Below are 576,716 nucleotides of genomic sequence, written 5' to 3' on the forward strand. Positions count from 1 at the left end.
CGTTTTGTTGTCCCACTTCTCTTGAACCGGATATGCTCTGAGTTCTTGTGGGTCCATGCGTCTACCTCGTTTATTCGTTCTAATCAAGTAGCAGAAGCTGTCGCTGCATCCCCTGGGAAGGTTGCCCTATTTAAAATGATGATCCTCCCTAGATTCCTCTATGTCATTCAGAATACCCCCTTCTGCTTCCCACAGGCCTGGTTCAGAGACCTAGACAGCCTAGTCACTACATTTCTCTGGGGTGGCCGACGACCCCGTATAGCTTTAGATCGCTGCCGGATCCCATCCTTTGGCGGGGGCATGGGAATGACCAACCTATACTTATACTACTTGGCAACCCGCCTACTCACATTGCTGGTCTTTTTATTGTGTTTAAAATCAATAAAATTGTTTATCAAAAAAAGATTTTGAGAATTGGGGGGAGATCAAGGCTGGCTCCTTCATAGGCCTTGTAAAAAAAGTGCCACATGCAGCAAAATTTGCATTGTTTAACTTTCCATTAATAAAGTCCAAATCCATGGGGGCCTGAGGCTTTTTACACATCTGCACATTCCCATTTCCATCAAGATAGGGCCTTGCACTCACCCCAGCTATGGAGCAAATGTATAGTGATAACAAAGAAAAAAGAGAGTTGGCCATGCCCCATAACTGCAGGAGCTTGAAAACACTGGAGTGTACACTACCCTTTTGATTTACGGCGAGGCAAGATCGCTGCTCTTCACAATGGCAAACAAAGCACATTTTTTTTACTCTGTAAAGAAAGAAAAAAATATCTTCAGGCACACTTTATCCAAGGGAAACGCCAGATATTCATTGCAATTTAAATAGTTTCTGCAGTGTGCCTGAACCCTGACTAGCACTGCGTACCCTACTGAGTAGTAGTAAGAAAAAAAGCCACTTTCATGCAAGGGCGTAAGAAGGTATTAAGAGTGCTTTACATGAGCACCAGTTAGGTTAGACAAAAGCACGCGCATTTATTTTTAGGCACAGAGAGATTTAGTTTAGGTGAATTGCCCAGGATCACAGCAGATTGAGCTGATGCCGAGACTTGAACCTGGTTCCCCTGTTTGTGATTTTTATTTAGTGACACACAATTCATAGTTAGTGCTCTTAAACACTAACAGCTTAGCCAACAGCAGCATAGTGGACACTGGTGATGGTGGCATACCATAGAAACACATAAATAGAAAACATAACCAAAAACAAACCAGATTCTACCTTTTCTTTTACACTGTGGCCAGTCGCTTCTCTGACTTGGCGTGTGCTCCTAATTTCGCCTGGGCCGGGAGTCGGACACTTCCAGTTGACGAGGGGTCTGTCTGCCGTACCCTCATGTGCAATGCCGTTACTGATGGCAATGCTACAATGAGGGAAGACAATGCAAGAGCAGAAATGGCCAGTCACAGTATGGCTTCACGATAAAGCCATGCAGTGATTGGTCATGATTCCCCCGCACTACCTCATGAAGGGCCACTGCACCAGAGCCAATCCAGACCCCGATCCATGAGAGCAGCACCAGGATTGGCTTGGACAGGTGCATTCAGCACTCATTAGAGGGCCGGGGGCTATGGCTATGATTTCCACCGGCTCCCTAATTGTGCTGGTGGAGAGAGGGCGCTAGTGTGCATGTCAGGTTGGCCACAGAAAAGCAGGCGGCCAACTTGACATGCGCACAGAGTGTGGACTTGGGTCAGGACCCAGTTGAGCGCAAGTGGCCATGTCTAGAGTCTAATGCTGTCAGTTAGTTTGAAGCACCACCCCCGCAGGCCAGCATGCACTGCCCTTCCCACTAAAGATTTAGGAACTGTAAGCGACATGGCCGAGGCATGGCTGAAAAAAGCTGGTGTCACGGCTATTTAAATGTATTTTTATTGCACATATACTTATATTTAATACAGGGGCTACGGGGGACAAAAATATGGCAGGGCAAAGCCCCCACGCCCTAATTAAGGAAAAGCCCCTGTTGTGAAGGAGAACGCAGTTCCAGGTGTTCGAATGTCCCTAATGCTATGCCCGAGCCTTTGAAACTAGAAATTGACAGATTGATGAAAGTTGGGATTATTGAGGAGACTGAATCTTCTGAGTGGCTTGCTCCGGTTGTTTTGGTGCCTAATGATTGAGGGAAACACATTTGTATTTGTGTTGATCTTCACGATCTTAACAAACATATATGGGTTGGTCGCCAGCCGCTTCCAAATATTTCTGAAGCGCAGACCATGCTAGGTGAGGTGAACTTTTTTAGCATGGCGATTCTTCCATCTGCCTATCATCAGGCGAAATTACATGATGAGTCTAGGCACTTAACCTCCTGTGTAAAACCCCTGGGAGCTTATCGTCTCGTGAGGATGCTTTTTGGCTTGCTGTTGGCATGCTTCCAGAGGATTATGAAGAAGGTGAGAGGGAGTCAACAATACGCTCTTCTTCCAGGATGATATCCTGATATACGAGAAGGATTGTGAGGAACATGATAGAATCTTAATGGAAGTGTTAAGGAGGGTAGCTCGAGTGGGTTTGACATTGAAAAAAGACAAATGTAAGGTTCAGAGCCACCGCTGTTTCTTATTTGGGTCACACAATGGTGGCAGAGGGAATCAAGTCTAATGCAGAACTGGTTGATTCTACTGTTAGGACATCGGCACTGGTGGACAAGGATCAAGTGAGGTCTTTCCTTGATTTGTCCGAGTTCTATTCCAAATTCACACTCAATTTCTCTGTTTTGGCTCAGCCCATCAGGATGTTGTTGAAGAAGGTTGCCAAGTCCGATGGTCTGATGACGGTGAGAGAGCTTTTGAATTTATCAAAAAACATATTAGTGTGTTGCCTACTCTAGGGCATGTTGATACTACAAGGAGAACCATATTGACCACTGATGCAAGTCTTAAAGGTTTGAGTGTGGTGCTCTCCCAGAGAGGTGGTGAGGTGGATGGCGTGGTGGTATCTGAGTAATGAGAGCTAAGGGGTGCAGAAGAGAAGTACTCTGTGCTAGAGAGGGAGGCCTTGGTGTGTGCGTGGGCAATTATGTTTTATTTGTGGGGAATGCTGTTTACTGTTCGGTCTGACCACAGGCCACTGGTTCATTTGTTTTTTACCTGAAAGAATGATGAGCTGATTCCTTGTATCAAAAAGTGGATGGAGGTTCTGAGTGAGTTTAATAGGTGGAGTACATTCTTGGTTCAAAAAATGTGGTTGAGGATTGCTTATCTCAGCAACCAGTGGATGGAGAGTTGGGAAATGTGTTGTTGGGAGTGAAGGTTGACCAATCTGGCCAGGGTAGTTGGATTTATGAGGGTGCACTGCAGGGAAGCGAGTGGGAAGCTGCGAGAGAGGGAGATGATGTTGCGAAAGAGCTCAAGGAGTTCATTGTCAGGGGCTGTCCCTGTTATAAAGCTCTCTCTGAGAAATTGAGGAGGTATTGGAATGTGAGGCATGAACTCAGCTGGGCTGGAGGAGTATTGTACTGGCGCAGTTGTCGGTTAAAAGTAAAATAGTCAATCTTGCACATGAGGGTTACTTGGGGAGGAACCTCACTAAATCCAGGGTGAGAATGTGGGATTGATGGCCTGGATTGGATGGATAGGTTGAGTGTGTTGTCAAAGAGTGTGATGCATGTGTGCAAAGTGATAAAGGAAAAGTCATCTCGAAGACTCCATCATCTCCGATAGAGGTTCCCATTGAACCTTGGAAACAAAAGTGGGTTTGGACTTTGCTGGTCCATTCCATCTTTTGCTTCACAATGAACGTTATGTGATTTTTATGGAAGATTACATGTCTAAGTTGGTTGTGATGAAGTGTGTGAGCTCCATTGACACCAAGGTGGTGATCAACATTTTGAAGAAGGAATTCCTTTGTGAAGCTATTCCACAAGAGCTCATAACTGATAATGGTGTTCTGTTAATATCTCACGAGATAAAGGAGTTTTTGAGTAGTCTGCCCACTACACACCTGAAGACGGCGCTGCATTCTCCGTAGGCCAATGGTCTTGCGGAGCAAATGAATGGTGTAGTCAAATCCTGTGTGTAGAGAGCGGTTATGACAAGAAGACCTTTGGCTGAGGTTCTGAATGAGGTGTGGTAGGCCCACCAGAATACACCTAGTTCATTCACATTCAAATTGCTGTTTTTCTAGATGAGAGGTTGCATTGGCAATAGGAGATTGAACCCAGGATGGTTGTGTAGGAAAGGGCAAAAGATGGAGCAGGTGCGAGGTGAGGAGTTGAGTCAGCTTAAAAGGAAGGGGTGGTGGCTCAGGAAAAAGTATCAGGGGAACAACAAGCGTTCTTATAATCTGAGAAACTGCACCAAGGATGAAGTATGAGATGTTGGGGAGGAAGTTCCAGCTAGGAAACCGGGATTTGTAAGGAAAGGCGAATCAAACTACATGGGTACTTTTTTAATTGAGAAAGTTATGAAACATGTTGTCAAACTGAACAGTGGAGATGTACAGAGCACATCTTGGTTGGTGAAATCGTATGCTTTTATCAGTCAATATCTTTACGATTATCTATTTTTGAGAACTTTTGTAACTAGATGTTCTGCTGTTTCTTATGTAAAATTATGTTGAACTAGGTTTTCTTTAGCATATTTCGCAGTTGCTTGTGCTATATACTTTTTTTATTATTAGTTTCAAGTAACTGATGTTTACACGCAATTTATTTTGGGGCGGAATATATGTTGTAATGGCTTGGAAGGTGGTGATTCCAACTAATACAGGTCATCTTGGAATGACCACATGTAAGAAAGGAGAGTTGAAGCAGGAGAGCTGTAGTGTGAGGCTGATTGCCGTGGTTTGTGCTTGATTGGAATAAAGATCTTCTTCGACCCTGGACAGGACTTGTGGATTATTACTGATCTTAACAGTTTCCTTGCCTGAAGCACTACATGCAGAAGCGTGGGCTCACTTGTGAATGTCTAACCATTCATTGGGTGTAAAGGGGCATACGTAATCCTTTTCCCAGCGCAGTTGTACCGCGGAATTGACGGACTCCTGTGAAGCATTGAGAAAGGCATAGATATCAGAGAGAAGGTGTTTGTCTGTATTTCTAGCAAGAAGCCATTTCTGAAATGGAAATAAGGGTCAGCTAGCGTGGGGGGTGGATGGCAGGCTGAATAACCCAGTGGAGGATGCCAGTAGGCGGAGATTGGATATCACAGTGATGCTGGAGCAAGACCAATGGTTCAATGAGATCGAAGAAGTTGCCTATTAGTTTGCAGTTGGCTTGTTGCCATTTTATTAAGCTGGAGTCCTGACAAGCTGGAGGAAAGGCTGAATTGCCGATAATTGGCGTTTGGACGGATATGCGAGTGGAGATCTTTTTGGGATCTGCACCCCGGTCCTCATTGTAGCTCTAAGAACAGACAAAATGTACATCTGAGGTGATCTGCGATGTTTGGGCAGTCAAAGAACCTTCCAAAGATGGATGCAAGCGATTGCCTGGTTGCTGAAGCCCAAGTGCTACTCCGAGGAGGATCTAGTCCATTCCCCTATGTATCGAAGCTGAGCCGCTTGATAATATGTGAGATGTTAAATCCCGAGGTCACCATCCGCCGGGGATAAATATGCCTGATTATTGGCTATACGTGCTTCCCAACACGCCCAAATGAAGTCTTCTATAAGATGTTGTAATTTGTTCAAGAGGTGTGGTGGGGGCTGCAGAGGCAATGTCTGCATAGCATATAAAATCTTAGGCAGCTGGGTCATGTTGATGGCATCCGAGCCAGGAGAGCGCATAGACCCTCCAAGTCTGTATAGCAAAGTGCGCTTTCGACAGAGGAGTCCCGCAATTGCTTTCTGCAGTTTGAGGTGGCGTGGAGTAAATGTGGAGGCCTAGGTAAGATACCCCCTGCTTGGTCCAAGAGAGGATGGGAAGAGGTGCCTGCAGGTACACTGGTTAGCCTTTGGGACCACTAAATTGAGGATCTGAGATGTCTAGAAATTGACTTTGAACCCAGAAGCATTCCTAAAAGCCTCCAATTCCTTCTTTAGAGGGGGCAAGGATTGGAGGGGGTTAGTCAGAGCTATCGTGACGTCACCAGCATTGAGAGCAAGCTTATGATTTCTCCCTCCTATGGTGATTACTGTCATTGCACGGTTGCTATGAATACGTTCTGCTAGGGGCTCCATACACAGTGCAAAAAAGTAGCAGAGACAAGGAGCAACCCTGCCAGGTTCTCCGGGCAACGTCAAAAGAGGAAGAGGTCAACCCGTTAACCCGAACCGTTGCCCAAGAACCGTATAGGTACATCCAACCCAGCGTTGAAGCTGAGAATAAGGTACACCCTTTCTTTAGAATGGAAAGACATTGACTTGTAATCGTTCTCAGACGGATATATGACGGTACAACGCGTACCGTCACAACGCATACCTTTACAACGCGGCCGTGACAACGCAAGTCGTTACCACGACTTGCGTTGGGGGGGCGCGGATTTCGAATAGTTTAATTTACTATTCTAACACCAGTCCCCGTGGACCCTAGGGAAGGTGTTAGGATAGTAAATTAACTATTTTTAGACCTTGAGCGCCCTCCAGCGCAAGTCGTGGTAACGACTTGCGTTGTCACAGCCGCGGTGTAAAGGTACCGCGTTGTGAAAACATCGTTGTAAACGATGTTTACCATCTCAGACACATTCGAAGTGCTTTCACTAATTGAGACACGTTTACTGGTTTTTCTAGAGATTATATGTACTTATATTAATTTCTAAGCTATTTTGCGTACTAGTATTCATTTTAAGATTATGTGGAAGTACCCGTTGTGCTATTTATCTGCCTAATTATGAGTACTGACGATTCTTTTGGTACATTTTACAATGTTTACGGCATCACTATTCGTCTTGGGTGTTAAGCGCTATAAAATAAGAGAATTCGCAAAAGGAGTGGTCACGAATTTATAGCCCAGTTTGCAGGCCTGCCAAGTGTCACACATCAGGCGAGACACTAGCGCATTTCAGTGTGGTAATCCGCATTACCGCACTGAAATGCATTGTCACGCATATCAGTGTCTGTCAGCTGTAGCTAAAATCGCTCTAATAAAACAGTGTCTGTGGCAGCGCGCCGCCGTGGCTTCCCTTTGCTGCTGCAGCAGGCGCTTGGGCTCGCAGTTGAGCTAAGTTTGCTTGCATCACTCACTGAACTGCTATAATGTATCTTATGTTTCCAATTTACGCGGCGCGGCTCTCATTACCAGCATGACGCCATTGGGAGGAGACATCACATCCTGTCGCAGCAGCGCGCGCGGGCAGTTTATAATTTTGCGAGCTAGAACTGGCGGCTCGACTGGGTAGTTTGCGGTGCATTTAATAGTCATGACCCGGGTCGCTGCAAATAATCATGGCGCCGGTTGAAGCGCTCACAGCCCTGTTTTCTGCAGCTCATACCAGCTCAGGCCATCGCCTCTTATCACTGTAGTTAATAATACTTCTCACCGGCTTCATTACAGCAGCCGAGCCGGGAGACGGAGAGAAGTGAGTGTTGCAGTGGCCGCCAGGACAGTCTGTTACTAGACTGCTTAGCCGGAAATCACAGGAGTCAGGACAGCTGAGCGGGCAACACCACTATCCCTGAAGGCGGGCTAGACCCCCGGGCGGCAAACTCGAATTGCCCGGCCCGATGTGACTCAAGGCCTGAGTCTGCTTGCAGCCAGCATTGCACCTCTGCAGACCGGAGTCGATGCCTTCAATCATAGAGCGCTGAAACCCCAAGCCGCCAGCAATGTGGGTGAGCGTCTTAACAGTTATGGGAGCCCGGTGCGTCTTCGCTCGTCGCCTGCCTCTAATGAAAGTAAGTGGAAGATTAAACATCACTTAACCTCTGAACACGGAAAACTATTTGTGCTCTTAATGTCCCTGTGCTCATTTGTTTGACCCGATTTATAGCGGTCGAGCAGTCAGGAAAGTGATTAGTAAAGCTTTTTATTTTCAGTTTGTCAGAGGCTGCAGAAGAAATTAAATCAGAACACCTGGTAAAAATTGTTGGTAGTGGAGAGTCTGCACCTCGTATACATTCAGGACCCCAATGAACAATGATGTGCGCTTTGAAGTGAGGACCCCCAATCTTGAAAACATCCTCATCTGCCTCCTTATCTCCCCCCACTGCAACCCCACTATAGCAGTCATTATGTTATTCTCTGTAATCAAGGTGAGCAAGTAGCAGGCAGACTGCGCCGGTTTCAAATTTACAGAAACGTCTTTTTGTTTGTAGTGGCATGGCGCGCACTATCAATGTTTTGATTAATAGTTCTATCAGTTTAGAAGAGCACTAGATGCTTCAGTTTATGGTGCTTTCCATCAGTTTTAACATCATTTTAGAGCGTCTTGTTGCTCAAATGGGTGTAATTTCTGTTATTAATATGTTTTCCAAGTCTTCATTGCTTGATTTTGCTTGCGCTCAAAAAGTGTCACTCATAGTCATTGGAATGTCACTCATAATTACACAGAAATTATGAAAATGTCACACTTGGCAATCTCAAACCTTGGCAGCTATGAGTTTGGCTACCTCTTACATTTTGTTTGCTTTCGATACTTGCACAAGTGCCACCATTGCCTACGTAACGTTTGTTTTTGTACTTGAGTGTCTGCCATGTATTGCAGCATTTTACCTTTACTTGTACTTTATACGCTTTTGTAGCCTGCACACGTCATTTTTTCCTCCTGTAATGCACCGTTTGTTACCTCTTGTATTTATTTGTTTGCTCACGTTTGTCACTTTTGCCTCATGTAACTTAGCGTTTGCTTTTGTAATGTGCTCACTTGTAATGTTCTCATGTATCAGTTCTGTTCCTATTGTGAAGCGCTCTGACACCTTCGGGTAAAGTCCGCGCTATATAAAAACGCATAAATAATTAAATAAAATGTTAACATATTATCCATAACATGTCTGCAGACCAAAACAACTGAAGCTAACATGTGTGTAAACTGTGCACAGGAGGAATTCTGAACCCACCAATCACTGCCGAGTTGAAGGAGACGCCTTCTCTGTGACTGGTTGGAGTGACGGTGTAGGCGTGGCCAGTGAACTGGTGCGTGGCCAGTGAACTGGTGCGCGAGCCCATGGTACGGTCGTCCTTCACTGAGAGAGATCGCTGAAGAGCGGCAGCGGGTAAGAGACTAGCGCGGGAGAGAGGGCTCTCGTGGGTTGCGCGTGACGGGATCCAACGTACATTTGCACAGGCTCCGCCCACTGTAGGCGGTGTGCGCGCATGCGCGAGTTACCTAGCCCTCTTGGACTTGAAGTGGAGTGCGGACATGAGTGTGGCGCGGCGCCCAGAGAGAGCGCAGGATATATAATGCCTCGTTTATGACGATAGCATGCGCAGGCGCTTAATGGTCACAGCAGGGCTTTAAGTGGAACGAAAAAACTAGAGAATTTCTGAAAGGGGCGTGGTCGGTGTGATTGAGGGCGTGGCTTAAAAATATGCATGCCAAAAAAATTGTGCTTAGCATAGTGTGCCACCCGACTGGTATTGTGCTGCTTGGTCATTGAATACAAATATATAATACAACAAGTAACACCATACCTATAACAAGTCAGTGCTATTGGATTTGCCAGGGGTTGTTAGTTGTTAAAGATAAATATTCAACAATATGGCTTCGTTGTATAGACTATTGAAAATGTTTCAGTTCTATGATGAGACTGTAAAAGAACTATTACGAATCTCTCTGCAGTTACCTCAAAGGTAGTAAATAAAGGGTGATACTGCTGCAGAATTAAGATTTTTTAAAACATTTTTTCAACCCTTAGGGCAAAAATGCAGAGCTCAATAGGAACACGTCGTAGAACCTGCTATTTAGAACTGCTGGTGCTGAGCACTGGCAGGACCCGGCCTACTTAAATCCCTGGGTCACAGAGTTCATATGGTAATTACATTGGAAAACTTTACTGCTCCAACCCACATGCAGGGATGGTGGATTTAAGAATTATCAGTGGAGGCAGAGGGGCTGAGTAAATGACTCAGGCTGTGGTTACCATGTGAGCATAGACGCTACCCATATAAGCTCTAGGAAACAACGTAAAAGCCATCCCTGTTGATCACAGCCCACAACAGGTCAAGATTTAACATGTTGAGGTGCCTGTTGCATACATCTGTGTGTATTTAGCCGTGACAGCCAGGTTGACCGGACTTGGTCCAGCACCAGGTCATATGAGTACATACCTGCCAACTCACACAGTGCTGCTGTGTGACACATGATATCGGCTTCCATCACCTGGTGATGAACCGATGTCACGGTGGCGGGGTTAACTAGCTAAATAACCACTGTAAATTGTGGTTTTCCAACTCGTTTTCCGAGGCTTTGAACAGCCGACGTATATTAATGGGTGTGAAAACACCCCAGGACGTGGACACCAGCGTCAGGAAGCTTTTTTGTGGGGTGAGGAGGCTTAGGGGCGGGATGGAGTTCAAAAGTGCCTCCTAAAAATTGATACTTGTATAGCACACTACTCACCCGCAAGGGTCTCAGGGCGCTTGTACGAATACCGCTGTGGAACCCATCCTGGCTTTCCCTGTGAGGTGTCTACTCCTGGGCATCCCCAAGGTGGAGGCCAGGCATCCCTAGCGTTGTGGGGGCCGTTGTGGAGATTAAGCAGCTATTGCCCAGAGTTGCAGAGTGGGACTCCATGATTGGAATAGGCACAGAGGCGAGAATTATCAGGTCAGTGGAATTTTGAGCCCAAGACCCGCCGAGGCGGGGAATTGAACCCTGATCCCAGGCTAGACCTCTGCATCATGGTCTGCCGCTCTAACCATTGAGCCACACTTCTCCACCTCCTAGGTCCTAGGTACTTCTCAGCATGGGGCCCCACCCCCTCCTCACAATGTGAGAGCGTTCCCCAAGTTGGCAGGTGTGTGAGTGGATCCACTTGGGTGGGATTGTAAAAACAGGTCAAGGACAACCAATATTTGCCCGGCGGTATCGCCTCTTTAACCCACAAAATCTTAATCAATGAAGAGGCAGGCGCTGAAGACTGGAAGGCAGGAAACAAGGTTTATTCTCTCCGGAGGAGAACACATCAGTTCGGACAGCCAGTATCGTCACGAGGTGCTCTAACCGCATCTCTGAGGCCTGGCCTCTTATACACAGTTTTGTGATCTTTATTGCAGGTAACACATTCTTGCAATGCTTTGAAGTATGAAAGGACATCCTCGGAATCTCCCCTTCAGGCCCGTTCCCACACACATTTACAGTTGAAGTCCCCACCCCGGTCACAATAGGTGATGATTATCGCGCAGCTGGACATTCCGCCGATTCACGGAATGTGTGGGGTTGATCGGATATCATAGGGTGGGGGCTTTGATCAATTCGAGGGTCCTTTAATGGGGGAAGCTTCCTACTGTACGGGGGGGGGGGGTAATAAACAGTATCCGCAGGGCCAGGTGGCGGCCTGGGAACGGGGAAGACAAACGGGCACACAGGAAAAGGGGGTTTGTATCGAAGGGTCTGGGACCATGAAAGGAACGAAGGGAGGTGTCGCGCTGGGAACAGGATGGGGTTCTGAGGCAGAGCTGCGCTGAAGAGGGGTTTATGACCCAAGGCATGTGAGAGCGGGGGGTGGCCAGTGCGTGGGGGGCTTGTGAGGGCGAAGGGCTGTGCTGGGGGCCAGTGGCGTGCAGAGGGTGGTTCTGATCGAGGCACCTAAAATGGCGGGTGCGCACGACAAAAAGTGTGGCATCAGGGGAAAAGGCAAGATGGCGCAGATAATGTTTACCAAACCGTACTAATTTTCCACAGTCCCCCCTTTAACATTCCCAAGACATCTTGCTGGCCTATTTCCTATCCATGTCTACTGTGGCGGTCATAAGTAAAGAAGTAGGAACCCAGGTGAAGGAGCTATAAACATTACATTTAAAATCTTTCGTCTTAGGAGGCGGGCCTATCGATAAGCTCGTTTGCAGGAAAGTCATAGTAATGCAATATCGGACAAAAACGATTCTGTAGCGAGAGTGTTGAGTACATTTCATAGATGCTTATAGTCATTCGGAATATGAACTGATAGGTTATTACATATGTAAGTTCTTTTCGTATTCGGTTGGAGCGTAATCAATACAATGGTGGCTGGGAGAGAAATGAGACGTAGTAAAAACGATAATCAGGGGTGTCATTGTTCGAAGGGGAAGTCCTATTGTCATGGACCATTATTAGTGAGTTCTCAGCATTCTTTGTCGTCTTCTGTTGGCACTGTGGAGCACCGGCGGTGGAGCTACGTGTCCAGCTCTATTCTAGGTCCCGCGTTGCAGGGCATGACCTTTTCCTCGCTTTCCTGGTCAAAAAGGTCCTTTTCGCCCTGTGTCCTTTTGAGTCGATTGTCAAAGAGTTCATGTGGAAGAAGGGGGGTGTGTGAGTAGTCCTTAGGGTAGGTCGGAGGAAAAGGGGGATGGAGCAGGGCCAGATCGGGAACAGACCAGGGGGACGGAAAATTTTAGGTAGGTGGGCCCATGACCGAGTTCAGAGAGCGGGGACTTTTCGGCACATGTTGATCATCGAGCAGGGGCATCAGGTCAGCCCTTTCCTCTCATTTTGTCGGAAACAGTGCCTCGTCCTGCGACTCCTTACTGTTGCGGTCTCGCCTTGGCCAATGTCGCAGATGTTCCACGATCTGTAGTCAGGCCGCGTGCTCCCACATCCGGTCTCTCTCTCCTCCGACAGTGGTACCCTTAAATGAGTTTGAAAAGACAGTCTTTAGAGAGTTGGCAGAGGAAGGTAATCACATAAGTCTATTTCTCTCCCAGCTCCAAGCAAATGAGAAACATTCGTTACATTGGGGTTCACAACCAACATATAAATAATAGATGATGGGCTTGCTGGATTTCCTATAACTTTCTTTCGTAACTATTTCTTTGGTGTTTGTTGGTGTTACATTCATTGTCGTGGTACGAGATCTGGTACCTATTCATTGCATTTTGTTTATTACAGTCACATCAGTTCTTCTGGCAGAGACCCACTTTCCTAGTACGAGCCTTACGAAGCTATACCGTTCTCCAGGGCTTTATATTTTACGAAAAAGTGCAACGTGCTACCACCATGGTCTGATAGGTATCTTTCTGAGGAACGAACATAGGCTAAACAATTTTCCATTCGATCAATGCATCCTACCTTTCAGCTAAACATTTTACTTCTAACAGGGTTTATTGCAACAATTTCTTCATTTTGGTCTAATCTTAACTTTGCAAACATCATTCTAATTCCTACATGGTCTCTTACAACCTGACTACTTCATTAAAAAACCGAGGTCTTATGGAAAACAACTAGGAACATAGCAAACTGTGGTGAGGGACTATCGTCTTGCTTTGTGTCATGAGGGCGTTATCTAGCAGAAGGCCACAGTTCAGTTGGTAAGCGTTCAGTGACATTTCTCGAATTCTAAACTCTGTAGCTTGCTCATCAACAAATCATTTCTAGGAACAACGGCTGGCCTGTGTTAGTCGTAAGTCGACCCATCTCTTACAACCGGGGGTGAGGGACATTGTTAAAACTCTCGTCCGGGGCAGCTGATACAAAACCGAGGGCGTTCTGGGAAGATGGGGATGTTTCGGTCACTTTTACTGTTTGGGTATTGAGACAATTCGGGACGGGGAAGGTCGCGTTATCTGAGGCATTTTTTTTTATCATAGAAGCCACTGACATGTAGTTCCCTTATTACGGGTCAGATTAGGGAACCTCAGTCGTCTTACCTGTCCTTTCCTTTTTGGCCAATTCTAGGTTTCATCAATATTTAGCAGAAAGGAGAGGTAGTGACACGGCATCAAGGTGATTTTTATTTAAGACAAATTTTCGCAAATACTTGCGGTAGCTGGAGCCAATTGGGTGGTGCACCAGGGGTGGCGGTTTGCCAATTAGGTGCTAGTCGTTCAGGAGAGTGAGAGTGTGGAGGAGAGAGAGAGAAAGAGAGAGAGAGAGAGAGAGAGAGAGAGAGAGAGAGATGTGCAACAATAGGCTAAATAGTACACGTGCGACATGGGGAGTGGCCGTGTATTAAGATAGGCTATTCAGCGCATTACACAACTTGAGACATTACGGGTCTGTGTTAGAATTTTGAAAGCATGCAGTTTGGGACGGACGAGCATTAGGCCGGGTACACGGGACATGCATTGAGTAAAAGGCACCATTGTGCCGCACTTCTCGCACTCTCGGTCCTTTGACTAGTTAAGTCAACGCCTCAGTCGCATAAAAACATTTTCTCATAGTCTCAGACATACGTGACATGTGCCCATTCACGCAACACGGATTAGGGGTGATCGTGTTTCATCATATCATACAACTTATTGGCTCTTTCGTTACAAGAGCAGTTTGTGGGTGTGTTTAGGTGCCACCTTGCAGCGTTAGTCCGCTTCATGTATCAGACATGGCGAGGCTTCAGATCTTCACCATACCTCAGTCGTGATTCCAATGTAACCTGTAGAGGGAGGAAAAGAGGGGAAAGGAGGGGGACAACATTCGAGCATATCAAATGCATGGGCACGAAAGTCCTTTACTTACCACATACTCGTCTTATCTCCTCGGGATAGAATCCCTGGGGTCTTGGTTTCTGAAGCCAGGGGGGGGGGGGGGGGCAGTGTGTCCTTATAGGCCGTGTGTAGGGAAACGTTAAAAAATCAGAGGCACTTAGTGCGAGGTATCTAGTTGGTAGATGTATCTAGCTATCGGGGTCCTTAAATCTTTTTCAACGCTGTGATGTTCTAAGGCATATCAGCTCTTCGGCCAACTCTGTTCCCTAGTACCTTTGAGTGCCGTACCTTTATAACATTCTATCATTTACACCGCTTCACTTTACCCGTCCTCAGAAGTCGAGGTCCTTCTCCATGCGTTAGTTCCTGAGCCAGTCGCATACTTGGAGGCAGAGTATCGTGTCTTAGATTCGATCCTCCATCCGGGGCTGAGCAACCATTTTCTAATAACCTTAAAAAGAGAGCAAAGCAGGGTGCACAGAAAAACTCTCCCGCTGTTCCCATATTTAAAGAAAAGCATGCAATACCTGTTCATAGTTTGGAAAACCTTTATTTGCACAATCGTTCAGCATGTAGATATGAGAGTGCAATCGTATTTGGCCGGACACGGCGATGGCTGAAGCACGTACAGTAAGGGGGGTATTTTGCAGCATTAAAAACATTTAAAAGGGTTTATTTATTCATTTGCAGGAAACTAAAAAGGTCTATCAATAGGTGAGGGATCAAGGGGCATTCATTTCATAATTGGAAGCACAGTCAGACTAGTTGTAATCAAATTTCCTAAATGCATACCGTGGGCGTGTGTCACAAGCGAGGTTATGTATCAGTTACAATAATATCATAATAAATCGTACATTGAAACCAACATTTTTTTAACAGGGTCCTTTTACATGTTCGTCGAGTGAACCCTCCCTCTTTGTCGTCAAGTGTACAAAAGATCATATACATATCTCAGAACATCAAGTCTTATTAGTTAAAAACACCACGAGGTGTTCGTAAGTTCTTATTGACACCGGCGCCATTTTGGGCGGGCCGGGTTAGTCCGGAAGTAGCATCAGGGACAAAATGTTTCCCACAACCGGCGGTTGGACCAGAGTCGTTTTCGGCAGTTCAAAAAACTCGTTCTAACAGAAGGGCTGGCTATGTCGTGGTTATTTCGTTAGCGATCAAGGCAGTTGTTCCTCATCGGAAGCCTGCAGGGGCCGAGGGCTCCGGGGACTTTTGTAGAATCTTCAAGGCTGTGGGGATGCTGTCGGAGGTGGGGGCTCGTGCCCCGGTGGGCAAGCGTCCGAGTTACACTGCTGGTCAGAGTTACTTTAGCGGCCTAGACCCGCCTTCCAGGGGGCCCAGACGCCATTTTGAGGCCCCGCAGCAGCCGCCCTTCGTCGAGTCTGCAAGAGTGGAAGAGGCCCTTTGGGGTGAAAGAAATGGAACACCGTGCCGTAGGAGCAGGACATTCGGCTAGGGTGCAGCTGTGGTGCCCCCACCTGGGGGGGCGAGGGAGACTCGTTCGCGCCGTCTCCCTCTCCCAGTGCACCCCACGCCGCCCCTTCTCACGGGCATACATGATGGCCACTCCACGTCCCGTGCTCCACAAGTACTCTTGAGGGCCATCGTATGTCTTGTGCTGCGCAAGTATGGCCGGCGCCATCCCATGTCCTGTGCTGCGGAAGTATGGCCGCCGTTGCATGTCCGGTGCTGCGCAAGTATGGGCACCGCCGTTGCATGTCCGGTGCTGCGCAAGTATGGGCGCCGCCGTTGCATGTCCGGTGCTGCGCAAGTATGGGCGCCGCCCGGCTGGAGGATTTCGGCGCCGGGCCGGGGGCTGGGAAACCTCCTATCCGGGGAGGTGGGAGAGGCTCGTCCGCGTCGCCTCTCCCTCCCAGCCCACCCTGTACCAATTTTCAGCAGAGGTATTTGTGATGGCCGGACCGGGAGATACGAGGGAGGGGGTCATCTGCACCCGCCCCCTCCCTACTCGTGGTCCGGGGGACGCCACCCCACGAAGAAGAGGAAGGGACGGCCATTTCATGCTGGGCCCGTGGTGCCCCCTGGACATCCCGCTGGCGATCTTTTCGATCGATGGCTGTCAGCAGGCCCCGCCCCACACGTGCTGTGTGTTTCACCTTCCGGATGGGCGTGACCGGTGACCTGCGGCATTTCGGGAACTTCCGGAGTGGGGGTAGGTATTTTGTTTGGACAGGCATGTCTGGGTAATGGGGGGTTGTCTATGCAGGCCTGTAATTGCTCCTTTTTTTTTTTTTTTACAGAGTGGGGGGGGGGGGCAACAGAGAGTAATCAGTCCCATTGCACTCGAAGTTTGAGTTCATTAATGGAATGTATACTAATCTGTCCGAGACTACTCTGTGTATTGTTTCTGTAGGTTATCCGAAAAAGGGCGGCTTTTTTGTGTTAGGGAACAGTAGCGGTAGTACGGGGTTCGTCACCGGGTAACTTAGAGCTAGACTGGGTTTCCCGTCTTAGCGTTGTTCGATCTATGAGGACTCAAACATGTCGCTGAAATCGGTCTGGCGAAATCTGTGCCATCGGGCATAATCAAACGTGGTGGTTCTATCTGGCCTGTCCGCGTCAGTCTGATTTATCTTTGTCTCACGCCTTTTCCCTTTCTGCCGGCCTGTTATTTCTGTCGGCCCTCTGCTCTTACCCACGTTCAGTAGAGTCGGGCATTGGGCTTTCCAGTGCCCGGAAAATTTACAAAAAGCACATTGGTTTTGCCCTAAGTCTGGTCGTCCTGTGCGTAGTGTCGGGGGATTACTTTCGGGTCGTTGTGTCTTGGGGTTGTCCTGTCGATATATTCCTTTACCTACTCTGACTTCGTCTCTTTTCTTTCGTTGCATTGCTTCTTTGCGCCACATACCGAGACTGTCGAGCATAATAGGCGTTGTCTTATTACTACAAAGGGCTATTTCTAACGTTTCTATTTTATCAAGATCGAAGGATCCTATCAGTGGCCACTGTTTCTCTTGATTTTCTTTGGTATACCTGTGCCACAGCTTACTATAGGCTATGGTAACTAATCCATACTTTGTGAACATGTCTTTATTAGGGGTGCCTTCCAGCGGAGCTAGATGGTCCACCTCTAATAAACGGTCCGGGCTGAACCAACTACCAATCAGTGGGGAGAAGACAGACATGACGGCTCACAACGAGGACAAAAAGTCAGCACTGCCTATCTTATCACTGCGTGCAAAGACTAGACAGAATATTTCTATTCTACGTTGTTTGCAGGCAGTGAATACCTCATGAACCAATATCAAAAAGTCAATAAACAATCAGTGGGGAGAATAAGTAGGCCCGCAAAAAGGTCTGCGTCCTCTACCCTTTCACTATCTGCAAAGAGGAACCTGTCCTTTCCTGTTTGCAGACAGAGAATCTCCAGAAAACAATCCGCGAACAGTAGTTCGGGGTCAAAAACAATTAATCAGTGTGGGAGAGGGAAATCTCCAGAGAGTTCAAAACAATCAATCAGTGGGGGAGAAAGATAGGCACGATGGCTGCGTTACCTATCCTTCACTGTTTGCAAAGAGAGAGAGCCTATTGTTTCTCCGTTTGCAGACAGTGAATCTCCAAACAAATCAACAAAGAGTAATACTAGTATTTTCCGATCAATTAAACAATCATTTCGCAATTCGTCGTGTTTACACAACCTTACCCGGACCGTATGGACAGTTTCTTATCTTCCGAATCCAGCGCCCGATCGTCCTCTTTTCCATGTATTCCTCGCGGCACTCCTGATGGTTCCCAGTCAGGACCGTAGATCACTCGAGAGAGGTCTGTTCGGAACCAGTGAAGTTCGGATGATCGGCTGCCAGACGAGGGTCTATTGGGCAAGAGCTCTCCCGATCGTTGCAGTCGTTCACTCTGTCGTCAGGACCTCTCCCACTGGATCCACGTGTCGCTGATGGGCCCCACGTTTGGGACGCCAATTGTAAAAACAGGTCAAGGACAACCAATATTTGCCCGGCGGTATCGCCTCTTTAACCCACAAAATCTTAATCAATGAAGAGGCAGGCGCTGGAGACTGGAAGGCAGGAAACAAGGTTTATTCTCTTCGGAGGAGAACACATCAGTTCGGACAGCCAGTATCGTCACGAGGTGCTCTAACCGCATCTCTGAGGCCTGGCCTCTTATACACAGTTTTGTGATCTTTATTGCAGGTAACACATTCTTGCAATGCTTTGAAGTATGAAAGGACATCCTCGGAATCTCCCCTTCAGGCCCGTTCCCACACACATTTACAGTTGAAGTCCCCACCCCGGTCACAATAGGTGATGATTATCGCGCAGCTGGACATTCCGCCGATTCACGGAATGTGTGGGGTTGATCGGATATCATAGGGTGGGGGCTTTGATCAATTCGAGGGTCCTTTAATGGGGGAAGCTTCCTACTGTACGGGGGGGTAATAAACAGTATCCGCAGGGCCAGGTGGCGGCCTGGGAACGGGGAAGACAAACGGGCACACAGGAAAAGGGGGTTTGTATCGAAGGGTCTGGGACCATGAAAGGAACGAAGGGAGGTGTCGCGCTGGGAACAGGATGGGGTTCTGAGGCAGAGCTGCGCTGAAGAGGGGTTTATGACCCAAGGCATGTGAGAGCGGGGGGGTGGCCAGTGCGTGGGGGGCTTGTGAGGGCGAAGGGCTGTGCTGGGGGCCAGTGGCGTGCAGAGGGTGGTTCTGATCGAGGCACCTAAAATGGCGGGTGCGCACGACAAAAAGTGTGGCATCAGGGGAAAAGGCAAGATGGCGCAGATAATGTTTACCAAACCTTACTAATTTTCCACAGGATGGCGAGGTTGGCCCGTGGGATGATGTTCCCCATTTGCCTGTTGGTTCATGGAATAGACGCAGGAATGGGTGCACATATGAGAATCATGGATAAGCCCAGTGCTTAATTTGTAAAAAAAATAAGTGGCAGAGCCCTCTTCAGGGGGCCACTTCTGGTTGCACCGCCCATTGCACAGTAACAACAAAAGTACTAACCATCACACTTGTACAAGTATGACAGTTCTGACTATTCCGGGCCCCAAACCTGTAAGAATGACTTTGGTGGCAGGTATTAGTCATTTTAATGCAAATTAAATTAATAAACAACTGTTGTTGTGCTGGTCTCCAAATTAGACAAACATTGCCACCATGTGACAGACTGTCATAAGTGCTAGTGGTGGTAAGTATGTGCCTGCGCTGAGATCAAATTAAGCTCCGGACAAGTCACTCATTCATTTTGTACAGCGCCCTCACTCAGACTGCCTTCCCTCAAACCTGGAAAGCCACTCCAGCACTAAAACAAGAGACTGGGGTCTGAGTGGCATCAACTGTTATGCTACTTCATCTTAGAAAGAATTGATACAGGTATACCCTACTTTCCCTTGTAATCATAACTGAGATACTCACCTTGTGAAGTATATGCAAATATGCCATTACAATGCACATTAGCATAGTTCAGCCTCAAAGTATTTAAGGCATAGACTACTGTTGTGTGTGAATCCAATGGTAAAATGTCCAATAACTTTTTTAAAGTTCGAAGCAACGCTACGCATGTGTGTCGACAACTAACATCACTTGAAGCTGTAAAGATAGACAACAGTCAAATTTTACTCCCTGATTTCTAGCCTCCTTGAAGGACTGAGGCGGGGGAGGTAGTGATTCCGGCCAATAATTCGGGAACTAATTCTCTTTGTGACCCAAAATGATTATCTCAGTTTTAATAAAGTTGCACGGCAAGCAGCTCGCTCTCATTCACTCAAAGACCCTGGATAAACCAATTTGGAAAGTGCCGGTGTGCATGCTAGCTAATGGTCAATAGAGTAATAAAGCCAAAGGACTTTATTTGGTCAGCTAACACACTTCGATGTTAAACATCTGTAGCATATGTTCTAGAATACAAGGAAACCTGCACTGGATGAGCTTCTCACTCATAGACTTGTGACAATTGAGAGCTATTCTCAATCGCTGGCTCAATGGCTCTCAGGCCTCCTGTACGCCCCTGTCTACATCGCTGTACTCCGGCAGGGATACTACAGTCCCGCCGATGTATGACTTGCTCATCCTCATTTCATTCTCCCGTTTTTCACTCTACTAGTTTCTCTTCATTGTCTACCTCCTCCCTTCGAACTGGTTTTCTTATCAATGCGCGCTCGTTAATCAAACATAACTTAGCCTTCCACGACTTCGTGGAGGAAAGACAACCAGACTGGGTCTTCATTACGGAGTCCTGGGCTACTGACTCTTCCGGCCATGACCTTCTTTTAGCCATCCCAGGGGGCTACTCTCTACATAGGCTGGACAGACCAATACGTAGAGGGGGAGGAATCGCCATTCTTTTCAAATCCTTTCTTTCCTGTACGGTTAAAACGTTATCCTCGCTCCAAGATCATTTTGAAGCTTTATACTTCTGTATTACATGTGCCCCATCGGTCTCTCTTACGGGGATACTCATATACAGGCCGCCCGGCTATAGAGCCAACTTTGCCTCTGATATGCTTAGAATCCTGGAACCCTATTTTGGTAAGCCCCGTCTCACCATCCTGGGCGACCTTAATTTCCACCTCGATGAGGCCGATTCTAAGGACACTCTTTCACTGGTGGAGTCTCTTGGAGCCTGTGACCTTGTTCAGCTTGTTACCAATTCCACCCATAAGGCAGGTCACATTCTCGGCGGGGTATTCTCCAATGATTCGAGACTTTCCTGCGGCTTACCTTTGCCGTTGGTCTGGACTGACCATCTTGCAGTACCTTTATATCTTGCCCTTCCTATTCCCAATTCCATCAAGAAGGCGACTTCTTCTTTTGTTCTGAGAAGAAATCTCAGAAACCTCACGGATGAAGCTCTTGCCTCTTTAGTTTCTTCACCTGAGGTCCTTTCCCCTAAAGACGTTGAGGAGGCAGCTCAAGATCTGAAGGACTCCATCACGAATGCTGTGGAAAAACTCGCTCCTGCACTCCTGCGATATGTAGCCCGACGTAAGCCATCAGCTCCATGGTTCTCTGACCAGCTCAGATCTCTGAGACAGGGCTGCAGAAGCAGTGAGAGGAGATGGAGGAAATCCTGGGACCCTAAGGACCGGGAGGCCCATAAGTCTGCTCTGCGTCAGTACAAGCAGAAAGTGATTATAGAGAAGCAGAAATACTTCTCCAATCTTACTAGCTCACTCACTTCCTCTAGGGAGCTCTTTAAAATTGCTGACTCGTTATGCTCCCTTCAACTTCCTGACCCTGTAGTCAGCTCTCAAGATCTATGCAATGACATTGCAGACTTCTTTCACAACAAAATCCTTGATATCCATACATCATTAGAAGCACAACGTCATTCTCAGGATGAGAACATTCCTCCTGGTATAAGCGCTTTTGAATCCTTGGATACAGCCCCTTCTAGTTCCTTTACGGAATTTCCTCCCCTGTCTCTGGAAGGACTAAATCTTCTACTTGACAGGACGAAATCCTCCTCCCCACTGGACCCACTACCGCTTAAAAAGCTGAAAGAGTGTAGATGCAGTCTTCTTCCCTCCATGTTGGAGGTGATGAATAAGGCGATCGCTCAAGGTTCCTTTCCATCGGTATGGAAGAAGGCAATAGTGAAGCCCCTCCTAAAGAAACCTTCACTTGACCCCGGCCTCCTTAAAAATTTTAGGCCCATCTCCCTTCTCCCTGCACCTGCAAAAATATTAGAAGCACATTTGAATTTCCATCTATCTTCTTTTCTCGATGCTTCTGAGTATCTTGACGGCACCCAACATGGATTCCGAAAACAGCATAGCACAGAATCTGCCCTCACTTTTGTAGTCAATAACATCCGACGCAAAGTTGACGCGGGTCAAACTACTATTCTTGTGCTATTGGACCTCACGGCCGCATTCGATACCCTGTCTCCTGCCATTTTAACATCTCGGCTTAGGGAGGCAGGTGTGACTGGGTCGGCCCTGAGCCTCCTCAGTTCCTTTCTCCTTGATAGGGAACAGAGAGTGATGCTCGGAAACCACCTCTCCCCTGCCAAGTCTTTGCAATGTGGGGTGCCACAGGGGTCGGCATTAAGTCCGACCCTGTTCAACATCTACGTGGCCCCCCTTGCTAGGCTGGTAAGATCGCAGGGGATGGAGGTGGTTTCATACGCCGATGACACCCAGATCATGGTGTCATTCACTCATTCCTCTGTCACTACATCTGCCATCAGCTTCAGGTCTTGTATTCAACTTGTTGCAGACTGGATGGTTATCAACTCCCTGAAGCCGAATGGTGAAAAGACAGAGGTATTGGTCTTTGGGAAGGACCAAGATGCCTGGTCGAGTGAGTGGTGGCCTTCCTCTTTCGGCACCTGCCCCACTCCCTCTCAATCGGCCAGAAATCTCGGTGTGGTGTTTGATACTTCACTCTCTATGTCTCTTCAGGTGAATCGGACTGTGGCAACCTGCTGGGGTGTTGTCAGGATACTCAACAGAATCCGCAGCTATTTGTCTCTGCATGCACGTAAGCAGATTGCAGTCGCCCTTGTTGGCTCCAGGCTGGATTATTGCAATTCTCTATACATGGAGTCCAACAAGGGCCTCATACATCGGCTGCAAATCGTGCAGAATGCTGCTGCACGTTTTGTCTTAGACCTTCCGAAGTCATCATCTGCCACCATCGCGAGGAGAGACCTCCATTGGCTGCCTGTCCAGCACAGAATCTATTTTAAAATCCTGTGCTTGACGTACAGAGCTCTCGAGGAGGGATCTAGAGGTGCTCTCAGCTCCCTACTTACCCGCTACCATCCCACAAGGTGCCTTTAGCTCTGCGGGATTACTCCAGCTTGCTGTCCCCCGTTTCAGACTGACCAGATGGGGAGCTAGGGCCTTTTCCGTTGCTGCTCCACAGCTCTGGAACACCGTGCCTATGGAGATTAAAACTCTACCTTCTCTAGACCTGTTTAAAAAGGCCTTGAAAACATGGTGCTTTTCAAGAGCCTACTCAGGTTGAACTGCTTGGTCTGTGTCATGAGCTGGCTTTTTGAATTAGGCGCCTTGATGCCCACTGGGTTAAGTTTGCGCACTATAAGACTCCTATCATTTCATTTAATTCATTATTGCACAGCCTGCTCCAGACCTTACTGCTAGTCTGTGCTGCTCGTCAGTGCTGTCACCTGTGGTGCTTCGCATTGCTTTTCGTTTACACGCTGTGCGTATTTTCAGAACAAAACTTTCATCCTGTGTACCCTACAGATGTTCACAATGGGCCGGATTCACAGAACTAACGTAAGAGAAAGTCCTAAACTTGCTACCATTTTGGTATTCACAGAAGGCACTTACTCATTTTGGTATTCACAGAAGTTAGGACTCCTAACTTTAGGACTCCTAAATGCCTTCTGTGAATACCGAAAGTCTTAAAGTTATGATTTTTCTCAGTTTAGGAGTAGCAAAGTTAGGACTCCTAACTTTACTACACCTAAACTGAGAAAAATCCTAACTTTAAGACTTTCGGTATTCACAGAAGGCATTTAGGAGTCCTAACTTTACTACTCCTAAACTGAGAAAAATCCTAACTTTAAGACTTTCGGGATTCACAGAAGGCATTAGGAGTCCTAACTTCTTTGAATACCGAAATGAGTAAGTGCCTTCTGTGAATACAAAAATGAGTAAGTGCCTTCTGTGAATACCAAAATAGTAGTACGTTTAGGATTTTGTCTTAAGTTACTTCTGTGAATCGGGCCCTCTGTGCCCAATGCCCCATCTGCAGCTGTGCAGGCCTATGTCCCATGGGTCCTAGTGCAGTCTACTTTGCGCACTTCACTTCACAAAGTGACCCTTTACTCTTCCCATCCATCCGTCAAATGACTCAGAAGAAGGTAGGATTTATGCCCCCGCAAACCGTTTTGGACCATCAAAGACTACAATGTGATAACAAGTATATTTTGTAAAGTTGTGCAGTTTGCTTTCTGCATAGGAAGGCTTTGGTCATTTTCCAATGACATGCTGAATTTCTGTGAAAGCAGAAAGTGAATGTGAGAAAGTAACATCTTTCTTGCCTTGGTATGCCCCACTTTTTTATGAACTGCTGATGTGCTTTGACTGAGTGTGCCCTGGGTTCCTGCCAACCAGGTACCCAGTGCCTGTGTTCCTTCCCTAAAACTGTGCTGAAACTAAAACCCAATTGGCATCTCTGGCCCCTGTCAGCCCCTAGTAAATGGTACCCTAGGTACCCAGGGCTTGGTGACCAGAGAAGACCCCTGAGGGCTGCAGCACTTATTGTGCCACCCTCAGGGGCCCTGTACCCTGGCACCCACACACTGCCTTTGCAGGCTGAGTGCCTAAGTACAGAACTAAACCAAGAGTCGACATGGCACACATCCCTGTGTGCCATGCCCACATAACCCACTGCCCTAGCATACTTCAGTCACACCTCTAGCTGGGTGCCCTATGCCAGAGGTATGGGCACAGGTGCATGAGCCCTGTGCCCCTACAGTGCCCAGGGCCATTCCTGGGCACTGTAAGTGCAGTGATGCCATTAAGAGTATATGGTGCTGGGAGGTTGTCATTACGAACTCCACAGCACCATAATGGCTACACTGAAGACTGACAAGTTTGGTACCAAACTTCTCAGCACATTAAACCTGCACTGATGCCAGTGTGGGATTTAATGTAAAATGCACCAGAGGGCATCTTAGAGATGCCCTCTGAAACCCTACCCTACAATCCATGTCTGGGCTGAGTGGCTGCAGAGGCTGCCACACAGCAGACATGTTGCTGGGTGGAGAGCCCCCCGCTCTCCTGGGCCTGCAACAATGCACATCCTGGGCGAGGTGCTAGGTCTCCTCCCCCAGGATGGGCAGGGGGAAGCTTCAAAGGCATGCCTCCTCTGTGAGCTTCTCCAGACCATTTGCTGTACCCAGCAACCGGCCCCCACCAGTTCTAACCCCCACTCTGGCGGTAAGACTGGCAGGAAAAACTACGTCAGGAAGGGGGGGTGCTAGCCTGTGCCAACCCCACCCCTCAGGTGGGGGAGACGAGGTGAAGCACGACCCCGCGCTCCGGCCATCTTGTAGATGGGGAGCCTTGACCAATCCCAGCTAGGCTCCTGCCCCCCTCCCACAGAAGAGGAGCAGGCTTTGGGGTGTACTCACCCCAGAAAAGGGACCCATTGGTCCCTGTCCTTGCCCTACCTGTAACGCCCCTAAATTCAGTATTTAGTGGCTCCCGATCGGAAAAGAAGAAGGAAGATCAAAAAGAAGAAGACCATCCGCGCAGCTGCTAACAACAGGACGACAACAACTGACTTGGCCCCAGCCCTACCAGCCTGTCGATCCTGGAACCTGCTCCTGCCTAATCCCGGCGCCTCTTGCGGACAGCAACCTTGGGACACCCGGAGGACATGCCCTCCTTGAGCCTCTTAAAGGCTGGGACTCGCATCAGCAGAGGCTCTACTGCAACAACCCACCTGGTGCCAACCAGGAAGCTCCGGACCAGCCCACTCTTCACCCGCCGAGCCCGGGGCGGGCCCAACCGAACCAAGACCACGAGGACGTCCCCCCGGCGACTGGGACCCAAAGTCCAGTGCCTAAAGACCCTCCTCGACGAACCAGCCGACGCCTGCAGACTCAGAACCAGGGGCCACCCCAACCGCGACCAGCCGAGGGTAAGCTTTTCCAACACCAAAAGATACCCCTGCACCAGGTGCCCTACAGCTCCCTGTGCCTCCCTTTGGGGTACCTACCTGTGCTCCAAGATCCCAACTTCCCTCTCGAAGTGCTGGTCGCCCCTGGAGAGTCTCCGTCCCTGAGCCTGCAGCCTTTGTTCCTTTTTGACCTTTCCTGTTGGATAACATTGGGCGCCCGATGGCTCAAGAGCACCCTGCACCCAGCCGCCCGACTGCCGCTGGCTGTGCCACGTTTGTCCTATCCTACTTCCCCCCCATGCCCTGAGCAAGTGACCAGGAGCCCAGCTCCCACATCCGCGTGGCCTGCTAGCCAGCAGCCACCAACCGAAGGCCCCCTTAGCCTCTTTGGATATTATTGGGCCTATCTACCTCTGCACCCGGCCGGCCCTGCGCTGCTGGGGTGGAACCGACTGTACTTACCTGACCCCTGAGTCTACACCTGGAACCTTAACTTCACCAGCCAAGTACTCACCTGGAAACCGGTAACTCACTTACCTGCCATTATATAACATTGACCCATTTTGACTCAAACATTTTCTGTGGGAAGTTTTGAACCGCAAAAGTAATCCTTACCGTGTTTACTAGTAATCTGTATTTTCTCCATAGGAACCCATTGTCTGCTTTTCTATGAAATTTCTTCTAAGTGCCTACTTTTGAAAACTTGAAATATTCTTTAAAAATCGTACGAAATACTGAAACGCAATTACCTACCTGTTTTAAGTTCAGACCCCAGTGCTGGCGCTAGAAGCCCAGTACTGGATTACAAAAGTAATGCGATCATACTTTCCCTGCAACCTGAATTTTCTCCCATTGAATAACATAGCCAGATAATCTATCACTTGTCCATGCAATTTGAACTATATAGGCATGACGTGCAGAAAAGCAAAACAAAGAATCTGCGAGCACCGCAGCAATGTCAAGTGCAAAAAAACAACGACCAAGATGGCCACGCACTACTTGGAACAAGGACATACAGTGAATGATCTACAGTGGATCATTCTGGAAACCCTGAAGTCCAAGGACCACAATGCCGAACGCATACTGTTCGAACAGGAACAAAGGTGGGTACACAGATTGGGCACTGATGTACAGGGTCTGAACGATAATATTCCCTGGGCAACTCTAAACAGATGAACAACACACCCTGCTGAACACCACAAATGCCTACAACTGTACGCCTAAAATTGGAACACTTTGTGAAAATTATGGACCTTGGTAACCCTGTTAATCACAGGCACCTGCAGTATCAAGGCCTCTCTGAGAATCAACAAGAGGATTGCAAACAAGTTCTTCAATCCTTTAGACAAATGTTCTCACTGACACCCAGTCAGACAAACTGGTGCACCCATGAGGTGGACACTGGTGACAGTCTCCCTGTCAAGAGTAAAATCTACAGGCAACCTGACCACGTCAGGGACTGCATAAAGAAAGAAGTACAAAAGATGTTGGAATTGGGAGTCATTGAACCCTCAGAGAGCCCTTGGGCTAGTCCTGTAGTTCTAGTGCCAAAACCTCACACCCAGGATGGTAAGAGAGAGATGAGGTTTTGTGTACACTACAGGGGTCTCAATGCTGTCACTAAGACAGATGCCCATCCAATACCTAGGGCAGATGAACTCATAGATAAGTTGGCTTCTGCCACCTTCTTGAGTACATTTGACCTAACAGCTGGTTATTGGCAAATCAGGTTAACTGAGGATGCCAAGGCCAAAACAGCATTTTCTACCCCAGGAGGTCATTACCAATTTGTGGTGATGCCCTTTGGTTTGATAAATGCACCTGCCACTTTTCAAAGGTTGGTGAACCAAGTTCTCACTGGGTTGGATGACTTTTGTGCAGCATATCTAGATGATATTGCTGTCTTCAGCTCCACCTGGGAGGATCACCTGATCCACCTGAGGAAAGTTTTGGAGGCCCTGCAAAAGCCAGGCCTCACTATCAAGGCCACCAAGTGCCAGATAGGGCAGAGTCAGGTTGTGTACCTGGGACACCTTGTAGGTGGAGGCCAGGTTCAACCCTTGGAGAGCAAGATACAGGCCATAAAGGACTGGGCTCCTCCAACCACCCAGACACAGGTCAGAGCTTTCTTGGGCCAGTCTGGTTACTATAGGAAGTTTGTCAAAAAGTATGGGTCCATTGTGACACCACTTAATGACTTGTCAAGCAAGAAAATGCCAAAGAAAGTTCAGTGAACAGTTAGCTGTCAGAAGGCATTCGATGACCTGAAGCAGGCCATGTGTACTGCACCTATTCTCAAGAGCCCTGACTACTCCAAAACCTTCATTGTCCAAACAGATGCATCTGAGTTGGGTGTGGGAGCTGTTCTATCTCAACTGAATATTGATGGTCATGACCAGCCCATTGCTTTTACAAGTAGAAGGCTGACCCCTAGAGAGAAACGTTGGTCAGCTATTGAGAGGGAGGCCTTTGCTATGGTTTGGGCCCTGAAGAAGTTGAGGCCATACTTGTTTGGAACTCACTTCAAGATTCAGACCGACCATAAGCCCCTCTTGTGGCTAAATCAAATGAAGGGAGAAAACCCCAAACTTCTTAGGTGGTCCATTTCCCTACAGGGGATGGACTTTACAGTGGAGCACAGACCAGGGACTGACCATGTCAATGCATATAGTCTCTCCAGGTATTTCCACTTAGAACAGGAAGACTCACCTGGTCAAGGTTAGTTTAATGTCCCTAAGTTTGGGGGGGTTATGTAGGAGAGTGGGGTCTGCAATCCTATGGTCACCCCAGATTTTTGCTTTTTGCTTCACTGGTTTACGACTTTCCCTGGCTGTGGGCCTGCTAATCAGACCCACAGCCTAGCTGTTCTCTCTCTAAATTGACAACCATGTACTTTAGGTGCATTTACCAATTGGTATTGGGACCCCTTATCAGCCCCTGTACAGTGTACCTTAGGTACCCAGGGCATAGGTGAACCCAAGGCCTACCAGGGGCTGCAGCATGTATTGTGCCACCCCTGGCTGGCCACCCAAACAGACACAACTGGCTGGTAAGACAGCTGGGGCAAGGTGGTGTAATCACCCTTTGCTGTAGATATAGTATACCTATATCTAACCCCAAAATGGACACATATATTCCTATCAGTCACTCCTATGGCAGGCCTTATCAATCCTGAAGGCAGAGTGCTTGGAATTATGTGAGATGGTGCTCTAGCATGAGCTGAGCCTGTCTGCAGCTTGTGGAACCAAGTCCTTATAGCTGTTCCATGATAACGCTATACCATATACTCTTAAGTGCATTATAATCCTCGCGGTTATTGCTAACTTTGGTATAGCATTATCAAAACATGTCGAGTAAGGTGTCATACGAATTGGAATACTACCCCCTCGCCAATTCTGGCGACGGGGGTAGCATTCCACCCTTTTAGAGGGACACGACATGTATGTAACTGTGAACCCCGGTTAAAGTTAACTTGAGCCTCAGCATCACAAAATGGATGCTGCCACCACAGACACAAGTCTGACCTCCTGCTGCTGGGAGTCCGTCCAGCGAGGGAGGCCTGGACAAAGGGTTTCCTGCCTTGGGAGGTGCTAGCACCACCCCAGACAGGATTTTGTGTATTGAGGTAGGGAGGCCTGAAAGGAATGAGACATGCCTGGGGCACACAAGGTGCCCTGTGCATACACCGGTTCAAACCAGTTGCTGGGGTTCTCCAGCCCCAGCTCTGGCGCGAAACCGGACAAAGGATAGGGGGTGTAACCACCCCCCTTCCTGGTCCCACCCATAGGAGGGACCTAGTCTTAGTACAGCCCCCTTTAGCAGGATAAAGGTAGGAGCTGGTCCCATTCCAAATTAGATTTATCCTGACAACTTTACAAGAAGAAACTCTGGACTTCGACGTTCTGCTCCACAGAAGACTGAAGAATCTCCCTTGTGGGCAAGGAGTGTCCACCCTGCAACTGCAGGCACCATCAAGCGTCCTAGCGGTCCACTTTGTCGTCCTTCCTGCCGGATCCAGACTTCAGAGCCCGACGAGACCCGGACTCTCAGACCTCTCCAACCTCTACCTACATCTGCAGCACAGCTGAGACCCGTGGGTGCGACGAGACACGTGGGACCGGCCATCTTGAAGAGACTGCACTTCGCTTCCAGCACGACTTCTGAGGCACCCTCGAGTAAGTGCTTTGGGGATTGAGAAGCCCCAGCCCCGAGCAGCTCCTGCACCAAAGACCAGCCCTCCAGCATCCACGAGATCTGCGTGGGGCCCTTTTGCTTGATTGCTGCTCGGCGCGTTGTCTGGTCACTTGCCGGCTGCTAGTGACCTCCTAGACGACGATCCAAGAAATCTACACTGCTGGTCTGGTTGCTCCAGACTGGCCCTTACTCCCTTCCAAAAGAGGAGCACCCTGGACCCTCCTGGTCCACTCCAGACGCCGTTTCCACTCACCGCGTGGGTTGCCTTTGCCAAGGCCTGTTGACTCCAATCCCGGATCCGACACCGCCGACAGCGAGAGCCTGCGTGGGACAGCTCATGCCTCCATCCTGGTCGTCGAAAACACCTCCTGGTCCACGTGGCTGCAGAGACAAGCGTCCACTCTTCACCTGATCGCGACGACAGCATCTGGTTCCCTCTTGGTTCTACACCGGTCACTGGCTAGTGACTTTGAACACTGTCCCCTCTGCTTTCAGGTCCTCTTCTTCCTCGATCCACCCGTGGATCGCACCGGACATCTTCCTCCTGGTCGCCTGCAGCATCTTTCTTCAAGGCTCCATAGACTTCGACGCGGAAACCCGACACACTTTGACACCTATGCACCGCAGCCCGTGGGTGAGGTAACAAGAGCATTTCGGTGCTCAAGGGTAGATTAACTCTCCTAGTGTCCCGATTTCCAGTCGTTTTAGTCCTAGATAGTAAAGACTGTCCATACTCAACTTTTTCGTAAACTGTACTGTCCATTGACTTTGTTCCGCATCTCGCGTGTGAGTTCACACTCTGCACACGCGTCCCGTGGGCCTCCTGGTACTTACCTAAGATTAGGATAGCGTAGTCCCAGCGATCCTACAGCCTCTGGACAGCTCCTTTCCTTCTATCGATTTCCTTATACCATTTACTTAGTATATGGTTTGCCGTGCCCCTAGGGCACCATTTTAATTTTGTGCAACTGATCGTATTTTTCTTAAGAGATTTTCATGTGCTTAGCCCTATGACCTCATAAAGAGTTCAGAGGTGTTTGTTATTAATAAATATACTGTTTATTTTTATAACAACCTGTGTGGTGTCCTTTCATCTGGTATTCAAGGGGTTATATGTGGTAAAACAGCTGGCTTCACATGCCAAAAGAGTTTAGCCTAAGACTGCTTTGTCCATGCTACCATTAGGATAGCTGGTCTATAAGGTTGACTTACAACCAATCACCATAAGGGTTGTTTGGACTGATACAAGGTGATCACTAGAACTAGTGAGCATCATATATCAGACCAACTTCTCACACTCATTACGAGTGGTCGCGATGAGAAACTACCAGTCCGTGTTGAGAAAGCTGCCGTTCGAATAAAAATCTACTTGAGCGGCAGTAAAAGACAGCCCGCACTGTGCAAGAGGCAGTTTTCAATGATTGCACAGTGTTCGGACAAGCATCCTGCACTGTGCTATCATCGCAAACAGAGTACTACGCAGTTTGCGTAGTGCTACGTGTAGCTCGCGTAGTGCGAAGTGCACTTCGCGTAGCGCTACTTCGCGAACTATGCCCAGGGTTCGTTTTTGTGCCGACAGCGAACAAACATTGACAGAGCCAATAGGCCTCTCCTTCGCGACGGTTGGCTCTGCCATTCGCGTTTGTTCACGTTGAACAGCAAGGGCATTGCTGAGTTTGGCAATGATTTGTAGCCACTGTACATCAGTGTGACTGCTGTGCTGCATGGCTCCTGAATAATAATGGGAAAAAACTATGAAGCAACCAGTGCTAATGCACTTAAAAAACAGGGTATTATAGTGCGTTTCTTCAGTTAGTTTTAGGCACACTGAAAAGCATCCGTGCTGCTGCACAGCATGACTGCAAAACCAATGTACACCGCCAAAGCCAATAGATCTCACAGGAGAGACCGACTTGTTTTGCCAGTGCTTGTTCTAGCTTGCACCAGGCCGTGCACCACCTTTGCAGTTTTCGCGGATAGCTGGGCTGGGACTGAGGCGTTATTTTGCAGTCAGAAAAGCTGTGTTACACTCGCCTGTATTCCTCTTTGCTGGGCTCCTCTCTGCTGAGTCAGTAGGCGGATGACAGGCGTGCTGTGCAGCCAATGGTGTGTTTATGACATGCCTGGAGGTAGCTCAGCGGGTTAACGCATCAGCTGCAGAACAGGTTGCAGGTTCAAATTCCAGCCTTCTGTCATGGGCTACTGGTTGGAAAAGTGTTATAAAATCACCAGACCCAGAAGAATAAGCGCCTGTGCCGGCTGCTCTCTCTTGGCAGTGTACACATATGACCCCGGTGAGTTCATTCTCCCGCGCGGGCGGCCGTGCTTCTGGGCCCTCGGCTGACGGGAGCGCTGAGGTGAGGCCGCCTGGAGGCACGGGGCGGGGTCCGGCGTCGTCGCACGGGGTTGGGACTCATTAAAGGGAGGCCTGAAGCCTGCACATTGTGTCGGTGTCAGAAGTGATTTCAGAAAGCTGCAGGTGCGCGGTTGTTTGTTTTCTCTCAGCCTCTGACCCACTGCTCTGCTCGAGGGGTCTTGGCAAGGCCAGCCGCTTCCGCTGCACCTTTTCAAGGAGAGTTTTCGGTTTGGGAATTGTGAGTATTATTGAACCTGTTTGTGTAGAGGAGGGTTCACACAGCTGCTGCCGTGTTGTACCTGTACTGTGGGTACTGATGCTTGCATTGTTGCTGCCGTGCTCTACCTGTGCTGCTGCTAGGGAAGCTTTCACTGCTGCTTCCGTGTTGTATCTGTACCGTGGGTACTGATACTTGCACAGCTGCTGCCATGCTGTACAAGTACTGTGGGTACCGAAGCTTGCACAGCTGCTGCCGTGCTGTACCTGTACCGTGGGTACTGATACTTGCACAGCTGCTGCCATGCTGTACAAGTACTGTGGGTACCGAAGCTTGCACAGCTGCTGCGATGCTGTACCTGTACTGTGGGTACTGAAGCTTGCACAGCTGCTGCCGTGCTGTACCTGTTCTGTGGGTACTGAAGCTTGCACTGCTGCTGCTGTGCTGTACCTGTATTGTGGGTACTGAAGCTTGCACTGCTGGTGCCGTGCTGTACCTATACTGTGGGTACCGAAGCTTGCACAGCTGCTGCCATGCTGTACAAGTACTGTGGGTACCGAAGCTTGCACAGCTGCTGCCGTGCTGTACCTGTTCTGTGGGTACTGAAGCTTGCACAGCTGCTGCCGTGCTGTACCTGTTCTGTGGGTACTGAAGCTTGCACAGCTGCTGCCGTGCTGTACCTGTACTCTGGGTACCGAAGCTTGCACTGCTGCTGCTGCCGCCATGCTGTACCTGTACTGCGGCTAGGGAAGCTTGCACTGCTGTTGCTGTGCTGTACCTGTACCGTGGGTAGGGAGCTTGCACTGCTGCTGCTGTGCTGTACCTGTACTGCGGGTAGGGAAGCTTGCACTGCTGCTGCTGTACCTGTACCTGTACCGTGGGTAGGGAGCTTGCACTGCTGCTGCTGCTGTGCTGTACCTGTACTGCGGGTAGGGAAGCTTGCACTGCTGCTGCTGTGCTGTACCTGTACTGCGGGTAGGGAAGCTTGCACTGCTGCTGCTGTGCTGTACCTGTACTGCGGGTAGGGAAGCTTGCACTGCTGCTGCTGTGCTGTACCTGTACCGTGGGTAGGGAGCTTGCACTGCTGCTGCTGTGCTGTACCTGTACTGCGGGTAGGGAAGCTTGCACTGCTGCTGCTGTGCTGTACCTGTACCGTGGGTAGGGAGCTTGCACTGCTGCTGCCGCCATGCTGTACCTGTACTGCGGGTAGGGAAGCTTGCACTGCTGCTGCTGTGCTGTACCTGTACCGTGGGTAGGGAGCTTGCACTGCTGCTGCTGTGCTGTACCTGTACTGCGGGTAGGGAAGCTTGCACTGCTGCTGCTGTGCTGTACCTGTACCGTGGGTAGGGAGCTTGCACTGCTGCTGCTGCTGTGCTGTACCTGTACTGCGGGTAGGGAAGCTTGCACTGCTGCTGCTGTGCTGTACCTGTACTGCGGGTAGGGAAGCTTGCACTGCTGTTGCTGTGCTGTACCTGTACTGCGGGTAGGGAAGCTTGCACTGCTGCTGCTGTGCTGTACCTGTACCGTGGGTAGGGAGCTTGCACTGCTGCTGCTGCTGTGCTGTACCTGTACTGCGGGTAGGGAAGCTTGCACTGCTGCTGCTGTGCTGTACCTGTACTGCGGGTAGGGAAGCTTGCAATGCTGCTGCTGTGCTGTACCTGTACTGCGGGTAGGGAAGCTTGCACTGCTGCTGCTGTGCTGTACCTGTACCGTGGGTAGGGAGCTTGCACTGCTGCTGCTGCTGTGCTGTACCTGTACTGCGGGTAGGGAAGCTTGCACTGCTGCTGCTGTGCTGTACCTGTACTGCGGGTAGGGAAGCTTGCACTGCTGCTGCTGTGCTGTACCTGTACTGCGGGTAGGGAAGCTTGCACTGCTGCTGCTGTGCTGTACCTGTACTGCGGGTAGGGAAGCTTGCGCTGCTGCTGCTGTGCTGTACCTGTACTGCGGGTAGGGAAGCTTGCAATGCTGCTGCTGTGCTGTACCTGTAGTGTGCTCGCACTGTTGTTGCTGTACATCTCCTCCGAGAGATGGTAGTTTGCACTTCTTCATACATACTGTACCTGTACTGTGGGTGCCGAAGCATGCACTGCTGCCTGGATGTACATTTTCAGTGAAAGAGTGGATTGTGTACTTGTACAGCCATGCTGTGACTGTGCGGTGGCTTGCACTGCTGCTGGGAGATTGATATACCTGGCTCTATAAGGAGGGTAGCTTGTGCTGCTCCTGCTGTGCTGTACATCTTCTTTGAGAAGGGTTGTTTGCACTGCGACGACCTGTTCTGTGAAGGAGGAAGTACAGTGCTGTAAATCTGAACGGGAGGGGGACGGGGCATTGCTGGTGCCATGGTGTACTTGTGTGTAGGAAGGGAGTTTGCAAAGCTACTACCAAATGTACTTTTTCGGGCAGGAGGGTAGTTTGTTGTGAGTGAGTGAAGCTTGCACTTCTGTATATCTTCTGTGCTACCTAATGTGCAAAGTTGCTGCAGATGTTTGCAATGTTTCTGTGTAAGAAGTTTGACAAGTCTTCACAGAGTTCTTGGGAGGGAGTGATGTTGATGAAGGCCTAGGAGGGTGTGGTGAAGTCCTTGAGGATTGAGAAGATCTCCTTGCTACAGTTGGCGCTCCCTTCGATGTGATCAGCTAGCGCTCTTTTCTTAGTGTCTCTCAGTTGCTAGTGGTACTGGCAGAGTGAAGACTTGTAGGTGGTTCTGTCGGTGGTTTCTTGGCTGTCTGGCCATTTTCTCTCTAGCCATTTGCAGTGTCATTTGGCATCTCGAAGGTCCTCTGTTTACCAGCTGGCCTGCTTGTTGAATCTTCTTTGCTTGTTGGGTTGGATGGGTGGGAGGGAGCCTGCACAGTTCTTCATCCAGTAGTTAAAGTTGGTGATGTCCTTGGTGAGGTTGTTCATGGGTTTGGTAATCTGTGGTGAGGGTGTTGATACAGTCTGATTCTGAAATTTCCCCCCAGCTGTGGCTTGGCAGGCTGATGCTGGTGGGTGCGTTGCAAAATCTTGGGCCACACTCAACTTGAGCTATGAGGGCTGGGGTGGGTGAGTGGAATTTACTATGGTAATCCTAGAGTCGTCCCACATGTAACGCTCAAATTTAGTTTGAGGCAGGTCCTATAACCTCAATAAACTCAGAGACATAAGTCTGGCAGAACAAAGCTGAGTTTTCAGCAACCAGACAGTGGATACACATGAATGCATTTGGCATCTTCTTTTACTCCTTTGAAGTCATCCTACTTGTTATGTTTAAAGCCAACAGACTTCAAAAAAAGGTCTACTGTGATTCTGGCTTGTCAGACTATGGGGACAAAGAATGTCCCTGTCCAAGGGTCAGCTAACATTTTCCTGTGAAAGGAAAAACCTCTTTGAAGTGCTCCCCAAGTGTCATATGAAAAAACCCAAGCAGATCTGTCAGGCAAGACGTGACATTCAGAAGGATTTGACACCTCTGTGGTCATAAAAGACCACAGTGGTGTCTCTCACAGGCCCATCCTGCATATTTTCGTTTGCCAGGTTCAGATGGGTCCTCTCTGCCAATTCAGGTCAGCCTATTGTTTGGTCCTGGGAGCAAGTCAGACCCATTCACGCTTATTCAAATGCTAATTACTTGCTGGCAGAAGTGGCAGAGCAAAATGCAGATTTAGCATCCAGGGACTCCAGGTAGGGCAAAGGTAACTTTTTAAAAGTAATCTTTCTAATGTATTTATTACAAACCAGTATTCACTAGTGAATTGGGCTTGTGATACATATTTAAAAAAGTTTAAAAAATGAAATTTGTAGCTTTTTTCTATCTGGAGATAATATTCAATAAATAGAATATTGTATCCCAGTGCTTTCCTATGGAACAGCCAACTCTGCTACAATGAAAATAGTTTTTAGAGCTTTATTACTGTAAGGACAAGTTTATTATTACATTTTTTTACATGTTATACTTTAAAATATCATGCACCCTGCCTTATAGGGAGTGAGACCTACCTTGGGGTGACTAATTGCTATTTAAAAGGATGGTTGTCAAAAAGGGATTATTTTGACTGGTCGATTTTACAGCTTTAAAACTCCGCAGCTAGGCTACAATGGTAGGACTGGAGGCAGGTTATACAGTGCTACTACAGTGGGTGGCACAATGAGTACTGCCGCACACTGGTAGCATTTACTTTACAGGCCCTGGGTACACTTGGGACCATAATATTCGGGACTTTAAGTAAATTAAAAGTGCCGTTCAGGAGAATACCAACCATACCATGTTGGAAAGAGGAGCATAGACACCCTACCCCTTGTTAGCAGGGGTAAAGTGCACAGGTTTCTATCATCAGCAAACATAGGATTCACCAAAAAAGCGAAACAATCCAGAGAGACCTGCAGAAATGCCAGATTTCCAATACGGTAAATTTTAGAATGATGTAAGCTTTCCGAGAATAGTTGTCTTTCTTTTTGTGAATCAGTATCTGCCTTAACCTAAAGATCAAAGTCGAGTGAAGAAGGGAAAACTCTTGGATTAAATCCTTGCAGACAGATTAATTGTGAAACTTTGATGCAATTATGAGTAGCATTGCTATACAAAAGTTCTGCAATTGGCAAATAATAAGCCCATTCATCTGGAGTAGTATTAAAATGTTATTGAAGATACGGTGAAGACGTTCATTAGTTCTTTTTGTTTGTCCGTTAAACTGAGGATGGTAATCAGAAGAAAGAGTTTGTTCAGTTTCCTCTGCCTCGAAAATCACACCTCGAAAACATGAAAGGCATTGAGATATGATTGTTTGAGGTAGACAATGAAGACAAAAAATACTTATGTCCTGTCGGTAACATGCACAAAAGTCAAAATGTACCATATTTGACAATGTGTGAACTGCATTAATTATTTGATGATATCCTTCTGAAAGTGGAAGGCCATTTTGAAGTCAGTAAAGATCATATGTCACTATTCAGAGGCGACTTGCACAGGCTTGAAAAGTGATAGCTTAAGTTGAAGACAAATGGAACAAGAAAGAACATATTCTTGAACACCACAATGAACATCTTAAATCTAGATCTAATGTATTCTCCACTACCCTGTGGCCAGAAATAGTAGCAGTATGACTTACCTACATCACATCAAGCTGTCGCTTTTTGGTTGGAAAAAACTTGCTTGTTGACTGAAATACATCTCTTTAAGGCGTACAAAAGGTGCCTCCAGACGAGACTCCTGTTATTTGAATCCATTTGTGCCGGAGCTACCTTAATACTTTTTAGGAAGGACTGAACCATTCCAACCACATGGTCACGTGAAATTAATGATTGTTCATAGGTAACTATTGGCTCACCAGTCAATATCAGCTTTTTAGCAATATCTGGAGGTCACAAAATTGTAGCCTGAGTAAACATTATTTTAAACAAATTCAATGTCTTTTCAACTCAAGCATCCCAAAAAACTCCTTTTATGAATGAATGAACTAATTTATTTATTTGCGTGGTTACTCAAAACCATTACAATAGAAAAGAAGAGCACTACGTTTAAAAAGTAAACAGTGTAATTAAAATCTAGAGGTCTAATATTCAAACTTTTTAAAATCAAGGTAAATCTTTGTACTCAGCAACTATTAAACATTTTACATGCTCTAGTTAAGCTAATCAGGCAATACAAGATAGTTTGAGGCCTCTGCACAAGTGCCTGCCTGATCACTTAGCGGGGAGTGTCCATCAGCTTTGTGCGAGTGTTTTGTACAACTTTACCAAACATAGACATGTGCTTCACTATGTCCAGAGTATAAAGTTGATGGACTGCCTCCTTTACAGTTCGAGTACTCAATTGTAGCAAGATGGGCCTGAGATAAATTCTGCGAGCTAAAAGCAAGGCCGGGCAACAAAATAGAATGTGGGCCAAAGACTCACGTTTATATTTACAGAGCCGACACTCCATGATCTCTGGTCTTGCTGACCCGTGGGGTATAATTCTTTGAGGGGGAGAGGGTGTAGTCTGAACGCTAAAATCCTATGTAAGGCTTGTTTCCCCACGGCTTGCGTAAGGTGGAGTTTGGAGCTGTGCTCTGTTTGTGGGAGGCTTTGGGACTCGTGGAATCCTCTTGTTACCAGCGATTCTATGTCCAAGATACGAGAACGGAAACTTACTTGTTTATTTATTGTGCTTTTGATAGCAGCGTACCTGACAGTCTTGGGGTCCCAGTTATCTGTTGCAAGTTGCAAAAGGACTTTAGCATAGGCGAGACCCGCTGACCAGGGATTGCCGGGTTCTAAGAAGATACAGCCTTCATTGTGTTCTCTGGTGCCGCCGTTGTAAGGTAGAAGTATTTACTCAGAGAGGCCATCTCTTCCAGTTTTTGCTGGTTGAGGTTGAATTCCAACCAAACCAGATTGTTCCTGGTGCAGGCGGGTAAGTGAATAGCTTTTTATAGGCTGTGCAGTGGATTTTTTCTAGATCTTTCGCAGGTTTTCCTGGGAATGCCTGTTGTGCATAATTGAGAGATGGTATTAATTTCACCCTCAGAACTCTTTGAATAGCCGTTGTTGTAGGGCTATATAGGTAACGTATAATTTACAGAGGGCGTAGGTGATGTTTTTCCCTTTCATCTGCATTTTGTGGAGATGGACTCCTGGGCGGCCTGTTTCACTAAACCTTCAAGTAGTTGTAGTGATGTGTACAGTCCAAAGTCAGCTGACCGAGCCTCCATTTTGCCAGTTTGTTTTAGGGTATTGCCCGAAAATTACTGTTTTGGATTTTGATGGATTGGAGACTAACTTGTTTTTGATGTTGTAAGTTGCAAGGGCTGTAAGTGCTTTTTGTAGGCCAATTTTAGTATGGTCTAGGAGTACCAGGTCATCGGCGTATTGCATTAGTAGGATCTTGATGCACCAAATCCTGGGTTTGGTTAGTGTGGCTCCAGTCAAAGCTTGGCCCATATCTGCAGTATATAAATTAAAAAGCATCTGGGGATACTCTGGGGAAACATGGCGGCAGCTAGCTGAGCTGCCGCGGTGCTCCGACCTGTGTTCCCGTTCGTTCCCGTCCATCAGCGTTGAGGATGTTTGGTCACCGACTCATCAAGCAGCGGATCTGTTTGTGAACACCACGTAACTAAGCTCTCCCCAATTTTTTGATCCTTTTTTAGACTTTCGGCGTTTCTGTTGTCTTCGTTCTCCCACACGGCAGAGTCCTCGCTTGTGGATGTCATGTGCGTCGATGGGGCATGCCTGTCTTGCACGGCGTTCACTGCCGAGCTTTCCCCGCCTCCTCAGCTTGAGCATCGGCCTCGGTCTAGGTCCAAGCCGATCCCATCACGGAGCCTGCTGTCGAATCCTCCATCGCTACGACCGCCGATAGCTTCACAAAGTACGTGGCAGGCTGCTTCAGGCTTGCTGCTTTGGTATCTGGCAGCACTGGAGCTCCGTCGAGGGAGAAGGACCCGCAGCCTCCTTTCGGGACCCCGAGGTGGCTCAGTGGGGTCCGGTTCCAGCTCCGGATCCGTTTTCTTTTTGCGCACCGGCAAGGGACGGCTGGAAACGGTGGAGGAGGCTATCGAGGTAGGATGCGAGAAGGCGGCTGTCACGGCTGGAGTTGCACAACCGGTTGTTCAGAGTAAGCAAGGGGGTCAAGCTGTTTATGGCGGTGAGTCAGCACTTGAAGACTCGAATGATCCCGGCTTGCTGCTAGCCTCAGGAAACTTTCCCAAATCAAACCCAAAGCAGATAGATAGAAGGGGGGAAAGGGGTACTCTTAGTAGTGAGGAGATTAACAACACTGGAAAACCAGGGACGAGTCTGGTATAGAATCAGAGCCCCGCAGTAGCAGTAGTTACATGACACTTGATTCAAGTCAGATAGTATTGGGAACTCCCTCAAAAAAGAAGATATCCTCCTATCTATCTGGAGAAGTTAAAGCGAAACGAGCCTTTACTTGTAAAACAGCAAAGAGTTCTGAAAACTCCAAATGAGCAGCCAGTACCGGGTCAAAAATAACACCGTCGTTGCGGTCTTATTTTAAGGCGATCCCGCAGATCCTGCGTCTCTCAGACCAGCAGCCTTTTGAAGATACCTCCTACCTAATGGCATCATTGGAACTCCCTGGGTCTATCGCACCAATTATTTCTGATACCGAAGAAACAGTCTCCTCCATAGCAAGCGTGATGCAGGATAAAGCTGAAAATGCTAGGGTTGACGCCATAATTAATAATCCCAGTGAGATTATGCTCCCCCAATGTGGGGCCGAGGCTGGAGGTGGGACGGAAGTTGAGGTTGAAATCGAGGGGGAGGCTGTTAACATTAAGGTTGGCTCTTCAATCCCAAGAACTCAGCGGGGTCGCTCATTGCTTCTCCTACTTCTATCACTACCCAAGTTATAGAGTCTTTACATCCTACGGGGGCATCGACTCTTTCACCTCCCTCTGTGTTATACTTAGCTACACCATCACTGGAACCTCATTTGGAACCTCACCTGGCCTCACAGTCACTTGGGCTCCTAAATAACAACGCATCTTCAGAAGATGAGCTGCGGGGGGGGGGGGGGCAACGGCCTTTCCGGATACCACTATCCGTAGTGACGTTAACCCAGACCTCATACCTACATTCGATGTTCTCGTCTTTGTCAGCAGACATCAAGAAAGGGTTTGAGGCGTCATCTGCTATTCAATCGGAAATCCGGATCTTTTGTGAGTCCTTGGACAGCAAAGTGGATGGCCTTGCCTCAAGAACAGAAGGACTGGAAGACACAGTGTCGGGTCTTTCATTACACTTGGATGAAGCCAAGGCAGACATAGTCAAGCTCAGGAAAGAGGATCAGATATTGGCGGAAAGAATGGAGTCATCGGTGAACAACGCACGTCGTAGTAATCTCTGCATTGTTAATGTTCCAGAGGGCAGTGAGGGGTCTTATATTAAGCTATATATTATTGAACTCTTAAAAGACTCCTTGAGATTAGATCAATTGGTGGAAGAATTGTCTGCGGATATCCAACGGATCCATAGAGATCCCTTCAGGAAGAACCCTCAAAGAACAAAGCCGAGGAAAATATTACTGAATTTTCATACCTATACTCTCAAAGAGACCATTTTAGGCCTGGCCCTTAAGCAGAAGTCTCTGAGTTGGAAGGGATTTAACTTTCAAATTAGGTCCGACCTCTCGAGGGTCACACTAGACAAACAATGGGAGTTTGGAAGGAGGCTCGAAGCTTTCAGGAGCCTAGGGGCGGTAGCCCAATTAGTGTTTCTGGCAGCCTTGAAAGTCATGCATAATAATACAATGCATAATATCAGGTCAGTACAAGCAGCCGATGAATTGCTGTTGTCCCTGGGGAGAGAAAAATATAAAGATAAAAGTAAGGGGTCTTCAAGTTAAACTATGAAATTTCTAGGAGAGCAGTATGCTTGGGAAAGAAAAGCTTGCTTAAATAAAGAGTTGGTGAAGGAGAGGAGGAGGGGCGGAGGGGAGGAAAAGGAAATATACAGTATAAAAAATAAATAAATAAATAAAAATATAGGTTACTATAGTAATTAACAAGAATAATGCAAACCCAAAACGTATGACTTTGTTTCTCTTCTCTTTTAAAAAGTTTCAATTTTCTTTTTAAAAAAAAATCTTTTTCCTCTAGGCACATTTAAAGGTTTAAATCTAGATAGGACGGGAACTCAGTAGGGGTGCCATCTTCTGGAATATCCAGATAGATAGTGCAGGGGTTTCCCATGGGAGGGGGGAGGGTCTAGGGGGTCACGGGGGTGTGTGGCAGGGGAAAGAATTTCTTTAAAAAGTCCTCAATTTTTGCTCAGTTCTAGTTTTTTCATTTTGGTTTTGGAGAGTCTTATATCTAAAGGTAAACATCAGCATTAACGTCAGTGGTGGTTCTGCCTTAGATATCAGCTATTGGGTGAAGGGGAGGTTGTTCCTATGGAGAAGTTAAAAATTCTTTCCTGGAATATAAATGGCTTGCGTACTAGCCCAAGAAAATGGAAGATACTGCAGTATCTGCGTGATTCAGATGCTCAGGTTCTTGTACTTCAAGAGACCCATCTTACAGAGACTGAGATCATCTCTGTTGTTAAAAAGAACAGGTGGGTTGACTTCTGTGTGTCTACTACACAATTTTTAAATTCCAGAGGGGTGGCGATTATTTAAAAAAAATGCTTAAACGCAAGGCTAGTTGATAAACTGGCAGATCCAGGGGGCTGATGGCTTATTGTCTCTGTAGTTGTAGCGGGGGCTCCGGTTACTATAGCGGGTTACTATGGGCCTAATCTTGATGACCCTTCTGTTTTGAGTACCGTGTTTTCCCACCTGCTTTCTTATCCGGAGACAACGATACTGGCCGGAGACTTTATCATAGTCTTAGACCCTAAACTTGATAAATCCCTGACTAATAGATCGATAATCCCCTCTAAAACTAGGGCCTTTTTACTTGACAAAATGAAGGAATTCGGCTATGTTGACATTTGGAGATTAAGATCTGGGGTTCAACAAGGCGTTTCATTTCACAATTTTAAATACCATCACAAGTCAAAAATAGACTATATCTTGATCAGCCAGCAATTAGTTAAGCAGGTGCAAAACATCTCTCACCTTCCTTTCCATTTATCTGATCATGCGGCTATATGTCTAGAATTAGGTGGGTTGTTAAAAAACCCGCCTAGAATTTGGTCGTTCGATCGTTCATTACTCACTGCTCCCGATGATATCACCTTTTTAAAAACTGAAGCACAAATATTTTTCGATAATAAAATTGGGTCCGCTACCCCAGGTTGCATATAAGATGCATTCAAAGCCTTTTTGCGAGGCCTAATAACAAACAAGGCCTCACATAAAAATAAAATCTATAGAGGAACCGTTACCTCATTGGAAGCCGATATGGCTAGGGTGCAAGAGAATATCTTGCTACATCCGGCCGCTTCCCCGGAAATCTCGAGAGGTTGGCAAGATAAGTTACTTACTTTAAAAGGGGAACTGGGTTCAATTTTGAATGCGCGAGTCCTTCAGAGATGAGAGGCCAGTAAGCTAGCACATTTTCAATATGGAGAGGGGGCTAGGAAGCTTCTGGCCTGGAAAGCCAAAACTGATCGAGTTAGAAATAACATAGCTCAAACCAAGGTAGATAAGGTGACGTACTCGGCTGATGTTGACATTAGAAGCGCCATCCGCAATTTTTTTAAGAACATTTATCACGAGGACAAACATATCGAGGCGAAGCAAGTTGATGATTGGTTGAATAGGGTACCTCTTCCCTCTCTCTCATCTGAACAGAGGGCCACCTTAGATAGACCTATTTCGCAGGAAGAGGTTAGCTGTGCCATCTCTGACAGCAAGAAAGGTAAGGCAGCGGGTCCCGATGGCCTTCCTTCTGAGGTCTACCTGGCCTTGATGCCAATAATAGCCCCTCCTTTAACCTTGCTGTTTAACCAGATCTTTCAGGCAGGGTTGTCTCCCCCTAATTCGTGGAATGACGCTTCTATCACTTTGATTCTGAAGCCAGGTAAATCAGCCGCAAGATGCGGGTCATGTAGACCGATTTCCATCTTAAACGCGGACTATAAGCTTTTTACGTTTGTTCTTGCCAGTAGATTGGGGGCAGTGGCACCTTATATCTTACATCAGGACCAGCGGGGCTTTGTGAGGGGTCGCCAACTCTTTGAACTAACCTACGATCTAGTGGGGGCTATAGATATGGCGACTGCGGACTCTCTTCCCCTTGCTGTCATTACGTTGGATGCTATCAAGGCCTTCGACAGGGTGAATTGGACATTCCTGTCGGGGGTCTTGGGCAAATTCAACATCGGGGAGGGATTTTGTAGAGCGGTGAGTCTACTCTATCAGAAGCCCACTGCCTCCTTACTGGTCAATGGTGAACTGTCAGTCCCATTTACCATCACTCGGAGTACCCGGCAGGGCTGCCCCCTCTCCCCTCTCCTATTTGATTTATACATAGAACCCTTCGCCCAACGGCTGAGGGACGACTGTAACATCAAGTCTTTTACCTATAGGGGATGGGAGAGGAAAGTAGCCCTGTACGTGGATGACATTCTCATCTTTTCTTCAGACCTGTGTACTGCTCGCCCCTCGGTAATTGCTCTGGCTCATGATTACGGTGAGATATGTGGACACCAAATCAATGCATCTAAAACGGAGATAATGCAGTGGAATGATCCTGAGCCAGTGGCGGGGGCCCAGTGGAGTCATTCTATGTGCTATCTTTTTTTTTTCACAACAGTTTTATTGATTGAAGTAGGCAAAGCAATAAATGTGGCACTCCACAGTCAGGAGAAACCACCAGACATTTTGATACAATTTACATCACAGGGCCAGAGTCCAATCAAGAGTTATAGTCAAACATGAAAATTGGGAACTTCCCCCCCACCCCTACCCCCCCGAACTCCACCACCCAAACTCCCCGTCACCTCCCCATTATCCCTCCCTAACCCTGTGCACGTGTGTAGAAGGAGCATCAGCGCCTGGTCATGGTGAGGTAGATATGACGCATTTCACAGGCCCATGTGAAGGTGTGTGCCTAGGGATCTTCCTCAGGTTCCGCTGGGGGATCTAGTGGCAGCTCCCTATAGTCAGCCCACCTCTTCCATATCTTGAAGTGCTTGCGGGGGCGAATATTGGTCGTTCTAGACCCATACAAAAGTCTAACCCGGCCCTCCATGCACACAGGGGGGGGGGGCCTCTCGTCCTTCCAAGCGCGGGCTAGATCCCTCTTGGCCAATACTAGTCCTAATAGCAACAAGTGGCGTTTATATATGTTCCCACCTACCCCTTCAAGGATGTGAAGTAGCCCCAGGCGATGAGTGCGTGGAAGGTCCCAACCCAGTACCTCAGACAGGCAGTTCCATACACCCCTCCAGAAACCAACTATTCTAGGACACGACCATACCGTATGGAGCAGCGTACCCACCGCCGCCCCACAACGCAGACATGCCAATGACTCAATCAATCCTGCCTTCCACAGCCGCTCACGGGTATAATAAGCCCTATGGAGAATTTTGAATTGGATTAGTCTGAGCCGTATCGCGATGGCAGTCCCCCGCGGGGACTCCAGGGCCTCCCTCCAATCATCCTCGTCCATGGGGCCAACGTCAGCCTCCCAGGCCGTCCGTAGGGGAAGAAGGGTGGAGGAGCAGTGAGTGACCATCGTTTGGTATATACGGGACACCTTTTTATCCCCGAGGTCGCCCATGAAGACCTTCGCCTCAATTGGGCTAAACTCAGGAAGTGAGTCTAGATTGGCAATGCTGGGTGTCAGTGCATGTCTAAATTGCAGATAGCAAAAAAACTGGGTCTGGGGCATATGGAACTCTGCACTGAGCTCCTGGAACGATTTGAGCGTAGTTCCGGACATCACGTGTCCCAGCAACGAGATCCCGATTGCGTCCCAGCCGTCAAATCCTGACAGCGAGGCAAGTTCGGAGAGACGTCCATTGTGCCACAGCGGTGTTTCAGCAGTTAGTCTGCTCCACCAGCCCATGCGACGTAACGCCTGTCGCCACACAGCGAAGACAGTTTTCGTAGCACTAGGCAATGTCCGCCGCAGCCGGGCTGAGTAGAGGAGCATGTGGAGCGTATTGTCGCCCATTAATGCGCGCTCTAGGGCGTAAGCCGGATCACTGCTGTCACTATACCACCAGTCATTTAGGATGAGCAGGTGGGAAGCTTGATAATAGGACAGAAGGTCCGAGGTGGCAAATCCCCCACAATATGTAGATAAGAAGCATGTACGCAGTGCCACCCTGGCAGCCCCCCCAGCCCACAGGAAGCGTCCCAGGACAGAGTTGACCTGCCGAAACCACCGGGGTGTGATGGGGTGGGGATAATTCTGCAGCTGATATAGGAGGCGCGGAAGCGCCACCATCTTAAAAATCGCGGACCTACCAAAGATAGTGAGGGGCATCCGAGACCACGTTTTCACATCTGCTTGAACCCGCTCCCACACAGGCATTATGTTGCGTTCCCAGGCAAAACTCACCGATTCCGACAGGAACACCCCCAGATATTTCAAACCGCCGGCAACTACCTGCAGTCCCGATGTCCAGGGGTCCGTTACAGCTCCACCCCCAAGGACCCATAGGGTGGATTTGCGCAGGTTCAGGTAGAGGCCCGAGACCTCCCCAAAGACCCGCATTATTTCCAACACCCGCGGCCCCGAGCGTCGCAGGTCAGTAAGAAAGAAAAGGACATCGTCCGCGTACAACGCGATTCTATCAGAGAGGTCCCCAGTCCACACAAAGCCACGCATCTGTGCATCTATGCACACCCAAGCGGCCAAAGGCTCCATGGCAAGGGCGAACAAGTAAGGGGATAGAGGACACCCCTGCCGGGTCCCCCGTCCAATGCTAAACGTCTCTGACACCGCCCCCGGGACTCGTACCGCAGCCGTGATGTCAGTATAGAGCAGCCTGACATATGACAAAAATATCGGGCCTAGATTGAGACGGGGCAGAAGCGCAAAAAGGTATATCCAGCTCACCGAATCGAAGGCCTTGTTGATATCAGCTAGCAACAAAGCCGCCTGTTCACCCGTAGCCCCCATGGCATCCACCGCGACCTGTGCGCGCTGGATATTATGGCGCGTTGCCCTGCGAGGCATGAAGCCAGCTTGGTCCGGGTGGACCAGATCTGTTATGTAAGGGAGCAACCGATTCGCCAGGGCCTTTGCCAGTATTTTGGCCTCTACATTAAGTAAGGAGATGGGGCGATAGGAATCATGTCTATCCGGGGGTCTACCTGGTTTCTGAAAGACCACTACTTCGGCATGGCGCCAATCTGGGGGTAGGGTGCCCGCGCCGTCTCAAGTGCACGACGATAGTGGGAGCCTAGTTGTACATGGAACTTCTTGTAAAACTCACATGGGTAGCCGCTCGGCCCGGGGGCTTTACCTACATTGAGCTGTCCCAGGGTCTTCCTGGTCTCATCCGATACCGCTTTAGGCGGCAAATCATCTATGAATTTAGCCACCTCGTCTGCAGATAAACGGTCACACGGGGCATATTGTGTCGTGAAGTAGCTAGCAAAGCTCGCCGCTAATTCGTTCGGGTCAGTAATAACCACCCCGTCATCAGCAGTAAGACCTGGCAGCGTAACGGGTTGAAGGCTGCGTTGACAAAGTCTATGGAGTAGTGTGCATGATTTATCTCCCCACTGGTAAATTCTACTCCGCGTGGCCAGCCACGCCTGTTTGGCCTCATCCATTAAGATCGACGCATATGATTCCTGCGCCTGGAGAAGCAACCGTATCACAACTTCATCTCCACCTCCCCGACTCTGCTGCTCTAAGGTTTCCACCAGCGCGGCCGCCGCCGTGATTGTCTCCCGACGCCTCCGACGGGCCGCAGTACACCACGCGATGTCCACTCCCCGTATAGTGGGCTTCAAGGCCTCCCACACCACCTCTGCGTCGACGTCATCTATCAGGTTTTCTCGCCAATAGTGGTCTATGGCCTCCCGAAGATGTCGGACATATCCTGGCTGCTGGAGATGCCACGCGGACATCCTCCACCTGAAGGGCTGACGTTGTCTAAGGAGTTCCACCCTGACCGATACCGGGGAGTGATCGGACAGTCCCCTCGGTAAGATCTCTGCCGCTTTCACTCTGCATAGGCATACTCTGGGCACAAACACATAATCTAATCGTGAGAAGGAACCATGCACAGCAGATACAAATGTGTACTCGCGCTCTGTAGGGTGCATATGTCGCCACGTATCCACCCAGCCCATTCCTTCACTCACAGCATGCAGCCTAGTGGGGGGGGGGGGGGGAGTCCAAGCATCTCCTGGCGCCTCTGACGGTCCATACATACATCCATCACCTCATTCCAATCCCCCCCAACCACCGCCAGGGACTCCGGGATGTCCTCCCACACTGTGAACAGCCTCTCAGCCAGGGCCCACTGCAGAGGGGGGGGGGGCATATACACTCCCAAAGACCACAGGCTCTGTGCCTACCATTCCCTTGACAAAGAGATAGCGACCCTGTGGGTCCACCCACTGCTTCTCATGGACGTAGGCCACCCTGCGATGAATTAAAATAGCAACCCCTCTGGACCCCCTGGAAAATCCGGCGTGGAAAACCTGATGATAACCAAACCTCTGCAGACTGAGCACCTTTGATCCCATCATATGAGTTTCTTGGAGCAAGAGCACATCAGCGACCTCTCTCTTCCCCCAGCGCAAGACCGCCCCACGTTTAACCTTGTCCAACATCCCCCTGACATTCCATGTAATTACTCGCAGGGACTCCTCAGGGAGTCTATGTATCGCATTAGCCATAATCAAGTGGGACCCGCCAAGGAGGCCCTCTGCGCCAACACCACCCATTGCGCACCAACGTCAGCATCTTTGTAAATAACACGTGCATTTCCCCCCCTCTACCCCAGGACCCAAACACAACAAGAAAGGCAACATCCGCTTTCTCCCACGCCCCCCCCAACCCCCCCCATAACATTCCCCATCCCCGCGACTCGCACCCACACCCCCCCCCTATACCTCATGGAACTATGAAGTACCTGTCGCGGCATGGGCAGCCCCGAGCCCAAAACGGAGGGCCCAAGACCAACCATGCCAATGGATCCCAACTAAGGAAACAAAAGAGGTCGCTGTACTGTTCCTATGGGAAATGGGGGAAGTGTCTAGCTGGCATGACCACGGATGTTAGAGTAACATCCTGGGGCATCCATTTTGTTGGATATAATGGCCTCACACACCCCGAAGGATGTCATGCTTCATCATCGGCAGTTGCTCCTCGTCGGGGAGGCGGTGCAATCCCCGACGGGCTCACCTCAAAGAGGGGCTCTTTGGCGGAGATCTTTTTCCAACTGCCTTATGGTGAGGTGGGGGTGTGTGGACCGGGCTAGGTGTGGTGGTGTGTGGGGTATTAAAATGTAGTAAGGGGTACCGGAATTCAATTTATTCTGGGGGTCCCCTGGCTGCAGTTAAAAAGAGGGGTTAGGCTCACTCCGAGTCAACAAGTTAGGTCAGGTGACCCTAGATGAGGCTAAAGGTGATGAAGGTCGACATGTTTCACGCTATGGGTATAGTCACCCGCGATTCATCAGGACCGTGTAAATGTGCAGTGTCAAAACATGCTAGTGTCATGTATGCTATGCATAGCAGCATCTAATGTTTTTCCTTGTTTTCTCTCCCTTATGTCCAGGCATAGGAGTACCCACAGAGGTAAACATAAGACATACATGACACTAGCATGTTTTGACACTGCACATTTACACGGTCCTGATGAATCGCGGGTGACTATACCCATAGCGTGAAACATGTCGACCTTCATCACCTTTAGCCTCATCTAGGGTCACCTGACCTAACTTGTTGACTCGGAGTGAGCCTAACCCCTCTTTTTAACTGCAGCCAGGGGACCCCCAGAATAAATTGAATTCCGGTACCCCTTGCTACATTTTAATACCCCACACACCACCACACCTAGCCCGGTCCACACACCCCCACCTCACCATAAGGCAGTTGGAAAAAGATCTCCGCCAAAGAGCCCCTCTTTGAGGTGAGCCCGTCGGGGATTGCACCGCCTCCCCGACGAGGAGCAACTGCCGATGATGAAGCATGACATCCTTCGGGGTGTGTGAGGCCATTATATCCAACAAAATGGATGCCCCAGGATGTTACTCTAACATCCGTGGTCATGCCAGCTAGACACTTCCCCCATTTCCCATAGGAACAGTACAGCGACCTCTTTTGTTTCCTTAGTGCAAAACACGGACACAAGCTGCAACTGGACCTTCCACCCACCCCGTGGGTGGTTAACCGTGTCCGTTGATCGATTGATCTCCTTCTCTAATCTCCCTCCTTTTGATACAAATGGATCCCAACTCCCCGATACCCAGTAGTCTCATCCCCCCACCCCTCCAATGACTCCCACCTTAGTAGGAGAATGGCAGCCCCTGATGAGTCGTCCCCGAGCCACTCTCCACCACCCCACTCATGTGCAATAAGTCAGTCTCGAATTGACGCTGAGGCATCAATAAAGCATTCTGTTCGCTGGGCCTCAATCGCATCGTCCCCAACCATCGGGAACCATACCACTAAACAGGGAGCACAGAGTACCCGAGGCCTTCAGTGATCTTTCCCAGATTGGTCTGAGTCCTCAGTTCTGCCGCTATCTTGTGTACCAGAGACAGAGGCTGACCGCTTCCGTGATTTGGACCCCCGATTTCTCCTGCTCCTGCCCGTTCGGTCTCCTCGTTCCTGCGATGACCCCCTCGAAGAGCCCGGGTTCAGTCCCGGCTGGGCATGCGGCCTGAGTGCCACCGTTTCGTCAGTCCATTTAAATAGAGCTTCCGGGGAGTCGAAAAACAGCGTTTTGGACTGGAAAATCACTCTCAGACGAGCCGGGTACAGCAGAGAATATTGGAGATTCAGGCCTCGCAGCTTCGCCTTAGCGTTCATGAAGGATTGACGCTGTTGCTGCACGAGCTTGGTATAGTCTGGAAAAATCATGATCTTTCGGTTCTCGTAGAGAATAGCATCTCTGGTTCTCGCTTCCTTCAAAATGGCATCCCGGTCATGATAATTCAATAGTCTTGCTATTACCGCCCTGGGCCGTTCACCCTCCGGCGGCCTCTGTGTCAAGGCACGATGCGCGCGTTCAACGACGAAGCAGGTGGATAGAGCCCCCGGGGGCAACCAGCCCATCAGCTACTGAGTGAGAAACTGTTCCATGTTCCCCTTCTCACATCGCTCCGGAAAGCCGATGAAGCGGAGGTTGTTTCGACGTGCGCGTCCCTCCGCATCCTCCGCCCGGAGCGCCAGGCCCTTGTGCGCAGTTTCCATTGCCGCCATCCTCTTCTTTAGGGAACCCACGTCGTCTTACACCACCGAGATTCTGGATTCTGCTTCCGTAATCCGCGCCACTGCATTCCGCAAGTCCTGGCGTAGCAAAGTGACATCCGCGCCCACCGCGCCTATCTTGGCGTCTAGCATATCCCTGGATTGGGTGATGGCAGCCATAAGCGCAGCGTTGTCCGGCCCCCCTCCTTGTCCTCCTCCCGAGGGTCCGGGGCCCCCACTGGGTCCTGTGAATTTATCGATAGTCGGCTGTTTGGTGGGGCCGCCACCTCCTCCCCTGGTCATGGTTGCAGACTACCCGTGGGCCAGTGATAGTTAAATGCAGTTGCGGCGAGACAGGGTCCTCTATTCCGTCTGCAAAGTCTGATAGGGATCTACACAGCAGTTCTCCCCCCGCCGCGGGGTTCGGACACCTGTATCCCCGACCTGGCACCGTTCATCGGGCTGGCCAAGGGAGGTCCCGGGATCCACACCCCAGTTGTCGGCGGCCCCTGCGTCTCACCCTCCGCCGGCTGGACCGTGCCTCACCTCTGTGTGCTGCAGGCCCGGCGGCGCCGGTCACCAGCCCCCGGTACCAGCCACCACTCCTGCAAATGTTCGGGACCCAGGCTGAGGTACTCACAGTCCGCCGACAGTCACGGGCAGTGCCAGAACCGGGTCGGCCCACAGGCTACCGTCCAGCCAGCCTCCGGTCCGCCATCCACAGAGGGTCAGCAGGGATGACCCAATCCTCCACGCCGGGACCTCCTCCAACTGATCACAGCTCTCAGGTGCCGTCGAGGCCCAGCCGTGGCAACGGCCCGCAGCGATCCCGTGGCGGGGACCACGAAACTCGAGGCCCCGGCTGCTCTGGGTCCGCAAGGCCGCCGCTTCCGGCCGGACGGGCTCACGGCGTCCAGGATCTACCCACCTCCAGCGGGGTTTATGGAGGGCAGCGCTGGCCGCCCCCTGTCACTCGGGGCAGTCGAGGCGCAGGGCAATCGGCGGGTCGGCTGCGCCACAGAGACACCCCCCAGCCGGGAGGCGCCAAAATCGAGGCCCCTGCTTCTCCGCCGCGCGCTAGGCCGCACTCTCCTCTCTGCCGCCCAGCCGTGTCCGACAATCCGGGAGCTCCGCGGACTGCACCGGAGGATCCCTGGTGCCCTCCGCAACGTTCACCTCGCATGGGCTGTGGTGTACTGGCTCGGGGCCAGGATAATCAGCCGGATAATGAACGGGCCGGCGGGAGCTCTAGGAAGCTGCAACCGCCATCGCCGTTCGCGAAGCCACGCCCATTCTATGCGCTATCTTGATCTCACCATTGTCAAAGACATAGATAAAATAGCAACGCTGAATTTTTCTATGGTAGCGAGAGATTGTAGAAAACTTATGAGGTCTTGGTTTTCACTTCCCCTTTCTATTCTGGGTAGAGTTAATCTTGTTAAAATGTCTATTTTGCCCAAAATTTCCTTTTTGTTTAATACTGTCCCACTCTATTTTGAGCCTTCCATCATAGCAAAACTGCAAAGTGATATTAGTTCTTTTATTTGGAATGATCGCATATCTCGGATAGCATGGAAAAAAATCAGGCGTAGGAGAGAAAAGGGGGGTCTTGCAGCTCCAGATCTACAACTATATGCGTGGGCTTTTCAATTCTCCCATGCTAGGATGCTGCTTAAGATGCCTACGAACCTGGGAATAGGCACTATGTTTGCCGCACTACTTAGAGGAGAGAGAGTAGGCCAACAGGGTTTGTTGTTTAAATTTGGGGATCCTAAGTTTTTTAAAAAGGTGAAGCTAAAGATATTGTTGGGATTGATAAAAACGTGGGTTAAGCTAAGAGGTTCCATAAAAGTGGGCTATTTTGCAGGCAGGTCTCCACTGTGGGATTCCCCGGGATGTCCGGGATGGCTCCTTGATAGCTTGGCAACACCTTTGAGAGAAGCCGGTCTGGAGGTCTAGGGAGACCTGTTTATAAATGGTTCTCTCCTCCCTTGGGACGCTTTACTAGCTAGAGTAGGGCCGGGTCTCTCCAGATTCACATATCTACAGATGGCGAGTTAGGCCCACTCACAGAGTTCAGTTAGGGGGAGATACGAACTGGGAGGTGATAGCAGCTTATTGGCCTTGATACTGGACAAACCTCCTGTAAGTAAGGAGATCTCAGTCTGGTATAACTTATTATTGGAAGAGGCAGACGGCGATTTCATTCTACCGGAGACATTGTGGAGCTCTTCCTTTATTGATCAGGACCTCGACAACATCTGGCACTCCTCCTTTAAGATCTTGTGGGACATTGTGAAACCAGCTTGGCTGCGTAGGAATCATCTTTTCACCCTACATAGGGCGTACTACTCACCGCAGCGGCTCTCGAACTTTTCAACGGATTCTCCTGTAGCTTGTCCCAAGTGTGGGTTGTTAGCTGCCTCTGACATACATATGTTTTTTTAATGTCCATTGCTGCTTTCCTATTGGGATTCAAATAGTAAATTCCTGACTACATCTTTGGGCTTTGCAATCTCAATTAATGCAATGACCGCAATCTTTGGAATATCTTTAGAAGTTCGAGGCCCTGCCAAAAACCTTCTTTTTTTATTGTATGTTATTGGCCAGAAGAGAAATCTGTAGGAAATGGAAGGACTCAGCACCCCCTACATTGTTAGACTGGCGTTTCTCAGTCCTGCAAACATCCAAAATCGACCTTGCAAGATCTAGCAATTCCGATAAACGAAACTTCTGGTTTCTCTTGATTTGGAGTTAGTTGATATTTGACCGTGGTTCACCCCCCCCCCAACCCCCCCCCCCCTCTGTCCTATGATTAAGCTGCTTGGTCTACTCCTCTTCTTTCAATATACCCAATGTCATGGTTCCCCCCAACAGTAGTGGGTATCGAATTGCAGCAACATCACCCTGTTATGGTCATATTGTGGTCCTCCATGGAGAGGTGCGAAAATACTGAGTGTCAACACCGACCTGTGGTTGAAGGCACTACCAGTATATCTGTGACAGTATATTCCTCTCTCCTAGTCCTCTGATGCGATATACCAAGGGCGAAAATGAGGACACAAAAAAAAAAAGCATCTGGGCCAAGACGGACCCTTGCTTTAGCCTGCGATTCGTGTCGATTTTCTCTGTAGCAGATTCGCTCGAGAGTTTGAATCTTACCCAAATTCGTGAGTACATCGATCGGATCGCTTGTAATTACTAGTTCAGTAGACACTTTTTCTTGACTGCATGAATTTTGTTCTTGCATTTGGGAATTTAAAAACAATGTCCTAGAAGGTATCCTGAGCGATTACCAGTGGCTAAGATAAATTCAAGTATTCCTTCCATCCCCTAGTGTTTTTGTAGGAGGCACCTTTTGTGTGATGGGTATGGCCAGACACGGGTCCCTTGCTCGTTGTGCCATAGGGCTATAACCTAAACCTAAATGAAGAGATCCAAGCAGATCAAAACTAGTTTGGGGTTTCTTGTGTTCCCACCTGGAGAGGACCTGGTCTGCCAGGTCAGACAGAAATGTTCCTAGTGGAGCAGGACCAAGACTGATTTGCATAAATTGGGCCTCTGTCTAGATTGTCACAGTGGGGAACAGCGATGGCCTTAATGCTGCCCTGAGCGATTGTCAGTAGTTGGGATTCACTCAAGCATTCCTTCTATCACCTTAGGTGCCATAAGTACGGCAGGAATGGCCAGACATGGGTACTGTGCTCTTTGTTCTGTAGGCCGCAAGCTACACCTCACTGATGAATTCTAAGTAGGCCGAAACCTGTCTGGGGTTGCCCGTGTACCCATCTGAAGGGGATGTGGCCTGGCATTTCGGGCTGGAGTGTTCCTATTAGAGCAGTTCCAAGACTGTTCTGCATAAGACTGGTCTCTGTCTAGAACGGCACAGAAAGTAAAAAAACGATGGTGTTGAATGCAGCCCCAGTCAATCACCAGTGGCTGGGATTAATTCAAGCATTTCCTCCATCCCCTTGTTGTTTTTGCAGTATGCCTATTTGAAGCAAGCATTCAGTTTCCCCTTTACCTAAAGTGGTTTATTGCTTCTGTCTGATGAAAGTGTTCATTGCAGGCTAAATGTGCTGACATCTTACACTGGACTAGGAAGTGATGGATACTGGAAGTAATGGCATGGTTGATGTGGTAAATTCATTTTTTGTGGTATTAACAAATGATATTCCTGGTACGTATATGGTATTCGTAGCTAGTTCCTTTTCCAGGATGTTTTATTATTATTAGGGGGGGAGACTTTTACATGTTTGTGCTCCTTCGTGCTGCTTTTGATACCTCCAATTTTAGTTTTCTTTGTGTATTATTATTTCAAGTAATTTAGGAAAGTAAGTATGCATTTTGATACAGATAAATATTGTATAGGAGAAGAAATGTTCAGGTTTGATTTTATATAGCGCGAACTTGACCTAAAGGTATGAGAGCGCTTTACATGAGTACAATTGCGTTACACAAGGACACTTTCATTTTTGTTAGGCGCGGGGAGAATACGTGATTTGCGCAGAATCATAGGATGCTGAGCGTCATTGTCGAGACTCCGGTTCCCCAGATTTGAGATCGATCGCCCTCGCCATCAGGCTACACCCACTGTTCTTTAGTGTTTTGTATCTGTGCAGCATCCTTAGATTGAGAGAGTTGGGCTGGACATATGCTAGATGCAGACGGAATGAGTTAGGCTTGAAGACAGTGGGAGACATGCATGGGCCCTCAGCACTCTCGAAGCAGTAAAGAAAGCATGTGATGTAGTGGCCGGACACCTTATGACCAGGGCCACTGGAATTATGCAGCCTGAGAGGGCCAATTTATGCAGCAGGATTGAGTAAATTATGCAGCAAGAAAAGGCACATTTTGCGGTATAATGCGGATTTTTTTTCAATATTACTGCATTATTTTTTCACTCGTTAAGACTGTCTGGGCATTGGGTGCACCTCGTTCGTACCAGTTTAATACCCAAATATAGCAAAAAGCAACAGAACGGTGACCAGTCAGCCTTAGCAAAAGCACTTCCACTACGGGACAACAGGTGCTACTGAGTTTTTAGTAACTTTTGAACCGTATGAGCAAGAAACAAATTAATTTTTTTAGTTAAAATCTGCATATTTTGCAGCAGATGATGATGTATGTGGCAAACGTGGCAAATCTTTAGTTATACGAAAACCGTAGTGGCCGCCCAAGTGCATCATTCCAGTGTCCCTGCTTATGACTAACGTGCCATAGGGTCGGCTTTAGGGCAATGCGATTGGTGCGGCCGCACTGGGCGCTGCCCTGTGGAGGGGGCGCTGTGACCTCATAGGGGAGCTGTGCTCAGCAATATCTTATGATAGATGAGGGGCACTTTTACAGGTGGTAGTGAGAGAATCCGAGGTGGCGGTCAAGGGACCCGGGGTGCCAAAAGTGATTGTCGCATAGGGCGACAGCAGCGCTAAAGCCGGCCCTGACAGGCAGTGTAAGGGCAGCAAGACTGGCATGGCGAGGGGTGAATGAGTCACCTAACTGACACATTACATCTCATAGTGACACGTGGGAGTGGTAGACTTGCGATAAGTACATTATAAAGTGCAGAATCGCCTGCATTTCACACAGATGTCACCATGCTGGGGACTAAAAGGGAGGAGAAACTGGATGAAGTGGACGAGTATTTTGGCATATACAAAGAAGACATCTGGAAACCTGAACTTTTAATTCATACAATTTAATTATCTACACCAGTGACCAGAGCTGTGCGGACAAATGTAATACGTGATATGCTGACTACAAAGCAGTGAAACTGAGATCTTCTACAAGCTGGGAAATATAAACATATGGATTTAGTAATCAATACATATACTATCCAGGCTCAAGAATACTTAGTTACATAAAATGGAAATACTTACGGTTTAGACAATTTTACATACCGATTTCGGAGTTTGAAGGGAAATGGAACCAGGCACTTAAAGGTATACAAGCATGTTGGATTGTGGAATTTGTAAGGAAACTCTTGAACAGTTAATATGCAACTGCCCTAAAGCTGTTGCCCATACAGAGGACTTACTTTTTGCCCTTGTTTAATAATGCTAAAATAAGAACAACTGAAGAGGCCGTACAATACTGTTTCTGGCTCAAAGAGGACAGTGCAATAATAAGAACGGTACTGTTTTTATAGCATTCCTATAAAGCCATTATCATTTAGACGGTTTTATGATTGATATATATATATATATATATATATATATCAAAACAAAACCCTTTCAGGCATAGAGTGACGCATAAATCATGCAAAAAAGAAGGAGAGAACTCTGGGTAGTTCTCTAGTTTAGGTGGAAAGCAGCCCCTGTTAGAGCACTCTCAACACCAGCGACACTCTAGATCTGCTCACCTCAAATGTCTGTTTTTCTATCAAAGTTTTTAAGCATAGGATAAGCACAGTGCTATCCACGCCGAGATAGAAAATGACAAAGTCTTTTGCAATTTATACAGCAAAGTCTTTAAGCATAGGACTAGTACAGTGCTGTCCTTGCCGAGCTGTAAAATTACAAAGGCCATTCATCACTCCAGGCACAATATTACAGCTTTGAATTAGTGAAATTCCAACTCAAGCCAACCTGAAATGAGTAAAAGCAACCCCTGACACAGTGTTTCGCTCTAATTAGAGCTCTTCAGAGAGGTATAGCTTTGTCCAGACACAAGGGAGCACCCAGTATTAAGTCAAAACAAAACCCTGTCAGGCATAGAGTGATGCATAAATTATGAAAAAAAGAAGGAGAGAACTCTGGGTAGTTCTCAAGTTTAGGTGGAAAGCAGCCCCTGTTAGAGCACTCTCAACACCAGCGACACTCTAGATCTGCTCACCTCAAATGTCTGTTTTTCTATCAAAGTTTTTAAGCATAGGATAAGCACAGTGCTATCCACGCCGAGATAGAAAATTACAAAGTCTTTTGCAATTTATACAGCAAAGTCTTTAAGCATAAGGCTAGTACAGTGCTGTCCTTGCCGTTTTCAAGTTTAGGTGGAAAGCAGCCCCTGTTAGAGCACTCTCAACACCAGCAACCCCTGACACAGTTGTGTCAGGGGTTGCTTTTACTCATTTCAGGTTGGCTTGAGTTGGTATTTCACTAATTCAAAGCTGTAATATTGTGCCTGGAGTGATGAATGGCTTTTGTAATTTTACAGCTCGGCAAGGACAGCACTGTACTAGTCCTATGCTTAAAGACTTTGCTGTATAAATTGCAAAATACTTTGTCATTTTCTATCTCGGCGTGGATAGCACTGTGCTTATCCTATGCTTAAAAACTTTGATAGAAAAAAAGACATTTGAGATGAGCAGATCTAGAGTGTCGCTGGTGTTGAGAGTGCTCTAACAGGGGCTGCTTTCCACCTAAACTTGAGAACTACCCAGAGTTCTCTCCTTCTTTTTTGCATAATTTATGCGTCACTCTATGCCTGAAAGGGTTTTGTTTTGACTTAATACTGGGAGCTCCCTTGTGTCTGGACAAAGCTATACCTCTCTGAAGAGCTCTAATTAGAGCGAAACACTATGTCAGGGGTTGCTTTTACTCATTTCAGGTTGGCTTGAGTTGGTATTTCACTAATTCAAAGCTGTAATATTGTGCCTGGAGTGATGAATGTCTTTTGTAATTTCACAGCTCGGCAAGGACAGCACTGTACTAGTCCTATGCTTAAAGACTTTGCTGTATAAATTGCAAAAGACTTTGTCATTTTCTATCTCGGCGTGGATAGCACTGTCCTTATCCTATGCTTAAAAACTTTGATAGAAAAACAGACATTTGAGGTGAGCAGATCTAGAGTGTCGCTGGTGTTGAGAGTGCTCTAACAGAGCTGCTTTCCACCTAAACTTGAGAACTACCCAGGGTTCTCTCCTTCTTTTTTGCATAATTTATGCGTCACTCTATGCCTGAAAGGGTTTTGTTTTGACTTAATACTGGGTGCTCCCTTGTGTCTGGACAAAGCTATACCTCTCTGAAGAGCTCTAATTAGAGCAAAACACTGTGTCAGGGGTTGCTTTTACTCATTTCAGGTTGGCTTGAGTTGGTATTTCACTAATTCAAAGCTGTAATATTGTGCCTGGAGTGATGAATGTCTTTTGTAATTTTACAGCTCGGCAAGGACAGCACTGTACTAGTCCTATGCTTAAAGACTTTGCTGTATAAATTGCAAAAGACTTTGTCATTTTCTATCTCGGCGTGGATAGCACTGTGCTTATCCTATGCTTAAAAACTTTGATAGAAAAACAGACACTTGAGGTGAGCAGATCTAGAGTGTCGCTGGTGTTGAGAGTGCTCTAACAGGGCTGCTTTCCACCTAAACTTGAGAACTACCCAGAGTTCTCTCCTTCTTTATTGCATAATTTATGCGTCACTCTATGCCTGAAAGGGTTTTGTTTTGACTTAATACTGGGTGCTCCCTTGTGTCTGGACAAAGCTATACCTCTCTGAAGAGCTCTAATTAGAGCGAAACACTGTGTCAGTGGTTGCTTTTACTCATTTCAGGTTGGCTTGAGTTGGTATTTCACTAATTCAAAGCTGTCATATTGTGCCTGGAGTGATGAATGCCTTTTGTAATTTTACAGCTCGGCAAGGACAGCACTGTACTAGTCCTATGCTTAAAGACTTTGCTGTGTAAAATGCAAAAGACTTTGTCATTTTCTATCTCGGCGTGGATAGCACTGTGCTTATCCTATGCTTAAAAACTTTGATAGAAAAACAGACATTTGAGGTGAGCAGATCTAGAGTGTCGCTGGTGTTGAGAGTGCTCTAACAGGGGCTGCTTTCCACCTAAACTTGAGAACTACCCAGAGTTCTCTCCTTTTTTGCATAATTTATGCGTCACTCTATGCCTGAAAGGGTTTTGTTTTGACTTAATACTGGGTGCTCCCTTGTGTCTGGACAAAGCTATACCGCTCTGAAGAGCTCTAATTAGAGCGAAACACTGTGTCAGGGGTTGCTTTTACTCATTTCAGGTTGGCTTGAGTTGGTATTTCACTAATTCAAAGCTGTAATATTGTGCCTGGAGTGATGAATGGCTTTTGTAATTTTACAGCTCGGCAAGGACAGCACTGTACTAGTCCTATGCTTAAAGACTTTGCTGTATAAATTGCAAAAGACTTTAGGGCATATTATCAAGGGATTTATCTCTGCTTTCTTGGCTTTAAAAGCCAAGAAAGCGGAGATAAAATTATCTCCCTATCAGCAACAGGGTGCTAACACGCAGATTCACATGTTAGCACCCTTTTTCTCTACGCTTCCCCTTGCATCTCTAATGAGATGCAAAGGGGGCGTTCCAGAGAAAAATAATAGGAGAAATGTTGTTAAGCGACATTTCTCCTATTATCAAGGATTTCGCTAACCCTGTTAGTGATAAATAAAAGCAGCGCTAACCGCGGTTAGCACTGCTTTTTTTACACCTGGTATTTTCCTGACTTAGCCATGATATCCTATGGAAGGTGGATATCATGGCTAAGTTTGTGAGCCCCTATCATCAAGCTAACACCAAACTTCGAGAGATTATCGTTGGTTTGCCAGTGATAATCTCTCATTTGGCAGTTAGCGCGAGGATTTTTATCACTTCTGAGATAAACCTTGCTAATAGCAAGTTATCTCTGCGATAATTTCCGGCGATGCTTAGCGTTAAAAAATTTGTTGCTAAGCATCGTTAGCGATAAATATCGCTAATCGTTGGTTATATGCCCCTTTGTCATTTTCTATCTCGGCGTGGATAGCACTGTGCTTATCCTATGCTTAAAAACTTTGATAGAAAAACAGACATTTGAGGTGAGCAGATCTAGAGTGTCGCTGGTGTTGAGAGTGCTCTAACAGGGGCTGCTTTCCACCTAAACTTGAGAACTACCCAGAGTTCTCTCCTTCTTTTTTGCATAATTTATGCGTCACTCTATGCCTGGAGTGATGAATGGCTTTTGTAACTTTACAGCTCGGCAAGGGCAGCACTGTACTAGTCCTATGCTTAAAGACTTTGCTGTATAAATTGCAAAAGACTTTGTCATTTTCTATCTCTAAACTTTGATATAAAAACAGACATTTGAGGTGAGCAGATCTAGAGTGTCGCTGGTGTTGAGAGTGCTCTAACAGGGGCTGCTTTCCACCTAAACTTGAGAACTACCCAGAGTTCTCTCCTTTTTTTTGCATATATATATATATATATATACAGTATTATGAATGGAATTATGAAATGTGTATGACCTTTTATAGGAAGTTTTAATTATGGAAATTATTTCATCTCCTAAATGCTCGCATTTTTTTATTGTAATCAAATGATTAATATAATAAAGAAAGCATTTTACTACTACTACACCAGTCCTCTCATCACCGGAAATAAGAAAGATGTCCCCTTAAAGCGAAGAATAATTTTCCATGTTATCACACACTGCAAGTGAACATTTATCATATGGCACAGGAATGTACCCCAGTATTAATCAAAGGTAGTTACACAAATAACCGAATTAACCAGTAGGCACATAGAAAATGCCATTAGCTTGCTTGCTAGGGCACATACACCGCACCAAGAAAGAAATAAACAACATGCACATGTACTGACTCGGCACTTGTATTAGCCAATCTTAGAATAGCAATAAACTGGAAATTGCGGGTAGCACCACCAATAAAAACCTGGCCTGACCACTTACCAGGCCAAAAGCCATTAGTGGCAAATGCAGAGAGTGTTGCTAGTCACTGTCCTAGCCAAATGTTGGGACTTGAAATTGAAATTGAAACATTGCACAGAAAGCAAACATGGTTTGATCCTTCTACCAATGTGGAGATATCGCTATCAAACAAAGGCTGTGAAGTCGCATTCGCCATTAAGATCAGAGAGCGCAGAATCTGTTTTACGCTTCATTCTCATCGTACATTAATAATGACAGTTAACAGTGTGTGTGAAAATAATTTGTAGCGTGCTCAAAACCAAGAAGCAAAACACGAGAAAGAATGTCAAAAATATAATAATTGCTGTGCCTGCAGGACAGTTTAATAAGATCCAGCTTAGTGTTTAGAGGTGATTGAGTTGCGATATTTACTATGTTGAAAACAAAGAATAAGCTAGGCCTAAGGCAAGGAGTGCCGGGAAGTGAATAGCAAATATGGTAAAAAGAGTTACAAAAATATTCATAGTGGAGTAATTTATTCATCAAGACGCTAGAAGAAGCTCCAATTTAGAGTTCCGAGTTTGATATTAGATTTTACACCAACACTACCGCAGCATAATAATTGTTCATTTCATAGCGTTGCACAGCAACTATTTTTAGGAGGCGGGCTGGGTCTTTAGCTGATGCTTAATTGTTGGGTAATGGCCCCCTTTGAAGTGCCACCCCAAACATTTTGCCTTCCTCCTATTTTTCTGATCTTTTTGTTGGCCTTTGGACTCTGAGCACTTCACCACTGCTAACCATTGCTAAAGTGCATGTGCTTCTCCCCTAAACACAGCAACATTGGTATATACTCAAGAAACATATTTAGTTTACTTGTAAGACCCTTGTAAAGTGGTATACCATATACCCAATACTTGTAAATCTAATGCTTCTAGTGTGCATGCAGCTCTGATTGTGCCACCCACATAAGTAACCTTTCAAACTAGTCTCAGGGCTACCACAGTAAGGCCTATGTGTGCAGTTTACTGCCACTTCGACTTGGCATTTGACAAGCCTTAAACTCCCCTTTTATTATACACAAGTCACCCCTAGGGTAGGCCCTAGCTACCCCTAAGGGCAGGGGGTTGTGTAAGTAAAAGATAGGACATCTACTGGTATGTTTTGCATGTCCTGGTAGTGACAAACACCCACATTTGTTATTCAATACTATGAGGCCTACTTCTCTCATAGGTTAGTATTGGGAATTCCTTAATATACTTTTAAACTGTAATTCCTGATTTGAAAGGAGTAGCTGCATCGTGTTTTATATCTTTTGGATGGTAATGATAAATCCTCTTTACTGATGAAGTTGGATTTAACATTACTGTAGGAAAGTAGGATCTGCTTTTATGGTTACCCCCACATTTTGCCTGGTGCAATGCTGTTTCTGACTAGTCTGACTGGGATCCTGCTAATCAGGACCCCCGTCACTGTGCTTTCTCCCCTAAATTGGTTATGCTGAGTACTTGGGTGCATCCCAGATTGGCTGCCGTTGTACCATTATAAGCCCTTAGTGTATGGTACTGAGGTACCCAGGGCATAGGTACACCAGGGGTCTCCCATGGGCTGCAGCATGTATATGCCACCCATGGGTAATCATTCAAACAGTAACTACAGGCCTGCCATTGCAGCCTGTGTAGGCTGGTGCTAGCACCACTTACAACAGATATAGGTTACCCTATATCGGAGGTAACTACACTTAAAACCTACAAGTCACCCCTAAGGCAGGCCTTTCGATCCTGAGGGCAGGGTGCTCAGTTTTAAGTGTGAGGGTGCCCCTGCATGAGCAGGACACCCCTACAACCTTTGGAGACCATTCTCCCGAGTTGTAAGTGCATCAGCCATTACGATATATAGAGTGCCCATGCGTCATTACGCGATGGCTAACTCTAAACTGGCTGTAATGAACCACGTCATGTCTGATATCAAACATGCTGGGAATCATACTCCTACACCATAAATGGTGTAGGAGGTATGATTCCATGCAGTGTAAAGCTTCTCCGGGAGGCCCTCAGTGCTCCCAGTACCAATTTTTTAGACCCGGACAGCACAACATGGCTGCTGCTGCTGACCTGAGACACGATGTTGCCCTCCTGCTGCTGAGCCAAGCTTGAACAGGGGAAGGCAGAACAATAGGTATCCTATCACAAGGAGGTGTGACCACATCACAGATTGGGTTTATTGTATTGGGGCCGGGTGAGGCCCATTGCCAGCGCCACTCAGTCAGTTTCACAGGCACATTTGGTGCCCTCCTTGCATAGCCCAGTTCACACCAGCTCATGGAGCTGTTGGCTCCTGCCCTGGCGTGAAACTTGACGAAGGACACAGGAGTATCGTCCCCATTGTCCCACACCTCCCCGTAGAGAGAACCCTGAATCGTCCCAACCCTTTCCTTAGGGTAAGTAAGGGCTTACCTGTAGGTGGGTTCCTAGATTCGTCATTGGACAAGAATCATATCAAGATACCACTTCTTCTTTGACCATCTGGGCACTCAGTACTTCGCTTGACCTTGCTCTGGGCTCTTGAGACAGCAACTGGGAAGACTCCTGTTGCTCCTGGTCTCGTTGCCCTGCAAGTCTCCTGCAACATCTGTGCCCGTGCTCCATACAGGATCCTTTCAAGGCCTGTGGACTTCCAAGACACCTGAAGGAATCTCCCTTGAATGAAGGAGTCACTTCCCAGCATCTGCAGGCATCACAACGAAGATGATCAGTCTGCTGATCCTGAGCTCCCACGGACTCCAAAAGGCTCAGCTACTCAGGTGGTAGTTCTTCGCATCCACTGTCCTCTCACCAAGTTTGAGGCCAGTATCCCTCATCAATGCCACAGGAACCGAACCCCTGTGCATTGCGTCGACTTTCCATTGCAAAGGTTTTTTTGGCTTCAACATCAAGCATCTGCTGTGACCAAGATCTTTGTCCTCACCGCATCACTTGCACTGTGGGCGTGCATCTTTGGTGAGCTGCTCGAGGTCCTCTTGCGACTCCAGTGCCTCTGACCTCTGGGTCTTCTATAGGGTCTTCTTTGACTTCAGTGGGCTCCCCTGATTGCTCGGGCCTGCTCTGACTCCCCTGCTTGTGGCAAGTCACTGCGACCTTGTAGGTTCCGACACTGCACCTTTTTCGCTTTCCAAGTTGGTTGCAGTTGCCAAGGCTTGTTGGTGCTCCTGACAGACACCGGCCTCTCAACTCTCGACATTCGATGTGGGAGAGCTCATACCTGGCTCCTGTTTGTCCACAGCATCGCCTGGCCCGCACAGCTGCAGCTCCAAGGTCACCGTCAGCTCTTCTGCAACACCCGACATCAATGGACATTCGTCTTCCGTGCCTCCTGGTCACTCCTTAGTGGCATAGACTCTGTCCCCTCTGTTTGCAAGTACTTCTCATCTTGAATCCATCTTTGGGTTCCACCGGACACTTTCACCTTCTCCAGCAGCGACATCTTCCTGAAGTCCTCCCTTGAGTTTGATGGCGGTTTACGATGCCACTTCACACCTATTCACCCGGCTTCCCTGGTGTAGGTATTCTGGTTCATAGGGTATCTACGGGTGGGGTGGCTCTCCAACCTTCTGTCTTTCACAGGGTTTCTTCAGGGTCCACAGGGAAGGGTCCTTCTTCTTTAAAATTGCAATCGTGACTTACCTATTGACTTGCATTGAGCCCGCGGCCATGTTCCCACTCTGCACACGGCTTCCGTGGGGTACCTGGTTACGTACCTCGGGTGGTTCCTCGGGTCCCCGGCACCTGTACATCTTCTAGGTATAGGTGCACGTGCATCAAAATAGTCGATAGCGCTTCTTTAATTGCGATTTTTAAGGAATCGCAATTAAAGAATTGCTATTGCCTAAGCATGTAGGAACCTCAAAATAAATTGTGATTGCTACACATTCCTTAATTACAACTCGCAAATTGCGAGTCGCAATAAGGAATTGCTTCCTATTTGTTCCTATGAATGAATTGGAATTGCATGCGCAATTTCAAGGGTGCCAAAAGGACAACCTGTTGCACCCCTGAAATTTCAATGTATCCACATGTTGCGCACACACATGTCCCAAGGGCGTGTGTGTGTGTGTAACATGGGACTTTGAAAAATGCACTTTAGTGCATTTTTTAAAGAAATCGCGAATTACCATCAACTTTAGATTGATGGTAATTTGCAATTCCTATGTGTGAAATCTCGATTTTTTTACTGGTTAATGCATTGCATTTAAGGAATCGCAATTTGCGATTCCTTAAATACAATCGCAATTTGAGTAATTGCAAATTTTGAAATTACTTAAATTGCGATTTTTGCATTTGGGATGATGCATCCCAAATGCAAAAATACAGGTCGCATAGAGGCAGATTCTGCAATTCTGCCCGTTTGCGACCATTTTTCATGTTGATGCATGTGGCCCATTGTCTTGACTTGAGTCGGTGTACGCATCCCACTATTTTAGTATATGGTTTGGCCTCCTCCCTTGCAACCGCTGTGTATTTATGCTACTTACCTGTTTTATTTGCAAAGTATTGTGTGCATTGTGTATATCTCTGGTCAGGAGATATTTGTATGTGTTAGTGAGTGTCTTATAATAAATACATATTTTTAGAAATACACTGTGAGGTTCTTTTTCACTTAATCTATACCAATAAGAGTATGCCCTGGTCAAACAAGCTGCTTTACACTCCTGGTCTATGCCTAAAAGCTGCTCTCCACAGCTACCACTTAGAGAGATTTCTAAGGTTGTCTAAGACCACTAAAATCACCTTAAGGGTTGTCTGGATTAGGTCAGGGTGCCCACTTACATAAGTGTGCACCATATACTAAGCCAGCTTCTCACATCACTGTTTTAGAAAAGCCACTTTTAGAAAGTGGCCATTTCTCTGCTCTTACTGCTCTGTGTGCGTGAGCCCGTCTCCAATACACATCTGGTGTGGGTGATAGCTAGACTTTGTGCATTCCCTCTAGACCTCATCCTGTCCAGGCTTCCTGGAATTGAGTGTTCTGCCCCTATTGTAAATCTATGGACAGACCATTTTACGATACAATTCTTTATCCCTGAGATAGGACCTACTCCTAAAAGATCCACTCAGATTCCTATGAAACTGAGACAATGGCATAAGATAACTAATGATTCCTTGAGGGATGCCTTCTCTATTGAAGATCATGCCACAACTAGCGATATTGATGTGGCGCTAGAGAAATATGAAAAGGCAGTAACTATTGCCATTGAGCATATAGCTCCAATGAAAACCTTTAAGACCCGCCCGACGAAAAATCAGGAGGTGTGGTTCTCAGAAGACTTGAGGTCCATGAAACGGAGGACTAGAAAACTAGAGAAAACCTGGCGTTCATCCCATTCGGAGTCAGACAAATTGGAGTATCAGAGAGCGCTAAAAATATACCATAGAGCTATTCGAACAGCTCGTAAACAACATATCACCTCACAACTAGAGGCGGTAGGAAATGCGCCGAGGATGCTTTACCAGATACTGAACTCCTTCCTGAAGCCGGCAGCATGTGAGAGTGTTGACACTTCATCTCAACAACTTTGTAATGATATCTCTTGCTTCTTCACGAACAAGATTGAAACCATCCATGAAAAGATTCATGCCTCCGTAGCTTCCATTGGACATGTTATCTTTCCCACTGTGGCCCCAGCGAGTAAAAAGGTCCTCGCCTCCACTTTGGCAAATTTCCCCAACATCACTCTGGTTGAAGTGGAGGGACTCATCACAACTATAAAGAGTGGGAGTCCTATGGATCAGCTTCCACCGAGAGTGATGGTTTCGGTGAGGAGCATATTAGCACCAGAAATCCAAAGTTTGGCCAACCTCTCTTTGGACACAGGCCGTGTCCCTTTAGAGTGGAAGAGAGCCCAAGTGCGACCCATCCGCAAGAACATCGCCACTGCGTGGGCTGACATGACCAATTTGAGACCCATTTCCCTTTTACCATTCATGGGAAAGCTCATAGAAAAGCACGTCAACAAGCACTTGTCTAATCACCTGGAACATACTGGTGCACTAGATCCATCTCAGTCGGGCTTTAGACCAAAATACAGCACGGAAACAGCATTGCTGTCGATTACCGATGATCTACGCATGCTCCAGGACAAAGGAACATCAGCTGTCCTGGTGCTGCTAGATTTATCGGCAGCTTTTGATACCATCTCACATGAAATTTTGGTCGAGCGTCTGACTGAGAGTGGACTAGGGGGCATGGCACTGGCTTGGCTAAAGAGCTTTCTTTCGGATCGAACCCAATGTGTCACCATGGGAGATTTCCGATCCGAGGAGACCAGGATTACTAAGGGGGTGCCACAGGGCTCTTGTTTGAGCCCTACATTATTCAACATCTATGTGGCCCCCCTGGCTAATATCCTGAGAGCCTTTGGTTTTTGTCCAGTGTCATATGCTGACGATACCCAGCTGCTCTTTCCCTTTGACCATCTAACTCCAGAGGTATTACATTCTTTCTCTGAGGGGATGAGAGCAGTTTCCCAATGGATGTCTTTGAACATGTTGCAGTGCAATGTTTCAAAGACAGAGGTTATGCTCTTCGGTGAGGCTAAGATCTGCTGGGCTCCTGACTGGTGGCCTTTAGATCTAGGCCCAGTCCCTGAGCCTAAGCAGATAGTCAAGAACCTAGGGGTCCGTCTGGAACAAGAACTCAGCCTGAAGCAGCATGTTACCAACCTTGTGGGGTCTTGTTTTCGAACCATAGGATTGCTGCGCAGAGTTTTTCCATTGCTTCCAGACACCATTAGAAAGACCCTGGTCCAGGCGCTGGTTATCAGTCGTCTTGACTATTGTAATGGTCTCTTGTTGTCAGCTAATGAGGAGGATCTGGATAGGTTACAGGTTGTGCAGAACACTGCAGCTAGGCTGGTTGCAAATGCCCCTCCCAGAACATCATCAAAACCTCTTCTTGCCAGGCTTCATTGGCTTTCCATTCGTCAGAGAGTCGTTTTTAAGATCTGTTGTACGGTACACAAAGGACTTCATGGTTTGGGTCCCTCTTATCTGGCAGACAAGTTTGTGCCGTATGTCCCTTCCCGTGCTCTACGGTCCAGTGATCAATTGCTTCTTACGATTCCTAGGATCAAGCGGGCAAGGCAAGGGGGTAAGGCTCTGTCGGTGAAGGGGCCGAAGATATGGAATGGCCTCCCTCTCCAGCTTAGGCAGCTTGATAATCATCTGGCCTTCAGGAAAAAGCTGAAGACGTTCCTGTTCCAGGTTTAACCATACAGTTTCAGAATTAGATTGCAGTCATGTAACTCGATCTCCTGCAGGTTCGGCAGTCATACAGCGTGGAGATACTCCCCTGGGAGTTTATTCAAGCGCTCTACAAACACGCAAAAAATAAATAAAATAAATAAATAGACACCCACAAACACAGGAAGTGTAGGTGTGACCGAGAACTCCTCTGCATTCATTTGCATTCTGGTAGCTCTTCCTGGGCAGAAAGGCCGGGAGAGAGCTGACACTCACCCCTGAATAGGCAGTGTCATCTACGAGTCCTGACCTGCCACGTGGTGCCAATCCAGTTCTGGGCCCTTGAAAGTGAGCTTCTGCTCGGCAGAACCATCAAAATCGACGCAGTGACAAGTTTGCATCGATCGAAACCAATGTATTGCCCTACGACGTAGGAGCCGACCAACGACATTGCTTCAACAGACTTGCACGACTCAACGGCGATGGACAGCGTGGCTCGACGACGCAGCACCTGCATTGTAAAGGGTTTAATCGACGAAGCCTTTATTGTCATGGATCGGGACTGACATATCGAGCCCCAAAGTCGACGCTTCCTCCACCTAAGGTACTTTTTCAGCAGAAACTGCGCGAGTCATGTAGCAGTCCTGCCCTCCATTGCGGTTGGCCTGAACTTTGTATTTACCTAGGTCCAGCGTGACCTCAAGTAACTCCTAAACGCTATTTGCTTCTAAGCACTACTTTTGATTTAATCTTTCAAAATTCTTAACGCCGGGTCTACTTATTGGATTTTTGTCTTTTTGGTCTTTTTTTACTCATTGAAATGTAATCTATTTTTCTAACCTTATGTGGAATATTTTTGTGGTGTTTTCAGTGTGGTACTGTGGGTGCGTGTGGGACAAATACTTTACATATCGCCTCTTTTGATGGTTTATGTTTGAAAAGGGTGCATACTCTGAGCACCAGAAACCCCAGTTCTAACAATAATGCAGGAGAATTCGGAAAATGTGACATCTTCCAACTACACCGCATTTCTTAATGACAGATACAGCAGAGAATGTGTGGGTCCTTAAGGCAGAGAGTGCTGGGAACCAAGCAGTAAATATGCAGAACAAAAAACAAAATATGTATTTATTACAGGCGGCAGCTAAGCCTTCAGGAGAATTATAGCCAAACCTGTTGCTAAATGTGATCATGCCACATTCTTCTGCAGGAAATAGCACCGCAACAAAGGTCACTCTTGACTCAGCTTCCTGAGATTCGGGACAGTATATTCTGCCTCAGAACGAAATGGATTTACCTAAAGTCCATTCTCATTTGCAAACCAGTCCGAATAAGTGCCTTCACTGTTACCTGATTTCCAATGCAGTTGTTCATCTGCATGGTAAAGGTTCCTGTTGTGCTGTGTTGTTTATGTTACACCATGGAACACATCTCTACCAAGCGGATAGAAGCCTACAGAAGCATTCAAGTGCTTTAAGTTTCATGGTATCGCTGGAGGAGAGACCATTTTTTAGAAACCTGACCTCTTGATAGGAACCCAAGAATCTCTCTGCGTTCCTCAGTGGAACTGTGTTTGGATGGGAACTTGAAAAAATGGCTCAGTGCCTCAGTGGTGCTGAATTTAGATGGGAACCTAAGAGCTGTAGGGTGCCTCAGTGGTGCTGTGTTTGGATGGGACTATAAGAATCTCTGGGTGCCTCAGTGGTTCCGTGTTTGGATGGTAACCCGAGAAGCTGCCGAGTGCCTCTGTGGTGCTGTGTTTAGATGGGAACCTAAGAGCTGCAGGGTGCCACAGTGGTGATGAGTTTGAATGGGAACATGAGGGTGCCTCAGTGGTGCTGAGTTTGGATGGGAACCTAAGAGCTGCAGGGTGCCACAGTGGTGATGAGTTTGAATGGGAACATGAGGGTGCCTCAGTGGTGCTGAGTTTGGATGCAGACAAGAGAAGCTGTAAGGTGCCTCAGTGGTGCTGGAGTTAGAATGGGAGCCTGAGAAGCTCTAGGGATGCCCTAGTGGTTCTGGGTTTGAAGGGGAACAGGAGAAGCTGTCTGGGTGCCTTAGTGGTGCTGTGTTTGGATGGGATGATTATGAGCAGCTGTAAAGTGCTTCAGTTATGCTGAGGTTGGATGGAAACAGGAGGGCCCCTCAGTGGTGCTAGGTTTGAATGCAGACCGGAGAAGCTGTAGGATGTCTCAGTGGTGCTGAGTTTCGATGGGAACCTGAAAAGCTCTAGAGGGCCTCAATGGTGCTGAATTTGGTTGGGAACCTAAAAGCTGTAGGGTGCCTCAGTGGTGCTGAGTTCGGATGCGGACAGGAGAAGCTGCCGGGTGCCTCAATAGTGCTGAGTTTTGATGGGAACCTAAGAGCTGTAGGGTGCCACAGTGGTGATGAGTTTGGATGGGAACATGAGGGTACCTCAGTGGTGCTGAGTTTTCAATGGGAACCTGAAAAGCTCTAGAGGGCCTCATTGGTGGTGATTTTAGTTGGGAACCTAAGAGCTGTAGGTTTGTTTCAGTGGTGCTGTGTTTCGATGGGAACCTGAGAACCTCTCTAGGTACCTCAGTGGTGCAGAGTTTGGAAGGGAACCTAAGAAGCTGTCCGGGTGCCTCAGTGTTTCTTTTTTTATAACTCTTTTTATTGAGAGCCGTGGTGCAAGTATATAACATCATGATATCAAACACAAAAAGAAAAATTCTTATGGTTATCAAACAGGAGTTTGGGATGGCACAATAATCGGTTACAAGTATACATGTTTCAGTATCGTCTTAATCAGCCGACATAGCTTCATAGAGGGCGGGGAGACATGGGGGAACACAGATGCTTCCACGATATTCATTCCATTTTGCCCATATTTGAGACCATTTCTTTGGACATCCCCTGGATACATACTGTTTTTTCCCTGAACATCCTGTTTCCATAATACCAGTGTCGGGCCGCACTCACACCCCACAGTCTGGCTATATTGCGCTTAGCTATCATGTGCAACAAGATCGCCCAAAGTTTCTCTTTGCTGTTCAAATCCGTCGGCCCCACACATTAAGTAAACACCTTCTCCCCTGTGGGTCTAATTCTTGGCCCAGCACCTCCGTCATGCATCTTAACACACTTGCCCAGTACTTACGAATGATTGCACATTCCCATAAAATGTGGAAGAACGTCCCCCCCCCCCTCCACATTCTCTCTTACACCCCGCATCCACTCCATAACCCATACGGGCCAGGGCTGTCCGCGAATAATACGTTCTGTGCAATATTTTCAGCTGTACTAGTCGCATTGAAATTGCCACTTCCCTTGGAGAAGCTAGCGCTTCAGTCCAATCCTCATCGTCCAGTTCTAACAGGTCACCTGACCATTTCTCTTGCAGCTGTAACTGGGGTCTATTGCATGATTCATTAATTTACGATATGTAAGGAATATTGACTTATTGGCCAAATAGCCGTCCAGGAGCCTGTCTTCCAGCGGTGTTGCTTCAGGTAGGGTGTCCCCTTTCGGGATGTGTGCGTACGGGGCGTGTCTCACTGATAGAATTGAAATATTTCTGAGTACGCCATATCGTATTCTTGTTGCAACACAGAGAACTCAATTAACTGACCCCCTTTCCACATGTCCCCCACTTTCGACATTCCTACCAGGTCCAACCTATCAAAGCCCTTAGAGTTTCTAAGGGTGTCCAGTAAATACGAAACCCACAGGGGGTGGCTTGCGTAATCTTCTTGTCCCACCCAAGACTCTTGTGAGCTGTATGCCAGATATAGACTGAATGTGCCGTCAGTCCTGTGAGGCGCAATGTAGTTGGTCTGGAATAGAGCGCCCGTGTGTAAGATCCTCCCGGTAACAGCCACCTGTCCATTAGATATCCCGGGTTGTTATGAGGACGGTAAATACTCTGATTAATTGTGGCCAATTATGCCACCCAGTATAATCTTTTGATATCTAGGAGCCTCTTCCCCCATCATACCAGCCAATTTAGGAAGTGATATATGAGGTGTACCCATAGCCCACAGTAGGGCTCTCTCTGCTCGCCTTCAATTGCCACTAAATAGGAAGCCCGGACCGGGCGGGCTAATTATGTAGACTATATAAAAAGCGGGGCAGGGACATCGTTTTGAGAAGAGCCGCCCTGCCCAGCAGGGAGAGTGGAAGGGTTTTCCTTTGTTCCACATCGCTTCGGAGCTGCCTCAATGAAGGCAAAAGGTTGTGCTCATAATACTACTTAGGGTCTCCCGGGATGTATATACTGAGATATTTAAAGCCATTAATTGCCTCCATCACACTACATCCCCAGGGCAGGTGCGGGAACCTCCCTCTGAGCATGTAGAGCACGGATTTGCCCCAGTAATGGCATATCCAGAGTATCTGCCAAAGGTAGCAAAAATATCCAGGACCCTGATGATCGAGGCCTGCGGCGACGCCAGGTACAAGAGGATATCGTCAACAGACGTCTAACCATTTCAGGCCTGCATTACTGAGTCCCTACGAATCCAGCTCGCTAGGGGCTCGAGTGCCAAGGAAAAAAGCAGCAAAGACAGGGGGCATCCCTGTCTTGTCCCTCTACCGAGGGTGAAAGTCGTTGATTTCCTATTATTCACCACTTGCGCCAAAGGTTCTGAATATAGGAGTTTCACCCATTCGATATATCCAGGTCCAAGCCTCATCTTTTCCAACACTGCAAAGTTGTAGGGAAATTCGATAGTATCAAACGCCATGGCAGCATCCAAGGACACCAAAACCGCATCTTCCCTCAGCGTGTCTACTGTCCCAAGTACTCCTTGGAGTCGGCGAAGATTTAGGGAAGTATTTCTAGATGAAATGAAACCCGACTGGATGACCAGATTGGATGTCACTCCAATCAACCGTGTAGCCAACAGCTTGGTTAGGATCTTCACCTTATTTTTAAACTGAACAAACACCAATACTGTTTCTTATGTTTTATGGTCCAATGAAAACAGCCATATTGAAAGACAAAACAACATACACTAAAGACTGCTAGTTCTGTCTGAATTAATCACTTTTTTTATTTCTTATTTTTCGAAAAGGAAGATTTTTAAATTTTTGCAAAACATTTACATTTTTAAGATTACAACACCAATATCACATTAAAGCACACATCTGTGTCGGTGTCAAAAATACCCCATCAACAATCGCAATCACTCTCATTCTACTTTCATCCTCTCAATCACCTTCTTTGAAAAAACTCACACATTCATACATTCAATTCACAAATATTTTTTTCTATTTACAATACAAATACAATTAAATCATTTAGGAAACACAGCCGTAGAACAAAATGATATCCACATTTCGTCATTTTATGCTTATTTCAAATTTGATTTGGACATTCTTATGGCAACAAACGGTCTACGCGTTTCGAACTCTTCTCATTGGTAGAGTTCTCTTCAGGACCAAATAGCTGTAAAAACAAAAACAGACAGAATTTGTATTCTAACCCTTTGGTATTTACAAATGTCTGCTTCCACCCTATTGCCTCTACATCAACTCTTACAATATCTTGGTGTGAGCTTACTCAACCCGTCGTAAGACACTGTATTGGAAGATAAAATCAAAAGACAGACCTAAAACCATGAATTTGGTAACAACAACTTGGTAGCCCCAACCATTGTATACAATGACAAAGACTTACATTTGTCTTGTCTGACTCTGCCCATATTATCTTCAATATCTTCTCTATGCCTGCAATGCCTGGAATGATGGAATGGCAATCATGAGTATTTTCTCTAGACTCATGGTAATGAGAAGTAAAACCTGCGACATATCACTCACTTTTTATGATTGATCATGCGCTCTGCAGGTCTTCTCTATTCCTTTCGGGCCCTCTGGGGAGACCTGTTGGATGATAAACGACTCGCTTTTTGCACAGGATGATTGTGAGTTTTCTGATCGTGAAACAGGAGTTACCTGTCCAGAATTTTTCACTGCGCCATCAAAGAAATTGGGCGTTCCTTCTTGTTGTAATCTTTTACACGGATAACGCCGCATCTGCTGTTTAAGTCGGCTTACTGATGCCGAGAATCATGGGATTTGTAGTACGATGAGCCGCGTTAAAGAGTTAAGCAACCTCAGTTGACAGCGTGAAATACTGACTACGGTGCAAATGTGGAATTGAAAAATTATCAGGCATGCACCGAGTAGCGTACGTTGAATATTACTCTGTGTCACGATCTCGATCTTGAACTTGTGGTGGTATGTGTGTGATGACCAAAAAGGTGGTGGTTGGGAGATGTAGGAGGAATTATACATCTCTCTGAGCCTGGCTTCTTATTCACCAAATGTATTCGATCGCTCTTAATGCCTGGTGGTTGGGAGTGTAGGCAGAGTTTTTTTGAGCTTCTTTCAATGAAGTTAACTCCTTGTTACCCAAATGTGTTGAATTGCTCTTATCCCTATGTCGATTTTTTCATTTGAAAAAACTTTTATGTGCTTCGAGGGTGCACTTGGTTTACAAGACTGAATGGAGTGGATTCTCCACGGCTAGTTGTGGGTGTTAGAAATAGGGTTACCAATTCTACGGGGGGTAGCATGGTGCAGAGCGGGCAGGCCAAACTCCTGAGGACATGTGTGAAGCATTCACGCAGTACGCACAGACGACACACCAGGCACACCACAAAAAGAGACACAACACCAGTTCAGATGGAAAAAGAATAACTGTTATATTGTACCAAATCTGTAAAAGCAAACACAGTAATCACAATGCTGCGCCAACTGGCGCCAGGGCAATATTTACAAGGGGGTTATTTACAGGGAGAATGAAAAAGAAGAAAAAGGTAAGTCCATTAGTTCCAATGCTGAAATAGAAAAACATAAAGCATTCTCAGTTAGCATGAACTCATTAGGCCGGTCACACTGTGCGCTTAAACATGGCCTAAACACCGTGGGCATAACCTCATGCAGGTAAGTACACCATAGGCCTAGAACATCAGGATGCGTACTCAAGGAGCCATTGGCATCAACATTAGGCACAATAGTGTAGGCAGGACTCAGGGCCTAAAGACCTTCTTTAGCTTAGCATGAACACCTTCTTTATGGGGGCATATACCGTTAGCAGGACATTAGGAATCAGCATCCGCATCGGCACAACCAATCATGAGCAGGGGGCGCAGTAACATAAGCACCCAGGCATGAACATAGTAGGGGCTCTCAGTGGGCCTAGTCATGTGCACGTGGCATCATTAACCCTTCCTACACCAGGATACTGGAGCAGCAGGCACAACAACAGTCAGTACTTCAGGCTATCGCCCAGTCCAGGGGGCCTTAGTTCCTTTTCCCCAGGCCCTTGCAGTACTCATTAAGCCCACCACGGGGTTGATCCGGGCCAACAGGGCCGACTACAGACTCCTACCGGGGAGGGGAAGACACGGGGCTGCCTCGCTAAGTTCACAGGCTTCTCTGCAGCCCCGCCGCCTCCACAGTCTCTCGCCCTCCTCCCCCCTGGGGGTGTTACCTCTGGTTTTGGTCTCGGAGTTAATGAGGAGCCCGCGCTGGCTAAGCAGGCTCCCCGCAGCTCTTCAAGAGTTTCCGTGAGCTCCTGGCAGGCCTGGGCCGATCGGGGGCTCTCCCTCTCCTGGGAGCCCCTCTCGCCGGTGTTCGAGGCGGTCCCGGGCCTTCTGGCTCTTCCTCGAGCCCGGGGACCAATAGGGATGCGGCCTGAGGGAGGCGCGGCAGCTCTAGCCAATCAGGGCGCGCCTCCCAGTGGGCGCATCAGCAGGCCCAATCAGTGCGCGGCATCGACGGGGGCGTGGCCTGTGACGCAGCCACTCTTCCCAGCCCTGACAGGCAGCGCTTCCAGAAGCACAGCACAAGAGGGGGCGGACAGTCCCCACAGCAAGCCTCAGGGGCCCCAGGGTACCGCTTCTCACCTCCTGGGGGGGTCCAGTCCAAGGTGCTCCTTCCTTTCCTGGCGCTTTTAGATATAGCGCTGGTATGGCACAAGGTCCCCGCAGCCTCATGGACCTAGGCTGGCACGCCTTCCTCAGGGGCCACGTGGCAGAGCAGCAGGCACTACTGGGCCAGGTCAGCAGTCAGTGGAAACTTTTCAAGACAGGGCGGTAGGCTTTCACCATCCTCCACTGTAGCGTGGCCCTCTTCCTGTACAGCAGCCTGTACTTCTGCAGTGGGGCTTCCACTTGCCCTGGGGGACAGCAGAGGGGTTCTAGTTAGGTGCAGGGTCCAGCACACAGGCCCAAGTGGCAGTATCCCCTGGCAGCAGGTCTCCTCAAGTTCTTGTCCCTGCTCTGACTAAGCACATGGTGGCACATCCCCCTTATTTATATGCCCCTCACCCCACCTACCAGGCAGTGCCAGAGCCTTCTAGAACTCTCTGGGGAACTCGTTCTAGCTGGCTCAGGGGGAGGAGTAGAGCACCCTGGGTGCCAGGCTTTCCCTCTAAAAGCTGGGATAGCTGGGCACCGAACAACTAGACTGCTAACCCACTGCAGTCAGGTGGCACAACCCATAGCCATTGGACTTGTATTAGTAGACATACATGCAAACCACTGTGTATATATTGTGTATGTTCTACTCTGGAGAACACTTTTTCGCACTGATATTACTAGTGTCCAGGCTGCTCTGTGTTTTCCTTTTGCCTGTGAAATCTTTTTTTCTCTCTTTTTTATCTATCTCTATCCTTTCAGTACGGCACAGGATTGTGCCCTTTCCTTGATGGTTAATTGTTGCACTCTTGTTTATTGTGTTATTCATTGACAATAAATCCCTGGTCCGGCTGGACAGGAGAATTATATAGTTTCCATTGCGTTCTATATAATATTTGGTTTTGTAACATTGCTTAATTTGCTCAGGACCGTTGTCTTTCTAAACAACCCATAGCCATGGCATCCATTTTAAGTGCAGCATTTTACCAGGGTGCATTTCCACAATGGGGGGGGGGGGGTAATAAGTGCACACACCATTGCATTACATTTCACATTAAACAGGGCATCTCATACCACACATGTCCTATACAACTTCCTTTACCATGGGGGAGACATCCTAAATTAGGGGGGGTGAAAGGGGAAACATTTTGAGAAAATGGGCAAAGTCCAACAGTGGGCATGAGTGTTAATCGGGCATATTAACTGGCAGATGGACAAGCCAGGCTGGTATTCATGGGCATAAGTGTTTATTAAAGAAACTTTTCTGGCAGGTGGATGAGCCCAGATGGTATTAATATACAGCTTCCATGGGTGTCTCAGTTCTGTGCTGGCGTTTTAGCTCAGTCTATAGATTTTAGGTAACTTGTTTAAACCGTCAACAGCAGTATTCAATTTAACAATGAGCAACGCTTCTCTTCTGGAAAATTTCGCGTCTAGATCCCCACCTATTATGTCATTCTCAACCTTTGAGATAATTGTCCAGGTCAAATCTTTGTCTGTATGATTGTTTAGTCGCCAGTGATTCACCAGCGGGACCGTTTGGATATTTGTGTTGATCCTTGATTTGTGTTGTGAGATTAGAGTTCTTATTTCCTGATTAGTTTTCCCTATATACAACATGTTGCATGGGCATTTGATTCCATAAACTACGTTCCGTGATCTACAATTCGTGAAGGTGTCATGTTTCCAATGGATGTTATTGTGTTCAAACAGACAACTGGAGGTTAACATATACACATCCCACATCTGTGGTTCCCTTGGACAGGGGGTAGACCAACAAAAGATCTTACTTAGACTGGACTTTTTTGGGGTTCGCTGCTCGCACTAGTTGATTAGCAATACTGCTGTCTTTTTTAAAAGCAAACAATGGTGCCTTATTCAATGTTGCATTTAAGTTTTTCACCAAGTGCCAATTTTGTATTATTACTTTTTTCAGCATGTTCGAATTCGGGCAGAACGTCGACACACATACAATTCTGTCCATTTCTTTCTTTGTTCTTTTTTCAAGAAGGCTTTCCCTTGGGTTCCACCAAGCGCGCTTCATAGCCCTTTTAAGTAATTTCTTTGGATAGCCCCGTTCTCGTAAGTTGTCCGTCAGTTTATTAACATGCAGTTGGTATTCATCCTTAAAATGACAATTTCTTCTAATTCGGAGATATTGCCAGTATGGCAAGTTCTCCTTTAGATTCCGAGGGTGGTTGTTCGAGAAATGGAGAGCCTTATTCCTATCCGTTTGTTTTTTGAAGAGGGTTGTCACCAACCCTCCATCACCTGGATAGACCTCCACATCCAAGAAAGACATTTTGGTTTTTGAATGGTTGATGCCGAACTTGATTTCATCTGTACGATTGTTTAACTACTCGTGGAATATTATCAGGTTCTCCTCATTGCCAGTCCACACCATAAAAACGTTGTCGATGTAACGACTCCAATTCCCAACGAATTGACAAATGGGTTGTTCTGGTAGATGTACTTCTCCTCGTATTTAGCCATAAACAGAATGGCTAATTCTGGGGTAAATAGGCATCCCATGGCGACCCGACTTACTAGGTAGTAGAAGTCGCCGAGAAATTGAAATATTTTTTCTTTAGCGGAAAACTTGCTAGTTTCATGATAAAATCTGTCGGCACTTTATGGGGTCTTTGACGGGTTTCCAGGAAATATTAGATCACGTGTAGCCCTTCATCTTGCGGGATCTGGGTGTCCTTGTCATTTAGTTGGCGCATGACTTCAGATGTATATTTACCTGTGTCCCAGACTACAATCGAACTGCCTTTGTCGGCTTGTTTTATTTTGATTTTAATTTGACAAAGTCTGTATTTTTTGATGGTACAAATGACAACCCTTTTTGTAATATACTTTCCTCTTCTTTTGTTAAGATCTTATTTTTGAGGTTGTATATTATTATTATTGAGTCTTGTATAGCGCATGGTTACCCTTGGGCATCCCAGCACTCGTCCAGAGTACGCACCAAAACAGCAGAGCACTAATCAGGGAACAGATGAGTCTTTAAAAGTTTGCGAAATCGCAAGGTGCCAGTTTCAGAGCGAAGGGCATGCGGAAGAGAGTTCCATAACGCTGCCACGTTGACGGAAAATCTTCTACCGCCAGTCCTGGCTTTTTTTACTTTCGCGACTTGCAAGAGATGTTGGTGGTCTGATCTGAGCGGAGGGCGCGAGAGGCCTTATAAGGTTGGACCATGCTCCGCAGGATAGGGGGCCCTTTTCCCTGCAAGATTTGTGAGCCATGCAGAGTGCTTTAAACTTCACCCTCTCTCTCACAGGGAGCCAGTGGGGCGCCTTCAGCGCAGGTCGGGCTGACTGCCGCCTGGGAAGGTCCGTCAAAAGCCTGGCGGCAGCATTTTGCACTTGTTGCAATTTGTTTAGAGTGGATTCTGGAGCCCCCAGAAACAGCACATTGCTGTAGTCCAGTCGTGAAATGATGAGACCCTGGATTAGTAATCTCCTAGTGGCCATCGGGAGGAGGGGTAGGATCTTCCGGGCTGACCGGAGCAGGCCGAAACACACGCCTGCGGTCTTTTTTGCGTGTGTCTTGAAGGATAAATCCTGCTCCAGCCACACCCCCAAGCTCTTAATCTCCTGTTTTGGGGTAGGTGGCGCTCCCAGACAGCTAGGCCAGCTACTAGGGGACAGGGAGGGAGGGGAGTTCCCCAGCATCATCAGTTCGGTTTTTGAACCGTTAAGTTTAAGTGCTGAGTTGCACATCCAGGTGAAGACCCTGGCTAAACATGTGTGCAGCAAGTCGGGTTGGTTCGCCGGCTGGGGGAGCCCAACCACCAACTGGGTATCATCCGCATAGCTAATGATCTTGATACCCAGTGGCAGTACCACACTCTCCAGTGGGGCCATATAGATATTAAATAGTGTGGGGCTCAGCGATGAGCCCTGTGGCACACCACACTGGAGGGGAACCGATGTTGACTTCTCGTGGCCTTCCCAAACCTCAAACGTCCGATCTTCTAAGAAGGACGCGAGCCATTTCAGGGCTAACCCGGAGACCCCCACCCCCGACAGCCGCTGGAGTAACACCTGATGGTCTACGGCAGATATTTTTTGGTAACATTCATCATTGGCTATTTGACCATGGATCGATTGTGTCTGTTCAGGAAGAGTTTCAGCCGGGTCTCTTTCTTTACATTTCTTCTGGACCGTCATGTGTCGATGATTATTTTGAATCAAAGTTTATTTTTGTTTTGTTATATTGGAGACAATGTCAGTTTTTGTAATTGTGTCGGCGGGTGGACATCTCCCAAGGTTGTTGGTTGAACCTTACCCGTCCTTGGGCTCTTTGCTGGCCTCTTCCTAAAAAAGGAACCTGCTGTTGTTGGTCCGATCCCCTTCTATTTGTGTTTCTCTGTAATTTCCCCTTCACTACTACTCGCCGACGAGGAAGTGTCCGAAATTGTTGTAAAATTATTAGAAGATCTACCTTGGAGCTCCTGTAGATGTTTTCATGACTCCGGTCTAGAGTAGAAATCTGACTGTAAATATGGATATACTTTTTCAAGATTGAAGTTCTTTTTGTCTTTACAAATTGGTTTCCTTTTTGGTTGTTCGTGTAGTCCTTAAATTCTGCTATTTCTTTTGCGACTTTTTCAAGGAGAGCTTTTGAGTCTGTTATCGGTTGGTTTGTTGAAATTGCAATTTCAAGACTCTCTATCTCCTCAAGCTGTTGTTTTGATATTCTCTGTGCGGTTTCCACTGTTAAGACCATACGATCTCTGCTACATTTAGTTTCTATATAGCTGTATCCTTTCTTGTACAATGGATCTTCAGTAAAGATTACTGGTACGTTTTTAATTTGGAGGCCTCCTGGTATTGTTCCGGCTCTAAGATGTTGTAGTAAAAAGTGTCCGTGTAGGTCTGTCTTTATTTGTTTTTTCTTTAGTCTCAAGCAGGACTAGCTTGTCTCCCATATTCCTGAGCACTAGTTTTCATTCTCTTACATTGATGGCCATTATTTCTTATACAATAATATGATAGCTGGGCAATGTTTTCAGTTGCACATCATATCATTGTATCCCACTGTAGAGGGCTATAACTGTTTTTAAAAGCCCTAGTCATGTATAGACAGGGATAGGGCTTTTAACAACTGGATTACCCAAGGTAGAATGTGAGATAATGCTATTAGAACATTCCACCCAGTAATGGTAGAATATTCTAAACCGAGAAGAAGCAGAAAAGTACGTTTTCGAATGTTGAAGCAGTAGGTCTGTGAGAGAAATTGGGTAGTTGGCTGAGGGGGTGTGAGCCCTTTTCAATTTTTGTCAGGGTGAACCTCCAATAGTCACTAAAATGACTTTGCTTAACCCTCTGGTAGCTTGGCACAAAAGCTGCAAAGCTTAACATAAAGGCAATGTTTAAAGTATTTATGCAGCATACAAACAGCAATAACGTTAAAACACAACACAATAAAAATCCCACACCAATTTAGAAAAACAGAGTAAAATGTAACACATTATTTTACACCAATGAATCAAAAATCCAACCAGTAGAATCTGTGATATGCAATTTCAAGTTTTTAAGATAAATATACTGCCTAAAACCACAAAGCGGCAACTGTGGTTACCTGATCACGCTGGACTGGGACAAAGTCACAATTTCAGGCCGACCATGATGGAGAGTGCGCCTGGTGTCAATCTAGTGGTACTGGGTTCAAGAAGCAGTCCAATTTTCCTTCCTCAGTCTGCAGCGAAGTCCCTCCTGTAGAAGGGCATCAGAACAGTCCCTCTTCTGAGTCCTCCACAGGTCCAGAAGTGATTTGAAGACTGAGTCTGAGGGGCCTACTTTTAAAACTGGAAAAAGCTTCTGGAGTCCACCCCCAATGTGTTTAGAATTGCATTGCTTCCTGTCCTGGTCCTATTCTGTCTATAGTCACAATAGGGTAGTGTGAAGTTCTTTGTGTGTTTGCTGGTCAGTGTCTTTGAAGTGCAAGTGTGACAGATGACAGCTCCGCCCCCTCATTAATTCAGGATGGACCAACCTGACAACTCTCAGGCCCTCTATTGTGATACCGTCTGGGAGGAATACACGAAGGCCAACCGCCATCTACCCTAAACTCCAAATGGGGGATTTAATAGGAAACTGGTGCTGATTGGAAAGTCGCACACTATCTAGTCTAGCATGGTCTCTCAACCGCTGTGTTTTCAAAGGGGGAAGATTCACCCTATTTTCCCAGATTCTATCACAGGATTGCAAAAATAATCATACAGTCTTAAGCACCAGAATTATTAAAAGATGGTACAATGTATAGTCATCAACAACAGTTTTATTTTGATGGTTTTATTTTTGCCCACCTGGCCCCTTCTTATGTTTTTTTTAAATTGGCCTCTTTTTGAGCCTCGGGCATCAAATGGTTAGTACAACAAAATGGCAACAGTGAAAAGTTTCATTTTCAGAATTGTGACTTAAAACCTGACTTTACCATCAAAGAGGGGTTTAAACTATAATTCATCAGAGTGTAAACATGCCAGTTCTACTTGTTCCCAATCAAAAGTTATCACTTAGTAAGTGTAATAAGTTAACCCAATGTTATCCGATGGGAGAGGTAGGCTTCACAACAGTGAAAAACCCATTTGGGGGGTTTTCACTGCTGGGACCTGTAAAACTAAAAAGTACATGTCCACCTTTTTAGAATGCTACACCGTGTTTAGGGCCTATCCTAGGGGTGATTTGTATGTATTAAAAAGGAAGAGTTGGGCCTGGCAAATGGTTTGTTTTGCCTGGTCTAAATGGCAGTTTAAACTGCAGACATAGGCTGCAATTGCAGGCCTAAGATATGTTTTCAAAGGCTACTACTTAAGTGGGTGGCACAATAAGTGCTGCAGGCCCACTAGTAGCATTTAATTTACAGGCCTTGGGTACATGTAGTACAATTTTGGTAGGGGCTTACAAGCAATTTTAATAAAGCAATTGAGGATAAACCAATGTTGCCATGTTTAACGGAGCGAGCACAAGCACATTAACACTGAGTAGGAGAGGTCAAGTGTGCAGAGTCCTAAAAGCCAACAAAAACGGGTTCAGAAAATAGGAAGGTAAAGACAAATAATTTGGGGGACTGCCACCCAAGAGTGTCACGTCTAATAGTCTGTAACAGCCATTCTTGGCCCTGAGCCACTTCAGTGTGTTCAATTGAGCTCTCAGCATCCCAAGGTTCTAATATTCAATCAACATTTGTTGACACAACGTGTCTGATGCAGGTCTGTGAAATGGGCGCCATTCACTGAATGAGCATAATTGTCACTGCAGCACATTGTGTCATAAGGACATTATTCCTCCAGTGGCTGAGACATTAGTTACAGGTGACCCCGCTGATACTTCTAGGCCCAGTGTGCTTTTAAAGGTCCATCATGGAGTGAGCTGTGCACACAGCATGCCTGAGGTGTGTTTGTAAGCCGGGGGGTGTAGATTGTCCCCTTCCAGGCCTGCTAGTGCCATGACGTCGGTGTACCCGTGTGAGTTTGTGACATCATAAACACTGTTCCTATGTAACAGGCTCCTATGTGCTGCTCCGATTAGGAATGTCCAAAGTAGACCCAGGAGGCGGTGCCAGATTTATAGGATATGCACGTGAGGAAAATGAGCGCAAAAGTAGCCTATGTGGAGCACATTTTTGTAGTCGGTTATCCTAAAAGTATGTCCTGGATCCTGCATAGCTGGACTTGCAGTCGCCACTGCTCCTTAAGACTGAGCTACGACTCGTGTCACGTTATTCCAAACCGCCAAAAAGACAATTTACCTGATAAACATATGCTGTGATGACTTTCCTATACGTCACGCTCGATGCAAACAAGACTGTTCCACTGCAGGATTGTAATCTCTGAGATGTCCTGTTTCTTGCTCGTGCACCTACATCCTCTCATGGTTCTATTTTCTGCAAGCTTTCATATACCTAACGCTGTTTGCATCCTGTGCACGAAGCGCGTGTGCACCTTTGCACAGGGAGAACACTGCACCACATAAACTAAGTAAAGAGTCCGCTAACCTTCTCGGAGGGCGGTCAAGCCACAGGGGCTCGGAGGACGGCACCATTCAATCTACCGGGGTGCGTCAACCTGGTGAGCTGGCAGATGTGCTTTAATATGGGCTTCTACAGCGGGCCATCAGGGCAGCGTGTATGACAACAATTACTCATACCAGCCATGTCTAGTAGGCGAGCAACGGCGTGGGCAATGAGTGGATGTATTGGAATATTCTAGAGTCTTATTATAGATTATAATACATTACATCAAACAACCGCGGTGCTTGTACAGCGCATCCTCAAATATTTAAACGTGCTCTCATATGTGACAATAAAGAACAAGCATTTGCAATTTGTGAGAGTTAGAGTTATTGGGATTATTAATGACAATGTTTTTAGGTCTCTACTATTCTATCCCGCAGGGATAAATAGGCGAGTATATAGTAGGCGAAATAAATTCTTGACCAAGCGCGGATTATGTGCAGTTCATGTGATGCACTCGTGTGAGACGCGCGTGCACGTCAAACCCATCAGCCTCGCACCAGACTTCAACGGAATGCCTCCCAAGCTGCTCCCCCGCCATCAGCCTTCAAAGCAATGCCAGTCGTGCGAGACGCACGTGCACATTAAACACCGTCTGCCTCGTAGCAGACTTCAGAGGAATCCGTCTCACAACGGCCCCTGCCCCTCCCCTACCCCACTACAGAGCACATCTCACGGCCGTGTTTTCACTTTCACGGCCGCGAGGCCATGTCTCTTTCATGGCCAATGCTTGGTTTTTTTTTTCTTCTCCAGCATCCCTGCCAGGCTCTTTCTCCCCTGCTCCGGATTCTTCAGCTTGAAGTGAAATGTTATTACCATCTCTGACACCCCATATGCTCGTTCCCTCCCACTCGCTCGCTCCGCCGTGTCTCTTTCATGGCCAATACTTGTTTTTTTCTTCTCCAGCATCCCTCCCATGCTCTTTCTCCCCTGCTCCGGATTCTTCAGCTTGAAGTGAAATGTTATTAACATCTCTGACACCCCATATGCTCGTTCTGTAGCAGGGTTTCTGTTCTCCCACAGAACTGTGCACAGAGGATTGGAACCTCAGCGAATTAGGGTGACCCAAAACTCACCTTAGTACCCAACAAACCCCTTACCGAGCTAGCTACAGTGTCTCATTGGTCATAACCAACTCCCAATGTTTAGACAAACCAGAACATGAACTTACAAACCTCAGGTTACGTGGAACACATGAGCACTCTTTCGTTATACAATCATTGCAAACCAGAACATGGAGTAAAGAAGAACACGTGAGCATTTGAAATGTTTATTTACTAATGCCGTCTTCTCAGGCGCAGTATCTTAGATAATACAAGTAAACATATTATCAGAAACAAGGTTACAAGCATAGTTACTAGTCCATAGAAAGCGAACGGTGACAGCATGTTACCATGCTGTAAATTAATAAGGGTTAACAACACTTATTTCTCACCCTCCCTAACTCGCATATTATATTAATAGCTAAGAAGGTCTCTTTGGGTTGAATTAGGGCGGGCCCATACCTCAGGATCCTAGAATGAAGGGATCACATCAGCATACACCAGCTCTCTCTGCATGCGAACAGCATCAAGTGTCTTTTTGTGCCTCAAACAAAGCAATATATAAAACCCGCCTCAAACTCAAAGTTGGCAGAAGCTGCACTTATGTTACGTCTATGAAGGCGCGAAGATCAGACCTCATAACAATTCTGTATCGTGTTGTTCCTGAAGCTTCAGCACTCTCTGTACAGACATAGTTTATTAAGCAAAGCTGATATCAGAGTAATAACATATTATTCTCATGTAAACCACAACGAACTACTAGGTTGAAAGCTAAATCAACAATTAAGTGTCGTGTGCAGAAGCAGCAAAAGGAAAAATGGCGTTTAAACATTTAATGAGCCTATGCTAACTTAACACATTATAAAGATATACAGTAGCTATATGACAGTTCCCTCCCTCCCACTCGCTCGCTCGCTCCCCTGCTGCCCCGCCCCCCACCAACCCCTCTGACTTGAAAGGAAGCCTCGCACACCACCATGCTCGTTCCCTCCCACTCGCTCGATCCCCTGCTCCCCCGCCCCCCACCCGACTTGTTAATGAAATTATTGCTGCACAGATCATGTTACTTTTTAAATAAATATTGCAAAGCCTATATGCGGCGAACAGTAAAGCCAATATTAATGCATACAAGTGAAGCCTGTCATGCACGACGATGTGCACATCAAGAGGGGGCGTTGCTGCTTCCTCCTTTTCCCTATGCCCTAAAGAGGAATGCAGCATGTATTAAGGCAATAGTAGGAAAGCTCTGCTACTTCGTGCTGCAGAATTAATAAATAAAACCGTGTGTTTACTCTTTCCCAGCCTCCCCCTCTGCCCCTCCCGCTCACTCAGGCTTCAGTGGAGCTACTACATTCCTGCACGTAGCCTGATTCTTTTTTTTCTTCTCCAGCATCCCTCCCAGGCTCTTTCTCCCCTGCTCCGGATTCTTCAGCTTGAAGTGAAATGTTATTACCATCTCTGACACCCCATATGCTCGTTCCCTCCCACTCGCTCTCTCCCCTGCTCCCTCACCTCCAACCCCCATCCGACTTGAAAGGAAGCCTCGCACACCACCATGCTCGTTCCCTCCCACTCGCTCGCTCCCCTGCTCCCCCCACCAGACTTGTTAATGAAATTATTGCTGCACAGATCATGTTACTTTAAAAAAATAAATAAACAGAACAGTGTCCCCAACCCTAAAAAATATCCTTCTCCCTGTGTCTCCTAACATGTTGCTCTCAAAGCATTGCATCTCGCGCCTAGGACCGTGAGATCTCCGCCACTGGAATGTGTGTTTGCTTTGACCTTGTGAACACGACCCTCCCCCAAGCTCAGATGTGTTCAGGGGCTGCACAGAAGTTAGCACGAGTCCATGTTTTGCACAGGGCCGTGTGCGAGCGTTGCTCAATGACGCTTCGGCTGTCCTGCGGTCGATCAATCAATCAATCAATCAAAGACATTTATAGAGCGCACTACTTACCCGGAGGGTCTCAAGGCGCTTGGGGGGGGGGGGGTGCTGCTACTGCTCGAACAGCCAGGTCTTGAGCTTCTTCCTGAAGGAGAGGTGGTCTTGGGTCAGGCGCAGGTCGGACGGGAGGGAGTTCCAGGTCTTGGCGGCCAGGTAGGAGAAGAACCTTCCTCCTGTTGTCGCTCTTCGGATGCGGCGGACGGCGGCGAGGGCGTGGTTGGTCGATCGGAGGTGGCGTTTGGGAGCGTAGAAGTTGAGGCGGTTGTTGAGGTAGCTCGGGCCTTGGTCGTGTAGGGCTTTGTGTGCGTGGGTGAGGAGACGGAAGGTGATTCTCTTGTTGACGGGGAGCCAGTGCAGGTCTCTTAGATGTCCGGAGATGTGGCTGCGACGGGGGATGTCGAGGATGAGTCTGGCTGAGGCGTTCTGGATCCGCTGGAGTCTCTTCTGGAGCTTGGTGGTGGTTCCGGCGTAGAGGGCGTTGCCGTAGTCCAGTCGGCTGGTAACGAGGGCCTGGGTGACCGTCTTCCTGGTCTCAGTGGGGATCCACCGGAAGATCTTCCGTAGAATGCGCAGGATGTGAAAACAGGATGCGGAGACGGCGTTGACTTGGCTTCCAGCTGTAGCGTCCCTGCTCGCTGCAGAGCATGTAAACAAACCACGGGGTTGCTGCTGCCGGGCCAGCCTCCTCCCTGTAAACAACCACCATACGGGAGGTGTGGGCAGGGCGGGTAGCGAGCGGGCAATAAACTAAAAGTGAAAGAAACTGCTACACAAGCAGCATTTTTGGAATACATGCATGCGCTCACGACTAACATGTTGTTCTTCATCAGTTTATCCTATGCATTAGGCTTCCCCTGGCTCACCCATGTTGATAGTCCACAAAACATGAGTGAACTAGTTTCTGCTGACACATCTTTTGTGTGTGTGTGTTTTATTTAAATTGATTACTGGTGGTTTCAGTTGTTCTTATAATGAAACACTTGTACGCCCATTGTCTGGCATGCTGGCTGTGCAGAATTGCTCACACGTAAACCACGTGGTCCAAAGTTTCTTGCACCACATTATGCAACTAGGGAAACCTATTTGGTAACTGTTAAGTGTAGACGCTTTTTGTGTGGTGCACCCGTGATAGACAACATGCCTTTTAAACAAGCACAAGCTTTGCCAGTTTTGGCTTACTTCCCGACACCGGCCATGATTCCTTGGACGTGTTAGGAGCTCCAACTCCAACTTCACCCTCCAACTCCACCCTCCAACTCCAACTCCACCCTCCAACTCCACCCTCCAATTCCACCCTCCAACTCCACCCTCCAACTCCACCCTCCAACTCCAACTTCACCCTCCAATTCCAACTCCAATTACCAACTCGAACTCCACCCTCCAACTCCACCCTCCAACTCCAACTCCACCCCTCCAACTCCAACCTCCAACTTCACCCTCAACCTCCAACTCCACCCTCCAACTCCAATGCCACTCTCCAACTCCACCCTCCAACTCAAACTCCAGCCTCCAACTCCACCCTCCAACTCCAGCCTCCAACTCCACCCTCCAACTCCAACTCCACCCTCCAACTCCACCCTCCAACTCCACCCTCCAACTCCACCCTCCAACTCCAACTCCAACTCCACCCTCCAACTCCAACTCCAACTCCACCCTCCAACTCCACCCTCCAACTCCATCCTCCAACTCCACCCTCCAACTCCAACTCCACCCCTCCAACTCCACCCTCCAACTCCACCCTCACCCTCCAACTCCAACTCCACCCTCCAACTCCAATGCCACTCTCCAACTCCACCCTCCAACTCAAACTCCACCCTCCAACTCCAGCCTCCAACTCCAACCTCCAACTCTAACTCCAACTCCACCCTCCAACTCCAACTCCACCCTCCAACTCCAACTCCACCCCTCCAACTCCACCCTCCAACTCCAATGCCACTCTCCAACTCCACCCTCCAACTCAAACTCCACCCTCCAACTCCACCCTCCAACTCCACCTTCACCCTCCAACTCCACCCTCCACCCTCCAACTCCACCCTCCAACTCCACCCGCCAACTCCACCCTCCAACTCCACCCTCCAACTCCAGCCTCCAACTCCAGCCTCCAACTCCACCCTCCAACTCCACCCTCCAACTCCACCCTCCAACCCCACCCTCCAACTCCATCCTCCAACTCCACCACATCACTCGGGGACACCATCACATCACTCGGGGACACCATCACATCACTCGGGGAAACCACCACATCACTCAGCCCAACCACATCATCACTCAGCACCACAACAGCACTGTCTTTGCTTGCTACCAACAAGCATTACCATAGCCAATGGGACTTTCATTAGGAAAGTGTAAGCTTTTGGCTTTGTGACTAACAATGCTATTAATTTATATATTTTCAAAGCCAACACATATTAAAAAAATGTGTCATTTACAATACCAATAGCTCACACTTTCCTAATGCGAGACCTATTGCATTGCAAATGCTTGTTTACCTAAGTGTTTTGGATTGGAGTGGATGTATGTGGTGTGTAATGGAATTATGTGGATTGGAGTTATTAGTTGTGAAATTGTATTTGGTGGAATTGTGTTGTATGGAGGTGATCTGTGTAGTGGAATTATGTGGCATGGTGTGCAGTGGGAATATGTGAATAGTTATGTGGTATTGAGTGTAGTGAAATTATATGGAGTTTGATTGTGTGTTATTCACTGTTGGCACTTCTTCTTTATCACGTATATTGTGCGGTTTACAATCCAGATGTCCCCAGTACCATAGGTCCTGATGAGACCCCACATCCTAGAGAAGTTCGAAACGCCGTCGACACTGTTTTGAAAGCGAACCACTGTTGTAGCACTTATTTTTGTGTAAAGTTGCTGTAGATATTCTGAGAAAATATAAACATGATCGTTTTTCAGTAAAAAAACTACGTGAAACCTTGTAAATACTGCCACTCCTTGTCACTAAACTGTTATGTTCATGCCTCACTTGGGACACTTATTCACAACCTTGTTTTTCTTCTTTTTTGCTTTAAATTGTTGAAATATATTGTGTAAATAATACAAACATATGTGTATAAACGAAATCATTAGTGTGTCTGGTCCCTCTTTCTATGACATCAATATAATCCTTTAAATCGCGACTGCGCACAAATAGAATTATACATAGTTGTATACTATCCCACAGGAACCACTGTTTTCCTACTAAGAGGCGGCAGAACTCTCCCATTGCACGGTGTACTACCTTCCATGGCAATGGAACGATTATCAGCGACCAGCCGGTTAGGGTTACCAGGAGCTGGCGGCCATCTTTTCTTAATGATCAACATTCCTACTGAGCAGCAGTGATGAGAGGGAACGAACCACCCAGGTGCTGGTCTTCAAAGCGCTGTGGAGTGCCAAAAATGCCATCACATGATTGCATTCTTTTTGTTTTGGACAGACAGCTTACACTGTGTCTCATGTTTCATTGAATTTTATTCGTAAAATTGTCACATTGTCCCCATTTTTGGGAGCAGCCTTAAATCTATTGTACATAGATATCTTCATGTACCTGTGCTGTAAAAATACATGCATTTTGCAAGGAACTACTTTTCCCTGATTGTATTTTCTTGTGTTGCTGTTGATTAGTTCTTCTTTTGACCATTAATTCATTTTGGTCTTGTATGTAATTGATCACCGACAGGATTTTTGTTGTTTATACTAACTGTTACCCAGAATCCTGAGGGTTCCTGGTTCACCCCATTAGAAAGTAATGTACCACAGAATTGTACTCAGACCTCACTGATCATATGCTTGAATAAATGTGCAGTCACCCTGTCCTTGATAGCTCTTGCAGACCTGGCAGATGTAACTTATGCTGTGTATTGATTGACAGCATTCTGAGATACAGCATATCGTTGAGATGCTGGTGGGCGGCCTAGCCCAGATCGTTCATCCTCTCACACTGCATGTGACATGTGCCATTTGCCTTCGCTCAGCATCTCTGCTTACTCTCCTCCAGGTTCTAGGTTCTGAAGATGGCCGATCCAGGAAAGTTCCAGTTCGCCATTGACCGCGGCGGCACTTTTACAGACGTGTTTTCCAGGTGTCCTGGGGGTAAAGTGCGAGTAATGAAGCTGTTGTCGGAGGATCCTGCCAATTACAGAGATGCCCCCACAGAGGGAATCCGGCGCATCCTGGAGGAGGTGTGTGTCTTCAAAGGGCATACTTATTTAGCATTTTCGATTTCAGTAAATGTAGTTTTGAGTGTGCATTTCATGGTCCTGCAGCCTTGTGTGTACTTGCGCTGTAGGTTGCATATGTGTGAATGAATGAACAGGCATTTATAAAGCGCAAGGCTACTCAGCAGAGTGTCTGGCACTAACAGGTAACTCTCCCCTCTCACCCAAAACACACTCATTGCAGAATAGCCTTGTTTTTAATTGCTTCCTTGACATAGACAATTCCACAGTAGCTCTGAGGGCCACAGGAAGTTGGCTCCAAGTTTGGGCTCTCAGAAACATGAAAGACCTGCCTCCAGTTCTGACCCGGCAGATCCTAAGTATGGTAGCCAGTTGGCTGAATGAAGACCTCAAAGTTCAGAGGGGGTGTCATGAAGTATTCTTTTCCTGTTGTAGCTGGCACCATTGCCATTTAGGGCGTAATGTGTCAGGACCAGAGCCTTGAACTTGATCCTCTTGCTCAGTGGCAACTAGTGCTGAGCCCTGAGATGCAGGGACATATGAGTCCTGGGGTTCAGATTAAGGACTAATCTTGCTGCTGCATTTTGAACCACCTGCAGGTAGCTCAAGAGATGCTCAGGCAAACCCAAATATAATACACTTCATGACTTCATTCCTCCCGGTGCTGGTGTTAAGACAATACGTTGTATGATTGGTGCTTGTATGTAGGTAGATCTGTACCTCCAACACACACAAAACTGTGGTTCCCCCACCCACTGACTTTCTCAGGATACAGTACACATCACTAGATTGTTGACTGTTTGTTATACCCTACTCCCGTACCCTGAGACAGCTTTTACCCGGGGCCTTCATTGGCATAAAACAGCCGCTAATTTAAGCTATAAGGGGTCCAGAGGTTGATGCCCCCTTTCAATCAGCACCTGTCGTGGAACCACTAAATACCACGGATGTCTTCTAAATTTAAGAGATAACCACAAAATGCCTGGGGTAGCCACATGTATGTCATGAACACCACATGCGGATGTATGTCGTTACAACGCATGCTATTACAACGCATGCCTTTACGATGCAAGTTTTACAACGCAAGTCGTTACAACGACTTGCGTTGGGGGGGGCGCTGGATAGTGAATAGTTTAATTTACTATTCCAACTCCAGTCCCCGTGGATGGTAGGGAAGGTGTTGGATAGTAAATTAAAACTATTCCCTATCCTAGAGCGCCCCACAGCGCAAGTCGTTGTAATGACTTGCGTTGTAATGGTTGCGTCGTAATGGTAGTGCGTTGTAACAGTTGCGTTGTAAAGGATGTTTCCCCCACATGCCAGTGATGTCCACCAAGATTTAGGAATAGCAAACACAACAGGTTTGGCTATAAAACAGGGAAGGAGTATTGTATTCCAGGGTAGGGATCATTTATTTATTTATTTTTATTTTGAAAGTTTTATATAGCGCGGACAAGATCCTTGCAGATATCAGAGCGCTTTACAAAGAGAAGTACATGAGGGAGCATAGTCAAACAGATAAATCAATAGGTCAAATAGTACAAATAGGTGGCTACAAAGCCAAACATGTGTACAAAATAGTACAAATAGGTGGCTACAAAGCCAAACATGTGAGTAATAAGACAGTTAATACAAATAAACAAATGGGTCAAACATGTAGTATAGATCGGTGCAGAGTACTAACAGTGTTCAAGATAGTAGTTCAGGTGTATTTAGCCATGAGGATAGCTTTTACTTCATTTTTAAAGAGTGTGGTGGAAGAGATAAGCCTGGTCTCGGGCGGGAGAGAGTTCCAGATCCTAGGCGCCATTCCTGAGAAGGAGCGCTTATATGTTTTTTCCTTCCGGAATCTTCGAGGTTTCAACAGAAGATTGTTTGTGCCTCTAGTGTTTCTAGCTCCTCCAGAGATTGTCAGTTTCTGAGCGAGGTATCCGGGTGAGTTTAGATGTAACGCCTTGTGTGTCATGCAGGCGATTTTCAGATGTATTCTAGCTTCAAAAGGCAGCCAGTTCAGGGATTTCAAGTCAGGGGTAATATGGGAGTGTTTTTTTGACCCAGTGATGAGTCTCGCTGCAGCGTTTAGAGAAGCTCTTAGGGGTGCGGTTGTAGTTAGGGGGAGTCCACAGAGGGCGATGCTGCCGTATTCAATTCGAGGGATGACTAGTGCTTGTACTGCGGTTTGGAAGTCTTTGTCTGGCAGGTAGGGTTTAAGTTTCCTCAGAGTATTGATCTGGAAGTTTGCTCCCTTTGTTGCCTTGCTGATATGTTGCTGCATGTTCAGATTGGTGTCGAGTGTTATGCCTAGAGATTTTGCTGAGTCCACGATGGTGGGTTGGACACTGAGTGCGGTTAGGTGTTTAAGCCAAATTTGAGTGGTGGAGACCTTCACTGGAGGTGAGATCAGAAGGAACTCTGTTTTCAGGGCATTGAGTTTGAGATGATTGTCGGCAAGCCAGGATTGGGTGCATCTGATCGTTGAGTTCAGGAGCAAGATGTCTTTGGGGGACTGTAATTTGAGATAAAGTTGGGTGTCATCTGCGTACATGTGAAAGTGTACATTGGATGCTTGTAGCAAGGTGGTGAGGGGTTCCATGACTAGGTTGAACAGAGTTGGGGATAGAGAGGATCCTTGGGGGACACCTAGCGTTACGGGTATTGGCGAGGACATCAGGTTGTTGCTTTTGAATTTCTGCGACCTGTTGTGAAGAAAGGAGGTGAACCACTTGAGAACAGTTCCAGATAAACCCATTCTTGTGTTTAGAAGCTCTAGTAAGTTCTCATGTTTAACGGTGTCGAATGCTGAAGAGAGATCAAGGAGGATGAGGAGGCAGGTGTCGTTTTGGTCTAGCATTTGAAGTGCGTCGTCAATTATGTGAGTCATAGCAGTTTCTGTACTGTGTCCTGCTCGGAAGTCTGACTGCTGAGGGTTGAGGAGATCAAATTGTTCAATGTGTTTAGTCAATTGTAGTTGTGCGCATTTTTCCAGCAGTTTGGCGAGAGTGGGAATATTGGTAATGGGACGGTAATTGTTGAGATCAGAGGGGTCGGCTGTAGGTTTCTTTAGTAGAGGTGTGACCTGACCAACTTTGAGGGAGTCAGGTATGCTTCCTTGTTGGAGAGAACTGTTGATAATTTTAGTCCAGAGAGGGATAAGCCAAGGGGTAAAGTCTTTTACTGCGGTAGCAGGAAGGGGGTCCGTGAGATGATTGGATGGTTTCAGGGTGCTGAGCAGTTTGCCAATTTCTTCTTCTGAGTATGTGCCAAAGGTTGACCATGTGGCATTGATTTTTGGTTCAGTGGCTGCTAGGCACTGGGGTTTGGAGTAGAGGCTTGCGTCAATGAGGAGATCGCTCTTTATGTTGTCAGTTTTTTGGGTAAAGAAAGCAGCGAAGTCTTCACAGGAGGGTGCCTCACGCCCAGTGTTGAGTGGTTGGGGTTGATCCTTGGATTGTGATCTGATTAGCTCAAACAGTTTTCTCGGGCGGTTTTTTGCTTGGTCGAGCTGGATGCTGAAGAAGTCTGATTTTGAGCGTTTTATTTTCCTGAAGTAGGCGTTTCTCTTTTTCTTCAGATCTTTTAGGTGCGTTGCCGAGGGAGCTGATCTCCAGGTACGCTCTGCCATTCGCATGTCTCGTCTATCTTCATTGAGTCTCCCGTCGTACCATGGATTGGAGATTTTAGTAGAGACTCTTTTTAGCTGCATAGGTGCCGCCTCATTAATTATAGAGGTCATAGCGTTGAGATAGTGGTCAGTCAGTGTTTGAACGTCCGTATCGCCTGTCGGTGGCAGTAGGAGATTGCACCTGTTAGGGGGCAAAGAGCATGGGTTGAGTTTTTTCATGTCTCTTTTCCAGACTTTGGGCTTGGAGAATTGAATCGGGTTGACTTTAACTTTTTCATTGATAAAGAATGTGACAATATGATGATCTGACCAGTCACAGGGTTGGATGGACTCGAGTTGGATAGACTCCTCTTTGGAGATGATCAGGTCGAGGATAGAACGTTTCTCGTGAGTCGGGCTGTTGCATATTTGGGTGAGGTTGAGGGCATCGAGGAAGTTTTTAAGACTATTTACCACCGCGTCATTGCTATCGTTCCAGTGGAGGTTGAAGTCACCAAGGTATATTTAGGTGAGCTGCCGTCCGGAATTGGTTGAGATCATATCCATGATTTGTTGGGAAAAGGTGAAGTTGTCCCTGGGTGGGTGGTAGATGCTGTGAAGAGAGCATATCGGTTTGCCCTCACTAATAATGTCGAGGCAGATGTATTCCCAGGATGTTGGGGATGGTAGGGAGGTGGAATTGACTTTCTGAACAGAGAGGTTATTCCTGTAGATGCATGCAATTCCACCACCTACTTTGCCTGCTCTGTCTAGCCTGATAATGTGGTAGTTGAGAGGAACCAGAATGTCCATTATAGGTGTCGAAGATTCAGTTAGCCAGGTTTCAGTCAGGATGATGAGGTCAAGGTCCAGCGATAAGAGGAGATCGGCAATGGCGGCAGAATGTTTCGAGGCCGATCTGCAGTTGAGGAGAGTGCATTTGAGACGGGGTGTGTTGAGGGTGGTAGACAGTTCTAGAGAGAGAGGGACTTTTCTAAGGTTATTGGGGATGGAGAATCTGCTGTTTAGTGTGGGGGGTCTAAGGGGATTTGAGTGTATCGTGGGAATGTTGAGGTGTGGGGTGGTTGTGTGATTTTAGGGGGCTGGGTCATAGGAGGGAAGAAGGGTGAGTGTGTCGAGGTCAGAAGTAGAGTTGTGGGTGCGACGAGGGCGGTTGTTGCGATTGCTAGCTGGGAGTGAGGTCAGGTTGGGGGAGAGTTGAGTGAGAGAGTTAGTCGGAAGGGTGGGGGACCCGTTGGGTGGGGAGGTGTAGATGTGTGAGGTGTTGCAGGGGCGACGAGGGGGACGAGGGCAGTTACTGCGCCTATGAGCAGGGATTGACGCCCGGTTTGGGGCGTGTTGAGTGAGGGAGTCAGCCGGAGGGGTAGGGGACAAGTTGGGTGGGGGAGGTGGGTGAGGGGTGTATGGGGTGTGTGGCGAGTAGTTCCTTGATGTTGTGTATGTCTTCTTTGATCTGAGAGAGGGTGGCCATGATGGTGTCCATTGTGGGGTAGGTGGTGGAGGTGGGGGCGGCAGTCAGAGGTGAATGACTGACCAGGGAGTTCGTGTGCAGGTGGGAGCGTGGGCTGGTGTTCGAGGAGGTATGCGTTGTGTTGGTGTACGGGAAGGTGTTAGGGAGGAGGGAGGTTTTGGGCGGGAGGGGTGTGGATGAGGAGGGGTGGAGGTTGGTGGTATGAGAGAGGGCATTGATGGTAGGCGGGGGGGTCAGGGTGTAGGCTGGGAGACTGATAGTCGTGGTGGGGGTGCCGGAAGGGTAATGGGGGCTGAGAGTAGGAGGAGAAATGGGATTGGTGGTGGTCATGTTGTGGGGAGGGGGAGTTAGATTAAGAGAGGAGGTGTGTTCTCCGTGGTTGGTTAGGGGGTAATGGGGACTGAGAATGGGGGGGGATGAAGGGGGGGATTTGTAGAAGTGCGTGTTGTTCTGGTGCTGGACTAGGTTAGGTGTGTTGGGGGGGGAGCTGTGCTGTCAGGGGTGAGCGGAGTGTTGATGCCCGCTGTAGGTGTGAGAGGAGTGCTGCTGGTATGTGTGGAGGTCTGGGGGTTGGTAGAAGGGGTGGGGGTGTGAGTGGTGTATGAGGGGGAGCGATCTGTGTCTGTGTTTGAGGCGTGTGTTACAACTGCCTGGTGCTGAACTGGGATAGAGGGGTTGTGGGTGGGAGATGAGCGATATGGGGTGGTAGGTGTGTCCCTGGTTGAGGAGTATGTAGTTGTGAGGTCATGGTTGGTGTGACTGGAGGGGATATGAGTGTTGGTCCGCGAATGGGAGAGGTGCTCTTTGAAGGTGGGGAACAAGTTGTCTAGCAGTTCCAGGTTCCTGTCTGTGGATTGAGATAGGACAAACCCGTTATTGTAAATGGTGATGGTGGCTCTGCCTGGAAAGAATTGGGATGGTGTGATGGAGAGAGTTAGGCTGTAAGCGGATTTCCTGGTGGAGGAGACGGTGAGTAGGGTGAGGAACGCTTTTCTCCATTGAGCTCTGCGTGTGGTGTGGAATATGATATCAGTGTTCAGGGATCCATTGTCCGGTGAGAAGTAGGTGTCAGCAAAGGGGGTTTCATGGTGTGACCTAAGGAAGTTGTGTTTAAAGCGTTTAGCGGCTTTTTTGGTGAGTGACGGTGGGTAGTTGATTTTATATGTGTGATTGCCGATAGGATCCATGTTGCGATGATGGTTTAGTTGGGAATGGGAGAATGCACTATAGTGTTACACATGTGCAGGAAAAACAAATACATACAATAGGTTACACGGTGCAAGAGTAGTACTAGTGATCAATCAGCATATCCCAAATGTAAGAGTGTGCAGAGAAGCATATACATACAATAAGTTATAGAGAACAAAAGTGGCACTAGTGATCAATCAGCATAACCAAGATATACGAGTGTGCAGTAGAGCAAATACATACGGTATTACAGAGTAGAGCAAATACATACGGCATTACAAAGTACCCAAGTGAAGTATAATACTGGGACAGGATACAGATGCAAATATCAAGTTACATGGATCAAAGTGACCCTAAATGGCAGAAGTGACACTAGTGATCAACCAGAGATATATGGATCAAGAGTGACCCTAGGGGGCAGAGGTGACACTCGTGAGCAACCAGAGATATATGGGGTAGTAGTCGGTGCTTTAGAGTGAAGAGTGAAAATGGATGCAGGTTGTAGAACTGTGCATAATAGTGCAGAATACCTTAGAAGTATATTAGGTATGAGGTAGCAGTCTGTGCATAACAGGAGCGAAAAAGTAGGAATGGGAGCAGGTTGCGGAAATGTGCAGAGTAGTGCAGAATACAAGTGCAAGTATAATACTGATAGAATATAAGGACAGGATACAAATACAACAGTTTACGTGAATCAAAACTCAAGAATCAAAAGTGACATTAGTTGGCAAACCAAAAAATATGAGGTAGCAATCTGTGCATTTACAAATGTTAAAAATACAGGTAGAAGTGGCACTAGTGAGCAACCAAAATATATGAGGTAGTAATCTGTGCATTACAAAAGTTCAAAATACAGGTAGAAGCGACACTAGTGAGCAACCAGAAATATATGAGGTAGCAATCGGTGCGTTACAGGAGAGAAGAGTGAGCATGGTTGCAGGTTGCAGAAGTGTGCAGAGTAGTGCAGAATAAAGAAGAAGTATGCGATATCGGAGGTAGCCTAACAGGAGGGAACAGTGCAGGTTGCGGAAATGTGCGGAATAGTGCAGAATACATGTGTAAGTATACTGCTGATCGAATGTAAGAACAGAGTACAGATGAAGACAATAGTGTACATGAATCAAAAATCATAAAAATCAGAAATGACATTAGTTAGCAACCAAGGCAAATGAGGTAGCATTGCATTACAGATGTTCAAAATACAGGTAGAAGAATAATACTGCAGTAATAGGTATATGAGGTAGCAATCTGTGCATTACAAATGTTCAAAATACAGGTATAGGTATAATACTGCAATAATAGGCAAACATTCTTTCAGAAATGAGGTAGCAATCTGTGCATTACAAATGTTCAGAATAAAGCTAGGAGTGTAATACTGCACTAATAGGCAGACATTCTTTCATATATGAGGTAGAAATCTGTGCATTACAAATGTTCAAAATATAGTTAGGAGTATAATACTACAAAAATAGGCAGGCATTCTTTCACAAGAAGGTGTAGATACCTAACTGAGCAAAGTACTCAGTAGTTGAGATTAGTCTAGAATGATAAATTCTTAGTGAGTGTTCCGATACTGAAGAAAAAGACTAGTCCAGGATGTCCGCCCATGAGAGAGACTAGCCTAAAATGGCCGCCAAATAGTTGAGATCAAGACAGTAGTCCTCTGTTAGTTGCTGTTGCTTAGATAGCAGGGGAGAGCAGTTTCCCTTCACAATCATGCAGGCAGGGGAGATAGAGATATCAGTCCTCTGTCTGCTGCTATTAGTTTGAGCACAGGGGAAGGGATTACACTTTCTTATTAAGCAAGCAATGCTCAAGGCTAGCTATGAGGAATTCTTATCTCTGTGTGGGGGAGTTAAGCCGAGGAGCCTTGTGGACAACAGAGGTACGGGGGGGATTTATTGCTACAGTTTTATGGCCCCAGCCATTTTGAACAAAGGAGTTAGTTTTTAAAAAGTGAGCAGGCGGGTGGGAGAAATAGATACCTTAAGTTTCTGTGTGCCTGTTGATTTTGCCAGCAGAGTTTTACAGAAGGACTGTTTTAGTCCATGATTGGCTCAGTCCCTTCCGCTTCATAGATATATGTGAGCTGCATGTACGTGATCCCAGATCAGGGCTCCAAGCCTGTATTATCCTGAAAAGCGGCTCAGCCGATTACCAGGTATCCACCAGTGCCGATGAGGGCAGGCTTCGGTCTTCTGTTGCCCCTACCGCTCCTGTTAGACTCCGGGTTCACTTCACTCGCTCCTCTGGGTAACGGTGCCACAGCCTCCGGTCGCATCCAGTCTCCGGTGCAGCCGGCGGCAATCTCTACTCCTCTGTTGTCTATCCTTTGACCGTATCCATCCTACGGTGCTGCGGTGCGGGGGGATATGGGGGGGGGGGTCTGCCACGTCCCTTTGCAGACTCGGCGCAACAGCCAACGTCCTCCACCGTGTAGCGGACAGGAAGGGGGCCTTTTTGAATCCTCCGAAGCCGATGGGGCTCCTCTGATGTGGCGCGGCGGGCCTTTCTCAGCCCCCTGACGCCTCTGTGATTCACTGCCTTCGAGCGTGCGGGCGGTGCTGGCTCATCAGGCTCCCGGAGCTTCAGCCGCCTCTACGGCGCGCCGGGGGTGCCCTCCTATGCCTCCGTGAATCCTCTCTGCTCCCCGATGCCTCTGGGCCTCCTTTGCTGCTCACCAATGCACCAGCCCGCGTATCTGCTGAACGGGCGGGGGGGGCCTCTCTCAGCCCTCCAATGTCGTCGAGCGGGCGGTGCAGGCTCAGCAGGCTCCCGGACCTTCTAGGGCACGACGTGGGTGTCTTCTTATTCCGCCGCGAATCCAATGCTGGGCTGGAGACTATCTGGAGACAGGATAATCTGCGGTGTTCCGCGGTGAATCCAATGCTGGTATTCTGTGGTATCTGTGGTATTCCGCCGTGAATCCAATGCTGGGCTGGCGACTATCTGGAGACAGGATAATCTGCGGTGGTCCGCGGTGCAGGCTCAGCAGGCTCACGGAGCTTCAGTGTCTGAGACGAGTGTCCGATCGCGGGGCTATTCAGGCTCCATAACCTCCGTTAATCAGGTCACCGTGCAATCCAGTTACTTGTGTTCTTTTTCTGTTGTTGTTCCGTCGAGCTGGTGGGGGCTGGTGGGTGCTAACAGGGATAATGCCCGCTAAGGGATCCCAAGCACTGGGAGCTCTTCACAGGAGCTCCTACCAAGCGGCCATCTTGCTTAGTCTGCTCTTGACATGAGATACGCAATCATATTCTATGATTGCGTATCTCATGTCATTGGTAGCTATTAGATGCAAAGGATGGCTGCCAGTGTGAACTAAGGCTACCATATGTTAATGATGCTCACCATACATATGTGTACATAGTATTGCCACATGTGCACACACAAACGCACTGGACCCCAGTCCAACTGCACCAGTTGCACTAATGATAGCTATGTCCCATGGAGACCCAGTGGTGAAATAATCTACACCTTTATACTAACACATTGAACCTTCTGAGTGCCTTACAGAGGAACCCATTAATGGGTGCTACAAACTCAGGAAGTCTTCATTAATGTTTAGGTTGCAAGGCAGCTAAGGGCAGGTTCTGTTGCTTTTTATGCATCTGCAAAATCATTTCAATCTGTGACAGTTGACCTATCTGTAGAAGGAAAGTTATTAAAGTACAGTTGATGTTTGTTAATTGAGTTGTTTCTCCCTAGGAGTGTGGAATAGCCTTCCCAAGGGACCGTGCCATCGATACATCAAGAATTGACTGGATCCGAATGGGTACGACAGTGGCCACGAATGCTCTGCTGGAGCGGAAGGGGGAGCGGATCGCCTTGGTCATCACTAAAGGATTTAAAGACCTGCTGCACATCGGCAACCAGTCACGGCCGAAGATCTTTGACCTCGTAAGTGGACACTGGCACAATGTCTGACCCATCCTCAATATCGCACAGCAGCCTGCTAGAGGTTTTTGGAAGTGTCAGTGAATCATACTGCTTGCTGTTGCTCTAAAATGCTGGGGTTATGGAGTGATAAACAGTAAAACATAGTGGGCTTTCTCAAGTGTTGTTAGGTAGCCCTTTGAACTTTGCATTAGGTACCCTTCTAAACTCTGTAGTCTTATTTGAATTTGATTTTCTAGCTCATCTCATGTCATTGCTTCTCAGTCTCATCTCGTATCAATCACATCTCATGTAATCTCAATCTCATCTCATCAAATCTCAGTTTCATCTCAGCTAAATCTCATTTGTCTCAATATCATCTCAATGATTGTCTCATTTAAGTCGCCTCTCAACCTCAATCTCATATCATCTATTTTACCTCCATTCCATCTCATCTCAGTCTCATCTCAATCTAAATCTCATCTCATCACTCCCATCTCAATCTTATTTCAATTTCATCTCATGTCGTACATCCTAATGTTGGAGTGCTGCTAGTTCTTCCCAGCTAAGGTGTCTCTCAACGATGGGCATCTGGGCATTAAGGCCAGAGAGAGCTAGGGTGACTTCCACTTCTGACTCCCCACCAAGGCCCTTCTCTTTACCTCTGCATCCTCCAGAACAGGCTTGAGACACAAGGACCGAGTGTGAGATGCACAATTTGTCTTCTTTCATAAGGACCAACACCCAAGCACTGAGGTGAAAATCTCTGTGTTTGCAATCGGGGGGTGTAACAAAGGCCCCTACAGCATTTGCAGAGTATGGGTCCCTGTTCAGCCTCAGAACTTTGTAAATCTGGGATATGGACAGAGTGGGTGACATTTTTAGGGGACCCTCATCAATTTTTCTGCAGTCAAACTAATAATGTGATTCTTTTTTGCAAATGTCTGAAGGTTCTGGCCTTACATTTTATTACTAATCATTCAGCCAGCGCCAAGAGGGTACTGATTTACATGGCATAAAAATGTTGAACAAATTATCAGTAGGTAAGTTGAATCCTCCCTGGAGCTGCATGAGCTGAACACATACGCTTGGATGAGGACGCAGAGCAGCCAGTGGCCTCTCAACTAAAGATGTGCACCGTAGCAAGCGCCCACCAAAGACTGAAAGGGAGCTGGGTCTTCCAGAGTAGCAGCAGGTTGAGAGGTATTTAGGTCTGAGGTGGAAAGCTCAACAGTATGTCCTTTCTCCTTACAAGTTCCCCTAGAAAAGCAACACAGATCTAACCATTCTCCTATGCATTTCGCCTCCTTGGACGGACAGACAAGTGTACTCAGCCAATTCCTGAAGGGAACGTGCAACTAATGTGCATTTTGATTGCCCCAGAGAGCATCTACTCCACTCCTGGGTGATTCTACCCATATCACCACCTTAGGGAATCAATGGTAGCTGAGTACCTGTCCATTCTTTGCAACTTGTGCAATTGCACTGTTGTGAAGCGAGGCCCACCTGAGGTGTACCCAAGGATCGTGCGCGGATAGTGCTCAGTATGTCTCACGTGCTCCCACGGATTGCCCCTTGAGGCTTGTGCTGTGATCTTGCTCCTTCTTATCACAAGCTGTGTACCTTTCCTTTCGAACATGTATTCACATCTATGTGTGGATTGCTAGTTGAGCATTGGTTTTGTTGTCCTGGGGCTTCTTGGAAGTTCCAAGCAGTGGCAGTCACCTCTCGCTACAAGTGGGAGCACCAGGCATGGAGAACTGTATCTCCAATAAAAAGAACTTTACTACAGATTTGTGTACGAGGACCCTGTGATTACAACATAATAGTGATAATGAGGATCCAGCAAAGTAGCCTGTACCTCTCCATGTGTAGGTGTGGCCCGACGCGTGTTACCAACGTCATGGGTGCACATCAAGATACAAATAAGTGGCGCTTTGATTTGCGGACACTAAACATCAAGCCAAGTGTGAGGGCAGGTGGACACCGAAGGGCATTGATAGCCGAGGAAAAAGCGGCCACTCAATGAAGGGTAGAGACAGTAGAGGGCAGAAACAGTCACTCTGAGTGAGTGTGCTATCTTAAGCAACCAGCGAAGGACAGAAGCAGGCGCTCTGTGTGCAACTCATATTTATGCAGTGACGGCCGCTCTGTGCATGGTAAACATTGATTTATTGACGTGTGTGTAATATATATTGTAATTGCATTTATATAGCGCTTACTACACCTGACGAGGCGTCTAAGTGCTTTTTCGGCGAGTAGCACGCTACTCCAGGACCGATACAAGATTAGTGTTGAATTAGTATAATGTAACATGCAAGTACATTTTAAGTGGTGGATAGGTTAGTCAGTTATTTGGATTTGGAATGATAGCAGAAGGATAGAGGAGGTAACAGGTTTGTATTTATAAAGCGCTTGTTACCCCTGAAGGGGTGTTAACGCACACTATTCAGGAAGCCCATAAAGGATTAGTGGTGAATTAATATGGCGAAATATGAAAGTAATTTCAGTGGTGGATATTAGTCAGTTATTCGAAGTGAGAAGGATAGCGGAGGGATAAAAGGGGAAGAAAGGTTTGCATTCATATAGAACTTGTAACCCCTGATGGGTGTTGAAGCGCTTTTCTGGCGAGTAGCACGCCACTCTCTACACCAGCCCATGATCCTAACGCGATCCAACTCTTAAGGCCGTGATGAGCGTGAGCAGTGGATCGCACGCTAAAGGCAAGGGCAGTGGCAGCTGCTCCAAGCACGCAGGAGTCCCACGTGGCCAGTCAAGGCCATGGTGAGCGCGAGCAGCAAGGCACACACGTGGAATAGCGCAGCTTGGCAAACTCTCAAGAAAGGAACCAACAAGTGTTCGGAGCCAAGAAGAGTTAAGCTCTTCAGTGAACTCACAGTTTTAGGCAATATTGTTCCCCCAAATACAGCGAGCCATTCGAAGAGCATACTCTCATCGGCACTCTTCAATATGGGTTGCTGACACTCTTCAATACTGTGAGGGCTTGAGGAAAAAACCTTAGGCACGGTCAAACCTCTAGCTACGCCAACCTTAAGAACACAGTGCACCAAGGCAATAGCTATCAAGTCTTGATCTTCTGACTTATTCCAAGCTAGTGATTCTAGGTAAGGTTTTATTAAATAATGGAACTTACCTCATTAACACCTCAACCACCTTTTTTAGCTCAACCTGGATTCCCACCTTTATAGTGGAAGGAATGGGTGGACTTCTTTTATAGTTATTCGGAAGCTCTATATGGACAAGATTTCACGGCAAGTCGGAAAAAAGCAATCCTATAAAGTACTCTACGGAAGGAAGGATAGCATGTTTTAAATACTCGACCCCGCACACAATTCAGCGAAGACATCACTGACTTCATCAGCCCACACGCCCTCCCCTCCGAGGACTACATTCTACTGGGGGACCTCAACTTCCACCTGGAAAAGAAAAACGACAGCAACACCACGACCCTACTGGACAACCTGACCAACCTCGGACTCGAACAACTTGTCAATACCCCCACCCACTAAGCTGGACACACGCTCGACCCAATCTTCACCTCCAGCAAGCACATCTCCTTCAATCACACCACAGCTCTCCACTGGACGGACCACAGCTGCGTTCACTTCAACTACAAAAAGATCACGACCCACAACCCCCCACAACCTATTCCCCGAAGAAACTGGAACAAAATTACTACCGACCAGCTCTTCACATCGCTTCACCAAAACCCTCCCGCCAAATCATCGGACCCAAACCAAGCAGCCACCAACCTCACAAATTGGATCACCCACAGCGCTGACGAACTAGCACCCTTGAAAAACCATCAAATCAAGCAAGGTAGCAAAAAAGCCCCCTGGTTCAACGATGACCTTAAGAAATCCAAGAAACTCTGTCATACCCTCGAGAAAACCTGGAGAAAAAACCCAACCACTGACAACCTGGCCACCTTCAAGAACGCCACCCGCAAACACCACCAACTGATCCGATCCACCAAGAAATCAGCAATCAAGGATCGCCTTGACAACAACACCCAAAACAGCAAGGAACTATTCAACATCGTCAAAGAATTTACCAACCCCACCGCCGGCTCCAACGACATCACTCCCTCCCAAGACCTGTGCGACTCCCTGGCCTCATTCTTCCACAACAAAATCGCCGACATACATAACAGCTTTGGAATCCAGTCCGAAGACCAGTCCACTCCACCCACCTCCAAACCAAAAACGCCCTCTAACAACCTTTGCGCCTGGAACCCAATCACCACTGAAGACACCGTCCGCCTGATGAACTCCATTCACTCGGGATCGCCAACCGACCCATGTCCCCATCACATTTTCAACAAAGCAGACTCCATTATCGCACCCCATCTCCGTGACGTCATCAACTGCTCCTTCAACTCCGCTACCTTCCCGGAAAGCTGGAAACATGCCGAACTCAGCGCCCTTCTGAAGAAACCCACAGCAGACCCCACTGAACTTAAGAACTACCGCCCCATCTCGCTCCTCCCATTCCCTGCCAAAGTCATTGAGAAAGCCGTCAACAGTCAGCTCGCCGCCTTCCTCGAATCCAACAAATCCCCCCTCACAGTCTGGCTTCCGAGCCAAACACAGCACCGAAACCGCCCTCATCGCAGCAACAGACGACATTCGAACTCTACTGGACAACAGAGAAACAGCGGTCCTCATCCTACTAGACCTCTCCGCAGCCTTCGACACAGTCTGTCGTAGCACCCTCATACAACGCCTCAGCAATGTCGGAATACAAGGAAAAGCATTGGACTGGATCATCTCGTTCCTCGCCGGAAGAACCCAGAGAGTCCGCCTCCCCCCTTTCAGATCAGAGGCTACCGAAGTCATCTGCGGCGTATCACAAGGATCATCACTCAGTCCCACCCTCTTCAACATATACATGAGCCCCCTTGCATCCATCGCACGCCAACACAACCTCAACATCATCTCCTACGCAAATGACACCCAGCTGATCCTCTCCCTCACCAAAGACCCAAACACCGCCAAAACCAACTTACACGAAGGAATGAAAGAAGTAGCCGAGTGGATGAAGAACAGCCGTTTAAAACTGAACTCGGACAAAACGGAAGTCCTCATCTTAGGTTCATCCCCCGCTGCCTGGGACGACTCATGGTGGCCACCGGCCCTGGGAACCGCACCCATACCTACGGACCACGCACGTAACCTGGGCTTCATCTTGGACTCCTCCCTCTCGATGCCCAGACTAGTCAACGCCGTCTCATCATCATGCTTCAACACCCTACGCATGCTCAAAAAAATCTTCCGCTGGATCCCCACCGAAACAAGAAAGACGGTCACCCACGCACTGGTCACAAGCCGACTGGATTACGGAAACACCCTTTACGCCGAAACCACAGCCAAACTACAGAAAAAACTCCAACGCATCCAAAACGCCTCTGCCAGACTCATACTAGAAATCCCCCGTCAAGCTCACATTTCCGGTCACCTGAAAGACCTTCACTGGCTCCCCGTCAACAAGAGAATAACGTTCCGTCTCCTCACCCACGCACACAAAGCCCTCTACGACCTAGGACCCGAATGCCTCAACACGCGACTGTCCTTCTACACCCCCACCCGCCAACTACGATCGTCCAATCAAGCCCTCGCCGCAATTCCGCGCATCCATAGATCCACCAGGAGCAGAAAAATGCAGAAACGACTATGGGCTGCCAAGGACCCATCTCTAAAAGAAGCTACAGATATTGCTAAGATTGTGGAACAATCCGATTGTGGTATTAAGGAAATGGATCAAAGAGATAATGGATCAAAGAGATAACAAGGGGGTAGTGAGGTGTCGGCGGTGGACATAGTGGATGAGGAGGTGGCGACAACTTCCAAGTGGAGTGCCACAGGGGGAAAGCGTGCCCTGGAAATAGAAATGTTCACAGGATTTGCAATAGGTGTGGCCAGAATGTGTAAGGAGAGTAATAAAGGCAAGGTGGAAGTGTTCATGGAAGGAACATCTACTGAAGAAAGTAATACCAGACCTGACAGAGTATTGTGTCTAGGGGTAGGGAAGGTTGAGGAGCAGAGGAAGACTGGACCCTAGGCCAAATATACCATCAGGAAGAGAAAGGTGGAACTGATGGTGGATTCTGGCTCATTGTATGTACTATCATTCCCAAAAGTATGTTCCTTTCAGAATGGCCTTGTGTGTGGTAGTTACCAGAGGGTATCAGGGTGAGCATATAGACATCATAGGGTATAGGTATACAGACGTGAAATTTAAGAATAGGCACGTCAAAGGCAAGGTTTATATAGCAGAGTCAGGACCACCTATGTTAGGGTGGTATCACCAATTTGATCTTCATATTAGGATAAACCTGCATGCACCTGTCCAGCCAGGTAATGCTAGTGGAGGATTCGACAGTGAGTGGCATACTAGAGGGTGCAAAAGAAGTGTTCAGAGAAGAAATGGGGCAGTTGGAGGGATATTGCGTGAAATAAAGCTTAAACAAAGAGCCATACTAGTGCAGCATAAGGTCAGGAGGATCCCAATCATAGTGAGGGAGGGAGTAAGGAAAATGTTACATAAGATGCTGAACAATGGCATTACCAAACCTATAGAAACGTCTGCTTGGATCTCTCTGGTAGTCATCACGGAGAAGGCAAATGGTAATTACACTGCATTTTTGTTTGGACCTTAAAGGTCTAAATCAGAATATAGTTACAGACAATTTTCCTCTGCCGAATATCAATGAGCTCATTTTATTGCTGCAAGGGAGGTAATATTTTTCTATATTGAACCTAAAGAATGCATACCATCAAATTCAGCTTCATGAGTCGTTGAATCCCTTGACAGCCTTCATAACAATGGAAGACACTTACCAGTACACAAGAAGGCCGTTCAGGCTGTCCTCAGCCGCTAGCGTCTTTCAGAGAATGGAAAATATGGTGTTTACGAATTTGAAAAATGTAAGATTTTTTTCAAGATGACATATTCGTGAATGATGACAGCGTGAGGTGCTAGGCATTCTCTCGGACTCAGGTCTGACATTGCTCAAAGAGAAATGTGCATTCCTTGTAACAGAGATTGAATACTTAGGACACACCTTATCTTTGCATGGGGTTAAACCAAAGAAATATTTACTTGCAGCAATGGAATTAACACCCATGCCTCAGGACAAGGACCAATTGTGGTAATTCCTGGGATTGATCGAATATTTTTCAAAGTTAGGCCAGAATTTTGCTACCAAGACCGAATGTTTAAAAGTGTTGATGAGGAAAGGAATCAACTACTTGTGGGGTGTAGAGCAACAAAACCTTTTTGAAAACATTAAACTAGAGATTTGCAGTGCAGGAATTCTTGTTCCCTTTGACACTAAGAAAAGGCAAATTCTCACAATGGATGCTAGTGTCACAGGTATCGGTGCTGTGATTTCCCCAAAACATGGATCCACGGATAAAACTATTGCGTTTGCTTCACTTTCACTCACCACTATTAAATGTCACTACTCTATATTTAAGAGAGAGAGATGGCAAAACAGCATGGGCAATGGAATATTTGAGAACATATGTGTGGGGACATCAGATTACTCTTCAAACTGACCACAAGCCACTAATGGAAACGTTATCCCGGGCGGTGCAGGTGAAGAGTCGGCGAGGTTGACAAGGCTGGCTTCACAGTCGCAGGAGTACAATTTTACAGTTGAATACATACCGTGCTGGAGGTATGTTAAAGCCAACTGTCTGTCAACGCTACCGTTGGACTGGAAGAGTGTGGATGAGGAAGGTGTGGGCAGAAGTGGAAGGAAGGAGCGGTAGCCAGTGTGGAGGAAGTCCTTCAGTGGAATCATGGTGCAGTAAAGAGCTCGGAAAGGTCATGTGACTTTTATAATGATGAAGTTGTGAAGGCAGTACAGGGAATTATCAGAAAGGGGGAAGAGAGAAAGTTCCCTACCTAATGCCCTTAGGCTCTTCAGTAAAGGGTTGGACGAGTTGTCACTGGTTGCTGATTAGGTGGTCATGGGTGCGGACAAGATTGTACCACCTACTGGTGTTTCAAAGCCGTTATTTTAAATTGCTCACAAGGGGCATCTGGGGCAAATGGTTACGTAGAAACGGTGAGGATAGAGTTTTGGTGGCCAAGGATGGACAATGATATAGTGGCATGGGTGGAGCGGTGTATTGAGTGCAAGGAATGCAAGAAGAGGTTGAAAGTGTGTTCCCAAGCTGCACTAGACAGCGTTAAGGATAAGGGTCAGGTGTGGCACAATGTATGCCTTGACTTTATTGGTCCTGTCTCTGGTGTCATTCTGGCGAAGAGATTTGCAATGGTATTGATAAGCATTCACTCATGGTGTTTGATTGTAAGGTTCCCTCTGGAAACATCTACGAAAATCACAATAAATGTACTACATGATATTTTCTGGGAAGAGGAGTTTCCTGCTGTCCTCATTACGGACAATGGAACTCAATTGACGTCTCAGGAGATGAAAGAGTTGCTGGGTGTACGTAGAATAACGACCACAAAAAACAAATGCGCCCCTTTGCTGGACTTTGACACCTTATCGTGTAGGAATTTCCTCATCACAAGTGTTCATCAATTGGCTGGCACACTACTCTTCCAATTCTAGAGATTTTATAAAAGATGTGTAAAAATTTAGCGGACAGGCCTCACACACCCTCCGGGTGTTAGGCTTCATAGTTGGCCATCCCACGTTCGCCAAAACATCCTCTAATGGCGGGCGAGCCCCTCAAACAGGGCTGTAAATCAGTCATTAGAAGGAAACCAAGGTAAAAAAAGATGGAAAGTCCTATAAAATTCCCTACCACCTACCATCCAAAACTCACTAGTCTTTAATCTTTGGTGGAAGAGGCATGTTAAAAAATGAAAAAAGGGGACAGTCAAAGCCCTATTATGGGGCTAGTGTTCACTAATAGTCAGGTTGACTTGTTTTAGCCCTTCGTTGACCCCAACGGGGTCCGGGGCTTTCTTTGGGACCAGGTTGGACCCTATTTGACCCTACAATGCTTCCCTACATATATTACACATGTGTTCCAATTCTACGCATATGATACCAGATTGCTACTCTGTTCAATCTGAGTCCTTCTCTTCTAGGAAGTTACTCCTAGGAGAGAACATATAAGCATATAGAATGAAAACAAATGTGTCAGTTACCAACAATACATATAAAATGTACATACATTTATACAGTGACATAGGTTTGTAGTATCCCAAGTCTTTATGTGAATAAAGTTTGCATGCAAAACTACTTCAATTTGCCACTGTAGGTGCATCATATAGAATCGTGCGAGTAATACACACTTTATTATCTTCCCCGTGCATGTGCAGGCCCAACATCTGAATCATATTCCACTCGTTAAGGGCAAAAAACACTCGTAGTTTTAGCTCAGTGAACCACATGCGACACTCATACAGCTTAAAATATCCTTACCCTAACTTTGGGGATTGTTCGCCTCATGGAGGAGCGGAGAGGGAGTCTTATAGTCACACTCTACATTGGTGCGGGTCATAAAACAAATATGCATACTTTGAAAAATCACACATGCATACATGGTTAAGAAATCCATAGTTAGTGGAAGGGGTGGTCACGTAGTTGGAAAGAAAAAGGGTCTGTATCGCACTCGCTGCATCTCCTAATGTGTATTCCCTAGCATCCTCCTGCCGTTACAGCAATTGCGGCGAATCAATGTTCCAAAGGGGGAAAATGGCGCCTGGTTGGTGACGTCTGACCGAGCCCTGGGCTTTGCCACCTGAGAAATGTAGACGCAGCCTTACAAGCTCATAAGGATACTCTGCGGGCCAGTAGTCAGCGGTACAACATTACTGTGGCTGGTCTAAAAGTGTGTGCAAATTGTTACCACCACCACTATGTGCTCAACAACCGGAGCACAAATATTTAGCCACCCTGCTGCGTGCGACTTAGTTTTTTAATCATGTCTGAGGATCCATAAATATAAAAAAAGAAGTGATTGCAATAGCTTGAAGGGCATCCAGTTTCCCCACATCCCCATACTCTATTTTTCTTATTCCCAAAACTCTTCTGAAAGCTAAATCATTCATGCCATTGTGCATATCAGTAGGGGCGCAATGGAGCAAGCATATTAATAACCCACAGGCATCTGCATTTCCACATTGCTCAATGGTTCAGAAATAGGGGGCAGAATCTTTTGTCACGTATTATATTGATCATTATAAGTATTTTAGGGGGAACTTGACCACGAGCAGAATTCAGGGTATCTTTCTACAAGGATCATGTAGTCAAGCTGACCCATTCCTATATTCATTATTAGGAGGGGTAATCTGCACTTGTGGTACTCGCTCAATGTAAAGGGGACCTATATTTGTATCCATGGAATATCAGCGTACAGGCCATCTAAATGCGTCTTCAGCGGGTACACCCACCGCTGTTCCATCTCAAGTAATATTCTGCTTATGTTAGTCCCTGGTCTATGCCCTAACACTTCTAGTATGACACACTGCAGTTCAGCCTCTGTATGATGTTTATTAAGGTAATGTTTCTTTAGGCAAGTAGATGTCTTTCTACATCAAATGGTGCTCTGATGTTCATTAATTCTTAATCAAATCTTACGAGTTGTCAAGCCAATGTACTTCTTATCACAAGGGCAGGTGCTTACATATACCACATTTTCAGTGTTGCAGTTAGTATGATGTCTTAGGACCCAAGGGCGGTCAGTCCCGATGTTCACTTCTTTTTGTTGTTTTGTAAAATGGCATACAGAGCAATCCCCACAGGGGAAATGCCCGACAACAGGGGGCAAGTCCCAGAGTGTTTTTGGGGTCTTCTGTATGCTCATCTAATTAGGAAAGGATGTGTGTATCAGCATGTTCCTCAGGCTCATACTTAGTTTAAAAGAAAATATTGGCAAGTTCCAGTCGACACCCGCTCTTTTAAGTATTGTTCAATTGTTGGAGATTATCCGCTTCACTGCATTGGATTCGGGTGTGAATGTTGTGACACAGGTTATTCTTTTCTCTACCTCTCATGGGTAGGTTTCCAGTATGACCTCTGTTATTACGATGGGCTAGTTTTTTTGCTGTTTTAACTACCCTAGATGGGTATATGCGTGCCTTAAATCTCTTGGCCAGCCTGTCTGCTTGTTCATCATAGGTAGCAGTATCCGAGCAATTGCGTCTAATCCGCAACAATTGTCATCCCCCAAAAACTTCTCCCATTCTCACGGAACCAGCACCAGTGGGGTTCTATGTGGTTAATATGTATGTGGAATAAGCCATTTGCACACTGCTTCGTATAACCCCCAGGCCAACGGGATGGTTGAAAGGGTAAATCGCATGATTAAAGGTGCTTTGGAATTAGCTTTAGCAAGCAATCTAGATATTGAGGAGGCAGTCTCTGATTTGCTGTGGGCGTATCGCACCACGAAGAATGTGGCCACCAAACACATTCCCTTTTATGATATGAGAGGGAGAACACCTATAGCTAAACGTTGTCCATCTTGGGTAAAGGAATTTGATGGAAGGAAAAGGCCTGACATCGAGTGGTGATTATTCCCGGTGAATGGGTCAAAGTGCCTTCTGGTCACGTTAAGAGGAATTTGAGAAAGTTTTGAAGGCCCTTTCAAGTTAAAGAGGTGGCATGTAGTCTTAGTCAATGGTTAGAGGTGGAACCTCCGTAGAGTGGCCAATTATTGTCCTTGTGAAAGTGAGGTTGGTAAACAAAGGGAAGAGGAAGGTGTTGATGGTGATGATGAGTGCAGTGGGTACATGTTGGTGCAATATCACAAGCTGGTGGGTGGTGTGAGATCAAGTTTCTGTATCTCTGGGCCCAGAGGAGGCAATTTGGATGATGGTGATGTAATGGGAAATCTCAGTTTTTAGAGACCCTCAAGACTCTGGAACCCCTGACTTATTTACCAGAATATGTAAGTTGATTGTGGTTTTATGGCATCAGTATGTGTAAGGTTTTCTTACCTTTTCATTTCAAAAGCAACTACAATGTGATTGCTTGTAAGTGTTAGCAACTTTCACTTAATTTTTATCTTTTTGTCTTTGGGTATCAAAAGAGAAATATTGTTCTTTGTAACTTACTTTTACATTATTCTGTAGCTTGTGGTGTGAAAGAAGGGAAATATGTTATGGCCTTGCTCCTTGTTATCACACGCTGTGTACCTTTCATTTCACACACGTATTTACATCTTATTGTGAAATGTTAGTTAAGCATTGGTTCTGTTGTCATGGTGCTTCTTTTAAGTTCCAGGCAGTGGCATTTATAGCTGGCTGGAAGTGGAAGCACCATGCATGCGGGACTGTATCTTCAATTAAGAACTTTACCACAGTTCTGAGTGTGTGGACCATGCGATCATAACAGCTTGCCTAGGAGTCAGAGTGACGAAGACTACGGTGGATGGATGCTCCACCCACCCGCCTTGGATTCATAAATACCTATCTGGGGATTCATTGATTTTTTTCTGTTCCTCATAACGACCAGGAAAAAAACCACGCAATCACACAGTCCAATTTAAATAGGGTGAGCAGTGTATGGTACTTTTCTGACGGCCCCTGCTCTGTCAAGCTGTCAGAAGAAGTTCTCAATGGACTGAACCAATAAGGCTCATGTGACGGAAAACTTAAGGTCTGCCCATCTCTAAATGAAGCAGGCGGATTGAGAATTTGGTGGATAGCGTGCTCCATCGCATCTGCGACGAAGGCCCCAAGTCTGTACGAGATGGACCTCCAAAATCCATCAGACTTTAAATGTAAGATCTGTCTTTCTGGTGATTATTTGTCATATCCAAAGTGCTGCCAGCCAATCAGATTCAGCTCTGGCAGGTTATTGGTAACAATGGTATAAGTTATTACCGCTCTTAAGTTGTTAGCACTTGCATTTTGGGAGGGAGAAAGTCTGATTTGTAGGTACCTATGGCATTTTTTACCAGAGGTTTTTTGGTGGTATCACAAACCTGTGGAAGTATTTGACATCCTTTTAAAAACCGGAAGCTGTAAGGCCTGAATAATGATCTCTGAGGTCTGTGAAAGCTCTAAACTTCCTAAAAATGTGCTGCAAAAAATATGTCCTAAATTGTAGAAAGAGGTATGCATGTGGCAGCCCAACATAGCACTATATCATACAAGAGAGAATGTGGAAATCAGCAACACTTAATGACAAACTCCTTAGCATTGTGTCTCATCTGACCTCATGGCTTCACTACTAGGGATGTAGCCTCAATCCAGACTACGTCAGTTTGCAAGAATAGTCTCAATGCAGACTCCCTTCCCTCCATGCGCGATATGTATCTGTTGAAGGCCACTATGGCCCATATTTACAAAAAAAGTCACGGAAGGCAGCGCAGCAGCCAAAAAGGCTGTGCTGCGTTGTGTGACAGGGAGGGAGAAGAAGAGCTCATCTACAAAGTACTATACATTAACACACTTTAAAACTTTTCCTACTTGCATGCATTCTGCACAGTGCAGCACGCATGCAAAGTCAGAAAAGAAAAGAGAAATAAAAATGTCTCCTCTTAATGCCTCCTTTTAAATGGCATTCACTTTTGGTTCTAAACCCTGTCTACTATTGTTTGTAGATATGGTTTTGTGTCAAAAGGCATGGGTGGTAGCAATGGAATGCCCATGTACCAACCATGGAATGCCCATGTACCAACCATGGAATGCCCATGTACCAACCATGGAATGCCCATGTCCCAACCATGGAATGCCCATGTACCAACCATGGAATGCCCATGTCCCAACCATGGAATGCCCATGTAATGCCCCCTTGGAGCTAAGTAACACAAAGCAATGCTTCGCACTGCTTTGCGTTACTTTTAGGTTACTTACCAACCCAAAACAAGTTTTGCACTGGAAACTAAATTAGGAAAAAAACATTTTGTGCTGGTGAGGGTCACTTTTGTTGCGCTAACCCAGTGCAAAAGGGTTAGTCAATCTAGGTAACTTGCCTTACACTGCGCTGGCCCCCACCCTTCAGCTAGGATCCCTCTACAGTACTTCGAGCCTAGGAAGGGAAAACAGTCCAGCTGATGCAGAAGTGTTAGCTGAAGGAAGCCTCTTCGGCTTAACTTGTGACCTGCAATGACCTCCTAGGTTGTGGCAATTGCAGGGGCATTATATGAAGTGAACCCACAACTGGGGCCAGTAGGGGGCAGTGGTGTTCCTTAACACCTTTTGGTATCGGCGCACTTTCCAAAAGGTGGTAAGCAAGTCACTTGATTGCAAAGTCACGGATACAAAGTTTGCGGGCAGTTTCGTCCCCCATGCATTCAGGAGTTTGCGCAGGGATCAAACTTATGAGTAACATACTGCTCCATGATAATTTTCGCCTGATAAATTTTGGCAGCTCAAAACAATATATCAGGGGAGAAATGTGAGCAAACCTTCGATACACGCAGGAATAGGAGCAACAAAGACCTCCTTCCATATATAGTTTGCCCTTTTCTCCCATCTCACCCCCACCTCGCCTACAAACTTGGAATCATAGGTATCTGATGCACCCCTTAAGTACCTCACACCTGGGAATTGATGTTTACTGGGTGCGGTAAGACCCCTGGGGTGTCACCACACTGATAACTCTGCTCGCATAGTTACCATCTGCAGGTTTAGGATTCTGGGGCTTGCGCTTTTGGACATGTTCTTTTACTCCACCACCCTGAGAAACAAATTACTCAACACTCTATGGAATTATGGAAGTATTTTGGGAACTTCCCCCACTTAGAATACATAAGTAGCAAAAATAGTGCAAAATCAATTTTCAACGTGTTTTTTTTGTCAAACAAAAAATATTTGCGTTTCAAGTTGTTACTTAACTGGGTAACACCAATTTCTTCCAATTTTTATTCGAAGGAATGCATATTAAACAATTCATAACAGAAAGTACATAATAAAAAAGGGAAAAAAAACGGTATGTACAAATATACAAAATTATACAACAGACTCCAATAAAAGTGCAACATTTTATAATATATGTTAAAAAGTAACAAACTTCAAGTTCTACAGAACGCAGCTGCTAGGTTACTGCTAGGCCTTCCCAAACATAAGTCTGTTTCACTTGCCTAAAAAGATATTTACTATCTTTCTGTGAGCTGACTGTTAATAACAAGATCAAATTCAAATCCCTCTGACTTACCTACAAGGCCCTGCATGATTGGGACCTGTTTTTCTGAGGAAAGCCATTTCATCGTATGTTCCCAATAGATATCTTGGATCAATGGGAGCCTTAAATAAACACCTTCAGGTACAAAAAATCTAAATGGGGTAGAAGCAGTTTTCTAGCTAGAGCAACCAATGAAATCTCCTGCCTATACGAATTCGATCAGCTCCCTCCCTTCTAACGTTCAGAAAGTCCCTTAAAACCTGTCTCTTTAACCAGTAGTTTCTTCTCTTATTTTTCCTCATTACTCTGACTAGCGCCGAGACACCCTCGGGTATATGTGCGCTCTCCAATTTTTTTTAACATAACACATCATATTTTAATTATTTTATAAATCTCTTACAGTTATCTGTTGTAAGGAGATAGTGCATCATAGGTGTAAATATTCAGTAACATTTCGTGAAAACTCCCAAATTTTTTCTCTTTATTTTAGCAGTGGTTTTACAACATGTTTAGTTTTCGTTCTGTTGCAGATATGTTTATGAAATACAGACCGGTGAAAATGTCCGTTTTTTGCGGTAAAAACTGGTGAAACAATGGATTTGCCCGCGTTGTTACAATAGTCGGCGCATGTTCTCTCACTGTAGCACAGTCAATATCATCTAGTTTGTGTCAAGTGAATGTGAAAGTTTCTCTGCTCACCACATTGTGAAAGAGGGGCTACCAAACAGACCCCACCCCAGGCGAGCCCCTTAGGCTGTGGGTGGATGCGAAGTGTTCAATTGGTAATTCTGTGGTTCACACTGGACTAAGGAATGTGAAATCTCGGCTGTTGCTGCATTTTTCCAAGAGCCTTTGATCCTTGGATGAAGTTTTAGCTGGTCACGTGGCCTCTTTTGGAATGTGCTGAGGGAGGCTGGACATGGGTCACCACCAGGCCTCAGGGAGGACAGAAACTCAGGACTGGTGTGAAACCCTCTGAAGGATTTTGTGAGGCCCTGGGCAAGACATACTTTAGGGCCACCCCACGACTCTATTGTCAGCTAATTCAGACCCTTTTAGTTTGTCTTTTTGTGCTTAGATTTACATTCTTTGTCATTCAAGTTCAATACTGTACGTAGAAGTCTGTTCCGCCTGGTCTCCCATTGAAGGACGGGGTTGGTGACCTGGATGTTTCATGGACGCGTGCACAATATTAAAGTGAGAGCTGTGCACACAGCACGCGAGGTTGTAGCTTTATTAGCATCACAATCACACACATATCCCCTTTCGGAAGGGACATTCTTGCTGCAACAATAACAAGCATTTGCAATGCAATAAGTCTCGCATTTACACGAGTTTGAGTTATTGGCATTGTAAATGACAATGTCTTTTATTTATGTTTTGGTTAAAACATAAATAACACTCATTGCCATTTACAATGCCAATAGCTTAAACGCGCAAATGGTAGGCATCAAGGACAACGGAAGGGGGGGCTTGTCGTACACAGGGAAGGAGAAGGCAGAGACAACGGGAGGGAGAGGGTGGGTGTAAACAAGGCATGACAACGGGAGGTGGGGGGGGGGTAAAGAAGGCACCAAAGCACGTCGTGTCTGCAGTAAGAGGAACTGAATAAAGAAAAGTAAATGGGTCAGTCGCCATGGGAAGTGACAAATGAAGAGGAGGTGGTACTAAGCAGAGACTAACAAGCCTATTTACAAATCAGTAGCCAGCATTTAGGACAGACAATGACACAAGCCAATGGCAAATATGGGCCGAGAGTGGGCGGGGCTTCTATTCGCTCCTCCACCACAAGTCTCACAGAGCAGCGCATGTGCGCTGGCTCTAGGCTCGACTTAAAAAGTAAAGTACTGCTCTAAGGATTTTCATCCTGTGAAATCTGGCAATATTCGCCTCAGTTCTCTTTCCCTACCTTGTTCCTTTTCTGCTGTTACTATGTGTGCACTTGTCTGGCCAGACAGAGACCTCTGCCGAGCAAGAGTAACAGTAGAGGCAGGAGAAAAAGAATGGTGTAGTGAGAGAGCAGCAGCGTGGTGTACAGAGTTGGGCGAGATAGACATAAATGAGGTAGAAAGTGTTGAGGCAGGGGTCGGTACAGGAGGAGGTAGAAAAGGTTAGTTGAAATAATGGGCCAGACATGAGACAGAGGATCCCACCAGCTGCCTGAGAGCGCAGGGGATACGGTTGGCTTAGTCGGGCATGCGCGCGAGGCTTCTGCAAAGGATTCTGAATCCTTTTTATGCACCCCATGACTTCTCACTACTATCCTGATCATTGTACTAGGGGGCCACTGGAAGATGGAGGACATGAGCAAATGCCTGCTTTGTTTAGGCCTTAAAACAACTCTGACACGTGTAGCTATGTATCTCTAAGGTCATGTGCTACACCATATTTGACAACTCACTCATGACTGGAACCGTTAAGAGGAACATTCTAAAGGTTCTGTCACTATAATGAGATGTGACTGTGGTTACCAGACCATGAACATCAGCTTACTTGTTACATTGGGAAACCATACTTGTTGACTCATTATCTTCTAGCTGTTCATTGCAGAAGGCCTTAAGCAGAGTTTTGGTGAATGCGGCACAACCAGCAGGAAACGGTGGATGTCCCATCTACTCCATTTTTAGTGTATACGGATTCCATGCACGCTAAATTGGGCACACTGGGCTTCCACTGCTTTTGGCGGATGTCCAGCATCCAATCAAACGTTAGATAAGATGCATAATTTTAAAAGAAGACTGCAAAGTGCCACCTAGGGCCGGCAGAAGAGAAGTGTAGAGAGGACATTATGCCCCAGGCCCTGCACTATTTCAGGGCCCCACACTCCCACTGAAAATCAATTTATAGAGTTTAAATCCATCGTATATTTTTAGTAATGATGAGGTAACTAAACACAACATGAAACGCGAAACAGACTTTTCAAGGAATCTTATTTGAGGAAAGTAGTGGTGTTTCAACCCTAAATGATGCCTTCAGCTGTAGGCTCATGGTGAAATGTTTGACAAGAGGTGCATGCATTCCACATTGAATACGGCTTTGGTGTTGACAAATGCGTTGTTTAGTCATTTGCATGGTTTGTCCTATATATAGATGTGGGCAGGGACAGGTTATTGCATATATCAAATTTTTTGTGTTGTAGTTTGAAAAAGTAACCAAGTCAACTTTCAATTCTGTAAAATCGAAAAGAAATTGTCTTCAAATGTAATTACATGGCTGACAGTTCCCACAGTTATAGTGACCTACACTTGGCATCACACCCCCACGGTGAGGTCATTATATTCATAGAAGTTCCATCTCTATGTGCAACCACAACATAATCACAATTATCTCTATCTTGTTTTTGGGCAAATAGTACCAAAAGTGGTTCGACTCCTTCCTTCCGTAATTGCAAATTTGAACAAATGTTCTCCTGTATTTTATTGCTTAATGTAGAAAAAGTACACACAGAAATTATTCTGTCAGAGGTGGGATCTCTATGTCTTGGTTGGAGCAGTGTATCACATGGGCAAAACAAAGCGCTTTTCATAGCCTGACACACCAGTCATTTATGATATCCCTTCTCAATCAATTTAATAGGTAATATATTTGTCCCATTGAAGAAATCTGATTTAGACTTGCAGTTTCTTGTGATGCTTAAAAACTGACCATACAGAAGATTATACTGTAGGGCACATGGATGGTGGCTATCGTAATGCCACATGGGATTTCTCTCCATTGGTTTTCTAAAAAGTGTGGTGTTGAGTTTGTTAGATTTATGTTTGACCAAAAGGTCCAGATACCTAATCTTCACTCAAGGAGAATGGGAAGTAAACCTTAAACCAGGAGCCCAACTACTGAGCTGTATCAGAAATTATTCCAGTTTCTATGCCAACACATGCCTTATCACTAACACATCACCAATGTATCTGTTCGACATAGAAATGTTGTATATGGAAAATAAAATCAGTGAGCATGGAGATAGAGAACAAGAATTTCTTTAATGAAATTCAGGCAGAATGGATAGAGAAATATCACAAGTAACAAACATTAAAAAAAGTGCTCAGTGTGGCAATGCCAGAAACCGGTCCCAGGATGCTTGTTTCCGGTCCAGGAAAGGCATGGCTTGGCAGTTCGGGCTGGACTGTTCCCATGAGGCACAGGGTCAGACTGATTTGCATATGGCCATGTCTAAACTGGGGTGGCAGAGTGGGCTAAAGAACGGTGATGGATTAAACCCAGATCTGTTGACTGGGTGTGAGTTTTTGATTGGTTCAGATGCTCCGTCCATCACCACCCCCTTTTGTACCGCAGTGTGGAAAGTGAGCATGGTCCCAGTGATATCAAAGATATAGAGCCCACGATGTCATCAGAAAGAACATGGTGATGAACTATAAATAAATAATTGCAGTGTTCAGTTGTAAATGATCATAATGTTGAAATTATACTTCCTGCAATAATCTAAATTAAGTTCATCTTCATTGCCGTTTACATTAATGACGTTTCGACCCAGGCAAGCAGGCAGGTCATCATCAGGAAGAATGAATAGTTTGCTGAGCACAGGATATGTCTATGAAACTTGCAGGTTAATCCAGTGTAATCAGTAAGAAGCAGATGCAGAGATCTAAAGAAACCAAAGCTATTCAATCAATATCTAATATCCAAAATGAGTGTGAGTCACCAGTGTTATTAATCAAGGCTTAAGAGTATCAGTGTGCAAAATTCAGGGGATGGAGGGGTTTTGCAAACAAAATCTACTGAGCACAATGTGTCATTTGTGCTATGAATCATAAGGTCAGGTAACAAAGATCTAGGATTGTGTGCAAGATGGGAGAGTAGATCTGCCCTGTGCACCTACTGGGATTAAGCTCAGAGATCCATAAATTCAAAAGAGTTCCTCTAGAGCCTTATCATGAAATCTTCCAGGTCATGTACTGACCTGTTCCATATCATAAACACATCATCAATATATTTAGGCCACATATAAATGTTGGGCAGAAATGTATGTTATTGTGGAAGGTCTTTCTTTCACAATCACCAGCATATGGATTTGCTATGCCCTGGGAGCTTGTTTTGCTCTATATACTGCAAATACAGCTAAATCTATCTCATCAAGAACATCCTGGCAGAGCACACCCACAATCAGAGATGTCAAGCTGCCTGAGAATAGTAAATCTCTCCTCTCGATTTATGCACTTTCCCCAATGTTTGTAGAGTAGAAAATCTCACCCCTTCTATTTGTGCATTTTTCCCCAGCTTTATTTAGATTGAAATTAGAATAATAAATCTCACTATTTCCAGTTTTTGTGAGATTGGAGATAAGATAGTCAAACCAACCCCCTCAATATTTATGCATTTTCCACAATTTCAGAGAGACTGGAGTTAGAATAGCACTTTGATTTCTTTAAAATTCTCACACTTTCTGCGATTATTATTGGCCTTGAGTTATTTTAGTGAATCTCCACCGCGTCAAATTATGTGTTTTTAATGGTTGTAGGATCGTAATTAATTTGTTGTTTTTTGTTGTTTTGATATTTATAGTTATTTTATATATGTTTGTTATTTATTAACTTAAGTAATTCATGAATTTAGAACATTTTTTATTTAGGAAAAGTTTTCATATTTATGACATAAATATCAATTCTTTACAACGTTTGAGTGAATACTGAATTTATGATATGACAGGCTTCTGGTTTGTTCTTGAGATACCAGCTTACTGTGTGTATATGTTTACACACACACAAACCCACTCACACACTCACACCCGTACTCCCACACTATCTCGCCTTATCCTACTTCGAATGCCTCGGCTGTTACAGGACTCTGCAAGGTTCAGAATGCTGGTGACTAGCTGTTCTTAAACATTTGACTTCTGAGGGCCCCCACTCAATCACTTTTAAAGTAGGAAACCCCAGCAATAGCATGTCCTATGATTTGAACCTCAAAACAACAAACTAAGATATAGAAACAAGTTTAGATGCTAACAATACACACATTTTCAAGTTTGTTATTTAATTCACACACAAAACATATAACAAGAATCAGAATTGTAATGGGAATGTAGGAGCTTTTTAAATGTTTATTTGATTTCCAAAAGATAAAGCAATATTCTAGACTCTAGCCTACTTGACAGCGTATTGTGAGGCATGTGGTGGATAACCAAGAACATAGAAGGGCTTGAAGCCCGCCCATTGAATACCATTTGTTGGCTTTCCTTGTCATTCTCATTTGCCTGCTTCTTATTTGTGTCCCAGCTTGCCAATCTTAAATTGGTCTCTCCCATGGAGCATTGCCTCTTTACACTCTCTTTGATTGACTGCCATCGCTGCTTCGACTGTTTGGTTTTGAAGCACTACTTTCTTCTTTTGTGTGATGCACTCCAACAGAGTGTGTGTGTTTTGTCTTTTCTCCTTTGTGCATGTCTCTCACCCTACACTTCATGTTACTCTCTGTTGTTCGACTCCTCCCTCTTGTGGTCAGCCGTAAGCTTTACCCATTGCTTCCTCCTACTGACCCACACCATCTGTGTTACTTTCCGCCAACCCCATGCTTTTGCGTCCCTTCCTTCATTGCCTTGGCATTCCCTCCCACACTCCCCAGAGTTGCTCAGCTGTTCCACATCCTCCCTTGTGTTACTTCAACTAACCCCCACTGTACACCATGTTGCTTTGCTATTCACCCACACCCTGCCCGTGTTACTTCCCTGTTCCCCACCCTCCCAGTGTTGCTTCTATTCCCCCTGCCTGCCCATCTGCTTTAAAAAAAAATGTTTGCACATTTTATTTTTCCGCATTTAATAGATAACTTAAAATGTAACAAAACAGCGCTTGTGTCAAAAGTTTTTTAAAAACTTTAGTTATGCTGCACAGCATCACAGCTGCTTTGCAATTTGGCTAAGAACCATTGACAAAGCCAATAGATCACAAAGGCAAGAACTATAGGCTCTGCCAATGTTTTTTTATCGTAAAACATTACCTTTTTGTCAGGGAATGCCAGCGCTTTTTTTGAGGCACTAACTGTTCATACTATATTCTGTTTAGTGTACTTGCGCTGCTCCCACAAATCAAGTTAGGGACACCAACTTAATTTTTAGCCTCCATTTTCAAATTCCTTTAGATTTACAGAGTGTTTTAAAATTATAGTTTTGCATTCTGCATATATATATATATATATATATATTCACTGAAAAAACCATAGGTTATAGACCATATATAGTTAGGAATTAGCATTTACAAAACCTTGAAAATTCACTGAAAAAACCATAGGTTATAGACCATATATAGTTAGGAATTAGCATTTACAAAACCTTATTTTACTCACACAAAACCATTGAAATTCCATATATAGTTAGTTGCACTAACTATATATCGCGCACCCGCAATCCACTGCTGATGATGTCACATATTACATCATTCATGACATGGTCAGTGACATCACTGATGACATCACTGATGACATCTCAAATTCTGTAATTCCTAACTACATATGTTCTATAACCTATGGTTTTTTCAGTGAATTTTCAAGGTTTTGTAAATGCTAATTCCTAACTATATATGGTCTATAACCTATGGTTTTTTCAGTGAATTTCATTGGTTTTTTAACAGCTAATATCTGTAGCTGTAAAATGTATTCTTCTTTAAATCCAAAAATATATTTTATATGTTTATGAATAATTTTTTTTTTAAATATTTTTTTTTCTTCGTTCCCGCTTCGCGAATCGGGAAGCTTCCCGTTAGCTGACCTTGATGCCGCGAAATAGACCGCGAGCCGGTAAACGTTTCTTTACCGCAACTGCCGCGTTAGAAAACAACATCGTGACGCCTCCCGTCCGCATGACGTTTCACGTTGTCGCGTGATACGTCATATGACGTGCTACGTTAGCGAACTGGTACGCGAAGCGAGTCGCAAAGCGCAGGTTTCTGGAAGCAAACCGGGAGGCCCTGCAAAGCGCTTAACGTAAACACAGCAGGTCATGTGACTTGGTAATAACACTTTTCATTGGTTCATTTCACTTTTGGTTTCCTAATGATGTAAGACTAGGTCATATAATCTAAAATGAACACTTTCCATTGGTTGAGAACTCTTGTTTTTCCCAAATGATGAAAATCCCTCCTTCTTTCCTCACTCTGACTTTCATCATTGTGAGAGAAAGACCCTTTGTGATCACTGAGCAATGGCTTCTTTAGTAGCTTCAGCTGGTGCTTCCCCACCACCTCCACCACATCCAAGGAAGAGTGGACCACCTGCTCAAGTTATAATTCAACAAGAAGAGGAAGAAGAGGAACAGAACGACGAGCACGAAGAGAGGCAGTTTTTGCCTGAGGAGCCCAGGACGTCTCACCGGAAAGAAAACTTCATTTGGCAATTTTTTAAAATTCCCAAAGGTCAGAAAAAAGTAAATGCAAGATACGTAACTTGCCTTATATGTCAAGATAGACTGTCCAGAGGAACCGAGAAAAAATACAGTTTCGGAAACTACACAATGCATCGCCATATGACTAGGTGGCAACCTAACAACTACAGTGCTGCACAGTTTCGGAACGACCTAGATAATCTCCCTATTATGGCCAGAAGATCTGTTGTACCGGAAGTAACGGGACCAGAGGGCAGGGAGATGGTGCCAAATATACAAATGAGATTTGGTGAAGTAAAACACATCTGCGTATATTGCGATGGATTCATTTGCTACGGAGAAAGAAGCATCACTCTGATCAACAGAGCTATTGACTATCATATGCAAGTTTGTACGAAACGCCCAAAATAATAAATACTTTTTTTTGTTTTGTTGCTCCTGTTGAGCCCTTTACAATGAATCGTTTTCATTGCCCCCTCCAAGAAAAACCCCAAAAAATATAAAACTGTTCAGAAAAATTCAAAAAAAGTAAAAAAAATTCCGAAAAATAATAAAAAAAATATAAAACAACAAAAACAATAAAAAAAAGTTCTTTTCAGAACTACCTCCCCGTTATTAAAAAATTGGTACAATATTTGGAACTGTGCCAACCTCTATTTCTCTTAGTTCGCTTCCCAGTTCGCTCGCCGGTACGCGAACCGGAAGCGAACCAAAAACAGTAAGTATAGGGGAAGGAAACAGACACTTATGTTAAAAGAAAGACAGCTATAGGGGAGTAAACTAGAGATACTATTACCCGTAATCCACTGCTGATGATGTCACATATTACATCATTCATGACATGCTCAGTGACATCATCAGCAGAGGATTGCGGGTTTTTTGGCAACGTGCCTTATCCACGGTTTAATAACGCTGCCTTTTGCTTTATATAAGTTTTCAAATTGTATGAAATATATACCAATAGGTCGTTATGAACCTTTAGGTAGTGCTTTTCTTCATGAGGTCTGGTCGCTTCCATACACATACAGATGTTTCAAAGATGATCAAGAAGTTTATCTGAATGGAGAGGAATGCACTGAGACGCCAGATCATTCACTAATGTGTAGGCACATACAGTTACACGGTTCATGCAACAAACACCGACCAAATATGGCTTGCGTGTTGCAAGGCACGCCAGTTCCTGCTATCATCCCCACGTTCAAGTTGTTGGAAAATGGTAGTTATTTGATGCTCAATAATGAAGATTGTTCTGGGTTAATTAAAAGTATTCCTTTTATCGTAACAGTAAGTGAACGGGTTATTTGCTGCAGAAATGTTCTATTTCCTCCCACACATGAACATAGGGAGTTTTCAATCTCGCCACAAATACCAACCTTGGGAGCAGATTTCAACGGCATGGCAAGAATAAGAGCTCTTTTGTCTCAGAGAGAGGTGGCCTTGAGTTCGGCCCGTGAAACTTTCGTGCTTCACATAGCGAACACCCGTACAGAGGTGCAGACCCTTTTCAATTCAGATTTGCCTTTCCATTTCAGCAAGATGGTTCGGACTATCTTTAGCGCATCCTCCACAAAGGCCCTGGCGCACTTTTTTAAAGTTGTTACCAGTGGTCTCGTGACTTCATTTGAGAAAATCTTTGGAGTCATCCCTGCTTTCTTTCATTCTATTTTTTCCACTCTGCTTCGTGGATTGCCATTTTTACTTGCATTACCAGCGGACGCTCTTGTGCTTTTTTACATTTTTAAATATGGATGTCCCTCCTATGCAACCTCCCGCCCTGCAGCTGCTGACACTGTTCCGCAATCGCATGCTAGAATATTATGGCACAATGCCGTTGGCGATATTAAGCACGGCATATGGATTATCTTTTCGATTCTCCTACTTCACCTGTGTCCAGCCTGTATTTCACTGCCTGACCTGTGATTTCGATTGGGCCATTGATTTGTGTCTCTGCGGACCGGTTTCTCCTGACGTCGACTTTAATCAGCTGATGACTCCTATCATTACTCACGAGTTGGTTTGTCCTGGCGAAAGGATTATGGCTGTGGCATTGATGCATGGACTAATTGGTCCCTGGAATTTACTGGCGGCAACACAGTCTTTCTTGGAACAGAGCTTTCTTGAAAACCCACCGAGCTGTCCTCTGATGGTGATAGAGGATCCGGTGCTGGGAGAGCACGTATGTTCTTTTCCGCTTTTAAATTGGATGGCTGAACTCTTTTCGGATGAAGACGGTGACTTCCTATTGGAGGCTGTTGCAGCTTATTTTGCATACACAGTTATGTCATAGACCTTTTTCATTTTTGATATGCTGAGTACTAGCATTTCATTGACAATTCATTGACTTATTTGTCAAGTTTTTATTATTTAGCTTGCCTATTGGCTTAAGACTCGATAAAGTACTTGGCTGTTTTATTTTTCTTTAGCATTAAATTTTCCTAGTTTTTAATATTTTACCTTGCGGACCGTCCACATATAAAGTTGCAATCTGCTCTCATGAGATGGCACTTCTATTATCTTATTCAGTTCGTTTCCGGATCATGGGGAGGTGTCATCTAGGTCCTGGATATCTTTACACCGTGTTAAGTTAGCATGGGCTCATTACCGGTTTAAACGCCATTTTTCCTTTTTTGCAACTTCTGCACACGACACTTAGTTGTTGCTTTAGCTTTCAACCTAATAGTTCATCGTGATTTACATGAGAATAATATGTTATTGCTCTACTATCTGCTTTACTTGTTAAACTATATCTGTACAGCGAGTGCTGAAGTTTCAAGAACAACACGATACAGAATTGTTATGAGGTCTGATCTCCACGACTTCATACTCATAACATAAGTGCAGCTTCTGCCAATTCTGGGCATGAGGCGGGTTTTATATTGCTTTGCCGAACACACATACACAACACTTGATGCGGTTCACATGAAGAGAGAGCTGGTGTATGCTGATGTGATTCCTTCAAATCTAAGACACTAAAGTATGGGCACGCCCTAAACCAACACAAAGAGACCTTCTTAGCAAATAATATAATATGTGTATTAGGGAGGGTGAGATATAAGCAGCCGCGGGCCGTGGAGGGAGTTACGATGGGGCAGGGAGGCGGGGAGGGGGAGGGGCAGGGTGGAGCCCTCTCCACCCTGCCCCTCCCCCTCCCCGCCTCCCTGCCCCACCGTAACTCCCTCCACGGCCCGTGGCTGCTTATAAGTGTTGATAACTCTTATTCATTTACAGCATGTTAACATACTGTCACCATTCGCTTTTTATGTACTAGTAACTATGCTGGTAATTTTGCTACTGATAATATGTGTACTTGTATTATCTAAGATACTACGCCTGAGAAGACGGCATTAGTAAATAAACATTTCAAATACACATGTGTTCTTCTTAACTCCATGTTCTGGTTTCTAAGAAATATATAACGACCGACTGTTCATGAGTTCCACGTATCCTGAGGTACTATAAGTTCATATTCTGGATTGTCTAAACATTGAGAGTTTGTTATATCCAATGTGACACTGTACCTAGCTTGCTAAGGGGTTTTTGAGTACTAAGGTGAGTTTTGGGGCACCCTAATTCGCCGAGGTTCCAATCCTCTGTCCACAGTTCTGTGTGAGAACAGAAACCCTGCAACAGGAGCACCCCCGACCCTTCCTGGAGCTTCATCACACTTGCGATACAACTCCAGCAATGCGCCACCTTTACGGCACAGTTACATCACGCATCTGTGCTGTTTTTGCCCCATGATGCGCCGCATTGTAAATGCAGCACACCATAGGTGACGGAACAGCGGCACAGAATGACTAACACATCCCTGGTGATGCGCCAGTCATCATAAATCTATCCCTATGCTTCTTATCTTGTTCGAGATGAACCGCCATATGTATCATCAAAGTTTTTTGCATTTCCTAAATAGCGAACTTTAAGGAATAAATAGCGATTCTTTACCATTCCTAGTTTGCGATTAGCTATTTGCTAATTACAAATTACCCATTCATTTCCTTCATTTCCATAGGGCGGTTGTACTCACTTTTAGCTCGAACGGCTGAATGGATTTCCACGAAACTTGGCAAAATTGTAGGGACTGGTAGCCCGATGTGCCTTTGCTATGTCTCCAGTGGTTTTTACGAAAATTAACTTTGAAAAATATATATTGGGCTACATTGGCCTATATATATGTTGGAGCCCAAATGTAGCCCAATGTAGCCCAATGAAGCCCAATGTAGCCCAATGTAGCCCAAAGATGGCCGCCAGAGACAAAAAAAACAAATGTAGCCCAAATATCAGCCAGATGTAGCCCAACTATAGCCCAGTGACAGAATGACCAATCAGCTTCGCAAACCTCCGTTACGCGAAGCGGAGCGCTGTTACAGATATATATCTTTTTTTGAACGTTAATTTCTCAAAATCCACTAGAGCACATATATTGAGACCTAGCAAAGGCACATCGGGCTACCAGTCCCTAATATTTTACCAAGTTTCGTGAAAATCCATTCAGCCGTTCGATTATTATTATTATTATTTTTTTTTGCCCCGCGGGGCCCTTTTAAAACCTCCACATCAAACCTAGGGGGTCAGCGAGGATCTACTATTCCCCCTTATGGTCATTTGCCCCTTCGCTTTGGCCTCCTCTTGTCTCTCGATCCTACCGAGAGACAAGATGGCGGCCGCTACGGACTGTTTGGAATGTTGACAGACACCGGAGAACCAATCAGCTTCGCTTCACAAAGCTCCGTTGCGCGAAAAGTACGCGTCCTGGAGCGCTGCCCGGTCCGCTGTTACAGATATATATCTTTTTTTAAACGTTAATTTCTCAAAATCCACTGTAGCACATATATTGAGACCTACAAAAGGCACATCGGGCTACCAGTCCCTACAATTTTGCCAAGTTTCGTGCAAATCCATTCAGCCGTTCGGGCTAAAAGTGAGGCCAACCGCCCTATGGAAAACTCAATGTTAAAAACACGTTTTGGGACCCCCCTTTTTTCTCGGCCCCCCCTTGACGAACCCCCCCCAAATTTTCAAGGGCTGCTCAGAAACAAAATGTGCCATTTTCCTGAAAATTTCAGCCAATTCCGTCCACAAACTCCAAAGTTATTAGACATAGAATTTTCAAAAATCCCATAGAGAAAAAATCCTAACTATATATACCTACTGGCGACCGCCAGTAGGTAATATATATATATATATATATATTCCAGCTCCGAAGGCTTGAAATGTTACCGACTGAACATTAGCGCAACGTGAGGCACTACAAGTCCCATAAGTCCCATTCTGGGCGTGCATCTAAGCAAGAAGGGGTGCGGTGCCTCAAGCGCTCCTTCATAACTGCCAAAGCCTCTGAAGAGAAGTGGGGACACTACGAAACGCGCCAGGCATCCAGGGCAATTTGAACAGTTAAAGGATATCGCTGTCCTGAAGGCGTTCTTACCATTTAAGGCTCCTTGTGGGCAGCTGAGGTCCGGGTGCTCCTTTGTACGTTGGGTACTTTGGAGCTGGAATATTTACGCGGGGACCCATGCCGCGGAAGGAGCACCACCCTGAAAGAACCGGGGGTCATGCGGTCTTGACTACGGGCCGAGAACATGGGACAGCAGCGCATGGATTTTGCACGAATTCCACACAGCGAGGCCCATCTGTGGGCTTGAAATGTCACCGACTGAACATTAGTGTGACGTGAGGCACTACAAGTCCCATAAGTCCCATCCTGGGCGTGCATCTAAGCAAGAAGGGGTGTGGTGCCTCAAGCGCTCCTTCATAACTGCCAAAGCCTCTGAAGAGAAGTGGGGACACTTCGAAACGCGTCAGGCATCCAGGGCAGTTTGAACAGTTAAAGGATATCGCTGTGCTGAAGGCGTTCTTACCATTTAAGGCTCCTTGTGGGCAGCTGAGGTCCGGGTGCTCCTTTGTACGTTGGGTACTTTGGAGCTGGAATATATATATATATATTACCTACTGGCGGTCGCCAGTAGGTATATATAGTTAGGATTTTTTCTCTATGGGATTTTTGAAAAATCTATGTCTAATAACTTTGGCGTTTGTGGACGGAATTGGCTGAAATTTTCAGGAAAATGGAACATTTTGTTCCTGAGCAGCCCCTGAAAATTTGGGGGGGTTTCGTCAAGGGGGGGCCGAGAAAAAAGGGGGGTCCCAAAATGTGTTTTTAACATTGAGTTTTCCATAGGGCGGTTGGCCTCACTTTTAGCCCGAACGGCTGAATGGATTTGCACGAAACTTGGCAAAATTGTAGGGACTGGTAGCCCGATGTGCCTTTGCTAGGTCTCAATATATGTGCTCCAGTGGATTTTGAGAAATTAACATTCAAAAAAAGATATATATCTGTAACAGCGGACCGGGCAGCGCTCCAGTTCGCGTACTTTTCGCGTTATGGAGCTTTGTGAAGCGAAGCTGATTGGTTCTCCGGCGTCTGTAAACATTCCAACCAGTCCGTAGCGGCCGCCATCTTGTCTCTCGGTAGGATCGAGAGACAAGAGGAGGCCAAAGCAAAGGGGAAAATGACCATAAGGGGGGGGCATAGTAGATCCTCCCTGACCCCCTAGGTTTGATGTGGAGGTTTTAAAAGGGCCCCGCGGGGCAAAAAAAAAAAATAATAATAATAATCGAACGGCTGAATGGATTTGCACGAAACTTGGCAAAATTGTAGGGACTGGTAGCCCGATGTGCCTTTGCTGGGTCTCAATATATGTGCTCCAGTGGATTTTGAGAAATTAACGTTCAAAAAAAGATATATATCTGTAACAGCGGAACGGGCAGCGCTCCAGTTCGCGTACTTTTCGCGTTACGGAGCTTTGTGAAGCGAACCTGATTGGTTCTCCGGCGTCTGTAAACATTCCAAACAGTCCGTAGCGGCCGCCATCTTGTCTCTCGGTAGGATCGAGAGACAAGAGGAGGCCAAAGCGAAGGGGCAAATGACCATAAGGGGGCATAGTAGATCCTCCCTGACCCCATAGGTTTGATGTGGAGGCTTTAAAAGGGCTCCGCGGGGCAAAAAAAAAAAAAAAATCGTTTTTTTGGTGGGGTGCGCCCGGTTAGCGTAACGGGAAGCGGACTGGGGAGCGTACTACGAGGAATGAAGAATGATTGACTTTTAACTTATTGTATGTTTATAGACTTTTTTAAACTTTTTTTTTCTGCTGAGTGACGTCTCGGCCTATCTTCACGGGATGCAGTCCCTACCATCTCGGCGTTTAAGCCCAGGGGGACCGGTAGTGTGGGAGAGATAACGGGGCATATTATCAAGGGGGTTTATCTCCGCTTTTTTGGCTTTAAAAGCCAAGAAAGCGGAGATAAAATTATCTCCGTATTACCTAGCTGTCGCTAACACCAGTTAGCGACCGCTAGTAGGAGATAGCGACCATCTTGGGCCCCACTTTGCATGTCAGTGATATTTATCACTAATGACATGCAAAGTGGGCATGCCAAGATGTTAGCGACTGGAAACAGTCGCTAACATCGCTATCTCCTATTACCAACTTTTGGAGATATTCGCGCTAAGCGCGAATATCTCCAAAAAGTAACACCTGCCCTAAACAGTTCTTAGCCATGTTATCCAATGGGAGGTGGATAACATGGCTAAGAGCATTAGCTCGGTAATGCATGAATATCGCTGACTTTTCAGCGATATTAATGCATTGCGGCAGTTTTTTATCGCATTTGCGATAAACCTTGATAATAGCAAGGTTATCTGCGATAATTTCTGACGATGCTTAGCGGTAAAAAATTCGTTGCTAAGCATCGTTAGGGATAAATATCGCTTAACTTTGGTAATATGCCCCAACGTCTGTTAACGTTCGATTCGAAGGAAATCAGGAAGTGTTGAAAAACATTGTCTGCGCCATCTTGCCTTTTTTCAAATGCCACACTTTTGTCGTGCACGGCAGCCATTTTAGATGACTTGACCAGACCCACTCTCTGCACGCTGTCGATCCTTAGCATGGCTCCCCACCCTCGCAAGCATCTCCCCCAGGCACTGGTCACCCCCGCTCTCTGTCTTATGCATGGGCAATAAACCTCCCCCCATCTGCGCTGCTCTTCCCTGAGAATCACACCCTGTGCCCGCCCGACACCTCCCTTTCGCCCTATTCACTACCGCACCCCCTGACACTCCTCTTCCTCTGTGTCCGATTGTCCAGGCCGGTCCCAGGCTATCAGCTAGCCCTGCAGATGTAGTTTATGGCCCCAGCTGTAAAGAATCACCCCTCTTCAAAGGAGTTATAGTAGATCAAGGCCCACACCCGATGAGATCCGTCACACCACACGCGTTCCTACTATCTGAAAACCATCCTGTATTGTGATTGGGGAGGGGACAGAGCCTGAAGTGGAAGATTCCAGGGATGACTCTTTGTACATCAAAGTTTTTACAATTATGTGTCACATTAAAAATATATAGCACTCCAACAAAGTAGTAGGATTATAAAACTTTAATAACTTATAAATATATACAACAAAACAAAAACAGTAAAAACATTTAAACATTTTTAGGGAAAAAGAAGGAAGTAGCGGTCGGTTGTGCGAATAGTCCCAAGGCAGCACAACGTCCAGATTTCTGGACGGCACCCAGGTGATGTTGCCTGGGTGCCGCACTGATTTCGGTATCCGGCGTGGGGCGTCGCGGGGGGTGGGTCATCAGTAGCGGTCTGTTGTGCGAATAGTTCCAAGGCAGCAGAACGATGGCACCAAGGTGATGTCCAGTAAGTTGCCGCCCTCCGAATAACGGCGTGGGGCGCCCCGGGGGGGGGGGAGGGGAGGCGGCGTGAACAGGCCTCCCCAGGTGGAGCCTCGTCTGCTGTAGTGGGGCGCCCCTTTACCGTTTCAGTTGCCATTCCGTCCGCTTTTGGTCCACTGTGTCAAAATCCGCAATTCAGCTGAGTTGCCGCCCTCCGAATAACGGCGTGGGGCGCCCCGGGGGGGGGGGAGGCGGCGTGAACGGGCCTCCCCAGGTGGAGCCTCGTCTGCTGTAGTGGGGCGCCCCTTTACCGTTTCAGTTGCCATTCCGTCCGCTTTTGGTCCACTGTGTCAAAATCCGCAATTCAGCTGAGTTGCGCCCACTCTTGCGGTGCAGCGATAGGCGGCTGTCACAGGACTCTCAAAACGGCGGCAGGCTCTTTCCTTTTTGGGACTGGTCCACTGAAATGGCCCTGGGACACCTTGGAAATTCGACGCTTGTCTGCTAGGTCTTGGACCCCATTCTCGAAAGCGTCCCCTCCGCCTTGAGGATTCTACAAAAGTCTTGGGGGCCCCCGACTCCTGCAGGCTTCCGGTGGGGAGCGGCTGCCATGATTGCTCGCGGAATGACCACGATGGAGCCACGAGATGGTGGTGCTTTCATGCTGACGCCAGCTTCAGTCTGAAACATCCAGAAACAAGGTGGGGCTTTCATCGTTTGGGAAAAAAAAATAGTTTTCATCCTATGAAAAGTGTTATTTTTAGGTCATATGATCAAGCCTTCCATCATTAGGAAACCAAAAGTAAAATGAACCAATGAAAAGTTTTTTAAACAAGTCACATGACCTGTTATGCGGCATAGGGTATAAAAAGCGTAGAAAATCCGTTGGCACGTGAGGCGGCGTCAGTAGCGGACCGATGTGCGAATAGGCCGAAGGCAGCACAACGCGCCAAGATCCGGATGGCACCGAGGTGGTGTCCAGCAAGTTGTCGCACTGGTGTGGCCATCCTACAATGCTGAAAGTCGGCGTGGGGCGCCCCGTTGGCCTATGAGATGGCGGCAGTAGCGGACCGATGTGCGAATGGGGCCAAAGGCAGCGCAACAATATTTTCGGAATAGAAGACACCACAAGGCGCTGAGATGCCAAGATCCGGATGGCACCGAGGTGGTGTCTAGCAAGTTGCCGCACTGGTGTGGCCATCCTACAATGCTGAAAGTCGGCGTGGGGCGCCCCGTTGGCCTGTGAGATGGCGTCAGTAGCGGACCGATGTGCGAATGGGGCCAAAGGCAGTGCAACAATATTGTCGGAATAGAACACACCACAAGGCGCTGAGATGCCAAGATCCGGATGGCACCGAGGTGGTGTCTAGCAAGTTGTCGCACTGGTGTGGCCATCCTACAATGCTGAAAGTCGGCGTGGGGCGCCCCGTTGGCCTGTGAGATGGCGGCAGTAGCGGACCGATGTGCGAATGGGGCCAAAGGCAGCGCAACAATATTTTCTGAATAGAAGACACCACAAGGCGCTGAGATGCCAAGATCCGGATGGCACCAAGGTGGTGTCTAGCAAGTTGCCGCACTGGTGTGGCCATCCTACAATGCTGAAAGTCGGCGTGGGGCGCCCCGTTGGCCTGTGAGATGGCGTCAGTAGCGGACCGATGTGCGAATGGGGCCAAAGGCAGCGCAACAATATTTTCGGAATAGAAGACACCACAAGGCGCTGAGATGCCAAGATCCGGATGGCACCGAGGTGGTGTCTAGCAAGTTGTCGCACTGGTGTGGCCATCCTACAATGCTGAAAGTCGGCGTGGGGCGCCCCGTTGGCCTGTGAGATGGCGGCAGTAGCGGACCGATGTGCGAATGGGGCCAAAGGCAGCGCAACAATATTTTTGGAATAGAAGACACCACAAGGCGCTGAGATTCGGTTAGCACCGAGGTGGTTTCTAGCAAGCTATGCAGCTGAGTTGCGTGCGCACTTGCGGCGAATAGGTCGAAGGCAGCACAACAATGTTTTCTGAATAGAAGACACCACAAGGCGCTGAGATTCGGTAGGCACCGTGGTGGTGTCTAGCAAGTTGCCGTACTGGTGTGGCCATCCTACAATCCTGCTCCGAATAACGGCGTGGGGTGCCCGAAGGGGGGGGGGGGAGGCGGCGTGAACGGGCCTTCCTAGGTGGAGGCTCGTCTGCTGTAGTGGGGCGCCCCTTTACCGTTTCAGTTGCCATTCAGCTGAGTTTCGGCCGCTCTTGATGCTACAGCGACAGGCGGCTGCAAGAGGACTCTCAAAATGGCGGCCTGTTCTTTGGATTTGGGCCTGGTCCACTAAAATGGCCCTGGGACACCTTAGAACTCGGACGCTCGAATTCTTTTTCCTTTCCTCTACATGCAAAAAAAGGTAAATGCCCGGTACGTTACACGCTTCATCTGCCACGATGTACTCTCCAGAGGAACCGAAAAAAAATATAGTTATGGTAACTATACCATGCATCGTCATATGGAGAGGTGGCACCGATTAATTATAGTGCTGCATAAAAGAGAGATTTGGAGGAGAACCCCCGACCTGCCAGTACATTCATCAAAGAAGTGGCACTGACAGCATCAGAGGCAAGGGAAACGGTCCCAAATATTTAGAAGAACTTTGGAAAGATTAAAATGACATGTTTAGATTGTGGCAAATTAATTTCATGTGGACAGATGAGTGTTACTCTAATAAATACAGCATATGAACATCATCATAGTCGATGGTTGGTAGAGACATTTTGACTATATCCTGGACCTGCCCGTCCTCGCCCAAAATGGCACCGGAATAAATGGGAGTCGTAACTCCTTGTTGTGTACTGGTTGCACAACCTTGATATCACGAGATACGTATGCAGTTTTGAAGCACATGGCGGGCGGGGACGAGAATAGATTGAATATTTCGATATCCCTATTGATATTAAGTTCTGATGTGTTATTGATTACTGTACTATTGAAAGTTCGAATTAACGTCACCCATGGTACTTGCCCGCAAATGTATATCTAGATAATTTTATTGTAACTGGCCCTGTCGTATTTTAATTATAAAATGTACGTCCACCGATTCCGCAACTGTTAGACACTTTAGTTCTTGCAACCTAATGGCCCGCCCGTTACGTTCCTCTACAGTGTAAATGTCTACTCATCATATACGATTACAGTTTGCTCCGTGGCCGGCGCACGTGGTTATAGGCCCGTATTTGTATAATGACATTTTCACAATAAAGGTTTTTAAAAGAAAACATGGTAGTAGTATATACATTGGTAAAGTTTTTAATAATAGTCACTGTTTTAGAATCAGTAAAAGGCAAGTGAAATAAAGCAGACCAATTACATGAAGGGTAAAAGGTATAATACGCAGGAACGCAGTAAAGATAAATGGTCAAGGGCTGTTGTGTTTTCTACTCCTGCAACATAAAGTGATCGATAAGAATCTCATATTCAGGCGTATCGGCGACTAAGACAGCAGGCCGACCCTCTTTTGCTCAACGGCTCCGTCATGGGACGAAGAAACGCCCTTTTTCTCGAAAAAGGAATATATTTTACTTGCAGGACAGTTGTAAATTTTCCGGGAAAGTACATTAGCCTGGAACATTATAACATATATTTAAGAAAAAATAATGTTCGAAAGTAATAAAAAGCGTAATTTTGAGGTCATATGACCAAGCCTTTCATCATTAGAATAAGAAAAGTAAAATGAACCAATGAAAAGTTTTATTAACAAGTCACATGACCTGTTATGCTTACGTTACGCGCTGCGCGTCGCGCCCCGGATCACTTCCGGATGCGCTAACGCGGCGCGTCATATGACGCATTACGCGACAACGCAGGTCCAGAATATAGTCAAAATGTCTCCACCAACCAGCGGTCGGAACACAACCCCTTTCAGCAGGCTAAATAGTTCTGTTAAATGACAACAGAAGGGACAGGCAACAAGAACCATCAGTGAAAGAGGGGAGGGCTAGTTCTTCTCTACCGGGTCACGTTGGGGCGCTACCGGAACTGATCGAATTGGTAGTCTACAGTGTTTCTGGATGTTTCAGACTGAAGCTGGCGTTAGCATGAGAGCACCACCATTTCGTAGCTCCGTCGTGGCCATTCGACGAGCAATAATGCTAGCCGCTCCCCACCAGAAGCCTGCGGGAGTCGGGGGCCCCCAAGACTTTTGTAGAATCTTCAAGGCTGAGGGGACGCTTTCGAGAATGGAGCCCAATCTCTAGCAGACAAGCGTCCGAGTTCCAAGGTGTCGCAGGGCAATTTTAGTGGACCACGCCCAAATCTGAAGAGCCGGCCGCCATTTTGAGAGTACTGTGGCAGCCGGCTATCGCTGCACCGCAAGAGCGGGAGCAACTCAACTACATGGTGAGCGAGACGCTGTAGTCGTGTAGCAAAAGCGGGCGGAATGGCAACTGAAATGGTAAAGGGCCGCCCCACTACAGCGTGTCTTTAGGTGAAACGGATTGTGGGACAAGGTCAAGAATGGAAGAGTTACCAAAAGGCAAAAAGTTCCGCTTGATCCCGGGAGCCGGCCACCTATGTCGGGGGCGATCTCAGGCTACACCAGGAGAACACGACTTGGGGAGGGAGCCGGAGCCAAGCGCCCCCTCCGAGTCCGCGCCATCACACCGTCCCTCGGGGGGCCTCCGTCAAGCGGTTCAGGGTGGCACCGCATTACATTGTTCACAAATGCAGTCACGTCCTCAAACAGCCCCCACTTTACTTTGAGAATAGTGAAGCTGAAGCAAGTGCAAATAGGCTTCAGACAGTGTTACAAGCACTCCTCAAAACTTTGAACCATCAGAGTGCATGAGTTTCATGCTCGATCGATTGAGCTAGCCGGATCGGGCAACAAAAAGTATAAAATAGTTATGTAAATAGTTGTTTAATAAAATGTTTTACCCTGTTACTTTGCTGGTGTGTTGTATATATTTGTAATATTTGCATAGAGTTTATCGTTATTTTGGGCGGGGTGGGTGGCGGAGCCGAGCTGTATTGCAGCCATCATGGTGTGGAGTTCAGTTCATCTCAATAGTTTCGTGTTTGTCATAAGGGGTTGTTCCTAATGTTTCTATTTTAGCGAGGTCAAAAAGAGATCCCATTAGTGGCCTACTGATTTTGCTCGATTCCTTTTGTTTTTTTACACGATTTTTCGCTATCTGCAAAGACTAAACAGAGTATTGCGACTCTGTGCTTGTTTGTAAATAGAGAATGAACCAAAGAGAACCAATTCTAAAACAGTAAATGCTTGGATAACAATCAATCAAATGGAGAGAGAAGCAGGCACGACGGATTACAACGGGGGCAAAGGCCTGCGTTAACTACCCTTCACTATCTGCAAAGAGAGAGTACTCCTAATAGAAATGAGGGGGAGGGGGGGCAGCATTCAAAGCAGATCAGTGTGCATAAACACGAAAATGTTTTTACTTACCACGTACTTGACATTCGACAGCTTATGATATTTGCTATTAAAAAACCATTGAAATTCACTGAAAAAACCATAGGTTAGAGACCATATATAGTTAAGAATTAGCATTTAAAAAACCTTGAAAATTCACTGAAAAAACCATAGGTTATAGACCATATATAGTTAGGGATTAGCATTTAAAAAACCTTATTTTACTCACACAAAACCATTGAAATTCCATATATAGTTAGTTGCACTAACTATATATCGCGCACCCGCAATCCACTGCTGATGATGTCACATATTACATCATTCATGACATGGTCAGTGACATCACTGATGACATCACTGATGACATCTCAAATGGCATCACTTATGACATCACTGATGACATCTCAAATGACATCACTGATAACATCTCAAATGACATCACTGATGACATCACTGATGACATCTCATTTGACATCAATGACCACATCACTGATGATATCATTCATGTGACAATACAATGCATCTCCTCACACTTTAATATAATCTCTGTTACACCCAGTGTTAAATACAGAGTATAATTTTTGAAACCATTGACACACCAATACTAGTTACTACATACGCACTCAGTGATTCCTATGTTTACACACACATTCACTCGTTTACCCATACAATCATTCATACATACAATCACTCATCTTTACAACACTATCATATGCACTCATACACCTATACAGACACTCACACTCTGCCACTCATCCATGGAGTTACTCACACACCTAGTCAGTCCTGTAAATAATCAATCACACTTCCATTTTCTAATCTATACAGTTAAACATAGAGCACCTTACATTTTGAAACATATACTAACACATACTTACTCTCTTATACAATCATTGATACAAGTACACATTGATCTGCACAGAGTCACACACCTCCCAGCCAGCCACACACACTCAGTCTCCCATACAAATACTTGGGCAATCAATCAATAACCCATATAGTTACTCATATAGCTACTGACCAACACATGCAGCAGTTTACAGAACAACAGACATAATGATGCACAAATTAAGACAGTTTAGTCACTAACCCATGCACTCAGTGAGACACATTTAATCACTCACTCATACAGTCAGTCACGCACCTACTAAATCCTTCATCCAGACACTTCTACATCTACTCATTCTTCAATATGTAAAACATATTTAAACTTTACAGAAACACACAGTCACTGGTTGATGTCATCAGTGATGTCATTTGAGATGTCATCAGTGATGTCATCAGTGATGTCACTGACCATGTCATGAATGATGTAATATGTGACATCATCAGCAGTGGATTGCGGGTGCGCGATATATATTTAGTGCAACTAACTATATATGGAATTTCAATGGTTTTGTGTGAGTAAAATAAGGTTTTTTAAATGCTAATCCCTAACTATATATGGTCTATAACCTATGGTTTTTTCAGTGAATTTTCAAGGTTTTTTAAATGCTAATTCCTAACTATATATGGTCTCTAACCTATGGTTTTTTCAGTGAATATATATATATATATATATATATATATATATATATTCCAACTCGGTCCCCCAAAGACCGCAAAATCCACTGGGAAACAATTGAAGCCGCCACTCCAGCCACTCAAGATTGTATGAGACAACTTAATTTATTCTTAAATCCATTACAGCTTATTCACAGCACAAAAACCAACGCGTTTCGTTAGCTCCCCACTACCGTGATCAAGTTAGTGGGGAGCTAACGAAACGCGTTGGTTTTTGTGCTGTGAATAAGCTGTAATGGATTTAAGAATAAATTAAGTTGTCTCATACAATCTTGAGTGGCGGCTTCAATTGTTTCCCAGTGGATTTTGCGGTCTTTGGGGGACCGAGTTGGAATATTAAGCGGTTTTGGTTCCACCGCATGAAGCGACGCACCTGCATGAAGCGCCGAATACGGAGGGAGACCTGAACCGATAATTGTTGAATATATATATATATATATATATATATATATATATATATATATATATATATATATACTTCATTAATATTTAAACATTTATTTAATTTTGTAAACAGTTGCGGACCCCTCTGAGCTTTGCAGACCCCAGGGGTCTGCGTACCACGTGTCAAGAACACAGTGGGTGAAGAAGCTGGGCTGCAACTGGAGTGTAACAAATTGGGCAGGTGCATTTATTTTATCAGGAATTTTTGTGTCACACTCATGTCACCAGCTGGGCAATTTCAAGCTCGAAGGATAGTTGAGGAAAAGTTGGATGGGAGAGCCATTTCGAAAATTCAGCAGTCTAGGGTCCATATACCATGCGACCAGGAGAGCCAACCATTTTACTGTGAGTTGCATTGTATGTGTAATGATCTTTTTTCAGAGTAAAGTACAACTAATATAGAACGATCTTCTAAATTCTGCTTCTGTCAGTCCGGGTGGTAATACTTCCACCGTGAAAGCCTGGGCAGGACATTGTAGACTGTCACTTTTTGGGCCACTCTCCATAGAGGAGAGTCAGAAACCATTTTATCAACAAAATCAGGCTCTCCAAACGATCCTTGTCCCCCAGCCATCTTCCATTTAGCATCCAAGCTTATGAGTACACATCTTACCCCCCTGCTGAACCAGGTTCTAGCAACCGGACAATATCCTAGTCCATGGAAACAGGCCTGTATCAGGCCAATCCTTAAAAACCGGCCCTTGATCCTACAGAGACTAAAAACTATCTGCCGATTTCTAGGTTACCGATGCCTGCAAAAATCCTTGAAAAAGCGATAAATAAGGAACTGATGCAATACTTGGAAGAGAATAGTCTACTTGACCCGACACAGCATGGCTTTAGGCCTCGCCATTCGACGGAGACTGGCTTAATTTTAGCTACGGAAGGGATACGGAAGATAGTGGATACGGGGGGCAGAGCGGTTCTTATCCTCTTGGATCTGCCGGCTGCATTCGACACCGTGAATCACACGGTGTTGGTGCAGCGGCTGCAAGACGTGGGAATAGAGGATACCGCTCTAGCCCTCCTTTACTCTTTTCTAAAAGACAGAGAACAAAATATCCACTGGGATAATTTACAATCTGAAACCTTCCATCTCACTTGTGGTGTCCCGCAGGGATCAGCTCTGTCACCTACCCTTTTTAATATATATATGTCCCCGCTGGCCAATGTTGTAAGGAAACATGTTTTTTCCTTGCTCATGTATGCCGATGACTCTCAGCTCACGATATCAGTGTCTAAACAACCACAGCTGGTAGCCAGCAGTTTTCATGTATGTCTGAAAGACATCATGATCTGGATGAGCCAAATTGTTTTGAAAATTAATACCGATAAAACTGAGGTCCTTGAGCCTTGAGTTGGGCAAGGAACCCTCTCTGTGGAACAACAGTTGGTGGCCAACAGAGGCGGGGGAGTGTCCATGCCCTGTCGCTAAGGTTAGGAATCTAGGTGTGATCCTTGATGATCAACTCAAACTTTCAGCTCAGGTAAATCAGTTGACCTCTTCTTGTTTTTTCCTCCTGATAGCTCTGAGGAAAATATTTCCGTTCATCTCACAGGCACTTCAAAAGACTGTTGTAGTGGCACTTTTTCTCTCCAAGATTGATTACTGCAATGCGCTTTTCGTAGGAATTGATAAAGCGTAGAGCAGTAAGTTGCAATCGTTGCAAAATGCTGCAGCTAGATTGCATATGAATATTCCTAAGGGTCGCCCCATGTCTGATGCCATTAGGTCCTTACATTGGCTCCTGGTACAGCAAAGGGTCGATTTTAAGTCCCTCTGTTTGGTACACAAGGCCCTTCACGGAGGAATCTCCTGGGAGATACAGAAACTGTTTTCTAGGTATTCACCTACTAGAACGCTTAGATCCACCACGCTGGGTCTTGTCTGTATCCCCAAAAATCCGGAAGGCAAGGTGGGGGGGGGGGGGCGGGCACTTCCTGTCCTGCTGTGTGGCCAAGTTGTGGAACAAGATGCCGTTTACACTTCGACTCCAGCCTAACCTCTGTATGTTTAGGAAGGAGCCGAAAACATGGCTATTTTCTAGGATCTAATATTTCATTTATGATGTCCTGTTCTGTGTACCATAACCAGCGCCAAGACGCCACGGCATTCGAGCGCTTAACAAGAAACAATTCAAATTCAAATTCATGATCTTTGAGCAATTAGCAGAGGTCATACATATTTCACATGAAGAGTGTCTCAGTTGATTATTTATGCTCAAGGTCTTGCAGTGAAAATTCAAATTCATTTCAGCACAGAGCCTCAGTGCAGGTTGGCCCATTCGAGGGAAGGCAGCCAGCAAAAAGGGTGCTTTATGTCTTTATTTCAATATAGCAGAAACATGATCACTACCGGATGACACCTCATACAGGTTTAACCTCGTCCAGACTGCTCTATAAGATTGTCTTTCTTTGATGCAGAGCATAATGCACACTAGTTTCTTTCTGGTGATTTGGTTTGATTTCTTTGACTTCATTTCTGGTGTAAGGGACTTAGGGGTGCAATTGTTTCTTTTCTCAAAAATGTGGATTTTGAGATCCAACTCCTGCACTAGTTAAGGAGTTTAGTGGATTTTCTGGATGCGCGTGATGTGCAGTGGCAGCTTAAACAGGGTCCAGCTGGTCTACTCTGACCATTTTAGACAATCTAGTTAGGATTCAGAAGACTGGGAAGGATGCAAGCTGAAGATCAGACATTGACAATGGTAGGTGCACCCATCCCCCCTCCATAACTTTGACAGAAAGGGGGAGCAATGGAAACTAGATATTAATAAGGAAAAACTTTCTCTGACCAGGATCATACACCCCATAGAAGACAATGTACATACTTTTTTATCGAGTCATGTTTGTAAAGGGAGCCAGTGGCGGGTTCCATGGCCCGATATCTACTATATCATCAACAACAGATGTGGTGGTTCTGATTACTTATGTCGGGCAATGCTGCCAGTTGCATGACCCAGCTTGTTCCAGGCCTGGATAGGTTGGTTGGTTGTTATGTATCAATTATTATTCTTCGGCAGTGTCCAAGTACCCCTCTTCTCGTAGATTTTGAAGTTTTATGCTTGAAGGGTGCACATACAACATTTAAGGTAAGTGAGGCACTGGGAGAGAAAGTGGATTGTGCAACCTGTTGCGGTGTGGTCACGGCAGTAAAGAAGAACTAAAGTCAGGCTTGAATTTCTCCACAAATTAATGGTAAGGACTCACCATGATCTCAGAAAGCTTACAGTAGAACATTCCATAAACTTAAGAGAAAGTATTCATTTTGTTTGTACTTCCAGCTCATAAAATGCACTGTGTGTTTTTTGGCTTGAGGGATGGGAGGTTAATGTAGAGTCCAGTTTTAGAGTGCCCACCCTCATACTTTTGCACGTACATCTCTTCTAGGAGATCCTCATGCCGAGAGTTCTTTATGAGGAGGTGATTGAGGTAGATGAACGGGTGACCCTTCACCGCGATGGCTGCCAACTCCCAAGGAAGGACTCCATCAAAACATTTCTAGGTGAGTCCATGTTTTGCCTGTGGCTGGAAGGTAGTTCTTGGCATCCTGTTCACTTGTTCATATTCACATCCATGATCATAAACTCTTTGTTATGTTAGTAGAATTTATAAGAGTGCTCGATTGCCCAGAGGCGTCTTGGCGCTAGCTTTGACACTATTAAGATAAGGGGAAATAAAGCTCATTCTGCATTGAACAACCAGGTTTTCAGAGCCTTCCCAAACATCAGTAGATTGATCATGGCTCTAATTTGCAGGGGAAGAGAGCTCCAAGCCTTAGCTGCTCCAATTACAAAACTTCTTCAACCCCAAGAAGATATTTTAAACCTGGGGACTGCCGCACATTTGGCTGCTGCAGACTGTATTGTTCTACCTGGGGCATACCAGCTGGAAATATTTTTAAGAAAAACTGGACCTTGGTTGTGTAATGCTTTATTTTATTTATTTATTTGTGGCATTTATAGAGCGCCTGAATCACCCCACATGGGGTATCTCCACGCTATAGATGCAGCCGGTGAGGAATCTGGGCAGGTATTAGCAGAAGAATATGGTCTTTAGTTTTTTCCGGAAGCTAAGGTAATTGATGCAGAGGCGCGGATATCCAGTGGGAGCTGGTTCCAGTATTGGGGTGCTATATTTGAGAAAGATTTACCTCCCAATCTGGTTTGTTTGATTTGTGGAACGACAAGAAGACCTTTCCCCCTAGAGCGGAGAGTCCACATGGGAGAGTGTCTGGTCAGTTTATTTGAAAGGTACTCTGGGCCTAATTGGTTAAGACTTTTGAACACCAGGCAGCAGATTTTAAATTTGATCCTCGAGCGGATTGGCAACCATTGGAGTTTGTGCAATAAAGGCAGAGAGGGGGTATGGTAGGGGGAGCTGGTTACCAGACGGGCCGCTGTATTCTGTACCACCTGAAGGCTATCCAGGTCAGATTCCTTGGCCGCGATCAACAGAGCATTGCTAAAGTCCAAGCGACTGAGAACCAGGGCATGAACTAGAGTTTTCCGGGTGGACAAGGGGAGGAAGTGAAAGACTCTACGGAGGAGACTCAGTGCGTGAAAGCAGGCGCGTTTTGTGGTGGCTATGTGTTCACTGAAGTTGAGTTTATTATCAATTAGGACTCCTAGATTTTTGACCGTTGGTTTGGGGGAAGGTGCCTGGCCCAATTCTTCCGGCCACCAGCTGGGGGATCAGGTGAATACTGCATCTCTGAAGAGCATTATCTCCGTTTTACCAGCAATAAGCTGGAGAAAATTCCTGCTCATCCATGTTGTTATCGTCCTCATACCTTCTGAGAAGATGTTTTTAGTATTCGGGGTATCTTTGTCGAAGGTGAGGAGAAGCTGTGTGTCATCAGCGTAGGTGAGGGGGCAAAACCCGCTGTCCCTGAGAAGGGCTGTGAGTGGGGCGACATAAAGGTTAAATAGTGACGGGCTGAGGCATGAGCCCTGCGGTACTCCCTTAGTCACTGGGGTGGTTTGAGAGCTAAAGGGACCAAGTTGAACGGTTTGTGTTCTTCCATTAAGGAAGTCCCTTAACCAGTCAAGTGCAGTGCCCTGGATCCCAGCTGTTACCAGTCTGTCCAGCAGGATTTGATGTGAGATGGTGTTGAATGCGGCGGAGAGGTCGAGCAGTACAAGAATGACCGCTCGACCTACGGCCTGCATGCGAATTTCATCGATCACTTTGACTAGGGCGGCTTCAGTACTGTACTTGGGGCGGATTCCCGATTGTGTGGGGTCAAGACAGTTGGAGGATTGTAGAAAATTGGTGAGGTGTGTGTTGATGTGTTTTTCTACTAATTTGCTGTAGAGGGGGAGCAGAGAAATTGGCCGATAATTGGAGATGATGTCAGGGGGCTATTTATTGTTTTTCCTAATTGGCATTATTTGAGCCGCTTTCCATTCAGCCGGTACCTTGCCTTCGCTGATGGAACTGTTCAAGACAGCGCAGAGGGGAGCAGCCAAATCGGCAGCAAGTTTTTTTGCCGTTTTGGCTGGGAGAAGATCGTTAGGAGAGCCTGATTTGGCTGTGATGAGCAGGGATTCAGTTTCCTGGATAGTCAGAGAGGGAAATTTGTCCAGGATGTGAAGGCTGGGAAGATTGAGAGTAGGGTCAGTAGCTATGTTCAGGTTGAGATTTGCATGCGAAATAGATATTTTCTTATATATTTCATTGATTTTATGGGAGAAGTGATTGGAGATTTCATTGCATAAGAACTGAGTGGGTTCTTCAGCGGGGCTGCAGGTCATGGGGTTGATGAGACTGTTAAGGATCTGGAAGAGAGTTTTGGGGCCGTTCCCGGCTTGCTCTAATTGGGTGGCTATATGCTTTTTCCGGGCTATTTTGCGGTTTTTGTGGTAAATATCGAGGGCGGTTTTAAATTTCCTCTTGTCGCTGACATCCTTAGTGCGGCGCCAGCGGTGTTCGAGCTGTTAGCATGTACTTTTCTCTTCTCTGAGCATGGGTGTGTACCAGGGGGTCTGGGGGCGTTTGGGTGCGTGAGAAGGAAATTTAAGGGGAATAGTGGAATCAATGGTAGATCTTACTGCATTGTGTAGGGCCATGAGGCGATTGTCAACTGTGTCTGCGGCTGACTCCTCGGGGGGAGAGAATTGTTCGTGGAAGAGGTCAGGGGAGAGTTTGTGCCATTGTCGGTGAGCCTGTCTAGTGGAGTTTTTCTTGACTGCACGTTCATATGGGCCGTTAAGGTTAAAATTGATTAACGAGTGGTCCGACCACAGAAGAGGACTGGTGGTGTTGTAGATTGTGCCTGGTGAGTTGGAAAAAACCAGGTCTAAAGTTTGGCCTGCAGTATGTGTAGGCGCCTTATTGATTTTGGTCAAACCTAGGGCAGTCATTTCTGACATGAGGGCGGTTGTTTCAGGGTCCTCTGCAATCTCACTGTGGATATTAAAATCCCCCAGCAAAAGGAATTTGCTAGAGGATATTGCGCGGGGGGCGATCATGCTTATTAGAAGGGGTAGGGAGGGGAGAAGTGAACCAGGCGGGCGGTAAACCAATGCCCCTTTCCAACTTAACTGAGAGTGGATGTCTATTCTGAATACAAGGATTTCTATGATGTCGTTACAGAGTTGATCTATCAAGATGGTCTTTATAGGGTCTCTGTAAATAATGGCAATGCCACCACCTCTTTTGCATGGCCTGTCTGCTTTCAATATACGATAGCCATCTGGGAGTGCAATGGCAATGGCAGGGGTGGAGGCTGGTTTAAGCCATGTTTCGGTAAGAAAGCCAATATCTGGGCATGAAGAAGACAGGAGGTCTCAGATATTAATAGCATGCTTGGGGAGAGAGCGGACATTAGCTAAAAAGCAATTCCAAATAGCTTTCTTAGCGTCTGAGGAGGCAGGAAGTAATACCGTTGCCCTGGTGGTATGGTGTGGAATTTGCAATAGGTGCAAGCAAGGGGGCCTTCCACTACCGTGGGAAATTTGTGCCTACAAAGTAAGGTTATGATGGAAGAGGTTGGCAAGGAGGTAGGATACCTAAGGGCAGTAAGCTCCTGTCGGGTATACTTGTAGGTTTCCTTCGGTTTGTTAAAATCCTTTGCAATCGAGAGGATAGGGTTCCTGTCTCCTGTCGGCGTCCTGGCGCGGACGGGGGCAGACGGGCTTGCCTTTGGCGCGCCCGCTGCACGCGTCCGCTGCGCGTAGCTGCCAGGCTGCCTTTTGTAGTGTGCCCCCCCCACCTCTAGCCCGAAAGTGCTGCCTGCCGCCGAGCACTCTCTCCACAACAATTGGGGAAACCCCGTGGTGGACCGGAGAGCGCGCAGCCAGAGAGGGCGTCAGAGGAGGTAAGGATTGTGCAAGAAAGCAAATTGCAATGTGGACAAGTAGCAAAGTAAAATGATTTAAAAAGGGTTTAGCAATTACCCCAGAGTTTAAAAATCACAGCGTCCGTGTCAGCGTGCATCTAATCAGCTCGCTGCCGGGCTGCCTTTTGTAGTGTGCGTCCCCCACCTCTAGCCCGGAAGTGCTGCCTGCTGCCGAGCGCTCTCTCCACAACAATCGGGGAAACCCCGTGGTGGACCGGAGAGGCAACGGCCAGAGAGGGCGTCAGAGGAGGTAAGGATTGTGCAAGAAAGCAAATTGCAATGTGGACAAGTAGCGAAGTAAAATGATTTAAAAAGGGTTTAGCAATTACCCAGAGTTTAAAAATCACGGCGTCCGTGTCAGCGTGCTACACAGAGCCTTGAAAGTAATTCTCAGTCTTACTTGCAGCCATTGTAACTTCCTGATTGCTTTAGACACTGGCTGATATTTTTGGGATCTTCAACAATAGTCGTGCTGCAGCGTTTTGAAGAATTTGCAGCTGAGTAGGTGTGTGAGTAACTCTATGGGTGAGTGGTAGTGTGTGAGTATCTGTATGGGTATATGATAGCAGTTACATCTGCACCCACAAATCCATGCTCTTAATTTTGTGACTTCTAAGGTCCAAGAGGGCACTCACTACAGCGATAAATTGGCCAGTGGCATTTATTTTATTTTATTTAGTTGTTTTATTTAAAACATAAATTTAACAACTTAACAAATGCAAACAGTGAAAAAATAATTGGCTAGAGCAGTCGACCTCAAAGCTGGGGAACCGGGTTCGAGTCTCAGCAGGGACGCGAAACATCGTGTGATTCTGGGCAAATCACTCAATCTCCCTGTGCCTAGCAAAATTACTGTGTCCATCTGTAATGCAACTGGTGCTCATGCTAAGTGCTCTAATACAAGATTGCACTATATAAAACAAAAACAAAAATAATAAATCTAAAAACACTGTCATACTATATACATCAGTGGAAGACGAACGAACACCAGAACTTCTAACCTAAACCTAAGAGAGGCAGTGTTCTAACAACACGTTTTCAGTTCTTTCTCAAATACGATATGTGTATTTCATCACCTCCAGTTCAGTGGCATCCAGTGTGCCAGTGAAAAAGTCTCTTTTCTTTCGATGACTGATGAGGACTTGTATTGATCCTGGGTCTCTCCCCTTCTGTTGAGTGACAACAGCCAGTGTGGCATTGAAGGTGGATTTTCTCCTCTTGTATTGATTGACAGCCGGAGATGGATGAATCCCTTTTCTTCTGTGGAGTAACAGCCAGTGAGTCATTGAAGAATGTGTCACTCCTATTATGTTGATTGAGAGTCTTTGATGTAGAGGTCTCTCCTCTTCTGTTGAGTGACTGCCGGTGAGCCAGGGAAGGAAGGGTCTCTCCTCGTCTTGAGTGATAGATCTGTCTCTTGTCTTCTGGAATGAGTGAAATACACTGATAGGACTAGTTTACTCTCTCATGACAGGTGATGGGATATTTTACTGCTGTGAAATGCCAGCAGTGCATTGCTTCTTACTTTCTCAGTGTTTGCCAATGACTCTGGCAAGCAAATGTTTCATCATGAGTGACATCTGCCAATGAACGTCTCTTGTTAGTACAGTTCTATGCTGAGCTGCAGTCCAAAAGAGATGGTTAACAATTAATAGTAACTGTAAGTGTTGACTGTCCTGTGTCGATACAATTGCTTTTATTTCACTTATTTTCCTACCCAGGTTCAACAGGGGAGTCCATTGAGCTGTGTCAACCGATAGATCTCACGCAGCTGAAGGCGGACCTCGAAGGCGTGTTGGCCAAAGGGATTCGCAGCCTTGCCGTGGTTCTTATGCACTCCTACACGTGAGCCACACTCTCTTACCCCTCTTGGGCTGAATATGAATCTTATCCTGAAATGGAAAAGTTGTTTGCCACTCATAAAAAGCCTATATGCATGTATAAGTCAAACTTACATAGGCAAATACCTTTGTGGGAAGGCCCTGCATATCGAGTCATGGACTTTGACTTTACAATCATTGTTATTACATATGGTAGTTAATTGAAACATAGGAATACTACAGCAGAGTAAGCAAGTTAAAAATGTACTTAGTGTCATATGCCTGCTTCAAGTTAAATGTGTGTTGGCATTTCACAACCTGAAAAATGGAAGACAATACACATTCAAGTACTTTTAGTGTGATGAGCATGCATGTCCATGATAGCTTCATTTTGTTTGCACAATTGAAATGTTGTTGCTATTTACAATGCTAAGTTATTTTTAATTCATTCCTATGCAACACCCAACTATCTGTTTCTATTATGTTTACCTACTAACATTTGTTTTCATGTGATCAATCATTGTAAAACGAGTCTCTACTTTGAAAACATATCATCCAGTCTTCTGTTATTTAGAAAGATTGAAAATGTCCCATGCCTTTCTGCATTCTCCCTTTCTCTTTCTACTTGCACCTGAATGCTCTCAACTGTGATGTTATTATTATTAGCCATGCATTGATATGGGTTGCAAAGCTGTTTCAAGAAAAGTGCTTTATGTAGAAATTTATTTTTTTCTAATAGTATCAGTGGGCCACCAATTAAAAAGTAGATATTTATTAAGATGTGAAGCTGTTCCTGAGCCATGATACTTCTCTACTTGCAAATCCCAAAGCGTATTTGCAGATGAGCCGTCCTACTTTCTTCTTGATCTATATTTTATGGAATAGTTTGCCTTGCATGGTGCATGCACCGCTGCATCGAATTTAAATGTACATATGTTTAATATTAAGCCAATGAGGATCAGGAGTGTCTCCTTACTTTCTAGCTACAAGAAATGGTACTCCAAGCCATTCTCAAACTAATTAGACGGAGGGATGAGTCTGAATGGCTGGTGGCAGTGATTTCTAGGACAAAAGTTCTTAATAAAGCGCACTGCGACCAAGCGGCTTCCTGGCGCTGAAGGTAAAGAGCTAAAGAGTAGGTATTGCCGAAGGAAATCAGCTAGAGTACGCTATGGAAAACAAATGAGTCTTGAGAGCTTTGCGGAATTGGGAGTAGACTGGTATAGATCTGATCGACAGAGGGAGGGTGTTCCAAAAACGGGGAGCTAGTACAGAGAATCTAGTGCCTCCAGTTTTAGATCTACGGAACCCTGGAACAGTGAGGAGAGATTGATTGGAGGAACGAAGGGCACGTCTAGGAGTATAGGGGATAATACGAGAGTTGATGAAGGCCGGGGCAGTGCAGGTACGAGCCATGAAGGCCAGGCAGCCCATCTTAAAGAGGGATCTCTGGCAGATGGGAAGCCAGTGGAGGGATCTCAAAATAGGAGTGATGTGGAAGGACTTGGGAAGTTGATAAATGAGACGGGCGGCCTGATTCTGGATAGCCTGCAGTCGACGTAGTTCGTAGGCCGGGATGCCCACATACAGGCTATTCCCGTAATCAAGACGGGAAAGAATCATTGCCAAAATAATAAGTTTGAGGGCATCAGAGGAAAAGAAGCGGGACACTTTCCGGATAATCCGGAGAGAGAGGAAACAGGAAGAAACAACTGAGCTAATCTGGGCATGCATGGAGAGGTCCCGACTGACTTTAATACCCAAGGTCTTTGCGGAGGCAGCCGGTATGGGCGGGGGGCCGCAGATGGAAGACCAAAAGGCGGCCGACCACGGGGAGATGGTAGGGCCAGTCAGGACCAACTCTGTCTTGTCCAGATTAAGCTTGAGTTGGTTACGGTTCATCCACTCCGAGATGAAAACTAAAATGGAGTGGAATTTAGGAAGGGAGTGCAGAGGAGAAGAGAGATCAAAAACTAACTGGAGGTCATCCGCATAGTTATATACGGAGACCCCCATGTCAAGGAGAGAAAGAATAAGGGGACGGATATAAAGATTGAAAAGAAGAGGGGACAGGGAGGAACCTTGGGGGACCCCGCAAGGAACCAAGCGGGTTGGGGCGGTATAGCCAGAGAGATGGACAGCCTGAGTCCGTTCTTTGAGAAAAGAGGCGAGCCAAGAGAGGGCGGTGCCCCGAACGCCCGCCGCGCAGACACGGCCGAGGAGGATGGAATGGTCGACCGTGTCAAATGCGGCAGACAGATCTAGGAGCACTAAGGCTTGAGGTAAGTTGGAGTCTGCCTTACTCTTTAGCTCATCTAGAACGGACAGGACCACTGACTCGGTAGAATGGGCCGGGCGAAAACCCGCTTGGTGGGAGGCCAAAAGATGATTACCCTCAATGAAGGAAGAGAGACAAGATGTAATATAGCTCTCCAAGATCTTCCCCAGGTAAGGGAGAAGGGAAATGGGTCTGAAGTTGGAGGGAAGAGAGGGGTCTGAACCCGACTTTTTTAAGATGGGGCGAACTATAGCTGATTTAAAGAAAAGACTAGAACATGGACGCAGTGCAGAGTGGTTTGGAAGTTAGATCAGAAGGTTCTGGATTGCAGATTTAAAGTTTGGGGTGGGAGTATAGGGGATATACCGTGGACTACCTTGAATACGAGTGTTGTGACTTCAACAAAGCCAAGCCTTGTGGTGACAAAAGGTTGATGTGGGAGCATATCTGTAGAGGTGGTATAAAGTTATAGAGGGAAAGTTAGTATCCTGATAAAATTCTGGCAAAGAATTTTGATGGAAGGTGATTTAAGGCTGTTGCAGTAATCCAGTTTCCTAAGTGCTAACAAATAGATCTGTCCTTTGGCTATGTAGAGTGGGAAAAAGTGTGTTTTGTTACTTGTTTTGTACTTGATATGCTGATGTGGCAGCATTATTAATGAAATATTTCATTCAGATCGATGGGCTGAGTAGGAAATTATGACTTCTAGCAGAAGTTGAAATTCCAGCTACTATGGACTCTACATAGAGCTGCTTTGAACTCTGGTCACCAACAAAAGCACTGAAATTCTCCAGTACACTAATGACTCACAATTCTCGTTGAAAATCTCATTTGCCCACGACATCCACCATCACTGGTACTGCCTGTGGTGTCCAACAACCACCTGAAACTCCACCATACCAAGACCAAGTTTCTTCTCTTCAACAACGTCCATAATCATCAATAGTTCAAATCTGACCTAGCAACATAAAGCTGGAGAGAATCAGCCACCAATACCAACTAACTCAGACTCAACCTGGAAAGACATTGCCAAAAAGACAAGACAGCCTGGCAACTGTTATCTCCATTAAAGGAAATGGCATATTTATTCCTCCCAAAAAGCACCTTAAAGGCTGCTGTCTAAGCCTTCATATTTTTGCAGCTTAAAGGTGGCAATGCCGTGCTCTGCTGCCTTCCAGACACCACAATGCCCACTGACAGACATCCTGCAGCAAACCATATGAAGAGCCAGAGAACATTAATCCCACCCTGATGGAAATCCAACTGGTCTCACCACCTTCAAGACCAGCTCCACTGTCTACAAAGCCATCACCATCAGGACTCTTGCCTATCTGGTTGACAGCTGATCATCCGTTTGGCCCTGTACGGTGCTTTTCTGCTTCAAGCTAGTTTCAAGCATACGTGAATATCTACAACTGGATTTGGCTAGGTGAAAGGAAAGGTGCAGATGAAGAATAAAGTTAAAGGACCTCAAATTTGGAAGGGTTTGATATGAGAGACCATAAAGCTATCCAGTGATGAATGAGAAATACGTGAATAGAGTAAAACAGAGAATGTTTGAAAGGAGAAGATACATAAATGATAAACAAAAAGATGGGTATAAAAGCCAAAAGAGGAGATTGTCAGCAATAAAGGTAGTGTAGCGATGTAAAGAGAAATAAGGAGTGGACCTAGAGCTGGGCCTTCAGAGACACTAGATGTTAGTGAGTTGGGTGGAAATAACTTGGGTTCCAAGCAAATGAAAAAGAGCAGCCAAAGAGGCAAGAAGAAACCCATTTTGGCCTTAAGTAGGCGATACATAGGGTGTTGAGGGAGGTTTGCAATACAATGTGATCTTGTCAAAACGAGAGGGACCCCACACACCAAGGGGACAGGGTAGCACCAATCATTACATTTGACAGAATTCCCCTTAGGATGAATGCGTAAACTGACTTCCGTTCTCCAACAATCAAACTTGTAACCCATCCAAACTACATTTCAGATGCCTTTTTCACCATAAACGGGTACCTCACGAGATTGTGAAAAATACACAAAGCTTTAATCATGCAATTCTGAATAATACAAAAATATGTATTGCTTCTATATATGTTCAATCCTAAAATCCCATAAAATATAGTAAAAACAAGTACTTTGCTCAAAGTGAAACAATATTCAAAACAACATTTCCCCCCAAAACAAAAGATAAGTGAGAACAATTAAGACACAACATTTCGTCTATTTTACTTTTGCAAATCTGCTTCTATTATCAACAGGGATCCATGATTCACACAATTCCACATGTAGGGTTTCCTAGTGTATGGCAGATTCTGCATATATCGATGCGTTTCAATGGAAATATTAATATTGATAACAACCACCTTCTTCAGGACAGCGCAAATGATTCAATCTCCACAAGTGTTATATAAAAATCATCTATAAAAAACAATATACACTGTTTAATATAAATCCCATACATAAATATTAAAAACATTCAAGCACAAAACCTCTTCTTTAAACCAAGTACATCACCGAATCCCAGTGGTACTTGTATAGGTTCACCATCATAATAAGTTAATATATCAACAACTACTCGTCATCCAATATAACACGCAAAGGACCAATCCAGGCCCCACATCAATGGGCCATTGCGAGATAGCACGATGATTGGGTGATGAGTGCCCTTTGATGGATATGTTTGATGTGATGGTGAATTTATATGAGTACATGAGAGTATAGTATTTAAACTTTATGGTGTGAAACATGGACTGGTTCATTGGTGGGGTTTTCGGTTCTCCTTAATGTTGCCGAACAAGGGAGTGCTTTAAGAGCTAATTCTTTTCCAGAACTAATTCCATTCCTGGCTTCACAGCTAAGCCCCGGCAACACTCGTTCCAGAGCTTCACTGTGAAGCCAGGAATGGAAAGGAGCAGCCACCCATTCAGGCCTCGATAATGTGGGAGACATAACACAAACACGCAGTTGACCTCCTAGTAGCAAGAGATTTGAAAATTGATCACCTTTTCAAGGATCCTAGCAGGATAGGGAGGAGGAAAAAAGGACAGTAATTCCTGAGGTTTTTGGGGACAAATGGAACGTCCTCAAAGAGGAGGAACCAACTGAGCTTGCTTCAAGCCGCCTGGAACAGTAACTGATGTTTTGGAGAGATTGCAAAGTTCCATGAGGGCAGGACCCAGCACTGTGTGGACTAGGACTGTAATGCTAGGACGTTAAGGGTCAAAAGAGGACCCTGATTTGGTAGTTCTGAGAAGGGTAAGCATCTCCTCATTAGCGAGAGTTGAACTCTGTCACTGAAACGTCACAATGTCAAGGGTAGTAAACACAGAGTCCAAGATTGGATGGGTGGAGAAGAAAATTTGTCTAGATAGAAGATATTTTACATGAATAGAAGGAAGTGAGGTCATGACACAGTTCCTCTGAGGGGGAGACGGAAGTGCTACACACCTCCGGCAAGAGGAACCCTTTCACAGAAGAGAATATTGGCATTACAGGGATTTACAGTGGCGCTTACTGATTTTGAGTTCATCAGAATATCAATGAGTGGAGGATAATGTGCTCTTGAATTTTTAAGGGGATCTCTGCATCAAGGACAACTGTGATACAGTTGTTAAAGGACTCAATGGGAAAGTAATGCAAGTGTAGGAAGAGAGAGGTGAGTTTAGAAGGGCGAAAGATAAATTGTCAGCTGTCACTTTGGTCTGATGAGATGAGGCAAAGGTTTAGAGTCAGGAGGGATTTCATGTGCAGGAATGGGAGTTGGAGAGGGCCAGCTAAATGGTCAGAGAAAATTAATGGAAATGGAGTGTAAGTGACAACCTTGTCAATACTGGTGAAGACAGGGATCAGCATGTGACCAGCTGCACAGGTGGGTGCATTTAAATCGACGAGAGGTTGAGCACAGAAGGCACCTCAATTGTAGAGGAAGCCATATATTTTTTGGGGGTACAGGTTAAGGTGCACCAGGATAAAAAAGTTAGATGAGTTTAAAATAAACGGGGACAGAAATTCAGAAAGGGCACTAGAGAATTGAGATTTGGGTCTCATTGACCAATTGGTAAGAGCACTTTAATAACTGATGGTAGAGTTAAAAGTATGTTAAAAGAACATAACCTATGCTGAAAGCTAGTAGTGTCCATTAGAGTAAAATTAAAAATTGGTCTATAGGTAATGACAGTTCCACACCACTTTTATCTTGACGGTCAAGATGCAGAATGGAATAATTAGGTGGAATAGCAGCTGCCAGATCAGTGGCAGAGCCTTGTGCAGCCACTCCTCCATGGAGAAGATGGTATCTAGCTGATATGTAGAGATAAACTCAAATATATCCATCTGTTTTTTTGAAAGAGACCTAACATTGATTAGATAGCCCCTAGGTGGAGTCACAACTGCAGGGTCCAATGGTCATCGCAGCCTGTGTGAGGAGTATGGTAAGGCAACAGGGGCACAAGGTAGGCATTTAGAGTTGAAGACTAGCATAGAGAACCGCCAGGATTACACAATTTAGCTGTGAGTCTAACAGCATAAAGCTCCATGGAAGTGTAGATCACAGGAGTGGTTGAGCAAGGCCGGGGTCCTTGGTACTAAGCGTGGTTGGGACGTAGATGGATAAAACATGCTTGCCTTTGGCTCAGATGAGAACCCTAGAAGAAAGAGAAAGAGATTTGAAAGTTTGTGGGTGGTTTGGAGCACATGAAGTGATTTAGATTTTGAGGTTAAGGTTAAGATATCTAGAAGGAGCTGTGGTAGAAGAGTCAGAAAGAAGAGCAGAGTGAGCTTGTGGGATTCATTGGAATGAGGTGGGCCAGTCGGGAGATTTGCAAAGGTTTCTATAATAGAAGGAATTTTACTGGCTTGCCTCACGTTACTTAGATGTAAGGTCATAGTGCCTGAGTAAGTGGCGGAAGGGGTTTTCCTATATTGTACACATTATGAATTGACTTTCGTCAAGTCGACTGTGTGAATGAGGATGTCCTTTTGCGAGAAGTGTTCCCTAGTAGTTTCTTATTCGAGACCAGTCGTTTCTGTTTTCACTGCTGAGCCATGTCCTACCTCTTACACTCAACCTGTTCCTCTACCCTCTCTGACAGATGGTCCAAACATGAGCTCCAGATTGGGGTGCTGGCTCGGACAATGGGCTTCCATCATGTGTCGCTATCCTCAGAGGTGATGCCCATGGTCCGCATTGTGCCCCGGGGTTACACGGCCTGTGCGGACGCCTACCTCACCCCTTGCATCCGTAGATATCTCGATGGATTCTGTACTGGATTTAAGGATCAGCTACAGGTGAGGTGTCTATCAAAACTGTACCAGAGTATATGGGTGAATTGATTGTTTTTCTGGACCTTTAGTTCCATCCCTATTTTGATAGGTGATATCACTGATAATTGTCCATGCAGATCTGCATGGACTAGTGTAATTAAGCAAACAGTTACAAATATGCACACAAAGAGAGAAAAGGCACATGCACAACCTGTGCCACTGCAGCATCTCTCCCTGGTATTTTACAGCACATTTCCCCTCTAGTGAAGGATCCGCAGAACGAAGGATATGACCACATACCCTCTGCTCTAAAGCCACTGCTCTGGCTTCCATAAAGTCTTTGCTGATCATGTCCAGAGTACCTAACGAAACCTGATGCTTATAACACCCGCTTAGGCCCATGCGCGCCTCATCGCTCCACAGACCTGATTTTAGTAGATGCATTCTGGGGTGAGAGACATCAAACAGTACCGCAATTACTTGTTGAATTCTCTGGATGTGGAACTCACAGGATGTCTCAAGCTGCCATAATTCCGGAAAAATCTAAAAACGTGGTTCTTCAGATGAAGACCCTCTTGAACTGGTCTTATTGGAAGTGAGCCATCTACCCCTGGAGGGCCAGGGACACACCGAACATCCAATGCCGGCCGCTCTAACCTGTATTAGAGATTGAACCCCCCCAACCAACTATCCCTGAGAATTGAATCTCTACCAGATTTTGCAAAGTTGGATTTAGCACCATGATCAATTGATATATTGCACACGAGTGTCATTGAACCATCAGGGAGTGTGTTATGCTGTTCCCTAACATCAAGACAATCTCCACCAGGCAAAGGATGGAAACGACCATAAAACTGATTAAATTAAGGAAAGCTTAAGTAGAACTTACAGGTTATGTATCATTCCACTTATTGATGCTGAAGAAAGTTTTGACTCAGTCACACCCTGACTTGAGTGAGCTCTGGACCAAACTTTCCATTGAAACAAAAACCTGCCTGGTCTCTGGGAAGGGGTAGTTTTTGGTCTTGTGGAAAATCAAAGACTCAAGGAGAGTCCCGTGCTACGCACGCATTAGGTGTAAGTCACGTGATAAGCTGATAGATTTAACACATTCTCATAACTATTTAAGGTACCTTAAGTCTGTGGTTAATAAATAAAGAAGCATTATATTTTACCATTATTTGCCAATCTGAGCACAAAACGATGAGAAGATCATCAATGAATTAAGCAATACAGAACCTATCAAACATCATCCAATTAAGGCCTAAGTTTGAACACTGCTGTTTCTTACATAATTATCCACAACATCTAGGAAATATGTGTTGAAATTAAATCATGCATACTACACTAGACACTACACCACACAAAACATATCACAGCAGCCAACACTAAAGAACACTGATCACAACACAGACAAATACCAGTCACAATATCGAACACACCTCCACACACAAGAAAAAACACAACACATCACCAAACTGAACTCCAGCATAGCACCAAACACACAACACAACTACAAATGTACAGCACAAAGAGAAGCTGTGATTTGGAGAGTGTTTCTTAATTTGTATCCCTTGTGATCCTCATGTAGGCCATGGGGACAATAGCGGTGTGCATTTGTTATTCGTGTTGTTTTCTGCTTCATTTCTCATCCACTCCTATACTTCATCGTCTCATGATAATGCTTTCACCTACATCACTGACCTTGCAGTGGAGCAGATGGACTCAGAAAGTTCCTTTTCTTTCAATAAATGCCAATACACATTCGTAGATTGAGAAAGAACGCGTGAAATTCGCAAAATAGTTTGAAAAATCTATCTGTTCGTCCATTATGGACCAAGAGAAAAGACTGTACTTCTAAAGACTGTCCAGATCATGCCTGACTTCTTTTTTAATGTTTTGTGGACATGTGCTTTTCCTTAGTTAGTAGATGGCCACATGCACTTTGGAAATAGGTTGTTTAATCTTGTTGTTTACTGTATGGTGAGCTTCTGGTACTATATTGCTGAAAACTCTCACTCACACACACACACGCATACGGACACCCCAACACACACCGACCCTCCTCTTAATAACCTGAATGTTGCCACACACACACACACCCTCTAATACCATGAATGTTGCTCTGTACAAGCATTTAACTAAGTCTGTGCCTTGTACTAATCCATGTTTTTTTGTTCCCTTATCCCTCCTGAAGGGTGTGCGGGTGCTCTTCATGCGGTCTGATGGTGGGCTGACGCCCATGGAGAACTTCAGCGGCTCCCGTGCGGTACTCTCTGGTCCGGCGGGGGGTGTGGTGGGATATGCTGTCACCACATACCGCCCGGAGGATGGGAAGCCTGTGATTGGTTTTGATATGGGAGGTGAGATCCCAAGATCTAGCTTACTACTTGAATGAGGGCTCACTGCTTTGGTCAAGGGAACTCTGATGGCTACGAGAAAGCCCAACAATTACTCTGCTGCCTTTCAGATGTGATTTATGTATTAATTTGAGGTTTTACTTTGCGAGAACTGGGCCAATGGGCCATAACAGCACTTTATATAGCGGTAAGTAAATCGTAGAGCCTTGGGATCCAAGATTTACCAAAATAAATGGAGAAACAATCATTCTTATGTATATAGCTGAATCCAACAAATAGCAAGGGCATATTAAGCCCTAATTACACTTACACACACACACACACACACATATATATATATAGATATATATATATATATATATATATATATATATATATATACATACACACACAGATCATAGTTGTTTTTGAGAGATCGCCTTAATAGTTTAGAAATAAATCAAGTATTAGCAAAGCCAACTGTCGAGTTTGCACCCTTTTGATCCCTTGAGCTCGAAAGTAATGTATGCATGACCCAGAGAAGGCACAGAACTCCATGCATATCAAATTGTGAAGCAAAGAATTACTGTAGAACAACATAAGGTAACGTCAATAGCAGAGTGTAAACATCAGAGAGTTGCAACAGCTCTTAATTTTCCCTGAACATCACCAAAAGTAGAGTGTAAACATCAGCGATATGGGGCGGCTCTAGATTATCCATGCACATCGCCAACAGCATAAGGTAAAGTCAATAGCAGAGTGTAAACATCAGCGATATGCTGCGGCTCTACATTATTCATGCATATCATCAACAGGCAGGGATAAACCACTTAATGTGGCTTAACGCTGCCCTGTAAATAAGGACCCCTTTCAAGCTGGACTTACCTTGAAAGGGGGAGGGCAATGGGTGCTGCGGTGGGCGTTCCACGGCAACACCCATTGATTCTGCTGCGCCTCCTGTTTACAGGGGAGGAGTAAATAGGAGGCAGCCCCAGAATTAAGACCAGGGAAAACCTGGTCTTAACCTGGTGAAGGCGAGGAGAAATTTTAAATTTCTCCTCGTTTTTGCTGTTTTCATGTGTGCTGCATTGTACAGACCACATGAAAACAGCAAAAGGCCAATGATTGTTTACATACAGGAAGGTTCCAGCTCCTGCACATAAACAATCATTTTTTTCTGCATCTTCTATGTGTGCTGCATTAAGCAGCACACATAGAATTTACAAATTGGCATTTAAAGATTGTTTATGTGCAGGAAGGGGGACCTTGCCGTACACAAACAATCTTCCCCTGTACGCAGACAACCTTGCACTATCTTGCAAGGGTGCCTTAGTTGGTGCTAGGCTGCTAAATGTAGCACCAGCGCAGTGGGGAACACAGGACTGCACCATAGTTTTGTAAATGTGGTGCAGTCCTGCGTTTCTGAAGTGGCTGAGGGAGGCGTTATGCCAGGAAGGCTAACGCCTCACTTCGCTACTTCCCTTGTAAATATGCCCCTACGTGCATTGGCAGAAACCGCCATAATGGAGGTTCCTGCTAATGCAAGAGATGCACTCTGGACCAGAGGGCATTCCTACATTTACTGGGTGCCCTGATGGAGTAAATCCCATCTGCCAATATCTAAATCAAGCCTTAAATGCTTCTACTTTCTTTCCATTCACATACACAGAAAATAATACATTTTTGTTGAACAGAAAGACTGTTTTTAAGTCATTATAGTCTCATGACAAATAGAAGTGAATTTTAAGTTAAAGACTTTTTAAACATTCTCTGAAAAGATGTGAGAAGCATTGATATGAAAAAGTGGGAATTGAATCCAGTGTATAATGTATTTTGATCACACCTCTTCCTTCGCCTAAATCAGGTACATCAACAGATGTCAGCCGCTATGCTGGTGAGTACGAGCATGTCTTCGAAGCCACAACTGCTGGAATCAGCATCCAGGCACCACAGCTGGATGTGAACACTGTAGCAGCAGGAGGAGGGTCCATGCTCTTCTTCAGGTAGGTGTACCGGTTGTTTTTATGTAGACCACCCAAATAAACGTGTATTCGATCATGTAGAAGCGTGTGCTAGAAATATCTGTAATATTGTCGAATAGTCTATAGCATCCACTTTCACCACTGTGGGAGCAGAGGCACAGTATAGTAATCGAAGGTTCCACAACCATCATAGAAGTCACATTCACCTGTGAGTTCACAATAGAAGAGTGTTTAACCATTGGGAAATTCAAGCTTTAAACATCAGTAGTGGGATCTAGAGGGTCTGAGAATTCAGCCCATAACATCCATCTTCATAGCACAGGGCAGGGAGGTGTACTTAGGTGGGAGCATCTAGAACAGTCTGAAAATCAGCCATTACAGGGATTATTTCTGACTATTTCCTATTGCAGCCACTTATGTATTGAACAGGGTAATATAAAGCTCCCGCACTGAAGAAATGTTAGGATGCTTACCATCTCAACAATAGACCTTTCCATCGTACCAGAACTCTAGGGCGAGACAAGGCTCAGTGTTGGGTAAGGGAGGCCAAATAGAAGCCCTCTTCTTATTCCCATTGACCTTTTAAATGTCATTTGAATGCAGTCAGATCATATAGGACACATGGCATACACAAAGACGGGACAGGACTGGGAGCTAAAAGTCACTGAAGAACATATTTTGAAAGGAACTATATGTATTTTACCCAGGGCATCAAAGAAGCTCTCCGAAGGCAGATAAGGTGGATTTTACCAAAAAACGTTTTCGGGGATGAATGAGGCCAAATATTCACTTTTAGAGATTATTACAAGTATCTTGGCAAAAAGTGATAGGTTTTAAAGTATATTTCCGTACCATTGATTCCCCCTCGCAGTAAATCATAAATGCCCTGCTCTCCTAAGTTTTCTTTCAGGGGGATATATAAAGGGGGATCCCTGAACCCACTCCAGTCTGAAATCAGCCCCCAAGAATGCCAACCTGCTGTGGGTTTCCTTTTGACCAGCCCAGCTCTGGCAAGCTCTAACAAGCATTGGTTAGCGTCAGAAACAGCTCTTATGGTGGTCAGAGAGGAAGCATTCTGTTGCCCTGCATTCATCCTGTGGAGAGCCCTCTTTTTGTAATATGAATTAATTACATATCGCACAAACCTAAGCCCGATACCCTTTCTTTTCTTTTTTGAAGTTCTGTTAAAAATGTTCTCCATTTTCAATATATCGTAGCTCGTTTGTAGCCACATCGGAGATGGATCGCCTAAATGGTATCAATTTCATTGGAATTTAAAACTCTTCCATCAAGTTTTTAGGGAATTAGTATCCATTTGAGTAGGTCTGAGATTAATTTGAGGATCAGCAAGATTCTCAAGCAATCAGAGAACCGATTGAGAATTTGTAGGGATTCAAACTGTCTACATCGACACCTGCTTTTTCATTTTTTGTGAAACAGGTGCCCGCCTTTTTCTTGCTTAGTGTTGTTTTAACTCAGCTTCCCCTTCCTTGGTCCAACCAGAGAGTTGAGAAACCTTAATATGAGGTGGTCAGATGTAGGCTCTTTCCGCTCAATCCTTGAATCTTTACCACACATAGCATTGTCTGTTCTGGGTCAGACAGGAACAACGGAGGAGTGAATGCTGACATAGGTGTTGTGGGCCAGAAACTCTGGGCAGAGCTAATCCAGGGAGTACAAACATTCTTCGTTGATGGTAAGAACTTTTTGTCTTTTCCTTTCCAGATCGGGTTTATTTGTGGTTGGTCCGGAGTCGGCTGGTGCTCATCCTGGCCCGACCTGCTATAGAAAGGGTAAGGACACACTTATTTCTTCGTGTATGTATATTTGTGTCAGTATTTGTAAAGCGTGAACCTAGCTAGCAAGCAACAGAGCGCTGAACGCTGAACTGGGGCAGGAGCACCGAGCTACAATTCAGGACCACGCACATTGAAACAGGTTCAAGAGGAGGCCATTGTGAACAGATTGCAGGGACGAAGGGTTGTGCTGAGAGTTCTGTGATGGAGGGTTGTCAAATGATTGTTAGATCAAGCAATAATGCATGTAGAAGTAATAAATAAACAAGTATAAATGCTTAAAAAAGTGTTGTTCTCCAGGATGAACCAGGCCTACTGGATGGTGTATGAATTGAGTGAGAGATCTTATTATGGTGTTGGTTGTTGATCACCAAACAGAGTGAAAGGTCTGTGCAGTACTTGGTCAGAAAAAACCTTCAAAACTATCCTGTGTCTTCTGTACGCATTTACGTCATTTGGCGGCAAGGATGTGCTGGTGTGTCCTTGTGGGAAGCTATCTTTTCTCCACATTCCATAAGCCAATATCTCCATCAGGAAAAGTAAAACAAAGTGTGCCCTTTATAAGCTGGACTGGACCTCTTGAAATGGCAGCAGTGTCTTACAAACGTCTCCGTTCACTTGGACGGGAGACGATATAACTATATAGCGTTCGAACTATAACGTGTGGATATTGGGTTTCAGCAAGTATTTGTCATTTGGACATCACCAGGTAAAGTGTTCTGATTTGTTTTGATCCGATTAAATCTTTGTTTCTATCACACACTTAAATTGCAAAAAAAGTCCTTTCCTAACTACCGAAATGTATTTTAAAATATTTGTACAGTTCAAGCTATTTAAATGTTGTGTCTTTGAAAAAACTGACACCCTGAGCATTTTATGTTACCCTCATCTAAAACAAGGTGCTTGGAGATAACCACCACACCGTGATCACCAGGCGGTGATTGGTCCCTCTTATGAAGCAGCATCACAGACTCACTTGCTCTTTTTATTGACCATAAAGTGCATAATGGCCATCACAGGTCCCCAGGCTCCTCTTAGGCATTGGCCCAGGCTATTTTGGAACCATTTGCACTGTGTTGAGACCCTGGTTGACCTGGACACATTCCATGGTTCATGATACAACTGAGCAAGGTTTTAGGGGAAAGTGTTCTAGAAATATACACATGCGCTTACACGGGCTCCACAATATTGGGAAATTGGGAAATTGTCAAGGGATGTAAACAAGAGTTTAAGAATAGTAAATCTATACTATCCTTATGTATTTGTAAGTTAATGACAATACTCGCAGTCAGTAATTGTTGGCCGATTAAGTGCTGGTTGATATTGTTTACATTGGTATTGGACATATAACCTTAGGGAGGCCATTAGCAGTGGTTGCACCTCTTTTCTTGCTCCCTGAGGGTGCTGGAACCTTGTTTCTATGGTGAATTTGAATGCAAGAGAAGCAAATCAGCGTGAAATACATTACTAATGAAACATCATGTCGTTTTTGCAGTGTGCAGAAAAACAAACAATATTCCATTAGGAAAACTATTCACAAACAATTCATGTCAACATTTACAGAACATGAAGGCCTAAAATAAATCCATATGTATGAGGTCATTGGCAAGATACATATAGTTGTGCAGTGAACAAAAGGAGTGTAAACAAATATGTCCAATAAACACACTGAATCACAGCAGTGATACACTGGCACAGTGGTATCTAAGTAATGCTTTGTACACAATATGTGTTCAGTTTGTCAACATGTTGACCACAAACCAAAGTTGGTGGAGACTTCCTGGACTAGTCAAGGTACAATATTGTATTAGAGCAGAAACAAAGGCAGGCGTGAGGTGACCTGCAAGGCCAGAGTGCTGCATCAGTTCAAGCAGACACCAGAACTAGTCTTAGAACACCGCTGGCTGCTGCTACACATCGCACCTTTAGTTCTCCAGTACTGCTCCAGTCCAATACTACTAGTATGAAGGACTAGTCACGATGATCCCCACTCCCTAATATGTTTGAAATCTTCTCTGGGATCTAAAATTCAGGCCTCTAAATGTTACCAGACTTGCAGGTCTAGTGACTTCAATAATCTACTTGACCTAACTGTGATGCGCTTGACCTGTAAACTAATCTCAAATTGTACTGTCCTAGGCATTGAGTTTATTTCAGTCACCTTTTTCTTCAGTATTCCATATGAGCGCACTTGCAAATATGTGAGTTCAGCATGTCTGCAGTACAAAAACTCTTCTTTTTTAATTTAATAGACAAAACGTTTGCTCCACGTGTAATTAAACTATAGCCCACATATAGGGTACACATGACCCCTCACTTGCCTATTAGTTCACTAATAGGATTGTCATCATAACAAGGGCAAGAATATTTTTTGGTTCACGTTTAAAACTCTAACTCTTAATAACTATGGGCCAGATGTAGGTAGCCAAATACCGGTCGGTAATGGCCGATTTCGGCCGTTACCGACCGGTATTTGGCTTTTGAGATGTAGGGGCCATTATTTTACAGAATCGGTAAATTTACCGATTCTGTAAAATACCAAATCGGTAATTTTACCGATTCGTTAAATCCAAATGTAGGTGACACTCCTAAGAGTGCCACAGGCCCCTAAGAGTTGGTATTTTACCGCCCAATCCTATTGTGTGGTAAAATACCGAATTCAGGTGTGCATGCACATCTGTGCATGCACACCTGTGCCGCTGTTCCCCCTATCAGACTCGCCCGGATCGGAGGTCGCTCCTTCCGTTACTTGGCCCCACGATGCTGGAATGACCTTCCTGTTTCCTTAAGGAAAACCAACAGTCTCCTTTCCTTTCGTAAGGAGCTAAAGACTTGGCTTTTTTCCGCATGATTTTCTTTTGGCCTCTGCGAGTAGTTGTGTTTTGTTTTCTTCCTCAGTTCTCTTTGCCAAAGCGCCGGGACACCCCTCGGGGTAGCCGTGCGCTATAAAAGAGACATAATAACATAACATAACATAACATAACATGTGACACACAGACATGCCCTTAGAGCATGTATGTGTGCCACATGTCACACATGCCTGTATTTGGGGTGCTAGAGGGTGTCAAAGTGACACCCCCTGCACCCTTGCAGGATTCGGTATTTACTGATTAAATACCAAATCGGTATTTCCCATTGATTCCTATGGCCTTCACAGCCCATAGGAATCAATGGGCAATACCGATTCGGTATTTACCGAATCGGTAAATACCGAATGTTACCGATTCGGTAAATCAAATTTAAAAATTACCTACATCTCCCACCTTCTATTTTACCGATTCATAACTACCGAATCGGTAAAATTCGGTATTTAAGAATCGGTAAATTAGAATTACCTACATCTGGCCCTATATTACTGAAACATGATGTGGTAGAGCACTGCCATTTACAGACAGCACATTTCCATTTAAACAGCCACAAACGTTCTACTGATATGCATTATTAGTGATAAAACTATATAGCGTACAAACTGTAATGTGTGGACAGTGTTTGTCAAGAAATTTTTGTCATTTTCACATCACCAATTACATTGTTCTGATTTCTTTTGATCCAATTAAAATCCTTTTTTCTATTCATACATATGAATTACAAAAAGCCATTTCCTAACTACTTCAATATATTTAAAAATATTTGTACATTCATTTGCAAGCTATTTAAATATTGTGTGTCTTTGAAAAAAACTGACACCCTACAGTAGCCTTCCATTTCACACTCCTGTACCTCAGCACGACTGTCACAGTTCACTTTACTTTTCTTTCTCTAACTGAAGACATTCAGGATTTTGTAATCATCAGTCTCCAGATTAAAATAGCAGCAATTTATAGATTTGGGAGACAAAAACTGACATTCGACTTCTATCTTTCAACGTTCAGCAAATGTGACAAGATCAAAACAAGATTTAAAGACATCTTTAGTGTTCATTTGCTTTCTGAATGAATAGAGCACTTGTTCTTTCCTATCTCCAGCTCTCTCACCAGACTGGGCCATTAGGTTCTAAAAATATCTCGCCCTGATGAAATCTCTCTCACCATAGTAAGTGGGTGAGTAGATTTCTTGAGGCCTGAATTAGCTTCCCATATATTTTCATTTATTTTTGTAGTTTTGACTGGTTGACTCTAAAAGAATTTCCACAAGGAACGTGAGACAGCGCATTGTGACCACCCCATGAGGTTAGATTGTGATATCTTACCTCTACAGTTTTTCATTTTAGGGGGTCCTCTGACTGTCACGGATGCCAATCTCTGCCTTGGCCGCCTGCTGCCAGAATTCTTCCCAAAGATCTTTGGCCCCTCGGAAGACCAGCCACTGTCCAAGGAAGATACCATGAAGACCTTCAGCCAGCTCACAGAGAAGGTGAACTCTTTCCTAGATGGACAAGCCCAAGACACCCCTAGCCCAGCCACCAAGCACAAGCTGACAGCGGAGGAAGTAGCGATGGGCTTTATTCGGGTGGCCAACGAGGCGATGTGCCGCCCTATCAGGTCCCTAACTCAGGTAAGGAGCTGTAGCTGGCATATTTCTGGCAGCTCTTGGGTTGCTTTCTTCTTGATTTTTTGAAGCTGTAGTTTATTGGTTGACTATAGAACTAGAAGCTTCTGACGTAAACATGAACAAAACTTTGGGTATATCTCGGAATACAAGGCAAAGTAGTTCCTCTTTTGAAGCAGTGTTTGCCTTTAGCATGGTGAAGTCACAGGACTGGGCTGGATCCACTGCCAATCTGTCACTCCACTATCTTCAAAGTCTAAGAAGAATGGGCCCACTTCTTAACTTTGATTTTATACCCTAGACAGGCTCTTGTAGTCACCTGTGTGGCTGTACCACAGGGAAGGTACCCTGATCCAGCAACATTAAGGTCTATGATAGAGGGCCTAGTGGACAGGTGAGGCCAGGGTAGGGTGAGATACTTCCCGTCTTTCCCAAGATTCCCTTTCTAAGCTTCAAGAGGAGCAGTCTTTCCAAAAACATCTCGCCTGCTCTGCTAAGTCTTCTTTTCCCTCAAATCAAGGTGGGTCTCACACCCTGAAATGGTGATCAGGTTTAGAAACCGATCATGATAAGATTCCTGGGGTGACAACTGGCCTACCCAGATGAAACACATGCTGAACAAGCATCATGCCACCATGCACAGCAAAAGCATCTGAAGAAGGACCTACCAGCTGTGGTTAACTGGCTTTTATGCATGACTCTGACATGGTCAACATCCCTACTTGCTCTCCGCCTACATATGGCAAATCTACCGCACAGTATGTCCAAGCAACCAGCTTATGTCTCAGGTACAAATAGAGCCACTAAAACACAAGATTGCTGAAATAAGAGTGAACGACAAAAGGGGGCCCTTTCATTTAAAAACAAGACCGCACCATTGTCCCAATCAGTTGTCCCTTCCTTCCACCTAGTGACACCATGAGGGTCTGTCATTCAGCTCCCTCTCTATCAGGCATCCCTTGAGCATATGGAGAGCTTATTCACTCTATGAAGGCATTTCACTGCCCTGTTAGGCCCGTAGATTGAATATACCTAGTGGTACGGCTGGGCAGGGAAAGCAAAACACAGATATGGAGAGAATTGGAGGTGAACAGGGGCTCCCCTTTAAAAAAGCAAAGGAAATCAGGGCCATCACCTGTGAAAAAGAAAGCACACACACAGGATGTGCAAAGAGCAAGACCTCCCTCCAAGACTGAAAACATAAAGAGCTTGGGAAACAAGGTGGTTGGAGGACCTTCTTCGAATAGCGCAAAGTAGGAGGGAAAAGGTGTACCAGAAAGATGATGGAGGGATTATGGGTGCACCACTATGGGCATGAGCCGTAAAGCCAATCCTGCCCTGACTCCACTTCTCCCAGACGAGGTTGCTGGAAGATCTGTTGAAAGGGAGTGGAGTTTCAAGTTGAACCCAATGCCAGGGATGTCAGTCTTCTTAATTCTCAGATCCTCTTTCCTATAGATCCTAGACTTCCTATAGATCCTAGACTTCCTATAGGTCGTAGACTTCCTATAGATCTTAGACTTCCTATAGATCCTAGACTTCCTTTAGACCCTAGGCTTTGGTTTAAAGTCATGGGCTTTGCATTCCTTCACCCTTGAGCCATGGAGCACTTGTTACCATGTGCTTCCTTTCCAGCTTTCAAATGACCCATTGTCTCTTCCGTTTTCCTTCTATATGGTCCTTAGGAACTTCTATAAGAAAACTGATAAGGTAAACAGGGCTCTGACCCCACATTGCGCATGGGTGCTAAGAGCCCTAGCTGCTTGACTGAAAACGCGTGGCTTAGCCCAGAGTCATTTCTAACCATGGGGAAACATTAAACTGAAAGTCCCAAATTCATTGAGCTAAAATAACAAGCACTATCAAAGCAGACCTTATGCAGGCGTCTATTGCTTGCAAACGCTGCAATTAGCCACCATGAAGATAAACAAGAAATGAAGCAAGGCAAAGCACCCATGTTTACTGTGCAAACCTCACACTCCGAAGCAGTGGTTGGCCAGGAACACAGCCCAGCTCTACCGGCAGTAGTCACCTTTCACTGATGTTGGTGGCTCTGCTGTGCAACACTCCAGCGGTCCAGGGTGAGGGGTGAGTTGGAGGAGCCAGAAAGTTGCCCAGGCTCCTCTTCTGCAGCAGAGAAGGTCTACCACCAATGGGGTGGGCTGTTTGGTTTTGCTCAAAGAGCGTTCGCTCAGTCCAAATTTCACTTCCTGAAGTCAGCGACAAAAGTGCAGCTCAGATGGCACGTGGTTCCGTAGCCCGCTTCAGATGCTTCTCCGGCTCCGAGCACGATAAATGCAGCTTTTAAGCTGTGTTCCACGTGCGAGGACCACATTGCTGTCTACCTATTGCCTGTGGCTTATAAGTGTTCCCTAGAGGTCCATTGTGTGGGGCAGCATCACAGTTGCAGGGGGCTTCGCCCATACCTAGGCGCTGTGCAAACGTAAACGGGCAAAATACCCCTGCTGCTCCAAAGAGCGATGGCTGTCCTGTGTACTGAACCACAATGGACATGATGCTAAAGACAGAGCCAATGGCTAAAGGAAGGGGGGGTTCGATTCTGTGTATGCTGTTTGTGGGCTGATCCAAATTATGAATTGCACTCCAACCGAGCAAGGGCGCCCAGTCTACTATATGTATGTATCGTTTTAATGTGTTGTTTTTCAAAATCACTAGAGGCTAGAAAATAGTTAATGTGGTCCCTATGCCAGACCTAAAATTGTAAAAACAGTTTCAATCGGGTCGGGGACAATCGATATTTGCCCGGCGGTATTGCCTCTGTGACCCTCTAGTTATTTAAATCAATGAAGAGGCAGGCGCTGGAGACTAGAAAGCAGGAAACAAGGTTTTTTATTCTCTCCGGAGGAGAACACAACGAAACGGACAGAAGGTATCGTTCTGAGGTGCTCTAACTTACGTTTGAGGCCTGGCCCCTTATATACAGTGTTTTATGGTTTTATTGCAGTTTACATATATGTGACAAAGCTTTGATATACGGAAAGACATACCCGGAATCCCCCTTTGGGGCCCGTTCCCACACACATTTACAGTTGAAATCCCCACCCTAATCACAACAGGTGATGAGCATCGCGCAGCTGGATAATCCGCCGAGTCACAGAATGTGGGGAGTTTGATTGGATCTCATGGGGTGGGGGCTTTGATCAACCCGGGGATTTCTTTGATGGGGGAAGCTTTCTATTGTACGGGGAGGGGCGAGGGTGGTATCGGCAGAGCTGGGTGTCGGCTTGGGAACGGGGAGGACAAAACGGGCACACGGGGAAAAAGGGGGTTTGCATCTAAGGGCCGGAGATCATGAAAGGAAAGCAGGGAGGTGTCGCGCTGGGAACAGGATGAGGGCCGGGGGCAGAGCAGCGCCGAAGAAGGGTTTATGACTCCAGGCAGGTGCAAGCAGGGGGGTGGTCAGCGGGCAGGCTTAGCGAAGGCAAAGGGCTATGTCAGGGGCCAGCGGCATGCAAAAGGGTTGGTTCTGATCGGGGCATCTTAAAATGGCGGGCGCGCACGACAAAAGTGTGGCATCAGGGGAAGAGGCAAGATGGCGCAGATAATGTTCACCAAAACGCACTAATTTTCCACAGTCCCTCCTTTAACATATTCAAGACATCTTGTTGGTTCATTTTCTACTCGGGTCTATTGTGGTGGGCATGAGAGAGAAAACGGTAGGAAACCCAAGATAAAGAGTTGTAAACAATACATTTTGAGGTTTCTAGTTTTTAGGAGGTGCACCTATTTGATGAACTTTGATAAATTTGTTCAGCAGGAAAGTCATAGGAATGAAATACAAAAAACGGCGAGCAGCAAGTACATATCATAACATAAACTGGCAGGTTAATACATATTTCGGATTCGGATTGGAGCAGGATCAATACAATGGTGGCTGGGAGAGAAATGAGGCGTAGAAAAAAACGGTGGTTTGAGGATGTCAAATGTTCGAAGTTTACGAGTTCTCATTGTTCTTTGTGGTCTTTCGTTGGCGCTGTTGAGCACCGGCGGTGGAGCTACAAGTCCGGCTCTGTTCTAAGTTCTGCGTTGCAGGGCACGACCCTTTCCTCGCGTTTCTGGTCGGAAAGGTCCTTTTCGCCCCGTGTCCTTTGAGGTGATTGTCAGAAAGTTCCGATGGAAGAAGAGCGTTCAAGACAGTCCATAGGGTAGGTCAGAGGAAAAAGGGGGATGGAGCAAGGCCAAATTAGGAACAAACTAGGGGAACGAGAGACTTCAAATAGGCGGGCGTGTGACGGAATTCGGAGAGCGGGGACTTGTCGACAGGCACTGGACGTCGAGCAGGGGCATCAGGTCGACCCTTTCTTTTCATGCTGTCGAAAACAGTGCCTCGTCCTGCAGCTCTTTTCAGTCGTGGTCTCGCCTTGGCTAATGTCGCAGGTGTCCCTTAGTCTGCAGTCGGGCCTCGTGCTCCCACATCCGGTCCTTCTCTCCTCCAACAGCAGTACCCTTAAACAAGTTTGAAAAGACAGTTTTTTAGAAAATTTTCGGATGAAGATAATCAAAAAAGTCTATTTCTCTCCCAGCTCCAGGCAAAGAATGAAAATGTCCGTCATTTTTAACGTTCACAACTGGCATATGAATGACCGGTGGCGGACCTGCTGGATTTACTATGACCTTCCTTCATAATCATTTATTACAGGCATGACGGTTCATCTGATGGTAACCCACCTTCGGGAGACAAATCTGGCAAAGATATGCCGTTCTCTAGAGTTTCACATTTACAAAAGGGTACAGTGAGTCGTCAACATGGTACTACACAGGTATTTTGCTGAGAGACGAACATGGCTAAACATTTCCTTTCTATCGGTGCATCCTGTTTTTCAACTACTGCGGGGTTCATTTTGATGATTTCTTTACCTTGGTCTAGTCTGTTAACCTTGTAAAACTACATTCTGGGTCCTACGTAACCTTTTACAGCCCGGTTACTTAACTAGGAAGGACAGGGGTTTTATGGGAGACAACCAGGGACATAGACAGGGGAGGTAGCGGGGGTGATCGTTTTTCTGGTTTGGGTATTGCGACGATTCGGGGAGGGGAAGGTCGCGTATTCTGAGGTCCTTGTGTTGTACTATAGGAGCCGTTGACATGTAGTTCCCTTATTTCGGGCCAGATTAGGGAACCTCTGTCGTCTTACCTGTCCTTTCCCTTACGGCCCAACCTGGGTTCACATTGACTTCTATCGGAAAAGGAGAGGTAATGACGCGGCCTCAGGGTGATTGTATTAAAGACAAATGTTTGTGCAAATACTGACGGTATTTGAAGCCAATTAGGTGGTGTGCTAGGGGTGGCGATCTGCCAATTTCGGGGCTAACCACTCGGGAGAGTGGTAGTGCAAAAATAGAGAGAGAGAGAGAGAGAGAGAGAGAGAGAGAGAGAGAGAGAGAGAGAGAGGGAGAGAGAGAGAGTGTGCAACGGCAGGCTAAATAGTGCACGTGCAACGGAGAGGGCGGCAGTGCATTCAAGAAAGGCTATTTAGTGCATTACACAGTAAAGGGTATTCACGGGTCCGCGGTAGAATCTTGTAATCACGCAGTTTGAGCATTAGGCAGGGTAGAGGGGACGTGCTTTGAGAAAAGGAAAGAGGAAAAAGGAGGTACCATTTTGTCGCACTTTCTCGCATTCTCGGTCCTTTGACCAGTTGGGTCAATGCTTCAGTCACACACACACACACATTCCCTCACAGTTTCGCATCATACGTGACATGGGTTCATTCTTCCGGTCTGGTTTAAGGGTGGTCACTTTTTATCAGGTTGTGCTAATTTTTCGGGCTTGTTCGATACGTGAGTAGTTTGCAGGCGTGCTTGGGCACCACCCTGCGGCGCTAGTCCGTTTCGTGTATTTAGACATGGCAAGGTCTCAGATCTTCGCCACACCTCGGCTGTAATTTCTGACGTAACCTGCAGAGGGAGGAAAAGAGGGGGGGGTGGGGGAGACAGCATTCGCGCGCATTCAAATACATGGATTCATAAGTCCTTTACTTACCTCTTACTCGTCTTTTCCTCCTTGGGGCAGGGTCCCCGGGGATATGGTTTTCGGAGTCGAGGGGGGGTAGTGTGTTCATGTAGGGCGTGTGCGGGGAAACATAAAAAGGAAACCAGAGGTGCCTAGTGCGAGGTATCTAGTCAAAGGATATATCTCACTATCGGGATCCTTAAACCTCTTTCGACGCCGTGGCGTTCTAAAGTTCTTCGGTTCTTGGGTCCCTGCTACTTCGGAACGTTGTACTTTACAATATTTACATTATTTCATTTCACCCTCCTTTTACATTCCCTCATTTACACCATTCGTTTTACCCATCCTTGGAAGTCACGGTCTTCCTCTACGCGAGAGTTCATGAGTCAGTCGCGTACTTTTAATGCGGAGCGTCGGGTTGTCGATCCGATCCGTCCTCCAAGGCCGGGCAACCATCTTCCTTTAACCTTAAAGAGAGAGCAGAGTAGGGTGCACAGAAAAAGAACTTTCCTACCCATCCCATATTGTTTTAAAATAAAACATGCAATACCCGTCCATAGTTTCAAAGACTTTAATTTGCAAATTCATTTCAGCATATGGATTAGGAGGGTGTGGTCGTATTTGGTCGGTCGTGGCAATGGCTAAAGTGCGTACAGTGGGGGGTGTCGTTTGCAACAGTAAAAAACATCGGAAAGTTTTACTCATTCATTTGTAAGAGACTAAAACGTCTATTAATTGGCCGGGGGTTCGGGGGCATATATTTTCATAATTTAGAAACATAATCATAACAGTTGTAATCAGATTTCCTATATGCATACCGTACGTACGCATCGTAAATGAGGTTTACATCAGTTATAAAAATATAATACATTGTATATTCGTAATCAACATTTGTAACGGGGATCCTTTCATACTGTTCGTCGAGTGAGCTCTCCTTGTCTTTTCTAGCCAAGTGTACAAAGGATCACAAAAATCTCAGAACATCAAGTTTATATTAGTGCGAAGGAACACCACGAGGTGTTCGTAAGTTCCGATTGATACCGGCGCCATTTTGGGCGGGGCCGGCACAGTCCGGAAGCAGCATCAGGGGGAAATGTTTCCATTACTGGCAGTTTGGACCAGAGTCCTTTTCGGCGGTTCTGGACCAGAGTCCTTTTCGGCAGTTCTAGAATTCACGCTAACAGAAGGTGTGGCAATGTCATGTTTGTTTCGTTGGCGATCGAAGCAGCCGTCCCTTACCGGAAACCTGCTAAGGCCGAAGGCTCCGCCGGGGACCTTTGCATGATCTTCAAGGCTGCGGAGATGCTGTCGGAGATGGGGGCTCGTGCTCCATGGGACAAATGTTCGAGTTGTATGGCTGGCCAAAGTTACTCTAGTGGCCGGGGCCCGCCTTCCAGCGGATCCAGACGCCATTTTGAGGCCCTACGGGGCCACTCTCGTCGAGTTTGCAAGAATGGAAGAGACCCTTTGGAGTGAAGGGAAGAGGTCCCTGTTTTGTGAGAGCGGGACGTTCAGCTGGGGTGCAGCTGTGATGCCCCCACCGGGGGGCGAGGGAGACTCGTTCACATCGTCTCCTTCTCCCGGTGCACTCCATGCCGCTCCTTTTCATCGCCCTGCATGAAGGCCTCTCCACATCCGGTGTTCCCCAAGCGTCACCATTGTACGTTCGGTGCTGCGCAAATACTGGGGTGCCACCATTGTGTGTTCGGTGCTGCGCAAGTACTGGGGTGCCGCCATGGTGTGTCCGGTGCTGTGGAAGTATGGGCACCATCGCCTGACTGGGGGTGTTCGGCGCCGGGCTGGGGGCTGGGAAACCTCCTACCGGTGGAGGTGGGAGAGGCTCGTCCGCGTCGCCTCTCCCTCCCAGCCCAACTCGGACAAATTGTTGTGGAGGTACGTGCAGGACATCCCGCCGTCCAGGACTGCTGCGGCCGTGACGGAAGAGAAAAGGAAGAGGTGCCTCGCTCTCCTCTTGACATGTGGCGGGACTACCTTAGTCTTTCCAGGCCCGTTGCGGCCGGCCAAAGAGACATGTGGCGGGACTACCTGCAAATGCCCAGGCTGCGGGCTCCCGCCTCTCCTCCGGCTCCCCCATACGTTAAGATTTCCTGACCAAGAGTTGGCGGCGGGGCTCGCCTTATATGGGTTGCCGTTGGTTGGGCGTAGCCGTAACCCTGCCCTACTTTGGAAGGTTCCAGAATGGGGGGGGGGGCGAATGTTCTGTTTGACTTCCATTTTCTACAGTTTATCGTTATTATTCCTTGTTTGTTGTGTTTAAATTAAAAGTTCAAGTTTATTAATGTTCTACGGATTTCGTTTTATCATTTCTTTCTTTCCAGGTTGCTTTTATGCTAAGTTTCTGCTAACAGGGGTCGAGTAACACGGAAACACGTGTAAAAGGGATGACGCAGATTTGTACATTACATACACACGAACTCAGACGGGGGACAGTACAAGTACGACATACAAAGACCCAAGACAAATATAAGAAACAGTTATTGGTCATAATTATCCCTTTCCGTCTGTGAATTTTAAACGAGGCTGGGTTCCCGTCTTGACATTGCCCGACCTAGGAGAACTTGATCATGCCGCTGAGATTTTCCTGGCGAAATCTGTGCCATCGGGCATAATCAAACGTGGTGGTTCTGTCTGGCCTGTCTATGTAAGTCGGGTTCTTCTCTGTCTCGCGCCTTTTCTCGTACTGTCGGTCTGTCGTTCCTGTCGGCCCTTTGCTTCTACTCACGCTCAGTAGAGTCGGGCATTGGGCTTTCCAGTGTCCGACATACCTACAAAAAGCGCATTGGTTTGACCCTAAGTCTGGTCGTCCTTTGTATAGTGTCGGGGGATAAGTTGTGGGTAGCGGTGTCCTGGGGTTGTCCTGTCGGTATATTTCCCTACTTGGTTTATCCTCGTCTTTTCTCTGTCGTTTCGTAGCCTCTCTGCGCCACATACCGAGACTGTCGAGCATAATTGGCGTCGTCTTATTATTTCGAAGGGCTATTTCTAACGTTTCTATTTTATCAAGGTCGAAGGATCCTGCCAGTGGCCACTGTTTGTCTTGGCTATCTTCGGTATACCTGTGCCATAATTTATTATAAGCTATGGTAACTAACCCATAGTTTATGAACATGTCCTTATTAGGGGTGCCTTCTAGTGGAGCCATATGGTCCACCTCTAACACCCGGTCCGGGCTAAACAGGCTATTTATCAATGGGGAGAAGACAGACATGACGGCTCGTAACGAGGGACTAAAAAGTCAGCACTGCCTATCTTATCACTAGGTGCAAAGACTAGATAGAATATTTCTATTCTACGTTGTTTGCAGGCAGTGAATACCTCATGGATCCCAAAAAAACCAATAGACCAACAAAATAACAATGGGGAGAATGAGTAGGACCGCAAAGATCTGCGTCACCTACCCTTTTCACTATCTGCAAAAAGGATGGTCTCTTCCCTGCTTGCAGACAGAGAATCTCCAGGAAACAATAGTTTGTGAACAACAGTTCAGTTTCAAGCAATTATTGAGTGGGGGAGAAAAAGAACAAGCACGGCTGCTACCCTACTTATCCTCCACTGCTTGCAAAGGGAGAGAGAGCCTGTTGCTTCTCCGTTTGCAGACAGTGAATCTCTAAATAAAAATAAACAAGGCAATACTAGTATTTTGAACAATCAAGCAATCAAGACAAATTTCGCAACTAGTCGTGGCAACACGACCTTACCCGGACCATGTGGACAGTTTCTTGTCTTCCGAATCCAGCGCCCGATCGTCCTCTTTTTCTCGTATTTCTCACGGCACTCCTGATGGTTCCCAGTCAGGACCGTAGATCACTCGAGAGAGGTCTGTTCGGAACTAGTGAAGTTCGGATGATCGGCTGCCAGACGAGGGTCTATTGGGCAAGAGCTCTCCCGATCGTTGCAGTCGTTCACTCTGTCGTCGGGACCTCTCCCACTGGATCCACGAGTCGCTGATGGGCCCCACGCTTGGGACGCCAATTGTAAAAACAGTTTCAATCGGGTCGGGGACAATCGATATTTGCCCGGCGGTATTGCCTCTGTGACCCTCTAGTTATTTAAATCAATGAAGAGGCAGGCGCTGGAGACTAGAAAGCAGGAAACAAGGTTTTTTATTCTCTCCGGAGGAGAACACAACGAAACGGACAGAAGGTATCGTTCTGAGGTGCTCTAACTTACGTTTGAGGCCTGGCCCCTTATATACAGTGTTTTATGGTTTTATTGCAGTTTACATATATGTGACAAAGCTTTGATATACGGAAAGACATACCCGGAATCCCCCTTTGGGGCCCGTTCCCACACACATTTACAGTTGAAATCCCCACCCTAATCACAACAGGTGATGAGCATCGCGCAGCTGGATAATCCGCCGAGTCACAGAATGTGGGGAGTTTGATTGGATCTCATGGGGTGGGGGCTTTGATCAACCCGGGGATTTCTTTGATGGGGGAAGCTTTCTATTGTACGGGGAGGGGCGAGGGTGGTATCGGCAGAGCTGGGTGTCGGCTTGGGAACGGGGAGGACAAAACGGGCACACGGGGAAAAAGGGGGTTTGCATCTAAGGGCCGGAGATCATGAAAGGAAAGCAGGGAGGTGTCGCGCTGGGAACAGGATGAGGGCCGGGGGCAGAGCAGCGCCGAAGAGGGGTTTATGACTCCAGGCAGGTGCAAGCAGGGGGGTGGTCAGCGGGCAGGCTTAGCGAAGGCAAAGGGCTATGTCAGGGGCCAGCGGCATGCAAAAGGGTTGGTTCTGATCGGGGCATCTTAAAATGGCGGGCGCGCACGACAAAAGTGTGGCATCAGGGGAAGAGGCAAGATGGCGCAGATAATGTTCACCAAAACGCACTAATTTTCCACAAAATGAATAAATTAAATTTAGTTTTACTTTAATTATTACATTTAATTAAGAGGTTTATTTGGGATTGCAAATAAAATACCTTATGGGTACAGTGTGCCTAGGATTCCTAGAAGTGTATTATTGCAAACCTCGTTTGCACAAAATACATTTAATAACCATGAAATTAGATTGTCTGAGGAGGAGGGGGTCTGAGTTGAGTCCCCTCATCCTCAGTATGTCTACTGATTGTTTGTTTCTCTTTCTCTCTTTTAGTGTGTAGTAAGATTTGACTTTTTATGTACTCATGACTAAATTCCTCTTGATAATTCCTGTCTTTGGCCTTATTTGTCTTCATCCAAGAAAGTACCATGTGGTGCCAGGGGAAAGCTCTGAACTTGTTATACAACACCTGTTATGTCTTAAGTTGTCCTTGTTACATTATCACCCGCCTCCAATGCCCACAAGCAACTACAACCCATTGCGCTAGCAAGCACTACACGCCTAGACAATATTGAGAATGAATAAACACAAATAAATAGCATCACAAGCTCTTATGTAGGCATTGTCTGCTTAAATGTGGGGCAGATAGTAGTCTAAATTGTATCTGTTTGTATTTTTAAGTATCACAACCTGCCTATATAGTAACCATAGCAAAGCTATCATCATATGCCTTGTATATCCTGCATGTTTGCAAAGTCGCTGGAAAAACTAAAAACGTAATAAAAACAGATTGGAACAAAAAAAGTACCATATGGTTATTCCTTCCAGTGCTTCATTTTATGAGCTGTTTTTGGAATGGACTTCTAACTCCACTAGATGTTAAAATCCAACCAGGTTACCAGGACATCTGCAATGCAGTGGCGGCTGATGGAATTTGAAATTTGAAAGCGTTAAGGAATGAATGAAGGCTAGAAAGCAAGTGATGTGAGCGAGCATGGCTTCAATAAAGGGGGTTCATGGGTGTTTTCCCTGTGAAAAATGTTTCAAAAAATGGTGTCTTTCTGTGATAAATGGACTCAAAATACAGTTCTTATAGGCCTTCATAAAGGAAAACTCATAAAAATATTTCCTAGAATTTCTGGGTTGTCAAGCAAGTCTGACTTCCGAAGGAGACTAGGGTACTAGGTAAGACTTCTTTTGCTCTACCCTTTCCAATATAAAACCCATAACATAGGTTCATAAACGTTCACCAAGAAACACACTAGTAAATTTGTTCCTCCTGGTAATGCAGGCTGGCCACTTTCTTCTCTGCATCAGTTTTTAAATATTGATTGCCCAGTAATCTTCATGACATATTAAATAGCTACAAGTGTAAGAAATATCCATTTGAAACAAACATTTCATTTTTAGGACTTCAGGACAAGCTTTGTATTTATGAGCAATTCAATTTTGTTGAAAAAAATGAAGCAAATATTATACGTACAATAGTTTATACATCGCTCTGAAACCATTGGGTCCATCAGTACCTTAGAAAACCATTAAATAAAAAAGAATTATGAAATGACTATGTATGAGGTTCACTTAAGTTCTATGAATTTCAGTAGGGGTTAGAGAGCCCAGCGGAGCAGAGAGTGCCGGCCAGATTTTACAATCTTGTGAAGGTTTCTTTTGTTAGCCTTGTTTGTTCTGAAGTCCACTCTGATTTTGTCTTCTGAAGTGTGGCTTTAGGCTACCTTTTGTTTTCTTGTAATGACGTGACACAATGACGTGACACATTGATTCTTGTCTCCTTTAGGCCAAAGGCCATGACACTTCCCAGCACATTCTGGCCTGCTTCGGTGGAGCGGGAGGCCAGCACGCATGCGCAATAGCTCGCTCTTTGGGCATGAAGGCTGTCTTCATTCACAAGTATGTATCACTTAAAGGTTCATGGCACAGTAAGGGGCTGATTCACAGAGGCATTTAGGAGTGCGTAAAGTAGTACTCCTGTAGTACTCTTTTACATAGGCCCACATGCCTTGGTGAATTGGCCGCAAAACCTCTAAAATGGAAATAAAATGTGAATATTTAGCCAATAGCCACATACAGTTAGTGCGCTCATAGAAATGTGGACGTCTCGGGACCAATTTATGAGACTTGTAAGAGTGCATAAGACAGTCCCCCAGTAGGACTATTTCCCGTACTCTGAAATGCTTTTGTGAATCAGTCTCAATGTGGCTTTCTTAATTATGTTGCCTGTGAGTCTCCATGACAAAAAGTTTTCGTGGCATAGTTAATTTTTCCTACACTTGCCCCTGCAGAGTAAATAATGCAGAAATTTGGATTGATTTCGCTTTATGTTTTAGTGCCTCTATAACAAAAGTTTATCCATTTGGGGCAATCCTTTGCTCTGCAGAATATGTAGGGGTGTTTCTTGCACTTGTTTCTGCCTTCATTGGTACCAAGGGTAAGTATGCATTTTGAGTGCAAAGACGCATGGGTATTTTTTGAGAATTAACAGAAAGTTATGTCTTTGTGGGTGGTTATTCATAGGAACTGGAAGAAGTAGGGGTTCAGGAGCTACTGCTGCATCCCCAAAATAACCACCCTGGAGTCCAGAGGGTGAAAGAGCAGGAAAGATGTCTTTACATTTGGTTGTTATTTCTCTTGTCAGAGAGGTCAGATGTCAGGCAATATCTTCTGTAAAATTGCTGCGTATTGTTTTAACATAGAGATTGATATGTACTTTTTCTTTCTCTGGCTGCCGTGAGAGGATTTTGGAAAGTGGGCTAAGTGACATTCTTACTGGTGCGAATTGAAAGGCTGTAGGATGTCAATTTGTTTTTTTCTAACACCCAACAAAAATGAAATACCTGACCTGCAAATGGACTGTACTAATAATTCAAAGTTAAGAAAGCACAAATGAAGCACTTTCTATTGTAATTCTGAAATGTAGTGAAAACTCATCTCCAGGGGCAGTGATACCTTCTCAGCATCAGCCCCCATCTACACCACGTGCATTCAGTATCATCAGCAAGGGGGACCAAATATCCTTTGGGGAGGGGTCGTGTCAGCATAAGCTCCCGGCAAATGTTCAGCTGCTCCTGGTAATATGCTCCGTCCCGAAGCCAACCATCCCTCCGAGGCGTGGGGTACCTCCCCCAATGCCTCGCAACCTGGGGCTAGCACCAGCAGGATGGCCGTCAGCTTACGCAACTACTCTGAGACGTCCTTGACATAGCCAAGAATGGCTAGCCTCGGGGGCGCTCAGAAGCATCCCCCATAATTTCTCTGATATCATCAAGGACCATGTCCCAGAAGCGCAGCACTCCTGGACAACCCCACGCCAAGTGCATAAAGTCGGCAGTCGGCGTCGCACAGGGCACAACGCTCACATCAGCAATCAGACCAAGTACAGCCTATGCAGATATTTCAAATGGACTAAGCATGTAATTCGGTCCGCGTCCCACGCCTTGTGAGAGCTGGGGATCCACAACGGTGCAGTTGTCTGCTTTTCTGTGTACAGTCTTGTGATTTGTTTGTGTGGTGAGGAGATCATGAGAGTCGTCTCCAATACCGGAAATGTGGAAGGTGCCAACCTTGAAGGGTATCATGAACTTCTCGCAGGGCGGCCCGTAGCTGATATTAAGTGAATGTATCTAACATCGTGACGGCAGGTCCCTCAAGAGCCTGTTGGGGGATAACGAAGGTTCCATCTGGGTAAACTGCCCCAAAGGTCATCAGCTGACCGCATGTGCTAGCGTCCACAGTGATAGGAAGTGAAGGGTGGCCAATGATCGGCACTGATGCTGCAAAGTAATAGTCCAGTCACGGCCTCTGCTGTAATTCATTCCACGCCCAAACTATGCACGCCACTGTGTCCATCTGGGAGCCCGGTCTCCTAGATGGGAGATATAAGGGACAGCGTGGTTATGTTCAGGCGCTGTGTGTGGTTAAGATTGTGTAGGGAAATGACAATAGTAAGCAAATTGCCTTTCCACACTAAATTAATATAAATCCATGTTTGGGGCTCCCAGCCACTGTTGCTCAAAGGGGAGTGTAAATGTTTCCCATGCTACTCAGTGTTGTCTTCTTGCCCACACCGGTGTTATGAGGCGTGATCTGAGCCGCCTGTGAAAATAAGCCAGAAGTGAAAGGAACAGGTTAAGAAACAGGTACAAAAAATTTGGAAAATCCACCATTTTCACAATGCTAGCCTCCCCTTTCAAGACAGCAGGAGCGTCAACGCTCCACTTGCTCTCCTAGCCAGACCATCAATCTGCCATAATTGGCTCTTCAAAGCTCATCCTGGTCCCAGCTAAGCCAGATCCCCAAATATTTAACTGGTTTCAGTGCCCATTGCAAAGGGAATTCAGAAACAAACTCCTGGGTCGCTGTCATAAGAGAGAATATGATAGACTCGCCCCAGTTGATATTGACCCCTGTGATGCCCCCAAATCTGGTGAAATCTCTGATAAGTGGGTCCAAGTTGGCCTCTAGGTCCCTGACATACAGGGTGTGACATCATCCATGTACATAGGTGATAGGATTCTGCACCGGATGAATGCCAGTCTGCTGTGAGCGTGGAGCTGCCTCAGGCGAGCTGAGAAGGGCTCCATTCCAATCAGGAATAGGATGGGTGATAAGGAGCAACCCTTTTGGGTGTCCAGAGATAACACAAATGGATGAGTAATGGACCCATTGACCAGCAGTCTAGCAACTGACTGGGCACATAATAATTTATTCAATCAAATGAACTTGTCTCCCACCCCTGGACACACAAGAACCCTAAACAGGTAGGGCTTTAGAGTGGATCGAACACAGTGGTGGCATCTAATAGCACCGCAACAGCGCCAAGGCTGTGGTCAATTGTATGCAAGAGGGCAACAAAGGTTTGCAGGTATGAGCTGCAGAATGGACCAGTACAAACCCGACTGGTCAGGGTGTGCCATGCTCGTCAGGAGTGGCAGGAACCACAAGGCTGTCAATTCCACCAAGATTTTATTATCCATGTTTATCATGGATTCGGGCCTATAGAACCCAGAGTGCAGGGGTCCCCTGAGGCATGGGGGAGCACACCAAACACCAGTGACTCTTCAAACATTTTTAGTCGGTGTGGAATTAGCAGCGGGGCGTACTCTATCGAAAGCGGTCTTAAGGCCATCCAGTTTTCCGAAACCCCATAAAGGGAGAGCTATATCCAAATCAGACGTAGCCTGGTGGATAGGAAGATGTATCCAAACATGCTGGCCAAAGAGCTTTTCCTATTCCTCTGAAAGCCCACTCTACTTAGAAGAAGGGGGACTCTATGTCCTTCCTGGAAAACATTCCCATAGATAACATCTGTAAGGCAGCTAAATGGTCTACACCACACACCTTCACAAACCACTACTGTGTGGATGTGCTGTTTGTGGATGTGCTGGCCAGCCAACAAGCCAACGTTGGTCAGGCAAAACTTGGTAAACTGTTTCAATTCTGTTCAACACCCTCAGACTAGCCACCACTTTTTGGGGGGAGGACTGCTTTACAGTCTGTGCAGAGGATATGTACATACAGCCACACATGCCTCAAACAGAAAATGTTACTTAGCATGAAAGCATCTGTTTGTGGCATGTAGTGCTGTGGATTCACATGAGCTCACCCTCATCCCTTGAGGCATGTTGCCGCTGCAGTAAACACTCTTCCTAATACTCTCTCTTTCCTACATGGACAAAACTTTCTATACAAAGCAAAACTCCACCTTCATCCTCACCCACCGTGCGGAAAAACAATCAAACAATGAAGTTGATGTCCATGCGCATTACCAACAAGAGGAGGAGTCACAATACCTTTTGACTCTCGAAAGACTTCTTCGAAGAAAAACAACTTGCACACATCCGAGCCCAACACTCGATGGCAGGAGTATCTAGAGCATGTGAATCAACAGCACCGCATACCACAAACAGATGCTTACAGGGTAAGTAACATTTTCCTTTTTTGATGTGAACCATATCTGGCCTGAAACTTTAAAAAGTAGTAGATTTTATTTTTTTTAACTGGATATTTCCAGGTAAATTAAGTAAACCCCTTTCTGACTCAAATGCACTTGAATTAGACAACAATAGAGCCAGTTGGCAGAGGCTTGTGAGCTCCTCGATAAGGCTTACATTGATAGCCCAATGAAATTAATATCTTTGTTAAATAATCTGTTAAATATTTGACATACACCGTTTTTCCACCTAACATTGTTAGGTCATATGGTCTTTTTGTGCATTGTTGTGAGTTAAGGCTAAAAATAAACTCATTGCCTTCTTCATCAGCTGCTGTACCACAGGACTAGAGCTGCACACTTCTGATGAGGTCAGATAGGGCAAAACTGGTCTGGGGCTGATCGTTTACACATTCAGAGGGATACTGGCCAGGAGCTTTTGCTAGACTGTTCCTATTGGAGAAGGACCAAGGCTGATTTTCATGAAACTATGTCACATGGCGGTCAAAATAAATATTGGACTGAATTGTGGTCCAGAGTAATTATCAGTGGCTGAGATAATTCAAACCATGACTCATCACTTTTTTGTTAGCTCAATTGTAATTCCCTAAGAGTAAGAGCTATGCCTAGACACGGTCCCCGGCTTATTGTGCTATACGACTCTAGCTGCATCCTACTGACAAGGCAGAAATATCTTGAAACAGGTTGGGGTTGCTTGTGTTTCTGCTCAGTGGAGACCTGCTGATTTTCATGTGGCTGGTGCTTGACAAACGTGCCATGGTAGGTAAAACACAATGGCCTGGATTGCATACTGGAGTAATTCTCAGTGGCTGATATGAATTCAAGAAATCTACCTATCACCATTTTTCTACCCTCAGTTCTTTTGTATGAAGTGGGCCGGGCATGGAACCCAAGTCACAGTTTTAAAAAAGCTGCATAATTTTTTTTATGACTGTGCTCTCACTTTTGGCGCACACAGGTATGGCGGGATCCTCTCCGCATTCGGCATGGCATTGGCAGATGTGGTGCATGAGGCACAGGAGCCCTGCTCTATGGCGTACAGCATGGAATCGTACACGCTGCTCGATGAGCGGATTGCTGCGCTGGGGCGCGAGTGCGTCGAAGAGCTGGAGGCACAAGGATTTCAGAGGTATGCTCCCATGCTCTTGAAGTCAATCATGGTGCATCACTTGGGAAGGTCACACATTGCAGCCTTTATGTGAGAGTATTGAACCTTGTGGCATACTCTACTCTAGGGGGAGTTGTTTCAATCTATGAGAAGTAATATTGACTAATTGTACATCCTGTGATTCTGGGCAAATCACTTAATCTCCCCGTGCCTAACAAAAATGAATGCGTGTCCTCATGTAACGTAACTGGTGCTATGTAAAGCGCTCTGATACCTGATTCAGTTCGGGTCAAGTTCGCGCTATATAAAACTCTGCAAAAAAAAAAAAGCAACTGAAGGATTTTAGCATTTATCATTTTCATCTCATCCTCGATTTGATTTTTAGTAGAGTGGTGTGCTCTGTTGTGCTGAATTCTGGTAGCAGATCGAGTAACTCCAAAAGGCAGGCGAGTCCTCCATAAGTGATCTGAGGATTTCATTAGTACATGAAGGATGCTCTTCATGTACATGTGGGGTCAGATCCTGATTGGAAGTATTGATCAGATTACTATTTGAGATGTATTAAGAAGTTGGTAGATGTCACTTTCTCTATGATTGTCAACAGGTAGGGACATTTTCATACTGATCACAGGTTCTAGGAGTTGCTTGGATCAATTATTTCCTTATCTGGAGAGGGGTAATTAGTCTTGGCTGTTGAACCGGTGGGAATTTTCATTCTAGGGTAAGAGGCTGTGTTGAAGGAGAGGGAGATGACTACTTCTTGGGTTAGGGAGTACATTTGCCTTTCTGGTGTCCTGCTGTTTGTAATGCCTGCACCTCTCTGCCCCAGGTCTCAGATTGACACCGAAGCCTTCCTGCACCTGCGGTATGAACGCACAGACTGCGCCCTCATGTGCTCCTCCAAGGGGTACCCGGCATCGCAAGACTCCTGCCGGTCCGGCGACTTCAAGGCTGCGTTCACCGCCAGGTGAGTCACCCAGAAGAACCTGCTTTCTCTTTTAATTGCTTCCATTGGAACTCTCAGTGACTTCTCTGATTTGTTTTCTGTGTCGTATTTGATTAAATCTTTTTTTCATTTCCTTACTTAAGCTTCTAGACAAATACAGTAAAATAAAAGAAATAAGTTAATACAAACACACGATTATATGTTTTTTACCATGTAAATTGTTTTGTAGCATTCAAGGGTGGCTCCACCTATCAAGGGTGAGTTCCTCTGAAGAGCTTCAATGGAAGTGAAATATTATTTCAGGACTAGAACTGTCCAGTACTATAAGGGTCTTTTACAGTCATTTACTGAAATGGCTTGGCTTCCTGGTGCAATTGTCCTTTATATCATCCATTTTTCACGAGCAAAGACTAATGAAAATCTTGGGGTGTGTGAACAGCATTTGCTTATCATCCACATGTATAGAATTTGTATCTGTGTCGATGAGGGACATTTGCTGGAGGTTGTATGTACAGATTGAACTAAAGTGGCAGCAGAGTGGATCCCTGTTTCTCACTTCAAAGATTGATGTTCAGAAGAGAGAGGGACAAGAGCTACAGATTTGGTAAATGTTCCATAAATAACAAGACCGAGCCAAGGGAAGGGGCATTGCTAGTGTTTGCTCAGCAAAGCAGCATCTCCTGCCATTTAGACACAACACAAAGAGCTGCTGCTATTTTCCAACACACAAATGCAATAAATAAACAATGCCTCGGAATAGCTAGACAAGCTAAACAGTATGACAAAGAGAATCCTATTTTCAATCTTCCTGTTGATATAAATCTATATAGAATAACATGTATCAATTTTGAATATCCATAGTCAATGACCAAAAAGATATATATGTACTGAATTAAAGGTTCTGTATTTATTTCATACATTGTTTTTAAAGAAATTATCTCTTTTTTTATGTTCAGAAAAAAACATGTACACAAAACATTTCAACACCATATATATATATATACATCACACCATATATATACACATATATTTACACCTTATACATAGACCACAAACAAAGACCAAATAACTGTCTTGTTGCTCTCTCAGCCCTTATTTGAAAGCAGGATGCACTTCACTTTATCTTCCCCAATGTGCAATTCCTTCCCACCTAGATCACCACCTTAGAGTCACCTACAGGTTTTATCCTTTTAAACCCCTCTTTTGTATAGGTACTATCAATTTGTTCTAGATTATTTCAATTTATTGTGGTGTCTCCAAATTTCTGTCGACGTGTTTCAGCCACTATTCATAGTTGGCCTCATCAGGACTAGGGCAGTCGAGTGCAAGAACATACAATAGCACCTAAAAAGTCAAGAAATACAGCACTTCTTATCATATAAACCAAGATGTGCCATTTACAAAACAAAGAGGAGTCAAGCAGAGGCAAAAGGTTTTGGAATGGGCGCACCAGCATTGCACAACTGAGATGCAGACAACCTAACTACACATGCCAGGTATGGGGTCCATCCTGTTCTAATTCCACAGGTTACTGATATACACCTATGCTCGCATGGTAGGCTCAGAAAAGATATATCATTTACCACAGAAGGGCTTTTCATAGTATACAGTTTACTTGTAATGCTAATTACTCTGAATAGTTGCATATGTTTTGTAATTATAGGACAGTTGCTTCATAATAGACCATGATAGTTTCAATAAATATTGTAAACTTTCCTCATGTCTTTCTTTTGTTCATTATGGACATGCATGAGTGAGAAAGCGAAAGGTGGTGATCTCTTTCCACTGGTCCCCTAGGGACTAGAGAGTTGTGTTCTATGATGCCAGTTTACTCTGGATGGGTTAGGAGGGCAGGCAAGGCACCCTGAGCTAGTTGAATTTGGGCCCATAGATATTGATGTGGTATGGTTATGCACTCCCTACATTCTAACGTCTTGTGGCCCCAGGCACTGTTCTGTTTCCAAACAGAATCCCTGCAACAAATAGTACAGTTTTTATTTAAAAAACTGTGAAATATCAAATACTAAAAAGCAAGTAATAAATATTGTGTTATATAGGTTCTACTAATCTAGTAGGAGAGTATATTTAGAGCAACACAACTTCATAATACAGAGTCTTCCTATGTAATCAATACATCTTGTTCTATCTGGCTAGCTCACAGTACCACATCCAAACTCCTAAACCTCCAGGGTTATGGATGTTGGCAGTAACCTAGAATATGACTCTCAAATTCCGAAGGAAATCTTGAAAATAGATCTAACCCTTTTGTTTATCACTTTTGCATGCCAAAAGTGTTACAAAGAAAAGATACAGTTGTACATTTTCAAAACATTTATTGAAAACCTCTAATCTTTGCAAATAAAACAAAAAGTGCATTTGAGACATATTATTTCAATACTCATTATTAGAATAGTGAAGAATACAAACAAATCAGTCATAATTGTTTATAACGTTACTAGTGCTCCAGTAGTATTAATGTTACTCCTATCTATTGCTAGCCTCTATGCTAAAGAGAGCATATCAGCAATATTAATCTGCATGCTCTGTTGGAATGACCTAACTGCATACCTTGATAGTGTATGTCAGGAAGCCAAGATCATTGCATCCACAGAAGCCCCTCCAAAGGTACAGCTATATTCCTTTTCAGGATGAAGGTCAGGGACAGCGGGCTTGCATTCTCTCAGCAGCGTTCCGTGATGACTTTGGGCGGGTAGTGAACCTCTCACTGACTTCAGCACAGATGCGATTTAAGGCTAATCCAACTGTGTCAAAGGTGTAGGACAATGTTTTAATTAGGCTGAAGCTGAAGAGTCCTCTCTATGTGAGCACAGAAAATAGAACAATGCCTCATGTTCTGAATGTGTGCAACCCTGGAACTTACTGTGCAGACTACCGGCCATCAATGTCTTTCTGAAAGAAATGTGTGTAAGGCCATTCTTGCAATAGAAAAACACGTACAACGCACCGATCGAAAATGAGGCTAAGTTAACATTAAAACTAAAGAAGCTAAAGGCAAACCATGAAACAATTAGACATTAGACGGGTGACTGAGAGCTGGTGATTTTGATTATTGTGGTGAAAATATTTTGCTGTTGTGTGACACTGGCCCTCACAATACTCAAACTTGAGTAAAGCGAGTAGATAGGCATAGAGCTAGCTGCATACCTCTAGAAACTTGCAACTCCAGTCCATAGCTCTTTCCATCAGCGAAAAAACGCCTGGCCTCCTGTGCATCAGATCCTCCGGCGCTGACACATGTTTCTCCCTGTACTCATCTTAGGTACTTCAAGGAGTTCGGCTTCACAATCCCTGAGCGGATGATCATGGTTGATGACATAAGAGTGAGAGGCACCGGCAGCACCGGGATACGCTGCGAAACCAAAATGAAGCCCAGCGGGAAACCTGCTAAAGTTGAGACAGTAAGAAGCATTAACCTTGATAATGTTCCCTCCGACTGTCACTCCTACCTCTCTTTAAGCCCTCCATTGTCAGTTTCATTACATTACTAACTAATCTTTTTGTGCATCCATCTTCCCACCTCTTTGCCATCAGTCCATATTCCAGCATGGTTTTCCTTGCCATTTCTCACTTTGTGCCAAATGTACAAAGTCAGTAAACGTGGTCGCAAATAGAGTTCCGACTTTAACTGAATCCATTCTGTTTTAGCGAACTAACCTATATACTTATAAATAGATTAGCAAAAAAATCTATTTGTAATGGATCAAAATTCATCATGCCATAATGAGGTAAGTCGCAAATTGCAACCCAATATTTTTTTTTTTAGGTAAGGTAAGTATTTATTTGTTGATTACTTAAAATCATTACAATCAGCAGAGTACACATACAAAATAAAATTAGATAAAAAATATGCTGCTACAGTGTACATTTATAACCAAGCAAAATACACAACTAAGCCCTAACATAGTTTATTTGGCTGCAAATAATCAGCAAGCAAAATTAAAGTGCATTGTGCCAGCAGCTATAGTTTACAGTATACATTACATTATTCTAAGAAAGATTTTAAAACAATGGGAACTGCAAAGATAAAAAACGCCCAATAAAATAACATTTAAAACAACTTTAGCAATAAAGTGCAATTGTGCTAGTAAACATTTAGCAGCAGAAATTAAAGTACCTTGTGCTAGCAGCTAAAGTTATCAATATACCAAAAAACTTTAGAATAGTGAAAGATACATAAAAAAGAACCAACCATAGTAAAATTGCATTAGGAACTACATTAGCAATAAAGTGCATTTGTACTAATAGACTTTAGCAACAAAAATACAATGCTTAGTGCTGGCAACTTTAATTTACAATATACCATACATCAGTCTAAAAGGTATAACAATGTAAGCAAGGACAAAAAAGAAGAAGTCGTAGTAAAATACAATTGTTCAAACCTCAGAGATGGTATGTGTTTCCGCTAAGCAGACTTTGACTGTTTTAATTTAAAGGATGCCAGCACTATCCCTAAAAACATTTAATAGCAATATAACAAACAGCAACAGTACACTTGGGCTAGCAAACCTTAACGACTATGGTTTAAAGATCCTGCATAACCCAATATGAATCTCTGCCATAACAGGGATGGTGGCATTCTGGGGTTTTTAATTAAAGCGGTCATTTTATAAAAAGTTTCCTTGACGGAAAACAGGCCGTAAAGAACATGTTACTGTGTTCTCTGGAACCACCATCGTTGACACCGGGTTGAGCCGACTGTTTGGGAGGCACCAACGCTGGACCAGAGTCAGGCACTGTTCCTTATTACTGTGCTTTCAGGAGCTACCACAGTTGGACACGAGTCAAACACTGTTAATTCACTTCTGCGCTCTATGGAGCCACCACCTATGGCACTAGAGCTCGACGCTGGTTTTTCTCTACTGGGTTATCAGAAAGCACCTCCGATGGACTAGAGTCAAAACCTGCTCCTTCATTACTGCATTCTCAGAAGCCACCATCGTTGGCAGTAGAGTTGAGCATGTGTTCCTTAATTATTGACTAATCTGGCCCTTCATTAGTATGCTCTCAGAAACCACCATCATTAGCACAGGAGTCGAGCACTGTTCTTCATTACTGAAATCTTTGGAGGAACAATCGTTGGACCAGAGTTAGATACTATTAGGTACCCTTGCAGGCCCACACCATCTTCAAAACCAGCTACATCATTTACAGAGCCAGCAGAATCAGCACCCCGCTTATTTTTCAGACAAGCGCACCATCTCTGGTGGTTCTCAGCCCACCCACCCACAGCCTGGACACCATCAGACTACAGACTAAGAAGTTTAGAAAAAAACAAGACTGGCTTTCCCCATCTATGTACCTAGCATCCTAAACAATACCCTCATTAGAACCACCCGACACTGCTCCAATTTAAGAAAGAGTTGAAGACGTACCTCTTAAAAGAAAACGACATCACAATGTGGTAACTGTACACAAACCAGCTACCTCCTACGACATGTTGACTTTATACTTCTTTGACCCTGTGCAGCACTCCACTGCATTTTGGATTCGTTTGCGCTACAGAAACACCACTTACACATGCAAAGATCTAGGCAGTCTTTAGGACTCTTTAGGTGAGAGCAACATGGCGAACCAATCTATCAGTTTCTCTGCTACGTCACATTATATGTGACCAAGTAGCAATGTTGGTCGTAGGTCTCTAAAGCAGGAGGATTAATCTGTGTATTATCAGCGACATTCAGATGACATTCTCCCGAAGGTTGTAAGAGGCCATTCAGTATAGGGTGAAAGGAGCTGTGTTTACTTGGTCCTGCATATCTATCACCAGCAATAGGCAATGCAGAATGTTGCTTTGATTCAGGATCTCACCTGTGGTTTCGAGATGTATTGTGACACCACTCACAGGATGGCACAGGTACCTCTTCAGCATTTCAATTATGTTGGGGGCGATGTGATCATATTTCTTCAGCCAGTGGATAAGACATGTTTTGGTGTGAAGGATGCCCTTAAGGAGTGCCAATGTTGGAAGTCATGGAGCAGGGCGTTACGCCAACCAGATGAAGAGCTTGGAGGTGTTAACTGGCATTCTGAAATCACATTCTGGAAGAAACGGTTTGACTTTCTTTCGAAGAGAGAGCTGGTACGAGGCCGTCTTTGCTTACTTGAAATGTTTTCCTTGAGGGTGAGGTTGGTCTCTAGGGTGAATCCAAGTGACTTGCCATTCAGTAAATGTTGGGGTTTGATGCCTTCAAGGTTCTTGTCATTGATCCAGGTTTGCATTCTTTCTTGATTGTTGTTTTTTTAGCAAATAGCAGGAATTCTGCCTAGGATAGGTTGAGGTTCTGATCTGGTTGCTGTGGAGGTGATGTTTGAGGTGTTGGATGTCTGAAGTCGAGGAAACTTGGAAGTAGTTCTGTGTATCATAGGCATATTCGTGAATTGTCTTTGTTTTGTGTTGTGTATTTAAGACATGCAGAATGTTCACTGGGTCATTGGTTCCATGGTCATTTACTTTGGAACCAGGTATTGACATTTGCTGGATTGGCCCCTGGCCTGGAGGAGAATCACAGGGTTGTGCCTTAATAAAATCTTCATTGAATTCTACTCTCTTGGAAACCTGTCACCCTTACATCATTTTGACAACAATTTTGCCAGCGACACCCAGTACAACCCTGATGGTGAAAATTTGGAATCACACTTAGTTACCAATTCAACTGCATTGCTGATATGCCTATTGGTATATTGATACCAATTTAATTGAGGACTTCATTGCTACATTTGACCTCCATCACCCTGCGCTCTGATGCTACTATAATGTAGCCAGTAATACAGCCCTAAGCTAAACATGATCCATTTTAACCAGCGCAAGCTCAACGTTGAAAGGCCCTCTTGGACAAGCCCAGTCCTTTCCGTCCACTGCGAGCTGAATCTGATCAAGCTGATCGTCATGGGCTGTGAAAAGGCAGCCCTAGGCTCCTGTTTCATTTAAAGTACATCATAGTGAACAAGTATAAATACATTTTCCACCAGTGAATGAACAATTTGCAGCTTGCCGGCCACTCAACAGCTCCTGCATTTGAGCGGCAATCTTCTTACAGCTATAATAAGAAAATGATGCACATGATCATAAATATTGATAGGAGTGGTAACTTTGATTTTAACTGGACAGTGCCACCTACTAGTTTATATTTTTTGGCAAAATTTGAGACCAACATGCACATGCATCAAAGCCTTTTGCGATCGCACACGGTGCAAAAACTGGCCGTTTGCGATCACAAAATTAGCTTTTGCGATGCATCAAGGGACAAGGCCCTCGCAATTTAAGAATTTGCAATTAATTGCAATGCATGAAGGTAAAGAAATCAGCGATTTCGCTATTTGGGGGGAGCAAATTACCATTAAGTTAAACTTCATGGTAATTTGCAAAAACTTAGAAAAATGCACCTTTGTGCATTTTTCAAAGTTTCATGTTGTGGGCAACATATGTGCATGGATCAATTTCAGGGGTGCAACAGGGTGTCCTTTTGACACCCTGGCACCCTTGAAATTGCATTCTCAATTTGCGATTCTATAATTGAGATTCGCAAATTAAGAATGTCTTCCCAGTCATTCCTATGGGCCTCTAGGCCCATAGGAATGAATGGGGATGTATTCCTTAATTGCCACTTTCAATTTGCGACTCGCATTTAAGGAATGTTTAGAAATCGCAATTTTTTAAGCGATTTCTACATGCATAGGGTTTTGCGATTCCTTAATTGCGATTCCTTAAAAATCACAATTAAGGAATTGCAAAAGCCAAAAATGATGCATGTGCCTGCAAATCTTTACTTTAAATAATTCTTATACAAACATGAATATTTATAAGCTGTTATCAGCCCACCAAGCTTCCTGCCACAACCTGCTGTGAATTGAAATGTTTGAGAATTACATGAGTCGACACAAGTTCTATACACAGCCACTAAACCAAGAAAGACAGTAGATACATTTTTAGCCAAACTTGAGAAAACTCACCATCAAATTGATAATTTCGTTCCATGATAGACAAGCTGAAAAATCAACTCAATGCGAGCAATCCATTCTTTAAAAAAGTCTTCATAATTTCAACAGTAGTGGAAGAATCAGAAAAATGAATGAGGGAGCTACAAAACATGGATGTAAAGAAAAGTTTAGAAGTGTCTATAACTGATGACATGCAGGATGAAGCTAATGCTGTGGGAAGGAAAATGACTGTTTAATTCTAGTATGAATTGTAAGATAATGTCCCCAAAATCAAAAAAGCCTGCATGGGTGGTCGCTCGTTCTCGTAATTAGACCCCTAGCTCTGTAATACATTGCCCAATTCTCCAAGAAGCTGCCAATCTCTAACTCCCTTTCCTAAAAGTCTTAAAGCGTGCCTGTTTTCACTCGCGTGTGACCTGATGAGCTCCCTACCTTTGTTCGGAGCTGGAAAACCCTGTTTGGGTAGCTATGCGCTATATATGACATTTACATTATTAATAATAATACTAATAATAAGGTTAGACCAGGTATGACCGCCTATGCTAATGAAAGGGCATGAATAAAGCAGTGTCACAGATGTGGAAGCATCTTTTACACAGGATACTCAAAAAACTGTTTTGCCAGAGGAAAGGATTGTTGGCATGGTAAAACCAGAAAATGTTCAGGACAATTCAGAGGAAGCCATACCAAGACTACTGAGCGTTAAGGGAGGTGAGAGCAATCAAGGAAGAAGAAACAGACTGAAAGACATGTTCTGATGCAGAGGAAAAGATCTTATTGATGGTTGGTCCAGGTTCTTTATATATGATTTATCCCATGAGTTTGTTTGAGATTTCATGGCTAAAAGTGAAACTAAATCCAAAAGATATCGCAAAAGCTATCACTGCTTAAAGATAGTTGTGGTGAAATACATGTGGGCACAGATTAAGAGTCAAGATCGTGAAGTGAAGGGAACATCTTGCCACCAGTCCTCAGTTAGATACAGCAATATGACCTGTAGATCATATTCCTAGAAGAATTGATCAGGTGATGGTAGCAGGTGATGCAGACTTGTAAGGAGTCAGAAAAAATATCAGTGTTTGAAGACAATTTGGGATTGCTCAAAGAATATGTTCACAAAATTGTGAGGCAAAAGATCGGAAGAATTACAATCATCATTAGGAGTGATGTGAATGTTTATAGAAATAGTATGGGCTGCGGAATGGCTCTCTCCTGTAGTCATCATGAAGATTTCAAATTGAAGCATGAGGTTCTGTGTGGCTCTTTGCAACCTCGGTGACAACATAAAAATAGACTGTTTCCAACTTCCTAATATCAATTGAATGATTTTAATATTAACTGGTGGTAAGTAATCCTTAGGTTAAATTTGAAAAGCACTTACCATCAAAATAAATTGCAACTGGAATTAAAGGTGTTAACTACATTTGTCACTACTGAAGTAGTGTGTCAATTCACTTTAGTGAGTGTTTTTCAAAGAACGATGACAAATGTCCTTAACAATCTGAAAAATATGGTATTATTTCAAGATGGCATGTTAATCTGTGGTGATTTGGTAAAAAAACACAATTAGGTTCTTGAACATGTTTTAGGAAGACTTTCTGCCTCAAAGGTATTAGCTTTGTAAAGAGAAATTGAACATTTTAGAGTAGGAGGTAGAATGACTGGGATATTTGATTTCCATTGTTTGTGTTAGGCCAAAATCAGATCTTATTTATTTATTTTAAAAGTTTTATATAGCGCTGGCTAGACCCGGAGATATTAGAGCGCTTTACATGAGCATCAGATCGTAGTTACAGGTTACATCGTTACAAAGGTTACACAGTTCTTAGAGCATGGCAACATAGTTACTTGTAAGGTCGAGATAAACAATAAGCACAAATACGTAAGGGGAAAAGAAGGCAAGGGGAGAGATTCAGGGGGGGTTGGAGTAGGGGAAATAGACAGATAATGAAGGTGGGAAAGAGGAGGGGAGGGTGAGAGTCACAGCATGGGGGAAGAGGGGAAGGGTAACGGGGACACAAACCGGTAGACGAGTCAAGGCAACGTCCAAAGTCCAGTAAGCTGTGATCCCAGGGGAAGTGGTATCCCTTTCCTATCTCTATTGCGAGAGGCTCCCTTTACGCAGTGGACTCTCTCAGAGGGGTCTCTGAGACTCCAAGGCCTACATGCTGGATCCTTCCCCAAAAAGGGGAGAGGGAGTGCTTCGACAAGGGGTGCCATACCATACCTCAAGTGTGAGTGGCTCCCTTGGCGCAGTGGACTCACTCAGCGGGTTCGCTGAGACTCCAGAGTATAAATATTGGATCTTTCCCCAACAAGGGGAGAAGGAGTGCTTAGTCAAAGGGCACAAAGGACAGGGGGTAGGCAGAGTAGCAGGCAAGGGGAGAGATTCAGGGGAGAGAGGATATCCGCTAGGGAAGAGACAATAAGGAGAGACGAAAAGAAGTCTGCCTAAAGACCGACTGGGTAGGTGACGACCAAGGAGGGAATCCAAGGCCCATCTCCCCTATAGCTAAACCAAGTAGCTCCATCGGGCATCAGACAAAATAGTTCAGTCTCAAAACATTGAGAGAGGAGGGAGGGAGAGACATAAATAGAGGGAGGATGCGGTAGGAGACAGGAAGTGCAACAATGTGGTTCAACAATATACTAGAAGAGAATCAACAAGTAAAACATTAAATAAAACAATCAGCAATACAATTAGGGGAGGAGTGAAAGGCGAGAGAAAGTAGTGGGGGGTAGGGGACGAGAGGGTTCTGGATACCTATGATAGGCCTAGATCTTTCATGGGTCTTGTTGAATATTATGTTTGACTTGAATTTGGCAGATAACATTTAGAACAGTGCTCTTAAGAAAGGCAAAACTGTTTATTTAGCGTGAAAATAAAGAAAAAGGATGCGAAAGCAGCGGTTGGTGGTGCCGGTCTCACTTTGACGTGGGTATATGAACCATAGCTACTGTGGACGATATTGCTGGGGTCCTCAGGGCTGTACTTTGACTGATTTATTATGGCAAAGAGAACACAGTGGTGTTTGCCTCTCACTCTTTGTCTAGCACAGAAAGGAATTACTCTATCATAAAGCAGGGTCATTAGCAGCTGCCTGAGCCTTTGACTGTTTCTGCATCTATATTTTGGGGTCTTAAAGTCATTTTGAGAGCTGATCACAAACCATTGCTCAAGGCCGTAAAGCCAGGAGAAGCAGGCGATTGCTTGGCCAGGCTTGCAAGAGTAGCAGGCATGTTAGAGTCTTACAATTATGGACTGAAATATATACCAGTTTGGAAGAATAGTGTTGCTGCTTTCCATCACGTTTGGCTGATGCGTCTAGAGGCGATTGTGAATTTGAGACTGAGAATGTAAGTGGTGGCAAATGTTGGTGATGCTTTGGTAACAATATCTTCCAGGATAATTGAATGATAGCAGTAGAAAAGTATAATATTTTGAAAGCTGTGAATGTTATAATACAAAAAGGATATAGTAGGGAGGTGTGTGTCCATTTTCAACATTATGAATGAATTGACGATGTGTAATGAGTATGTGATGCAAGGGGAGATATTTATGGTATTCATTCTTTATATGTAATTCATTATAAGATAATTAAAATGTTTTCACATTATTTTGTTGATTGGCCTGATTATGTATATACAACATTAGATGTAGAGTGAAATATAGACTGCCTAATGGTGTTTTTGTATACAGTATATTTTCCCTGACCTTGGAGTACAGAGAATTTGCAGGGTGTTCTGTTTTTGTACATTGAGCCTGTGCGCAATTACACCTCCCTCTATCAATCAGTCGCCGCAACTCCCCAGGAGGACATTGTCTCATTCCTGACTGCTGTATCCCTGCCCATATCACACCCGAACACAGGGTGGAATTAGATGACCCAATCACACCTTTTGAGATACAGCAATCTACACGTGCATTGGAAACTGACAGAACCCCCGGTCTTGACGGCTTGCCAGCGGAATTCTATAAGGCCTATGCCTCGCAACTGACCCCCAATTTCAAACACTATATGCAGAAGCATTGGAGACTTCTAGTCTCCAGGTGCTCTCTCTACCTTACTACGGCCAACATCAACAGACACTTTCACTGTATAGATGCCACATGTCCCCGTTGTGGGCTGGAGAATGCAGATATCATACATATGCTCTGGGCTTCCCCGCCTCTACAGCTCTCTTGTCATGGTGTCCGAGCCCGTTTGGTTCATACATGGGAGGCGTGCATACTCAGCCTATATCGGCGAAGTAAAAAGCACAAAGTCATGTCTCGCTTCATAGATCTGGGTCAAATTGTAGGCAATCGGCTGATCACATGCAGATGGAAGGCACCTGACCCTCCACACCTCACAGCTTGGATGCTGCCGCTTATCAGCTTATCAGTTTATTAGCTTATCAGCTTATCAGTCTAATTGGAAAATAGTGATGACAACAGGAAAAGCAATACAGGCAGACCTGGGTATGACAATTCGAAAGCTATTTTTGCCCTTTTCTGCTTCTACTCACATGTACAGTTTCAAACTATTTGTCACGCCTGTCTTTCCTGTTGGAATCATTTTGTTTTTTGGGCAGTGTCATTTCCAAACATTCCCATCCTTCCAAGCAGCCTCTGCAGTTTGTTTGTTCTCTAAATAGATATTGCAAACAGTGTCTGATTCATTTGTAGAAATCACTAAGCACCGTATATCCTTATTTCAGTATTTTTAATTTTTATTGGATCTGAATATGGTTGACAGAACATTTCTATAAGTTCTCTTTATCCAAGTCCTATCCTTCCTTAGGTCACAAAATGTTATTTTGAAGATGGATACCTGGACACCAAGGTATACCTTCTGGAGGACCTGTCGTGTGACCACACCATTCACGGCCCTGCCATAATCATCGACAAGAACAGGTATTGTGAATCATTGCGGCATCAGACCCCCATAGATGCACATGAAACACATTTTTTAGATAATGTAGAATCTTTAGAACCTTTGCTCTAACGTCCCATTTATCTGTAAACACCGAATCTTTTCATTTACGAGAAATGTGACTCCTCTAGATGACAGTTTGGGGAGCTTGTGGCATCTTACCTTGAGCCAGCCATGCAAGCTTTCTCCCTTCAGTCATTCATGTGTGGTATGTAGGAGAGATGTACTCATGATCATGAAACTTTAAGTTTGTGAAGAATTCAGAACTTTCTGATCTTGACTAAGAAGAGCTGCTCTCTTAATACCATTGCTTCAATAAAAGGTTGAGTATGAAGTTCATGCCTGCCTACTGCACATCTTCTACTGGCCGGGCTGCTGTAAAGAGGGGTGGCCCAACAATTATTTGAAGCAATTGATCGTCACCAAAGCTGGGATGACAAATGACAAACAGGAAATTGAAACAGGATGAAAAGTACTGCATAGAGCAGGAGTGTCCTTCGTAGGGGCTGCAGGGCCAGAGCCATGTCATATTTCTAGGGTATTCAAATAAGATGCATTTACATACAGCTTATCTCAATGGAACTTAGTTATATAGTTAGCGGCTTTTCTGAACGTCTAGCTTGGATCAGGTCCTCCTGAACAGATATTGCTTACCTTGAATCGAGCTGTTCACAAGCCTCCAGTTAGGTACTATGAGAATTTGTTTTCAACTTTTAGATCTGTTACGCGTAATCACCGTGACCTGTGGAAAATTCAGTTTTGTGGCAAAGGGTAGAAAAACCTAGGTGGTATACTAGATAGTTTTCCTGGTTCTGAAAATGAATTTTGTCTGGAATGTGCTGTGTGCCCGTTCTAGTACATGTTCTGTTTACATGGTGATGAAAAAGGAAAACAAAAAATTTGAAGATCGGTCAAGAAATATATTTTTTCCAACTGTGCTAGGAAAGGTGGGACCCCATAACAACACAGTGGTGTGTTGGGGATGGGTAAGTACAGATGGAATATATTTTGTTGCACGCCCAGGCTCCTTACTTCGACTGAGTTTACTGAGAGCGCTGAGTATAAACACGAAAAATAAACATGAATAATCCATAATAAGCCATTTGAAGAAAAGGAGGTTTTCCTGAGACGGGCTTAACTGCCACTAGAGGATGGATGCATCACATTTTGTAGGCCAGCTCCTCCCAGACTTCTCAAACAATAAGAGGATATTCCTATTCTTGCCCCCCCTGAAAAAGCATTCCAAACGGAAGCAGGCCTTTAATCGCTGGTAGAGCCCGCTATGGAGGGCTCTAAATCTTTTAAAACATTCCGCCCTCAGAATGTTCTAATTTGTAAAACAAAGGCCTCACGGAGCCCAAGGGATTAAAATCCCCTTGGTCTCCGTAAGGCCTTTGTTCACAGCAACAGCTGTGAACAAACATTAGAATGTTGTAACTCCGTGCTTCTAGCGGGCATTATAAGCCTGGAGCACTCCATTGTTTTCAATGGGGCGCTAAACATTCCAATGTTCTAATTTGGATTACAATGCTGTCTTTGCCTTCCATAAGGGCTGCCATGAAGCTGAGTCAAAACCATTCAGCCTGTCTATTACCAGCCAGTAATTACTAGAGAAAACCTTGTCTCAAAAAGCCACCTCCTAAAACAACAATCCATGTGCAATTACCATATTTATCTGAAGACATTGTACAATCGATCGATGTCAGGCAGGGCCTGCTAATAATCAGAGGGTTTCTTTACCTTCAGAGGCCCTGACTGCACTATCATGACAAACCAGCTGCCTACTCCGGACATCATTCACATAGGTAAACTTGTCTTTATCTGGCCATTTGTGAGAGAACATGGTGGGAGAAACCCCCTATGTGGAACCGATGGATGAATAATCTAACTGGCGCTTTGTCAGACACTTCTACCAGCTCTCGTTTTTTCTAGTTTCAAAACTGCTTCATTGAGAGCTGCCGTAAAGCGAAATTCAGATTGTTGAGCACACTTCACATTACCCAAGACCAATTCCCTCTTGACGAAGTCACTTCTAAATTTCTAAAATTATTATGATAACTTCAGTAGTCCAAGCTTTGCCCACAAGCTGACCAGGACCACTCCAAGCCTTTATTTTGAACTTTTTCTAACTCCATTAAGCTTTCATGGACAACATAGTACACTACATACCTTAATCCTACAAGTATATTAAGTCTTTTTTTAATCTCCTTTGTTTCTGATGTCACCCTTACACCTTTTAGCTGTTGTTACATTTTCCTTTGTCTGTATTTTAAGGTGTTTCGCTATTGACTCTATTACAATCTGCTTCTTAATTCCTGTACTGCTTGGGCATGCCAGCCAATGGGAAGTCAGATAGTCCCTTAGGAGGAATTTGCTGCACTTCTTTGTGAGTAGAAGGGTTTCAGTGCAGTGGCAGTTGAGTGCAATTCATAAACCCTCTAAATTCTCTTTCACTCCTATCCTGCCCTCTATTGTTGTATTCTGGTACCAGACACTGTCAGTTCCCCCAACTCTACATCCTGCTTCTAACCTAGTGTCACTCCCTCCCTCTCCACTTCCTGTTTCTGTTCAGGTGCCATGTCACGCTCCCCAGCCTCACTCTGTCCAGATCCATCTCACACGCTTGATGTCACTCTCTGGAGCACACTTCATTTATAATGTGGTGTCAGTGTGTTGCGGTGCACCTCACTCCTTTCATTTTCTCTTACCCTCTCCAGCTTTATGCTCTACCTCTAATTTTAATGTAATTGTCTCCTACTCCTCTTAATGCCTGTAAACTGCTGTCACAGCTTCACATTTTTCTTGACTGCCTCTTCTACTGTGTTCCTGGGTATTGCTCTTCAGCAAAACCACCCAATGATGTCAATGTTGGTGTCTCACCTGCTCCACTTAACTTTTCTGCACTTGATCCCCATTCAGAGCAGAGGCCCCACATTCCTCTTTTTAATGTTGATGTCTCCACTTGGGCCTCTCCCTGCAAGGGATCTGATCTGGCACTCCTCTTGTTGCACTCCTATGTGCTGAAACTCTCCCTTCCATTAAATTTCTCATCTACCAGCACGATACTAGTGGAGCCAGACTGCACAGCTGCAGTGACAGAGTTCGGCGATATCAAGATTTCCATTGGGAGTGGAAGGAGTCGGGTGATCAGCACGGAACTGGACGCCATCCAGCTGTCGATCTTCTCCCACCGTTTCATGAGCATTGCAGGTGAGAGAGATGGCAGAGCATGATTGATGAGATGCCTGCAAATAGACTGGTGAATCCTTGATCTGACTTTGGGATGAAGGGTTATAGCTTTTTATTCCATCTGGGTGCACTTGGTGGAAGTCTTTCATCGACATACCCATGCCTCAACTTGATAATTTACTCATGTTCCCGCTGCGTTCCACTGGTCAGTTCGGTGACATATGCCAAGAGTGGGTTGATGGCCGAAGTCTTTGTTCACGCACACCATGGATGCTTATGGAACGTCTTTGCTTTCAGTCCTCGCTTTTTATGACATTCTCCTGTTAGTTGTATGAGTTGTGAAAGCCATTACAAACCCTCTCAAGAGATAAACAATGCACCCTTTGGATTTCAGATGCTGGTCTTTTTTTTTGCAAAATCTGATGTAGATTTACTGAATAGTTATACCGACCACACTGGTTTTGGTTGTGAGGATTTTAGTAAATAATAATGGTCTAATTACTTCTGATACAAATGTTATTTTTTTTTTACCATAAAGGCATTCTTTACTTGACTCACTGCACATGCTTAAAATTTGTTGATCATGCATATCTTATCCTAAATATAGTAAACATTTCCCAGTCAGTATTTTAGTATTAGACAAACGACTATGATGATGTTAAAAGATCGGGAGCTAGGATTTTAACCCTTAATCTAGGCATAGTAGATGTCATCAGTACCATAATGTACAATTAAATATTATGGTTTGTTATTAATACTTTGATATTTTTAATACAATATCACAAAACAGTTTCAACTCTTTGAAAAAACTCAGCCAAACTGCGTTTTTATAACAGTCTTTCAAAGTCAGTTTCTTTTTGTACCACATCTAATAATTTTCAGTTTGCACTGCCTTACCCGTGCAGATGCACACATTTTGCAAAATGCTGTGCCTATTTGATGCACTTGCAGAATAGATGCATTGTGCAATAAAGAGAATGGAATTGAAGCTGACTAAGGTTGTGTATATGTGCAACGTGATTCACTGAGGGTTGCACCTGTGAACTATGCATTTGGCAGTAGAATGCACTAATGGCATCTCAGCAAGGTGGCCGCGTCTTGAGCACACTACTAGGATTGTCACCCTGATCTCTACGAAGTAGCCCACGCATATTGTCCTAGGTAAGAGCTAAACCGATATGGATGATCAGATAGCTAATCTAGTGCCTGGATACCTCATCCAAAGATCTAAACAGAGTTCACCCTGGATAGAAATGGAGCTGGGAGGCTCCAGTATACCAGCAAGTCCATAATAAGGAGCCTTCGCCTATCAAATGCACCATTAGGTGGTCTAGTTTGTGTGAAGATGGAGTTGCCTCTTTAGAGCCACTGGGTGTCCAGCACCTAACTGTGTGACAGGGACAAGCAGGCACATGCAACAACCATATTTGCGAGAGCAAACGGTGCGATTCGCAAAAATTGTCTGTTTGCGCCCGCAAAATGGGCTTCTGCGATGCATCAACCTCTCGCAATTTAAGAAACCACGAATGATTGAATTTCCTCAATTGCGATTGCATTTAAGGAATTGCAAATTGCGAATCCTTAAATGCAATGCATGATGGAATCGCAAATTGCAATTTCGCTACTATTTGCGAGTATTGGTACTCGCAAATTGCGCATGCAATCTCTGATTCATTCCTATGGGCCTGTAGGCTCATAGGAATGAATGGGAAGTCATTCCTTAATTGTGACTCGCAATTTGCGAGTCGCAGTTAAGGAAAGTTTGGGAATCGCTAATTTGATAGCGATTCCTACATGCATAGGCTTTTGAAATTCCTTAATTGCGATTCCTTAATAATTGCAATTAAGGAATGGCAAAAGCCTACATTGATGCATGTGCCTGTAAATGACGATACCTTTGTGAATGGGAATTTATTCCTTTAGCCTGATGAAATGCCACACGGGCAAAAGGAATGTCTGGGAGACAGATTCCTTTTATGAGTATGTCAGACCGCGAGACTTGAGCCTAATCCAGAGGGTTCAAGAGGAATGGATCCCCCTGAATTGTATCCCTTATACTGAAGTCATGACTGGATGTTATTGGGTGTGAAGAGCTGTTCTGCACCTTTTACAGACAAAGTGGAGGCACTGAACTGTTCTATTCCTGTGACATAAGGACAGGAGACTAGAGTGTGCACATGACATACAATTTAAATGATAAGTTGCACATCTTTTGCACTTACACTTGTATGCATGTAAATCTGTGTATGTTACACACATTTACATGGAAGTAAAATCCGCAGTGTTGGGAGCTTCCTATAAAAAATAAATAAATATCAGGCATCCATGAACATGTTTAATACTGGATAACCTATGTTACAGGTACATAACGTTCTTCACTGTTGCAAGATTGGAAATACTTGTTCAAAGTACTGGTGAACCCAGGTGTCCTCTCTTGTTTACTGACACACGTGCATTTATTTTTAATTTCGTCCATTCTTTAAAGTTTGGATTGCAAGTAAAAATTACTGCAGCCCAAAAAAATAGTAACTGGTCTTCGCACAAGAGACTCGTATAATTAAAGCGAGCAAGAGATTTTGGGTCATAAGGCTCTGATATATCCTCTCCAAAAAGTTTGATCTCAGCCGTGCTAACTGTTTCTATGTATGTACTAATATAGGTCGCATTTTGCAGGCCCTCTGTTGGAACTTGTGGCATGTCGTGGATAGTACTCTTCCACATGAGTCACAGTATGACTACCAATAAACCCTGAGGAACAAAAAAAGACCCCTTGTCTCAATCTGACAAGTGTGTACTCACATGCAGGTCTATGTAACCTTGTGTTATAAGACAAAAACAGACATCAAGTGGAAATTGAGAACTCACAAGCAGACTCATTCTTGGGAAGATGAAGCCTCTTGAGAGCATTATGGATCCGTGACTTTCTGTGGGACTCTGGCTGCCACAGGTCATCTACCACGATCCCGCGAGACACCACCACAAGCTATTGTGGCTCACTAAGGACTCCTGGGATCTGCTAATGGTGTCTGAAGCTCACCAGTGGCATTCATGAGGATTACCAGAACTCTGAAGCCAACATAGGCCCTTGGGGAGTTACAGCCAGAGTGGCCAATGGCTGCCATTATCCACTTGTTGAGCCCTGTGGCCATCCAGCCGGTCCTGCCCGTTGGCCCCTATGTCTCAACGTCCCCAGCTTTGAACTTTGACCACCCAATTCAAGGGATTTCCCATTGACAGTCGGCATAGGGACACACAATGCCTAACAAAGACTGTGTGGAGCTAAAATTATTCTCCTCCTTCTTAAAAGTAGTCCTTCATTGGGCCTCTGTAGTCGTGGCCCACTCTGACCACACCACTGTGTAATTCAAACTGACTGAACAAGGGGGCTCCCACTATGGTTACACTGGTTGGATATGGTGCATTCGGGCTGGATTCTGAAACTCCTCCCTTGTCAAGATGCTTTGTGTGGGAGCTGAGGTTGGGGAGGCAGGCAGACTCTGCACACTCCCAAAGGTCTAACACTATGAAGAGACAAAATCTCCAGTGTCAGGCTGCGCCTTACAGGGAGATGTGCCACGGTTCACCTAAGCGAAGCATTCCTAGTTATGGGGTATCCAGGATACATTGTGCAAAGTTTCATCAGTAAGATTCACTTAAAGTATGTTCATTGAAGTTTGGAGTGGATCCAACCCTGAAGGACCTACTTTAGACACCACAGAATTATTCTTAAAACAGTAATTTTCTTTTTCAATCTGTGTACTCTTCTTGTTTCTTTATTGAGCTGAATGGTTGCTACATTGGAAGAAGCCAATTTTGTCAGACCCCAAGAAACTTAGCAACAGTTTGGGACTAATCCCTATACCTTCCATAGGTGTTACAACTAACAATGTATGTGGTTTTTATGCCAACATCAGGCAGAAATCTGAGGAAAGAGTGAAGCTCTAGATATTCTTGAAACACTGTTACCCTGTAAAAGAGAGGTGCAGCTATAAACGCACCAGGTATTTCTGCTCCCTTCTCTTTTTAGAACTGTCCACTGGACCTCTGGCAGATATAAGCTCAAAATACCGGATATCCAAAACAGATGAATGAAAGTTCCCCATAGAATGAAGGAACGCCAAAAAAGGGCTAACATAAGTCACCTGAAATATAGTGAGGGTATATGGAAAGAAAGGGTACAGGGTACAAAAGCAGACACTGTGAGTTTTCCCTAAACAATCTGTACTGTTGCCATGCAAGGAATACCTGGTTCAAATAGCATCCCCTCCGCGAGTATTTACTTCTTATCCCTGTTTTGTGGTATCACAGGCACCATGCTACAATTGTGTCTTCCATCTTTGATTGGGATTACCTGAATATTTCCTATTGGTTTCCAGCATGGTGTCTTGGGCCCATTTCAGTAAACACCTGGGGGAGGGTGGGGGCGGGATGGTTGCTTCCATGCTCATCCTGACACTGTGACATGGACAACAAGTAGTCCAATCCTGAATGGCGCTTGCCCAGTCACCCAACATTCAAACCAGCCAGCCTGCAGACTGAGAAAGAGATAAAGGCATCAGACTCGCTGCCATTGAACCCTGCAGAAAAAGACATGATGGGAAACACACAAATGCATTACAGTTTTAAAAACTGTATTATCTGGTTACCTGTAGAATAACTTGTTTGGTCATTATCACATTCGAATGCAATGGATGTAACAAATCAGTCCAACTTCTGAGCAGTACATAGTGTCTTTCAAGAACAAGTGACTGATATCTACAGGAGTTTAATATTTTCCATAGCACAAGGACACAGGCCCTCTATCTGCTCACATTCATCCATTCAAAAATAGTTCCTTTGAACTGTAATAGGTTGTAAAACTGAAAGAAAGTGTTTGTGAACCTGTTCAGGCAGCAAATTCTGATCGCCTTTGGCCTGAGTACGAGCACTGATCCAACTTGGCTTGGCACCACCTTGAAACTGTTGTCTGGATAGATCTTGTGTTCTTTGTTGGGGGTGGAGTATATCATAGTGGACTTTGGGGTACAGTTCTGCGTGAGTTTGAAGAGATGGGATTTCAGCTCCACAGACCTCATTTCATCATGCGCATGTACACCAGAGACAAGAACTCCAACCGTAATATGTCTGAGGACTCAATGGCCTCTCTGCTGCTGCTTTCAAGTGCCTCAGGGTTTTACTTCTACATTTAGGTGGTGTGAACATGGTGCCTAACTGCTTGTGAGAATATGGGTTTTCCCCCGTTCTTTTTAAAAGAAAAATGTTTTTATTGAGAGTTCATAGGATTAACAGCATATAATATTATCATATACAGATACATATTCCAAAATATTGAGAAAGCAAGGAATTGTTTAGAATCTAAAATACAAAATATTACAGTATTATGAATAGACATTTCAAAATACACGGTAGTGCAATCGTATTGCATCCATAATACAGAAAAAGATCCTAGTAAGTTAAAGTGCAAAGTGCTAAATCAGGGTACATATTTACAAATATGCCCTATCTTTTTATACCAAATGTAACAAAAGTACAGAAAAAAATCAACTTAAGTTAAAGTGCAAAGTGCTATATCTGAGCAGATACCTATACATATATTTTATCCTTTTAAATCCACAACAAGATGTTATCTTATATTTCAAACACACTCCAATATTTCTCATACTTTCTTATTGCTCCTGATCTTATTGCTATTTCTTTTTCAATTCTTGTATTCTGGACAATTTTGCCTTCCATGCATTAAAGGGAGGTACCATCTCTGTTCTCCACAATTGCAGAATTAAAGATCTTGCTATTAAAGCCGCAATGAACAAGCCTTCCTTGTGTGCAGAGGTAGCCGGAGAGCAGCCAAAGGCTGCCATGGATTTATCAAGTGAGATAAGGGGATCAATTATAAATTTCAGATATTTCTCGATCTCCACCCAGAAACTCTGGATATTTGGGCACTCCCAAATGATATGCGACCAGGTTCCTTTGTCTGCACAATGTCATCCAAGATTTTAATCCAATTACTAATTTTCTGTTGTGTGGGGGAATTAAGGGCTTTGCTGATTATAGTTTTATCACACAAGCTTTCCATATCTAGTTTTTTCAATATGGGTTTCAATCTAATGAATGACCATTTTAAGATTGTGCTTGGATATTGAAGCCCCGTTTCAATCTCCACCCAGGTTTTCCAACAGTTCTCCTTGGTGAAATCCTGGATCTGGGTATAGCCGTTTTCTTCCCACAGCCTTAGTATATTGTTCTCTAACAAACCTGTTTCCCCCATGTATATATTCGAAAGCCTAGTTGAGATATTGATTCTTAGAATATTGTAGTGTGTTAAAAGCTGAGTTTTTTGTTTAAGTAACCATTGTAGGGTCTTGTAGCACACTTTTTTAGGGTACTTAGTAACTCTTGTAGGGTCTATTATGTTATACTCCCGTAAAATCTTTTTCATGAAGAAGTTATCTGCCTCTTGAGGATCTAAAAAGAAAAATCTAAAACTGTGATGTGCAAATGTCGCATAATAGTAATTTCTGATATTCGGAAGATATAGTCCTCCATCAGCAACAGGACAATTTAAAGTGCTAAGTGCTAATCTTGGTATCTTATTTGTCCATAAAAAGGAGGAGAACATACTGTCTATTTGTTTAAAAAAAGAGATCTGTATTGCACAAGGAGCAGCACTAAAAAGAAAATTAAACAACAGAAGAATAGACATACGAATAAGCACAACTCGTCCTATTATTGATAACGGCAACTGATTCCATTGTGTTAACTGAGAGTTCACCTTTTTTGAGAGTGGAATGTAGTGAAAAAAGATCTTCTACTCTCTCAGTTACATAAATCCCTAAATACCCCTTTGAACGGGTGTTGTATGTCTGTCTAAATTCCAATAAAAGAGAGTTTGTGCCGCAATTGCATAATATAATTTCTATTTGGATTTATTGATCCTATAACCACCTATTTTTTCAAAGTCTGCAAAGATTTTCATAACTTACGTCTGGGTATCCATCTTTGAAACTTTTGTCTGAATAGATCTTCTGTTCTTTGTTGGGGGTGGAGTATATCATAGTGGTACAGCTCTTCGTGAGTTTGAAGAGATGGGATTTCAGCTCCACAGACCTCATTTCATCATGCGCATATACACCAGAGACAAGAACTTCAACCATAATATGACTGAGGACTCAATGGCCTCTCTGCTGCTGCTTTCAAGTGCAGTCCAGGCTGGAGACTCAGGGTTTTACTTCTACGTTTAGGTGGTGTGAACATGGTGCGTAACTGCTTGTGAGAATATGTGTTTTCCCCCGTTCTTGAAAAATGGACTACACATATACCAGCCCATTTTTGTTAAATTGCCTAGCCTGACATAAGTGGTAAAATATGTGCCTCCAGATAATTTTAACAGCGGGCATTTGAAGGATATATCTTAAAGTTCTCAAAACAGGCTTCCGATAAAGCTTTCTGGAGTTTGATGAGCTCTTTTGCTTTGACACTCTTGGCCAAGCATGTACAGAAAAAATGTGTTACCAGCGTGTTGTGCATTTATTGATTTTATTTATCAGAATGTGACTTTGAGACAAGCTAGCCAAGTGGACAATGCAGTTTAGATGGCTAAGCATTATTGTTGAGCGTTAAAGGCACTTTTTGGCTACAAATGCATGGGTAGGGATGGCAGCGATGGCTCATTGTCTCCACATCCAACTCCTTCTGGTGCCAGGCAGGACCGTGTGTCGGTTCCACTTCTATTTCATATGTTCTTTGCTTTTCAATGCAGCAGCCTTTGGGACCTTTCTAAGTCTTTAGCCATGCAGTATATTATCCTGGGTGCTGTGCTGTGGGATAGAATAGCTGTCAATTACTACACACTGGGTCATGCAGTCTGATTAAGGAGTACAAGCTTGCCCACGTAAACCTTTATGGATACATTCCAACACTTGAGGTCCTGTGATGTCTTACTGAAATGTGATTCCTATGTCCCCCCTTCGCTGTAGAGGACATAAAACAATAAAATATACATTTGCCTTTTCCCACCTGCCTGGCAAACACCATAAAATGCGGCCATTTCCTGAAAGTGCTTCTGCTCACTCAGGCTCTGAAATGGGGGCTGTAAATACCTTTGCAGGATGCTCTCCCAAGATGCTTGTTTTTGGTCCAGGGAAGACTTTGCTTGGCAGATCGGGCTGGACTGTTCCCATGAGGCATAGGGTCAAGATTGATTTGCATATGGGGGGCGTGGCCAGCAGCATGGCCGGCTAAGACGTGCTCTACCGCAGCTCTGATCGGGCTGCACTGAATCCGACGTAAAACTAATGCCCTGAGACCCTACTTCGACTCCACAGCGACTGTCCGGATGCTGTGCTCCCCTGGGCGTACTTAACCACTAGATAAAGCAGCGCAATTGCCCCCAAAACAGCAGAGCGGAGACTGACCTGGCCCGGTCGCGAACAACAAGATGGCGGCGGCGTGACCCGACGGAGAACGACCGGGAGCCGTATGAGCCGCTGGGAACTCCCGACCCGGGGAGAGACAACTGCCGAGTGCCTGCGGTGGACTGGGGGACCCCCGGTAGGGTGAATGGGCGCTCTGGGCCCCGGAGCGGTGAGCTCTTGAAGTGGGAGGGGCCCCGTCTCGGGCGCCGACTGAGGCCTCTGAATATCCGGGGACGCAGTGAGGCATACGGGCGGAGGCGGCCCCCACCGGGGCGGCGGACCGGGTGGCAGGACCACCCGCCGGAAAGACAAGAACACGCCAGCGGCGCCCGGGGCTGCGACCCCCGGGCTGGACTGAGATGCCGGCGGTTACATACAGAGAGGGGTGAGTGGCTCTGTGCCTTGGAAGCGCCCGGACTGCATCGGCTGGTGTGGCGAGGGAGCGGACTGCACCCGAGATAGTGCTCTGTGGCGTGCCCCTCTCCCCACCCCCGGCCCTCACCTTAGCCTGAGAACTACCACTGAGGCCTGGGGGTGAGTGGGATCGACCCCACCGACGACGCACCACCGTTAGAGGGCCTGAACATACCGACAGCCGGTCTCGCCCTGGACACGTGCATACCTACAGGCTGAATCCGGTGAGGCAGGAAGGGAGGACTAGACACCGGGCCAGATTCACGACTCCCACTCCCTGCCTTATACTTCAGGGCTGACGGGGAGAGGTGGATGGGAGAGGGCCGGAGGCCTACGTTATCGAGCGCCGGACCTGCTTGAGTTTGTTGCCTGACACGGGGACCTGAGGGGAGAGGCTGCGACGCAGTGCTCGGTCCGTGTGGAGACGTGTGGGGCCCTGGAAAGACTGAGAAACACTATACCCTATTCGGAATGCCACTTGGCCCTAAAGGATCCGGGGAGCGGAGGGAGGCTGCAGGTACGAGGTGCTGGACCACGAGGCCAAGAATATTCAGTGGAGGTGGAGGGAAGTGTCAGCTCCACGTGAGGCTCGCCATTCATCATCGTCAGCCATGGGGAAGAGAGAGACGGTTGCCAAACCACCGATACAGGGCCCAATGGACAACTTTGCAGCGCCAAGGCAACCCACTGAGACCGCGCCTGCGGAGCCTGGCGTGCGCTCGGACACGGACTTGTTGATGGCAGCCATCCAGGCATCAAAGGCGGATATTCAGGAATCGCGGGCGGCCCTGGAGGTAAAAATTGGCGAGGTTGGGTCTGAAGTAACGCTACTGCGACAGGATTTTCGGAAGTTGAACGAAAGGGTGACTACGGCGGAGGCGCGAATTGGAGAAGCGGAAGACTCGATCACCACCCTAAGGAGAGATATGGCGGAACTCCAGGCCTCGCATCGCCAGCTACAATGGAAGGTGGATGATGCAGAAAATAGTGCGCAACGCAATAATCTACGCTTTGTTGGATTTAGAGAAGGAATTGAGGGGGAGGACATGGCGGCCTTCCTCCGCTCCTGGATCACAACAACCTTCCCGGCGGCGCAGTTCTCGACGTGCTTCATCATCGAAAGGGCGCATAGGGCCCTACTGGCTAGACCACCGGAGGGTGCGAGACCCCGGCCCGTCATCGCCCGCTTCCTCAACTTCGCTGACCGGGACCTGATATTACGAGAATCTAGAAAGCTGGGAGAGATATGCGTTGAGAATACGAACATTATGATTTTCCCGGATTACAGCCAGGAAGTGCAGAAACAACGCCGCTCCTTTGACGTGGTCAAAGCAAAACTAAGAGACATGAACATTACCTATATGCCGCTCTTCCCGGCAAAATTGAAGGTAATCTATAAGGACAAAGCGCACTTCTTTAATCACCCGGAATATGCCTGGCAGTGGCTGGAGGAGCGACCCATATTCCATAGGCAGGAGAACAACAACAGAAGAGGAGGGCCAGACAGGCCGACTACGAGCGGTTCACAGTGGGAAAGGCCGAGACCCCACCGACAGAGGGCCCAAAGAAATAGGAGGCGGACACCACTGACGCCCTACCCAGGAAGGGGCCCGACCGACGGACGAGGAGGGCAATCGGCCTCACCCGGCAGGAGCGGCGCGACGGGCTCCAGGTTCAGATGCCTAGACAACACTGCCAGATCGGAAGGGGATGAAAGAAAAGAGTCAGAAGTGCATTCATCAGGCGGAGAGGAGGGAGCTGCGCGCTCCGTCCACCCACTGGAGACAGCGATCCGGGAGCTGGAGCAGGATGCATCGGGGCACACAACTGATCCCAGACCGGACTCACAGGACTTACGGTCCTAAAACAGGGGACTACATGGCAGCAGAGATTGCAGCTCGACGCAGCGGAGACAAGCAAGTTGATGCACCCTCCTTACACCTATTCTTTACATTGGTTACAGACTTTCTTAAGAGCGCATTCCTAACTTTGGCTCACGTAGTTGTTACATTGGGAATGTATTACATGTTTTGTATTGACCTGGTTTGGATACAGACTCTTTTGTACTCATTTCCTGCCTTTGACTCTTAAGACTATTCACTGGGGAATGCGCTATATGTTTGCACTGAACCTGTTAGAGTAGGTTGCGCGGGAGGGGGACCCTGGGGAGGGCGATAGACCTTCTCCTACTGACAGTTCTGCCTTGCAGAGAGATGGGACTGAAAGGGGAGGGAGGTGGGGTGGGGGGCAGGTGGGGGAATTCAGTTATGTTGAAGCAGAAAGTTGGGGATCGCGCTATGGGGGAGGGCGAGGAAGTTGGGGGGAGTTGGGGGGGCAGGGGGAATGAGGCACTCCATCTGAGCATCACAACTGTACCCCGGGCGGTCACACACAAAAGGCGACACATCCCGTCACGAACCGTCAGAGGCTACCTATCACTAACTGGCACATCGCGGCGTCTGTTGGCTTCTATCCCACGCCAGACACCACTAAGGGTGCTAAGGGGCACGACATTCACTCACCACCAGCATGACTACGGGGGATTATGAGAGGGGAACTGCCTACAGGGAGGGCATTAAGGTAATGACCTGGAATGTTAACGGCCTAGGCTGCAAGATGAAACGAGGCCTGGTGAATAATTTTATCAGGAGGTCTGGGGCAGATGTTGTGCTTCTCCAGGAGACACACCTACAAGGTAATAGATGCGCCTTCTTGGCAAGAGGACAATACAAAGTTTTGGCACACGCAGGGTTTTCCTCGGGGTCCAGAGGGACTGCGATACTCATTAAAAAAAAACGCCAATGAGGGTAACACAAGTCTTGACTGATAGACAGGGCACCTATGTAGGGGTTCGGGGGTCATGGAGAAGACGGGAGTACACACTTATATCAGCCTATGCCCCGCCCAAATTACAGACAGACACTATGAAGAGGATCTCAGACATAATTCTCAATACATCAGACACGATCCAAATCCTTGGGGGAGACTTTAATGATGTGATGAACTCCTCCGTAGACAGGACAAGTGAGCGAGATAGATCTCAGAATAAGACCCCTCCAGCCAAATCTATGGAAATACTGGGCCTCCTGGATGTGTGGCGCTGGCTGCACCCAGACACACGGGCGTTCTGCTTCTTCTCCGGGGCACACAAAGTCTACTCTCGCCTGGACTATGTCTTGATGGCACGACAGGCATTGCAAGTATCGGACACGGCGGAATACCTTGCTCGAGGGGTGTCTGACCACTCCCCCCTGATGGTTCAGACAGGTGGGCGACGGGGGAGGGGTCCCGGGATCCTGCGACTTTCGGCCTGGGATTTACAAACCCCGGACATTAGGAAGGGTCTCAGAGCTGACGTGAAGGTGTTCTTGAGAGAGAACAAGGGGTCTGTAGAATCCCGAGTAGTCCTATGGGAGGCGCTCAAGGTGGTGCTTCGTGATAGGGCACATTGTAGACTGGCAGAGGTTAGAAGGAGGAACCAGACTGAAGTACAGACCCCAGAAGCGCAAATATTACAGCTGGAGCGGGAACACCTACTCTCGAGGGACATAGGGACGCATAGACGACTTGCAGATACTCAGGCACAATATAGGCAGCTAGTGACAGGAGAGGCCAGGACGCAAGCACTAGCAACCTTGCACCGCATATATGATGCTGGTGATAAAACTGGGAGACTATTGGCCTGGCTCAGTAGGAAGGAGAGAGACGAACGCTGGGTTGAGAAAATAAGGCTGGGCCCGAACTCTTGGGCTTGCACTGACGATAAGATAGCGGAAGCATTTGCCGATTGCTATGAAGCTTTATACAAGGCCCGAGATCTGGGTTCCAAGGCGGAGGCGCTGCAATATATGGCGCCTATCACCCTCCCAGCACTTGAAGAAACTGACTGTGCGGATCTAGAGTCCGACGTCACGGAAGAAGAGGTTCAAGAGGCACTGGCCAAGCTCCGCACTGGAAAGGCTGCGGGTCCCAATGGCTTTCCAGCTGAGCTATTTAAGAGCATGGCTGACCTCCTGCCGCGACATTTACTCGGCATGTTCCAAGATGCCGAAGAGGAGGGACAGTTTCCCCTGGATCTCAGACAGGCTACGATTATCCCGATCCACAAACCAGGGAAGCCCCCGGAAGACTGTACCTCATACCGTCCCATTTCCCTTCTAAATGTGGAGGCCAAGATATATGCAACCATACTGGCTTCGCGCATGAGGAGGATCATCCCTGGCTTGATACACATGGATCAGACAGGGTTTATTCCAGAGAGGGCTACCAGATATAATTTGAGAAGGACGCATAACTGGCTACATGTGGTAAAAGATAGAGCTGAGCCACATTGGTTCATGTCCCTCGACGCCGAAAAGGCGTTTGACGCTGTCCATTGGCCCTTCCTCGAGGGAGTACTAGAACGGCTGGGTTTTGGGCCCAAATACAGGAGGAAAATTGGTCTGTTGTATACAGGCCCTGGGGCCCGGGTAAGGGTCAATGAGGTGATGTCGAGGACTTTTTCCATACAGCGGGGAACCCGGCAGGGATGCCCCCAGTCACCCTTGCTATTTGCCCTGACAATCGAGGTGATGGCCTCCGCGATCCGCCAAAACGAGAAGATCACAGGGTTCTATAACAGCCAGACAGACACGCAGAAAAACTTTCCCTCTACGCCGATGACGTCCTCCTCTATGTCACACGGCCAGACACTACAATACCGGCACTGTTTGATGAACTACCAAAATATGGCGCGCGATCAGGATATCAGATTAATTGGCACAAATCGATACTTTATGATCCCCAAGGGCGTGAGGAGTGGCCTCATCTGCCACAGACTCTACAAAACGACCAAGGAAGGCTGCCAGTACCTGGGGATATTCATCACTGCTGACAGAGACACCTCATATAATCGTAATATCGCTCGGATCGTGCGTGACTTCAAAGCTGACGCAGATAGGTGGCAGTCCCTCCCCTTGACAATACTTGGTAGGGCAGCGATGTTCAAAATGATATCTCTCCCAAAATTTCTCTATGCCTTTCAAATGAATATTTCCAGATACCGTCCAAGACGTTCCGAGACATACATGCGGACCTCCGGTCATTCTTATGGCTAGGGAGACACCCCAGAGTTGCACTGACAACGTTACAGAGGCATCAATATGATGGGGGGGATCTCTCTTCCTGACCTAGAGATCTATTACTGGGCAGAACACCTAGCCCCCATTAATGACTGGCTCCACGCACCCGCCACCCACCCCACATATGCTCTAGAACGATACCAAATGGGTGCACACTCGAGTCTGTATTACATATATGAGGAGAAGGGACAGGCTGGACTTCTGCTGGCCACAAGGATTACACTGGGGGCATGGAATAGAGCCACGAAGGTCACCGGATGGGCACACAGGGCTACGAAGCAGACGCCGATATGGGAATGCTCCTGGCTCAAAGAGCTACGCAAATTGAAAGGGTTCCGGGGATGGGATGACATTGGCATCTCAACGCTAGGGGACGTCATCAACAACGGAACACTGAGACCCTTTACTTCCCTGCAGACTGACTTTGGGCTACAGCGCTCTCAATTCTTTAAATATGTACAATTGAGGCATGCTTACTTGGCAGAAGGGACACTGCGAGAGCCACTCCCAGACTACGCACCACTAGAGGGCTGTTTGCTGCAAGAAAAGATCCCAGGGAAGGCGGTCTCCCTAACCTACAAAACAGTTATGAATAATAGACCGAACACACTGGCGGGCCTCCGAGACACATAGGAACAGGAAGTGGGTGAGATGGATGAGGTAGACTGGGGGGGGTACTGATGCATCCTAGAGAGGTAGCAATTAAATCACGCCTACGCCTAATCCAGTTTAAAATCGTACACAGGGTATATTACGACAGAGGGAGGCTATGTAAAATGGGAAGGTGTCGGACCCCAGCTGCTTACGATGCAGGCAGGAGAACGGGACTTTCCTACACACACTATGGACATGCACACATATACAGGCCTATTGGAGCGCGATCACCACTGAATTGAGCAACGTATTAGGGATAGACATTCCATTGGAACCGAAGCTGATCCTGTTGGGAATGACCAATGATATAGATCTGGCCTGCCCACTGCTAATATTTCTAGTGTTGGCCTTGGTGGTGGCCAAGAGAGACGTAGCTAAGAAGTGGGGAGCGGCTGACACGCCACAGATAGGGGAATGGAGGAAGGGATTAGACATTTACATGGCGGCAGAGAGAGTCACATATAAAGCGAGAGGCTGTCCGAGGAAATTCCGCAAAGTGTGGGGTAAATGGAGACAATACCATGGCCTAGACGGGGGTCTCTGAAGGGATCAAAACAATTACGAGTTGACTACTAGACGTAAGGGACGTAGTGGGGCCCAAGATGAGGGGTGTGGAAAAAACACCGAGGGAGCTGTAATGGATGAACAATTAGACTGTGACAATGGAGAGTTACACCTTGACGGGTGAGGGCGGGATGTGGGGTTAGGGATACAGGGTTACTACCTGTTGATGATGTGCATGTTCTAGATACTGCCTTGTGGGGAAAGTGATGCAACTGTTCTACAAAGATGGTACTGACAATTAGTATTGCCTCTTGGGGTTATGACAGTCTATACGTTGGGGTATGGGTGGAGGGGGGAAAAGAAAAGCAGATGCAAGAACTTCCTGCAGAACAGTTGCAATTATCCATTGTTATTATGCTTTTATTGTTTTTACGGATAACGCTGCCCGGCCTCCGGGATATGGGGTCGCTGGCTGTGTCATGTTTTGTTTAACGACCTATACATCGCTACTGTCGGAAGCAGGAATGTTGTAAACAAAGACTGTGCACTGTATGAATCTGCAATAAAAAATAATAATAATAAAAAAAAGATTGATTTGCATATGACTGGGTCTGAACTGGGGTGGCGAAGTGAGCTAAAGAACGATGATGAATTCAACCCAGATCTGTGACTGGAGGTGAGTGTCTGAAAAGTTTCAGCGCTCCGTCCATCATCTCCTAGAGTTTGCTTTGTTTGCCCTAAGTTGGCAGCGATGCCCAGACCTGGGTCCCTCTCTCACTTTGCCACAGGATTCAAGCAAGCCTGGCTGATGAGGGGTGTTACCCTGAAAGTTGTCCCAGGATGCTTGTTTCCGGTCCAGGGAAGAGCTGGCTTGACAGTTCTGGCTGGACTATTCCTATGAGTAATAGGATCAAGATTGATTTGCATATAGCTGGGTCTTAATTGGGATGGCAAAGTGAGCTAAAGAACAATGATATATTCAACCCAGATCTGTGACTGGGGGTGAGTGTCTGAAAAGTTTCAGCGATCCATCATCTCCTTGTGTTTGCTCATGTAAAGCTTTCTTATACCTTTGGGTCAAGTTTGCCCGATATAAAATACTGGGAAAAAAATATGCCTGAGGGTGGCTTGGTTCTCTGCCCTGGAAGTGGATCCTCCCTGTTATCGGGTGTGTGGCAGCTACAGTCACCCTATAGCGCCCAGCTCACAGATGGCCTATGATTAACTGCTAATAGTCGTATGTGTTTAACATGCTGGCTCCCCATCAACGCCATAGCTCAAGTGAACAACAGGAATATCTCCCTTCCAACCTACAGGTGCCGGCTTGACACTTCTGCAACTGTGCATAAGTGAGTCAGTACAAAACATTTAGAACTGGTCAAGTTTGCAGTTAAACCCACATGCTTTACCAAATCAGTCACAAAGATGCCACCACATGTTCTTTGGTACTGTGCGACAGGCAGTCCTGCATTCATAATGGATAATTTAACACTACAAGTTCCAGAATGCCCCGAAATAAAATAGAGTAAGTTAAGGCATTCGGACATTGAGCAACAGGGATTACAATGAAGGCTCTCACATTTTAAGCTAACATTAATACACCAAAAACAATTAAATGAAAACAGGGAAGGCCATACCTACATGCAGATAAGAAGCGTGAAATGTGTATGTATATGTAAATGTAAATGTGTTTGTATTTATATAGCGCCTTCTACCCTGACGTCTCGTAGCGCTGTATTCATACCGCTGTGGAACCCTTCCTGGCTTTCCTGTGAAATGTCCACTCCTGGGCACCCCCAAGGTGAAACCAGGCATCCCAGCGCTGCTGGGGCCGTTGTGGATACTAAGCAAGCTATTGCCCAGAGTCACAGAGTGGGACCCATGATTAGACTAGGCACCGAGGCGAGAATTATCAGGTCTGGGGAAATTGTGTCCAAGAGCCGCCGAGGCGGGAATTGAACCCTAGTCCCAGGCCAGACCTCTGCATCAGGGTCTGCCGCTCTAACCATTGAGCCACGCTTCTCCTTAGCTTTCAAGTGGCTTTGACTTTGTAACCCCCAACATGGTATTTCCAGTCACCACTTGCAATGATAAACAAAACTATAAGTTTCAGAAGGATCGTTAACTTGATGACGGAGAGCATTTGACAGCTTTAAGGTAACAGTGAGTTTCAAATCCTATTTTACAGAGAACAGTTTAAACCGAAATCTCCAACTGTCATTCACTTAAAAAACACCAACAACGTCTTCTTGTTTTGAAGTTGTGATCAGATTGTACCCCTCAATTTATAACATCAGTGGAATTTTAGGACAAACGCATTGTCACTTATGTTTTTAGTCTGAATGCACAAAGCAATAAATGTTCCGGTTCGTCACCTCACTCAGCGCAGTTATGGTTAATGTTTAGCGGCAGACAAGCCACAAAACAACTAGAAACAAAAACACTAAAGAGATGAGAGGACTCGCCTTCAGCCACCTCTGTGCTTCGTTGAAGGCCGGCTCGCAGTTTTCGATGGGGATGTCTTCCACTCCATGGCAGGCGGGGATGGTGGCGGCATGGATAGGGATGGTCAGAGAGCGCGCTGAGACTTTTTGCTAATGTGGAGCTGAGCTTGAGTTCCAGCTGCCTCAACAGTCAGTCCTGCAGCCTCAATGAATTGAACGAGGAAGCGGCAGGTCACACGCCCCTTCGCTGTGGCTTCCGCTGTCTGGGACTAAATAGCATAGAACAGAACCTCAGAGTGTCAGGAAGGCTGGATCACTCTGCAGAGAACTAGCACAGGGCACCCAGAGGACTGGGTACAATCACAGAGCATGAGCACCCCTTGCGGAGGACTGGACACGGCAAGAAAAACATAATAGCCAAGTGGTCTCAAGTCATGCGTTCCAAGTGTGGGAAGCGGTGTTACTCGCGGTCTTTTTGCCAATAGCAGGAAAGCTGTGAAGCCAGAAACACAAGGGGTGTATGCATCAACATTTGAATAGTTTGTTAGAGAGCAGTTCAGCTTGAAGGCAAAGTGTGAGCTCGCTGTACCCCTCATGTATCCAAACACCCCCCCCTCCGGACGACGGAAGGGAAGTGCTGCGTTGTTGAACGGAGGGTGGGGGAAGGGCTCATATTGTGAAGCGTGAGGGGGTAATCAAAAATAACCAGCATGGATGGTGTGAAGAGGTGCCACAGGGCAAACAAAACAAAACAAGCCGATTGCATGTGCACTTTGCAACATTGAAAAGCACTACAGAGCGAGGATACACATAATAGGCTAATACTCCAGGGGAGGAGCAAGAAGTTGGGACGTGTAACACTAAGAAACCATAGGCAAACAAGCTTTTTAAAAGGACACACACTTTAACCAATCGGCTGCAAGGGCGTGGCCAACGCCCGTAGAAGTGAATACACAATGCCTCACAGGGCAGCTCATGTGCGCTGCTAGGTTCGACCTAAAAACTAACGTTATGATTTAGGAAAGAAGCAAAACATTTTGCAAGGAAATGCAGGGGGATACTGTCTCGAGATAGTGGGTTTTTACACCATTAAGGCTTGCCAGTTGCCAGTAGACTAAAGTGAACAGCACATTGAATCAGAAGTGTGTTATGATGTATCCAACTTTGCAATATGAAGGCCTTTCTTGAGACTCGTTTCAGCACAAATTAAAAGGTAACATTGTCGACTCTTCTTGTATGCACTCCCATTTGATTCTGGCAAATTCACTTTCCCTTCAATGCTCTGGAAACTGTTTTTAAGGTAGAATGTAAGCGATAACATTATTTTATATTCACAGAGGTATGGGATTAGCTGCATTGGTGCATTACTGTTACAGAGGTCACCAGTCTCCCAGTTTTGTTTTTAGCATAGGCCAACATATTATTGATTCACCTATGTATCCAGAATGCAGGACTAGTATCAAACTTATCAAAGTCTAAAGCTCTACGCCTATCTGTCTGGCAAGCTGTTCATCTTTGGTGTCTCCCGGCACATCTGCAGGCAGGACACCATCAGACTGCAGACTAAGAAGTTTAATAAAGAAAAAACAAGGCAACATACCTTTTCATCTTCGCACCCCGGATCTGGAACCACATGCCCATAATTCATTAGGACTGCCTCAATGCTGATCTAATTTAGGAAAGAATTGATCGCCAACTCTTTAGAAAACACTATGATTCAATCCCAATCTCACAACCGCCTCCCTCTCCACTTACTTGTTGACTGAATCCTTGCCTTTGACCCTGTACAGTGCTGCACTGCCTTTTGGCTAGGTCCATGCTATAAAAATGGTACATACGTATATAAACATATACATACATACAATATTAACAATGAGGGCTTGGACCTGATGTTCCTATTACAGTTTAACAATTTGTCTTTTGCCTACTTATAGCCTTCTAATGCTTTTGGACCTCAGTCATACTGGAATAATTTATCTTTAAAAAAAAACTTTTAATTGGGTTTTCATTATCTTGACATAGAAAGAAAATCATAATGCAAGTTATAACAAGGAAGAACAAGCAGCGAACAATCATTACAGACACGTTCAAAATGCCCCTGTCGTGTGAGACCTCAAGATACGTAAAATAGTGACGTAGGTGAGATTATAGATAGTCATTGTTGTGTTACGGTCTACCTAGACCCAAGGCAATGAAAACATTAGGCTCTTTAGCTTGCTCTCAATATTTCCATATTTTCTCGATTTCTGCGGGCATCCTCTACCCCAGTGGTACTTAGCCTATGGTCCAAGGACCCCTGGGGGGGCCAGGAGGCCTACTCTGGGGACAACAACTGTTTTGCAAAATTATATAATATTAAAATCTATCAATTAAAATGATAAAAGTATATACAAATAAAGAAGCAAAATTGAATATATGAAATTGTTTTCTATATTTTTGTGTTTTGAGGGTCAATTCACCAGAATTGCTCAGTCCATGGGTCCCCGGCTTCCAAAAATGACTCTGTGTGGGCCCCTGGATTCTAGTAATAACTCAATGAGGGTCCACACAAGTCAAAAGGTTAAGAACAGCTGCTCTACCCTGTTGTATTGACTTGTCTAGGACATACACCAGTCCTTTCTCCTTCTCTAGGTATGTTTACTATCTTAGTTTATAAAAAAAGAAAGAAGATATTGTACTTGGCTATGAATGAGAGTGCTTGCGCGTTGTTAAGAAACTTCAACATTTGCATTGTTTTTGCAGTAAGATCACGACTCACGCTATGTAGGAATTGGGCACTTTAACAAACCTACCTATAATCACTTATCTGAAGGAGCACATGCATCCAAAACCTTTGGCTCTTTGTTTAAAGATATCTTCTAACTTAAATTGTATTTTCTTTTTTTTAATATCGCCAAATGTATTAATTGAATTAGAGAGAATGGTTGGGGACTTGGGTAACTGAATTGCATATCATTGATATTGTATTTTTTTTAATCATAGGTTACGTTTGTAGTTTATGTGTAATACATTGAAACTTTATTATTGTTACCACACAATTTAGCCGTAATACACGATAAGTGTTATTTTTACTCTAGTAAAACAATAACTGTCCTGGCACAGCGAATAGTGCTCATTTATTCTACTCACTATGGAATTCGGAAAGAACACGAGGCAAAAGGGGATGCAGACCTGTACCCTGACATAAGACATATGCAGAGGTGGGCAGGCAAGGAAGTCTAATCTAGGGAAGCTCAACTGTTGCAAGAATGGTCTGATAAAGGGCATGTCCATACAGGGTAACCATTGCCTGATGCAGCCTAATCCACCACATAGGATAAATGACTTTTCCTCAGAAACTGCAGCCAAGGGTACAGGGATGTTTGGCGGGAGGAGGGGTAATTCTTTTTGACGGCATAGTTCTATTTAATATTGTGTTACGCTGTGATTTTACTCCCCACTGGGAACATAAATACTAAATAGACCATAACTATAACCTGGTCCCCTTTTTTTCAGAGGCTGCTCTGATGATGTGGACGGGAGGTCCATTTCAGAGGATGTTCAACCTGCAATTTATATTGTCAACTATTTATTATGCTTTACCATGGATACTGTAGTACAAATTAACCACCACATTTCGTCTTTGTGGCCCTTATTGGGTCTATATCAGTGTTTTGACTTCTTCAGGTCTCTCTGGAAATGGTACCACTCAGGATATTGCATTAAAAGTGTTTTATTTTGCCAAACTCTGGTCTTTTTTTTTGTCTAGAGCAAATGGGTCGCATTCTACAACGGACCGCCATTTCCACCAATATCAAAGAGAGGCTAGACTTCTCTTGTGCGCTCTTTGGTCCAGATGGGGGGCTGGTGTCCAACGCGCCCCACATACCTGTGCACCTGGGGGCCATGCAAGAGACCGTCCAGTTCCAGGTAAGGCACTAGAGAACAATACTAAGCGACTAGTTAAAGGCACCTCTATACTTAGCCGATTTTTAAAGGTATCCCCTGCGTGATATGATACAACTGGTAAAATGCGAATCACAAAACTGTAATTTGCTGCATGGAATGCCGTTTATAGTTTGTGCAGGGAGTGCTGACATAGCAGGTGGTATTACACAAATAAATGGTACTAAGTAGAGCTGCGGCAAAGACATCCTAATGGTTACTCGTGTATACAGGATGTGTCTCTGTGGGAGCTTGTAGTCTGTTGTGATCTCATGAGGATTTTGCATGAACTTCCCTTGCAGCTTCAGAAGTGTTTCAGCAGTGAATATCAGGTGACCAAAAATGTGCTCTTATGATACTAAATTCAAGTTTCTGATTTATAGCATCAGCATTATTGGGATCTTCCAACCATCAAGTGCACTTATGATGGAAGAAAATCTACAAGTATGTTGGAATTTCCAGAAGCGCTTAAACATGCATAGTGCGCTACTAATACGTAAATGCCCAAAAACTCACCGAGCACCCACAAACTCACAGGCTTGGGGGAATTTAGAAACATTTTTCTGATTGTCCCACCCTGGAAATGCACATAAACACAGGAGTAAATGTATTTCCAATATGAGATAGGGCAGGGTTGTGTAGAATAGACTTTTTCACAAGGGCAAATGTTTTTGGTGAAATATTATAAAATGTAACCACATCTACATGATTTACTCGTTTAGATTTCCTTTTATCTGGAAAATCTGCAAAAGGAAATTTAGTCTAGTATGAACACTCATGGAAAATGACAGTTCATGTGGATTTCTCCCAAAAGTTGGAACTGTATACAAGGAGTAGGCATACGGAAGTATATTTATAATTCTTTGCAGCCATTCTTCGTGAATCGGTAGTCTCACATTGAAACTGAACACTTATTTTGGTATAAAATATTGGTATTTCACAATTGAACATTATAATCTCCAGATCTGGAACCTCCTAATATTATTTCCTGTGACCCAAGATCTATTCATATAATCTACTGAGAACATTCTACAGATGCCCCTCACAAGGCAATCAAACATGAGCGCCCAGCAAATTTTACTAAGGGATCTGTAATTTAGCTTGTTCCATTTGGTATCCTTTCATGTACCGAAGTCTTGATTAAATATCTGATACAAACACATTAATCTATGCTTTAAAGTGTGAGTTTGTTAGTTCATTGATCTGTTCATTCATTAATGTTCTCTTACATTGGTCATTGTGTTACTTGCTATATAAATTTATGAGTTATTTCCTTTATTTATTGACTAACCTTATTGTTTTTGTATCCATCTACTTGTTAATTCACATTTTTGTGTATCTATATTTATGTGAATTCATTGGTCTATTCATTTACCAATAGCTCACCTTTCTTCTATTATTGTAGATCTGCAACCTCGGTGATGACATTAAAGAAGGGGATGTGATCCTGAGTAACCACCCCAGCGCTGGTGGAAGTCATCTTCCCGATCTGACTGTCATCACACCTGTGAGTACGGGCTATATACATTGATAAAGACAATCTGTAATCGCTCTGCAGTGTTTACCTCCAGTGTTCCTTCAGAATCACAGGGCAGGCGGAATCACAGGGCTGGCTAGTGGTCCTACAGCTAAATATGGGATCCTAGGTGGAAGATGTTTACATACACTCAATTGGGTTTGTACAAAATGTTAAGCCGTGAAGGCTTAGCTCACAAGCAAGTCCTAGGACAGTAATGCGGAACTTATTTCGGATCACTTGGTTTCTCGCATACCCAAAAGGCTGGCACTAATGCGGGGACTTCTCTCTCAAATGTATGACCTTTCACCAATGTTTGTGGGATTGGCGTTAGAGTAGTTACTATGAAACCCCAATCAAATCAATGCACTTCCCCCAATGAAGGTAGAATACTAAATCTCACTCTTAAACATATGCACTTTCTCTAACACTGGTGGAACTGCAGATGTAAGGATAAATCTCACCTCCCGAAATATATTAATTTTTCCCATTATAGGCAGGGCTGAAGTTAGAAAAGTGAGCATGACCCCTTCCCTCCCTCCCCCACCCACACACACCTACACAAATACATGCACTTTCTTCATTATTTGTGGTGACTGGTGTTTGAATAGTGTACTTTGAACTCCAGACCTGCTGTGTCAGTGTGACTTTCAACTCGTGCACAAATATAAACTATTAGGGCCAGATGAACGACAATTATTTGCGGCTGCAAAGGGGATTTCGGCCCCTTTACGACCTCAAATTAGGTCAGCCCAATGTACTAAACCTATTTTGCGAGTTTCTAATCAATTAGCGACTCGCAAAATAGGGTTAGCGACTCGCTATTAGGTAGTGGCGTGCCAAGGGCGTCCCTTCCTAATAACGTCTCCAAAACCTATGTATGAATGTTTTGCGACCGCTGTTGCTGTCGCAAAATACTCACAGTTTACCACCCTTTTCAGAAGGGTGGTAAGGGACCCCTTCCCCTTTGGGAATGCATGTGCAAATACATTTTAAGGGCAGGCAGTGGTCCCAGGGACCACTGCCAGCCCTTAAATTATTGTACTGAAAAGTTTTTTTGTTTTTTTTATGCATCCTGTTTTCCTTTAAGGAATACGGGCTGCATTTAAAAAATACTGCTTTATTTAAAAGCAGTCCCAGACTGGGAGGTCTGCTGAACTCAGCAGGCCACCATCCCTGGGAGTGGCAGCCATTCCCAATGGGGTCGCAAATTGGTACAGCCTCATTAATGGTATACAACCTTTACAACGCAACTTTTACAACGACCTACCATTACCACGCATTTTTTACAACGCAGGATCCATTACAACGCATACCATTACCACGCATGTATTTACAACGCAGGTACTTTTACAACGCATACCATTACAACGTAAGTATTGGTAAGTATATTATTTTATTAAAAATATTATTTGGGTTTTTGGGTAAAGGGGTATTTTTAGGGTTCAGGGTCAGTTTTCAGTTTTTGGGTAAAAGGGTATTTTTAGGGTTCAGGGTCAGTTTTCAGTTTTTTTAGTAAAGGGGTATTTTTAGGGTTCAGGGTCAGTTTTCAGTTTTTGGGTAAAGGGGTATTTTATAGGGTTCAGGGTCAGTTTTCAGTTTTTGGGTAAAGGGGTATTTTTAGGGTTTAGGGTCAGTTTTCAGTTTTTGGGTAAAAGGGTATTTTTAGGGTTCAGGGTCAGTTTTCAGTTTTTTGGGTAAAGGGGTATTTTTAGGGTTCAGGGTCAGTTTTCGGGTAAAGGGGTATTTTTAGGGTTCAGGGTCAGTTTTCAGTTTTTGGGTAAAGGGGTATTTTTAGGGTTCAGGGTCAGTTTGGGGTTTTTGGGTAAAGGGGTATTTTTAGGGTTCAGGGTCAGTTTTGGGTTTTTGGGTAAAGGGGTATTTTTAGGGTTTAGGGTCAGTTTTGAGTTTTTGGGTAAAGGGGTATTTTTAGGGTTCAGGGTCAGTTTTGAGTTTTTGGGTAAAGGGGTATTTTTAGGGTTCAGAGTCAGTTTTGGGTTTTTGGGTAAAGGGGTATTTTTAGGGTTCAGGGTCAGTTTTGGGTTTTTGGGTAAAGGGGTATTTTTAGGGTTCAGGGTCAGTTTTGGGTTTTTGGGTAAAGGGGTATTTTTAGGGTTCAGGGTCAGTTTTGGGTTTTTGGATAAAAGGGTACAGGGTAAAAATTTAATATATTTAAATTTAAATTACATTAAATTAAATTGATTAAATTAAATTAAATTAATTAAATTGCATTAAATTAAATTAAATTAAATTAATTAAATTAAATTAAATTACATTATATTAATTTTAATTAAATTAAATTTTAAAAAATATTATATACTTACCAATACTTACGTTGTAATTGTATGCGTTGTAAAGGTATATGCGTTGTAAATACATGCGTGGTAATGGTACTTCGTTGTAATGGATTCTGCGTTGTAAAAATTGCGTGGTAATGGTAGGCGTGGTAAAAGTATGCGTTGTAACGTCATACATCCCTCATTAATATGCATGAGGCATGCATTTGCGACCCCATTGGGAATCCCAAGCAGTGTCTCAGACACTGTTGTGTATCAAAATTAGCGAGTCACAAATGCGCCGCAATTTGCGTCTCACTAATTGGCGGGTCGTACACCTGGCCCAAAATCCTATCAACGCTATCATTTACCCACAAAGCATGAGGAAATGGCTTTCTGGATTACTCATAAGACCAAGCAGTGTATGCGTACACTATGCCCCAAGATAAACACAGAATACTGACTATGTGTTTCCTTCCTGGAATGGTGCCTCCTGTTGAGGAGTGCAAAACCTGGGGTAGCACCTTTGCATGCATTTACACTAGAACGCATGGCAGCACACTTCATTGGCAGTCCTCCCTGATGTACTTAGACAGGTACAAAATGAGCACGGAGCTGCACCAGCTTTGGTCTTAAGAATGGAATTAACAGGGAACTTCTCTACAATGTTCGCTCTCATCCTAAGCAATCTCAAGGGAGAGGCTTCAGTTCTGGCTATACTTCAGAGACTGGAAGCAGTTCCAGTTCAAGACCGTGAACAGGATCTACCAAAAATAATCACAGAAATGTATATCTGTAGGTAGAGTGTACTCGACCTGTTAAGCCACATTTAAAACCTAAAGGCTACACTAATTGTTCCGTTAAAGATAAATCTGCAATGGAAGGAAGGGAAAAACAGAAAGATAAAGGACTGGAACATCCGCTTCATGGAATCCGACAGAGGTTGCTATAACTACACGCTTGGGAGCCAGGCACTTCCAAATACAAGGAAAAGAAATGTGGGTCACAACAGTAAAATTCAAAAGTGCTACCTCGGTCAAGGTGTCGCGGACGCTGTGACCTTGTTTTTGAAGTGCTGCATCTGGTAGAGGCGTGGCAAGAGGCATGGTGACACAGGCGCATATTGCTCAACCTATTTAAAAGTGAGGGGAGAAATAAAATATCACAAAAGGGGTCCAGCAACCCTTTGTTGCCTACCGCAGGCTCCCCTGCAATGCAAGTTAAAATAAATGGCATTGAAAAGGAACATATAAAATTAAAATAAAGCTGAGAAGTAAGGGAAGAGCCCTTACAGGAGAGCGCCGCTATGCGCTTGGGAGCCAGGCACCTCCAAATATAAGGAAAAGAAATGTGGGTCACAACAATAAAATTCAAAAGCGCTACCGTAGTCAAGTCAAAAGCTCTACCATGGACACTTGTATTACTTGACTAAAGCACATTTTGCTTCCATCGGAAAAATCTTTATGGCTGTTTCTCCCATATCAGCACTAGAAGCGGCTACCAAGGCAGACATTCCTAATCTTAGGTGACAGTGCTGCTCAACATGCAGAAATACATGCCCTGCTACGTGCATTACAAAAGGCTGATCGCCAGTTTTCACACTTATCGTGTCCGACTCATCCTTCTGTGTGCAAGGTTACAATGTTGATTTGCAACATTGTCGGTTGGATACGTTCAAGGATTCAAATGGAAAGGGGTCTGTCTTACAAGACAAGCTTCCATCGGTCCATGTGAGGCACCCTTTGGGCCATCAGCATGATGGTTAGAGTACCAGTCCTTACTAGATCTTAAACGGAAGATCGACACAGATATCTTAACAGCCATAAATGCAACCAAGCAAGCTGTGAAACCGCCTGCCGGTTTTCCTTCCAAATACTCCTACACCGTTAATTCAGATGACATTCTTGTAGTCTCGTTACCAGGAGTAGGAGACAGAATAATACCCAATAGTCTGTCCCAATTAGATTTAATCAAAGAAGCCCATGAGGGGTTGACATCTGCTCAGTGCCCTCAATAATTTGCCCAAACCATCTCCCTGTCTACAACACGGCCACCTCTGATCCCTGTCACATCTGTATTCTTTCCACCTTCCTCTCCTCCCTTGCCCATGTACTAGTAAGATTCTGACCCTTTTCGATCATTTTCAGAATTTTGCAGCTTATGGACTTAATACTTTTGTCCTTCCTACCATTAGTTGCAGTCATAAAACTCGGCTGACCCTGTTTCATATTGGCATGTGCCTCCAAAAACAAGATCGCACAGGAACCGTTTGTCATTATTGGTTCTACCCATCACCACATCTGATACAACCTTGTGGACTGTGCACGTCTCAAGTACCTGTGTTGTCTGACACTTCTTTTTTGGGGCAGGTATTTCGTAAAGAAGTGCCGAGGCCAGTGTTCTTTGTGGCTAGCCGTGGACACCATGCTGATATTGGGGGCATAACTCCTGGGTCAATGCCCCCACACTCAAAATCCCTGAAGGAGGAGGGCGCTGTCTTCATGTCCTTCAAGCTGGTGAAGGATGGCATCTTCCAAGAAGAAGGTAAGCTTTTATGTCTTGTGCTATCACATGGAGAGCATCATCTTTGTCAAGTTTTCAACAGAAAGTTGTGAAACTTAACTTTGTATCCTTATGTATACTTTCCCAAAAAGAGTGGTGCTTTGCTTTTCAGGACAATGGGGTTCTAGGATTGCCACTAAGTTGTTTTCATGTCCCTCACCTCTTTCGAAGGCCCCTAAACTTCCTTTACGTATTGATGCTTCTGACACTCACAACTGTTGAACTCCTCCATTTTTTTCTGCATAGTCATCTAAGAATGCACAAATTTCCCTGTGCAAGATATTTTTAATGTTGAGCATGAAAACACTGAGCAGCATTGCAGCTTTGTAGGCACATTCACTCTAGGGTTGCTGGTATAAAAGCTCCCCCTCTGGAAATACCGTATTGCCAGTTGGGATTGTCAAACCTAGGAGATTCATCAACTCTGAATGATCTGCCATCGTCCTGTAAGAACATCGATGTATATTTCTCTTGCTGGTGGTTCACCATTCTCTGTTTACATTTCCTGATCTCTATTAGCTGTGACTGAAGCTTTGATGTCCCCCGGCCGTATACCAGGAAGCAGCGGCACCCGCAATCTCCATGACAACCTGTCTGATCTGCGGGCACAAGTAGCAGCCAATCAGAAGGGCATCCAACTGGTGAACGAGCTAATTGACGTGTATGGATTGGATGTGGTGCAAGCGTACATGACTTATATTCAGGTAAGAAGACTAGACCGCAAAGGGGGACACCCAGCTTCATCACTATGCCTGCACAAGTCACATTCAAGAAAAGGACTAGTTCTACGTTTCTAGGCCTTAATGATGTATCAAGAGAATTATATCAGGACAATGAAACACAAGGCCTGCATCTCAGAAAGCAAATGCAGGAGATGGGCGTGTGCACCTAGCCTTTGTCCCATGATGAAGTGTGGATCTTAATACCCTCATTAGACCCTTGATTGTGTTTTTAATTGATTTGCAAGTCAGTCTGCCTGATTTAAAAGTAGAAAACAAGTTGTAACTTGGAAGTGAAACCCAGCGAGATATGCTGCAGGTTTGCGATCTGCAAAATGGTGTTGAAATGCAATTCTTACAATACAAGATTTGATTTCCCATTCTTATTTCACATTGTGAGGGGTTAACAGACCAAACTATGCAAGTATCATAAGAACATCCTAATGGTAATATTTCATAATCCACCAGATAGTAGAGATTTATCATAAATCACACAAAAATCACACAAAAGGTAGGGTGTGCCAAATTTGATGGAAAATTATCCAGTGTTTCTTTTCAGTTACCACTCCGCAAAAATCTCCTATGGAAATCTGAACGAAAGCCCACATTTTGGTACTACCCTTTACAACCCTATACACCTTAATGAGATTGCTCATTCCTCTCTGAGCTTTCCAAATCTTCCAGTTATTAATGATCCATAAATGCTTTTTCTATCAACTAGCAGTCTCAGCCACTATTATGGTGTGGCTGCCCCTGACTCTGTGGTGTTGTCTAATGTAGACTTTTGCTTTTTCTGGTTATACATCACAAAGCATGCATTGCTTCTTCAAAGTTATAAAGTCATCCAGGCAGACAGGGAGAGGAGAGGCTGTGGCAGTGATACTCACAGAGGACTGTCCATGCACTGAGATCCAGGTTTCATTGATCTGGTGAGTGCTTTGGGTCTGAGGCAGATCTGATGTAATTGAGGTTGTCCATTTAAGCCCTGACAAACCATTCCAGGCGAGTTGCTTGGGCTGGCTCTACGCCCTCAAGCCGTGGCTCATTGGATATTGTTTTTAACAAATGGATTCCAAGAATAAATAAGGAGTAGATCTGGTGATGAACATGGCTGCACTCAATTAGACCCAAATAAAACACTTGAACGCGGCTGGGCACAATCTGAAGCACAGCTTCACACATATGGTAGAAAAAGACAATCTCCTAACCCAATCTCAAAGATGTTCAGATCAATTAATGAGTATTTTCCCTCCCCACTGGCAAACATCCCTATTAACAAACTCCAGCCATCTCTGTTAGAGATAGGCCAAACTTTCCATTGAGTGTTACAGGGGTCCCACTCTCCTCCAGGAATGGCGAGAGAAGGTCCTACATCATGCAAATCACAGTGTACATGATGTGCACCTGGGTGCAACTTCCTTCCTCCATAAAACGAAGAAGGTTCCTCATGTTACACATGCACAGGGTCCATGGCCTGGTTTGATCTGTTGAGGGCAGCCACGACTGGCACTCCGGGAGCAAAGCTTGCCAGATGTCCACAGTGCAACATGCAATCGCACCAATAAGAAAAACACAGTTTAATGGACCAATCAAAATGCTAATATGCTTCATTGCGGAACATGGCTAGGTTATGAATAGTTGTAAGGGCATTAGTTCTGCAGGAATCTCTCTGTCTCTAGCAAGACCTAAAATTTAAATATAAACACAGACCCTACAGAGTTCACATCAGCCCCTAGCTCTGACGTTTTCTGATACATAACAAATAATTTTAGCTACCAAATAATACTCACTGCCTCATTTACATTGTGGCTGAGTTGCTTCTGTTATGTGTTAATATTATCCATGAGAATTGTAGTTAAAATATAAAATATCTTGAGGACGTACTGATCGTACGCAGTTGTGAGTTTGCGGCACTTTGCATGTAGGTGCAATTAAAAATGTATGTCTCTTCCTGAGGATGCTGCTTCTCTCGCCTGCAGGCCAATGCAGAGGTCGCGGTCCGGGACATGCTGAGACAGTTCGCTAAACAGTGGCAGCAGCAGACCGGATCCCTCCAGGTGGAGGCCGAAGATCACATGGATGATGGCTCACCAATCAGACTGAAGGTGCAGATTAACAAGGAAGAGGTGAGCATGGTCCTGTCGTTTGGTCCCTGTTGCGTCAACGCACCGGGTACAGAGTGCCTTACTTACTTGCCAAATACAACAGGGGCACCGCAAACTCCTTGAATTTCAATATTTTTGTCAACTTTTGTAGTTTTCTAATTGCCATTTTAAACATTCAGGACCAGGCTTCTGACCATACAAGTGTTGTTTACACAATTTCCTGTGGAGCAGGGCACAGCCCCAGAGAACAATGTATTTATTTATTGCAATGTCCGGCAGGGGAGGCCGTCTCTTAAGCGTAATGTGCCATTTACTTTAAGTGCATGGCTGCCAGATGCACTTCTCTGCTCTGTCAGTCTGTGCACTATGTTCATAGTAAGCAAATGAGACAAAATACATGAGCAAATGATGGACAATCTAAATAGATGATGGAGGAATTAGATGGGGCAGAGAAGTGACTGGCAGTGGTCAATGCAGGTAGGTAACTACTTTGTAAGGCATATACTGCCCTGCTGAACGTGCTCTAATCTCAAAGGATTCACCAAAAAGTGCAAACATCCAGATGTGGGTCCCAAACTTAGAAAACTGGAGATCTTTTTATTTGAGTATTTTGTCAGCCTAAGTCTATTCTGAATATCTGGAAAGGCTGTGCTTATAAGGAGGCGAGGACTAGTCATAATGTCCTGGTTTTAACATCAACCTGCACTTATAATGACTCCACAATATTCACTACCATTGTACAAGCAAGGTGGATGTGGATTCAGAATATTAAATCTAAAGCTTTCTTTATATGCATACTTTGGTGTTATGTTGTTAATCAGGATAGTGGATTCAATGTGTGAACAGGTCAGGATTGTTGCCTCCATATTGTGACATAAAACCATAAAGACTGCACTGAAATTACCCAATACATGCCAAGGTTTAGAGGCTAATGCCAAGTCTTACAGTGCAGGTGTGACATTGCTACCATTTGAAGGACCAATGATCAATGTCATCACATATCCCTTGACATTCTATATCTCCAACATGCAAGTTCACTACCTTCTCCCAATACCAAACCACTTACCCCTTCTCCTGCCCCATGCAGCCCATCTCATTCAACATACCCAATCCAAGCTAATCTCACTCCTTGAGCGTTAACCCTTCACTTCTAGGTCCCTTAACGTTGCCCCGCTCGTCAAGAAAGCTTAAAAGGATCTCCGCAGATGGCAGACACTGCCCTTGAACCCCTTGTCGAGGGGCACCTTATTTAAAATGATGATCCGTCCCAGAGTCTTTTACGTCCTCCAAAATATCCCCTTCTGCTTTCCACGGGCGTGGTTTCAGGAACTGGACTCTGTGGCTGCTAAGTTACTGTGGCGGGTGGAAGGGCCCGGTTGACACTCAGGACCTATCAGATTCCATCATTTGACGGGGGCATGGGGATGACACATTTATATCTCTACTACCTGGCAACCCGTCTACTGAGTATACACGACTGGTTCAACAGGGGCTGGTCCAACCCTGCCTATAGGTTGGAGCTCAGTGTGCTTGGCCTACCCATGATCCAATCCCTAATGTACCGGACGCCTCTCCCGTCCTCCCTGCCCGATATCTCACGCTTGGTACTCCTAGCCTGGCGGGCGGCCCTCCAACAAACCAATTGCACACGCAAGCTCACTCAACACACGCCTCTATGGCACTGGGCTTGGCTCGGGTGGTCAGTGGTCTACAGGGGTTCAGAACATGGGATCTTATTGGGATCTTTCAGCTGGGCAACGTGTGGGCGAGTGGACACGTGCGCTCCTTTAAAGACCTTCAGTCCAGATACTCCCTGCACTCATCGCTATTTTACAAATACTTATAACTACGACACGCCCTTCACGTACACATACAAGATGGCACCAGGATCCCTGAATACAGTCCCCTCGAGGCTCAGACCATGCTGGGCGACTTGGGGAAGGGGGGCATCTCTCGCATCTACAAGACGCTGGTCAACAACACCCCGACCTCACTAGACCGACTCAGTGGCCAATGGGAGGAGTGGGTGGGTCCTTAGGACGAGGAGGGCTGGCGCGACGCCCTCATGTCGCCTAAGTTGTTCAATGCGTCCGCCAAGCTCCGCCTAATCCAATTATACTACATACACGCGGCTTACCTAACCCCACTGCGCCTGCACCGTGCCGGTTTTTCCCCATCTGCGGCATGTACGAGATGTGGCAAGACCCGACCAATTTTTACCACATGGTGTGGGTGTGCCCCCGTCTGACTCCGGCCTGGGGAGAGATCGAGATTGAACTATCCGAGGTCCTGGGCTGGGAGGTTCCCCATGACCATGACCCAGGACATTGCTGCCTCCTGGAAACTTCCCACACCGCCGGGCTCAGAGAAATGGCGGACTGGTGTGCGACACAAGAAAAACCTATGCACAAGGGTGTCCGAAAGAAATACCGGAGAGTTTGAGGCAAGTGGTTGGTTCGCCTCCGAAATTTCATTTAGGATGTGTTCCCAGTAGAGTTGTATTTTTGGACACTCCCTTATTATATGGAAGTATGTTCCTATCTGACCGCATCCTCTAAGGCAGAGCGAATCGGCCGCGTGTCCGAGCTTGTGTATCGTGGTGCGGGGGTAGTATATATACGATGCAGCACTTTCAGTTGCACTTGTTTTAAGCGAGATGGAATCGCCGCCTTCCTGGCTGACGCTAGCGCGTCCATCCAATCCGAGTCCTCTATATCGCCCAACTCTACTTCCCATTTGCTACGCAAGACAACCATCGGGTCCGGGAGACTATTAATTAATTTACGGTATGTTTGTGATATGGCTTTTTTATCCATGTGGTCTGTAAGGATTTTGTCTTCAAGAGGCGATGATTCTACTAGTGTGGTGCCTGGGGGGGTGGTACTTTGAAGGGCATCCCTGAGCTGGGCATAGCGATAGGCTTCTGTGTCTGCTAGGCCATATTTTCCTTTAAGGGCTGCAAATAAAATAATTTCCCCCTTCACCCATAGATCGCCAATTTTTGTAATACCTATTAGATCCCATTGCCTGAATCCCTTAGTGTTTGCCAGTGTGCCTAGGCTGCGTGTTTCCCATAGTGGAGTGGCCAGTGTTAGTACTCCATCCCAACCCAGAGCCCTCTGTGCAGTGTACTATGTCAGTGTTGGTGCTCTTCATGGTCGTGCAGTTGGTGCTTGTACCTTGTAAAACAATAAAGTTATTTATAAAAAAAAAACCTTCACTTCTAGGGGGCATCCACAGCTTCGGGGGGCAGATGGCCTCCCTCCTCCTCACTTACATAATAACTAAGTGAGAAGTACAGCTAGCAGATTTGCAGGGATGGTCTAGATGGGGAACATCCTTTACAACGCAACTTTTACCCCACACTACCATTTCAACGCAATTCATTACAACGACTTGCGCTGGAGGGCGCTGTAGGATAGGGAATAGCTTAACTTTCTATCCAACACCTTCCCTACTATCCACGGGGACTGGAGTTGGAATAGAAAATTAAACTATTCCACTACCCAACGCCCCCCAACGCAAGTCGTTGTAACGACTTGCGTTGTAAAAACTGCATTGTAATGGCATGCGTGGTAAAAGCATGCGTTGTGATGTCATACAACCGGTCTAGATGGGTAGAAGTAAAAAACGGAACCTTTCGAATTCAGATGCACACCTTATACCATTAGCATATTTTGTTACAAATCGTGCCTCCCACCAGCAGTATGTTGCTTTCTTCCTTTCTCCAACCCTCTCCTTTTATTTCTGGTTGTCTTTCCTTTAAGTCATCAGTAGACTGGCCATACTCTTGGTCTTCAAAATTAACGCATCTCCTTTCTACGGAACACAACTCTTTGATATTTGATTGATTAGAGCCTGGATTCAACTATTTCTGATCTTAAGGGTCAATTGACACATCTTTTGTAAAATATTAAAAGGTTTGAGGATAGACCTCCGCTTCAGTTTGTATTAGAAGGAGCATCCAGTGTGCTTGATCAGTTAATAGATGCTAGATTTCTGAGTTAAGTTAGAACTTTCGACTTTAAGCATTCAGAATTTTTCTCAGTGTACTCTCTGCCTCTGCTCCGTTAGAAAGACCCACCAACCTATGGTATGATCTTGCAGGTAGTTTTCAATATTTTCTTCTTACTATTGGAGTTTCTTGAATGCCCTGCACACTTTATGATTGTATTTTTGTATGCAGTTCAGAGAGATGTTTCCACTGCACCAAATTTCATAGTGTAGCCAGTCCATTTTCCTTCAAAAGCATCAATTTTCTTTATTTACACATTCGAGAGCAGACGTTTGTGATCAAGTTGCTTCCTGCAAAATTTTTAAAGAAGTAGCAACACCAGCCAAAGGAGTAGGCTTAATTTATCAATGACACAGCTGTTTCATCAGATATATTACTTGATAGTGGAGTGGATGAATTTGTATACAGTAAAGGTGAATTTTCCATTAAACACTTTCTTCTGTGTGTCCACAGTTTACCCATCTTTTCCCACAGCAGCTCTAAGTGCCTTTGGTCCAGTTGCAGGCAGAGATACCTGTTGCCTCATTTATGTTTGCTTCTAAAGCAGACCCTTGTAGACTGGACAAGTTTGTGTACAGTGTCTGCAGGCTCTTCTGTTTGTACATGACCACAGGTTCACCCCGTGAGACCTGTATTTGTGCTAGGTAACCCTAACACTGATTTGTCCAAGGGCACCATCCAGTTCATTTAAAGACCTTTTTGTGAAAATAACTGACTCGGCACCATTGTGCCACAAACCTTTCAGGATCCATAAAACAGACAAGATGTTTGATTAGAAACATTCAGTCAACCCTTAATACATGAAGACTTCATCAAAAACCTCATCTAAAAAAGCAGACTTCATGAGTACCCACATGCAAATATGTTGTAACAAATAATAGATTTAAAGAATCTAAGGGGGCGTGGCCAAGATGGCGGAGTAGGAGGACGTGTTCTCCCGAGCTCCCGTACCCATCCAGGCCCCGAGCCTTAATCTGAGCTAATTCTCCCCCCGGAATCGCTTGGTGGAGCGGGGAGAGCGGAGGGAGCTGCTGAGTTGCTGTCGGCCCGTGACCAGACCCCGCGGTGAGCGGAGTCGCCGAGGGCAGAGATCGGAGTATCTGCGCATTGGCGCCCAGGGCCTGCACAGAGGCGTGGACCGGGAATCGAGTTGCACCTAGAGGCGGTGTGGGGGCGGGAGCCCTGAAGGACCGGTGCGGAGCTGGTCGGGGCTGAGGCCGATAGCCCGCGGCGCTGTACGCCGTGGTCCGGAGGAGGGCTGCGCCGCACCCGGGGAACGCTCGCCCCCCCCCCCCCCCGGAGGCCGGACTAGTGGCGACCCGAGGACGCGGCTTTGGCCTGGGCTGGAGAGGGCCGCGAGGCCTGAGCTGCGGGTGGGAGGCCCGGCAGAGACGCTCTCCCGACGCAGGTCAGTGCTCCGGACAGAGGCATAGACCTGGAGCGCCCGGCGGCGGAGCAGGGGCCTCCTCGGTGAGCGGCTGGAGGGGAGGAGGAGCCGGGCGAGGCGAGGTGGGGCGCCTTAGCTCCGGGAGCAGCTGGAGGGGCCCCCGGGGGCTGCTGGCTGGGGGCACATCCCGTCTTCAGAGGCTGCGGAGGCCTGTAGCAGCTGCACTGGCACCGGTCAGGTGGGACAGACTGCTAGGTGTGGAGGATGCGGCCGGGGACGGAGAATTGGGAAGACCCCCTTTAAGAGCCACTGCGACGCCACGAGGGGACACTGGCAGTCCTCGACCCCCCTGCTTCTGGACTCACCTTAGATGTGAAGGGGCTTCCGGCGATTTCGCACTCATAGGGCCTGCCTGGCGCTCCCCAGTGCGGAAGGGGTGGCGGTGTGAAGGGCCACGGTGGAGTAAGCTGCCCCCCCACAAGACTGCTGCTAGGTGAGGAGGCCGGCTGCCTGATCTGAGCGCCTGTGGCTGTATGGCCCTGGGGGCTTGAGGGTCAGCCTAGAGTGCCTGATCTTCGGGGTCGGTGGGCCCCCAGTGTTTGGGCCGGCCCGAGGAGAGGACAGCGCGGCGAGCAAGGCCCCCGAACGCCCAGGTGGCTCCTGAACAGACGGAGTGACTGTGTGATGCCCCTCACCTGACCGTGCCGGACCCTGGCTCAGCCCGGGATTGCGGACCGGACGGCGTTATCCGGCCTATGAGAAGGAGTGGACGGAGCGTGGGGCGTGTGGCCGAGGTGCGGTGCGCCTTGAGTACCGGCAACAGACTGCTTGTGGGCCCCGGGGGAAGTGAGGAGCGGCTGGGTCGGATTGGCGACGCCTTAAGTGGCCCAGGATCGCGCCAGTGCAGGCAGGATGGCCGGCAACAGAGGGCCCAAGAAAGGGGATCGGACCCTACCGGATATGCTGAACAGAAACGCTGCAAGACAAGATCGAGGGCAGCAATCTTCGAGCCCCCAGGGAGGCTCCCAGGGAGCGCACGGTGGGGAACCCCCGGTCACCAGATCTTTCCTGGAATCCCTCTTTAGCTCCCTGCGGGAAGACTTTCAGACACTAAAACAAGAAGTGGCTGGTGAGGTACGGGAGGTGCGATGAGAAGTTGACGGGCTGGGCGAGAGGGTGGCCACGATGGAGGAAGCCGGTCATGCCCGGGATGAAGAGATCTCACAGCTGCAGCAAGAAGTGGTGAGGCTACGAGACCAGCAAATTGACCTCCAAGCACATGCCGAGGACCTTGAGAACCGGTCCCGGAGAAACAACATTCGCGTCCGGGGAGTTCCTTCCGGAGCGGAGGAGGAGGACGTGACCGGCTTCTTGAGTGACTTATTCAGGGAGGTCCTGGGGGAGTCGGCCGACTTTCCAGTTCGCATAGATAGGGCGCATAGAGTTGGCCTTCGGCGCCGATCTTCCGCTCCCCCCCGGATATTCTAGCGTTCTTGCCGGACTACCCTCTAAAGGAAAGGATCCTCCGAGAGGCGAGATTGAAACCCTCTTTGGATTTTCGTGGTCACCGGGTGGCCCTCTTCCAGGACTTGTCACCGGTCACCCTTCAGAAACGCCGGGCCTTTAAGATTGCCACTGATTTTCTGAGGGAGCATGACACTCGCTACTCGTGGGGACACCCTTTTCGCATCATCTTCCGCTGGAACGGGACCTTGCATCAGCTACGCTCTCTCCAAGATACTTGTGGTGTCCTGGGCATCACCGCGACGGACGAGGAGGCCCGACTCCGAATCGCTGGCGCGTCCCCAGAGATGGTTGCCAGTCGGTCCCTGGGCACCGCTCCTCTTCCTCTTCTGCCCGGCCGGACTCGCCTACCATTCGAGCTGAGATGGACGACGCGGTGAGAGGAGTGGCCAGGGACACGGCGTCTGGAGATGTGGCGCTGACTGCATAAGATGTACTCCGGGGGGAGATCGCCGACGCTTCTGGTGTAATGCAGGTTTGGGGGTCCTGGAGGGGGGGGGGAGGCGGGTTGATGCGTAGTGGCTGGATGTCCACTTTTGTGCTTTTCCACAGACTTGTCCGCTGAGGACCGGACTGGGACAATGGGTTCTTTGGGACCGTTTGGGGACCGGGGAGGGAGAGGGGAGGGGAACCGGGGAGTTGGACAGTTCAGGGGATGTTACGGGGGAAGGAGGGGGATCTGGGAGTTGGGCTGGGGAGGGGGGGTCGTCCAGTGCACAGTGCGAATGTTGAGAGTTCTGAAGATGGTCACACAATTTAGTTTGCCTGCGTCAGGAGGCTGCTTACACGCTTGCGATTCCCTTTCTGCTCTGTTGCTAGTGTTATCATTATGGGCACCTATGCGCTCCGCCCCCGCAGGCGGGGTCCCTATTGATTGCTGCCTTTCCTCTTTCTATGCCTCCTACCTCTTTTAAAGTAGTCACCCTGAACGTTAGGGGTCTGAACAACCCTGTCAAACGGCGGGCGGTGCTCTCCCTCCTTGAGAATACACACGCTGACATTTGCCTCCTGCAGGAGACGCACCTGCTGCCGCAGGACACACATAGACTGCGCTCCCGTAAGTTCCCGTCACAGTTCTTCTCATCTAGCTCCTCTAAGACCGCGGGGGTGGCAATTCTGGTGTCCAGTCACTTTAAAGGGGAGGTCCTCCACAAACTTGCGGAACAAAAAGGTAGGCTGCTGGCGTATCGGTTTAGAATAGGGGGTCTCATGTTTACCGTCGGGTCCCTGTATAGCCCTAACGACCGACAAGAACGCTTCCTGCGTACAGCGGTCGAGGATATCACTGCCTCACAGGATAGGTATGTCATCATCGGAGGGGATTTTAACATGGTCTTTGATTCGGCACTCGACCGGTCGGCACAGCGTTACCCGCAGGTCGGGGAGATCTCGGCCGACGGTAAGGCGTGGCTGGCGGAGGTGGGGCTCCTCGACCTCTGGCGCCATTTGCACCCCACGGACAGGGACTATTCGTACTACTCCCATGCGCATAAGACGTACGCTAGGCTGGACCACTTGTTGGTCACGTCCCCTGTGCAGGCATTTGTTTCGGGATCAGACATAGGGGTGCTGTCCCTTTCGGATCACGCCCCGGTAGACGCCACGCTGAGTTTGCCCCCTGTGGTCCTCCCCCCTCGGACGTGGCGCCTGCGAGACACTCTGCTGCACCGGAAGGTGGTAGTGGATCGTATTGAGGACGCTATCCGGGAATACCTGGCAAACAATGACAACTCGGACACCGCCCGGGCTGCACAGTGGGCGGCTCTGAAGGCGGTTCTCAGGGGGGAATTCCTAGCGATCTCCTCGGCGGAAAATAAAGAGAGACAGGCAAAAAGGGAGGAACTCACCGCTACGGTCCGTGAGCTTGAGCAGATCCATCGCAGAACAGGGGCCCCTAGAATGTGGCGACGGCTTAAAGGCGCAAGGAAGGCCCTAGCGGCTCTGGACTTGGACCGGGCGGAGTATGCTGCACTCCAGCTGCGCCACACCTTCTATACAGGGGGTGACTGCTGCGGCAAGTTGCTAGCCAATAGACTCCGAGTAGCACGCCAGAGTCAACTGGTGAAGGCGATCTCTAGCCCTGTGGGATCCACGGAGACGGAGGACGACCGCATCGCGGCCGTTTTCCGTGGGTTTTATGAGGACCTTTATGCTGGGGAGCCGCCGGATGAGCCGGCCGTGGCCGCATACTTGGACTCTGTCACCTTGCCCTCCCTGGACACCCTGCAGGCGGAACACTTGGAAAGGGATATTAGGGTAGAGGAGGTGATCTCTGCCATCGCCCGGCTTAAGCATGGCAAAGCACCGGGCCCGGATGGGTATACCGCGCTTTTTTACAAAACATTTTGTGCGTCGTTGGCCCCTATCCTTACCCGTCTTTTCAACTCGTTTGCCGCGTCGGGGGCTATTCCGCCGGATCTTCTGCGAGCTTCCATCACGGTGATCCCCAAATCCGGGAAAGACCCGACGCTCTGTGGATCGTACAGGCCGATATCTCTGCTGAATGTCGATCTAAAATTGTATACGGGGATCCTGGCGGCCCGCTTGGCCCCGCACCTATCTGGTCTTATAGACCCTGACCAGGCTGGTTTCGTGCCGGGGAGGCAGACGGTTGATAATACGAAACGGATCGTCCACCTGCTCGAGAAGGCCTCCCGGATCCCGGGGGAACGCATGATGTTAGCGGTGGACGCTGAGAAGGCATTCGACCGAGTGCACTGGCCCTACCTGGAACAGGTACTAGTGAAGGTGGGCATAGGGGACAAGTTCCGATCGATGGTTTTCAACTGCTACAGACGACCGACTGCAGTGGTTCGGGTGAACGGGTATGCCTCTCAGGATTTTAACATCGAAAGGGGCACCAGGCAGGGGTGTCCACTCTCCCCCCTGCTCTTTGCTCTTTATATGGAACCGTTCGCCCAACGGGTACGGAACAACCCGGCGGTGACCGGTGTGCGGATGGGAGGCTTTACACACGCTATCAGCCTCTATGCTGATGATGTCATCCTGTCACTTGACGATCCCCTGACAGCCTTGCCGGCCTGCGTCGAGGAGCTGGCCTCCTTTGGCGCGGTGGCGGGGTTTAAACTGAATATGGGGAAGTCGGTGGCTTTGGATGTCTCCCTTGCTCCCTCCACCAGGACGGCTTTGCAGAGCCGCTTCCCAATGATGTGGTCGTCGGAAGCGATACCCTATCTGGGGATCCAGATAGCACCCACATTACCGGCCATGGTGTCGGCCAACTACACGGCATTAGGTGTTAAAATCCGGGAGGAGCTGGGCCGTTGGAACTGCGGCACCCTTTCCTGGCTAGGCCGGATAGCTGCGGTCAAGATGACAATTCTCCCGCAGGTGCTATATCTATTTCGGGCCTTGCCGCTCCAGCCTCCAGTAGGGTGGATCCCGCAGCTACAAGCGGACGTCTTGCGCTTCATTTGGCAGGGGAAGAAGCCTAGACTGCGTAGAGCACTCTCATTACTGGCCCCTGACTTCCGTAGGTATTTCCGAGCGACGCAGTTGCGTTACCTGGTGGAGTGGAGCAGATGGGAGTCAGATAAACACTGGCTCTTCCAGGACCAGGCGGTGGCGGGGCGGCCCCTGCAGGAAGTCCCGTTTTTGCGTCGAACTCATCGACCCAAGAATTTGTACGCCTCCTTTGTTACGCGTGTGCCGCTGCGGGTTTGGGACGCGACCGCCACCACGTGTGGCCTCACCTCTTTCCCGTCGCCGCTCACGCCGCTGGTAGGTAACCCAGATTTCACCCCGGGTATGGAACAGGGGGCATTCGCACATTGGAGGCAGGCGGGGTGTAGGGCCCTGTGCCATTTGTATGGCCAAGAGGGAGTGATCCCCTTTGTACAGTTTCGCCAGGAATTTTCCCTTCCCGAGACTGAAAGGCACCGCTATATGCAGGCCCGCCATTGGGCTCTCCAGCCACAGGTGAGGGATGCTGCAGATAGGCGCTTCTTGCCTTATGAACAGTGGCTGCTGACGCGTACCTCGGACTCAAAACTGATTACGGATCTTTATAAGTTACTGCAATCTCCATCCACACACTTCTACAACCCGGGGAGGGAAAGGTGGGAAAGGGAATTGGGGAGGACACTGAGCCCTAAGGACTGGGAGAACATATCTTATAGAGCAAGGCATTCAGCGTATCATATGGGCCTCACTGACACACTAACTAAAGTTTCCACTTATTGGTACTACACGCCGGAACGGGTGCACGAATTTGATCGCAGCAGGGGGGACACATGTTGGAGAGGGTGTGGGCACCGAGGTACTCTTACACACATTTTATGGGATTGCCCCCTCCTGGACTCGTACTGGAAGGCAGTGCTTGACGACATTGATACGCATTTTGGCATTGAACGGCCGCGCTTCCCCGCTTACATCTTGCTAGGGCTCCCGAATGGTCTAATGTACGCACTCAGATCTCGTAGGGGTAGGCAGATCGCCATCGCGCTGGGATCAGCGGTTCAAAACATCTTGATACATTGGCGCACTGCCACAATACCCTCTGTAACGGGCTGGCTCCACAGATTGTGGCACGTGTTAGGCATGGAAAAGCTGTCGCTGATGGTGGCTGGAGATATATCACAATTTTCGGAACTCTGGCAGCCATTTCACTCCTTGTTGTCAATGGAATTTACAGAAATTACTTGTCCTAAGTACCTCCGCCTCCTGCGGCTCATGAGCCCCGCAGCACAAGCCCTGTGACGCGGTGGGGGACTCACTCTCCCCGCAGGCGGTGGTCCTGATGTTGGCCTTGAATGATGGCGGTGCACTGGACGGGGGGAGGGAGGAAGGATGTGGGTTGGGATCCGGGAGTTGGGCTGGTGGGGTTTTGGGGGGAGTTTGGGGTGGAAATGTTATCTCACACTGAGCCGTGGCACTCCAAGTATAACCGGAAGGGACTGATACCGTGCATTGCATTTGATTGTTACAGCTGGATTTGGGGTTCTCCCCGCCTGCATTGAATGTCTCCTGATGCTGCTATCTGGTCTTTGTGTGTGGTGTTGAATAAAATACTTTAAACCATAAAGAATCTAATTGTGTGTGGATGACTGTGAAAGTAGAAATGTGCACTTTTAGTTTACAAAAATTACTTTGCCCAAGGACTTCAGGATATTTGTGAAAACTAGTTTGCTTGGGCCTACAAAAGTGCTGATAGATGGGTTGTGGCACAGCAAATGAAGCAAATGCATTTGTAATTGTAACAAGTAACTGCAAAATATTTATGCTCCACTGCTCAAAAGGGAAAGTATAGGACTAAGGGCTAAATTTAAAAAGTTTGGAGGGAACTGAAAATTCCCTGTCTGTGGATGAATCTCCAAGGGACCGATTCACAAAAGCATCTATGAGTACTAGAAGTAGTACTCCTGTAGTATTGATTTACGTACTCTTACCTGCGTTCGTGAATCTGCCTCAGTCGTCCCCAAAAAGTAAAATGCCCTATAAATAAAAGTGCTAAGAGGACACATTCCTTCCAGTTTGTTCTAACTGTATATTAATATCCCCTGAATAATCTAATTTAACTATCATTTTAGATTACTCAACGGCACGTAACAGTATGCGATAAAATAGAGGATTACTTTATGAACTCCAAAAGGCCTTTGTGAGTATGCCCCAAAATATGAATTATCATCCACTGGCTAAATTTCCTTCACAGTAATATCCCTGTGGTGGAAAAAGTTCAGCCAGTGATTTCTACTCCTTATTTAGAGCTTCCTCCAGAAATGAGAAGCTTTTCAAGTATGTCTAACTCTAAGTGACGTACTAGGTTTGTGCTAAAATCATTATATATTGAATCTTATGTTGTGTTCCATTTCATTTCAGGGAAGTGCGGTGTTTGACTTCAGCGGATCTGGTCACGAAGTCTATGGTAACTGCAACGCCCCCCGTGCCATCACACTATCTGCCCTCATCTACTGCCTGCGCTGCATGGTGGGCCAGGATATCCCCCTCAACCAGGTGAGCACCAGATCCCCACTTCCTGCACAAGACACCTGCTAGGTCCCCTAGCAGAGCTGTGCACTAGGCTGTATTAAGACTGACTTCATGCCTCACTCTTTGCAGGGGTGCCTTGTACCTGTGACAGTGATCATTCCCAAGGGCTCCATCCTGGACCCATCTCCGGAAGCAGCAGTGGTCGGGGGCAATGTGCTAACGTCACAGAGAATTGTGGACGTCATCTTCAAAGCTTTCGCTGTTTGTGCCGCGTCACAGGTAAAACTGGTTGGAGGGTTTTGGAAATATTAATTCCTTCACATGTTTTATCTCCTAGCTTCATTGACTTTTGCTGATGGTGGAAGCTAGCTTTGGTGAAGTTGGTAGGTGTGACTTATCGACTGTTACAGATTTGCGTGTAGCGGTGTGCAAACATCTGTGTAGAGACTGTTTTGTGTGGGGAATTTGGTTTGTTCTAAGGTAGGTGTTCTGTATGTGGAAGTGTGTGACTAATCAAACATGAGTACACCTTAAAAACTAATTTGCAGAAAGCTTGACTTGACTAGCTAACATTTTAGAAAATCTACAAAAGGAAAATATATAGGAGTTCCTGGGGAAAGCAGGTAACATATCAAACAGGAACACTCATAATATTGAAGAGTAAAGGATGCCAACCCGTCACCCGAAGCCCTTTTAGGTGTGCGGTGGACATGGCCACAGATTACATTCTCAAATACAATTGTTAAACCTACTTATAGTTACTGATGGGATCACTATGAAAATTAGATATGTCATTGACCACCATTAGGACTGGTATGAGCAAGGTTGTTGCTGGTAAGGGCAGTCTTTTTATTGTTTCTATGGAACTTACAGATTTTTTTTCATTTTTATTTCTCAGGTGTTCTATGACACTTCCTTCAAGGCAGTATCTATAGGGCCTTAAAAAGGGCTATTCTTTAGCTCAGCTGTTTTGTATTTAAAACCTTCTTTAAACACAGATGATATGATGTTAGAAAAATATTATTTTTTGGTAAAAGGGCCCATCTACATCCAATGTGAAGAATAAAACAGCTGTTAGGGAAGCATCATAACTATGCTCTATAAAGATTGTTGAGATTTATGTAACTATTATATTTACAAATGTGTCTAGTTGTGAATTGCTACTGTTAAATCTTGAATGGTCCAACATTGTGAAACAGAACTAGGATTGCTCCATTCCTAATCTTGACAATTGCCTATAGCTTGAATGTCCCCAGGGTGGAAAAGCAGGCTTGTTTTTAGTCCGCAGGGTGCCCTCAACCTTATGCAGGTGGTCTACATCCACACGCCTTGTAGCAGTCTTCACATGCACAGCACCAGAAATAGGTCACTGTGTTTCCAACCAGAGAAACCCATGGTTTTGCATGTGTTCATTTAGTCTGGTCTTCCCCACCAGCAGGTGGTCCTGCTTATTCATTCATCTTTGACACTGCTGCTGATTGTCAATGACCTCCTCTGGCCTCCTGTGTTTTCATTGCAGGGCTGTATGAACAACATCACATTTGGCAACGCAAAGGTTGGTTACTACGAGACAGTGGCTGGCGGTGCCGGAGCAGGGCCGCACTGGCATGGACGTAGCGGCATCCACACTCACATGACCAACACGCGCATCACGGATCCCGAGATCCTTGAGAAACGGTATGATTGAAACTTTGATTGAAAAAGAATAGGTCTAGGACTGGAGAACACGTCTTTTTAAGAGTCATAAATATTGAACATACAAACCGAGGTGTACTTGGGTCGCTGTCTGCCACTTGCCCTCCCAGCACTGATAAACACACTGCCCTCTTGCTCGTACTGCAGCTATTTTCAGTAATCCATATAGGTACATATACAATGCATAGGATTTCAAAATGTGGGTACTTAAGGTCTAGTTCATAAACTTTTAAAGTGTAGGGAGTTCTGTGAATTCAATTATCCAAAGGATTCAAATAGGATATGGCACTATGTTTCTTCTTGAGCATTACTTGTGGTCGTAAGTAGAAGTAGGAGCAGTACTAATACTAGTAGTAGTAGCAGTAGTAGTAGTAATGGTAGTGGTTCTACCACTACTGGTAGTGATATTACTACTGCTGTTTGTAGTACCATTCCTAGTAGTAGCTGTAGTAATAATAGCAGAAGTAGGTCATGGTGATAATACCAATATAGGAACAAGGGTCTGGCAAGGATCTTCTTGAGATTAGTTGTGGTAGTAAGTAGTAGCAGTACTAATACTACTAGTAGTAGTACTACTAATGGTAGTAGTAGTAGCAGCACTCGTAGTAAAATATTAACAGACGTTGGTCATGGTGATAATAATATAGGAACAAGGGTATGGCTGTTGGTTCTTCTTGAACATTAGTTGAAGTAGTAGCAGTACTACTAATAGTAGTAGTAGTAGTAAGCAGTACTAGTAGTAATAATAACAGAAGTAGGTCATGGTGATAATAATAATATAGGAACAAGGGTATGGCACTAGGTTCTTCTGGAGCATTAGTTGTGGTAGTAAGTAATAGCAGTACCAATACTACTCTTAGTAGTACTACTAGGGGTAGTAGCATTAATAATAGTAAAATAATAATAGACATAGGTCATGGTGATAATAATATAGGAACTGGGGTATGGCCCTAGGTTCTTTTTGAGCATTAGTTGTGGTAGTAAGTAATAGTAATACTAGTAGTAGTACTACTAGTGGTAGTAGTAGTAGCATTACTAATAGTAAAATAATAGCAGAAGTAGGTCATGGTGATAATAATAATATAGGAACAAGGGTATGGCACTAGGTTCTTCTTGAGATTAGTTGTGGTAGTAAGTAATAGCAGTACCAATACTACTCTTAGTAGTACTACTAGGGGCAGTAGCATTACTAATAGTAAAATAATAGCAGAAGTAGGTCATGGTGATAATAATAATATAGGAACAAGGGTATGGCACTAGGTTCTTCTTGAGATTAGTTGTGGTAGTAAGTAGTAGCAGTACTAATACTACTAGTAGTAGTACTACTAGTGGTAGTAGTAGTAGCAGCACTAGTAGTAAAATATTAACAGACGTTGGTCATGGTGATAATAATATAGGAACAAGGGTATGGCCCTTGGTTCTTCTTGATCATTAGTTGAAGTAGTAGCAGTACTACTAATAGTAGTAGTAAGCAGTACTAGTAGTAATAATAACATAAGTAGGTCATGGTGATAATAATATAGGTGACTAGGGTATGGCACTAGGTACTTCTTGAGCATTAGTTGTAGTAGTAGTAACAGTACTAGCAGTAGAGGTAGTTATAATAGCAGAAGTAGGTCATGGGGATAATAATAATATACGAACAAGGGTATGTCACTAGGTTCTTCTTGAGCATTAGTTGTGGTAGTAAGTAGTAATAGTACTAGCAGTAGTAGTAATAAGAGAAGTAAGTACAATGATAATGCTAACAATTAAATACAGAATGTTATCAAGGACGATACTGGTAATATAACGAATAATGGAAGTATTCATATTTATTTTAATAATATTGAATAATATAAATATGTCATGACATTTATAGTACTATTAGTAATGGTAAGAATAATAACAAAACAAGCATTCATAACAAACACAAATTGTATTGACACTAGGCACCTTATTTATTAGGTTTTCCTCTCATAGTTCCTTCACTCTGTATGGTTTGGAATGGTGACGCGAAGACGGGGCACAGATGTGCGCCAGAGATTCTTAACAGTGGTGTTCAAATAGAAACATGTTTGAGCAACAGTAGTTTTATACAACAGTTCTGTAACAGCAGCAGAGATGCCAAAGAGCTGTGTTTTATCCCCAATGAATGAGTTCATAGTTATATTAGAAAAGTTAGTGTAACTGGTTCTGGATGTGAATAGACCTTCCTTATGTGCATGGAGGCCACAGACACTGCAGCACTTGTAGGAAAAGTCTCAGTTTTTACAGCTTGAAGGAAATCTGGTGTCTGGGTTGTAGTGCTTAAGTATTAAGAGAGCCTCGTAGGCATTGATGGGTTGATGGAAGAGGTATCCAGATAACCCAAAGGTCTTATCTCATTCTCTGTTGAAATCTTACCTGGCAGTGCCTTCTCCCTCATATTATGAAGGAACAGAACAAGCTCTAAGGCCTTGAACCCTGCACCTGGCCTCTGCTGGAGTGAGTCCCAACCACCCAAGTGGTACCCCCCAGGTCCTGGGCCTTTAGTAGTGGTGATAGTGGTAATCCTCCAAAAACCTGGGACTGTGGAAATGCTTTACCAAAAAGTGCTGTGAAAAGCGACAGACGACCCGGACCTATCTGCCAGCTGATCATCCTAAGGTGCATTGCTGATAGGCCTGACTTCATGGTTGCCCCCACTACTTTTTTTCTGCAGCAGAAAATCACGTTCAGCTGGACCTCTCAGCTAATTAAACAGCTTTGTGGAGTCCTTGTCGGCAACAGCCTGCAGCTTGGTGCCGCTGAAGATTTTCAACTTCTAAAAGTTGACTAAAGCTGAAGGTAAAAATCTTTACGGTGACCTCGTTCAGTGGCTCTCCGATGACGATGCCTCCTCTTCCGACAGTGCCTGCTGCCTTGTCCCGTTGAACTATACCTTCTTAGGAACTTTTCTTCAGTATCTTTTCTAAGTACGAAGGTGAGCCGAGACCAGACAGGGCACCATCTGCCCCTTGTATCCGATCCACGCTCCTTTGGTCTTGTTCATCACTCTTGCATCGGTCTCGCTCAACACGATATCTGTGGTAGGCACTTTGATCTTTTATACACTATTTGTCACTAAAAATCTTTACAATTCATGATTCTGGTTCTACTGATTGGATTTAATTCATTTTGGTGACATTTTATTTTTCAAATGTACTCTATTTTCTAAATTGGTTTGGGATTATTCTTGTGTTCTGTTTTCTCTTTATTACTCTCTATCTGTGTTGCATACATATTTAATTCATTGCCTCCAAGTTAAACCTTACTGCTTTAGTGCCAAGCTACCAGAGGCTTGAGCACCGGTTAATTTAGTGACTTTTGTGGTCCACCCTGACAAGAATTGTGGTTGTTGCCTGAGGTGGGCTTCCACCCCCCCGCCTAACCCCCCCAACTAATAACCTAATTTGTTACACGCCCTTACAGTACTGCTACCTTAGGAAAGAGACGGTTTGCAGCACTCGCTAAGAGCAGGTTATGGGTTCCACCTACAAGTCAGACTTCAAGCACAGATAGATGTTTTTGTATTTTTTTAACTCTTTTTATTGAAAAGCTCAATAGACAGTATTATAACATTTGCCATTGCGTGCACATTGGGTAAACATTTACATTGATTAGAATCGCAAATGACAGGGTGAAGCAGGAATCATCATACAAACAAGGAGGAATCCACAGAAAACCAACCACAATCCTTAGTCGATCAGATCATCTCCGGCTTCTACAAAGCTCTCCAATAACCCCCTTTATGCCCGGCACGGCGCCCACACTTTCTCCTATTTCTTTATGCACCCTCTACTTTTATAGACTGTTTCCTCTGTTCTTTGGCACCAATCCATGTCTTTTTCTGAAGGGGGAGTGCCGCCCCCCCATCCCTTAGCAATATTGCGTTTCACGACCCCAGCCGCTAGGGTAAGCCAAATGGGGACATATTTGGGGCAAACTGTCTCACCCTTGATGATACGTAAGCACCATTTTGCATCAAGCGGCACATCAGTACCCACCACCTCGACCATAATTGCTGTGACCCTATGCCAAAATTGGACGATTTTTGGACAATCCCATAGATCGTGGAGAAAAGTACCCTCACTCTGGCCGCCTCGGTTACACTATGCTGATGGAGCTCTGCCAATCTTATACAGGAGTGTCGAAGCATAGTAGGAGCGATGCAGAATCCGTAGCTGGATTAATCGGAAAAGCATTTGTATTGCTTACTCCCTTGGGCCCTAAGCATGGCTAGATGTTTGAGAGAAAGAAATTTAATTGGTCTGCATCAAATATTATAGCTTTCATAATGACTTGGAGATACTCAGGGCTGGAATCTTAGTTCCCAGCATTTGTCTCTTCAGCACAGTCCGGCCATTATGAGTTTTTTCCTCAAGAAGAGGAACAGCTGCTTGGAAACTGAATTATCGGGGAATTTACTGGTCAGTTTGCCATATTTCTGTGGAAAAAAATCCAAAAATGTTCTGCCTACAAAGTGTCGGCAGGAGTATGGAAGCTTCAGGGACTGCAGTAAAAGACAGAGTTGCAGGGGACACTTATGCCTATCAAGAGGGAGCACTGCCTACTCCCCCATCATTGCTGCAGGGCGTTCCGGCATCCCCTGCAGTGCAGCGTATTTGACAGGTCTGGTTTTTCCTGGGCCCAGAATAATTGGGCAGTTTTCCTCTATAGTATTTTGCTGGGATCATTGGGGCTGTAAAATAGGCTTGTAGTTGACTATCACCTTCAGGTCAGCTGCAGATTTCTTTACAGGCAGCCAGGAGTATTAGACAGTAGCCAGTATTTCGGAGATGGAAGAGCAACGCAGTCACAGATTTCATGATGCTCTGTGAGAAATATCTGAATAATTCCCTAATACATGAATCTGATAGAGACATCTAGCCGTGGATTGCTTAACTTTGAATTATCCCCAGGTGCCAGACTGGATCTGGAACAATTTCTACAGCAGTACTTCAGCGCATCGGTAGAGGGCGTTGAGCGACTCCATAACAATGTCATCCTTTGGATATGACATCGACAGAGTCCATATAAGCCCTCCCTTTGTAGAAAAGTCAGCCCACATCGCACCCGATGCCCAGGCTGCTGGTGCAGGGCGACTCTTAGTTCCTATCTTGAATAATTACCAAATAAAGAGACGGGCACTGGAAGTAGGAAAACAAGAACAGAGTTTATTACTCATGAGGAGAGCATGTCATTTCGGACACTCGCATAGTGTCTTCGGGAGGTGCTCTAACAAGTTTCTCTGAGGCTTCGTCTTTTATACACAGGTTTATGGGACACACATCCTTCATTACAATCAAGACATTGTGAAGTGCGAAGATATTCCAACACGTGGCTACAGTAGGGGCCCTTATCCTCCATACAATAGGAGGGGGCTGTCACGCAGCTGAGTGTTCTGCTGATTCCTTTGGAATGTGTGCGCCTGATCGAATCTCAGGGGGTGGGGTGGTCATGATCAATAGTGGCTACTTTCAAGAGAGGCGAGTGCATACAGTAGTGGGCAATAAACTGTATCCTCAGGCTAAGGGATGACCAGCGGTCCATGTGGACAATTAGGTTCAGAGGAAGAGGTCATCAAAAGGAGGGGTATTCATGGAGGGAAAGGAGGTGTTGGTCAGGCGCGGGGTGTGATTCTCAGAGGCAGAGTTATAGGGGAGGGCTCATGACTTGTGCATGTGAGAGCGGGGGGGGCGGTCAGGGTGCATGGGGAAGCTTGCAGGGTCAGGGAAGGGGCGCTGGTGGTCGATCGCAAGCTGAGAGACCATGGTACCTAAAATGGCTGTCGTGTACGTGTGTGCATGAGTCTATGCTAGCGGGATAACACAGTCAGTGTTTTAACGATCTTCGTTCTGCTTACGACAAGGGGTACTGTGAACACAAATGAACGCCGCTTATGTACATACACATTGCTATTTTCAACACCTTGACGCGCCGACGTCAGTTTCTTCCTTTCCGCGCTTCCATGTGGATCTGGAGAGCAGTACCTCTGTCCATTCTTGTCCTGGCTCGAAGTTTGTCCACAGCACAGTGTGCCTTTTTTTACGCCCTCAGGGTTCTGTGGAAAATAATGTTGGCCCGGACCATCATTCTATTTGCATATAGTGTGTCTGCACTGTGACTCTGAAGGGTGCGGCTCCTGTCTTCAGTAGTCGGTGTTGCAGGAACACCGCAGGACACTTTTTGCGGCACTGTGGTTGAAGGTCCCTCGTCGGTCGCAGTCTTCTTCTCCCTCAGAGCACCGCTCAACGGCCCGCTCCCAAAGTTCTTCCTGTGAACGTCCTTCGTCTTTGTCTTCGCTGTCAACTGGTACGTCCCGCCGTAGGTGGTCAAAGTTGCGGTCTTCCCTGACTTTGCCGCATATGCACTGTGTCTCTGACACTCCTCCAATTCCTCTAGTTTTGGACTTGGAGCGAGAGTCTGCCCTGTACCTTCCAGTATTACCTGGTTCCTACGCGACTCTGGGTCAGATGAAGGAGTATTATTTCTCCCATCATGTTATTTTTGGATCACTGCCTCGCTCTGGTACTCTTCTATGCCCAAAGGAGACTTGAGGAGCCTTGACTGATTCCATGCCGGCAGGCTTTCCCTCAGCATCAGTAAGGACCTCTGGATCTGTGGTTGGTTGAATCTGTATCGGCTCGGGTGCAGAGCCCTTCGGGGTTCCCAGTTCTGATGCCAGTGTTGGATCCCCCGACTCTGACATCGACGGTGCCAATCGCCACCACTGTCTCCGCTCCCCCACTCCAAGGTGTTGCCACATCGACGCTGGACGACATCGAGGGTGGCGTTGGCAGAACAGTTCTTTTTGGGCTACCTTCCTCCTTCTTTGGAGGAGCCCCTTGCTATTTTCCCTTTGGGATGCCAGTATTTTGGTGAAGTCAGTGATGAAATGAGTGACAGTGCTCAGCCTCCTCTGGATTTTCTTTGGGTGTCTGACCTTGATGAGACTAGAGGCCTTGACTCTTCCCCTACCTCTGGCTTGTTTTCTCCTCCTAGTCTTGCTACTGAGACTAGCTTTGCTTTTGCTGAGCTTCTGAGGAGTGTTACAGCAAACAAATGATGTACGGAATGCTGACAATGCAAACATTCTCCCCCAGTCAAAAGATCTGTGTTAAATCCATCGTTCTTTTGCCCACTATGCCACCCCAGTTTGGTCCCAGCCATATGCAAATCAGTCTTGACCCTGTGCCCCATGGGAACAGCCCAGACCGAATCGCCAGGCCTGGTCCTCCCTGACCCGGAAACAAGCATCCTGGGACCGGTTTCAGGGTACTCGCCCTTCTTCAGCCAGGCTAGCTTGAATCCAGTCGCAAAAACAACGGTTGTTGGACAGAATGCAGAACAATGTCATACATTCACCTCAGTACAGAGATCGGGCCTAAATCCATTGTTTTTTGCTCACCATGCCCTTCCAGTTTGAACCCAGCCATATGCAAATCAGTCTTGACCCTGTGCCTCATGGGAACAGTCCAGCCTGAACTGCCAAGCCAGGTCCTCCCTGGACTGGAAACAAGCACCCCAGGACCGGTTTGGGGGTTTCACCATCCTGCAGCCAGGATAGCTTGATTCCAGTGGCATGGAAAGCATGGCACCCATGTCTGGGCATACCCGTCCCACTCAGGGTGACAAACGCAAAAACAACAGTTGATGGACAGAATGCAGAACAGTGTCATACATTCACCCCAGTACAGAGATCTGGGCCTGTTTTGCTCATCATGCCATTCCAGTTTGAACCCAGCCATATGCAAATCAGCCTTAACCCTGTGCACCATGGCAACAGTCCAGACCGAACTGCCAGGCCAGCTCCTCCCTGGACCAGAAACAAGCATCCTGGGACCATTTTCAGGGTATGTCACCCTTCTTCGCCAGGCTAGCTTGAATCCAGTGGCACGGTGAGAAAGGGACCCACGTCTGGGCATACCCATCCCACTTAGGGCGAAAAGTGTTACAGCAAACAAATGATGGATGGAATGCTGACAATGCAAACATTCTTCCCCAGTGCAGAGATCTGGGTTAAATCCATTGTTCTTTTGCCCACTGCACCACCCCAGTTTGGACCCAGCCATATGCAAATCAGTCTTGACCCTGTGCCCCATGGGAACAGTCCAGACCGAACTGCCAGGCCAGGTCCTACCTGGATTGGAAAAAAGCATAGTATTCTAATCTTGGTTTTGTTACTTGACCAAATCCTGTTAGGTTGGGAAAATCCTTTAATCTTTTTACACTTCACGTGATAAATATGCATAACTATGTGATTAAAAAAATTTATGTAATGAAAAAATCACCTGTTTATTTTCTTATCTAGTACTGTTCCTATCACATTTTAGCTTCACCTTTTCCCCCAGCAAGTCCTGCTTTCTGAAATACTGTTTCATCCGAGTACTTTAATTGTTGTGCATCCTCTTGAACTTAGATCTGCGCATATCTTATTTGAAAGTGTTTTATGGTATGCTAATGCATTGCTTAATATACATTTTGTGTTGCATGGCAATTATTTCATGTTGCAAGCCCACTCATAATGAAGAGTGTTGCTTCAAAGCTCTGTAAATCTTCCCATGTTCCCATCTTTTCAGTGTTTTCTCTCTTTGTCTGCCACTTCAGGTATCCAGTTATTCTCAACCGGTTTGAGTTGAAACCAGGGACAGGGGGCGCAGGGCGGTTCCATGGTGGGGACGGTGTGATCCGGGAGCTGACGTTCAGAGAAGAAGTGGTTCTGTCTGTTCTGACCGAGCGTCGTGCATTTCGACCTTATGGTATCGATGGTGAGTCCTTCTTCCCTCCTTTCCTCTTTGGTCATCTATGGTGCTCCACTTCTTCTCTGATTCTCTTTGCTATCTAATTTCATTCTGTCTTTCTGATGTTTCTCCTTTTGCTTCCTTTTGGTGTCGGCATCATGAGCACACAGAGAAGTGACCTGCAGCTTTTCACTAGCTTTTTTTCAACCCTTCTAATCTGCTACCAATTAACCTTAGCACAATGCTGCTGCCCTTGATGGGGACTGCTGATATTAGCTGAGCTATCCCATCATAACGATGACCCTGCCAAAGTGATGACAGCACAGTCAAAATGTTGGTGATCTTATTCCAATAGATTGTACTAAAAAAGTTTTACAAATCCATATTTCAAATTGCATCGTAGTTTTTTTATGAGCAAATAACTAGGTAGCTTCTGTGTTTTTGTATATTGCAGTAGCCACATTATCTCTGGTCATTATGCTGCCTGCACTATTTAATGCATTCACTAATTCTCACCATTCGTGGTTATCTGCGGGTATTATTGACCTTCTTAGAAATTGAGGGCCAGATTCCCAATTGGTAAACTTACACCTGAAGTCTAAGGGCCCAATTCACAAAGGTAAACTTACACTTTTGTGTAAGTGTACTACTTTTCGGTATTCACGAAGGTAAACTGAGACCAAAAGGCTACCTATTCTACTGTCTTGCCTTCCTGTGCTGGCTATTTTCTTTCCTATCATACAGCTTGTCTTGATGTTCTCCTCTGTCAGTAGGTCCGCACTCACTTAGAGGCATCCCCCATAAAACTGAGTTTAGACAGGTCACATGACATGGTTACTATAAAGCAAGCATGTCCAACTGTGGACCACAAGGGCTGAATTCTTGTTAAATTTGTATTATTTTCATTAACAATATATTAGTTTTGGATTAACGATATACATCCAAAACTTATTAAAAAAAGAAGATAATGTTTAGAATTATGATGTTTGCATATTAATGCCAAGACATTGTATGTAAAAACAGATGTCATTTTAATCACATGTTTTTGCATTCACATCTAGCCAGTTTCTCTCCCAGTAGTCAATCTCCTGCTTTGTACCTTTCTTAGTTTGTTGATTCCTTGCTGGTAGTTCTTTTACTTTCACCTTGCTTTTGCTTTTTATGCTCATGAGGTTTGCTTTTTCTTCTTTGCTGGTAGTTCTGGTACTCTTATCTTGCTTTTGCTTTTTATGCTCATGAGGTTTGCATTTTCTTCCTTGCTGGTAGTTCTTTTACTCTCACCTTGCTTTTGTTTTTCATGCTCATGGGGTTTGCTTTTTCTTCCTCGCTGGTAGTTCTTTTACTTTCACCTTGCTTTTGCTTTTTCTTCTTTGCTGGTAGTTCTTTTACTCTCACCTTGCTTTTGCTTTTCATGTTCATGGGGTTTGCATTTTCTTCCTTGCTGGTAGTTCTTTTACTCTCACCTTGCTTTTGTTTTTCATGCTCATGAGGTTTGCTTTTTCTTCCTCGCTGGTAGTTCTTTTACTTTCAGCTTGCTTTTGCTTTTTATGCTCATGAGGTTTGCTTTTTCTTCCTTGCTGGTAGTTATTTTACTCTCACCTTGCTTTTGCTTTTCATGCTCATGAGGTTTGCTTTTTCTTCTTTGCTGGTAGTTCTGGTACTCTTATCTTGCTTTTGCTTTTTATGCTCATGAGGTTTGCTTTTTCTTCCTCGCTGGTAGTTCTTTTACTTTCACCTTGCTTTTGCTTTTTATGCTCATGAGGTTTGCTTTTTCTTCCTCGCTGGTAGTTCTTTTACTTTCACCTTGCTTTTGTTTTTCATGCTCATGAGGTTTGCTTTTTCTTCCTCGCTGGTAGTTCTTTTACTTTCACCTTGCTTTTGCTTTTTCATGTTCATGGGGTTTGCTTTTTCTTCTTTGCAGTTAGTTCGTTTACTCTCACCTTACTTTTGCTTTTTTATGCTCATGAGGTTTGGTTTCTCAGCCTGTGGCTCTCATTCCAGTCTCTGCTTCTACTGTTCGAGAATGCCTTATAACCCATGCATTTCTTTTTAGGTGGAGAGCCCGGTGCACCAGGTGTCAATCTTCTTATTCGAAGAGATGGGCGGACCATTAACTTGGGAGGCAAAACCTCCGTACAGATGCAACCTGGGGTAAGAAGCAACCAGTAATAGTCACTGTACCAAACGTTAGTGTCAATACATGATTGCACACTGTATCGCAACCATTGCTGCCACATTGAGATGACAACTGCTTCCCTAGGCACCACGTCACCAAAGATAAGTGTATTTTAAAAAACAATGTAACTTAATTTAACGGAAATATGTTGAAGGAAAGTAGCTTATTAAATCGATTCAGATTCAAACAAACAATGCCACCACCATGCGTTATGTGAATAGATAAGGAGGCACTAAAGGAGACACCAGACCTAGTCCTCTTTCCATGGAAGTACAAATAATCTTCAACTGGGCTGTAGCCAGGGACCTGACTCTAACAACGGTGCACATCAAAGGGACAACAAATCAGCAATCAGACTTCCTCAGCTGCTAAAAATGCGGAGACTTTGCGTCCAGGCTGCCAGAAATGGGGTCTCTGGGGAATGCCCTTTTGATCGGTTGGTTGCAGCCATTTCTTTACACCTTTCCATTGATTCCATTAATCCCCGCAGTAATGTTAAAACTGCAGAGATATCCATCAGAAATGATATTAATAATGCCACATTAGCCAAGGCAGTGATGGTACCCAGACCTCCTTCAAATATCAATGGAACTAAAAAGGAAACATTTGTGCAAACCCGGTCTGCCAACCAGACTAGCGGGCCAAATGGAATACCCAATGTTAACAACATTGAACTTTGTTGCATGGCTCCTTAAGTCAGAAAATACAGTTATTTGAATCTACCTCCCGCAAGAGGCTAAACGTCCCCCCTCAAGTCTATGCTATTCCATGAAACCATGAAATGGAAAAGATTCAGTTTTTTGATGCCACCATAAAAGGCACAATCCAATCATCTGTCAGGAGGGTGTCCATTTTTCGAATTTACTTAATTTAGCTCAACACAAATATTCTCACATTTATGGCTTCAATTAAGATTCCAACGATGGAGAACGAAGACTACAAGAAAGTAACCTTTTCTTGTCAGGATTCCATCTAAACTCAGTTACAGCCCTTACTACGGCCAATTTCTGAGTGATGAACCAATTCATCCGTAAAAATCAAAAATCCCTTAGTGATGCTACTGGGGCCAAACAGGTGGCCAAAGGTTCCGTCCTCAACCTGATGGCTCACAAATGTGGCTTCACAGGCTTCACAACACTATTGTTGCATCCAAGACTGCATTGAATACTCACAGGGCTTGAGTAGAGTTTGCTGTGAAATTTTGATTATGATAGAGATGGATTTAGATGTTGTCAGCTTAAGGCCACATGGCAAACATCACAGGTAAGATGGATAAGGGAAAAGACGAAGTAAAGTGAAAAATGAATCCCCACAGTTTGTAGGTATTGGACACTCTCAAAGGCGACCCTAGTTTTTCAGAATTTGACAGTGATTACATGTTCACACCCATGCAATTCTTATCCCTCTGTTGCACTGTCCATGGCCTACAAAACTTCGCTTTTAAATATTCCCCACTTAAAATATGGTATCACTGAGTTTTTGCAATAAGTATAACTTTAAAGCTAGTAAGACGTAATCTGTTCAGAGAAACTTGTACAAAGAAATCTAGTTCTCATAGGACCCAACAATTGCCCCTTCTTCATTCAGTTCTTCGTGGGCACCTAACTTGGCATTGCCTTTACTCCTTCTAAGTAGATGGAGACACTTCAGTAAACCAAGGCCCACCTTCTTATCAACTATCTCATCATGTTGCGGTAGCCCCACAGGACTCGCTGGCTCATGCCTAGTAGCCTCTAAACCTGACTGTGACCCAGAATCTGCAGAGAAAATGATCTTCTAGACAATTTGGCTAGTCTTTGGGCAAGTAGGGGCAACCAATTATGTGCTCAAATTTGAAGCACACAATATCCAGAGTGAGTTCAGTGTCAGTGTATTGCTCAATGGCGGGAAACCGCATGGCAAAGAAATCACCTTTGACGTCAATCATCTCACCATTGACCAGAACTTTCACATTGAGGAACTCGACCTTGAGGCGCCATTTTCCTTATACACCAAGTCTTCAAGCAGTCGTAGATGACCGTTAGCACTGTTCCTCCAAAGTGCAGATGGAGAGATCTGATGTAAAATTATGCAAACTACGATCACTTGACTGTGCACGATTTCTGGCCTTTTGAGGTTATCCACTGTCACCTAATCACAGAGATAAACGTTGTGTTTGAGGCTCTCAAGCAATAAGAGCAAATAGGCACGGTCCTCACTCAAAGCGACAGGCATGTTTCACATATGCATGGAATAGAGCAATCTTGCATATTGTCTCTACTTCCTAACCCGTGAAGTGTGCACATGGACCCAGCACATAGGATTTGGCTGTCTGGTAAGATCTTCTAACAAATGGTTAAATTTCCTCTAAGGCTGACACATGGCTGTATTCAGTGCAATTGCCATGGGGTTCTATCCTGCTGGGCTGGAAAGGTCTGCTCCTTTACTCTTTCCCTCAATCCTATTTACTCCAAGATTCATCTCGAAGCTGAAGCTATCGACCAGATGCTGAATGATCTAGATGGCTCCATGTTAACAGAACCATTTCTTGTTTTAGGCGTGATACACTCTGAGGTAAGACCTCCCACCACTGCTTCTAGAGTGAGTAAACATGCTGCCTCAGCAGGAGTGCCTTGAACTTTGATACCTGTTGTGTGACAACTCAACTATGTGGACATGTCTGGGTCCAACATTGGTATTTTCCAGAAAGCCAGGGGTGGTAAGATGGTGGTAAGAGGGCCTGCTATGGCCCAGTATTAAAGCATGTTAGTGAGGCGTTGCAAATGAACTTTGTCAAAGTACATTCATACACTGTGCATTTTGGTGGTCTGGGCTCCCATCATCAGAGTATCATCAATCCACATCCCCAAACTTTTAATAGATGACTTATTAGCTGGGGGCAGGTGGTGGGGTGTAGTGACCGATATTTTTGGTAGATAATCGGTAGATAATAGAAATTTGCCTAGCCTACGAGAAGGTAAGTTCCAATTCTATTAAGGACGCGGAGGCGAGGATTATGCTTTATCTCTCTTCGCTTTATTAACCATTTTTTTCCACAGCAGCTCATTACTAAAACCAGTATCAAAACCACATTTCCCATAACACTAGGGAAAGAAAAAACAGTCTCTTGTGAGTCCTTTCACAGTGTCCATGAACGTTGTCCCCATAAATCATCCTGAGACTTCCTGCACTTCCTCTTTCTTCGCTGGACGATCTCTCCCATGGTTAGGCATTCTGCTTTGTGTGATCATTCCCTGAAACAAAGAGCACACCCGTCACGCATGATATCATGAACCGAATGCACAATACAATTGCAATCTTGACTAGCATATGCATTTATGATAAGCCACTGAAGTCCCAGAAACATCATGTGTCAAGTCACAAAGAAAATTCATTACTTACCACCCATACGGTGAGGGACAGCAACCAACGCGCTTGCTGGGTGGGATAATCCTCGCCTCCCCGTCCTTAATAGAATTGAAACTTAGGCTTGGCAAATTTCTATTCTATGTCAGGACCGGAGGCGAGGATTATGCTTCTTCAAAGCTTATCCACCACCACCTGTGCCACATTCAACAGCGGTTTGAAATAAAACCTTTTGAAGGTCGAATCTGAAGACCAATCCGCTGCCTTCATCAGGTCTTCCAAACGCACACCTAGGCTAAAAGCCTTGGAAGCCATCGCACCCCTCGCTGAGTGTGCTCCAAAAGCTCGCGTATTAATACCAGCCTCCTGCATGATCCACCGCACCCAATGGGCGATAGTGAGAGAAGACACTGCCTTAAAAGGCTTTTTGAGGGATATAAGGAGTTGTCGTTCGCCCGGAGGACGGACTTCCTCCGTAGCTTCCTCATACGCTTTCAAGCATTGCACCACGCAAAGTTTCAGGGAGTCTGCAAAAGCAGGGTAAGAAATCGTACGGGTATTCGATTTTGTACGTCTACTCACCGTAAAGGTAACCCCATCCGTGGAAAAAACCCTGGCAGTAATGTCCAAAGCCCGGACATCCGACACTCTCCTGCAAGACACCAAACACAGTAACATGGCCATCTTAGCTGACAGTTCTTTCCGTGAAAGAAAACGATTTGGTTGCCAAGACAACAAAAGGTTCAAAACCAGGTTTAAATCCCAAAGGACCGAGTAACGAGGTTCCGGGTGCAATGATAAACGAATGCCCCGGAGAAGCTTGGAGACAAAAGGATGCTCCCCCAGGGGCGCTCCATCCACCGGAGCATGCCCCGCTGAAATCGCCGAACGGACCGTATTCACCGACCTATAAGCCAAACCCTTCTGGGCTAGTTCGGCCAGGTAATTTAGAACGTAGGTCAATCCTGCGACCACGGGATCCACTTCCCGTCATAAACACCAACAAACCCATCGCGTCCAAGCCGACTTGTAGCTCCTAGAGGTACTGTCCGCCCAAGCTCTGGACAACAAGGACTCAGCGTGGAACGAAAGGCCCGGCAATCTCCAACGTTGCCTGTAATCCGCCAAACCATGAGCTGGATTGAGCCTTCCTCTATCAATCGGTGAGGAACTCCTTCCGGACTCAAGAGGAGATGGGGAGTTCGGAGGAGTCGGATTGGAAAATCCCAAGACAGTCCCAGTAGAACCGGAAACCAAACTTGCGACCTCCAAAATGGCGTTATCAGAACCACTACAGCTTTTTGTCTGCGAACCTGTGCCGCCACCCGGGTGATCATGGAGAACGGGGGAAAAGCATACCCCGTCTCCTGACTCCAATCCTCGCTGAAGGCATCGGATGCCACTGCCAGAGGGTCCGGTCTCCAACTGAAGAACCGGGGAAGCTGCCTGTCCAGGCGGCACGCAAAAAGGTCGATCGAAAACGGGCCCCACCGTTCGTGTAGGCTCTGAAAGATCTCCGGAGCCAGCGTCCACACGCTGGAATCCCGAAAGTGACGGGAATGCCAATCCGCCACCCGATTCTCCGCTCCCGGCAGATACTCCGCCGTAACCAACACCTGGTGGGAAAGACAGAACTCCCAAAACTGCTTCGCCATATTCGCCAATGCCTTGGAGCGAGAGCCCCCTAGATGGTTTATGTACCTGACCGCTGACACATTGTCCATCTTCAGCAATACTGAAGCTTGAAACCCGGTCCTTGGTCCAGCATTGGACCGCAAAGGAGCCCGCCAGGAGCTCCAGACAATTGATGTGAAGCAGCTGCCCTTGAGGAGACCAACTTCCGCCGGTGGAGAACTCCCCACATCGCGCACCCCAGCCGGCTCGACTGGCATCCGACTCTATCACCAAGTCCGGTGCCGAGCCGAAAATTGCTCTGCCGTTTCAGGCTTCCATGTGAGAAAGCCACCACTCCAGTTCTTAGCGAACCTCTTCCGTCAACGGAACCACCTGCGAGTAGGTAAGGCCTTTCCTTAGGTGGTGCGCTTTTAACCGCTGCAGGGCCCGGTAATGGAACGAACCCGGGAAGATCGCTTGAATGGAAGCCGAAAACAGGCCTACCAACCGTGCAATCTGACGGAGAGAAGTCCTCTGTTTGGCCAAGGTCTGGCGAATTTCGTGACGGATTTTCGTCACTTTCCTGGAAGGGAGACTCAGTGTGGCCGAGGTGAAATCTATCACGAATCCCAGGAAAGTCGCTCGCTGAGTAGGTACCCAAGAGGGACTTCTTCTCGTTGATGACAAACCCCAGGGACTGGAGGAGAGCCACCGCCAACTGTAAATGGTGTCGAAGCTGCACGGGGCATTGGCCCAAGAGAAGAATATCGTCTAAGTAGACGATCAAGCGGACTCCACGCGCCCTCAGATATTCCACCACCGGTTTGAGAACCTTGGTGAAACACCACGGGGCCGAGAAAAGCCTGAACGGAAGGCACTGGAATTCGTACGCCTGGCCTCACCACAGAAACTGGAGAAACCGCCTGTGAGGAGGGAAAATCGGAACCACCAGGTACGCATCTTTTAAGTCCAGGCGGACCATCCAATCGAGTGGCAGGAGAACATCCCTGAGCAGGTGAATGCCCTCCATCTTGAAGTGTCTGTACACCAGCCACTCGTTGAATTCTCGAAGGTTGATAACCGGTCGTCGACCCCCATCTGTCTTGTCGACCAGAAAAATATTGCTGAGAAAGCCAGAGGGGTGTACCACGGTGCGACACACCGCCCCTTTGCGGAGCAAACCCCGCACCTCGTCGTCTATCATGGCCGCGTCTGACGCGCAGAAAACGATCGGACGGGGAGGACGGGCCTGGCGGGGGGAACCGTAAAACTCTATTTGGAATCCCCTGACCGTCTGGAGAACCCAAGCATCTCCCGTAAGCTCTTCCCAAGCGGGGAAAAATGACGCCAGCCTGCCCCCTACTCGCAGCTGCGCAGCAGGTAAAACACTCACCGTTGGCATTGCCGTTGTTTCCTTTCTAGCCTCGTCCCCTGAAGCGTTGACCCCTGGTGGGGTAGAAGTTGTTAAAGCGCTGGTCAGACTGGTATTGTCCCCGCCCGGAGCCTTGCCCCCTACCTTGGGGCAGTTGGTTCTGTCCGCGGCCGCGCGGGCAGGATCCTACCCCGACCGGCCCCACGGAAAACCCGAGGGTGAAAAACTCATTTAATATTGGCTTGCGCCTTGTCCAAGGACGTGAATGTAGCTACGAACTTTCCCAGTTCCTTTATGAATGGCTCGCCAAACAGCCCCCCTTGCGCTGAGGCCCCAGCCTCCGAACATGCCAAATCCCCCAGTTTGGGGTCTACCTTAATAAGCAGTGATCTGCGCCTCTCCGTGGAGAGCGCGCAGTTTGCATTACCGATAAAACAGATCACCCGTTGAGCCCATGCGGACAAGACCTCGAGATCGATCAAGGAGCCCGAACTACGGGCCTCCTCTGCCATGTCAAGAATCTTGGCTAACGGACCAATGGCGTCCAATAACTTGTCTTGGCATGCACGCCATGATCTATCTATCCCTTTCCTCGGGTCCTTAATAAACTTAGCCAAGAACGTCGCCATCTTGCTTTCAATCTCAGGGGTTGTTGACACTTTGCCCTCTAGCGTCGGCCTGGGACACTCGGCCCGCAGACGACTGCGCGCCTCATTCTCTAGCGGCTTCCTGAGGCAAGATGCCAAATACACAGCTGCCTTCTCAGCGGGGGCCCATTCCGCTGACCGGGGTTGTACGATATCGTCAGGGTCCAACATGTTGGAAATTCCCGCCTTTGGGGGCTCCGAGGAGCCCGACGGCCTCCAAGATCGCGACGAGCCCGCCTCGTTGTCAGAAGCGTCCGGAGTGTCACCCAACTGAGTCCCAGGGGACGCCGGCTGGAGTTTCTCATCAGGAGGCTCAGGGCCCTGGGGAAGCTCTATCGGGGCAGTGTGCTCCAAAAACGCCTGCTTAAGGCGTTCAAAAGCGTCAGTGTCCACCCCACCTTCGCACTTTTTCTTCGGAGGGGGGTTCCCTGTTCCTCTGGCTGAGCCTGACCCGAAGTACCTGAAGGTCCCGGGACATCCGGCGGAGGAGGGACCATTTTCGCATACAAGCTCTCTATTTTATCCGCCAACCGTTGCTCCATTGGAGTCTTGAGGTCCGAGACCGCCTTATGAATGGAACCATTTACCTTCGCGTAAAAATCATCATCCCATTGAAGATAGGCCAAGGAATCCTCTTCCTCATAATACTCGTGCTCCATGCTTGCTAAGGTTCAGGTATCGACTTTCAGGCCTACTAAGGCACTTCAGGGCAATTCGCAAGCAAACCAGGTGACAGAACGCCGAAGGAGCACTCCCACGCCGCAGCGCGGTAATTTAAGGACTGAGGGTCTCTCAGTAAAGATAAACTGCCAGTGGCACGAATTTTAATGGGTCTGAAGCCCCGGGACACCCACACTCCCCACAGATGCACTGGGAAACAAAATAGAGCTGCCAGTCTGGGTGTCCTACAAAGAGGGCCTCCACACTAGTACCTACCCGAGGTTTCACTCGGGCGTGAGGGGAACCGCGTTCCCAGGCGCACCGCACCACTACCTACCCGCCGAGCGGGCGTTTGTGAAAAGTCGGGAAATACAGACCCAGTAACAACCTGGGCGATTGACTTGGCGGCTCGGGCGCGGACAGGTACTGTGGACCGGAGCGCTTCAGCCTGATCTCTGCCGAAATGCGCTCCGGCCGCAGGTCGCGTCGCCCACACAGCGCCCTCTAACGGGCGGAGGACCGCACCGCGGTCAATGAGAAACGGGCAGACAAACTGCGTAAGGAGCGCACTAGCGGTCCCGCGGCTCAATAGGGAATCTGCGGGAGGAAAACAACGAGGCACATCAACCCCATTAACATTCAACTCCCCCAAAGGCAAACATAAGAAGAACCAAAATGCACTTATCTCGAGATGCCGAGCAGCGAAGAAAGAGGAGGTGCAGGAAGTCTCAGGATGATTTATGGGGACAACGTTCATGGACACTGTGAAAGGACTCACAAGAGACTGTTTTTTCTTTCCCTAGTGTTATGGGAAATGTGGTTTTGATACTGGTTTTAGTAATGAGCTGCTGTGGAAAAAATTGGTTAATAAAGCGAAGAGAGATAAAGCATAATCCTCGCCTCCGGTCCTGACATAGAATTATGACCTTTGCCCACCACCATCTTAGCATATTTTAACCTAATATATGATATTTAGGCCTGTCTCTGACTTTACCTTGTTTTATGGCAGTGCCGACTATTGCCTTTGACATGCTTTCATGTTATCTTGCTTTGAAATTCATATCATCACATAGACATGGTGATGTGTAGACCTGAAGCTACAAAGAAGGGTTTGATTATGTCTCTTTCTGTTTCTGACTTCATCTTGCTTAATGGCAGGGCTTGCCTATCGGCTTTGGCATGATCGTATGCCTTCTTGCATACTAATTTTGGCTTTTTGCAGGAGTAGAGGCCTATGGTTGACCAACTCCATATTCTAAAATGCAGCCATCTTCTGAGCCTCTTTAGGTGAAAGGCTATGTTTTAGTTTCCATGTGTTGGTCACCAGCAGTGAATCAGAGAGGACCGGTTCTTACCAGAGGAATGTGCTCTCTTGGTACGAGGTGGTACAGGAATACAGTGAGAACTGTAGGCGAAGTTTACTAGAAACATCAATGGAGAGCTGCATTCTATATTAGAGAAAGGGGCCGGGAGAGGGTGAGATGCTGGTCTAGTGGTTTTGGCGGTCTGATGATACATCCCGGTGCAGACGTGCAGTCGTGTTTGTGGAACAGAGAGTCCTGACCCAACCAGAGAGGGAAAGAGAGACAGACCCTTCTTCAGATGCAAAGATGCCTAAGATTATGGTGAGGTGTTCCATGTATATCTAACTTTATCTAACTATGCCTTTTATTTTCAGGTTTTATGTATATGTATGTGTTGGTGATTGCTATAAATGTTTACTGTGATATTTAGTTATTTCTTCTTCCTTGTCATCCTATTATCATGTAATAAAAGATCCTTAGAGCATATAATTTGTCCTTGTTCCTTGTGAGGGAAGGTCGGGCCCCTTTTTTACAAAATGTACTTACAGAGGGATGGGCGATTCCCCTCTAATGGGTAATTGTTGATACGGGAGGGAAATCGGCTCCCAGCAGGGATGTCTAAATTCTAATTATTCTATCCAATACATTGCTAGGAGGAGCATGCGCTGTGTACCCTCTTGGATGGGGAGGTGTTGTGTGATTTGCTGCGTACCCTCTCAGATGGGTAGGTGTTGTAACTTGTTGTTATTTGCGAGCTCCTCTGCAATGGTCATATATGTTGTTAGTGTTTATTCCTTTCTTGGGTAAGTATTGTGAAATGTGGTGTCTTTCTGGATCCTGAGAAAGGATGTGGTAAGTAATGTATATACAACCAAAACTTGCACGAGGGTCCAAAGGGAATAAGATTAAAGACCCAGTAGTACCCTATCCCCCATTCTAACTATACTAATAACAAAGAGGGGTACTAATGGTCTAATAGCTTTGGGCTAAAAAGAAGGATCCGTAGTGGCACATCCTGTGTTTTGTATGCATTACTGCACAGAGGAAAAGAAAAAGAAGAAGAAGAAACCCATCAGCCCACCCAATGGCGAAGCATCATCATCTGGGATTTTATGAAACAACTGGTATCTTATTTTGGGTATCTCACTAGTTATTATCGTGAAATAACCCAATGTAGATCCACCAGTGATGTGACAAGCCAAAGATAAAGATTCAAAGATACAGTGGTGCTGAGGATGATTTGCAGTGTTGAAAATGTGAAAAAACAAGATTTAAATATGAAGCTAAAATTAACTATTATGATGCCAAAGAAAGCTTTATTGTGCGGTCATCATAGTGTCAAGGTTAAAAATAGTGTTGGGTAGTATGAAAAAATGGTAACTATCTTGTAATAGTTAGAGAGGTCAACATGTTTCAGCCATCTGCGGTCAATATGTAGACCAGTGGCTTTCTTCAGGACCGGATTGAAAAACACTACTGCAAAATGATGTGAAAAACTATAAATATGTGTATAACACAAAGATACGTCCTACCATATTTTGAGTTCTAAGGTGTAGGAGTGAAGTATCTGTGGTTAGATTCTTTTCCTGTGAAATAAACATAAATATACAAACACAAACAATATGTAAAGATGCCACTCTGGAGACTAGAAAATAGCCACTGTGCTTGCTAGGCTTTGTACATTAAACAATGTTTTTTTATATTAAACAAAGTTTTTTAGCCGTTTGCTTTCGTATCCATATAGTATACCAACTGCAACTCACCCAGAACAATCTTGGGATCAAGCCTCACCTCTCCTGGCGCTCGCTCAGGCAATGAGGCCCCGCTCTAAGAAAATGTGAGAAAGAAAACATCGGACCAAGTGTTATCCCAACATTTTTATCACATTTCTCCATTAACCTTGGTAATTATTCTATTTGCAATATAAGGAAGGACAGTCTGTAGCAGACCATCATGCGCTAGAAAATGACTGTATGATGTCCCTTATCTGTCAATGGACTCATGAGTTATCTTTTAATAATGGCGGGACATAAGTTGGAATCAAGACCCGGAATGTATAGATAATGCTCTATCTTAATGAAAGATGCCTTCGAGAAAAAAGGGGGGTTCAAAGAGCCCTCTCTCGTAGAAGGTTTCAGAAAAGATCTCAAGGACTACTTATTTCTAGATTATATAGTATAAGTTCCAGGTACATGCCGCTATGTAGAAGGGCATATGTTAGTAATATGACCTAGCTCTATTGTGTAGAAGTAGTACGAGTTGAAGCTCAAAAGAAAGCGGTGCGGTGATCAGAATGCCTTCTCTTCTGGAAGATTTCCAGTGTCTCAAAAGCACAAGGACATGTCTTCGTTTTTAGCAAATCCTTCGATGCGCCTTCTAGGTATCTTAGCCGCCGTACCTGTCCGTCGGTACCCCAAGCTTCGTCCTGAGCTGATGGGGGGTCCCGAACGGAACATGACTGTCTTCTTTTATATCCTGTTTCTGCCACGCCCGTGTTGAACTTGCGGACCAGAGAGGAGACCAGTTTTTTTGCCGGCCAATCGGACTCGTTAATTGTATTTTCGGCTCACTCGGGCAGTCAATCATAAGCCTAATGTGTGTATGTCTGTATCACGGACCGAAGAGAGAGCAGGTCCGCACAAACACGTTGATCCCATGTGTCTAACTAAACTGGCCAATCAAAACCACAGTATCCAAGCATGTTAGATTGAAAATCGAGCAACGAATTAGGCTTATGATTGACTGCCCGAGTGAGCCGAAAATACAATTAACGAGTCTGATTGGCCGGCAAGTCAATACCGAGTAACCAATGAGCTTTATTCAAAATGAATGCGGCCGAGCTTTGCCTAGGGTCTAACATATAGACACGTATACATTGCTTTAGTTTGAGTAAACCGGAAACACTACGAATTTCCGGTTTCCAAAAAACTGGTCTCCTCTCTGGTCCGCAAGTTCATTACAGGCGTGGCAGAAACAGGATATAAAAGACGGCCGTCCTTTTCGGTTCGGGACCTCCCCCTCAGCTCAGGACGAAGCTTGGGGTACCGACGGACAGGTACGGCGGCTAAGATACCTAGATGGGGCATCGAAGGATTTGCTAACAACAAAGACATGTCCTCGTGCTTTTGTGACACTGGAAGTCTTCCAGAACAGAAGGCGTTCTGATCACCGCACCGCTTTCTTTTGAGCTTCAACTCATACTACTTCTACACAATAGAGCTAGGTCATATTACTAACATATGCCCTTCTACATAGCGGCATGTACCTGGAACTTATACTATATAATCTAGAAATAAGTAGTCCTTGATATCTTTTCTGAAACCTTCTACGAGAGAGGGCTCTTTGAGCCCCCCTTTTTTCTCGAAGGCATCTTTCATTAAGATAGAGCATTGTCTATACAATCCGGGTCTCGATTCCAACTTATGTCCCGCCATTATTAAAAGACAACTCATGAGTCCATTGACAGATAAGGGACATCATACAGTCATTTTCTAGCGCATGATGGTCTGCTACAGACTGTCCTTCCTTATATTGCAAATAGAATAATTACCAAGGTTAATGGAGAAATGTGATAAAAATGTTGGGATAACACTTGGTCCGATGTTTTCTTTCTCACATTTTCTTAGAGCAGGGCCTCATTGCCTGAGCGAGCGCCAGGAGAGGTGAGGCTTGATCCCAAGATTGTTCTGGGTGAGTTGCAGTTGGTATACTATATGGATACGAAAGCAAACGGCTAAAAAAACATTGTTTAATATAAAAAAGCATTGTTTAATGTACAAAGCCTAGCAAGCACAGTGGCTATTTTCTAGTCTCCAGAGTGGCATCTTTACATATTGTTTCTGTTTGTATATTTATGTTTATTTCACAGGAAAAGAATCTAACCACAGATACTTCACTCCTGCACCTTGGAACTCAAAATATGGTAGGACGTATCTTTGTGTTATACACATATTTGTAGTTTTTCACATCATTTTGCAGTAGTGTTTTTGAAACCGGTCCTGAAGAAAGCCATTGGTCTACATATTGACCGCAGATGGCTGAAACATGTTGACCTCTCTAACCATTACAAGATAGTTACCATTTTTTCATACTATCCAACACTATTTTTAACCTTGACACTATGATGACCGCACAATAAAGCTTTCTTTGGCATCATAGTAGTTCATTTTAGCTTCACATTTAAATCTTGTTTTTTCACATTTTCAACACTGCAAATCATCCTCAGCACCACTGTATCTTTGATTCTTTATCTTTGGCTTGTCACATCACTGGTGGATCTACATTGGGTTATTTCATGATAATAACTAGTGAGATACCCAAAATAAGATACCCGTTGTTTCATAAAATCCCAGATGATGATGCTCTGCCATTGGGTGGGCTGATGGGTTTCTTCTTCTTCTTTTTCTTTTTCTCTGTGCAGTAATACATACAAAACACAGGATGTGCCACTACGGATCCTTCTTTTTAGCCCAAAGCTATTAGACCATTAGTACCCCTCTTTGTTATTAGTGTGGTAAGTAATGGCCTGGTGACTGACAGAAGCACCATAATATACAGAAAAGCAGGTCATTACAGTGGGGGCCCTGGGGAATTAGCCAATCCAGGTGGTACTGAGCGGGAGATATATTCCCAAGAATCATTAGATCTGTTTTCGTTCCATTGAGCTTGAGCCGGGATTGATTCAGCCAACTGGCTAACTGATCCCAACAAAACCGGAGGGCAGATCAGAATCAGACATCAGTTAGAACACCAGCTGATTGTCATTCGTGTAATTGACTATAGGCATCCCAAAAGGCTCTACCAGGTCCACTTATGGTCGCAGGTAGATGGTAAATAACGTGGTTCTGAGTGAGGACCCCTGCGGGACCGCACAGGATACAGGAAAGATGTTCAATGTACATCCTTTGCCAAAAACCTGAAATATACGCCCCTGTAGAAAGGAACCAACCCAGTCCAAGGCTTTCCCAGTGACTCCTGCCTTACCAACCCTGTCCAGAAGTATGGGGGGTCAACACTGTCAACGACCGTACTGAGATCCAGGAGGACAGTAACCACCGTTGCCCCTGATCCAATCTCTTTTTGGCTTCTTCCACTACTGCCAAAAGGGCGATCTCTGTACTGTGTCTGGGATGAAATCCAGTTTGAATTTGGTGAAAAAGGAGTTGGTTGAGGGTCCTCAAGATGATGTGGGCCACAGAAATCACTTTTGTCATCAATGATCTGGCCATTGACCATAGCTGCCTTATTGAGTAACACGACCTTGAGTTATGTGTGTACATTTGCAACAAGTCATGTTAATGGATACTTCTAACTGCAGATTCCTCACTTTGTGAATATTCCCCTCTGCAGACTGGATCCGGAAACTTATCATCAGTACCTTTGTGCGCCGGTAGGTGGCGTCATGCGATTCCAAGCCAATGTCATTCCACTATGGATGGGACATGCAAATCTGAATATTAGCACCACCCTTGTGTGCTGACATCATTTCCTTTCTTTCCATGCCTTCTGACGCAGATCCAGAGTTTCTCCCTGGTCTTTCACCTGATTTTTCATCAAAATGAATCCAGTGTACATGGGAAATGTCACCCCCTAAAACAACAAGGTGATGCACCCATACAAAGTCTGTTCGTTGTGCCTGGGGTCCAACCACGACTCCAAGGCCTGTTGTTACTGCTCCTATATGAACAAGAAGGCTATACCGGAACATTGAGCCAAACTCTTGTCTCCAAGCTCGAAAAGCTTTGCTCTGTGACCAATTGTAGTCAAAAGGAAGGTCAGTTTCCTGCTTTGGAAGTCATTTCCGTGGCACGTATTTGCGCTAGTTGAAGTCTTTCGGTTAAGTCAAAGAAAAGACATAAGACATTCAAGCTGGAAATGGCCCCTATTTGCCGCACTCCTGAGATGGTGTGAGGACATTAGCATGCCTCCCTGTCTCGCTCCAAGGCTCCATCAGAGAAGATTTAATCTCTAGTTGCGATGTATCCTGACTTTCCAGGTCCGTCAGTCACATTGCAGCAAATAGAAGCCATCAGGGAGGTTATGCTGTGGATCCTCTGCACTTTTCGGCTTCCTATGACACGCCTTTGGGCCCAAGGAACAGCAGGGGCCTCCAGTCGGTTTCTGCCATCGGGTTCTCCATCAGCGCCATGTGCCCCTTTGATCCACATTGGGCCTAGCACCATCTTCTGCGCCCGCTTCGGCTCTGGCCCCACCCTTGCACCAGTCCTGTTTGTGTTGACTTCAATACAATTGTCATTGATGAGGGATGAGGATGTACAGCCTATATTGAACTGAATCCAACACAACCTCGATCTCGACCGAAGTTGCGCCTAGGGCCACCCGGCGCACAACCTCTTGGGATTCCCTAAGAAAATCTTTCAAATTGTATACAGATTTTAGTGGCGACTGCAAAATATCTGCAGTCATAGCTACTGGACAGAGATTGGGTCAGTCACAGGTCCCTCTTCTTACACCACCCAGAGCTGACGTTGTCATGGATGCATTACTACAGTGTTGGTGAGGCCACCTGGGAGAAGGAGATAAGAGGACTCTGGTCAAGTGCATTAAATCCATTTGTTGGAGATGAGAGAAATTTGCTTAGCGTTGTAGCCACTCCTGCCCACCATCACAGGAAACTGGTGCAGATGCTCACAGACAACACCACACCACGTGCTACTGGAACAAGCAAGGTAGGATAAGGTCCTGGACGCTGTTCCAAGAGGCCTTGCACCTCTGAAAGTGACAACCACCAAGGGATATCCCTGGTGGTAAACCACCTGGTGGGATCTTTAAACACCAGGGCGAACAAACTCAGTTGCGGGCACATAGCGGATCACAAATGACAGTTACATCCAGAGGTAGCACAGTCTGCCTTCCAACAATGGGGATAACCCTGGCTCAGTCCTTTTGCCTTTTTGCCACCTCCGAGAAGATGCAGTGCCACCACTTCTGAGCTCTGGTGTTTCTAAAGCTGCTCTTACTCAGAGATGCCTTCCATCTAGAATGGAGCTCAGGACTCCTTCCTGCCTTTCCACCATTGCCTCTCCTGCACCAAATTCTGAAGGGTATCAGGAACGACCGGGCCCAAGTCACCTTAGTGGCACTGGATTGGGTCAAGAGAGCGTGGCGCCCAGAATGCCTGGGCATGAGCATCTGTCCTCCAATGAAGCTCCCGCTTCGGGAGGATCTTCTGCCACAACAGCAGGGCAGGGTGTTTCACCCAGTTGGGTCTGCACACTTTGCATCTTAGTCCTTGGAGACTGAGTGGCGACAATTGGCTTCCTTCGATCTCCACCCCAAGGTTGTTGATCTCATCTTGGCAGTGAGGTGTCCTCCACTAAATCAATATACACAACCATTGGACGCGTTTGTGGATTGGTGTGGCACATGACAATTTGAACCTTTACAGGCAAAATTGCCTGAAGTTGCTGTTTGTTCTGCTCTTAACCTAGCAAGGACTTTCTTTGGGCACTGTTAAGGGCTTCTTATGGCTCTTTCGAACTTCTTGCGGTTGCCGGATCAGCCTTTGTTATTTAAATTATTAGCTCTAGTGAGGTTTTGGAAAGTTTTGCAAGATTTGTTTCCACCAAAACCCTTTGTAATACCCTAGTGGGTCTTGGACGTATTCATCACGTTTTTGATGTGCACCTGTTTTGAGCCGTTGCTCAGTTTTCCTTTAAGACTTTTGACTTGTCACCATAATATCAGCTAGATATTTGAGTGTGCTTCAGGCTCTCTTGCTAAATCAATCTCACTTCACCTTCTTCCCTGATAAGTTGGTTTTAAAGACCTGAGCTTGTTTCCTACCAAAAGTAGTCGCTGCTTTTCATGTTGGTCATGCTATTACCCTTCTTGCTTTTTTTTACTCCACCTCATCTCTCGAGGGAGGAAGCAAACTCCATCATTTGGACCCTACAAGAGCACTGAGTTTCTATATCAATCTTACCAAGGAACACAAAGTGGATGTTCAGATCTTTGTAGAGTTTTCCATAGCAAAGAAGGGTAAAACAGTGCACAAATGTCCCATTTCCAGATGAATTGTTCTTTGCATAAAGATGTGGTATGCACTGTTGAAAAAGCAGGTCCAAACGGCTTGTGTGCTCATTCCACCAGGTCCAAAGCTGCTTCCCTGCATTAGCACACAGAGTGCCTGTCCTGGACATGTGTCAAGCAGCCATGTGGGCTTCAACCTTTTAATCAGGCCCATCGAAAGGGGCTTATTTCCTGCTCAGTCCTGCAAGACTTTTTGGTCTAAGCTAGATCACAGCCCCACTGCCTTGGGAGGTACTTGCTTTGGAATCTATTCACAAGTTGAGGAATCTGCAGTTAGATGTATCCTTTAGAAGCACAAACTATTTACCTTTGGTAACGATCATTCTGGTGGATACTCCAACCACAGGTTCCTCACAAACCCTCTCACCTCCTGTTCTGTAACTGGATTTTTTTCCATCTAAATATGTCCCTATCTTGATATCTGTACACTGGTGATACCAATTTGCTGCTGGGCTCTACATCTGAGGACAGGGACAGCCTAGAAAGCAACTGAAGTCAGCACGTGTGGGTGGAGCTTATATTTGGCCCCACACGTCACTTCGGGCATGGAATGGCATTGGTATGGAGAAGAACAATATCACCTACTGGTGGACAGAGGTACTACTGAAAAGTTTCTGTATCCAGTCTAATGCCTGGGGAATAGTCACAAGGTAAATCTAATGCCTGGGGAATATTCACAAGGTAAAGAATCTATGGTTAGATAGAGTATCTACCAGAAAAATGGTTACCAAAGGTAAGTAACGTGTTCTTCAGCAATCTCTGCACCACGTCTAGCGGTGTTGGAGAGTTCTCACATACACGGACACACATTCCATCTTGTCTGTTGTTCTACTTAGTAACTATCTGTTGTAAAATTGTTTTATCCGAGTCCATCAGTAGTGGTTTTTGCTACGTGTTGAAGACATTGGTTGCACATGTAGATTTCAAGGCAAATTGAAATGGATTGTTTGGTGCCAAATCTTCCCAGTCAGGTTTTTCTTTTACTTGAAATTAATAGGTTTTAAAAAAGATGCGAATCCAGATATCATTTTAAAATTGTTTTGAGGTGCAGCTCAACATAATGATTTATTCTCGACTTTAGTATCTTTTGGAAGCATGCTCTAGCTGATGAAACATTTTTATGTGTGGCTATTTTAACCTTCATCTGCTAAAATAGAAAGATTTTAATACCCTATTAAAATCACGAATATGATAAATTCTGCAAAGTCAGAGTCTCCCCTTCCCTGAGCAGTCTGGGTGTGTGAGTGGGTGTGTGTCCTTATTTACTAACTTTTGTCTCCCCCCCATCTTTCTCTCTACATAGGACACATTCCGTCTGCAGACGCCTGGAGGAGGTGGTTTTGGCAAACGTGATGGGTCCGATGAAAGCAGGGAGCCCGCCACTGCACAGAAGCAGTCAGAAAGGCCCTTCGCAGAGAGGGGCAGTGTCTATGAATATCGGATGGCTCAGGAGACCGTCTGATGGGGCTTAGAGGCAGTCAGTATGGACCACAAGCTGAACTACTCCATGTCTCCCAACCTAAAGATGCAGGATCCCTGATCCCGGGGGGTCTGCTGTCGCATTGGACCATCAGGCACACTTCAGAAGAATCCACTGAGGGTCACAAGAAACCTTTTAGGCTGGAGAATATTCTTAAAGCATCGCAATCAGTTGGATGCAATGTTTCCAAGTTACAAACTACTGCATTGAAGTGCTCTTATCTCCTTTTTCATGACTTCTGCCTTATTCCCTCCTGTCCCTTAAATCATTTTCACCTATCCATGTACTGTTCCCATTCTTATCCTATCTTCAAAGACTTCCAGTGAAATTAAATTATTTTACTTGAGCTGTATGATATTTGGATGTAAAACCTTAACATTTTTGTGGCTTTCGAACAAGGATCCAGAATTTGCTCTTCCAGGTGTAGCAAAAAGAATGTTTAAAAAACAAATAATAATGCTGTGTCCGTTGTCTGAAAACGTGTGGTATTAGGTTAAGTGTCTTTTTCCATTCATTTGTTCATATAACACTCCAATGCAAATGACTTATAATGTCCAGGACAACTGTTGATTAAATGTAAATGGCAAAAAAGAATGAAGATTGTTTATTTGTGTTATGTCTAATTAAATATTTCTGTGTCAAAAGTTCTCTTTTCTAACTTCTCCTGGTGACTGCCTTTGACAGGGTCATATCAGTGGTTCAAAAGGCCAGGAACAAGCCACTGCAAATAGCCCCTATGACCTTCAATCACTGGAGTAGTCTCCACAGAATTGTAAGAGGTAGACATAGCACAGTGAAGAAGGCAACCCTACCTATGAGTGTATGCAGAGATATTATACAAGTACATTTTTCAAATCTGTTGTCTAAAAAAAATCACAGGCTTAGTAAAGTTTCTAAAGGTTTTTTAAAAAAAAAGTACTTCAGGGCATAGCACCGCACTATTCCTCTTCAGCTACAAAGGCAAGTGTGCAACAGAAAATCATGTGCCTGGTGGGCACATTAGATGTGCAAATGACTAATGCCTCTGATATATTCTGTTCCATCAGGGAAATACGTTCACTATAATGCATGTACCTAATAAAATGGCCTCATATTTGACTACAGTGCTAGGAGATACTCGATTTATCATAGTTTCTGTGTCACTTACAATTCCGCATGAATGTCTGTTGGAAGAAAATTGAAATCCTTCAGAATTGCTGTTCTGCCTTCCTGTCTTTTCTGCCATATGCCTGTCCACCCCTTCATCACAGATTTGTTTTCTAACGCATCCTTTGCCTGCACCTCACTTCTCAACAATACCTGATCCATTGTTTCTGTACGTATTTCTCAATATCCCCATCCCACTCATGGGTCATTTTTTTCGGACACTTCGCGCTCCCTCATCATCTCTCTTGTCTGGGCTGGACATCAGCCTAGAATCTCATACACACTTCTCACATTTCCCTTAACGTGTGGTGGGCTGGGTGCCCCGGATTTCAAATTGTATGCCCTCAGTGCCCAAGCCAGCTTTCTTCACTTCTGGTTACATCCAACGCCCTTCCAGCCTCATGTAGTGGTTGAGCCAGACCTCGCAGACCCCTTGCCGCTTCAGACGGCCGTCTTTGCCCCTGCGAAAGCCCTACGTCGAGAGATAGATTTGGTTGAGACTCTGCGCTGGACCTGGGACGGCCTTCAGAAGTTCTCCTGTTCTAGCTCGCTCTCTGCTAATTCCATGCCCATCGCCTATCATCCAGCATTCCCCTTCCTGCATTCTGCCGGAATGGCAAAACGTGCGACTTGCCTGGGGCTCTCTACGCTATCAGATCTTTATCCTGCTGGCGTCTTCTTTTCTCTTCCAGCCGAATCCAGCTCCCTTTCAGGAACTGCACCGCACGTTTCCACAGCCTCCCACCTCGATGGCCGCTCTCGACCTTGCATACACCTCCGCTTCTCCTCGTAAGCTGGTCTCCAGACTTTATGCCCTTACACTGGCAGCATCCCGAATCTCCGCTGACCTGCGCGTGGAGCGAGGACTTGGGAACCGAGGACTTGGGAGACCTGGCTGTACTGTTGCCGGCAGACCAAATGACTGTCTCCTAACTACCGTCTGCGCCTCATACATTTTAAATATTTGCATAGATTATACCCCTCTCCTGCCCAGTTGCATAGAATAGGTCTCGTCCCCAGCGATAAAGGTTTCATTGCTCAGCTCCCGCTGCCGACTTCTCTCACCTCGCATGGCTGTGTCTCTGTCGTGTATTTCTATAGGTTCTGAATCGATCCCCCTATTCCTGACCCTATTCTGGTTAAACTTACTAGCTAGTTAACTAACAGTCAGCCCATGAGGCAAGAAAACCCCCATGATGCAGATACCGTTATCTGACGCAGTCACACTACGGCACAGGAACGTGTTATCTGATTAGGTCATAACGCTTGAGATCTAATTAGACAAGCGACATTCCTCCAGCCCCTGATAAGGCATACGACGTTCTCATAACAAATCAAACCTATGACAACCTGGATAATCCGTGCGGCCATTGTTTTGATTTCACAGAGAACTTTAGTAAAGAATGTGCTAACGAGCAAGTCGTATGACATCTTTATTGACGTACCTATGTCCATCCTTACGTCAATCCCGGCACCTTTAAGGTATAAATATTGCCGACCTTGCCCTAAGCAGACACACGCGTGGTGACAAGACGGAGCAGCCATACTTGCCGAAGCAGAGAGCAGAAGCAGACCCCGCAGGCAGCAGCCCCGCCTTCCTGACGCGCTGAGAGACGCGCTGCTATCTCAAGCCGAGAGACCCAGCACCGGCGCTTCCGGGTAGCCCTCGCAGGCAGCCTGGAATATCGAGAGCAGAGAAAGAGATACCATTCCTCATTCATCCTAAATTCCAGGTACAGAACTGAATAACCCCTCCTAGAGAATTCTTTAGTTATTCACTTGGCAAAAACAAACTTAACTTAAACTGTAACTTTCTATTCCCGCCCACGCATTAGACTTAGGTCAGGTACACGGGGTAGGCGTATTTAGAAACACCAGTTGAGTGCGTTTAGTCAAATGTATATGTGTATGTAAATATATTTTAATCATTTTAAACATCATATGGCTCAGAAACCATATCAATGTTTTTACAGTATTATTTTGTACTATTGCTTTTAACGTATGCACTTTACTTAACTATAAGTATTGCAATAATATCGATCCATTTCTCTTGTACGAGAAAAGAGACTGATCAATAAATAACATCTTTTATTGAACACGCCCGTCTCTTCCTTTTCTCTACATTCTGATGAGACTAAGAATGCACGTACTGACTGAATAAAATAATTGCCTTGTGCTCACACGACTCTTGAGATTGACTCTTGATTAGGGGAGAGCAAAGTTGTCATGTTCTATGGTTGTCAGAAACTAAATCCCTTCTTGTCTAATCAGGGAAGTTAATCCTTCCTTGAACATTCGAGAAAGTTTCTAGCGAACTCTGAGCTTAGCTGGCAAACCACCCAAAAATTAAGTCTAGTATCGACAGTAGTAGACCTAGTTAACGTCTGGCCTAGGCCTTTACTGCTGTAGGTACTATTCCAATGCGCAGAGCCTATTGGGAAAATAGGAGCTACACTACATGGCGCCCAACGTGTTTGGAAAGGGCGATAAAACTAACGTAAGACATTTAGAGTAACTCAGTCGTGCTTTCTCACTCAGACCCCTTTTCCCAAATACTCCAAAGACGTCTGGAGTGGGTGAAAGGTTATAATATCCTCCAAAACCTCGCAGGAGGGAACTCCTATGTATGGTTCTTGGTCTAGTCAACGTTGAAGGATAAAACAGTCCCAAAATATTGTGCATCTAATCTCTGTTTCCATAAAGAAACCTGATCTGCAAATAAACATAATACCATCCTGTCAGCAAAATGGACAGCGATGAAGAACGAGAGGTTACTAGATTAGCTACTGAAATAGCAGATGCTGATGCTACCATGCAAGCAGCAGACGCGGATATAATACTCATTCCGGTCGCCAAAAGGAGATCTATAACCTTAAAACTTATAGAAAATGGACTGACACCTAGAGGTGGCACAGTCATATTCGTAATCGAGGCACACGAATATCGGCAGACAGAGGTATACTATACATGGATACATTTTCCAGCAGCTAATACTATAACAAAGTACTTCCACTATTACAAAGTAGAGGAACCTCCTAATGAGTACACTCCTTTCGAGGAAGTGGAAGTACCACTCAAATTCCAAGAGCATTTGCTCTTATTTGATGGCGCCCTAAAACATAATAATCACATTACAAGGCTCGGTCCTTTAGGAAGACCAGGAGCAACGTGGCCGGTCTTAGCCGGATACACACCATATCCAGACATCGAAAGAATGCCTGCAGCAGAGCTGTTAATACAGCTAAAACAACTACTAAAAATTCACAGACAATTAGTTCAGTATGTAATGCGGACTTCAACAATTCAGCCAGCGATTAAACTTCCACAGCTGACCCCTCACCAGGGGAACACAAATAAAATTACACCACAGAACATCCAATCCTGCCTAGGTAAAGTTCCAGCTAAACGGGAACAGATACCATTCTGGTTGGCACAGAAAATTACCCAAATAGAGGCGGTGTTTCCTGACACCACCCCATTAGAAAAACACAGAATTCTGACTATATGTCTCCCAATGGGAATCGCACCACACATTGAGGACTGTGACACTTGGGGTACAGTCTTTGCTTCCATCTACACAAAAACGCACGGTGTTCCATCCATTTCGGTAATACCAGATGTGCTAAAACAAATTCAAGATGAATATGGTCCAGAACCTGCTTTAACTCTTGGTATGAAATTACTAAAAGACTTCAAGCAGGTCTCGGCTATATTACTAGCCAACATAAAGGGTGAAGCAGCAAAAGGTTAAAAGAGACAGATATAGCAGACCAACCAGCTGAAATTGCCAGAATCATAGAAAAATCCTATGAAGAACTAGGCAGAGATAGTCTAGGTGGAATACCAGTAAAACCGCAACTGACTACAAGTCCAGAAAAAATGTTTTTTAATAATAATAATAATTCACCAAAAAAGAACTGGGATGGAAACAAACAATCCAATCCAAAAGAAAAGAAATTCCAGTCCAGAGGAAGGTCTCCTAGGCGAAGAGAGAAATCTCCAAACCCGAGACAAAGGTCACCTCAGAGTGAACCCTCTGGGAATAGATATAACCTTAGAAATAGGGATAATATTAAAAAACCTGATAGATATCAAGACATTGATACACGTCCCTCTCAATCTTTTCAGAATTCCTCGCAGAAATCGGAAAGAAGAGGACGATCAGAAGAGCACGCCAAGTCCAAAGACAAGGAACCTGCTCAACTGAAAAAGAAATCACAATTTCCAAAAAAGAAGGTAGCCAGTATCAAGGTAGTTAACAATGCCGAGAATACTGAGGACACAACTGAAAAACGGAGAATGGGCTCAGACAATGCTAGACAGCGCAGCAGAGGTGAGCATAGCTCGCAAAGTCCTTATGGATCATCTGGAGACAGTGGACACGAATGAATACCTTCAAGTGGAAACTGCAGATACCAGAGTTAGCAAGCCCCACAAAATATACGAGATAACATTACGTATAGAGGGAGATAAGACTAGGAAAATAAGGGGACTATTTTGGGATAACCTATCCAAAGGCTATGACATCCTTCTAGCTGAAAAAGACTGGCCACCAGAGTTTGTCAGGGAGTGCCCTCATGGCGAAGAAGTAATTATGCCTGCCTTCTCGAATCAAATACCGATTCATAAAAAATATACACTTGCTAGAAAGTGGGCAGTGGCCTTAGCACCTGCTTTATATAAAAATCATGTAGGATGGGATGAGGATTCTCCTCCTCACAAAATCCAGTTAAAATCACAACCTACTGCACAAAGGCAGTACCCAATTAAGCAAGAAGCTAAAAAACAAGTAAATGAAATACTAGATCAGCTAGAATACCAGGGGGTGATTGAAACTTGCACCTCACAAATGAACAATCCTTTGTTTCCGGTCTCCAAACCAGACAACTCATATCGTCTAGTTTTGGATTACCGACACCTTAACACATGTTGCAAAACCTTTGCAGTGCAAAACTCACACAGTGCTGCACTAATGAATAACATAGTGCGCAAAAAATACAAAACAACCTTGGACATCTCCAATGGATTCTTTTGTCAAAACATAGCACCAGAGAGCAGATATTTAACTGCATTCTCAGTAAATGGCACTCAAAAACAATTCTGTCGGTTAGCCCAGGGGTACAAGAACAGCCCGGGGGTATTCTCAGCGAGAGTAACAGAATTACTACAACTATATGATGATGAAGCATTATCTTATGTCGATGACATTTACTTAACAGATGATGACTTGGAGACTCACTTGAAAAGAGTGAACACCATAATACTTGGTTTCGCTGCAGAGGGTTACAAATTCAACTTCAAAAAGTCCAGAATTGCCCATCTGACGGTCCTATTCTTAGGATATGAGTTATCAAGTGAAGGCAAAAGCCTGGCAGACAATTTCCTAGAGAAATGTGCCGTAATCCAAGCTCCTAAAACACTAAAAAACCTACAGTCAATCCTAGGCTTCCTAAATTTCGGAAGAACATATATTGCAAATTACGCAGAAAGGGTCAAACCCCTTTATGATATAATTAAACCAGACTTTAAAAGATCCAGTTGGACTCAAGCACACACAGAAATGTTGAGATCCTTACAAACAGACATGCTAATTAAAACAAAATTAGAAACCCGTGATAATACACGCAACCTTGTGATCCGAGTCATCCCAGGGAGATGCGGATTCACATACCTAACCTCTAATGAGGGAGATAAGGTACCAATTGCATTTAAATCGCACTTGTACACTAAGGCTGAAATGAAATTTAGCCCAACGGAAAAAATTCTTACAGCAACACAGACAGCTATAGCAAAAGAACGAGCCCTGGCACAAGGTAAACGAATAATAATCGTGACACCAATACCAGCCTTAGAGGCGGTAACAAAGGCAAGCATTCCAAATGCGAAAGCACTCCATCCGAGATGGATACAATGGGCTAACTCTCTTGCTGCAACAGACGTGGTGTATGAATTTGATCCTTACTTAAAAACACAAGAATTTCTACAATATGAATTCGAATGTCCTCTGCCAACCGAAATTCTGCCTCTAGACCAATACGGCTGTATAATATATACAGACGGATCAGCACAACCCGCAGTAGGGGGTAAACAAGCTTACAGTGCTGCGTGCGCGATTGTTAAAGGTCGTTGGCACGAAGGGAAATTTAAACCAACCCTAACTAAGACCCAATCTCTAGGAGATTGCACAGCTCAGCGAGCTGAATTACTAGCATTCAAGATGGCGCTTGAAAATACCGATCGAGAATTCCCCACACTCATAGTGTGCGATTCGTATTATTGCGTTCAGTCTTACAATGAATACTTGCAGATCTGGCTTCAAAATGGTTTCAAGGATGCGAAAGGAGGCACAATCAAGCATAAAATGCTATGGGAACAAGTAGCTCTTTTACAAAAAGAACTACCAAAGACTCACGTGATACATACACTGAGTCATCAACGTGATGGCGTTCACGTTGCAGGGAATTCATTGGCTGATGAGGCCGCGAAGGCAGCTGTGCAAACGGCTTCCGTAGCTGCCATCACCCGGTCAAAAACAAAAATAGACAGCGAAATATTACAAGCTGTCAGCGCTTCTGAAAAGGATTCGATAGAACCACTCCCCAAAGGCTTTCCATTAAAGTACTCATACATAACAGATGAAAACAATGTTCCTTTTGCTCAAATCCCTGGAGTGGGGGATAGGGCAATTCCAAACATGGAACACAGATTAGGACTAATAATAGCGGCACACGAAGGGCTTGCTTCTACCCATGCTGGCGTCTCAGCCACAGTATCATTATTAAAACAGAGATACTGGTGGCCGCAAATGAGAAGACAAACAAGGAACTATGTTCTAGCATGTGAAATATGTCAAAAAATGAAAGTATCAACTGTGAGACGTCCAGCACAGACGCCCCTTCTAATCTCGGATAAACCATTAGCCTGTGTTTATCTAGACCACTGTGGTCCCTTACAAAGGGACGGTAACTATAAATATATCTTGGTCGCAGTGGACTCATGCACGAGATTCATATGGATGTGGCCCCAGCGAACGGCTGACGCCAGAACTGTTATAAAAGATTTGCGGGTCTTTATCGGCACATACGCAATTGGCATTCTGCATTCGGACAATGGTCCTGCTTTTAGCTCTCGGGCTTATAAGGAGGCCATGGTCAGCATGGGCGTGCAATTGCGGTACTCTTGTCCATTTCACCCTGAGGGGAACGGAATTGTTGAAAGAAAAAAACGTGACATAAAGCAATCTATAACGGCAAAGGTATTAGGTTCGGGAGCTGGGTGGGTCAAACATCTAATAAGTGTCCAACGTAGTCTAAATAACTTGCCAAGAAATTCTCTGAAGGGATTCAGTCCGTACGTATTATTATTCGGAACTAGGATGTTGATCTCTGACCTTGATAGTCAGACTTCAGTGGTAACAGAAAAAAGCTTTGATGTCAAAGACCGTTTGGCTATTTTGCAGGACTTAAACAAAACAAGAAAAGACCTGAGCAACATACAGTTGAAAGAACAGCCAACAACCACTGAAGATTCACCACCTGTCCCAGCAAGACCTGTCTGGATTCCAAAAGTCGGGGATCTAGTCAGGGAGAAGATCGCGGTAAAGAAGGAATTTGGGCCTTCTTACAGAAAAGCAGTTCCTGTCTTGTCTGTCAACGGGACAAGATCAGTTGTACTACCGCCACTTGCTGGAAAAAAGGAGAACCGAGTTGTATCCATCGACCTGGTAAAACCACAACATGTGGCCGATAACCAACGGTAGGCCAAGTGGACTCCCAATAAGTAGCAGAACACCAAGGTTTGCTACCAGTACAGAGGTCCTATCAAAGATACTCATCACATTCGAAACGCCTACAGAAGAACAACAAGGACTATGCAACAATGCAATAGAACTAAGACCTCTGAAAACCCAAATAAAGACATTTAGCAGAGACACACCAATCTATACAGAAGTACCAAGTGAAAATGCAAGAAACAAAAATCCTGAACCAATTGGAACAATTGACAGAACTGCATCCGGTTACTTCATCAACTTCGATGATTCCTCTGACGGTTTCAGCGAACAAAAGACACAGCCATCATCAAAATCCTTTAAAGACAAAGCGAAGGAACTTTTGAAACAACTAAAAGAAACATATCTGATTTCTCCATGGATTGAATTTTGGGTGGGTTTTGGTGCATTTATCCTCATACTTTGGCTCATCATGGTATTTACCTTGGGACGCTTCATTGAGGGAAAATATGCTAAAATGGACACAGCAAGTCAGAACATCAACTTGGTCCTCAAACCACACACATCTTCACACGTCGAGAAACGAGAACTTTCTTCAGAACTTTCTTCAGCCAACTTCACAGCAATTCCAATACCTGGTGGGGTAGCCTGGGACAACACTGACTATGAAATTTATGGTCCGGTCGAGATCCTGAAATATCCACACCAAATCAAGATCTCCTTGAGTGACTTTGCAAAACCAAACTCATTTGCTGATGATTGGGACTTTGAAAGTATTAACAATATGATGTCTGACTTAGTAATGTCTGCTAAATTTACAAAACATGATTATTTGCAGGGTTCTACAAATTATGACAGCATGTACTGCTATAACCATTATGGTAACCATTTCTTGCATAAATCTGCACAACCTAGAAATGTTTTAAATTTTAATCAATGGGAACATTGTGCTACACCTCCAAAAGGGAGCTCAAGAACCGTGTATGGCAAATATTCATATTTTTCAGGTTTTAACACAAGTAATGCGGAAACATTTTATTTTAAATTGTCAAACAAGACAGGGACCAAAACCATGATAACCAACACAAAATTGATTTATTCTGACTTATTCTTTGAACAAATGAATACTTTTGGATTTAATTATTGGGACAAAAATGTTGATTTGAAAAGTGTTTGGGGTACAAAAGAATGGCAAGTACAAGGTATAGAAGCTTTGTTTAGAGCCTGCATGATCCCAGAACAAATGATATTTTTAAATGACACTGTTCAACAAACTACCTGTCTTGGCTTAGCCAAAATCAAAGATTTAAATAACCTGTCTATTCCAAAGCCAACAATGTTTAGCAATAACTCTGATACAGATGAAGAAATAGACATAAACTATATACTTAACCAAAACAGAACACATCCTGATTGGAAACAATGGTTGATCTGGCCCACAGATACAAATAACTGTCAAGATAGATTCCTGAATAAAACACAGGGTTTCAAAATGACCAGGCCAGACCCTAGATATCCCCAAAGACATCACCCAGGGATAATAACAACCTACAGTGTGGGCAAATTATGCCTTCAATGGCTACAAACTTCCACACTGCCTGAAATTAAGCAACACCTAACTTTACTTACTGATGGTGCTGACTTGCGTGATTTCATACTGGGACCACGCAAACAGCGTCATAAGCGTTTCATAGCAGCCTCTGTATATGCAGCATACAATGAGGCCTGGAAGGTTACTCAAATTGAGACAGCAGAAAGAATACGGGAAATTGACCGTATTAATTTGGAAAAATCACTTTCTGTAGTGGACAATGGGTTAATGACTCTGTCCTCCAGAATTTTTTCATTGGACAGCATTGTGTCTTCAGCAATCGATATATTATCGCAAGACTTACTGTTATTACAACATGGTCAGTCACAATTGCGTTCTATTGTACAGCTTGGCTGGACGTTACAAAATCTGCGTTCAGGCTACGTGCCTTGGCGTTTAATCAACACAACGTCACTATTCCAAATCTTTAACCTTACTGATAGACAAATCGGTATGGCGCAGAAGGGTGCTGATTATACAATCTTGAGCATTGAAAAACTAGAAAGATTACCAATGACAATGTCAGAACGACCTGTCAGTGAATGGATAATCCACGGAATCATAAATATTCCAATCTCAACCTTCAGGTTTCAATACTGCCAAAAATATATACAGGCTGGCATGTACGAGAAATTGGGAAAGGGGTACCTTAAAACAACTTGGAACCTGCCCTATTCACATGCATGTGTCAGTAACAAAGGACAGAAAGTGTTTCTTAGTGGCAACAATTGTGCTATGTCACTAAGCGGCACGCTTCTGTGTAACGGTATTAGTTTGCACGGAGCCTGTGAAGGGAATTCATACAACCTTTCATGTCACCAGCAAGGCGCACCTGCAACTGAAATAGAACCATTCTTTCAAAGACTCTATAATGGGAGTTACATTCTTATTGTAGACCGCAGATGTTGTAGTCTTATGCCCGGGACTCCTTATCTCGTCACTACGACGGCGAAGGTCAAGTGCTGTGGACGTTCTTTGTTCCCCAGCTCCTTTCCAGACAGGGAGGCAAGGGCATGGCCCGGTCTGAAAATTACTTCTATTCGAATAGACACTTTAAGCAGAATGAAAACAGTGCTTCTTCAGACGCCTACAAGGCTCACGTCATCAAAAGAAACGTATGATCTACAAGTCGCAAGGACGACTGCAGAGATACATACATTATTATCAACTAATTCCCCCGTACATTTCGCGGAAATCCTGAGCGAAATCTTAAATATTTCTGATACCACTGGGGTCTCAAAGGTATTTAAGACAGTATTTTCGATGGCATTAACACCATTCAAAGCCATACTGGGTATTTTTCCAGATTTCGTCCATTCGATTTTTGGCGGACTTCCCTTGATCCTGGGACTAATTGCAGGAATCCTATTCCTAGTCCTTATTTTTCGTTATGGCAACCCATGTCACAGAACAAAATCTCACGACAATGGAAGATACGATCCTAGCCATTGGATACCGGGACCGGATATCAAAAATCCTGGGACTCTCCCGGCTTAGAGACCTGAACATGACTTGGTTTCTATCATTTCGACCAATGTGGCAAAGGTGTGTTTTACCTGTACTAAGGTGTCTGCTATGCGGAGAAGAATGCGTGTTAGACACCTGTCTGACGCTACAATCGGATGCGCCGGTGGATGCAGATACACTGTTGGTTCCTACCAAGGTTCACGCACTGTGCTGCCCTCAAAGGCTGCCAATTCTGATGACGGCATTCCTGGAATCTTCACCACTGCGATTGAAGAGTAGTGAAGTTCAAGATGAAAGCAGCATCGAACAGGTACGACCTTCTGTCAGCAATGCAAATCAGAATGTCAATGGAGACAATCATGCGCACGAATGCATGGTTACCCCTATTTCCGACTTAGAGGAACTTTCCCATGAAGCTGTTGACAGTTTTTTCGAAAGCCTGAATGATATGATGTTCTCTCCGGAACAGAAATAGAGACTTTTGAGTAAACTCGCACACGGCGTTCCCTGAATTCGGCCTTCAACTTTAAAAATAAAGTCACATGAACAATTACAATCCAGTTCACGGACAGCAACTTTTTTCAGCAAGCCCCTAAAATATTTTTCTATATATTTTTTCCCGGGACACTGATCTTCTGCTTAAAGTAAGAAACTATTCCTAGAGAACTAAGATTTCTATTTTTTTAGATACTTTATAGACTTTATATAGACTTTAGCTGCCCGCTGGTTTGTTCACAATATATTTTATGTGATGAAATGGTTTCGACTTTTTTTCTGTATAGCCATATTAAGAGCCATTTCATGTGTATTTCTCATATACCAACAAGCAATAATGCATAAAATGCGTGTTTACTTTTGCATTTAATTCATAGCTTAAGTGCATACAATATATATGACTGCAATTTTTCAGTATATTTGAAAATTTCAAAATGCATTTATGTATTTTGGGGTGGTAAGGTATACACTATACTCTATAGTATGTTGTACTATGTTATACTATGCATAGATTAGTAGATATGACCATAGTTAGCGTGGAGTGGGTGTCGTGTATTTCTATAGGTTCTGAATCGATCCCCCTATTCCTGACCCTATTCTGGTTAAACTTACTAGCTAGTTAACTAACAGTCAGCCCATGAGGCAAGAAAACCCCCATGATGCAGATACCGTTATCTGACGCAGTCACACTACGGCACAGGAACGTGTTATCTGATTAGGTCATAACGCTTGAGATCTAATTAGACAAGCGACATTCCTCCAGCCCCTGATAAGGCATACGACGTTCTCATAACAAATCAAACCTATGACAACCTGGATAATCCGTGCGGCCATTGTTTTGATTTCACAGAGAACTTTAGTAAAGAATGTGCTAACGAGCAAGTCGTATGACATCTTTATTGACGTACCTATGTCCATCCTTACGTCAATCCCGGCACCTTTAAGGTATAAATATTGCCGACCTTGCCCTATGCAGACACACGCGTGGTGACAAGACGGAGCAGCCATACTTGCCGAAGCAGAGAGCAGAAGCAGACCCCGCAGGCAGCAGCCCCGCCTTCCTGACGCGCTGAGAGACGCGCTGCTATCTCAAGCCGAGAGACCCAGCACCGGCGCTTCCGGGTAGCCCTCGCAGGCAGCCTGGAATATCGAGAGCAGAGAAAGAGATACCATTCCTCATTCATCCTAAATTCCAGGTACAGAACTGAATAACCCCTCCTAGAGAATTCTTTAGTTATTCACTTGGCAAAAACAAACTTAACTTAAACTGTAACTTTCTATTCCCGCCCACGCATTAGACTTAGGTCAGGTACACGGGGTAGGCGTATTTAGAAACACCAGTTGAGTGCGTTTAGTCAAATGTATATGTGTATGTAAATATATTTTAATCATTTTAAACATCATATGGCTCAGAAACCATATCAATGTTTTTACAGTATTATTTTGTACTATTGCTTTTAACGTATGCACTTTACTTAACTATAAGTATTGCAATAATATCGATCCATTTCTCTTGTACGAGAAAAGAGACTGATCAATAAATAACATCTTTTATTGAACACGCCCGTCTCTTCCTTTTCTCTACATTCTGATGAGACTAAGAATGCACGTACTGACTGAATAAAATAATTGCCTTGTGCTCACACGACTCTTGAGATTGACTCTTGATTAGGGGAGAGCAAAGTTGTCATGTTCTATGGTTGTCAGAAACTAAATCCCTTCTTGTCTAATCAGGGAAGTTAATCCTTCCTTGAACATTCAAGAAAGTTTCTAGCGAACTCTGAGCTTAGCTGGCAAACCCAAAAATTAAGTCTAGTATCGACAGTAGTAGACCTAGTTAACGTCTGGCCTAGGCCTTTACTGCTGTAGGTACTATTCCAATGCGCAGAGCCTATTGGGAAAATAGGAGCTACACTACATCTCGAGGTCTCTACATTTTGGCATGATGTGTGCACTGCCATTACTGAGATTATTTCCATGCCAGTCTAACCTGATCTGCTGCTGTGCCTTTTAGGCTTTGTGAAACACTGTCCCAACGCCTCCCGTAGGCTCACTGGTATGCTGCTGGTTCTTACGCGACGTAGGGTCGCCATGCATTGGGTTGCCAGCCGCGTCCAAGGTTGGCGCTTGGCTGAAGGATGCTGCGCGTTGTCAGATGCTCCTGTCCGAATTCTGGGACCCGACACCGGCAACCAGCCGGCCGCATAATATCTGGGGACCCCTTGTCTCATACCTCCAGCACCAGCGCGCCTCGCCCTCTGCGTCCTCTCCCGCACTCCCCGCCTACTCCTTGCCCATGGCAGCCGCCGGTGCTGGCTTGTAGATGTCACCCCCCTCCTCTGCTCACTATTGCCTCTCTTTGGCTATTTCTTCACATACTCTGCCCCTTCGGGCACTCTACTTGGATACTCACGCTTCACCCCTCCGTTGTTCCTTCTCATGCTCCGATGTGGACTATCATTATGCAATTGTTTTTATGATAAATGTATCAGCAGTGCCTTCTTTTACTATTTTGCGGTTTTTCTGCCTGTATACCCTGTAACTGGATGTGCAAGTCTCTTCAATAAAGTTATTTTAAAAAAAAAAAAATTAAACCAATACCTGATCCACTAATGAGACTATGGGCCTGATTAAGAGTTCCTCGGAATTTTACGACCCAAGTGTATGTAAACTTCTATTTACTCAGGAGTCGCAATTACGAGTGTGAAGTTGTTTAACACGTCTGATAATTATCAGTTGTGTTAAATAGCTCAACCTTGATTAAATTTTGACAGGTCAAACCTGCTGATATTTAACAGGGTAAACCATACAGTATTTACCTTATCATGGAGATTTTAGTGCATTAAACCAAAATCTGCATGTTATCCGCTTAGGGCTCTGTAACTTTTTTTCCACCTAAGGTATCCATGGCAAATTTGTATCCTTTTCTGGGTATTCTAATGGTACCCAGGGTTTGTGAATAATCCTGGAGGTGAACAAGAAAATAGGCAAAATGTAGCCAAATTTAGAGTTTTTTTGGAAAAAAGCACAAAAAAAGGCTCCTGATAAAAGTGTAATTTTTGTCTCCTACAAATGGCACCAACAAACGGATTTTCTTTGCTAAAGTTGGTTTCCTGTGCTAAAGTCACACTCTTCCCAGCTTTCAGGAACATGCAGAGCTGAATAAAAATAAATCCACAGTTTGGGAATTTTTTTAAGTGGTAGCCCATTTTTTGTGTTTTTTGTGCTCTCAACCTACTTTCAGTTGGTGATGGAAATTAGTATGAAGCCCACAAGTGATTCTGGAAAGCTATAGATTTTTTAAAAGTACTCAAAATTCTGAATTCAGGAAAGGGGTATTTGTGTAGATTCCTCAAGGGTTTCCCAAAGAAACTAACTGGAGAAATAAAGAAATATTGAAAATGAGTTGGAAAAATTGGCTATTTGTGACAACGTTTTAATCTGTAACATTTTGTCACCATGGCTGACTCACAAAAGCAATATACCATTTTGTCTGCTAGACCCATCTGGTCTAATCCAATTGATAATAACAAATGTTCTACTATTTTATGCTCCCACATGTCTTCTGATAAAAACTGTCCCCACCGTTGTGTATAGGCTTAGTGCTCCCATCAGGAAACGGGCCAAAACACAACATGGACCCATCACATTATTCCACTGAAACTGACCCTTTTGTGGGTAGCTGTAGATTTTGGACACAAGCACAGGCGGCACCTAGGGAAACCTAGCAAACCTGTCCATTTTTGAAAACTAGACATGTAGGGGAATCCAAGATGGAGTGACTTGCATCATTTACCCAGAATCCCTTGCAAACCTCAAACTTTGACAAAAAAACACATTTTTCTCACATTTCTGCAATGGAAAGTTCAGGAATCAATCCAGCATTCCCCCAAGTTTCCTGATAAAAATGGTCCCTCACTTGTGTAGGTAGGCCTAGTTGCCGCAACAGGAAGGGGCCCAAAACGTAACGTAGATACAACATAATTTGGCACTGAAAACTGACCCTTTTTTTGCAATGTGAGAGGCTATGTGGTTTTGGGTCCTAGCTTATCCTGCACCTATAGAAACCTAACAAACTTCATCAAGCCTAAGCACGACAGTGGGACCCACAGTAGAGATCGCACCTATCCTAATATCCACAGTTCAAGCACCCACTGCCAAGGTGAGGTCCTAACAGGACTATAGAGATTCAGACAAGGTAAAAAGGTGCAGCATGCAACAAAAATATACAAGATATCCAAACAAATCTAAGGGATTTCCAGAGATGTGTTCAAATCTTTTTATTTAGTCATATGATAATATAAGAGAAAACACAGCAGAAAACAGCCAACGTGTTTCATCCAGAACATTGGACTTCTTCATTGCAAGAGTCAGGAGTAGACTCACTCTGACTACCGATTTCATATTATCCCTTACTGAACGGGTCTTTCACTTAGAACTCGGTTGGGAAGATGCACACATTGCTCTTACATTTGGATGGGTGAATCTGAGGCATCATCATCATGTACAACGTTTTGATCTTGCCCTGAAGAAGTCCAATGTCCTGGATGAAACGCGTTGGCGTTTTTCTGATGTACATGCCTCTCATATGTGAATATGACTGAATAAAAACTTAACGAACTTGCACATGTTTTAGAACTACATAACAAGGGAATTCCAGGGGTGCGTGACTTGTGTGGCTCTCGCTAACTAATTTTACCCGGAAGCCCTTGCAAACATCCAATTTTGGTAAAAAGACACATATTTTTCTCACATTTCTGTGACAGAAAGTTCCTTTATTCTGTGGGGATCTGCAACTTTTCTACCACCCTGAGTTCCCACATGTTACCTGATAAGAACAGTCCCTCACTTGTGTGGGTGGGCCAAGAGACCACAACACAAAAGGCACTAAAGTGCTACATTGATAGATAAGCAACCGGGATAGCTGCGGTATTTGGGGCTGTGCTGTGGCGCCACCCATGCAAACCTATGAACCACAGACATTTTTGAAAACTAGACAACCAGAGGATTCCAGGGTGATGTGCCTTACGTGGATCTCATGAGGTTTTCTCACCCACAATACCCTGCAAACCTCAAACTTTGCCTGAAATCACACATTTTACTAACATTTCTGCAATGGAAACTTCCATAATCAGCAAGAATCCACAAAATTGCTACCACTCAGCGTTGCCCCACTTGTGCCAATAAAAACATGGAGTCACTTGTGTGGCTGGGTCTATTGCCTGGAACAGGAACTGATCAACCCCTGGCGAGGGGACTCCCACAGCTACCCCTGTCACTGATCTCGCCACATAGCTCTTTAGGGCCTTTTGTGTCAAGGTCTCTTGACACACCCACACAAGAAAAGTCCTGTTTTTATCAGGAGACCTGCAGGAATGCTGGATAGTAGGAAATATGTGGCTCCCTGCAGATTTCAGTCTTTATTTCATAGAAATGTGAGGATAATGTGTGGCTTTAGTACAAGTTTGAGGGTTTGCAAGGCATTGTGAGTAAGAAAATGTGATGAGATCCATGTGAAGCACACCACCCTGTACTTCCACGGGTGTCTAGATTTTAGAGTCCAGAAAGTGCAGCCATTCAACTTTGCAAGTGGGACAATGCTGGGAGTAAGTCACACTCCCCTGGCCCACATGTAAAAACACACCCAGAAGAATTGTCCTCTTGCTTGCCACTGGGACGTCATTTTTTAGTCTGCAGGAGAGCTGAAAGACTGTTGCGGGTTAAGTGGTGAGGCTGAAACCTGATGTTAGAATGGGCCAGACCCACCCCCATTATTTTATTAAAAAAATATTTTCCTGCCATACAATGGGCTTTCTACCCCCCCCCACCTAGGCAAATGGGGTCAACCCTCTTATCTGTCCGGGGGGGGGGGTACATTTACTGGTTTGTCCCTTTTGCGGCGCAGGAGCATGACCAGGGCCTGTGCCAGCATGCAATACCCACATCACTTTCTTTTTACCCAAAGGCAAAATCACTGGTGCCATGTGGACTGTCTACCCCTTCAGGGGGCAGACTTGGCGCATTCTCCCTAATTCGGGCAAACCTCCGATCTGCAACCAGGGGGGCAGAAAGACACTATTGCCCCTTCTAGATTGGGGGTATGGCTCGATGCCACAGTAGGTCTGTCCCTCCTTTTGCTTATTTTGGCTGATTTTAAATCACTGGTGTTTGGTGGGCTTTCTGCTCCCTGCCCCCACTGCTGGGGTGATGGGGGGTGAATACCCCTATCCACCCCTTGGGAGGCAGAAAGTCTTTTGGGCAATGGAGTGTGTAAGAGCACAGGACCATGCTGCCCCCCCCAAAAAAAAAATACTGCATAAATGCAGTCCCTTGTGTCTACTGGGCTTTCTGTCCCCCGGGGGGACAGGTTAGGGCTAATCACCCTCATCCACTACCCAGAGGGCAGAAAGACTGCCTTGATGTTGGTGTGGGGGCAAGTTGGGCAGCCCCCATCCCCATATTTTTTTAACAGATTGCCTGGTGTCCAGAGGGCTTTCTGACTTCCCTGGGGGGATTTGGGTGTAACCACTGGCAGCACATTTTTTGGGGTGGGGGCATGGCCATGCCCATAGTGGGCAGCCCCCAACGCAATATTGTTTTTAGAATGTGCCCTGTGTGCTCCCATCCAACCTCCGTGCGAAGCTGAAAGACTGTATGCCTTGTAATTGGGATGGGGGCATGGCAATGGGGATTATTCCCTTTCCAGCGATACCTCTCCTAGAGAATTAGTGCTCAAGGGTGCTGAGCTAGGACCACGGGCACTGGCTCAGCTCGACCGAAAAAGGGCCTGTAGGCATCCAACCCTAGTTCACCAATGGAGACTACTGCTCAAACTGGTCTTACTGGCTTTTGGGGCACGCACATGGAAGGAAGCATCTTCTATCTGCTTCAAGAGCGTTGCTCCCTGGGCGCTGGCGAAAATGTGCCAAATTTGTCAAAATAATTGAGGGCATATTCACAAGAAACTGTCGCATATCTGCATCATAGCAGAGATGCGTCACTTTACTTGCGTCACACAAAAAAAACCTTGCACCACCATGGATGCGTCGCATTTACAATGTGGCGCATCATGGCGCAGGGATTGACAGATGCGTCATGCATCTGTTGTCGTAAAGGTCACGCATTGCCGGAGTTGTGTCGCAAGCACGACACAAGTCCAGCAATGCTCAGGAAGGCCTATACCAATTTTGCTGCGTCACTCCTTACACCTACTTCAAGCAGACATAAGGTTTTGACTCAGTGGCGTCGTAGAAGTGGTGCAGTGAAATCATGTAGATTACACTGCGTCACTCTTATGAGGCTTTCTTGCATCGGAACGCCCACCCTGCATACATTATACCTGACGCAGGTATAATGTGCCGCAGGGCTTTACAACGTGACGCATTTCTCTAGAGGATGCAACGGCGGCACAAAAGGGTTGCACGGGGGCTTGTATATCTGCCCCTTAGACAACAGCGCCCCCAAACCATTGCGGCAGCACGCAGCCGAAATCAAGGGCAGAACCTAATAACAAAATATGTTAGCCAAGCTCGGAAGGACAAGAAGTAACTGGTGATTCTTTGGCCGACAGCCAAAGGGTGTAACGCACGTTAATGCGTACTGGCCGATATCTAATATGACAAGACAGGATGCACAGTAGAACTTAGCCTCTGGTGAAGACTACATTACTTTTAGTATTTGTACATTGGTTATTAGTATACCACACGTTCAACATTTTAGTTGTTTTTATCTGATTTTCGTCAATTGTAATGGTTTTGATCAATTACTATTAAAGGCTACTGGCATATCGCACTTTTAATTTTTTTGCTGCTTTTTTAATCAGATATTAGCCAACTGTAATGATTTTTATTAACTAAACAAAGTTTTGAACTGAGCTGAACTGATTTTTAAAAACGTGAACATCCTTATGAGACTACACAGTTGCTCTTCTAATTTCAAAGTACAATTCAACACTATCAAGTGTGTGTGTGTTACGCTATTTGTTAACATTGTTTGCACTTTTATATGCAGTATTCCTAGGGATGGCCGTTACTCACGGAGTTTCACTCCACGGAATTCTGCGGAGTTATATAAACAAACAATCCGCAAGATTCCGCCCTTGAGGGCACCATTTGGCAGAGCGCTCAAGTGTCATCGTTCCATGCAGAAATAGCTTGCCCACTCCAGGTTTTTACATTGCATTCTGGGACTCATAGTCCTGATGTTCCATTGGGTAAACAGAACTACAAGCCACAAATTGGAATATGAGAAACCTGAACTGGATAAGCTACTGAGGCAAGATCTTGGAACTGGTCAATTTGCTTCTAAAACCTCTTAAATAAATACAGGTGTTGCCAACATCTGGGAGGAGCCCGTTATATAGCTGCCACCTGGACCCCTTGTGTTGTGTGACCCTTCAGCCAGGCTTGGCATGTATGCTACCAGCACGAGCACTTTCAGATTTCCAATCATAGTTGCGGGACAAAGTGGTCCAATATTATTACTTTTTATATTTTCATACACACATTTATGATGGCCTCTCTCTGAAGCCCCGCTCTCCCCTTCCTTGAATACGTTTCTCTAGTCCAGGAACAAACCTCGAGTGAAAGGCTCAGGACGGAGAAGCTGTCAGTGAGTCCATGCCACGGGCCTGACTTACAGCCAGAGCCGGTTTTCCATATAGCAACAGGGTGCATGCTGGGAAGTCTCACTTGCTGAGCACATTATACACGAATTGGACTACACATCCCAGCATGCTTTGGCTGTAGGCTGAAAAACTAGGACTGGACCAGTGATACTCAAAGTACAGCCCGGGGGGCGCTCGTGGCCCTCCTGACCTTCACACGAGGCAAGTCCGTAAATCATCAAAGGTCATATGGACCCCCTGGGTGGCCTTAGTTGTTATACAGGATTAACGTTATAGTTTATTAAATCAAACACGGGAGAATGTTTTATAGAGCGTACATCCAGAATTGGAGTATTTTGAGGTACTCTTATAAGTAATAGTGAAGAAAAAGGGGGCAAAGTGAAATAAAACGCTGCCTAGGATCACACAATTTGGTCAAGTAGGAAAGCCAGGATTCACCCCAGGTTTTCGGGTTTCCCCTCAGCCCACCTGAGCCTGTTCCTCGCAAAGACTCTCTCCGACCCTGCTGGCTTCAATGCGGCCCTCGGGCACACCACAGACCATACTTTGTGGCCCCTGAGACAATGTTTGCGAGTACCCGTGGGCTGGACGAACAGCACTGTCAGGAGGCAAGAACAGATAAGAAGCTATGGGAGGAGACACTTATCACGGGCTCACACGTTCCCATATTTGATTGTTATTTAAGATTCCAATGCAGTCTGGGAGTTGCAGTCCAGATTTTCGTGGATGGAGCCAATTTCACTAAAATACCAAATGACACGGATTTGTACTGGAAACATGTCAACCCCGTTGACAGCCAGAAGTAGGAGCCGGCATAGCGGGGCTACGGATGGCCGTACTTCCTGAATGATGAAGCATTCAGAAGGCATTATGGGCCTTGTAGTCTCGATCAGTTCCACGGGACGTGGGCCGGACCGCACGCCCCATCCTGGGAGCCTTACTAGCTCTCCCATTGGCTCTTTAACACGTCACGAACCTGGCTTCTCCGAGACAGGTGGACTGAGGAGAGAAGAGATTGACGGCTGTTCCTTGGCGATGGTAAGTGGAGGTTTGAAAACTTTTTACAGACCGAAGATATTAAACTTGGCAGCAAAAGGCCTTTTAACATACCTGAGCTCTGCTGTTTGTGTTACCCGAGGCCAAGACGTTGTAAGGCCTGGGCAAAGTAGGCAATGCTCCCGGGCCCGACCTTCCAAGGGGGTCCCTAGGAAAGCGAACTCTCTCTCTATCTAAACCTCTCACTCTCTCCCTGTGACTATCAACCCGGTGTCAACTTAAGGATTTTGGGCGTCGCAATACAGAATTCAATAGTTTTGGGTGAGCCTGTTCAAGTTTAACATAACGTTTTGTTTGGCCTCCTGCAGGCTTGAGTTACCAGCAATTGGTTAATAAAATGCAGGTTTTTTTACGTACAGCGAAACCCCAAAATATGTCTTGCCCGGGGCTCTCAAAATCCTTAAGATGACACTGGCCGGAGGCCAATGCTTGTTTAGTCTCAAAGTCCTGGTTGTAGTTGTGAAGGGAATTGTGACGGGTTGTCCTTTATCACAACTCACTGTGTTCATTTCTTTACGTTTTGGGGCGTTGTACCTTCGTTGCTGTTGTCTTATTTATCTTTCTAGTAATTCATGAGGCACTGCCGGTGCCGCCTGGCTCCGTGACTCGGCACACATGTTTACAGTCCGAGGCGCTTCTCTTACAAATCATTACCAGGTGTGTTGAGTGGACTGGGTCCACTGAAGGAAGCCTAGACTACAACACCCAGAATGCAACAGGCTATCAAATAAAAGTCCAGAGACATGGTGGGAGGCCTATCTAGTAAGAGGACTGGAATATGTGTCAAAACTCCCAACTTTGATGAAAGTCTGCTGGTATTTCAGCCAAAAAGCTTGATTTTAACTAACTATAGGTCGAAGCCAACCAATCACCCCCCCCCCCCCCCCGCGTATTATTTTTAATGTCTAGCTTTCTTTCGCATAGAGCCCTCCCTCATTCTCTGTAAATCTTGAAAATTGTTTGTGATATGGTGGTCCCTTTTACATTATTTATTTTATGTCTTTCTCTTCTCTGCCCCAAATGTTGGCTGGTATCCCCCCACGTCTTGGTTTTATCCGCCTAGAGCATCTGGGTGGACTGAGGGCAGCTGACACACCATTAAATAAGGGTTCCGTTTGTACAGAGGCGCTGTCTGTCCTCTGAACGTCCATCAGGACGAACCCGTCGGCTGGGGCTCGAAGGCGGGCGGAGTGTCTTTCAGAGGCCGCCTCTTGTTACCTGCAGGTGTCCAAGCGAGGTCCAGGAGAGACAGACACAGCCGTATTTTCAGGCTACTTACGTGATATTAATTTACCTACAATCCTGTAGGTAGCTGAAGGTTCTTCTGAAAAGCCGGCATGGACCGCGCCCATATAGATTTTCAGGGCACAGCCCCCAGTGTAGTTATGAGCTATTGTACCAGCATCTCACATACAAACCCTCCTGCACAAAGCTTTGCTAGATGATCCCGTGTTAAACGTGCACCTTGTTTACAATTCTGTGCTTTCATTTTAAAAGCTATTGTGATTCGGTGTTTTATTTCAGTCTGTTCAAATTAAGGGAAAAAAGGACTACAACTCCCAGAATGCACTAATATGCGAATAGTTTCCCTTGAACTGAGAGAACTGGTATTCTGCAGATAGGAAAGAATGTGACCACTTAGATGACCTTAGAAAGTTTACTTTGTGAATCACAGTGAGCATGTTTATGTGTCTCTGTTAAATTTACCCGACCATTCTGTGTGCGCCTTCAGCATTGTAAATATTAGTCAAATTTCCCAGTATTCATGGGACTAAGAAGCCGGCGTATGCCAACGGTGTCATACATGGCGTAGGGGCCATTGGACAGCAATAATTCTGGAGCTTACTGTTATATTTTTTTATTAACTGACTATATAAGCTACTTGCAACTGACTTTCAACAGTCTGACCTCTGTGTCTTAAATTTGTACTGGCCAGCCGCTGACATTAATTCATCAAAATGGCAAGGGTAACGGAAGTGACATCAGCCTCCCTTTGAAATCAATGACAACACAGGAAGTGACATCATATGAACTTTGACAGAGTCACTGGAAGTGATGCCAGAGGACTGTGATCCTAATGACATCACAATTGATGCCACCGAAGCCCAATATAAGGGATAAAGTACCTCCTGCTGGGAACATTTCACTGAACTAAGCCTTGGGTGCTCTACTGATAAAGAGATAGCACTTACAAACTGTCCACGCAATTTCCCATACTGGATTCCAAGTTACAAAACAAATAGTGCTTACTATGCTGAAAGTGATCACTCTGACTGATTCTGATTGGCAACTTACTCTACTGACTCAGATGAATCTTAGTACCGATTTGATCCCTTGAACAAGTCCAGTGTAATGGACAAGGCGTGTGTTGTCTGTGTCTCTCGTTTTTAGGTTTCGCCTGGGGCCGGAGCTCCTAGCTCCGCCCAGGAGACATCTTTTGTTTTGCAGTATGCAGTACTTGAATCCGCCCCTTCTTCCATTGGCTAGCTCCATAAATGGAGGCTAGCCATTAGAAGCCGGATCTGTCCGTCAAGGCCGGACCAGATTCGTGGGCGTTCCCGAGATTTTTTCCCTCTCCACCCTTTTTGCATTGTCATCGGGCGGTGGGCGGAGTTTCGTTTTTTTTTTTTTAGGTGTTTGTTTTCGTCATTATGCCGACCACGGCCGCCGGAAGAAGTCCAGGTGAGTGCCCGTTCACGCCCCCCCCGCTGACCGTGTGCCCGTTCCCCCCCCCCTCCCGCTGTTCGTGTTCCCACCCGCCTCCCGCTGTCCGTGTGCCTACTGAATCCGCCCACATTAGGTCGTCAATACTGGAGACTCCGAGCTATTCCCGCTCCAACATGTTGACTAATACTCAACAAAACATTCTTTCTCCGTCTGGTTAACCTGGTCAGTCTACAATTCAATTCCTTTCTAGTTGGCGACTGAGTTCGCTCCCATTGGATGATGGCAGCACGTTAGCTCCACGGCGACGGATCCCCAGTCCTTCTTCTTTGTTCACGCACGCACGGTTCCTAACGTAGCGTCCGTCTGCTGTTTCTATGTGGGCGTTGGAGGGCTCGGCGCCCCCAGTTCCGGCCAGTCCCTCCCTTACCCGGAGGAGTCGCCGAGCCTAGGAAGAGTAGCCAGGCTGGGAACAGCCGCCGGGCGTGATGAGCGACCCGGCACGGGGCTGGATGGGGGCTTGAAGGGCAATTGCTGATATAGGGGAACGGGCATGTCGCAAGGCAGCATGGAGCAGGCGGTGATCCTACGGAGCTTTATCCAGCGGGTGAGAGCCATGGAGAGGAAGGAGCCCTGCGGTGACGACAGCTTCGGTAGCGACTTCATGGTGAGTCCTGGGCACTGGGATGTTTCAGTGGTACCGTGGGAGCTGGATGTATATGTAATTAAACTAATTCGGGACCGAAGGGTAAACGCACTAGCGCCGGTGGTCTGTGCGGGAGGGGCACTGATAAGCTGTGGAGGAGAGGCTGGTGGGCAGTGTATGTTATGGTCCTAGCTGGAGAGGGACCGATGAGCTGTGGAGGGTAAACGCAGGTAGGCTGCGGAGAAGCATTGGGGCGGTATAACGGATTATGACAGTTCCATACAGCGGTGGCTCTGCCGGTGGTGTGTTCAGGACAGACGCTGTTGGGTATGAGCTGTTTTGTTCTGTAGGAGAGATGCAATGTGTAAGAGGCAATGGAAGCTGCAGTAGATGCTATGAGTACTGGTATTAACAGTGGTAGCTTGGAGCTCTGCAAAAGAGCCATTGGTTAGCTGTGCACGAGGGCCATTCGGAAGGCTGTAGGGCAGTGGCGCTACATGATGGGTCGTGTGTCTGCAGAAAGGATAAGGGCGGTAAAGTTCTTCCAAACGAGCAAAAGCACACATGTCCCATCTGAGACTCTGATGAATTGGTGAAGGATGAGTAGGGGCAAAAGGATGGGGCATCTGTTATTCCCAACATTGGATTTTCACATCTGACATATTGCCTACTCCTCAAATAATGAGCGGGCCATGTTTCTTACTAGTTTCTGCGAGTAATACTTGGCTGGGTGTATTAGCTGTCAAACCATTCATTAAGTTTGCCGTAGCATTTAAAGTAGTAGTGACTGCTAGGTCATGTTTACTGAGCCGCGAGTGTACGTTGACGGGTTCATCTTTGATTAATACTCCCAGAACACGAGTGAAGGGGGCTGGCAAACTATGCCCACCTCTTGAAGATTTAGCCTGTGCTTTTCCATGATTGCACCTACTGTAAGGTGGGCCTGTGTTGCACAAACGAGGAGAATTGGTCTGTTGGCTTAATTGCGCCCCAATCCGTACCCAGTCTTTCACTGGAATCCCCTTGTTCTCTGTGGTGTTCATGATACACGGATGCCCTCGGACCCCAAGAGGCCGTTGCTGACCGTGTGTCATGCAGGGATGGTTAAGCCCTCGGATGTTGCGCAAGGCTGATGGGATGTTGGGAGGGTCTGGGAGTGAGAGGAAGTGCTTCCCTGCCCCCTCGCTGTGCTTGCTTCCCTGCCCCCTCGCTGTGCTTGCTTCCCTGCCCCCTCGCTGTGCTTGCTTCCCTGCCCCCTCGCTGTGCTTGCTTCCCTGCCCCCTCGCTGTGCTTGCTTCCCTGCCCCCTCGCTGTGCTTGCTTCCCTGCCCCCTCGCTGTGCTTGCTTCCCTGCCCCCTCGCTGTACTTGCTCTCCTGAGTGTGTGTGTGGCTCTGGGTGGGTGTGTGTGGCTCTGGGTGGGTGTGTGTGGCTCTGGGTGGGTGGGTGTGTGTGGCTCTGGGTGGGTGGGTGTGTGTGGCTCTGGGTGGGTGTGTGTGGCTCTGGGTGGGTGGGTGTGTGTGGCTCTGGGTGGGTGGGTGTGTGTGGCTCTGGGTGGGTGGGTGTGTGTGGCTCTGGGTGGGTGGGTGTGTGTGGCTCTGGGTGGGTGGGTGTGTGTGGCTCTGGGTGGGTGTGTGGCTCTGGGTGGGTGTGTGGCTCTGGGTGGGTGTGTGTGGCTCTGGGTGGGTGGGTGTGTGTGGCTCTGGGTGGGTGGGTGTGTGTGGCTCTGGGTGGGTGGGTGTGTGTGGCTCTGGGTGGGTGGGTGTGTGTGGCTCTGGGTGGGTGGGTGTGTGTGGCTCTGGGTGGGTGGGTGTGTGTGGCTCTGGGTGGGTGGGTGTGTGTGGCTCTGGGTGGGTGGGTGTGTGTGGCTCTGGGTGGGTGTGTGTGGCTCTGGGTGGGTGTGTATGGCTCTGGGTGGGTGTGTGTGTGGCTCTGGGTGGGTGTGTGTGTGGCTCTGGGTGGGTGTGTGTGGCTCTGGGTGGGTGGGTGGGTGTGTGTGGCTCTGGGTGGGTGTGTGTGTGTGTGGCTCTGGGTGGGTGTGTGTGGGTGGCTCTGGGTGGGTGTGTGTGGGTGGCTCTGGGTGGGTGTGTGTGTGTGTGTGTCTCTGGGTGGGTGTGTGTGTGTGTGTCTCTGGGTGGGTGTGTGTATGTGTGTCTCTGGGTGGGTGTGTGTGTGTGTGTGTGTGGCTCTGGGTGGGTGTGTGTGTGTGGCTCTGGGTGGGTGTGTGTGTGTGGCTCTGGGTGGGTGTGTGTGTGTGGCTCTGGGTGGGTGTGTGTGGCTCTGGGTGGGTGTGTGGCTCTGGGTGGGTGTGTGGCTCTGGGTGGGTGTGTGGCTCTGGGTGGGTGTGTGGCTCTGGGTGGGTGTGTGGCTCTGGGTGGGTGTGTGGCTCTGGGTGGGTGGGTGTGTGTGGCTCTGGGTGGGTGGGTGTGTGTGGCTCTGGGTGGGTGGGTGTGTGTGGCTCTGGGTGGGTGTGTGTGTGTGGCTCTGGGTGGGTGTGTGTGGGTGGGTGTGTGTGTGTGGCTCTGTGTGTGGCTCTGTGTGTGGCTCTGTGTGTGGCTCTGTGTGTGGCTCTGTGTGTGGCTCTGTGTGTGGCTCTGTGTGTGGCTCTGTGTGTGGCTCTGTGTGTGTGTGGCTCTGTGTGTGTGTGGCTCTGTCTGTGTGTGTGTGTGTGTGTGGGTCTGTCTGTGTGTGTGGGTCTGTGTGTGGGTCTGTGTGTGTGTGTGGGTCTGTGTGTGGGTCTGTGTGTGTGGGTCTGTGTGGGTCTGTGTGTGTGTGGGTCTGTGTGTGTGTGGGTCTGTGTGTGTGGGTCTGTGTGTGGGTCTGTGTGTGTGGGTCTGTGTGTGTGTGTGGGTCTGTGTGTGTGGGTCTGTGTGTGGGTCTGTGTGTGTGTGTGTGGGTCTGTGTGTGTGTGTGGTTCTGTGTGTGTGTATGTGGGTCTGTGTGTGTGTGGGTCTGTGTGTGTGGCTCTGTGTGTTTTTGTGTGGCATTTGCCAGAGATTAAACTATTGGCATTGTAAATGACAATGCAATGTATTTATCTGTTTTCAAAACCAACACATAAATACTAATTTTGTCATTTACAATGCCAATAGCTCAAACTTTTTAAAAGGCGAAACCATTGCATTGTAAATGCTTGTTATTACAATGAAATGTGCTTTGTTCATCCAATGAAATATTGTTTGGCAATACTGCTCATCAGCATTTGAGAAGAGCAAAATGAAACGGCTATCAATTATTACTGAGACTATTGTAATCCTCACAAATATACTGTAATTAAATTAGTTACGTAGGATTCTGAATGGTGTGAGAAGAACTGGAGTCAACGTGGTTTTGAAGATGGTGCGGGCTGGCAAGAGGAGCTCTATCAGGATGGGGGTGAAGTGATCATATTGTTTTCAGATCCTTGACAAAGTGTGCTGTTGGTGTAGGGTGACCTTAATGGGGAGTCCAAGTGGTGCCTTGTGCGCCTTGGAGCATAGTATTACCACCGTCCATAGTAAGAGCACTAGGCCTTGCATGGCAGTAGAGAGAGCTGTTAATGGGCGGTTTTAGTATTCTTGGTGATCTGCTCCTAGAGGGTGAGTTTGGAGTCAGGGTGATTCCAAGGGATTTGGCATTGGGTAAAAGTTGGGGTTTGAATCCATCCAAGTATGTACTAGTTGCTGCCTGTTCTTGTGAGCAGCAGAAACTCTTTTTTTCCAGGTTTTTTTTGGGTGGGCGGGGGAGTGCGGGAGGGACTTTAAGATGGAGGTCCTGGACATCCAGATCTGAATGAGTTGAAAGCAGTTTTTTAAGTGCTGAATCAGTGGAGCAGAGGAGACCTTCAAATACAGGTGTGTCTCAGGTATTGATGAAATTCAATGTTTTTATATGTGAAGAGATTCCCAATTTGCTTCATGCTGAGTTTATAGCAACACTCGAATATCTACATTTTAGATCAACTTGCATTTTTTTTGCATTCGAAATTATTAGTGAGGATTTGCCAAAACGTTTTCTTTCAATTTTACAAATGATCACTGTTACTTTCTCAACTGTGCTGTGTCCTGCATCTACCCCATCCCCCGCTGTCCTGTTGTCTCTGTCCTCACCTGTTGGTAGCCTCTCACCTCTCCTGTTGGTAGCCTCTCACCTCTTGTACAATTCTAATGGTCTCTGTTTCACTTGATCACTCGCAGGAACGATCCGGTTGACCCTCGAGTGCCTTTCATCACAGTTGTCCCTCTCCATTGACTTCTGGTTGGGATTCGATCGGTGGTAGGCCTCTTCGATCAACTTAACGGGACCTGTCGATTTTATCAATATGAGAGATCCTGCCGTCCCTACCCTAGGATCTGCTGCTACAACTGAGCATCAGAGGCATCTTTACCAGAACCTCAGTGAACTGAGTGCCCTGCAGCAGTATAGAACAGCCCCTCGCCCAGCTTCTGACATGTACGGCCCACTGTATTACGGATATCCCTTCTTCAACCCCGGGGCCGGCTATCCAGCTCCCTCGATACAGCATACGAGGTGCACCACGGAGAAGGCTCCAGACTACAAACCCATGGAAAAGCTCACTCTACATTCTAGGAATGACATGCCCGCTGAGATATGTGGCTCTAGTGAAAGGGAAGGAAAGCAAACCGATCTTCTAGGAGAAGAAATCAATGGCAATAAAAGTAAGAGGAAAAAAAACTACCAGCGGCACTCCAAGCCACCGTATACCTACTTGGCCATGATCGCCCTGGTGATCCAGAATTCCCCGGAGAAAAAGCTGAAGCTGTCCCAGGTAAGAAAACCATCCTCTCTGGAAGCCATTAAGAATCCACTGCTTATATTCTATTGGTGTGCGCAATGCAATAACCAGGCTGTGACCATGATACCTTCACTCACTAATTGATTCAAATTTTCAGTACTGAAGTGGATTCACTTAATTTAATAAAAAACCGTGCGTTTTTTAGGTCTCGCTGAGCCAGCGCATGCGCTACATTGCGAGACATTTCGTATCTGGGTTTTAAAGTGCTGCCACAGGCTTTTGGTGGCCTAACGCTTGCGTGCACGCACTCATACGCCATCTGCCTCCCTTCCAGCACGATCACTTTCACTTTTTCGTGCTGCTGCATTACTACAAGCGTCGCGCGGCCAATGCATGTTTTAAAAAAAACTTTCAGCGCGAGGGGTGCGCGGTTGTTAAAGCATTGTGCCCGTTTAGAATGTTTCTTATCTTTGAATCTACATATTTTCCTCCCCAAGCCCTGCTGTTTTCTTTGCAGCAAACATGTCACTATCTTTTGGAGGACTCCGCTGTCTCATAAGAGCAGCACAATACGGTAATTGAATCAGTATCCCTTTATACATTGTGCGATGCATTCTCTGTACCTGGCTTTGGTTTTTGCCACAAAAGAGCACACACGTTCACGCTTAAATGCTTCGTCTGGCTTTTCCACAGACCTAACAAAGCCCCGGCCTCCTATCAGGCAATATAGGTGCATCAAAATGACGATAGGGTTTTTAATTAGAGACTTCTTCAGTAATGTCGGGGGCATTAGAGTTGTCCGTGATTGTGGCCAGACATCTGATGTTTATTGCAAAAGCATTTCCACTATCCAATTATCCAGATTAAAAAGCTTACTCTATTGTAGATATAATGTTCTGTAAGCTGTTACCCTTCATTCAATTCGGCGTTACAGCTAGTTAATTAGTGGAGGGAAACATTTTGCTAGTTTTTCAGTTTGCCTCTGATAGCTAAGTAATTTTGCTTCTGCTACATACATGGCTGTTTCTGAGGCTGGGCACTGTTTCAGCGCTTTTCTAGGATTTCTCGTTTACTGGAGGCTGCTATGTTGTCGTGTTCGGATAGGGGAGTCTAAGTATATTAATGCATTGGATGAGGATATACCTGCAGGTGATAAAGTGTTGGGTTTAGTATTGGACTCTACTGCGGGAGCAGTACAAATAAACATTTTGTCGGGTTGATGCTCAAAAAATTAATTTGTTCCGTTGCAGTGTAATGATCGATGGTATATTACAGTTCCATGGTTGGTATGTTATAGCTCCTTAACATTCTACAAATATGTACAGGTCATTCTGTATGCTTCAAACTATTTTTGGGGGAATTTCTGGGTTTGCAGAAGTGTAAATGATGTCTCTGGAAATCCACTAAGAATACCACTGCCACTTGTTTATTTCAATCCGAGGTTAGTGTGCGTTAAATGGATGATAAATACAAAGTATTGTACATCGGGTTTAGGAAGTTGTTCATTTTCAGTGTTAGATGTGGAAATTGAGAGCTGAGAGCTGCTTGGTGTTCAAGAACCCAGTTCCATCTGTAAGGGAACAACAATTACCTCAAAATGACAAGTGTGCTCTAGAAAGGTCTTTGAGAATTATTGTTTCCATGGATTCACTTTATCTGTTATTGCATATTAATCTGTATTGTCCACGCAAATAATAATAAATTAAATGCAGAGAATAACTTGTAACATAAATTAATCGGAGAGTGTAGGGAATTAATCATGTTCTAGATGTGGTTGCAACACTGTGAACCGAACTGATCCAGAGCCCCAAGGTTTAATCGTGCACTAATTCTGAGGGAACTGCATTGAGTATTGTGAGAGCGAGTCAGGTTGCAGGTGCATGCTTGCGAGGTCAGCCCAATTTTGATTTAGCTCAGAGTGAATTGGTCCATAGCAAAATATTTGTGAGGTCACCCAAAGATGCAAGTTAAATGCAACATCTATATTTACACGGTGCATGCTTCAATGTAGGTGATAGCCATGAGTTTAGACCTTGCTATATCTAAAATCACCACTGCGATATGCTTCCTAGTTCTAGGATTATAGAAAGTTCTTCCTTGTTTAGGACTTATTAGCTGTGGCTGTGAGAGTTGTACAACACAATAACACATTTTCCACACTCTGTTCGAACCTGGTTTACCCATCCCCCGTCTACTTTGAGCTCCCTGAAATTGTTGATTGCTTTCTGCTACATCGAAGCTCCTGGACTTACCCGTCGCTTGACCCAGAAGGCCCTTTCCAAAGCTTGACTGGTCACCTTTCTGGTTGCTTGTTGCTATATTTGAGTGTTAAACTGGAACAAATGAGGTGTAACCAATGCCTAGATAGTGTTAACAAGTGTAACAAGCATTGGTATAGCCAATAGGTCTCGCCTTTGGGACCTTATAAGTGTTTAGCCATGCAACAGTTGTTGTTGCACCAAGGATATTGTGCTGCATAACTAAATACTTATAAGGTTCTAAAAGCGAGACCTATTGGCTATGCCAATGCTTGTTCAGTTAAGGTTCCAGAGCTACTGGGAAACCCAGCTCAGGGATGCTGACAGAAATGGCCTTATGTGGGAGCCACATCAGGACCCAGATTATCCATCACCCAAACGGCTAACCCAATTTTCTGTAGCTCATGGATGGTTTCTTCGATTAGTCTTGGATCTAGTGATCAGACTCGCAAAGATGAGCGGAGGGTGAACAGGGTAGGGCACCTTGGGCAATCCACACACAAACCAAAGGTTCACCAGCAAGAATCTTGAGTTCTTAACACCTTGCGCGCTGCGGGTTTTCCCGCTGTGCGCTGGCTTTTTCAAAAAGGCGCGTTACATGACGAGCTCAGCTCGTCATGAGCGTACGACAGGCGTAACTCATGACGAGCTGAGCTCGTCATGAGCGTGGAAGGGGTTAAAGATGGGTGATCTCTATTGACCTCAGAACAGAAGGCAGCCACCATAGGCTGCAGCGGCAGCAGCCTTGTCTAGGCAGGGTTCCTCACACAGACAGGATGTCCTTGCAACAGCCTTTAGCAAGTGGTCTTTTTAGCTTTTTGAAGCGAGGGGACGGTCTACTTGTCTTCACCACCTCGACTGGTCATCACGCAAGACATGGAAACACTTTGCACAAATTATCAAAAGTAAGACAATGCACTTCCAACCACACACCCTCCACAGTGGAGCCTGCTACGCTTGTAGACAAGCGCTTCAGCAACCCACATAGTGGTAGTAAACTCTGAATACATTTTGCAATATAATCCAGCAAGTTCAGGGGATGAAAGAGTGAGACCAAGGGAGACTGTGATATGGGTGGGCGAGAGCCTAAAGAGGGAGAAATGGAAAAGGGGGATTGTAAGGACACGAGGGGGAGATGGGGAAAATTGAAGCAGCACTGAATAAAAGAAATTTGGAGGTGGGAATGACAAGGGATGGAGAAAGAAAGGCATCAGAATGTGAGGTGAGCATCCATGCCAACAGACCAGATTCATGCGGGAGACTCCAGATTCTTTAAAGCACAAAACTGTCTTCAATGTAGCTTTTTCCCGCCTAAAATTGCTCCCATTTCAATGCAAATCTATGGGGAAAATAAATCCCCCAAAATTCTTTTCTTTAAATTTTTTTTTTTTTTTTTTAACTATTGCCTTTTTTTTGCTTTCCCAATGTGGGCAGAAGGGGGAAGGGTGGAGGCGGGAGCAGCATATTGAGAGAGAGCGGGCAAACGGCAGGGGGCGGCTGAGGCAAAGAGGTGAAGGGTCACAGGAGGTCAGAGGCAAGACATGTTGCAAACCACCCCCCATTGCAGTGTTGTCCTTTCAAACCCTGTATGTTTGTGAACTGAAACTCAAAATAAATGCGCTCCAATACTGATAGCTGTAGGCGAAAATGCTGACACACTTATTCATTGCTTGCTGATGATGCACCCATGCTAGCGGTCACAACCATCAAAACTGGCACAAAAAATCCTTCAGTCCGTCTACGGCATGCGGCGAGGGCGATATTGAAACCGTGTTTACAAAATTTAAATAACCATTCTGTTTTGTATCTAACTCTTTAAATGGTATCTCTTTATGTACAGCACAATGTAACAAGCTGCTACAAAATATAAAGAAGAGTGCACCTTCATAACTTACTTGATCTAGTCACTTTTTTAAACAAGAGAAAATCACAAAGGTTTTATATTTTTCAGGTTTGTATATGTCCTCTTTTTGATGTTAACATAACACTTCAATTTCTGTCATTTAAGGTTTTAAGTTATAAACCATATTTACCCCGTTAACCTTAACAAAATTGTTTCCATTAAGGACACATCCCATCTAGTCCGAGGACCCCTGAGATCTGTACTCCCCTTAAACGAATGTCAACACTCTAGTTAAGAAATTTAAAGGGTTGCTCGGTGGTTATCGGACTATGGGAGTCTGTCATAGACTTAGTCCAAGGCTATAAATAAAATCTATTCCCGACAAAATTCTAAAGTTATCAGCCTATTGGATTTAGTAAAGAATATTATTGCAGAAAGCAAAAAGTAGTTGGTTAACTACTAATTCGAATAATTATAAGTGTCCAAGTAGATCTGCCTCTAGACTGACCTATAGTGCGTCTCTAAAGAAAAGTCCAGGATATCGGGCTCTCTTCCAAAATAACACGTCTTTTATAATGTTTTAGGGCCAGAAGGCGCACACATTTCATAGCGTAACATTGCTTAAAAGGGTTGGATTAAAAATGTTTCATTCATGACAACCAATCTATTTACGGTACAACACCGCTAGTAACTCCTACTTTCTAAGGCATCTCATTGGATAAAGCTGTTTGATTAGGGATATGAAATCAAACATTAGATACATGGGGATACAATAGCTTGTTCAACTACAGCAGATAATAGGCTAAGAAACCAAAGGAGCAACAAATCTTATACAATCGTATTGAGGCAGCACAGGGCGGAAGCTGTATTTTTTGTTGTTTTTCTGAAATCTGCAGCATTTCGTGAATGATTGTGAAGGCAGCCTGAAGTGGCTTAGTTATGCTAACTGAAGCACTCCTAAATCATTCATTATTTTCTAGCTATTTTAAAAATCCTCTACAACCTTCTCCAGGAACAAGTCCTTTTCATATGCATGTTCTCTTATTACAGCTTGTCAACCAAATGTCCATTATGCAGATCGTTGTAACCGTTGTTTCTGATTCTTTCAGATTGTGAAGGACATCGCTACGCTCTTCCCTTTCTTTAAAGGCGACTATCAAGGCTGGAAAGACTCCATCAGGCACAACCTGTCCTTCAATGACTGTTTCCAGAAGGTGAGCAGGCGTCAGGGAAGTTTGGCATATAGAGGGACTCAAGTCCTTCGAATGGGACATTAGTGTGGCTGTCGGAGGGTGATGGTTATTCAATTCTAGTGTGTAACCATCTTAAAACTACAGAAATGAAGGTTTGTGGGTTTGCAACTGGTTTGCTCTTGCGTAACTAAATGAATACAAGGTTGTGTTAACGACAAGATTGGGAAGTTGTGCTCTAAGGTGTATGCAAAAAAGCAACTCTCAGATGATAGATGTGAGAAAGACATTGACCATAATTAGGGTCTTCTGTACCCTTCCATTTGACTTTACACGGACAAGAATGTCAAGAGGATTGTCTGAATGGTGTATGTTGTAAAGACTGAGCACTGTGCTCTTCTAGAGAAGGCCAATCAAACAGGACTTCTAAAGCATGGCTAATCACCTGTGAGAGTATCCGTGCACTGAGAACCTGCTGCTTTTGGAGGGTTCAGTAGAACAGCCAGGTTGTGCGTCCCTTCCTGAATTCCAACTGAGAGGATGAGGGCCAGAGGTGAAGGGAGAGGTCTTTCTATGAATTCTCGGCGAGGAAGGAGAAGGAGCATCTTCCACTGTTTCGGCGGAGGGAAAGGGAGGGTTGGTGGAATTTCAGGTGGTGGTTGATGTATGCTGGTCCTAGGTTGTGTTGGGCTTTGTAGATATGGATCAGCATCTTGGATTGACATCTCTTCTGAATGGGGAGCCAGTGGAGCTTCTTGAGGTGGGGGTGATGTGGGTTCACTCTGGGAGGTCGAAGATAAGTTTGACCACGGAATTCTGTATGGTTTGCCTCTCTTCAGGACAGGAGGTGCGTGTTAGGAATAATTGAGGTCAGCAGTTTGTTTCTATGTAGAGGGTCAAGGTGAACCGATAACAAAATGAGAGAAAGAGGGTATGTGAATCTGTAATCTTTTTGCTTATTTAACCATTTTTTACAGAGCTTGGGCGTAGATAACTAGAAAATTGTTTTTGTTGACCTGTATTCTGTTTAGGTGGCTACATTGGGATTGGCCCTCTGACCACTAATATGGGGAATGCTTTTTACGATAGTGTAGATACCAAAGTTATTGCATAGCTGGAAAGATGTGCCCCTAACTCTTTGTGCTTTTCTAGTCTGTTCTGTCTTTCTTACAGTGAACTCGGCATCTTCAAGTCCACAGGGGGGGCACATCCTTCAAATTTCAGATCACCCAAGCCAGGGAAACTTCACCAGGCTCTGCCAGCTTAGGAGTCTGCCACATGTATTGTGCTGCAGGTCATCTGAGTCTTTCGAAAACTTTTTTCCATAGGGGGCTGTGGAAAGATTTGTATAAGTCTAGCTTCTATGAGTAGGCATTGTATTCTTTAAAAAAAAAAAAAATCAAAAATGTTAAGGAGAAAAGTAGTCATTTTTTGGAAATATTACAAGGTTAGCAGTGGAGAGTAGAACTGCCTTCAAGTAAGGCAATAGATTACTCTGGTACAATTTCACATAGGATGTTGCCACAGTCCAGCTTAGAGATGACAAGGGCCAGTGTTAAAGATCCATAATTGCTAGGAGGAAGTAAATGCTTGTTCTTTTTAAGGGAGTGAATTTGATCGTTGGAAGTCCTCTATTGCTGATACATGGTCCAAAGAACACAGTGAAGTTTAGATGACAACTAAGGAGAATACAGAAGGGTAGAAGACATCCACTACTAGCTCTTAGGAGAAAGAATGATCAAATGTGTATCTAGACATGATGAGTAGGAGCTCTGTTTCTCGGGATTCAATATTAGGAAGTTTTTTTAACATCTAAGCTTACCGAACAGGAAGGAAGGATGAGCATGTTAATTGATGATGTATTTAGAAGTGTAATAAGGCTTGTGTCTTCTGTTTATTGATGTACGGATACCATCTCTATTGAGTACAGAAATCTGAGGTTTCTGATATAAATTGGGAAGCCTGGGAGGTAGGATTGATCTTTAGGGCACATTGCAAGACATCAAAGTACTGCCAGAGGTGAGCTTTCCCATCTTTCCTTCTTGGGGACTATTTGATAGGAAGTAATGCAAACCAGCACAGAATCTGGCCTCAAAACCCAATGTCCACAACTGGTATGCATTTGTCGTAAACAGTTGAATTCAAGACTGCTGAGACACAGAGGACAACCAGGAGGTAGGCATCCGTGATGCAGTGAATGTCATCTGGAAACTTAAGAATGGCTATTTCCATACCGTAGACATCACAAAAGCCACATTGACATTCCGTTAAAAGGTGTTCCTTGTTGATAAAAGTAATTCATTGGTTGGATACCTCTTGTGATTTCTTTTTTGAGCCATGGTATGTTTGGAAAATGTCTTACATTGGCGGCTAGGTTTTGGTCAATGTCGTTTTTACGTGCATATTTGTGGCTGATCCTCAGCCTAACTGGCAAGGTTCCCTGGAAGGCTGAATCCTAGAGCACCTTGCATGTTCGAATAGTTGGAAGGTAGCTTTAATGATCTTGGGAAGGGTATTCATGAAGTACCTGTTAGATTTTAGGTATTTTGTGATGGTGGGGAGTTCACCTCTGCTGACCGAAGACATATTGTCCCAAGTGTTATTGGTTTTGTGAGGGAGAATTTCATAAAAACTTAAATTGAAGTTAATATTTCCTCTGATAAATGTGCTCTGTATAGTAATGCAAGCTAAAAAGTAACTGCATTTAGCATTGGAGGCAGGCATTTAGGACTCCGTCAACGTGATGATATTGTACTCGTTGACTGTATAATTGATGCCAAGCGGTGCATTACCTTGGTCAATCCTTCGTGGTAGAATATTTTGCAAATAGGGTGGCCACCTCGCTCCAGGCCGTCATGGATTACATTCCTGAACTTTCTATCTAAAAATCATTGCTATCAGGTTTGTGTCTGAATTGTAGAATGGAAGCAAAACAAGACTACAACACCCAGAATGCATTAGGTTGAGAGCGACCAGGACTGAATGGCAACTGTCAGTAATCACAAGAAGTGGGTGGACACCTTATTTTCAAATCTGATTACCTTATTTTTCTCAAGGGGGGAGTCCAAAGTTTGGAAGAAGTGTGTTGGAGGATAATCGGGCAGGGTGAAGTGTACTCTAGAGGGTTGGTTGCCAACCTGAAATCTTGGGCCTCGGTTCTAATCTGAGATTCAGCACTTACTGAAAATTGTATGATTGTGACCCAATCATTGAATCTCCCTGTGCCTAAAAAATTTAAATATGTTAAATGTAAAACAGTAAAAAACTGCAAAAATCTAATTTTAAAAAAACATTCAAAAACACATTTCATATATCGGCAACCCCTTAATATACACTGCCCCATTGCTCCTAGGCTGGGTTAATGTGATAGCAAAGCCATGGATAATACCTATTTATTTTATAAAGCTCAAACATGACTCAAGGATATGAGACCTGTTGTCTTCTATTTTTTAAGTAAGAGGGAGTCGGGTGATCCCTGGATCATCCCGGGTCTCGGTTATTATCAAAGGAATCTGTTTAGTAGAAACCATTTAACCTCTTTCCTGAAAGCTACATTTGAAAGTCAATTCGAATCTCAGGTAAAAGAAAGTTTAAGATTGAGGCAGACACGTAGAAGATGCAGGACTAAGTCCTCCTTTTTCTTTTTTTTCTCTTCGATATCTCGGGGACTCCAGCCGTAGAGAGTTGGTACTCCTTAGGTAGCGGCTTCCTGTTGAGATTGCAAGCTTTTCTGTAAAGTACATATGTGAAACATTACGCGGGGCTTTTTAAGTTAGAAACGAAATTTTCAGCTGGATCCTGGTTTAGAAAGGGAGTCGGTGGAGAAACTTGAGAGATGGTGGGACACCGTCAAAATGTCTTGTTCTGTGATCAGTCTCGTCGGGGAATTAAGGGTCTCCTTGAGTGGAGCTGCTGCTGACCTCTGTAAACCCATGAGGTTTGCACTACCATAGGCCAGTCTGGTTAAGACTGTGGATTGCACTGCGATCTTGAAATCTGGTGACGGGATGAACTGCTTCACCTTCCTAGTAGGTTGCATTAGTAAACCACACTACGTGGGGCTGCGCTTGGGTATGCTTGCGTATTAAGGTTTTTATACTGGTTGATTAGGAGGGATTTTGTTGATTTCATGATGGCTCGTTTGCAATTGAAAGCGTGTAGGTGGTTGAACCATTTTAAAATGGGAGTGAAGCGGTTGGGCGAGGAAATTAGGAATTCTGCTTTTAGGCTGTTTAATGTGAGATGATTTTTGTGCCAGCCAGGTTTGGGTTTTTTATAGGGTGTCATTGACTCTGTTGATGTTCTCCAAGGAGGTCCTTTTTAAGTGTAGCTGCATGCCATTGCCACACACAGGAGACACAAGGTTCCCTTGCTTGAGAACATTCATCAGCAGTTCCATACAGTGGCTGAGGAGGAGTGGGGGGGCAATGGTTGATATTTGAGGGACTCCACACTTCACCTTTGGATTTGTTAGCTAGTGAGCAGTCCACTCATTGTGGGCGCTTTTTCAGAAAACAGGTGAAATATTTTGTAACGTTTCTGGGTTGCCCCATTCTGTGTTCCAGTAGCTCTAGGATCGTACTGTGATTGGCCGTGTAGAACTCCGAAAAAAGGTTGAGGGGAATGAGCAGGCAAGACTCATTTTGGTCTAGAATTTTTGGAGCGTCGACCATCATGTGCAGGATAACTGTTTCTGTGCAGTATTCCTGTCTGAATCTTGTTGAGAAAGTGAGCTTGTTAAATTTGCTGACGTAGTTGATTGTGTAGACATTTTTCCAATAGTTTCGCGAGAAGATGACGTGGAGTCTGAAGGAAACTTGTTTAGGTCTGTCAAGCATGCTTCGTTTTTTCTTTTTGAGGATTGGAGTTACTTATAAATCTTCAAGCAGTCAGAGGTTTGCCTTGAGTTAGTGATGCATTAACAATCTTTGTCCAGAGGGGGAAAACCAGTTGACTAATGTGCTTAATGATCGCAGAGGCCTTCATGATCACAGAGGGGATGAGGTTGTTGAAATTCAAGGTTGATTTATTTGGCATTATGATATTGATCTCCTCTTAATTGAGGGGGTTGAATTTGCTCCAAGTAGACTCATTTCTGGATTTCGTGGGCTAGTTGAGAGTATCGGCCTTCTCAAAGGTTGACATCCCCACTTGGGGGCGAGGATTATTCAATCCACTCTTGTTTACTTTCCATGTCGATTGTGATTGTCTTTGATTTTTAAAAACATTTTTTAAAATAATAATTTTCTCTTCATGAAAGGTTGAGAATGCTTCACAAGACTCAGTCAAGTGATGTCCTCGGTGGGGTTGCTGGTTCCTTTTGATTGACAATTTCGAATAGTTTCATCAGCTGTTTTTCTGGCGTTATCTAGTTGGTATATGAAGAAAGCTGCTCTGGCATTCGCTTCTTTTGTACTTATTTATTCTCCCCCGCAGTAGTTTCTGGTGTGTCCACAAGGGATTATGCTTCCATGATCTCTCAGCTCGTCTTAGTGTCTTCCTTTCTTCATCTAAGTGTTGGTTATACAAAGAGTGTGATCTTTTGTATTTGTGCCCTTTGAGGTGAAGTGGGGCTACATCCTCCATTTTTCTATAATTGTTTGGTTATAGTGATCAGTTAGTTCTTGTAGACCTACCGCTACACTCAGTGAGAGGTTCCTCTGTCACAGTGATTGTGTTTGGGTGTGAGCCCTTGGCCTCTAGATTTCGGTATCTTTGCTAAGATGTGGAATAGGATGGTTTGAGAGCGATTGTTAAACCAACATTGCTATACATATTATGTCCAAGTAATGCAAACTGTTGAGATTAGCAATATCAGTGTGGTGGGCATTGCATGATCTGGAATTATGAAGCCTTCAAAAGATTCTTTGGACAACTTGGTAGATTACATCTCCTGTGCCCTAATGCTCTTAGGGCTTTCCCTAGGGCTTGATGATTGGAGGAAAGTGGTACCCCGCTGGCTCCTACCGTGGCTGTGCCACTGGGTAGAGCTGGACAGAGACTCAGCAGGGACTTGTTCACGAGGCTCCTGGCCGGTTATAACATATTTATATATTTATTATACACAATCCTTGTATTTAGCAAATGATTAACCATGTCCAGCAGCACAGATGAATAAACGAAAACAAAATAAATGATACTATATGCTCCCCGCGGAGGAAAAATTTGCGTCCCAAAGCCTCTGTGCCTTCGATTAGGAGCAATGTATCCCATAGAAACCCTCTATCTCTCTTTCACGGTGCAGGCCCACAGGACAGTGATTACTGTTTTCTCAGTCAATGAATCTTTTAGTTGACCGAGCGGGTAGGGGAGGCAGCATCCACAAGACAGTTCAACATCCGTGTAGCCCATATGGCCACAAAAAGAGGACCAGGAACGGTAAGTTAAGTGTGTGTATTACAAGTTAATAGCCAATACAACTTATATGCAGATCAAGAACACATGAACGTTGCGCTTCTTGGGCATGTAATGGTGGAGCCTACATTGGCCTGCTCCAGCCATCTCCACGAAGCCCTGTCCTCTTTCTCTGTAGCCCTTCGTGGTCTTTGCAGAGCTCTCCCATTGCATTCTTTGTAGACCTTTGCGGTCTGCGTGGAGCTCTGCCCATGCATTCTCTGCAGCCCGTCCTGGACTTCCTGGAGCTGTGCCCTCCCATTCACTGTAGTCCTTCGCGGTCTGCGTGGAGCTCCACCTTTGCATTCTCATTCTCTTGCTAGGGCTATACATAATACCTATGCTCAAGCTTGAATAAAATGTGCATGCAAAACATCACAAGTCAAAATCTCATAACAAAATTTATATATTATATTTCAAAACTTGTGATAACAGAATAGGTCATAAGTTAGGATCCCCTAAATCGTACAGTGTGCGTGTGGCTGTCTAGAAAAGAACTTTGGAGAATGCTGGATATGAATGTCATTCAGATTCCATGAACACTTTATGACGCTCTCTATCATGTTCATCCATAACACACACTCTACACTGGGTCTACACTTCACTAACTGCCCAACCCTGTGTGTGTACATTTGTCCCCTCCTCCTTCAGTTTCCTATTTGTTCATCACAGCTATGTATGCCCTGCCATCCTGCTCAGATTGTATTATGCCTTCTGTCTCGGAGGCATGCCCCTTGCCACATGAGCTCTCATTTATTCCATTCCATCCAACTCACTAGACACGCTTCAAACGGTGGTCGGCAGCTATGGCTGCAAACCATGCCACCCTTCTTCCAGGGCCTTCGGGCATGATCTTCAGAAGTTCACCATAGGCTCGGAGCATGGGCCACTGTGCTGAATGGTTGGGAGATGCTTCACTGTCCAGAGGTGGTTCTTTGAAGAAGGTGTGCTGGTAATTATTAGAGGGGGTCTTTGTGTGAATAATGTAGGCTTGTGGATGGCTCCTAGATTACAATTCCAGAACATCAGTGGAAGAGGCCAAAAAAGAGGCCACCTATCGCCCCAGAATGTAGTTGCATCATTATCACTGTTCTAGACCATGTTGCATTTCCGTAACCCCCAATAATGCCTTGTTATGTTTATAGGTGCTGAAGGATCCCGGGAAGCCGCAGTCCAAAGGAAACTTCTGGACGGTGGATGTGAGCCGCATCCCCTTAGAGTTGCTAAAGCTGCAGAACACAGCTACTTCCCGGAAGGATGCTGCTGTGTTTGCCCGCGACCTAGCACCTTACATCCTCAACGGCTGGAAATATGGCTGCGGAGATGACCCACCCCACAACCAAGAACGCCAAATTCCATTGGGTACATCAAGGTTCCAGCAGAACGATTTCCACCTGAACACTAACGTGGCTAAATTCAATAATCCCTTCATGATTGAGTCTCTACTTAATCATTTGCCTGAGATGAGCCTTAATGCAAAGTATTCAGGGCCGGAGAAGCCAATCCAATCTAAGGATTCTCGACAATATAGGAACAAAGGAAATGATGTTCCGATAGTGCCATATTCTCATGTACCCACTCAGTATGATCTTCCATTGAATAGTCTTCCCAGAAACAGTCATGTATTGAACTCCAACGAATTCCAAAATATGTCTTACAGACCACCATCGAATCCATTGCCACCACTCTCCAGTCCAGGCTTTTCCTTTAGTACACCAAATAATCGAAGGACATTCTCTTCTGCCTCAAGCATGTCTGCCATCTCCCTCAGCTCGATATCTGATGACGAGAAGGATTGCATGAATCAGCAAATGCAAACCAAGGTGTGCAGGAGACCCAAGAAACGCCCAAGAGTGCAAGAGACCAGCGATGAGTCCGATTGCGACAGTGGGTCCAGATCAGATTCTGAAGATGCTAGGGCTGTTCCACAAATTGACTCTCTTCATAAAGGCCAACAGCAGCCATGGGAGCTGCCCACATCATACACCAAGTGTGTGCCCCCTAATGTTGTGGCACCTACTAACATGCCCCTTAGTATTCCATTTCCAACCTTGCCTTACTACAGCTACAGGCCAGTACCGTGCATCAGCCCCGCCTGCTGGAGTTTGACGTCTTCACCATCCACCCCTCTGCAGCAGAACCATCCGCAACAACTTCCAGTCAACTTGGACAACATGCTGCAGTCGATGCCACCCAACAAAAGCGTATATGATGTCTGGACAAGTCACCCAGGTGATGTGATCCATCCAGCATTTTTCTACCAACAGTTTGTAGATAGTCGTAATCAGAACCAGTACTGATCACACATGAGATTGGATTAACAGAGGCACAAAGACACCCTTAGTGTTGTATTCTGCTCTAATCCAAGGGAAATGGAACAGAAAATTAATCGATAACACCCTTACGCCTCTTCCCCTTTTTGCAACTTTTGCTTGCAATGCACAATCTCAATGTCTGGGATCTCTCTTCGCATACAGTGTAAAACCGTGATACTGGAGCCCAGATTGACAACGACAACCCTATGCATGCTGGTACCTCTTTGTACCCACCTTAGTAGTACTCTCCTACAGTAGTTAACATTTAAAGTATGATGCTAAGAGGTGATAACTGTTACAAAATCTGGAGCCCTAGTGTACCCTCCCTTTACTCTCCATTTAGTAGATATGGGTACTGGAAGAAAAGTAGTAGCACGCTTTAACGTGATTTTGTGTGTGCGGGCACATACATGTATTATTCTTTCTGATCAAAGTTTGCTTTCTCAATGTTGCCTGAGCTGTTTCAGTGTACATATATCATAAGTTATTGCTCATTGGATGTAAGTGATGCTATATGCCTCGTGTAAAATATTGTATATTGTCCTTTTTATGTTTTTATATAATTCTGTTCTGATCAAATCTTGAGTCCAACCTTTAAACAAAATGAAGTTCTCAAAGGCAGACCTGGCTATAAAAAAAAATTGAATTTGAATGGCCAGTTGCACGTTGATTTATATTGTGGCACAGTTAGTCAAAACATTTCAAACAAAAACACAAAACAAGTAAAAATACGCTAAAATTCAATAAACAAACTACCCTTCTCTGAAAAGAATGCAACTTTTTGACTAGCATTCGAATTGAGCCATTCTAAGGGTTTCTAGGCCATTTATTTTACAGGTTTGAGTTCGTGCAAGTGCAAACAACTAGAGGTTTATCTGGTACTTGGTGTTACCTAGGCTGAAATTATCAAATAAACTGCTACCAAAACCTTTCAAAAGAGATTGTGAGCAAAGTTAAATTACATCACCCTTGTTTATTGGATAGAGAGGACAAGTACTTGCTCCACTGATAGATGCTTTTGGAATTCATGGCAAGTGACTCCAGCTGCTCATCTTTTTACTTTCAATCTTTTTATATCACGTAGTCTTTCATTAGGTGACGGAAGGTGTTTTTTTCATTTCTAATATCAATTTATTTGCTGATTGTAGTTAGAGATGCAAAGTGTGTTCAGAATTAACATTCCTCAGTCGTTTCCAAATGGTCCCTGTCCCCATGTACAGCACTTGAAATACTTTCTGAGACTTCTTTAAATACCTTTTTTTTATGCAAAGGAACAGTACAGAAAAATTACAGAGTAATCAAGTAAAATAAAACATATGATGGTGTGGAATAAAAATGAAACCTCCTGAACAGGGGTATTTAAAATAAGTGAGTGAGTGAAGACTGTCACTACGGTTAGGACTAAGTTGTAAATTTTAAAAGCACCTCAGTTAAACTACATTTAATAAATGACTACTTTTTCCTGATTTTACGATTAACTCGAGCATGTTCGATTTAATAAGAACTCCTTGTTTTAAAGTAATTTGATTTTTTTTTATTTCAAAAGTTTTTATTGAATAAAAAAAAGATGGTCATTTACTCTGTTTGAGAAATACATTATTGTGCTTTTTACATGTGGTGTAATGTAGTACTAGACAACACCAATGGTTCCCTTGCATTCACTCCCAGCAAAAAAAATATCCATTAAATGTGGATAAAAAACGCGCTAAACCCCTAGACACATGTATGAAGAAAAGGTTTATTTTAACAAGTAGAATTTTTGTGGATTGCCTTTCCACTAGATACACAAAGACAAGTAAGTGCTCCATGTAATGGCACAGTGCAAGTGGGTAGAGAGAAGATGTGAATGTGTATGGCAGAACAATAAACGTAAAAGACAATACTGGCATCAGTTCAGGCTGCAAAATTATTTCCAATCAATGTTCAGCCAATATTGTAAACACATTGATGTTTTAACCCCTGATAACAAGTTGGTGGCAGCATTTACAATACATGATAACTATTAGCTTGAGGATGAACTTCAGACAAATCAGGAGCAAAGAAACATTTTTATTTCATTAAAGGTTCCATAGCAAAACTCAAATGTGCGTTGTTTTGAGTTTTGCTAATGATCTTTTAAAGAAATAGCAAATTTTCTTCGCACCCGATTATTCATCCTGAATAATTACCAGTTAGTAGTTGCCATGCATTGATGATGCACCCATTGTTTTTTTGTCCTGATAAAGACCCTATAATTAATCATGACCTGGGGTTGAAACATCAACATGTTTAGTTTTTCAGTTGAACATTAATTGTACGTAATTTTGGAGCCTGGACTGATATTGAGGTCTGCTCTCTGTGAGTACTGTTTTGCACAGCCATTATTATATTTTACCTATATTGTTCTGTCGTGCACATTCACATCTTTTCAGTGATCCCTTGCACTGTGCTGTCACATAAAGCACCTACTTTATTTTTGTATATTCGATTGAACTGGAATCAATACAGTTCTATGTGTTAAACAGCTTTTCCTTCTTACATGTTTCTTTGGGTTTAGCACATTCTGGCTCCTCATTTAAGGGATAAATTTGCGTTCAACAGCAAAGTATACAAATAATGAATTTGTAGCCCACATAACATGGGCTAATGTAAGAGTAGGTAACTGAATATGGTAACTGCTTCCATCTTGTACAAGCACGGTTCACCTGTCTTTGGGCAGCATTTACCAGCGGCTGTACTTTGTGTGATGGGCAACTCTCACAAGAAAAAGAGAGATGACTAAGTCCTCTGAACTTTACTTTGTTTTCCCAGTTTCTGCTTCCCGTTCAGGACCGAATGATATTTAACTCTCCCTCTGTTCTTTTTGTGCTGGCATTTTCACCACATTACCAGTGGCTTTTACAATGAAAAGGTATTTCATATGAGAGGTACATTTATTTTAATCTAAATGGGGCAGAGTTGAGCAAGCACCAAATTAGACAATGGTTCCACCATTGCGACTTGCCCGCTTTAGTCTTTAAGCACCCTTTATCATCATTGGAGTGTGGTGTACAGGGATTTTTTAGTCACTGCAATATTACATGACTGAATTTGCTAAATGTTTTCAAAAACACAAAACATTTTTCATTACCATTAATGATTGAATTTCAGAAAGGTTTACAAATCGATATCCTTTTGCATTGATTCTATGTTTAGTCCTTTTGTAGGCCCATTTCTTACTTGGACAGAAGAACCTATAATCCTTTACTAAATATATTTGCTTTCACACTAGACCATATTTCTCCCTGCTTTGATGTCATGAGGCAGCTCACAAAGTTGAGAACAGCCTAAGGAAGTGTCATGACTACCAAAACAAATGTTGCGGAATAGTCCAGTTAATACATTTGCTGAAAAGATAAACTTGCTAATTTTCTGAAAGGTGTAACTGGTTTTAAATGCATATTCATTAAGCAGCAATGTTAAGAACTGTGAATAAAGTGATTAAGGTTGTGTAAGTTATTGCCATATTGGTGTACGGTATGAACGTTATTACAGAAAGTCATAAAATGCAGTCAATTCTGTTTGTCATTGGTCTTGGGTACTTTGTTTGTCAACTAACATGGTCAGCTCCTCAACAAATGTTCTATTATAAATGTTTGATGCAATACCTTGTTTGCCTGGGAAGGGTTATGCTGATAAAATATGCTCATCTGTTTGTCTTTATCTAATACTGTGATGTCTAACTTGTGTCTATTTGTCAAGATCCATGCCTCTTTCTCATGGTAACCATTGAATAAGTACACAATTCTCTTCTTTGATTCATTTCATGGAAAGTTAGTCCATGTATATCTTCTGAAATGGATCTGGCCCACATGGATCAAAGTTGGACAGCTGCCTCTCTTATAATGTCTTTTTTCTGTTACTGCACTTTGAGTAATATGACATTTTGTTATTGGGGTCTGCGTAACCTGCAGCATTTTAAACTGTGTCCACTTTGTTTGTATAGTGTAAATAAACTTTGTTTTAAAAATTTTGTTATTTGTTATTTTTTAATATCTTGGAAAAAGTAAAGGTTCTTTGTTGAGACATCATAATTACTTTCAATCACATCAGCTCATCTAAGGAAGTTGAGTGGGACACCTAGATCTTACCGTTTTTGTCACATTTCAATAATTGTAGAAACCAAGTCTTGATTGTTTTGTCAATGTGGAAAAAGGCTACAAGTAAATGATTATTAAACAATTTGTGAAATACATAGCATTTTTCAATGAGAATATCTCAGTACTTGGAGATCAGATATGTATTCCCTAAGTTAGATCGTTCTTTAGTTAATAATTAGTTATGTACATTGCAGAATATTGAGTTGTGGCTACTTGACTGCACTTGACTCTGCAGGACATGGCAGGAGACAGTAACTATAGATGGGCGAGCAAACAAATTAAAGGAGAGCCAAGCCAATTGTCTGGTTGGGCTCTCGGAGCTCGTGCACTAGCTGAGCCCTGAAAATATTTGGTACGTAGATCATGCAACACATCAGGTAAATCTATGCTAAAGTCTCTTCAAAATACAAAAAATGTAATTTCTTTTTTTTACTATGTGGAAGTTTTTCGCCTTCATAGATCAGAATATATCACTGTATTGAGAGTAATTTATTAAGAGTGTTTTTAAACATGAAGTTAGAAACATTGATGCCCCTATGATGACAATACCACTAGTGAACTAAGTGGGAAGTCAGTTGTCATGTGTATCCTATATGTGGCATAGAATCTTAATGTGTATGAAGCTATATTATAGTCTACTAAACCATACCCAAGAGATTTTTGTATACCCCACATCCTGAACTCACATATTTGAATGTGCTATTATATGTGATAATGAAGAAAAAGGAGCACGGTGAAATAAAATATTTGCTTACGATCACACAATTTGTTTAAGCGTTGAAGCCAGTATTGGTCCCAGGTTTCGTGCAATGTGCAAATCGGCTGCTAGTTGGGTAGCTTATTTCCTCAGAGGTCACTGATTTGTTTTTCTTTGTTCGTGAGGTTGACGCGTGGGTGAATGGCAGACTCCACATGCAGGCTCGGCTCGTTTGGGGTTTGAGGGTCTAAGGGGACCTCGAGCTGAGCCAGATTATCGAGACTCGCTCGACCTCTCAGTGCCCCGCCCTCCTCTACAGATAGCTAATATATCTGCTACATCTCAGTGCCAGTTTCTAGATGTTTTCCATATTTTGGCCTGCTTGTTCCCATAGTAAGTGATGGGTCTGGAAGATAGAGGCATGTAGTAATCTGTAGTACCACAGGTGGTGTGGCTTGTTCTCTTCCAGAGAAGGTGGGAGAGGGCAGGCAGTGGTAATTGTTGCTATTGCTAAGGCTGATGACTGTGTTTTCCAACCTTTCCTGAATAAGTGGTATCTACTTTTGAACTGAAGGATGTGGCCTGGGTTTTTTCAAAGGGTGGCGCCAAGTGCATCAGTGGTTATGTGTCCGCATTCCCTTCCTTCTGAATTTGGGTGAGAGGGGCACAGCTTAGACCATTGGCACCGGCGTTTCTGTGAAAAAGGCCTCTTTTATTGAAACATGTGCACAGCACACATTTTGCTAGGCATTCTGCATTATAAAACTAAAGCCTCACTATATAAAAAAGTCACCTATAAGTTATCCTACCCCCACCCCTAAATCCCCCTTCCTCCATAACCTAACCCTGAAACTATCTACATTCTACTGTAACTGAACTTCTTCCTATAGTGCACTACTCTCCCAATCTTCTCAGGGGGCATACCTCCCCCTGTTTGACTGTCCCCCCAAACCCATACTGTGAAAGTCAGAAGGGAGGTCCACCCAGGGCTACAGAAAGAGTATTTCTGGGGCAGTTTAGCTCCTATCTAAGGGCTAATTCCCGAAGTGGCAGTTAATGAATGTAGCTACAGAATTGTTCTTCAACAGCTAGCTGTCGGCATTGAATTCTTGGATGTCTTATAAACGACTAAAGTATAGTAACAGCAAGGCCTAGATTCTGTTGACCTTCTGTTAACCACTTCTGTGAGTACACCATGCATGTCACGGACTATGTCAGACCCAGACTGCAACAAAATGTGAATAATCTGTGAGTGAAATTTGACATGATCTACACAATTGCCCTATGTTACAGCTGTCTTTCATGTCTGTTTCAAACTGTACATTGTGAGGAAAATTCTTAATTTATTTTCAACTAGTTTCCGCTGGCCAGTCTGCCACTCCAGCAATCTCTCAGTGGGCTGCTTTCATAGCCGGGTGGGCTGCCATGATTGAACCACAAAAGCCCCCTTCTAGTTATGAGCTCCTGCAATGAGCATCTGGCTTGATCATTTTTGCCCGGGCTGATTGTAATTTCCAATCCAGAACTGTCTACAACAAAGTGACTGTTATCAATGGGATATATTTATTCAGCAAATGTACATTCACAAGCGGGATCTTGGTGTTGGGACTTCTAATGGTGCCAGGAAAATAAATCTAGATCTAAAAGACTAAAATCTGCAATTCAGGGTGAGGTTTTAAGGTACCTTAGTCATCTGTTCGACAGCTCAAATCTCCAAGGGTAGGAAGTTACACAGCTCTAGTCCCACTACAGCTCTGCTCCACCACCGTATGGGACTCTTCATGTCACTAAGGCTCCTGATCCAAGGAGGCTTGCTGGAACATATGGGATCCAGATTACAAGGCTGAGGTGGGAATGGTTCTAGTGTATGCTCAATTCAGAAGGTTATATTTCCCCCGCTTCCAACATAGCAATGCACTATACCTAGAACTGTTCACGGTCGTGATGTAGAACCTGCAATTGGTTTGGGATGTGACTTCATGGCTGTTTATCAATCGTGATCCCAGAAAGCACATTTCTTCTGCTTCTGATCTCCGTGTGGACTTCTTGTTAGAACTGATGAACAATATTTGCTCATAATCAAGGGCATTCACATAATCCTTCCTTTTTGGCTGACAAAGTCCCTCTTAGACATGTTGTTTTGTTTTTTTGCTGCTTGCTCTTCCATCCATGGGTGGTAGTGCCACTGAGGCCCTGGTGGATCATCTGTGGTGCTCTTCCTAAACTCATTTGCACCACAAAACAAACTCTACATTTTGTAAGACATTGAGAATCTGGATGCGTGTGCACCGATGGGGCTCTCTCTTCCAGTCCTCATTAACCAAAGACGCTCTTCAGGTATGTACAGAGCCGAACAAATACCATCACCAATGGCAGAGGAGCAGATGTTATGATAATTAGTACAGGCTCTTTTGCGTTTTAATAACCTTAGTTCCAATGATTCAAAGCATAACTAGCAAGCGTGGGTCACAGAGATGCGTTGTGCTAGAGACTACTGCTACCATAATGCTGTGCGGGGGCGCGAGAATGAGGAGCCTAAGACTGGGTCTATCTGGGCCACACACAGGCTGGGCTTGGGTTTATTTTTTCTTACTTCTTCAAATGCCACTTCAGTGATTGACTGACTGACTGACTGACTGACTGACTGACTGACTGAATTATTTATTAAGGGTGCTTATGCAGAGGCGTCTTGGCGCTGTCGGAGGAAGATGAACGGGACTGCCAGTTATACCATAGAAAAGAGCCAGGTTTTCAAAGCTTTTCTAAATCGGGTTCTGTCTGTAACCGAGCGTAGCACAGTGGGTAGGGTGTTCCATAGTTTCGCTGCCTGGTAGGAAAAGGAATTGCCGCCCTATCGGACTCTCCTTGTTTTGGGCAGACAAATCAGGCCCAGACTGCTAGATCTTAATCTGCGGGACGGCACATAACGAGGAAAAAGATTGGTCATGTCCTCCGCCCCCCTACCATTGAGGGATTTGTGGACTAAGCAAAGGGCCTTAAATTGCACTCTTCTCCTGACAGGGAGCAAATGGAGTAGCTGGATGGCATTCAATGTCGGGTGACGCTTAGGGAGCTCTAGCAATACTCTGGCTGCCGCATTTTGTATTGACTGGAGTTTTTCAATTTGTTTTTCGCCAGTTCCTAAGTACAGCCCATTACAGTAGTCAATACGGGACAGTACCAGGGCTCCAACTACTGTTTTCCTCAATGTAAAAGGTATAAACAGCAAGATTTTCCAGAGGACCTTAATTGTAAAAAAACAGGCCGAAGTGACTTGACTAATTTGTGCGGTACAGGTTAGTTCTTTATCGATCATGAAACCTAAGTTCGTAACTTTTTATGCTGGGACAGGGCATGTACCAGCTTCTGGAGGCCACCATAAATGACTCCAGATAGAGGGTTTTTGTCCAAACTCAATCACCTCCGTTTTTTTGGGTGTTGAGCTTCAAAAAGTTCTTATTCATCCAGCTCTTTACACCTAGGAGACAGTTGCGAAAGCACTCCGCTGTGACTTCCACCATTCGGGAGAGTGACATCACTAACTGAGTGTCATCGGCATATGACACTAGTTGCAGGCCATGAGATTTTATAAGTTTTGCCAGTGGGGTCACGTAAAAATTAAACAAGGTAGGGGAGAGCGCTGATCCCTGGGGAACACCACATGGGAGAAAGAACTCTCCAGACTGAAGACCCTCCCAGTGGATTGACCCATGTGTGCTAACTACTCTCTTTGTCGAAGCAGAGATCCATGATGATGTTGATGTTTTAGATGGTTCAGCCCCTGGTGAGGACACAACCCCACCATTCCTTGCACCAAAATGCATTTCTGATCCAGACAATGGTCATTTGTTGCAATCTGTGGTGGATTTTATTTTAATAAGTTAATAGCATGGTTGATCCCTGTTCCTCGCAATGTAATACTAGACTCCTGGCCACTGAGTCAAAAGTTTCTGCGAATGTAAACATTTTCTGGTCGGCCAAGATTCCTGTGGGTAATTTATTGCGCCATCGTTGTCCCCTAATTTATGCTTTACGTTACCTAACAAAGGGACAATCTTCTTATGCATCTCTAACATCGTCAGTGACTATTGTCCCCCCTCAGTACTTATTAACATGGCTGCTCAGTCTCCTCCATCCCCCCGATGGCTGCCAAACTACTACTGCAGCCTGATACCAGTGTGACAAATACCTGTAGCACCCACAATGTAAATGCTTACATTAAAACTTGATCAAGAACCCCAAGCCTGACTATATTATCCTTCACCTACTCCCGAAAGACATTCCTTATGTAAAGATATTTATTAAGGATCCTTTCATTGGCAAAAAAGGACATGAAATGTGTCACACATTATAGAATGAGACCGTAAATTGGCAACACAAACAAGTTGGGTGGCCACCACACCTTTTTGATTAAATACTTCTGGTCAAGCATGTTTCATGGATAGGCCGCCCTTTTGTCAAGAAAGGTAATGGCCAAGCATAGTGATCAATTTTTAAATGTTTACACCTTCTTAGCCATGTTTTATTACATTATTAAGACACGGAATCCTGTAGTCACACTGAGGCAGTCTCTCTTGGATTCCTCCTTTAAGTCTTCTCTGTACCTTGCTATATCTACTGGACACCATTCTAAGCCCTTAATATTCACGTGTCCTGATCAAAGATATTCAGTGCCCACATGTTATCATTGTGTACCATTTGAATCTTTAGACCATAACGACTGACTGCCAAATCTTGTTTAGATGACCAATTTAGGGCTTCAGATTTATTTTTTCCTTACCCTCCAACTGTTCCTTGGAGGGACTTTTTGTTACAAAAGATGATCTAAGCATTTTTTCGAGGATTAATCCATGGCTTTCTACTACAGTAAGTAATAACAACTGGCTCACTGAAATCGGGGTCTTTGATATCCTCTTATTGAAAGAGACCTGGGTTATGAAGGAGCCCCCTCTAGGTGGATCTGCTTCTTTCATGGTTCCTGCTTCTCCAGCTATCTCTGGAAGACACAAAGGGGGCCCCTCTTATTTGGGTGGCAATTTCGTTGGATTGCCAGGTTACCTGCTTCTCCTGATCTGATACAATATTCAATCTTTGCTGTTAACAAGCAGAGGATGTATAATATCTTGTATTTCTACAATGATAATTTCACCTCCAATAAATTTAGTATCTCATTGATTTATATTGATTTACACTCTTCTTTAATTTCCTCTGTTATTGGCAAGTCTAAATTGGGCTGCTCTTTCAGCCTGACATTGGACACTAAAATGGGATCATAATACTCCATTACATATCCTGGAGCACAGCAAGACAGCAGTACAAAGTATGCTCATCCATTAGCCAGGCACAATCGACAGGGTACATTCCATTAATGCTCATAATAATGTCAGTAGTAGTTGTGGACCCACTTTTAGCAGCAGAGGCCGTCCAACTAGTACTGATGATCTTGCTAGTGACGTACTATCTTCCTCCATGGATGTATGACATCACAACGCATACTTTCACAACGCATGCCATTACGACGCAACTTTTACAACGCATACCATTACAACGCATAGTGCTTTGGGGCGCTGGATAGTGAATAGTTTAATTTACTATTCCAACTCCAGTCCCCGTGGATACTAGGGAAGGTGTTGGATAGTAAATTAAAACTATTCCCTATCCTAGAGCGCCCCCCAGCGCAATGCGTTGTAATGGTATGCGTTGTAAAAGTTGCGTCGTAATGGCACTGCGTAGTAAAAGTTGTGTTGTAAAGGTTGTCTCCCTTCCTCCATATATATAACTATATACATGCACACAGATGTAAAGCGTGAAATGTGCAATATGGGACCATTTATTAGTGTGGAGTTGAGCCCTGACTCACAAGATGATGCTCCTCTGCTTCCTCAACAATCTTGATAAATAACATGTTCTGCTCAGCATATGCATGTTTGGTCTATACCGTGCTATTGTGACATGTTCAGTAGTTATAAACAAAACTATCTGTAACCAGATAAAATGTGTTAAATCCATGCATTGAGATAAAATGGACTCCACAATCTTTACAGCTATTAGCATAGGTGCTTTCCTCTGCAAACACATTGTAAAATGCATTCTATGAGCCAGCAAGATATGTTTTCCATGCCAGTTATGGAGTACTGTGCCAATAACACAGAATTGGCCTTAGGACTGTAGTAATATATGTGTGTTTGTTAGTACACTTGCCCAGAATATGTTGTTCAGACACATTAATTTACCTTCCGATCAGCAATCGCTTCTAGGGTTAATCGACAAAACCTTAGGACTAGATGACCACAATATCCACTTTACCATATTGAAATGACCATCACAGACACAAAATGAGATATCATATATTAAAATACAAATATTTATTGAACATTTATGTAAACTGTTCCAACAAATTCACTTGCAATATGCAATTACTAAATTAAAGAATGTGCCAGTGTGGTTTCTCATGGAAGAGAAATTAAATCTTGAAAGCGAGAACAAGGATGATTCACCCTAAGGCTGACGTCTCTCATAGGTCACCTCTCCTGGTCTTCCATGTGGAGGCCAGACCAAGGGTCCTATCATTAGGATCAACTCGGATAAGTGTTGGACTTTGTTTTGCACCAATGCTTGGATATCCTGTGGACACTATTTGATATTTTTGTGTACACGCGTAAAAGCCAAAAAATGTATCCCTCATTTCTGTGCTTGTTCGTATCACATTCTATCTCTCTCCGGAATACAATCACTTAAGTCTTTTATTTTATTTTGTACACCTTGGTAAAATACAACTTTTCTTTATTTTGAATTTAAATCAAAGTACCATTTAAAAAAGGTCCAGCATGTTCAAGTGGTTTCTACTAGATCCAGTTGAATTGGTAAAGGTACTTAGACACTGGACCATATGTGGTCAACAGAACAACAATTGCAAACCAACTTCAACTGGAAGCAATTGACACCAAGAACCAGACCCAAGATTATTTTGGATTCAATCAAATTTTAGCTGAAAACCAACAACTGCAAACTCGAGGTAGTAGGCACCGTGTGTAACTATTGGACTGGAATTTCTACCTGGATTAATGATTTTAGATATTTTCTCCTCAGAAATGTTAATCTGCCATTTATAGTAATCTGGTGAATATGTAATCGTACCTTGTATCCATATTTGGGATTATAAATTGTTAATTGATTGATACAGTGAAATAAATTGGACAAGGGGTAATACTTCTGGCAGGCTTACATTTAAGATGCAAGAAAGTTCTTGTGTTTTTGCTTTTTCTCAAGGGTAATAGGATACAATGGCCAAATCTCTTCCCTTGGTCACAAAAGCCAGAATACAAACCTAAAATTATGGTCTATAATTCTTAGCTTTGATGAGGGTCATTTGAAGAGAAATGTGCTTCTGTACTGCAAAGACATGCCAGGTCAGAACCTAGCTCCTAGGCATCAAAATCAGACAACACAAAATATCATGTAGCAACATAATGTAGAACATATCTGACCCCAATGGGGGCTCACTGAGATTCAGTCAAATTAACTGGCTTCTTCTGTGTTTAGTAAGATTAAGAAATTGTCTCAAACCTCAAGTCCCGCTAAGGACACCACAGCTTTTGTCTCAAATGCAAACAGTTTCCTCTGTGGCACCATGACTATTTGAGCAAACTAATATTCTACAGTGGTGGTGAGGGGCACCTGCGGCTGTGTCCGCTCACTGGGCTTGGATTAGCACTCATTCTACAGTGCTCTCAAAGTGATCCTTTTCATCAGCCCTAAACCCAACCATCACGATTCAAAGAAGGCCCTAGAAATTAGACTTAGATGTCTTTCTCACAGGCTGCTGATCTTGTCTTGGCTAAAACTTAAAAGTAGAGGTAGCAGGGTTTTCTCAATGCAGGTTTCAATTTCCTGAAATTCTGATGCAGGTTTCAATTTCCTGAAATTCTGTCCCAAAGATGTCAGGCATATATTGCTTTGTTTAACTTTTAAATAATCCTTTCAGGCCTTCCTTTTCCAGATTACACGATGACCCATGCCTAGAGACCTCTGATTAGTGAATGTTTTACTAATTTCATGATGATGGGGATGTTGAACCTCACAATTTTTGCTTTACGAAGTCATGATCACCCTCACCGCTGGTAATTAAATATACACCAGTGAGCAAAAATTCCATGTCTGCGCAGTGTTTAAAACTGTATGAGACAGTCACGCCCCCTTTCAACAAGGGAATTGTGTTAGCAGCTGTTGATTTGAGAGACGTCTCGTGTGGTTGTGTGGTATGTGATTTGTCGCAGCTGACCACAGCTCTTCTGGAGTATCAAGGCGGCCCTGGCAGTTTCAGGGGTCTCCAAGCCACGAATAATTATACTTTTTATAGTGCGATGGTAGTACTGAGCCACATGACTGAAGACCAGGTCCAGCCCAGAGCCTGAACATATGTCCAATGAAACAACAGGGGCATCCGGTTGCAGGATATCCAGTATGCTATTGCCATCCATGTCCACGGTGAAGCAGAGTCGCACCACCACATTTGGAAACTTCTCTTGCAGCTTATTCCAGAGATGGTTGGAGATGAACTCTGTAGTTGGCCCCCCATAGTGAATTTCCAGAAGTTGGAGGGGTGCCCTACGCTCCTGCAGGAAGGCTCGAACAACTTCCTCCGACAGGGAGGAGCTCCACATCGAAAGGTGTGAAAGTCTCCTGCATGAGTTCAGGATCTTGCGGAGAGACCTGGGCTGCAGGTGGATAGATGGCTGTTTGTTGGCTATTTGCAGTTTTTCCAAACTGGGGTTGTTCATCGCCAATGAAATGAGCGCTTTGTCTTCCAGCCTACCGGACAGTTGCCCGAAATCCACCTCGGTGAACCCAACAGCGGTGGCAGGACTGACCTCAAACAACATTTGTAGACTCTCCTGAAGTGCTTCCAAGTAGGAACCAGGGTCGTCTTCTCCAACCAGAGCCAGACTACGAAGCTTAGAACGCCTTAAATGAGCCAGGTGCTCAATGATGGACGCCACCTGCATCCCGTTCTCGCCACTGAGCAGGATTCTCACTGACTCGACGAAATGACCATAATGTGAAAGCATCATGATCCAGGGGCGGGTAGATCCACCTTCAACCCTACAACAAGGAACACAATGCAAACTGTTAGACAGAACATCACTCTACTGAAGCTAACGATTTTGAAATTGGTATCCTAATGCAAATTACAAAACAGATTCTTCTAGTTGTACATTACTGTAACTTTTAAACTTGGGTGCTTGCTTGGTTTGTTGCAAATGTGAGTTTACGTGCAGTAAATGTGCATTGTTTATTTATTATTTATCACTGCATTTTTCCCTAGGTCTTCCGGTCCCTGTGGATCTGTTTGCATATCTTTCTTCAAGTGTCTAAAAAAGGGAAAATTTGTTTCTCAATATTGCAAACCGATTTCCCACAAGGTGTTACCTGGCTGAAAAACAAAACCATTTAATGGATGGAAATGCTAAGTGTTTGTTTCTAGCTGAAGGACAAGTGGTATTTACCTCGCAGCGGATGGCAGATGAGAGCATGTACCAAAGACTTGATTCCTGATTATGTAACCCAGATGTCTGCTTTTTCAATAATGCAGTAGAGTGTGGTTTGTAATGTGAAAGGAATACTATATGGCATAGTGTTTTTTGGATTGGACTATTCATTTTCCTTTTTATACTTTTATGTCTTTATACCAAGCCTTTAAGAAAATCAACTGTCTTCTAGCACCTACACAGGAAGAAATTCTCTTGCACCAGCTCCCACAATAATCATGGCTGAAAGTTCATTAACCACAGTCTAGGATCTTTAACGGATAAGCAATGGGCTCCTGTGATTTCCATTTAGCATTGAGGGTCTTCCAAAAGTCTCAAAATAGTAGTTCAAAGCAGAGTTAATGGCATGTAAGGTACACATGTATCAGTCAATCAGACATGTGAGAGCCAAACTATATAGATATTTAAAAAGTCCAACTAGAAAATCTTGATAGCGATACACTTTTCGACAATAAGCCAATGCCGACATCTCAGAAGAGGTGACGCCGCCTCCTTCTTAAACAATCAGGAGAGTTATCAATTGAGTGGCTGTTTTTGAACTCCCTGCAGGTGCTGAAGATGATACTGAGGGAGGCTGAGATACAGGGTGTTAGCATAATCAAGCTGATGATGTTTCCCATTAGAATCAAACTATGTGCATGCATTGATAGGGTTTGAAGCAATCCCTCTTGGCCCTGCCTTTATCTGAGAATCTATCATGGATTCGCATCTCAATAGGACTCTGGGTTTTGGACCTTTTCTGCAAACATCTTTAGGTGACCAAAAAGGTGACCAAGTTGGGGTCTCACTGAAGGTAAGTGTTAGACATACTAAGGTATCCATAGGGCCACCTCATTTGTTGCCCATTTGGTGTTAGGACCCATTTATTTACCCAGTCAGTGATCATTAAAAACTTCTTCCCACATGTCTTGGGATGGGAGGCGGTCCACTTAGGGTATGAGATAAACATTAACTATGTGTGATAATGGGGGATATCCCTGGAGAGCCCACGGTTCACCCTAAAAGTGGGTAAAGGAAATTGCCTACATTCTTTTGATAATCTCAGTGATCATATTGAAAGTGATAATGGCAGCCCATTTGTCTTGTGTTTGGTGTCATATATCTACTTTGCACGGATCGTTCTGTGGAAACGTGTTCATGTGTGAGATTTGTATTCCTGGTGTAACTATTTATTGATTTTATGTACAAAGCATAAGTAACTGCTTCCTTGGAAACTGCTTGTATGGAGTACTCTGGTACGCTTTTGGTTTTTGTTTGTGTGATATAAGTTTTCAATAAATAAATAAATTGCTGGCACCAGTGTTGTCTTCGTTCCGTGCCAGGGCTTGGTGCCATCCTGCTCTAGGATCTCTTTCTACCCAGGAAATGCGGCAATTCTGATACCGCCACTATCTCCAGAATTAAAAAAAAATATATACAAGATCTTCAAATCCCATGTTGGGCATTGAGGGATCTAAATTAGCTGTATTACTTGAGCTGGCCTGTTTGGGCATTGATCCATACTCTGGTATAAGGGTGATGCCTGTAGCACATACGTGATGTGTATTTCTCCTGCAGAATTCCTAGCATATCCCGAATTGATAAGAAAACCTAGAAATTTGAATTTATAAATCTTAAGTCATTTGCAGTATCCAAATTGAGTCTGGCATCACTTGATGCCATCTCCATTGGTTTACCAACCAACTGAGGCTTGAATCTTCTTTCCTTTGTACCACATAGCTACTATAGGCTTCACATTTGTTGACAGAAGTGTTCATGGTAGCCTTCAGAAACTTGTCTGACTGTAGTGTTCTTGACCGCTTTGTCATGGGGGGTCTTTGTATTTCGCCAGTACAAGACAGATGGATGCAATATAGGAAGTTAGGCATTTGTTTCACCTACTATCATTTTGTCTCTGCCGGTCACTATTACTGTCCCTCTCTGTATACCTGCAGATTCCATGTGTGAGCTTCCACGTTCAACCCTGTCATTCCACCTTTCCTTCCTTGCCTGTGTTTTGTCTATTAATCCAACTCTTTTTCTATTTCTTTGTCCAGATGTTTCTATATATCAATTTGTGTGTTTCAAATTTCTTCATCCCATTTATATGAATTCTAATTAAAAATATTCAGACTGGAGCTAAAAATCATGTTAGTATAATGCTGGTTTTTGTGCTCTTGTGTGTTTTGCTGTTTACCCTATGTGGGAAGGGTATGCCCAGACGTGGGTCCCGTGCTCACAAAGCCACTGGAGTCAAGCTATCCTGGCTGAAGACGGCTAATCGCCAGAAATCGGTCCAAGGATGCTTGATTCCGGTCCAGGGAAGACATGGCTTGGCAGTTCGGGCTGGACTGTTCCCATGAGGCACAGGGTCAAGGCTGATTTGCATATGGCCATGTCTGAACTGGGGTGGCTTGGTGAGCAAAATAACGATGGATTAAACCCAGATCTGTGACTGGGGTGAATGTTTTGCCATTGTGCAGCATTCCGTCCATCATCTTGTGTTTTGCTGGTTTTTGTGCTACAGCACAAATTTTACACACCACAATTTTCTGTAAGATTTGTATTTGAGGTACACCGTCCAGCACAAATTTCGACCCGAGGAAAAGTCACCAAGGCTAAGCCAGATAAAATTGGTAATTTTGCAGTAATTACATAACTTATGCATAAGGCTATCATGCGATATTCGACCTGCTCTTAGTTTTACCTAAGTCGCACCTTGTTTTATTTGGCGCTAGGATTTAACATAAAGCTAGATCATAGATCTGGCTTTGAGTCAAAAACCTATGGTTATTTGCACTGTTCATGTCCCATGACCCTCGTAGGACAGATAATGGGGGCAGGCTCTGTAACACAATGCCATTTTGCGCTGCACTCGCATTCAATTTTTAGCACAAAATATATTTTAAGGCAGAAAGTTGGCCGATGGACCTGTTTGCAGCACCTTGCGTCATGTAGCGCTGCATGAGTGACCTAGTAAATCTACCCCTACGTGTTGCCTTACTGGGTATGTCTGGTGTGTGCTTTCTGACTCAGGGCCACCTTGGCAGAATTAGCCCTAAACACAAGTCGCAGAGCTAAGTTACCTTTAAGTACTTAAACCCATGTTGTGACAAAATGGCTGGGAAGTCTAGTGAGCAAAGCTAAATAAGGAGGTGGGAGATACTACGTGAGTTGTCATGTGATCATGACACAGCCAATCAAGATTGATTGATTAATAATAGTGTCAAGAGGGAAGCAGGCTTGAGACTGGCAGATCATTTTTGAGTGAGATCAGGAGGATGAGTGTCCCCAAAGGATCTGCTCCTGCTGCAAGTAGAACATCTCAGGATGTACAAATTGTCCATAAGCTTGCCATTGATTAGCAAACCATTTTTGAAATACCTTTTTTTAATTTAATTCTTCATATATTAAAAAGAAGTTGTCTTTCACGCACGTGGCAACTCTGTCGCAGGCAGTACGCATTGAATAAAGCTCAAATGGATGCATTTGTGACTCCTTGGGTTTTGGACATTAGACTATTCATAGTCACCAGAACAAACCACAAGGTCAGATACAATGGTTATATACATCAACATTTAATCCCAACACCAGTTAAAGATACAACAATACTGAATGCCTGGGAGTTCAATTTATGTTCAAACCCCCACATGCCATCACCTGGATCCGGGGGAGACTATTGGTGTAACTGGTCAACTAGACTTTCCACCAGGAGTACTGAATGCGGGTGTTCCCAGTCGCAAAGCCACAGCATGAGACTTACCTAACTAGTACTTTCCGCCACATTGCAGGAGAACGGAACACCTGAGACCAGGCCTTGCAGCTGAGGGACATGGACTGTTTATCAGGCAGGGGGAGTAGGAAGTAAATGTGGATCAACACCGCTTCTGGTAAACAAGCCCAATTCGCCTGTTGAAAGACAGAAATATTGTAGTCAAATATAAGGCAAGCATTGTAAATATATTTAATACAGTTTTCCAAAAAGTATTCATTATAACAAGTGCAACGTTAGAGATCACCAAAATTAGGAAAGTTTTTCTAACAATACACCAAGTTTGCATACCTTACAAAACTTGCAGAAGTAGGTAAAAAAGTACTTTGTGCCGCCTGAAAAAATCCCTCAAAATGTACTTTTTGCTGCTGAATTTTTTTGTTGCAGCAAAGCTCTTCAAACGAACAAAGTTTGAAAATTGCCAACAGGCCCTATTGGTTGATTTGGCCATGCTCAGTGCTGTGTGGGCTGTCCTCACTTAAATTGTAGGCTCTATATCCAGCCTCAATGACTCAGCTGGGTTCTGTCTTTCTAGGTTCCATCCAGTCTCACATATTTTGAATAGGCCCTCCCCTTATGTCACCAGGGCTCCCCAACATCTACCGCCATTCCCCTGTGAAGACCATTGTTGACCTCATTTCTCACTCTTACGCAGGCAACACTCCCCCATCAGTGCATCACCAGCAAACAAAATGTATTTCAGGCCCAAGAGGTCTGCCTTTGATCTATTCATAGGTGAAAGTGAATTTCATGGATCCCAATATATGATAATTTCACCTGCTATTCCTTAATGGCAGACATGCCATCAACCTTCTATTCATTCAGCCTCCACCACTCAAAGCAGGACAGAGGCTCATCTTGTATGCTTTAGTCCTTTCTCTGTGTCTGACATAGTGATGTCACTGCCTTGAAAGTATGATGCAATGGATGCATGTGGAAAGTTGTGCTTGGAGTTACCCCAGAGGTGGTTCCTGGGGATCATAAGAGGAGGGGCTGAGCTGGTGTCAACATTGTCCTTGGTGATACTATGCATTGAAGAATTAGAGCTTTAACCAAGCTCAGACCCTCATCAAATATATCTCCTTGTTGCTACTTCAACTGTGGGGAATATTTCCAACTGCAGGTACAAAAGCTATGCATCAACCTTAACTGGAAAAATGCTCTAAGTGTCTGGTGATAAGCACACCCCAATAATAGCTTTGTAACGTACTCTCTTTCATCATCTCATCTCCTGAGGGTCAACCATGGAGTATTAGAAACAACCAGCATCTCCCTATAGCTTCGTCAAACGACTCACACTGACAAAACATCAAATCTACGCGCTACAGGAGGTCTACAGCACTAAGCAAAAGTAACAGAAAGGCACAGTTGGACGTCATCTCCCTGATCATGAGAACACTATACTGGCATTACGTCAACAGACGAATCACCTTCAGTCCTTCTATCGCAGCAGAACTCCAAACGCGAGAAGTCCGAAAAGAACCTCAACTTTACCACTATGCTACACGTGGCAAGATACTTTAGTTTATTTCATTATTTCAAAATATACTTTTCCTGCATTCTTTGTTCTGTATACCTTGTTTAAGCATTGACCGTAAGTTACTGACTTGAGCACTAATTTAATCTCTTCTGTCTGGAAACCCAACAAGGACACAGTACATCACAGTTTAGATGATCTAATAGCTGGGATAAAGACTGCAATATTCCTAAACTTAAAGAAATGCCTCAACCTGAGGTAATGTGCATAGTACATGTGCATAGTCTTCCAAGTGGCCACCATAGTCTGCCTGGTCTAGCAACAACCTCAAAGCCCTGCTGAGACCTCTATTTACCTTTGCAGCCTCATTCTAGAACATCCAAGACAACATTTATGGACCACATAAAGAACATTTACCTTATGTGTTCTGTATCCAGTTTTAGCTGAGCACTGTCTTGCCCTGGATCCATACTGTACCCTAATGCCAAGGATATTTGTCACCAGTGCTCTGCATCCACAGAGCACATTTGACACCAAAAGCCATGGGGGAAGAGTGAGTATAAACATGGCATTCTATGGTAACCTGATCTAACCAAGGTCAAAAACTGAATGTCAACAGGTCTACAGGGGGGAAGTACAGGAACACTAATAAAACAACTCCAGTTATGAATTGTACATGAGCCGTACCTTCCCATCCATGCCTGTTGTGCAGGTCTTGGCCTCGCTTGGTTGCACGCGGGCTTCTAGAGGTTGAGTATTGGCAAGCAGCAGCAGGGTTGTTCCAAACAGCGGGAAGGAGCTGGCAATGTCTGCCGGGGTGAAAAAATAAATAAACTTATAAGACCTGGATCACAACAACCACCATACTGAAGACATTGTGTGACTGGCCATAGCCTCATGAGGACCAGTTGTGCATCATTTGGAGCAGAATGAAAGGTTTCTGTTTTGTTTGCTCATTTACAAAGCAGCGTCCCCCCGTAACTCGCTTCAGAAAGACAAAGCTATGGCCTGGTTTAGAGTAGGTTGATACAGGAGATTTAGGCTGCTAAAAAATGGAGCAATGTAAGTCCTCCTTTCCTCATACAGACTGCAGAAGATGGGGATCTGTTTGAGGCGAGCAGGTGTCACAAGGACCGGTCTGAAGAGCATCCAGGGAATATGTTTTAGATGGATAGCCCGGCATTAGGGGGATGTAGTTCAGCCAGAATCTTGCTAGCAGAAATCTATTCTTAGGATGAGTTACAAAAGTTAGGTATGATGAAACATTTCATTCAATTCTGGGTGTTAACAGATATAATTTAACAGTAGGCTTGCTATACATAGACTCCCAGCGCTCACTCTTTAACTTTTCTAGTAATAAACTTTTCAAGTTCGGCCTTGAAATATTATTACATGAGGATGGATCATCAAATAGATGTTTTGACCGGTGCTTTAAAGCTATTCTTAACCAATTGAAGCTACTTTACTTTTGATAGCCCATCAAGTTTTAAGATGCCACATTAGATTTCTTGTGTGAGCTTCAAATGATTTCTTCTCCAAACCGTTATCAAATGAAGGTGATAATGGGGTTATCAAAGGCAGGTGATAATGGGGTTATCAAATGAAGGTGATAATGGGGTTATCAAATGAAGGTGATAATGGGGTTATCAAAGGCAGGTGATAATGGGGTTATCAAAGGAAGGTGATAATGGGGTTATCAAATGAAGGTGATAATGGGGTTATCAAAGGAAGGTGATAATGGGGTTATCAAATGAAGGTGATAATGGGGTTATCAAATGAAGGTGATAATGGGGTTATCAAAGGCAGGTGATAATGGGGTTATCAAATGAAGGTGATAATGGGGTTATCAAATGAAGGTGATAATGGGGTTATCAAATGAAGGTGATAATGGGGTTATCAAATGAAGGTGATAATGGGGTTATCAAATGAAGGTGATAATGGGGTTATAAAATGAAGGTGATAATGGGGTTATCAAAGGAAGGTGATAATGGGGTTATCAAATGAAGGTGATAATGGGGTTATCAAATGAAGGAGCCTCTAATCGTGCTACATAAATATCTGTCAGGGACCTGGTTCAGTGCCTTTCACGGATGAATACTGACTTTTCAAAAATCACAGGTGGTTAATCTTGAAGTAATTTATCTCAAAATATACTAATCCTGGCTTTTTGCAGTAAATGGTGATGCAAGTTCCAAGTATAAAGGGGCATATTATCAACGGCCAGCGATAATTATCGCAAGCCGTGCTTAGCGATACATTTTCATCGCAGGCTATCTCTGGAATGTATCGCCCTGGTAGCGCGTTATTAACAATATGGTTCTCCAGGGCAATAAAAATTCCAGAGATAGCGAGGTTATCACTGTTTTGCAGGGAACATCGCTGTCCCTGACCCTGTGGTCATATCAGCATAATCTACCCACTATGTAAAGCATAGGTAAATCTGGATTTTAGCAGACGTTAGTTTTTGGCAAAAACCGCTGTTTTTGCCACAATCTAACATGCGATAAAATCCTGTGGGCTGCCTTGTAAATATTGCGATGTGAACATCAGCGATAGGTAGTCCATCCGGGGAATGCCCAGTGACGCCCACTTTGGATCTCATTAGGGATGCAAAGGGAGGTGTTGGGAAAAAGGGTGCTAACATGCGATTACGCATATTAGCACCCTCTTGTAAATAGGGCAATATTTTTATCTCCGCTCTTTTGGGTTTTTAAGCCAAAAAAGCAGCGATAAAGCCCTTGTAAATATGCCCTAAACTTTTTCCAAATTATTATTATGAGGGAAGAGAATCCAGTATCTTTCCCTTAATACAACCTTTTACAGTGTGCAATTTTAACAAAATCCAGCACTACTTATTTTTACCCTTCCCATTTCTTTTTATGGGGTGTGCCATCCGCCCCATCTTCCTTCAACCAAACCCTTATTTTATTTTAAGAAACCTGTTTATCTTACTATCTACATTAGCCAACCCAGGGCCAACACCCTCTACCAATAATACTTGCCTGGACCATTACCAATATTTTTTGGGCCAATGTTTTTTGATGTCCTGACTTAATTATCCATAAATTTGATTATCTTGGGACAAGCACATGGTGTGTCTGGTTCCCGGACCCGTAGAGAAATGACCAGGCTTCCCAGCAGGCACGCGCCTCTGGAAGTTCAGTGGAACAGACTTCAGTTAGGAATGATCTTAATCCAGCTCTGGCCTAGTCTATGGCATCCAACTGAGTGCCCACTGCATCCGTCCCTCTTGACGTGAGCAGGAGGGGTGAGGATGAGGCATTGGGGGCTGCGCACAGGGGATCAAGGGACGCACAGTAACTATGAATCGGGAATGAAGGATGGGCAAGGAAGCATGGAGAATGATGGAGCAAGAATGACGACTGAGGGAAGATGGGTGGTCGAAGGATAAGGAATAATGCACGAGGTACGTTGGATGAAGTGTGACGGATGAGGAATGATGGTGGAGGACTGAGGAAAGGTGGTTGAGGGATAAGAATTGATGGAAGAGGAATGATGGATGAAGATTGAGGAATGATGGTCGAGGGTAGAGTAATGATGGATGAGGGAAAATAGAAGACGCTTACCTATTGATAATCCATTCCATGCTAAATGGTTGTTGTAGAGCGCATGGCTACCTTGTCAAGGCTTCCCAGTGCTAACTCACCAACTCGGATCAAGACAGCACAAGCAGCCTATCTAGAACAGATATAGTTTCAATACTTTTCTGAACTTTACTTCTGACTGTTCAAATTTCAGGGATACAGGGAGGCCATTCCACAGTTTAGGTACACAACAAGAAAAAAAAACAGCCCCTGTATCTTGTTCTTCTGATCACAGGGACTTTCAGACGTCCATCAGAAAGTGAATGAAGTGTTTGTGTGAGAGCATAAGACGAGATCTATTTCGAGATAATTGGAGGGCTGCTGCCATGAATTATCTTGTGGGATATACACAGGGCTTTGAATTGAATCCTGTTCTGTACGGGCAGCCAATATACAGCTGCCGATACCGGGCCCGCCGACTGATATTTGGGTATTTTGCATAAAATTTTAGTGGCAGCATTCTGGACTACCTGTAATCTTTTAATGACATACTTAGGACTTCCAAATGTACAGGGGGTTACCATAATCTAACCTAAAACAGACCAACTCTGTACCACCACTCTCTCCGTAGGCGGAGGAAGCTATTGAAGATATTTCAAAGATCTAAGGATGCCAAAGCAAACACCTGAAAGTTTGCGGGCCTGGGTTTCCATATTCAGTCTCTCATCAATCCACAGTCCCAGCTTCTTTAAGGCCTGTGTTGGTTTGGTACGATCACCTCCCTGCTCTGGCCAATCAATTTCTAGCTATTTTGAGGGGTTGTTTCCCATAATCATAACTTCTGTCTTTCTGCCATTCAGTTTAAGTGAGATAGATGGACGAGGAATAATTGATGATGGATGACAAATGATGGATGACGGACAAGAGATAAAGGATGAGGGAGGATGGATAAGAGATGAGAGAAGATGGATGTAAGATGAAGATTGAGGAAAGAGAAATGACTGAGGAATGAGAATGCCTTAAAATGGATGCCGTACTAAGCCTCTTGGAAGGGAACTGCAGCACAAGAGGCTTCTCCTTACCCAGGAACATCGTTTTCGCCTGAGTGGCCGAGCATCTCTTTTCCAAGAGTTGGTCGAGATAAAGTAGAACCTTCCTCATCCAATAGTCCTCGTTGTAGGCTGGCCACATGTCTGTGGGGATCGAGTCCCTCAGTTCGCACCTTTGGGAGGAAAACACAGATGAGAATTAATCCTGGATGGACTCAACTTTTAGAGTCTTTTCCATGGAAGCATCCTGCATGTGTGGGAGTTGAAGCATCAAAATACCAGGAGCAGAGGAAGTGATATAGTTCAACCTTTGACCCCAATGACATGACTGGCTTGACCCACTGACCCTTACCTAATCAGCAGCCTCCTGTTTTGTACTGAGGGGTTGTGGAAAGGGCAACAAAGGGAACTACTGGGGCATATTATCAAGGACGGCATTAAAAATGATCGCTGGTTTAGTGGCAGAAAACTGCCGCTAAAGCGGCGATAATGGGCTTGATAATATGCCCTTGAGAATTCTAATAGAAGTCCATGTTCTGGTGTGAACCTGGGCTTCTATTGGAATTCTCCAGGGCATATTATCAAGACCATTATCACCGCTTTAGCGGCAGTTTTCTGCCGCTAAACCGCAATAATTTTAACGCCGTCCTTGATAATATGCCCCTACTGAAAGTAAACAGGCCTCAACCCTGTATCACTTCCAGCCAGGGGTGGCAAAGTCTTGTGTGTCACTCCCTGTGAGTGAAGGATGACCTCCCTGTCTCTGTGTCACTGTCAGTGGCTGAGGGCTTATTTCCCCCTCCTGGAATCACTGTCAGTAGCTGAGGTCTGATTCCCCCCCCCCCTGGTGCCACTGTTATTAAAGATTGTTCCCCAGTCCTGTTCTCACTGTCTGTAACCAGGGGTTTATCTCCTACACCAGTGTCACTGCCTGTGACTGAGGGCTGATCTCCCTCCCCGGTGACTCAGGGCTGTCCTTTTGTAACTGTCTGTGACTTAGACTGGTTTAACACCTCTATCCTGACACACAGACCCTTACTCACACGTACCTGTTTAGCGGATGGCAGGCGCCGGTTGCCCGGTGCTTCAGGGCTGCCAGCCTTGATGCCAGCTCTGCCTGGGAGATGGGTTCATGCGCTCTGCGCATCAGCAGCTGCCCGGTCTCGTAAAGCCGCAACACCTACAGGAGGGACAGAAGAGGTGGACGAATTTACAACACCATTTTATGGCGTCCAGTGTGCCACATCGTGCCATAGGCCACCTTAAAATGCTTTTAGCGTTCATGTTGCCTAGAGGTGGGCGACCCACTGAAGTAGTATAAGCTGATACCATTAATCCCCATTCATGCCCGGAAAAGTGACAGGTCCCCCCAGAGGACCCCCGCCCCTTCAGTGTGGCAGGAAAAGTGACATTTGTGGCAGGAAAAAAAGTGCCATCTGCGTGTCCTTAAAAGTGACAGGCCTCAAGCCCATGGAAAATGCAAGGGTTCAGCATAGGGGTTGTGTCAGAGGGTGTGCGTGTGTTGAAGGTGATGTTAGGTTTAATAGCAGCATATGGTCAGGGTCATGTAAATTTGGTGACAGGCCAGTGTACGCAAAACTGAATGTGTCTTATCACTGATGGCTCAAGCCAGATGCCTAGCTCAGCTAGAGGTCCTCCTGGATTCTCAAGCCCAAAACGAGCCGAGCCTTTCATGTGGCTTGTGCCTGCCACCCACACTCTAACCTCATGCACCAAGAATTAAAGACAAATATTAACCTTTGATGTAAATACAGGAGTGATTAATAGATACCCATATACTGGCTGAAATGCACAATATCGACACAAAAAAACTAGGCCTCAATCCTGGCTTCCCCGCATGACCAAAGTGTGTCATTCGAGGCAAATATTTTATTTCACCCTGCCTCCTTTTTCTTTATTATCACGACAGGATCTTGAAATGCGTGAGTTCAGGGTGTGCGCTGTAAGAAAACGCCTCTCTTGTGTTTGATTTAATATACCATGGCCACTTTCATCAGGGCCACTGGAATCATGCAGCAGTGGAGCACCAAATATGGACAAAATTATGTGGCAAGAAAAGGCAAATTATATGGAACTAGCAGCCCGTCCCGACGTTGTCCGGGAGCAATTAGGCTTCAGGGCCCCCGCCCGGCCCGACGTTGTCCGTGGGTACCCCGGAGCCTTCCTCCATATATTGCAGTATTATACCTCTATGTTTACTTTGTAGGTTTTTATAACCTGCACACGTCACTTTTTCCTCCTGTAATGCAGTATTATACCTCTGTTTACTTTGTACGCTTTTGTAACCTGCACACGTCACTTTTTCCTCCTGTAATGCACCGTTTGGCTCACTTTTGTAATGCACCGTTTGCTTCCTCTTGTATTTTACTGGCTCCCGATTGTCATTTTTGCTTGATTTACAATAGCGTTTGCTTACTTTGTACTCTTATGTAATTTGCACACGTCACTTTTTCCTCCTGTAATGCACCGTTTGGCTCACTTTTGTAATGCACCGTTTGCTTCCTCTTTTATTTTGTTGGCTCACGATTGTCATTTTTGCTTCATTTAATGTAACGTTTGCCTTTGTATTTTGCCACCGCTCACCGCTCCTAAATAAATAAATAAATAACCTACCTCATCCACCGCTCACCGCTCCTCCCCGCCTGTCCGCCGCTCCTCACCGCCTGTCCGCCGCTCCTCCCCGCCTGTCCGCTGCTCCTCACCGCCTGTCCGCCGCCTGTCCGCCGCTCCTCACCGCCTGTCCGCCGCTCCTCACCGCTCCTCCCCGCGCTTATGTCCACCGGTCCTCTTCGCGCTCCGGTACGCCACTCCTCCCCGCGCTCCTAATGTCAGCACCGCACGTCGCGGCCGGCGCTTCTTCCAAGGGACTACTTTTTTTTTTGGGTAAATTTTTGAAATTACGTATATTTATTAAGTTTATATAGCCTATGTCCATCTGTATACCCTGACGATTACAACGATGTATCAGGTGTGTGGATTGGCGCTGTGGTTCCCGAGTTTACCCGCCTCAAAGGTTCAAAGTTCTTCCTTTATAATAGTAGTATAGATAATGTGGCACATACTGCTTCATTATTTTGTAACTTTTGCACTTGGTAATACTGTCTGGGCAACATTTGACCTAATTAGTACCAGTTTAACAAGCAAACACAGAAATGAATGTGTCCTCATGTAATGCAACTGGTGCTATGTAAAGTGCTCTGATACCCGATCCGGGTCAAGTTCACGCAATATAAAACTCTGTAAAAAAATAAATAAATGAAAGGTGACCAGTCTACCGGTAAAAGGTACCTTCCACTGTGCGCGAATGCGCATTGCCACATTTTTAGTACATTTTGATGCGTCTGAGCTAGAAGCCCATTTTTTCCTTAATATCTGCAGATTATGCAGCAGATGACAGATTATCACTGCTAACATACTTGGCACCCACTGTAATGGAATTGGTGATTTGCGGAAAGCTTTCATAACCACTGCATTGTGATGCCCTGATATGTGGATGCAAGTCACTTTTACCTCGCAGTGACATCATAACCAGTATCATTTGCAGGAACTGCATACTATGCACAAAAATGTTGCTTTACAATGTTTTATGACTGGTGCAACTTTGAACTATTTACTGTTTGCTCCAACTGTGATGTTAGGCGTAATATGTGCTTAGGACATGGGCAGTATATGTGACTTTATGTTATTGCCCTACCTGTGATATGATGCCAATTGCCTGGTTGGCAAAGTGATTGATGAACTGTGCATTTTATATGCCTTTTTATGACGAGTGCCTAGTGGCACAGTGATTTATGTGATTGTGGTCTATGTGTTTTATCTATACTACTATTATAAAGGAAGAACTTTGAACCTGTGAGGCGGGTAAACTCGGGAACCACAGCGCCAATCCACTCACCCGATACATCGTTGTAATCGTCAGGGTATGCAGATGGACATAGGCTATATAAACTTAATATATGTAATTTCAAAAATGTACCAAATAAAAAAAAAGTAGTTCCTTGGAAGAAGCGCCGGCCGCGACGTGCGGTGCTGACGTTAGGAGCGCGGGGAGGAGTGGCGTACAGGAGCGCGAAGAGGACCGGTGGACATAAGCGCGGGGAGGAGCGGTGAGGAGCGGCGGACAGGCGGTGAGGAGCGGCGAGGAGCGGCGGACAGGCGGTGAGGAGCGGCAGACAGGCGGGGAGGAGCGGCGGACAGGCGGTGAGGAGGGGCGGACAGGCGGGGAGGAGCGGTGAGCGGTGGATGAGGTAGGTTATTTATTTATTTATTTAGGAGCGGTGAGCGGTGGCAAAATACAAAGGCAAACGTGACATTAAATGAAGCAAAAATGACAATCGTGAGCCAACAAAATGGAAGAGGAAGCAAACGGTGCATTACAAAAGTGAGCCAAACGGTGCATTACAGGAGGAAAAAGTGACGTGTGCAGGTTACAAAAGCCTACAAAGTAAACATAGAGGTATAATACTGCAATATATGGAGGAAGGCTCCGGGGTACCCACGGACAACGTCGGGCTGGGCGGGGGCCCTAAAGCCTAATTGCTCCCGGACAACGTCGGGACGGGCTGCTAGTGTATAATACAAAGGATATTTTTATATATCCTTGTGTAGAGTCTCTTTTTGTGGTGTGCCTGTGTGTTGCACAAATGCTTTGCACATTGCCTCTGGGATAAGCCTGACAGCTCTGCCAAACTACCAAGGGGTGAGCAGGGGTTAATCTATGTGTGTAGCTCCCTTGTCCTGAGTAGAGTGGTGGGTTTGGCCTGGTTTGGGTGCATACCCTACCCAACCAACCAGAAACACCATTTCTAATGGGCACTATATGTATTTATGTATGTGCAGAATATATCAATTTATAACAGACCTAGACACATGGGCATCATATGTATTTATGTATGTACAGAATATATACATTTATTACAGACCCAGACACATGGGCATCATATGTATTTATGTATGTGCAGAATATATCACTTTATGACAGACCTAGACACATGGGCATCATATGTATTTATGTATGTACAGAATATATACATTTATGACATACCTAGACACATGGGCATCATATGTATTTATGTATGTACAGAATATAGTAAAAACAAAGAGGAGCCCTTAAAACCAAAGGAATAGGGCACTGTACAGTAGAGAAGAACAATATCCTTTGGACCAAATTGCAAACTCTAATAGTCAACCATTCTGCGCATTACATTCAACCTAGTATATGCTCTCCATTAAAACACATGCACAGGTAAGAGGATTATGCCATATATTTCCCAAGATATGGCGTAATCCTCTTACGTGTGCATGTGATTTAATGGAGAGCATATACTAGTTTGAATGTAATGCGCAGAATGGTTGACTATTAGAGTTTGCAATCTGGTCTAAAGGATATTGTTCTTCTCTACTGTACAGAATATATACATTTATTACAGACTTAGACACATGGGAATCATATGTATTTATGTATGTACAGAATATATCAATATATTATAGGCCAAGAGACATGGACATCATGGCACTGTAAAGGACTATCACAGTACCATCATTACATACAGTAGGTGCAACTACTCACAAGCCTGCAAAAAATTGGGATAGTGAAGAGAAGATGAGTACACAAGACACAACACCGCACATGTAGAGTGCCACAGAGACCCTCTCACCTGCTGATACTGCAAGTCGATAGAGAGCTTGTTCTCAAGAACTAGCGCCTCTGCCCAGCTGGTCCGGTAAAACCACAACGATGTGGCGGTGGTCTTCTGGTTCTCAAGATCCTGCAGAATATCCAAGATGTAGAGGGAGGACCTCATGGGGCTTTGTAGTCTCTCTAAAAGAAGTGTCATAACTTTTAATATTTGGATCAATATTTCTATTATTAACAAAGTTATTTAAGATATGGACGTAGCCACGGGGCAGTAGGTAACCTGGAGATCGAAGTTAGGTTATCTCGCGACAGGGAATCTACACATTATTTCTTTACGTAGATTCTTAACAGGTGGGTTTTTAAATGCAGTCTTAAGCTTTGATCTACAAAACCAATACTATGAGCTTTATTTACTGAGGTTATCACTGGACTCTTTTTCCAGGTTCTATTCGATAATATCCCATCGTTTTCAACAATGCCTCAGTATTTGACTTTCAATTTATCATTCTTTTGTGCGTGAACAGAAGCAACATTGGGCTCAGGACATCCCAGACACCAACTATCCATCATGGAAGGGGGTCAGCATTGGACTGGACAGGACATCCTGAGCCACCACGTTTCAAGACGTCCCATTCAAGCACCACATACAATACTCCAAGCGACCACCCTACCAGCCAGACAATAACCAGAGGCCCAGCAGCCAACGCAACAATGGCATCACCAGCTGGGGACCGGGAAGCGCGACATGCCCAGGATTTTTAGGATTCCAATGGTGATCCATCAGATCCCATCTCTAGGCATGGCCCAGAAAGAGCTGAAGATCTGTCTTTGAAGGAACACATCGCCTGCTAGTAACTAGATCTATTGATCCATCCGCACAGTCGCTGTGTGAAGAATGACTCCCCTACTTGTATGTAAGTTGTACTTCCATCTCGCTTGTGCAGCCCTCGACTGCAGAACAGTTAGGCTTGTGCTCGCTATGTTCACATGCATACATACATAAATAGACATACATGATATCACAATACTGTAAATCTGGTACCCTACTATGGCTGATCTACAACTGTTGAATTGTGAGAAGGTGAACTAAATGTATCAATCCAATAAGGTAATGTACATCCTAAGTTAGTAATACTGGATGAACTCATAGAGAATACTACATAAATTAACCTAAATCGTAGTTATACTTCAAATTACATTGTGCATTGGCAGCGAATTGAAAACTGTGTCGTGAGACTGGAGTGCTGAAAACACACTCAAGAATTGGTTCTGCAGGACGGCATGGATTGCACCCATGCATAAAAGTGCAAACTCACAATGGGGGGGGGGCATAGAAAGGGTGATTATTAATCCTGTGCATGGGAGTGCATGCTCAAAGAAACATTCCGTAAGGGGGATGATGACTTCATCCATGCATAGGAGTGCATGCTCAAAGAAACATTCCGTAGAAGGGACGATGACTTCATCCATGCATGGGAGTGCATGCTCAAAGAAACATTCCGTAGAAGGGACGATGACTTCATCCATGCATAGGAGTGCATGCTCAAAGAAACATTCCGTAGAAGGGGCGATGACTTCATCCATGCATACGAGTGCATGCTCAAAGAAACATTCCGTAGAAGGGACGATGACTTCATCCATGCATGGGAGTGCATGCTCAAAGAAACATTCCGTAGAAGGGATGATGACTTCATCCATGCATAGGAGTGCATGCTCAAAGAAACATTCCGTAGAAGGGGCGATGACTTCATCCATGCATACGAGTGCATGCTCAAAGAAACATTCCGTAGAAGGGACGATGACTTCATCCATGCATGGGAGTGCATGCTCAAAGAAACATTCCTTAGAAGGGATGATGACTTCATCCATGCATGGGAGTGCATGCTCAAAGAAACATTCCGTAGAAGGGACGATGACTTCATCCATGCATGGGAGTGCATGCTCAAAGAAACATTCCGTAGAAGGGACGATGACTTCATCCATGCATGGGAGTGCATGCTCAAAGAAACATTCCGTAGAAGGGATGATGACTTCATCCATGCATAGGAGTGCATGCTCAAAGAAACATTCCGTAGAAGGGGCGATGACTTCATCCATGCATACGAGTGCATGCTCAAAGAAACATTCCGTAGAAGGGACGATGACTTCATCCATGCATGGGAGTGCATGCTCAAAGAAACATTCCGTAGAAGGGATGATGACTTCATCCATGCATAGGAGTGCATGCTCAAAGAAACATTCCGTAGAAGGGACGATGACTTCATCCATGCATGGGAGTGCATGCTCAAAGAAACATTCCGTAGAAGGGACGATGACTTCATCCATGCATGGGAGTGCATGCTCAAAGAAACATTCCATAGAAGGGATGATGACTTCATCCATGCATAGGAGTGCATGCTCAAAGAAACATTCCGTAGAAGGGACGATGACTTCATCCATGCATACGAGTGCATGCTCAAAGAAACATTCCGTAGAAGGGACGATGACTGCACCCATGCATAGGCGTGCATACACAGAAGTGTTCTGTAGTGGGATTGATGACTACACCCATGCATGGGGGTGCACATTCAAAGAAGTGTTCCGTAGAAGGGACGATGACTTCCCCCACGCATGGGAGTGCCCACTCAAAGAAGTATTCAGTAGCAGGAATGATGACTGCACCCATGCGGGGAGTGTATTCTGTAGGAGAGATGATTGCTGCACCCATGCGGGGGAGTGTGTACTCGAGGAAGGATGTGCAGGACGGATGATGCCTGCCAATGCATAGCAGTGTGCACTCAGAGGAGTGTAACTGACCCCTTCTCGAGTAGTGTGTACCCAAGGAAGGATGGTGCAAGAGTACTAGACACACGATAACGGCACCCATGCATGGGACCTCATTCTCTACAATGGTCCTGTAGGAGGGTCAATGACTACATCCATGCATAGAAACACATACTCAAGAAGGGTCATGTAAGAGATCAATGACCATGTCCATGCACTGGAGCGCGTACTGACCTGAACTGTCTCCCCAGGTTACGCCATACTCTTCCATGTGCTCCTTCTGTGTGACTCCCAGCCTCTCGCACAGACTCTGGGTTACATCGCCAACAGTCTACAGAGAGGGAAGGTAAGACTGAGGTAAGTGCACGTGTTCCTTGGCAGTAGTGTGACATATATTTACGGTTGTTACACAGTACATATTTAAATCTGAATAAGATTTTGGCATCAGAAACTCCAGACAAGTGAATTTTTGTGCTAATGGATCACTTTGAGGCCATTCATGTTTGATTTCTCTCAAACTAATTAATTTTGAAATACTATTTTTTCATAATTTGGACAATAATCTTTGTCGTTTTGCGGAATGCTAATATACCTGCATCCCCCAGTTTTGTTTTTGTAGTCTTTCACTTATTTATCTGTAGTTTTATATAGATCTGCACTGTGAACAGTAACAACAAAAACATGAGTGTATGTGTTATAAATATAGTGATCAAGGCGCATTGAAACTGCACCAAAATAGTGAACATATGTGCAACAGCATTCGCAAACCATGGAAGAGGAGTAGTGGCAGCGAGTATAGGATATTTAGGTGGGTGGAAGAACAACACTGGGGTGTGACTTATTCTTGTAAATACAGCACATCCCTGCGTTTCCTTACATGATGCAGTGCAGCGTGGGAAACAGTTGGAACAAAGCGGGCAGAGCCATGCGTGTTCTGAGTACGCAAGCCCTACCATGCTTGCCTTAACCACGCATATGCCTTAACCACGGATATGCGTGGTTAAGGCAGTGCGCGGTCTAGCTGCTGCCTGCAACTAGGTGGAAGCAGTAAGACGCCAGAAAGAGAAGATGCAGTGAGGTAAGTGGGGCTGGGGCCAGGTCAGGTCAGGGTTTGGTGGAGGTAGTTTGTATGGGTTGAGGGGATATTTTCTGGGCTGAGGGGTGTTGGGGTCGTTTTCAGGGGTGGTCTGGGTCGTTTTCAGGGAGGGCGGTCATGGTTGTTTTCAGGGAGGAGGGGGGTCGGGGTAGTTTTCAGGGAGGAGGAGGGTCGGGGTAGTTTGCAGGGTGGTGGGAGGGTCGATGTAGTTTTCAGGACTGGGGGCGCGTCTGGGTAATATTCAGGCTGGGCAGGGGGTCAGAGGTAGTTTTTAGGGCTGGGGAGGATCGGGGTAGTTTTCAGGGTGGTGGGAGCGTCGGTGTAGTTTTCAGGGCTGGGGAGGGGGGTCAGGGTTCGTTTTTATGGCTGGGGGACGGTCGGGATAGCTTTCAGGGTTGTGGGAGGGTCTTGGTAGTTTTCAAGGCTGAGGGGCGGTCGGGGTAGTTTTTTTAAGTAGGGGTTAGGTATTAGGCTTAAGGGCAGTGGTAGGGGATGGGGCAGTTTTAGGGACAGTGCGGGGTGTGAGAGGGTCAGGGACAGAGTTTTAGGCCTCAGGTTAGGGAGAGGGGAATGGGTAGTTAGGGTAGTTTTTAGGGCTTTGGGGAGAGTCGTTAGGGTTTTAGGTGTAAGGGCAGTGGAATGAGTTGGGGTAGTTTTAGGGACAGTGGGGGTGTGAGATGGTCGGGTAGTGTATATTAAGGGTTAGGGGCAGCGTGGGGGGGAGAAGGCCAGGGTATTTGACCCACAGTGCAGGTAGGAGATTTCTAGCTTGAGGAGGGGCATGACCGTAGCCACGTATACCCCTGTACCATTCATGCCTTTACCATGAAATTACCTGGTAAAGGCATGCATGGTAAAGGAATGTGTGGTTAAGACGCATTCGTGGTTCAGGCAGCATGGCAGAGGCTAGCATGGTTTAGCCATGCTTGCCTATATCATACAACCGTGCAGCATTGTTAAATTGCATGCAGAGCTGCACCATTTCCTTGTAAATATCCCCCAGGTTTGTACTGGAAGGGGCTATTGGCGGGGGTTGATTTGGAGGAAAGCCGCTTGTAAGGGGTTCTGTTTTAGATGTGGGGTTGCCCTTTAGGACTGATTATTAGTGAGAGTGTGGGCTTCATAAGTGATATCTCCATGGCAATAACTATCATATACAGCCTCACGGTGTTACCGTAAAGATGCCAGGAGATGTTAGACATTCTCAAGAATGCTCATCATTACATAGTGTTTTTACATTTCATATAAACCTTCCCTTCTATGATTCCTCAACTTAATCAGCACTTTTACCTGTAACCCATAACTCTTAACTGAACCCTCCTCAATTTTTTAAGATCAGAATTTCTGTTCTACTAACTTAATTCATCATAGATTTTCCTATCCGAGGAAATTAATATGAGAACAAAACATGTCAGAGGAAAGAACAAGATGGCTGCCCAATGACTTTATTCGGAGGACCAGTCTGAAAACCTCTGTGTGCTGTCATAGGTCAACTAGGGCTTATATTTAAGAAACATACATTTGACGCTCTCTGTTCAATCCACTGGGTCCAAGACATTGTTCGCAATTGTCAAACTGAGAGCTACAATGACAAGCAAGTGAACACCTGTCAACAAATGAATCACCTTCAAGCTCCTCATTCACGCCTGCAAAGCCCTCCTTAATGTGGACCTGCATACCTCTCCCACCGCCTCTCCTTCAACACTCCCACCATGCATCTCCTCTCCGCCCAACTGGCCCTGGCCACCATCCCACGGATCTGCAAGACTACGGCTGGAGGAAGATCCTTCTCCTACCTCACTGTCAAGACCTTAAACTCCCTGCCTCTGCACCTACGGCAATCACCATTGCTGCCCCAAACCAGGAAGGATCTCAAGACGTGGCTCTTCGATTGCACTGCAGAAGCCCCCTCCCCACTTGTAATGTATGTACTTGTAAAGCACCTAGCACCTTGAGACCCACACGGGTGAGTAGTTGCACTTCATAAAATTACTGATTGATTGATGAACAAAGTATCAGTGGGTAGGTGCAACCTCACCGCACACATAACCAGTATTTGGTCCATCGACCGATGAGAAGGCACCGATCACAAGGAATGATGAGCAACCAGGACATTATTTATGTAGATCTGCCTGGTTCTGGACTGAATACCTAGTTTTGAGATGAGATGTTGAGGCATCATATGCCTACCTGTCTCTGAACCATCTTTGCAACCCAGGACATGGCTAGAGGTGGAGGGTAATCGGTATCCACCAGACTTCAGCAAGGCAGAGGGTGGACGATGCCTAGTGGGACCCCATTACCTGGCCACTAACTATACTAGATGAGAATTGAGAGTAGGCGTGACCCCCAAATTCAAGTTGGAACAATGTATTTTACAGACCTTGAATATGGAAATCCTAAGTCTGGCTGAAGAAGTCTTGTGTTTGTACCCCATTTCCCCTGTATCCCATCTAATTCCTTAGTTAAGATATTGTAGATTGTTTTAGGGCCTTCTGACCCTAGATTTTGTTGAGATAATCAGAAAGTGAGTTAATGTTTTAGGAAAGCATGTGTTTGTTTCTTTATTCTTTCATGTCTAAGTCTATCTCTTTGCTAGTGAAGCACAGAGGGTTTGAGAGTGGAGGGCCCAAACTCAGTACGTAATCAGCTCACCAGCCCCATTGCAATCTTCTGCCAGGATTCTCCTACCACCCCCCCACCCCCCCCCCCCCAAACATCCCTCTAGTCCATTGCATTCTAATACAGGGTCTAAACTTTGGTGGGCAACGTGCCTCTAAGAACGTTATGAAGATGATTTCTTACCGTCCCCATGTGGACTTTCAACGACTGCCGCTGGGCTCCTGGTAGGTTCACGAAGATCCACCGCAAACCCTTTCCCACCTGCGGTTAGAAGAAAGGTATTACCGAAAGAGAAGACAACTGCTGCTGTGGGTGGCCCAGGATGAAGAACTACCACTTGTAGTCCAGCTGCAATAATTGTGAATATCTTTTTCTCTAGTCTATCCAGCCACCACGTGCATCGGTGAGTACAAACAGAGCAAGACTTGGAAGTGTTGTGCAATGTACGTCTTATTTGACTACCAGTGGGCGGTACCAGATCTAGGCACGATTGCCTTATGCACGCACTCATAATCTAAATATCAACAGAAGAGCGATGGACATTTCTATTAGGTAGGCATGTGCTCTATTGTTTGATATTGTTATTGGAAGAAAACCCTGATAGCTTGAAGGTGCATTTTACATACATTGGGCCAATTATGCTAATTATTCAAGGAATGTAGCGTTTCATGTAGTGAGAGAGCAGAACGCACTAGAACTACTAAGATATGGTGTGATACCTCTTTTACCCTGCGATAGAGCACTTTACGCTGCCTTGAGCCAAGCATACACTCTTGCACCATAAGCATACACCCTTGCACCATGGAGCAAGGGTGTGTGAGTGGTGTCTGCCATAGGATTCTTATTGGAAGAGTACCCACTGGAATGTTGCCAAGTCTGTATGTGTAATGTTCAGTATAGCACACATACAACTTTAGAAAAGATTGGAGAAAATGAAACTTCTCCAACATTGCACATGCCTCAAAGAGGTGTACATTTTCAGCACAAAGCCCTGTCTATCCTTTTTTAGTAAATAGGGCTTTGCATCAAAATCTGTGGGAGGATACATGGGAAAGCCCACAAACCACTCATAGTGCGACCCTTGATAAAAAGTAGTGCCTAACACTGTTTTGCGTTAGTTTAGCGCTATTTCTGGCACATAACAAGTTGTGCACTCAAAAGTAAATCTAAATCCAACCCTTTTGTGATGCAACCTGGTGCAAAGTGTTAGTAAATCTTGGCCATTGTGCCTGACATCGTACCAGTAAAGCCTTGATCTCCATCGATGAGGGATAATAGATGCGGCCTCCAATGCTAGAGCTTCGTCTCAGCTGCTGGTAGCAGGCTCTTCCAAGCACTAGGTCAAGAAGAGAACTATTAGAATGTACTATTGCTGCAGCAAACAGGAGACTGTATTCAGTGAGCTACCATTGACAACAATTATTCAGGTAAAGATGACCCAACAACACCAAAACAAAAAGAAAATGTCCTGATGTTCTGAATCAGATCAGCTGACCTGCACACCCAATAGCTACACTCATCCATGCGATTACCTTCTGAACTGAGCAATCAAAGACGCTCACCCAGACAAACCCGACTTAAAGTGTGCATCCAAGGAAAAAGCTCAACCAGATAAATATCAGACAGAATTATGGAATGTAGAAATAACTAACTGATAAGAGACTAGCTGAACTGAGCAACAATGGAGAGCATTCACTTGGATATCTGTGCTTCACACTAAATAAAGAATAAGCACATTCAGATAGATGTTTGCTGTACTGATGAACTAACTGGTTAAATCAACTGACCAGAGATGTACTCAATAAAAAAGGCATATACAAGCAAACACCAGCTAAACTCAATAGTTAAGGATATTGACTCAATCAGGCAAAGACACATCAAACTGATGAACCAAACACAGCACTAAACTAGGAAACAATTTTTAATGAAACAGTTACACACAACATTCATGCAGACAAAGATCAGACAAACTGAGAAGTTATACACAACACTCATCCAGGCAAAGATCAGACTAACTGAGGAGTTAAGCACAACACTCATCCAGGTAAAGATCAGACAACCTGAGGAGTTACGCACAACACTCACCCTGGCAAAGATTGGACTAACTGAGGAGTTGCATACTACACTCATCCAGGCAAAGATTAGACAAACTGATGAGTTAAGCACAACACTTATCCAGGCAAAGCTCAGACTAACCGAGGAGTTAAGCACATCACTCATCCAGGCAAAGATCAGACAAAACTGACGAGTTAAGCACAAACCTCATCCAGGTAAAGATCAGATTAACTGAGGAGTTAAGCACAACATCCATCCAGGCAAAGATCAGACTAACTGAGGAGTTAAGCACAACACTCATCCAGGCAAAGATCAGACTAACCGAGGAGTTAAGCACATCACTCATCCAGGCAAAGATCAGACAACCCGAGGAGTTACGCACAACACTCATCCAGGCAAAGATCAGACTAACCGAGGAGTTAAGCACATCACTCATCCAGGCAAAGATCAGACAACCCGAGGAGTTACGCACAATACTCATCCTGGCAAAGATCGGACTAACTGAGGAGTTGCATACTACACTCATCCAGGTAAAGATCAGACTAACTGAGGAGTTAAGCACAACACTTATCCAGGCAAAGATCACACTAACTGAGGAGTTAAGCACATCACTCATCCAGGCAAAGATCAGACAAACTGATGAGTTAAGCACAACACCCATCCAGGCAAAGATCAGACAACCTGAGGAGTTACGCACAACACTCATGCAGGCAAAGATCATACAAACTGAGGAGTTAAGCACAACACCCATCCAGGCAAAGATCAGACAAACTGAGGAGTTACGCACAACACTCATGCAGGCAAAGATCAGACAAACTGAGGAGTTAAGCACAACACTCATGCAGGCAAAGATCAGACAACCTGAGGAGTTACGCACAACACTCATGCAGGCAAAGATCATACAAACTGAGGAGTTAAGCACAACACCCATCCAGGCAAAGATCAGACAAACTGAGGAGTTACGCACAACACTCATGCAGGCAAAGATCAGACAAACTGAGGAGTTAAGCACAATACTCATCCAGGCAAAGATCAGACAAACAGAGGATTTGGGCCCAATACACATGCAGGTAATGATTAGACAAACTGAGGAGTTAAGTACAACACTCATCCAGGTAATGATCAGACAAACTGAGGAGTAAAGCATAACACTGATCCAGGAAAATATCAGAAAAACTGAGGAGTTAAGCACAACACCCATCCAGGCAAAGATCAGACAACCCGAGGAGTTACGCACAACACTCATCCAGGCAAAGATCAGACTAACTGAGGAGTTACACACTACACTCATCCAGGCAAAGATTAGACAAAACTGACGAGTTAAGCACAAACCTCATCCAGGTAAAGATCAGATTAACTGAGGAGTTAAGCACAACATCCATCCAGGCAAAGATCAGACTAACTGAGGAGTTAAGCATAACTCACATGCAGGCAAAGATCAGACAAATTGAAGCGTTAAGCACAATAAACATGCAGGTAAAGATCAGACTAACTGAGGAGTTAAGCACAACCCTCATCCTGGCAAAGATTAGACCACCTGATGAGTTAAGCACAACACTCATGCAGGCAAATATCAGACAAACTGAGGAGTTAAGCACAACCCTCATCCTGGCAAAGATTAGACCACCTGATGAGTTAAGCACAATACTCATGCAGGCAAAGATCATACAAACTGATGAGGTAAGCATAACACCCATCCAGGCAAAGATCAGACAAACTGAGGAGATAAGCACAACACTCATCCAGGCAAAGATCAGACAAACGGATGAGGTAAGTGTTGTATTCACATATTACCTATGTTGGATCTTTCCCTTTAACTTGTATGTTCTATTTAGATTCTTGTGTCATCTGTATTCTATGTCTGCAGTTTGTAAGATCAGTTTCCTGCTAGCCTTTATGGGGTCATCAACTTATCTCTGTAGCTCTTATTAAACACTTATTTAATTAAGCAACAAATCGTTTGTGGCAGTCTATCTTTCCTTACAACAGATGGCGACGATGGCTAGCAGAGGATTGGAGCACAGAGTGAGTTAAAAGAAACTCGGTTGATGGAATAAGAACAACGCGTGAGAAATTGAAAGGAAAGAAGAAGTAAGGAATCAAAAGATATTTCGCGTGTGATGAAAATAGATACAAGGAGTGTGAAGAAAATTTCAAGCGCAGGTGAAGAAGAGATGAAGTGGGAAAGAAAGAATCAAATGAGTTGGAGCATTTGAAGTAGTTGAACTGTAAAAAAGAAAGAAAAGGAGAAAAGGCGGAAAAGTGTGGCTAAAAGTATAAGGTACGATTGGAAACGTGCTAGTGACTAAGTTGGAAAAAGGCTGGAAAACGCACTTGTCGTATTGTGCTGGAGACGGGTGATTACATTTAAAAGTTTAGAAAATGCTACCTTGGAAGTCTGTTGGAACGATGACGTGCTCTCGTGCGTGAAGACACTGAGGCTGGAGAGAACTCAGCGGTGTCAGCGTGAAGGAGAGCGAGCGTCACGGAGCAGCGCTAGAAGTGGCGCAGTAATGAGGACAACGCAAAGGATAGCGTGCGTGTTGACGCGTTACGCTAAGGAGCGTAGGAAGTGATAAACGACGTGGTGGCTATCTTGAAAATAACAAGAGGTTGCTAGGCGACGTCGGATTGGATCGGCAGTGCGAAAAAGCTGAAAGTAACAAGAGGTTGCTAGGCGAAGGATCGGGAGGAAACGTTGGATTGGATCGGCAGTGTAGAAAAGCGTGAGACAAAGGCGTGAGGTTGGTAAGACTGACAACGCGAGAGGAACTTTGTTTGAAGGACATCCCACGAGGAAGTAAGAAATAAAAAAGGATTGCCTGGACAAAAGTGGATAGACGCGGAACAATATAAACTGTGCTACTTGTATTATACAATTTGGTATACTTCGGGCAACACTTGAAACAACATGGAGAATCTGAATGTAATAACACTTCCATTATTCCTGCAACAAAGTGGGGATCCGCCGGTAGAATGGGACGAATGGATTGAGATCTTTGAAAATTATATAGAGGCATTGGATGGGAAAGACTTCAGTTCTGCAAGGAAGAAAGCATTACTGTTAAGCACATTAGGAAAAGAGGGGCAGCACGCCTTTACATTTTTACCTACTGGTACAAATGCAGAAGGAAGGGTTATCTCAAATGTGTACCTTGAAGCTAAGGCAAGGTTAAAAAATCAGTATTCAAAGGAGGTGAATATTGGTAGGGCGAGACACAAATTTTATACACAGCCACAGAGACAAGATTAAACAGTTGACCAGTTTGTGACACGTTTGAGGGAGTTGTCGATAAAGTGTAACTTTAGGGATGAGATGATAAGAGATCAACTGATTGTGCAATGCAGGAATAAGAAAATGCAGGAGAAGCTGTGGGCGGCGAAGAATCCTTCACTACAAAGTGCAATAGAAATAGCAAAGGTGGTGGAGGAGTCAGATGCATGTATGAGAGAGATGGAAAGGAAGGAGAAGGTAAAAGAAAATGTGTCTTGTGTGGAAAAAGAAGAGGAAGTAGCCGCTGTAGATTATAGGAAGAGCAGAGTGAGAAAGGTAGTAAGAAATACGTTGGGAATGTTTTTAACAACTCTGACCAGTATAGGAATACGGGAAGAATGTGCACCAGGTGTGGAAGCACGTATCACACAGCGGAATATAAAAAATGTTTTGCAATAGACAAAGAGTGTAAGAAATGTGGGAAGAAAGGTCACTTCTATAAAATGTGTAAGTCTGGGGGTAGAATGAAAATAGCCGTAGTTCAAGGGGAGATGAGAGTGAAGCCCCGGGATGCAGTGTTGAGGGAGCGGACAAAATATTATGTATAAGTGATGAGGAGTTGGAAATGGAGCCTGGGAGGAGGAAGAGACCAAACGCTATGTTCATTATCAAAGGGAAGGAAACTGAGTTAATGGTAGATTCAGGTTCATTTTGGACCATTATTCCAGAGTACTTGTTTAAGCAAAATTGGCCTGATGTAATTTTGGAACCAAAGGATATAAATCCTAATGGCTATCAGGGCGAGAGAATAGATATAATTGGGTACATGTTATCAGATATTGTTTTTAAAGGCAGAGTAGTGAAGGGGAAGGTATATGTTGCTCAATCAGGACCACCGATTTTGGGGTGGGGCCATCAGTATGACTTACACATTATAATAAATCCTAGGGCAAAGAACCAATTCATTGTGGTGAATGAAATGACAACGGAGTCAATTGTGGAAGGGATGACTAGCTTATTTAAGGAGGAGATTGGTGAATTGAAGGAGTATGTGCACAAAATTGTTCTTAAGCGGGATGCAGTTCCCATGCAACATAAGGTGAGGAAGGTACCAATAATAGCTAGAGAGGAAGTGAAGAAGATGCTGTGTGATATTCTGGAGCAAAGTGTAATTGAACAAATAGAAACATCAAGTTGGATTTCACCAGTAGTTATCACGACCATATCGGACGGCAAATACAGATTCTGTGTGGACTTACGCACGCTTAACCAGAATATAATTGTGGATAACTTTCCGTTACCGAGTATCAATGAATTAGTTCTGTTGTTAAAAGGAGGAAAGTTCTTTACGAAATTAGATTTACGCAGTGCGTATTACCAGATTAGGTTGCACGAGGAATCAAAGCAGTTGACGGCATTCATAACTCCTGAAGGGGTGTTTCAATTTAAACGTATGCCATTTGGACTAGCATCCGCCGCAGGAGTTTTCCAGCGCATGATGGGTTTAGTCTTGAAGGGGTTGGAAAATGTTGTGTACTTTCAGGACGATGTTTTGTTATTTGGGGAAATAATGGAGCGTCACAATATGATCTTGAATGAAGTATTAAACAAGATGGAGAGTGCAGGTTTAACTTTGAAGAAAGAAAAATGCGTATCTGGTGTCGAGGAGGTGGAATACCTGGGTTACACACTTTCAGCAAATGGTGTGAAACCAAAGAGAGACTTATTGGAATCTATAAGAAAAGCTCATACACCTGTTGATAAAGATCAATTAAGATCGTTCCTAGGTCTGACAGAATATTATGCAAAATTTGTGCGAAACTTTGCTGATAAAACTGAGGGTATAAGAAAATTGTTAAGGAGGGGTTGTAAGTTTGAGTGGGCAGCGGAGCAAGGAAAGGTTTTTGAAAATATTAAAAAAGAGATATGTGAGGCAAACATACTTACTCCGTTTGACACAAAATTTAAATCAGTATTGACTGTCGATGTTAGTGCAGTCGGGATAGGGGCAGTTTTGGCACACACCATGGTTCTGGGATTAAGACAGTAGCATTTGCATTGAGGTCTCTTACTAGTTCTGAGAGGAATTATTCAATTATTGAAAGGGAGGCATTGGCAGCTGCCTTGGGATGTGAGTACTCTAGAATGTATTTATGGGGATTTCAGTTGAAACTTCAAACGGACCATAAGCCATTGTTAAGAATTTTGTCTCCGGGTGGCGCATGAAAAAGTTCGGCAAGATTGGCAAGGTTGGCAGCTAGGATGCAAGAATTTATTTATAAGATGGATTATGTTCCTGGATGGAAGAATGCGCAAGAGGATGGTTTGTCGAGACTACCATTGCCGTGGTATGAGGTAGATAAATCCGGCGTGGAGCTATCTCAGTGTGAAGGCTCTGTTGCAGCTATTGATGACATTGTAGGTTTGTGTCGCGGTGCAATAGGGAAGGTACAGTGGAATGAGTGTATGGCGAAAGATGAGGTTATGAGGTATGTAAAAGAACTGATTGTTAAGGGCACGAGGTGTGAGAGCACGCTTCCGATTGCTGTTAGGCCATATTTAAAGGTTTTGGATGACTTGTCTATTTTTGATAAAGACGAAAACATAGTGATGAAAGAGGATACGTTTATTCCTATCAATCAATGGGGGGAGGAAGAGAGTCTGATCCTTCAGTCTCCTATTATCAATCCAACTAATCAATGGGAAAGGATCACTTGTCCTGCATAAACCAAGGTATGCAAGACTCGGGTGTTGTGTCTCCAGTAAAAAAACCCTCATGCACGTGTTGGGTGAGTCTGGGTAGCGGTATATCTTTGTTCTCCGCTATAAGACACGTGTGTGCATAATCATGGGGTTCGTTTTGGATATGCAGCCTCCACCAGGAACAGTAAAAACAGTAGTGACCCAGTGATGTGGACAAGTGATCCTTTCCCATTGATTAGTTGGATAAGTTTATTCCGCCACATGATTTAAGATTTGCTTTGTTCAAGTTGGCACACGAAGGGCATCTTGGTCAGTCTCTTACGAAGAAGCTTGTGAGGGAGTATTTTTGGTGGCCGACGATGGATCAACAGATTTCAGACTGGGTTCACATATCATCAATGGTTTGTTCATATCTATTGGTTTGTAATCTTTGTTCTTTCACTTGGCTATAGACTGTTCTCAAAATATAGTACCTTTGGTTGATGTCAGAAATTTTCAGGGAAGGTTTTCCAGCGAAGCTGATAACTGACAATGGAACACAATTGACATCTGATGAGATGGTCAAGTATCTGAATTTGTGTGGGATTGTTCATTGTAGGACATCTTTGTATAACCCACAAGGAAACGGTATTGTGGAGAGGGCAAATCGCATGGTGAAAGGTGCTATACAAATGGATGTGTAAACTGGTGGTGTTGTTACAGAAATGGTGGAGGACCTGGTGTGGGCTTACCGTACCACTGAGAATAATATTTCTGGGGAGGTTCCTTTTAGAATGATGAGAGGACGTTCTGCTGGTACAAAACTCATACCGGCATGGATGAACGATTGCATTGGTTTGGCGAATTTAAGCAATGATAGAACAGAAGGAGTAGGAAAGAAATCAAGTATTAGGAACATATCTGTGAATGATTTAGTGAAGGTTAAACCTGGACGTATTGGTTGTGGTATGACGAAGTTCAGGGGTCCATTTAAAGTTAAATCAGTTCACAATGGTTTTGTGACCTTATATAATGGGGAACATTGGAACTTAAGAAGAGTTGCATTATATCAGAAGAATCAGATAATGGGAAAAGAGTATGAGGTGGTGTAGGACAAAAGTATCCTCGGATTCATAACGAAGGTGATACCATGGTGTCTTCTAATGTTAGAGGTGTACGTGGAGGTCAAAGATTTCTTCAAAATGGTACCGAAGATAATACTATGGTGCCTTCAGATAAGAGGAGAGTTCATTTTAATCAGAGATGCAGGCGTCCTCCTAGTTATTTAAAAGATTATTTGTGCGATCATCCATGAGATTCTTTTTTGTTAATGATTTTGTTTTATTGTACTGCTTGACTTTGTAAATTGTTCACTTTGTTCATTATGTTTTTTTATAGGTACCATATAAAGTTGGTATAGTTAATGAGTGAAGGGAAGAGGATATGTTGTATTCACATATTACCTATGTTGGGTCTTTCCCTTTAACTTGTATGTTCGATTTAGATTCTTGTGTCATCTGTATTCTATGTCTGCAGTTTGTAAGATCAGTTTCCTGCTAGCCTTTATGGGGACATCAACGTATCTCTGTAGCTCTTATTAAACACTTCTTTAATTAAGCAACAAATCGTTTGTGGCAGTCTTTCTTCCCTTACAACAGTAAGCCCAACACACATGCAGGTAAAGATCAGACAAACTGAGGAGTTAAGCACAACACTCATCCAGGCAAAGATCAGACAAACAGAGGAGTTAAGCCTAACACACATGCAGGTAAAGATCAGACAAACTGATGAGTTAAGCACAATACTCATCCAGGCAAAGATCAGAGAAACTGATGAGTTAAGCACAACACTCATCCAGACAAAGATCAGACTAACTGAGGAGTTATACACAACACTCATCCAGGTAAAGATCAGAGAAACTGATGAGTTAAGCACACTACTCATGCAGGCAAAGATCAGACAAACTGAGGAGTTAAGCCCAACACACATGCAGGTAAAGATCAGAGAAACTGAGGAGTTAAGCCCAACACACATGCAGGTAAAGATCAGAGAAACTGAGGAGTTAAGCTCAACACACATGCAGGTAAAGATCAGACAAACTGAGGAGTTAAGCAGAATACTCATCTAGACAAAGATGAGACTAACTAAGGAGTCATACACAACACATATCCAGGTAAAGATGAGACTAACTGAGGAGTTACATTCAACCCTCATCCAGGCAAAGATCAGACAAACATATGAGTTAAGCACAAAAATCATGCAGGCAAAGATCAGACAAACTGAGGAGTTAAGCACAACACTCATCCAGGCAAAGATCAGACTAACTGATGAGTTAAGCACAACACTCATCCAGACAAAGATCAGACATACTGAGGAGTTAAGCCCAACACGCATGCAGGTAAAGGTCAGACAAACTGAGGAGTTAAGCACAACACTCATCGAGGTAAAGATCAGATAAACTGATGAGTAAAGCACAACACTCATCCAGACAAAGATCAGACATACTGAGGAGTTAAGCCCAACACACATGCAGGTAAAGATCAGACAAACTGCGGAGTTAAGCACGACACTCATCATGGTAAAGATCGGACAAATTGACGAACAAAGGACAGCCCTTTCTTATTCTAATTTCTAAACTAAACTAAAAAAAAATGGGGTGACACTGTTGATGTATTTGTTGCAACTTGTTCCTGGCTGTACCTTTAGTTTCTCTATGTTCTTTGGTTACCAGTCACTACACTTAAAAGAGCAGGAGTTGTTCCTCTTAATGGAAAACTTGTGTGTGTGGATCTTTACCCGGCACGCCCTCTGTTTCATTTTTGTTGGTGTCCGAAGCATTTCTTACCAACTAAGGTGTTGCTGCCACATCTAACCACGGTTTTCAGGTACTGTTGCACTGTGCTGAGGAGAGGTTCATAGCAAGGACAGTAGGCCGCCATGATGTAGAGCAGCTGCCAGCACCGGAAGGAGCTGTCCCTGCGACAGAAGGAGGTAGAAGCTGGAATGAGATAGGATCCTTTCCAAAGGCAGTGTATCAAACACATAACTAACTACTCTATTCAGAGAACAAGGGTGGGTGTTAAACTGTGTCCATTGCTGCAAGTATCCCTGGCCCCAAAATGCCCTGTTTATCTCCTCTAGCGCGTGCTGACTGCTTGTAGCTGTTCCTCAGGTAAAAAAGTCATTTTGCCATTTTGGTGCTCCTATTCTATTTTGTAACAATACAATATTTAAGACCTGTATTTGCAATCTGGGATCACATTGTGAGTTGCCCTAAGGTGACCAGCAAATATTGCCTTAACCTAGCAGCGTCCAGATCCATCACAATGCTTTGAAATGTATAGTACAACCTCGGTGGAATGGAGCTCTTATTAGGAGAATAAGCTTGAGTAGATAGTCTAAGGCGCATATTACCAACAACTAGCGATAACTATCGCTGTGTTGGCTTAGCGGGAATATTTGTATTGCCGCCCTTCACCTGTTTTTATCGCTGAGATACCTTGCTATTAGCAAGGTTTATCTCAGGAGCGATAAAAAACAGGCGTAATGCGTGAATATCACTGCCAATACAGCGATATTCAGGCATTACAGTGACAATGCTCTTAGCCATGTTATCCACCTCTCATTGGATAACATGGCTAAGAACTGCTCTAGTCAGGCGTTAGCTTTTGGAGATATTCGCGCTTAGCGCAAATATTTCCAAAACTACGCCTGTGTTGATCATAGGCGATAGCGATTGCAGCGACTGACATTTTGGCACGCCCACTTTGCATGTCATTAGCGATAATTATAAAAAAAACATAGTGGATGGACAGAATGTAGAACAATGTCATACATTCACCCCAGTACAAGGATCTGGGCCTAAATCCATCGTTTTTTTGCACTCCACACCACCCTGGGTTAGACACTGGCTATATGCAAATCAGCTCTGACCCTGTGCCTCATGGGAACAGTCCAGTCCGAACTACCAAGCCATGTCTTTCCCAGACCAGAATCAAGCATCCAAGGACCGGTTTCTGGCTATCAGCCTTCATCAGCCTGGATAGCTTGACTCCAGTGGTGTGGAGAGCCTGGGACTCACGTCTGAGCATACCCAGCCCACTCGGGGTGAAAATTGCAAAAAACATAGTGGATGGACAGAATGTAGAACAATGTCATACATTCACCCCAGTACAAGGATCTGGGCCTAAATCCATCGTTTTTTTGCACTCCACACCACCCTGGGTTAGACACTGGCTATATGCAAATCAGCTCTGACCCTGTGCCTCATGGGAACAGTCCAGTCCGAACTACCAAGCCATGTCTTTCCCAGACCAGAATCAAGCATCCAAGGACCGGTTTCTGGCTATCAGCCTTCATCAGCCTGGATAGCTTGACTCCAGTGGTGTGGAGAGCCTGGGACTCACGTCTGAGCATACCCAGCCCACTCGGGGTGAAAATTGCAAAAAACATAGTGGATGGACAGAATGTAGAACAATGTCATACATTCACCCCAGTACAAGGATCTGGGCCTAAATCCATCGTTTTTTTGCACTCCACACCACCCTGGGTTAGACACTGGCTATATGCAAATCAGCTCTGACCCTGTGCCTCATGGGAACAGTCCAGTCCGAACTACCAAGCCATGTCTTTCCCAGACCAGAATCAAGCATCCAAGGACCGGTTTCTGGCTATCAGCCTTCATCAGCCTGGATAGCTTGACTCCAGTGGTGTGGAGAGCCTGGGACTCACGTCTGAGCATACCCAGCCCACTCGGGGTGAAAATTGCAAAAAACATAGTGGATGGACAGAATGTAGAACAATGTCATACATTCACCCCAGTACAAGGATCTGGGCCTAAATCCATCGTTTTTTTGCACTCCACACCACCCTGGGTTAGACACTGGCTATATGCAAATCAGCTCTGACCCTGTGCCTCATGGGAACAGTCCAGTCCGAACTACCAAGCCATGTCTTTCCCAGACCAGAATCAAGCATCCAAGGACCGGTTTCTGGCTATCAGCCTTCATCAGCCTGGATAGCTTGACTCCAGTGGTGTGGAGAGCCTGGGACTCACGTCTGAGCATACCCAGCCCACTCGGGGTGAAAATTGCAAAAAACATAGTGGATGGACAGAATGTAGAACAATGTCATACATTCACCCCAGTACAAGGATCTGGGCCTAAATCCATCGTTTTTTTGCACTCCACACCACCCTGGGTTAGACAATGTCTATATGCAAATCAGCTCTGACCCTGTGCCTCATGGGAACAGTCCAGTCCGAACTACCAAGCCATGTCTTTCCCAGACCAGAATCAAGCATCCAAGGACCGGTTTCTGGCTATCAGCCTTCATCAGCCTGGATAGCTTGACTCCAGTGGTGTGGAGAGCCTGGGACTCACGTCTGAGCATACCCAGCCCACTCGGGGTGAAAATTGCAAAAAACATAGTGGATGGACAGAATGTAGAACAATGTCATACATTCACCCCAGTACAAGGATCTGGGCCTAAATCCATCGTTTTTTTGCACTCCACACCACCCTGGGTTAGACACTGGCTATATGCAAATCAGCTCTGACCCTGTGCCTCATGGGAACAGTCCAGTCCGAACTACCAAGCCATGTCTTTCCCAGACCAGAATCAAGCATCCAAGGACCGGTTTCTGGCTATCAGCCTTCATCAGCCTGGATAGCTTGACTCCAGTGGTGTGGAGAGCCTGGGACTCACGTCTGAGCATACCCAGCCCACTCGGGGTGAAAATTGCAAAAAACATAGTGGATGGACAGAATGTAGAACAATGTCATACATTCACCCCAGTACAAGGATCTGGGCCTAAATCCATCGTTTTTTTGCACTCCACACCACCCTGGGTTAGACAATGTCTATATGCAAATCAGCTCTGACCCTGTGCCTCATGGGAACAGTCCAGTCCGAACTACCAAGCCATGTCTTTCCCAGACCAGAATCAAGCATCCAAGGACCGGTTTCTGGCTATCAGCCTTCATCAGCCTGGATAGCTTGACTCCAGTGGTGTGGAGAGCCTGGGACTCACGTCTGAGCATACCCAGCCCACTCGGGGTGAAAATTGCAAAAAACATAGTGGATGGACAGAATGTAGAACAATGTCATACATTCACCCCAGTACAAGGATCTGGGCCTAAATCCATCGTTTTTTTGCACTCCACACCACCCTGGGTTAGACACTGGCTATATGCAAATCAGCTCTGACCCTGTGCCTCATGGGAACAGTCCAGTCCGAACTACCAAGCCATGTCTTTCCCAGACCAGAATCAAGCATCCAAGGACCGGTTTCTGGCTATCAGCCTTCATCAGCCTGGATAGCTTGACTCCAGTGGTGTGGAGAGCCTGGGACTCACGTCTGAGCATACCCAGCCCACTCGGGGTGAAAATTGCAAAAAACATAGTGGATGGACAGAATGTAGAACAATGTCATACATTCACCCCAGTACAAGGATCTGGGCCTAAATCCATCGTTTTTTTGCACTCCACACCACCCTGGGTTAGACACTGGCTATATGCAAATCAGCTCTGACCCTGTGCCTCATGGGAACAGTCCAGTCCGAACTACCAAGCCATGTCTTTCCCAGACCAGAATCAAGCATCCAAGGACCGGTTTCTGGCTATCAGCCTTCATCAGCCTGGATAGCTTGACTCCAGTGGTGTGGAGAGCCTGGGACTCACGTCTGAGCATACCCAGCCCACTCGGGGTGAAAATTGCAAAAAACATAGTGGATGGACAGAATGTAGAACAATGTCATACATTCACCCCAGTACAAGGATCTGGGCCTAAATCCATCGTTTTTTTGCACTCCACACCACCCTGGGTTAGACAATGTCTATATGCAAATCAGCTCTGACCCTGTGCCTCATGGGAACAGTCCAGTCCGAACTACCAAGCCATGTCTTTCCCAGACCAGAATCAAGCATCCAAGGACCGGTTTCTGGCTATCAGCCTTCATCAGCCTGGATAGCTTGACTCCAGTGGTGTGGAGAGCCTGGGACTCACGTCTGAGCATACCCAGCCCACTCGGGGTGAAAATTGCAAAAAACATAGTGGATGGACAGAATGTAGAACAATGTCATACATTCACCCCAGTACAAGGATCTGGGCCTAAATCCATCGTTTTTTTGCACTCCACACCACCCTGGGTTAGACACTGGCTATATGCAAATCAGCTCTGACCCTGTGCCTCATGGGAACAGTCCAGTCCGAACTACCAAGCCGTGTCTTTCCCAGACCAGAATCAAACATTGTTCTACATTCTGTCCATCAACTGTGTTTTTTGCAATTTTACCCCGAGTGGGCTGGGGATGCTCCTTGTACTGGGGTGAATGTATGACATTGTTCTGCATTCTGTCCATCAACTGTGTTTTTTGCAATTAGCGATAATTATTGCTGACATGCAAAGTGGGGCCCAAGATGCCCGCTACCGCCTACAAGCTGTCGCTAACTGGTGTTAGCGACAGCTTGGTAATAGGGCGATAAAATTATCGCCGCTTCAGCGGGAAAAAGTCCCGCTAAAGCGGCGATAATGGCCCTTGGTAATATGCCCCCAGGTTTTCATTTTAAGGTTCTGATGTTATCTAATTAGGTACTTGGGTGCTTTACAGAGTGGAGAATACTCTACATTTCTTAATCCCGAATCTTCCCTAAATTACGGTAAGGCTGTAGGTTTAGGGCGGCACCTAGATGTGAAGCCCAACTACTGACACTAGTTTCAGGCATCTGATGTGACTCCCAGCACCCTTACATCCTTCGAGGTCACTACATTTAGGAGCATTAAACTGGTTAGCAGTAAAACGTGTTATTTACAGCGCTTAGAAATGGCAAAACTGTGGCATTAGGCCTATTTTGTAGAAACGTCAGAAAGACTACTCTAGCGGCTATACACAATGGGCCCTATTTATGAAGGCCTTGCGCCGCCGGTGCGTCACTTTTTTCCATTTTAAAAGTGGCGCACCGGCAGCGCAAGGCCTTCATAAATAAGGCCCATTGTGAGGAGGTTTTTTGTATCTGTTTTTTTTTCAGTACCTGTTCGAGCTTCTGTTGTAAGTCATTTGCTTCAGTATTTGGCAGTACACCTCCTGCTGTAGTTCTAGCTGTTTCCGGCTTTCTCTGCACATCTGTATGAAAAATACAAATAAAATCAATTAAGAATCTTCATACTTTCACTGGGTTATTTCACATTCACCTTTAAACATTTCATCTAATTCTAAGGCAAGAATTCCAGATAACCTTCTTTCAGGTATGACATTCGTTTAAAAACACTTTCAATTAAAATAATATTCATGCTGTACATTAGAAAAATAGGAATCTATTATTTATTCTTCTAATCACTATTAGGCCTAACGTGAAATTTGCACTGTAATTTCAGAATCAAATACATAAGATAGGAGGAAACCGAGAATTCCGCATAATGCATATTCTACTATGGCTTAAAGTGGGCGATGTCATTGCTTATACATTTTGCCATTTCTCTCTTCATTATTTCCAGTTGCCAATAGACAATCTTGTTTCACAAAACTCTTTTTTTTACAAATTTGACAACCTTTAAGAGTATCTTGGAGTCCTGTTGGCCTCGCGGATAAATGATCATCATTTTTACATCATTGAATCTGGACTGTACTGCCTTGTTATCGTCTTACGTACCTTCATCAACATTGCCCGTCACTAGTACAAATTAATATTCAGTGCTTTACTGATTTGTCCTAAATTTGATTCTCTGCCTATCTAATTTGTTCTTCCTATGTCTGATTTTTAAAATACTAACTCACAAGTATTGAAACATATTCACTATTTTAGGCTAAACCTTGTCAGGGAGAATGCGCCTGCTCTTTTGTCTGAACGTTGAGGTCCTCATCTTGTGGTATGTACATACTTACGAGATCCATGTGAAATGTAAACTTTTTATGTTTTCTGGTACCATTCACATTCTATTTTTTAGATAGTGTTGTCTAAAAGAGCCAGTATTCAGCAGGATGCAGAAAGACATATTTTAGAGCCCTGTGCCCCACACAGAGCAGACCCCAGAGAGGCAAGATTTGGACTGATTGTTCATTTCAAACTGGAAGCCATGCTGGCTAACCCAGGAATATTTCCGGCCAACTGCTCTTACATCTGGAACCTGCTTCCTTAAGAACTGTGGGGCAGATTTACAAGCCCCTTGTGCCTCATTTACGCCGCTGTTGCGTCACTAATTATTCTTAAATCCTTTATTTTTGGAAGGTCTTGTAATATTGATAACTTCTGTCTGCAACATCTTAGTGTTGCTGGAAATGCCTTCTCTTTGTAACCTTAAATGCCTTCATTTTGCATTTGGCGTAGTCTGTGTTGCTATGTACAACAGTCTCTCTCCCTGATGAAAAAAGAACACTATCAATGTGTCACACACATCATGGCTATGTATTTTAATACATTTGCCAGCGGGTTATCTCTTCTGCATTAAATCGTAGTTTTGTTGAGCAACATTCCTAATCTGTTGATTGTCCATGTCCATGTGACTTAGCCCAGTAACTCAGTAAATGGATACCATTTCAAACTTAGCGGCTAATTTAGAGTTTGTCGGAAGGAGTTTTATCTGTATGGACCCTCTGCCTTCCAGATGGATCTCTGCCCACCAAATTTAGAGATGTCTGTTGGCCCTATGGACATCTCTCTATGTTGACAGGAACCACCGTATTGGCGGTTCTCGTCAATGTAAGAAAAGTTTGCCGGACAGTACCCTCAGCTTTGAGGGCTGTCTGGCAAACTTTAAAAAAAAAAAATATTTTCCAAAACAAACTCCCTGTATACCATGGATGATCATACTATAGCATTTGCTCCATTGTCTTCTCTCTCGGACCTAGTTTAAGAGTTTAATCAGTGTCATCTCTGCGACACATTGGCTAAATAGTAAAAATCAAAGATCAATACCTAATCTCTACACAATGCCACCAACAGAATTGTGAAACATTCACAAATTTCAGTGGATCCAGCCGCAATTTTACAGACCCTTGACAATAAACTTCTGATCTGGCTGTGTCTCCTGCGGCCTGTATAAAGTCCACACTCAATGGAAACCTCACACTGTCATGCAGGTCACACCGTTCATCATGCAAACCTTCAGGCAGCAACTCAAACTACCTGTGGGAACAAAGAGAACCTAAGGCACGTGGTCAACGCAAAGGGTGGCAAGTTGTATAACCTTATCTGGTGCAGTTTTATGATGTTTTAGAAGCTGCTACTGGAAAGAGTAAGTTCAATAAACCTCCTGCTTGTCAAACCTTGGACCTGGAAAACTTTAAAACTGATGCACCAGCTCAGGTCTGGCACGAGCAGACTTTCAGAAGGACCAAAGGTCGCACACATCCATCCATTTCTCTTTTCGCAGTAAACGCAAAGGTTGTTTAGTTGGATTTGAGGCAATATGCATATCAAAAAAGTTGAATTTTTATAATAGGAGGAGAAACAATTGGAGGACGTCCCATATCTGTGACCCTGGTGAGTGTGGGAATCATAGCTTCATTTTATTATTTATAAAGCTTATAAAGCGCACTGTCGCCTTGCAGGCATCCTGGCGCTGCTGCTCCAAAGACAAGAACCGAGGGACAGCAGTAAAATCAGCCAACTCAAACCATAGGGAACAGCCAAGTCTTCACGGATTTTCTGAACGGGAGAAGTTCATCCATGATGTTGGTATCTCCTGATTCGCAGAGTACATACATATATTTTGTAGATCTGGCTTCAACGGGAAGGCTGAGACAATCATAGAAGTTTAGGGAGAAGGTAAGTTGGGCGACAAAGCAATAATTGGGTAAAAACTGGTGCAACATTTGAAGCACTGCAGTGATTTCAGTGGTGGTGCCCTGTGATCCACCACTTTCAGACTTGGGATAACCAAATGTGTGGTTTTGTGATAAGTAGAGCTCAATCAATCAATCAAGAAATTTGTATAGCGCACTACTCACCCAGAGGGTCTCAAGGTGCTTGGGGGGGCGGAGGGAGGTCCGTTATTGCTCGAATAGCCAGGTCTTGAGTTGCTTCCTGAAGGAGAGGTGGTCTTGAGTAAGACGGAGATGGATGGGGAGGGAGTTCCAGGTCTTGGCTGCCAGGTAGGAGAAGGATCTTCCTCCCATGGTGGCTTTTCAGATGCGTGGCACGGCAGCAAGAGCGTGGCTGGTCAATCGTAGTTGGCGGGTGGGAGTGTAGAAGGTCAGGCGGTCGTTGAGGTACCTGGGGCCTAGGTCGTGGAGGGCTTTGTGTGCGTGGGTAAGGAGGCGGAACGTGATTCTTTTGCTGACGGGAAGCCAGTGCAGGTCTTTCAGGTGTCCGGAGATGTGGCTGTGGCGGGGGATGTCCAGGATGAGTCGTGCGGAGGCGTTCTGGATGCGTTGGAGTCTTTTCTGCAGTTTGGCGGTGGTTCCGGTGTAGAGGGTGTTTCCGTAGTCCATCCGGCTGGTGACAAGTGCCTGGGTGACCGTCTTCCTGGTTTCGGTGGGGATCCAACGGAAGATCTTTCGGAGCATGCGTAGGATGTTGAAACATGAGGACGAGACGGCGTTGACTTGTCTGGTCATCGACAGGGAGGAGTCCAGGATGAATCCCAGGTTGCGTGCGTGGTCCGTTGGTATGGGTGCGCTGCCTAGGGCCGGGGGCCACCAGGAGTTGTCCCAGGCAGATGGTGATGGTCCAAGGATGAGGACTTCCGTCTTGTCTGAGTTCAGTTTCAGACGGCTGTTCTTCATCCACTTTGCTAATTCTTTCATCCCTTCGTGCAGGTTGGTTCTGGCGGTGGCGGGGTCGTTGGTGAGGGAGAGGATCAGCTGGGTGTCATCGGCGTAGGAGATGATGTTGAGGCTGTGTTGGCGTGCGATGGCTGCGAGCGGGCTCATGTACACGTTGAAGAGGGTGGGGCTGAGTGATGATCCTTGTGGTACGCCGCAGAAGAGCTCAATCTATTGAACCAACATCAAATGCATGTGTTCCCAACATTGTGAAACATTACTTGAATCCATATCGTATACGTATCCAGTTACGACAAGTAATGTTATTTCTATAGCTAGGACGTAGCTAGTGATTGATGAAGCACTGTACGCTGTGATAGGAGGAACATAGGAACTGAGCTCCATTTTATCAGTGCATTCGGAATACCAGTTACATATTGGCTTCTCTTCCTCGACTTTGGAGATTTTTTCAGATTCTCAGACACCTTAGCCAAAACTCATAGCGTGGTCCTCTTTGAAATTAGGGCTACTGAGAAAATAGGAGAACGGGCAGATGTATCCTAACAGAAATCACCAATGTCATTTAAAGTATGGGCCCTTCACTCACTTCTAAAATTGACAACCTCATCAGTTGACTGCTTCCCTTCACTCCTCAAGAGAGTCAAGTTCCCAAAAACTTGGGGGCATATTACCAAGGCAGGCGAAATGAAATTATCGCTGCTTTTGCATCCGTTTTCGGCCGCAAAGCAGCGATAATTTCATCGCCCTATTAGCAAGCTGTCGCTAACATCAGTTATCGACAGCTTTTAGGTGATAGCGAGCGGTTTGGGGCCCGCTTTGCATGTCAGCGATATTTATCGCTAATGACATGTAAAGTGGGCGTGCCCAACCTGTTAGCGACTGAAAGCAGTCGCTAACATCGCTATCGCCTATTATAAACACAGGCGTAGCGATTAAAATATTCGAGCTATGCGCGAATATCACCAAATCCTAACGCCTGCTCAGACCACTTCTTAGCCTGTATATCCAATGGGAGGTGGATATTCAGGGTAAGTCCCTATTAGCGATAATGCCTGAATATCGCTGAACTTCCAGCGATATTCACGCATTTTGCCGCTATCGCCGGATATTTTATCGCTTTGGAGGTATACGTTGCTAATAGCACGTTATCTCTGCGATAAAATCTGGCGATGCGCGGCAATACAAAAAATTTCGCTAAGCTTATTTAGCTATAAATATCGCTAGTTGTTGATAATATGCCCCACGGTTTTCCAGTTTGCATACAGTAGTACTGGAGGCCCTGGGCCACCAGTAGTAAGCATCCCTGGCCACCACAGATACTGGCCAGTAAGTATTGTCCCTTTTTAAACCCCGAAAAGCAGGCCTGCCCCTTACCTGCTGGTAGGAAAACTATCACCCAACCAAAGTGTCCTGATTATGGTGTAGTACTTTGTAATGTCATTTACAATCCGTTGCAAAAACTGCACACAAAAATTCCCTGTAACAATTAGCATTATTGCCAGATGTTGAACATTTTTTGTGCCAGATTTTTACATCTGCCCAAACACTGGCTGAAAATGTATGCAAATGGTATTTTCATCCAGGTTACGAGGGCTATTTTGGCATATTGCTTGTAGTAACCACCACTTAAAAGCTGGTGGTACATATGTTCGCAAACCACGAACAACCACACTTTTAGCTCAGCCCTAAAAATGCACTAGTGCTAAAACAGCTGCGTATGCTATTTGTGGCTGCTTTGGGACTATCATCAACATCTAAATGAACCGAAAACTGATTTTTACTCGCACTCTCTGGGTCTGTTCAGAACCTTGCAGCATGAGGTACCAGGGGCCTCATTTATCATAGTTGTGCATCTCCATTCTGCCATGCAAGGAGACTCAGGGCGACGCAAAACCTAGATTCAGATTTACCAAGCCACGCATGGTCAATCTGGGTGGCCCTGCGTGGCTTGGTAAATCTGGTGCAAATCTCTGCCTAGCGTTACACTTCGAGGTGGGGACGTTACACGAGTGGATTGTGGGTGTTCCCACGCATCCACGAATGCATTCCTGGGAATGTGTCAAATCGTACGCCTTACCAACAGAGGTACAATTAGGAGTAATATCTTTATTTCTCCTTGTTGCTTCCTCTTTCTAAGTCTGCTGTGAAAATGTCTCTGAGGATTGTTTTTGTGCAGGAAGATACCCCTCCTACAGCCTACAACGCCGGCACCCTTGCACCTTGGCACATGGGTGCCAGTTGGTGCCAGGCATCACAATGTGAGGTAGCGCAGACAGAAAGCAAGAATGTGCATTATATTGATGAATATGATGCATTCCTGCCCTCTCCCTTTCACGCAGCGCAGCAAGTTGCTGTGTGCGTTGTGTTGCGTGAAAGTATGATGAATATGCCCCCTGGGAGTTTACTTCCACCAGTTTGTTACTTGCATGCTAGGGAGGGAGCAGGAGAGTGCCACGATTTTTAAGATATGGCTCTCTCCTTCCCTTTCAAATTGTGGGGCTACGTTTTAGCCCCACTCCAGTGGCGACAGCCTCTTTATTCAGTTGCATTTGCATCCATTTTTTTAACTATAATTTCTTTTGTTCTCTTCTACACCCGTCCATTTTACTCAGTTTTACTCCTTAGTCTCAAATAAATAATCCTTCTCTTTCCCATGATCCGGCGCTGATTTCAGCTGCCACACGCCATGCACACACCTTATTGCCATAGCGCTAGGGTGTGTGCATTGGTGAAGCATAGGTTTTGTACAGGGAGGGTAACCTTCCTGTACAAAATACTATGCTAGGCACAATGCAAAGCTTTTCCCACTTTGCATACATGCTGCACAGGTTCAAGGCACAGTGCAGCACGCATGGAAAGTCGGGAAAGCATGGAGAAATTAAAGCATTTCTACTTCCTTGCGCCTAGTTGAAAAGGGTGCAGTTTTCTCACGCTAAGCTCAATCTACTTTATTTAGTAAAGTGGGTTTAGCATGGGAAACCTTGGATGGTTGCATGGGAACGCCTATGTTCCACCCTTGGCACGGCCCCCATGGTGCAAAGTAATGCAAAGCAGCACAATGCTTTGCTTTGCATCATTCAGAGAGCCCATAACTATCCATTTCATCCTCCCATTGAGGGATCACCTCCTCTCCAACCAAGGGCCATCCTTATTTATGTGGGTAACTTCCTGCTCCAACAGGAGATAGACACACAGGGCTGCCCACCCTAGATCACCACTGAAGGCGGCCGGAGTCTATTTTTTTCTCCGTCCGGATTTTTGTCATGAGACTGTGGTTTGGCGATGGCAGCTGAGAGAACATATCCCAGCACTTCAAAAGCCTGGAGCTTTGGTGTCACTATTGGAGCACACAATTCTGCGCATTCGATTTGAGTTCCAAGTTTATTCAAGTTTTGATGCTCCAAAGGTCGAAGAGCTCTTGACTAAGTGTCAAAGTGGAAAAAAGGGAACTAATGGTCTTGGCTAAGTATGCTATGTCTCGTTTTCTCCCTCTTTCTCTTTCCTCAATGGAAGCTACTGAGAGGCTGAGCTAATCTCTGCATCATGCCATGCCTTCGCCTTGTTAAGCTTTATCTAATTTATAGTCTGCCTCTCCTCTTGTTTCTTTTCTCTCTCATATTCCCTGGTTTATGTCTTTTTTATTAGGCCAGCTGGTAGCTAGCATTAGATTTCAGATTTTTTAGGTTCCATTAGGTCCGATGTTATGTATTGTATTGGGTTGTCTTGGGCCAGGGAAGACATGGCTTGGCAATTCGGCCTGGACTGTTCCCATGAGGCACAGGGTCAGACTGATTTGCATATAGCCATGTCTGAACTGGGGTGGCAGAGTGGGCTAAAGAACAGTGATGGATTAAACCCAGATCTTTTGACTGGGTGTGAGTGTTTGATTGATTCCGATGCTCCGTCCATCACCACCCCCTTTTGTACCACTTTTGGCCGCCATAAGTGTGGCAGGGTATGCTCAGACGTGAGTCCCTTGCTCACTTTGCCACTGGATTCAAGCAAGCCGGGCTATAGACGGCTGGAATGCCAGAAACCGTTCCTCGGAAGCTTGTTTCCGGTCCAGGGAAGACATGGCTTGGCAGTTCGGGCTGGACTGTTTCCATGAGGGCACAGGGTCAGACTGATTTGCATATAGCCATGTCTGAACTGGGGCGGCAGAGTGGGCTAAAGAACGGTAATGGATTAAACCCAGATCTTTTGACTGGGTGTGAGTGTTTGATTGATTCAGATGCTCCGTCCATCACCACCCCCTTTTGTACCGCCTTGAGCCTCTGGGCGGTCTCTGTTCTGTCTCCCTTTTAGGCTATTCATTTGATAATACTAGTACTCAGGGGAGGCTCCTGGCTCGGGACAAGAGCTGGGTACTCATACACCATTGCATAGATACGGGTGGACGATGGATCGTCGCAATGGTTATGTGGGGCCAACTGTGCTTTACGTTATGCGTACTTTATGGTGCCAACAATGTTGGCCCTGTGGTCTTTAATAGGCTGTTCTCTGTTGTCTGAGTTACATTGATGACCAGAACCATTGATAATCTTTGGTGATTTCAACCTCACGCTCAATCCACATGTGGACTCTTCCTATCATGGCAAGGGAGCAAACTATCCTTTAGCAACTATTTATAGCTCAAAAAACTTGCCAGAGGTGCTCTGTTGCAAGTGATTGAATCTTATGCTTTTGTGGATGTCAGGCAACACTTCTGGATGAGAGAACATGGGTTTACATACTATTCCGCCTCTCATAAATCTTGTTCTTGAATAGATATGTTCCTTGCTAGCCACTCTTGTGTCCTTTCTCAGTAGTTTATGACCCACAGGGTTATTTCGGATCACAATTCACTGTCTCTTTTTATCCGGGTTGAGGGTTCGTTATTAAATTTGAAGCCACGTCCTTTGACATTCAATCAAAAACTACTTCTTTCATTCATTCTATGGTTAAGGAGGCAAGGCTTTTGTGGAGTAGAACCTTGGTTCGGCATGCATTCCCATGGTTTGGGATGCTTTGAAAGCCTTTAATAGGGGTCATAGTATAATTCATGGGGCTCCAACCTTTTCTGTAATAAGAGCTACTTATGTCAATAAAAATAATACTGAGCTACTAATGTGCTAATGTGCCTTATAATTTGATACCAAATACCTAGGGCCTCATTTATGAAAAGTGACGCATCGCTGCGAGAAAACAGCGATGCGTCACTTTTCATTGTGCCCTCCTTTCGATCCCAATGATGAGTCATATTTACAATATGACGCATCATTGTGCAAGGACTTACAGATACGTCAGTATTTCTGACATATCTGTAAGCACAAAAGTGACGCATTGCTGGAGTGTGTCACAAAAGTGACGCAACACCAGCAATGCGTCCTTTCACATGGGGCAAGCCCCATGTGAAAGGGCTTGCGTCAGTCTTACGCCTGCTGTGAGGCAGGCGCAAGATTTTGACGCAACAGCGTCCTAAAAGTGACGCAGTGAAATCTGATAGATTTCACTGCATCACTATTACGAAGCTTTTTGCGGGGGAACGCCCCCTCTGCATGCATTATACCTGACGCAGGTATAATGTAGCGCAGGGGTTTACAAAGTGACGCATCTGCTTAGATGTGTCACTTTTTAAATAGTGCGCAACAGGAGGCATGTTTTACGCCACCGATGCGTCACAAAAAGTGACGCATCGGAAGCGCAAAACTGACGCAAGCCCTCATAAATGAGGCCCCTAATCTACAGGCCTGCACAAAATTGACACAAAAGTATTAGACAAATGCTTGTAGTTTTCCATGGCTCTGAAAGAAAGCTGCTCTCACAATGCCAGGCCTGCTCAAGAACCACATTCGAACAGCACATGATGCTAGCTTAGCCACAAGCGCTTGAGCATACCATATTTGGCAGTATCAAAGTACGTGCTCATCGTTAGACTAGATATTGCAATCGCTTCTATTGAAAGGTACCGAGGCTGATACATTGCATTAGCCTGGGCAGTCCCAAAGTGTCACGTACACTAGACACGTGGACAGCAACAGTATATCTTAGACCATGAAACGTATCACGCTGCTTAGGCCTCTTTTGATTGGACTAAATGTTCTATGCTTGACCTGTATTGCATGCATAATGACGCCCTTCCTTTTGGGGTTTGTATCAATAAAAACTAAGAAAGACTTCCCCTCTTTGGACACCTAGTGGCTATGCTGACTGTCTCCGTGCTACACACATTGCCTTGTTGATCTAGATTAAAATCTATTCATTTTATGTGCTGACAGAGTGTTATTATTATTTGTTTGGTATTATATGTTTTAGGCTTCTACACTAATTGTCAGCATGCCAGACAAGATTGCCATCAGTGTATCAGGAAAGGTTGTCATCGGTAATGTGAAAATGGCATCATGAATTTGGACTGCAAATACAGGGTTAACACATGACAGCCATAGATTAATTGCCTCTAGCACCATGGTTATAATTTTAGTTACGTCTCCCCATGCCTCATGATTTATCCCTCAAATATCTGTTTTAAATATAATTTTAAAATGCAGCCATTTGTCTCCAAACATCAGCTAAGCATATGAGTTCTGAAAATACACATTTTTGTTTTGAACACACACTTTTCAATTCTGTGAAACACATATTAATTTAAGTAAGCATTAGCTTCTACTTTAGTGGGCTGGTCTGCGCACTGGCAAGCTACTTCCAGGTAGATGGAGAGCTACCAGTAGCTCACAAGCTCTGGTTGGAGAAGTCTGCTATAAATTATGGGGCATATTAGCAAGCTGAAGTATCGCCGCTTTTTCGGCGAATCGTGCCGAGAAAGTGGCGATACTTCCAACGCCCTATTTACAAGGGCATGCTAACGCCTGCCTCAAGCCCACTTTGCATGTCAGCGAGGAATATCGCTAAAGACATGCAAAGTGGGCGTTCCCATGTCCAACCACATGTAAAATGTGGTTGGAGGTAGGAACACCCTATTACCAAGGCAGGCGTTGGGAGAAGGAGATCTGCGCTAAACTCGTTTAACGCAGGTCTCCCAACGCCTGCTCTGACCAGGTGTGAAGGCATGGATAACATGGAGGTGTGGATCATAACGCTGAAACCACCCCACCCCATATTATCAAGGCACACATTAGCGAGTGAAAACAACGTTTTTTTTCATGCGCTAATGTTCCATATCGCCGACTATCGCCGGATTTAATTTCGCCTACGTGTGGCGCATTGATAATTATGCGCTAACACGGCGAAAAAATCCTGCGATAGCCGGCGATATCGAAATGTGCGATGTGCGTTATATAACGCACATCTAGATAATATGCCCCTATGTTTCCTTCCTCCGTGAAGCAGATTGCTCAGGCCAAGGGAAACACCTGGTCTACACTCAAAGGTTTAGACTCCCTTCTGACTCGTACTGCAATCGCCCAAGAATTGGGATCCTATGCATCTTTGATGGATTAGTTTAGAACAGCTCAAGCTGCCCTTTGGTAATTCATGCTTGACAATGAAATTAAGAAAGCTCGGGCCAAACAATTAACATTTTTTGAAAACAGCATGGAAATGGGCCAACTAATTTCTTTTTCGGTTCAAGATAGGGCCAATGCATTTGTTATCAAAGGGATTAAGAATTCTCAAGGTGATATAGTCACTGATCCAACCCTTATTCGAGAGTAGTTCCGCAGCTTCTATCAGAAGCTCTACAACGAGGAACTGACCCCATCAATGGAGTGAACTGATCAGTTTCCCTGGGCCTACCACCATCAGAAACTTTCTATCTCACAGCAGCATAGGCTAGAAGACTTAATATTAGCCTCTGAAGTAGAAGTCGCAATTGGCCAGCTGGCACGAGGTAAGGCCGTTGGCCCTGATCAACTCCCGCTGGGATTTTATGTTAGACGAAAGTATGTTTTAGCCCCTGCCGCCTGTGAACTATTTAACTCTTTTGAGTTATTTGAGCAGGTTCCCGAGTCATGGACGGAGACCAACCTCGTCATCCTCCCTAAGAAAGGGAAAGATCCCTTTCTCCCTGGCTTATTTTGGCCTATATCATTGAATAATGCGGGCTCCAAGATCTATACCCGGATATTGGCTAATAGGCTTGCAACGGTCATCTCAAATCTTGTCGATGAGAATCAACATAGTTTCCTTCTGGGGCAGGATAGTGCTGCCTATGTTAATGCTGTTATCACTGCCCTAGAGACAGGCTGTGTTAAGAGAAATGCGTTCGGACCGATAATGTTAGACACCGAAAAAGCCTTCGACCGGGTTCATTACTTTTTCTCTGGCCACCATAATGACATCAAGGTTTTGGATTGCGGTTTATTGCTCAGGTTCAATAGCTTTACCAGAATTTTATGGCTAGAGGTCTATGTTCAGGTTCCTCAACTGAAATAATTCAGATCATCTGTGGTACCCGTCAGGGATGTTCACTTTCACCTCTGCTCTCTGTGCTCTATATTGAACCGTACATTCAAGCCGTGAAGAGCTCAAGGGACATCACTCAGCTGCAGATTCATCAACTCGAACCCAAATTGCTCGCCTATGCAGAAGATCTTACTATTCCAACTTCTGCCCTAGAGGACTCATTGGCAGCTATCGAAAAAATGACAAGTGAGTATGGGGCTATCTCTGGTTACAAACTTAACCTCGACAAAACTCTGGTTTTAGCAAACACTGGGGCATATTACCAACAACTAGCGATAATTTTTGTCTCTAACTTGTTTAGAGACAAAAATTATCGCCGCACATCGGCGATTTTTATCGCAGATAAACCTTGCTATTAGCAAGGTTTATCGCAAATGCGATAAAAAACGGCCGCAATGCATGAATATCGCTGAAAAGTCAGCGATATTCATGCATTATCGAGCAAATGCTCTTAGCCATGTTATCCACCTCCCATTGGATAACATGGTGAAGAACTGCTCAGGGCAGGTGTTAGCTTTTGGAGATATTCGTGCTTAGCGCGAATATCTCCAAAAATTGCTAATAGGAGATAGCGATGTTAGCGACTGTTTCCAGTCGCTAACATCTTGGCACGCCCACTTTGCATGTCATTAGTGATAAATATCACTGACATGCAAAGCGGGGCCCAAGATGGTCGCTATCTCCTATTAGCTGTCACTAACTGGTGTTAGCGACAGCTTGGTAATAGGGAGATAATTTTATCTCTGCTTTCTTGGCTTTTAAAGCCAAAAAAGCGGAGATAAACCCCCTTGATAATATGCCCCACAGTTCCCTCTCAGGATGACAGGCGATGGGTCAAATCAGCAACTTACTTGGGGGTTGAAGTCTCCTTAAAAATGGAAGATGTGATCAAGCTCAACTATGGTGCACTTTCTAGAAGAACTTTGGAGATAATTAGTAAGTGGCATCGCTTACATATTGGTGTAATTGGATTATGCAATCTAATTGAAATGCTCATCCTGCCTCTCTACCTATAACTGTTTTAGTGTATACCTCTGTATCTAGCTAACTTTTTTTACACAGATTGAAGCCTTCTGGCAAAAATCAATCTGGGGTATAAAAAACCCAGGGCCAATATAAAATTGCCGCAGAGGCCACGTTTCGAGGGTGGACTCTCCTTACTCAATTTATGAGTATACTTTCTAGAGGCGATCATGTCCTGACTAGTTAAAGTGTTGGGGTGTGAACCGTGGGGTTTAGGATGTCTTTTCCCAGAATATATCCCTTGGGGGGCACATATCACCCCACATAACGGCATCATTAACACTGTCTACTTTATGAAAACTTGATTTAAGACACTGAGGGTCTTTGCCTTTTTTTTAATGCAAATTCCAGGAATTACATTATTTAATGTGTATTCTTATCTGAGCTATAATCCTAATATTCCCCGACAAGTGCACAACAGTTTTATAGATTGCTTCCAGGCATCCCATGTATATACATTGGGCACTTTTTACAAAGGCGAGTGTTTGCTCTCCTTCAAGACAATCTTCCTGAGATTCTCTCTTCCCCGCTTGGGTTTTTACCTGCAAATCCAGCACTTTATCCCAGGTCCGAAGGTGGAAGAGGTAAGCTGGCTTCTCATCCTTTTTTCTTGAATATTTGTAGCACGGCCCACATGTGCAGGGCATTAGCCAGACTTAAATAATGATCCTAGTGGAGGCCAACGACGGTCTTATATCTTTCAGATTGCAGCAGATCAATTGAGCCGACATCTCAGGGTTCAATCACCTCTCATGAAATGAGACATATACATCTCTTTGCACATACAGTTTTGAACGTCTTCTGAGTTAAAACTCACCAGTTTTAAAGTATTAATGATTTCTATTATACTCCTTATCATTTATTTATTATAAACCTGAGGCAGGACGCTAAGCGTGTTTGATGTTCCTGTGACCGGGCAGATTCAGTCCATATTTTTGCCTCCTGTCCTGCTATTTCTTATTGTTGACAGACTGTCTTTGGCAAGCTGAATCTGCTCTGCAGGATCACTGTGAGGTGGGACCCTAAGCTAATTGTTTTTGGCCATACACCTCTTGTACTCAGCTACTTAAGTGGTATCTATTTTTTTGATATCGCTCTAGCTCGACTGATCCTGGCTCGTCATTGGCTACTGGCCCAGGCTCCCAACGCTCTGCTCTGGTGGCATGAATTTATCAACACCGGCTTCCTCGAGTGGCCTGATCATGGACAACGATGAGCGACGCGCTCGGCACAGGAGACTATGGGAACCATTATAGGGATGTCTTAGGCGATTACAGTCTGGTCACGACCACCCATCTCCATAGCCACTATCTTCGTCGCTTTCTTCTCTTTCCTCCGCTGCACTTTATTTGATTCACCCAGTTACACCCACCCGACTGTTATAATTCTAAACTTCTGAATTTGCAATTGATGGAACTGTATTGCTTTATTGTCGCGTCATACTTACGACCGCGATCAAAAAAAAAAAGGAAAATGACTTACCTGAAGAATTGAGTGGACAAGAGGCACCTCCATATTGGGAAGGCACGGGCTGTCCCCCGTGAAACACAGCAGAGCTAAAAGAGTAGCAAAAGTAACATTAACCATTGTTAACAGCTTCACATTTTTGAGCTAAAGCTCTAATCGTCCATTACATTATAGTTTGAGCATGGTGGAACTCCTATGCATGTGAACCTCCATATATCAAATTGTTCCCTTTTACACATTCAAAGGGGACCCCAAGATCTCCAAAACCCTGCATCGCCTTAGGGATCTTACCAGCCTGAACTTATCCTGTGTCACATGTCTTTGAAGGAGCTTCCTTAGTCCACTCACACTAGTGTTGCCCAGATTTAAGATCCAACCGGTGCTAGCGTAAGCATTTCAAGATCATAATAGCCTATCAACGCCCAGGGAGCAGACATACCTACGACCTAAAAACATACCTATGACCCAAAAACAGTGCACCCATAGCTGGATCCAACATAGGCCCTTTGAGGGCAGACGTTCCCTCTGACCTGACTCAAAAGGCATCTATACTCAAACCCAACACTGGTCCTAATGAGGCAGGGGTTCCTTCTGACCTTCAGTTCAGGTCAGTCCTAGGGCACCCCGTTCAGTTTGGTCTTTCTTCATGCAGCATGTGGCCTACAACCTTCACCACGCACCTGGTATTTCTTTTACTTGTCTTGTGAAACTCGCGGGTGCCCTGATCCCTTTGAAATATTAGTGATCCAACTTCTCTATCTACCATCATACTTGGATTTGTATCATCATCAGATGGAAACCTCTTCATTGCATTTATCTCCAAAGCATTTATGTCTTTGATAAAAAGGCCCTGAACGAAGGGGGCGGGGCTTCGAGAACGCCACTGGACACCGCATACCACCCAGACATTGTGCCTAGTATCTCTACCCTTATGCACCATCCTTTCGACCAGCTGTCAATCCATTTGAAGAGCTGATCACTAATTCCCATTTGATGATTTTTTAAGTCTTGTGGTAAAACTGCCTCAAACGACTCCACACATGACACACTACCCCGCTGCATTGCTGTGCAGTTCTGTATGTGTGTGCACCTTCCAGAGATCTTAGCAAGATAGCTTGTCAAGATGATTTGCAGTCATTGTTTTTTAAATCGTGTTTTTTTCTCTATATTTCTTTCTTATGTTCTTTATGTAGATGCGACAGAAATGAACATGTGAAACAAAAATGACATAATACCTTCCCTTGAGCATAAACATTAAATTATATTGATGTTCATGAGCAAGCAACGAGTAATCGCTGTTTTACTATAAATACTCAATGCCATAAACACCCCCGTCAGTTTCTGATTAAGACAGTAAGTTCATTGCACCTGTCCTGTGAGACAGAGCCCCCCCTGTCGGTGGAGTGTGCAGCTACTATAGGAGTGAATTTAGAGTAATACATAAAGGGCGGTAAGTTAACATGAATGAGTTCAAATAACTCCCAGGAGCTTTGCCTGAGAGAGGAGAGTGTCTAACGCATGGGGAAGCTTATATCAATGTAATAGCGTCATCAGGAACTGGGCCTTAGGAACTCTTGGGAAAGGTCTTTGTTGGTCAATTTTGGAACTTGGACCACATTGCGTCTTCTCTGTTTCCCCTCGGGGTGCAACAATTTTTCCAGTGACCTTGGGACGGGGCGTCCTCGCATTCTGTGTCGCATTTGATATTTTTCGGTGAGTTTTATAATTTTTATACTAAGCTGTTTTTCAAACAACTTTTACCTCCGCTTCATTTTATACAACGCAGAGGAGCATTAGGCAATTTATTCTCATAAATCCATGACTTGGTAATGTTGGTTTATCTTTCAGTGTTCTGTATTCTAATTTATGAATGTAAATTGTTTTTGCCTTAGTTGTGTGTACGTTCTTTGTGTGTTTCTCTGATTCAGAATCAAGAATAAAACTGAAATGAATTCAACTGAAACCGCAGTAATATAATTGAGCTGTATTTGACATAACAATCAAATTAAAGTTGACATAACTAGGCCTCAAAATGAATCTGTTGTTATTGTACATTGCACATTTTCTCGTTTCTCTATCTCAATCGCAACGTAGTGATTATTCATAGGGAACTGTGGGGGGACTCTTACCTGTCCCATTCTAATTACCCAATTGAGTTGCTTTAGAGGGGGTGTTAGGTGGGAGGAAGCTGAAATAACTTCCTTTTTAGCTCACAAAATCAAGAGTTTCCCACCTAAGTCAGAAGAGTTGACACGTGTTGTGCCTGGGCAGACTGTCTTGGCTTCCCTAGGACTCTTCGGGGCAGATTTACAAGGAACTGATGCATCTGCATAGATGCGTCAGTTTCCTTGCGTCATCTCCAAATGTCCTTGCACCACCATGGATGCACTGTATTTACAATACAGCGCATCAAGGCGCAAGGAATTACAGATGCGGCAGAATTTCTGACGCATCTGTTGGAGGAAAAGTGACGCATTGTTGGAGTTTGTCACAAAAGTGACGCAACTCCAGCAATGTGCCAGAAAACAGGTAGGTCCCATGTAAAAAGCCCTGTGTCAATCCTTACGCCTGGTCTGAGCAGGCGTAGGGATTTTGATGCAGTGAAGGCGTAGAGTGACGCAGTGAAATCTTGTAGATTTCACTGCGCCAGTTCTACGTGGCTTTTTGCATGGGAACACCCACCCTGCATACATTATACCTGGCGCAGGTATAATGTGACACAGGGCTTTACAACGTGTTGCATCTCCCTAGATGCATCACGTTGTAAATGTGCCGCAACTTTTACGCCACCGCTGCGTCACAAAAGTGTGCAACGGTGGCGCAAATGTGACGCAAGGTGCTTGTAAATCTGCCCCTTCGTTTGGTCTCATCTGACCTTGGGTTTTATGGTAAGTACCTCAGCGGCAGTGGTGATGGGACAGGTGAAGCAGTGAGAAAGTGCGGTCTACCTATTTGCAGGAAGGTGCATGCAGAGAGGCCAGTGATCACAACCTCAGTGCTCGCAGAGCATGTTTGGTAAGTAACTTGCTCAACCTAAGGGTTGCGGGTGAAGAGGGTCAGCATTTAATGGAAGAACAACTAGAGCAAGGACTTGTCTCCCATAGCGGTCATACGACTAAGGGCCTGATTTATGAGTTTTTGCCGTAGGGCAGCGCCGCAGGCCGTCCTACTGCGCTGCCCTACGGCAAAAGAAAAGGGCGGGAATGCATCGTATCATTGAGATACACCGCAATCCTGTCCTTTTTCCCCTGCGCTGGCCCACAATAGGCTGCCATGCGCCAACGCAGGCACCTTTGCACCACGGTGCAATGGTGCCTCCGTTGCAGGGATGATTATTTTTGTACAGGAAGAGAAACCTTACTGCACAAAAACACTCACAAAAGGCTTTTTCCTCTTTCTATGTGTGTTGCAGAATGCAGCACACATAGAAAGAGGAGAAATGAGGAGAAATAAGATATTTCCCCTCGTTGTGCCTCCCTTGCACCTCCCCCAGGTAGGCGTACATTTTTGGCGCTGCCTCAGAGTTAGGATATCTCGTAAATCTGGGACAGTGTCAAAAAGCCATGGATGTTGCCGGGAACGCCCCCATCAACACCCATTGCACGCCCCTTTAACGCAGAAAACGGTGTTAAAGGAAACGATATTTAGGAGGCAGCATTAAGCTAAAAAAGTGGCTTAGTGCTGCCTGGTAAATATGGAGCAGGCTTCTTACACACCGAGGGTCATAAAAAATGACGTTGCAGCAGCACAAGGCATAGGGGCATATTTACAAGCTCCTTGCGCTGCTGTTGCATCACTTTTAATAAGTGAAAAAATGATGTACCAGCCGTGCAAAGGGCTTGTCAATAAGCCCCTGGGGATGTATATGTCGTCTTGCGATAGAAAGCACGCCCCCTGAGAGAAAAGCCCCCTCTTACCTTGGAAGCACTCCAGGGCCATACGCTCCACTTCCGGGTCCGAATGAGGCAGCAGGGGTTCCCAAATAAGCTTCTGTGTTAACAGAGGAAAAATGGGCAGATCTTAGAAACAACGCCTTTAAAACAGATATGACAGCTGGAACTGAGATATAAACATACAAAGGCTCACAGCACACTGCATTTCCTGACGTCATGACCATATTTGGCACTGGATTTCCATCGTTCTAGTACCGGCATGAAATAGCACAGGGCACCTACTGACTCCATTTTGTCACTCACCACACAGTGGGGTATATGTACAAGCCCCTATCGCCACCACAACGTCACAACGTGGCGATAGGGGCTGCGGCTTTGTACAAGGCAGCGTTAAGCCACTTAAAATGGCATATTTCTGCCATGTACATAAGGCACCCTTTCACGCTATGGTTAGTGTGAAAGGGTCATATTGTGGTGGGACTTGCAGCATAACACCCATTGTATTTGACGCTGCCCCCTATGTACAAGGATGGCGTACACAGGAGGCAGCGTCACAATTAAGACCAGGTAAACCCTGGTCTTAAGTTTGCGAAACGAGGAGAAATGCATTATTTCTCCTCGTTTTTGCTTTTTCAATGTGTGTTGCCTTGTGCGGCACACATGGAAAAAGCAAAATGCCATGATTTGTTTATGTGTAGGAAGGTGTCCCTTCCTGTACATAAACAAACTTTTAAAAAAAACAATTTTGTCACTTTCATGTGTGCTGTATGAAGCAGCACACATGAAAGTGACAGAATTACATTTTAGAATTGTTTATGTGCAGGAAGGGACACCTTCCGTTACATAACCAATCCTCCCCTGCACACAGACATCCTTGTTCTCTTTTGCAAGGGTGCCTGTGTTGGAGCTACGTTGTTAAACGTAGTGCCATCGCAGAGAAACGCAGGGCTGCACCACATTCTTGTAAATATGGTGCAGCCTTTGCGTTTCCAAAGTGGCGGAGCGCGGCGTTAAGCCAAGTAGACTAACGACACGCTCCGCCACTTCATTGTTCATATCCCCCAGTATCTCAAATGCGTTTAGAGCATTAACAGGAAGGAACAGCAGAGGGATGGCAAGGTGGCTCAGTGAGTGATGTGCAGCACTGTCATTCATCACCAGGTCATGATTTTGAGTCCAATGAACTTCACCTTCTATTTTTAACGTGGCTAATTGATCACATTTACATTTGGTATAGCCCGAGTGTGGTGCGTGTGGTGTGTGTGTGTGCGTGCGTGTGTGTATCAATTGGCACATAGGATGAAGCACTCCTTACTAAGTGCTATACAAATATTTCAAATCACTTAGAAATTCCATGACTGCAAAAATTATATTGCTGCATCTGTCGTTTCGAAGGCCTTAAAATAACAAATATTACTGCCCTATTTATGGTCCTTAATTTAACAACTTCAGAAGAATTGAAAGCTGGAGTTGCTTTGCCATCATTTGAACTCATTAAACACAAAAAGGGGATGATTCGATTTAGGGATGGAGAGGCGGGAATCAACTACATATTACCAATACACAAGGGCCCCCCCAACCATAGATCAAGCATAAATCATTTGTCCTCAAGAAGTCCTTTTTATTGACTCTGAGTTTCATCAATTATTATTCTTAGGGGCAGATTTATGAGGCACTTGCGCCACGTTTACGCCGCTGTTGCGTCACGCAAGGCGGCGTAAACGTGGTGCATCCCTACGAACGATTTACAACGTGACGCATCTAGGCAGATGCGTCACGTTGTAAAGCCCTGCGCCGCTTGTGGGCGTTCCGGCGCAGGGTGGGCGTTCCGGGGCAGGTGCGCCTCGCAAAAGTGGCTGAGTGAAATCTATAAGATTTCACTCAGTCACTTTCAGGCCAATGCTGCGTCAAAAGCCTGCGCCTGCTTGAAGCAGGCGTAGGTCTTGACGCAGCATTGTGGAGATGGGGCACCCCATAGCCTTGCTGGAGCTGCGTCGCGCTTGCGACACAACTCCAGCAATGCGCCACCTTCACGGCACAGATGCGTCACGCATCTGTGCCGTTTTTGCCCCATGGTGCGCCGCATCATAAATGCGGCGCACCATGGGTGGCGGAGCTGTGGCGCACTGTGGCGCATGTTAACTGGCGCATCCCTGGGGATGCGCCAGTTAACATAAATCTGCCCCCAAGTTTTTTTATCTAGTTTTTCCCATGTTTTTACATTTTAAAACATATACCTCGGCACCATTTTTATTATTTACACAGAAAAATGTGAGAAAACAACACATTATTTACATGACATGCAGAATACAATATATTGTTTACATAACATACAAGGCCTGAGTCCGATATTTGAAAGCAAATGCGGCCAATATACCACTACACATTTAATACAATATTAATCATAATACATGAGCCAAACAAGAAAAGACTCTTCTGTCCTACAATATTTTAAATAATGCCGGGACCTACTCTATTTCAATCCTCATTGCTGTGTATTTTCTAGGTCCTAAAGGGGCCAGAATACTGGTCAAAAACTTATGGGGGCATATTATCAAGAAGAACGTTAAAATGATCGCCGCTTTAGCGGCAGGAAACTGCCGCTAAAGCTGCGATAATGGGCTTGATAATGTGCCCTTGAGATTTCCCATAGAAGCCCAGGTTAACACCAGAACCTGGGCTTCTATGGGAATTCACAAGGGCATATTATCAAGCCCATTATTGCCGCTTTAGCGGCAGTTTCCTGACGCTAAAGTGGCGATAATGTTTTTTTTTAAAACAAATTTTTATTGGGTTTTGTTACACAGAACATACAAATTCAATTACGTTTTCTATATTGCCCCAACACCCAATAAGGCCCCAAAGTCCCGTTTTCAGGCAGTAGACAGGATGATAGTCAGACCATGTGTGCGAGCTCTCCTACAAATACACCCTGGTGTGCCTTCGCCCAATATAAAGTGGCGATAATGTTAATGTTGTTTCTTGATAATATGCCCCCACGTCTGTGCTTATCTAATCAAGCCCAAAAATACGTGTATTGATTCCTTTTAGGTTACTCTTAGCCTCAAGGTAAAACTGACAACGCGTTTCAACCTTCAAACAGGGACCAATGGACATTTTTTAGGTGAAGGCCTTCATCTGGGCGAAGAAGAGTTCATTTAGGACGCTTCAAGGTTCCGGGTGTCGCTGTCTTAATGGAGCAATAAAGGCATGAGCCATGTGGTGTGGTCAAACACCTTAATCAAATAAATATATTCGGTGCACTTTGAGTAGCCTCAAGGGTCGTGATGTCTTGATGCTGGCAGGAATGTCAGATGTGAACCATCTGAACACGGAGCCACTCCACGCCCCGGAGGATACACTGAGACTGACGAAATGAAGACATTCCCGCCAGCATCAAGACATCATGCAGGTTTGTATATTCAAAAAAAGTTTTTGGGGAATGTTTAGATATGTATTCTAACTTTTTTATACATATTTTCCTGCACGAATATTGGGGCATATTATCAAGTAAGGGCGTTACATTATCGCCGCTTTTATCGGCAGGAAACTGCCGATAAAGCGGCGATAATGGCCTTGATACTATGCTCTATGAATTTCAATCGAAGCCCATGTTAAATGTGAAGACATCTAACATGGGCTTCGATTGGAATTCCATAGAGCATATTATCAAGCCCATTATCGCCACTTTATCGGCAGTTTCCTGCCGATAAAAGCGGCGATAATGTAACGCCCTTACTTGATAATATGCCCCATTGTTACGATTTTACAAATGCAATGATCAGTTCTCCTGTTGAAGTGACAGATACATTTAATGACATAATATAGTTTCCAGAGGAGCTCCAGGATTGTGTTGAACTTTCCATTTTGTATTTAAGAGACAACACTATTGACAAATACTTGAGGAGAATTTTGCACTGTTCTGAGCGCAGTGAGGGTCTGATGTAGAGTTGGTTTGTAATGACATTTTTCCAAGTGCTGGAGATGGTTCAAGATCTTCAGGGGAGTTCACTGGATCAATGTCTGTCCGCATTCACCCCTGTGGAGGGGATTCAGCCAGTAGATTCTACTTGGAATGAACATCAGGATATCCAATGACCCCCTGACTCAAAGCCAGGCCTCTGATGTTTGGGAAGGTGGCAGAACCCAGTGGGTTAAAGCAACCGAGTTGGAGAATAGTAACATTTGGCAAACTATTACTTTGAGGTTTATGTAACAAACATCTGTGCAAACAGCTAATTGAGAACAATTATTACAACAATTGCAATTGCAAAAATATTACAACAAAAATTATAAAATTATTACAACAATTAACTAAAATCTAATTATGAGTGGTAGGAGTTTATGTGCTATTTCCTCTGCATTATTGGCAGTATTGCTGACTTATTGGTCCTATATTTAAATGAAGTTAAATCATTAATTGTCTCTCATGTTCCTAGTCCAAACCCTGATGATCAGAGGCCCGATGATCATTTCTCAATTAATCAAATGAAAAATGCAGAGGAACTTCTGGTTAAAGGACCTTCCTTCTGCCCAGGCTGTTTCAACAAGACCCTGACCTCTGACCCTAATGCTCTCACCTTTGTGAATTTCACTGTTGATCTGCAGACTCTCTCTGGATTCCTAGAAGCAGAAGAAGGGTTAGTTTTGGGGGTAGAAATGCATCCAGCAGAGTTAATATTGAGAAGTGTTCGGAAGATGGAGATTGGTGCATTCTCAGATTTACTAAAACGAATAAACCTGGAAATGCATTAAAATGCTGCGCCTTCCTCAGTGAGGCGTAACGAGGAGAAATATGTTTACTTCTCCTCGTTACTCCTCTTTTTATGTGTTCCACATTATTCAGCACACATAGGTTTGTTTTTGTGCCGGAAGGTGCCCCTGGTGCACAAAGACAATCTTGCCCGTAACGCAGGCACCCTTGCACCGGGGTGCAAAGCTGCTTGCATTGACGCTAAGCAGCACAGTGCACCAGCGCTAGGAGACAGCAGAAATATGCCATATCTTAGTACATATTTCTGCTGTCTCCCTTTCACGCAACGCAGCGCAGCAACTTTGCTTTCTGCCCTGCGTTGTGTAAAATGTATTAAGTAGCAAGGGCCTCATTTATGAGGCTGTGCGTCACTTTTACGCCGCCAGTGCGTCACTTTTTGTTAATAAATCATGCAGTTGCCTAATAAATAAATATTGCAGAAAAATAGTGCACATTACATACTCATTTGCAACATCCTATATATTTCCCTGATCTTAACGTTCTCTGTATATGTTGATATTGTACTAGTTATATATGTACCTGCATTCTTTTCAAGAGACTGTGGGCCATATTTATCAAGGGTTGCGTCACTTTTGCAGCACTCTGCAACAGCGACACAACTCTTGAAATGCGATTTATGAAGTCACCCAGGGCCACTTTGCATGCCCGGGGAGGCATTCCTTGGGTGGTGCATGGGTGTTGCCACGCAAAACCCATGGATTTTGATGTATTTCCAGATTTACCATTACTGGACGATCTGGAAAATGTGCCAAAATGCTACGCCTTCCCAGGGTAGGCGTAACGAGGAGGAATATGTTTATTTCTCTTCATTTTTTCCTCTTTCTATGTGTGCAACATTCTGTCAGAGGGACACATGTGGCATTGTAAAGCTATTAAAGTCTCCTAGATAACTAGATAATTGATGGTGTTTTCTCTGGCAGCAGCTCAGATCAGGAGCAGTCATTAAACTACATGAATTTTCATATCTGGCTTACCAGTCCAAATGTCAGCTGACTTTTTAACCTACACCAATATTATTCTGTAGTTCTTTGCTTCCACACAAATGCACATCCATACCAGTGATATCTACTTGTAATGCTTCACATTACCATACCACTTTCTTTCAAAGCCACACCTCTTGACTTTGCCAATGGTTGTTTATATTTCCTTCCATTTGAATAGTGTCCTACTTAATACAGTCTGTCCTTGTTGGTGTGCTATCAGGTTTTGGATGATGAGATCCCACATATTAAGGTAGGATGCTGACAAAGGGAGACTCAGTCACTCCAGGATGTCCCCAGTAGGTGTATACTAGGTGCATGGAGCGACAGGCGAGTACATTTATCTTATAGTTATTTTAACACTTAATGAGTGTACATAAGGAAAGAACAGTAGATTTATCCTATAGGTAATTTAGCATTTCATGAGTTAGGTGCTCCCTACAAGTCTGTCCATCAGTCTGGTGGTGGTAGCCATCTGTCAGTATTAACAGCATCCTGCTGTCTGCAGTGCTTGATATCACTCCACCACTCACGCTCCCCACCTCTACGCAGCACCCAACTTTCACCGCCTTCTTACCGGAAGTGCTGCTTGGCAAACACCAGCAGAATCTCCAGCAACTTATCCTGGGGCCTGTTCCTGGGAGGCTGAAAAGTAAGCACAGGTGAGGGTTTGAGTGATTGGGAGCCCTTATAAAAAACTGAGTGGCATTCAATTAAAACATGTTTATCAGGATTTCCGAACACAAAGGAAAAATATCAAAGATCCTTTTTTTAATAATAGTCTGATAATCACGTAACCAGGAGTCCATGTACATGTTCTAGTGAACATTTTCATTCTGCAAACCATTTATGATGCAGAGTTTAAATCTAACTGGTTCATTTGAGGAGAAGCACTGACTTGCTTGTGTGCCTTAGACAAGTAAGACATCAAACATCAACTGGAACATTTAACAGTATTCAAGGGTTTCTGCACATCTTAAAGTCATTTTTAGACTTTTGGTACCGACAGGGGCGCAATTAGACCCAAACTTCGGGGTGGGGCTAAGACTCCCAGCCAGGGCTGGCCCTAGCACTGGTCGCACACTAGGCAACAGTATTTTTTGGCGCCCCTCCCCCATTTCCTCCTTCTCCATGAATTCCCTCACTAACACCCACCAACAATGCATCTCATCTCTCTATAGCACCATTCTGAGAAACATTTCATTTTTTTTATAGTGCTGCTCATAGTTTACTCTCACTCAGTTCTGTGATCTATATGGTACACGTTCTTAACCCTCTGCGCTGTGTGGGTGGCAGGAGTGCCCATGTGAGTTCATGGTGATCGATGCAACAGTGTGAGAGTAGGGTAAGAGGAGTGACTGCAGGGTGAGTGAGGTTACCATTGGGTGCGGCTGTAAATGCAGAGTGAGATGAATGAATGCATGATTAGTGATGGTTTTTTTTAGTGATATTGCAGACTGAGCAATTAGGGGGACAGGTAAGTGAAGGGCCACATGAGTGCAGGGTCAGTAGTGGGCTCGTGTGACTGCGGGTGAGGTACAGGGTGAACAGCACAAGTGCATTCTGAGTGCAGTGTGATCGCTGTGAATGCAGGGTGAGCGGGCGATTGGTGTTTGTGCATGGTTATCTGTGTGAGTGCATTGTGATCGCTGTGAGTGCAGGGTGAGTGTGAAAGTGAAGGGCGAGAATGAGGAGTAAGTTGTCAGAACGCAGGGTACATTCCCAGACACTTGAAGTAACTCAGCGTGTTATTGACTGTGGCGTAGAGTTTCAGATATAAGTTAAACTATTGATATTATGGCATTAATCAGGGATCGAGGGTGGAGGAAATAAATAATGTGCTGATCCTGCAACAAACTTCTAGTCTGAATAGGATTGCCAGCTCATTATTTTTATGACCCAGACGGTACAAAAGTAAACAGTCACCTAAAGCCGTATTTTCAGCACTTATCTGTGCATACTTCGAACAGTAAATATAAATAGAAAGCACTTTTAATTGCGTTCTAGGGCTGCCTGAATGATCCATGACTAATAATTAAAGGGAACTAAGACAGAGAAGTCAAATTACAAATGAATACATACTTTTTTATTTATAACCCTATTCAGTGTCATGACGAGGCTTTGCAGGCTCTTTAAACAACACATGGCTGGGATTTTTAGGTTGCGCCTAGAGTAAGCGCGCAAGCGCTGCTCTGGTGAAGATCTGCTGTAGTTCAGTACGTGAGGGATCCCTGCCCACTCCCCCGCCCATATTTTTCATTGGCATGTGTCTTTGTCCTTCGTAAATGCTGCCTTCGGGTTCGTTTATAGGCTTGCTAGTCCCTCATTACTACTGCCATGTCGTCATTTGTGGTGCACAGACATAATATCGACTCCAAAATATCGTTTGGACAGAATATCGAGTTTTAAATATCGTTTGGACAAAATATCGACAAGACAGAATATCGACAGCCAAAATATCGTTTTTAAGGTAAGTGAAGTAATACCGACTGTAAATAATATAGAAAGTGAAAATATCCAAGTATATAATCTAGATAGTAAAAAATATCGTTTTTTAAATAATATTTAATTATTTATAGTGTTTTTATGTTATAATATGTGTGAAAAGTGTCATTTTATGTTATAATTATTTTTAATTAATGATTTTTTTTTAATTATTGTGTAATTTTATTCTGTAGCGGGTTGTGGGTTTATAGGGGAATAGGGTGGGAAGTAATTTAATTATAATTAATTAAATATGTAAATTTATTAATTGGTAGTAATAATTAATTAATTGGTAATTAAATAATATTTGTTAATTATTTAAAATTTAATTGGTAATTAATTTAATTTAATTGATTAATTGCTAATTATGTAAATTCAAATAATTTATTTCCTGTAGCGGGTTGTGGGTTTATAGGGGAATAGGGTGGGAAGTAATTTAATTATAATTAATTAAATATGTAAATTTAATAATTGGTAGTAATATTTAATTAATTGTTAATTAAAAAATATTTAATTAATTAAAATGTAATTGGTAATTAATTTAATTTAATTGATTAATTGCTAATTATGTTAAATTAAAGGGGTATTTTTAGGGTTCAGGGTCAGTTTTTGGTTTTTGGGTAAAGGGGTATTTTTAGGGTTCAGGGTCAGTTTTTAGTTTTTGGGTAAAGGGGTATTTTTTGGGTTCAGGGTCAGTTTTTAGTTTTTGGGTAAAGGGGTATTTTTAGGGTTCAGGGTCAGTTTTTAGTTTTTGGGTAAAGGGGTATTTTTAGGGTTCAGGGTCAGTTTTTAGTTTTTGGGTAAAGGGGTATTTTTAGGGTTCAGGGTCAGTTTTTAGTTTTTGGGTAAAGGGGTATTTTTACGGTTCAGGGTCAGTTTTTAGTTTTTGGGTAAAGGGGTATTTTTAGGGTTCAGGGTCAGTTTTGGGTTTTTGGGTAAAGGGGTATTTTTAGAGTTCAGGGTCAGTTTTTAGTTTTTGGGTAAAGGGGTATTTTTAGGGTTCAGGGTCAGTTTTTGTTTTTTGGGTAAAGGGGTATTTATAGGGTTCAGGGTCAGTTTTTAGTTTTTGGGTAAAGGGGTATTTTTTGGGTTCAGGGTCAGTTTTTAGTTTTTGGGTAAAGGGGTATTTTTAGGGTTCAGGGTCAGTTTTTAGTTTTTGGGTAAATGGGTATTTTTAGGGTTCAGGGTCAGTTTTTAGTTTTTTGGTAAAGGGGTATTTTTAGGGTTCAGGGTCAGTTTTTAGTTTTTGGGTAAAGGGGTATTTTTAGGGTTCAGGGTCAGTTTTTAGTTTTTGGGTAAAGGGGTATTTTTACGGTTCAGGGTCAGTTTTTAGTTTTTGGGTAAAGGGGTATTTTTAGGGTTCAGGGTCAGTTTTGGGTTTTTGGGTAAAGGGGTATTTTTAGAGTTCAGGGTCAGTTTTTAGTTTTTGGGTAAAGGGGTATTTTTAGGGTTCAGGGTCAGTTTTTGTTTTTTGGGTAAAGGGGTATTTATAGGGTTCAGGGTCAGTTTTTAGTTTTTGGGTAAAGGGGTATTTTTTGGGTTCAGGGTCAGTTTTTAGTTTTTGGGTAAAGGGGTATTTTTAGGGTTCAGGGTCAGTTTTTAGTTTTTGGGTAAAGGGGTATTTTTAGGGTTCAGTGTCAGTTTTTAGTTTTTGGGTAAAGGGGTATTTTTAGGGTTCAGGGTCAGTTTTGGGTTTCTGTGTAAAGGGGTATTTTTAGAGTTCAGGGTCAGTTTTTAGTTTTTGGGTAAAGGGGTATTTTTAGGGTTCAGGGTCAGTTTTTGTTTTTTGGGTAAAGGGGTATTTATAGGGTTCAGGGTCAGTTTTTAGTTTTTGGGTAAAGGGGTATTTTTTGGGTTCAGGGTCAGTTTTTAGTTTTTGGGTAAAGGGGTATTTTTAGGGTTCAGGGTCAGTTTTTAGTTTTTGGGTAAATGGGTATTTTTAGGGTTCAGGGTCAGTTTTTAGTTTTTTGGTAAAGGGGTATTTTTAGGGTTCAGTGTCAGTTTTGGGTTTCTGTGTAAAGGGGTATTTTTAGAGTTCAGGGTCAGTTTTTAGTTTTTGGTTAAAGGGGTATTTTTAGGGTTCAGGGTCAGTTTTGGGTTTTTGGGTAAAGGGTTTTTTTTAGGGTTCAGGGTCAGTTTTGGGTTTTTGGGGTACAGGGGTACAGTGTAAAAATAAAGTAAAATTAAATTTACATTAATTTAATTTAATGAAATGAAATTAAATTAAATTATATTAAACTAATTTTAAATAACTTAAATTATAAAAATTATTATATACTTACCAATACTTACGTTGTAATGGTAGTGCGTTGTAAAAGTTGCGTTGTAACGTCATATATCCACTGTTGCACTCTTTGGAGTGGGAATAGTAATTTTAACCCCTACGCTATCCAACGCTTTCCCTACTGTTGCACCCACTGGAGTGGGAATAGTAATTTTTACTGTTTTGTATTTGTACGTTAATAATATTGGCTATTATTTAATTAAATTTTGTTACTATATATATATATGTTTTAAGAAATATGATTAAAAAATATTATTTTTTTACTTTCATTAATTATTTAATTGTTAAAAGTTATTTTAAGTATTGTTAAGTATATTTTAGTAATTAATTTTTTATATTAATGTAATTAAACATTGTTTTTATTAAAGTCGATATTTTTTACAACTATATTTTTGTAAACGATATTTTTTACTCGATATTTTTGTACTTACCTGTTTGTAGATAGAAACTCGATATTTTGTCTCTCGATATTTTGTCAACGATATTTTTGTTGGTCGATATTCTGTCCCTCGATATTATTTCAGTGATCCGTCATTTGTATCCTGCCATGGCTACTGGCCCCTTTACTTCAAGTGTTACACGGTATGTGTTATTCAGACTGTGAAACTCAGTCGTGTATGCATATACTGTGCTGATACATCCCCACGTGAGGCACTCCTAATGACACAAAGTTTCAAATTGTAGATCCAATTCGTTTTTATTGGTTCAATAAAGTTGTTGTTCAAAACAGGTTTGATATTGTCTTCATATCAAAGCATACATATGATTTCCAATTGAGGAACAATCAAATTGGTAACTCCAATGCATTTCGGGCGGAGCCCTTTCTCAAGGAGTTTTGAAAGTACAATGTGACGCGCCGCGTCACGAACAAGCTCTGGGGCATTCAAAGAACGCTGCATAGTATATGCATACACGACTGAGTTTCATTTTAAGGTGTGTTTTGGACGGAAACACAACCCACGAGTGCACCCATAAACGGTTAAGCCAACCTACACCCGTTTAACATTATAGCTGTGCATTACTCACTACCATATCGATTATTCAGACTGTGAGCACTATTTTCTTTAATGAGGTTCTCCTGCCTTCTCAACTCCATCACTCCCGTTGTCTGTGCCCTCTCACCCCCTCCCCCGCCCGCACTCCAGTTGTCCGTGCCATCTCCCCCTTCACCCCCCTCCCCCCGTCCACACTCCCATTGTCCGTGCCTCCCCCGGCCCTCCCTCCCGTTGTCTGTGATCACTACCGTTTGCAATGTAATAGGTCTTGCGTAAATGCGAGTACTATTGCATTGAAATGCTTGTTCTTTTGGAAACCTTACCTCATATTCCTTTTTATGAAATGTATTCTCAGACTACAGCAATAAATGTAAAATACAAATGTAAGGAATAGGCAGAGTGGTGGCCAATAGGGTACTGGAACCAGAAAATAAATCAAAGCCTCTCCAAACAGTTTACAAAGGTATGTAAATATGCATATGGTCTTTTAAAACTCAAGCGTGCCGGAGATAAGACTCCAGACACAGCCTAGCCGAGCCCACAGCAGCTCAAGCTGCAGCAGCCTGGGCTGAGACACATGATGGGGGGGGATGCTGAAGCCCTTTTAACCCTATAGGCTTTGAGCTCCTGGCTATCAACATGAAACATTAGATGCAGGAACTGTTGAAGGTTTGGGGGGGCTGACCCATGACCGTCTAGGATTACTGGGCCCAAATTGTGTCAATTGAAATTGTTTACCTATGGTCTCCTAAGGGCATTTTATTAGTTTTCTTAGTAAAACAGAGCTCCAAGCAGTGCCGTCTGAACGCATAGGCAAGCTGGGCAGTTGCCAGGGGGCCCCACGAGCACAAGGGCCCCATGCAGACCAGAATTTAACACAAATTTTCCGTTAAACATTTTTATTCCTGTGAGTGGTTGTGTAGGCAGGGCCCAGCGCACTGCTTTGCCCGGGGGTCTATAATGCTGTTAAGACGGCCCTGATCTCAGCAGAAAGTGGCAACAGAGAAGATAACATTTACCACATGACTAGCCAAGCAACAAGCATTTACAATGCAATGGTCTCGGCATTCTTAAAGTTAGAGCTATTGGCATTGCTCATGACATTATTTTTATTTATGTTTTTGTTTTTAAAACATAAATAAATGGCATTGTCATTTACAATGCCAATAGCAGGGCAGGAGAGTAAGCACAACCAACGAGGGGGTGGGGGCAGGAGAGCAAGCACAACCAACGAGGGGGCGGAGGCAGGAGAGCAAGCACAACCAACGAGGGGGCGGGGGCAGGGGAGCAGGAGAGTAAGCACAACCAACGAGGAGGCGGGGGCAGGAGAGCAAGCACAACCAACGAGGGGGCGGGGGCAGGAGAGCAATCACAACGAACGAGGGGGCGGGGGCAGGAGAGCAAGCACAACCAACGAGGGGGCGGGGGCAGGAGAGCAATCACAACGAACGAGGGGGCGGGGGCAGGAGAGCAAGCACAACCAAGGAGGGGGCGGGGGCAGGAGAGCAAGCACAACCAACGAGGGGGCGGGGCAGGAGAGCAAGCACAACCAACAAGGGGGTGGGGGCAGGAGAGCAAGCACAACCAACGAGGGGGCGGGGGCAGGAGAGCAATCACAATGAACGAGGGGGCGGGGGCAGGAGAGCAAGCACAACAAAGGAGGGGGCGGGGCAGGAGAGCAAGCACAACCAACGAGGGGGCAGGAGAGGAAGCACAACTAACGAGGGGGCAGAGGCAGGAGAGCAAGCACAACCAACGAGGGGGCAGAGGCAGGAGAGCAAGCACAGCCAATGAGGGGGCAAAGGCAGGAGAGCAAGCACAACCAACAAGGGGGCAGAGGCAGGAGAGCAAGTACAACCAACGAGGGTGCAGGGGCAGGAGAGCAAGCACAACCAACGAGGGGGCAGGGGCAGGAGAGCAAGCACAACCAAGGAGGGGGCAGGAGATCAAGCACAACCAACAAGGGGGCAGAGGCAGGAGAGCAAGCACAACCAAGGAGGGGGCAGAGGCAGGAGAGCAAGCACAACCAACGAGGGGGCAGGGCAGGAGAGCAAGCACAACCAACGAGGGGGCAGGAGAGCAAGCACAACCAACAAGAGGGCAGAGGCAGGAGAGCAAGCACAACCAACGAGGGGGCAGAGGCAGGAGAGCAAGCACAACCAACGAGGGGGAAGAGGCAGGAGAGCAAGCACAACCAACGAGGGGGCAGGGGCAGGAGAGCAAGCACAACCAACAAGGGGGCAGGGGCAGGAGAGCAAGCACAACCAACGAGGGGGTGGGGGCAGGAGAGCAAGCACAACCAACGAGGGGGCGGGGGCAGGAGAGCAAGCACAACCAACGAGGGGGTGGGGGCAGGAGAGCAAGCACAACCAACGAGGGGGCAGAGGCAGGAGAGCAAGCACAACCAACGAGGGTGCAGGGGCAGGAGAGCAAGCACAACCAACGAGGGTGCAGGGGCAGGAGAGCGAGCACAACCAACGAGGGTGCAGGGGCAGGAGAGCAAGCACAACCAACTAGGGGGCAGGAGAGCAAGCACAACCAAGGAGGGGCGGGGGCAGGAGAGCAAACACAACCAAGGAGGGGGCAGGGGCAGGAGAGCAAGCACAACCAACGAGGGGGCAGAGGCAGGAGAGCAAGCACAACCAACGAGGGGGCAGGGGCAGGAGAGCAAGCACAACCAACGAGGGGGCAGAGGCAGGAGAGCAAGCACAACCAACGAGGGGGCAGGGGCAGGAGAGCAAGCACAACCAACGAGGGGGCAGGGGCAGGAGAGCAAGCACAACCAACGAGAGGGCAGAGGCAGGAGAGCAAGCACAACCAACGAGGGGGCAGAGGCAGGAGAGCAAGCACAACCAACGAGGGTGCAGGGGCAGGAGAGCGAGCACAACCAACGAGGGGGCTGAAGGGAGACAGGCTGCCCTCGTCTAAAGAGATGCCCAGTGGGTATGTGTTGAGACATTTTGCCCTCGTCTGAACAGATGTCCAAGGGATCTGTGGGTGAGACGTGCCAGCCTCATCTAAACTACCATCAGAGGGTACTGGAGTCCCGCTGCACTGATATACAGACGTGCAGAGTGGCGTGTGATGGAGATGGGGGTGCTCAACTGAAGTGATGTCCAGTGCGTCTGTGGGTGATGCTCACCGGAAGTGCTGCCCAATGGGTCTAGGAGCAAGGCATGATGTCCTTGTCCCCAAAGCTGTTTGTGGGTATGACAAGATGTTTTCATGTGAAAAGAGGCATAATTCGGTCTGTGCGAGTGGTGGTGCTGTCTACACATAAACACATGTTCCGTTCTGGGAAAGACATGGCTTGATAGTTCGGACTGGACTTTTCCCATGAGGCAAAGGGTCAGAGCTGATTTGCATATAGCCAGTGTCTAACCCAGGGTGTTGTGGAGTGCAAAAAAACGATGGATTTAGGCCCAGATCCTTGTACTGGGGTGAATGTATGACATTGTTCTACATTCTGTCCATCAACTGTGTTTTTTGTAATTTTCACCCCGAGTGGGCTGGGTATGCTCAGACGTGAGTCCCAGGCTCTCCACACCACTGGAGTCAAGCTATCCAGGCTGAATGAAGGCTGATAGCCAGAAACCGGTCCTTGGATGCTTGATTCCGTTCTGGGAAAGACATGGCTTGGTAGTTCGGACTGGACTTTTCCCATGAGGCAAAGGGTCAGAGCTGATTTGCATATAGCCAGTGTCTAACCCAGGGTGTTGTGGAGTGCAAAAAAACGATGGATTTAGGCCCAGATCCTTGTACTGGGGTGAATGTTTGACATTGTTCTACATTCTGTCCATCAACTGTGTTTTTTGTAATTTACACATAAACACAGGGCAGGAGAGCAAGCACAACCAACGAAGGGGCAGGAGTGCAAGCACAGAGGGGGCAGGGGAGCAAGCACAGCGAGGGGGCAGGGGCGCAAGCACAGCGAGGGGGCATGGGAGCAAGCACAGCGAGGGGGCAGGGGAGCAAGAAACAGCGAGGGGGCAGGGGAGCAAGCACAGCGAGGGGCCAGGGGAGCAAGCACAGCGAGGGGGCAGGGGAGCAAGCACAGCGAGGGGGAAGGGGAGCAAGCACAAACACGAGGGGGCAGGAGAGCAAGAGGAATGCGGGAAGAGATTGGGACGGCGCCGCAATTACTGCCAGTGGACAGAGTACGCTTTGGGGGCCACGGAGCGGAGGACCTACCTTCTCCTACCCACAGAATGAAGTCTGTGTAGCACACCCCGGGGCCCCTCGTGGCCGATAAAGCTATTGGCAATGCAGGGCTGGCGGCCGGGTGTCGCAGAGGGCCCAGAGTTCCCCAGAGGCCGTAACTGCTTTTGGGGCCCGAGAACAACATCCCGCCCCATACTGGAGGGAGCACCTCGAGGACTGTGCTTCCGCACCCGCACAATTTGCTGCCTGGCGTAGGCCTTTGATTCTGTTGCATCTCCTCGACAGGGGACGCGGGGGCCTGCACTCCTAGCTTCTGACCGCTGTGGGGGGCCTATTGCTGCCCTCCCTCTGCGGGGTGAACTGGCCTTTGCCCAGTATTGATTTTGATGCCTTTGGACCCCGCCGCAAACAGACCGTCTCTTGCCGGAAATCAAGCACAACAACGAGGTGGGGGGCCGGAAAAACAAGCACAACGAGGGGGGGCGGAAAGCAAGCACAACGAGGGGGCGGCACGAGGGAACAGACGCACAACGAGGGGGGGGGCGGAAAGCAAGCACAACAACGAGGGGGGGGCGGAAAGCACGAGAGAACAGACGCACAACGAGGGGGGGGTGGAAAGCAAGCACAACAAGGGGGTGGGGGATCGGAAAGCACGAGGGAACAGACACACAACGAGGGAACAGAAGGCAGAAAAATAATCACAACGAGGGAACAGACACCAAAAAACGTACCGGCTCAGGGGGGGAGTCTCTGTCTGTTGCGCGGCCGGTCAGACAATGCCATGACACCACCATCTTTCTCCGAGGCGAAGCAGAAATGCCTCGGAGAAAGCATCGTCATTTTCGGATTCGGGGGCGTGGTTTTCGTTCTCTCCTCTTCCCATTGGCTGGAATGTAAAATTCCAGCCAATGGGAAGAGGAGAGAAAGAAAATAGAAAGAAGAGAAAAAAAAACACCCCTGAATCCGAAAAAGATGGGGCTTAAAGGGAGTGATGCCCCTCTCCTCCAATGGCTGGCCTCCGTTTAGGAAGCCAGCCAATGGAGAAGAGGGGTCGGTTAAAGCTCCCATACTAAGAAACGTTAAATCTCGGAGCGAGACTGCGCAAGTGCAGCCTACGGTCCAAGACCTAAAAAGGAAAGCTGGCTCGGCCTGCAGGGAGTAGAGGCTCTGGGGACAGACGCAAGCACTGCATGCCAGTAAAGCGCACTGACGCCCAGTCTAGACTGAGTTGTCAGGAAAATGTGAACTCAGTAATATATAATTGCCCCACAGTTCTGTCTCAGCAGTTACTGCTGGATGCAATGTAGATGTGTGTGATACACAGCTGATTTGGTGGGTCTTTCGTCTATGTTTATGAACTTGAAAAAGTCCCAAAACGTATTTTACATTAGGTCTTTAAGTCTATGGGGTGCTGCTTTTTGTTCATAAAGGTAGACGAATAAACAATCAAATAAATAACTCCTTGAATGCATAAAACCTTATCAGTTATTCTTTTTACTCTAATTATAGGTCTGTCTCTAACTTGGGTGCACAGTGGGGTTATAGGTGCTATTTACAAAAGAAGGGGTTCTTTTTTTCCAGGCGCTTCACACAAGTGGGGTCAAGGTTGATAATTATACATCACCCACCCATTCCAGGACCTGTTTTAGGAGTGAAAAGGAGCAGAGTAGCTGGGCTGTGCTTTATTAAGGCGACTGTTGGCACCTGCCTTATACCACTACCACAATACACCACAAGAGGGTGCAATACATGTCCTAAAAATAGTCTGTTTGCGGGGTGAAAGGAAGGGCCTGAACAGCTAGATGTTATTTTTCTTGGGGTTCAAAACATTTTTGCAACTAGTCTACAGAGTATGTTAAAGGGGGGGAACAAGGGGCAAGTAACCAACACACGAAAATTAAGAGCTGAAAATACTCACAGGTGTCTGGGTTTGTAAAACTTTCTTCTCAGAGTTGGACTTCATCATTTTCATACTGTGGAACAGACATAGACATGTTAAGAACTGCATGAGGCAGACGTGGTATGATATTACGTGGCGCGTGGCACCTGTACTTACATGGCTCTTAAGACTTTAAGTTTTTGTACAGATGAGGGAATCAAGGCACAATGAGAATAATTAATCACTCAATTTATTTATTTTGGAAGATCTACAGATCTCCATTTAAGCCATATGGGAACCCAATTACCCCTCCTATCTTGTTTATGTTTCAAGGCAGGTACATAGAGTTGTAACCCCAGGTTATAAATCCAAAACTACAAGTCCCAGAATGCAGTGAAAACAGAACAGAGGGGCAGCAATTTAGGGTCTCTGAAGATAGGATTAAAAGACAACGGGGCATATTATCAACAAATAGCGATATTTATCGCTAAGTAGGCTTAGTGGCAATATTTTTATTGCCGCGCATCACCGGATTTTATCGCTGAGATAACGTGCTATTAGCAACGTTTATCTCAAAAGCGATAAAATTCCCGGCGATTGCGGCAAAATCCGTGAATATCGCTGAGAATACAGCGATATTCACGCATTATCGCTAACAGGGTCTTAACCTGGCACCGAAACGCGCGTTGGCGTTCCTTGACGTTGGGATCCTGTATTATCGATCTGGACCCTCTGGCAGTGTGCTATGAAGGCTCCGCTGGATCCCACTTTTTTGTGTTAATCTGGGGATTATGTTGAGGAACCTGTTTTGAGTGTGGTACATGTGTGAATGTATGTGCGTGATTGAGTGACTAGTTAGTGTATGTTTGCTGAGAGGTTGATGTTGGAGAATAATGTTTTATTATGTGTAATTATTGATGCAATTTTCTATTTATTTATTGAGATGTTATGATGTCTGATGTTTGGAATAACTAGTACTTCAACCAAATATATATATATATAAAAAAAAGGAAATAAAGATGTTGTACACTGATACTTGAGACTTATTTCACCCAGTGACTTTTCTGTTGCCGCTCTGGTGAGCTCCTTGTCATGCTTGGAAACTAGTGGACTCCATATGAGCCATTGTTGAACTTATGTGGGTGGACTTTTCTCCTAACTCTTGTCTTAGCCATTATATCCACCTCCCATTGGATATAATGGCTAAGAACTGGTCTGAGCAGACGTTAGTTTTTGGAGACATTCGCGCTTAGCGGGAATATTTCCATCGCTACACCTGTGTTGGTAATAGGCGATAGCGATGTTAGCGACTGCTTTCAGTCGCTAACAGGTTGGGTACGCCCACTTTGCATGTCATTAGCGATAAATATCGCTGACATGCAAGGCGGGCCCCAAACCGCTCGCTATCGCCTACAAGCTGTCGCTAACTGCTGTTAGCGACAGCTTGCTAATAGGGCGATAGGATTATCGCCCCCCTTCATAATATGCCCCAACGTTTACTAGTTCTGCTTTCGCCAGTTTTGCCACTGTGTAGCTTCTCACTCTAGGGTTTCAGAGACTTTCATTCGTAGATGAGGTTCACTGAGAAGGAACAAGACAGACTGACCCGATAAAGTAGAGGTGGTTGAGCTACTGAAAGCTCGAGTCAGAAGCCCGGCTCTGGCTCAGCTCGATGTCTACCTGGGACCACGAGCTCAAAGCGAGCCGAGCTTTCACAGAAGACGGTATGACCTGGGAGGTACATTTGCCGTCAGATAGTACCCGGTTTGAACCCAGACCTCTGCTGAACATTTCATGAATCTTGGCAAATCTCCCTGTGCCAGAAATTAGTCTGTGTCTGTTGTTAAGAGCTGTAATGTCCTTGGGCAAGGTTCACTCTGTGTAAAACTGCCAAATATAAAATGTGAATACTGCCTGTCACCCGCGCTCTAATCTCAACCTCCAAGCATTAACCTTTGATGTCAGTAGGAGATAGCTATCTAGTCCAGGGTCAACCCCAGGTTCCCTGCTTGACCAAACTGTGTGATCATAGGCAAAACACGTAATTTGACTGAGCTGCCTTTGTGTTCGTTGTTACATATGAGGGCGCCTTCAAATGCCTGAGTTCAGGATGTGCGCTTTACAAAACACAAGTCTTGTGTTTGAATTTATAGCCTGTAAAGTTCCATCTGTTACAAGAAACTAGGCAACTTTTAAGGTACACATGACAACTGACCTGGGCAACAAAGTACACATGACAACTGCCCTACGCAACATTTAAGGGTCACATGACAGCTGACCTAGGCAACATTTAAGGTACACATGACAACTGCCCTACGCAACATTTAAGGTACGCATGACAGCTGACCTAGGCAACATTTAAGGGTCACATGACAACTGTCCTACGCAACATTTAAGGGTCACATGACAGCTGACCTAGGCAACATTTAAGGTACGCATGACAGCTGACCTAGGCAACATTTAAGGTACACATGACAACTGCCCTACGCAACATTTAAGGGTCACATGACAGCTGACCTAGGCAACATTTAAGGTACGCATGACAGCTGACCTAGGCAACATTTAAGGTACACATGACAACTGCCCTACGCAACATTTAAGGGTCACATGACAGCTGACCTAGGCAACATTTAAGGTACACATGACAACTGCCCTACGCAACATTTAAGGTACGCGTGACAGCTGACCTAGGCAACATTTAAGGTACACATGACAACTGCCCTACGCAACATTTAAGGTACGCATGACAGCTGACCTAGGCAACATTTAAGGTACACATGACAACTGCCCTACGCAACATTTAAGGTACGCATGACAGCTGACCTAGGCAACATTTAAGGGTCACATGACAACTGCCCTACGCAACATTTAAGGGTCACATGACAGCTGACCTAGGCAACATTTAAGGGTCACATGACAGCTCACCTTGGCAACATTTAAGGTACACATGACAACTGCCCTACGCAACATTTAAGGTACGCATGACAGCTGACCTAGGCAACATTTAGGGTACACATGACAACTGCCCTACGCAACATTTAAGTACGCATGACAGCTGACCTAGGCAACATTTAAGGTACACATGACAACTGCCCTACGCAACATTTAAGGTACGCATGACAGCTGACCTAGGCAACATTTAAGGTACACATGACAACTGCCCTACGCAACATTTAAGGTACACATGACAACTGCCCTACGCAACATTTAAGGTACGCATGACAGCTGACCTAGGCAACATTTAAGGTACACATGACAACTGCCCTACGCAACATTTAAGGTACACATGACAACTGCCCTACGCAACATTTAAGGTACGCATGACAACTGCCCTACGCAACATTTAAGGTACGCATGACAGCTGACCTAGGCAACATTTAAGGTACACATGACAACTGCCCTACGCAACATTTAAGGTACGCATGACAGCTGACCTAGGCAATATTTAAGGTACGCATGACAGTTTCAGCTCGTTCATGGGAGCCTGCTGTTGGGAGACTTCAGCAGGTGGTGTGCGCAGCAGAAAAAGGTAGAACTGAAATACTTTGTGATGTTTGCTGACCTGGAGGAGGGATAAGGACAATCTCAGATGTAGGGGCACGTCATTAAGAGAAGTGGAAAATGTCGTGATTGACAGTGAGGAGTCAAAAAATATGAGAATGGGTAAGCATTTTAGTGGTGAGTAGTTTAATGGTAGCCTAGAGAGGAACGCTAAGAGATGCAATGTGTTATGCCCCTTATATAGTAGGCACTATGTTGTCTTTGTGGTGTTGTGGCATCATTTGCAGACAGCAAACTTGTTCTTCGTATAAGCTATATTTTTTCAAATGTGCCTCATGTTTGTGTTTAACTCCCAGGAGTAGCGGTGCTGTGGGGGCTCTGTGTGGGGGCGGGGAGGGAGGGAGGGAGGGAGGGAGAGATATATATATATATATATATATATATGCAGTGACAGGTGTGCATTGCACCTGGTCAGTATCCCCTCCTGACTGTGTATATCATACAATAGGTTAATTGGTATGAAGCCCTACAAAACTTGAAGTAGCCCAAGCCACAGTTGTGTTGTTCAGCTAACTCAACGCAGGTGATCACCGATGGAGATGTGGAGGAAAGGTGGTTTTGTGCCTAAAAAGGCTGACTTTGGAAAGGGGCACCCCGGTTAAAATCCAAGCCATGGCTCAACATCTTGGTTCTGGGCAAATCAATTAGTAATCACCCTGACTCAGACGGAGCGCTCTAATGCTCTCGGATCAAGTTCACCAAAAACCCAAAACTAAGCAGATAAAAAAATGACACATTGTACGACCTGAAGCTTCAGTCTGGGCTGTCACCAAAACATGCAGGGACAGATTTACAACAAACCAACGCATCTGTAGAGATGCGCCAGTTTCCCTGCGCCTCCTTGCGAGACCCTTGCGCCACCGTGGATGCGCCATAGTTACAATACGGTGCACTATGGCGCAAGGATTAACAGGGGTGTCAGAAATTCAGACACATCTGTCAGCCCAAAAGTCACGCATTGCTGGAGTCGTGTCTAAAGCAACTCCAGCAGGCGTAAGGTTTTTACTCAGTGGCGTCCTAGAAGTGGCACAGTGAAATCTTGTAGATTTCACTGCATCCCTTCTACAAGGCTTTCCTGCGTGGGAACGCCCACCCTGCATACATTATACCTGATGCAGATATAATATGATGCATGTCTTTAAAATGTGACGCATCTTCCTAGGTGCGTCACGTTGAAAATTGGCTGCATTGTTTACGCCGCCACTGCATCACAAAAGTGGCGCAACGGCGGTGCAAAAGTGTCGCAAGGGGATTGTAAATCTGGCCTGCAAAGTATTGTTTCATTTATGATACATACATTTGCAACTGAGATTGCACAGGAAGACCAGTATCTGCCCAAGATCAAACACTGCTTCAGAGATGAACCGAAAGGTGCACTGTGACTGTAAGTATATTACTATTTATCACTGGAATATGCAGTGTGGGGTTCAAAGCAGAGCAGGCATCATGCCTAAAACCTACACATGCAGAAATCCTGACTTTGATACAAGCAAGCTACAGCAATGACTGAAGAAAGTTGAAACACAATTGCATTTATTTTCTACATGTCAAGGAATTTTGGCTTATTTATTAAACAATTTAGGAGAACGTATGTCTTTTCTGTGATTTACAGAAAAGAAAAAATCATGATTCCTTTGTTTTTAGGGCTCGCCTGCTGATGCGCTTCAGCGCATAGCTGGCGAAGCTCTATAGGGGCTTATCCAGTGTTTATCCACTGGCGATTCCACTGGCGATTCCTTCAAGTGCATGTGCTTTTTAGGTCATTGCGCTTGCGCAAGCCCTAAAAAGCGCGTGCACAATGCCACCAGCCGCCTGCCTGCCTGCCTCGCATTACCACATCAAAGGCAGCCCTCCGAGCGCATTTCTCACCCCCTAATTATTCACGGCCGGCCGGCAGGCACATCAAAGGCTGCTGCTGCCGTGACTCGCATTTCTCCTCCCTCCTCCCCTATCACTGCCCAGGCCGGCCGTACTTTCTCTTTACAAGGGCCCCCATTCCTGAATCACTTGAAATCTCTCCACATTATTTGCATTTTGTTAATTAAAAAAATTAACTTCAACACAGCGTTGCACATTTTTCTCGACTTCGGAAGGATGAGTCCCAATCTCATTTGTACAAAGTGTTGTAATGGGATTATTGGAGAGTTAGAGAAACGTGCTCACAAGTTACATTTTTATGCATATCATCTGAGTAAATAAACAATAGCATGGTGCCGTTTGCGTCCTTGACTTGATCTGGTTTTTATTTTTATTTTGCTATTATTCTCACAAAGGCTAAGAAGGTCTGCCTACTTTAGTATTAAGTGCTATACGTCGCATAAGCAACAGCTAACCATTCACTCACCCACGCAACGCCACTCACCCATGCAACGCCACTCACCCACGCAACGCCACTCACCCACGCAACGCCACTCACCCACGCAACGCCACTCACCCACGCAACACCACTCACACAAGCAACGCCACTCACACACGCAACGCCACTCACACACGCAACGCCACTCACACACGCAACGCCACACACGCAACGCCACACACACACGCAACGCCACACACACATGCAACGCCACACACACATGCAACGCCACACACACATGCAACGCCACACACACATGCAACGCCACTCACACATGCAACGCCACTCACACACGCAACGCCACTCACACATGCAACGCCACTCAACCACGCAACGCCACTCACACACGCAACGCCACTCAACCACTCAACGCCACTCACCCACGCAACGCCACTCAGCCACGCAACGCCACTCACCCACGCAACGCCACTCAGCCACGCAACGCCACTCAGCCACGCAACGCCACTCAGCCACGCAACGCCACTCAGCCACGCAACGCCACTCAGCCACGCAACGCCACTCAGCCACGCAACGCCACTCACACACGCAACGCCACACACACACGCAACGCCACACACACACGCAACGCCACACACACACGCAACGCCACTCACACACGCAACGCCACTCACACACGCAACGCCACTCACACACGCAACGCCACTCACACATGCAACGCCACTCACACATGCAACGCCACTCACACATGCAACGCCACTCACACATGCAACGCCACTCACACACGCAACGCCACTCACACACGCAACGCCACTCACACACGCAACGCCACTCACACATGCAACGCCACTCACACACGCAACGCCACTCACACACGCAACGCCACTCACACACGCAACGCCACACACGCAACGCCACACACACACGCAACGCCACACACACATGCAACGCCACACACACATGCAACGCCACACACACATGCAACGCCACACACACATGCAACGCCACTCACACATGCAACGCCACTCACACATGCAACGCCACTCACACATGCAACGCCACTCAACCACGCAACGCCACTCACACACGCAACGCCACTCAACCACTCAACGCCACTCACCCACGCAACGCCACTCAGCCACGCAACGCCACTCACCCACGCAACGCCACTCAGCCACGCAACGCCACTCAGCCACGCAACGCCACTCAGCCACGCAACGCCACTCAGCCACGCAACGCCACTCAGCCACGCAACGCCACTCAGCCACGCAACGCCACTCACACACGCAACGCCACACACACACGCAACGCCACACACACACGCAACGCCACACACACACGCAACGCCACTCACACACGCAACGCCACTCACACACGCAACGCCACTCACACACGCAACGCCACTCACACATGCAACGCCACTCACACATGCAACGCCACTCACACATGCAACGCCACTCACACATGCAACGCCACTCACACATGCAACGCCACTCACACACGCAACGCCACTCACACACGCAACGCCACTCACACACGCAACGCCACTCACACACGCAACGCCACTCACACACGCAACGCCACTCACACACGCAACGCCACTCACACACGCAACGCCACTCACACACGCAACGCCACTCAACAACGCAACGCCACTCAGCCACGCAACGCCACTCAGCCACGCAACGCCACTCAGCCACGCAACGCCACTCAGCCACGCAACGCCACTCAGCCACGCAACGCCACTCACACACGCAACGCCACTCACACACGCAACGCCACTCACACACGCAACGCCACACACACACGCAACGCCACACACACACGCAACGCCACACACACACGCAACGCCACACACACACGCAACGCCACTCACACACGCAACGCCACTCACACATGCAACGCCACTCACACATGCAACGCCACTCAACCACGCAACGCCACTCAACCACGCAACGCCACTCACACACGCAACGCCACTCAACCACGCAACGCCACTCACCCACGCAACGCCACTCACCCACGCAACGCCACTCAGCCACGCAACGCCACTCAGCCACGCAACGCCACTCAGCCACGCAACGCCACTCAGCCACGCAACGCCACTCACACACGCAACGCCACTCACACACGCAACGCCACTCACACACGCAACGCCACTCACACACGCAACGCCACACACACACGCAACGCCACACACACACGCAACGCCACACACACATGCAACGCCACACACACATGCAACGCCACACACACATGCAACGCCACTCACACATGCAACGCCACTCACACACGCAACGCCACTCACACACGCAACGCCACTCAACCACGCAACGCCACTCACCCACGCAACGCCACTCACCCACGCAACGCCACTCACCCACGCAACGCCACTCACCCACGCAACGCCACTCACCCACGCAACGCCACTCACCCACGCAACGCCACTCACCCACGCAACGCCACTCACCCACGCAACGCCACTCACCCACGCAACGCCACACACACACGCAACGCCACACACACACGCAACGCCACACACACACGCAACGCCACTCACACACGCAACGCCACTCACACACGCAACGCCACTCACACACGCAACGCCACTCACACACGCAACGCCACTCACACACGCAACGCCACTCACACACGCAACGCCACTCACACACGCAACGCCACTCACCCACGCAACGCCACACACCCACGCAACGCCACTCACCCACGCAACGCCACTCACCCACGCAACGCCACTCACCCACGCAACGCCACTCACCCACGCAACGCCACTCACCCACGCAACGCCACTCACCCACGCAACGCCACTCACACACGCAACGCCACACACACACGCAACGCCACACACACACGCAACGCCACACACACACGCAACGCCACTCACCCACGCAACGCCACTCACCCATGCAACGCCGCTCACCCACGCAACGCCGCTCACCCACGCAACGCCGCTCACCCACGCAACGCCGCTCACCCACGCAACGCCGCTCAGCCACGCAACGCCGCTCATCCACGCAACGCCGCTCACCCACGCAACGCCACTCACCCACGCAACGCCACTCACCCACGCAACGCCACTCACCCACGCAACGCCACTCACCCACGCAACGCCACTCATCCATATGCAAAACGAAAAATGTCAAACTCTTCTATTGCGAGACCTATTGCATTTTCAATGCTTGTTTTTGTTGGTAGGATCACGTCATACTTAGGGTCTTAGGGTATCATTTATGAGGAATTGGGGTAGGGCGGCGTTGCAAGTCTTCTTGCTGTGCTGCCCTACGCCAATGTAAAAGGGCAGGAATACACCGTATTTATGAAATACAGTGCATTTCTGTCCTTTTCCCCAGTGCTGGCGCACCATTTGATGCTTAGCGCCAGTGCAGGCACCCTTGCACCTTGATGCAAGGGTGCCTCCATTGCAGGCAGGATTGTTTGTGTGCAGGAAGGGGCAACTCCCTGCACAAAGACCATCCTGAGAGGTGTTTGCCAACTGGAGGGAGGAAAAAAAAGAGAAAAAAATATGAATAGTCCTCCTCTTTACACAAACTCTGAAGAAGTGTAAGGTTTAAGCGCTGCCCCAGGTTTACATGATTAAGTAAATTTGGGGCAGCGTCAAAATCCATGGGTGTTGCAGGAAAAAACCCACCGTAAAGCCCATGGAAAGTCTCCTTGACACAGAGTAAGGCAAGGCCGCGACTTGTGCTGCTTTGCCGTACTCCATATCTGTGAGGCCACTCACAGCCACGCAGGGCGGCTTTGCGTCACCCCATAGATGTGGTTGAGAGCCTTGCGCCCCCAGAACGTCAAAAAACGTGACTCTCGCAGGGTGGGCGTCTTATAAATAAGCCTCATAGTGCCGAGCTGGACGTCTGCCCCGGCTCTTCCCATGTGCCCACCTCTACAAACAAACACTGTGATTCAGACATTGCTCACCACATCCGGGTCTCTGATTTGCAGTTTCTTTACCTTTCTCTGCACATTTCCTGCCCTAAGGTCCTGCCATGGCTGCAAACATTTGAGAAAGGCACTACCTCCTCCTCTAACCACGTCATGCAGTGGAACAAACACTGCTCCAGGGGCCTAATGCTGTGCCTGGCTCTGGTGGAGGCCACAGGCGTGAATAACAGGATTCACATCCAGGAACTAGCTGCTATGACATAGCAGCAGTTTTTAACAACGACATCGGACGTGGACCAAATAAATTTGCAATGTAAGAAGAAACTTAACACTCTGGAAACAATGCGAATATCAGCAGAAATATCAGTGTCTCAAGCAAGGTAGGGAATATGGAGGCCAGAAGAGAATATACTTGAAAAAATATGATGTGAGCAAAATAGAGAATATAGTACACAAGTGTCAGACTTCTGTAAAATTGAGTTTACCAGGCAAAATATCAGAAACACATCTAAAATGTAAAATACAGTGCCAAGAATGTCAGGCTCCAGAAAACCTGGGAATCCAGAGTAAGCAAACTCAAGCAAAGCAGAGATCACCACACCAAAGATTTTCAGACTTGACAACAATTGTACAGTACAAGGGCAAACCGTCTGGATTGCAGCAGAATGGAGAATACCAGTCCTAAAATGGCAGACGATGCTGTGGCGACACAGCCAGGGCCGCTCTAGGGCGGTGCGACCGATGCCACGCCGTTTATGGTTTTAAAAGCACCTGCTGCTGCATTGCTGGCCTCCGACAATTTTTATACAACCATAAAAATGTCAAGAAAACTCTGGTGATTACTGTTCATTCCTGGAGAGGGAAGGAGTTTTGTCTAGTGGAAGTTTTAACTCATTTTATGGTAGCACAGAGGGTTAATAGGCCTGCTGCAAAGAATATGTACCATGCAGATCACAAAGTGCATACAGTTTAAATAGGTCAGTGATTTGTGTCAGAGAGATTCTTTTGTTACCAGCAGTGTAGATGTTACAATCCTAACATGGAACAGCGAGCTAATATCTATCATCAAAGAGCTTCAAGCAAACTGCAAGGTATAGTTCAGAGCGCTATGATTTTTTACCTCAGTCTTTCATTATTCTAATGTTTCAAAACTGGTTTATTATTAAATGTATCCCCCAACCATGGGGTTCTGTTATAAATTCTGAGTCTGTGCTTCGCCAGACAAAGCTCTCTTAAACTATACTGTCTACAAGTATGGATGACGTGTGACTCACCTTGTAGTGTTCTCACTTATGTAACATTTCCTATACGCTGATTTACACACGTATGTTTGATTGTCTCTGTGTAATGTGTGTGTGATGTAAAGTGCTCTGATACCCTACACTGGCATAGGAGGCGCTAATAAATATATCTGGGAGAGAGTGCTTATGGAGACTTGAGGGGGCACTGTGAAAGGATGGTAGTGAGGGAGTTTGTGAGGGGCGCCAACAAACATTGGGGCATATTACCAACGATTAGCGATATTTATCGCTAACGAAGCTTAGCAACGAATTTTTTAACACTAAGCATCGCCAGAAATTATCGCAGAGATAACTTGGTATTAGCAAGGTTTATCTCGGAAGTGATAAAAATCCTCGCGCTAACTGCTAAATGAGAGATTATCGCTGGAAAACCAACGATAATCTCTCGAAGTTTGGTGTTAGTTTGATGATAGGGGCTCACAAACTTAGCCATGATATCCACCTTCCATAGGACATCATGGCTAAGTCAGGGAAATACCAGGTGTAAAAAAAGCAGCGCTAACCGCGGTTAGCGCTGCTTTTTTTTTAGCACTAACAGGGTTAGCGAAATCCTTGATAATAGGAGAAATGTTGCTTAACAACATTTCTCCTATTATTTTTCTCTGGAACGCCCCTTTGCATCTCATTAGAGATGCAAGGGGAAGCGCAGAGAAAAAGGGTGCTAACATGCGAACTTGCGTGTTAGCACCCTGTTGCTGATAGGGAGATAATTTTATCTCCGCTTTCTTGGCTTTTAAAGCCAAAAAAGCGGAGATAAATCCCTTGATAATATGCCCCATTGTCACACAGGGCGCCACCAGCGCTAAATCCAGCCCTGAATACAGCAGAGACTCCGGAAGCGAGAGGACACAAAATCAATTAAGTCACAGTCTCCGACAAAGCAGATGATTTAAGTATCACAATCAGCAGGAAAAGAAAACGCCAAGTCAAAGAGGTCAGACACCCGGGCAAGGGGAGAAATGGGAAAGATGGCAGCAGGGCATGAGTCGGGGGTCCACGCGGGTATACGACGCCCCCCCACTTCTTTCACAGGGTGGATGATCATGCCGTCCACCCTGCCAAAAAGTTGAGGCCCACTGAAAAAGATGCTGAATTTGTCCCGGTGTAATTTCCAAACACCGGGACACATTCAGCAGCGCCTGCACGTTCTTGTCTGCTTTCGATCACAACAACGTACACGCGGGGACGGGGCTCTCTTATTTCTGACTCCTGCTGGGATACTCGGCCATAACAAAGGGCGAGTCTCAGGGGTCATCAGGACTCCTTTTGTTGGAGTCTCCTGGCTGGCAGCAGTCAGGAGCCTCACACCTGATGCAAATGAAGCAGAGGGGAAACAAAGGCTCGCACCTTGTTAGCACTTCACACATACTTGAGGCAGCTTTTCACTTTGTTCAGGCTCTTTTTAGGAGATATGCATGGACTGTTAGAACGTCAGATGTGTTGAACTTTCCCAGTATTTGCACAAAATAAATCACATTTATATACTCTTATTACCCTTGAGGAGGCGTTGTAATAATTTAAATATTACTATTTCTTTTAAAGCACTATGGCTATAGAAAGCTTAACGCTGACAAAAAGTAACATTGTTTTATATGTAGCGTACAAAAGTGTGAATCTTCTGCCTAAATCAGGAGGGTTTGCAAGTATACTCGAAATGTGCTAGAAAATGTACTCATGATACACCTGCTAAACATATATGTGAGGGCTTAAACTCTGATATCACTTCTTGTAATGCCAGTTCCTGTGATGTAGCTGTGATGTCACGTGCCATGATGTCACACGCTGCGTTGCCACACGCTGCGATGCCACACGCTGCGATGCCGCGCGCTGCGATGCCGCTTGCATACTGATTAACTAGGTTAGTCCCGCCACATCATTTGTGCCCTGGACGGCAGCAAATGTGAGAAAAAAGCTCAAGCAAAGGAAGGAACAACTTGCCACATCCACCAAAATGCAGAGCGCAACAGTTGAGAATGCTGGCAGGGCAAATTCATTATGGAGAAGACACGCAGAACCCCACTAGAGCCATTTAAAACCAAGAAGAGTGCAGATGGTACAGACCTGGGTTTGAGGAGGAAGCTGGCTTCGGCCCCCATGTTTGCAGTGAGATGGCCTGCGGTCAGAGGAGGATGGGTGTACCCACAGGTGGGTGGCAATGCCCACAGGTGGATGACGCTGCCCAGATGCCCACAGAAGGATGCCTCTGCTCAGATGCCCACCGGTGGATGGCGCTGCTCAGATGCCCACAGGAGGATGCCTCTGCTCAGATGCCCACAGGTGGATGGCGCTGCCCAGATGCCCACAGGAGATGCCTTTGCCAAGATGCCCACAGGAGGATGGCACTGCCCAGATGCCCACAGGAGGATGGCTCTGCCCCGATGTGGATGACTGTGCCACAGAAGGCGATGGTTGTGCCCAACGGAGATGGATGGATTTGCCAAGAGGTGGATGGCTGTGCCCAGAGGTGGTTGGCTGTGTCCAGAGGTGGTTGGCTGTGTCCTGAGATGGATAGCTGTGCTCAGAGGTGGATATGTGTGCCCAGAAGTGGTTGGCTGCGCCCAGAGGTGGTTGGCTGTGCCCAGAGGTGGTTGGCTGTCCCTGAGGTGGTTGGCTGTGCCCAGAGGTGGATGTGTGTGCCCAGATATGGTTGGCTGCGCCCAGAGGTGGTTGGGTGTGCCCAGAAGTGGTTGGCTGTCCCTGAGGTGGGTTGCTGTGCCCTGAGGTGGTTGACTGTGCCCAGAGGTGGATGGCAGTGCCCAGAGGTGGTTGGCTGTGCCCAGAGGTGGTGGGCTGTGCCCAGAGGTGGTTGGCGGTGCCCAGAGGTGGTTGGCTGTGCCCAGAGGTGTATGGCTGTGCCCAGAGACGGGCAGCTGTGAAGCCTTCAGTAGCAGCGCTCGTACTGAGAGCCCTCTAAGCCTCCCTGTGCCTAAATATAAAAACCTGGCACAGAATGAGATAACACGCCCAGGGAGGGCAAAGTCCCCCGCAGCAGGAAGTGGATGCCTGCTGCTAAAACCCCCTTCCGATAAGGAGCAGATTAAAAGCTCCAGACTTTGTCTGGATCAATAAGGCTGCCCCTGCACCTGGGGGCGCTCCAGGGGGGGTCACTGGGGGTGGGTGACCTCAGAAGCACAACTAATTACATATCCCACCACATTAGGCGCTGCCACAGCTCCCAGAAGCAACACATCTCTGCAGCAGCAAACGATGCCTTTCTATGTATATACAAATATTTCAAAGGCACAGACCTCTCCACAGAAGCAGCAGAACCTTCTACACGAAAGAGCAACTATACAAACATGAGAAGGAAAAAGAAACAGGTAGAAAATCGAATGGAAGGAGCTGCAGGTAAAGCCGAAGTGAGGTGGACTTGGACAGTTGTGTGCTGGAACAGGACACAGGAGTGCTGGGCGTGGACCGTGTGCCAACAAGGAAACTGGCGTAAGATGCATTGCAAGAAAACAGTGCCCTTCCGACTCCATATGCACTTAAAAAAACAAGCATTTGCTATACATTTGCGAGAGTTGAGGTATTGGCATTGTAAATGACAGTGCCTTTTTATGTATGTGTTTTGAAAACCTGCAAGGGGTGCTTAAACACGCACTTTGTACTGATAGTCCTCGCTCACGAGAAGCAGGGCTGGCCGTAAAAGAGGAGCATTTACTGTCAGCCTTGCTTCTCCTAAGCAACGACATAAGTACAAAGTGCGTGTTTACGCACCTCTTGCATGTTTTCCAAACACATAAATAAAAGGCATTGTCATTTACAATGCCACTAGCTCAAACTCTCACAAGTGCGAGACCTATTGCATTGCAAATGCTTGTTAAACATGGGGACCGGTCTTTACAAACTACTTTCACTTTGCAGTCATAGAAAGAAAAGTTAAGAGAATCATCTGACAATCTTGCTGGGGTACATGAAGTGTGAAAGCAAAGGCTGTAGGATGTCATTTTTTTGTAACACCCAACACAATAAGTGCCAGTAAATGATCTGTACACTTTCAGCAGTGAGTAAAGCAAACATGAAGCAGGTTTTTTTGTAACCTAGAAGTGTGATGGAAACAGAGGGCCTCATTTATGAGGCTATGCGTCACTTTTACGCTGCTGGTGCGTCACTTTTTCTCACGCACCAGTGGCGTAAAAAATGCACCTTGTTGCGCCATATTTACAAAGTGACGCATCTACCTAGATGCGTCACTTTGTAAATATGGTGCAACAAGGCGCATTTTTGTAAACCCCTGCGCCACATTATACCTGCGCCAGGTAGAATGTATGCAAGGGGGGCGTATTGACGCAAGAAAGGGTCGTAGAAGTGACGCAGTGAAATCTATGTGATTTCACTGCGCCACTTCTAGGACACAAATGCGTCAATTTCTTACGCCTGCCTCACAACAGGCGTAAGACTGACGCAGGTCCTTTCACATGGGGCTTGCCCCATGTGAAAGGACACATTGCTGGAGTTGCGTCACTTTTGTGACACACTCCAGCAATGCGCCACTTTTACGCCATACAGATACATCAGAAATACTGATGTATCTGTAACTCCTTGCGCAATGATGCGTCATATTGTAAATATGACGCATCATTGGTGGTGCATGGAGGGCGCAGTGAAAAGTGACGCATCCCTGTTTTCACGCAGCGATATGTCACTTTTCATAAATGAGGCCCAAAGATTTTAGTAGGATCAGAACAAATCAACACTTTACATGGTGATGCACAAATAATAAATATTCACGGAAACACGGTTTGCATATATCATTTATGTGCAATATAGTTTTATTAGTACTGTATCTCTGTGTAAATTGTGTGACCATTTCAATGGAAAACGTGTTGTTTGTAAATGGCAAGGCACTACCACATGACGATTTAGTTACATAAAAAAATTGCCCGCCTCCAGTCCCTTAAAGCTAGGTGGGTTGTGAAAGATTGCAGTACTAAAAAGTGGGTTGTGGTTCTAAAAGGTTTGGGAATTAATAGTATAGATTGTATCCTAAGCTTTACCTTTAACAAGGCAGTTTTATCCCAGTCATTTTCCATGACATGTTTGTTCCCTGCCTGCATAGTGGCGGTTCCGACGTAAGGCTAGTGTCAGGGTAATACTTGCGCACCGGAAGAAGTTAAGAGATAGAGCAACTATTTGTGATGGAGGAATGCTCCATGTTCTATGTCTGCCACGCACCACCCTGAAAGCTAATGGGTGACCAATGTCCTCTTGTGCAGCTGAAGGTTGGTTGGGCACCAGCAGATATTATTGCTAGTTCTAGATACTCTGCCTCCCTCTTCTCCAGTGAAAAGCGCACCGAGAGGATGTGGAAAGTGCCAGTGCACAAATGTGAGCAAAAACTCAGGGGCAGATTTACAAGGTCCTTTCGACACTTTTACGCCACAGATGCGTCACTTTTGTGATGCAGCGGCGCCATAAACCATGCGCCACGTTGCAGCTTATTTACAACATGACGCATCTAGGCAGATGCGTCACGTTGTAAAGCCCTGCGCCACATGAAACCTGCGTCAGGTTTCATGTGGGCGTTCTGTCGCAGGGTGGGCGTTCCCTCGCAGGAATGCCCCGTAAAGCTGACGCAGTGAAATCTACAAGATTTCACTGAGTCAGTTTTACGATGCTGCTGCGTCAAATTCTTACGCCTGCTTAAAGCAGGCGTAAGGAGTGACGCACCCCGTTAAGTATGGGCGGCCCCTGTGCATTACAAGAGTTGCGTCGCACTTGCGATGTGACTCCAGCAATGCGCCGCCTGTACGCCACAAGATGCGTCACATGTCTCCTGCTCCTTGCACCATGGTGCGCCGCATTGTAAATGAGACACATCCGAGGTGGCGCAAGGGGGGATTACGTGAAGCATCTGTTCTAGCGCATCCCTGCTGATTTGCAGAGATGCTTCAGAAGTTGTAAATCTGCCCCCGAATAGACAAATCATGCTCAACGGTCGTTGCAGACAATGATCTCGGTTGCAAAACAAAATTCACAATTTTCCATATAGAAGCACAAACGAAAATATGAAACACATGGAAAGGGTTTTGAACAAAAAAATACTCCCAGTGTTGTGTTTTCTGTAAAGCTCCCTTTCAATGTGCTATGCGGAGTTTACACCTTGCAGGCGGCTGCCTTCGATGCCCCCCTCTATAAGCTACAAACACTGGTAGAACATGGCGTGGAAGGGGTGAATGAGACTGACTTAAAATAGGATTTAGAAAGCAGTTTAAAACAAGGCTGCGCTGAATGCAAAAGCACAAGAATGAGGAAGCGCTGGGACAAGGCGGCACCGCACCTGCAGTGAATAAAGAAAGGAGTTCTCAAAATAAACAGCTAAAGAATGAAACTGCAAGGAGACTGTGGGGCATATTATCAAGGGGGGTTTATCTCCGCTTTTTTGGCTTTAAAAGCCAAGAAAGCGGAGATAAAATTATCTCCCTATTACCTAGCTGTCGCTAACACCAGTTAGCGACAGCTAGTAGGAGATAGCGACCATCTTGGGCCCCGCTTTGCATGTCAGTGAAATTCATCACTAATGACATGCAAAGTGGGCGTGCCAAGATGTTAGCGACTGGAAACAGACGCTAACATCGCTATCTCCTATTACCAACTTTTGGAGATATTCGCGCTAAGCGCGAATATCTCCAAAAGCTAACACCTGCCCCTGAGCAGTTCTTAGTCATGTTATCCAATGGTAGGTGGATAACATGGCTAAGAGCATTAGCTCGGTAATGCATGAATATCGCTGACTTTTCAGCGATATTCATGCATTTCGGCCGATTTTTATCGCTTAGGAGATAAACCTTGATAATAGCAAGGTTCCTAAGCAATAAAAATCGCCGCAGCTCGACGATAAAAATATTGCCGCTAAGCCAACATAACGATAATTATCGCTAGTTTTTGGTAATATGCCCCTGTGATCGGCCGGTGCTCCTCTGTCTTGAACGGAAGTGAGCTATCGGTACCCAGAACGAGTCAGGATGCAGCAATTAAGAGGGGCACTGGAGGGAACCTATGGCAAGCAGCAGGCGGGCATAAACATGGTGTAAGTAATTATAAAAGGTATTGCAGACAGCACATGCGCTGTAGGCTCAACCTAAAATGTCCATTGCAGAGCTGAGACTAGGACAAATAACAATTTCTAATGTCATGGCACAATGTAATGCTCATCCCTCGTTCAGCAACAACATTTCTGTGCCATTTAATAAACCTGACAAACCTGCTCCGTTCAGTAGCCTGTCTTCCCTTGCGTATTAAGCATTTTTAAAACAAATCATTTGCAGTGAATTTCCTACCATCTCTGGAATTTTGGAAAATTTTTAAGGTTTCAATATTGTTCTTTTTTGCAATTTTAGTGTGTGTGCGCTGCTTGAGATGTTTTCTGCATGAACAGTGAGATGTTGCGCATGATGACAGCCTCACGCCGGTGGCACTTTCTATCATAGCTCCGCCTTACACTATGGTTCATGGGTGGGGTCAAAACCTGACAAAGTAAGTCCTTCTTGGATGGTTTAGTAGCAATACAGGGTCGCTCGGTTTAGGTGCTTATGTCTTGCCTTCAGCCTTTTGCTCGTGTAAGTGCGTTGCAAGGATGGAGGCGCCCTTCAAGGCGCTACCAATGCCAACCTTGATGATCTCCCTACTAGGAAATCTCCCAGAGAAAATGGCACTAAAACACATGACGATACAGCACCTGTCATAGCCAGAGGGAGAACAAGTGAATAACTATACTGCAAGAAAGACCTGCTCAGAGAGATACACGAGAATTGACAAGGCGGTAGTGGTAGCGCACTTTTGTGGAAAGGGGCAGATGTGGGAAAGACAGACATCAAGTTGCCTTCCTGCCTGTTGCCGCTGCTCGCAGATGATTTTTCCCTGGCAGGGATACAATTGTGGGGTGTCTACTATGCAGACAAGACCATGCCCATGGGATGTTCAATGTCCTGCAACACTTTTAAATACTTTAGCACCTCCCTTGAGTGGGTGATGCAGGGTCAGACTAGGTCATTCATTACCTTGATGACATTCGTTTTGTAGAATGTGCAGGTGGATACGGGGAGTGGGCGACATTGATGGCCACGGTGCAACAGGGGTCCCAGGTGAGCCCAGAGTGGAAAAAAAACTTGAAGGCCTATCAATGGCATTAGTGGGGATAGAATGAGATTCAGCGGTGATGGTGTCTAGACTGGTGACAAAGAAGCTAGGGGCATATTATCAAGAACTGTGTTAAAATTATCGCCGGTTTAGCGGCAGAAAACTGCCGCAGAAGCGGCGATAATGGGCTTGATAATATGCCCTGGAGAATTCCCATAGAAGCCCATGTTCACTCCAGAACATGGGCTTCTATTGGAATTCTGCAGGGCATATTATCAAGCCCATTATCGCTGCTTCTGCGGCAGTTTTCTGCCGCTAAACCGGCGATAATTTTATCGCCTGTCTTGATAATATGCCCCCTAGTGACCCCGAGGGAGTGTTGTAAGAAGTACCAGAGAGATCAAAATGCCGGAGGAGCTATGGGGGCTGGGAAGATGAAAGCACATTCTTTGGCAAAGGGATCACTGGTGGCCTTAACAAGGACTTCATTTGGACAGGCGTAGACAGAATGTATCAAAAGCTGAAGGGGGAAAGGAAATTTGGTATGCATTAATAATCAAAGAAAACTAACCTAAGAGAAGAGGACATCTGAACAAATTTGAGACTATTTTTTGGCCAATGTGTTATATGCAACAAGAAAACACATAAGTACAATGTTGAAGAACTAAAGGTGATCTTTGAGTTGCCATCAAGAAGGATACTAGGACTTGGCAGAACTTGGATCAACCTGCAACCTAGAAACCAACCCGAGGGCATGTTCTAGATACCTGAAAATAGTTGATAACTGCAGTATGTGTGTGTGCAATCAGAAGAACTCTGATTACACTTTGGGATATGGATACTGACAGTAGGGGGCAAGTTGAAGGATTTATGTCATCACAACGCATGCTATTACTCCGCATGCCATTACAACACAGTTTTTACAACGCAAGTCGTTACAACAACTGTGTCTGTGTCTGTGTGGGACCTGAGGTGTGTCATGCCTTGAATGTGTGTGGGCGTAATTTGAATTGAGCACACTTGTGTATCAGGAGCCAGTGTAGGTTCCTGAGATGTGTTGTTATGTGAGCTCTGTGTGGGAGGTTGACAGTGAGTCTGGCTGCTGAGTAAAGGTTATTGAATGAAACAATCTCCTTGAAATCCTCTAGAGTTTTATTGGAGACATCACTGCTTCAGTCCAACACAAGAGATCTATTGACTCGGCTTTTGGAGCACCCAGAGAAGAGTCTTTGTAAAAGGGACTCCCATAGAAACATTGGCAAAACTGTGGACACTTCACTAGTCAACAAAAAAATTATTTAAATTTGGGCAAAGTTGCAAACAGAGGGTAGCGGTCAATAGTGCAGTCGGTGCAATGCACCAGGCCCAATGTAAATACCCATTGAACACTGATATTGGCTGTATTTTACTACTCAGGGTATTGGGGACATTTAACCTGTTTGATTGGGCTCTAGCAACCTTGAAACGCAAGTCTTTACGTGCCTGGATGGATGAAGGTGGCACAACAAAGGACATGTGTCCTAATGCAAGGTGTAAAGGCGTAAGAGTGATGCTCTGGACCTCTCATACAACTGATAATAAGTCCTATTGAACATGCTGCAACACTGGCCCTTCAAAAGTGCACCATTAGACATAGCTGTAAAGAATACCATCTTGGACTTGTTCTGCAGACATAAGCAGATATTTGCTGAATTTGGGGCTGAGGATTGTGGGAAAGGTTGGTGAATGTGTGCGAGGTGGCTGTCTTCTGGGCAAATCATGTATGGAGTTATATTTCGAAATCTCACAGAACTGTTCAGTGCAGTTTAGGATCTTATCTTAGGAGCCTGTCAACTGTCTATTTTTATCATTGGTTATCAGTGGTTTTCAAGTCTTTTACACTCAATCCGAATCTAATCTTAGAGCAATGTCCAATAAATGTATATTTTTAGCAGCCACAATCAGGGTCACACAGCTTTGTAATCTCTGTTTACAAAGGTCAAGAGAGTTCTCACTGGACTCTGAGATAAGCAAAGACACATTTTCTACTTGCTGATTTCCTACAATAAACTCTGTGATTTTGTAATATTAAATAGAAGATTTGAAACACCTCCTGTTTGAATAAGAAACCAGGAATGTCGATAGCAGACGGATCCTGAGTCCTCCATTGGTGCCGCAGTGTCACCCCACCCAGTGGCAAGTTAAGGTATGGAAATGAAGATGATATAGGATGCTAGCAGTTTCCTTATTGACCACAGGAGGGCACTGCAGCATTCCTGTCTAACATAGAAAGTAGAGTCTATGGGGAAAACATGGCCGTCTACTAATTAAAGTGGACCACACTCAAGTACATAAGCTGTGTGGAATGGACCTAGAACACTGAGTGTGTGGAAATATAAGTCTCAGGGTGGATGGTCCCTTTAAACATCAAAAAATGTGATGTATGAAAATTATTGAATTGTTTATAATGAATGGAAAAAAAGCTGGGTGAATTTCCATTTCTTTTGTTTTCTGCCTTCCTCCTCACTTCAGTATTTGGATCTCCAGCTGTCAACCACATAATGCAGCCAATGCACTTCCACTGTCTTGAGAAGGGTCGGTGCCCAAAGCTCTGCTATGAAGCCCCCGGCAGGTGCAACTAAATGTTGCAGCATTGAACACCAAGTCTGCATAGTCTTAAATTCACCCCATGCTGCATTAATTCACTACCAGACACTCCCTTTCCTTTTACCTCACGTTGTGGGGTTTCTGCTTTCTCCCTTTGAGACCATATCTCTGTCTTTCTCTTTCTCCTTCTTTTCCCTGTGTGTGCTTTTCCCCCACTTGCTATCGATGAATGTCTGATGAGAAAACATAAGTGCCATTCCGGAAAAAGGAATGTTAGTGGCTCCCACCGACAACCACCAGTTCAAATGAAGCACTGGGGGGGGGGCAGATTTACAAGCCCCTTGCGCCTCTTTTACGCCACCGTTGCGTCACTTTTGTGACTCAGCGGCGGCGCCAACGATGTGCCATGCTGTGGGGTATTTACAACGTGACGCATCTGGGAGATGCGTCACGTTGTAAAGCCCTGCGCCAGAAGGAGGCGTTCCTGGGCAGGAGGGGGCGTTCTGGCGCAGGAACGCCTCCTAAAAGTGCCTGAGTGAAATCTACAAGATTCCACTCAGTCACTTTTGGGCCCATGCTGCGTCAAAACCCTGCACCTGCTTGAAGCAGGCGTAAGGATTGACGCAGCATTGTAAGAATAGGGCCCCCCAGAGCATTGCTGGAGCTGCGTCTTGCTTGCGACGCAACTCCAGCAATGCGCCGCCTTTTTTGCCCCATGGTGCGCCGCATTGTAAATGCGGCGCATCCAGGGTGGTGGAACTGTGGTGCACAATAACTGGCGAATCTCTGCTGATATGCAGGGATGCACCAGTTATTGTAAATCTGCCCCCGGTTTTAGTTTTAGAAGAGCATAAGTGGCCCACCGGTGGCTTCTTTTAAAATCAGACATTCAGGCCCCATAACTTGGCAAGGTTCATATCAACCTCCGGGTGCTCTTGTATCTGCATGGTTCTTGAAATATGGTATCTGCATGGTTCTTGAAATATGGTGACTGTGAAGTACTCTGCTTGCCTGGGGATTCCTACCCTTCTGTGTGACTTCTAGTTGGCTTCCATCCCCGCAAGACTAAGGGGGAGGATGTGGCTTTACGGCTAGGGCAGTCAATCTCAAATCTGGGGAACCGTGTTTGAGTCTCAGCAATGACGCTCAACATCTTGTGATTCTGTGCAAATCCCTTAATCTCCCCGTGCCTAACAAAAATGAATGCGTCCTGGTGCTCATGTAAAGTGCTCTGATACCTTCGGGTCAAGTCACTGTATAAAACTCCGGGAGAAAAACTGTTTTCATATAATGAAACCTTTCAAGTAGTTGTATTGTACTATACTTACATAGGGGCAGATTTATGTTAACTGGCGCATCCCCAGGGATGCGCCAGTTAACATGCGCCACAGTGCGCCACTGCTCCGCCACCCATGGTGCGCCGCATTTATGATGCGGCGCACCATGGTGCAAGGAAGTGAGGATGCGTGACGCATCTCTCGGCGTACGGGCGGCGCATTGCAGGAGTCATGTCGCAAGTGCGACATGACTCCTGCAATGCACAGGAGCCACCTATGCAATGCATTGTGCGTCACCCTTAAGCCTGCTTCAAGCAGGCGTAAGGAATTGACGTAGAATAGATTTCACTCAGCCACTTTTAGGAGGCGTTCCTGCGCAGGAACGCCTCCTTATGGCGCAGGGGTTTCCAACGTGACGCATCTCCTAGATGCGTCACGTTGTAAATAGGGCGCATTGTTTGCGCCGCCGTTGCGTCACATTACGTGACGCAATTGCGGCGCAAGTAGGCGCAAGGGCATCATAAATCTGCCCCATAGTGCTTACTCCTCCTGATGAGGTGTTACAACGATTTCCACTGGGCACGCTGCTCCAGAATCCAAGGTTAGTAGTTCATCTGATGGTTTTCGTTTATTGTTGGCAGTGGTCAATGCTCTCAAACAAGCTATTCCGTGCATTCCTTCCATTTTCTTTGTAGTGGGTTAAATGAAATACGAGCTAGGTGTGAGGCCTGGAGGGGTGGCAATGGTATGTATGTATGTTCACGCAGATAGTTGGTGGGGTTTGTATAGGGCTAGAGGAAATTAGGGGGCATATTACCAACAACTAGCGATAATTATCGCTATGTTGGCTTAGCGGCAATAATTTTATCGCGTGTTGCGGCGATTTGTATCGCTTAGGAGCCTTGCTATTATCAAGGTTTATCTCCTAAGCGATAAAAATCGGCCGAAATGCATGAATATCGCTGTAAAGTCCGCGATATTCATGCATTACCGAGCTAATGCTCTTAGCCATGTTATCCACCTCCCATTGGATAACATGGCTAAGTTGGTAATAGGAGATAGCGATGTTAGCGACTGTTTCCAGTCGCTAACATCTTGGCACGCCCACTTTGCATGTCATTAGTGATAAATATCTCTGACCGCGCGGTGCCTGCCGCTTTGATTATGCAAATGCAGTGGGGTACCACAGGTACCCCCCCATGTGCCACCCCCCTTGGGCCTTCACTCTGGGGGCCCACAGGGGGCCCCCAGAGTCAACACCGCATTGCACTATTGCCAATGTAATATGGATGGCGGTGTCTCATAGACACCGCCACCATATTAATCATTTTCCGCCCCAGCAGCAAGCGCGACCGGGGCGGAAAAGTGGCGGGCGGTGTTTTGCTCCGCCGTGGTTCCCCCCGACCATTCTAATATGGCGGGGGGAATGCAGGGAAGGATGGCGGGCGGATTGCCCCCTCCAGGCTGGCGGTGGCTGCCACCAGCCTGGCTGGGGCAATCCGCCATCCTAATGGACCCCTTAGTGATGGAGTGATGCTGGGTGGTTATGTGGTCAGTTTGCTGTGCCATGGGTGATATTGAGAAGATCTTTTTTGCTCTGAGGATGGCTGTTTTGTAGCCATGATCTTGAATGCAGCAGCAGGCTTACCGTTTTCAAAGCCTTTCAAGCAATGCACCCAATTGTTACAGGTGACAGAGCTCTTCAGAGTACCAGTTCTTGATCAGGTATGATAGAGCGCTTACAGCACTCGACATTATATGGGTGCACTATACTCATGTTTTAAACGCTCTTACATGTATTTTTATCGTTTGCAGTGTTCCATGATTATTAAGATGCATTTATTCAAGTTATATTAGCATTGAAATATAGTGTGTACATTTAAGTAGGACTTTGTATGTATTCAAGAAACCTATAATTGTCAGGCGCTGACTTGGGACAATTAGTATACAGAGCGCCTACCTGAACACTAACTTATACGCTATGGACTACATCTCCCAGAAAGCCTGAAGGGGAGGAGCGTCATCTATTTGACCCGGCAATGAGTGGGCTGCGGTGCGCGTAATCTGCCGTTGTACCTGGTCATCTGCATCGAGCCTCACGCGAGTTGCGTGGAGGCTCTCTCTCGTCTTGTATTCCAGTTGTGCTGCGGTAGTTCGTCTGACCTTCGCGCACGCATTGGGAAGCGTTGTTCTCCCTCTGGATCTGCACCTTTGGGCGCTGCTGGTAGCACCGCGCAATCACACACACTCACCCGGGAAGGAAGGAGTCCTCGCCTTCCTTTTTCCCGCCGTGGATGTGAACAATCTTGGGGGGTGTTGAATTCTTCGCGCTGAGGTAAGCGCTCTTCAACACTCCGGAGTAGCCTTGCAAACCGGAATCACTGAAGGAAGTGCTGTTCTGTTTTCGGTTCTAATTGACGATTATTGTTTCCATTACCTTGCGCAGACATTAAGCGTTTTGTTTTCTGGAATTCTATTGTTTCTTCTTAAGACAATCCTTCTACCATTGGGGAGAGACTGTTTGGATAATTGCACTGAAGGAGCGTTGTTGCTTCTACGTCCCGCGCTATAGGAAGCGCCAGATTGTTTTGTTCCTCTTTTCATTCAAGGAGAAAACCCACTCTTTCAAAGGACCCTGAGTTTATTATTTTTTGTTGCCTCTTTTCTAAACTCGTACTCTGGAGCAGTAGAGTGCGTATCCTTGGGCTCGATTATATCTCGTTTATGGATGGGAAGGAAGCCCTGTTTTTGGGAGCTGGTTTTTTCAGATGAAATCTGGATGATTGTTTGAGGGGTATGTATGATGTCCACCTTGTTGTTTTCCTTATTGGATAGGAGTATACTAGAGGAGTGGACTATTTAACAGTGTGGTTTATCGTTGTAGGAAGGCTCGAAGTCGGAAGCTGATGTCCCACATTCATTGATTTACAGTTACTGTATTCTGCGGCCAGTGGAAAGGTACTAGCAAGTTCTAGTGAGATCATATGAGAGTAGTAAGCCTTGACAGGATATGTATTAAAATTGTATTCTTTTGTTGCAGGTCTCCCACGTCCCACTGGTTCTTCATTCATCCATTTTTCCCTCGCCTGACTACCTCACTACTCTGAGTTGGTTATATCCAGAGTTGGGGAAGTTTGGAGGTGGACCCCTTTTGGCATCACATGAAAACAGAGGAGTGGCCTTGATGCTGACAGAAAATCCTGTTTGTATAGTTTGCAGGATGAAATATTACTTGTGTAATGTAATTCGTGTCTAGTTTAAGTTGCCTGAATTGTAGGCCCAAACTGCAGGTTGTTTTGAGTTTCGTTTCTCCTTGGTTCCTCAAGAATTGTAATTAAATTAATCCTTTTTGTGTTCGAAGACAGTATGTTCTCATCCTACTGCAGGTGCAGGAATTCAACCTCGTTATTCAATTCAAGAAGTCTTTATTCGATTAATTCATCATAAAAGACATGAAATACAATATATACATAGTTAAAAACATCTAAAACCAGTATTAAATCACTTGATCAGGCTTCTTATTGGATGTATACAATATTATATGTATAAATATTAATTTACTTTTAATGTACCTGATTCTAAGCAACCAAGCCCACCCCAAGAATTTAGCAACCCCCACAACAATTATAGGGGTCAGGTTAGTTTTTAAGATTCTGCTTGCTTCACCAGCCGAGCTGGTGCCTATACTTCTACAGACCGGGCTTAACCATTTGGCTCTTGGGGCAGAGTATAGTGGACACACATACAAGAAATGATTTATGCTTTCACCTACGCCTTGGCACTTAGGGCAGTGCCCAGTCCCACCAGCTCCCCACTTTTTAGTAAAATCCCCTAGGGGCAGTGAGCCACATCTGAACTGGTGGAATAGTTTACGATCCAAAGGCTTGGTTATAGTGTCCCAATATTTTTCAAGCTTGGATGTGTCTTTAAAGACGATAAATAGACCTGTAAGACTACTAGAGCACATTTTCAAGTGTCTATTATGAACCACCCAATCCCAATAGTGCAATTTTAGGTATTTTTTGGATGGAAAGGTTGCAGTTTCGGGGCCAGACCACAGGCCACCATACCCCAGGGCTGTAAGGGTAGAGCTTAAGTCCCTAAACCAGCCTATGTTTGAGGAACCAGAACAATCTTTAACCTCCAAGCAGGCCTTAGCGTAAAGATGGAGTTCCGGCGCTGTCCATAGGCGTCGCCAGAATGCCAGTGGACGAAATCTCGCTTTATCCTCCACCGGTTGACACCCTAGATCATATAATAGCGGGATCCGCGGAGTTGACTGGGGCAGACCCGTTGCCATTCTTAGGAATCTATTTTGGGCTAGTTTCAAGGGGTCCAGTTTACTAGCGCCCCAAAGTTCCGCCCCGTATAAAACTGAGGGTAATACCTTTGAGCCATATATCTTAATTAGCGGAGAGATTGGCCTGGTGAAAGAGCCTTTGTGCTCTTTGATCAATGCACCACCTAGCTGCAGGTGCTTCAAGGCCATTAGCTCGACCTGATGGGACCAACTAAGGGTCTCACTAAATGTAACTCCCAGGTAAGTAAAATACTTAGTTTGTTCCAAAGGGGTACCCCCCACAGTAACCCTTGCATTAATTTGTTTGTGCCCTCTTAAAACCATAAATTTGGTTTTAGACACATTCACTTCGAGCTCATGTTCGCTGCAGAAACACTCGAACCTCGACAGTGCTTTCTGAAGACCCTGTCTGGTTTGAGAGATCAAAAGAGTGTCGTCAGCGAACATGAGCAAGGGAATTTTCATTCCAGCCAAACTTGGGGCGTCCGTAGGATGATTATCGAAATACTTGGTAACTCTATTTATGTATAGAGAAAAAAGGGTGGGTGCCAACACACACCCTTGCCTGACACCTTTGGCCACTGGAAATCTCTCCGTCACTTCCCCAGGTTTGCCCCAGCGAACTAAAGCATAGGTGTGTGCATGTAAGTTCACCAAGAGGCGTACCAGGGGGGGAGGCATGCCCATGTCTAATAGGCATTTCCACAACCCAGCCCTCGAGACGAGGTCAAAAGCTGACCTCAAGTCCACGAAGGCTGCGTATAGGTTGCCTTTGCCCAGAAAAACCGTCTTCCAGTAAAGAAGCATGAAACGGAAAGCCTGATCTAGAGTGCTCACATGAGATCTAAAACCAGCTTGAAGAGGAGTAAGAATATTATACGCCTCTATCCATTCCTGAATCCTGGCAAGAACAAGACGGGTTATGATTTTTTGCACCGCGTCGATGAGACTGATCGGCCGATAGTTGGATGGAACCGACCGATCACCTTTCTTATAAATAGGCAAAATTTCTGCTCCTGCCCAGGATTCAGGTACCCTAGCACCTGTGGCCAGGGCATTTACCAGCTGCACTAAATATGGTACCCAGAGATCATGGTCCTGTTGGAATAGATCCGCAGGAATGCAGTCAGGACCAGGTGCCTTTCCCCTTGGAATAGATTTCAGAACTAATTCAACTTCTCCAACCGAGAACACTAGAAGGTCTGTCGACAGTGGCCAGCAGATGGTAACCTGCGCATCACTGAGGCATCTAAATTGTTCCTCAAAGTAACGCACCCATTGTTGTTGGTCAACAGAGGCCGGGCTCGGGCGATCATCCTGGGACAAACCCCATTTAAGTAGGTGCCAAAACTGTTGCAAGTTCCTAGAGCCACAAGCTTCGGTTAGAGATGACCAACGTTCTTCATCCCAAACGGCCTTAGCAGAACGTTTAGCAACATTAAAAGCCTTCCTACATGATTTGATTAGGGCTGGGTTCTTGAGTTTTAGAGCTTTAAACAGATCCACATGGGTCCGTCGACACTCATCATTGAACCAATTGGAGACTTTCTTAGACTTCCTACTGCCCTTATTAGAAACTGACTTAATGAACAGTTTTTTTAGGGACACAAACAAACTGGAGTGTATGTCAGTAATATTTGTGTTGATCACCTCCTGAGTATCACATTTAGAAATTTCAGCCAAAGAATTGGAGACCAGGGCTCTAATCGTTTTACGTGCTTCAACATCCACAGAGACCTTTGGCCAGCGAACCCTCCTCATATCATTAGTGAGTGCAACAGCCTCCTGAACTAAGTTGGGCAGGCATTCAACCAGCCCTGAAAAACTAAACTCCTTTAATTCAGCCACCAGAGGATCATGGTCGCTTTCCGGACGTGACTTTACTACCATGTCCGTTACCACAGGCCACAACTTAACATCTAATAAAATGTAGTCGATATGACTACTATGTCTGCCATTGCTAAAGGTGCATTTGCCCAACCTATCAGAACATACTCGTCCATTAAGGGCACGTAGTCCCCGATCCAGGCACAGCCCTTTAATAAAAATAGCCGCTTGGGACCACTTTTTTTTTTTTTTTTTTTTTTTGAAAACCTTTATTAACGTAAAAGTGTACACCGCTATTCAGCCGAACATCCCGGGGGCACGGAAAACTTAATATTATGGCACACATCGATCATATTTCAGGATGAGTGAGGTTCAATTTTATGTTAAGCAGGATGACACTAAGAACTCGATAAGCTCCAATATGATATAAAGTAGCGTGGGGACCAGGTGCGAACCGTAAGCTATAGCTACAGAATGGGCGGGCCAAACAAGAATTCCTACAGAAGTAAGACGATAACAAAGAAGGCATGGGTACTGTGTCAAAAAGTCAGGATTTACATGCATACAATTACTACGAGTACCAATTAGACGCCCGCCCAGGTCCATCAACAATGCAACAACAGCTCAGGCCCAAATTACGACAAATCAATGAAAGCTCAGAAATCAGCACAATAAACCGATCCCAAACGCGAAAAGAGGGAAAAGTAAAGGGAAAACCAAAAAAAGCGAAGAAAAAGGCCATAGAAACAAAAAAGGAAAGAAACAATAAAACCCCTCCCCCAACCCCCCACCCTGCACCCCTGCACATGGCTACGGCCTACCCCCAGTGTGCCTGTCGCCCAGTATCTAAACCCGAAATATAGAAGAAAGAAGAAACATGGAAAGGAGAAGAAATATAAAAAAAGGAAAAATTAGTGAGGGGTCCCCAGTACAGGCTCCCGCCCCCCCCCACCGCCGCGAAACAATTCAAACATGCCGGCGCTGCTCCCAAATTTTCAAAGGCGACAACTCAAAAACAGGATAGTGGTCATCACTCCAGCTCCGCAAAGCACTTAGTTAAGACGAGAGCCCCCCGTGCAGCAACCCACTGGAACAGATGGCCATCATCCAACCCGACCCACCCAGTCATAATATAGTCACATCACAGTCCGTGTAGTGTAGGGTCCGACAGGCAAAATACCAAAAACGATGCAGGCAGGTAAGTCCGGAATAAGGTAGAGAGTCTTGCAGTATACCAGGACACGACACATTTGAAAGCTATCCATAGCCCATCCGGCAGTTTCAGAGCAAACAAACAAAGTCCAGTGCAAGAAGGTTAGTCATTGTGTTGCAAAAGGAGGCGTCGATGGGACGGCCATGTTGGAACAAACAGGGAGACTTCCAAAATACAAACCCTCGCGTCTCAGCCGCAGGTAAAGTCATAATAACACTTCCACAACAGTGTCCCCACCGATACTTGAAGAGGGAACAGCACAAAGGAAGCCTCCAAAGAGAAGTCCGGCATCGGGTATTCCTTCATTCCAGACGTACCAAGATTCGAACACGATGGCCATGCGATCTGGATCGTGATCTACCGGCACACAGGAGGGGGGGGGTCTCCGATCACCCATCTCCGATCTTCAGCGTGCGCCACCATATCAACGGGCAAGGAACGGCTCGGCGAAGGCATCCGCACCGACCGGGACCCTCAGCATAAATGCCGCCTATGTGCACACCAAAGCAGCCAGCCTGAGATACAAAAAATAGGAAGGGGGGGGTCTTGATACCAACTCCACCATGTTGCACACTATGTGGGAGTGATCTCCATTTCCCCATAATAGGTTACATATTCGCCCCCCGGCTCTCAAAGGTGCCGTCAAAACTGAAGCGGATCAATGGGTATCGATCCCCTAGAGTGCGGGATACAATCACTTGCGCGCCAGTTCCACAAAGCCATGTTAGGGAAACAAAGAGCGGCAGCATGTATTCCAGATCCACAAGGCAGCAATCGAGGGGGGGGCATGGCAAGCATGGATTGGAGGCAGAACATGGAGATACACCAGGCTCGACAGAGCGGGGGTCGGGTGCATATTCAGAGGTGGGTGGAGCTCCATAACGGTGGACCGGCACCTTCCGGGTCCGTGCGGCCGCTGTTGTTCTATTCGCGGCCGGCAGCTGCCTCACACGGGGTCGCGGCTCCGGGGCTCGTACAGGCCGTAAGGCTTAGGAGGGCATTTCTTCGTCCTCAGAACTCGGAAAGCAGCCGAAGTCTCACACGGAGAGGCAGTGCCCTCTCCGACGTTCGGAATCCCGGCAGCAGCGCAGAACAGATAGCGGGATCCGGCGGCAGGGGAAGAAGGCCGACGGAGCCGGGAGCCCGGGCGACCATCTTGGCCGCCGTCCTGGCTCCGCCCCCCCTTGGGACCACTTTTTAATCGGGGGTAAGTCAAGTTGAGGAATCCCCCAAGCCATATCCTCTGCCTCTGTTAGTAGGCCATCATCTAAGCTCAATGGTTCAAAGCAGGTGTTTAAATCACCCATTACAACCACATGACCAACTTCCGGGGTATCACTTAAAAAATCGTCCAGACGTTGAAGGGTAGATGAAACGCTACCACCCTGGATGCCCCTAGCATATATATTAATCAGCAGTATATTCATTCCACTTTTAGATTTAATGCTAACTATCAATATGTCTGGGCAGTCAATGAAAACTTCCTTAGCTGACACGCCCTCATATTGACGAATCCAAACTGACAAGCCACCCATAGCTCGACCTCTGTGTCCTCTGATGGCTGATTTACTAAAGTTCAGGTAACCAGAGAGGAACACTGGTAAAAGTGCCCAGGTTTCCTGAAAGGACCAAACATCACCTTGCCGTATAAAATTGATCCAATCAGGAATACAAAAACGTGACTCTATACCCACTATATTCCAGCAACCCAGGATGGTACCATTTCTAAGTACTCGGTCACTAGGTGTAGCTATAACAGAAGAGTGGAGTTTATTGGTTAAAGGAGCAACTTCTTCTTGCACAAGGGCAATTCCATTCGTACCGTCACTAAAGGTACAAGGGGGCCCACTCTGTGTACCTGGCACCATTTTAACACACTCAGCAATATAATCCACAGATGACACTGTAGCCGTGACATCGGACTCACACAAATCAGCAAAGCCCCCTTTAACACGTTGGCCTATTTGGTCCTCAGAAGTTTTATCATAACAAGATGTGTTAACTAAAGCATCCACAGTACCCATACAATCAGGACTACACTCTGTAACCCAAGGTGGAACAGCTGGTCAATCGTTAGACGCCAGCGCTGATAGGGGGTCATAGAGGTTCCTCAGCGGAATATTCCAGTACTCACTGGGCTGTATATATTTACTTTGTTGATTGCAGACGGGGTAAAGACTTTGGGGCTGTTTAAAATGCGGAAAAACTGGAATAGATGGGGGGACAGGGAACAGGGGCTTATTGGGGAATGGGAAAACTGGTGTGGCTGGAGGACCAAAAGGCTGGGGCTTGTAAGAACGAAACAGGGCCTCTGGGTTAAATTGAGGACCATAAAAGCTGGGAGTAAAATTAGACCATTTAAGGGATTGTTGTTCACTTTTGGAGCGATGTTGGCCAGTTGGTTTAAGCAGAGTCTCAGGATAAAAATAACTGAGATTCCGCGTGGAAATCCCTCCCTCATTGCTTCCCACATACCAATCTGTAAGATGGGAAACGACTCTATGGTCCCTAAAGTTAATAATCACTATATCCCCCTCTATATCCTTAGGACGTACACCCACCCACTTGCATCTTCTAACTGTAATAATGTCCCCGTTAAGGTGAGCAGGAAGGGGTCTATTGGTTTTCAGCCAGAAGATGACTTTGGGCCCGATTCACAGAACTAACTTAAGACAAAGTCCTAAACTTACTACTTTTGGTATTCACAGAAGTTAGGATTTTGTCTTAAGTTTGTCTTGAGACAGACTTAAGACAAAATCCTAACTTAAGTCTGTCTTAACTTATTTATTAGTCTGTACTATTCCCACTCCAGTGAGTGCAACAGTAGGGAAAGTAAATACTTCATATATAAATAAAAATAAAATAAATATTAATACCAATTACAAATTAATTAAAATAATTAACACTTATATAATATATTAATTAATCAATTAAAAATACAAATAAAAATTAATAATAAAAATAATTACCTACTAATACAAATTATTTACCAATTAACAATAAATTAATTAACAATTAAAAAATAATTAAAAATTAGATAAAAAAAGATTTTAAAAATAGAATTACTTACAATTAAATTACTCCCCACCCTATTCCCCTATAAACCGACAACCCACTACAGAAAATAAATTAATACAATTAACATAATTATCAATTAATTAAAATTAATTACCCATTATATTTTAATTAATTACCAATTAATAATTAATTAACAATTAATTCCAAATAAATACAAATAAATAAATTTACATATTTAATTATTTATAATTAAATTACTTCCCACCCTATTCCCCTATAAACCCACAACCCGCTACAGAAAATAAATTACTAAAATTAACATATTTATCAATTAATCAATTAATTAACATTAATTACCAATTATATTTTAATTAATTACCAATTAATAATTAATTAACAATTACCAATTAATAATTAATTAACAATCAATTCAAAATAAATACCAATAAATAAATTAACATATTTAATTAATTATAATTAAATTACTTCCCACCCTATTCCCCTATAAACCCACAACCCGCTACAGAAAATAAATTACTAAAATTAACATAATTATCAATTAATCAATTAATTAAAATTAATTACCAATTATATTTTAATCACTTACCAATTAATAATTAATTAACAATTAATTCAAAATAAATACCAATAAATAAATTAACATATTTAATTAATTATAATTAAATTACTTCCCACCCTATTCCCCCTATACACCCACAACCGGCTACAGAATTATATTACGCAAAAATTAAATACCATAAAAATAATTAATTAATATAAATAATATAATAAATATACTTTTTTCAAACATATACTAACAGAAAAAACACTTTAAAAATTGATATTAACTTACTTAACTCAAATTCGATATTTTTGTAGTCTATATTCTGTCCATTCTATATTTTTGTAGTCTATATTCTGTCCATTTGATATTATGTCCATTCTATTTTTTTGATTCAATATTAATGCTATCCTATTCGATATTTTTGTAGTCTATATTCTGTCCAGTCGATAATGTGTCCATTCTATATTTTGTAATCAATATTAATGCATATCGATATTAAAAACTCGATATTTTGACTCTATACCCTTTGTTGCCTTTTGTGCCGAATGAATTATATTCGTAGATTCGGCTCTGTATTTATTTTTATGTATCTGTATACTCTGATATTAAGTTGTGTTTATATTCAAATATTTTTGGCCTTATAATAAATCCACAAAACTAAAAGTCAGAGTCTGTTGTCCTTTAAAAGCATGACTAAATTGTAAGTATAACCTTGCATTGTCTTACTCCCCTCAAACACTTTTAGCGGCTATAAAATGCCACCTGATTTGAAATTTAGTAGGAAAGGCAAGGATTAAAATTTAGCATAATCAGGTATGAAGGTGATATAACCAGGGACATCTTAAGGATTTGTGGGGCCCTTGGCCAAGCGAATTTGGGAGGCCCCTGTGCAGATCAGCTTTGAATTTATGATCAAGTTTCTGCTCTTTTATGCCCTCTTTGACCAGGTCATTGACAGCGCACAGGTACACTCGTCCAAATTCTAAATGTGCTTACATCTAATATTCAGGGGTAGGGACGTGTTTTCAATATTGTAACACAGCAGCAGCTCACTAATAATACTGCAAATATTCTCGGGGACACCCTCCCATTTCTCATATGTGAGAACCTGTTTGAGCCTAAAATAAACTTTTTTGTGGATGTTGCATGAAACAAAAACACAACATTTGTCTGCGAAATGTCTGCAATAAACGCTCACACATTACCCAGATTCAAAATAAAATAAAATAAAATGCTATGTGCAATAATCTGTTTAAGAATTATTCAAGGTCCACAGGGAAGACCCTCGGCAGAAAAGAGCTGGCTCTATTAGGGGTCCCCCTGAAAGGCTGGGGCCCCAGGTCAGAGCCCACTTTGCCCACACCTTACACCTTACAACTGCTCTGGACATAACATGCCATCCTCATAGGGAAGGTATTGCATCAAGACCAGCAGTCATAGCTTTACATACCCAAGACAATACCTCTAGGAAGAGATACGCCTGGAGGAAGCCATCCCCTTGGGTGTGCTTGGGATAGCTGTGGTCCATAGTGGCTACCCATATGGTGAACGCTTGTGTTGTAGAGAAGTGGGCTAGGGCGTAATCGGCCAAGAGGAAGCCTGTCACCCGTGGATAGCTACATTTGTAGACTGGAGAGCAGTTTGGGGTCATGACGGGGATGTTAGTCAGGTATCCAGTTCCTAACCAGCCCGCCTCAACCACTACTGATTGTGCAGAAGGGTCAAGTGGATCATCCTCCCAGTGTTGAGTTCACCCACAAAAAGGAGCATTTCAAGGTTGACATCTTGAAGCGAGCCATGCCTAAAGGTAGACAACTGCAGAGGTAACCTAGAGCACATCATAGTGAAAGAGGGTTTCGGTCTCTGTAGTACATGCAAGGATTTGTCTGGGAACAATAAACCGTATTGTTTTGAAGAACAGCCTCCATTGTGCATGGTGATATATTTGAGGGTGTCTTCCTCTCCGGTGGAAGGCTAAAATAATTCTGGTCGTTGTGAAGTATGCTGATGTCTCAACCTTTGGACCTTTTTATTTGAAGTGGTTGAACACACATCCTTGTGTTGTACCAGATCATTGAACATACAGATTGCTAGCTCATGGTCATGTCAAGAATTTATGATTTTTACAAGCGGACGAACATAAAATCAGCATCTTCTGAAAGCTGCAAAACCTTCCTCAGTCCACCCGCTTTTTATTCCCTCAGCCATTTCAATGAAGGGGGAATTGTATTAAAGGTTGGTCAAGGTTTACAGTTAACAGTTTTAAAAAGATAGAATTTGTAAAAGTATAAGTATGATGAATACGGGTGTTGACCCAGTGATGGGCTATTTAGGTGTTGCGTAAGAAGTCTTGACCACCAGACTGTGGGGATTCGTTTTTTGTTAAGAAAACACCGAACCTTTAGCTGCAAGCTTTTATGGCTGGATAGGAGGGGGGATATTGGGGTTCTTGGACGATGTAGAAGGTGAGTTAATCCTCCTTGGCCAGGAGGTCATGATCTTGGTACAGTAGCACGAGGGGCTCCTGGGAGTGGTAGACCTGTCTTTAGACACTCCCTTGCCCCCAAAGATGCAGCAGTAGGGTATCAGTAGACTGCACCTGGCCACTCTGGTCCCCTCTGGATCATCGCAGTCAACGGGGTGCCTGGTGTTGGCTGAGGGTTCTCTTTCCATAACTCTATCTCATGGTGAAGACTCTAAGGGCTCCTGCCTTTGATGTTGCAAAGGATGTAATAGGCCCCCTGGACCCAGATAGCCAAGGAAGAAGGGCTAGATGAAGGCATTCACTCTGGTCATCTTTGCTTATCAATGTCAATATCCCCCGGTAGCAAGAAAAGTTCAAGATGCCCTCTTGACGATATTTCCAAAGCAATGGTCTAATGTGCCACACGCTCACGCAGAGCCTGAGACGAGGAACTGTACCACACTGCGGGCATCCTTTAACCCGTCACAGTTCATTTATATTAGACATCCAACAGTTTTTACTGAAGCTGTACGGATCACCTACGGTTCAAGGAGACAAGACTAAGGGCATACTTTAGCTGTATGCGGTAATGGAAAATTCCAAAATTCCTGGACAAAGTGCTAAATCTCCCTCCCCCTCTCATTGCGTCCTGTTGATAAGAAACTTTTTTTCCACAAATCACTAAAAACCTGGGGGCATATTACCAAGAATAAGCGATAATTATCGCTAAGCTTGGTTAGCGGCTATAATTTTATCGCCGTGCTTCGCCTATTTTTATCGCATAGAAGCCTTGCTATTATCAAGGTTTATCTCCTAAGCGATAAAAATCGGCCGAAATGCATGAATATCGCTGAAAAGTCAGCGATATTCATGCATTACCGAGCTAATGCTCTTAGCCATGTTATCCACCTCCCATTGGATAACATGGCTGAGAACTGCTCAGGGCAGGTGTTAGCGTTTGGAGATATTCGCGCTTAGCGCGAATATTTCCAAAAGTAGGTAATAGGAGATAGCGATGTTAGCGACTGTTTCCAGTCGCTAACATCTTGGCACGCCCACTTTGCATGTCATTAGCGATAATTATTTTGGCATAAAACAAGGACCCCCTGAGTGAGATCAAAATCCTGGATCAGGGCAAAGCAATTTTTAGCAACAACATATATCCAGGCATTAACAAAGTAGACAACTGGCAAGAGTAGATCAAAAAAACACAAGTAAAAAATATACTAACACATAATCATGATGTCATGAAATTTAATAATACTGATAAAAACGATGGGCATATTCAAGTACATACTCATAATAATAAAAGATATACACAATAATAAAAAGAGAATTTCACATTCAATTATTATGTTCTTTAAAAGTTAGTGAGGGGAGATAGACTGAAATAAGTTCCCCAGCTGATTGGAGAAATTGATGTCCGTCTGCCAACGCGTTTCGACACCAGAGTGTCTTCGTCAGGACAATATCAGCATGTATCTACAATTCAAAGAGTCATGATTACAATACATATTCACTTGTGTATATACAAATATAATTTGTTTCTTTTTTCTTTTTTCCTTCTTACATAAAGCCAGTTATGTCTTACTATTTGAACAGAAAATTACCACAATGAAACGAACACATAAAAACATAAACAATTTAAGATAAAGACAAAGATAGCTTGTGAAGCAAAAATATGAGCAGCTATTCAATGCTTCTCCCATAAAATTTATCAAACATTCCCTTGTTGATCACCTAGAGAGTTGGCCCCTACTTAGGCCCCATAGGTGTATACTGAGACATTTCACATTATACATTTTGTCATGCAGCCTAGAAATAGACCACGGAGATTATTGATGCCAATTCTTTCCCTGCTAGCCAATTTATTAGTCATTCCAAAGGGAAGTATAATTATGGTATGATTCTCCCATTCCGATCCATAATACCTGTCGATAAAGGTTTCTACCCACTTATAAGGACTACTATTTCGTTGGAGGGTCTATACATTTCTAAGGAGTTTCTTTCTTTTTTTAAAAATTATCCTGGAGTCAAAGATAGAGAAGAAGACCCCCTATTTCTTACGTTCTTACCAAAAGGCGTTTTTTTTAATATTATAAAAGTAACACATACTATAGTGTGTATTCCATCTATCTTTGTATAACCTACCACTCGAGGATAGTTCTGTGTTCCTTCGTGTGTTCATTCACTACAACTCGTTCTGGGTGAAACCGGAACTGCATTTCATGTTCTGTTTCTTATATTACTTCACTATCTAAAAAGCAATATTATGGTCTGTTAAGTTACTTCACGTGGTTTTGGATTCCTATATTTATACATATAGCTACTTTCAGGTATTACCGTGTAGTATGTTGTTGTATTGGTTTCCGTGATAGTGAAGCGACTTCTTGCTTTAAAACAATTTTTTGTTCAGGTATTCCTATATTTCAAAGATAAAACAAGTGGTAGAGGAAGGAAAGAGGATTGGAAAAAGAAAAGATACTTTTAGGCGCTAGAACGCTATTGTACATTTCTTCTATATGCGTGTTTGTATGTGGCCGCCGTGTTTCCAAAACCACGTGAAGTAACTTAACAGACCATAATATTGCTTTTTAGATAGTGAAGTAATATAAGAAACAGAACATGAAATGCAGTTCCGGTTTCACCCAGAACGAGTTGTAGTGAATGAACACACGAAGGAACACAGAACTATCCTCGAGTGGTAGGTTATACAAAGATAGATGGAATACACACTATAGTATGTGTTACTTTTATAATATTAAAAAAAACGCCTTTTGGTAAGAACGTAAGAAATAGGGGGTCTTCTTCTCTATCTTTGACTCCAGGATAATTTTTAAAAAAAGAAAGAAACTCCTTAGAAATGTATAGACCCTCCAACGAAATAGTAGTCCTTATAAGTGGGTAGAAACCTTTATCGACAGGTATTATGGATCGGAATGGGAGAATCATACCATAATTATACTTCCCTTTGGAATGACTAATAAATTGGCTAGCAGGGAAAGAATTGGCATCAATAATCTCCGTGGTCTATTTCTAGGCTGCATGACAAAATGTATAATGTGAAATGTCTCAGTATACACCTATGGGGCCTAAGTAGGGGCCAACTCTCTAGGTGATCAACAAGGGAATGTTTGATAAATTTTATGGGAGAAGCATTGAATAGCTGCTCATATTTTTGCTTCACAAGCTATCTTTGTCTTTATCTTAAATTGTTTATGTTTTTATGTGTTCGTTTCATTGTGGTAATTTTCTGTTCAAATAGTAAGACATAACTGGCTTTATGTAAGAAGGAAAAAAGAAAAAAGAAACAAATTATATTTGTATATACACAAGTGAATATGTATTGTAATCATGACTCTTTGAATTGTAGATACATGCTGATATTGTCCTGACGAAGACACTCTGGTGTCGAAACGCGTTGGCAGACGGACATCAATTTCTCCAATCAGCTGGGGAACTTATTTCAGTCTATCTCCCCTCACTAACTTTTAAAGAACATAATAATTGAATGTGAAATTCTCTTTTTATTATTGTGTATATCTTTTATTATTATGAGTATGTACTTGAATATGCCCATCGTTTTTATCAGTATTATTAAATTTCATGACATCATGATTATGTGTTAGTATATTTTTTACTTGTGTTTTTTTGATCTACTCTTGCCAGTTGTCTACTTTGTTAATGCCTGGATATATGTTGTTGCTAAAAATTAGCGATAATTATCGCTGACATGCAAAGTGGGCCCCAAGATGATCGCTATCGCCTACAAGCTGTCGCTAACTGGTGTTAGCGACAGCCAGGTAATAGGGCGATAAAATTATCGCCGCTTTAGCGGGAAAAATTCCTGCTAAAGCGGCGAGAAAGCCCTTGGTAATATGTCCCCTGGCTCTTCCAGAATATGTGTCCGTACTCCTTTCTCTGCAGCACTAACAGGTAGCCATGCACCATCTAAGTGCTCCTAGAATACAATAGAATACATCTGAGGAGAATCAATCTCTTTGCCGTAGTTCCTGAGGCAAGGTCATCTTTTGAAGCGTCACTCCCTTACCTGCCCAGCAAGCCAAAGGTTGTATGTACAACTTCTACCTGCTCATGCATGGACATTATCTGGGTTTCTCGAACATCTCACATAAATGCCCTCTGCTCATCCCAAAGCCTTCATATGAATATATGGTGGCAGCTTAAAGGGCCATCCAGTGACTGATGTCACGATACATCTCAAATCCCCAGCTGACATCATCAAACAAAGCCACATTCTAGAATGTCTACTGGAGGTGATTGTTAGTGAGTTCTTACTGGGTAAAGGGAATTGTGGGACATATAATCAAGAACGGCGTTAAAAATGATCGCCGGTTTAGCGGCAGAAAACTGCTGCTAAAGCGGCGATAATGGTCTTGATAATAAGCCCTTAAAAATTCCAATAGAAGTCCATGTTCTGGTGTGAACATGGGCTTCTATTGAAATTCTCCAGGGCATATTATCAAGCCCATTATTGCCGCTTTAGTGGCAGTTTTCTGCCGCTAAACCGGCGATTATTTTAACGCCATCCTTGATAATATGCCCTGTGTTTTTTCTCTCTCCACTGGAAAGCCCTTTAAGTGAAACTTTAGGGGCTTCTCACTCAATTCTTTGAAGAGTGGCATCATGAATGAAGCGGGCCCCAGCATGTATGGGTGTTCTGGCCTTTGAGGACGTTCTGTGTGAAGACCGCTTGTTCCACCCAAGCACCGATCATCCTTACAGCCATCCCGTGATTTCTCGATTGCCATCACATCAAAAGGAACTCTGATATTGAAAGCCCTCGGTAAATGATCCTGGGAAAACCACAGTTGCAAGATTCCTGATTACACCAACCCTTTATCAGGCAAAAGCAAACATGTGTTCTCATGACCATGGATGCATGCTTAAGCGTTTTACTTGTTCACTTACTGCTTCCTTTACACCTTCTTGAGATTACATTGTGTTTAGTTCTCACTTAACTAGTAGGAGTGGTTATTTATTTTACTTTCTTGTGCAACATTTTCTTTCACTGGTTACTGTAAGTCTAGATGTGTCACGCGGGTTTATCCCTAGCATCTTACCCACTTGGCTCGCGTTGGCAGCTACGATAATTGGGTGACAATGTGAAGCCTCCTGTAGTTTCAGTGCTTATTTTGTAAAAGGTAAGTGCCAGGGCCTTTTTCAGGAGGCAATTGCGGCTTGCACCACCCATTGTCCCTGCCAGCGCTGCCAATGACATTACCAACACAGATATAAGAATGGGTTAGGTGGCAGGTAATATTCATTTTTAATATATATTGAGTTATGGAAACTGTTGTTGGGCTCATCTCAAATTTAGTATGTAGCATCACCATGTGGTGAGCTGTCATAAGTACCAGTTTTGAGAATTAAGTGCTGGTGCCGAGGACCAGAAACCACAGGCTCAAATTAAGCACTGCAGCTTACTCTTACTGATATTCTTGTATCTTTGAGTTGCAACTTAGATTGTTGGTGGACAGCTGAGGCCTCAGAGTGCTGAGCAGTGGGTATGAGCAGGGCTTGGGTGAGCTACTGCACCTCACATTTTTCAGCTGCTGATTGCTGTATTCAGGTATGTATGACAGAAGTGACCATTTTGTTCTAAAAGTGTTAGAATCCCCATAAGAAACACTGATGAAAGGTAAGTTAGCAATCTTTAATGCTGATTAATTAAAGGGCTTTTGTCTGTAGCAGGAAATACAAACTATAAATAATGAACTCGAATTCCAACCCCATGGAGAGAAAGCCATGTCTACTCAGATATGGTACAGTTGTTCTCTTCCCCAGTACTGACGCACAATTAGGCTGCCTAGTGTCATGCACATACCCAGTGCAAAGGTGTGTGTGTGACTTTTAACAGAGACTTTGTACTTGGAGGGTGTGCTTACTGTACAAAATAATATGTCTATACAAAGTTTATAACGTTTGTATTTGTATTGTGTATTTTAAATTTATATAGCGCGTAAATCACCAATAGGTCTCATAGCGCTTGCAGAAAATTAAGAAGGGAGGTAGGTACGTTTCACACCTTGGATATGAGCTATATCGTGCAATTTTTGAAAAGTTAGGATCAATTTAAACTTTTCTCCATCTAAAGGGCCTGCTTTGATTATTTGTTTTGGTGTGATCCAGCGCCCATATAGAAAATATGTCCTAACAACACTACCCAACTCCACAAGATTCACCATTAAATATATACACTCACAAGGCCCATAAATTAACAGGACATATAATTAACAGGACATATTTTGAGCAACTGAATCATGTGACCTAATTAATAAAACATATTCACAATTTATATACACATTTATATACAACTGCGGTATAATGACTTCACTATAGTTCTTATAAATATTGCATTTAAGTAAGCCACTTAGGCAAATGGATCTGCTGATGGTAACTAATATTCATGAAATAACAAGGCCTGCTTGTATTTTCAAAAATCTTATTTATTAACTATTTATTCAAAGAAAAGTGCATTTATTAGAATCTTTTTATTTAAGCAACATGGTTTGAGGAATTGCAAATTAGTCAGACAGTTTCAAGCAGAATCAAATAGCATGTTTAAAGAAGAATAAACAGTTTTTCCATCACCAAAACCCTATTTCCCTGTCTAAAACTCACTTTGCCTAAAAGAAATAAAGAGTAAAAGTCATTTAGCCCTATTAATCCTTACGTGCTCCAAAGTGTCCGACAGCACGTCACGCCCTTCTGGATTCGGAAAGCGAGAAGCACCTTCCCTCTAAAGGGGTCAGTTTATATACCTTTTTCTCTAACTAATCTAAGTAAAATGAATACTTTTCTCAGTCATCCAAAACTCTGATTGGCTGTCACTTCGTCAGACCACAATATGTCATCACATTTTTGAAGCCCAGTTCCGACTCTCTCTTAGAGTCTATTGTCCCTTATTCTCATGTCACGTAGCTTCCTCCAATTTGCAACATCTGAAATAGTCAGTCCGTGACTTCCTTAGCTTGACAATCTCTCTGCCTGTTCCTGACCTTGGCCAATCCGACCAAAAACACAAATAGTTAATTGTTCAATTAAGTTTGCATTTTTTCCTTTTAACACGGCAGAAACTTTCCACACTGGGCTCTTGCTTTCACTGAGCAGGATTTTGCCAACTGCATAATATAAGATGTGCTAGGCCTCAAGCCTCTTTCTCAGTAACTAGTATATAAACAAACACAAAAGAATAATTAATGCAAGACATAGAAATCATTCTGTTACCCTCCCACCGTAGCTAATTATTAACCCATTAGTCTAAGTTACCTAGCAGAAGCAAATAAAGCAACAAATAGATTTGTGCAACGTTTAAAACGAAAAGACAAAACATGAGCACACAGAAATAAGCACATGCCATTAATAAAAACAGCCGCATTTAATTCTGACAACACAATAGACAGGATTAGTTTATTATTTTTCACATGCAAGCACTTTGTACACAATTGCACATATATGAGCACACTTATTAGTTTCCCACGTGTAATGATCTGTACATTTTAATCTAGATTGGTTAGTATTTTCACTGCACACTTTATTAATATTATTATTTATTATGGAAGTTTAACTTTGCGAGCTGAAATAAATATATTTCTAAATCTCGCTCCATCAGGTGCAAAAGCCTATCTCCCACTGTTAGTAGATAGGGCTTTGCATTTAAAAACAATAGTGATAGCATAGGAATGCTCAAGTACTACCCATGTACATCCTCCTCAAGTAGCGCAGGTTGCTTTTTGAAGTACGTTACAGGATATTTCCCACTCAAATAAAGTTTTACACTGGAATGTAATAGTTTATCATCATTTTGCACCAGTTTGCATCACTTTTGGGAGTTTGCACTGGTGCAAAGTGCTGATAAATCTGCCCCTTGGAGTTTAGAAGAATCCTAGACATATTGAATTTTAAAGGTATGGTGTGCTCAATCCTTAGGTACCTCTCTGTGAGACACATACTTGAAAAATGTGAAAGGTACAATACTGTTCCGCAGCACAGTTTGTTAATATGAGGAGGTGCTAAAATATGCCTCATAGGAAAGAAAATAAAAAAAAGAAATAAAAAGACTTACCCCTCTTTGTATGTTTCACACAAATTCCTGTACTCCAGGCTTATAATACAGTATTAATACTAAACAAAGGTTCTGATTAAAGGTTAGGTGGTAAGATTGCTATTTACTGGAGTAAATATTGATGGAGGCAGTCTGCTACATTTAAGCTTTCCCTTTTGAAGCAGAGCCTTTTCCTCTGAAGCATCTTCCACCACAGTAGCAGGAGCCAGTTCAGCCAAACAGATCCTGGCTCCTTCCCTTCGGCAAATGTCAACTTATGGTTTTTGGCGGCCCAAGCAAAACACGCTCGAGGATCCACTGACCAGAACTCTACATTTTATTACCCATTTTCTGCTAATTCAAGGCTGGTGATGCCAAACAATATTGAATAATATGTTCAAGGTTGACATATTATCCATGTGAAGTAGAATGAGATGGAGGACACTTCCCAAGGCAGTCCTTGGAAGGTGAGGGCCCCGGGGCAATTGCCCATCTTGCCCATGCCTTAAGATGTCTCTGCCTCTGGCTGGTCCCCTCCTTGCCGCCATTACTAGGGACTTTGCCCTCTTCTCCCTAGAGTCAGCTCTGTTCCTAGTAGTAGAGCGTAGCCTTACTTTCAATGTAGGCAAACAGAAGCGTGATTTTAGGAAAACAGTGGATTCAGTGGAACATTTATTTATCTTTATTTCAAAGACTTCTCAAATCCTCTCTGTGAAAAGATCCCAGCTCCTGTTCATTTGATAGTTTCGGTCACATGTTTATGCTCCATAGACGTGTATTGAGAGAAAGTCTATAAGAACGGTCCAAAACAGCATGGGGCATATTATCAAGGACAGGCGATACATTATCGCCGCTTTTATCGGCAGGAAACTGGCGATAATGGGCTTGATAATATGCTCTATGAATTCCAATCGAAGCCCATGTTAGATGTGTTCGCATCTAACCTGGGCTTCGATTGGAATTCATAGAGCATATTATCAAGGCCATTATCGCCGCTTTAGCGGCAGTTTCCTGCCGATAAAAGTGGCGATAATGTATCGCCTGTCCTTGATAATATGCCCCCATGTGTTTTAGCATTACATGCACCAGCTGGCTTTTTGAATGAGAGCTCTGTTTGACTCAAAGGGGAGTTGTTAGGTCTAGCCTGCGCAGCGCATAAGCTACTCTGCAAGGCATGCTGGGCCTTATTTATGAAGTCCTTGCGCCGCCGGTGCGTCACTTTTAACACAGGAAAAAGTGACGCACCAGCGGCGCAAGGCCTTCATAAATAAGGCCCGCTGTATTTAGGTATGGATTTGAAGCTCTGCCCATTTCCCACCCATCTTTTCAATTGGCTCCTGTTACTCTCCTTTCTAAATCCTTGCTTTTGATTCATGAATAGGCTTAGTAGACCCTCCTTTGTACCACCGTGTCTGCATTTGTAACCTCCCATAAGGACTGGACTTTTTATTTGTGTTGTTACACGGTCTGCTTTATCTAGGCTGTGAGCACAATTTTTTTTAATTATTTTCAGTTCAGTTCAGAAAAACTTTATTTCGGTCGATATGAGCATAAAAGTATATACACAATACAATATATTTGATTAAGCAAGATAAAAAAATAAAAAGGATCATTCCATCTTCCAAAGAAGCATACACCTCATCTTTGTATTGCTTAAAGCATTCTTCAGCGACACATTTCCAGATTTGTTGACCTCATTAAAGTGCATGTGCAATATATGTGCAATTACAAACAAAGAATTACCAAAAAGGTCACACAAGAGGTACACTTGTTGTTTATGGCTTAGGTATAAAATTAGTTTTGAACAATATTAAGAACACTTTGGTGAAGTCACTGGGTGGTAGGTTCAGAGGAATAATCTCACAAACCACCCTGTGTACATATAAAAGGAAAAAAAAAAGTTAACAAAATACACTTTGGGACATAAAAGGTAAAACCTCTGACAGATGGGGACAATATTCCGTCTTAGGGGACTTTTGAATCAAGTTAGACCACTGCACAGAACGGGACTTACTCCCAGATTCATCATTGTCATGTTTTGCGAGTCCTTAATAGCGATTATTAAGAAATCGCTATTAAAGACTCGCAAAACGGGATCCATGTAGAAATCACAATATTATTTGCGATTTCTACTGCTTCCTTATTTGCCTTTAGGCCCATAGGAATGAATGGGGAGTTATTCCTAATTTGCGATTAGCAATTTGCTAATCGCAAATAAGGAAGCGATTTCAAGGGTGCCAGAGGTGTCCAAAGGACACCCTGTAGCACCCCTGAAATGAAAATGTAGACTGATGTTGCGCACACACATGTCCAAAGGACATGTGTTTGTGTAACATACAACTTAGAAAAATGCACTAAAGTGCATTTTTCTAAGTTTTCGCTATTTACCACGAAGTTACACTTCGCGGTAAATAGCGGCCCCATATTGCGAATTCGCAATTTCAAAAAGGTTCATGAATAGCATTTAAAGAATCTCTAATTGCGATTCCTTAAAAGCGATTCTTCCGCAATATAGCGATTTCTAGTATAGCGATTTTTGCATTTGGGATGATGAATCCCAAATGCAAAAATTGCGCTCGCAAAGGGCCAAATTCTCAGAATCTGGCCCTTTGCGAGCCGATTTTAGTATGATGAATCTGGCCGATAGTGTGTGCTTACATCTTTGGAATCTGATTTAAGTAGGTCCAACGCTTATGCCACATTGAAGTTAGAAAACGGGATACAGAGAATACAATGGGGGTACGGGTATCAGTTTTCAAGACTCTAAAAGCCTCCCCACAGTGGACAAACCCTAAGTTCCTGCACAACTGGATAAGCCAGCAGTGCCTAGCTGGCTTGTAGCCAGGGCAAAAAAAGAGAACATGTAACTCTGACTCTTCCTCACTGTTACAGGCAAGGCACCCTCGCAAAGCAGTCTTTGACCATTTGCATGAAAAAGCGCGAAGCGGCAGGGTGCCATATCTGAACTGGACATAAAGTTTCCTTGCGAGGGAATATCATCCAGACAGGGTTCAATAATGTATACTTCTTTCAGTAACCGAAAATTATTGGTGAGGTGTCCTAAGTTTGAGCTCCCTTCGGTAGCTGCAATTTTGGTCGTATGGTAGATTTTTACTAGTTCAGTGCGTGAAGTTGTGGGGCATGCTTCCTCTGGGTTACTCCAAAGACTGGGCTTTCCCAACCTGAAGCATTCTTCCTTGATATGTGTAAACCCGGGGATTGTATCTACACCCAGGAGGCCCAATAGCTCTGTTAATTCTATTCGATAGAGAGCCAGTTCCAGAGTCACCCACAGTTTACGCCAAAAAAGTTAGGAGTCTGAGACCGATTTCATACCCAATGGGTCTAATTCCTAGGTCCAATCTTAGAGAGATTAGAGGGGTACTTACAGGGAGACCTAGGATATGTCTCATAAAAGTGCTCTCTACTTTGTCCAAGCTGGTACGGGAGAATGGCGCCATAATTCCATCCCGTACATTGACGCAGCCCTGGCTTGCGCTTTATAGAACTCTACTAAAGGTCCAGCAGGTTTGGCAGCGGAGTTTCTATGTAATTCTGCAATACTCCCAGTAGTCTGGGCCAACCTAAGTTTGGCCATGACTGTTTGTGGCCCCCACTCTATTTTTTCTGTCTGGGTGACACCCAAATAGGGAATACCGTCACCCTCTCCAGCATTGTACCATCCAGACAGGGATTGGAGCGTGTTGTCTTGGCTGGGATGAATACCATAAACTTGGTCTTCTGGGTGTTTATCTCCAGCCCCCTTTTGTTGCAAAAAGTGACAAAGCTGTCCAAGACCCTCTGGATGCCCAAGGGTGATTTTGACAATAGGAGGGTGTCATCCGCGAACATCATTGCTGGGACCTTTGTACCTGCTAGCTTAGGGGCATCATTATCTTTTACTGATACCACTGATATTTCCCCTATTCCAGCCATGACCTGCATTCCTACAACGCAGCACACAACCAACTTTTACATTTTAGTTAGTAATGGCGGTCCGCTTTAACTATAGCGACCAAGCCATCATATTTTTTGTATTTGCCAGCATGGACCGCTTTAAGTATAGCGACCGCACTCCTTTCTTTATTTACCTTGGCAGCGTGGTCCGCTTTCACCATTGAGAGCGCCCTCCTTTCTTTATTAAGGTTGCCAGTGGGGTCTGCGGCCGCACTCCTTTCTTAATTTGTTTGGCCAAGGAGATCTGCTTTAACTATAGTAGCCACCATCTTTTGTTTTTATCGGAGTACTAGCCAAAGGAGTGGGGAGGTGCAGATTTTGCACATAAAGGCGTGCCGGCGTCATTGGCTAGTACTCCATACTCCCTTATCTCCAGGATCTCCCATGCCGTGCCCTACACTATCTCACCCCTCCCACTTCCTGTCCCAACACTCCATCGAGGACCAGAGTATAAACTATTGGCATTGCAGATGACAATGCCTTTTATTTATATGTAGTTTTCTAAACACATGAATGAAAGGCATTGCCATTTACAATGTCAATAGCTTAAAGTCTCGCAAATGCAAGACCTATTGCATTGCAAATGCTTGTTGCAATTGTCACAGATTATTTGCAGTGGCGCTTACTATTTATGCTTTAAATATGTTAGACTTTTAGGCCTTCTGATTATGCTGTGTTTAATTTTCATATTATTTATCCAAGTTTAACTATTTTTTTATACTTTGTTAAAAAGGGCTCAGTCGTTTACTAAACTCATGGGATGATAACATACACATCTTTCCAAATCACTGGTTTGATTGACATCTTAACCTCTACTTTTGCTGATTACTTAGCCTAATAACACATTAAACTTGCTTTGTTGAAGAAAAGGGAGGTGACAGTATGAATAAACTCAAATTGAATGGCAGCTATTTGGAGTTTCTTTTCTAAGATCAAAAATTGATCTTAAAACATTTATTTGGATAGTGTCAGATTACTTATGTATACATCCTATCAAGGCCGAGGTACCATGTCTCAGAGTAGAATCCATTTTGGCTGAGAAAATATCTATCCCAGATAGCGGTAGAGCAATGCCCTGGGAGACTGTAAACGTCCACAATCTCTATCTGCATTTTTATTTAATAATTTTATGTTGAGGAATCATCTGCTAGTTTGCAGTCAAGTGATACCTGAAGCTCAACCAAACTAAGACAAAATTCCTGTTATTTGCCAAGAACAACAAATGGTACGAACAGGGATCAATGAGATGAACATTGATGACTTCCAAACTCACCTTTCGTCGAATGCAAAGTCACTTGGATTCACAATGGACACCATCACCCTCAAAAAACACACTGAGAAAAGAAAACAAAGACTGCCTGTTGTAAGACATTGGATTATTATTTGGGGTGGGTGACTGCCCACTTCAAAGAATCATCACAACCCTTGTCAGGGCAAACTAAGTTGGCCTGAGCTCAGTCCCCTGGTAGCTATGACACAGAGCAGGCAGACATATCTTATGGAAATGGGTAAATATTTATACACTACAAAAACAGTAATAAAGTCAAAATGCCAAATAATACAAATTCCAAACCAAGTTACAAAAATCGAGTAAAATGCAATAAACAAAAGAACACCAACATACCCAAAATCCAATAAGGGGAATTGGAGACATGACATTTAGCACAACAAGTTTCCAATGATAGTCGCAGTAGACCGGGAACTACGGGGCATATTATCAAGACAGGCGATAAAATTATCGCCGTTTTAGCAGCAGAAAACTGCCGCTAAAACTGCGATAATGGGCTTGATAATATGCTCTATGGAATTCCAATTGAAGCCCATGTTAGATGTCCCTCACATTTAAAATGGGCTTCAATTGGAATTCCATAGAGCATCTTATCAAGCCCATTATCGCAGTTTTAGCGGCAGTTTTCTGCCGCTAAAACGGCGATAATTTTATCGCCTGTCTTGATAATATGCCCCTAAGTGCCATTTGAGGCTGACTGTGATGGAGCGCAGGTTGGATACACCAATCAGGTTTGTCCTGGTCAAAGATTTTACCTTTTAATTAGTCTTTTAAGCCTCATCAGGCAAAATAAGGAAAGCTATATATCCCAGTCCACCACAGGAGTGCACCTCTAAAGCCTCCCCAGGACCTCAGGGAGGCACTTAGAGGCACACAGGGAGGCAGACAGAGGTCAATAGCAGAGTTCAATCCATGTCCAGTTGCCACTGGTCAGCTGTGCACTTGAAGGAAGAGAAGAGGGTAAGGGCCTCCAGCAGTTTGTTGTCTCCTTGTTGCTACACAGGAGGACAGCCAGTTCACCCTTGGTGTCCACTTCTTTGTCCTGGGTAGAAGAGGGAGCAGGCCCAGTCCTTCAGGGATCCTCTAAGGTCACAGACAGCAGGTCTAGTTAAATTCTGAGCTTCTGAAGTGGGTGTCTGGAGATGCCACATTTATTCCTGGCACGAGCTAGTGTGTGGGGGCGACTTCTGAGCACATCCTAACCAATGAGATAAAAGTTCCCTATCCACATTTTGAGTGGCTCCTGTTTGTATTTAGCGAAATAGGCACAAAACAACATGTGTCAGTATTTTTAAGAGTGCAAAAGTCTTCAGCCACACTGAAGGGCATATTTACAGCAGAATGGAGAAGCGTGGCGTTAAGCAAACTTTGCTAACACCACGCTTCTCCCTTCTGAAAATGCAGGCATGCGCCGTATTCACAAGGATGCGGCGCACCCCTGCGTTTCCCCTAGTGCTGGTACTGAATTCAGCTGCCTTGTGCCAACACAGGCACCCTTGCACCATAGAACAAGGGTGTCTGCGTTGGGGAAAGATTGTTTATGTGCAGGATGTTTAAATGCTGTTTTGTAACTTCTATGTGTGCTGCTTAATGCCGCACACATAAAAGTTTCAAAACAACATTTTTTTCAAAAATGATTGTCTATGTGCAGGAAGGGGGACTTTCCGGCACATAATCAATCATAGGTAATTTCCTGTATCTATGTGTGCTGCCCAAGGCCCAAGGCAGCACACATAGAAACAGCAAAAACAAGGAGATTAAACAAAATGCAAATAAGGAAATAAAGCATTTCTCCATGTTTCGTCAGTTTAAGACCAGGTTTTGTGTGAGAAAGTAGGGAATGGCCCAACTATCCAAGGGACAGGGTACCAATATATGTCAAAGAATAAAATATCCCTTGGGTGAAACAATCACACTGTCTGATCACGCACACTAAACTCACACATTCATAATTAATCTAATCCTTATATTGCAAACCGTACAAATACTGAATGGTCTTCAATCAAATTCTCCCCACAATTGGAATTATAAATGAACCTCAACAATTAAATATCACAGTGTGTGAATTTATTAGAATCAAATATCAGTTTAAAAACGTTAAAAATAATACAGTAAAAATCTGCCTTCATGTACAAAAAAAATATACAATTCTAAAAACCAGAAAGAGACCCTGGTTCCGTGATATGTTATACAAACATCGGAATGTCAATTCATAAGAATCAGAAAATCACGAAAGCAGAATTAAATACATCCCTTCTGGCACATTGTTCCTTGAATTTGACTTGTGAAGGATGCGTCCACGCGTTTCGGTGTGTAGCCTTATGTGCACCATCTTTATCAAGACTGAATATTTTTTCTGTCTCTTTCGTGACCCATAAATTCAACCCAATTATATCATATAAAATTTAAAAACTTTGCCGGATGCCAGGCACTTCGTGGGCGATATCCCCAATGTTGTTCTGTGACCCCACAGGACCTGTATATGGTGACACCCGGTGAGTCACTTCTACCACTCTTCTATTATGATGCTATGTTGAATGACAAATCCTCATTTTCTGTAAGGACGAAGTGCCTGGCATCCGGCAAAGTTTTTAAATTTTATGTAATATAATTGGGTTGAATTTATGGGTCACGAAAGAGCTTTGAGCCGACGGGCTCCTGGTCGACGCACCTGTGTGCTGGTTCGGGCATCGAGGCCTTTGACGGTTGTTTGGCGGCCTTCTCTTCCACCCCTAACTATTTTCTCTACTGATGAGGGAAGTTATCCCGAAACCCGAGCCATGTCTCGGGCGATATCCAAAAACCAGGGACATGTATCGGGTCTAGAGATCATCAGTTGTACAAGTACCTACTTGCACCCACTGGGGTGAACCACTCAAGATCTCCATGTACCAGATTCCTGAGGGGCGATCCGGAGGAGGGGCTAGCGGTGTGCGCTCCATTGTGATTGCTTATACAAATTGGCTCCCTTGAGCTTTGAGCCAACGGGCTACTGGACGATGCACCTGCGTGCCGGTTCGGGCATCGAGGCCTTTGACGGTTGTTTGGCGGCCTTCTCTTCCACCCCTAACTATTTTCTCTACTGATGAGGGAACTTATCCCGAAACCCGAGCCATGTCTCGGGCGATATCCAAAAACCCGGGACATGTATCGGGTCTAGAGATCATCAGTTGTACAAGTACCTACTTGCACCCACTGGGGTGAACCACTCAAGATCTCCATGTACCAGATTCCCGAGGGGCGATCCAGAGGAGGGGCTAGCGGTGTGCGCTCCATTGCGATTGCTTATACAAATTGGCTCCCTTGAGCTTTGAGCCGACGGGCTCCTGGACGACGCACCTGCGTGCCGGTTCGGGCATCGAGGCCTTTGACGGTTGTTTGGCGGCCTTCTCTTCCACCCCTAACTATTTTCTCTACTGATGAGGGAACTTATCCCGAAACCCGAGCCATGTCTCGGGCGATATCCAAAAACCTGGGACATGTATCGGGTCTAGAGATCATCGTTGTACAAGTACCTACTTGCACCCACTGGGGTGAACCACTCAAGATCTCCATGTACCAGATTCCCGAGGGGCGATCCGGAGGAGGGGCTAGCGGTGTGCGCTCCATTGCGATTGCTTATACACACCAAAACGCGTCGACGCATCCTTCACAAGTCAAATTCAAGTAACAATGTGCCAGAAGGGATGTATTTAATTCTGGTTTTGTGATTTTTTTATTCTTATGAATTGACATTCCGTTGTTTGTATAACATATCACGGAACCAGGGTCTCTTTCTGGTTTTTAGAATTGTATAATTTTTTTTGTACATGAAGGTAGATTTTTACTGTATTATTTTTAACGTTTTTAAACTGATATTTGATATTAATAAATTCACACACTGTGATATTTAATTGTTCATTTATAATTCCAATTGTGGGGAGAATTTGATTGAAGACCATTCAGTATTTGTACGGTTTGCAATATAAGGATTAGATTAATTATGAATGTGTGAGTTTAGTGTGCGTGATCAGACAGTGTGATTGTTTCACCCAAGGGATATTTTATTCTAAGACCAGGTATTCCCTGGTCTTAATGTTGGCGCTGCCTCCTATTTGCGCTGCCCTTGTAAATAGGAAGCAGCATCAAAATCAATGGGTGTTGTGGAATGTCCACAACAACACCCAATGCCCTCCCCTTTCACCTATGTTGTAATAGCATGCATTGTAAACGATGCGTTGTAAACGCTGTTTTCCATCCAAGTACAACAAAATTGCACTATTCCAATATTTTGGCTCTAGGGCATGCATGGAAAGCGCATATCGGTCTCGATGTGCTGGTGTAATTTTTGTAACGGCAAAACGTGTACTTTTACTTTTGGTGCCAGGCAGAGTCTGTTTATGGTTAGGCGGACACAAATGTGTGCCTTGTCATCATGCATTTTTTGTGGTTTTGTAACGCTTTGTTAATGCTGCTGATACAACTTAGCTTTGTGTCTTTTTCTATAATCCATAGAGATTATGCAAGAATACGTCAAATGGGGGTTATTTCAGTGCTATGTAATAATTTTTCACAGTATTTTCTTAAGTGGACACAATGAAACTGAGCACATGTGGTGTGAAGTAGCACCTTCAGATGAAGGCCAGCTTTTAATGGGCTTGAGACCGAAACATGGCTAATGTTATCATCACCTATTATAAATTCGATTTTACAAAGACCCACATCCTTGTAAAAAGTAGCTTTATTTAATGTTGTCTCATGGCTGAGATTCAGGGAGCAATTATTATTATCATTAATATGTGTACAGCGCTGCGAATCATCTCTCGGCGCCTGGGAAGCAGGCAACATAATGAAAAGTGCTGTTTAGAAGAGCCAGGTTTTCAGCCGTTTCTTAAACTGCACCAGATTTGTGCAGGCTCGAATATCATCGTGCAATAAATTCCATTGTGAGGGGGCTAGATGAGAGAATGCACGACCACCCATTTTGGCAATGTGACTCAAATAGGATGTAACTAATATGGCTGAAGTAGACTATGGCCATTTTATCTTCCCCTGTATATGGTTTCTATCTTAGCTTATTAAACGATCTACGTATGTATAGTCACTTAACATCATTCCTAAATTACTCTTAGGTGCATCACTCATTAAACGAATAACATCTGCCAAAAAACAAAACGTTGGGGCATATTACCAAGCAATAGCGATAATTATCGCTATTGCTTGGTTAGAGACAAAAATTACCGCTGAGCTGCGGCGATTTTTATCGCAGATAAACCTTGGTATTACCATGGTTTATCGCAAATGCGATAAAAAACGGCCGCAATGCATGAATATCGCTGAAAAGTCAGCGATATTCATGCATTACCGAGCTAATGCTCTTAGCCATGTTATCCACCTCCCATTGGATAACATGGCTAAGAACTGCTCAGGGCAGGTGTTAGCTTTTGGAGATATTCGCGCTTAGCGCGAATATCTCCAAAAGTTGGTAATAGGAGATAGCGATGTTAGCGACTGTTTCCAGTCGCTAACATCTTGGCACGCCCACTTTGCATGTCATTAGTGATAAATATCACTGACATGCAAAGTGGGGCCCAAGATGGTCGCTATCTCCTAATAGCTGTCGCTAACTGGTGTTAGCGGTAGCTAGGTAATAGGGAGATAATTTTATCTCCGCTTTCTTGGCTTTTAAAGCCAAAAAAGCGGAGATAAACCCCCTTGATAATATGCCCCGTTGTTATTTCCTAAAACTGTTCAGCTGAAGGGGAGTTGTGGTTAAAAAACAAGACTTAAAAACATTGCTATTCACTCATTAGGAAGAGCAATCCAAATATAACTCACCTAATCGTCTGCTCATAACATCACCCTGGTTGTGGTTTGCTGAGGCAATAACCCACTCAGGCAATAACATGCTGTGTGAGCATGGCATAGCCTTTAGTTAACCCCAGAGCTAAACATCCCTAACCCTTGAGCTTTGGCACAAACCAGGATGCTGGGGTGCAAAGTCCATCCTCCAGTCTGGCCCTGCAGTTCAAGCTTGGGTGCTCCAGCTCTGATATCAGCTTCATCTATGTGAGTGATGCAAGTTTTGCTTTTAGTTGTGGCATTATGCACAAGGTTACCTGCTTTGCATTGCGGGTGTTATAGATTGGTCACCTTAACTGGAGAATTTCGGTGATCCTTGGGGTTTTGTATCGTATTTATTGTACCCCTTTATTTTAGTTTTTTAGGAAATTCAATGTTTTTTTTTTAATAACAAATCTCAATTGTCTTTCAGGTAAGAAGCCATAATTTCCTTTATACACATTCTGCACCCACTCCACTTGGCCACAAACTCCCTTGTGACTATATCCTCCAGTTGTGCACAGCAGCATTGGTTTGCTGGCCATGGCTTTCGATCATATCCTGAGCCTGTTTCATGTATGTCCATTTCCTACTCTTGATGGCCGCTGACTGACTGCAGCTGGCTGTGGTCGCAAGATGTGACCTGTGGGGGCACCCTGCACTCACTCTCCTTGAGTTGTGCAGGCTCTGGAGACCTGGGGTCAGATTTAAAAGCCCCATGCGCCGCTTTTGCGTCACTTTTCCCATGTTAAAAATGTCGCAAAAGTGGCGCAAGGGGCTTGACAAGTACCTCTACTTTGGCGTTGACTTTCAAGCAAAGTCAAACATTTAAGGCTTACTCTCGGAGGCTGGTGTTTAGAAGAACTTGTACATAAAGCTACACAAGTATCTCCAGGCCTGGACGGCCTCACGGCAGAGTATTACAAAGGCTATCCGGAACCCCTGGTGCAACGGTTACACACCCTCTACACTGGCGCTCTGGAGATGGACACGCTGCCCCACTCGATGAGCGAGGCCTACCTGGTGTCCCTGCTGAAACCAGATAGAGACCCTATGGCCCTGGGATCTTATAGACCTCTGGTGTTACTCAACACAGACTATAAGATATTCGCCAAGGTATTGGCGGACCGGCTGGCGCTGGTGGTCCCCGAGTTGGACCACAGTGACCAAAATGGGTTTGTACCAAAACACAGCACATCGCTGAATCTGCAAAGCTTTTTTAGGGTGGCGTTGGATAGTGTGAGGATGTGGCCCACAGCAGGGTGCCTTGTACCGGACCTCGAAAAGGCCTTTGATTGTCCCGAGTGGAGCTACCTAGCAGCGGTACTAACACGATATGAGTTAGGTCCCTGATTCCTACAGATGGTTGGCCTCTTGTACAAGAATCCCGCTGTCAGGTTGGGGCCATACATCTCTGATGCCATCCCAATATGCAGGGGCACTAGGCAGGAGGGCCCGCTATCACCCCTACTATTTGCCCTGGCAATAGAGCCCTTAGCAGCAGTGCTGGGTGCGACGTTGGGAGATGGAATACCCCTGGGTGACGCGGTCCACCAAGTGTCGCTATATGCAGATGACCACTTGATTTACGGAAAAGACATAGGGAATGTACCAGCACAGCTGGCGGATACCCTACGCGCGTTTGAGGCTATTTCGGGGCTCCGCATGAACGTTGACAAGTCCTACATCTATGCCTTTGGGGAGGGAAGTGGAGATCCGGGGTACACGTTGCATGGCACGAGGTTACAGTGGAGAGAGAGCATCTTCCGCTACCTGGGTATCCAGATCTACCGTCAGCCGGCGGAGCTCTTTGACGGTAATCTGGGACGTGCCTTGACGGCAATCAGGGAGCAGGTACACTTCTGGAATATGCTCCCGCTGTTGGTCGCCGGTAGAGTGGCGCTCTCCAAAATGGTGATCCTACCCCACCTCCTATATTATTTTGATAACCTCCCTCTACATATTCCAGCATCTTTTTTCACCACACTTGCTGGGTTGCTCATGGATTTCTTTTGGGGGAACACCAGACATAGACTGGCACTGACGAAATTGTACCTGCCTACTGACCAGGGGGGGTCTTACTGCGCCTTGTTTTGAGCACTACTACTTGGCCGCACAATTGCAGTGGATCTCACATTGGCTTGCAGACGGGCCGTGAGGACACGGCGACTACGCTGCCTCCCTACTCGCTGGAGCAGATCACCAGACTTTTCCACCCGGGCACTAAAACCTCTGGGCCGAGGCCACTCCTTTTAGCGGTTGCATATAAATGTTATCGCCACAGCCTCTACCTTACCAGAACGCTCATCCCCTATGCGCCAGCAATACGAATAGAGGGCTCCCCCGCCGAACCAGGAGTACTAACACGCGTGGAGCTCCGGGATTGGCATGAAGTGGACATACAGACATTGAGAGATCTGTATCTGGAAGGAGCACTTGTACCATTTGAATACCTCGCTGAGAACACAGGGCTACCACCTGGGCACTTCCTGAAACATAGATCATTGATTGCAACACTAACTGTTAAATGGGGGGACATGACTATGGAACCGCGCCAACACCTTACCATACAATACCTCCATGTTATGGGATGGGGACGGCATTTAATTCGCTGGTTTGCGGTGTCACTCCAAACACACGCAGCGATTAACCTCGATCCACTCCACTGCAAGTGGGAGACAGACCTGGGGCGCCAGTTGGGAGTTAGGGAATGGGAAAAAGTGCTGAAGAGCGCAGTTCGCGTGCCCAGAAACGTGCGTTTTTCGACACATACAGCTGTTTATAGTCCACAGAGCATATCTCACCCCTGAGCTGATTAACAGATACTTCCACCACGAGGATGCAGTATGTCCGTGTTGCTCGGAGCCCGGTGCGGGATTGATGCATATGCTCTGGGACTGTCCCAGGCTGCACACATACTGGAGGGCGGTCAGTGAGCGGTTGCATACATGTACAGGATGCAACATTCCCTTTGAAACACCACCTTACCTCTTACATCAGTTCCATAGAACCCCGACCACAAAAGTAACATCTAGGTTCCTTGATCTAGGATTGGTGGTTGCCAAGCGCCTTCTCACGAAGCGGTGGAAAGCACGGGATCCGCCACACATGCATGCATGGCGATACTCACTTTTAGCTTGGGCCAGAGCAGAGGAACTTGCTTTAGTAAGGGAAGAAAAGATGGGACTAAGAAAGGAGCCCATAGCTGTTCATAGCTGCGACGGACAGGGAGGGGACAACCTAGAGGGGCAGCTGGCAGACAGTTGATGGGCTTATACATTGGAAGCTTAATATCCCATCAATAGTTGGTAGTACCATTAGATACTCGCACGCACTCCACGTAACGCCCGTGGCGGGCAAAGCCGCAGCCAATGGAGGGGGCACTTCTGCACAGCCGATGTCAGAAGATGGTGGGGAGACATGGGGAGGGATGATTGCACTAATACCGGTTAATGCTGCCATGGTTTGTTTAGTATTGATAGTTCTGATCATAACAATTGTTCAAATGAATCTGTGGCGAGACTGAACAAGACTCTGTGGAACATGCTGATGAGACCATGCAATTACTGTACTGTAACCCTCATTCTCCGTGACATCGGTGGCTCGGGAGGACCAACCCGGGTACAGTATTTGTGGGGGTATAGCTAGGTCTATCCTGTTCAATGCTTAAGCTGAATGATATACCTGTACAATGGCTAGACAGAGTACTGTACAGATGGCTCTCAATGTGGTACGTTGCCTTTTTTTAAGGATATGTAATGCAAAAATGAATAAAAACAGATTTGAACAAAAATAAAAAATAAAGCTACACAAGTATCTCTCACGAAAAATAGGGAATACATTACGAACTTTGCACGCAGAACAGTAACCAAAGTTATTGTGTTGCTTGAAAGGGAGTGAGCAAACAGCAGCATATCTACAAGCACTTTGGGCTCCTTTGTGCAAGGGTGTGTGCATGATGTCAAGCTAAGTTTTTTTGGGGAACCCTTACAGTACAGCACACATGCAAAGTTTGAAGCATTGAAGAAAATAAAACTTTTATCCAATGTTACACCTGCCGTGAGGAAGTGTAATTCTATGACAGAAACTGCTGTCTACCTGGGAACACCTATGTACCACCTATGGTACGCCTTCTTGACGGAAAGTAGGGAATAGCACTACTTTGCGTTATTTTAGGGCTACTTTGAAGCACTAAAGAAAAGTAAATCTCAACACACTTTTGTAGGGAAATGCCTCATTTTGCATCTTATCCCTAATTTTGCTAGATTCCATTGCTGGTTTTTGGACTCTGCACACTGGGACACAGCTTTCCAGTGCACAGTGCATGTGCTCTGACCCCGAAAACATGTTGAGATTGGCTGTTCTCCTAATTGGTATATTTAAATTACCTATAGGTCCCTGGTATATTGTACAAAGTGTACCTAGGACCTGTAATTTAAATGTCACTAGTGGAATACAGCACTCATAGTGTGACCACAAGACTGACAGAGGAAAATATGACGGCAGGCCTTCCACTGTAGCCTGTCTGTGGAGCCTGAATCCTGCTGGTGGGTTCAGTTGAAGTGTGTTCTGATCCCCAAATACTGTTCGTGAGGTCCTGTAATCCTTGGCTAATGTCAGAGTGTACTCCTCTTGCCTAACTCTAAAACGTGGGACTTAGAAACTTTATGCAAACATATTACTTTGAGAACTATCGGGAGACTGGGACCAACATGTCCAGCCAATCTGACGAGGGTGTATCTCTGCTGGCCCTGACTTCTCCATAGCTTCTGCTACATTCTTCTCTCGATACCAGAATCTGCCGACACTGAGTCCTCTTTTGTGCCAAACCTCAGCTTCATCGGCACCGCCCTTGTAATGAAATGAAATGAAATTGGGTTTATAAAGCGCATGGCTGCCCTGAAGCGTCCCAGCGCTGGTAAACTAATAACAGAAAACTCAAGAAGGGAAAGGTTTTAAGAAGTATTAGGGAAGAGAAAAGTTTTAAGTGCTTTTCTAGGAGACCCGATCGATGCCGGAGGCCTCTAGGGTGCAGAAACTTAAACTTCTCCCACTGGAGCTTTTCCCACCTAAACCATCGATTGTGCCGCAGCTCCATCCTATTAGCGGAATTCATCAACAAGGAGCTGCCTTCTCTTTGTGCAACTTCATTGCCTGCTTTCACTGCAACCTTTTGAGAACGGGAGATAACTTTAGCACTGAGACAAACCCAGGTCTTGTATCCGATCCACGCTCCATGGTTGTTGGCCTTAAACCTTACACTTGTCCAGTCAACTGCAACCTGATGACCATAGTTGGGGCTTAACGCTTACTTGTGGTGGACTGCCATCCACCCCAACTGATACTTTACTTCCTCATAACTTTGAGCCGGTTTGTGTCACTTTTGTGATGCAAACCTGAGGCAAAGTGTAAATCTGGCCCATAATATCCAATTTGTTACTCTTTTTTAAAAAGATATAGGGGCATATTAGCAATAGACAGCGATAAATATCGCAAAGTGCGCTTAGCGCTTTTTTATTTATCGCTGGAATTTTTGGCCCAGTTAGCGCGTAATTAACAATGCGTATCCCCGAGGCAATAAAAATTCCAGCAATAGAGGGGATATCACCGTTTTCCATGGAACAACGCTGGTTTTCTAGCGATGTTCCACGGAAAACCGCAATATCCTTGATGATAGGGCCTGTGGTCTTAGCCACACAATCCCCCACCCATGTAAGGTATGCCTTAGTCTGGAATTTAACACACGTTAAATTCCAGCGTTAAGGCCCAGTTAGCGCAAAAAAAATCAGCGCTAAACCGGACGGGGCTTTGTTGTAAATACAGCGAAGCACCGTTACTGGTATTTTATAATGTAGTTGTGAGGGGCACGCATACCTTGCATCTCATTATCGATGCGAGGTGAGGCGATGGGGAACCCAGCGTTAAGGCAAGGAAACACGGCGCTAGCGTGTTCTTACAAATAGTGTGATACCATTATCGCCGCTTATTGGCCGAAAATGGCCGCTAAAGCGGCATAATGGGCTTGATAATATGCCCCATTGTACTTGTTTTTGGCAGACATGTTACACATACAGAAACTCATATATAAACTGGGTGCCTTTTGTTGAGCACATCTTTATTACAACTCCATATTGGAATACAAACACTGCATAGTCTTAAATCCACCTCATGCCTCTTTATTCCACTCCTAGACACTCCCTGCCCCGTCGTCTCACTCATGAAGGATCCTGCTTTCTGCCTTCATCTCGATTTTTCAGTCTTTCACTTCCTCCTCCTTCCACTGTTGTGTGTTTTTCCTCTCTTGCTCTTGGTAAATGTTTGATGAGAAAAGATAAAAAATGAGGCCAAATTCCATTGGCAAAATGAAGGAAGGAAAGAAGGAAGAGACAAGGAACTTATTGTAATTGCATTTATATAGCGCTTTCTACCCCTGATGACTGCTAGTGCCCTGGAAGGTCAGCGTCTTGAGTGTAGGGAATTGTGGGCAGAGAGGAAAGGAGGGGGGCTGCAGAGGAGGGGAGGAAACCAGGAATAATAAATATCAACAAATAAGGAATATGTGATCATTGCAGAGGAAAGGTGGAAAATAAATGCATGGAAGGAGTTCCAAAGAGGTGGGCTTAGGGGATTCTGCACCTGATTTTTTTAAAAGTATTTATGGGAGTAGGTGGAAAGGAGTGAAGATGGGTAAAGTGTTTTCGTCTTACTGTTAGTCTTTGAAGTAAGTTCTGTCGGGGAAAATAGCAGCTTTAGGTGATATTTCTAATATATGTACCAGCAGAATATTAAAATTCTGGTTTCAGCAGGTTTAAACCGTCAGGGTGGCAACACTAGCTATGGTGCAGCTGCATTAGTGTCCCTCCCATAGCTCGTGTCCTTAAAGGTGCATACCGGAAATGGTATTTGCTGTGCGTCGGGGAAGAAGCAGCGTCATGACGACATTGCAGTGGGTGTGACGCATCTTGCCCCCTTTAGAGACAGGGAAAGAAAGCACGGCCTAAAGAACAAAAAATACGAATCAATAATGTGGAAAATGTTAAATAAAAACAAAAAGTGGTAATTGAAGAAAAATACGTTGACAGGCATATAAATGTAAGCAGTGGATCTTTTATACTAGGGTATTTTAAGCTCTGCATTTTAGCAGGGCAGCCATGTAAAGTACCACTGCATCAGGGGTTAGACTAACGCAATTTAGTGCCCGTGGCCTCATCATTGCACTAAAATTCATTAGTCACGCATTTACAGCGCCCAGGAAACACCTCGAGGTGCACTCTAGTAGGAGGTACGCAGGAATGCATTTAAGCAGCGTGCACGCTGTGCTGCTTAGCTGCGTGCTCAGCTCTGTTCTCAGAATACTGTGGGCCTATTCATTTTACTTTTATTCATCATATAATTATTATTATATTTTTATAATAATTTTTTATTATTATATAACTATACACCAAATAGCATGCTCTATGCACCGGCACCAGTGCCAGGGAATAATCACTGTCCATCACCATGGACCTCATAAGTTCATCTCGACATCGCTGACCGGGAAACATTGAGATTTAAGCCAATGAGAATCGACCCATGACCCAAAATTACAGCCAGTTGAGTGAGGGCCTGTGCCTAGGAGGAGGAGCGCAAGCATTGCATGGCTTTCTGGAGACTGGCTGCTTTATTTTGATTACAGATCATGACAGCCATGTGGCACTAGTATTGCAAAGTACAGGGGTATCCCCGCCTCCCCACCAAAAATAGACTTTGGAATAAAAACACACTTGTTTTTTTTTCCTTTTCGGAGAGTGGCAGAATGTAAAGAGTGCGTTCAGATTTGGTAATAAGGATCGATGTGAATTTTTCAGTTGCTCATAATGAACTTCGGATGACTAACTGTGATAGGTGCAAATTCAGGACAGTGAGTGTAAAAATTCAGGACAAAGAGTCAAAATTCAGGATAAAGAGTCAAAATTCAGGATAGAAATTCAGGACAGGAGGTCAAAATTCAGGATCAAACTTCTGGACAAAAGGTAACATCAGAGGAGGTTGAGCAATAGTATATAAGTAAGTAAATACACAACCAACACAAGCACAAGTCAAAATATGTTCATATGTTTATATTAGGTTGAAACAATCATGTACTTCACGGTTTTTAAGTATGAGTGCAGCTTTGATCAACTGTGCAGGTCTTTTTTGTGATATTTCATATGATAATAATCTATTTATATGGTTATGGCACTGGATTGTCCAGTCTGATATTTTGTTTACAATTCATGGTCCTAAGCAGGCATATCTGGTGAGAGAAATGGTCTGGAAGATCTGGCCGGATAGACATTGTGAGATGTAAAGTGGCACGCATAAGATGCAGCTAATCCATATCCAAACATATTCAACCATTTGCAAACGTATCCATCATGTATCCTTCCATCCATCATTTCACTCATCCATCCCTTCATTCACTCTTTCACTCATCCATCCATTATCCATCCATCCACCCTTTCACTCTATCTATCCGCACACTCATCCATCCACCCTTACACCCATCCAGGCACTCATCCATCCAGCCTTTTTCCCTTTCACCCATCCAGTCACCCTTTCACTTACTCATCCATCCACCCATTCGCTCACCCTTCCACCCTTCCACACATTCACCCTTTCAGTGATCCACACGTCCATCCTCCCTTTCTCTCTCCATCGATCCTTTCACTTAGCCATCCATCTTTCCTTCCACCCACCCAACCATCCAGATACTCATACACTTATGATTCCATCAGTTGACCCTATCACTCATCCATCCTTTCAATCATCCATCCATCTTTTCTCTCATCTATCCACCCTTTCACTCCTTCACTCATCTATCCAACCTTTTGCCCAGGTACCCTCCCTTTCACTCACTCATCCATCCTTACGTACACCCTGTCACTCATCTGTCCATCCATTCATCCTTTCACTTATCAATTAATCAATCCATCTATTCACCCATCCTTTCTCTCGTTATCCATCCATTCACCCTTTCATTCATCCATTCACCCTTTCACTAATCCATCCAGCCATCCACCCATCCCTTCCCTTACTCTCTTACCCACCTTTTCACAATAATTATGAGCTGAGCCTTCGTCTGCAGAGTTGCAGACAGAAGAGACCCATCAGGAACTCACCCCTCGTGGTAGTTCCTAAAGCAAAGGGAGGGGTTCAAGATACCCCTGCACATAGTCAATCTGAAACCTTGGAAGGCATGGGTCAAGCATGAGGCACAGTACCAGGACGTGATGTGACTGTGGCATTGTGTTGTTTCCAGGGCTTTAAGTGGTATGACAAAACTGGGGGTCTCTCCAAAGGGGTTGTTCGATGTAATTAAGGGTGTGGCTTAAAACACCTAAGATAAAAATCTGTGCTTATTATAGTGTACTGCCTGACTGGTATATTGTTGCTTCTGTCATTGCATCCAGATATATAATACAACAAGTAATGTTACACCTAACACAACCCAAAAGTATAGGCTTTGTCAATGGTTGTTAGTTGCATTAAATAAAAAATCCGCAACCATGGCTTTGTTGAGTATAATAATGAAAATGCATCAGTTCTAAAATGATGAGTCTGTGAAAGAACTAGGGGGCATATTATCAACAACTAGCGATATTAATCACTAAATAGACTTAGCGGAAAAAAAATTATCGTGCGCGTCGCCAGATTTTATCGCAGAGATAATGTGCTATTAGCAACGTTTATCTCCAAAGCGATAAAATATCCGGTGATAGCGGCGAAATGCGTGAATATCACTGGAAATTCAGCTATATTCGGGCGTTATCGCTAATAGGGACTTAACCTGAATATCCACCTCCCATTGGATATACAGGCTAAGAAGTGGTCTGAGCAGGCGTCAGGATTTGGCGATATTTGCGCTTAGCGCAAATATTTTAATCGCTACGCCTGCGTTGATAATAGGCGATAGCGATGTTAGCGATTGCTTTCAGTCGCTAACCGGTTGGGTACGCCCACTTTGCATGTCATTAGAGATAAATATCACTGACATGCAAAGCGGGCCCCAAACCGCTCGCTATCACCTAAAAGCTGTAGCTAACTGATGTTAGCGATAGCTTGCTAATAGGGCGATGAAAACGGCCTGCTCCTCCATCCAAGCTATCTTTCCCAGTCCCCTAAACTATCTGGCCCTCCAAAGGGTAAAAGCAAGAGCTCTAAGATCTGGCCTCTGGTACGGAGATCGTATTACTCTGGATCAGGAAGCCCAATCGGAACTTTCCTGGTGGCTCAAGAACCTAGACGAGTGGAATGGCAAAGCGATTTTTGAGTCAAAACCAGATTTTGTTTTAGAATTGGATGTGAGCCTCCATGGTTGGGGAGCTTGTCTTTTCAATCAGAACACAGGTGGTATCTGGCCACTTGAGGAATCCCTCACCGCATAAATTACTTGGAACTAACAGCTGGCCTTTACGCATTGATGAGTTTCAAACACTCTCTCCAGGGCAGGTCAGTCATCCTAAAGATGGACAACATGTCAGCGGTAGCCTATATAAATCGTCTGGGAGGCACCAAATCTGTGGACCTATCCAACTTAGCTAAGAAACTTTGTATGTTCTGTCTAGAACACAAGATCGCTCTCAAAGCGGAATACCTTCTGGGGAAATCGAACATCTCTGCAGATTGGAACTCCAGATTCCTATTAGATAACAGCAATTGGAAACTCAATGTTTCTGTTTTCACAACCCTGAACAGGATTTGGGGTCCCCTAGAGATAGACCTGTTTGCGAGCAGACTAACTTTTCAATTGGAGAAATATTTCGGCTGGATGCCCTACCCGGGTGCTCTGGCAGTCAACGCCTTCTTACAGTCTTGAAAAGGAGTCAAAGCATACGCCTTCCCTCCATTTGCCATGATTCAAAGAGTTCTTCAGAAAGTGAGACAGGATCAGTGTTTTCGTGTCCTAATAACTCCCTTTTGGCCATCTCAGGCGGGGTTCCCCACCACTCTAGAACTAGCTTGCAACCCCCTTCTTAATTCCTAACCAAGAGAATCTTTTAACAGATGTAGATGGAGTAAGTCACCCCCTAATTCTGAGGGGAGTTTAACCCTTCTTGCCTGGAGAGTGTCAGGAGATCCAATGAAATCTCAGGTCTTTCGTCGACAGCTGCAACTCTCCTCAGAGAGACTTACAGATATAACAACATATGCAGAAGCTGGGTACGTTGGTGCCTGGAAAGGAACCTTGGGACAAATTAGCAAGGGCGTCTTCACCACTGTAGCTGCACTTCTTGCCGCTAAAGCGGCAATTTTTTTATCGCCCAATTACCAAGCTGTTGCTAACAGCAGTTAGCGTCAGCTTCCAGGCAATAACGACCGGTATTTATCGCTAATGACATGCAAAGTGGGCGTACCCAAACTGGAAGCGATTGAAAACAGTCGCCAACACAGCTATCACCTATTAGCAATACCTGCGTCACGATAAAAAAACGCATGCTAACCGCGATTAGCGCCAGGATTTTACACCTGGTAAAAACCTGACTTAGCCATAAGTCAATGGAAGGTGGATTCTACGGCTAAGTCCCCACCTGCCTATTAGCGAGATTTTCCTTAGCGATAGGATTTTTATCGCTGCAAATCTCACAGTGAGGATGGGATTCGCCGCTATCGCTGGATTTTTTATCGCAGTGGAGATAAACGTTGGTAATACTGCGTTATCTCTGCGATAAAATCCAGCGATAGGAGGCGATAAAAAAATCACGCTAAGCGCGGTTTGCGATAATTATCGCAAGTTGTTGCTAATATGCCCCCTGGATTCCTTTGAGGCACCTATTGTTGACATAGCTAACTTCCTTGTTGAATAATTTGAAAGAGGTCTCAGCTATAGAACTATCAACTGCTATAAATAAGCAATCTCTGCTCACCAATGTCCTTGTCAACGGTAAAACGGTAGGTAAAAATTTCATTGTTTGCAGAGAAATGAAATGCATACGTTTAAGAAGGCCTCCTAAACCAAAATATGAAAGTGTCTGGGTTGTCAAGCTAATCCTTGATCTTTTCAATAACTGGCCGGATAATTCTCTCCAGATTAGGAAAAACCTTTCTATTAAGCTTGCTACTCTACTATGCCTAATCTCATGCAGAAGGGTCTCAGATGTCAAAGCCCTGGAGGTTATGAATAGACCCTATAACATGTTCGGTGTCAAATTTGAGATTTATAGAAGAACAAAGACTATGTCTGATTCAATCTTTTATCCACGTTTTGATTTAAGACCAACACTTTGTGTTGTGGACTGCATCAGAGAGTATGATAGCAAAATGTTTACTTTTCATCCCCTGGGTGTGAATCAACTACTTATATCCTTTGTTAAACCCCATAAAGCTATAACCTCTACCTCTATTGCTAGATGGGTCAAAACTGTTATGAGTTTAGCAGGTATTGACTTAAAGACAAGGGCTCACTCCCTTAGAGGTGCTATGGCCAGTAAATCTCTCTGGTCTGGAGGTAAATTGGATGGCATTCTCAAAGCTGCTGATTGGTCGAATGCTAGCACCTTTGCACGACACTATTGCAAGCCTATTGAACATATGTCTGATGTAGTGTTACAGAGCTACCAACATGCATAATGTAGCCCCCGTTCTTGTAATGAAATTGCGGTTCTCCTATTACCATGACTAGAGAATCTGGATTTCATTAAGGACATGGAGGGTGACATTATACCACCCATCCCACCCTTGGATGGTGATCTTACTGCGATTTAATGTTCTTTTATTATCAGTACTAGTGTTCTCTCTTTCCTCTTCTCTTAGCTTGTTAAGTCTTACACTATTTGTTACATTCAGGAGGTATTTACTTCTCTCTCTTTTCAGGTAACCTTTCTTAATGGCAAGACGTGTAAACTTTTAATTTTCCCACGTTCTTCGTTCTCCTTCATATTGCTCATCCGAAGTTGGTTTGGAAGTTTAAAGTTCCATGGGCTTATTCTTTTCTCCACATTTAAAAGAGGCAGATTGTTGATGGCTCACGCCTTTTATGTGTTGCTAATATTCTGTTCTGGAACCTTTTAATATTGTGATGTATGCGGCTGCTTGGACTGCATTAAAAGATTAATGCATACTGTCAGCCTCCGTGTCTTTAATGAAATACAGATTCTCTAGTCATGGTAATAGGAGAATCACAATTTCCTCTCAGCCTGCAGTGCCAAGGGCCTGCCAAGCCTCAAGATAACTTGCGGTGAGTGCTAGGCGAGAGCTGCAGCAGGAGCAATACGGAGTCAAGAGCAGACTTCTGTAACTGAGAGCCCCTCTCACCAGCGTCCCTTGTGACTACAGGCTGACTGTCTCATCAATTGCTAGTACAGCAGAGTATCTGCAGCCGTGAATGTGACAGACAGTGACTCGCAGAGAACCTTCTCACCAACGACACAAAGCGCCCTTCCATTTCTGGTGCTTTGTAGCAGTTTTAAGATCTTCTTACAGTTTCTCGTTGCTCAAATGGGTGGAATATATATGTGTGTTTCCCTCTTCTTTGCTTGATTTTGCTTGCGAGAAAGTGTCACTCATAATAGTTGAATGCCACTCATAATTACATTGAAATTATGAACATGTCTCCGATAAGCAATCTGAAACCTTGGCAGGTATGACAGGGGAGTGTTTTTAAAGTATACCACTTAATGCAGTAGAGAGGTAATGACAAAGGAAATGGTGAACTCACATACACAAAACCCCAGCACCCCCTTTTATCTCCTTAGACATAAAGAAAGAGTCTTAACCTACAAGCCAAACTTCACGCCTGTTGCAGTCAATTGTGGGCCAAAACACTGAGGGACTCTAAATTGGGTAGCCATGGTACTCTTTTTGACACTAAGGGTCATATTATTAACAACGAGCGATATTTATCGCTAAATAAGCTAAGCAAAATCTTTTTAGCGCCGCGACGGATTTTATCACAGAGATAAAGTGTTATTAGCAACGTTTATCTCCAAAGCGATAAAATATCCGGCGATAGCGGCGAAATGCGTGAATGTTGAAAATAACTTAGTACACCTGATAGTAAACGAATAATCCATATTTAACAATATAGACAATATATCGCCGGTGTATGAACTTGAATACATGAATGGGAAAGTAATATCATAAAAAGGAATATAAACTTTTGGAAAAAACCATGCTTGTATAGATTGTGGCAGTAAGTTTCCAGAAAGAGAACACGCAATTGCACAAGAGCCCTGCGGTGACGCATAAACTTCCAACGTAACTTGAATCCCAGAGATCAATACAAATCATTATAAGCAAAAAAATATTAAAACCCAGTAAATCTTATCTAAATTCTCAAAACTGAATTAGAAACAGCAATGAGTGTAATAGTACCCAGTCTTACTCTACAATCATCAGGTTTGCAAAGTCCTATGTGAGTCACCCTGCTGAGTCACTAAATCCCAGCTGTGGGATGACATTAATGAACTCAATGTGTTGCAAGGATCTGGAGCGTGGGAACATTTTTCTTACAATGCATAGTGATAACCTCAGCCCTGTTTCGGCCACAACTGTTTAAAAGATGGCCTTCATCTTGTTGGGCCGCTGCACATCATGTGCTCAAGTCGATTCAGCACCATCTTTGAGATAACATTGTGTACACACTATTTCAAGGCGCGGGAAGTCCATGTGCTTGTTTGTTCAGCATAAGCTGTACATATGTCTTCATTGCTCAATCTTTCTTTCATTCACTGTAATCAGTTGGTTTTGAATGCGCTTGGGTACATTTAATCGTCTTACAATGATGGAAGGCTTAACAGCCTTTTACACCCATGTACACAAAACCATTGCAATATAGCAGTATGACGAAGCATTCTCTGCTTCACCTGGAATACAAAACTGTGTTATTACAACGGCATTTGCAAATCTATTCAAAATGAGGCTTAATTGTGTGCTGGTCCCATCCCAAACCTATCATGCCTACTATCCAAAGCAAAATTAGTCTTGTCTTTGCTTTACACAGACTTCCTTCTCCCTGTATGCACCAGTGGGTGCCTTTACGTGCCACAGAATTTTAAAAGAGCAATTTTTGTGTTGGATGGACATCTCCAACTCCATTTGGAAGGGGAGAGAGGAGCCTTCAAATCTGCAAAACCCTTCATAGGGAGTGGGAATAGAAAAGTTATCTCTGTGACCCATCTTCTACTCCATGCCCCCAAAGGGGATGAGGATAGCCAACATCTTTGGACCACTTTTGGGTGGTCCAAAACTGTTCTGCCATGAAAGGACGATGACTACTGGCAGACTTCTCTACATTCAAAACAGCAATGGCTGGCTAAGCTGGATTTCATTTGCAGGAGGCGGTGCACATTGGAAGTGAAGATCTCTTCAGCATTAACATGCATCAGGGCACCCTGAGCTTGGCTCTGTGGGGACACAAGTCTTCTGTAAGTACAGGGCAATCTCCTGCCACCCTTCCCATGAGCAGCCCTCTATTTGTCCTCCATTACTCTTCACAATCATTCAAGGCCACTGGAAGTGGCTCATCTTACTTTTTCATTTTGTCTCCATAACTCTACTCTGATGTCAAGTAGCACTTAAAGAGCCTCTTTTCTGAGTGAGAGCAACTACACCCCCCTCTCCCCTGGCAATGAGGTGAGTGGCTGTCGTGGCATCATCATTCTACTGCATGGGCACAGTTTTTTTTTACCAGTATCTATGAAGAGACTGCCCACTTCCACTCAACAATTACAGTTCCATGCAGTCCCAGAACTGTGGTCTCTTGTCTTCATCCAGTCAGGGACATGCATGAATGAGATATGCCAAATCCCATGTGCAGTAGGCCCAGGAAGTAAAAGGAGTGCAAGATTTGACACAGAGGGCCAGATTTATCCATACTTTGCGCCAGTGCAAGGTCATACAAAATAATGCAAACCCATGCAAAGTCTTGATGAACTTTATACTAACAATTTCAAATTGTGACTTGTTTTGTAAAGTATCAAAGTAATGTTTGTACTACTTTGTGTCAAGGGGAAGTCCCACGGGGTGGTACATCGGCGTTCCCATAAAAACCAATAATGGTTTCAGACACGAAGCCCAATCTACTAGCAAGGTACACAAGGCTTTGAGAACAAAGCTTACACCTCCTCGAGGCTGGCTTAAAGTTTGAGAAAAGTTTTCTTTTCACCAAACATTTCCAACTTTGCATGTGTGGTGTGCAATACACATATACACACTTGGAAAAGTTTCATACTATGTCTAAGTATACTGTTTTGTACTGGGAGGGTAAATCTATGCTAGATGTCAAGCAAACACCCTTGCAAGGGCATGTGCATGGTGCAAGGCAGTATAAAGTGCGCCAGCACAGCGGTAGAGAGCAATAGTGCCATTTCTTAGTCGATATGACGCCCTCCTGCTCTCTCCCTTTCATGCAATGCAACGCAGCAACATTTCTGGGCTGTGTTTTGTGACTGCTTAGGGCCTGATTATACGTGGCTTAGTTAATTCTCACCTGTGCGCAAAACCCTGTTTATACATGGGACAGAATTACGAGTTTGGATGTATTTAATGCTTCTGAAATTTATCGGATGCGTTAAGTTCCTCAACTGCCGTTAAATTTCGGCTGTTCAAATGTGCCAAAATTTAACATGGGAAGGTCATACTGTATTTAGGGTGCCATATGGATTTAGGTGTGTTAAATACAAAAACCTACATGTTATTCCCCACAAACTTGTAATAGGTGTTATTTATCGCATGCAATAAATTACGTACCCTGTGGTATCTTTATTAACCAGGTGCGATAAATAACATTTAAACTCGTAATCGACCACTTAGTGAATTTGTCCCTGGTAATTGCAAAAAGTCATCCAAGACCAGGGGCGTAACAAACACCCCCGTAATCCCAGCAGTGCGGGGGCCCACAGTCTTCAGTACGTGAAGGGGGCCCCCTCAGCCTATCTGTAGAGAGCTGTGTGTGTCTTGCTATAAAGCAGCAGTAGTGTGCAGCCTGCTCTGAGCTCCTCGCGGTGACCCAGGACTGAAGAGAAACAAAGTAACCACTTACATTGTTTCTCTTCAGTCAGAGATAGCTGGGAAAAAGATGGGGGTGGGGGCCCTCAGAGACAGCATTCTCCACAGGGCACTGCTCCTCTGAGAAGGGACGAGGCAGCACAGTGTTGACTAGGGCAGGAGAAGGTATGCAGCTCCAGGAACAGGTTCTGCTGGGACGTATTGGAAGGTAAACAAGCATTTGCAATGCAATTGGTCTCGCATTTGTGAGAGTGAGAGCTATTGACATTGTGTAGGACAATGGGGCAGATTTACAAGCCCCTTGCACCTCATTTGCACCGCCGTTGTGACACTTCTTTGACGCAGTGGCGGCGTAAAACATGTGCCACGTTGCACCCTATTTACAACGTGACGCATCTAGGGAGGAGGGTCACGTTGTAAAGCCCTGCACCACATGAAACCTGTTTCAGGTTTCATGTGGGCTTGCCAGTGCAGGGGGGGGAAGGCGGGGGGCGTTCCGTCGCAGGAACGCCTCGGAAAAGTGCCTGAGTGAAATCTACAAGATTTCACTCAGTTACTTTTCCGACACCGCTGCGTCAAAACCTTGCGCCTGCTTGAAGCAGGTGTAAGGCTTGACGCACAATGTTGGACATAGGCAGGGTTGGAACATTGTGTGACGTGAAAGTGTGCGCTGTTGTGTGAAAATTATGTTGAGTGGTATTATGAGGCATGGTCTGAAGTGTAGTTATGTGGAATGTTGGTACATGGCATATACTGGATTTATGTGGAGTGTATTTATGCAATATAGAGTAGAGCATAATTATGTGGAAGTTAATTATGTGGTGCTGAGTGGTATTATGTGGAATGTAATTATGTTGTGTGATTAATTGTGTGGGGATGAATTGTGGAAATGTGTGATGTGTGGAATTATGTGGCATGGTGTGGTGTATAATTGTGCGGAATGGAATTATGCAGCATTTTGCTGAGTTGTATTTTGTGGAGGGTAATTATATGTTTTGGAGTGGAGTGTAAATATGTTGTGTGAAGTTAATTATATAGGTTGAAGTGGGATTTTGTGTAGCTGAATTGTGTTGTGTGGAGTGTAATTATGTGGTTTCGAGTGGTATTAAATTGTGTGGAATGATATTATGTGATGTGGTATTATGTGGTATAGAGTGAAGTGGAAATATGTGTTTTTTCATTTTTAGGATTGTAATTATGTGGGATGGAATGTTGTAGGGTTAAATTATTTATAGTTGAATTGTGTGGCATGGAATTATGAGATGTTCAAATGTGTTGTGTGTGATAGTATTAGGTGGCGTGGATTTGAACAAGCTGTGCAGGCTAAAGTTTTTATGTCATGGGGTATAAAGTTGAAGTCTATTTTTCTTAGTAAAAATAACATGGGCTGTTTCTGGCAGACATGCAAAAAATCATCCTACGTCTCAGTATTAACTTCCACACTTCTAGCAGCAATTCCAATCCTAGAATTAGTTAACTGGTTGCTTTACAACGATAGTTAGTAAAACAAGTAAGTGCTTTGCCAGCCTGTATAAGTGGCAAAGGTTTTAAAGGAACTTGTTTTCCTGCAAGGTATTGCTTTTCCCAGTTCACGGGAGGGATAAAAAACATCTCCAGATAATAATAGGATTGACAGGATGGTGCTATAGCAGAATATGGATACGTGTGGATCTGGTGAGGACTGCGGGTATCAAATGCTTTATACGCAATTTGCATCGTAAAATACTATATATTTTTTTTGTTATCCTCCATTAGTTAGTAGTAAGGAAGGGAGAAGAGAAGCGTTCACCAATAGCATTTGGTTAGTCTTAGGGAGACAAAGAATGCTGTGGTCTCTGGTAGATGCCGTCCAGAAGGCATAGTTATATGTATCAGGAGCTGCCAACGAAAGGAAATGGAAATGCGCTTTAGATGTTGCGGTATTGATGGCCATGTGCGGTTGCAGACTTCGCTGGGCTGACAGTGGGTGGGGAAAAGCTATGTTGTCACTATAGGTTTAATTACATGAATCGCACATTCTCTCTGGTGTTTGCGAGGAAATAAAAATCAGACTCTTTGTACATTTAATATTATTGTGTGCATCATGCAGAGGATGAAAAGTAGCAGGAACGGCTTTGATGTCGTAGAGGTTAGCAGGATGAATTGTTTTGGGGTAGTCAATTGAAGAGATTGTTTAACATGTTTTAAACTACCACAGTGGTATTGGGGAGGGCAGCAGCTGAAAGGCTCTGTCTTTACTGGTAAGCAGTGGTTACATGGGGACGGGCCATCAGTCTTTCTGTCGGTGGTGGACAGGGGAGCCGTGGGCGGCGGTCACAGGTTTGCAGTGACATCCAAGGGGTGGTTTTAAAAGCGGTGAAAAAGGTTAACTGTGGGTTTCCTAGGGGGTGAGCGTAGAGTGTAATGGATGCGTTAGTAGCAGGCACAATGGCAGTGGTCTGTGTTTGGAGGTGGTTAACTGAGCGGCTTTGCTTGGAGAGGGTCATCAAGTAGGAGGATGTGTCTGGTGGGCCGGCTGGAGGCAGTGTTATGTAACTTTGCTGGAGGGCCCAGCAACAGTATTTACTCATGTATGTAAATTGCACGATGAGAGGGCAGATGTGACCAATAGAGGTACCAGACTCCTTTTTTATGGCTTCGGTGAGCCCCTGCAGTATGGCGGGTCGCTGGCCTGAGAGCTCTTGACTGACACGGAAAATGGGGGGGCCCCCTCCATGTACTTAGCAGGGGGGCCCCTTCAAGTTGTGTTACGCCACTGTACAAGACCATTGTGCAGGGACAAAGCTAGTACACAGCAGTCTCTGCAGCCAGGGCAGAGGAGTTGAAGACACATTTATTGTGAAGTCAGAAGCAGTGCGTTGGGGGAGTTAGGGCTGGGCGAAATAATATTTGCCGTCCTCTGTAATGGTGATGCAGAAAATCGCAAATTAAACATAATCTACAACTGCCTACTCGAGGCAAACAAGGGTGCACTGCATATGCTGCAATTTTGTGTCATTTTCCGGACTGCTGCAAAACAACCAGCCCACGTTATTGTGGTTCACAGATAAACTTTTCTGTTTGGCTGAAAGACCCTAACACATGGCCCTACTGTAACTGGTTGAAAGAGTTTAGGTGTCAGGGCCATTCTCTGGCCTGGCCACAACTCTTCACACTTTGGGGCATATTACCAAGACTAAGCGATAATTATTGCTAAGCTCGGTTAGAGGCAATAATTTTATCGCCGTGCTTCGCCTATTTTTATCGCTTAAAAACCTTATAATTATCAAGGTTTATCTCCTAAGCGATAAAAATCGGCCGAAATGCATGAATATCGCTGTAAAGTCAGCGATATTCATGCGTTACCGAGCAAATGCTCTTAGCCATGTTATCCACCTACCATTGGATAACATGGCTAAGAACTGCGCTGGGCAGGCGTTAGCTTTTGGAGATAATCGCGCTTAGCGCGATTATTTCCAAAAGTAGGTAATAGGAGATAGCGACGTTAGCGACTGTTTCCAGTCGCTAACATCTTGGCACGCCCACTTTGCATGTCATTAGCGATAAATATCGCTGACATGCAAAGTGGGCCCCATGATGATCGCTAGCTCCTACTAGCTGTCGCTAACTGGTGTTAGTGACAGCTAGGTAATAGGCGATAAAATTATCTAAAGCGGCGATAAGGTCTTTGGTAATATGCCCCTTTGTTTCTCACTACAGGGTGATCCGGGCAGCCCAAACCACTTTGGGGCAGATTTACTAACAATTCACGCAATGGAACGGAATGCAGCTGGACAACTGGCTGCACTGTGTTGTGTGAATACTACGATATGGCACATACCTGCCCTCTGCCAGTGCTGGCACACTGAGTACAGGCTAATGCCAATGCAGGCACCCTTGTGCCATGGTGCAAGGTTTGCTGTGTTGCAGCCAAGATTGTTTTAGTTGCAGAAGAGACACAATCCTGTGCAGAAACAATGCTCTGAGGTTTTTTCCTCTTAATATTATTATTTCTTCTCATTACACCTCACCTGGGAAGGCGCAGCATTTTGATGCATTCCCAGGTTTACAAGTCTTAGTACATCTGGGAATGCGCCAAAGTCCATGGGTGAATGCGTGGGAACACCCACACTCCACCCATGGAACGCCTTCCCAATGCAAAGTAATGCAAGACAGCGACCTGCGCTACCTTGTGTCACTTCAGATTTACTAAGCCACTCGGGGCCCGATGTAGATAATTAGAATTTACCGATTTGTAAATACCGAATTTTACCGATTCGGTATTTACAAATCGGTAAATGCTATGTAGGTATTTTTACCTAATTAATTACCGAATCGGTAACATTCGGTAATTACCCAATCGATATTTACCGAATCGGTAATTGCCATTGATTCCTATGGACCTTGTGGCCCATAGGAACCTATGGCAATTACCGAATCGGTAAATACCGATTAGGTAAAATTACCGAATTTATAAGGGGGACAGGGTGTCACTTTGACACCCTGTTGCACCCGTGTCAAAGTGACACCCTGCCCCCCTTGTAAATTCGGTAATTTTACCGAATCGGTATTTACCAATTCGTTAATTGCCATTGGTTCCTATGGGCCTCAAGGCCCATAGGAACCAATGGCAATTACCGATTCGGTAAATACCGATTGGGTAAAATTACCGAATGTTACCGATTCGGTAATTAATTTGGTAAAAATACCTACATAGCATTTACCGATTTGTAAATACCGAATCGGTAAAATTCGGTATTTACAAATCGCTCCTAGGGCATGTATGTGTGTCACATGGCACAGGTGTACATGCACAGATGTGCATGTACACAGGAATTCGTTATTTACCATCAAATAGTATTTGATGGTAAATAACGAATTCTTAAGGGCCTGTGGCACTGTTTTCAGTGCCACCTACATCCCACATTACTGATTCTGTAAATGTACCGATTCGGTAATTTACAGAATCGGTAATTTTTAGGCCCCCTACATCTGAAACTAAAAATACCGGTCGTAACGGCAGAAATCGGCCGTTACGGACCGGTATCTGGCCACCTACATCTGGCCCTCAGAGTCATACAAGTTGGCTTTGTGTGGCTTAGTAAATCTCACCTAAGCTCTTGCATTGCCTTCCACCCCCTTGCGAGACGCAATGCAAGGACTTCGTAAATCAGGGTTTTTTGTGTTTGGGAGAGAAATCTGTTTAATGTTCTAGGGGCATATTACCAACAACTAGCGATAATTTTTGTCTCTAACTTGTTTAGAGACAAAAATTATCGCCGCACATCGGCGATTTTTATCGCAGATAAACCTTGCTATTAGCAAGGTTTATCGCAAATGCGATAAAAAACGGCCGCAATGCATGAATATCGCTGAAAAGTCAGCGATATTCATGCATTATCGAGCAAATGCTCTTAGCCATGTTATCCACCTCCCATTGGATAACATGGTGAAGAACTGCTCAGGGCAGGTGTTAGCTTTTGGAGATATTCGCGCTTAGCGCGAATATCTCCAAAAGTTGGTAATAGGAGATAGCGATGTTAGCGACTGTTTCCAGTCGCTAACATCTTGGCACGCCCACTTTGCATGTCATTAGTGATAAATATCACTGACATGCAAAGCGGGGCCCAAGATGGTCGCTATCTCCTATTAGCTGTCACTAACTGGTGTTAGCGACAGCTTGGTAATAGGGAGATAATGTTATCTCCGCTTTCTTGGCTTTTAAAGCCAAAAAAGCGGAGATAAACCCCTTGATAATATGCCCCCTAGTTCGCTCAAGGAACAGGTACAGGTGGTTTGTTTTACTCCGTGAAGGAACTAAAAAGAAAGGATTTTGTATGCTTGACTTTTTAGCAGCTCATTTCGCCCGGCCCTGGTTATGGTTGCATTGCTCACCATAGCTGGTGAGTTTTAGTAGTGTTTACGTTTTGTCTAGTAACCATAATGCCCGATCAAATTAATTCGCGTTTTTACCTTTATCTTTATTGACAAATGTTTCACAGCATGTTAATACCACAGCAACATGTAAGTAGGGTCCACCATTGACTGTTGTAAACAGGGACATCTATTCGTTAGGTTGCCACGGGGTCCCTTCCCAGGAAGAAGGGAAATGTAAGTGACGCCCTGCTGGGGTGGCACAAGTGCTGCAGTCAGATGTAAGATGTAGACAAAATAAGAGAAGAAAGGTTGGATGAAACTTGGGGTATATGTACAAGGCCCTATAGCCACAGGAACGTCACTTTTTAGGACGTTCCTGTGGCGATAGGGGTTTCGCCTTATTTACAAGGCTGTGTTAAGCCACTTAACGTGGTTTAACATTACCTTGTAAATAAGGCTCCCTTTCACGCAATGCTTTGCGTGAAAGAGGAGGGCAATGGGTGTTGCTGTGGGCGTTCCACCGCAATACCCATTGATTCTGATGCTGCCTCCTATTTACAAGGGAGGTGTAAGTAGGAGACAGCACCAGAATTAAGACCAGGGAAAACATGGTCTTACCCTGGTGCAACGGGGAGAAATGTTAAATTTCTCCTAGTTTGTGTTGTTTTTCGAGTGTACAGTGTTGTGCAGCGCACATGAAAACAGCAAAAGGCCAATGATTGTTTATGTACAGGAAGGTTGCCCTTGCTGCAAAAAAACAATCATTTTAAAAAAATGACGTTTTGCTTCTTCTATGAGCTGCATGAAGCAGCACATGTAGAAGTTACGAAGTGGCATTTAAAGATTGTCTATGTGCAGGAAGGGGGACCGCCCTGCACATAAAACGTTTTTCCTTGCACTCAGACACCCTTGCACTATGGTGCATGGGCGCCTGCATTGGCGCTAAGTGGCTAAACTTAGTGCCAGCGCAGGGGGAAAGCAGGGCTGCACCATATTCTTGTAAATATGGTGCAGCCCTGAGTTTCAGAAGTTGTGGAGCGTGTCGTTAAGCCACGAAGGCTAAGGGCACGCTCCACCACTTCTTTGTACATATGCCCCTTTATTTCTCTCCTGAGTGACGAACTCTGAGATGTCCAGCGTGTCTACATATGTCAACAGTGTCATAAAGTGAATCAAACTGCACCGAGTGTAATTACCTTCTGGCAGTAATGTAAATGCTAGCAGCACTCTTTCTGAGTCACTTTGCTGTGTCATTAAAGGAGGCTTTAAGTAAAGTTATTTGTTGCAAGATCCTGTGTCCTTGTAAAAGTCCTGTACAGGACACAGTGTTAAACGTAGTGCTGTTTCGGCACACTGACAAACCCTTTAGAGGCTGGCCTTCTTCTGCATGTGCTACTCCACACCATGTAGGCTCAGGTTCATTCTGTCCACTTCTTGAGATAACACTGTGCAAATACCATTACCAGGCACAGAAAGAGCCCTCCTTATTTGTTGTACTCTACCATAATCTCGGAGTACTTTCCGTTGTGTTATCCTTCTTGCATGAATTGTAAACATTTAGATTGTAGGCACATTTAATCTTTTTTTAGTGAGAAAACCGTTATTGTACAATAGTAAAACTCAAGACGAAGCTCTCTCAGCTGCTCCTAGGACAGGAAGTGGAGTCCTATCAGTATCATTTGCAAAGCATTATAAACCCACACAAAAGGGACTGGGATTATAACAAGGCACAATTGTCCTCTGGCATCATCAGGAATAGGCTTTGCCTAGCACCAAATGCAAAGTGATTCTGGCCTTTGCATCACAAAAACTCCACATGCTTGAAAAGCAGGGGGTCATTTGCGTGGATCGAAGCTCCATGCAAATCATCCTTCTGCACATAACCTGCAGGAGTGCCAAACTTCTCCTCATTCACTCAGTATTACAGTATTCTGTTTGCACCTCTTTCAGCATTTGTCATTTTAGGCCTGGCCTAAAGACTTCTTTGGCTGTGTACCCTGCTCTAATAATGACAATAATAATAATAATAATAATCATCATCATAATCATCATAATCATCATCATAATAATAATATTAATCATAATCACAATAATCATAATCATAATAAAAATAATAGTAATAATTCTGGGGTCGAGCAGGAAAATAGCAAGATGTCGGAGACCTGTACACTGCTCTTGGCCTGGTCAGACCTGGGCCATTTGGCATCCTAACCTTGGCAGCCAATGGATCCAGAGAACCCGTCACGTGGTTCTCTTACCTGCAGATGTCACCCTGCTTTGTGGTTGATTTGTGCTGCTGCTGCAGGCAGTGGGAACAGACTCATTTTTCAATGTCAGTCTTCAACTGAGAGGAAGTGAGAAAGGAAGAAAATAGAGAAAGATTGAAAAAGGAATAGAAAGGAAAACTGTGGTATATTCAAGAAAGCAGGGATGAGAAAGAGTCTGCAAGAGTGAGATGGAGAGAGTCAGGAGGTGTGGAGGGGTGGAAGGGATAGGCATGGGGTGGAATCAAGGTGGTCAACCCTGACATTCTGCAGTGCTGGCAGGGGGCCTGGGGTGGAGGGGCAGAGATGTGTTAGTATTGGAGAGAGGCGCAAAAGAAGCAGAATGCAATACTGTCACAGACGTGGCACAGGAGCCACCTTTGCCAATAAACCACATGGGCAATAAGTTTTGGAAATCCCACTGCACGCCCAATGTTTCTCTTTCTCACTGCCTCTCAACTTCTTTCTTGCACCACCTGGCCCTCTTGGCCTTTGATGTATCATGAATAACATATCAAAACCTCAGGTGCTAAAAAAGGGTAAAACAGCATTTGTCTCCGTTTTAGCACTTACTCAGATTTGAAAGCAGGTGCAAATATCACATCCTAGAGTTCTGCTTGGGTGTGTTTTCACCTGGTGGTACTTCTACGTGTAATAGCGTGTAACTGGCCTGAACATGTTAACCTTCATTTTTTTGTCAGTGTGTAAGACTTTTTTTTTTTCCTTCGGGCAACTTTGAGAGGGAACCCCTTACTTCCATATACTTGTACGGAGAAGGACCCTTGTATCGGATTTGAGATGAGCTAGCCATTATGGCTTCTCTTACAAGCCTTCCTTGATGTTGTTGCGGTAGCGTAATCATTGGACATTGCAGCGGAGTATAATGAGGAATCCAGATATATTACATCCACAATATAATATACCTTATATATACGCATCACAATTTTTAAAATTTTAAATCACCCTTTATGAAACTCTTCCCAAATGTCCCAGAATTTATATTTTTTAGAGCTAAACTTCTTATTTTTATCAAGGTTATACACTTTCAAGATTGACGCCAGCCATTCGTTATGGGTCGGTGGAGCTGGAATTATCCATTTTACACAGATCTCTCTCCTTGCCAAAAGAATCAGAATGAAAATTAAATTCTCCTGAGCTCTAGACAAGGGGCTTACTACATTTATATTGGTGACCCCAAAAATAACTAAGTTCATACTTACAGAAAGTTGTCTTCCCAATACCCCTTCTAAGGTATTACCCACATCTTTCCAGAAATTATCCAGACTGGGACATCGCCAAAACATATGTAGGTCGTCAGCCATCTGTAAGGCGCATTTTGGGTAGCTCTTCACTGTGGCTCCGTTCATTTTGGATAACCTTTTCGGAGTCCAGTAGGCTCTGTGTATAGTGAGCAAATGATTTCTTTTGAGAGCAGCAGACGTTACAATCGACCAGCATTTGTTCATAGATACTTGCCATAAGTTGCTTGTATCCAGCGTCAGCAGGTCTTTTCCCCAGATCTTTTCTGGAATTCGGAAATCATCCTACCCAGCCGAAATTAGGGCCCAGTACCAGAAGGATGTTTCTTTCAAAAATGGATTTCTCGTCTGCATCTTTATTTCCAGGGAGATGTTACCTTTCCTAGTTTCTTTGAGGGTCTTGCTCCAACTCAATAGCTGGTAATATTTGAATTTCGAGAGAGTAGAGTTTGTACATTGAAATAATATTTCCCATTCGAGAAGTTTGTTTTGAAACAGGAGCTGTCCCCATTCTGTTATTCCGGCAGATATTAGAGGGATCGCTAAACTGTCCTTAAGGCAGTCTGGTGTCGTCTGGGAATCCCAAATCGGGGCCTTATCGCTATAGAAGGGGATATCTACTGTAGATCTCACGCAATATCACAATCTAGCGGCAGATTTCAGGACCTTCAATTTGATTTTTTTGAAGAACTTCGGGTGGCCGAATTTATACAAAAAGTGGCTGGTGTTATTCGTTAGTTTTTGTAGGAATATTGGATAGTTTTCGTAGGGGCCCAACAATACTCTACTACTTTTAAATTGGAAGGCTCTGCAGTATTCTAGGAGGTCTGGACTAGCTATACCTCCCTGCTCTTTATTTCTCCTTAGTTTGTGCCAGGCAATTCTTGGTTTCTTTGAAGACCATATAAAACTGGGTAAATCACCCTGCATCTTTTTTATCTTTTCTCTATTAAATTCGAGCGGGATAGCTTTAAATATAAAGGTGAATTTTGGCAGAATTGCCATTTTTATGATGTTAGATTTACCCAAGAATGTTAAAGGCAAACCCCTCCATACTTTCAAGAGCTTTTTTACTTCGAGCTCTACCCTATGGAAGTTTATTTGGGTTATTCTGTCAATATCTTTTACTAGGTCGATACCCAAGTACCTTAATTTTTCTTTACAAAAAGGGGAGACAAAATTTTCATTCCAGCTTATAATTTCGGTTTTAGTTTGGTTTATCTGGTATCCAGATATCCTCCCAAAAGTTGTTAGGGTCTCTTCTGTTGTTTTAAGAGCCTCTTCTAGATCTGAAGTAAAAATCATGAGATCGTCTGCGTAGAACGCTACTTTCTTATGCCACCCTTGATAACAAAATGGGGAGATTGAGGGGAGATTCCTAAGACATTCTGCAATCGGCTCAATATAGAAGTTAAAAAGCAAAGGGGAGAGGGGACACCCTTGGCGTGTTCCTCTACCTATTAAGATATTGTTTGTTAGGTTGCCATTAATTAAGATTTTAGCTCTAGGAGAGTTGTAGATGTTTTTTACAACTTTTACGATGTTATCCCCCAACTTAAACTTCTTTAGTACCTCACTTAAGTAGCACCAATTAACTCTGTCAAATGCTTTGGCAGCGTCAATCGTGATTATTGATAATGGGATTTTCTCTTGATGGCGATGTCAATTGCCCCAATCAGCTCTTGTGTGAGGTCTTGAAGGTGTCTTCCTGCCACGAAGCCCTTCTGGTTAGAATTTATTAGAGACCCCGCAATTTTCCCTAGTCTTTTTGCCAAAATTTGGGTGAAGATCTTATAATCACAATTTAAGATGGATATTGGGCGATAAGATTCACATCTTTTCGGGTTTTTACCTGATTTCAAAATGACGGAGATGGTTGCATCATTCCATGACTCAGGGATTTTGTCGTTATTTATAAAAATCTTGTTAAATAGCACTGTTAGTTGGGGAGCCAGAATGTCTTTTAGCCTTATGTAGAATTCATTAGGAAGGGCATCAGGACCTGCTGCTTTACCTCTTTTTAGTTTTTTTATTGCTTGATCTACCTCCTCTATTTTTATTTCGCTATTTAAAATTTCTTTTTCTTCAGGGGTTAGGACTGGGATGTTCTGTGCGTCTAGAAATTTGGTTATTTCCTCAATTTTAGGATTACAATCCTCCGTATAGAGGTTGGAAAAGAAGACTGAAAATTCTTCCTTTATTACTTTTTCTTCTGACCCATTTTGAGAACTGTCTGTTGGATTTATACTATTTATTTTATTTCTAGCTTGATCTGTTTTAAGCTTCCACGCAAGCATTTTTCCACAACCCTCTCCATATTCACAATGGGCAAGTTTACTACTTTCCCATCTTTCCTTGATTTTACCTTCTAGTAATGTCGATAAATTTTCCTTCAGTTTAAGCCTTTCCTTAATTATGTCTTGGCATCTCGGGGATGATGTATCTATCAAGATCTGTCGATCCAGTGTTTTTATATTCTCTTCTATTCTCTGAATCTCTTTTTTTGCCTCCCTTGATTTATATATAGTTAGGCTACAGATCTTGCCCCTTATTACTGCCTTATATGCCTCCCAGACTGTTTGGGGTGAGGCACTCCCATTATTGGCCTGGAAATATAGGTCAGTCTCCTGTATAAGTTGTTCAATTAATACAGGGTCTAGGAGAGCTGAGCGATCCAGTGTCCATCTCGGAATCGTTATATCGCTAGTTATTTTTAGTGTCACTTGGACAGCCGAATGGTCTGAGAGGTGCGCGGGAAGGTGAATCACATTATCAATTTTGTCTACTAGCCCCTGATCTATTAAGAAGTAGTCGATTCTCGATTGTATACCAAGCTTTTTATTATTAAAGGTGTACCTATCCTGTTTGATGCCCTTCTCTTTCCATACGTCAGTAAGGCTTAAGTCTCTTTTATATACTCCCAACCACTCTCTCATTTTTGGCAGGGTATCCTGTTTTCCTCTAGGGTTTCGATCTGTTTTGGGATCTAGAATGATATTAAAATCTCCGCCCAAAATCACAGGAAAATTTACCGAGATCAGTTGGGAGTATAAAGATTGTAGTGGGGTAGGGTCGTCTGTGTTAGGTCCGTAGTACCCTGCTAAAATAAAAGTGTTGTTAAGTATACTAATCTTAGCTAAGGCCCATCTCCCCTTAGAGTCTGTCTCAGATGTTAAGATTCTCGCTTTCAAAGATTTTTTTATGAGGATAACAACCCCTTTTATAACACACTGTTGGTCAGTACATACATAATCATCGACCCAGTGGAGCGTTTTAATTATCTCCTCCCATTCTTTTTTAAGTAAGTGTGTCTCTTGTAAGATTAAAATTTCGCTATCAATAGATTTTAGATATTCAAAGATTTTTCGTCTCCTGCTCTTAGTTCTTAACCCATTAACATTCCAAGAGGTTATTTTTATATTCTTTAGGTTCCTTCCCATCTCTGTCTGTTAAGTGGTTGGATTCCATTTTTAACCCACTGAGTCCTGATTATCTCCTTTCTTTTAAGATGAGGACTTTTTTTTTATTTTTCCCTACTTTGCTCCCATCCCCCGTGTGCTCCCCCCCCCCCCCTCTCTTCTTGAGAGTAAAAAGAACCAATTGTGGTTGTGGTTGTGGTTATATCCAATAAACAGAAAAAAAGAAAGAAGAAGGCCCGGGGAAACACACTCCCTCCCTGGGAAAGCCTCCCTTTCCTTTGGGTCTTAATTATAGCCCACTTTGAACCCCGTGCCTGGTTCATAAAAAGAGCTATTTTGAGGTTGCTACTGCTATAACTGTTACAAAGTTCTGCTGCATAATTTTTGAGAGTTTAAAGTGTGTGTAGGTGTTTTCAAACTAGGAAAGGGATTGTATTTGAATTTGATCACGCATCAGCACTAAAAGAGAGTCCACTTCTAGAGGATCTTTGATATTGTACATCTTATTCCTCCACATAATCCTAAGTGAGGCTGGGAACTTCATTTGTACTGTTGCCCCGAGAGATTTTAGTTCGGGCATTTTTTGGCCTAGTTCCCATTGTCTATCTTGGGTCACTTTCGCAATGTCGGATCTAATCCTAAAAGACCAGTCATCTCTGGTATATGCCCCACTTTTTAAAGCTTCGCTCAGAATCCTCTCTTTAAGATTGTATGACCTGAAATTCACCAGAATCTTTCTTGGATTCTTTCTTTCTTTAGGTTTCCCGAAAGGGTCACGATGTACCCGCTGGATATCATTTTCCAGGTCTAGGGTTTTACTCCATGGGAAGTGTTCTTCTATTAACGATAATATACATTTCTTTATATCTGGCCCTTCCCGTCCTTCCGGGACATTAAGAAATCTCAAATTGGACCTTCTGGACTGGTTTTCTAGTGACTCAAGATTTTCCTCTATGTTTTTGTCCTTTGCCTTCAAGTCTCTAATATTCCGTTCTGTTACTTCAACTCTCTTAGACAGGCCCACAGCTTCTGCCTCCACTGTGGAGACTCTCTCATTTAACGCTAGGAGTTTTGAGTCCAAGGATTCAAATCTATCATGTAATTTGATTTGATTTTCCTCTGATATTTTAAATCTGGATGTCATCTCCTCAAACATCCTTTCCATTAAGACCTCCATACTGTTTTTTGATTCGGTCTGGGAGTTTACAGATTTAGAGTTGGTATTAGGTACAGAAATAGGAACAGAGATAGTTACGGTATTTTCTGAAATTGTAGAGGAGAACAAGGCTGGACAACTAAGAGCAGGTACAGATGCGGATTCAGAAGAGTCCAAAGATGTGTTTAGTGCTAGACTCAAGCTCTGGCCGAGGGATAGTCTCGGAGTTAAGTCCTGAGGTAAGGCTGGGTTCAAAGGCCCTTCATGCTCCTGAATTTCTTGCTCTCTCCTGGAGACCTCTGCCAGGGAGTTACTAGCGTCACTCGGGTCATTCGGGTCATTCAATAAGACATCAGATAATACTGATGAGGGAGAGCTTTCCATAATGAGTTTAGATTGTGCCTTCTCCTGTACTTTGAAATAGGACCTCAAAGAGGGTGGAGTTTTTATCACCTAGTTCCAGCTTCCCTTCTATCGGACCCTTTTTATTTTGTGGTTTCCCTTTTTGTCTTTTCAGTGCCTTCCGCGAAACTCTCTTTGTAACACGTGGGATTACAGGCGGTTTAAAGACTAAAGGAGTTGTTTTCTTAAGAAATTGCCTGTTCCTTAGAAAATATGAGGATTTTTCCTGCAGTTCAGGTACAGGTTCAGGTTCAGGATCCGGTGTAAGTGCTTTGCCCCCTTTGGTATCAATTTTACCTGTTCTATGGGAACTATGGGAACTAGGCGAGTCCCGGGTCTGCACTAGCGATTCAGAGGATGATGAAACGTTATCTGAACTTACTTCCTCCCCCTCCACTTTTACTCCAACAAGCCTCCCTTTGATAGTATATTGGCCCTGAAAATAGAAGGGGTGCGGTAGTGGTGTTTTGTCTTCCAGGAGTCCTGCAGGGTAATCCACCAGAATAAGTTTGTCAGGATTACTTAGTTTGCTCAGGATTCTCAGATTAGGAGTGTCAGCCTGGTGTATTATATTATTCAGCTGGGGCCAATACAGTTTAGCTAAAGACTCCGAGCAGGGCAGATGCGCCTTGAACCTATTATTTCCCCGGACTTCAAAGCTGTTGTAATCCCCAAGAAGTCGAGCCCGACTTCTGAGCAGCTCAACCCCCCTCGCCTTACCTCTAACAAAAATTGAGAACTGGCTTACCGCTCTCCTGCAGTTATGCCGAGCGTGCACTGCTGCCTCCCACTTACTGGCGTCTGCTCCTGTGTAGAGCACCGATGCATCGATGAAGTGAAACGCCCTCGAAGTACGAGAGCTCAGTACCTCTGCCTCTGCTTCAGCAGCGAGGGCGGGGACTTGGACGCCGAGGGGAATTACCATGGGTAGACAGAGGACCGAAGACTGAAGACCGAAGGAGCAGCGCGGAAGGAAAACTCGTCTCTCAACAACAACTTACACCGTGTAAGAAAGGTGAGTTGTGTGTAGCGTGCGCAGCTCCTCAAAGAGACTCGGAGGTTTTTCACTTAACGCGCATGGACAGGTAGGCATATCCCAGTACCGTGAAAAAAAACAAAAAAAACTCGGGGCTTTTTGTCGTGAATTGGCTAGCAAGTCATTTTCTATTCTTAGCCTTCAACAACTTTTCAGTAGCAGAAGCGCCCTCCTCGTGCAGATTCATCCCACAGCTCAGGCACGGAGCTCCCGACCGGTCTCAGCAGCCGGCCGCCATCTTTCCCCCGTCAGTGTGTAAGACTACAGAAGACCAAGTTACTTACCTTTGGTAATGCTCTTTCCGGTAGACTCTATTTAGTCACAGATTCATCACCTTTTGAATACTCCTCAGACATCAGACTGAATACAAATACTTTTCAGCGGTACCTCTGCACGTCGGAACATGGGGGCATATTATCTAGATGTGCGTTATATAACGCACAACGCACATTTCCATATCGCCGGATTTTTTCGCCGTGTTAGCGCGTAATTATCAATGGGCAACACGTAGGCGGAATTAAATCCGGCGATAGTCGGCGATATAGAACATTAGCGCATCAAAACAAACATTGTTTTCACGCGCTAATGTGTGCCTTGATAATATGGGGGTGGATTCAGCGTTATGATCCACACCCCCATGTTATCAATGCCTTAACACCTGGTCAGAGAAGGCATTGGGAGACATGCGATAAACGAGTTTATCGCAGGTCTGCTTCTCCCAACGCCTGCCTTGGTAATAGGGTGTTCCCATCTCCAACCACATTTTACATGTGGTTGGACATGGGAACGCCCACTTTGCATGTCATTAGCGATGTTTCTCGCTGACATGCAAAGTGGGCTTGAGGCAGGCGTTAGCATGCCCTTGTTAATAGGGCGCTGGAAGTATCGCTGCTTTCTCGGCACAATTCGCCGAAAAAGCGGCGATACTTCAGCTTGCTTATATGCCCCATGGTGCCTTGCGGCTCCGCATGGACCTCGTTCTGGTCCGGAAATGACATGTGATCCTTTTTAAACGCCACATCAGTTGCTTTCAAGTTGTTTGAGTCCCAGATGCAGAGCCCCAAAAGCAAATTATACACTTTGGAGCTTATTAATAGATGGAGTCCAGTCAAAGAAAGGGCAGGCAGGGAGGACCGGTGAGGAATCCGTGGCTAGATAGAGTCTCCACCAGAAAGACTGTTAACAAAGGTAGGTAGTTTGCTCTTCTGATAGAGACTTCTAGCCAAAGATCCCTCACCTTTTGGATTCATACCAAAGCAGTACCTATTTGGAGGCGGGTCTGTGAATGGACTCAAACCAGGACGTCCTGTAGGACTCAGCAACCAAATGCTTCTCGCTGCAATTCAGACTGTTTAGGAAATAGTGCTTCGTGAACATATGGATGGATGCCCATGTAGCCGTGTGGCAAAAATATCGGAAAGGGTCCCCACATGCTAAAGAAGTGGTAGCAGCTTTGGCTCTGGTTGAACAAGCACACATTCCTTCTTGAGGCTTATTTTTAGCCAACGTGTATTAGATCTTTATGCAGAGAACGATCCAGCAGGAGTTGGTTCTCTTCTGCACTACCTTGCCTTTTTTTGCTTTAGAGAACCCCCCAAAGAGCTTATCGCCCACCCGGTGGTCTTTGGTGCGATCAGTGTAGAAGCTCAGCACTCTCTTGTTTCCGAGCAATGGAGTCTATCCTCCTTCTCAGAGGGATAAGGCGGAGCATAAAACACCAGCAGGGTGATGAACACAAGAGAGGGTTTTTGTAATAGGAGATAGTGGCGCTCAGCTAGATTTGCGTGTGTGTATGTGATGGAGCAAGGTGGAGAAACAAAATTTTGTGTACCCCTTGCAAAATCACACTTACATAACCATAACTTGAACTAATTGAGTGATGTGAGTAATTAACCAACTTAGAATAAGAAATGCACACACCCAAATCCACGTGGGAACTAATTTTGCTTATGTTGCAATCATAATTAACTAATTATGTGATTTTCTCGTGTCCTAAACTAATAAGCAGCTTTGAAATAATGAAATGCGGCATAAATGTGCTTTTTGTTTACGTATTTTGTGGCAAAACGTGGAAACAGGTGAGCATATTACGCCTGAATGTTGCTTATTCTATAGGTAACTACTCTTAGGGAAAACCTTAGTAAGGGGGGAGGTAAACAGAAGGGTTAAATTTCCATAATTAACGTTCGTTTGTGTTTGTTTCTATGATAGTTCCCATTCTGGCCTGTGAGGCCCAGTGAAAATATGGCTGACTTATTAAACTGCGAATAGAAGATGAACTGAGCATGCGCAAGCCCAAGTCCGAGTTCGAATGCGAGCTGCTTGTGCCTGGAGTGAATCTCTGACAAAATATCGATTACAATCTACCTACAAAAATATCGCAACAAAAATATCGATTACAAAAATATCGACATGCTATCTCTAACAAGGTAAGTACAAAAATATAGAAAAAAAAATATCGATGTCAAAAATATTGTTATTAAAAAAATATAGTTTTTTTAAATTAAAAAAATATGTAATATAAATACAATAATACTTATAAATGTAATAAATATAGTTAAAAATATGTTATATTTAAAATTAATAAATAATACACAATGTAATAAAACAAATTAATTAATGATATAAATATAATACATAGTATATACTTTTTAAACTAATTTTAATAACTTATAAATAAATAAAAATATTATAAATTACAAATAAATGCATACGCATAAAATAATAATACAAATAAAAATTAATAAAAATGCTAAACAAATTAAAAAATGTAAGTAAATGTTGGATAGCGTAGGGGTACAAATTACTATTCCCAGTCTAGAGAGTGCAACAGTAGGGAAAGTGTTGGAAAGCGTAGGGGTAAAAATTACTATTCCAACTCCAGAGAGTGCAACAGTATGGAAAGTGTTGGATAGCGTAGGGGTAAAAATTACTATTCCCACTCCAGCGAGTGCAACATTAGGGAAAATGTTGGATAGCGTAGCGGTAACAATTACTATTCCCACTCCAGACAGTGCAACAGTAGGGAAAGTGTTGGATAGCGTAGGGGTAAAAATTACTATTCCCACTCCAGAGAGTGCAACAGTAGGGAAAGTGTTGGATAGCATTGGGGTAAAAATAACTATTCCAACTCCAGAGAGTGCAACAGTAGGGAAAGTATTGGATAGCGTAGAAGGTAAAAATAACATACTTATAATTAAATTAATAACTTAAAATAATACAACCATTAATTATTAAATAAATCTAAACTATTTACAAATATCAATACATAATTATTATAAACATGATTAGCAATAAATAATTAAGTACAAATAAATTAATAATAAATACCAATTAATAATAATAAATTACAACTTAATAATTAATTAACAATAATATAATTAACAAAACAATGAATTAGAAAAAATTACTGAATTACATTTAAATGACTTTCCCCCCATTCCCCTATAAACCCATAACCCGCTAAAGAACATAATTATCAATTAATCAATTAATTAAAATGAATTACCAATTAATAAAAATTAAATACCAATTAATTAAAATTAATTTATATTTCCTAAAAATGTATAATTAATTTAGTATAATTAAATGACTTCCCACCCTATTCCCCTATAAAGCCATAACCCGCTACAGTACTAAAATACAAAATGTACTTAAATTACATAAATAAAGATTAAATACATAATAAATACATAATATTATACATAAAAATCATACAAAAATCGATATTAGTAATATCGATATTACTAACATCGATATTAGTAACATCGATATTAGTAACATAGATATTATTAACATCGATATTAAACATATCGATATAACTTACCTTCTATATTATTTCCCTTCGATATTTAAACATCAACATTATTGTATGCCGATATTTAAAACTCAATATTTTGTCTGCCTACCGCCTGGAGTGAATGCAGTTCAAGGACGATGTGGCCTGGAAGTCTAGATGGCTGCCAAAAAGGATGAGCACAATGGTTCTGAACGTGAGAAGATCTCGTGAAGTTGCTAGTTGAGAACAGGACTAGGCCGGACATTGCCCAAAACAAAGACCCTTTTAAAAATCTAGCTGACGGAAGAGAATTGAATATTATAATGATGAGGTGATGCTCATCCACCTCAAATTGTCCAATCAGAATAAGAATTTATGCTGAAAGTTACTCTTTTAGATAGATAGAGCTGGTGAAAAAGGTATAAAAAGTGCTGGTTTTAGTGAGGGAAAAACTCCTTTTCGATTTCCTCCCGAGATGCTGTCCGTATGCTGATTTTTCCTGAGATGTAAGACTTTGAATAATTTTTCTATTTCTTTTAAATGTGGTCTGAACTTTAGGTGAGGTTATTAGTCAGGGAAGTTAGGAGCAAGGATGAATTTTGGGAACTATGGCCCTCATTAGGATGACGGGCGGACTTTGGGGCATATTATCAAGGGGGTTTATCTCCGCTTTTTTGGCTTTAAAAGCCAAGAAAGCTTTTATCTCCCTATTACCAAGCTGTCGCTAACACCAGTTAGTGACAGCTAATAGGAGATAGCGACCATCTTGGATCCCGCTTTGCATGTCAGTGATATTTATCACTAATGACATGCAAAGTGGGCGTGCCAAGATGTTAGCGACTGGAAACAGTCGCTAACATCGCTATCTCCTATTACCAACTTTTGGAGATATTCGCGCTAAGTGCGAATATCTCCAAAAGCTAACACCTGCCCTGAGCAGTTCTTCACCATGTTATCCAATGGGAGGTGGATAACATGGCTAAGAGCATTTGCTCGATAATGCATGAATATCGCTGACTTTTCAGCGATATTCATGCATTACGGCCGTTTTTTATCGCATTTGCGATAAACCTTGCTAATAGCAAGGTTTATCTGCGATAAAAATCGCCGATGTGCGGCGATAATTTTTGTCTCTAAACAAGTTAGAGACAAAAATTATCGCTAGTTGTTGGAAATATGCCCCTTTGTCCTCTCGCCATCCCACCGGAAAAAGGGACCGCCCGCCATAAGGGCGGGGGTCCAGATGGTGGCATTAGGATGCGCCCGCCACAGTGGCGGGCACATCCTGTATTTTTACCATTGCGGTGGGCGGTGCTGAAAGCGCCGCCCGCCGCTATGGTAAAAATGCACGTTGTGCATTTCAAAGCACAACATGACAGGCACCGCGCGGTGCTTGCCATGTTGCACTTTGAAATGCAGGGGGTACCCTAGGTACCCCCCATGTGCACCCTCCACCCCCCAGAGTCCCAGGGGGTCCGCAACGGGCCCCCGCAGGGATTCTCCGCATGCTTTTCCGTGGCGGCATTGCCGCCAAGGAAAGGCATTCACATTGGCCCATCATAATATGGCTGGCGGTGTCTCATAGACACCGCCACCATATTATACCTTTTCCGCCGCGGTCCCCCCGCCATCCTGATATGGCGGGGGGTTTTCAGAGCAAGGATCGCCCCCACCAGGCCCGATCCGCCCGCCATCCTAATGGGCCCCTATGTGTCTTTTGCTAATACTTGCATTTCTGAAATCTAAATAAAATGTCTATTTCTGATTTTTCAGTGATTTCGAGTGATTTCAGCCCAAATTTGTTTCATTGTAGCTACACCCCTTCATTATATTTTAATACAAGTCGCCGTGGCAGAATATCCTGTTTACTGCGTTTTCAGTAATCACTATACTCCTTGCAAAACCTTATTTCACCCATACTGAGACGTGCCGGGTTGGAATTATCACCTGCCTCTCGATTTTACCACCTGATGCATCCTACCACCGAAATTTCTCTCTTACCTGACGCAAGTACCCACCCGTCAGCTTTGAGCACACCGGGTTGGAATTATCACTGGTGTCTCGACTACTCCATCTGGCTCATACCAGCTCAGCCCTGAAGAGTCAGTGGTTAACTGTCACCCTGACGAAACACGTGTCGGCTGGTTGCTCTATGCTGAGTAAATTACAACACAAAGAAAATTCAAAGAAATTTGGATCAACTCCTCTGCAATTGTTATTGAATGGACCCTTGTCTATGGACTTACACTCAAGGATACAATTTCCCATATCTACTATTGTTGTTGAGTGCCCAGGACTTGCTTGTACCAGCAGGGTGATGGTTTGACTGATGTGGAACTGCATCACGACTTTCGGTAGGAAAAAAGTCCAAGTCCAGGTCCAGTTTTTCCTGGGAAAAAGGTAACGTCACCCATTGGGTGGCGTTAGGTTCTGAAGTATTCGCAGGTTTACGATTTCTTGGAAATTTGGGAATGCTCCAGATTCCATGGATGTTGCGTGCGAACACCCACAGCAACACCAATGGAAAGGCATTTTGAAGCAGTTTTCTGCGTGAAAGGGGCACATATTTAAAAGGTCATGAAACACCACGTAAAGTGGCTAAATGTGGCCTTATAAATGTTCTGTGGCGCATTGCGCCAACAGAACATCACAAAAGTGATGTTCCAGCCAAACAAAAGTGCATTAGTCCCCCAGAGTGTATCTGTTGGCTGCTATTTCTGGAAGATTTAACACAACAAATATGAAAAGTGTATATTGTATGCATGCATGCATAGTGCTTTCTATCACGGGTTGCATTCCCCTTGGACTGTTCGCTCGTACTTTATTCACAACGTGCTGCAAAATAAGACACATGTTCGCTTTAGTATCACTATCTGCTTATTGGACTGTTCATGTCCTTGTCGAACAATGAAAAAACTACATAGTGCAGAAATTGTGTGTCTTTGCATGAAGCTGTAAGTTCAGCCTACACTTACACAGAGGTAAACAGAGGAAACGCTGCTGCTTTTAATGTGAGCAGTTACACATACTGAACAAATACAGGGCAAATGCAGTGGCTGTAAGTTTTAGAGCCATTACTGCTTGAGGATACTGTAAAATAATAAATGAGTAAAAATGTCTACCTCCGTGCATTATGGCTTGCATGGACTATGTATCAGAGGGGCTGGAAACTGCAGGGTTTAGCACTCAATAAAATGAATAAACTGTGCTGCGTCTGGGAAACACAAAGCCTAGTCAAAGTTCTCTCCTTCATTGCTGTTTTTTAGGTCACAGCTGTTGGAACTGGCACTTTCAGGTTGGCTGAAGAGATACCCCCTTCCAGGCAGAGCCTACTGCTCCAGTCAGGGGTAAGTGAGTACACTTGCTGTATAACCTGTGCTCACCCCTAGGTAGCTTGGCCCTGACCAGTCAAGACTAATTCAGGTGCAATGTGTAAAGCAAGGCACAGCAGACACATGATAAATGCACTGAGCGTCACAAAAGAGACCTTACACTAGACAATCCAGTCTCCAAACACAAGTCTTAATTCCATGCGCACACCACGCTATCAGTAGTCGATGTGGGCAGTTAGGGCACCGCTTTCCAGATGTCACAGGTAGATGGTGTAGGTCCTTCTCAGGAGATCTTTAATGTCCCTGAGATCTCCAGGAGAAGAGGAGTGCTGCAGATGGGCCCTTGGAGAGCACCGTACAGGGAGCCACACTTCAGCAGGTCTTCGGCCTAGGTCAACCACTATTCAGATGGCACGCTGTCCCCTTCATGGGCAGTTATCCTCTATGTTTACAACAGAGTCCCCGGGCAATGTGCACCACGCAGTCCAAGTTCTCCGGTCCCGTGTCCCTGCAAGTATATCCTACCCTTTACTGAAGAATGGCACCTGTAGTTATACTGTCATGTGTCTTTGAAGTTAGGGGTGGGTTAAGATGTCTCCCCTAAATTGTAGGCCTATCTGCCTTGGGCCATAAAACGCAGATCTTAATTTTTGTGTACATTTTAGTGGGGCCATGATCCAGCCCTGAAGCTAAGTGTTAAAACATCCCTTTCCAATCTATTCCATTTGGCCCTCAAATGGTAGGGATCTGCCATTCTCGTGGGATGAAGCAAACACAAGGAAATGATAAATGGAGCACTGAAACTTCTCAGGCACTCACCCCAGTCACAGATCTGGGTTGAATCCATCATCGTTCTTTAGATTGCTTCGCCACCCCAGTTCAGACCCAGCCCTATGCAAATCAGTCTTGACCCTGTGCCTCATGGGAACAATCCAGCCCGAACTGCCAAGCCATGTTTTTCCTGTACAGGAAACAAGCATCCTGGGACCGGTTTTGGGGTAACACCCCTCATCAGCCAGGCTAACTTGAATCCAGTGGCAAAGTGAGCAGAGGACCCACATCTGGGCATACCCTGCCAACTTAGGGCAAACAAAGTAAACACAAGGAGATGATGGACGCAGCACTAAAACATTTCATACACTCACCCCCAGTCACAGATTTGGGTTGAATCCAGCATCGTTCTTTAGATCACTTTGCCACCCCACTTCAGACCCAGCCATGTGCACGTCAGTCTTGACCCTGTTCCTCATGGGAACAGGTCAGACCAAACTGCCAAGCCAGGTCTTTCCTAGACCGGAAACAAGCATCCTGTGACCGGTTTTGGGTTAACACTCCTCATCGGCCAGGCTAGCTTGAATCCAGTGTTTCTTCCCATTAGATGCCCATAGTGTATGGCTGCCACTTGGGAAATGCACAGATGTACTCCCCTGATCATGGTGGACAGTGTAGCCAGGCACCACAGCACACAAGACTCTTAAGGCAAAGAAATGTCGATATTCTATTAGTGGCATTTCTAAGTGAGTTATGCCAAAACCGCTTTTACCATTGGAAAGGGTTTGGCAAGGTGAATCCATTGATAGGAAGCATCATGAGCCTTATCCATTGCAAACCACTATTGCAGCCTGAAGTTATGTCAACAACTTTTCCATGTTAGCCTATGGGAAGATGGGAAGGTAGTGAAAATACACAGCTATTCCTCGTTACATGCGTGCACATTCACTAGTGAGCACACGACCTGCGATGGCAGGTAGGACACCGTTCCCAGCACCAGGGGTGCAAGTGTGCCAGCCAGAGTCTGCCACAGCAGACTAGACACAGGTTTAACTAATACATGTGTCAGTGCTTATGCACAAGCCTGCAATGGCAGGCGGCACACACATTCATGGGCACTATAGGTGAGGAAGCACAAATACAGCGGAATGCGATGGCAGGCTGCTCATTAGTGTAATCACGATAGCTTAATAATAATAACAATGGTAACGGTTATGCAGGAGCGCACAGCGTGTATAAGAATGTACAATGCAGATAATATAATCCACTTGGTGCTCAAGGCGGAGTAGAGCAGGTTACCACCACTCAAAATAAAGCCAAGGCTAAGAGCAATTCAAAATTCCACCAAGCACTCAAATTGTAAATTTCAATAATTCTAAATAAAAAAGTGTCTCTGAATGAACAGGTAATGAAGTTTTCTTTTCTTTATTCCAAATTTTCAATGTAGCTTTTGAGGCACAGCCAACACGTGTTTCGTCTTGTCAGTCACAGACAAACAGACTTCTTCAGGGCTGTAAGCAAGTAATAACCAATATTCAAATATCATTACTAAATAAACAATTACATTATTCCACCACATTTCACCGATTAATGTGAAGAGTAAAGTAAAAACACCCTTTACCAAGAAAAGAGCTAGAATCACCACCGATGTCTCAAAGGAAAGTACCAAAGTAATTAGATAAATTAGATATAAAAATTATAAGTCAACTAGTAACACATACCATCAACGAAGGTTCACAAGTATTCAATTCTCCTCATTGAATTCAATTAGTTAACCACTGTAATGTATTCTAGAATACACAAAAGAAGCAAAACAAGACAAACCCCGGTCACAGATATGCACCTTCGAAATAACAAGGACAAGTATGAGAGTATTAATCTGGGACTTACCATATAAGTATATGGTCAGTCATGTAGCACGACTAATAATCTTGAGTAACACTGTCCAAAATATCCAAGTAATATAAATGTAGTAGATTCCTTAAGTTCCAAGTAATAATAAGCTCCACTCTGTAACCAAATAAATATCATGTAACAGCCAAATACATATCAGGGTTGTGAGTCTACCTAACCCTCTAAAACGTGATCTTACCCAAGTCAGAAAATCTCAAAGTCCTCCAATTCGTAAGTAATCCATCAGTAATTCCAATATCTGGAGAAGTAAATAATGCAACCCTTAGTTTCTTTGTCACAACACTACATTACCATGTAAATCAATACTAACACTCACACCAAGAGCAAAGCTTACCGCATGTCTGCCTAGAGTATTCGTATTAAGCTCCGCGTGCTACACGGGCGCCATCTTGTAATGGCTATTTATAGTTTAGCCCCGTGGACGCCATCTTGGAATGGTGTAAAAATAACATCATGATACAGAGCGTAGCATATTATACAATGATATGCTAGCGCGTACATCAAAGTCACTAAATGTAAAATGAATTATAATATAATAAATAAATAGCGCACTGAGCTAGGAAAAGAAAGTAAAGTAAACACCGGGCGCGTCCTAGTTGCCTAGCAGCATGTCACGTAAACACCACGGCAGCGGAGAGTCATCAGTAAGCATCCGCCATCTTAGAGTGGTCATTCGAAATAATTCTAAGTAACTTAAACAGGAGTACACGTTCATAACAAATATACCGATTCCCATATAAACAACAAGAAATGTACGCAGTGACAAAGGCCTATACCATAATAAGTGTCTTTACAGAGAACTACGCGACTGGAGTACATCCACGCGCCGCAAAGGAGAGTAAGTAGGTCATAGTAAGCATCTTTACGATCTAGCTACACATCACAATATAAAAAACGTCCTCAATAATCCAAAAATACACCTCTCCCCCGGGGGATGTTAAATAATAAAGGAAAAGTAAGCAGAAAATCAAAAAGAGGGGGGGTGGGGGAGAGAGGGGGAGAAAAAATAGGTATGTAAGAAAATTGTAATATGAACATGAAATCAATACAACGTAACAACAGTCTATAACTGAAGGTAAACAATGTGAACACAGTCACATAACGACGTACTCACATTGATAATATCATTCTTAATTACATATTCATTCATCAAGGTCAGTTAAAACTAACAGCAATCAGATCCTCAAGGAACACAGTATAGAAGCTGCCACATAATGATATAATCATATAAATGAGAATACAATAGTAACAATTTCAGTCATTTCCCAGATAGTATTCCATCTCATGATCAATATTCAATCCCAGTTCAACCGCTTTAAGCTTCATTAGCCAAAGAACCTCTCTTCTTCTTAGTTGTAACTGTCTATTCCCACCTCTCGGATTTCTTTCAATATGATCAATACCATGGTAGGTAAATTTATGTTTCTCTTTCTCATTGTAGTGTCTGACAATGTGAGAAGCAATAGGATAGCGGGTATCACCTGTTTTTAACGCTCTGAAATGTTCCACCATTCTTTCTTTTAGTTTCCTAATGGTGCTGCCTACATAGATTTTTTGACAGGAACACACTATGACGTAAACCACAAATGTGGTATCGCAGTTAATAAACATATTTATTGAATAGTCACCAGTATCATTATAGTTAAAAGTCTTCACCTTTGTTCTCGCCCATCTGCAGGAACTGCATTTACCACATTTATGGAAGCCAGTCGTACTTGCAGTAAGCCAATCAGGTTCAATTTTCTTTACTGGGTAACTAGGACTAATAAAGTTGGACAAAGTGCGCCCCTTCCTAAAAGTCAATCCAGGTCTATTTCCAATATACGGCTCAAGATCCTTGTCCATACTCAAAAGGTGCCAATGTCTATTGAGTATACCATATAGTTTGGCACTATCACTACTAAAATTAGTAATGAGGCGAATCCTTTCATCCCTCTTCTCACAAAGTTTTTTATCCACGATAGCTGACAGTGTGTGCACACACTGGTCTGCGATGGCAGATGGGCCAGGGGTTCACCCAGGCCCCAGCACCTTAAGTGCGATTGTGTGTTCATTACCCTGCCCAAGCCAGCCAGATTCGGGTCCACCCCCTTATGGGGGTGATTGCACACACCCAGCCTGCGGCAGCGGGCCGGGCACCTTGTCACAACCACCATAGGTGCAAGCATGTGGACACAGGCCGCCGGACGGCAGGGATGACCTGGGTGTTACAACTACAGGGATGCAGATATGCGCTCACCAGCCAGCATTGTTAAAAATGGCAAAAGGGCCAGTGCGCACCCAGGCGCATAGTTAACTCCTCTCAAATACAAGTGCGCACTTCCTGGTCTGCATTGGCCGACCTGCCCATGTTTCTGAACACTGGGCAGCACCTCTTCCTAGCCTGTGTAAGAAGGCACCTGCACTTCCCCACTTACTTGACAGTGAGGATGTGCACAGGGCCCTGAGGCCACACAAGAAAATCAGCAACACCCCAGGAGTATCCCATGGAAAGAGCCGAACTCCATAGTAGAAAAAGCCCCACATGGGGGTTCCTCCTTACTGGGACAGGGAACATCCATATGTATTTGCCCGGCCTTCAGCCTACCCCCCACCCCACCTTTCGCCCGCCATGTCCTAATAGTGAAAGACTGCTAATTTTGTTTTTCAGTATTGCGAGGACTATCCCTCTTATGGGGTAACATGGGGAGTGCCTTGAAATATATTTTAAGCGTAATGTCCCAATGGGAGCTAATTGAGAATTGGAGTTTGGGGTAGTTAAACTCACAATTTAAAAATGAATCTGCTTAACCATTCTGTGCCTCTGCCTGTCTGTAGACTACACGTCTGGGTTGGCTGATATTTGGGCTTTTTTGCATTCCCTCTAGACAGTGACACAATGGAGATGAGTTGTGCCCTGCATATCCTGATGGCACATCACCAGGCTGATGGGCGTTCCAGAGCTAAAGTGGTAGGAGGAGTTGTCACTGACACTTTAATGGGGCTGTGCCCATCCTCACACAAAGCTGTCTCCACCTCCCTGTAGTGTGTCTGGAGCCAGGTCAGGGAAAGTCAGGGTCTTCTGAACTACAAAGATTTTCCTTTGAAGTTTTCCTACTTCATAAGCAGAAAGGGGTATAAGTATTGGACCTCTGCCACTCCAAAATTAGAACACTTCTGGACTGAGGACATTCTGTCAGGAAGAAGAGCTTAATGCTGTAGGAGGGACTGACACTGTATGTTACTTTGTTGTGCTGACATACTGCTTGCTGCTTCTGTCTTGAGAGTGAAAGGACGGGACTTTGCTTTCTGCATTCTGCTTCAAAGGTTCCCAAAGGGGTTGTGCATGCTTGCCTCCTGTTAAGAAGTCTCAGGGCCATCAAAGACTTTACTTACAAGTGCCTGGGCTCTTCAGCTGAGCGCCTTGACTGGCCAAGTGATGTTTAATCCAATTCCTGCGACCTTGGAAGTAGAATGTGGTGATCTTCAGAAGAAAATCCACGCACCGACTCCCAGCACCTGTTTTCTCAACACATCGCTGCAAAAGATCAACGCATCACTGCTGCTTGCCCCAAATCGTGGTTCCCGATCGACGCATCAACCACAGCTTTCACCACAGGTCCAAGATCGCCTTTGCAGCGCGTCAGAAAAATCACTTCAGTGTGAGTCCTGAGCACTGTGTCACTGATGTTCATGACTCCAGCTCTGACTCTAACACAGCACCTGGTTGGCAGCTGTGAAATCGATGCAGCACCTGCTTTGCGGCTGGAAAATCTCTGCAGTGCCAGCTTCACCTCTGTTGCATCAATGCAGCGTGCCTGGATTTTCGACACATGCCGATACTTCATTGACACTGCCCCGCAGTAAGAAACCAAGGCCACATGTCCAGAAATTGACACATCACCTCCCCTTCCAGTAAGAAACCACGGCATTACCTCCCCTGACAGTATGGAACCGACGCATGACCTCCCTGACAGTACGGAACCGACATATCACCTTCCATGCTAGTAGTAAGGAACCAAAGCATCACTTTCCTTTTCCGGCGCCTTACCTACACTGAGCCTGGTATGTCTGTGGTTTTTGACACATCTGAGGTACTTTCTGCTAAACAAACGCATCCATTGATTTCAATGGACTAAACTTTAAAGGTGATATCTTGACTTGTGTATGTTGGATTATATGTTGTTTTTTCTTGTTTTATTAAACGGGGTGGACTCCTTTTGTGGTGTTTTCACAGTGTTACTCTGTGTTTGTGTACAAATACTTTACACCTTGCCTCTGAGATAATCCTGACTGCTCGTGCCAAGCTACCGGGAGGGGTGAGGGGGGGCAGGGGTTATCTTGTGTGTGTAAGTACATTACTCTGACTAGAGTGAGGGTCCCTACTTGGACAGGGTTGCAAACCACTGCCAACTAGAGACCCCTATCTTGTGCGAAGACCGCCATCTAGACACCACACACACTGATTATGACAACATCAACAAGCATCATTGCCTTGTTTGTTAAAATGCATTCATGCGCCCTTCACACCATAGCCTGAGAAGACTGGCAGGACACATTTTTACTTGCAGGGAAGGACAAACTTGCTTTTTGGATCTACTGAGAACAATACCAATACCTACAGTGGTCTTTGAGTCAGCCCGTTGCCTACCATATGTTGGTTTTCTTGTCTAGCTCATTACTTTTTATTTAATGGCTTTCCCTCCTCTTCATTTGTTTGTCTCTCCCCTGGACTAAGCTTGTTTGCCATCCTTTTGATTGGAGAGCATGCATCTTTCCCCTGCTTGCATCAGAGCGATCTACTTTTTTTTAAATATCAGCAGCCCACGGTATGCATATGCTTTCTTGCTCTCTCCCACGTGTACTTCTTCTCCCGTGCGTGTTTGGTGCTGCTCCCCTCACCCAGCACATCCATTGCCCCTTCCTGCACAAAAACAATCCTGCCTACAACACAGGTGCACTTGCACCATGGTGCACATTGGCACTAGCAGCCAACATGGCGCCAGTGCAGGGACCAAGGAAGGAATGCGCAGTATTCTTTTAAATACGGTGCATTCCTGCCCTTTGCCTGTAACGCAGCGCAGCAAGGGGACCTGCTGGGCTGCGTTGCTTTACTTTGCCATAAATATGACCCTAGTGCTTTGGAGCTGTAAACATACATCTGGACCACACCTCGGGCCTCATTTATGAGAAGGGACGCATCGCTGCGTGAAAGCAGCGATGCGTCACTTCTCAGTGCGCCCTCCTTGCGCCATACCTGATGCGTCATATTTAATGTATGACGCATCATGTCGCAAGGAGTTACAGATACGTCAGTATTTCTGACGTATCTGTGAGCGCAAAAGTGACGCATTGCTGAAGTGTGTCACAAAAGTGACGCAACTCCAGCAATGCGTCCGTTCACATGGGGCAAGCCCCATGTGAAAGGGACTGCGTCAGTCTTACGCCTGCTGTGGGGCAGGTGCAAGATTTTGACGCAACGGAGTCCTAGAAGTGACGCAGTGAAATCTCATAGATGTCACTGCGTCACTTCTACGAGCCTTTTTGCGGGGGAACGCCCCCCCTGCATACATTATACCTGACGCAGGTATAATGTAGCGCAGGGGTTTACAAAGTGACGCATCTACCTAGATGCGTCACTTTGTAAATATGGTGCAACAAGGCACATTTTTTACGCTGCTGGTGCGTCACAAAAAGTGACGCACCGGTGGCGTAAAAGTGACGCACAGCCTCATAAATGAGGCCCCTCGGTCGCAGAAGACTCGGGCACCTTATGGTTTTCTTTATGAAGCTGACGTCTAGCGTCCGGGTGCACTAAGGCCTTTTATTCACTGGGCCCTGATGGCTGCTGAGTGCTATTTTCTTTGTCTTACTTTAAGTGTCAGGCCTGGACCACCGCCTGCTGCCCCTCGCCCCCAAGAGAGAGCCCCAAGCCCAGAGGCGAACCTTGATCATATCTGGAGCGGCAGCATCACTGGGGGCCCTGGTACCCCAGTGACAATGCAGCATAGCGCCCAGAAGCCACCGACCGACCCAGGACTCACAGAGCCCCTAGAAGAGCTGCAGTGCTCTTCAAGGGGCAAAGTCAAGGCTGACTGGCATATCGGTGGTCCCCACCTCTAACTGCACAGACTCAGCCTTTCATCCTCCTGATGCCTATGAAAGGAGCACCTTCGAACTGATCGAGGCCAGCGCCTGGTAACCAATGTACAATACCAATAGCGGCATTTTAACATCCTCGGGGTCAGTGCATTTGTTATAAACAAAGGCTCAGTATTTTCTCCACCCCTCGTCCTCCTTCCTATGTCTGCGTCTCAGAATCCTGCCCTTCTCAGGCTCTCAGAGATGGGACTCCCAGGCCCTGACACCATTCTCTGGGGAGCGCCCTGTGACGCTTTTCCACGCAGCTGATAACATTGTTAAACTTTACAAGTACAGCTTCGTCCCCGGGCCTCCGGCCACAGAGGCTTGATGCAAATTCTGCGGTGCACAAGGCTCTGTTTGTTCTGTCCCCTCCTTGTGGGACTTTGCACCCAGGACGGAAAGGCCCAGCATTTCATCCTTTGCACCAGAATCGCAAAGCATCCTTCAACACCAGCATTTATGGGCACAACAGGCATTTGTACATGGGTATTGTGCATTACGCCATTTAGAAATGTTTGTAGCTGCAAGTTTTTTACTACTTTCGGTCTTAAGGGCAATTTTGTGAAATGTTGGCCTTATTTACAACAAAGTGACACAGTGCAATGCTGCCAGCCATTATGCTGCACTGAGGGGCTTATTTATGAGCCCATTGCAAGACTTTTGCGCCGCCGTTGTGTCAATTTTTGCAATGCAGCAGCTGCATAAACAATGCGCCATATTTACAAAGTGACGCATCTAAGCAAATGCGTGACTTAGTAGAACCCCATAGGTTAAAATAACAGTCAATTAAACATGCATGCGCATCGCATTGCTAGCAAGGAAAAAGGAGAACACTCTTTGATTTAAAGCAAGATATTCAATCATCTTATTTTATGATATGAATTCATGGTCAGTGGTATACAGTTATAAGCAGCACTGCATAAACTCAATTGGTGACAACCATATAAAACTTGGTGCTCTACAAAAGTGAATGTAGTGAGGGTGGGGACGCAAGTGAGAGGGTGAACAGCATGGACGGCGCACAGTGAACAAGGTGCAAATAATCTACAGTGGGTGGCTCAGATCATGTGACAGAGTGGTATCACAGATTAAGGATTGTTTTACATTATTTGAACCACATTAGAGAGGTACGCCTATTAATGAGCTGTGAAGTCGACGGCGTTTCGATCCACGTTAGTAAGGAACATCATCAGGACTTGGTTGTCTAACTTGGGGCGTGCTGCAAGGGAAAAAGAATATATCAGGGAGGGAAGGTGGTGGTCTAGGGTAGGAGGTGAGTAAAAGGAAGGGGGTTTACCTGGAGAGGCGCTTGATTTCGTGCGATCTAGGGCGATCGTCAATTGGGATTTAAACCTGTATGGGGGCACTGTAATTAAAAAGGAGGGCAGCCATTACTGGTAGGGTACTAGACCAATTGAGAATAATAGGTTATTACATGGGTACATGAGATCAAGTAGTACCCACCGGCAGGGAATGCGGAACGGCCGTGTGGAGTCTGCCGATGGCCAGCACGAGTCCAATGGAAAAGGAGACATGGACGGAGCGATCAATTAGTCTGATCGGTCGTTCCGTATGTGGTAACATGGGCAGTGAAAGAAGGAGGGTCGGCTCTGATTCATTTACCTTTTGGATCAGCGTGCCGGCATAGGACAGCGTCCTATAGTCTTGTGAATTCAGGCGTTTGTCTGGCAGGTGAGCTTGCTTCCGCGCGTGGGCGGAGATTTTGGCAATGACCGGGCAACAGCCTCTTGAGGCTGTTACCGTTTTTTCTCCTTTTTGTCTTCCAGCCCAAGAGCCCTACGTGGGCGAAAACTGGACCCGGAGCACGTCAGAGTTTCTTTCTTTTTCCTCCTTTTGCAGGTCGGGCGGAAAGCCGGAGGAGCGGCAGGAGCGTGCGGTGAATCGCGCAGACATCAGGAGGACATCGGGAGTGTGGCGGACATTTTAAATGTGAGTGTGGCAAACTGAGGATAATCGCATGGCAATGTTTTAATAAACACAGTTTTGAAAAATTGAGGGTGTTTAAAGGCATTGAAGGTTAAAGGATTCTGAATGTTCTTGTGTTTTTAACGCTTGCGTGATTTAACTGATGCTCATGTAAAGGGCTTGGATGCCTAGTCTAGAGGTTATTTGCCTTGCATTTGAACAGCATACTCCCTTTCTTTTGAGTGACTGATTCTGGAGTGCACAGCTAGAAGGTTGCATAGGTTTTTGGCTTTTTGTGTGGCAGTGCTATATGCTAATCTAGTTTTCATCGTAGGACCTCATTGAGGTGGGGACTTCTTGCTGAGACGACGGGGAGCGAAGCGGTGGACAGTGCAATCAGGGGACACAGGCAGGCCTGCACTTCACTGCTTCTGGTGGGCCGCGGGACTAGAGTGCGCTCGCCCAACACCCAGGCTAGCTGGTGTGGCACGGTCCCAGTTGCGTGGTGCTTACGGCCAGTCTGTTTACCCCCAACTTTGTGCAGGTAAAAGCCGGGTTAGGTCCTGGGGTAACAGGGATACATTGTGCTCGCAGTGTTATCACAGGTGTAGGTGGCCTAACAGTTGCGAGGCGAAAGAAGATGGACAGTAGACGTGACGCCAAATGTTCCCGCATGGAACTTATGCTGCAAGGTATGATGCGTAGTATGGCAACAATGAACAGGAGATGGGGGAAAGTAGATCAGATAGGAAAGAGCGTGGCGGAGCTCAGGCAGAGGTTGGATGATCAGGTGGGGTCATCTGGAAGGCCCAAGCGAACAATAATACCCCCGCAGCCCAGGGGGGAATTGGATCCACCACCCAAGCGGGCCAGAGTCAAGAGGGGGAATGGCCGAGTCCCAAAGCAACATGGGGGAGAGGGTCCTTCTGGGGGGGATCCTGAAGGGGGTGATGCCACCGGTGATCCCTATACTTACTCCTCAAATCCCAACAGTTATACCTGTAACACCGGCACCTGCCACGCCGGTGCCAACACCAAGCGCAGTGCCTCTGGTGGTCCCAGTGGTACCCACGTTTAACCCCGCGCCAGTCTCGGGGAGTCCTGTCCCAAGCCCAGCAGCCCCATCCCGGTCTCAGCACCTGCAGGGGTTGGTCAGGTCCCACCGGAGCTAGCGGCACAGATAGCGCAGTTCTCCCTTGGCTAGGAATAAGGGGGATGTTACCATCTTGAGTAGGTGCGAAGGAGGTGGGGGAGGATCCTTTAGCAGAGGCGCATAAGATGGTGGCAAGGATCATGACTGCCCCAAGTAGCCAAGGGGCAAGTACGCCTATTCCTCCACAAGCAGCATGTCCAGGCAGCAAACCCGGAAAGGACAAGATGGTAGAACCAACGCGTGCCGGGAAATTGGTAAGGAGGTGGCATTACCAGTGCTGGGCGAGGGTACAGTACCCTCCAGGAGGGAACGTTTGGCTCAACATGTAACACAAGAAGTGAAGGATTTAATTTGGGTGGGTAAATATGTCAATATGTTTTCTTTGCTTATGGAAAACAGGGAAATGGAGTACGCTAGGAAGCAGAAGGATTGGATGTTGCCTAGCGAATGTCGGGTGGAAATGGCGAGATTCAGGGTGGAAGAGACATTGAACAACTGGATTAGAGCCTTCTCAGTGTTTATGGCGATTACAGCTGAGCCTTCCCCTAACTTGCAGTCAGAGATGGCGTGTTACCAGAGTAGGATCACAACTTTCCATGATAAATATGGGGGGAAAGGATGGAAGGACTATGACATGAGTTTTAGGAAAGCTAAAGAGTTTAACTCCTCACTTTCCTGGGATCAGGTTGATTCCATGTCATGGTATGTCTAGTTTACGGCAGGACAACCTGGTAGTGCAGGCCGTGTTGGAACAGAAGCTACCCCTCCAAATCCCAACAGCCCTTTCGGCCAGCACAGGGCGGTGGCACGGCCCTTAGGGCAGGGAGCAGTTGGGATTTTAATGAGCGATTATGCACCAGGGCACAAGGCACATGCAAGTTCAGACATGCATGTTCCATTTGTAACCAACCTTCCCACCCAGAAACAACATGCCACAATAAAGGTAAAGCCTCTGGAAACAGGGGAAGAAAGAAACCGGAATAGGGAGCGAGTACGGCTGGTGTTGCATTCACCCATTGACGTTCTGGCTATGACTCCTTGGCTGAACAGGTACCCAGACCATGCCTCTGCTAGGATGTTACAAAAAGGTTTTTTGCAGGACTTTAGGATCCCAGCGGTGGGATACAACGGAACAGCAGAGTGTAGGAGTCAACTATCTGTTGGGGACAACCCAGATGTGGCAGCGACAAACATTGCAAAGGAACTGCGCCTAGGCAGGATAGCGCGGCCTTTTGATCACATCCCTGTGCACAATGTTGTTTCTCGGCGTGGTGCCAAAGAAGGATGAGGGTGAGTTCAGGCTGATCCATAATCTATCAGCGCCTAGGGGCGCATCACTAAATGACGCCATCAATGAAGACATTTGTAGCGTTAAGTATGCTTCCTTTGACCAGGCGGTGGATATGTTGAGGACTTTGGGACCTGGAGCCTTGTTGGCAAAGTCGGATATTGAGTCCGCTTTCCGGCTACTGCCGGTTCATCCTCTAGATCAGCATCTGCTAGGTTTTGAGAAATTCAGTTCTTTTTTGGAATGGATTTTTAGACAGACGACTGGACACCAACACGTCATGCATTACCTGGATGAATTTCTCTTTCTCGGGTCGGCCGGCTCGCGGGAGTATCCGTGGGCATTGCAGGAATTTTGTGTGCTCATGCGGGCTTTTGGGGTCCCGCTGGTGCCGGGAAAGATGGTGGGTCCAGCAACCATATTGGAATTCCGAGGCATTGAATTGGAGTCAGTAGAGGGGTGTTTTAGGTTACTTAAAGACAAAATCATGAAATTTAGAGCAGCCCTCCAGCAATGTTTGGCCAGGGACAAAGTGACACTACATCAGCTACAGCAGACTGTGGGCCAGTTGAACTTTGTACTGAGAGTGATACCCATGGCGCGACCGTTCTCCCGCTCAATCTCGCAGACCATGACAGGTCTGCGAGAGAAGATCCATCACACGAGACTGCCGGCCGAGGCCCGCTAGGACATGCGTATTTGGATCGCATTTCTGGGGGGCTTCAACAGCAGGGTAGTGTGACTCGGTCCCCCCACTACGTCTTCGGAGTTAGGTTTATGGACTGATGCTGCGGGCAGTGTGGGATTTGGCGCCATACTTGGAAACAAGTGGGTGGCACAACAGTGGCCGGTATGGTGGGAGGAGAGTGGTTTGACAACTAATATAGGTTTCCTGGAACTATTTCCAATCTGGGTTGCATTGACAGTTTGGCCTAATCAGTTGTTTGACAACTAATATATGTTTCCTGGAACTATTTCCAATCTGGGTTGCATTGACAGTTTGGCCTAATCAGTTGTGTAATCAATCTGTGATTTTCTGGTCTGATAACATGACAGTAGTGGAATGTATCATCCCGCAGGTGGCACGGTGTAAAATGATACTTCGCCTACTGAAGGAAATGGTGCTGGTGTGCATGAAACTTAGCATACAGTTTAGGGCCAAACATGTCCCAGGGGTGTTAAATAATGCAGCTGATGCACTCTCTCGCTTTAAGATGCAGGTATTCAGGGAACACCTACCATCTCCAGAGGCGACGCCTACACACTTCCCAGCAACGCTCTGGCAGATTGGTGCCCCCAGCTACAGAACCGCGTGGCAGCTAACCTAGCGCCCAGGACCACAACCGCTTACAAAGGGACGTTTTTGTCTTACTGTACTTTTTTGGGACAAGGTTGGGCAGAAAGATGGGATCAGGCAGGGAGTTTCACTCAGTACCTAGATGCATTACACAAGGAAGGGCGCTCCGCAGCGACAGCCAGCCGGCACATGGCAGTTGTTTCTTTCTTTGCACAGATTATGGGTGCCAAAGATCCCACAAATATTTTCATTGTGAGGAAGGCGCTAAAGGGGTGGCGGTGCCTCCAGGCAACCATCACGGACACGAGGCAACCGATAGGTTTAGAGCGGCTGGCATCACTATTAAATGCCCTGTGTGCCATCTGCAGTTCATCGGGGGAGGTACTATTGTTCAGAGCTGCCTTTACACTAGCCTTTTATGGGGCATTCCGGGTAGGGGAACTGGTGGCTAGCAATAAGCAGGACCTGCTAGGTGGACTCCAGTTTGAGCACACAAGGATATTAGGTGCTACACTGTTAATTAACATCAGCAAATCAAAAACTGATCAGGAAGCCCGTGGTGAGGGCTGGTACTCCATCCAACTAATCCATGCTGCCCGGTGATGCATATGGAGGCCATCCTTAACCAGAGAGTAGGCGCAGTAGGGGGGGGCATTATTAATGCATGCAGATGGTACCCCACTTACCAGGTTTCAATTCAAAAGGGTGTGGGCTATGGCAATTGATAAGGCGGGTTTAAATCCGAAAGATTTTGGGACACATTCGTTTCGAATAGGGGCTGCCACTGAAGCAGCTGCTAGAGGGTTACACAATAGCAGTGTGAGGAGAATTGAGAGATGGTCTTCTAACTGTTACAAGCGTTATGTGCGGCTGCACATGTTGTGAGGGTGGCAGAATAATTACGCTGATGCCGGTCTTGTTTGTTTGCTTGTATTTCAGTTTCCCGAACCTGTCACGCAGGGCGGAAACTGCCGTCAGCACATCACCAGCAAGTATCTTCATCACAGCGGACCCATGCACAGGAAAAGGAGACACAAGTTGTAAGGGTTATTTGTCATTCTTATGTGAAACGTGTTAAATCTGTTTTTCTTTCGAATAATTACAGACAGAGGGCGGAACAGGCAGGTTTCAGGGTCTCCTTTCATGGTAGGGGGTGTCTCTGCCTGATGGAAGAGATAATCTCGGGGCTAGGCCTGTTAGCTAAAACATGCCAGGGCTGCACCATGGGTTGGTCCCAGATGATTCCTAGACTCAGATGGAGGGGGGGTGGATTCTGTCAAAGCATTGAATCACTCAGTAAAGAGGATCAACAATAAGATAGAGAAATTGTTTTGGTCACCTCAATTGCAAAACATACCACATGGGTGTGCCGGGGGGAATAGTGCTTCTTACAAGATGGGGTTCACCTGACTAGTGCGGGCAACAACTTATTTTTGGAGAACATCTTGGCATGGCTAGGGGGTTGTAGGTCTGGGCATGACCTTGCAGAGTAGGAGGATGGGGGTGGGGGCAGATAGTCGGGTAACTATGCTGGCCTGTGGTGGTAAGGTCATGATTGGTGAGCAGTCCATTTAAGGTCCTTAGGGGGCGGCACCATTCTTGAATGGGGTCGCCCAGGGGGAGGGTCTCTCCTAGAACTCCAGGGGCAGTACATCTGGTTGGTTGGATGGGTGTGGGGGAGGGGGGAGTCACGCTTTCCTTAGGCTGGTTGGCCACCCCGCACTTGCACTATGATGTCATTAAACGGCGCAGAATGCAAGGGCCCCCTTTAGGTTAATGGAGTTCATGGAGCGTACGGGGGTAACCGGGAGGGGGGTAAGTAGGTAAACGGGCCCTCTGCCCTCATGCATGCGCACTCATACGTGAGGGCGTGGCTGTTTGATAAGGATCTGTGAGAAGTTGGCCTGATAGGTGATGTTTCCAATTCTGGAACCACCTATTATCAGACCAAACAATCCCTTATGGTGTCTGGTTGTAAGTCAACCTTATTAGACAAGCTATCCTAGGGGTAGCATGGACTAAGCAGCCTAAAGGCTTAACTTAAGAGGTCGTGTTAAGCGAGCTGTTTTACCACATACAATCCTGTAGTACCAAATGAAAGGACACCACACAAGTATATATTATAAAAATATATGTATTTATTACTAAAAACAATCCCCAGTATTCTTTATGAATAAAGGGGCACAAGCGTTAAATCAAAAGCACTGTTTAAACATACAAAGTTGCACAATTATGGATGAGGGCAGGGGGCCACTCAAACCATATACTAAACAAGTGGTATAAGAGATGCCACTCGAGCAGTGGTTAGGCCTAGGGCCTAGGGAATCGCTGGGAGCAGTCAGGACAAGCAATGCTGAAGTCGGGAATGGCCCTCGGGATTCGGGAGATGTGCGGAAAGCGCACGCATGCACCAATGTTAACCAATGGTGCGTAAAAGTTGTAAAGTTAAAGTTAAAGGACACTTCCGCTGAACCTAGAGGAACAAAACTTAACACACAGACCCTAGAGGTGTGCACCAGTGTGGGAACACCGGCGGAGCAAAGTTACCTCACCCACAGGAAGTGGGTGCACAGGGTCGAAGTGGCGTCGGGTTCTGACACGCAGGCTCTTGGTGCTTGAAGCTGAAAGGGCTGCAGGCGGGTTAAAGATGAAGTGTCCGGTGGAGTCCAAGGGTGGACTCAAGTCGAAGGGTACCTGAAAGCAGAGGGGACAGAGTCTGGGTCACTCAGCAGTGACCAGGGTGGAACCAGGACGGAACCAGGCAATGTCGGGCGCAATCAGGTGGTCGTCGAGGAGCTTCTCTCCGCTGTCACGTGGGCTCTGGGGCATCTGCGACGTCCAGGAGCAGGTCACGATCTGTCCCACGCAGGCTCTCACCGTCGGTGCAGTCGGCTTCAAGTTTGGAGCAAACAAGCCTTGGCAAGAGCAATCCACGCGGGATCGGAAGATTGCTTCTCACTCGGACCAGGAAGGTCAGAGTCGGGGCTCCTTTTCAGGGGAGCTGGTGTGGATCTGGAGCAACCAGATTCACGAGTCTTCTTAGTAGTTTCGTCGGCACAGGGACCACTAGCCAGCTGGCAAGTGACCGGGCCAACGCGTTGAGCCAAATAGAGCAGAAGGGCCCCACGCAGCACTCGTCGAGTGTGGAGGGCTGAACTTCGGCTCAGGAGTAGCTCAGGGTGGGGGCTTCTCAAACCCCGGTGTACAGCTTCGAGGGTCATTTGTGGGCTGCATGGTCAGCGTCTCGTGGTCAATTCAAGATGGCGTGCCCCACGCTTCCGGTCGCCTCCACGGGTCTCAGCTTTGCAGGGACTGTGGATCGGGCTGTTAGAAGGCAGGCAGGCTTGATCTCGTCAATCTCAGTCGCTCGAGTTCCGGCGGGAACTGCAACTAAGTAGACGTCGAGGGCTGGATGGTGCCTGCTGCTGCAGGGTGGTCACTCCTTGACCACAAGGGAGATTCTTCGGGCTTCCACGTTGAGATGGAGGGCGAAGGGTCCAGAATTTCGTTTCAAATGTTTCTTCCAGGAAATCTGATGTGCATTGGCACTGCTCCCACTCTTATTCGAATCTGGGGGGCGTGATTACCTGCTAGGTCCCCCCCTATGGGTGGGACCCAGGAAGTGGGTGGATACACCCCCTTCCTTTGATCCAGGCCGCCCTGGCACGAGGGCTGGAGTGCCCCAGAACCGGTTTGGCCGGATTATGCAAGGGGCAGCCTTGTGCGCCCCAAGCAGTGTCTGGTTTCTTTCAAACCTCCCTGCTACAATCCACTATCGCCTGTCTGGAGGGCGGTGACACCCTCCTGTGACAGGAAACCCTTTGTCCAGGACCCATTTGGTTGAGTTTCGGTCAACTGCAGGGGTCCAGACATTTGTCTGTGGCAGAGGCATCCATTTTGTGGATCTAAGGTCTTTGGAGAAATTAACCGCATTTAAGTAAAGCAACATGTCTTACCCCTCTAGAGGGGTGGAATGCCATCCCCGTCGCCAGAACTGGCGAGGGGATGGTATTCCAAATCGTATGACACCTTACACGACATGTTTTGATAAAGCCAAACCAAAGTTGCTATTTAACCGCGAGGATTATAAGGCACTTAAGAGTATATGGTATGGCATTATCCTGAAGCAGCTTAGGAAGTTGTTCCCGACAGCTGCAGACAGGCTCAGCTCATGCTAGAGCTCCATCTCACATAAAACCACGCACTCTGCCTCCAGGATTGATGAGGCCTTCCATAGGAGTGGCTCACAGGTTTACATGTGTCCAGATATAGGTTTAGATATAGGTATACTATATCTAAGCAAGGGGTGTTTACACCACCTTACCCCAGCTGAGTGATCAGCCAGTTGTGTCAATTTAAGAACCAGCCAGGGGTGGCAAAAGATATGCTGCAGCCCCTGGTAGGCCTTGGTGGCCCCTATGCCCTGGGCACCTATAGTGCATTATACAGGGGCTGACAAGGAGTCCATTTCCATTTGTGGTATGTACCTAGGGTACATGGAATCCATTTTACAGAGAGAGCAGATGGCCTGGGGCCCTGATTAGCAGGGAACCAGGTCAACTAAGTCAAAAAACCAGCTAAACACAGGCAAAAAATCCGGGGTAACCATAGTCAGGTAGCCACCTTCCTACATAACCCCCCCCCCCCCCCAAACGAAAGGAGATAAGGCTATCCTTGGCCAGGTAAGCCTATATTGCCTGAGTGGCCATATAAGGAAGTACCTGCACTAGCATGGGTACCCCCTGTCTCATGGTCCACTAAGCAGTCCCTCACCCTTGGGGTATTAGAGGGTCTCCACCATAGGGAATCACTACCTTGGGTGTGTTTATGCAAAGTTAAAGGCTGTTTGGATATGGAGTATTGAAGAGAGGCTCTACTAATTTAGGGCTTAGCTTCCTCCAATTATCTTCCACCATGTGTGCCTTTCTTTCTTTAACTGAGTTGCACTGTGCTCTCAGGGTCAACCTCTGGCTACCTAAAGCTGGAGGCTGGGTCCCTCTGTTTGGCTTGCTGGAGGGACAGTTCAGGTTTGGGCCCCTTGGGTCCCAGGTTTGGCTGTGCCCAACAGAATCCATCTGTGGGAGGTCCCTAACTGTTTTTAAGGGGGCTCCCTCAGGAGTTTTTAAAGTTTTCACCTTACTAGGGCTACTAGTTTTGGTGCCCTTAATCTTTTGATGGGGGTGCTTTATTTGACAGGGGGCCCCCTGGGTCTCACTGTCCTTCTTGTCCTCTGCAGCCCTGGGCTGGCTAAGGCAAGGGAGAGAGGGGCAGGTTACCTGCTCCAGACTGGGTCCCACCTGAGAAGGGTCCACTGACATCAGGGGTTCTGTCAGGCTAGGCCCAACCACCTCTGGGGCAGTTCCTTCATCAGGGGTAAGATCAGTTCCCTGAGGAGGCTGATCCTGTCCTAAAGTCTGGTGAGGGGGAGATTTCTCTTCCTCCTCCATGCTCTCAGTTTGTGTGGAGTTATCCATCATTTCAGGTTTCACAACACACATATCAGTTTGAGTTTGGGCTGTGGCCATCACAGCCCCACCAACCTTTTCAGGAGGAGACTCAGTTTGGGTTTCTGCTGTTATCATAACAGCTTTGCTATTCTGTTCAGGAAGAGCTTTTGCTAAAGATGGGGCAGAGAGTTTCTCAGCCCTACCAACCTTTTCAGGAAGGACATCTTGCATTGGGGCTGTAGCCATTACAGCCCCACTAACCTTTCCATTGGAATTTACCATTCTAGAATGGGTTTCCTGTTCAACCTCAGCCCAGGCTGAGATCTCCAAATCATTACCAAGTAGGCAGTCTACAGGCAAGTTTGGTGACACTGCCACTCTCTTTGGGCCAATGACACCTCCCCAGCTGAGACTTACTACTGCCATGGGATGATTTGTTTGGATTCCATCAATGTTTGTAACCTGGTATGTGGCACCAGGTAAAAGTTGCTTAGAGGGGACTATGCCTTCAGCCACCATGGTGATGCTAGCCCCTGTGTCTCTAAAAGCTTCAACTTTCAAACCATTGATGATGGGTTCTTGTCTATACTTGCTCAAAGTATTTGGGCAAGCAGAGAAGTTGGCAAACCCCATGCCAGTCTCATAAACAAGATCATTGGGTGATGGGGACCTGGATAGGCCAGGGTCCACCTGAGCTCCAACAGTAAACCCACCCAGATTCCTGGGTGTGCTTCCACTTCCTGGGGGATTACTGCTGACAGTAACAGGAGGTGTTGAAGCTGGCTTTGGAGGTATATTTTCTTTATTGTTATTCTTGGGACAACAGTTGTCTGTTTTGTAATGCCCAACCTGTTTACAGGCATAACAATAAGGCTTTTTCTCAGTTGAAGAAGTGTCTTGGGACCCACCCCCATTCTTGGAGTTTTGGGGCCCTGGGGAAGTCTTTTCTTTATCTTTATCCCCACCCTTATCTTGAGGCTTGGTAGACTCCTTCTTCTGGTTACTGTCCTGATTCTTAGGCCTAATCCTGGTTCTGACCCACTTGTCTGCCTTCTTTCCCAATTCTTGGGGAGAGGTCAGATCAGAGTCCACCAGGTGCTGGTGTAAGAGCTGGTTCTGACAATTACTTAGGATCTGCTCCCTCATAATCAAATTATACAATCCTGTAAAGTCATGTACTTTGCTGCCATGTAGCCAACCCTCCAGAGCCTTAGTTGCACAATCAACAAAATCAGTCCAGTCCTGAGTCTGTGTCTTCTGGGTGTCTCTGAACTTCAACCTGTACTGTTCAGTGGTTAAGCCAAACCCATCTATCAGAACACTCTTCAGGACGACTTTGTAATTGTTTGCATCCTCATGTCTGACAGTGAGGAGCTTATCTCTCCCTTTCTCTGAAAAGGAGTACCATAAGATTGCTGCCCACTGTTCCTCAGGAACCTGCTGTACCATGCAGGCTCTCTCAAGAGCAGTTATCCACTTGTGGATGTCATCCCCTTCCTTGTAGGGGGGCACAATCTTTGTCAGGTTTCTACTATCATAGGACCTGGGTTTCTCTTTAGGAATATTGCTGCCACCAGTGGCATCTAAGCCACACAATTTTTGCTCTCTTGCCAAGGCAAGTTTAGCTTGGGCCATGGTAAGTTTAGCTTGAGCCAAGGCTACCTTCTCCCTCTCAATTTGGAGTTCGACAGCCCTCATTCTGGCCCTATTCTCTAGCTTTTGAGAAGCAGTCATGCCTCTCTCTGATTCTCTGGAGGCACTAGAAATATGAGAGTCCCCTGAGGGAGATCTCACTCTTCTGTTGCCTGGGAGAATCCCATGGTGGGTTCTGGGGAGGTGCTGGCCCTCTCCATTCCCCAGTAGGTCCAAGTTGGCCTGGCTAAGCCTGGCAACTGGAACCTGGCTACCCCTCTGATCCTGAACTTCTGAGTCCTCCTCCTCCTCTTCTTCTTCCTCATCTTCCTCCTGAGGGGGGTCAGTTACAGGGGGGTTCCCTCCATTTCCTGTTTCTAGGGAAGCTTGCTTTGCCCTTTCTAAGTCATCCTGCTCTAGGATTTCTACCAGGATTTGGCAGGTGGGGCTTCTGCCCCTTTTTAACCCTCTTGCTTTGCACAAGGCAATCAAGTCTCTGCGGGTTAGTTTGTCATATCCAAAAGTTGCCTGGGTAAGGTCAACTGTCACAGGAGTAGACCCTGAGGCTTTTCCTGTGTCAGACATGGCTGCTAGTGAGGTGTAAGTGGTGCACTTACCTACACTAAGTGTTTTCCTACTGTACCTTGCTAGTGAGTTGTAGTCAGGGTGTGCTACTCCCTTTTATCTACAACTACTAAGTTCAGTAGAACTTAATATGCTAAGCTTTTGATTTATATGTACCTAGAGGTACTTGATGTGATCTTTCAATTTGATACAAAGATTGCAATGGTAAAACAACAGCAAGCTCAAATCCCACCGCTGCTCACCAATGTGAGAAGTTGGCCTGATAGGTGATGTTTCCAATTCTGGAACCACCTATTATCAGACCAAACAATCCCTTATGGTGTTTGGTTGTAAGTCAACCTTATTAGACAAGCTATCCTAGGGGTAGCATGGACTAAGCAGCCTAAAGGCTTAACTTAAGAGGTCGTGTTAAGCGAGCTGTTTTACCACATACAATCCTGTAGTACCAAATGAAAGGACACCACACAAGTATATATTATAAAAATATATGTATTTATTACTAAAAACAATCCCCAGTATTCTTTATGAATAAAGGGGCACAAGCGTTAAATCAAAAGCACTGTTTAAACATACAAAGTTGCACAATTATGGATGAGGGCAGGGGGCCACTCAAACCATATACTAAACAAGTGGTATAAGAGATGCCACTCGAGCAGTGGTTAGGCCTAGGGCCTAGGGAATCGCTGGGAGCAGTCAGGACAAGCAATGCTGAAGTCGGGAATGGCCCTCGGGATTCGGGAGATGTGCGGAAAGCGCACGCATGCACCAATGTTAACCAATGGTGCGTAAAAGTTGTAAAGTTAAAGTTAAAGGACACTTCCGCTGAACCTAGAGGAACAAAACTTAACACACAGACCCTAGAGGTGTGCACCAGTGTGGGAACACCGGCGGAGCAAAGTTACCTCACCCACAGGAAGTGGGTGCACAGGGTCGAAGTGGCGTCGGGTTCTGACACGCAGGCTCTTGGTGCTTGAAGCTGAAAGGGCTGCAGGCGGGTTAAAGATGAAGTGTCCGGTGGAGTCCAAGGGTGGACTCAAGTCGAAGGGTACCTGAAAGCAGAGGGGACAGAGTCTGGGTCACTCAGCAGTGACCAGGGTGGAACCAGGACGGAACCAGGCAATGTCGGGCGCAATCAGGTGGTCGTCGAGGAGCTTCTCTCCGCTGTCACGTGGGCTCTGGGGCATCTGCGACGTCCAGGAGCAGGTCACGATCTGTCCCACGCAGGCTCTCACCGTTGGTGCAGTCGGCTTCAAGTTTGGAGCAAACAAGCCTTGGCAAGAGCAATCCACGCGGGATCGGAAGATTGCTTCTCACTCGGACCAGGAAGGTCAGAGTCGGGGCTCCTTTTCAGGGGAGCTGGTGTGGATCTGGAGCAACCAGATTCACGAGTCTCCTTAGTAGTTTCGTCGGCACAGGGACCACTAGCCAGCTGGCAAGTGACCGGGCCAACGCGTTGAGCCAAATAGAGCAGAAGGGCCCCACGCAGCACTCGTCGAGTGTGGAGGGCTGAACTTCGGCTCAGGAGTAGCTCAGGGTGGGGGCTTCTCAAACCCCGGTGTACAGCTTCGAGGGTCACTCGTGGGCTGCACGGTCAGCGTCTCGTGGTCAATTCAAGATGGCGTGCCCCAAGCTTCCGGTCGCCTCCACGGGTCTCAGCTTTGCAGGGACTGTGGATCGGGCTGTTAGAAGGCAGGCAGGCTTGATCTCGTCGATCTCAGTCGCTCGAGTTCCGGCGGGAACTGCAACTAAGTAGACGTCGAGGGCTGGATGGTGCCTGCTGCTGCAGGGTGGTCACTCCTTGACCACAAGGGAGATTCTTCGGGCTTCCACGTTGAGATGGAGGGCGAAGGGTCCAGAATTTCGTTTCAAATGTTTCTTCCAGGAAATCTGATGTGCATTGGCACTGCTCCCACTCTTATTCGAATCTGGGGGGCGTGATTACCTGCTAGGTCCCCCCCTATGGGTGGGACCCAGGAAGTGGGTGGATACACCCCCTTCCTTTGATCCAGGCCGCCCTGGCACGAGGGCTGGAGTGCCCCAGAACCGGTTTGGCCGGATTATGCAAGGGGCAGCCTTGTGCGCCCCAAGCCGTGTCTGGTTTCTTTCAAACCTCCCTGCTACAATCCACTATCTCCTGTCTGGAGGGCGGTGACACCCTCCTGTGACAGGAAACCCTTTGTCCAGGACCCATTTGGTTGAGTTTCGGTCAACTGCAGGGGTCCAGACATTTGTCTGTGGCAGAGGCATCCATTTTGTGGATCTAAGGTCTTTGGAGAAATTAACCGCATTTAAGTAAAGCAACATGTCTTACCCCTCTAGAGGGGTGGAATGCCATCCCCGTTGCCAGAACTGGCGAGGGGATGGTATTCCAAATCGTATGACACCTTACACGACATGTTTTGATAAAGCCAAACCAAAGTTGCTATTTAACCGCGAGGATTATAAGGCACTTAAGAGTATATGGTATGGCATTATCCTGAAGCAGCTTAGGGAGTTGTTCCCGACAGCTGCAGACAGGCTCAGCTCATGCTAGAGCTCCATCTCACATAAAACCACGCACTCTGCCTCCAGGATTGATGAGGCCTTCCATAGGAGTGGCTCACAGGTTTACATGTGTCCAGATATAGGTTTAGATATAGGTATACTATATCTAAGCAAGGGGTGTTTACACCACCTTACCCCAGCTGAGTGATCAGCCAGTTGTGTCAATTTAAGAACCAGCCAGGGGTGGCAAAAGATATGCTGCAGCCCCTGGTAGGCCTTGGTGGCCCCTATGCCCTGGGCACCTATAGTGCATTATACAGGGGCTGACAAGGAGTCCATTTCCAATTGTGGTATGTACCTAGGGTACATGGAATCCATTTTACAGAGAGAGCAGATGGCCTGGGGCCCTGATTAGCAGGGAACCAGGTCAACTAAGTCAAAAAACCAGCTAAACACAGGCAAAAAATCTGGGGTAACCATAGTCAGGTAGCCACCTTCCTACAGGATCTGACACCGGTTAGCGACCTTGCCATAGGCCCTAAAATAGAACATGCAGAAAAATTAATAATGTGTGATTATGATCCAAAATATTGGATCCGGATATGAAATATTCTGTATTAGAAATATGTTAAGGTTAGCCCTTGGATACCTGTCTACATGGATTGTATTCTAATGTCAATTGCATTTTTTCTGCATAAATGATTGTATAAATATTGTTTATTTAAAAAATGTTAAAATTTATTTTCATGTTTTAATAAATATGGCAGAGGGGTTGTGAGACGCCCCGCCTTCCAAAGAAACTCCTCTCTATTGTCCAATTTCTTATAATTGTGGGGGTGCACAAGGCAGGGGAGGGGGATGGTCGGTAGTCCCTGACCATACAGGCTTTGAGCCTATATGCCTGTAAAATGGTGAAAGTGCAAGGGTCACGGATTCAAGTCCCAGTGGAACGAAGGAAACATCCACTTCACAATGCACAAGTACAGAATGTGCTCCAGTGCGAAGGGCGGCACAAGTATCTGCAGCAGCTATTGCGCCCGTGGGCTCCCTATTTAATAATGGCTCGCACACATGCGGAATGAGCCCCTGCACAAAGGGCATCACAAGTATCCACTGCGACTCTTGCATCCCGTGGACACCATAGTTAATATGGCTTGTACAAAAGCAGACGTGAACCCGTGCAACGGGCAGCACCAGTATCCCCAGTGGCTTTTGTGCTCGTGGGCACCCATGCAAAGGGTGGCAGAAATATCTGCAGTGGCTCTAGTGCCCGTGGGCACAATGGTTAAAATAGCTAGCTGTTTCCATAGAAGAAAACTGTGCAAGGGTGGTAGAACGGTGTGCACAGACTCCTAGGTGAGGAAATGCAGACAAGTCGGGCATATGGGTAACTGGGTTCCCTCCAGATGGAAACATCATGACGCAGATTACAAACATTTTGTACTGGGTTTGTGCCACAAAAACGAGGCAACCTTCTTCATCAAGGGGGCGTCCCATGGATGGCAAATGAGTGTTACCAGGCAATCTCCCGTGGTTTTTGATGCAAACCCCTATCTATTAACAATACTAAACAGAGTTTTGCACCAGAAAAGTACACCACCTTGAAGCAGGCGATAATAAGGAGAAATGCATTTATTTCTCCTAACTTTTCACTCTTTGCTGCACTGCACATCACACATTCGAATTGGGAAACGTTTCTAAGTTAGTCTAAGCATAGTATTTTGTACTGGAGCGGCAACCATGCAGACACCTTTGCACTATGGTACAAAGGTGTGCGCGTGGCGCTCGGCAGCCTGATAGTGCACCAGAGCTAGGGAGAGAGCAGGACAATGACTGCTTTCCTTCTCGTTCCCTCTCACGCAACATCTTTGGATGCTGCACTGTGTTGTATGACACCTTTGGAAATCTGGGCCCATGTGTTTCATTAGCATCTGAGCAATAGAGGACTGTAGTGTTGTGGGATACCTAAGTTCTATTTTCTAACTTTATGGGTAAATAGTGCATTCCTTGTATTTTTTCCTCTTTCAATTTTTATGCATAATATATTCCATTTGGCCAGATTCGTTTTTTTTTGTTTTCTGTTGCATGAAATCTGCCCAAAGGCATTGGAGAACTTTACATAAGCACCAGTTACATTACACAAGATCCAACCCATTTTTTTTTACCATGGGAGAATAAGTGAATTGCCCTGAATGACAGGATGTTGAGCTAACGCCAGGACTCCAACCTGGTACCCCAGTTCCAAAGTCGGCTCTGGCCGAATGTCCAGCAGTAAACCAAAATTAACATCAGCAAACTCCAGCGAAGAGCTCAGCCACTGACACTATACTTTACTGTGCAGTTAACACTTTTATTGCAGCACATAAGATAAAATATTACTCACACACAATACAAAGGGCATATCAAGAGCCTGCGATGGTATGCAGCTGGGTCTACCTCGCCAAAAAACTCACTTACGTGCCAAGGAGATTTTTTTGCTGGCATGTGTACAAGAGTACACCAGTGAGTCAGTTTGTATAGTGTACAGGGATTCGTATCAGTTACTTCAATGAAAATTGCACAATCTTCATCTCCGCACATAAAATGACTTGCCACTTTCCTCATGATATATTACAGCATAATTGTGCGATAACAGCTGCATTATTCATCACATCGGGCCTTATCTCATTAGGGTGTTTTATCTGACAGCGAGGTATTTCGTCAGCATTACATAAAAGTTATGCTAGTTTTTAGGTCTCGCCTACTCAGCGCCTGCGCTAAATAAGAAAAATACCTTTTGTAATCGAACAGCTTTGCAGGCAAAAACATGCACGTGTTACATTGCTTTCAATGGCAACGCATGCACTTTTGGCGATTCACTTGCGGGAGCGAGCTTTGGCGCCATGTGTTAGCAATTATCGCTCCTGGCGCTGCTCGCTCCGCAAGGGAAACGCTTTCACTTTTGCCGCCACTTGTTGTTTTACCAGGAGAAAAAGGCAGGCTAATTCTGACATCTTTAATGAGGCAGCTCATTGCTGTGGATTAAGACTTTCATCCAATCACAGGTGTCTAGATATACGCTGCCCCTTGTAGTTGGCTCTTTGCACAGGTCTATCAGCGAGGCTGCTTGTGCTCCCGAAGTTGTATGCAGTAACGTTGTGTTTCACTCAGGAGGGTTGTGCTCCACCCCTCCTGTACTCTTCATTACCTCGGCTGCTGCCCCTCTCCTGGGGCAGATGGAGCGGCTCCGTGATAGCGGAGCAAGGCTGGGGACGGAGCAGCAGGAAGCGGCAAGGGAACCGGCAGCTGCCGTTGGTCAGGGCCACGAATATGAGAGGTTGCCAGCCAGCGCCTCCCTGGGCACCCACATGACAGTCGGAGCCGTGGCAGGGGTGCTGGAGCACACCGTCATGTATCCTGTGGACTCTGTCAAATTGAGTGCGGGGGTGAGGGCGCATCTGAAGGTATGATCCAAAGTCAGCATTGCCAGAAGCCGCCTCTTTAAGAAATCACGAATATCCCCGGTGCTCATGCTGATGAGATATGTCCCAATATCATCTGGGCTGCATGCTGGAGTCAGTCGCTCCTAACCCATGTCCACCTGGGCTTTTAGTTTGGAGACAACGCTCCTTCCCAGCATTTTGTTGTTCCAATCTGGGTGTCGCTGTCCCCCAGCTGTCACAGTGACTGCACTTCCAAACCATCCTCATTCGGAGCAATCTAACACCCCCCCCAACTTCTGCAAAGTCCTGCATTTGGACTGCAGTCACCCTCCTCTGCAACTCCCCAGCCCCCCACTGGAAACCCCCTCCCCATCCTGTATTTGAGCTGCAAACTACTCCAATCAATCAATCAGGGGATTTGTAAAGTGCTCTACTTACCCGCTAGGGTCTCAAGGCGCTGGGGGCGGGGGGCTGCAGTTAGTGGTCGAAGAGCCAGGTCTTGAGCAGTCTTCTGAAAGCCGGGAGGTCTGTGGTCTGTCGTAGGAAGAGAGGGAGGGAGTTCCATGTCTTGGCGGCGCGGTGGGAGAAGGACCTGCCCCCGGAGGTTGTTCTGTGGATGTGCGGGATGGCGGCCAGGGACAGGTCGGCGGAGCGGTGTTTCCTGTTGGGTGTGTAGAATGAGAGTCTGTCGTTGAGGTAGGCTGGGCCGGTGTTGTGGAGTGCCTTGTATGCATGGATCATGAGTTTGAATGTGATTCTTTTGTCGACGGGAAGCCAGTGAAGGTCTCTCAGGTGGGGGGTGATGTGGTCTCGGCGCGGGACATCTAGGATCAGGCGTGCGGTGGCGTTCTGGATTCTTTGGAGTCTGTTGATGAGTTTGGACAGGGCTCCGGCGTAGAGGGCGTTTCCGTAGTCGAGTCGGCTGCTGACGAGGGTGTGGGTGACGGTTTTCCGTGTGTCTGTCGGGATCCACCTGTAGATCTTACGGAGCATGCGAAGGGTGTGGAAGCAGGAGGAGGAGACTGCGTTGACTTGGTTGGACATGCTGAGCTTGGAATCGAGGATGACCCCTAGGTTGCGTACGTGGTTTGTAGGTGCCGGGGGGTTCCCAGTGATGTTGGCCACCAGGAGTCGTCCCATGCTGAGGGGTTGGGCCCAAGGATGAGGATCTCCGTCTTGTCCGCGTTCAGTTTCAGCCTGCTTGCCTCCATCCAATCAGTGGCGGCTTTCATACCCTGGTGCAAGTTGGATTTGGTGATGAGGGGGTCCTTGGGTGAGGGAGAGGATCAGCTGGGTGTCGTCGGCATAGGAGATTATGTTGAGGTTGTGTAGTCTGGCGATGCGGGCGAGGGGAGCCATGTAGACATTGAACAGCGTCGGGCTGAGTGAGGATCCCTGCGGGATGCCGCAGATGGTTTTGGTGGTTACGGAGTGGAACGGGGGGAGGCAGACTCTCTGGGTTCTGTCGGTGAGGAAGGAGATGGTCCAGTCCAGGGCCCTGTCTCTGATCCCTGCGTCGAAGAGGCGTGTGCGTAGTGTGTGGTGGCAGACTGTGTCGAAGGCGGCGGAGAGGTTCAGGAGGATGAGGGCTGCTGTCTCGCCGTTGTCGAGTAGGATTCTGATGTCGTCTGTGGCGGCGATGAGGGCGGTCTCAGTGCTGTGCTTGCTATGGAACCCTGACTGGGAGGCGTCCAGGATGCTGATGTCTTCTAGGTAGCGGGTGAGCTGGGTGTTGACGATCTTTTCGATGACTTTCACTGGGAATGGAAGCAGGGAGATTGGCCGGAGGTTCTTGAGGTCACTCGTGTCCACCTTGGGTTTCTTTAGTAGGGCGTTGATGTCAGCGTGTTTCCAGCTCTCAGGGAAGGTGGCGGTTCCGAAGGAGAGGTTGACGATGTTGCGTAGGTGGGGTGCGATGAGGCTGCCAGCTTTGTTGGTGATGTGGTGAGGTAGAGGGTCAGAGGCTCCAGAGATTCCAGTAAGAGTTCTGGAACCTGAGAAGCTGATGCTGGGCAGAACTAGGACATTAACCATTTGCAAACAAAAACAAGCATATTAAATTTCAGAATTCAGAATTTCCTTGATGTTTGAAAAAATTCCCCCGGAAGTCCTTTTTCACAAGATGACATAGATCTAATCTTTGCTTTCACTTTTATGGAGGAAACTCAATGTCCCGCTGTCTGTCTCCAAAAACAACAGTTGATGGGCAGAATGCAGAACAAAGTCATACATTCACCCCAGTACAGAGATCTGGGACTAAATCCATCGTTTTTTTGCACTCCACACCACCCCAGTTCAGACATGGCCATATGCAAATCAGCCTTGACCCTGTGCCTCATGGGATCAGTCCAGCCCGAACTGCCAAGCCATGTCTTTCCTGGACCGGAATCAAGCATCCTATGACCGGTTTCTGGCTATCGGCCATCTTCAGCCAGGATAGCTTGACTCCAGTGGTGTGGAGAGCATGCACTCACGTCTGAGCATACCCATCCCACTCGGGGTGACAAATGCAAAAACAACAGTTGATGGACAGAAAGCAGAACAATGTCATACATTTATCCCAGTACAGAGATCTGGGCCTAAATCCATCGTTTTTTTGCCCTCCACACCACCCCAGTTCAGACATGGCCATATGCAAATCAGCCTTGACCCTCTGTCTTTCTCCTCCATTGATACTTTTTATTTTTAGCCGAAACGTACTTGATAGGAGGATTTTTTTTCTTTTTAGTTAACTAGATTTACCAGAATTTCCAGAGAAACAAAAACACACCTCATTCAAATTTAGAACAATCTCACAGAGGTGCAATAGGTACTGCAAAGAGAGTCTACACTCCTGCATGTTGTTGGTGGACGGGAACGAGAATACAGCTGCCTGTTTTAGCATTAAGGCCTTTTCTGGATTTGCAGCCTGCATATGCCTTTCTCTTAACTACACAGAACAATCCTTAGCATAGCCAATAGGTCTTACCTTTGGGTCTTTACAAGTGTTTAACCATGCAACAGTAAATGTTGTTGCACCAAGGATATTGTGTTGCATAACTAAATACTTATAAGGTCCCAAAAGCTAGACCTATTGGCTATGCCAATGCTAGTTTGTATAGTGAGCATTCTGCCACTAGTATGGCCTCACAGCAATATTGTTAGATGCTCTTTCGTGGTGTCGCAGGGATCCTGTTCTCCTACAGAACTGTGCATAGAGACTTGGAACCTCAGTGAGTTAGGGTGTGCCAAAACTCACCTTAGTACCCAAAATCCCCTACCTGACTAGCTACAGTGTCTCATTGGTCATTACAAACTCCCAATACTTAGACAAACCAGAACATGGACTTAGATTACCTCAGGTAACGTGGAACACATGAAACTCTTTCGTTATACAATCATTTCAATTCAAAACAAGGAGTAAATGAGGACGCAAGCATATTTGAAATGTTTATTTACTAATGCAGGGTTCTCAAGCGCAGTATCTTAGCTAATACCAGCAAACATATTATAAGAAGCAAAGTAATCAGCATAGTTACTAGTCCATAGAATGCAAAAGGTGACAACATGCTAAAATGCTGAAATGAATCGGGTTTAACAACACCTAATTCTCACCCTCCCTAACTAGTATATTATATTATATCTAAGATGGTCTCATTGGGTTTTAGCAGGGCGGCCCCATACCTCAAGATCCTAGTGGTAAGGGATCACATCATCTTCCACCAGCTCTCTGCATGCGAAGCACCATCAAGTGTGTGAGGGTGCGCTGCGTGAAGCAATATAAAACGTGCCTAAAGACAGAATGTGGCTGCCGCTGCATGTATGTTATGTCTAGGAAGGTGCGAAGATCAGACCTCACAACAACCACTGTGTCGAGTTATCCTTGAAGACTTCAGCACTCACTGTACAGACACAGCTCACTAAGCAAAGCTGATATCAGAGTAATAACATATTATTCTCGGGTGAATCAAAGAGCTCTACTCGGCTCAAAGCTAAAACAACAGTTATGTGTCGTGTGCAAAGCAGCAGAAAGGAAAAATAGCGTTTAAACTTCTAATAAGCTCATGCTAACTTAACACAGCATATAGGCAAAGCGTATCTATATGACAGTGGTTTCTATTTTGTGCACCAATTTTGATGAATAATATGTCTTTTTGCACATGAATGTACATTCATGGGCTGAACTAACATGATTACAGTTGAAATAAGTTTGAAATGATGTGTTGAATTGTGTTTATTAATGTGTTTTTGTTGCGCCATAAAAAAGGCCAACACGGACAAGATGGATGCCATATCTGTCACTCATTCCTGACTCCCCCTGCAAACATCCTCCCCCCACAGGCTTCTCAGAGCGCAGTCAAGATGACATGTAGTGGTTTATTTCCACTGTTATGATTACATTGCTTTCCATGATCTTTTCTCTGTGCTCTTCGACTGGTAACATTTGTCAAGGTCTCTTAAGCTTTGATCACTAGTTTATTAATTTGATGAAAGTTTTTATTATTTTATGTTTCATATTAGTTAGGACATCACCAGATGACATTAGCGTAGAAGATGCTGAACACTGGGGGATATTCTCAAGAACGTGCGATAATCATCGCCAAAATCGGTTAACACAATGTTTCATATCGCCGTCTACTGCGGGAAATAACACATTGTTAATGTCCTAATCACAACAAGGCGGTCACATGCGATACTTTCCCGATAACGAGTCAAATGTCGCTATAAAGTCACCAGGACAGCGATAAAAATCTAAACCCGAACGTGAAAAAAGTTGCGATGGGCCCAACCACGATAAAAAAATCAGCGATGATCTTCGCCATGCCTGCAATTCACACACGCCAGGTGGGAAAATCCCTATAAAAGTAGACAAAAAACACAAACAAATGCAAAGCACAATGGAGGTAGCCAGAGCAAGTACAGAGGACAACCAGAACCCCACAAGCCCCACGGAGGACCAGCCTGGGACCACGAGGTCAGGGAAGAGCAAGCAGAAGAGGAAGACGCGGTTCATTCCACAGGAAAACAGGATCCTGATAATTGAGGTGATAGAACACCATCAACTACTGTTCCTCACCTCCACTGTGTCATTGGCAACAAAAAATGGAATATGGCAGTCCATTGTGGACAAGGTGAATGCAGTCGGAGTGCTGAGGAGGACAATGGAAGAGGTCAAGAGGTGCTGGAATGATGTGAAGTGCAAAACCAAGCAGTAACTCGGCAACAGCCAGAAGGCAGCAATGCAGACTGGAGGTGGGAGTTCAGCGCCACAGGAGGAGCTGGATGAGATGTAGGAAATGGTGTCCACAGTCATCAGTGTGGAGACGGTGGCATGAGTTGGGGGACCGGACACTGCTCAACGTGACCTTATACAACAACAACAGTGAGTAAAGACCAGGGACTGGAGGGACGGGGGGAGATGTGCACAATGGCACACAGGCACAATTAAGTATAGCACAGTGCACACCCACAATAACTCTGGATCATGTCCCTGACCCCCTTGGCACACTGCATCACTAGTTTATTAATTTGATGAAAGTTTTTATTATTTATTTTTCATATTAGTTAGGACATCATCCGATGACATTAGCGTAGAAGATGCTGAACACTGGGGGATATTCTCAAGTACGTGCGATAATCATCGCCAAAATCGGTTAACACAATGTTTCATATCGCCGTCTACTGCGGGAAATAACACATTGTTAATGTCCTAATCACAACAAGGCGGTAACATGCGATACTTTCCCGATAACGAGTCAAATGTCGCGATAAAGTCACCAGGACAGCAATACAAATCTAAACCCGAACGTGAAAAAAGTTGCGATGGGCCCAACCACGATAAAAAATCAGCGATGATCTTCGCCATGCCTGCAATTCACACACGCCAGGTGGGAGAATCCCTATAAAAGTAGAAAAAAAACACAAACAAAACCAAAACAAATGCAAAGCACAATGGAGGTAGCCAGAGCAAGTACAGAGGACAACCAGAACCGTGCAGAGCAGTGTAGAAGTGTGGCTCAATGGTTAGAGCGGCAGACCCTGATGCAGAGGTCTAGCCCGGGACCAGGGTTCAATTCCCCGCCTCGGCGGGTCTTAGGCTCAAAATTCCACGGACCTGATAATTCTCACCTCGGTGCCTATTCCAATCATGGAGTTCCACTCTGCAACTCTGGGCAATAGCTTGCTTAATCTCCACAACGGCCCCCACAACGCTAAGGATGCCTGGCCTCCACCTTGGGGTGCCCAGGAGTGGACACCTCACAGGGAAAGCCAGGATGGGTTCCACAGCGGTATTCGTACAAGCGCCTTGAGACCCTTGCGGGTGAGTAGTGCGCTATACAAGTATCAATTTACATTTACATTTACTGCAGCACACCTAGAAACAGCAAGTAGGCCCCCGTTGACTATGTGCCCAGAGGGGACCCTTCCCACACACCACCAACTTCACAAACAACACATGTGCTATGTGCTGAACCCCGCAAAGTGGCGTATCTGTGAGCAACACTGACAATGCAAGTGACACTGCATGACGAATAGCATTGCAGCAGTCAATATATCATGAAATGTTGCATGCCACGACACTGAGGTGGCTGAGTGTGGACCACATCCGTCAATGAGCAGGTCACACTCTGACACATCTACGTGCACAAACAACCCCTGACGTCAACAACACATCTGCGGACAGACCATGCCCCAGAGTCCCAACTCCCACCAAGAGCCCAATGTACCCAAGTCCGCAACATCTCAGCACTGTATTAGCACAGAAGTCAAAGGCACACCGCATGAAAGGGATAAGGGGCAGCCAAATCAGAGCTGCAGGGGCGACTCTCCCAAAATGCAGCACATACACATAAGAATCAGAGCACATCAACATTGACAACAATGTGGTACAAACCGCAACACGTTCACAATAGAACAGAGGACACAACTGGTGCCACTTTTGTGTAGAAACTGGCCAATCACATTTGGCATAGCAGGGAAATTTGAGATGATGATGTACAAGTGCAAACACACATCCGTGATGTTGTCGAAATGTCCACTGTCCCGCATCAAATAGGCAGCTCCTCCCAAACAGTCACAGTGTACACTGTCAAGCAGTCTGTATGTAAACATGTACAATGCGTCAACATACATGTGAACACAATGTTAAACTGCATCTCCCCTTCACATTGCAGAGGGAGAATCAACACGTCCTGCAGAGCAGACCCAACAACTCTTTACTGATGACGAAGAGGACCTCCCCACCTTCGACACGGACGCCCTCCAACATCTCATGGACAGCCTCTGCACCCCACCTCCAGGAGCAGGGCAGCCCAGCTGCATCGAGGAGACCCCACCCTCTGCACAGACCACACAGCAGGAAGCACCCACCACCACAGCTGCCTCTCAGGACCCCCATGAACAACACATGGCCTTCCAACGCCGGGTGTTGGGTTGCCAGGAGAAGATGGCTGAACAGGTGGGGTGGGGTTCAACCTCAAGGCATCCAAACTAGATGTCATACGTGGGTGTCTAAGTCCCATCAGGGACCACTCACAGTCCCTAACGGACACCCACAGTCCGCTCCATGCTGGAGTCCTGACTTTGAGACAAATACAACTGTCTAGTCTGAGTGGCCCCAGCGATGTCAGCTGGGAGTTGGCACGCGGTCGGCGGATGATGGAGAACAAGGAATGGAAGCAGGCGGAAAGAACAGCTGCCATGGCTGCATACCAGAGAGAGGTAGCTTGTTTCTTCCATGCCCTGCAGTCCCTCATCATGGCATTGCTGCCACAAGGCCTGGCGCGGATGAATGGTGCTGCTATCCATATCTCAGCCCCCTGAAGTGTCAGTGTCACACAGTGCGGCAGACATTCTACCTCCGGCCACTGATGTGTCACTGGCACACAGTGATGCAGACAAAACAACACCATCCACATGTGAGGCACATGATACATCAGAGGATGAAGATGCGGAAGATTCTGCCTAGTAGCATTCATCTCCGCCATATGGCCTGTTTCTGCTTGGTTCTGCCCTCCACATCATCACCTTCCACTGTCCCCCGATACACTCTGCGACACTCACCTTGGACTGCCATATTCTGTTTAGTTACCAATGACACAGCAATCATACTGCGGACTGAACTCCTCCTCTTCCGATTAACTTGTCATTCCCTAAAGGACTATGCCTGGCCCTCCACGGGGCAACATTGTAAAGTGGGGGTTGCATGGCCCTGTACTGCTCCAGCTACATCACTCCACTGAATGTGCATTAATCATTCAAATTCACACAGATGTGTCATGTCTATGATCATGCAAGTGCGGAAGTATGGATGAATGTAGGCTCAGTGATTCCCTCTTAAGTCCATGTTGCTCATGTTGAGGGACTTTAGTCACAGGGTGTAACATTACCAATTGCGGTCCAGGTGGCGCCAACACTACAACAGAGACACACGCATTAGTTACTTCCTTGTCCAGCCCAGAACGGAACCTCGCCCAGAGCCCCGGTGTCATTGTTCAAACTCTTATGCTGGATTGACATACACCAGGCAGCCCATTCCGCTTATGCTTATGGGGGGGTGACAACGCTACAAGTCCCAGGTCTTCCCTGTAGTGATCTGCTGATCATAGGTCTAGTGGTCGGCATGCCACAGCCACTCCCTGAGGGCTGGTTTACAACCACACCACACCCATCCAGCACACGCGTCACAGGACATGTGACCCTGCCAAAAAAAAGGGCTGAGCGCACGTGCTCGAAGCCATTTCCACTGTCTATCTGGGTGTGTCTATGTGGTTATTATTTATGCATGAGGGCCTAGGGCCCAACCACATCACATTCCCCACTGCCGGAGGTGACATAATGGCATCCGCACCAGAAGACTCAATCATAAAGGGCCCATGACTTGGGGTGCACAGAGTTGGTGGCAGCTGAGGCACTTTGGCCTGCACGGGCCTCCCGCCACGAGACGGTGACTTGCAGGGCACAGAGTTGGTGGCAGCCGAGGCACTTTGGCCGGCACGAGCCTCCTGCCACGTGGCGATGACTTGAGGTTGACTGAGTTAGTGGCACCAGAGCTGAGCGGGTGTGCATCCTGCGATGATGCATAGGCCTCGATACGTCGTCCTGCCAATAAAGGTTCGATTTGAGTTGTGAGCCCAGCTGGACCACAGTGTGTGCCGAAGGCAGCAGGCTGCATAGACATGACTATACGGCGCGGTGTAGCAGGGTGCGCTGGCGGCCTGCGGCGCGGAATCCAGCGACGGCTGAGGAGGTTGCACCGGCACGTGGTGAGCCCTCTTGGAAATACGCCGGTGGCGGCAGGTGAGCATTGAGGACTGGGTGAGCAGGGTCGAGCAGTGATCGCTGGGTGGCGGACCAGTCTGGGGACCAGGGCTGTGGTGCTTGCGGAAGATGTAAGAATCATGCACACTGCCTGAGAAGTTTGCGACGACATTGTTGAACAGCCCCCAGGGTTCCAGTTTTGCCTGCACATAATTGGAATGCATGTGGTTTCTGTTTCTATAACTGTGTGCAATAGCGCTGTGAGGCCAGACTATGGCGTAGTTCCCTTGCTTGGTCTCCAGCTCCTGTGCAGTGTGGGGGAAGTGAAGGTGCAGGGGTATCAAGCTGATACAAACCATGTATGATAAATCCTGCCTAATGAGACCGTAACAGAAGGGCGTTTGTTAGTAACCTTACTTTTCTTTCCTACGAAGGTTAGGACCACTCGAACTTCTGTTACGGTCTTTTTGTGCAGGATTGATCATACCTGTAAGCATTCCGGTTTGTCCAAGTGCAATACAGTGTACCAGATTACGTTTGTGACCATTGTGACCATACGGGTGCTTGACCATTGTAACCAACAGGTTTCTGAATACGGACATTCGGGATATGGAATTGTATTGGGGATTTCCCAGACAATATGCATTTTATTGGATCCACAAGTTGCCATGATGGAGTTCCCCGGGAATGAAACGCGTTGGCTAATGTTTTCGTGTTGTTAATTTATGTTTTTGTAATAAAGTATTGTTTTTCCACTACTGTTGACTATTGTTGACTATTGGACTTGCACACCCATTTCAGAAACCACAATCTTGGATCTGGAGAACAGAGGCACCAGGCAACGGTTGGGGTGGGTTGCACAGGAACACTACGAATTGGGACTAGCATGTGGTGCGGATACAGGGGCCTGCTATTGCCTTTGTGGACATGCATCCAAGACATGTGTGAGAAAGTTTGATAGGGCTTGTTGTGAGACTCCTCTGACTCTGGCAGTTGTTGGCAGATGCCAACAGGTGCAGCACAGCCAGCAGCTATGTCTGAGGAGGTATGTTGGTTGTCCGCTGTGTCGGTACCGTCAGCCTGTGGGCAATGTGGGTCAGGATGCGGAGGATGGTTGTCCTTTTGAGCCTAAAGTGGGCAATGACATCCTCTGGCGTTTAGTCTCCAAGGCTGGTGTGTTTTCAGACGGTCCGCTGTCTTGTTCTGAGCTGCCTCAGTGGTAGTCCGGGGGGGTCCTGGGGGTGGAGGTGGTCCTGGAGGTGGTGGCGGTGGGTGTTGTGGCCCTCTTGGGTCTCCAAGCTGCATGATCATTGTCTCCATGGCATCTGTTGGTCTTCAGATGTGGCTCTGGGCTGGGCTTCCTTTCATACTGCAGGTTGTCGTCCTGCTTAACACCAGTAAAAGGCAGTTGTTAAATTCCTGCTAACGCGCCTTATCGCCCTTTTTTGGATTGCATCGCAGATCAGGCTGGGCGTTGAGAATATCGTGTAGTGGAGTTTTCATGTGTTTTTTCAGAGGAATGCCTACTCTGCATATCATTAGCGTTAGTTGTCGCTCTCATCCATGGCGATGTTTTTTTGCGGAAGCTATCGCTGGAAAACTGGCGATATCGGCGGTTTGCACCAGCTTGAGAATTGGGGGATACTTCTTTTGCCACTTTTGCTGCGCTAAACTGCCGATAACTCAGCGATAAGTCCTTGAGAATATGCCCCATTGTTTTCTGAAAACTGGGATGGTGCTTATGTGTTAAGGTAATGACGTGTATTCTGAGTTGCCAAAATAAATGTTACTTAGGCTCACACAACTGTGATTTAACAATTTTCCAAATTTATTATGCAAGAATTGTGCAATAAGAACTTCATTTTGAGGGTGAGAGGAAGACTTTCCTACTAGAGGTGCTGCCCGATTTCTTGTGATGTTGCTGCTCATTTGGGACCATTGTCTGATTATTACACACTCTCTATAACTCTGCTCCTGAGGTTCATCATGGCATTGAATTTGTACTGCTTATTTTTGAATTTTGTAATAGTACCCTTTCAATTTTAATTGATCTATAACTCAATTATTGAGTGAGCCCATTAATTTTGCACTCTTTACTTTGCTAATCGATGTTGGGGAGCTGTCTTGGAGTGCTCGATCAACCTGTGGGAGAACCACATAAGGCAGACTTTTTGAGGTCTTCAAATGTTGGGTTGCCTACATTTTGGAGAATGGTTTGCTCCCACTTGGGGACGTTGGAGGTTGTAGGTGTTGGTGGAAAAAGGACACCCACCTGTTGGCCTATCTGGACTCTTTAGGATGGTTGTTAGTAGTTCTGCCAAATGTATTCTGTTGTACAATTGTATGTGGTGTGTCAAGATGGTAAGTGTTATAGGGGCATATTTACAAGCCGCTAGTGCCACAGGAACGTCACTTATGGACGTTTCTGTGGCAATAGGAGCTTCACCTTATTCACAAGGCAGCATTAAGCCAGTTAACGTGGCTAACGCTGCCTTGTGAATAAGGCACCTTTTCGCGCTATACTGAGCGAGAAAGGGGTTTGCAATGTGTGTTGTGGTGGGTGTTCCGCCACACCACTCACTGATTTTGATGATGCTCCATATTTACAAGGGTGACATAAATATGGGGCAGTGGCACAATTAACACCAGGGAAATCCTGGTCTTACTCTGGCGCAACGAGGAGAAATGTTTAAATTCCCCTTGTTTTTGCTGTTTCCACATGTGTTGCGTTGTGCAGCACACATAGAAACAGCAAAGCGCTATTGATTGTTCATGTTTAGGAAGGTGTCTCTTCCTGTACATAAACAATATTTTAAAAATGACGCGTTGCAGCTTCTATATGTGCAGCACACACAGAAGTTACAAATCAACATTTATGATCGTTTATGTTCATGAAGGGACACCTTCCTGCAGATAAACAATTTCCCACAATGCAGGCCCCCTTGCACTATGGTGCAAGGGTGTCTGCGTTGATGCTAGCCAGCTAAATTTAGTGCCAGCGCAGACAGAATCGCAGGCTGCACCATATTGTTGTAAATACAGGGCAGCCCTGCATTTCTTAAGTGATGGAGCACGGAAACAGATGTGTTGTTCACCCAGGTGTGATTCCCAAGGAAGCTGGCAAGTTTCCCAGTTCCCAGAGAGGTGCGCCTAACGTGATTTACCAGAAATGTATAGAGTTGATTTAGTTCAAATTGGGTCATAGAATTTTAGCCACCCTATTTATTGGACTCTCCAATAAAGATACTGAAAAGAGAAAGATAGAGTAAGCGCTTGGTGAGAACACTTAAGTAGTTACTTGAATTTTAGGCAACGCATTTCCTTTCTAACACAGAACACGGAGGCACATCACTAAAGGGTCTATTCATGTAAAAGTAACGCAGCACATCAAGTCACCTTGCTGCGCTACAAGGAAAGGGCACGAATGCGCTTTATGTATTGCAATGCGGTGCATCACCGTCCTTTCCCCAACGCTGGCGCACAATGGTCTGCCTAGCGCCATGCAGGCGCCCTTGCACCATGGTTCAAGGGTGCATGTGTTACGGGCAAGATTGTCTTTGTGCATGAAGGGGCCCTTTCTGGATAAAAACAATCCTGAGAGGTGTTTTTCTCTTTCCATGAGAGCTGCAGAATGCAGCACACATAGATAGAAGTAATAGCGAGGAGAAATGTAGATATTTCTCCTTGTTCCCCCTCCCCTGGGAAGGAGTAGCATTTGGACACATTCCCAGGTATTTGAATGCATAACAAAACCATGGGAAATGTGTGGGAACAGCCACGCTGCACCCTTTGGAAGGCCTTCCCAGGGTAGAGTAATGCAACAATTTGAGCTACCTGTCGTTACTACTGATTTTTCAAGCCATGCAGGGTCTCGTAAAGTGGCCCTGCATGGCTTGATAAATCGCATTTTAGGGTTTGTGTCGCAAATGCACCATGTTGCGTGGTGCCAACGCGATGCAAACCATTGAGAACTGTGGCCCTCAGAGCTTGCAGTACCTTACTAGTGCCTTCACACGAGGGAGGGGAAGAACTGAAGGTTTTCAGCAGGACTAGAGGACAGTGCTTCCTCTAGACTCTTGATGGAAGTCCTTTAAGGTACAGGACTTCTGGTCCAAGGTCCTTCCTTAGTCGGAGAGAAGAGAGTGCCCACAGCAATGTATGCCAGATCTCAAGATACTCTTCAGCAGAAGATGTCTGGGAGATGGGAGGCTTGTAGGCATGGGAGACACAGGCAAGCCATGTTCATTGCAGTGGATCCTAGGTGCATCCTTGGGCAGGTTCTACCAGCTGGCTGCTTCGCCCAAAGGTATTGGGGTTCCAAAAATAAGAGAGCGGAAAGGGTCACTACGGTCAAAGGGGACTCGGTGCAGCTAAAAACAGGTACAGAGCTCCCCATGTCTCAGTAGGAAAGAGGTGTAGCAAAGCCGTGCTCATCGGGTTTACCTACACCTAAACCTTAAACGAGCATTCATGCTTAATTTGAGGCAGTGTTTGCTGGTGCTGGGCTCCGTACGCATTTCTTTGGGCCACGAAACTCATTTATTTGTTCAGTACTTGTGTAAACTTGAATTGCAGTTTAACCAAGGCCGGTCTGACAACACTGAGCGTCGGGTGTTTCCCCGGGAAGCTGGAAGGGTGAATTCTTATTATTAAAGCCTACCTTTAGAACTGTGTCACATTTTGAACCCAGAGGGGCATATTTACAATGTCTGGTGCATCTCTGCAAATCAGGAGGGATGCGCCAGAACAGATGTGACACGCAATTACCCCCTGGCGCCACCACGAATGCGTCGCATTTACAATTCGGCGCACCATGGCGCAAGGATGGGCAGATGCATGACGCATCTTGTGGCATACGGGTGGCGCATTGCTGGAATCGCTTCGCAAGCACGACGCAACTCCAGCAATGCTCAGGGGCCGCCCATACTTAACGTGGTGCGTCACTCCTTACGCCTGCTTCAAGCAGGCGAAAGAGTTAGACGCAGCTGCGTCGTAAAACTGATGCAGTGAAATCTTGTAGGTTTCACTGCGTCAGTTTTACGGGGCTTTCCTGCGACGGCACGCCCACCCTGCGACGGAACACCCACATGAAACCTGACACAGGTTTCATGTGGTGGAGGGCTTTACAACGTGATGTATCTAAACTAGGGTACCCCCAACGTACTTTTAGGTCTAGAGAAGGGGGACAGCGAACATATTGAAAATACTGAGAGACCTCTGAACTGACCTTCCTTATTTATCCAATCGGTATAACTCAAAGTATATTTAGCAAGGATACTGCACATATATCTGATAATCAGCAAACACTAGGTTTTCATTAGACTTCTATTTTATTCGTCATTTAAGACAGTTTTTCGAACGACTGGATGATATTGACATTGTGTTGTTTGTGATTATTGTTCTATGGGGGCATATGATCCTTTGTATCAAAGCTTTTTTGATTGTTGATATAATGAATTGTAATTTATTGTTACATTTTCCAATACGAAAAATCTTTTAAAAATATATAAACAACACTTTTTTACTATGAAAAATGAAACAAAAACTAATATGACGAATATGTTCCATCACTAGACAAGGCAATTAATGTTTTGAAAGGGAAAAGTAAGTGGAAAAGACTAATTAATAGAACTAATTTTTGTAATGTTTTTTCTGGAGAATGGAAGCATAGTTCTGAGCCATTTTTTAACGAAGAGAGTTACTTTCAGATTAATGATTTGCTGCATGCAGTTGACACCAGTGGTTGAGCATATGAGGTGAAGGACGGTTGTCCGATTTAAAAAGAGAAAATTGTACGAAGAAATGCATAAGAGGTGTTAGCTGATGAAGTTTTAGGGAGACGTCCTAAGGCTCCAGTGTACACTTGGAATTGTAGTAGTATTTGTAGTGTGCGGCAGGATTCAATTGATTTTTTCTGCAATTTCTTACGTAAGTATAGTAAGAAAAGTATTAAACAGAAGTTTTAGATGTTGCAAGAATTCGACTCCTGCCTAGTGAGAGAAAAAACAGGTTTGCAAGGTCATTCACTGGCTTGTCATTCTAAAAAAGTATCTCAGAGTGTTTTTCACCATTTTAGGATGTTAGCAGTGCATCATACTGAAGTGAGGAAATTAGTGAGAAGGTTGTATTATGCAAAAAGTCCAGCACTTAAGCTGAAACAGTTAAACAGTGCTCTTTTTCATGGATCTGTATTAGATGTAAAGGACATTTGTGAAGAAATTGAGGTTAGTTATTTTTCTGAACAAGAGGGCAGTGCAGAAACTGATACAGTAATAGAAGGAAATGTGGATGAAAATGTTCAAAATTTTGGTACAGAGAATTTTGACCAAGAAATTACAAGGTTTAAGGTCACTTCAGGAGAAAGGCCCAATTTTTCTTGCATTTGTTGTAGAAGAATTCATTATAAAAATCAGACCAGGATAGTTGATCTATATTTAAAAAGTGAAAAGGAGAATACTAATGAGTGGAAGGAATTTACAACTTATTTGTTGGTAGAGAATTGTTTTGATTCGGGTTCTGATCAACTTATTTGTAAATATTGTTATAAAAAATTAAATGAAAACAAAATGCCAGCTAGAGCTGTACATAATAATCTTGAGTTGGTAAATATTCCTTGTGAACTGATGGATTTAAATACTTATGAGTCTATTCTGATTCAATGTGTGCATCCATTTCACACTATTGTTCGTATGGAGCCTAAGCCAGGGAAATTGCCTCCTTCAGATTTATTGAGAGGTTTAAAGGGAAGAGTTGCATATTTACCTCTAAATATAAAGACAAATACTGAAACAATTGGTGTAGAAAATGTGGAAGAGGAACCTCTAGTTATTCTAGTTAATGGCGTTCCTACAAAGAGTAAGAAAATCTGGCAAGAATTAGTAGATGTTAGGAAAGTCAAAAAGGCAACATTGTATTTGGTAAAAAACAATCAATACTACAAAAATGTATATGTAGAAGAAGAGGAAACAACTGTAGAGGAGGACAGTGATTTGTCAGCTGGACAAATTGAAAAAGTGGATGTGTCCAGAAGTGAACAAATCTATGAACATTACAGTGTTCATCCACTGCATTCCAAAGAAGTAACGGGGAATGCTATTGAGTTATTCCAAATGAAAGAAGCAAAAGAAAGTCCCATTAGTGTATGGGAAGAAAGCTTGGAAGCTCGTTGTTTTCCTCAGTTATTTCCAACAGGACAAGGTGGACGATATGATGACCGACCTGTGCAGATACCAGCATTTGAATACCGGACAACAAGATTATATGCAGAAGATCCAAGGTTTCGTCAATGTATTCCATATTTGTTTCACCTTCTGTTTGAGAGTGACTTGTCTGGACTTTCCTATGCAGTGAACCACATACTAAAAAGTGGAGTACATCTGCAGAATGTTTCGGCAAGGGACTTTATGAATAAAGTCCAACAGAATGACACTGTTTTGGATTCTCAGCTAATTAATCTGATGGCATGTCAGCGTGGTACTAACGAGTATTGGTACCGTCGTCATGGGGAATTGAAATGTATGTTAAGAAACTTAGGAACTCCTACATGGTTCCTTACTCTAAGCTGTGCTGAGTATGCTTGGGAAGATTTACTTCAATTTCTTCGAGAGGCAAATGCAAACATAGAAAATATAGAATACAAGACACCTGGAGGATTGTGCTCTTTGGATCCAGTTAATGTATGCAGGTATTTCAATCATAGATTTGAAGCTATGATGTCTTTTATAACAAACAAAAAAAATCCTCCTTTGGGAGAGGTTCTGGATTTCTTTTGGAGAAAGGAGTATCAAGCAAGAGGTGCTCCTCACATACATATGCTGCTATGGATCAAAGATGCCCCCAAATTCAGAACAGATTCAGATGAGACAGTGATGAGTTTTATTGAACAATATGCTACATGTGCTGTTCCAAATAGTACAGAAGAAAAGAATTTAAGACAACAAGTGTTATGATTTCAAACCCATCGTTGTGGAAAATACTGTCGTCGAAAGTACAAATCTAAGGATAAGTTCTACACAAAATATCGTTTTGGATTTCCACGTCCAGTAATATTGAAAGGAAGAGTGAACAATTTTATGACATCTTTGCGACGTACTGTGACAAGAAAATCACCAAAAAATACCTACAACTTAAGGAGAAATGAAGAGTCAAAATACATAAATGACTATAACCCAGTGATATTGTCAATGTGGAATGCTAACATGGATATTCAGTATGTTGCAGACAACTCTATTGCTGTGGCTCGATATGTTTCATCTTACATTACAAAATCTGAGAAGACAATACTAAAGGAAATGTGGGAGGAAATTTCTCATGAAAAGAGCCTAAGTAAGAAATTGTACAGCTACAGTTTGAAAATGTTGTCTCATCGAGAAATTGGAGCATATGAATGTTCAGATCGCTTATCATCTGCAAGTCTATATGCCAAATCTAGAACAATTATTTGGGTTAGTTTAGGACTTGCAAGAACACGAAACCGAGTTTTGAAATCTGTACAAGAAATTGAGTATTTAGTAGAGAAAGAACCAAACAGTACAGATATTTTGAAAACAAATATGTTGGATACATACTATCCAAATAGAAGTAATCATCTTGAAAACGTTTGTCTCTATGAAGTACTGCAAAGCTATATATTTAAGAGGAATATTTCAGAAGATATTAATAAAGGAGTATATGCTGTAATTGGATCTGAAGGATGTCTGGTGAAGCAAAGAAAAGGACATTTGATTAATCATCGAAAACTGAGTTGCGAAACTCCTGACAAAAGGGGATTTTACTATTTAGTTCTTTTGCAACTCTTTAAACCATGGCGTACAGAAGAGGAACTACTTGGATATTTTCTCAGTTATGAAGATTCATTCAATGCAACCAAAAATACTATAGAATGTCCTGTTTTCACTAATTATCTAGAAATGTTGAACGAGGAAATACAGCAAGAAGCTACTATTGCAGCAAAGATTGGTAGAGACAGTTGTCAAGACAGTCAAAGTTCTGCTTCGTTGAGTCAGGATCCACTAGGAGGACCAATTATCCAAAATGAAGCAGCCACTGCCATGGATGAGGTGGAAAGAGCAATGCAACAAGCTCAGGAGGATGTAATAAACTTAGAAGAATTTGAAAAACAACTAAATGTTCAACAGAAACAAATATATGATGTAGTGACTGAGCAGATTGAGCTTCATGAGAAAAAAGAGTGCTCATGTACGTAATTTCAACCCATCCGACTGTATGTGAGTGGACAAGCAGGAACTGGAAAAAGTTTTCTAATCAAAGGAATTGCATCTCATCTTCAAAAAAGAACAGAGTCATCACTCTCTTGTGTTGTTACCGCTCCAACTGGGTTGGCAGCGCATAACATTAAAGGGATTACTTTACATCGTTTACTGATGCTGCCAGTAGAGCATGAAAATAAATTAGAATACCACAAGCTATCTGGAGAAGCTTGTTGTGAAGTTTCCATAGTTCTAAAAAAATGAAATTTCTTATTATTGATGAGGTAAGCATGGTATCAAATTTAATGCTTGCCTTTGTGCATTTAAGAATACAACAAATTCTTAAAACAGAGTATGATGTGGTATTTGGAGGCAAACACATCATCGTTTTTGGAGATCTACTACAGCTAACACCTGTGAAAGGACAACCAGTGTTTAAAACTGTTACACATGAAGATACCAGAAAGTGCCTGGGAAGCATTGGAAATGTTAATATATGGTTATATTTCAAATACACAGAACTTACTCAAAATATGCGACAGGCAAAGGATGCTGATTATAAAAGTATTCTTGAAGATATAAGGATTGGAAAAGTAAGTCAACATGGCAAAGAAGCTCAACAGGCACGATTACTTTCTAATTTGTTTCCAAAGGAACATGTTGGTGCAGAGAATATATATAGAAAAATTGCAGAAAAACAATCAGTAATATGCTTGATGCCAACTCTGCAAGAATGTGAAATCTTCAATGAAAACATTTTGAAGTTAGAAAATCAAGAAATTATAAAATTTGAAGCTATTGATAAAATAGAGCATGAAGGATCTACTATTATTTTGTCAGAAAAGTTAAAGTCAAAATTTGATTCTTTAGACAAGTCAATATCTAAAACAGCTGGTTTAGAAAATAATCTATATGTATGTTTAAATTGTCGGATCATTTTACGACGTAATTAAGTTGTGGAAAGAGGTTTAGTAAATGGAGCAATGGGTCATGTTGCTGATTTTGTGAATTACCCAAATAGAGATCAGATTGAAATTATGAAAATCAAATTTGATGAAATTGAAGAAGTTCAACAATCGTGTCGTTGTTCTACTCGATTTTTGCTTGTAAAAGATTTATATGAGCGCCGAAAACAGTTTCCTGTTTGTTTGGCATATGCAGTGACTATTCACAAAGCTCAAGGTTTAAGTGTAGATAGTGCTTTGGTGAATAATGGAAGTACTGTGTTCAAGGAAGGTATGGCATATGTTGCTTTATCTCGAGTCAGAACTTTATCTGGATTATATTTGATTGATTTTGATGAGACAAAGATTAGTGCAGATCTGAATTGTGTGAGAGAGTATAATAGGTTAAGAAGAGAATATGCTCCAAATTTACCTCAATATCATTTATTTGAAAATTTTGTGGTACGTCAAAAAAGAAGATTGAAGAAAAATTGTAGTGAGGTTGTAGAGAAAAGAAAAAAACTAGATGAACCAGTAATTGCAAAGAAAAAGAAAAAGGATAGCATTGAAGAGGTTGTTGGTTTTCAGTTTGAAAACAGTTCTGGTGACAACTGCTATGCTAATGTAGTGGTTTATGTTGTTTTTTTCCTTCAAACTTTAGAGCAACAGATTGTTGATAATCGGGATGAAAGATTTTGTTGTTTGATGAATGCTGTGTTTGAGAAATGTAGCAGTGATAAAACAAAAATAAAAAGTGTTTCTGATATTCAAAATGTTTTAGATATATGTTCTGGAGTAAATCAATTTTCACAAAATATTCAGCAAGATTGTCAGGAATTTCTTATGTATATGCTTGTTATGTTGCAAGACGAAGGTATAGATATTAAAAATATATTCGGTGTATCCTATAAATGGCAACATGACTGTGATAATTGTTCGTTTTCAAGTAGTACTCAAATAGACACCGAAAGATTTATATATTTGACATTACCAGACTGCAAATCAGTGACTTTTAATAATCTAGTTAGAGAAGCAAATCAAAACATGGTCTGTACTCAGTGTAACACAGAAATGTTATCAACATTATTTATACAAATATATGGACAGTATGTAATTTTAATGCTCCAACAATGCAGACCTGATGGAACAAAATTGACAACTTTAATTAAAAAGTTGATGGCTTCTCAAATATCAATTTCATGAAGAACTTTTGTAACTGTAGCAATTATTTTCCATGATGGTTCTTCTACAACATCAGGACATTATACAGCATACTTAAAATGTGCAAAAGGCTGGACTCATTGTAATGACACTGAATTAACTTTTAAACAACGTTTGCCTTTTGACTTACCAAATTCTTACCTAGTGTTTTTGGAACCCACATTTTAGGGAAAACAATTGGCCTAGGAAGATTAGTGCTGTAAAAAAAGGTTAATCTGCTGCTGAGAATTACTTTGTAAGTCAGGGTGATGAAGATAAAGAAAACACTTAAACTTGTCATAGAGGTAGTGTAAGTGTATCATATAGAGAGTGATATGAGTATTACATGAAATGCTGATCATAAGTAAGGCAGAGGTGTTTTAGATTTGTTGTAGTTGTTGGAGAGGTTGTTGGAAATTTTTTTAATGGTATACAGCTCCTTGGTGAAATAAAGGATGAGCAGAGTGTGAGGTTCTCATAGCATGCTATTTGTTTAAGGTTCTATGTTCATGATAAATACTATTGGGTGGAGGTATAACCATTGTTAGATGAACCAAAAGATGTGGGTGCTTTTGTTTCAGAAGGTCGGGAGACGGATGCTTAAGTGTACTATTACGTAATAGTGAAGTGTGGCTCAATGGTTAGAGCGGCAGACCCTGATGCAGAGGTCTGGCCCGGGACCAGGGTTCAATTCCCGCCTTGGCTGGTCTCGGCGGATCTTGGGCTCATAATTCCTCGGACCTGATTTCTCGCCTCGGTGCCTATTCTAAGCATGGGTCCCACGCTGCAACTCTGGGCAATAGCTTGCTTAGTCTCCACAACGGCCCCCTACAGCGCTAGGGATGCCTGGTTGCACCCTGGGGATGCCCAGGAGTGGACATTTCACAGGGAAAAACCAGGAAGGGTTCCCTAGCGGTATGAGTACAGCGCCAGGACACTTAGGAGTATCAATGCGCTTTACAAGTACGGCTACATTTACATTTACAATTCCGAAACTAAGGATTTCACAGATACTATTTGGCCATGAGGAATAGTATCACAAACAAACGACTATTTCGGGTAAAAATTTTTAGCATATGTTTGGATATTACTTTATTTAGAGTGTATAAGAAAGAAGTAGTAATGTTTTGTTACTTTGTGATTGTTCTTCACATTGTTTACTTAGGTAAGAAATTGCGGTTTGAAAAAGACATTTAAGATATGTTTTTTTCTAATTGTTACATTGTGAATGAAAATGTTGTATGGGTTTTTTAAACACAATCTTTTTGATTGTGTTTTTTTTTTGCCCGTTGTGATATGATGAGTTGTATTGAACTCACTGTTTTTAGTGAAATTCAATATATTCTGAGAACAGCAAAATAAAATATATAACATATTGTACAAATTATTTTGTATTTTGTATTGTGAAAAAATATGTTATAACTCAATTGTTTCTTCGTTTCTACAGATATTGGGGCAGATTTATGAAGGCCTTGCGCCGCCGGTGCGTCACTTTTTCCCATGTCAAAAATGACGCACCGGCGGCGCAAGGCCTTCATAAATCTGCCCCATTATATTTAGGTAAGTACGAGAAACAAAAAATACTTTTTTTTTTTTTACTTCTATTTCTTTCTATCCTTTCTTAACTGACTATCTTATTTCTTTACCTTTCCTCATGTTACTCCTCTTCCCTCATTCTACTTATTGCCCTTCACTCACCTTTACTCTGCCTCTGTCACCATCAGTACTGTACTTTCACCTTTACTCATGTTGTTTAACTCCCTCTTTCCTCTGTGTGTTACTCACTTCTGTTTCCTAACTTCCTCCATCACTACTGTTGTCTTGCTGTATCAATCAGTCTCTTGTCACTGCCCCATTACTCTCTTTCCTTCATATGATCACTGAGTGACCTTCACTCACTCCACTTCTTTCACTTCCTCACTCCCTTTTGCTCACTGCCCTTTTCTACATTTGTGTCTAAGTCTGTTCCTCTGTGTCAGTTAGTATAACTGATTTACTACTTCACAGTCTGTCACTCTTCCTCTGTTTCTTTCTTTACTGTCTCATTCTCTCTCCACCAGTGTTCCTTTTGTTCTCTCTCTTTCCATAAATTCTTCTCTCTGACTTACTTCTTTTTCCTTTCTCTTAATATTTGTTTTTTTCTTCACTGTCTTACTCTCACTGTTATATACGTTCCCTCACTATCCCTGCCCTTCATTCAATCTGAGTCTTCTTCCTCCACTTCATGTTCTCTTCTCTCTGCATCGCTCTCATTCCATTTCTCTTGCACCCATTCCCTCACTCTTCCTCACACTCTTTTGCTTACTCCATCCGTCAATTCCTTTCCCTTAATTTAATTTCCTCTATCCCTTTTGGTAACTCTCATTCCTTTAGTCTCTTAATCCTTTCAGTCCAATACTCAGTTCCTCTCTTCCTCTGTGTTTATCCCCACCCTTCCTTTCTTTCCCTTTCTGTTTTTTTCACTTGTACTTTCTTTTGTATTATGAATAATATATTGTAACTTATTTTTTTCTTATGTTCCACAGATACTATATTTATGGAAAAGAATTCTATTAAGTTGTCATTATTTATAAGGAAAGTATGACAAACAGAAAAATTATTTTTCTTCACTCTCTTACTTGTGTTTCTCTCTTTCTTCTTCTTTAATGTCTTTTTTACTGTTCTTCCTCTAGTCGTCTAACGTTCCTTTTCTCATTCTAATTATTGCCCTTGATTCACTTTTATAGTTTTAGTGACTAGGAGTACTGTGGGTTTTCTGTCAGTCACCTTGTCCAACTTTTTGTTTACCCTGTCTGTCTCTCACTTCTCTTTCCTATGTTCCTACATCACTATCTATGTGTTACTGTGTCAGTTCAGTTCAAAAGCTTTATTCGATTTGTAAAACAAACCATACAAGCAGAACAAATTTACATATGTAACATACATTTCTAAAATTACATCAAAGTCACTAAATCTAAAAACTATCTAAAAACCATCGTAGACATGATATATATTATTCTAAAACCACGATTTAACCAGTAAAGTTAGGGTTTGGACGATACACATTCTGTTGCCTGGTAAAAACTAAATTCATTTATAATACATACAAATATACGGACAAATATACAGACAGGAAGCCAAAGTTAAAACAAAACACGGTCAGATGTATCAAATGACTATGGCTTTCCTGGCAGCTGTACATTTTAGTATATATGACGCTACAAAAAAACAGGTATCCAAATCCTTTAAAGAGTATAATAGCTGTAAAGCATTCTTCGTAGAACGAACATTGTTTTTTAAAAAGACGGGTTTTAGGTATATTACCCTAAAAGAATGATAAAATTTGCAAAACAATAAAAAATGACGGCAACTCTGGCGTGAGATGTTATCACAAGGGCATACGGTATCAGATCTGGCTTTCATTACGGGGAATGCAACAAGATGGTGTACGATTCCCAGCCTTAAGTGTGTTAAAACAAACCGGTGGGAATTACGAGTGACGCCGGAAAGATAAGGTTGAAAAACGGTGATTAGATTGCAATCCCGGTAAAACATCACAGATTGTTTCATTCCAGACACCCTTTCACGACACTCCTTTTTATAATTTAAAAACCTTTGTTTTATGACATTTTTGGGGATAGAAACAACAGATTTGGGATCAAGGAATATGTCAAGCTGAAATAGGAGATGAAACCAACAGTGTATATACTTGAGCCACATGCAACGTGAGGAGTGGTCCAACCTGAGGCAATCAAGGATTATCTCCTGGGTAAATTGTGTTTCAGTCTTGGCCCAGATTGAGCGCCATAGCAGCAGAGGACGAAGTGCTGCTAAATCCGAGATAAATTCGATTCCGACTTCTTCGTGGATCAGTGTTACTGATGCTGAGGGTGGCACACATAGCAACTTTCTGAGGAACTTGTTTTCATCACTCTGCACATTTGGACCAGCGCAATATCCCCACACCCCCGCACCATACAGCGCTGATGTGACACATCTTACATTATAAATGTTCATCATATCTTTGATACTCCTCACCCCAAGTTTAGATGAAAATTTAAAAATACTGTTGGTGGACCTCATCATTTTTAGACTGATGTTGTCGAACTCAGGTTGCCATGTCCCATTGTTTGCATATGTAATTCCTAAATAGCAAAAGGTTTTAACTTGTAACATCTTAACCTTTTCTATAAAGAAGCTGGAATTTGCTTTCTTAGCTTTCATCCCACAAGACATTACAAAGGTTTTGGATTTGTTTACAAGTAGTTTCCTACTTTCAATAAACAGCATAAATCTGTCGATAAGGCACTGTAGGCCAATCTGTGTGCGGGACAATAGCACAGCATCGTCCGCATACAATAAAATTGGGACCGGTTTCCCTCCTATCAGTGGTGCATCTGCAGGAATCTGGCACAAAATGGGATAAATTTGGTTCCCCAACCCAATAGAGTCAAAGAGATGCTGTTAGGATCGCTAAGGATTTCTTCCCTAACCCACAGGTTAGTATATTCACTATTATTGGACAACAAAATATGGTCTATATTAGTGTTGGCATTCCTGCCTGTGAATGTGGGGCAAGTAAGATTGAACTTATTTCTATTACAACTAAGAAAATCTAAGTCGAATTTGACTAACAAGCTGTTTAATATCGTGCCATAGTTACAGTGTGGAAAGTGTAGGCAATCCCCACTGTCTGCCACACCACTATTGCCCATCTCTTTTCTGAAACCGCAGGGGTTACCCATTGCTAAAGGGCAGGGCTGGATATTAAAATCACCGGCCCAAAGGATGACTGCCATTCTGCGTGAAGATGCCAATACCCTTTTGATTTCGCTTTCCAGGGGGAATAGGATATTTCCCCTAGAAGCGTCAAAATTATTGTTGTAAAAGTTTACAAGGATTAGATCTTTACCTATATTAGATTCCAACCGTAGCACCTGACTATGTGTTCCAACAATGGAGTATCTTTTGGTTTTAAAGTTAATCAGCTTATTGGAAATTAGTAACAGTAAGCCTCCCTTAGCTCTACCTGATGAAGAATTAGAGGCATTTAAACAATGGGATGAGTAACCTTCTACATAGATAGGTTCTTGACACCACGTTTCCTGGAGACAGATAATGTCATAACCAGCCCCAATGAACTCCTTCCAAAACGGGGTATTCAATTTACCTGAGATACCGGCTATATTCCAGGTAATAATTGTGTACCCCGCAGCTGCATCTGCAATTAAAGTAACGCTTTCTCGTTGAGGGGCAGACGTTATATCGGGGACAACCAGCCCGACCCCTGTAGACACTACAAATGACTCCTGTTGAACCGCTAATATATCTTCTTCAATATCAGAAATTCTACCTGGGGTGGGAATACCCACTATCTGTATAGTGATGTTTGGGTCGTTAAGTAAAGTTGGTGCTATAAAGACTAAGGCACTCCCTAACTTCTCATCTGGCCCTATGGCCCCCTGAATCGAGTCACTACTATATAGAATGGCCGACGGTCAATCGACCATTTCCAGGCAATCGTATCTATTACTGACGGGAATGCCTCGCCATCCCCCCGTCATATGAAAACCGCTGCTAGGATGCCACGGCCGGTGTTCCCACTCTCTACTCCTATTCCTCTGTGTATACCAGGAGCCCGCATGATTCCAAGGGCGCTCAGATGGATGCTCCCAGTTTGGAGCTATCGGGTGCTGGTGCTCAGATTGGTGCACCCAGTTTGGGGCTATCGGGTGCTGGCGCTCAGATGGTTGCACCCAGTTGGGAGCTATCGGGTGCTGGCGCTCGAATGGTTGCACCCAGTTTGGAGCTATCAGGTGCTGGCGCTCGAATGGTTGCACCCAGTTTGGGACTATCGGGCGCTGGCGCTCAGATGGTTGCACCCAGTTGGGAGCTATCGGGTGCTGGCGCTCAGATGGTTGCACCCAGTTTGGAGCTATCGGGTTCTGGTGGCTACGCACATAGGGGTAAAAGAAGGAGAGGCGATAAGCATCGATCCCCCCTTTCTTGGCCAAAGCAGGCTAAGAGCAAATATAATCCACAGTGTCTGGGTCATCGCAGGTTACTATGATGCAGTCCCCCTGTATGTTGTTGGGTTCAGCCCCAATCCACGAGACTCTGCGCACCGCTGAGATTCGATTTATATGAGGGGGTTGTAGGGGCCTATTAATACTGAGCCACTGCGAGACCTTGTTCCTAAGGGACCAGGACGGCTCCTCTTTGCTTATGGGCAGTTCAGGGACCCCCGTAAGAATGACAGTGTAGGGGGACACTTCTGGTGATAAATGAACAGGGCGTTTGGACCTGGAACCCCCCTTTCCCTCATCTGATCGATTCGATGGTGGGTACTGGAGCATTAATGGAAAGGTGGGCCTTTTATTTGGTAGCTGAAGAGGTCCCTTGTTGGGAATAGACTGAGTGGGAATAGGCTGAGTGGTGGTGGGCTGGGAAGGGGTAGGCTGAGAAGAAATAGTAGCCGAAGTCTCAGCCATACGCCCACTCCCAGAAGTAATTAAGGAAGGGGTTTCTGGCCTTTTAGGCTTGGTTTGATTTGGTTGGGCTTTTGTCGTCTTGGAGGGCTTAGCTCCACTGTCCAAGTGGGCCCCTTGAATTCCTGTTCTAGGGGGATTCGTTGTACCCACCCCAGGGTTTACTTGACCCAAGCTATGCTAAGTCGATGGCTTCTGGGAAAGAATTGCAAGTTGTTTTTCTATCGACATTAAGCTCCGTTCTAAAGGTTGCAAAAGGTGCTTTAATAGTTCCCTAAAGTTCGCTAAAAGCTGGGAATTAGCACTACATGAGCTACAGGTGCCCCCCTCCTTGCCCGAGGTCAATATGTTTACTGTAGGTTCCAACAAGTTAATAAGTGGGGTGTTGGAATCATTTGAAGCGCCCTGCGATGGGGGAGCAATTGCCCCCTTCTTGTTAGTAGTAACAACTTGGGGTTTCTTTGAGTTGCCCTTTTTTTGGTCTTTTCCCTGTTTAGGAACAGCGCCCTCCTTTGCCCCCTTAAGCTGAATCTCGAGACCTGGATCTTGGGTTAGAAATAGCTGAAGGTCTGGAGTTTTCTCAAGATTCCCCGTAGAGTCGAAATCAGAGCTGAGATTGGTGGCTGACAGGTCGACTGTTTTCGGGATGGAATGAACCTCAACTAAGGCATTTGGTTGCAGTAGGACCGGAATGGACGAGGCTACTTGGAGTGGGGATTGCGCTGAAGCTAAGAGGCCCATGGAAGACCTCCTAGCTATTGCCAGGTCTTGTGACACCCTTCGCTCCAGTAGGGAAATGCTTAGATCAATGGCCTCGTTAGTTCTGGTGATAAATTGGTCAAGTGGACCAGTGATTAGAGCATTTTTCATCGCCGTCTTGCTTCTGGACCCCCTGGTCATGGTGGAAAAACAGATTTCTTGACACGGAAAATATAGGATGCAAATAACTAATGAAAAATTTCCTAGCTTACGTAACGGAAAGTTTCGATTCTATTAAGGACTAGGAGGCGAGGATTATGCAGTCCTTTCTTCTCTTTATTAAAATCAGCAATTCAAAGAAAAACCAATCAACACAAACTTCTTAAACCACAACTCCCATGAGCACATGGGGCATAGTGTCCATAGTAACTGTCATCCAATCATGGAGCCGTCCGCCGTAATATTAGCCATGACGTCCTATCCTCTTCCTCTTCTTCTCTGTGAGGAAGAACTCCAGGAAAAAACCTTCAATCCTTCTGGTCGTGTCCTAAATCAAACAAGAACAACGTTATCCAGCTCTTCTTACAAGAGGGAAGGCAAGAAGGCAGTATACAGTCTATACAATAATCGGTATAACATGAGCTTTAGCACAGTCCAAGAGGAAAACATGTATACAAGCAATGACCTGGCACAATTCAATTCAGTGCATCCACAAACACAGTGTAGAATCGTAAAATCAATACTTACTGAAATACGTAGGTATATGGGTGGGGAGAGACCACCAGTCTCGGGAGGGATAATCCTCGCCTCCTAGTCCTTAATAGAATCGAAACTTTCCGTTACGTAAGCTAGGAAATTTTTCATTCTATGTCAGGACGGAGGCGAGGATTATGCAGTTTCAAAGCTTATCCACCACCAGTTCTGCCGCGCCATAGATAGGCTTGAAGTAAAACTTTTTAAACGTAGACTCCGAGGACCAATCAGCTGCTGCCATGATGTCCTCTAGCCTACTGCCCAGCTGAATGGCCTTAGAAGCCATTGCTCCTCTCGTGGAATGAGCACCGAATCTACTCACATCTATCCCCGCTTCGGTCATGATCCAACGGACCCACCTAGCGATGGACGGAGCAGAAACCGCCTTAAAGGGCTTCAGCAGTGCAATGAGAAGCTGTCGCTCCCCAGGAGGACGACACTCCTCTGTCATATCCTCGTAGGCCTTGAGGCAACGCACCACACACAACTTTGGTTGATCCGGGAATGCCGGGTACGACACTGATCTAATACTGGTCTTGGTCCGTCTAGCGACCGTGAAAGTCACTCCCTCCGGAGTGAACGTACGTGCCGTGACGTCCAAAGCTCTGACATCTGAGACACGCTTGCACGACACTAGACAAAGCAAAATAGCAAGCTTAGCAGACAACTCCTTCCTACTCAGATACTGGTTATCACGCCATGAGCAGAGGAACCGGAGAATGATGTTGACATCCCAGAGGTTGCAATATCTGGGTTCTGGGGGTTTGGATAGCCTGACACCTTTCATGAGCTTGCAAACCCAAGGGTGTTCCCCCGCCGGTCTACCGTCGATGAGGGAATGTCCCGCTGAAATGGCGGATCTGAAAGAGTTGACTGAGCGATATGCTAAACCCGATTGGGCCAGTTCGGCCAGAAAGTTCAAGATGAGGGTAACGTCAGCCCCCACGGGATCGGCGTGTCTTCCCAGACACCAACGACGCCATCGCTGCCAAGCCGATCGGTACCTCTTGACGGTACCTGGGGCCCAGGCGTTGCAAATGAGCTCCTTAGCGCCCGCCGAAAGGCGTCCGTCCTGCCAGCGTCCCCTGAAATCCTCCAAGCCATGAGGTGTAAGGTTTCCTGCAGCACCATCGGATGCCCCTCTCCCAGGGGCCCCGACAGTAGCGACGGGAACAAGGGCAGCCGAATCGGACGATCCCACGAGAGCTCGAGCAGAGGGGGAAACCAGGCCTGAGCCCGCCAGAAGGGGGTCACTAGGACCAGCGAAGCCCGCTGACGGCGAGCTTGCGCCGCTACTCGCGGAATCATGAGAAACGGAGGGAAGGCATAAGCCTGTTCCAGCGACCAATCTTGTAAGAATGCATCGACCGCCAACGCTTCCGGGTCCGGTCTCCAACTCACAAACCTCGGAAGTTGGCGGTTGAGCCGGGAAGCAAACAGATCCACTGAGAACGGTCCCCAAACATCCGTCAAAGCCTGGAAGACCGCAGGGTGCAGCCGCCAGTCGCTGAAATCCAGGAAGTTCCTGGAATGCCAGTCCGCGATCGAGTTCTGCGTGCCCGGGAGATACCCCGCCGACACCGAAATTCGCTTCTCCAGGCAATAGTGTCAGAAGTCCTTTGCCAAGTTCGCCAGTGCCTTGGACCGAGGCCCGCCCAGGCGATTGATGTATTGCACCGCCGATACGTTGTCCATTCGTAGCAGGATGCAACACGAAACCTGGTTCTGTGTCAAGGACTTCACCGCGAAAGAGCCCGCCAGTAGCTCCAGGCAGTTGATGTGGAGCTGTAGCTCCGTCTCCGACCAACGGCCCCCCATCGTGACATCGCCGCACCGGGCTCCCCAACCCGCTCTGCTGGCATCTGATTCGATAATCAGATCCGGGCTTGAGCCGAAGATCGCTCTCCCGTTCCACGCACTCATGTGCTCTATCCACCATCGCAACTCCGTCCTCGTCTCCTCCGTAAGGGAGATGATTTCGGAGTAAGTTAGACCTTTCCGAAGGTGTTGCGCCTTCAGACGTTGAAGGGCCCTGTAGTGTAACGGACCCGGAAAGATCGCCTGAATCGAGGATGAGAGAAGACCCACGATTCGCGCCAGCTGACGAAGGGAGATTCTGTCTCTCCGCAGCGTGTGGGAGAGTTCCTTGCGAATCTTGTTCACCTTCTGCTGCGGGAGACTGAGGCAGGCCGCCTCCGAATCTATAAGGAATCCCAGAAAGGTCATCTGTCTCCCCGGAAGGAGCTCCGACTTCTGAGCATTCACTACAAACCCCAGATCCTGGAGCAGGGCAATAGTCATGGTCAAGTTGGAACGAAGACGGTCCTGCGACTGATCCATAATCAGGATGTCGTCGAGGTAGATGATCATCCGAACACCCCTCTCGCGTAGCGTTTCCACCACTGGCCGTAGGAGCTTCGTAAAGCACCATGGGGCCGACGAGAGGCCAAAGGGGAGAGCTTGGAATTCGAAGACCTCCCCGTTCCATAGGAACTGCAAGAAGCGCCTGTGAGGGGGAAAGATCGGTACCGTGAGGTACGCATCCTTCAGGTCCAGACGAACCATCCAATCCCCTTGCAGAAGAATATCGCGTAGGAGATGGATTCCCTCCATCTTGAAATGGCGGTACACCAGCCATTCGTTGAACTCCCGTAAGGTGATCACCGGTCGGAATCCCTTGTCCTTCTTCTGGACTAGGAAAATATTGCTCAAGAACCCCGCAGGGTGAAGGTGTGTTCTGCGAATCGCACCTTTCCTGAGGAGGTCTGAAACCTCGCGTTCGATCAGAAGACTGTCTTCTACCGAAAAAACCAATGGACGAGGGCGAACCCTCTGACGAGGGGTGCCGTAAAACTCTATCCGGAAGCCCCTGACCGTCTGTAACACCCAAGGGTCTGATGAGATTTTGCACCAGTTGGGGAGGTGATCCCTTAACCTCCCTCCCAGCACGGATGGGGAAAAAAGGGTAACACTCACCGGATGGACCTCCCGGCGCATTGGCACCGCCGTGGTAGCCTCTGCCGCGCCCTTTGCCGGCGCCTCGGCTAGGGTAGAAGTTCCCCTGACGGCCGTCGTTCCAGCCGTTATTCCGGCGCTGCTGGTTTTTGTTGTTAGGGCCTTGCTGCTGTTGTTGGCGGCCGGAGGAGCGACCCCGTCCTCTTCCGGCCCCTGCAAAAACCCGACCCGGAAAAAATTTCTTGATGGACGATTGTGCTCTGTCCAGGGCAGAGAAGGTTGTGACAAATTTATTTAACTCCTTAATAAAAGGATCTCCAAAAAGTTTGCCTTGTGCGATAGGCCCCGCCTCCGAGGTGGCCAGATCTCCAAGTTTAGGATCAATTTTAATGAGGAGAGACCTCCTCCGCTCTGCCGCCAACGCGCAGTTTGCGTTACCTAGAAAGCATAGGGCCCTCTGCGCCCAACCTGCCACGACCTCCGTGGACATCGCCGTCCCTGACTCCTTCGCCCTCTCGGCTAGCTGGATAATCTGTGTCACAGGACCGACGACGTCCAGGAGTTTGTCCTGACAGCTGCGCCAGGAGCGGTCTATGCCCCTCCTAGGGTCCTTCATAAACTTTGCGAAGAACGCGTAGAGCTTGTCGTCGATGTCAGGAGTGGCCGACACTCTGCCTTCCAGCTTTGGGCGTGGGCATTCACCCCGCATGCGGGTTCTAACCTCCTTCTCTAGAGGCTGGCGCACTTTACCAGCCACGTACGCTGCAACTTTGGGATCCGGGGTCCACTCCGAAGATCTTGGGTGGTAGATCTTTGTCGGGTCAAACATATCTGGGATCGTAACATCGCCTTCGCCCGTCCCCGAGGAATGAGGTGCCGGTCGCCAAGGGCGCCCCGAATACCCATCCTCATCGTCCGAGGAGGCATCATCATCATCAGTAACGCCCTCTCCCTCCAAGGGGAAACCATACTCTTGGTCCGAGTCCGGGGCGACCTCGTCGCCATCCTCTCCGGGGTAGAATCCCTCCCGGCAGGGTAAAGTCCTCAGCGTACGCGCACTTTTACGAAAGGAGTCTCTCAAGCGATCAAACTCCTCCAAGTGCCCCGCGTGACGCTTCGCAGACCGCTTACCCCCACCCTGCGCGCCTTTGGGTTCGCGATCCGCAGGCCCCGCGCCACCGAACACCCCGGGGATACTCTGGGTAAGGGCATCCACTCGCTCCCTCAAAGGTGCCAGTACCGTGTCAAGTGCCTGCGAGAAAACGCGACTCACCTCAGGTGGCAAGAGTGAGGTGCCAGTCACTTCCACCGCCTCCTGAGAAAGGGGGTCAATTTGAGCCGAAGACTGCATGCTAGATGCGAGGGCGTGAGCACAAAACACCTTGTAAAACTCCCCAAAGGTAGCCCCCTCGCCAGTGCTCGTTCAGTGCTGCTGACTGAAAATTTAAGGGTGCGGTGACCTGAAACCGCCACTAGATGGCGCTGTGCGCCGTGCACAAATCCACCGATACCGGCGTCGGGCGAGGGTTGGTGAGTCAGTGAAAGCTCTGACTCAGCGCGCCGTCGCAGGGAGCAGAGCACCGCGAGCGCAGCCTGACTCCCAGCGGTGGCGCCCCACGGAGCAAGGGAAAGCGGGGCCGCTTGCCACAAAGCCCGCGTTCAACCGGCAGGGACGGCGCAAGCAGAGCCTGACGCGCGTCGAGCTGCCGAGCCTGAAAAAATGCCTAATAAGCGAGAAAAGCGCACCACAAGCAAGCGCTATCGCACAGGCAACTATATATTAAGTAAAAGTCACAACAAACACAATGCGTCAGGAAGGATAAAGAAGTTGACTTAACTGACGAGCAGAGAAGAAAGAGGAAGAGGATAGGACGTCATGGCTAATATTACGGCGGACGGCTCCATGATTGGATGACAGTTACTATGGACACTATGCCCCATGTGCTCATGGGAGTTGTGGTTTAAGAAGTTTGTGTTGATTGGTTTTTCTTTGAATTGCTGATTTTAATAAAGAGAAGAAAGGACTGCATAATCCTCGCCTCCGTCCTGACATAGAATTTGGATTTTTAAGGGACAAAACGGTAGTACCTTAAGTAGGAAGCATGCAGGCCAGGTCGTAAGGCCAAGGGGGGTGGCCCAGCCCAGCCTAGCTCAGTCTAGAACGGGCTAAAACGGGCCCACCCTTGGCCCGGGCTTTGCCCGGCGTCCCGCGAGACGGGGCCAGTGATGCTTTTGAGCGCCTCCTGGCGCTCTCCCGGTGACGCGGACCTCAAGGGCTCATGGACTATGTAGTCCGCCCCTCGCCACGCTCCACTCGGCGGCCCCCGCTCTGGGTGTTGATAGAGACGGCGGGGCGGCGGGAGACGGGCGGAAGGTCTGCCAAGATGGACCGATGGGAGCGCTGGCGATTTCAGTGGCAATATCCCTACAGGCACAGGTAGGAAATGAGATGAGTCCCCCGCTCAATGGGGCCGGTGATGCTTTTGAGCGCCTCCTGGCGCTCTCCGGGTGACACGGACCTCAAGGCCTCATGGACTATGTAGTCCGCCCCTCGCCACGCTCCACTCAGCGGCCCCCGCTCTGGGTGTTGATAGAGACGGCGGGGTGGCGGGAGACGGGCGGAAGGTCTGCCAAGATGGACGGATGGGAGCGCTGGCGATTTCAGTGGCAATATCCCTACAGGCACAGGTAGGAAATGAGATGATACTGTGTCATTTAGTCTCTTCTCACTCCCCCTTACTCTCTTTCCATAACATTAACTCTCACTGATCTTCACTTACTCCATTTCTGTTACTCCCTCACTCCCTTTTCCTCAATTCTCTTCCTTTATTCCTTCCCTCAGTTACCTTTCCTCCAACTGTTTCTAAATCTCTTTTTCTGTGTTAGTCACTGTAACTGATTTACTCCTTTACACCCCGTCATTCTTCTTTTGTTTGTCTCTTTTACTGTTTTCCTCTCTCTTCGCTACTCTCTTTTATTTTGTTTCTCTCTTTCTATAATTATGCTTATTTTTGATTCACTCCTTTTCCCTTAATCTTATATTCCTTCCTTCACTGTTACTGCCCTTTATTTAATCTGAGTCCTTTTTCACACTTCTTGTTCTCCTCACTATATATCCAACTTTGTCTTTACTCTCTCTGTTTCTCACTTCTCTTTCTATCTTCCTCCATTACTACCTTTGTCTTGCTGTATCACTCAGTGTCTTATTATTATTATTATTATTGTTATTGGGACATTTGTAAAGCGCTGCGATTACGCACACCGGCGTGTCCACGCGCTGATCGTGGGAGAGGCAGAGACAGGGAGCACAAAAACTGCGCGGGCGAATTATTTGGAATACAAAAATGTTTTAAGTTTGGCTCGGAAGCTGGCCTCCACTGGGTCCAGGCGCAGATCCGCTGGCAGTTTATTCCAATTAGCAGCCGCTAAGCATCTGAAGGACCTGCCTCCCATGCGGGCCTTCTTAATTCTAGGAGTCTTCAATAAGCCGCCCCCCGAGGATCTCAGTGAACGTGTAGGTTTGTACACTTCGATGAGTTTGGTCAGAGGGTCGGGTGCCCTGCCATTCAAGATACGATGACAGGTGCAGAGTGCTTTATACTCCACTCTTCTCCTCACCGGGAGCCAGTGTAGCTGCTGGAGGGCCGCCTTAGAAGGCGCCCTTTTAGGCAGTCTGAGAATCAGACGCGCTGCCGCATTCTGCAGCACTTGCAGGCGCGCCATGCTTTTTTCTGGAGCCCCCAGGTACAGCAGGTTCCCATAATCCGACCTAGCTGTAACCAGGGCATGGACCAGGGTTTGACGGGCTTCAATCGGGAGTAAGTCCAGGACTTTCCTCAGCTTCTTCAAGATCCCGAAGCAAACTCCCACCACCCGATTAATCTGGGGGCCGAAAGTAAGACCCGCGTCAAACCACACCCCCAGGTTGCGTGCCTCCTGGCAGGGGGTTGGGATCGGTCCAAGGCAGGAAGGCCACCACGCCGGCGACCAAGCAGACTGGGCCCTCCCCACCACCAGCACCTCTGTCTTGCTGCCGTTCAGCTTCAAACAGTTGTTGGCCATCCATTCGGCAAGATCTTTCATGCACGAACGGAAGCCATCGGCCGCAAGACAGGGCGCATGCGATAGGGAGATCACCAGCTGCGTGTCGTCGGCGTACGAGACCAGTTGGAGGCCATGGCTCTCCACAATCGAGGCAACGGGCGCGACATACATATTAAAGAGGGTTGGGCTCAAAGACGAGCCCTGCGGCACGCCTTGGCCCAATGACACCCCCTTCGAATAGCAGTCTCCCTGCCTGACTCGGAAACTTCTCCCCCTGAGAAAGTCTTGGATCCATCTCAGCGCGGTGCCAGAGATGCCACCTCTGTTCAGACACTGAAGTAGGATGTTATGTGCTACAGTGTCGAACGCCGCGCTGAGGTCCAAAAGGATCAAAGCCATAGTTTGGCCTGCATCCACGCCCTCTCTCAGATGTTCCGTGGCCATGAGAAGGGCGGACTCAGTTGAATGTCGTGGCCTGAAGCCAAACTGCGTCGCGTGGAGCAGTCCCCTTTCTTCCACGTGCTTCATAATTTGGGTATTAACCACCTTTTCTGCCACTTTTGACAGAAAAGGTAGGAGGGAGATGGGCCTCAGATTTTCTAATACCTCGAAGCTTAAGTGGGCTTTCTTCCGGAGCGGGAGCACCACCGCCTGTTTCCACCCCTCCGGCAGCTTCCCCGAACCGAAGGAGACGTCGAGGATGTGCCTTATATAAGGCTCCAAGACTTCCAGGCTGTCTACCAAGCGTTTTGGCGACACCGGATCCCACGGGGACCCTGATGTGACAGAGCGGCACACCGCAATTAATTCCTCAGGAGGAGGGGTGCAGAAGTGTGTAATATGCCCTGCCGTCTCTGCGTCCCCCATAGCTACCTCCAGGTCAGACCCTATCGACCGAATAGGGAAGGTCGAGTAGATCTTCTCTACTTTGGCGGCGAAATATTCGGCAATCCGGTCACATGACTCCGTAGAGCAGTTGTCCGGCTCTGTAGATGTCTTTGCCGCAGTCAGGGATTTGTAGATGCCGAATAGCTCCTTGGCGGAATTTTCCGCCCCCTGAATTTGTCCAGCATAGTAGGCTGCCTTCGACTTTTTTATCAGCCTATGATGAAGGCGCCTCTTTTCCAGAAATAAGTCCCTGGCCTTGTTGTCATAGGACACCCTCCATGCTTTTTCTGCCCGTCTACAATCCGCCTTCGTAAGTCTCAACTCAGCACTGAACCATGGGGCTGAGCGATCTTTCCGAGCACAAGCGGTTGTACGACATAGCGGGGCTGTCTGGTCAAGCGCTTCCGTGATGCGCTGATTCAGGTTGGAGACCGCTGTATCTATGTCCTCGCCCCCAGGTTGTCCATCCCTGGATAAAGCTTGATTAAAATCCTCCACCGAGAATTTAGCCCATTTCCTCCTAAGATAATTAGGAGGTGCCTGACTAGCTTTATTGGTTTTTGTGCTATGTATGGAGAATGTCACCAAGAAATGGTCAGTCCAGGGGATGGGCTCGACACCTGACACCTCCACACCTCCCCAACTCGCATAGACCGGGTCCAAAAGATGTCCCTGTCGGTGCGTAGGGGCCACTAGCTTTAATTCCAGTTGTAAAGCAAGCATATCCCGACAAAAGTCCTTGACCCCTGTCTCCTCTGGGCAGTTAAGATGCATGTTAAGGTCTCCTAATAGGAGAAACTTGTCCCTGCGCAGGGTCGCCTCCATGAGGCTTTCTAACAGGCTCTCCCTGAACTTAGTGCAGGCTCCAGGCGGCCGATATACCAGGCAGCCATTAATCGTCGAGCCCCCATTGATTTTGATCGAGAAGAGGCCCGCCTCACTCTCCACGATCAGCGTGCGCTCTAAGCAGCAGCCCAAACTGTTTCTAAAAATAATCGCAATCCCCCCTCCCACCCCCTCTGGCCTATCCAGCCTGACCCAGGAGTAATTCTCCGGCGTGGCCTCGATGATGTCAGAGTCAGAGAACTGATCTAACCACGTTTCCGTAAGAAACAGTAGGTCAATGTGTTTGTCCGTGATCAACTCAAACACATCAAGCCTATGCTTGCGTAGGGACCTGACATTCAGGAAACCACATGACAATGCCTGCTCCGTGGTGTCCCGCGGCATAATAGTCATATGGAAACCACAGTGAGGACATTCCCTGTCGCTGCTCCCCATACCGTGCAAACAGATGGGGGCAGTACGGGGACGGAAGCCAAGGAGTTGGTCCTTAGTCCAATAGACCTTACGACCAGGGGTTATCGCCCTGGCCCGCAGTCTGCCGCGGACGGGCGCAGACGGGCTCGACTTTGGCGACACTTCGACGCGCCCGCTGCGCTCGTCCGCTGCGCTCCCTTGTTAACATCCGCCTTTTATGCCCCAGCGCGAGTGCCTGAAGAAAACTAGACCGCTAACCGGTCTCCCCCGCTAACCGGAAGTGGCAGTCTCGACCTTCCACGCCCTCCGCGCAACGGTGCTAGTCACCGCGTCGGACCAGGGCGGGAAGGAGAGGAGAGAACAGCCCCGGCGTCCGCTAAGGCAGATAAGCCTGTTTTCAGCAAAAATAAAAGTATTGTTCTTAGTCTCTCCTTACTCATTTTTCTTCACATTATCTCCTAGTCTCATTCACTCACTCCCCTCACTTTGTTTACCTCACTCTGTCCGGCAGTCCCTATTCGTTACTCCTCTTTGCTCATTCATTTTTCTTTAGTCCCATTTGTTTAGTCCCACACTTCCTTTCACTCCTTTTCTATTTTCCTTTCTCCCTCTATCTCAGTCAGTCTAAGTGCCTTACTCCCTCTCAGTCACTTCCTGTCCGTCTCTTTCTCTCTTACTCTCCCTCTCTCTCCCTCACCCTTCCTGTCTTTCTCTTTCTGTTTCCTTCATTCTTACTTTATCCCTTAGTGCTCTTTCTTCTCTCTTAATGTTGTTCCTTCTCTCTCTTTGTCTTTTGTCACCTGTATACACCTTTTCTCATTGTTATTGCCTTTCACTCACTTAGTAGTTTTCTCTCAGTCACCTTGCCTCACTCTCCTTTTCTCACTCCCTCACTCCATCTCATTTACTTCCCTTCACTTATTCTTTCCCTCTTAATTTTCCCATCTATTTTGATCTTCCTGTTTCACTCTGTGTCACTGAGTCTCACTGGCTCACTCCTTCTCAGTTGTTTGCTCTCCCTCTCCCTGTCTCTCTCTGTACTTCTCTTTCCTTTACCCTTAAACTCCTATTCTCTCTCTTTTTATCACTCTTGTTCTTTTCCTCAATCATTTTTCCTATCTCTTAATTTTGTTCCTTCTCACTAATTTTTCTTTTCTCTTCCTCATACTACTTCCGTAACTATCACTGTTGTTCAATCACCATCATTCACTTTCTCTCTCTGCACTTCATCCTATCTGTATTTTTCACCACTTTACTTTCCCGCTCCGTTTTTGTCACTCTCTCTCTCACTCTGCTTCTGTCACTCCCTTTCCCTCACTTTCTTTCCTTTATTCCTCTTTCATTACACCCTCACTCCATCTCACTTACTCACTTTCGTTTACTGCCTCTCTCACTTTAGAAAAAAAAAATTTCTCTCTGTCTTACTCACTGTAACTGCTTTACTGATTCTTACTTTACAGATATTAAAGAATATTATCGCACAAGTTGCATTGGAGGTGGACATTGGTGAAAAGTGGCCAGATATTTACAGCAGTCGATGAAGGGGATGCTCCTGTAGATGAAGTGCTGGGAACAACAACTGGAAGGTTCACTGCAAGGGTTTGGGTAGATGCCCTTTGCATAATTGTTAGAATGTACATTTTTACATTTTTTACATGTGTAATCAATGTGTGTATAGAAAAAGTCTAGTGTTTCTTTTGGTGTGCTCTAGATATGACACTACCACACATTTTGCAGGTGAATTTTGGTGGATTTACTTTCTAGTGCCCCTCTAGAAAGGTGGAAAACTTCCAGATAAACGACACCTTGGTGTTCTTAGTACGTGGCTGTTCTTCAATAAACTCCACATCTGAGTCAGATGATAACGTTTCTTTACTCCCCCATTCTCCTTAACACAATTTCTCTATCTGTTTCTTTTTCTGTCTTACTGAATGTAACTGCTTTACTCCATCTCAGTCACTCACTCTCCCTCTTTTTCTCTCTCACTCTATCTCTGTCTTTCTCTCTCTCTCACTCTTCCTCTCTTTCCGTTTCTGTTTCCTTCACTTCTACTTTTTTTTCTACTGCGAAATATATATTATACCTAAATTTTTTCTTTTGTTCCACAGATAGTATTTTTTTTTTTAAATATAGTATAAAGTTTTTCATTATTTGGAAGGTAAGTTTGATAAACAAAAATACTTTTTCATCACTCCCTTATTTTTCTTTCTCTCTTTCACATTCTTTAATCTCTCTCTTACTAACCTTCCTTTTCTGATCTTACTGTGCTTTTGTCGTTGTTATTACTGCTCTTTATTCACCTCTACACTGTTTTTCTCTCCAAAAGTACTGTTCCTTTACAATAACTGACCTTGTCTAACTCCCTCTTTCCACTGCTTGTCTCTCACTTCTCTTTTCTATCTTGCTCAATCACTACCTTGTGTTGCTGTATCTTTCAATGTTAGCGCACTCCCCCTTTATTCTTTTACTATTACATCATCCCTCACTAACCTTCAGTCACTCCACTTCTCTCACTTATTCACTCCCTTTTGCTCACTTCCCTTCCTTTATTCCCCCCTTCACTCACCTTTCCTTCATCTGTCTCTAAGTCTCTCCCACTGTTTTAGAAACTGTTTTATTTTCCTCTGTCTGTGTCTGCTTACACCATCTGAGTCTCTGCTTGAACCATCTCACCCTCTCTCTGCACTATCTTTTCTGTGACTGCACCATCTGTCCCTCTGACTGCAGCCCTACACCATCTACCCTCTGTGTGTACCATGTGTATATCTGCTTGCACTATCTGTCCCTCTGCCTATAGCCCTCTATCTTCTATCCTCAGTGTGTACCATGTTTGTGTCTGCTTGCACTATCTGAGTCTCTGCTTGAACCATCTCACCCTCTCTCTGCACCATCTTTTCTGTCACTGCACCATATGTCCCTCTGCCTGCAGCCCCACACCATCAACGCTCTGTGTGTACCATGTCAGTATCTGCTTGCACTATCTGTCCCTCTGCCTACAGCACTCCACCATCTATCCTCTGTGTGTACCATGTTTGTGTCTGCTTGCACTATCTGAGTCTCTGCTTGAACCATCTCACCCTGTCTCTGCACCATCTTTTCTGTGACTCACCATATGTCCCTCTGCCTGCAGTTTGTCTCTTTCACTGTCTCTGTCTGTCTTCACTATTTTTCTTTTCTTTTCTGTCTTTCCATAAATAGATGTCTCTCACATACATCTTTTTCCTTTCGCTTAATATGCTTCTTTTTCCATCACCCCGCTCCCCTCACTCTTATATCCCTTCCCTCACTGTCACTGCCCTTCACTCAATGTCACTCCTCTTCTCCCACTCCATGTTGTCCTCCTTGTGCATCACTTCCATTTCCTTTTCTCCTGCTGCTATTCCCATAGTCCCCCTCAGTCTCTTTTCCTTACTCCATCCGTGAATCCCCTTTCCCTTATTTCCGTTTCCTCATTTCCTTTTGCTAACTCCCATTCTTTTAGTCTCTCGCTCATCTTCTGTACATTTTTCTATCCCTCTCTCGCTTTGTCTCACTTGCCTTTCCTCCTGTCTGTATATCACCTCTCTTGTATTTTCCACTCCCTTTCCCTCACTCTCCCTAACTCTCCTTCACTCATTTAAATCCTCAGACCCATTCTCTGTCTAAGCTTCCATAAGTCCATCCATTCCCTCACTCAATTTTTCTCTTACTCACCCCCCACTTCTCACTTTCACTTACCTCCCTTTTATCATCCTCATACCAATTCCCTCACCATCATTTCACTTCTCTTACCTTCACTCCCCTTACCATACTCTATTTCCCTCTCTCGGTCTATTACTCCCGTTCCCTGTGTCCGCCCCCGCTCCACTTCTCTCACTCCCCCTCCTTCACTCTCTTTTTCTTAGTGCCCTTCCCTTACTTTTTCACTCTCCTTAACTCACTCCCCTGCCCTTAGTCCCCTTCTTTCAGTCACTCTTTGATTCCCTTTTCCTCACTCACCATACTCCCCTTTCCTCACTCATTCCTTTAGTTCCTTCCTCCCGTTCACTTTGTTATTTCAGTCATTCATTTATAAACTACACATTCATTCAAAAAATTAATGACACAGTGTGTAAGAAATACAGCTCTTTTTGGAGAAGTGAGTTAGTTCTGAAAATAACTTTTTTTTGGTTTGTTGTTTTATATATTTTTTTTCTTTTTTGAAAGTTTTATATATTTTTTTCTTTTAAAACAGGAACAACAAACTGGAATGGCAAAACTGTTCAACAAGAACAAAGTAAATCTTTGCTGCATTTGTGCTCTGTATTCTAATATCTATTAGGTTTTCACTTTGCTCTCCATAGCAAAGGATTTCGTTGCAGTTAGTGCAGGAAATATACACATTTTCGGAAATTTGGATGTATATCCAGTTCTGTTGTACCAGGAGATTGAATTCCTGATGATGTGCTTGGTACAGCAGGTGGACGTTCCTTAGCTTTTTCTCTGGTCGCTGCACGAGCATAGTTTCTAGGATGCACTTGTTTAATGTGCCGAATCATAATATGAATACTAAAGCTGTATTTCTTCTTCGAGTCTCCTCTGGACAAAACACTTCCACAGAGCACGCAGGTC

At 45.2% G+C, this 576,716-nt stretch overlaps 3 protein-coding genes across 5 annotated transcripts; 2 read left to right on the top strand and 1 right to left on the bottom strand.

The window, feature by feature from the left end:
- Positions 1 to 9,005: 9,005 nt before the first annotated feature.
- Positions 9,006 to 279,501, top strand: OPLAH (5-oxoprolinase, ATP-hydrolysing). 2 transcript variants are annotated; one of them, XM_078686543.1, is made up of 27 exons: positions 9,006 to 9,090; positions 92,298 to 92,481; positions 102,468 to 102,659; positions 145,534 to 145,648; positions 151,207 to 151,330; positions 158,668 to 158,863; positions 161,037 to 161,202; positions 163,043 to 163,181; positions 164,886 to 164,953; positions 169,167 to 169,450; positions 182,001 to 182,113; positions 187,132 to 187,302; positions 188,111 to 188,248; positions 191,508 to 191,646; positions 200,971 to 201,083; positions 204,161 to 204,312; positions 225,590 to 225,750; positions 227,171 to 227,272; positions 231,927 to 232,101; positions 232,639 to 232,823; positions 234,818 to 234,964; positions 247,708 to 247,842; positions 247,948 to 248,097; positions 249,338 to 249,495; positions 258,124 to 258,284; positions 260,311 to 260,408; positions 278,731 to 279,501. In XM_078686543.1, exons 2-27 carry the CDS (start codon positions 92,314 to 92,316, stop codon positions 278,887 to 278,889), a joined length of 3,909 nt encoding a protein of 1,302 aa, XP_078542669.1. In that variant the 5' UTR covers positions 9,006 to 9,090; positions 92,298 to 92,313; the 3' UTR covers positions 278,890 to 279,501. The 2 variants fall into 2 exon arrangements, with proteins under 2 accessions (XP_078542669.1, XP_078542670.1); XM_078686544.1 differs by lacking the exon at positions 9,006 to 9,090 and adding an exon at positions 32,687 to 32,821.
- A 21,197-nt stretch (positions 279,502 to 300,698) lies between these two features.
- On the top strand, positions 300,699 to 323,610 carry LOC144827064 (forkhead box protein H1-like). Of its 2 annotated transcripts, none has more exons than XM_078685513.1 (4): positions 300,699 to 300,999; positions 308,501 to 309,093; positions 314,271 to 314,375; positions 321,890 to 323,610. In XM_078685513.1, the coding sequence occupies exons 2-4, from the start codon at positions 308,626 to 308,628 to the stop codon at positions 323,042 to 323,044; spliced, it is 1,728 nt and encodes a 575-aa protein (XP_078541639.1). In that variant the 5' UTR covers positions 300,699 to 300,999; positions 308,501 to 308,625; the 3' UTR covers positions 323,045 to 323,610. The 2 variants fall into 2 exon arrangements, with proteins under 2 accessions (XP_078541639.1, XP_078541640.1); XM_078685514.1 differs by lacking the exon at positions 300,699 to 300,999 and adding an exon at positions 301,168 to 301,278.
- A 10,607-nt stretch (positions 323,611 to 334,217) lies between these two features.
- Positions 334,218 to 425,402, bottom strand: LOC144828415 (uncharacterized). Its single transcript, XM_078686540.1, has 17 exons — positions 424,555 to 425,402; positions 411,439 to 411,493; positions 400,174 to 400,241; positions 398,423 to 398,465; positions 393,867 to 393,939; positions 389,965 to 390,038; positions 375,368 to 375,459; positions 370,181 to 370,311; positions 360,626 to 360,720; positions 359,568 to 359,645; positions 355,901 to 355,997; positions 352,923 to 353,086; positions 348,294 to 348,424; positions 347,278 to 347,417; positions 343,338 to 343,459; positions 341,165 to 341,310; positions 334,218 to 336,976 (listed from the first exon to the last, which is right to left on the bottom strand). Exons 1-17 carry the CDS (start codon positions 424,587 to 424,589, stop codon positions 336,091 to 336,093), a joined length of 2,430 nt encoding a protein of 809 aa, XP_078542666.1. The 5' UTR covers positions 424,590 to 425,402; the 3' UTR covers positions 334,218 to 336,090.
- Between the last annotated feature and the right edge of the window lie 151,314 nt (positions 425,403 to 576,716).

This window comes from Lissotriton helveticus, chromosome 4_1, assembly GCF_964261635.1.
Source record: "Lissotriton helveticus chromosome 4_1, aLisHel1.1, whole genome shotgun sequence".
NCBI lineage: Eukaryota > Metazoa > Chordata > Amphibia > Caudata > Salamandridae > Lissotriton > Lissotriton helveticus.

Bases quoted from the DNA above. Each gene is read 5' to 3' on its own strand.
- OPLAH (XM_078686543.1), top strand. From the start codon at position 92,314: ATGGCCGATCCAGGAAAGTTCCAGTTCGCCATTGACCGCGGCGGCACT. The intron at 225,751-227,170 runs GTAAGGCACTAG...CTATTATTGTAG, and splicing joins AAGAGACCGTCCAGTTCCAG to ATCTGCAACCTCGGTGATGA. The intron at 260,409-278,730 runs GTAAGAAGCAAC...CTCTCTACATAG, and splicing joins CCGTACAGATGCAACCTGGG to GACACATTCCGTCTGCAGAC.
- LOC144827064 (XM_078685513.1), top strand. From the start codon at position 308,626: ATGAGAGATCCTGCCGTCCCTACCCTAGGATCTGCTGCTACAACTGAG. The intron at 309,094-314,270 runs GTAAGAAAACCA...TGATTCTTTCAG, and splicing joins AAAAGCTGAAGCTGTCCCAG to ATTGTGAAGGACATCGCTAC. The intron at 314,376-321,889 runs GTGAGCAGGCGT...TTATGTTTATAG, and splicing joins TCAATGACTGTTTCCAGAAG to GTGCTGAAGGATCCCGGGAA.
- LOC144828415 (XM_078686540.1), bottom strand. From the start codon at position 424,589: ATGGGGGCCGAAGCCAGCTTCCTCCTCAAACCCAG. The intron at 398,466-400,173 runs GTAAGAAGGCGG...TTCTGCTTCTAG, and splicing joins TTTGCCAAGCAGCACTTCCG to GAATCCAGAGAGAGTCTGCA. The intron at 347,418-348,293 runs GTACGTGTGAGT...TTCCTCCCAAAG, and splicing joins GCCTGCCATCCGCTAAACAG to GTGCGAACTGAGGGACTCGA.